Genomic DNA, 576,716 nt, shown 5'->3' with positions numbered 1-576,716 from the left:
TGATTTATTGTGTTTAAGTTCTCTAGCCTTTTCTAGATCAGATTTCCTAAGAATATGAGAACCGAATGCTCTTGACATTCAACAAAATTGTAGTAAGCGCATAACTCTAAGTCGAGACATTTATTAGTTGATTGGCTATTTACGAATATTTATTCAAATGAAAGCCAAATGAAAAGAGATATCAATCGGCAAATGTAAGGCGTACAGAGTAGCAACATTGGATCACCAAAGGCGACAACATTAAAGCTACGACCAATAAACAAATCTGCCAGATAAATGCTGGCTAAGCTGAGGTTGGACTTGAAGCTGACTTGGCCAGAAATGTAAAGCAATGCTGCAACACAGGAAGTGAAGCTTAACAGCAACAAAAAGCAAAAACTATTAAATAGAGGATAAGATATGACTACTGTTTTGTCTCTGTGGCGACTTCACTTCACTACCATTGTTGAAGATGTTGACGATGACGGCGAAGATGACGATGGCAATGATGACGATGACGGCTTGGCTGTTGCTTTGCTCGCTTGGCTTTTACCGCTGCGGATGTGAAGTGAAGCAGCGCCAAAGCACGGTTCATTGCTACGAGAAAACACTGCGAAAATAAGACGAAACAAACCAAAAAGATCGCGATGAACAAGATTACATAAGGCCGTGGACGCCAAACGGGTATGAAATGTAGTGGCACGAAATGTAAAAACCGAAATAAAAGAGGTTGCATAAAAAATTGCATTTCCGCCACTGTTGATTGAAAGTTGGCGCAGCAAAAAGAAGTAATCTCATACAAACAAACCACACATACAAATAACGGTGCTTGACTGTGTGTGTTGTGTGTGTGCGAATACAACTGACATCGGGAACGCTTGTGAAGAACTGCTGTGTGGCAGCAACCAGCAAGAACAGGAAGCTCAACTGGGCAATGAGAACAACAATTGCATGGCTGGAAGCAGCAACAACACCAACAACGGCTGCAACATTTTATGGTTTGTTGCTGCTTTCATTTAGCAATTACCAACCTGGTGTACGCGTATGTGTGGATGTGTGTGTGGGACTGCATGCCGTACATACATATGTTTGTTTGTATTTGCTAGATGTGCGGCAGAGTGGCGGTCAGCTGCTAGTGGCCGCGTTCGTTGCCACCACTCTAGCCAAACACGGCAGCCTATAGTGTGAAAAATCGCCCTAGGCCTTAAAATCCATGCAGGTTGGTGTCTACAAATATTAATATATATGTATGAAAGCGCGGCACGGTTTTCTAGTGACGTAATTATGACTTGAGAATGGATGCCGGGGGCTTACGGTGTTATTGTTAATGATTGTGATGCAGAGCAGCAAAACATTTTGAACTATCTTCGGATATTTGATCTTGGTACTCGTAACTTTATATGCTCCATGTTGTGAATAATGTTTTTTCTTTCTTCTTTTTCTTGTTGTGTGCACGACTACTTAGATTAGAGCAGGAGGTAAATTTCAAAGTGCCAGATGTGATTAGGCCAATGATATAGCAGACAGAATAATTGGTATAATTTATTTAAAATAGCTACCGAACTATTTGTTCTTGGTGCTGGCATCCATGAGCTGTCTTGTTGTCCATTTCTTCTTACAACCACAATGAGACTAATTGAAATCAGCTGGCAACGCATTAAAACTTTGAATGCATAAGAACTAGAAGCGACTGAAAGTGTTAGAGACTCTGACGTATGTACTTTCCTTATACAAGCTGGAATTGGTCACTCCTGCTACAGTACAATGAGGGACCTAAATAAGTTTTAATACAATTTTTCAATGAAGCTGGTGACATATGTTATAATTTATAAATTTTATTAGGCCCGAACTGTATAATTTACTTTTGGATCGATTCTTTGGTCTCCAAGGTTTCTAAAAAAGTTTTCTTGCTGATAGAGTTTATGTCTTATTATGCCTAGGTCAGTCTAAATGTGTACATTAGTTGGTCCCGACTTTTTCCAGTTATCAAATATCTTAGATTTTCTAATTCATACCCATAAGAATAGGCATTAACTGCACAATGATTTCACTGAGTCTCAGTCAAAAGTTAAATAGCCGGGCCATTTTTTTCTTTCCTACGACACAACCGTCGAATTGGTATTTTATTTATCTGATCACTTTTCCAAATACCTTTTAAAGAAACTACTGTAATACATCACTGAAATTCATTATTCTTGTGAAAGTATATTCGAGGACATTATGTGTGGAGCTCGATTTCTTTTACATGGCCACCACGATCACGCTTGCAGAAGTTCAGACGCTGAACCCAATTTTCGACGGTTTTCAAGCATAAATCGGCCGATACTGCTGCAATTTCACGTTCGATATTCGTACGAAGTTCATAAATCGTCGCTGGCTTCTTGGCATAGACCATAGACTTGACGTAGTCACACAGGAAATAGTCTAACGGCGTCAAATCGCACGACCGAGGCGGCCAATTGACCAGACCATTTCGTGAGATAACACGTTCAACACACTTGGTTTTCAACAAATCGATTGTGACATTCGCTTGTTGGATCCACATATTGTCCAAGTCCATATAATCGAATTTGTGGCACAGATATTCGGTTATCATAGAGCGGTAGCGATTCTCATTCACAGTAACGTGCCGGTCTTGATCATCACATAAGAAGTTCGCTCCAATGACGCCGCCGGCCTATAAATCGTACCAACTGTAATTTTTTCGGGATGCAAAGGTGACTCATGGAGTACGTATGAATTGCTGTCTGTCCAATAACGCATATTTTGCTTATTGACGAAGCTATTCAGTGAGAAATGAGCCTCATCGCTGAAGATGATTTTTCGATGAAAATTCGAATCATTTTCAAGTTGTTGCTCAGCCCAATTCATGAACATACGACGATTCTGATGGTCAAGAGGCTTCAGTTTTAGCGTCAATTTGATCTTGTCAGGATGTAGGTCAAGATCGTTTCGCAAAATTCACCACAACGACGTCACAAAGATGCCCAACGCTTGAGGACGACTTGATATTCTCGACACTATTTTGTGCTGTGCTTGTAGACGCTCAATTGTTGATCTGACAGGTCGATTATGAGGACCATAAATTGAACAAAGCGCTCTTAAAGTTGAGACCACTGACTCCGAATTTCGTAGTTGGATCGTATATCTTTCCTTGATGAAATGGCAAACCCTACTGAAGGGAAATGTCAAAATATGGCGTCGTTTGCTGTCCCCATCTGTCTATTTTTGCAGCCTCCCTATTGGAAAACCCGTTGTTATATATGACTTCTTCGAAAGCAAGACTTTAGGTTTTCAAGCTTCAAAAGCACGATTTCTATGTTATTTGGCAAAGTCTTCCAAGGTTTGGATCTATCGATGTTTAAAGTTTGAAATGGTTTCAGCAATTTCCCGCCATTTTCAGTTCTCTTATTGATTTACCTGTAAATATGTACGCATATAGTATCTTAGTAGAAATATTACTTTAAAGTTGTGGCAGGAATTTATGTGACACAGAACTGTCACTTACTTCAGTGCATCAACTTCATGCAACAAAGCAACTTGCTACGTGACATTTTATAAATCACACTGAAGGCTGCCAAGGCAAATTGGGACGACTGTTGCGAATTGTGCTCCAATTTACCGGGAATAAGTAAGTTCAACATTTCTTATTGCCACGTTTAGTGTAAGAATAAGGATAGTGAAGCAAGCGCCATTGTAGCTCTTTATAAATTACACGCAAATGAAACTGACACTTCTTTTTTTATTTTTGTTTTTGTTAAAATGAAAGTTTAATGGAGAATATGTATTTACTAATGCCTAAGCGAAAGAATAATAGGGGTCAGTGTAACAACAACATGTACATGAATCTACATGGAAACGCTTTGAAAGTTGCAAGGATAAAAAAGTACCGTACAACCAAGCAAAGTGCTAGCGTGGCATTGCTAGTAAGAAGATGTTTTATCTGCTCGTTTTGTAGGCGAACACAAATTGCATTTTATGCCACAAATTTAAAAGCAGCTGTTTTGTGCGAGCAAAGGAAATCGGTTGCAAGCACAAACCAAGGCGAGCAGCTGGCGAAACAATGACCGCAACACGACGCTTAACGCTTAACGCTGACCGATGACTGCTTGCCGGAGTGCAGTCGTATTTAGATCGGGAGAAAGCACAATGGGTGCGAGCTAGAGCCGTGTCTCAGCTGGAACTGGCGTCTTAAAGGCCACTCGAATTTATGGCCTCGTACAATGTTAGCATTGCGGTAAAATTTGCAAAAATATTTGCAGCGTTATTTGCCAGCGCCGCAGCGCCTAATGTGCTACGTTGGCCGTTGCACATAGCGTATTGTGGTTGTTGTTGCTGCAATTGAGGTGCAGTGAAAACGGTCAACGCTAATGCTGTAATGCAGAGCAGGAGCAAGAAATGGGCAAAAAGCGGGGGAAAAGCTTATGAAATGTGCAGCAATGCTTGCTTTTTACTGCTTGCCACATTATGGGGCAATTACCGTGTACTTTGATTGCACGTTGTTGCTTTCTGTTGCTCACTGTTACTTGTGTATTTAAGTATGTTCACTATTTTAGCGCAATTATCGGTCAATTGCCGCGCGCATTCTGCTATTGGCGCATACATACATACAGTGGAGGGCATTAAACTGTGGATGCTGAAAAAATATATTTATGATTTAGTAGCTAATGACTCATAAGTGTTATATTAACACTAAGGTTTATTTACGCATAAAAATAATATAACGGTATATGTATTTCAAAACACTAAACCGTTTATTATGCTGTGTTTCGATAGGCACAATGGTATAAAATGCAAATTTTTATAATTTTTAGAGAGATTCCAATTAAAATTGGAAAATGTGAGCTGTTTAGAAAATAACAGGTTTTTCAAACAAAAACAGTTTGGGTTATCAATGAAATTCTTTATGATTGTGAAAGTCATTCGATGCCATTAGGTATGGAACTCGATTTCTTATTCATGGCCATCACGGGCACGGTTGCTGAAGTTCAGACGCTGAAGCCAATTTTCGACGGTTTTTAAACATAAGTCGGTCGATACTGCTCCAATTTATCGTGGGATATTCGTTTCATAAATCGTCGTTGGCTTGTTGGCATAGACCATAGACTTGACGTAGGCCCACAAGAAATATTCCAACAGCGTCAAATCGCACGACCGAGGCGGCCAATTGACTGGGCCATTTCGTGAGATAACACGTTCACCAAACTTGGTTTTCAATAAATCGATTGTGACATTCGCTATGTGGCTTGTGGCATCGTCCTGTTGGAACCACATATTTTCCAAGTCTGTATCATCCAATTCGAGCCAAAAATATTCGATTATCATTGAGCGATAGCGATTCCCATTCACAGTAAGGTCCCAGTCTTGATCATCTCAGAAGAAGTACGGTCCAATGACGCCGCCGGCCCATAAACCGCACCAAACCGTAATGTTTTCGTGAAGCAATGGTGACTCATGGAGTTTATGCGGGTTGCTGCCTGAATGCATATTTTGCCTATTGACGAAACCATTCGGCCAGAAATGAGCCTCATCCCTGAAGATGATTTTCAAGTTCTTGTTGCTCAGCCCAATTTACGAACATACGACGATTCTGGTGGTCAAGCCGCTCCAGTTCTTGCGTCAATTTGAATTTGTAAAGATGTAGGCCAAGATCTTTTAGCAAAATTCGACCCAACGACGTCACAGGGATGCAGAACGCTTGAGAACGAATTGTGAGACACTGATTTGGGTTTTGGGGATGCTTAGTGGGGATTAGTTTCTTTGTCTCACACGGAAACATTTTGTACTGTGTCTGTGGATTAAAATTTTTCTATTAGAGGCTCAATTGTTGATCTGGCAGGACGATTGTGATGACCACAAATTGGACGTAGCGCTCTTAAAGTTGAGGCCACTTACTCCTAATTTCGGTAGTAAATTTCAATAATTTTAACCCATTGTTTGAACGTATATCTTTCCATGATGAAATGGCAAACTTTACTGAAGAGAAATGGCAAAAGAGTGGCAAAAAATATGGCGTCGTTTCTTGTCCCTATCGGTCTACTTTTATAACGTCCATATGAAAAGAGCCGATATTAATTTTTTTTTGTATTTTTTAATTTAAAAATTCTGTATAAAAAAATTTTTACAGAGTCTGATAATAGGCAGGTGAAGATTGATCTGAGAAGCTGAGTATTCCTTAGTAAGCCGCACAAGTATCATAATGCATAAGTATCTTAAAAAGCTGCAATATTCTCTCGTCCCGGTTTCAATGTCCACTGCTTTAAAAACTCGCGTATTGCCATTTGCTTCTACGTCGCCTGCTTCTATGAATGTTCATTTCGCAAGCTCATAGGCGTTTAAAATTGTTGTGCCATAAAAAGATGCTGATGAGTTTCAGTTGTAAATCAATTAAGTAGCACAAGAGCAAATATTTAAGATGCTCACCACCAATAAACTAATTGCAGCATGTGAGCGCTATAAAGACTCATATGCCATAAAAGGTATCTATGCATGTGTACATATGTGAGAGCGTTTATATGATGATTAGATAGCGGCGTTAGCTCTTTTGTTTTATTTTCTCATTGCAGCGCCAGATTTTTCGAAATCACAAAACACAAACACCGTCACACTCACACTCACTTCCACCGACTGTTAGTCTAAAAATAATGCCTTAATTACGATTAAAATCAGGCTTACAAGCAAGCGCGCAGTGAAGTAGATACAAATTTCGTTGAGATCTGAAATTTGCACCCCCATTAACCTTAGAAAGTTGGAGAACGGGCGGGCGTGCGTTTCCTGGTTTTCATTAAGTTTTACTTAATTTGACTTTTGCTAATCAATTTTCAGGTGAAATCGCAAAATCGATTTTTGTGTTGTTAGCAGCCGAATGTTGCAAAGCAAATGCAAGTTTAATGAATGCTTTTGTTGTTTTGGGAAGTGGAGCGATCGTCGGTTAAACGTGACGAAATTCGGGTGTGACCAAGTGGAGTTGAGCATTTTCATGTGAAAGTGCAATGGTTGTGGTTTCCTCATACCCAAAATGCTGGTGTTAAAATTTATCTCTTATATTTCAGTAAAATGCACTGAAATCGCTGTAAATGTTCGTGCAAAGTTCAATTAATTTATTTGCGATCCAGTTTAGTGCATCGAGTTCAAACTTTCCATTTTGCTATTGTTGAGTGTACATTTGTATGAAGTATAAACTTAGTATTTACATACATAGTATATGTGTACACATATATCGGCGGTATATTATAACTGTTAACTGGCCGTGCTGCAATCAGCCACAACGCGATGAAACGCTATCGTCGGATGGATCTAGTCGAAAGGGCTAGCGTGACGTATTATTAGCCGAGATGAAGAGAGAAAGGCCGCAAAAGTACGTTCGCTTTCCGTTACAAACTGAAGTATAGTGTCCATTTGAGTGTTTAATATAACAAATATACTTAACCATAGCAAAATATTTCTTTGAGTCTCTTTAGAAACTCTCTTTTAGTGTTTATGGAAATACAATATGATTTTACACGTCTATTGGGACATGCAAATACATGATGAAAACTAAAAGTTTCTTAAACTCCAAAATGAAGAGACTGGTATTGTAAAGGAGCACATGGGTTTCCTTGAGCAAAAGACGGCCTATTTTCCTAAAAACATAAATATTTTCTTCAAACTTTTTATTCTTTCTAAGATACCTAAAAATTTTACAAAGATTTTGTGAAATTTTCAAAGCAAAATAATCACTCGGCCATTACGAAAAAAATATCCTTTGTTCAACACTTTATACCTCGAAAACCTGTGTAAAATTTCATTAATATCGGTTGAGTAGTTTGAGACACATCTTTTCCAACCGACTTTGAAAACACAGTTGCGAGAAAAACGAAAGTGACCATATAATGAGCTTTTAATTAAGAGGCTAACGTTTTGGGATATCAATGAAATTCTTTATTCCCGTGAATGTACATTCGATGCCATTATGTATGGAACTCGACTTTTTTTACGTGGCCACCACGAGCACGCTTACAAAAGTGCAGACGCTGAACTCAATTTTCGACGGTTTTCAAGCATAAATCAGTCGGTACTGCTACAATTTCAAATTCGATATTCGTACGAAGTTCATCAATCGTCGCTGGCTTGTTGGCATAGACCATAGACTTGACGTAGTCACACAGGAAATAGTCTAACGGTGTCAAATCGCACGACCGAGGCGACCAATTGACTTGGCCATTTCGTGAGATAACACGTTCACCAAACTTGGTTTTCAATAAATCGATTGTGACATTCGCTGTGTGGCTTGTGGCGCCGTCCTGTTGGAACCACATATTTTCCAAGTCCATATCATCCAATTAGAGCCAAAAATATTCGGTTATCATTGAGCGGTAGATATTCCCATTCACAGTAACGTGCCGGTATGGTTTATCACGGAAGAAGTACTGTCGCCGGCCCATAAACCACAACAAACCGTAATTTTTTGGGATGCAATGGTAACTCATGGAGTACGTGTGGATTGCTGCCTGACCAATAACGCATATTTTGCTTATTGACGAAGCCATTCAGCCAGAAATGAGCCTCATCGCTGAAGATGATTTTTCGATGAAAATTCGGTTTATTTTCAAGTTGTTGCTCAGCCCAATTCACGAATATACGGCGATTCTGGTGATCAAGCGGCTTTAGTTCTTACGTCAGTTTGATTGTGTAAGGATGTAGGCAAAGATCTTTTCACAAAATTCGCCACAACGACGTCACAGAGATGCCCAATGCCTGAGAATGACGTGTTAGAGACTGATTTGGGTCTTCGTCAATTGATGCGCCAGCGGCAGCAATATTATCGGCACTACGGGCATTTCTTTGTCTCACTGGCACTAAAACATTTTGTATTGTGTTTGTGGATTCAAATTTTTCCAATAGACTCTCAATAGTTTATCTGATAGGACGATTATGACGATCATAAATTGGACGAAGTCACTGACTCTAAATTTCGGCAGTAAATTTTTATAATTTCGGCAAGTTGTTGGATCTTATATCTTTCCATGATAAAATGCAATTTTTACTGAAGAGAAACGTCAAAAAAACGGTGAAAAATATGGCGTCGTTTCCTATACATTTATGAATCTTATCACGGTAAACAATTACTTAAGTTACTAGAAAAAGTTTTCTCCAAATATTACAAAGAATAATGCTCTCATGTATATATGTACATGATAGTACACGCTTTGAAACAAATGTCAGACGACCCAATTTAATTGTTCCATAAAGCGCCACGCTTTAGCTGCTGAGCTCCAGAGTAAGATTGTAATTCTTTTCTAATCATATTGGCACGATTCCGCGTGAAGAGTAGCCACGATGCCATTGGCCTGATAAATTTGACGTTTCCACATTAAAATCAGCTACACGAACGGTAGCACTGACCCAACGGATGAGCCAATTGGACACGCTACAAACTTATTAAGCTGACGCTGCTTTTTTGACTATTTACTTGGTTGCCTTCGCAGGCGATAGAAACTATTTGCTGCAACATTTTCATGCTGCATTTTCGAAATTTCTCCATCTAACTAGTTGCACCGTTATTTTGTTAGAGTTGGCGCATTTATTGTTTGTTGTTTTCGGCTTGCTATTCATGCTCACTCGTGCGTAAAAACAGGTTTTCTTTTTTGATGGACTTACGGGGAGTTAAACGAAAAATGCAAGTAATCAAAGTCAATAACCAACTCTGATGTAACGGTATGTTTAGTATTCGGCTTTTTATGAAACATGTGGCAAAGACGAATTAGTAGGTCGGATAATTGTTATAAGTAGGGAGCAAAGAAGTGGACAGTTATAGGCCTAGAGCCGAGGTCATTAGAAGCTTACCTCTGCGGATGACACTAAACTGGGAGCTGAGGCTTCCTTAATTAGAAAATGATGTCTTGCATTCTATGTATGTTTCTGTAAATTTATTGGTATTTATGGTATATCTGGCTCTTCTTCTATTTATTTAAGCAAAAAATCTGTAGAAAATTGATGAAAATTTAATTGACTGATTGATCGACCTTATGCTGAGGCGACCATATCAAAAAAGAAGAGAGAGAGATTTATAGTACATAAAGAAATTTCAACTTACCATATCTCACCTAGGACCTATGCACCTTCACCATATACATACAAAGACCAAGCTCCTTAAAAGTACAGCAAACATTTCATACAAACGTTGTCACGCAATAGAGTCTTAAAAAGCACAAAATTGGCTTGAGTAAACACCGAGCACAGTCGTATATCTATATGTATGTATATATACTGGAACATACATATGTATATAAGGCAAATAATTGACTTACCTCCTTCTGCTCTCTCACACGGTCTACTAAACCAACTGCTTTTCCTTCTAGTTCAATTAACTGCTTCAACTCCTTCGTTACTGCAGAGTAATTGAAGCCCGTCCAAAGAAAAAAGGAGACACTTAGGTGAACGTGAGATGTGACGCCGCTAGCCATGGCGGCAATGTCAAATGGGCCGCGCGGTTACAACCAAGCAAACATTGTCGGAGCCGCCTGGAGTTGGGGGGGCAAACGGGGTCATTTTATGTTTGCTTTCCGCCATTGATGTCGAAAGTTGTTACTATTTACATTAGTCTCGTTTTTGCATTATTGCCATTAACGCTTGGGGCCACCGTCTAACGTCTAGTGTCGCGCAGTCGTGCTCAGTCAGTCACATTTAAACGATATTTACATGTCACAAAACTTTAACGATAACAACCCAACAACAAGCAGCAATTTCACGAAACGCCCAAACGCTTTAGCTCGCTTACTCCTTTTAAAACGAGATTACACTGGTATACATATAGTACATATGTATGTATGTATCTAGAGTATTTTATTAATCGGAGTGGTACTACATTCACGAAATTAGACTCGTGGATAGACTTACTTTATTTAAACTGGAATGAAACTGTTTTGTGTAAAGTCTTCCGATGCTTAATGTAATGGACTATATGGATCTAGAGCCTCTCTTTAAAAAAATTAATATATAGAGTATCTAAAACTATCAAAGTTTTCTACAATAATTTTTAGAAATTCGTAGAACTCACGAACTCTCAAGATGTTTTGAATAATTGAGGAAAGAACAAAAAGCCTTAGGAATTCTTAAGCCGTTCTTAAGGACAGAACGAACTTCGATCTTCAGTAAAAACTAGGGTTGGGTTGGTTAGTTGAAAAGCCTGGCGCAAGAGCGCTAGACCACATGCGACTGCACTTAAGTTATCATTAGGCCTATTGCGCTGCCGGTTTTATCTAGAAACTCAGTTGATTTTGTAAAATACGATATTTTTCCATCCATGCTGTCCAAAGTCTCTAAATTTGAAGCATTGGGAGCCATGAAATGTATCCCGACTCTACTTTTCTGATTTTTTCAAGGTGGGATCTGAACCCTAGACGTTCTTTGTTAATTGATTCGACTAACAATCATCATGTTTTACAAACAGGGGCAAAATAGCGAAGCTCGGCCAGGGTTAAGGATAGGTGCCCAGTGATGACCCCTACAATATTGCTAAGCTCCCTTTCAGCTAGAAGTATAAACTTTTTTGTCCCTCTACCATCAACACTACCCTAAAGTGACTTACTATACCTATGTGTCTCTGTTGCTAGAGTTCCAAGATCTGAACCTCAAATCCAAGTCCAATGCTTTAAACAACCCATGAAGGAGCTAAATGGTTTTGGGCAGCTGGGAACACAATTCCCCTACTCGTCTGCCTTTTCGTTTCCTTCTGTGTCTAAATTGGTATTGGTAAGTCCGGCTTTACTGCGCGAAGTAATCGTTTCGTTTTCTTCTATGACTGGGTACCTGATAATATTAACCGAGCTCTCTACTGAGGTCGATGAAAGTTTACTCTTGCGAAAGGAAATTGAAGGATATTTCTTTATTATCAAAGTCTAAAATTTCTACATTCGGATTAGGTGTTTATCCGGTTATAACCAATAAAGTTCACAAAATATGAAAGTTCTTGGAGAACCCATATTTACCAGCTCCCCTGCGGACTATTTTTCTAAAAGATGGCTATAAAGGAATCTCTCCTCTTTTATCAAAACGAATTCTTGCTCATATTAAGAATCCCCGCATCAAAAAAATATAATCCAACAGCTTGTAACATAACAAGATAAGAATACTTCTCGCACTCATTATTATCGAGGTCTGACTGTATATGTGCTTAGGGTGATTTAAGTTATTTCGAAATTTAACACCAGCCGAACAGTAGCCGGGAACGCTGAATAAATACAATAAAACGCCAGCAGTAAGAACATCATCCATTTGGTACCCCCATAAATTCATGAGCCCGATAGTTTGTAGGTGTATGACTTTTGTATGTGTGAAAGCTGTTGGTGCAGCGCTTTAACTGCCGCGCATGCGCAACCCAACTAATTGAATATGTTTATTGTTTTACGACTTCGTTTATTTAGCTTGTGCGTTTTCGATGCGAAAACCAAAAAAGGGCTGACATGGCACTGCGGGAAATGATAAGAATAAAGATGAGATGGAGCTTTGTTGGCTTTAGCGGTTTGCAGATAATATGCGGTGTGCGCGATGTGGAAGCTGTGATTTGTCGATTCGTCGAAAACGTCAGCGTGTCAAACGAGCGCTATTGTTGCAACTGAATTACGAAAATAAATAAAATAATGTAAATATGGACGCAAATAAATAAATATATACATACATACTTATATGTATGCGAGATATGCGCTTAAGAATTCTGGGAATTTTTCAAACAAACATATGTACATACAGACAGCATTATTTTTGAGAACAACTCTATATGCACGGGCAATTATAGTTACATACTTGTACTATAAATTGTCTTTCTTTGCTGATACTTTGAGTCTTTACATTACAATATCTATGTGCGCGTGTTTGTAGTGCTTTTTGATCGCTAACCCCTTTGTCTTCATTACACGTCCATGTCACATTCCCTACGTTGCTCTTCAGCCCATTTATGGAAGGGGTATTCGCGTTCCAATGACATGGGCGTCCTTCCCAGCAGTCTACAACGATGTCACACATAGCAACAAGCAGGCCAAAAACCGTAAAAGTATTGCATACTTTTTTTTATGTAAACAATCATAAGTGTACGTAAACTTTTTTTGATATAAATTTGCTCGCTTTAACGTGAGAAAACCACAAAATTTATCCATTTTGCATGTGCAACAATGCACTCACCGTTGGGACAATTTTGATGCACCCAGTGTCGCTACCAATATCGCAGAGTGATTCCGACGAGCCTTCAACTCTAATCAACAGCACATCGCACATCTAAGCGAGTTCAGTATTGTTGCACGCCGCCTCAGCTGACGATCTGTCCCATTGCCCTGTTGCTGGTTGATGGCACGGTGGTGTGCTGCCTCGTTGCATTTGTGGAGCTGACATGCGCAATATTTTTATGCGACAGCACACCGTGTTGTGGCACGCATTAAAAATGATCGTTGTTGTATTTATTTTTACATTGATTTTTGCACAAACCTGGTTTTTGATGTTCGGGCTCGGTGCTCTTGACTCGTTGCTGATGTTGATCCGATCCGTTTGGCTGCCATATCATCGCGGCGGCGGTGTTTGCCGTGAACTTGAAATGATTTACATGATTGTTGGCATGCACAGCACCAACATGCGGCAGGGTGTGTCATTTATCGTAACTATAATTTACTGCAGCAGCCGCTGACCCGCAACGGACCGCGACGCTGTTGAGTCTCGGCGTAGGAAATAACGCTGCTTTTCGCATGTAAGTTGGCAAAAAGCAAGCAGAAGTTCGGTTCCCGGTTTTATTTTTAACTGCAGCAACGCGCATGCGCACTGAAGCATTGCCAACCCGACAGTCAAATGACAGCGCAACAGGCACACGTTGAAAAAAGCATACTTGTACGTTTTACCAACTTGTCTGTTTTGCTTTGTCACAGTGTTGGCTGTAGACAGCACGGCAACTGAAATTGTGTTGCTTATGTGCATCTTTCTAAAGTCAGTGGACCCAATTAGAAAATTTAGACGATGGAATCAAGTTGGAATCTAGAAGTCGTCAAGTGCTTGTTGAAGACAATAACTGTTCAAACTTGCTATTTTTTTCTTTTCTTGGAAAGCTTACCAAGAAACTCTTTTTGGGGTCTCAGAGTTTCTTGCAAATCACAAACGTTCCTTTTAGAAAAATAATACTCGCAATTTAAGCAACATCTTACGTTCGGCTTTTTTCTGAGTTCAACGTGATATTTTCGACCAACATAACCCAAAGCTCTTCAGAAACTATCAGAGAGCGAATTCGTACAATAAATATTAAGGGGTCCCGGTGGTCTAGAATTTTCAAAAAATCGATTTTTTTTGTTTGATAGTTCGAAAGTATAGTCCTTTAAGAATAAACTGTAAAATTTTTGGAAGGATATTCACATTATTTTAGCTTCTACAGCCGTTTTAGCAGGTAGCGCGGTCGAGGGGCTCAATGAATGGATGCTTTGTACGTCATTTATCTCAAAGCTACTTTTTTCGGCGTGCCGTTGATGAAACAAAACTATCCATCCGAATCAATCAATCAATCAATCAATTTTAATATGGTGTTTATAAGATCAATATCTATCGCCGGGACTACGATCAAATTTTAATTTTAAGTACTTCGATTTTTTTTCGATCTAAAACTGGTCCAAAAATAGCTGTTTTCAGAATCTGAACTTCAAAAGCGCGAAATTTTTTTAATTTAAAATTTTTTTTGGTTGTAGTTCCAGTGATAGCTGCACTCCTACTGATTAATAATTTATTTGGTTTTTATGTTTCAGATGTTCTGAAGAGTCAAAATCAACAACGGCACCCGGAGTTATTTTTTAAGATAGTTTTTTTTTGACGCCATTTTTATTATTGTTAAAAATTTTTTTATTTAACAAAAAAATATTTTTGTACTTTTCATAAGTGTATAAATAAACTGTAAAAGTTTTAAATCGATTGCTCTTTTTTTAAACCTTAAAAAAATCCTGAAATCCCGGGACCCCTTAATAATGAAGTAAAGCTGTACAACAAAACTACACAGCAAGTTCTCGAGTTCTTGCTGGGTGTTCCCATACATAAGAGCCGAAATAGGCATAGTTTTCAGTAACGAAAAATTAGAAAAACAAAAGCGCTCAGGTGCAACTTCGAATGCTACGATTGTAGTTCAAAAAGGCTGTCATATATGCAGCTCTGCTCAGTTACTGTACTTCTTTGCATCCATGTTCGCGCCTGTGCATGTGCGCACCGCTCGCCGCACGTCTGCTCTTTGCATTGTGGCAAGTGCTATTTCCGGTAATTAGGCAGTGACTTTTTCGTATGTTTATTTGCTTACAATACGCCCGATGTCCGATGTTTTGAACGCTGCAGTGACTACACAATTGTTTGTTTAGTTTTCTAACGACCGTCACCCAGACGCTTGAATGACTTCGCTTCCAATCAATTGAATCCGAACTTACAGCGGCTTTGTTGTACCTATCAGTGGCACGGCGCTTTGTTGACTTTACTTGGTTCTCAATATTTCTCTTTCTTTAACACAAACAAACTGTGTAAATGTGCAGCTCAAAGTGTGCAAGTTAAAAATACGTTTCTAATTCTTCGTACAATTCTTCGTTGTTCTTTTTTCAAGTGTTATTGTTAATGCATTTTTGGTGGCACACGCCTTTTTGCTTTCTTTCGTGCAGCACTTAAGGTCTGGCTTTTCTTTCACCCAATTACCTTATTAATTCCATCATCAACATCTGAATTTGTGCTTGCATTTCCTGTTATTTGTTTACTGTTTGTTTATCAAATTGAATTTTAACGTCGTTTTTTCGTGCAATGTGTCGTGTGCCGATGAGGTTGATTTCACACTTCAGCTCTGGTAGAGTTCCAGAGCCTGCGACAAACAAACAGATGCCGCTTTGTGTTTTATATATACATACATACGTACGTATGTTTTAGGCAGAACTGGTATTCTTCTGAATAGTGAAGCTCTTGAAGAAATAATGAAGATACATACATACATATGTAATTATAACTGTGTATCAGTATTCAGTTTACATACTTGAGAGCAAACAAAATACTTTATGTAACATTATCGTGCATTTTGTTTCCAAGAAAACGTAATGTTTTGGAAGTAAGGTGTTAAGTTCGGTCGGAACTGATTATTATAGTTATAAAGCCACAATTTAATTATAGATGCGTCAGTAATCATATATCGAGATGTCTGCTGAAATTTGTTATGAAGATTGAGCTGTAAGTTACTAGTTTAGCGGGGTGTTGTGTAACCCTGACTACTCACTTATAATAAACGGATTATCTCTTTCATCGAAGAACCCTTTACGATTAGCAAAATTTGCTAAAGATAAAAAGGACGCTTTCTCAATATCTTTTTAGCAGACATCTGCCAGTTAAGTTCTGGTCAACTTAACCCACATCAGTATAGAACCTTTTTTTTAACTAGAATTTAACTGACAGTTGTCTGCTAACCAAACACTGAGAAAAATGCCATAAATCTGTTTGTACGTTTTTTGCAAAATTTCGTGTTTTGGGCATGGCAATACTTAAGTTTTGCATATTTGTGATACTAGCCTACACAGAGTGTTATTAAATATATTTACCAAGTTCAACAATATACTATATGTAGCTCAAATTTATTTATAGTCTGAAAATGGTCGGAAAAAGAGGGATTGACACCTCTATTTTATATGCTATTTTTCAAAATTTCAAAGGATAACTTTATTTTCATTTATGTATCGATTTTTAACTATTAGTTTTCTTAATATATTAACATTGAAGTATATATGGGTATACAATAAATCACTTACCGAACTTCGCATAATACACTCTCTAATGATTTGATACAAGTAAGTATCAAATGCTAAATATCCATTTCATGTACCAATGTACATACATACATACATCCATATGTAAGTGTGTAGCAAGGCAGCCATTCGTCATATCGGCGATTAGTTATACATACCTTCGTGGGTAAAGGCAGCTGACGACGCTCACTGATTGTTAACCAATAAACTGTGAATTTGCATTCCCCACCCTTGACCACAAAGCAACCTTAACTATTTTACTTTTTGTTCTTCACACAATTTTTTCGTTTAAACAATATCATAGTACAGCTACATTTATTATTCAAAAGTACACTTTTCTAACAAGAATTAAATAGTTAATGAATGAGCATTTTGCACAACACACACTACACGAATATACATAATTTCTTTAATCACCGCACATTAGATGCGCTTACTTCCGTTACAAATGACAACTGGGCTTTAATGCTCTTTTATCTCATTGCTGTCGCTTCGCAATTTGTGCTCATTACTCAGTGGGTCAGCAATTGAGAAAAAGTCTCAAAATTAAGACTCGCAAAAATAACTGTTAAGAGTAGTATAGAAAGAGTCTTTAGGAAACGGAAATGTTAGGTGCATGTGTTGGATCATTGTATGGGAGAGGGACTAGAAAGCGAGGTGTATTATACCTTGTTGTAATTTTGAAATTAGAGACTAGACAATTCCAATATCTCTAAAAAGTTATTGCTAAAGAAAACGGGAGAGTGGCAGTTTATGGGAAGCGGAAGGAAACTGGCTTGTGAACATTGAACATCTAAATAATATACATACATACATATGTATGTATATGTTACACCCACAATTATGAAGAAATCCGACACATATTAATTTTTTCCATTTTTTTTCTTTTACTATTTTTGTTTCCAATTTGAAGGAGGCCTGTTGTAGAGGCTTCTGAAGGTTGGAAAATATTTTGTTGATAGAGTACCAGAACAAGATTATAGTAATTAATTCTAGGCCATGACATTCGCCAGAAAATAGTGAATATAGTGTAAATAATTCAATATTTACGTGTAAGTGTTTACTTTACTCAGCTATAACGGTGTCGATACCAGTAAAGCAGAAGAAGAGAAAGTTTACTTCACTTTCGTAATAAAACTTTTAATGATGACGAACTGTTTCAAGCAATGTTGTTGATGTAGCACTCTGTAACGAAGAAATTGATAAAATTTTGATGCCAATCATTGCCAATTTTTTCATATTAAAATATTTATTTTGAACCTGTGTATACTTTTGTTGTGAATTTAAGATATGTATGTGAGATATAATTAAGTCGCTGTTATGTTGATTAATATGATCTCGTCAACCAAAGCAAAAGCATAAAATAATGATAGATATTTGGATCAATTATCGGATCATTTTGTACATTAATATTATATATGAGAAGAAACTAGCTTAATAAAATAGAAAAGGGAGAGTATTATGATCAAGTTCCACGATTCTGGAGTAAATATTAGTTTTATAGATCCTCCTCCAGTAAAAAAAATTAATGAAGAATTGATTTCTTTCCGAATTAAACCAAAAAAAAAATACATCAAACAAAGTGATTCCATGACCAATTTTGGGATCATTTAATATTCGACTGCGTAAAGACTTGGCCCTTCCTTATTTGATCTACCAATGTATGTAGGTATCATATTTACATATGTATATATATAAATATATTATGCACTAATTAGATTTTTCATAATTTACTTTCCGTTAAACATATTATTTATTAATAAAATAGAATCAACGATCTAAACATGATAAATACTTAACTGAGAAGAAATTAATTAAATTAATTATCTGAGTAATTACCATAAGTTTGTATGTGATAGCGTGCTTTAAACCCTTGCTTTTAAACTCATTAGTAATTCATTTTGGTTAGCGCTGCCAAATCATTACGCGTGAATTGCTGTGCAGTGTTGTCGAATTAGTCAAAATAATTGATGCATGAAATTTAAATTGAAGCTCTCATTCATCAACACCTACACGGTATGATGGCACCGCACAACACACAGCCTGCAGAGAAGTAACTCTTGCGTTGAAGTTGCATTAAATTCGGAAACTGAACTGAAAACTCAGCTGAGTATAGCTGTGAATATGAACGAATATATGTATGTATGTATATTTTGTATACGCCTATCCATACAGATAACTCTTTTCATAACTGGAAATTATTTGTGTAAATTTATGGAAATATGAGGTCTTATTCGTAGGATGGTGCGTTGTATAGGATGTACAACTCTTGTGTGATGAAGACTATCCTAACCCGATTGTGAGCACATACTCGTAAATGTATGTATGTATAATTATGCCGATTGTAGTGGCGGTTAATGAATGAAACTGTGGCTCATTTGTCTGCCCTCAGCAAGGATTTGGTGATTGTATGCCATGTGCCACCCACGCAGGCGCAGTTAATAATACTGTTGGTGTTGTGACGCTGTTGTTGTTGTAATGAAATCAACCGCATTAATGAGTACGAGACAAGCTAAGTGGACCACCAGTGTTGTTATGTTTTGAAATCTGGACGCTGAATTCACAAAGTGATGGAGAAGTATTGTGGGGCATTTTCTTAAAAATCGTTTATGATTCCAAATAAAGAAAACGGTGAAGGGTTTTTGTCATTTTAAAAAGTGAGAAAGAATGAAATAAGTGAGGAAGTAAGAAATTCCGTATAAAATTAACGGAAATATCCTGCGACTGATGTTAAGGTAATACTTATGTTGTGGAGTTGAAAGGTGCAAAATCAAATGAATGAAGGAGAACGAGAACGTGAACCGTCAACCGAAGAAAATAAATTCGCTCAATCGTGACGTCATTGCGCTAAACATACCATACCATCATTCTTACAGGATTTGTTCGGACTAGGACTGATTTTCTTCGCGATTGTACTTCGGAGCGTGCGCGCACCGACTGGATTCGGTAAAGGGCGTTCCTAGCTAACGAACGAGCGGCTGGTCAGTTGTCTGTGCCGAAAATGCAACGTTCGTTAGAGCTGAGGGACGCGATTAAATTCTGTGTGAAACTCGGTAAATCTGCGACAGAGACGTTTGATATGATCAAGCGGCTTACCCAGATGTTGCTTTAGCAAGAAGTGGTGTGTTTCGGTGGCACCAGGCCTTTTTGGAGGGCCGGGAATAAAGACCGGAAGAATGAGCAAGGCAGCATCCCCCATGAATTTGTTTCTCCTGGACAAACTGTCAACGCCAAGTTTTATGTGGGGAAGTCCTCAATAGACTCAGATGAAGGCTCAATTGGGTCCGACAAGACATCGCAGCCGATTGGAAGTTGTCCCACGACAACGCCCCGACTCACACCGCCTTTCTTGTGAAGAGCTACTTAACCAAGGCCGGAATCCCAACGCTTTCGCAGCCGCCTTACAGCCCAAATGCCCAGGCCCCCGGACTTCTTTCCTTGTTTCCTTGCCTGAAAAGGCCGATTAAAGGGGATCCAAGCAGCATGCAACTCGGCTCTCAAGGCTATTCCGGAGAATGCCTTCCGTGACGCCTTTCACGCTTGGAAATCGCGCTGACAGCATTGCATCGACGCAGAATTTTTCTATTTAAAAAAAAATTTTAAATAATTGTAACGATTGGTTTAATATTTTTTTTTAAATCGACTCAGTTTTATTACTTTCCGGGCAAACCCTGTAATTGCATGAAAGTACTCGGTCTATATATTCCTTCGGATTAATTGTACGTTTGATCACGAGAAGTCGGTATGTAGTTCAAGTTGGAGATCTTCACTGTTGTTGCAGTTCCATGCGCAATGTGTCTCAATTAAAGATTTATTCAAGTTGTAAGTCTATTTGTAGGCGCTCAGGCACTGGAATGGCCCAAACGTCATTGGAAAGCAAGTACTGTTGTCTCAATTCCTGCACACTGCATGAATATTCACTAAATCATTGCGCTTAATATGCCATGCATTGCAATTAAATGCACGATTTGCAGTAATAGTCACCACCCGCGGCTGAGGCATGCCACATGGCCAGCTAGTTTGCTGCGTCATTGATACTAACCAAATGTTGCAGCAGCTGATGCTGTCCACCGTCACCGCCACCTCCACCGTCTGTCAGGCCGCTGATTGCCCGCCGTTTCGCGCAAATAAAAATATCAAGAAATGCTGACAATGGGCACGTTGCCAATTTCCGCCGCCAACGTCTACTATACTTTTTACCGTACTCAGTGCACACATACATATTCATATGTATGTATATATGGGCATTAGTATTGTTGTTGTTTGCTTTTCTTCCTCGCCATTTTAATGAACTTGAACTTTGCAGAAATATTGCCAGTTTCTGCAGCTAAAAATGGAGAAATGAAAACTCTGGGCAAATTTACGACTCAAGCGGCATGAATGGTGAACTTGCAACCGTTGCAAGTATTGCTCTGCTGCTCTGCGCTTTTGCTTTGGCACGAGTTCTTTATGTATTGAATGTTTTTCTTTGAAACTCTATTTTATTATTGTTGCGTTTACTTTGGAAGTCGCTTTGCTTTGTCAGAGCAGCGATTCGTGCGCCCTAAAGACTTTTGAACTTGACGGTTGCGTTTGCTGTTGCTACACTTACTTACTGCTCCAATGACAGTAGCAGCCAAGTTCCACACTCAACAGTCTGTGCCGCTATGTGTTGTTGTTGTTGTTGCATGCTCTATGTGCCAGTCGTTGTTGTTTGCTGCGCACGCGCTCCAACCGCTGTTAGACATTAGCGATAATTGTAGCCATTTATTATCTTTTATTGCTGCCGCAAAGAAGTCGAACGCGCGCACACACATACATACATGAGCACATAAAGTGCAGTTCATTGCGGTTGTTGGTGCGCCAGAAGCCGCTTGTTGCACGCAAGTGCCACCTCGTCAACGGTACAGTTTCGCCTCACCAATTGGAGATCAAAACAAAACGGTGACTCTGTGCGCATCGGAGAGGAGAGGCAATGGAGACGGTGCGCGGTGAAATTGCCGCGCGCATGCGCAACTGTTGCGCCTGCAATTGCTTATCCATCAGCGACTGTACCCGACCGCAACCCGCATTCTTGCCAAGTCATGCCGATCGGAATGCGCGACGTGCCGCTTGCTGCTCATTTCACTCAACGCTCGCGTCGGTCTGCGGTTACACTTCATTAGCTGAACGGCGCGCTGTGGCATCACGCGCCAACTGGCGTGCTGAGTGCCTACTTTGCGCGCCGATTAGATGTGGCGACGCTCCAATGTTTTGTTGCATAGTTGTATTTGCGCGTCGGTAGTTGGCTCTGTGCTGCCCATCTGTCGTCCGGGTTGCTGTGCGCGCTTGGCGCGTTGCATCCGCTGATTTGAGTTAATTTCATTTAATGAATTAGTTTATTATCTATTTATTTACTAGTGGCTCTTGAAACCGAAAACCTCGCCGCAAATCTGCAACCGCAATGCTGCGGTTTCTCTCAATGCTGCGCAGTAGTGCTTTGCTAATTTGTGGCATCTGTGGTTGCTACTTGCAACTAGCAACTAAATTGCGAGTATAAATGAATGTCATTTTGTTGTCAAAGTGTTTGACATTTGTACTTACACACACATACACATGTTTGAGCAAGTATGCGGTTTAGTTTAACATCTTTATTAGGATGGACTTGCAACTCGAAACCATTTGCAACACTCGATATGTGTTTATAATGCAAACAAGAGTCAAATGCACACACTTACGGTTTTCTTGATTTATGGTTTTGCTCTATTCTTCCACTTTAAATATTTGAATAATTTTATCGTGCTTATTTGCAAGCTAGTTAAGTGTCGGAACTGATCCCCGCAATAGAGATCACAAAGGCTCCTCATCAAAATCCTAATATGTCAGCGAAGTGCTTTCGTCACAAATTTGTTTTGAAAGCTCTACAATCGCGAAGAAGGTATCGGGATATTTCCACCTTGCCATCTTCTAAATACCTAAACATTTACATCCGTAAAAAATTTATGGATTCACCACTTAAGCCTCTTAGACAGTGTCCCTTAAAAATCCTTACAACTGGGACAGTTATGGTTTCTGATTAATATTTTGTCAACATGTAATCCGAACTGCGGTCTCTTACAGTATAAAAACTTGTTTGGGTGCCTGGCCAAACCGGAATCATCGGAAATTGTAAAGCCGATTGTATTGGAAGAAAATATGTTCACTCCCTAATTCCACCAGCATGGGAATGAGCAGGAGTTCCCCTGTCTTCGTGCACACGGGCGCTGGGTTTATGGGCTTCGCGCGAGCTCAGCAATCGTTGATCAGCAACCACCATTTGTAGCGTTGCGAAAGCCTTCTCGTCCAGAGTGGAACGTAAAAGGTCCATTGAACTGCTAGTTCTTAGCAATTCTCACATCACCGCAATGATAGGAGTCCTGAATTGTTACAGTCCTCTTGACACTCACGCAGTGAGCCTATATATTTTGTAGGACTCAATTTGTGAAAGGTGCAATGAGTAAGATAAGATGCAAAAACTAGACACTTTCTCCTCCACTGTCCAGCTTTCGGTGCACTAAGGTGTTGTTGTTGTTACAGAGGCAGAAAACATTCCAGAAATTATTTCGAGAAATTGTACAGAGTAGAGAGTCCTTGGCCGGACAAAGTCCGGGTCCGTCAAGTTTAAGTTCTACATAAAGCTTTTTCGACGGTTATTGTTTAGAATGCCATTTCACTTATGTACGTTAGAAGTAAGAGGACAAAATGCTTAAGTCGGTACACTCTTAAAAATGGATAAAAATATCGAGCAAAGAATTTGTCTCAAATTTTGTACTTCTGATCACATTTCTTGTACGGAATCGTTGCGAAAGTTGAAAAAGGCTTAGGGTGATTCAGTTTTATCAAAAACACAAGCCTATGAGTGGTACAAAGCCTACAAAGACAGTCGAGAGATCGTTGAAGACATGCAACTGATGAAAATATTTAAAAAGTGAAGGAAATGATGGTTGAAAATCGTCAGGTAAGTGTAAGAAAAATGGCAAGAGAGTTCAACATTTCTCGCGAGTCCGTACGAATGATTTTGATGGATATTTTGGGCATTAAACGCGTTCTTGCTTTACTCGTCTCGATAAAGCTGAATTTTTTCAAAAAGAGTACCGTAATTATATCTCTTTGGACATGCCTGATCGTGCGAATTCCGATCCCACATTCATGGAGAGCATCATAGCTGTCGATGAGACATGAGTTTATGAGTTTGACATGTAAACAAGTAAACAATCATCGGAATGGTGATGATCATTGTTTTTTTCTTTACTCGTGGTTTGGTGCATCATGAATTTGTTCCGGAGGGACAGACGGTCAATAAGGAGTTCTATTTGGTCGTATTGAGGCATTTGCGTGAGAACAATCGTCGAAAATGGCCGGAGTTGTGGAAGAACAAGTCTTGGATTTTACACGATGAGAATGAACCACCGCATCGAGTTACGATTCTGATCGAATTTAAAGCCAAAAACGCAATGAATTTTATCGAACAAACATCGTATTCCATGATTTGTGATAATCGTGATTTTTTTATCCATCATTGCCGCTCTGTTTAACATCGTTTTTTTCGAAGAGATTTTGTGAAAGTTTTAGGCCATCCAAAAATGCTTATGAAAAGTGCTAATGTATATATTTTACAGAAAAATCAATGCCATCAAAAGTGTATTACATTTGGTGGGGATTATTTTGAAAGCGACAAAGTAAATAATGCGTAATTAAATATTGTGCGGCAACTCCATGAAACAATATTTTTTAATAAATCACCTTTCCATAGTGAATGGGCTTTCAAAGAGCTATAAAAGAGCTAAGACTTTAAGGGGTTAGGGGTAGACAAAGGCACGAAAAAATGAGAGTTTTCAGTATTTTTTAGCTATTAAATCATGTTATTTTACAAAATTAGTAATGTGGCATTATTATAGGATGTGTTGACGTGAAGTCACGAAAATTTCAAAAAAAAATTAATTTCCAAATTTATAGTTGTTTGCGGTGACAAGCATAAGTCCTTGGAGATTCATCTAAAATCAATCGGACAGAAAAAATTAGTTTTATAAATAGATAAATTCGGGCCTGATCGAAGGACTTTTTTATTTTCAAAATTAACAAAATGGCGGCCTCAACAAGTTAATTGGTCTTAAAAAATCGAAATTTTCGAAAAAATAAAAATCCTTCGATTAGGCCCGAGTTTATTATGTACTCTAAAAGCTGCATAAATTTCATTAAAATCTACTGAACGGTTTTCGAGTTGCAGTTGTCACCGGTTCAAAAAACATTGTTTTGAGAAAAACGCGTTTAAAGTTTCACAATAGCGTGTACCAAGTTTCATGACGATAGCTCTCTTTGTTATTTGTCGAATAACTCAACGGACGGACAGACGGATCAACGTGAAATTTTCAGGGAATATTTTTAAGATATTACACTTCACCCTGATCAAATGTATATAAAAATTATATTGTTTGAAAATTTAGGACTTACAAACAACCGTTAAGGTGTTCAAAACTATAATACTCTCCTTAGCAACATTGTTGCGAGAGTATAAAAAAAGTTGGCTTATTGACGGACGAAAGTCACTTATTTAAAATATATTACTTTTCTTTTTAGGTTTTTGAAATATATAATTATCTTACTATATATTTTTGTTGTTGCATGCAAAGGGGCATTCACTCATACATCCAACTAAAAACCATACAATTTTTATTCATAAGTCATTTGTTTTGACAAATAACTCAACACCTTTTCATCCATGGCAAATGGCCTTTTTATTTAGATTTTCCAAATGAAAGGGTTTGTTGCACGCAAACACGCCCACAAGCAACAACAAACTTTCACATTCATACATATATACAGTGCAACAATTTGCGGCAACACACCCAGAGTGCAACATTCGGGCGATTGAACATCTGCTGCCAGCTGACGACGTCGCATTTTTTATGAACGTGTATAACCGATACATACACGAGTATGTGTGTGTATGTGTGAGTATGTAAATTATTGTAATTTTTATTACACTTTTATTGCTTTTATTTCGGTTTCGTTGAAGAAAAAGAGAAATGGGCGAGCAATTTCACATTAATTGCGCTGCAAGCAAATGTGTGTATGTATTGCTGTATATGTATAAGCACATACATATGTTTATATATACTGTTAAAGGGCACTTTGACTTTGCTAATGCAGCTTTGGCCACATTTATCACTTTTTTATTATTGATTTTTATTTCGCCGCCTGCTGGAGCACTTCAATCGCTTTGATTATTAATAATTTGTAAATGCCGCGGAACACACTCAGCCACTCGTATTTCAACGTTGCAGCTGCAAAATGTTGCAACAAATCCAAATCACACACAAACACACGCTGGAGGATTAGCGCTTGCAACACTCAGCGCTGCGGCACTGTGATGCGTTTCCGTTCTTCTTCTTCTTCTTCTTGTTATTGTTGTTGCTTGTGCTGCAAATAAAATATCCATCCGTTGGGCTAAGCAGCCGCATGCCATGCACACACAGATGGAGGATTTTTGTAAATGTGCTTTCGATGCCATTTCCAATGAAATATTTATTTATTTGTGGCTCTCCAGGCGCAGTGGCCTATAATCGCATTATGAGCTGATAGATAATAAGCACATTTATACATACATACATACATACATATGTACATACAATAAATTGCTGTTTGCTAGTTTGCTAGTTTGTGTGCGAGTGTGTTGTAGAGTCGAAAGATTCGCCCGCATCTGCAGTAGCAATTGCTGCTATTGTAAGCTGGCTTGTTGCTGTTGCTGTTGTTGTTGGTGGCTTATTGCAAACCCAAGTGGCATGCAATGCGATTTCCTTCCTACGAAATACGCCAGCAACACTCTCAATATTGCCCGTACCTTTGGATGCCTATGCATTAAGGCATGTGTGTAGGTGTGTGTGTGTGTTGGTGGCCGAGTGTAAAGTTCAATGCACCAAATTGCCAGAGGCCAGCAGTCCATTGCATTCAGCGCCGTGCATCGCATCGGCCATCTCATCGCATCAAAGCGGATCTGCCCAGCTGCCACACTTTTTGTTGCTATTGCTTTCGCATTGCAATTTACAGCTACTTTGGTGCCGATAAAATATTGTACTTAGATACGAACACAGGCGGCCCAGCGAGTGGGTCCAGTTTGGGGTCACAGCCAACTATAAATACTATTTTTATGCGTGATTGATAATGATGCGTCGAGACGACTGAATGAGGCTCCAGCGCTAATCTACCTTATTATAAATTGTCTGACCTACTTTTGTAGGCTTGCTGAAGATTTTCTTCTAACTTTTTAAGCAATATAAAATTTAGAGAAAATTATATTCCAATTGCAATTTGCGCGAGCGTTCTGCTCTCTTGAAAAGAATTTAGCAGAGAAGCCGGTTACTCCTTCACAATGCGAACAAACCGCCTGTCTGCCTCTGTTGAAGTATGTATTGTGTATGCACACATATGTATGTAGTACATGTGCGTCTTCAATTGCAGCTAACCTCAAATAGATAATGACTCGGCTACTTTTTCTGCAACTTGAATTGTCTGAAGTTGATTTTAATTCGCAAGCACAGGCTTGGGCGCCCTGGCGTCAAACGGACAAGTATGCAGCTAGACCCCTCTATTGCTGGTGAAGCGCAACATTGTATCTGACCAATGTTTTTCCTCTGCATTTCGCTACTTCAAGTGATCACAAAGCAATTCATACACACAAAGAGGAAAAAAAGTTGGAAATGGCGCGAAATATTGCTGACTCAATTACTCTGTGGCAGATAACGATGTGCACAGTGGCGTACATAGAAATATTTGAAGAGGAAATACAGGAAGCTGGTAGTGTACATCCATTACTATATATGTATATACAAGTATATATAAGTGACACTGAAGTGTTAAGATGAGTCAACTGTGATAAAAGCTTTGTACGTGTGAGATTTTTCGATAATTGATATGTGGCTCAATGCCCCTCAGCTCCCTTTAACTTGTGGCTTCATAATTGCCGCCCATATCTTCCTCAACGAAGTTAACATTGATGGAACGATAATCTACGATTGATTGATAATACCTTCATTGCTGTACAGAAGCAGCTTTAGTGCGCTGTTGTTGCTGTAAATAGCGTTTTTGCTTTCTTTTATGTTTTTTGTTCGTAATTAACGAACTTTCATAACGTCTTGTGTTCGCTTGGAAAAATAAATATCGTTAAATACTTTAAAGCTGCTCGGTTGTAATGTTTAATATGCCACGGCAAATTGCTGTTGATGAAATGGTGATTTATGTAATCATGTTTTAGATTAATGTAGAAAGTACTGTTACAATGAAATTTCGTCTTTTTATTAGTGAACGCTTAAATTGCACTTTTGTTGCATTTTTGTTCGAAAATGAGCGTTAAATTATAAATTAAGTTTAAGTTCGACACTGTGGAAATAATTTGAATTATAACGGAAGTTTAAGAGTCTTCTTGACATTGGAATCCCTTTAACTGGCGCTTATGAATTTACTAAAAGCTTTGCCGATCTGAACTTTAATTTTGTTGAGTGACCTAGAAGCTTTGTTTCGCCTGTTTTTATGATAAGTATTCCCAACCAGAAATGCGATTGATGAGCGACCGTTAAGGGGTTATATGGGTTTACGGGTTTCAAAAAGTTCTTTATTGTCTTGTTAAATACTACAACACCTCTAGAATATTGTTCTAAAATTTCGAGTTAATCCGAATAATAGTTTCGGAGATACACCCTTGAGAACTTGTGCGTTCGAGTCTAGCTAGGCTAAGTGCGCCATCTTTAAACGCGTTCTTCTCGAAACTGTGTATTTGAAGTCGGTTGGCAAGATTTTTCGAAAACTAGTCAACCGATCTTCATGAAATTTTACACAGGTCTTTGAGATACAATTCTTAAAGACTTGGACGAAGTATTTTTTTCGATTACAACTATTTGAAAAAAAAAAGAAGATATTTTAATTTTTTTGTAAAAATTGCTGCCAAAAATCCAGTTTTCAGTTTTTTTTCCTTCGTACTATTTGTACGTTAAGGTTTTAACTAAAACACGTATTTTTTCACTACTTAGATACTTATGATCCTGTATGGAGTTATGCTGTCAACGAGGGCGCATCTTTTTTTAGGGGGGTCACCAGAAATGGCTTCGCAATGGCCAAGTTTAAAGTATTTTTGTCCAAAAATTTCAGAGTTTCTTCATTAATAGTGTATGTTTGTAACAATAAAAAATTCTAATAAAATATTTAATTTTTTATATGAGAAAAAAATGGTTGAAAAAGGCTGTTTTTTAACCGCGGAAAACCATGTAATCACTTAAGGAACCCTTTCCTTTCCTTGAGAAGAGGTAGTGCGAACCTCTAATCAGTATAAAAGAGCAACTGCTGGCTGAGCCAAGTTAGTCTTTCTTAAAACTACTTACAAGGGCATTATGGTGAACCTCCTTTTAGTGGACCATTTCTATAACTGCAGTTTTCTTTAATTTTTTACATTCATTTCGGAGATATACCATAGATCCGTTTTATCAGATTCGGTTAAATCATTTCTAAGAGGTTCTGTTGCATATACTTTTATAATAACTTTCAGTATACTTAAATGTCATAAATACCCCCAACTACTTAATATCTATAGATTTATTTATATATACATACATATATATGTATGTACCATATGCATCATTCCTAATATCAACTCCTAATTGCTTCATCATCGGCGTCGACAATAACCCGGTAATTTTTGCGACTTTCTCACAAACATACATACTTAAGTATGTACAAACATTCATACACACAAGTACGTATTTATATATGTATACATGACCATAGCTCTTTTCATATGCTCATGTGCTCATGTGCTCATGTCCGACAAGCGTTACAAATGTTTACACAAATAACATGAAAATGTTGTAAATGGAAATGGCAAATAAAAAGTCGGACACAAAAGCTGGAAAACTACGGAATGCACATTTGAAAATCAATTAAAATACAATAAAATTTGTAGTACAAAATGGCAAACACACACATACATACATGTGCTTTCGAACAAGCAACAGGGCTACACTGCTGGAGAAATTTGCACATAAATGCACATACATACATATGTATGAGGGCTTGTAAGCAATGACCACTTAAATGCAAGCACGACCCGAACATGCCCATGCAACACTGCCGCACCGCGCCACCCACCACGAGCGCCGACATCGCCAATAGCGCGCTGAAGCGTTTCTAAAGCCCATAAACATGATTACTCACTCAAACATACTGATAAATATGTACTATACTAGTATGTAGGCATCTTTATTTCTCTAGTTTTCTTGAAGACTCTTGCGTTTTCCACGGTTTTTGCTGATCGGAAGTTGACTTGTATTGGAGGTTCGTTCCAGAGCCAATGTGATTGCAAATAAAGAAAAAATCCATTACTTACTTCGTAAAAGTTGAATGTTATAGTAATTGTTGCTGGCGTATGTCGATGATATTGATATCATTGGCCTCAATAACAGCACCGTTAGCTCTGCTTTCTCCAGACTGGATAAGGAAATGAAGCAAATGGGTCTGGTGGTGAGCGAGAGCAAGACGAAATATCTCCTATCATCAAACAAACAGTCGTCACTCGCGACTTGGCTTCCACGTCACTGTTGACAGTCATAATTTCGAAGTCGTAGATAATTTCATCTATCTTGGGACCAGCTTTTACTCCAACCTCCACCTAGAAATCCAACGCAGAATAACTCTTGCCAACAGCTGCTACTTCAGACTGAGTAAGCAATTGAGAAGTAAGGTCCTCTTTCGAGGAACAAAGAAAAACCTCTACAAGTCAGTCATCATCCCCGTCCTGCTGTGTGGTGCAGAGGCATGGACGATGACGACGTCTAATGAGTCAGTGTTACGATTTTTCGTTAGAAAGGTTCTGAGGAAGATGTATGGTTTTTTACGCATTGGCAACGGCGAATACCGCAATCGATGAAACGATGAGCAGAAATATACGACGACAATGACATAGTTCAGGCCACGCTGGCTAGGTCATGTCGTCTAATTGTATGAAAGCACTGAGGGTATTCAACGCAGAATCCGCTGGGGGAAACAGAGAAAAAGGAAACCTCTATTCCGTTGGAAAGACCAGACTGGCGTGTTGTTGTGAATTCGGTTATTCCCGTGTAAGCGGTGTCTACTTCAATAAAAAAATAATAATTTTTTGGATACAAGGACGTAAATGAAATATTTATTATACTATTGGGTCGATAGATCTTTAGACTCTATAAGGAAATTTAGTGGTGGTGGGTTGAAATCATCGACTTAACTCCTCAAGAACGAAAAACCCAGAACCAAATCGACCAGCTTGTCATAAATAACAGCCATGTTTCCAGAGTTGCATGTTTATTTGGGCCTTTATACTGAAGTAACCAAATTATGCCTACGTCTTTGTGAAGAAGAGTCTGGATGTAGCCAAAAATTACCAGAAATAACGCAACTTCAACCTCGTGTCTAGCTGGCGAACACTTTATCTATTACTCGACCAGTACCTTGACTTAACAGTATATAAGCTTTTGTAAGTTTTTGAAAAATTTCCAGTTTAGTTGGAGTTCGCCTTGTATATAGAAACTTTTGGTCACTTTTACAGTCACTGCAGCGACACTTGCATGGGATTACAGAAGCACGAGCTATACATAGCTCTCAACATATACATATAGTATATACATATGTACATACGTATGCGCATTTACCACTTTTGTTTTTTAGGTTGTTACTTAGGTTCCCATAAAAAATTCTAATCGGATAACTGTGGCGTGAAATGCAAAGCAATGCGGGCGGAGAAAGTTTTGCCATCACTCACGAATTAACACGAGGATTGGCTGTACAGACATACAGATGAACAGGTTTGTGTGTGGGAATTTAAGGGTTCAGAGGTGGAAAACTGCCACAATTGCAGAAAAAGGTAACTAAAAATTTGAAGGGTTTCCTCGAATGCAACCATAAGACACTATGAAAATAGTGCAACTAAAAGGCGAAAGTAAATGGAAAAGAAGCAGAATGAAATGCCAAGTGAAAAACTGAAGTGTCAAAGCAGCCAGAACTCGGACAGTTAGTCAGCCAACGTAAAAAACAGGGAATTGTTGCCAACAGACGTTAACATTTGTATGTATATCGAACTGTGGTTCAAAGCAAAAATCAATAGCTTGGCTTAAAAGTACATAAATGGTACAACAAAAGCAGGCATGGAGTTTTCAAATATATATACCTACAATCTAAAATATTACCGAACCTATTTAATGGTAGAAAATACGGTTACTAAGCACAAACGTTGTAAGAAAGCTAAGATTGGTTCAGTTAGGCTGCGCGTGAATGAGTCCAATTGACAGAAATGTTAAGAAAAATGTTTCAGTTTCTTAAATAATGATGAAATATAGGTTTGAGGTTAGAGGAACTTTGAAGATAGTGCCAAAATCGAGGAATATGTTTTTAACTAATTTCCTAGTTGCTTCTAGGTTAGCGAGAGTTCAAGAAAGATGAAGTTGAGTTTTCCCCATATTTGGCTAAACGTGTGCTTCTAAGCTTACGGAGAGTAAGATTTCGTATTTAAAAAATCGACTGGTTTTGGTATATTATTTCTGATCTTATCCGGTAAATTAACCGAAACAAACCGAATTAGTGACCTTGAGAAACGAACCCTTTGCTGACTTGGTCAGAACATTATGCAAAATTTAAAGGTTAAAGCTTTGCATTGCTAACCCAACAATACCTCCTCAACATTTTCAAATTTTTCAAATTTCAAGGTACTGTTACTTGCATCCATGATTTTCATATATACAAACATATATTTGATCTGGGAGTCCCGGTAGGCAGTAAATTCTTTATTACAGCCGCTTTCTTTTCTTCAGCATTGTTAGTTGTTGCTGTTGTTGTTGTTTATAAGACATTCTGCATTTGCTTTGTCATTGCTGGTTTCCTTTCCTTTATGCGGTGCTCTTCTCATTCTTCAATACACCATTAGTATTGTACTCCAATATAAGTATTATTTATGTATGTATGTAATACATATATAAATATATACATATGTATGTACATATGTATTAGGTTGTGCATGGGCGCACTGCTTTTTGACTGGCTGACTGAAGTGAAGTGGGTGCATTCATCCATTGTTCGCATGCAACAGCGCGGATGCTGTGCTGCTGCGGGTCCACTGTGCTGCAATTGTTGCTCGCTATTTATTGCCACTTGCGCTCGTTGCATCCACCTATTCGCTGGCAAGGCGAATGCATGCCGCTGCCTTAACTCACGCGTCTGCGCTGGCGCAACGGTGCGGCTGAGACGGCTTGTTACTTAGTTGGATGCTCCTTTGTCGTCAGCTTGTGCCTAATATCACGATAATTTTGTTGTAATTTTCTTTTCTATTTATTTTTTACTCTCATTTTTGGAAAGTTACGACTCTGTCATTTATTGTTCCACATGTACTTTACTGTTATTGTTGCTGCAAGTTATTGTACTCTCCTACTTGGTCGGCTTTTTATTGTATTCTTATTCTTATTTTTAAACCTTATTCGACTCGTTATGTTACTGTTATTCTTGTCTGCCAGAGAACACAAGACGTCTTTGCGTCGAACAGAACATGCATCTATTGTTTGCGATTATTTGCAGTCGCTTGAGTGGAAGAAATGACAGCAACAGCTACAGCAACGGCGACAACAACAACAGCAACAACATAACAATAATAATAACATAAGCGACAGCGACAGTGACAACGACATTATTGTCAGTTTTGGAGTGTCGTCGCCACATCTAATGGACGCATTCATCCTTTGGCTGTAATTATAGTTATTAGGTTGTTGTTGCAGCCCATTGTACGTAGGTGTAGACATTGATCACGAGTGGGTTTTCTTCCTCAATTGCACAGACACATTGAAAGAGCATGAGTGCTATGGAAAGCTCGTTGTGTAGTCTCTTAACTGCAACTCAAATGAAGATTCATGTCTTTACAAGGAAAAAGTCATTAGAATATTTATTAACTGCAACTCAAATGAAGCTTTCATGTCTAGCCCCAACAGAAGTGTATATTTTGCAAACTGCAAAAAGTTCACATTAGAATATTTAGTTGTAGATTGAATTATTTGTTATAGCAATTATGGAAAAAGTTTGAGACAAGCTTAGATAACTAAGACATTATAATTACCTCTAAACAAAACAAGTTTTCCTAAATGGAAGAGTAAATTTTAAGCTGAGCTGATCACCCGTTGGTTGTCTTAACACCCATAACTGAATAATTTCACGTTGCTGAGTCATTATACTACAACTTTAGGTGGTAGAAATCCTTATCAACCACCACTAGTCTAACGAGAAGCATACTTTCCCTTTATCGCTTTACCAGGATCGCTTAAACGCAACTGTTTTATAAGGTTCCGTTATTTATTATACAAGGTGTGTTCCAAAGTCAACAGGAATTTTTGAATCTAGCGCCCCCTCGTGGTGCCATCTATATGTCGACTGCTGCATTAGAATCTGCTATCTTTATCGATTGTCCAATGAGATGATTGCCTACCCCATAGCAGAGTGCACGAGTGCTTTCAACGTTTTCAAAGTGGTCGTGAGGACATAAATGACGATCAACATGTGGGCCAATCAAAATGGAATTGAACATTTCCAAAACATCGATTTATCGCATTTCGACCGAACATTCGGGCTTACGAAAGGTGTGTGCACGGTTTGTTCCGCACAAATTGACTGACGACCAAAAATTGCTCAGAATCCGTATCATCGATCGACGCTTGTGACCGATTATTTGACCAAAATCTCATTAACCACTCGCCGTATTCACCTAATATGACACTGTGCGACTTCTTCCTTTTCGGAAAAATGCATTTGCCCATGAAACGATAGCGTTATGCAGACGTAGAGGCCATTCAACAGGCTTGCACCGGCATACCGACGGCCATACCGGCCAACGAGCTTAAACACTCGTTCGACATGCTTTTAGACCGTGCAAAAAGCTGTATTGAAGCAGAAGGAGACTATTTTGAATAAAATAAATTGATTTTGCCGAAAAAACCATTTGTTCTGTTTTTTTTAAGTCCTGTTTACTTTGGAACGCATCTTGTATTTCAAAACCCGCCCTAAATGGTTAAAATCTATAAAAATTTTAAAAATTTTTGAACAGTGTAATTTTTGAGGAGGTCGGAACGCATGAGTGCGAAGAGATTGACAAACTGATCCACAGTTGTAACGCTCGAAAATTCTACGAAAAGATGCGCCGAAAAATAGAAGGTTTCAAGACGGGATCATCCTCTTGTAGAACCCCCAAGGGTGATTTAGTGACTGGTGTCCAGAGCATATTGAAATTATGGAGGGGACACTGCTCCAGCCTGCTGAATGGCAGTGAAAGCATAATACCAGGAGATGGTGAACCCGAGTCCTCAATGTATGACAATGAAGCAGACGTTCTATTGCCCGACCATGAAGAAGTTCGAATAGCAATTACCATTCTGAAGAACAACAAATCGGCGGGGGCCGATGGATTGCCGGCCGAGCTATTCAAAAACGGCGGCAAAGAATTGATAAACCACAAAAAGGGAGAGCACACAATCTGCACAAGCCTAATCAATATCGCATAAAAAGTTTTATCGAACGGGCTGTGTGATAGATTAAAGACCACATTCAACATAACTGATTGGACCTTATCAGTGTGGCTTTAGGCCTGAAAAGTCAGCAACTGAACAGATATTCACCATGTGCCAAATCTTGGAAAAGGCCAGTGGACCACCTCTTCGTCGGTTTAAAATCTGCTTTTGATAGCACGAAAAGGAGATGGCTTTATGCCGCTAAGGTTGATTTCCGTATCCCCGCAAAAAAAATACGGCTGTGTAAGCTAACGTTGAGCAATAACAAAAGATCCATGAGGATCTTTAAGGACCTCTCCGAGCCGTTCGATACCAGGTGAAATTTCAGACAAGGTGACTCTCTATTGTGCGACTTCTTCAATCTACTTCTGGAGAAAATATTTCGAGCTGCAGATCCGAATAGGGAAGGTACAATCTTCTATAAGAGTGTACAGCTGCTGTCATACGCCGATAATATTGACATCATTGGCCTCACCAACCGAAGTAAATGAGTATGGTAGTGAACGACGGCAATACGAAATATCTCCTGTCATCAAAAAAACACGTAAGTAATTTCGTCTATCTGGGAACCAGCATCCACACCAACAACAATGTCAGCTTCGAAATCCAACGCAGAATAACTCTTACCAACAGGTTATGCTTCGGACTGAGTGGGCAATTGAAAAGTCAAGTTCTATATTAACGAACAAAAACCAAACTCTATAAGTCACTCATTTTCTCCGTCCAGCTATATGGTGCAGAGGCACAGACGATCTGATGAGTCGACGTTACGAGTTTTCGATCGAAAGGTTCTGCGGAAGATTTATGGTTTTTTGGGTATTGGCAACGGCGAATAACTCAGTCGATGAAGCGATGAGCTGTAAGAGATATACGAACAATGCCATAGTTCAGCAAATTAAGAGACAGCGGCTGCACTGGCTAGGTCATCTCGTCTATGATTGTAACTCCAGCTCTGACAGTATTCGACGCAGTACTCACTGTGGGAAGCAGAGGAAGAGAAAGACCAGATGGAGAACAAATCTTGTAAACTCGGCTATTCCGGCGTAAGCGGTGTTTACGCCAATAAAGAAGAGAAAGAATTTTCGATAAAATTTAAAATTATGTTATATACATCTTTACATACATATGTAAAAACTTAGACATTGACGAACAAATCTTCTCGAAAACTCAAGAGAACGTGCAATTTGGTTAAGTAAACATGCAGCCCAAATTAACCCAAAAACCACTTTATTTGAAAAGTTTTGATAAAGTATACTCATTAACTTTTGCCCGCGTGCGACCTAAGAAGATTTCAACTTCGAAAGCGTGCCGCAAGCTGAAAATCCTGATGAATGAGAGAAAACTTCGGGCAGAAGTGCACTTAAAGGCATTTCTTCCCACTACTTTTTTAGGTGTGCCTACAAAAATGCAAACGCCAACAACAAAACCGGAATGCAATAAGTAATTCACTTGATACACAAACAAAATGCATGAAGAGGATGCAGACAGACAGCAGTCCCTGACGGACAGACGGACGGATGCTGCAACCGTCTGCTAACGAAACTACTCACAGACACTATTTGGGTAATGTAAAGGATTAAAATCAGCAGAGCCATGCGGCAGGATACGCAAATGATTGTAGGCTGATATAAGTGGCGAACGGAAGCGGTGGTGTGTGTTGCATGTGCGTGTTCTGTGCCACATGGAATGTGAAGTGCCGAGCCAAAATGCCGTTTGCAAATAAAGCCTTGCGGTGGCGAGTAACTTAACTGAGAATATGTGTGTGAGTCAGATAAGCATATTTGTGTGAAACTTTTCAGAATCAGAAGGAGACTGGCGCGATTAGGAGTTCGGAGTCGCGGCGCCCAAACGACAAGTGCTTTGAGTGCAATAAAACAGGCCGACAAAGAGGGAAAAACAACTAAGAGATGAATGAGGAACAGCGCGGAAATGCACGTAAGTAATGCAAATAACCACAAAAAAAAAGAAAAAACAGGCAAAGGAGCTGCAAAGCTCGAGACAGAAACTATTCTAAAACTACATACATATGTATGGTATGTAAAGTATCAGCTGGAATATGAATGCATTTGTGTAAAATTTTATGTGTATTTGAATTGCAATTTCTCGAAAGGCGATGAAGTTTATTTGACTGCTTCTAAACCATCGCCTGTTTGCCGGGTGATGCCACATTTACTTTCCTGATTTAAATTCCTAACAAATGTTCTTATATATAGGGAGGTCGGGCGGCTTTCCTTTCCTTTCAATACGAAGTTGATTTTTTTGTAAACGAAAGCACTGAGAACCCGACTTTCATTACTCTGATTTAAGGAGTGTTTCCAACTCACTATTGCCATGAAGAAGTTCGAATAGCAACCATAGCACATACCACTTCTTCGTCGGTTTCAAATCTGCTTTTGACAGAACGAAAAGGAGATGGCTTTATGCCGCTAAGGCTGAATTCCGTATCCCCGCAAAACAAATACGGCTGTGTAAGCTGACGTTGAGCAATATCAAAAGATCCATGAGCATCTTTAAGGACCTCTCCGAGCCGTTCAAAAGAACACACTTTAAAATATGTACATACATATTTATTTTAGGTTAAGCATGATAAATTATTATTTAAGAGCTTAGAGAGCTTTAGAGAGCCGACTCTAAAAGTAATTGAGATATAATTATCAGAAAATGTCTGATAACAGATCAATTGAAAAATCTCCGGCCTACCATGGGAATACACATTTTTTTCAAAATTCGTGTTTTTTCAACATAAATGTATCAAGGCTTTGGTAGCGTTGGGATGTCGGCTTTTGTTAGGGAGCTGTTCACAAGAAAGGCGGTGTGAGCCGGGGCGTTGTCGTGGTGCAACTTCCAATCGGCTGCGATGTCTTGTCGGACCCGATTTGCTGTTCGTTTGAGTCTCTTAAGGACTTTCACGACAAACTTGGCGGTTTGTTCAGGAGAAACCAATTCATGATGGACGATGTCTTTGATGTTGATGCGACCTCTTCCCGGACCTCCAAAAGAGCTTGGTGCCAAACACACCACTTCTTGTTAAAGCAACATCCGGGTAAGCTTACTTGATTATATCAAACGTCTCTGTCGCAGTTTTCCGAGTTTCACACAGAATTTAACGGCGTACATCTGCTCTATTGAACGCTGCATTTTCGGCTTGCACCACTCACAGAAACACGTGGCGCGAAAATGTTTGTCTTAACTCTCCAGGTGCTCGGAGACAACTGACCAGCCGCTCGTTCGTTAGCTAGGAACGCCCTCTACCGAATCCAGTCGTTGCACGCACGCTGCGAAGTACAGTCGCGGTGGAAGAAAATCAGTCCTACTACTTTCCGATAAATCCTGTATGTCCTTTGCTTCAAAATACCAATCAGTTTCGGCGATCACAATTCATTCGACGAAATTTTTTCCCAGCGAGCATTCTTTTGAAATCTGAGAACAGAAAATAGTTAATAGGCGTTCGGGACCAGATCTGGAGAATATGATGGATGGGGAAGCAATTCGAAGCTCAATTTATTGCCATCGGTTTCACAGACTTGTGACACCGTGCATTGTCTTAGTGAAAAAGCATTTTCTTTTGTAATAGGCGTTGTTGATTACCCTTCCTTTTACAAAGTAGCCAATAAGAATTCATGCGCATCCCAAAATACAGACGCTATATTCTTGCCAGCCGACTGTTGCATTTTTCCACGCTTTGGAGCGTTTTCATTATATGCACTCCAATCGGATCACTGTCGATTGGACTTCGGAGTGATATGACGGAGCCATGTCTCATCCATTGTCACAAATCGACGCAAAACTTGGGTTTCTTACGCTTGAACATCTCCAAGCACTGCACCGAATCATCAGCCCGTCGCTGTTTTTGGTCAAAGGTGAACTCGCGTGACACCCACTTTGCATAGAGTTTTTTCTCATACTCAAATATTCTTGAATGACATGATGTACACGTTCGATTGATATCTTTAGAATACCTGCTATCTCGAACAACTTCACTTTGGGGTTATCCACAATTATTTTATGGACTTTTTTGATCTTTTCGTTGGTAACAATAACTTTTGGGCCAAAATAATAGTTTGTTTTGAAGTTTGTGTTCTTGATTGGTTTGAAATTACCTTTTAGTGGTGTTGTATTAACATTGGCAATATATATATGTATGTACATATGTATGTATGTTTGGAAATTTGGAAATGACAGTATTTAAAAAGAAGCTATAGAAATTGACTAGAATTGTAATCGAGGTTACATATTTATTTTTACTTCAGCCCAAGTTTTAATGACAAATGTTCAAAAACTTGAGGGGTATTGAGGGTTAGCCCTCGAATCGAAATAATCAGTAAACGAATTTTTATATTAAATTTCAGACTGCACTTTTTCGGCTGCATTTCGGCTGTGCCAGCTGTGCAGACACAAAAGTGACAAACAAGCCGACGAGCATAACTCTACACAACTGTGTGTGTGTGTGTATGTATGCATGCAAGTTTACATTGGTTGTTGATTGAATGTGCCTGTTCGGCTGTCTGTCTGTCAACCACTATCCCCGCGACCTACTTGCACTTAAATGCTTGATCAGACATACACACACACGCATACGAATGCACATTTACAGCTACCCACCTAATTACATATCTACATGTACGTACATACATATGTGTTGTTTTTGTTATGTGTCTTTAGCAGTTGTTAACATTTCTGATAGGAATATTGAAATTTAATTTCACATACATACATACATACATACATACATACATATGTATATACATTTGTATATACATTTTTAAAGTGAAATAATTCGAAACTTCGAAGCTGTCAAAGTTCAATTCGAGTCCGTTGTTCTTGTGTTATTGTGCTTTCGGGGAACATGCCGTGGCAAGTGTAAGGCCTCTAAACATTGGTAACAACCAGTGTCACATTACACGCATATTTTTCTTTACTTATGTATATACATATATATGTATGTATGTATGTATTCGTATATTGGTCAGCAGCACTAACAACCACCGAGTACTTCGAAATAATTTCGATGCTTTCTGCTGTGAGAAATGAGGGTATAAAACCGCTCACACACATACATGCATACATACATACAAGTGCACTTTGTGCAAACAAACAAGCAAACAATAACAACAACCGCAACCACACAATTCATTTGACTGACAAATGAGGCAAACATACCCACACATACACACACATACATGACGGAATCATGTCATGCTTATTTGTCCGTGCCACATACCGTCCGTCCGCGACTGCTTTTTAACTGCGTTGGCGTTCAATGAGCGCTGAGGAGTAACAGGAAGAACAAAACGTATGAGTACAACAATAAAAAAAACAAAAAGAGCAAATTTGTATTCTTTCAATCAGCGCCTGACTGACTGCCAGTTCATGGTTGGCATCCGTTAACCCATAAGAACTTATCCAAGTTCGTTAGTGCGTGTGAATGTGTGTGTGCAGCGCCTTCGCCAACGAACTAATAATCGTTCTCATTTATGCCCGCTCACGCATTTCTCAAAGGAGCAGCCGCAACGTCAAGCGGAAATTAAAGAGGAACCAGTTGGTTTGCGCTAAAATATGACAGAATTGTGCACAAACACACACACACTCAAGCATATGTATGTATGTAAATACGCCGGAATCCTAAGATATCGAGAGCTCAGCAGCCAAAACAAAAAACTTTGAATGAATTCAAAAGCACACAAAAGAACAAACAAACAAACACACACGAGAAAACTCGGAAGAGGAGTTGACAACAGAACCCACACAAAACATGTGTTTCATGTGGGATACTCTTTTGTATGTCTCTCTTTGCCTTTGCTGCGGTTTAGCATTTTTTATTCCGCCTATAGTTGATGCGGGCCGCCGAGAAAGCGTGCCTTTAAACATCTGCCATGCAAAAAGAAAATAATGCCGACTTTAATATTAGAAAGTTTAATGAATTGTGCACACGCACATCCTCACTATTTACATACATACATATGTACATACATAAGTATATACTAACACAGGCAAGGAATAACCAGGAAAGACATAAAAGACTACTGCAGATTAACTTCGACGGAAAGTCTAAAAAAAGCTACTAGCAAAATCAATGGAGAAAGAATGAAGAATTTAATCGATTTAAATTACGGTAGTTTTTATTTTAAGCCACTCTTGAAAAATAAATATTGGTGATTGTAGAGTTCTGAATATTGTTGTCTCATGCCGGGCAATTTTCAAGATTTGGCAAGGTGCCTCAACACCAACGAGCTTCTGTTACCCCATATTGTGCTTTTTTAAGTCTGTCACTATCCGTATTACTGGAATCTGTTGTTTGACAGACATACATAAGTAGTTATATCAATTCCAAAGAAAAGTGTAGCCGAGTACAATTCCTTTCGTGTGAACTTCACTAAATGAAATATTGAGCCAAATATGTACCGTTTTGGTCGACCGACTTTTTGCCATTATTCTGCTAGAGACATTATTCCATCAGTGTAAAACTGTTCTGGTTTCTTGGCGAAAAACTGCGACAAGTAATTTTCAGAGGTTTCTCTTGAAGCCAACTTTACTCCATTAAGGGAGTTCTGTATTGACCGAAACAATGGTAGTCAGATAGAATCAATCGTTCGATCAGACTAGAGCAGCTCATAGCTTATGATTCCTTTCCAATCCCACCAACCACTCAGCATAACCTTTCGAGGTGTCAATCCTGGCTTTTCGACCATTTGTTGAGCTTCACCACGCTTGGACTATGATCTTTTCGCACATTATTGTCGGATTTGATCCACTTTTCGTCCCTTGTTACCACTCGCTTTAGAAATGGCTCGATGTCATTTCCTTTCAGCAAATATTCGCAGATGTTAATTCGGTCCATTAAATTTTTTACCGACAATTCATTAGGTACCCAAACATCGAGCTACTTTTTGTAGCCAGTCTTTTTTAAATGGTTCAAAACCGTTTGATGATGAGTGCTAAGTTTCTTAGTGATATCATGGCTGCTTATGTGACGGTCCTGGTCAATCTTTTCCATCATTTCATCGACTTTTTCAACGATAGGTCCACCACAGCGAGTTGCATCTTTCACATCGAAATTTCCAGAACGAAAGCGAGCAAACCATTATTGTGCTAGATGATACAGCACAGTCTCCGTAAACTTCACAATTTTCAAAATATAGCGACTTTCTTCATTATTTTCCCTAATTTTTGAACAGCTGTAACTTTTTTCAACATCCCCGAATTTAATTTTTTGTTAAATGCAGCTTTAAATCTCACCTTTCCAACACTATATGGTATGACACAATGTGATTTGCAGCACTGGAGATTATACGACTGCAAGGACATTTATTGAGAAAATACGAAAAGACTTTTTCGACTATCTTATAAAACGGATAACTCTCGGATCAAAGTTATATTATATCAAATTGTAGGAGGTGGACGTCGCATTGGATAGTCGAGGCGAGGGTTTTTATTTCGACAGAGACGAACTCATAATTCTAATAGAAGCCCCTAATCGCCATTCGAAATGGCATTTTATCCCTTTTATACTACACCCTGTGACAAAACTAAAATTTTCACGGATTATCGCAGATATGTACTTAATGCGCTTAAAAACTTTAAATATGCCGCGATTAAAGCATCAGACTGTGTGCCTGTTCCAAGTGTTATGAGCCGCATAGTGTAAAAAGTGGGAATAATGCCAAGGTTTGTTTGCGAGTGTGTTTGAAAAAACGATTTCCAAGGGTAGATAATCAAATTCGCGACGACAGCGAGTCCTGCTGTCGGAAAATACGCAACTTGAGAGAAAGCAATGAACGCGCTTGCCGAAGATAAGCCTATGCTTATAGTTATTAATAAGCGTTGGTGTACATTTCTTCACACACACCCGGTAGGAAATTTGCAAGCTTCTATAAAAAATTATTTTTTTAATTTTTGTTTATTTTCATATATTTGGACTCATGGTACTTATGGATGGATGTATTCATACACAAAAAATTAAGGCGAGTGGTTGGGGGAGCAATAGTGGCTCTGACCGTTATATGTGGGATATTAAATGTTAGACAGGAGGAATGCAAGCTGTTAAATACGATATTTCGTTAAGACTTTCCTAGAGGGTATGTGAAAGAAGAGCTCTTTTCAGTGTTATTGTTGGTGGTGTGTTAAAAATTTTGTTCCGTTACATGGTTGGAGAGATAATGATAAAGTTTTGCTATAATGACATACATATGCTGCGCCAGTATACCTACTTATAAACGTACACATGTACATAGTTGTCCTTACCATCGCCTTTGGTTGAATCCACTAGTTTTTTTTGCGAATAAATCCTTGAACATACGTACAAACCTGCAGAGCAACGTACAACTGCCAAACGGTAAAGGCAAAGGCTTCAGCCAAACATTCATTTATCATTAGCATTGGAAAAAGTGTGGCTGAGGGTGGCGGGTTGAAGCACGAATATGGAAAATCAAATAAATGTGAGCTAACGACACCTCGAAATGCCCGGAATCATTTTGAGTGTCACAAAGCAGGAAAAATGTATGCTCGGCGGAACCTTTAGAACTTTAATGGGCTATGAGGAGAATGTACGTTTGTGTATACCTTGCCACTTCACGTAAATTAGAGCGTTTCCTTAACAACGTCATCCACTTGCTTGCAGTTCTCACTCAGCCAACGTGACAGCTGTTGCCAACGCCAATTTGGCAACCGGAAAGTTCAGCGCACAGAGTTCATTCGATGCTCGTTGCAACCTGTGGCGGAAGGTGTATAGCACGAACAACAACTACAACAACCATCGCAATTACTTAAAGACATTATACTTTTTATAGCAAATCCTTACTGACAAATTTTCAAATCCCCCTTCGTTGGGGCGAGCGCACTTCCGTGGTCGCAGTGGAATTCGGGGAGCATTTTGGGAATAACGAGCATACGTACATACATACATACATACATACATGACATATTCGATATTAAGATGCCTCATTTTTGCCTCTTCACTTTGTTGTTGTGAATTTTTCTTCTCACATTGCCGATTCATTTTCCTTTTTTGATGCCATTTTGTTGTTGTTTGTTATGGTGGCAAAAATAAGTACATATACATACATACATATGTATATTTTGAGAAAAATCAATATAAATATTTACTTTTACTTTTTTATAATTCAGTACATAAGATTTTTCTGAGAATTTAGAATTTAAAATATAAATTTAATACTTAACCCTGCATCCTGGCTTTTGCCGCAGAGTGTAAGTCTGTATTTTCAACACTCGCCTTTTCGCTACTGTACAACAAGAAAGTAGCAAAACAAAAATCTGTAATCACATACATATATACACATACATATGTACATATATACAAACATACAAATATACATAGATATCTTTACGTGTTTTGCTTTCTGTTGTGTGCTGGGCATCCTAGTGTATTTTGTTTGGCTACAGATGCGAATATTCATCATCAGGGTAACGGTAATATGCAGGCGCAAAGCAGAAACCCCACATACATACATATGTATGTATGTATGCATATCACTGCATAATTTCATAGCAAATGTGTACAGTATGTATGTGTGTCTTTAACTTTATAGATGCGCTTGTGGCGGCCAGTGTTGGTCCTCTTGCTGCCACTACCGGCGATAGTATATCCACACACACACACATACACAAGCGCACGTTTTCCACTGGAAATAATGCGATGCCACTCTCAACTGAGCCACATTCGCTCTATGTTGCCTTCCAAGTGAGTGTGCGGGCCTTGATACACACATCTATACACTCTTTCTTTTCACCTATCGCATGAAATTTGTAGCAACCACTCTTTGGTCTTCTGCTCTTTCTCGGTGCTTTGCCTCGTCCATCCCTTAAAATAGTGGCTCACGAGTTGTGATCACGGCTTTCCACGTCTGCTGCTGGCATAAAAACATATTCTTCAGTTGCACACACACAGACACAAGCGCACTTTTCTATTGGAATTGTATGCCATAGTAATTGGAAAGTGTTTTTCTGGCGGAAACCAAGTTTATGTTGCACACGCGCTCTCTCTCTCCCTCTCTTTCGCTTACTCGCTTCCAGTTGCATTCATTCGCCGCGGTTGGGTGACGCGCTGCTTTTTCCCTATTTTTCATGTTTTTCGCGTCCCGGCGTGTAGTTTGAAAACCGCTTTGGACCGTCGCGCAACATATTACGGATAAGTGCACAACTCGTTTGGGGAATCGCGCTTTGGTACAGCTGGATTTCATTGATTGCATGAATTTGAAGTGAAATATTTGGATTATTTCAAAGTTGCTTGTGCAGTGTTTATGAAAACAACAAATAAATATTATTTACATTTGTGAACTAATATTTATTGGAAAGTTATATCGAACGAAAGTTTCGAGCAAACGTTTGAAAAAATAAACGAAAAACAAAATACATATCCAATAAAGAAAGGATAACAAACATCATAAGTGATTTTTATTGGTGATTTCATCATTACGGCAAGTGAAAAATAGTTCTTTTTTGAAAAGGCAAAAAATTCGAAACGAGCGGATGCTGTGTGTCGTGGAAGTCTGCAGGATATGCAATTGAATTTGGATAAAATTTGACTGAATGTACGTATGACTGAATATGTGTATGTGTGTGAAATTTATTTTACATACATGTTTGTATATAATAAATAGTAATGTGTTAAATAATTATGTGATGATGGATTTCACAATATTTTTTTTTATAAGCAGAATTACATTTCGTCGCCTAAAATGCAAAATAATGTAACAAAACTTTTCATAAGTTTACAGGAGAAGGAAAAACTATATTATAGAAACCACTCATATTGAAACAAAATTTAAGTTTTGGCTATAAAGTGATTGTAAAATGGATATACATATATTGGTTATATCTGAGAGCGGAAGCTAAAAAGTTTATGTCACATATATTTTATTTAGATTTTTTTATGATACGTTGTTTTGTATTTTAGGTGACGATTTGTACATACATACATATGTATGTATTTAATTTTTTGTGATTTTATATAGCACTATTTTCGTAAATGTGAATAAAACTGCTAAAAATACACAGTAGTTGGCAATAGGGCAGATAAGCGTTATTTGCAATAAATTATAATTCTTTTAATTAAAAAAAATCGAAACGAAACGAAATCATTTATATACATTTATACTGTTATTCATATAATATTCAATGCAGTGAAAATTTAATTTACGAATAAAGGCGAAAACGTTTTTGTCGGTATAAGAATCGAAGAGATTGTACTTGAAGTTTAATTTTGAATATGTTCATACAAATAAATTTCATTGGAAAAAATAAAGAATCTAAGGCTGCTTTCTTAATGTCTGGTTACCAGCCTTTCTGTCCAGTTAATAGAGTTGTCCGCTTAATAGATTGTACTTAATAAACATCAATAATGTGCATGATTAATGGAGATGTCCGCTTAATAGAGCGTCCATTTAATAGAGCTTTCACTGTATTTTTTATTTATGAATTGTTTTTGCTATCGTATCTTCTAAGTTGGCTCGAACTGGACATACATACTTGTAGTGTGCTAGATTTTACTAAAATCGATTCAGTAGTTTAGGAGCCTTCGCGGACAAACAACGTGACTCGTTAATTTTATATATAAAGATATAAATATATGTTTATACATATGTTATAAATTCTAGAAGAAAGTTAATGTAAAACCCTTTTCCGATGCTTCAGTTAATTTATCGTTCAAATTCCATTATTCTTCTTCTTAATTGGCGTAGACACCGCTTACGCGATTACAGCCGAGTTAACAACAGCGCGCCAGTCGTTTCTTCTTTTCGCTACGTGGCGCCAATTGGATATTCCAAGCGAAGCCAGGTGATTCTCCACTTGGTCCTTCCAACGGAGTGGAGGTCTTCCTCTTCCTCTGCTTCCCTATTTCGCTTGCCATGGTCGTCATCAAAAGGGGGGTCTCTCATCCGAGGCTGGTTATACCTATTCACTGGGGGTGTTTTTTTACGTGGCGGGTCCCAAACCCAGCGCACAACCCTATGCAGGGGATGTTTCGTCTTCTCACTACACAGAGGATACTTGGTCAAAGAACGGAAGTAGTGAGCTGCTTGAGCCATGTGTAAAAGAATCGTTTCTGGCCACTCCCAAGTGAATGGCGATCAGAGAACTTTCCTCACTTGCGTGAACTTCTACACATGACTCCATCCTCCGCAATTTACTTTTATTATTCTCAAAAATATTCTTATGCTTCTGTCCAGCATTATCTAGAACTCGTCTTAGATATATAGGAACTTCGCAGTTCAAGGAACTAGGTGCAGTATCAAAATTAGAGACCAGTCGCTCTTAAAGTCCATTAATATCTTTAAAACGATCAAGTTTACGAACAAATCGTTATAGATATTTTGAAAAGCATTCATTTTCTACGAAACCTCTGAAGCAAAATATTTCTTTCAACTAAATAGAAGCAAGATATGAATACCTGATAATAAAAAAAGTAAACAAAACTGTAAGACGGAGGACCTAACTATTACAGTTAAGATCTCATACTTGTAAAGATTTTCATAAATGTGGCTAAAAACATATTTTTCAGAGTACAATGCAAAACAAAAATGTTTACTCCCACCCTAACACCGTTTTCAACTAAAATGTAGTTAAACGATATTTAGTAACTTCGAAAAACTCAAACCATTGCATATTTTTATTATTATATTTTTTTTAAAAATAACTGTATTGTACAAAAAATAGAGTCTACTGCATTTGTAACTGCCACATGCACGAGGCATTGCGTTACCTCGGGCACATGCGTGTGGATGTGTTAAATTTGATTGATTTGACTGCCAACCAAAACAACAGTTAACAATTTTCTTTAAGGTATTTGGTTAAAAAGAAAGTGATTAAAAACACTAACCACTGTCTTTAGGGCAGCAGGCAGTAGCATTGTTTACCAAGCGCTCTGCAGGCGCCAGCTTCGAAATCTTAATCAGCTGCATTAATTAAAGGTGCACAACAAGCAGTTTACTTGTATGTGTAAGTATTTCAATACTTTTCCAACGCTTTGTTTCTATTTTTACATTTTTTACTATTTTTTTAGCGTTACATAAATCAGTAAGGCCTCCCCTCAGCGCAAATCATTAATCTTAGTCTAACAAAGGCAACAAATTTAACCAAAAAAAAACTCAACAACTTAAAAAATGTTAAAATCATTAACCACTCCAACTTGGCTTGATGGGTAGGTGAAAATTGTACAAACCGTCAAGCTAACCAACATTAATGACATGGTTTTGTACTTTTGGTGGCAACTGTTGCACGCGCAGCTGCATGCTCGCGGCGAAGAAGCAGCGAAGCCTAACTTCCGCTAAGTCAACTACTAACTACCACAACTGCTAGTACAGCACAACAAAAACGCCCATTTTCAGTTTGAATTTCGGAATTTCTATGATTTATTGTTGTACTTATAAAGATGAAAACACATACATACATACATATGTGTGTGAATATGTTGGGGCACATAAATATATGCTGCATGGCGGCGAGCCTAATTTCGGAAACAAACAATACATTTGGAAAACTTTTCGGCTCAAGTGTGCGCTTTCTGGATTTCCAGCACGGGCTGGCTTTGTTTACATGCAAATGAAGTGGCTCGCGGAAAGCGCCGCACCAATAATGCCATCAACGGCAAGGCGCTCGACAATTCGGGTGTGAATACTCTATTGGCCTGACGGCTTGACGGCTCTTTCCGCTCGTTCACTTTTCAATCTGTATTCTTACAATTGCAGAAAGACGTATGTATGTGTGTGTGTGTGTGTTAAGGCAATTAATACAAAATAAAAGAATTCTGTAGAGCAAAAAAGCACTTCTCCTTTGACAGCGTGAGCTGCAATTGCGCTTCCCCTACTTGAGAGCGCATTTTCCCGCCTTCACTTCAAAACGTCGTGTCCGTTTTAGGCAACAACAATGTAAACAAAATTCCAATGAAAAATGTGATCTTCGCTTTTCGATTCGATAAACAAAACACAACAATTTCAACACTTTTCCGAAAAGCCACGCAACAAAAAACTCGCGACAACAACCAACACCCCTACTCAATGTAAACAATTTTTTTTGTTTACAAACACTTTTTTGTGAAAGACATTATGAGCGCGTTGCAGCTGCACGCCGCTAGAAGACAGCGATCGAATGTAGGGCTGCGTCTATATTCTCAAAAGATAGCCATCGCACGTAACCAAGCCGAAGACACACATACGGTACACATACATGTGCACACGTCAATGCGTATTATGTGTTTCTCAAAAGTTGCTTTTGTTGCAACAAGGTCTTGGCCACACTTTAGCTGCTCTTTCGCCTGAGCTATTTTTTATGTCTTCGTTTTTTCTTCGAAAATTTTGTTGGCCTGGGTCAAATGTTTAACTTCTTTTCGTTTGTTTGCATTTCCGCTATAAATCTGTTGATTTATGTGTGTGTGTGTGTGTGTGTGTGTGCAACGCTTCGCTGGCGGCAATTAAATGTCGCAATAATCGCGCGGCGCAGGGTCCACAGAATCGGTTGGAACTGTGGGTTTTTATCTAGCGGGTACTTACCTCTAAACAAACACGCATACACTTATGTATATGTGTGTGACGCGCACCTTTGCTTGCTCTTTGCATAGTTGGAGTATCCATAGACAGCTGCAGCTATCTCTCTGTGGCATCACGCATAATTTACAATGTTTGTTGTAGCGCCATGTTGCACGCGTGAACTCACGTGTATCTGCGTTTTTATGTTGCAAGCACTGTACCCCTTCGTAGTTTATTTGTTGGAAACCTTGAAGGTGTACTGAAAGTGGCTATGTATGTGTGTGTGTGTGAGCGCCCGCTTGGCACTTAGCACTGTTGACATTGACGCTGATAAATGTGTGCAATGTTGTTGCTGCTTGTGCCTAATCACATTTAAGAGAGAATATTAGACGTTTATATCTTAGCACTTACTTGCTCTCGCTGCATATTTACAAATTGCTTTTAAGAGAAGAAACGTTATCTTCCAAAAATCGAGTATTCTATTAAGGGTTTACATGGGTTTACGAGCTTCGAAAAGTCGAATTTTTTATTATCTTATTAAATTCTACAACACGTGTAGAATATTGTTCTAAATTTTCAAGTGAATCCGGGTAATAGATTCGGAGATTCAGCCTTGAGAACTTGTGCGCTCGAGGCTAGCTATGCTAAGTGCGCCGTCTTTAAACGCGTTCTTCTGTGTATTTGAAGTCGGTTGGCACAATTTCTCGAGAACTACTTAACCGATATTCATAAAAGTTTATGAAGGTCTTTGAGATACAATTCTTAAACCTTGGATGAAGGATTTTTTTCAATTACAACTATTTGGAAAAAAACTGTGCCGAAACTGTGGACTGAAATTTTCATTTTTTTATTAAAATGTCTGCCAAAAGTCAAATTTTTAGTCCTTTTTCCCCTGATCTAAGTTCTAAGTTAAGGTTTCAACTAAAACAAGCAGTTTTTTACTTTAGATGATACCTACTGTGAGGTACTGTAGGATACTGAAATGGCGTTGCAATGGCCGAGTTTGAAATATTTTTGTCCAAAAATTTCAGAATTTTTTTGTTAATAATGTATGTTTGTAGCAATAAAAAAATCTATTAAAAAAATTAATTTTTTATATGAGAAGAAAAAATTTGAAAAAATGCTGTTTTTTAGGAGAAAACCCATGTAACCCATTATTGGCTTAGCATCTAGCAACAAACTTTGTAGCCATCGTCGAACAGTTCGAAAAATCATCGTCAGAAATCATAATGTAAAACATACTTTTATGTTGCCTACATTTCAGCGCGAATATTAAAAATCAACTTATTTCCATGAAAGTCGAAAGACCTGCTTGAAAAAAAGAACGAAATAATTACTTAAAAATAAAATCTTCAATAGATTTACAAAGCGAAGGCGAGATAAAAAATATTTTCAATAAACAACAAAGTTTACCCATCAAATATGTTTATGAACCTCGTTAACAGCCATTCCCATGCTGTAAATATAACTTAAATAATGAAGGAGATGGACGAAACCACAGCACACGCCCACATACTTTTTATGAATGCTGCGCCACTTTAAGTTAAACCCTTCTATTTTTGCTTTTTTCTTTTTTCTATTTTTTTCTAAACATCACAGAGGGAAAAATAGAATTCTGGCAAACCTCAAGTACTCCAAAAGCAAGCTTGTAGGCGCTAGAACACTTCAGCTAGCGCGTGGGCTTCGCCACTTAAAACTCGATAACAAAATAAACATGCTGAGATTGTTTGGGAAAACTCTTTTTATTGCTGCTCGTTAAATCTTGTTTTGCATCTGAGCGAAAAGTTCACATCTATGATTTGGAAGTACATCACCACAAAGCATTAAACAAAACGAGCTTCAATTAATACCGACCGAAAAAAACGCCAATGTAAAAATTCTGGCCAGCGCTGAGTGGTAAGACACTTCATAACGCTTACAAATTCTGTGAAAATATTTTTTTTATTTTTGTTTTTAATTTTGATTTTTTGTTGTACACGTTCTAATGAACTTAATTTGTTGCTGTTCGTTGCCGTGCACTTCAGCCTGCGAGTCACCGAAAAAGCAAAACGAGCACAAAACCCAAACCCATTATGATAGGGCTACTGGCCATCAGTCAATGCAGCAGCTAAAGCCACTTTTTCGGCCATCAACGTCGTCGAGGTCGGCCCACTCATTCCCTTTAAGCACTCGAAGGCACTTCACCGGTTGCGGCGGCCAGCCGACCACTGCAGAGTGGGCAGTTAAAATGTTGGTCTGGCAACCGCAGCGTACAGGCTGGGGCAGCTAGCAGCACAGAGCAACTCGAACTGCTTTAGAACATTTGTAACTGTGTGTTTGTGTGTGTGTGTTGGTTCTTTATGAATAGCGCAGATGAGGAAGCAGTTAGCTTCTTCCCCCTTCATGGAGCGTTGACGTTGGTCATTAGCGGTGCGAATAGAAAAACTCAATTACAAGAATATTAATTTGTGTGGCTGGGATTTTGCGTTTAAAAACATATGTACATATGTACATATGTAGCTACAAGGGTTTTTATTTTCATAATACTCAGGGTTTACATACACACACACACATAGATATACATTTCTGCATATTTATGCAGATCAAAGTGAGCTACTGGCGCTAATCGCCGGCAATTATTGTAATGTAACGGCGAATTCGTTGCTCGCTGAGATGCTGCAATACAGTTTTGTTGTGATTGTGTAGTAAGTATTAAAACGAAAGGGCAAACGATTTGAAAGTAACCGCAATGAATTAGATGTAACCAATGCCGACTGCAATCAAAATCAGTCAGTCATTATGAGGAAATCTGGAAATGTGGGAAATTTGGTAAATTTTTCATGTTTTACTTCTCTAATTATTTCTTTCATTATAAATTTCGAATAAATTGGTCTTTAAGTAGCGCCTTTCAAAATATTTCGAAATTGTCTGCTTTTTTTGATTGACTTATTCAAGGCTTTTGATAAATGTGGAAACTTCAATATCTCCGCTTTTGTTAAATACAAATGCGTGTGTGTGTGTGTGTACGTGCAATCGGGTTTTGTGTGCCAGCAATTTCCCGGAAATATGCTTAGAGCATAAAAGTAATTGGCTACAAGAAATGGAAAATGCATGCACACACACACACACGTACACAAGCATGCATATTTTATATGCGAAAATCGACACGTGACTGATTACCTAGAGATAATGGACTGCCAGCGGCCGACAGCCAGCGCTTGAGCGTCTGTAATGCTTATGCACGCTTGCACTTACATACAGACACATATGGATCGAGGCCAATTTTCTGGCAATTCAAAACGTTAGGCAATTTAAAACCCAATTTATTCGGCGTGTGCCAAATCTCTCCGGTAACGGGCATTATTTGCATAATAACTTCATTACAATGCATGCATTTCAAGAGTTTTTGCATATACAGGCATAAGGGATTATTAAGAAAAACTTTAAAAAATCTCCAAAATATCAAAAATTAAAAAATAATAGTGTTTTTAAGGGGTTATATGAGTTTCGTGAAGCAAAAAACGGACTGTTTCCAAAAAACTTTTTCATACAAAATTTGAATAGAATATTGGTAGTCGAAAAAGTCTTTTCGTATTTTGTCAATAGATGTCGTTGCAGTCTCTAGCGTGCTACCAATCACATTGTGTCAACCATATAGTGTTGGAAAGATGAGATTTTAAGAAATTTGCCAAAAAGAATGAAATGAAGAATGCCAAGAAAGCCACCAATGAAATTTGTGAAGTTTACGGAGACGATACTGTACCAGTTCGTGTAGCAAATCAAAAGTTCGCTCCCTTTCGTTCTGGAAATTTCAATGTGAAAGATGCACCGCGTTCTGGTCGACCTATCTTTCAAAATGTCGATGAAATTATGGAAAATATTGACCCAGGCCGTCACATAAGCAGCCATGATATCGCTAAGGTACTTAACATTCATCATCAAACGGTTTTGAACCATTTAAAAAAGGCTGGCTACTAAAAGAAGCTCGATGTTTGGGTACCACATAAATTGTCTATGAAAAATTTAATGGACCGCATTAACATCTGATATTCTTTGTTGAAATGAATTGAAATCGAATCATTTCTGAAGCGAATGGTAACAGAAGACGAATAGAGGATCAAATACGACAGTAATGTGCGAAAAAGATCATGGTCCAAGTGTGGTGAAGTTCAACAAATGGTCGCAAAGCCAGGATTGACACCTCGAAAGGTTATGCTGAGTGGTTGGTGGGATTGGAAAGGAATCATCTACTATGAGCTGCTCTAGTCTGGTCGAATGATTGTTTCTAGATTTTACTGTCAACAACTGATGAGATTGAAGCAACCAACCGAAAAATAACGGTCAGAACTGATCAACAGAAAGGACTTCGTCTTCCATCAGGACAACGCTAGACCACACACATCTTTGAAGACTCGGCAAAAACTGGAAAAGTTTGGCTGGGAAGTTTTAGAGCATCCACAATATAGCCCTGACTTTGCATCATTGGACTACCATTTGCTTCGGTCAGTGCAGAACTCCTTTAATGGAGTAAAGTTGGTTTCAAGAGAAGCTTGTGTAAATTATTTGTCGCAGGTTTTCGTAGAGAAAGGTGGTGGAATAATGTCTCTAGCGGAAAAGTGGCAAAAAGTGGTTGACCAAAATGGTACAAATTTGGTTCATTAAAGTTCATTATAAATATAAAAAAAATAAGTTGAAGTTTGATTGGAAATACGAAAAGACTTTTTCGACTACCAATATAATTCTTTTGAACCAGCATTAGACGCTTGCCTTTTCAGAAAGGAATTTTCTGTGAACCTCCACTACTGAGAAAGAGACATGGCTCGCCATTCGTTCTTATTGTTTTCTGCTCTGCAACTTTAATAACTGTACCAAACATTTTACAACAACTCACACATACATACATCATTACATACACACCTCCAATATGTTTATTGCCATTTAACTGGAGACACAAAAAAATGTCTGACAAAAGTAAGTGCAAAGCTGGCGCCGCACGTTTTTCTAAGTGTGACATATCGTGCAGCGTCTGGCGACGAACAACCAAAAACTAAGTGCATTTGCCACGCTCAGGAAGCGAGCAACCAGCCAAACAGAGTCGCACTCCAACACACGTAGCGCACACAACACACACTAAACCCATCTGCCAATATTTCAGTAACGCGACGGAGCTTGCCTCCACTGGCACTGGCGTCTAGCGCCAATAGTTTAAGTTGTGTGGTTTTGTTTGCATTTAAATTGATGTTTGACACTGTTTTGATTGTCTGGCGGCGCCCTCCACAAATAGCTGCAATTGCCAGCGGTGCTTTGTCGCAAATGCGAGTGTAAGTCAGGGTTTACCGCCAGCGCTTTAGCTTTATGAAGACCCTGTATGAATTTTGCATTGCTTTTTGTAAAATATTTGTTCTCTATGATTAGTTTATTGTGCGAGGGGGCATTTATATGATTTTCAAAGATATGGCAAATACCGTTAGGATCGGAAAGGACCTTTTCGAGCCGTTCGATACCAACTGAGGTTCAAGACAAGGTGACTCCCTATCATGGGACTTCTTCAATCTACTGCTGAAGAAAATAGTTCTGAAGAAGATACAGCAAAGTAGTCAGTGTGTAGGCCATCGAAGAGAAACCAACAAGTCTTGGTGTTTCAAAATTTTCCTACAGGGCATGTACCCACACATAGTATGTACGTGTTTCTGCATTGTGTCTGATAATGGCTTTTAATTTGTTATAAATTACAGTCGCATTATTTCAAATAAAGCCGTGGGTGGTCGTACGTGCGGAGTCTTCCATCTGAAGAAAAGCTTTAAAAAAAAAACTCTATACATTTAGAGTGCCTACACACACAAATTAGTTGCCTCCAAATTGCTGTGCGCTTTGTGTGTTTCTGCTGAGTACATTAATTTAATCGCGCTGCAATTGAAGTGTGCTTTTGTTGTTGTTTGCGTTTGTTCCAATTGCAGCCAGTCCACAATACAACAATTAATTTTTACGATACCTTGCTGCACCATTTACTCATACATCAATGCCTGTATGCGAGCATAAATATCGCGTGTTCACCTGACGGAGCCGTCGCAACTGCTGTTATTATTTTGTTGTTGTTTTGCATTTCACTTTTTGTAGTATTCTGAGGTATCCAACCGCCTTGAGGCCGTTGACCCGGCCGCTCCTTTATTTATATCCTTTAATGGATTTTATTTGAAATGCTACAACACATATTTGTTGTAAGAGCATAAACTCGTAAGCATAAATTCGCGGCCCCCATGGGCTCAGTTCCCTCCTAGAGTAGAGTAAGTGCAATTTCCTGCCGCGCGATTTTGCCACATTTTTCAAATTGCTGCACCAGTGCGTTTTTAATAAATTATATGCCGCCATGTGTCCTGAGAGCGAAAGAGAGCGCTGCCGCTGCAAGATTGTGGCGTATTTGCGGGGCTTATGCGCTCCACTTCACACCCACATTCAAATCCGTTGTTATTCACTACTTCCCTATTGACAATTCTCAGTCTGCTGTCGGCCGTTTGCAGGCCCCACCACGGTTTATGGTTGTAGGCGCATACGCCGGCCATAAAGTAACTCGCTTTGTGGCGTGGCATGCTTCACTGCAGCACAGACATGAAGCGACAAGGCTCGTACTGGAAACGGAAATATATAAAGGTCTGGTTGGCGTATTATATATAGTAGATATGTATTTATGGTATATATATGAAGCCGACTGGCCTGGTTGTTGCACTTTTATGTGCGTGTCCATACAGCGTCTAGGGGGGACAACAGGAATTATGGATTATTATTATTGTTTTTCGAAACGCACAGTTTGTTGTTGTTGGTGTGCATGTGTCACCATTGCGATCATTATCGCCTCACTATAATTATTTAGTAGAATTGTTGAATTCATGCCGTTGCTTACCAGGCTTTACTGGTTTATAACAGTAATTGCAGTTGCAATATTAAAAGTATTCTCCCTAAAGCCTGAAATGGCGGTACAGAGACGCCCAGTTACTTGATAATTTTGCTTTCCTCTCACATTCCCATATGTCTTTAACGGTATAGTGTAGCTTTACATACATATTCTTTAATGTACTCTTCTCTCAAATCAATTTCAATCCCATAACAAAATTACCTATAAATTTTAAAGCTTCAGAAATCAGTTATTCTTCTTCTTTCTTGATGAAATCAGTTACTTGACTCAATAATATAAAAAACCCATAAATTCAGTACGATAGTTAACCCCAATAGCGTCTGCTTCTATTTTCTTCTTCACGCTTTAACCCTTATTCGACCGCTTCAAATAGCCAATCAACAGTTTTTCTTTAATTTCCGGCCTCTGACGCCTTTCCAATATTTCAGTGACCCTTTTCTTGAATTGTTTGTTAAATTTTATGTTCACCATAATGGCAGGCAATTAAACTGATTATCTAAACCCGTTAAACACTATTTATGTAGTCTACATTTAGGCGCAGCTACCGTATGTTACACTTTTCGGCAGGACATTAATGTGAGTTGTGGTCCCTTTTTGGCTTTTCGGGGTGACTTATTTGTTGGGCTTGTGCCGCACCACCTGCGGTTTACAAATTGCCTTATTATCTAAAATAGTCTAATAGTTATTTGTACTTAAATTTACTTTTAATTTGGAAGCATACACTGGAAAAAATATAGTTCCTTTGTCAAGATAAACGACGAGTGTCGTGAATATAAGAAAATATAATAAAAAAAAATTGTTGTTAGACAAACTTCGCATAATTCCTTAATAATAAAATTTGTATTATCTAAAATATTTTAATAATTTAAAATATTGGGCAGTCGAAAAAGTATTTTCGTATTTTGTCAATAAATGTCGTTGCAGTCGTATATCTCCAGTGCCATCAATCACATTGTGTGAGATTTCAAACTTCTTTTAAACAAAAAAAATTAAATTCGGTTAAGTTTAAAAAAGTTACAGCTGTTCAAAAATGAGTGAAAATAATGAAGAAATTCACTATATTTTGAAATTTTTGTATAAAAAGGGAAGAATGTCACGCAAACCACCAATGAAATTTGTGAAGTTTCGGAGACGATGCTGTATTAGTTCGTATAGCACAACAATGGTTCGCTCGCTTTCGTTCTGGAAATTTCGATGTGAAAGATGCACCACGCTCTGGTCGACCTATCGTTGAAAAGGTCGATAAAATTATGGAAAAGACTAACCAGGACCGTCACATAAGCAACCATGACATCGCTAAGGAACATAACATCCATCATCAAACGGTTTTGAACCATTTAAAAAAGGCTGGCTACAAAAAGAAGCTCGATGTTTGGGTACCACATGAATTGTCTGTGAAAAATTTAATGGACCGAATTAGCATCTGCGATTCTTGCTGAAACAAAATAAAATCGAACCATTTCTGAAACGAATGGTAACAGGAGACGAAAAGTGGATCAAATACGACAATAATGTGCGAAAAAGATCATGGTCCAAGCGTGGTAAAGCTCAACAAATGGTCGCAAAGCCAGGATTGACGCCTCGAAAGGTTATGCTGAGTGTTTGGTGGGATTGGAAAGGAATGGAATCATCCAATATGAGCTGCTCAAGCCTGGTCGAACGAATGATTCTATATTTAACTGTCAACAACTGATGAGATTGAAGCAAGCCATCGAAACAAACGGACAACGCTAAACCGCACACATCTTTGAAGACTCAGCAAAAACTGGGAGACCTTGGCTGGGAAATTTTGATGCATTCACCATATAGCCCTGACCTTGCACCATCGGACTACCATTTGTTTCGGTCAATGCAATACTCCGTTCATGGAGTAAGATTGGCTTCAAGAGAAGCGTGTGAAACTGACTTGTCGCAGTTTTTCGCCGAGAAACCAGGAAAGTTTTACACTAATTGAATAATGTCTTTAGCGGAAAAATGACAAAAAGTGGTTGACCAAAATGGTACATATTTGGTTCATTAAAGTTCATTATAAATATAAACAAGTTGAAGTTTGATTAGAAATACGAAAAGACTTTTTCGACTACCCATTTTATCCTTTTTTAATATAATAATGCATACAAAGAAATATGAAAATATAATTTTTAATATTCTTTGATGTCAAAATGACACAACCAAAATTAGTTTAATTTCTCGCAGTGTAAATAATGTGCCACATATGTATGTCCACTCTTCAGCATGCTTCTTCTGCTACCTGCGAATGTCGACATGTGTGAATTTTCTGTTGTGTCATAAAACAATAACACTTTTTAGACAATGCCGCCGCTGGCTGTCTTTCCAAACGCATTTTCCTCACGTGCAGCGCGGCGGCAGTGTGAATTTGATAGACGACCCTCGCTGCTCGGCCTCCGCTTACTGCAAACGAATGTGTGTCCACTGTTTGCGGGTGGTAGCTGCGTGCCGAGAGCACCGAATTTCGTCAATTTTTCATTGCATCGCATGTTCAACACACGTTTTTTAATTACGCTTCCGCAACTATTTTTTGTCTAGTTTTAATTTATTTCCTGACTGACGCCGACAAATTACGAACCACAATGGCTGCTCACGCACCCTTCACAACCGAAAAAGCGAGGGGAAACTAAAGCACATTGCAATTGAGGTGAACAGTGGCGAGAGTTAAGATTCAGAGGTGTTATTTTGATTAGCTAAAGCGGGCTTTCGTGATATTCGGTTATTTTAAAGTTTGTTTTTATTGTTTCTATGTATGTGTGCGACGCTTAAGTACTTCAATTAAGTGCGAGACTAATGCTAGGCGTATGCTAATTACGTTTTCCAGTTTGTCTGCATGTGTTTTCGCTGTTGCGTGCATTGTCTCTGAAAAGTGGTGCCAGAGTTCACTTCCTCCCACTGTCCACTGGTCTTCACACAAGCGGTTAAGTACTGCCAACAATTTGCAGGTCATTTGTGCAAGCGTTCTCAGCAGCGTCATCATCGACGCCATTAAACAATTGAGCTAAATATAGCAGAGTTGTGTGACCCAGTCTATTTTTAACATTCTAATGCTAGAGTTGCTCATCTCTTTGTGATGAATTATCTTAAAGACATCACTTGCCATTAATTTGTCGTAATTAAAGTTGCAGCGTTGTAATTACTTCGCATAAACCAACATACATATACATCAAATGTATTCACAGTGTCCTCTCGGCGGCTTAGTCAGTCTAAGATGTTGTAACTTGCTTTGAAATGTATAATATTGGCACTTTGCTAGATGTTTGGCCCAGCATTATAGCCATGTTTCTCAAGGTACGGTCTACCAGGCAATATATTAGAAAGTTCTACAAGCCTCCTCCATGTTACAGCTTTCCTTTCACTAGTAATTTTGATGGTAACGCAATCGGAGCCTGCTGTTATGAAGATAAGTTCCAAATGTTGGGTAGTCGAAAAACTATTTTCGTAATTCTATTTAAACTTCAACTTATTTTGTTATATTTATAATGAACTTTAATGAACCAAATATGTACCATTTTGGTCGACCACTTTTGCCATTTTTCCGCTAGAGACATTATTCCATTAGTGTAAAACTTTCCTGGTTACTCGGCGAAAAACTGCGACAAGTAATTTTCACACGCTTCTTTTGAAGCCAACTTTACTCCATTAAGCAAGTTCTGCATCGACCGAGTTAAATAGTAGTCCGATGGTGCAAGGTCAGGGCTATATGGTGGATGTATCAAAACTTCCAAGCCAAGCTCTCCCAGTTTTTGCCGAGTCATCAAAAATGTGTGTGTTCTAGCGTTGTCCTGCTTTCAGGACCCTTTCTGTTGGTCAGTTCTGGCCATTTTTTTGGATTGTTTGCTTCAATCTCATCAATTGTTCGACCAGGCTGGAGCAGCTCATAGTGGATGATTCCTTTCCAATCCCACCAAACACTCAGCATAACCTTTCGAGGTGTCAATCCTGGCTTTGCGAACATTTGTTGAGCTTCACCACGCTTGGAGTATGATCTCCATGACGTCTCCTGTTACCATTCGTTTCATAAATGGTTCGATTTCACTTCGTTTTAGCAAATACTAAATTTTTCATAGACAATTTATGTGGTATCCAAACATCGAGCTTCTGTTTGTAGCCAGCCTTTTTTAAATGGTTCAAACTCGTTTGATGATGAATGTTAAGTTCCTTAGCGGTGTCATAGCTGCTTACGCGACGGTCCTGGTCAATCTTATCCATAATTTCATCGACTTTTTCAACGATAGGTCGACCAGAGCGAGGTGCATCTTTCACATCGAAATTTCCAGAACGGAAGCGAGCGAACCATTGTTGTGCTACACGAACTGATACAGCATCGTCTCCGTAAACTTCACAAATTTCATTGGTAGCTGCGTGGAATTTTTCTCTGGAGATATACAACTGCAACGACATCTATTGACAAAATACGAAAAGACTTTCTCGACTACCAATATGTGAATACATTCCAAAGCTAAGCTTTATGGATTCGATACTGCTCCAATCTTAGAACGTCTTGCCGTTTTTGGAATCCATCCATCCATCTAACTTATAATACAAAACAACTTTCTTAGGAGAATGAAAATGAAATGCTCCCAATTTTTCGCCGGTCTACTGTACGTTGGTATCAAAGACTTTTGTCACAGTTTTTCGCAACATGAATTTGTAAATTGCACAAACAGACGAACTTTCATGGATTTAATTGCAATTGCAAATGTTGCTCGTGCGCAACAGTCTTCCAGCGACAATAGATGCGTCTGCTTAGCGCCGTTTGCGGGCCTTTGTGACTCTACTGCGTGTGCCTCAGATGATTATTCGTGCTTTCCGCCTTCTTTGCTGTCAGCTCAGATGTGCAAAAGTATGTAAATTGTGTTGCTGTTGTTGCATTGTGTCGCTGGCACAGTGCATGTTGCATAATTACTCTGCTGACCCTAATCGCGCTCCAAATAGACGCGCTTACTGCGTCGCACAAATATCTCTGGCAAAGCTGGCGGCAGCAGAAATAAAAACAAACATCACATGAAAAGCAAACGCTATGCGAACTGTTACTGTCATGTAATTAAAGCAACAACAACAAGGAATTACGTGCACTTTCAACTCTAATTCCTTGCGTTGCAGCGGCACGCAACGGCATTTCGGGCGCGCATTGTTTGTGATGCAACTACTTGTTGTTGTTTTTTTTTTCATTTTCCAACTAATACGCCATGAATCGGCTTCCACATGGCGAGCAGAAGTGGCACATTCCGCGCTGGTGCCGCCATAGCCAGCGAATTTTTGCTGTTTTTGTTGTTGTACGCTGCTCTTAATGCCTGCCGCCTGCTTGCCAGTGTCATCCGGGCGCGCCACGCACCAATTCCTCAACACGCATTTTCAAATATTAAAGCACACATACACACACATATATTGATGCAACATACATATGTAAATCTCTTAATTTCCTCATTGCACGCATGCAACGGCGCGGCTATCTGTGTGTGTGTGCGCTGATGATGCGCTCACCCGTTTGCGCCAGCAAGCGCGATTAGGACACAGATTAAGACACCAGCGATTGAACTTTAAGTTCAAATTTAATGGCATTTGCCGAGCGACTGATTCGGGCGTTGACAACGCGTTGTGGCAACATTCGTGGCAAGCGGCTGCTCCAGCGGGATCCGGCGCGTTCCGTTGGGCCGAGCGCTGGCAGCTTAGTGGTGTCGGTGCCAGATGACCTTACGAACCCTGCTTTTGAAGTGTGTTTGTATTGTTTGTTGTAATCTCAACGGTTACTTTGTGTGCCGCTTGTAATGCCTCATAATCTCTCGTTAGAATATCAGCCGCCGTTGTTGTTGTAGTCATGTTCAATTCGAAAAATATTGAAATTATTTCCCTCCTCTTTTTGGTGGAATGTCTATGCTCTGAGTATTTATTGGATCTGATTTGAGTTCTTGACACTTTTACACACACACAGGCATTGAGGACAGCATTCATATTTGTGTGTATGTACATATTTGTATGTGTGAGTTACAATCGCTGACCTATATCAAATATGATGCTTCAATGAATGTGTCGCACACACACACACTCTTTAAATTGAAATATTTTCCAATTTCTAATCAATTTTCAAATTTCACAAGTTCTGGGGGTTTACTTGAAAGTGTTTCAGCTTTGACACTTCGCAGACTTTATGGCTTGAAATCTTTTGTTGAGTTGCAACTCCAAAGATCTGTTTAATATCGGATTTATGGAAAAAGTTCCTCGAGAGCTTTAATGTATGCAAAGTGATACGAAGAGACACATTCCGACACAAAAGAGAGAGAGCTTTCATCCAGAAAAAAAACACGGCTCGGTGTGGTTGTGAGCCGGTGGAATCATCGGTCCATATTTCTTCAAAAATGATGCCGGTGAGAACGTAACTGCCAATGGCGACCGTTATTGCACCATCATAACCAACTATTTCATGCCTGAAATTGAAGCTCGTGATCTCACAACTTCCCACACATTCCCCATTAAATTTGAAGTTTTTGTGTTTTTTCTTTAAAAAAGTGGGGAACTTGGAAACGAAGCTGCAAAAGAGCACTTTACAACATCAAAGATACATAAGACCTTGTCTTTGTTTAAGCAAGCCGAAAACTTTAATTCGCATTCTAGTATTTTTGGGTTGACAGATTAAGTGAATTCATTGATCATCATAACTACTTATGTTATTCACAAATTTCTGCGAAAGTAGATTCAGTAATATGAGAGAACAGCCTTAGTAAATTGTTGATGCTTTCGCACTGTGTTAACTGGGAAGTTCAGACAATAACAGCACTACTTAACAGAGCTTATTTTCTTCATTCATTAAATATTCTCTAACCGCACACTTCGATTTCAGTATGATATTCTGCTCACCGAGCCTCTTTCTTTTCGGTGAGCCTATGTTATTCGGAGGAAAGAAGCTTCTGAATTTATCATGGAAATACCATAAGGGTATATACAAATTTCTATTACATTAGTTCTACTTCTTCTGCTGGGATATCCAAATATCCAAACCACATCGACTACTAGCACTATCACTTGAAACTCGGTTGTTACTCTTCGAATATACAAACATACAAAAAATATAGCTCGCGAATTCATAAGATTTCATTTTGAACTGGATACGTGCGTAAAAATTATGAAATTCGAAGCTGAACACGAAATACATTTTCAATGAAAAGGGAAAATGCGCCGTCTCCAACAGACACAAACACAGAAGTACACACACATCAGTGCAAGACTCGGTTAGGTTCTTTCCATTGTTGGAGAGTTGAAAATTTCATGCTCGTGATTTTTGCGGCATTTCTACCCTTGATCGCCACAGGCAGGCACAACAGCTACCAACGCGAAATTTGAAGCCATAAAGCCAAGTCGCATTCGGTTGATGGCGGTTGACTATATGGTACATATACATATATATATATTGTATATGTACAGATGTATGTATGTATGTATATGTTGACTAACTGAGCTCCTGACTTGACTGCCTGCCGTCTTAACGTTCGAGTGTCGTCTACTGAGCGCGCTACCTACCTTCAGGTTACGTTTACCAAAACGTCAAACCTTCGCAAATGACAGGGAAAACCAATGAAGGAATTTTCTTTTTGAATGTTTGAAATTTTCGCAACGGAAAACTACGCGCTTGCAACTTCTCGCTTTCAAATGCCTTGTTTTTTGTCTTTTCGCTACCTGAGTGAAAGGTAAGCGCAAAGGACATAAACAATTGTTGTTTTCGGCGGTAAACGAGTGAGCCTGTGTGGCGGATTATGTGTATCCTGTTGAACTAAGAGCAGCTCTTTCGGTGCTGCTTGCCTTTGTAATGAAAAAAGAAACATTCCCTGAAAGAGGATTTGAAAGGATCAACGGCGAATGCTAAGCAGTCTTGCAGGCGCTTCTATAAACAGAGGTTGTGCTGTGCGCGTCTTCGCGTCGTCATTAGTGATATATTTATTGAAGACATTGCTAATTTAGTGTGATTTTAACGAAAGTTTCATAAAAAAACTGTATAAATAATTTACATATATGTAAAGGTGTGTTAAAAATTAATTAGAAAAGTATCAAACAGAAAACAAAATTTTCAAAGAGGTTGATACTCCCGCGCTCATCTGTGAGGATTTTAAAAGTAAATAAAAACATTGTGAAAGGAGAACATCATTCTTTGGCGGCCATTTTTTATTTTAATTAATGAGTAGTGAGTTTTGAATTTCTTTTAGGCAATTGGCAGGTTGGTTTTTAAATGTTTTCGAAAAACAGCTGATTTGGTTTTGTTGTTTAAATAACAGTAAAAAACACTAATTTCTGCCCATAAGACCAGTTTTTGAGAATATAATACGGATCACTCTCAATGAAATAGTAAATAATGTATTATCATTGCTTGTTACTTTCAGATATTTTCCATAAAACCGACGTACGAACTCAAGAGACTTGCGAAACCCGCCAAATTTTAACTCAACTCGCACCAAATCACCTACAAACAACCCTCGTTTAGATATTTATAAAAAATCGGCAGCATAAGCACCGATAACACACAGAAAGATCAGCGAACAGCAGCACAAAGAATGGGCGAGTTGGAAGAGAAGGAGACAGGACCATCAGAAACTACACCACAACAAGAGGCAGTTGACGAACCGAAAGAGACCGACAAAATGCTCGACAAAAAAGAGGATGCCGATGGCGCTGAGCAGCAAACAGAAAATGTCGGCGCAAAAGACAAGAATCCAAGTCCAAACACGGAGAAGAAAAAGGCTGCCAACTCAAAACCAACAACGCCAACACCCAGTACTAAAAAGTCGCCAACTCAATCGGTGGAAAAACTGTCCGCTGGCAATGATGCTGAAGCACAGCCTGTGAAGGCGAATGGTGGTAGTGGTGAGGAGATAATTGACATACCGGACGCCGCTAAGACTGAAGAGGGCGATGAGAAGAAGATCTCCACTGAAGATCGTGAGGTCAAACCGATGAAGATACCGATTGGTGGCTTGAAATTGCCCGGTTTCTTTATGAAAAACAAACCCAAGGCTGATGGTGACGGCGCTGATGGCGAACTTTTGGAGCGCGAAAATAAAGATGAAGTGCCAACCGAAGCGGCAAACGGCGAGGGCAAACCGAAGAAAGAGGAAAAGCCGCGTAGTAATTTTGGTGAGCGCTTGCGCAACTTTTTCGTGCGCAAACCGGCAGCCGAAAAGCAACAGAACAAACAAACAGCAAATGGCGATGCCGATGCGAAGAGTGGTGAGTTTGCAGCACAAAAGATGGTATTTAGTTTCGCTTAATAAATAAATATATATTTTTCTTTATGATCTTTAGAAGCTACCGCTGAGGCAGCAGCTGCCGATGGTGAGACAAACAATGCATCGGATGCGGTACCACAGAAACGCGGTCTTTTGAATGCCATCAAATTGCCGATTGCCAATATGATACCGAGAAAGCGGACGGATGACGATGTGGAACTGGGTATGGGCAAAGCAGGACTCGCCTCAATGGAGACGCTCGATGACTCGTTGAAAGATCAAGATTGTGTTGATAAAGCGCCTGCTAAGAACAATGGCACCGAAGATCCTGTGAAACTGAAGAAGACCCCAAGTGGTGAAATTAAACTGGAGGGAACGGAAGAGGTGAGTAATCGATATAAAACACACGAATGCATTTTAATGTGTTTCAAAAATATACAACTCACAGTATGATACTAAGTAAAATATGTTTGGTTTATAGAAATCTCCCGAGGAGCCTGAAGCACCAATTTCTTTCGCCGAACGCTTGCTTTCGTACCGCTGTTCCCCGGATGATGGTCTGATCGTGCTCGGTGTTCTGCTTTTCATCGTGCTCATTGGTGTGATCGGCTATGTTCTTTCGTTGGAGACACTCACCTCACCGCCAGTACGTGAGGGACGTTTCATGGACGCCGTTACTGGTTGTGGCATGGTTGAGGGACTCCAAGAGGATGGCGCGTTCGCATTCCGTGGCATACCATATGCCCTACCACCCGTAAACGAACAACGTTGGCGTCCTGCGCAGCCGATTGGCGGCATCGATGATTGCTGGAATGGTACCCTGAAAGCGCACAATGTGAGCAATTACTGCACACAAAGATTGGGCAACGGTACGATTGTGGGCGATGAAGACTGTCTGTACTTAGACGTTGTGACGCCACATGTGCGTTACAACAGTCCAGTACCGGTTATTGTGTTGATCGGTGCCGAGACATTAACTGGCCCATCACCTGGTGTTCTCCGACCATCGGCACGCTATTCACGCTCACATGACGTTGTGTTTGTGCGTCCGAACTTCCGTTTGGGTGCATTTGGTTTCCTTGCATTGGACGCGCTCACCAAAGACGCCTATCCACGTACTTCGGGCAACTATGCACTCTCCGACATCATTGCCGCGCTAAAGTGGGTTCAACTGAACATCGCGCATTTCGGTGGTGATCCCAAAGCTGTGACTTTACTTGGTCATCGCGCTGGTGGTACGCTTGTTTCCGCACTTGTAACCTCTAACAAGATCGAAGGTCTTTACAAGAACGCTTGGGTTTCATCTTCGTCGGCCATTTTCCCTGGCAAGCCTTTGGAGGAGTCGGAAAAGCGCAATGAACAATTTGCGAAGTCATTAGATTGCGCCGACATCAATTGCTTACGCAGCTCAACGACCGAGCAAATTTGGGCCGCCACACCAGACACCTGGTTGCACTTCCCTGCAGACATACCAACCACAGACGAAAATCCCAGTACGCATCATGAATGGCTTGTGTTGGATGGCAGCTTCCTGCAACGTCACCCCGCCGACGCCTGGAAAGAAGAACATACTGGCCAACCGAAACTCGTCATGGGCACAACAGCGCATGAAGCACACAGCGAGCAGCTGCGTCAACGCCACGCCAACTGGACTGCCGAAGAGGTACGCGCATTCATTGCCGCCTCGAAAATTGGCGCACTCAATCTAACCGACGAAGCCATACGACTCTACAACGCGACAAACTACCGCAACTTAATCGCCATGATTACCGACATACGCACCATCTGCCCGCTCTTGACCAATGCACGTCTGCAACCATCTGTGCCGTTCTATGTGGTGCAGCAAGGTGAGGGTGAGAATCAGTTGGCCACCGTCGATACAGACGTGCTCGCCATACTCGGGCGCTACGAGCCGCATACAGCCGAGCAGCGACGATTCATGTCGTCCATGCAACAGCTGTTCTACTACTACATCTCACACGGAACCGTACCTCAATATGACCCAAGTCGACGAGTGCTGAATATCGCGCAGGACCCTTTGCCACAGCAAGATCACCCGAACTGTAATTTCTGGATTAGCCACGATATTGTGCCGCGCTATGCACGTGTCGACTAAGCGGGTCGACCAAAGAGCGGAGTGACGAGTAACGAAGTATAAGCCGATGTGTTAAGTGAACGAGTAGCAGTGTGCGTGGCTGTGGACTTAGAGCGAAATAAATGATGCGACAGCAGCAAGAGAAAATGGGAGCCGTGCAGAGTCTAGCGTAGCAACGCATCGACGTTTCATACACAGACTTACACACACATACACACATAAACGAATGCATTTATACGAACTAAACAAGTTGAATGACAAGCAGCAGCTCCCAAACAACCCACAACAACCATATAAAGTATAAAGAAAAGACGGACACTCATAGGCGTGCATGGGAAGAATCTAAAAACACAGTGAAAGGTATATGTTGCGTGGCGCATGTTTTCTCTGGCGCTTTATATACCGACTTTATATGAAATTTTTACAACAATTTCTTCTTTTTATACAATTTTTTTTACTCAAAACAAAAACAAAGAAAAGAATGCGGAAGTTTGTTTGTTTTTTAGTTTTTTTTATGCGTAAATAATATGAATTATTAATTATTGAGAATTAATAAAAACACTTAGTGGCTAAGCAATGCTAGTTTTTATATGTAAATTTAATTTAAATAATAAATGAAATTAAATTAAGAGTTAATAAAATTAAATTTATTTTTAAATTTAAACGAAATCATTTGCAGCGAACGCGGTTTCTAAATTCATTGATTCGAATCTTTGTGGCGACACTACCACATACATAAATTTAAAGTATGATTTTTATACAATACATACATATGTGTAAGTCCGTATTTTATGTAAATTTAGCGTAAACACCAACACAAAACATAAACATACACACACAAACTCACTCATATACATACAAAATGCAAATACGAATAAATTAAAATAAAAATGTGTAAAAATTACTTGAGAAGTGAAAAACCAAAACAAACATGCATTTTCTTATTTCCTCCCTCAACACACACACACACACATACTTGCACAAACAGTTTGAATACTTTTTGAATATGTACATATATATGTATGTATGTTTAATGTGTAAGCTTTAAGTGCAAAAGTTCGACTTATGCACCCGCAGTTCGACTTACGCCTGTCGGATTTGAATTTGGGTTCTCGAGCATCACATATCGATTTCCTCAACTCCATCCCTAGCTCTCGTTTTTACTTTATGTGCTTTTAGTTTCCAAAACTACACTGGCTGCTGCGGTTCTGACGCTCGACCATGGACCTACATATTTCCATAGAGTGATTATGAGACGTAACCGAAACCAATGAAAGTGGTCATAATTGAGATTAGCCATTTTATAATGAACGCCGATCTCAGTAAAAATGGTTACTAACCAAATGCCCAGTTTTTTCACTAAATTTGTTCCTTAATTGTAGTATTTGTGTGTGTTCACAGTTTTATTGGAATTAATTCTTAAATGACCATTTTAGTCCTCAGACGGCAGTTAATGTCAGCAGCATAAGTCAAAATATCCTCTGATCGAACATTGACGTTTATGCCTTTTCACCACACACACATACACATGCAATGTACTGGCCGTCATCATCGCAAGCACCACAAACCCAACAGATTTCATTTCATTGTACAACACATACAAGTCCATGAATTTAATTCTAATTAAGTGTAAGTATACAACAAAAACATATTCGGTATATAGAAGTGATCCAAGCGGAATTTCACACCTAACAGAAATAAGTGTAATTTTGAGACTGTATTTGACACGAATTTAAATTAAAAACATTTTTGCTATTTTAAGAAATGTCAGTACCTTTTTTTGAACGAAATAATAGATTTCCATCATTTGTGTACTAAATAAATTCAATTCAAAAATAATTATATTTAAGTGCTTTGTGAGTCTGTATTTATACATATATGTAAGTATATATGTATACAAGTGTGTAAGCAAATATTCAGTAAAAAATATACATCTCCAAAATCTCATTAGTATGTATAGCGCATACATATGTACATATATACATTTGATCGAAGTATCCCTCAATCCTTTCTAGCTTTAGTAGATACATATACTCTCAAAACTATTCGCCTAGCATGAAAAAAACAAATTCTATTTGTAAAAAATAAAAATAAAAATAAAAATTTGTTATATTTGTATGCATATTTGCTTGTATTGCAGAAATAAATGGTATAGATAAAAGAAAACATATTAATTAGTATATAGAAGGTCTTTTTATTCAAATATTAAGATCTAGATGTAACTGAGAGTTTTGTTATCATTATTTTTATACCCTGAACAGGATATATAAAGTTTGCCACGAAGTTTCTAACATCCAAACGAAAGAGAAAACGTTGGACACCCTATAAAATAAATATATAAACAATCAGCATGACGAGCTGAGTCGATTTATTGGTGTCCGTCTGTCTATATACTCGATCTGATCCCTCAGCTTTTGAGATATCGATCTGAAATTATGCATACGTCCATTTCTTGTCGGAATCGCCAAAAATTGGACCACTATATCAAAAAGCTACAACACAAACTGAACGATTGTAATCAAGTTAAAGGTTTTTTATACCCTTTATGTCATAAGAAATACATATGTGAAGAGTGTTACAGCTTCGGTTCAGCTCGACATAAATCCACGGCGTTTGAGTTACTTGTCAACATATGTTGTTGTGGTTGTTGTATCGGCAGAAAACATTCCTGAAGTAGTTTCAAGGAATAGTGCCGAGTTTGTAGTCCTCGACCGGATAAAAATCCGAGTTCGTTCCAATTACTTAGACTCGACTGTCGGAATCGGATGACATGTGTTCAAAAATAAACGGCTATCTCTCCGACCTTTCTCGCTTCTTCCCGACTAAATTCACAGCGACCATATTCACGAACTGGACGAAGGAGTATAGACACGATCTTAGCATTACAGCCGATGGCGTTAAATTTCTGACTTTTAATAATCTTAAAAATTTAAGTGTAACATTTGACAGCCTGTGCTTCTTCACTCAGCACCGCTAAAAAATCTTGAAGTCGCAGGCCGCCAGCTCATGTTGGCAACATAGAAGGCAACAAGCCGGCTGGTCTTAAACTACGGCGCACCGATATGGTCTCCTAGATATAGTGAAACACAGACGAAGAAGCTTCAGACGTGTTAGAATACTGCACTCCGGACTAGCACAGGATGCCTCTTGATACAGCGAAGCCCGTATGTTTACAGTTTAGGGACATAAGGACATCCTCTACAAGCGGTTTCTGCTGGGCTGTTTTAGCAGAAACATGCTTGAAGCGGAGCTGCCTTCCAGCAACATCAAGATGCCCTTCCTTGACTACGTCACTGACCAGACTTCGAACGCAACTCTCTTCAGACTTAACTTTGGAGACGTCTATTCCAAAACATTCGCATCGGTGTAGAACTAACCGCAAAAGATCGGGTTGCCGTTGGAGCAGCTGAAATACAAGTTCCCTATCAAACAGCCGTTATAGATTATATTAAATGTTAATTATGACAGAAAAGTAGTTTTTTTGTTCACATTCAGTCTGAGCAAAATTTTATTACCATATTTAATGAGAATTCAATAAAGTCTTATTTGCTTAATCTTACGTATGGCTATGTGGATTTGATGATCACAAAATATCATTTGCTTGCCGCACAAGCCACTAACAAAACTTACAGAATGAGTTGGTGTAGAAATTGGATGTGCAGACCTCGTAAAAAATCTCGATAAAGTATAAGCTTAAGCTAACATTAAGGAAACGATCTATTTATGATAAATATAGTGGATATTTAGGTATTAAGGAAATACATATTTATATATTAAATGGCAAAAAACAACATAATTAAAACACAAAACGACCTAATAAAATACTAAAAATAATTCAGTTTCGCAATTGCGCACTAAGTGTCTGAAGACATCAGCTTGTACATGCGGCATTTAGTATCGGAGAGACCAGCCAGGTATGTTGTATCGCTCGTGTAGACGGGACATATGTCATATATAACCTCTTGTGCCGGCATTGTTTGGATTCGCTGTTCGCGACGCACATCGAACAACGCCAACTGTTTGACATCCTGAATGTAGCCTGCTACCAGCGTATTCGCTTCAACTGCAACTTGTGCACAACGTGTCATAACTGGCGTAGCTTTGGAGCCGTGAAATGTGACTTTCACATTGAGTGTTGTTGTATTGTCCACTTTTTCCAAACGCCCGACAATATACCGTGACTGTGGGTGACGCATACTACACCGGGCCGATACTAAGAGCGTTTCATGAACGGCATCAAAACGCATGGAAAAGAACGGGCCATCCAAGGGAAGACGCGTGGCAATAGTTGTAATGCCGCTATCAGTGTATTCATAGAACCAAAGTGATTGCAGTTTGCAGACAAGAAAGCCACCGTGAGGAAAATCATTGCACGGGGTTACACTGGCCACATTAATCACAGTACTTAAATCACCTAAAAACGTAAAAATTGTAAAAGTTTCGCAACAACTGTGAGAAATATCAACTCACCCTCAGTTTTATATTCCTCCAAAATGTTTTCAGGGAAACGCATATCATACGTATATGTACTACCACTGGAGGAACCCAAATACAGTACATTTACTCGGTCTTTGCGGTCCATAGCGCATGCCCATACCATTTTATCACTTGGTTCGTATGTGGAAGCCACTTGACGGTTGCGCAAGTCGAACAATTTGGAACGTGTTTCCATGCTAGCCACAGCCAGAAGCTGTTGATCGGCACTTAAGCAAATATCTCGCAATAATTTCGAGGACGCATGCAAGAATGTTGAGGTACGGAATGTAGGCATATCGATGAAGCGCACGCCATATCCAGGAAATAGACCTTGTGCACTTTTCTGTGAGGCCAAAATACAGGAATGCTGTTCAGCGTGTATTAATACTCGGCAGCCAGCCTCGCGTGTCAACTCAATTGTACGCTCAAGATAAATCCGTTGCATCTGGAGCCTTAGCAATTGCCTGTTTTTGTCGAAGCTGGCTTCATAGCTGAAGCTATTGACACCACCAGTTCGTAGCATTTGTTTCATGCGATCATTTTCTGCTTGAAGGTTTTTCATTTGTATGGTTACCAATTGATGTGCCATTTTTAAAGCGGATACTTCTGTTTGTAATGATTGTGAGCGGCAACGCTCTATCTCCAGTTGATCGCGTAAGCGATGCTCTTCACTGCGATCGATTGCCCTTACTCGCTTAGCGTACAAACAACGTATATCGCGGGGTGCGGCCTTTGCTTTGCATTGTGGACAAGCCTTATTGCCCGACTGGCGTGCACTCTCTGCCAACCAGCGGCGAATGCAGGAATCTCCGAAAAGATGTCCGCAGCGCAAGGACACTAGGCGATGTTCACCTGACATCTCCCAGTTGTCGAGGCAAATAGGGCATATTAAACCTTCGTCTTCCTCATCTTCATCAAGACCGTTGCCGTCGCTGGATTTTACACGCGGTGTGTTCGATTTTGGAGTGCCTGTACTGAGTCGCTTTCGCTTCTTTGGTGGGGATGGAGAAACCAAATTTACCGTTGAACCCTCATTGTTTGGCATGTCAGTAGCAGCCGAATCTGAGCCAATACTAGGTCCTGGCAAAGCGTCAAGTGGAGTAGGTTCGGGTCCAACTGCTAAATAATGTTATAAACGTTATCATATTATATGCATATATCATTCAAAATGTCTATATAGTACCAATCTCAGATCCTTCGTCAATTGTTCGTCGTTCGTGAGGCAAAGATTCTGTAAGCATTTCCTGTGCTTCTTCAGCAAGGTCATTAACTTCCTCCTCAACTTCAGCCGCATCTTCATCAACATTGTTGTCTTCTTCATGGCTGTCTGCTTGCTCCTCCGATTGCTCAGTATTGGGCTCATTTTCAGCGACATCTGCGACTTCCTCGCTTAGCGCTCTTAACGAGCTATAGTCATGATCTGTATTACCTACTTGTCCGCGTCTTAAACGTGTTCTCCGTGTACTTATATTGTTCAATTCTATATTGGAGTCATCGCTAGAAGTAGAGCGAGTACGACGAGCGACGTAATTGTGATCTCCCTGCGACTCACCTTGTGAGTTTTGCATTTTAAATAAATTAATCACTTTTTCGTAGACATCGAAGATGTTCAACAAAATATATAATTTTCAGGACTTTTATTCAAAAGCAGCGGTGGTAGCACAGTGTTGCACTTTCTGAGTTAAAAATGTCTTCTTACTTTTACCAAATGAGAATATATATCATTAATTAATTTCAATTGTAGGTTTGGATATATTAGTACGTACTTTAATATCCTGTGTATAATACTTATTTCGTTTATTCTTAAATTCAATTCAAAACAGAAGCTAAATATGTTTGACATTAGATATATATATTTCGAAATTGGCGAACAAATCAGCTGTCGTTTATTCGCCGCCAATATAAAACCTTTATTTCTTAGGGATGAAAAAATTAGGAAACCCTGGCAAAAGTTTGTGTTGCCAGTGCTATTACCAAATAATAATTACTAACCTAGGCAGTACACGAACAAGAAACGCTCACCCCTTTCCACTACAGCACTCATATTATTGATTATTAAGTTGCTTGCATCCTACATCATCTCTTTCGATTTTCATCACTTTTCACAAATAGTTCAAGTGATCAACTTGAAAGCTAGTTATTTAAAATAAAAAGATAAATCGAAACAAATTTTTGTTTAATACATTATGAATTAAAAATGACGTCTCCTAACGACGAAAAACATTTCTAATATTAATTTTGACATTATTGTCCAATTTATTTTTACATCAACATGGCAACATTCTTGAAGTAATTTCGCAAAGCCGATTGTCAATTTCAGCGCAAAAAAAGCCTAGAGCTTAGTTTAATTGCATTGGAATTTTTCAATATTCTTCCGTTATTTCTCGATTGAATTTATTAAAGTTAGTGAATTACTCATCAGTAAATAAATGAAATCAAGTGATAGTATTTTGTTTATCGTACACAAATCAGTAAACATTACTGCGCTAACCTGCAGATTTCTTTTCACAGGCCTGACACCCGCCCCAACGCCGCCTATCTTGAAATTTTGAGTACTTATTTGAAGCTGGCATTCCCCTCTACCTCGCCTTCAGAAAGTGAAATTTGGTGCACTGCCTAGAAATAAATTTAACATATTAGAATTACCATCTTATAGAAGGAAAACAGCACAGAACGATAATATGTCCCAGTTGAATACACCGGAAAAAGATGCGGCTGGCAAACCCCCCACTAATCGGCAACAAAGTGCGCACAGCCCAAATTTGACTTTGCAGCTTCCCAGTCCCATTATTACAAAACGCACACGCACTGCTTCTACGTGAGTTAATATTTTGTATTCAAGAGAGAATGTATAAAGGTTTGCGTAGGAAAAGATTAGTCTAATTATCTCAACTTAACTGTTTTTAATTATTTTCACGTAATTTTTATTAATTACCATTTCCGAAAAGAATTTTGTATGATGTATAAATGTTTGTATATATACTTACAGGTCGGCTCGTGCTTTAGAAAATCCAATTGAAACAGGTATCGTTAAGGCTTTTAGTCGTTCGAAGGGGCATGGGTTCATCTCACCGAAATCGGGTGGTGAAGAACTCTTCTGTCATGTTTCTGAGTAAGTAAAAAAATTGTTTCGAGGTCTTTACACGCAATACATGAAATCAAATTGCAGTATTGATGGTGAATATGTGCCACAACCAGGTGATGAAGTAAGGTACCGTCTGTGTGCAATTCCGCCAAAATTCGAAAAGCACCAAGCAGTACATGTACAAATTATCAATTTAACACCAGAAGTGCATCATAAGTGGGAGGAGCCCGTCTACCCCGATTCTCCTGCTCAGTAAAAAGTTGCTGAAGTGGCAATTTATTAATTGTACACTCTATTCATGTCAAAAAAATCCTTGACCAGTGGTAAAAATAAGTGTATAGTTAAATATTTCTTAAAAATATCAAATTTGCCATTAAAATAGGAGTTTAACAAATTTTATATGAGCAGCTCACACATTCAAAAATTAAATTTTACACTTTTTACTACAACAATAAGAGCGACCGTAGAAATAAAACATCGAAAATAATTCAATTTCAAAAAAAAAAAAAACTTAATAGGCTGCAGCGAACAATGCACACAATTTGCATATTTTTTTTTATTATAGGAAATATCTTAATTGAAACCGGAACATCCGCAAAGTGAAATTTAAACAAATTCTGTTTTTAAAAGTAGAAAGGGAAATCATTGTGTGCTCAACTAAACTGTATCGCAATCAAATACCTACTTAATAGTGTAATATAAATCTGCGGCGTGAGTCTTGATATACATACATATTCATGTGTATGGTTTATTTTCAACATTTCAATAATAATTATTTCTCAAGGTCAGAAGGCAATTGCGTCCAGTATTCATGTGAAAAATAAAGTAAATAAATAAAAGATAAATTGGCAATGTTATCTTTCTTTTATTCACTAACGCTGGATTAAAATTGTTGCTGGTTATTAACTGACATCAGTTGGTGTCATTTTTAACATTATTTTCTAAAATTGATCTGAGTGTCGCTCAATGTTTCAAATAACTTATCTAAACCGTTCTTAATTCAATACTCTGTTATTAAATTAAAGTTATACCTTAAATATTAATACTAAATATCTAAATGGCTTGCTGGAATGTTATTCAGGTTAATTTATTAATTGAAATTCTAAATGAAATTTCCGTATAAAACAATCATACTTACATAGATAATATTTGTACTTTATGCTACTTTTCTTGATCAAATAAAAATAAAGAAGGAAAACTCATTTTTCTTTTTAACTCATATCCTATTTGAATTAATGAATGGTATAGTTCCTAATGCTTTTTTCTCATCCAAAAAAATTCAATTTGATGCAAGATCTCCAGTGTCGGTGTTTCACATAAATATGTATTTAGCTAAGATCTGATCCGAGTGAAAGTTTGAAGTGATTTTGAGAGCCCTAATTGGTTTGGATATTCGCTTAAAAAAATTACCAAAACATACCCATAAACAAAATAGTAGCATTTCTGGGCAACCCTGCAAAATCGAATTTGCCAACTATCACACAACACACTCATCCGTCATCATGCAGCGCAATTTGCTCTGTATTCTATTTAATTTAAAATATATCGACTTTTTGAAGTTTGATAACGTAATTTTTTATGTATGAGCTGTACGCCATTCGCAAAATGTTATTATTTTTACCAAAATGAAGCATATTAGAAATAAAGTAAAAATATTTTCTGTTGAAAACGAAATGTTCGGCAACTACATTTTCAGGCTGCTGTCATAGTGCCAGAAATGTTGTGAAGACGAAATTGGCAACGCTGTTTTGTTCAGTCTCTGTGTGCGGTTTGTGTGGTGCGTGAAAAATTTTCCCGTTTTGTGTTGGTGGATAGCGGAAACATGAAAACTTGTTCAATCTGATTGTTAATTAATGGAAAAAGTAAATAAAAGAGCTATTATAAGTAAATCTAAGCGAAAAGTTTAATACTATTTCGTAAGTTTATTTACATCTAGAATATATGTATAAACATTGTATGAGAAACCGTGCAGTGAAAAAAATGTTGAAAATATTTGTGGCAATGCAGTGTGAAAGCGACGAAAACGCAGCATAAAGTGAAAAAACCGAAAAGATAAATAATAAAGGAATTGAGAAAAGTGTTTGTGTGGTCTCGCCCCTTTTTGATGCTGGGAATTGCACGAAATTGTGTGTTGAAAAATATTCAAAAAGAAAAAGCTCGGTTTTTTAAGAACATTTTTTTGAGTTACTTTGTATTTTTGAATACTATCTTTTTATCCTGTCCATTTTCAATATCTTTACAAAACTGGTCATGTACAAAAGAGCGTTTGCTGTCGATTTGTGCTTTTCCAGACAACATCCACCGTTGCAGCGGCCATAACTTTGTTTCTATTATGTTTATGCGTGTGCGTGTGTCGATGTCCTTTGGCTCGTTTCTTTACATTACTTCCCACTTTTAATGCTTTTCTGCCCTCTGGATATACATATGCGATATAAGTATGTAGATATGTACTATATACCTTTATGTATTTATCGTTCTACATAAGGATATATTTGGCAAAATAGAAAATTTGTATATTTTGACACAGTAAAACAACAACACTTAACAATACTTTTATTGTGATTAGTTGACATTCACTAAAATATCCAAAAACCTAATTTTCTAATGTTGTACAAACAAAATTATAAAATGCCACGCATCATTTAATTTTTAACAAATATTTTGCAAGGAAATTAAATTTTTTGTATATTTATTATATCTGACTTTTTTCAATTGCAAATATATTAATACTTTAAAAGCAAAATATTTTGTGCGGAATGTGTTAAAGGATTGCGCTTTGGCCTCATGCAAAATATTTTTTTTACCTAAATAGTTAGTATTAAATGACAAATAAATTTGTTTCTATGCTTAGTAAACATTTTCACTATAAAGAGGAAAGTTTTTAATGCTCTCGGTTTTGTGTAAGCGAGCAGAATTCAGTGTTGTGGATTTGAGGTGAGTAGAAATTATATATCTAATTATGTATATGTATATGTATATGTATGTACATATGTATTTAATTGTATTTAGCAGCATATATTAAGTGTAAAATATTTTGACTAAAATATGAAAAAAGTTAATAATTTTATATGAAAGCATATTTCTGTGATAGCAACACATTTTAAATCATAAATTCAATATTCAAGATTGTTAATTGAAATAACCGATATCAACCATAAAATAAAGCCACCTCTGGTTGTTTTGTTGGTGTGAGTGTGTGATTTATGTATACAATCATAAAATATTTACGTTCGTTTATAATGGTTTGTCAAAAAAGAGTTGCGGTATTTTTATATATTATTATTATTTTTTTTAATTGAAATTGAAATGAATTTTTGATGACTCATGCCCAGCTCTTGACCGATGTTACGGCTGCTACTATGCCGGTCTCTTTCGACCAATTCAGCGATTTCATCGCAATTTTCGACGACAGTCCTTCCGGAGCGTGGCGCATCTTCGACCACCTCTACACCAGAACGAAAACGTTGAAACCATCGTTGTGCGGTGGAAATGGAACTGTATCGGGTCCATAAACTGCACAAATTTTATTCGCGGCTTGAGATGCATTTTTGCCTTTATCGTAGTACTACTGTAAAATATGCCGTATTTTCTCTTTATTTTGCTCCATGTTTGCGACGCTATAACTCACGAACGAATTAAAAGAAACGACAGTCAATCAAACACGTGTTAGCGCGTGAAATGAGCTTTCCAAAAAGGTTTGCATGACCCGATGCGACGAATAAAACTAGAACTACGCGCTTTCAGCGCCAAATAGCGAAAATACCGCAAGACTTTTTTGACAACCTAATATATTTACATATGCTGAGCGTAAAAAAATTGACGGTATAACCATTTTAAAATGATTCTGTAATAATGTATTTAGAATCAATTTAACAAATATGCCAATTGTGCTATAGCACATTCCTATGCCATTCTGGCTATTGCGGAACAACCATTAGTGAACCTCACATGTGTTTTCAATGCATACACGCACACATGCATTGTATTCATACAATTTTCCTTTATAAAATCCATTTGAAGGCAAAACACTTGTACGCACCACTTAATAATTCCTTGCATCAAATAATAATGGTGTCATAATGTCAGTTCGTACTTTATACTTTTATTTACTATTGCTCCGGCTACAGCTGCTCCTCTCGTGGCTACTGCACAGCTGCCTTTGGTGCAATTGAACGCATTGTTATTGCAGTTGTAGACGAATGGGCTCTTGTTGCTTGTAAATTAATTCAATCAAAAGCCACCAAATAATGAGGGCCTGAAGAAGTCATGAAGAGAATATGGAAAGGAAAAGCGAATAAAGAATTTACTGTTGTAAGCGTTAAATAATTGTTACAACCTTCTATTTTGTTGTATACATTTTCCCTTATCTTTTCTCGCTCTTTGGCGTTGCAGCATATTCCTGCTGTAGCCATTATTGTTGATTCTTGCTTTGCGTATCAATAAATAAGTCAATGCACTATTTTCGAGAAATAAGAGTAAATAGTTGTGTTATTTGTTTATGCATCGTGTAGGTATGTATACATTTGTTAGTTGACTATATGCTTTATTTATTGGAGTACTACTGCTTATTAAGTGCATTCTCTATAAGCACTTTTATTTGTATACACTGCGTTTTTTGGTATTAGCTTTATATTTTGTTTGTTTTGGTCTCTATTTGTATTTAACCCTTGTGGCACGCATCAGGTTTTCACTTCTAAATAACTTCTGTTCGAATTTTTAACTTTTGTAGCAATACAAAAATTTTTCTACTAAAATCTACAAAAGATCGCAGTCCTTGATCAATTAAAAATCGTTTCAATCTAATCATTGTTTAAATTTCATATGAAAATCGCTGTGTGGCAACACTTTAATGATTTTGATAATATTAATTTTAAACAGAAAATGTGTATGACCAAAAGTTGTAGATGGCATATAAATATTTATTACTAAACACAGTTTCAAAAAAATTTTCGAAAAATATATATTACTAAATAGTCCAACTTAAATAAGGGTTAAAGTGGCATGCTAATAAGTAAAGGGAGCAAGCACTTTAATGCAGACCATGCTTGTGCTCGATTTTAAAGGTATCGGAATCTAACCATTTAATGCTATAAATATCAGCTCAAACTTCTAATACTTTTTATATGCTGCCTCGACCTTTGTTTACCATTCGTGGGGCGACACACGAACATGTGGTTTGCTCCACGCACCATGATGGGTAAACATTGACTAAATGATATCTCACTTGCTTTTGAAGTTGCTTTGCCGCGGTCGGGAACACGCACACATTTGTGTGTATTTACGTGTATGCACATTGTAGATACATACATAAGTACACTTGCACCTTTGCTGCTTACTGCTTGTCTTATCACGCCAGCGACATTGTTTGTGCGAGTTGTTGCTGAGCCCATTCATCTCCATTTTATTTAGCTTCCCCGAAGCCCTCTGTATTTAACTTTATGTTGCTCGGCAGCCCGATATTTCTCCCAGCCGCGGCTTTTATGTGCGCATCTAGGGTTGTGTGTGCGTGTGTTTTTATTTGTCTGTCATTGGCCTGCTTCTATTTGGTCTATCTAGTTGCCATAAAGAAATGCATATTACCGCTGCATTTGCACACAAACATACATATCTATACAGAAATTATGTATTATTTGTGTACACAAATGATACCCTTCTCATTTAGTCATTTTCCGTGCCTGCTTCGTTATACTCGTTGTCTCACTTGGGCTCTAATAAGTCGCAGCCACACTTGACTCACATTTGGTGCACGTCTATCAGCACCTCCTGCGTGAGACGTCGCTCGAGCGCCCATTCCTTGGCGTTGTTTTAAATATTTGCTCCTAAAAATAGCTCCGACAATACTTTGCTCTGGCTCCTGCTTGGTTGCCACAATGTGTTGCACACATATTGCTAGTGTAAATAGACATCTTCACATACGTTCCATATACTTACAGTGACTCGCAGAAGTGTTGACGCAACTGTCTTTCGCTCTGATTGGTGGTTCGATTTCAGTGCTGCATTTGGCTCGTTTTTTATGAAAATACTTGTAGTTATTGTTGTTGTCATCTCAGTCTATAATGGACTTCGGAGTAGGCACGGGGGTATTCTCCGCTGATCTAGGCATATCTCTCTCTATACGTCTACCGAACTCGGCTAGCATCTTCCAAGCAGAAGTACTAGGCATAGAAAAAGCCTTCGAAGTTCTATTAGAAAACCACGGGAATATACATAAATCAACTATATTTACGGATAGCCAGGCGGTGCTCCTGGCCTTGTCTTCATCCATGACAAATTCCAGCATAGTTGACAACTGCAAGAGAGCACTAAGCTCAATAAAAGACAAGCTCCAACTTGACTTGATCTGGGTTCCCGGCTACAGGAACATTTTCGGTAATGAAAAAGCAGACGAGTTGGCAAAGGCAGGAGCTTTCCTCAACGAATCCGAGGCGGAGCTAATACCAAGCCCGCTAGGATCGATCAAAGGAGAGATCAATAGACAATTTTAACAAGTTGCTAATAACAGGTGGAAAACATTACAAAATGCGTCATAACTAAATAATTATGGTCAACATATGACCTGAAAAGAACCAACGACTTATTAAATGGGTCAAGAAAAAGCATCTACAGAGTAACAGCTACCACAACAGGGCACTGGCCATTTGGGGAACATGCGTCCAAATGGGTATGCCCTACAACGACATCTGCCGAGGCTGCGGAGTAGCAGGGAACAAGGAAACAATTTTCCACTTTCTCTGCGAATGCCCAGCTCTAGCACAGATCCGACACAAAACACTTGGAATCCATCAAGCACCAAACCTTGAATGGATTTCCACTAAAAGCATATCACACATAAGTAGTTTCATCCAAACCTCAAAATGGTTTGAGAGAGAAGGTGAAACGTAATAGTAGATACAGGAGGTTCTACGAATAGTGTATCAAAATGGCACATCAAGTGCTAATTGAGCCCGATAGGGCTGCACTCCTACCTACCTACCTATTGTTGTTGTAGAGGTAGAAAAAGAATTCTGTGCCGAGTTGACGTTCCGGTTACTTAGACTCGACTGAAGAAACGGATGAAAATGGGGTTTATATGTTCTCATACTCCTCTCCCTTCCTTTTAATACCCAAATATTAATTCGGTTTGAAAGAAAACTTTTGAAAAAAATCCTTGTTGTTGTTGTTGTAACGGTTATCTAGTCCCGTTAGGGTGGTACGGCTCAGAAAAGTTGTCATCGAGGTCATTCAACGGTAGGTCCAAGAAACGTGCTGTTTGGACGGGGTCGATCCATAGGAAAAAGGGTGTCTGATGAGTTAGGTGGGCATGCAAACTTACATATATTTGATATGTCGAGGTCGATTCTGGACAAGTGGGAGTTTAACCTGCTGCAGTATCCAGAACGTAGCTGAGTAAGGGCAATTCTCGAAATCCCTCTTTAACTCTGGTACCAATTGCCCTTTTGCTGTGAGTCTTCCAATGTAATTACTCCAGTATTACGCCATAAACTAGACCCTACTGAAAAATTGTTATTTCTTCGAAAAGTCCAGCACAATTTCTGAAAATAATTTGTATTTTCACTTACTTTCAAGAGCAAGTTTGCAACTCACTGTTTCTATGGCTGTTTAGCTTCATGTTCGTAATTGCTGTCGTGGCAAGCTGGCGCATTTGTTCTTTGCATTGTTTGCAGCTGCGAAATATGGTGCAATGTCAACTATTGTGTCGAGTTGAGGAGCGAACTGGGCAGGAATCATTGCCGTTTTATAAAATATAATGAAAAACAGTGTGATATCACTGCCGTACTTTCCGTCCGTCCTTATCGAGTGCGTCGCACTGTTTTATGTCTACAAGAAACTTACGCACTCAATACTTTCTAAATACTTTAGCGAGTAAATTGAAATGTATGCATGTTTTGGTTTACAAATGAAGCATTTCATTTACACAAAGGTATTTTAGATTTCTATATAAAGTCCCGCCGTTGAGCTTCTTAGGTTGTGCATGAAGCTTAACCGGGATGGTTGGACTACCCATCCACAGTATATGGAGTGTGTTCAAAGAATAACGGGAATTCTAAAAATAAAGTTTCGAAGGTTTGGAGAGTCCAATTGTCAAAATTGCCTCATATTCGTCTGACATGACTCCGTGTGACTTTTTCCTACTTCTAAAAATAAGGAAATTCTTTAATTAAAAGCGCATCGCTGAAATCGCTAAAGACTATTCTCGTTATTTTTTCAACACACCTCATATGTACATTACAATCGTTATCATTGCCTTTTGAAACTTTCCGAATTTCTTTCTCTCACTTATAACTCTCAAAATATGGAGCAATCTTTTCTCTTTATTTATGTTGCCTCAGTTTTTGTCATAAGTAATATTTTCAAAACCACGACTTTAGTTACAATAAACGATAACTGAAGTTTTGGCCACCCAGCTTCCTCACACATTCATTGACAACACTCTCTCTTACTCGCTGTCGCTCGCTCGCTCACTCGGACTATCAGTTTCGTTGGCAGTAAGAACAGACTTAATTAAAATTAATTCAAATAATTTGAAACTTTCCAGAGCGTACTAATGAACTTTTCTGCGCTTCCCTTGCTCGTTTCTTTCTTACGCAGTTTCGTTCTTTGTATTTTACTTTTTAGCTCGCATTTCCACCAACTCCCCAAAGTGAGTTGAGCCTCTTGCAGCGCCACCCACACGCCACCACAGTCTCCGCATTATCATATCATGGTATCGCTTTCCACCTCATTCCACCTTTGGCCATTTGGTTGCCGCCAACGCTGCGCCACTTTAATGCCGCAAACTCATACATCTTGCTCGGTAATGCCGGTAAAGTAATAAAAGCCCGTAAAACTGGGTTAGTAACTACTTTGCCACATCGATGCATAGTTTTGCATGGGCCATCGATCGCCTTGGCGTGCCGCGCCTGCACCGCAACGCCCGCAACACCTGTGCTCTTGTGGCTCACGATAACTTTGTTGTTGGCGGCAAAGATAACAGCTGCCAATATCTGTATGTGCGCATCTGTATATATGTACCTTAATGCTTGGCTATTTACCTCTGTGAGTGGACAGCGCTTGCAAGAGGTGGAGTGGAGGCGTCCGTGCAACAAATTGCCAGTAAGCGTTCATGCAACAAAACGAATGCAAAATAGCGGAAAAGCTTTTAAATGAAATGAAATCAAATAAACAATAACTGTAACGACATCAACGACGGCGTCGCCAACCGAACACGGCAAGAATAATACTAGTCGGTGAAGGCTGGTGCGAATAGCAACAGCAACAACTGCGCCTGGCGTTGCAGCAATCACTATTAACTGGCAATAGCAATGGTCCGTTGTGGGTTTGTGTGTAAGCGACACAAAGGCTGCGAGCTTACAAAAGCGGTTATTGATAAAGTGGCGGGGAAAGTCGGCGAACGCAGCGGTGCAGTCAAGCAAGCACCTGGCAAATGAACAGAGGTGTTGCTGCCACCGCTGCCGGTTGCACGTCGGAAGCAGCAAAAGTGATGTGAGCCCGAACTGAAAGCGGTGTTCATGGCGAATTACAACTATAAAAACAACTGCAAAGAGAGTAGAAGATAAAAACTCAGTGGATGAGTAAAAAAATATAGGAAATTTAAAGTACTGTATGGCGTATATAGCCTTGACAGGCTCCAGCTGTGCTTTGTGACGAATTCTAGCGCGCCCGTCGTTTCTTTTCGCAATGCGGTGCCAATTGGTGATTCCTAGCGAAGCCAGGTCCTTCTCCACCTGGCCGTTCCAACGGAGTGGGAGTATTCCTCTTCCTCTGCTTCCCAGGCGGCTACTGCGTCGAATGCTTTCAAAGCTGGAGCTACACTATAGCCCCTATCTTTAAATTCTCTGAACTATCTCAATGTCGTCGTATATCATACAGCTCATCGTTCCATCGGATGCGATATTCGCTGTGGCTAATCCGCAAAGGACCAAAGATCTTCCGCAGAACCTTTCTCTCGAAAACTCGTAACGTCGGCCCATCAGATGTTGTCATCGTCCATGTCTCTGCACCACATGGCAGGACGGGAGTAATGAGTGATTTATAGAGTTAGGTTTTTGTTCGTTGAGAGAAAACTTTGCTTCTCAACTGCCTACTCAGTCCGAAGTAGCACCTGTTGGCAAGAGTTATTCTGCGTTGGACTTCGAGGCTGACATTGTTGTTGGTGTTAATGCTGGTTCCAAGATAGATGAAATTATCTACGAATACATACGGCACAATTACCTCACAACTTCCGGTCTTAGACCAAGTATCCTCTGGGTAGCTAAAGAACATCCGTTTGAAGGCGAGCTAAAGTGAGAAGGCGAACCATCCCTTCACAGGGTTGTGTGCTAGGTTTGGGACTCGCCACGCAAAAAACGTCCCCAATGAAAAGTAAACAACAGCATCGGACGAGAGACCCCCCTTTTGATGACGACAGTGCTTGGCCGGGGTTTCACAAATCACACAAATCGGTCAATACCTCTGTCTCTCTCAACGGCTTATCTGGTTGTCTACTAATTTTCGGAGAAACCTTACGATTTTATAAAATACTAATCTTAAGGTTATGGTAACGATGTAATCGGTGGGTCCCTCGCTATAGAAATCGATGCAGTCACTTATTACCAACTGTAAAGGTGCTAGAAACACCCCTTATTATGGCTCTCAAGAAATAAAGGTAACTTTAACAACGCGGCTGTCCAGCTATATAATAGTAATTTAGTACATGCTGATATTTGACCTTGGCGAATTATTGGCAGAAAAAAATGAATAGTGCGGTGTCACTGAATAACCTGTCCAGTCGTTCACTTATAATGCGCCGACATTAAAATAAATGCTGACAATTGGAAATGTGGCGCAGACATGTCACCTCGAGCCACGACCTTTGCCTGCAACACCCTTTGTGTAACAATAAATATTCGCACTTATCGCTCATCTAAAGTTTTGCGAAATGAACTGAAGTTCGTGCGATGGGAACGAAGAGAAATGGCTTACTGCAAAACTTTGATTTCAGCGATAAACTCACTTGAAAAGCACAAGTCACATAAACACATGCAACATAACGGTACACAGCTCGAAGTTAGTGAGATCATCAATTAAGTTTCCTGCACTGTGACAATTTCTTCACTTTTGCCTCGAAATTGCGCAAATGGAAAAATGTGTTCCAACACTGAAGCAGCGCCGACGGGTTCGTCTGCAGCAGAATCGGCGTGGGGTTGTGGAAGTTTCGCTGAAGAGATTGTTTCAAGAGCGCCACTGAGCGATTGCTACTTTTGTACTTTGCTGCGCTGCGTTCAAGTTGAGCGGCTAAACTTCATGCTGTTTCACTCTTGGCAACTCCACTCCACTCCGCGCCCAGCTCAACAAAAATACGAAAAAGTCAGCTCGCCATACCCTTTAACATTCTCGTATGTAACAAGTTGAGAAGAACAAGAAGAATAAAAAAATCAAAAGGCACAACTGTGCTTGGCAGGGTCAATTGAAGGTACAATTGCAGCGTTGACTACTTGTTGTTGTTGTCCACATTGGCGCGCATTTTCTGTTCATCGTGGCTATGAGTGGCACTTGACGTGCTTTCAACTGTGTACTCACTGGCCTACTGAGTGCTTGAGCCGAAGTTGCTGGGCCAGCCACTCTCCATTAGACGACGGAATTTGTTGTTGCTTCCTTTTGTTGTACACAAAAATTATTTCGATTAGTAACCACCCCTCGAGGTGGTGGAGTATTATTGGTATTATGCGCCATTGTTTGAACGGTACAGTAGAGGGTCGCGAAATGGTCATTTGTACTTATTTTGAAACAAGTCTATGTTGAAGCGATAACTTTCCCTAATTTTCTTAGATGTTTACATGGGACAAGAGTGGTACTGTTACCAGTAGTTTTGCTATTATTATGGCCTATATGCATTTTTGGTCTTTGCCCACTTCGTGGTTGATAACCCTCGTGCTCATTGGAGACCTCGAGTCTTTTTACACGTCTTAAGGAAAATTATATGGGCTTTACTATATTTTCGGCTTTAAGTTTTGATCTCTACTTTAAATATGTTTATCGCTGAGCTTTTCCTTCCTTAAAAAGGTAACTTCATGCCTTTGATTCTTCCAACTCTCGGCAAGTTTCGTTTTCTGAACTACCAAGCGATATTTGACATTTTGAAATAAACAAAAAAATCTGCGAAAATGCTTCTCTATGAACAGGTACCGGCTAAACTGTCATAAACTCTATTATGAGAGACTTGACTGAACGAGCTCAAAGAATAGACGAAAATATATCTCTTACTATATAATGAAAGAAGCCAGATATAAATACATATGCCATCTGTAGACTACTTACATTAGTATTCATTACGGTACTGCATTACTTGCTGCCGCTCATAGGGCAAGTCCATGCATTTCGTCACTGCCGTCAGTTTTTTGAGTTGAGCTGACTTCTCTTTACGTCATCATTTCATTTTCAGCATTTGTGCTGGCTTTGATGGAAATATTTACTTAAATTGTTGCTAGGATGCGCAATGAATTCTTGTGTCCCTTTTTATTTTATGGCATTTCCATTGTTACACTTAATTACTCACCTACATACATTCTCTACTAACACATAAACCTACAAACAGTGTGGGGCTCCAACTATTTAGATTGCCAACATTGTCCTGTCGACATTATGCCAAGTTAACTACTTACTTGATGGGTTGATGGGCTGTATTCGCAGTTGATAGATAGTAATCAGATGCTATAAAATGAGAACTAATTGCTAATGGTACGATAAGAGCGCCCTCAATACCGTTATACCGTGTGACGTAATTTGCATTATTTATAGGCCATTGTGTGTGGTAATGCCTATTTTGTTATCACCTTAACTACTTTAATGTGCGATTAAGTATTATAGATTAATTGATAGCAATTATTTTAGTTGCCGTTAATTAAAGGAAGCGATACTATCTATACCGTAAATAGATATATTGCTGTATAAATCTTAGTTCATCATCAATGAAATTGTAGAATATTTCGTTAAGTAGCTTTAAAATAGTTATGGTGTGTTAAATATAAATGGAATGAACTAATATGGAACATAATTTTTGAACTGTTTTGTGATCTGGGAAATTCTGATAAGTTCCGAATGTTTTCGATAATTTTTTCCGAAATTTTGTATTAAAAATTTTGAGGGTCGATTTTTTTTTATCAAACTACTTAGCTAGTAAAGTGGTAATTTCATTCTTCTATATAAAGTGTGATCCACTTCGAGTTTTCGTACTTAAAAAAAAATAAAAACTTAGAAACTTCAAAATTTAATGAGTAATGTTATCATTCGAAAGACCACTATTTATCATTTATTCTTTGAAGATTATCTGTTTCAAATGTTGGCCGCGGCTACGTCACGGATGGTCCGTCCGTTGAGTTCAATTTTCCATTACTCGTTTGAGCATTTCGACTGTTAAGTAGCGAATGACACGCGGTATATTTTGCTCCAATGTCTGAATCGAAGCGGCATTGTCCGCATAGAGTTTAGATTTTACATATCACCACAGGAAAAAGTCTAAAAGTGAGATATCACACGATCACGAAAGCCAATCGACCGGCCCAAAACGTGAAATTATCTGCTCACTGAAGTGTTCTCTCAATAAATCCGTTGATTGATACGATGTTTGGGAAGTGCCACAATCTTGTTGAAACCAAATATCGCCGAATCACGAGCTTCAATTTCAGGCATCAAATAATCGGTTATCGTGGCGCGATAACAGTCGCCATTGACGGTTATGTTCTCACCGGCATCATTATTGAAGAAATATGGACCGATGATTCCACCGGCTCACAACCACACCAAACCGTTGTTTTCTCTGGATGAAATGGCAGCACTTGAATATCTTCAGGTTGCTATTCGTCCCAAATGCGCCAGAAATGGGCCTCGTCGCTGAGCAAAATTTGTCTCGATCACGTCGGATCTTCTTGTAACTTTTCAAGAGCTCATAAAGCGAAGCGATGTCGCTTGGGAAGGTCGAGCGGCTTCAGTTCTTGCACAAGCTGTATTTTGTATGCTTTCAATTTAAGATCTGAACGTAAAGTGCCCCAAGTCGTTCTATATGTCAGTCCGAGTTGCTGCGAACGTCGCCGAATCGACTCTCCACGGTCTTCGTTTACATTCTCAGCACGTTTGCTATATTTTCTTCACTGCGTGCTGGAAGTGGTATATTATCCAATAATGAATGTCCAATCAGTAGGCCGATTATGTTGACCATAAGTTGAGCGAATCGCGTGAATTTTCGTATTAAAGTTGAACGATTTGTAAACGTTGTTCAATAAAAAAAGACACGACTCACGCGCGATCTGTAAAAAAAAGGCTATTGAAAAAGCATCTCTTCTTGGATCACCCTATACACCACATTACCATTCATTTGAGTTTGCAAATGGTTTAAAAACTAAGTCAAGTCTGACACCGGTTTATTCATATTTAGTTACAATCATGTCACTTGTGTCTTTAGGTCAGTTATATATATTTTCATTCACGGGCAGGTGGTGATAAATATTTATCTACAAACATGGAAGCGATTCGTCGTTTGTTGAACGTATGCAATGAGTACGCTTCTGTTGCTAACTTTGGTCGGCTCGAGCCCAGGCCGCATTGTCCTGTCGTGTCTATTCGCGCCTCCACATCTCTCCACCTACCATATTACACATATGTAGGCTGGTAAGGACGAGCATGAAGGCAACTTCCAAGTTTGTGCACTTTTCACTTCCTGCTTATTCCGTTTTTTAGGCTTTACTAGCTTAACTGGCTGATGCCGCCTGTCGCCTGCCTTTCGTCCATATCGACAGAAAGTTCAATGCTCTGCTATTTCATTAGGATATTAGTACAAACAAGCAACTTGGAATTTGCATACATGTTCTGCCATGCTAGGCGTTGCGATGTGCTCTTGTTGCACTCGTAAATGTACTTTGTGTTCCCGGCTGGAAGAGCTTTTTGAATAGTAATATTCTCGCTACTTGCTGTGTCAGAGGAAAGAGAGAAGAATTGAGCAAATTTTTGACTCATAATTGGACGAAGGTGACGTTTTGCGCTATCATTTCAATATTTAGTTGTTTAATGGATGTGTTAATTTGATCAAAGTTGACCTGTCGCCTTCAAGAACTTTATATCATCAAATATCTCTACCAGACACTCAAGTCATCCCTTCATCTAGTTGAATCTTGGTTCCTCCAAAGCCTAGCCTAGCCTATTCTGATATAATTTGTGTTTGTGGTACAATTGTTTCAACTAATCTTAATCATCTGATCAAAGGCAACTTAGAACTTTCTCCATCAACTTCGATTATAGTTCCGAAGCCTCGCTGTCCTCTATTACTCCATATAGCATTACTAAGCTTTAGAAAACATTTAATACGCGGATCATTGCCCTGATTCCTGTGTCTATTTCCCGCTGGGAATTTATGGAAGCAAACACAGGCTTACGAAGTATTCTTGAATAAATGTGAGCAAATCAAGTGAAGCTGAAGAACTCACACTGGTTCGCGCCATAAATATGTTTGTCGATGTGTGTACACAAAGCCCACGACAGCAATTGCATTTCATTCCATTCTATTCTGATCGCAAGTATCAACATTGTTGCTTCCGAACACTATGTGCACACACCCTCTCCATACATACCAACATATAAACGAGTATACGTATGAATATAGATTGGATGCCACAGTTAAGCGGTCCGAGCGTACTAAAGTTGAACAGAAAAGCAGAAAATTATAATGGTTCGAACAGCCGATAGCCTCTGACACGACTGCCCTCTGGCACTCTGTCGCTCTTGCCCTCTGCATTTGCTCTTTCCACCGGACGGGGACATCTTCATGTAGAAAATAGAGCGTATGTGCTGCGCCTGCTCCGCCCCCACATATGTGTTCGTAGCCCGCCTGCTCGCTCCCGCTGACGTTCCAAAGTTGTAGCATTTTCATTGATAAATATTGATTTCTCTTTTCCTGGCGGAATAATAAAGTGGCTGAAATGCTTTCCATTGAAAAGAGTTTCTGGTTTTGTGCAGATTTGCAATTCAACGCATTCTAACCGGAAAGCAAGTGCTTCCACAAAATACAAAAAAAAAAAGTAAACAACGACAACAAGTGAAATGCATTTATATATTAATTTCATGCATTTCAATTGATCACAGTTTAAATCCGTGCCATTTAATATTGCTTTGAGCTAGCAAACAGGAAGTGAAGTTCAGGGCACAAATTCTTCCTTTTCTTTGCTGAGAGCATAAACCGTATTTCTTTTTAATATCCAGCAGAACTAGTGCACACATTCGTTTATTTTAGATTCCTTTGACTAGCCAGATTTTTGAGAAGGCTGAAGCGGATAAAGAACTGATATAAATAAAAATCGAAAAGATATAAAAGATAGGAAAGATATGAAAGAGTGTACTGAATTAAACAGGTTAACTTTGTTGTTGTCTTCTTATGTGTTTTTTTTTACTAGAGAGCAGAACTCACGTATAGCGTATATAGAAGTAACGAGTCGAAGACTTATACATATGTATATTTAAGGGGCAAACATTGTAAGACAACCTAAAAGCAACGATTTTTGAGGATTAAAAAACGCAGTTTTTCAGGGTTTCAAGAATATACAGTGAAATTTTGAAAAAAAGATTCCCCAATACCGCAGTAATTCTGGCCTTCTCTATGGGTGAAACCTAAAAAACGCGTTTCAAAATAAACTGGTGCATCGGATTGAACTCAGCGAATGGCTGTAACTCAAAAACTTTTGAAATAATGATTTGAAATTTTAGTATGTTAACGAAATATGGAAAAAAAAAAATATTTTTTAAATTTCACACTAGATGTGTACCTTAACCCTTCTTCTAACCGATTTCGATACCTGAGATTAAGACAGATCGAATCTGATGACTTGTTTCTTCGCATACACGTGTGTTCAAGAAGATCAACGTGGTCTGTCGTCAAAGTTATTATCTTGGAAAAGATGAAGCGATCAATCATTAGTTTTATTTTTATTTTGCGGAAAACATAAGAGGAAGAGTTGAAACTAAATGCTTTGCTCATTTTCCATTTAACAAAATTCCGGCTTCTTCTAGCTCTACGCAAAAAACGCATAACGCTCTAATAGTATTCTTTGGCCGATGGGAAGAAATTCGGAGTGCACCACACCTCGATAACCGAAGAAAACTGTCAACATACCCTCGGCTTCGGCTCACCTTTGCCACGATATTCGGCCGATTGATCGCCTGTTTCCGGGTCGTAAGCATATATTCAAGGTTCATCGCCAGTAATAATACGTTTCATGAAATCCTGGTAGTCGGAAAGCATTGTTTCACAGACCTTAATACGACACTTTTTTCGAAAAAATTGAGTTATTTGGAACCAATCGTGCTTTCATTTGCCTTTGGCCCAAATGATCCTTCAAAATGGTTTTCACTGATCCTTCCGATATTCCAACGATGCCAATAAGATCTCTGACAGTGAATCGTTGATTTTTAGGCACCAATTCCTTTATTTTACATACGTGCTGATCATCAGTTGATGTTGATGGCCTTCCTGAACGTGATTCGTCGTCAAAGCGTTCTCGACCGTCTTTTAATAATTTGTACCAATCAAAAGCAATTACTCGTGACGAATAATTATTATCGAAGGCCTTTTCTAACATTCTGAACTTTTCGGCACCAGAAATATGATTTCACACACCAAATGTAATGGACTTTCTTTGTTGAATAACTTCACTGCAGTATGTCAGTATTCGGTTTCAGACATCTCTCCTTAGTAGCAAGCATCAGCTAAATCAATAACTACTGGAACTCGCTATTGAGATGACCTTACGCCTCTTCTATTCTATAAATTCGTACTTGCATACAATCGAAGTTCTTTGAAATATCACTACAGTACTTTTTATTACTTTCTACTTCAGCACTTAATAAAATAAAAGGGAAAAGTAATTCAATTACACCGGCCCCTACTTTATGCCGTCGCCAGCAATGAACACATTCAAGGACAAAAGCGAGCCCATAAAGCTTTTGAGTTATAAACTAGACTTAATACTTAAACACGCACACACACACAGTTGTTTGCAGTACGAATCAGAGTTTTTTTTTAAATCAAGCAGATAAGGCAAAAGTGAATGTGCATTTGTTCATGTATTTTCTATATGTATGTATTCACGCAACCAATCGGTTGCTCTATACATAAAGCACAGTTAAAAAATATACCTAAAAGTATAACAAAGAATTAAATGGCAAATCAGAAGTGCTATTTCTTAGCGACTTAACCTCAATAATTAGCTTCTGAACAGCTGCGTAGGCAATCTGATAAGTGGAGTCCAAGTAAAGAAAAGTTCATAAGTTTTTGCAAAATAATATAAAATCATTTGGGTCCACTTGAATGGGAACTGTTGATAGTACTAAAGTTATAAAGTTCCCATTCAAGTGAAGTCTTCTTAATTTGGAACATATGAAGTCCAATAACTTTGTATTCGACAACTCTATAAAAAGTTATTTGTTATTCACCAAATGTCAAGAAGTGTATGTACCAAGTACCTGGGAGTAATTTTTGATGGCAAACTGTTGTGGAAAGTCAATGTGGAGGAGAAAGTGAAAAAATTCAATGTAAGATGATGCTAGGGTCTACATGGGATCTATCACTTGGCCTCATGCATTGGTGATACATAGCGGTGGTTAAGCTAATCTTGCTTTGCGCTTTGATGCTTTGGTGTGGTGGACCGCTGTCAGCGATCATACAAAAAATAGAAAAACCGTTAGATGGACACAATGGAGCTTCTGCCTAAGCATCCCTAACTTAGAATATACTATGATGATGTTGACCGCAGTGCAGCTTAATTGTTATGGGTTACATCTAATCTAATTGATTTGGAAATTCAGCTTTACCTCGTAGACTTTTTCGGGTATAATTTTGGGCCTCACTTTTGCTGCAAGGGTCTCGCCGCTGCCAAGAACAACAATCAAAGATCGACAATTTACGAGAGGGTAAAAATTAAAGAAATTAAAATAATTTTTCAATGCGGACCTCGTTTTAGTACAGAGTTGCAATTCGAGAAATGATTATAAATAGGCCACCTGGCAAATGCGCGCACTCGGGAACACTGCACTGCGCTCATAACTGTGCATTCTAAACTTTAAATGGCACCTTTTCATCTACTGCTACCACCACATGCACAAATGCATACATACATCTGCAGTTTACCCAGCGCTGCTACATTTTTGCCCTGTCAATTCGCCTTGAAACAAAAATGCTCTTCAACGTCAACATCAGTATGAGCCACCGCATCAAGTCATCAGGGAAATTCACTGTAAACACACATTTAGAGTGAAGTTGAAAAGATGAGCTAGATGCCACAAAAAGCAAAAGCAAAAACAAAAACAAAATAAAAATAAAAGAAACCAACAACGCAAAGCCATTTAGACCTCTGCAGAGCGGCAGGCAGGCAGGCAGGCAGGCTTTGGTGTTTATTATTCCCCACCTTCAAGCCAACCTCTTTGCGCTCGCACGCTCTCATTCCCTCCGCTCTCAGCCGCCACGTCGGACAAATTGCGCTGGAAAATATGCTGTGAAATTTGTGCGAAACAGCAAAAGCGGAATCTGCGAAATAATCTCAAGGAATTCGTGTTCCAATTTATGCTTACAAAACTTTGCCGCACCACCCTCTGTGCCATCGCCTGAGTGCCTTTGAGGGTACTGCCGTTGTGGGACGGCGCTCTTTTCGGCTTTCCGCCGGGTGGAAGGGGATGAAATGTACTTGGCGACAGCGACCATATCCATGGCGTTGGCGCATCAAAAGCAATTGTTAGATGTTCATCACATAACTTCTTCAACCCCAGTGGCAGGAAGTAAGGAAGTGTGCATACGGCTGTCTTCGAATTTCACAGCACTTAGCCGAGTGCGGCTCCGTATGCTAGGAAATTTCACTGTGTGCACACATAAATTCGAGGGAACGACTTGAGGCGGGCTCAGCTCAGCTGTGGCGATACTTTTGAAGATTTCGATGCAGCAGAAGGGTGCAAGGAATGCGTCGGCTGAGAAAGCAACCTCATTGTTGTCTCGCTGTGAGATGCTTGTTGTCTCAAGTGCCTGCTACGGAATGATGTTTAAGCATATTTCCAGTCCTCGTCTGCGTGTGTGTGTGTGTCCTAAAGCATATTTTCACATACTCTTGAGCATTTCTGTATGTGCGAATACATGCACAAGTAGATTGCAGATTGTTGCACGAATGTTGTAAGTTACTGCTTGCACGCCTTCGCTGGCTTCTTTTGTCGCCACAGTGTCATTGCTGTGCTGTTTTGTTGTAGTTTTTGCCGACACTTTTGCTCTGCAGCTGATGGCAAACAATGTCATTTTGTTGCTCTAAAAACTGCCAGCAATCGGACCCGATTACTTTATTGCTGTCTGTAAATTGACCGTAAAATCTTCTTTGGCATAGATTCAGTGAATTGAAATCGATTGAAATTGCAACAACCCAATCCACAGGTCAGTCACTCACTCTTGACGGGCGCATATATGTGTTTGTACTTGTACACCAAGCCCCGCAGGAAAGCACGTTCGTTTGAATTCCGTTGTTTTCCATGCTTCGAAATAGAGGTGCTGCCTTCAGGTACCTTCCATGACGTCAATTGTGCCAGGGAAGGGAAATTCTTTAATTGATAATTAAATATTCGATCGAATAGACCACGTCCAGTACGCAGTGAAGAAAATATAGGAACGGTAGCTGAGAGTGAAGTGATATGAAAAAGATTTGGGCATTTTACGTCGAGATCTTTAATTGAAAGCTTACAAAATAAAGCTTGTGCAAGAACTGAAGCCGCTCGACCTTCCCATGTAACATCGCTTCGCTCTATGGGCTCTTGAAAAGTTCCAGGAAGATCCGACGTCTTCGAGCCAAATTTTGTTCAGCGATGAGGCCCATTTCTAGCTCAATGGATATGTAAAGAAGCAAAATTGCCGCATTTGAGACGAAAAACAGCCTAAACAGTGTCAAGAACTGCCACTTCATCCAGAAAAAAACACCAGTTTGGTGTGATTTGTGGACAGTTAGAATCATCGGTGCGTATTTCTTCAAAAATGATGCTGGTGAGAACGTAACCGTCAATGGCGACAGTTATCACGCTTTAATAACCGACTATTTGATGCCTGAAATTGAAGCTCGCGATGTCGGCGCCACTTTCCACACATCTCATCAATAAATGGATGATTTATTGATAGAACACTTTCGGTAAGCAGATAATTTCACGTTTTAGGCCGCTCGATTGGCCATCAAGATCATGTGATCTCACACCATTAGACTTTTTCCTATGGGGATATGTAAAGTCTAAAGTCTATGCGGACAAACCCGCTTCAATTTAGGCCTTAGAGCAAAACATCACGCGTGTCATTCGCCAGTTAACATTCGAAATCCTCGAAAGAGTCGTCGAAAACTAAGCTCAAGGGATACACCATCTGAGACGTAGCCGCGGTCAACCTTTGAAAGAGATAATCTTCAAAAAACAAATTCCAAAGAATGTTCCTTCGAATGATAATAAACATTCTCCATCACATTTGAAGTTTTTGTGTTTCAAAAGTAGGCAACCTCGAAGCGATATTATCTGAGCTATCGTTTTATTGATTTTGTCCTAGATTTTTTCAATAATCTTTCAAGCATCGTTAAAAAAGTTACAAAATTCCTGTTCCATTAGAATTTTCATAAAAATGGTATTGAAACGAATACCGTTCAAACAAGAGAGTTGACAGCTGACGCGGTTTCGTCAGCTGACAAGAGCTCTGCGCCGTACAAATTTCCTACAGGCTTATTCGCAAGTACCGTTGTGCATTTGGCCATTAAATTAATTTATGGGGTAAATTTGTGAGACCTAAATACTTACAAACACACTTTCTTACCAATGTTACATAGATGCTTATGTGTGTGTCGGTAATTGTGTGAAATTTATTGCAAAATTAATAGTCTTGCACCGCAAATAAAAGATGCATTGATCTATTAGTGCAATTGGACTAAGAATAGTGACCCACAAACGGCAGCAATATTTCTGCGCACCGCTGAATGAATGGAGAGGTGAATATTACGCCACGAAATAAACCAAATTTTACTGAACCATAACGGAATACGATAAAAAATTAGTGCTGAGAGCAAGAAATGATAAGATGAAATCGCGCCCGGCTGTTACTAATTCTCTGCAGTTAATAAAACATAACCATTAACATATACGTTACTCTAACCCCGTTCCTATTTCGGGCCTCAGTGCAAACCACCGGAAATGTACTGCCAAGTGTTCACAGAAATTAAATTACACATGTAGCAGAGGAAAACATAAAATAATAATAAACGAAAATGCATAAGAAACTAACTACAACCGAACACTTATGACTTGGTGGCTACTAGCTGCCTCGTAGCGCTTTATTGTTCTTATGAATTACACACAATACGAGTGAAATTTCACTCACAATAAATGCATTAAAAAGCGGCGGCAATCAATTATCTTTAGCGGCAATCAAAACTGATTGTTGGAAGTTATCACTTTTATGTATTTCTCGCTGTTCGATTACCCGATTGAAAGAATGCATAAGCCACAAACATAAAAATATTTGTGTTTGTGCATCGGCAGGCATTTGCTGTCGTATTTATGTTCGTATATTAGTTGTTGTTGCACACCGGCGTACTTTGTGGCTTTCGAATTACAAAAGCCTCGGTTAGCTATGCAGCCATTGCAACATTTCTATTATCTCACCCGCTCCCAAATGCATTAAAATGTCATTGCTGCGCCAGCAAACTCATAAAGTATTCAATTTATGGCAACACTACCGAGTTACGATCGGCCGCTTCGGCGGCATGACGGTGTCAATCGGGTGTGCACATAATCAAATGATTGAAGGCAACACTGCACATATTACCAGATAGAAACATATATATGTATGTATGTATATATACAAAAAATGTATATACAATTTCTATATGTTTTGATTTCGATTTTTTTTGTATGAAAACCGATAATTGTAAACACTCGCGCTTGTTGTGAGCGCTGAAAATGATAGATATCTACTGGAGTGATTGATTTTTCATGTGCAATGCACCTACTAAGCCGCTATATGCTTGTAAATATTTATCAGAAAAGGTGCATAAAGAAATAAAACAATAAATATGGACAAAGTTTTTGGGTTATCTGTTCACCAGCGCATTGCGTATGCTTTAGTTAATGAAAGTGGCAGTTCTAATTTCGGAATAAACAGAGGAAAAGTATACACTTCATTGAAAAATTCTCTGTTTTCCTTTATTATCTAAACCAATTGGTGTCGGCGTAAAGAAATTCTTGAAATATTTATTCTTTCAATCGAATGTAGTTACGAAATATGCGATCGGCTCATTCACTACCGTGTGCGCTGAAAGTTATTAACACGAGGAACAAGGGAGAATAATTCAATAATAAATCAAGTCAATATGAAAACAAGAAAACCCGTTAACTTCGATTGTACATGGGTTACCTTTAATATCTCGGGATTAGAGAACAAAATTAAATATTATCATCAATAGAGGTTTTCAGTGCTCAGTTGTTTCAGTTGAGAGCTCGCATTGTCGTGGTGAAGAGTGATCCGTCTTCGGCGGTTGGTTTTCTTAATTTCTTGAAAGGCATTTGGCATACAAATGGTTTTGTATCACAGAGAATTTACAGTTCCACGTTGTTCTTGTGGCATGGTTGCGACATTGTCAGTTTTCCTAAAAAAAGGCAACCCTTTGCTTGGAAAGGCTTCGTGCGCGAACAGCTTTTGTCGTATTCGGCTCATTTTGTAATACCCATACAGTCTACGCACATACGCATACGTATAAATCCACGATTCTTCACTTGTCACGACGTTTTCGACGAAATTGATCTCTGGATCAATAGACACGAGCCTTCTTTTGAACGATCACGTAAAAAAAAATCTAAAACCAAATGTTCATACAATATTTAGTATATGCTGATCCCACTAATACCTATAGTTGTCTCGATAGGTCACATGACGATCCTGCAATATCAGTTTGCGTACAATTTCCGGAACAAGAACTGATTTTGGACGTCCTTCAGGAAATTCGACTTGAACTGATCTACTACGATGTCAAACTTGACGATAAATTTGTGAAATGCCAGATTGCAACAAATCCAGAATTATAAAAGCCAACCGACGTATTTTAAAGTGAATCCGAAGTTTCTTCTGGCCTTACAAACTTCGTGGCAAACTTAATATACCCTTTTTGGTCTGGCAATGCTATTGATCTTAGAAAATCATAAATTATCTAAAGCACACTTACAAAATTAGCCCTGCAGTAATCTCTCTGAAGCACTCAGCGTCAAACCCAAGAAAAAAGTTCTCATGTTTGGAGGCGTCGTGAAACCGATTCAAATGCATATATAAAATCAACAAAAACGTTCCCATGACAGTAGACCATCGGGTCTACGTAACCGAAACGGAGCTGGATTTCTATCCGGACAAGGTCTGTTAACTCAGCAGAACTCTGCCGCTACAACAAGAACAACAGGAGTAGGCTTTTAAAGTTAAATTTTGATTTTTTGGGAAATGTTTTCTTGCGCTGCAACAAAAATAACAAAGGATGTCGTCTCTTCCGCAATATCGTTTACGCTCTTCCTTTTAGATCATGTGATAATTTGAGATCATTTTGTATCTACATATGTATTAAATACTGTTATTGCTTAAGAATTTTTTTAGATTTATCTAAATGATGAATAATCGACTTTTTATACGTCACTCTCTCATCATTTATTACTTAATTCGAAATTTGCCAAGGTCATATCTTGGCACATAACATTACATACCACGCACGTTTTCATACTTTATTTAATTTGAATATTCATTAAGTAAACGGATAATCTAGTTTTGCACGTTTGCCTGTCAGCGCTGCTAATCGAACCCATGTCTTACGCGCTCTCTCAGCTTTATTAATGCGATAAGTAGAAATTGAAAGCTCACTTCCTGGCTTTACAAACGTTGATTAATATTTATATAAAGAATGTAATAGCAAATAAATACAATGCTGCACTCTCATTTTCCACTTTCTTCAACTTTGTTTTCCGCTCCACCCACTCAGCTCGCCCACAGGGCTTCTCGCTCTCAAAACAAAAATGTATTCAAGATGCGTGTCACGCGGGTAGAATTCTACAGAGTTGCGTGTCTGCCTGTTTGCGTGTTTGCTGGCTCTGAAAATGTCACTGCCACCAGCAGCAAAGGCAGGCCTCCACAAAGGCCTCATCAGCGGTGTGTGGCTATCAGTATCTCTGCGTAAGCCTACCATTATTCTTCCTTTCAAATCCGTTTTATGCGGCACATTTTAGCATTTTTATTTGGTTTACGTTATTTTTATGTTTGACTTCCTTTCGTTCGGCCTTTCCTTTATTTATGCTTTATTTATACCTTTTGGGCATATTGCTTCACATTTCCGTACACCCTTGCATATGTTTTTGGTAGAAACTCGCCACTCTCTCGCTGAAGGTGTGTCAAGTAAACTCGAATATTTTTGTTTCAGGAAATAAAATTTCATTTCATTGCTTTCTTTTGATTCCTTTATGTAACTGTCTAATTGACCGGGCACTGCTTTAAGTTCCCAAAGGGCTGCCATGTCTTTAAAGCAGAGCAGTTGAGTAATAATATTTGTTTTGCCAAATTTTAGATTTCTTTTATTCAAATCTTCTAAAATTAATTCTCATTTGCATATTTCTATAATCAAACTTTTGTATATACTTTTGTATGTATGTAGGTTGGTTAGCTTGTAATATTCTGCTTTTTATTTAATGAACAATTCCATTTTGCTTGTTTGGTCGCCTGCTGAGTTTCTGCTGAAGTGTTTGCCTGCATAAAAATCAATAGCAACTCGCTTCTATCATTGGCTTGCGCGTGTGGGCCTCGTATGCTTTATGCGCTTGTGTGCATGTGTCTGTGTGTTGAGTTTGCCATGCACCATATTCCATATTCTTCACTTTAACTTATGTATTTTTATATTTTTTTTAGTGTGCACTTATCTACATTTCGTTTATGTAACATATATGTATGTGTGTGTGTGTTCAAGTACTTAACACTAATGTAATTTTTATGCTTATGTGAACATTAAACGTCCATTCGTTCCATTCGCGTTAGTGTGGACCAGCTGAGCCTTGATGGTTTTACTGAAATACTCATATGTGGGTAGATAATAATATATATGTATTTGAAAGCAATTTTAAAGCATATTCTATGACACTTGACCTGATGCTGGTTAAATGTTTTCGAAATGAAACTGAATTCAGCAAGCCTCGAGACCCGTCCTGAGGTCATCCCCTAACCTAGGTTATGCTTCTGTCGTTTCTGTCCTTTTAGCTGTCAGCTGTTCTTTACTCAGCTTTCAAAAGCCATTTGCTTGGTCGGTAGCATAAAATGGCACTGTACAAGTAGACATATAATTTATACATATTTATGTATGTATATGATGTTATAAAATATACTTTAAATTAATGTATGTAAATATGTTTTCTAAACTTTTTGTCTTTTGTCTTTACAGTTTTACAACAAACGGTTAATAAAAAGGTAAGCAAATTTTCAGTGAATCCAATGACAAATTTCAATACTTATATTGGGTAGTCGAAAAAGTCTTTTTAGTCTTAATTCATTAAAGTGATTATAAATAAAAAAAAATATGTTGAAGTTTGATTAGTAATACGAATATATGTACTTTTTCGTACTTTAGGTAGCTTATAACGTTCGCATGAAATCAGCTGATTCTGCGCGCAGATTAGACCACCTTCATGATTACTTTATTATTTGAGCAGACTTAGTGGTGTCCAACTTTATCACAGCCATGCTGTCTTGCCAAATGTGGCCGCAATCAACCAGCCATCCAACAAGCCGTCCATTCCACCAAAGCAGCACTTAATTTCAGCGAGAAAAAATTAAAACCGCTTTCTTTCATGAACAGTTGCAGCGGTAGTAGCATGTCTGTCTGTCTGCCTGTGGATTATTGCTCGTTGTTATCGTTAGTTACTGTTTCCACTGCGGCGCTTGCTGTTGTTGCAGCCACTTTTGCTGTTTCGCTTTTCACCGCTGCCGTTGCCGCTGCTGCTGGCGATGCTATCGCTGGCGCTGATGCTTTTGATGATTCCGTGCCTCCACTGCATCCACACCCAGCAACCGCCACACACACCCACATACATGTGTACATACTTGTTTATACATATATACTTGAGTTGTTCTGCCGATTATATCTATGCACCGGTGTGTCTGTAAAGCTGTTTGCTCGCAAGCACAAAAGAATCCATCATCACAACGCTGATGCTGCTGCTTCTGCTGCTGTTTTGTACGCGTTATGCCGAGCAGATTTCAACATGTGTGCCAAAGTGGCCATTAAATTGCGCTCCAGTTCAAAACAAAACGAAACTCAACGAGCAGCCGGCACACCAGCGAGGCCCAAACAAAAGCAAAGAGCAAGCAACAATATAGTGGAACAAGAGTCTGGAAAACGCTACTCCAAAAATGCTAAAAAACGAAGAAGCGTGAAGCTGTAATTCGCTTACTTCTGCCAACACACACGCACACACATGCTTTTATACTGAAGCGCTCAGGCAGCTTCTGTTGAAAAAATAACACATCATAAAGTACATTTTTTAATAATTAATACTCGCTTTTTTTATGTATAAACATATTTATATGTGTAAGTATGTGTATGTGTTTGTGTGTGGCTGGTGTGTGAGAAGTGGTCATAAAGGCATAAACTGTGATTTTAGAACTGTCGCTTTTGTTGTTGTTGAGTGTGTGAAAACTTGAACGTAACAATAAAATAAAATGCTACTCGACTCTAAACTCGTGAGTTGCGCGCACATTCGTTTTTGTGTCGTCTACAGCAAACAGTCGGTCACGAAAGTATGGTAATAACAATGGACAAGCTATATTACCGACTCAGCCTCACTTAAGCCAAAAGCACTAGCTGCCTTAGTAAAAAGACATATTCACATTTTTTTGTCAGTCTGATGATTTCCCGAGAATGTTCGGAGCAGTTTTTGCTGCAATCACACAAGTGCCGGGCGGATAATGTTAACACAGACTGTCTGCATTGTCATATTTCCAAAGCATTGGCACATCAGCGTACCCACAAAATATTTTTAGCAACCTTTAAGGGGTTGCGTGGGTTTTGACGGCCGAAAAGTAGCTATTTTCACCATTTTTTTCATAAAATAAATAAATTAATAAAAAAAATTAATATAAATTTGAATAATATTTTGTGAATTTTTCATAACAAGTTTTGTGGAAATTCAGCCATTGCCTATAAACGTCTCCTCGGGGTGATCCGCATAACAGAGAAAGGATTCATCTAAAATCAAAAACCAAAATATTACCAATTAGTTTGTAGATGAGTAAAGGTCCTGATTAATCGAAGTATTTGGAAATCAAAATAATTTTTTGGCAAAGTTGCAAACATAAACAGTATGATTTTAGGTCGAATTTTGACCAAAAATCGCTTTGGAAAAATTAGTGGTAATCAAAAAAGAATCCTTCGATTAAAATCAAGGACATTTTATTTATTTTCAATAAGATTGCTCAGTAGTGCTTCAGGTCAAAGCTTGACTCCCGACTTTGAAAATGATATTTCCTGAAAAACTCCGTCAAAAATTGAAAATGCCAACCGGTGGAGCCTGACGGACCGCTCTCCTAAGGGTTCTCTCCCTACACTTTTATTAGGAATATATTCTAGACATACATATATATCATATTATTAAAAAAAAAAACAATTTTTTGAAATTTCGAAACCCTCGTAACCCCTTAAAATAAGAAAATAACGGGGTTTTCAATAAGGACGGTACAAAAATAGACCGATGTGGACAGCAAACGACGCCATATTTTTCCCCGCTCTTTTGACATTTCTCTTCAGTAAGGTTTGTCATTTCATCATTGATATACGATCCAACAACGAGTCGAAATCATTAAAATTTACTACCGGAATTCGGAGTCAGAGGCCTCAACTTAGAGCGCTACTTTCAATTTATGTTCGTGATAATCGTCCTGTATGGTAAACAATTGAGCGTCTAGTGGAATCCATCCACAGGCATAGTACAAAATGTTCCCATGCCAGTGAGACAAAGAAGTGTCCGTAGTGTCGTGAATATTGCTGCCGCTAGCGCTTCAATTGAGGAAGACCTAAATCAGCCTCTCCCACGTCGTTCTCAAGCGTTGCCCATCTCTGTGACGACGTTGTGGCGAATTGAAAGGATTACGGTTTGGTGCGGTGGCGGCGTCATTGGTCCGTACTTCTTTCGGGATGAACAAGACCGTCACGTTACTGTGAATGCGAATCGCTACTGCGCAATGATAACCGAATATTTTTGACCCGAATGGGATGATATGGACTTGGACAATATGTGGTTCCAACGGGACGGTGCCACAAGCTACACAGCGAATGTCACAATCGATTTATTGAAAACCAAGTTTGGTGAAAGTATTATCTCACGAAATTGCCCAGTCAATTGACCGCCTCGGTCGTGCGTTTTGATGCCGTTAGACTATTTCCTGTGGGACTACGTCAAGTTTATGGTCTATGCCAACAAGCCAGCGACAAATGATGAAATTATACGAATATCGAACGTGAAATTGCAGCAGATTTATGCTTGAAACCCGTCGAAATCGGGTTCACGTCGGGAGTTCTGCTAGCGTGTCCGTGGTGACTATGCAAAAGAAATCGAGTTCCATACATAATGGCATCGAATGTACTTTCACAGAAATAAAGAATTTCAATTCTTACTTTCTTATAGCGCTCTTTTTGAAAAACCGTTATAAAAAAATTCTCCTTGTCAAAGAAGAAATATACTAATAAGTAGTTAAATAGTTATTATAATATCGAAAAGTGTATCAGTTTAGACACACCCTAAAAAGGTCTTCACTTCAAACATCCAGTATGCTGAAAATTAGCTAAGTTTTCTTCAAAAACTGAGAACATCATGGACTATAGAAAAATTGTAATCAACTTTTCTGGTGTACGAGTATCTATAGTTATAAAGCCATATCTCCACTTTATCATTGAAAGATTGTTAATAAATAGGTCTAGTTGTTTTTAAGAAAAAGAAGTTTTATGGTTCTTTGCGCATTGGCACGGCGAACATCACAGTCGAGGGAACGATCGCTTTACAAGATATACGACAACATTGACATAGTTCAGCGAATTAAGAGACCTGGCTAGTTCACGTCGTCCGAGTGGATGAAAACACTATGAGAGTTAGAAGTTCTTTTTAAGGCCATACTAAATTGTAAACTAGTTGTTTCAAGCCCTGTAAACTTTCTCACCATAGTAAAGATGATCGGTGGACATTTGTCAATCGATGTGTTATGATGGGAAGCTTTAAGTATTGTGTGAAAAACTGACACGCTCACATGCTTGTATTAAGTCCCAGTATGTCAATGAATATGCCATAAAAGCACACACAAACACACATGTACACATACGATGAATGCGGCATGCAACAGAATTTATTACTTTGACAAAATACGAAGAATCACCAGCAAGATACACAAATAACTACCGACTGCTCTGCAATTGTGTCACGCATGTGTACATCCTCGAATGCAAGTGTGTAGATATGTGTATGTGTATAAACGCATTAAAATATTCTCATTTTCATATATTGCACATCCCTTTTTCCATGTGGCATTTCATAATTTGGTATGCAGTGAGTTGTGCAACTATTTTGCTTGCGTTCCGATAAAAAAACGACCACAACAAATTTTTACAGTGTAGAATGAAAATATTCCATTCATTATTCATTTCATACTCTTGCAACTTCCAAGAGCTTAAGCCACGGAAGTATCGCCAGGTACTTAAGGATTGTTGGTTATATGGGGTCTAAGCCGAGTTTTCAATAGATTTTATTCATTCTTACCACAAGGATGAACCGTTATAAGAAAAACTCGCTCTCTCAATTTTATTAAGCTAATTCACATATTAGGTATTTGGGAGTTAGGGGAAGTATTGACCCGATTCAACCCATTTTTGATACACTGACATACCATTGTCAAGAAAGGATTATCGCTGAATTTCAATAATATATCTCACACATTGACCGAAATTTGTCGTGAAAAGTCAACTTTAGGTACTGGAGTCCACTTATTTGGTACCTAGGGGCCTGTACGGTTTTTGTTGAATTTGAACAATTTTTGGTCGTAAGGTAGCAAACGAATTTGAATTCGTGCAAAGTGAAAGTTTCAAATGAAATTTAAAATTATGTTATTTGGGAAGTAGGCGTGGTTGTAGTCCGATTTCGTCCATTTTCTCAATGTTATATAAAAATGTCATGGGAATGTCACGTACCAAATTTGGTTGAAATCGGTCGGGCGGGTCTCGAGATATGTGATTTCACCTAAAAGTGGGCGGTGCCACGCCCATCGTTCTATTTTAACCCCGGCTCCCCTCATTCACGGAGATTGTGAAGCATATTTACACTTTAAAATCAAGTTATGGATTTTTGGTCGATACTTTTTTGTGGCACTGTATGTGATCTATAGAGGTATGCTGGCAATATACACGCAAATACAGGACCAAATGCTTATGAATTCGTAACAGGGACGTCATTTTGTGCACTAACAGTATTATTACATAAAATGCTTTTAAATATCTACATATTATCGACACACACACATACATAAACATATTTGTTCAATCAGCATGACTTTGGTGTAAGCGCTTTCGGTTTACATGCGCTCATACACCCTGTATATGAAAGAGAGTGTAAATGTGCTCATATTTATATTTGCATATTTTGATAGTGGCGGGACGATATGCCCACACAGAGTGCTGCTAGCTTGCATCGAGGGCTGAAGGCGGCGAAGCTGTGCAGGCAGACAGACCGACGAGAGACTCGCAAATAAATATAAAAATAAAATAAATTAAATTGATGTGCAATCTTTGTATATGTGTGTGTTGTGTGCATGTGTGTGTATGTGCAGGAGCGTCTATAACGTCGCATATTTGTTGATGCACTCACGTGCTGTCATCTTGGCTTTACATGAACTAAATACTTCGAACACGTCATCAATATCATAAACAATTTGTGAACTTTGATTTGCACTATTCGTGGAGAAGCACGTTCGTGTTGCTTCTATGGCATTTTCTTCGCCATTTGATGATTGTTATTCTAGGAATTTGCTCACTTATTTTTCGAAAGCTTACTTACTTCTTAAGCACTTGCCTTTATCTTTTAATTCTTGAAAGTTTTATTGCAAAATAATAAATTCTGGGAATGTTGTTGTTGTTGCATTCTCAATGTTTTCTCGGTATTAATTCCTTCGTAAACAAACTAAGTCTTACTACCACACTTATTGGTCAGACTATCTTTATACAAGGTATGTTCCAAAGTAAACAGGACTTTTAAACAAAAACCAGAACAAATGGGTTTTTCGGCAAAATCAATTTATTTTTTCAAAATAGTCTCCTTCTGCTTCAATACAGCTTTTTGCACGGTCCAAGAGCATGTCGAACGAGTGTTTTAGCTCGTTGGTTGGTATGGCCGCCAGGATGCCGGTGCTAGCCTTTTGAATAGCCTCTACGTCTGCATAACGCTTTCCTTTCATGGGCAAATGCATTTTTCCGAAAAGGAAAAAGTCGCACGGTGCCATATTAGGTGAATACGGCGAGTGGTTAATGGTTAAAATTTGATTTTTGGTCAAATAATCGTTCTTCGCATGTTGGATTCTGAGCAATTTTTGGTCGTCAGTCAATTTGTGCGGAACAAACCGTGCACACAACTTCCGTAAGCCCAAATGTTCAGTCAAAATGCGATAAATCGATGTTTTGGAGATGTTCAATTTCATTTCCATGAATTTCAATGATGATTTCGGCTGATTTTTGATGAATTAACGCACAGTTTCGATGGAATTTCCGGTGATCATGGATTTTGATTGGCCCACATGTTGATCGTCATTTATGTCCTCACGACCACTTTGAAAACGTTGAAACCACTCGTGCACTCTGCTACGGGATAGGCAATCATCGCCATAAACTTGTTTCATCAATTGAAACGTTTCGGTAAAAGTTGTATCAATTTTAAAACAAAATTCAATGTTGGCTTTTTGTTCGAAGCTATTTTCGCACCGATAACAAAAACATACTGACACTTAAAACACAATAACTTCACTTCCAATCAATGAAATGTCATGAAATTCTCACTGGACAATCGATAAAGATAGCAGATTCTAACGCACCAGTCGACATATAGATGGCGCCACCAGGGAGCGCTAGATTCAAAAAATCCTGTTTACTTTGGAACACTCCTTATATATTATATTTAATTGTTAGTTTTTAAGAACTTCTGTCCTCCATGTTGTTGTTGTTGTAGCATCAGAATTCTGCCGAGTTGATGTCCTTGGCCGGATAAAAAATGTGGGGCCATTCCGGATACATAGTCCCGGGAACGGTCCCCCCTTGTGGAGTTCTTTCGACGCAACTGAAGGTGTTTGTTTTATAAAATCGTTTCTTAAAGATCAGTAAGTTTTTATAGCTCTAACCGGACCTCTCGATATATGGACCACCTATGATACTGCAGGCAAATAACCATATGTTTATTTTGAATTGAAGTCTCCTCCTAAATGTAGGCAACGTTTTTCGACATATATTTTGAAATTACAGTTTTCTACATAAAACAATTAAGTGTTACTTCCAACATTCAAGAAGGTTAAAGTTGAAAATATAAATAATAAATATTTATCGTCGAACAATGTTAGTTGCATCGAATAAAAGCTATACATATTTTCAAATCATTAAAAGCTTTTGCTGACATTGTTCCAGCACACGCAGCAATCCACCTCTTCTATATGGAAATAAATATGTATTATATGTGTGTGATTTAAAAAACCTTCTTTATTAGCTGCCCTCAACTCATTCAGCAGACATTGAGGTGGTGGTGGCCACAATATAAGCCGATAATTCAGTGACAAACCGCTTAACCTTCTCCATTTACAAGCAAGCTTCGATAGGCAGCGGCGACGACGAGCTCAATGTAAATATTTTATATGACGCACAAGAAAATGCCTGAAAACATAAACAGTAAGTCCGATAATGGACATTGGTAATTTGACATGCTTCTCCGTCCTTCTCAATATGGGTTTGACGGGTGGGGGTTCGTGGCTTGAAATTTTATATTTATGAAGTTTTTCTTATTTAGAGGTATAACGCCAGTCGCTGGATACTTTTTCAAAGCAATATTTTATTATTACAAACATCCAGCAGAGCTCGTGCTTCGCTCTCGGCGTGTCTCTATTTGTAGTAGAAAAGTAAGAGCTAAGCAAAGTTCATGGCGGCATAAGCATATGTGCATTTGTGAGCTCTATCCATTTAAATTGAACCTTTCGCTCAGCTTTCCTTGAATGCGCATTTAACTCATGCAAAAACATGCGTGTGTGTGTGTGGTGCAAGCAGCTCTCCTCAAGGTGCAGCTTGTTAAATCGCCGCTGCTGCATATGTTGCTTCTATATTTATGACTTTAAGAAGGTCTATTCGCAGTCGTCTTTGGAAAAGTTTGTTGCTCTTGTTCGAACTTGTTTACTCGTATATTATTAGAATATGTGTTCCACATGTTCAATACCAGTATTGTTTTTTGAGTATGAGACATATGAGTGACAGTGAGAGGCCTCTGCTTGTTGGCTAAGCAACAATAATATAATAAACCATTCTGACATGCGTTGAATGAATTTCGTTGAAGCCCAAACCGTCGACGAGAAGCTTGATTGGTCTTATTGAACCTTAGAAATCGTTGTATATCTGCGGTTTTGGTACAGCAGCTGGTTAAACCCTTATGCATCCAGAATCCAAAGGTATTTCAACGTGTATCCACGACAACGAGTCTCCTGTTTTTAAACATGTCTCCTTAATCATGGAGTCGCCAACCCGAACTATGGCGGCTCTTTCTCTGACCATATACCGACGAGGGAGTTATGGATGGGAAAAAGCCGTTGGAGAAGAAGGGCAGTGAGATTCTTTACAAATGGGTCAAAGCTTGGTCGGAAAGTTCGTGGAGGGGTTTACTGTCATGAGCTCTTTATCAACTCCAACTGTCTTTGTGATAAGACTGGTATGAGTGCCGGGCCATAGCGGAATCGCAGGAAATTTTAAAGCTGATGAGCTGCCAAGCAAAGACACCCTAAAGCCGCTATCGGTAGAATGGGAGCGGGTCGGTGCCTCCGTATCCTCTTGTGTACTTGCGCTGTCGCAAAAGCCTCTTGGCCCAAGATTGATCGCAAGAGATTTAGTGGTATCTTTGCCCTCAGTAAGGCAAGCCTCTCCCTATTTGTGGGGCTTTTAGCAGGTCATTGCCCTATTGGCGTCCATGCTGTAAGGTTGAGAATTTTACCAGACACCGTTTGCAAAAGCTGTATGAAATAAGATGAGGTGGAAACAACTCGAAGCTTCCTTTTTGACTGTCCCGCGTTTGGGAGATCAAGACTTAAATACTTGAGAGCGCATACCTTCAGACATCCCACCGAACTGGCGGGAGTTGAAACTAAACTTTTGTGCAAAATTGGCTACTAGGCGTTTTGCTAATCTCCGAACACAGCAGTGTTACCATACCAGACCACGTGCAATCTTCGATCAGCCATCTAACCTAAACATATCTCCTTAAACCTAACTATTGAATATCAAAGATCAAGAACGAAGTCGACCGTTTGTGGAATTAATGTTAGAAGACCTTGATGGAAATCTCTGACTTATGTTTATAAAACCGTTCATTCTACAACAACAACAACGAAAACATTATCATAAAATGTCTATCGACTTGTTGATACAATTTACATCTCACCTAATTTCCTCAGGTTCGATTCATTGTTCATACAAAATCGGATTTTATGCCAGTCGAATATTTAAATCGTGCTCCCAAGTTCTAACTCTATGGTACCGGAATGTTTATTGGATTTAATTAGCTTGCCTGTACCGTGTTCAGACCGAGAAGCTTCCACCGAATTCGTACTCCGCTGAAATTCAGCTCGACAATCTATTATTTAACTTATTAACCAAAATCCTATTCAACTAAGCCTACTACACGGCTTATCCGGGCAGACTTTATTTATTAACCGTTTAGGGAAATGAATATTAATGCAATGGCCTCCGCTCCCACGTTTGTATACTCGTATGTCTATGTCCTTGGCGGAAATTTAAACCACAATGCGGCCGCATTAACAAACATTGTCATTGTCAGTGGAAGGTGTTCGGGGCTACACAAAATGGTGGGTGAATACAGCCTGGAGCAAATTTCAACACATACATACCGACACTCCACCTACACGCTGCTCTTAAGTACGCCACAATGCATTCAGAAATGCCGCCCTACTGGAGATCCTTTTTCAGACTTACCGCACACACATACACAGTCACGTGTGTGTGTGTGTTCTTCAACCTCAGCTCCGCGTCATTGCAGGAGCGCAAATTTCTCGTTCATTCATTCATAATTTCCGACACTTGAAGGTGTTTCGTGTCTGCGACAGCGTACAAGACGGGCGCCACAGACGCAGGGAGGAAACGCTTTTTTAAACGAAGTTGCAGGTGGCGATGTTGCACACACCCACCGCACACATTCCTACTTGCATTGAATGCCTGTATGTGTTGGAGCTTATGGTTTTTGTGTTGTAATTTATTTTTTGTGTACATCTTGATAAGACGATGTTTCGTGTTGGGACCAACATGCTACCCCGCAGGGAAATCCATTAGTTTCGAATTGTACACTACACCTTTGTGAAGGCAATGACATTTTAGGGGGAATGGGGAATTTTATATAGATTTTTAATGTTAAATTTTGAGCTCGTATTGGTTAGCAAGCTTATTTCGCGCCGCGCCGAAATGTAGGCAAACGATTTAATATGTACATACATATATTTGCACTACACTATAAAGAACCGGATTGCAGCTTCTGATCGGCAACAAAACTATTTTTCGTATAAAGAAAAGCCTCTTTCAGGCAATGATAAGCCTGCGAGCATATTTGGATTAAGGGGTTACATGGGTTTCCTCGGGTAAAAAACAACCTTCTTTCAACAATTTTTTTCTCATATAAAAAATGAAATATTTTATTAGAATTTTTTTTATTGTTACAAGCCTACACTATTAGCAATGGAATACCACCAAACGATGCGCCCGAGTTGGCAGGATAACTCCTTACAGGATCATCTAAAGTGAAAAATACGTGTTTTAGTTGAAACCTTAACTTAGAACTTGGACGAAGAAAAAAAAGGACTGAAAATTGGATTTTTGCTAGACATTTTTACAAGAAAATTAAAGGTCATCATGAAGATCGGTTCAGTACTTCTCGAGAAATCTTGCCGACCGATTTCAAAAACACAGTTTCGAGAAAAACGCGTTTAAAGACGCGCACTTAGGCCAGCTAGCCTCGAGCGCACAAGTTCTCAAGGCTGTATCTCCGAAACTATTACTCGGGTCAACTTGAACTTTTAGGACAATATTCTAGAGATGTTGTAGGATTTAATAAGACAATAAAAAACTCGATTTTTCGAAACTCGTAAACCCATGTAAGCCCTTAAGAAACAGTTTCTTATGAAACCAATCAATTATTCTGAGACAGCCTAAAACTTTATCGGATAATATAAAAAAACTCGCCATAAATACGTGTTAAAGATCAACTAGATGGCGGAGCGTCAATTATGTTTTAATTAATTGAAAAAGCATAACTTCAAATTTCATTTTTTATAATGACATTTTTGAGAAATTGTAAATTTGAACTTATGCACTTGAATTGTTAGTTATTATGAAATCAGCCTTCAGATGTCATTGAGCTCGCCGAAATGCTTCACTAAAGAAACGCATTAATCTCGAACAGATTTTGGGAATTGGTCTGAATTCACGCGATAATCTCTGCTGTGATCAGCTGTTTCCTACAGGGCGCCCCCGGCGTCTATTTACAAATCTCTCGCCGTGCAACACTTATGCTAACTGTAAAACAAAAATTGCAAATGTGCGGAAATTTTTGCCATCGCCTGCAGGTGTGCGCCACATGCAACCATGTGGACCGAAAGTGCGGTCGTGTGTGAGTGTGTGTGAAAACAATTTGAATACGAAATACGGAAATCCAATCTGCAGTCTACACAACGCATTTCTATGCACGCTTCTACTTCAATTCTAAAATGGGATTTCCATTGCAGAATTTCATTCATTATGATCATGCAAATTTGTATGCAAAGTGACACTTATGAAACTCAAAAAGTGTTTTAATGTTCGTGATTATTTTTCAAAGCACGCTTTTGGGCGCAAAACCAATGCAAAAGTGTGCCCAGCTCGAGCGCTCACCAAAATGTTGACTAGTTGCCATGGACGAGTGCGATAAGCGCGGCACTCAACACAATTCACCTGTGAGACGACCTGCCTTCGTCTTGAGCCTTCGGGTAATTTTCATTTTTCGTTTGCCGAAAATGCATCTGTGCCAACAGCAAACTACAAATGCGGAGTGCAAAAGTGAAAAATTTGTCTGCTTGTGTATGTGCGTGTGTGTGTGTTGCAGCTTAAGAAAGTGGACTAGAGCGCCTGAGTGCCTGCCGCTGTCGTCCAGTAGTTGCGCCTCCTTCACATTCAACTACTTTGCCTGCATAACTGCACATGTATGTGGGCGCATGTATATGTGTGTTAATGTATGCCGGTTTTTTCGTGAAGTACATAAAATGTCAGCAAATGTGGGGCATGTCATGTTTATGAAGCGGCAACAACAGCAACAGCAAACACCCCGCGCCCAGCGCTTTCGCCGTGCTTGCTGTCGGGATAATCATGACATGGTGCAATCGCACAGCCCACACACACTCATACCCACATGCCCATATGTGTGTGTGGCAATAAATCGCCTTTACATAAATACCGGCCACATGCAACGCTTGTGTCTCCCCTTTAGCGCCCCTCGTGACACCTCCTTCCATCGCATATATGTATGTCTGTGCAGCAAAGCAGTGCCACTGCGACAGCCTGACATAATGACTGCCTGCATGCCGATGAGTATTAATAGCGAAACGGTATCGCTTTGAGTGTGGGCACTTTTGTTCCTTTGGTTGTGACTTCGCTATTTCTGTTTCATTGCAGTTGATTTATTGCTTGTTTAGCGGCAATGATGTGGCATATTGCTGCTATTGAAGTGTCTATTTGGGACGTGTGTGTGTCATTTGATGCGCATTTGTAAAGATTGTTTTTTCTGTAAGCGCGAACAAGTACAAATTGGTGCTAATCCATGAAAATTTATTTTTTTGGGCTGTTGCACTATTTTAGCTTTCCCATGTGGTTGGAAACAGACTGCCAGGTTTAGATGACACCGGCCATATTAAGAGCCCGATCTTGTTTTCTTTACGGCAATCAATTTGTCTGGGTTTCTGTATACTTCTGCTGTCTACTTTTTTCTTCCGACAAACTTCTTCTACTTGTATATTAGGAAAAATTCTCAGCCGGCACTGTTGGTCAGAGCTTTTAAGACTTGCTGTAAACTTACCTGGATACTGTAAAGGTATTCGGTTTGCTTTCAATATGTCCTTCTGTGCCTACAGCAGTCCATTTTGAGCTCGAGAAGTGAAATCTTCCTTGCAAACACCATCTAGTCTTAGAGAAACATCTCAGGTCATCTGGGGACTGGACATATTACAGGTACTTTGGGGTAGTGCTGAAGGTAAACAGACCAAAAAGCAAGACAAGAGGTAATTTAGTAATTTGAAGGATGGAGTCTTGTGTAGAAGTGACCAAACACAAGGAAGGTTCGACGTCGAGAAGCTGCAATCACAATGATGGAGCAGACGTTCCATTGTCCGACTATGAAGAAATTTGAATAGCAATTACACATAAGAACAACAACAAAGCGGCGGGGGCCGATTATTTCCGGCCGAGCTTTTCACACACGGCGCGAAGAATTGATGGTGAGCATGCATCAGCTTCTTTGTATGTAGAATATGCTCGGACGAAAACATGCCCAACCATTGGAATTTAAATGTGCTCTGCCCAATCCACAAAAAAGGAGACCCCACAAACTGCGCCAACTACCGTGGGAAAAGCTTCCTCAACATCGCATATAAGGTTCTATCGAGTGTGAAAGATTAAAGCCCACCGTCAACAAACTGATTGGACCTTATCAGTGTGGCTTTAGGGCTGAAAAATCAACAAATGATCAGATATTCGCCGAATCTTGGGAAAGACCAGTGAAAAGAGAATCGGCACGCACCACCTATTCGCCGATTTTAAAGCTGCTCTTGACAGCATGAAAACATCTCGAGTTTTCGAGAGAAAGGTTCTGTGGAAGATTTATGGTACTTTGCGCATTGGCCACGGCGAATACCGCATTCGATGGAACGATGGCTACGCTGAATAGGTAATGTTGTCGGAATGGACGAAAACACTCCAGCTCTGAAAGTATTCGATGCAATACCCGCCGGTGGAAACGGAGGAAGAGGAAGACCTCCGTTCTGTTGGAAATATCAGGTGGAGAAGGACCTGGCTCCGAAGGATCTCCAATTGGCGCCACATTGCGAAAAGAAGAACCGACTGTCGCGCTGTTGTTTACTCGGCTATAACCGTGTAAGTGGTGTTTACGCCGGTAAAGAAGAGAATTTAGTAATATTGTAGAGGTCACTACAAGATACCTATACCTAATAATCTGCCTTCTATGATTCTTTAAGCATAAAAATATTTACCCAATAATGTGTTCTTCTAATTTCGGAAAAAAGTTGAAATTACCAAATTAAATGTGCACTTGACAGACATAACGGAAAAAGTTAACATTCTTCGCATACACACAATATTTAGTTTGAAAGCAATCGTTGCTTACAAATGAACAATCAAACTACAACTAGTAAACATAACGGAGTCCATACATAACCGTAATTGCATAGGAAATGAAGTAATTTATTTATACGCTATTATTCAAATTACGTTGGCAAGTCGAATTGCCCGTTGTAATACAAAAACAAATTGCTTTTCGAGCATATGACAGCTGCACGTTGGAAAAGAAACGAATTTGATATAAATCAAAACATGCAAGGCTACCCGAAACCTCAAGTGCATTTTAAACTTTCACGTGGCGCACATATGCGTGTGTATGTGTGTAAGAGTGTTGGTGGGTCTGCGTATCACCCACCGGGTAGTGACTTAAAATATACCGCAGGCCTGGCTACGTCCGTTTCTGGTGTGTGTGTGTGTGTGTGTGTCACTCAGCCAATCTGCTGCAATTCATGGAGCAAGTGCCAAGCGGTCGATGCCCCGTTTTTCTGTTTTTGACCACTACTTGCTTGAGTGCCGATTGCTGTAGGCGAACCCTTGGGCAATTGTACGCTTTCCCTGTGTGTCTAAGCACTTAGTGCTGAATTTTTAACGTTGTGCCCCGTTCGATTTCCGCTCTCCGTGATTATTACACTCAAAGTTGCGTTATTGAACTTTGTGTCACCGGTTTCTTGGTGTGTAGTTGTATAATCGAAGAATATTTTGTTAACAATAATTGTGCTTGTGGATCATGTTTCTACTGAATTGTTTAGTGTTGCTCCGATTCAATGAACTATTGAACGTTTAGTATATTTATTTTTGAAACAATTCTGTATATTTTTGAAATGTATCATTTAGAAATACAAAGGAATATTATATAGAGAAGAGTTTTTTGTAACCTCTCGACGACTACACAGCAATTTAGCAATTTATTCATGATATTGGGAAATCGAAAAAGTCTTTTCATATATCTAATCAAACTTCAACTTATTTTTTTATATTTATAATGAACTTTACTGAACCAAATATGTACCATTTTGGTCGACCATTTTTCCGCTAGAGACATTATTCCATCAGTGTAAAACTTTTCTGGTTTCTCGGCGAAAAACTGTGACAAGTAATTTTCACAGGCTTCTCTTGAAGCCAACTTTACTCCATTAAGGGAGTTCTGCAATGACCGAAACAAAGTCCGATGGTGCAAGGTCAGATCTATATGGTGGATGCATCAAAACTTCCCAGCCAAACTCTCCCAGTTTTTGCCGAGTCGTCAAAGATGTGTATGGTCTAGCGTTGTCCTGATGGAAGACGAAGCTCTTTCTGTTGATCAGTTCTGGCCGTTTTTTTCGATTGTTTGTTTCAATCTCATCAGTTGTTGACAGTAAAATATAGAATCAATCGTTCGACCAGGCTGGAACAGCTCATAGTGGATGATTCCTTTCCAATCCCACCAAACACTCAACATAACCTTTCGAAGCGTCAACCTGGCTTTGCGACCATTTGTTGAGCTTCACGACGCTTGGACCATGATCTTTTTCGAACACTATTGTCGTATTTGATCCCCTTTTCGTCTCCTGTTACCATTCGCTTCAGAAATGGTTCGATTTCATTTCGTTTCAGCAAAGAAGATGTTAATTCGGTCCATTAAATTTTTCACATACAGTTCATGTGGTATCCAAAAACCGAGCTTCTTTTTGTAGCCAATCTTTTTTGAATGTCTCAAAACTGTTTGATGATGAATGTTAAGTTTCTTTGTGATGTCATGGCTGCTTATGTGACGATCCTGGCCAATCTTTTCCATAATTTCATCGACTTTTTCAACGATAAGTCGACCAGAGCGAGGTTCGTCTTTCACATCAAAATTTCCAAAATGGAAGCGAGCGAATCATTGTTGTGCTACACGAACTGATACAGCATCGTCTCCGTAAACTTCACAAATTCCATTGGTGGCTTGCGTGGCTTTCTTCTCCTTTTATACAAAAATTTTAAATTATAGTGAATTTCTTCATTATTTTCACTCTTTTTTGATTTTTGAACAGCTGTAACTTTTTTTCAACTTCCCCGAGTTTATTTTTTTCGGTTAAATGAATCTCACCTTTTCAGCACTATATGGTATGACACAATGTGATTGGTAGCACTGGAGATATACGACTGCAACGTCACCTATTGACAAAAAACGAAAAAATTTTTTCGACTGCCCAATATTAGGCCATTCTACAACTTGTGAAATAAGTTCAGGGATTGATTTTTCTTTCATCATAGTAGGACACTGTCTAACAAAACCTATATTTAAGTTTTATTGACATTTTTTCAAGCATTTTTTTATACACATTATCAAAAGTTAGAATTCTTGCGCACATTCTTTTTATTATAGAACTTTTCAGACATATCGCAACCTTTCTTACTCGCTTGCTTTCCTGTTCTGTGCTTATTCTTTAGCCTATGTTTACTCTATTGAGCTGGTTAAATATTTCTTTTACATATGAATGTAAGCACAAACATACATTTTATGAAATTTTTAATAGATATAATTTATAATACATTTTTTCAACTAACTTTTCCTCTCCATTTTTCCAGGTGAGACCGGCTCTTCGGTGTATTAAAATCTTAACAAATGAAATGTGAGTCCGCTTATGAAATTTAAGCTCGTATCCTTTGCTGTTATCACTGCGCTTATTTTATATTCTATTTAATTTTGTTGTAATTGTCATATGTCTAACATATTTACATATACATACAGACACACATTTGCTCATCCCATCCATATGTGTGAAAGTATTTCTCCGTTCTTGTTTACTTTCATACGCAATATTCCCTTTGTTCATTACTTTTTTATTTGCATTTCACTTTCTACTTTTTTATGCGGCGATATTTTATCAAATGGCAGAATGTGATTGTTCTTTTATTTACTTTGCTATCTGATGGCGGCTATTGGCTTTTCCAATTCAGTGCTCGCATTTCTCTACATTTCCGCTTTCATATTCTCTCCCTCTCTAACCTGCAGCAACAAATATGAGGTGGCTTCAATATTGCCAATCAATCGAGTTAAAAAGTTGCCAAGTTGTTTTTATGAAATGAATAATATTTTCGTTGTGACCATATAATACACACTTATGAATATATTTACGCACTTCAACCAGTAAACTAATACATAAATTAGTTAATGTGGACATATACCATACACACATACACACGCATGTATGCAAATATTCATGAATTCCATTTATAAATGTTTGTCTTCGCCCATTAGCCATTTTATATTTACCATTTGTATATATAAATATATTGCAGTGTATATATGTATGTTTATGTGTGTGTGTGGCAGGCTCATTGTCAATTCGAGTCACACGCAGTGCTCCCCAATTGGCACTCACTCCTTTCCGGACATGTTGGCGCCCGTTGGTATTTGTCAGTTAGGATTAAGCTTCGGCATTTTAGCCATATGTTTTATCCTGACAACGGCATCCACGCGTATTTTTAGCCTCAGCAGCATTCGATTTGCACATTGGCTGTCTAAAAGCCCACATTTCTTTCGTATATGACATGTGTAGCCGAAATATATATTTTTTTATAGTATTCTTTGTATTGTGAAGGTTATTACTTCAACCTACCTTCGGAGATATAAAGCCAAATACAAAGATTTATAGTGAAATTGGCCTTGGGTTAGTTGAAAAGTGTTTGTAGAACATATTTTGAACATTTGACATCTATCCTAAAAATCACTAGCTAACCGTAGTCCTCATCCTTACACCCTATCCTCTTTACTGGCGTAGACACCGCTTCCGCGGTTATAGCCTAGTTAACAACAGCGCGACAGTCGTTTCTTCATTTCGCTGTTTAGCACCAATTCGAGATACCAAGTGCAGCCCGGTCCTTCTCCACCTGATTTCTCAAACGGAGTGGAGGCCTTCCTCTTCCCCTGCTCTTCTTCCCAGGCGGGTACTGCATCGAATACTTTCAGAGTTGAAGTGTTTACATGCAGACGGACTACATGCCCTAGCCTGCGTAGTCGCTGTCTCTTAATTCTCTGATCTATGTCAATGTCGTCCTATATCTCGTATAGCTCATCGTTATATCGAGGCGATATTCGATGTAACCCATGCGCAACGGACTATAAATCCTCCGCAGAGGAGCTAACTCGTAACGTTGACTCATCAGATGTTGTCATCGTCCGTTTTTTCAGTATCATATAGCAGGACGGGAATAATAAGTGACTTGTAGAGTTTAGTCTTTGTTCGTTCGAAGTAGCGCCTGATGTCAAGAGATATACTGAGTGGGATTTCGAGGCTAACATTGTTGTTAACGCTGGTTCTAAGATAGACGAAATTATCTACGACTTCACAGATATGAAGAATATGTTCGAAATAGACGAAGAAATGGTGTGTGTCGATCCCTTTTTCACAGGTATTTTCCAATATTTGGCGCATGGTGTATATATTTTCAATTGTTGATTTTCCAGGCTTAAAGCCACACTGATAAGGTTCAATCAGTTTGTTGACTGTGCTTTAATCTTTATATCGATAGAACTTTTATACGATATTTTATCTCAAAGATTGTGGAGTCTCCTTTTTTGTGGATTAGGTAGAGCACACTTAGAGCACGGACATGCTTTCGTCCGACCATATTCTAGAAAGAAGCTGATTCATGCTCCTTATCAGTTCTTTGTCGCCGTATTTCAATAGCTCGTCCGGCAATCCATCGGCCTCCGCCGCTTTGTTGTTCTTCAGACGGATAATATTTATTCGAACTTCTTCATGGTCAGGCAATGGAATGTCCGCTTCATCGTCATCGATTGGGGAATGGGGTACACTTCCTCTACCGTTCAGCAGGCTGGAGAAGTGTTCCCTCCATAACTGATATGCTCTAAACATCAGCAAATAGATCACCACTTTGGAACCTATAAGAGTATGTTCCGGTCTTGAAACCTTCTGGTAGTCTTATCTTTTCGCAGAATTTTCGAACGTTTCCTCTGTCGGCCAGCTTGTCAAGCTCTTCGTACTCACGCATTTCGGCCTCTCTCTGTTTTTGTCTGCAAATATGAGGTAATAAATTACTTTTGGATATCTTAAAGATAAAAGTCGAATCGAACAAACAACTTGTATAAATCTGCTAAATTAATTTTAACTAAAACAGTTAGAATAATAAGCAGTAAAGCCACTTTAATGAGGTGTATTCTAGTCTGTTCAACTAGGATTACTTTGTTGGTGCTTTCACGTGTAAATTTCTCAACAAAAGTGTGTAACCTTTAGCGAACAGAGTAGTGGTGAATCGAAGACGTGGTAAGTGATCGGCGCTCAGTAAATAAATATTGTTTTTACCAACTAAATGTTAATGTTTTTAAGATCAACATGGCTTCACATGAACCAATTACTTTATTTGCTGTGTGTCACGCAAGCGCTCATTTTGCAGTTTACATCATATTTATTGACTTTGGCAGCATGTTTTCGCAGCGCTTGTCTCAACATACTTCTTGGCATGCGAGTCATTTGCCATTCACCCTTCTCCTTCCCGGCTCCTTTGGCATAGATTTGTGGACAAACACACATACACACAGACATATTCACGCGCCGCACACACGTCCGCTATTTCGTACTTTATTACTTTTTCCTAGTCTCTCACTTCGGTTTCTTATTTTACGCTGCATTGCGAATGCACCTACCAACTGGCTGCCACATACATACATACATACTTGTGTATATATGACTGGTTATTAAGGACAGCTGCCGGCCAACAACAATTGAGTTTGTACATACAGCAATATTGTTTTTATGTTCACACACTCACACTTTCGCACTGGCACACGCACGAACACTAACTGCCCACATACATACATAGAGATGGAAATATGTGCTGCACGGACGCCACACTTGGCAACAAAATGATGGTTATAATGTCCTCTGGGTGCTTTCCAAATGTCTCAACGTGCCCCAGAAGCGGCCGCTACTTTGTATGTTATTCACGACCCGCATTGCCCAGCCATGACTCTCGGTGCAGCGCAGCATGGCAAGATGACTACGTGGGGCGTCCAATAGTTGCTTGACTGCTGGCTGGTGGCTGCGGAGGCACGCATATGCATGCGCACGTTCGGCACGCAACGCCACTAACAGTAAAAACTCACATTTGCTTAAACGCTCCAGCAAGCAAGGAGCCGCGTTGTAGTTGGTGATTTCATCAAGCTCCGCGTTGTCGTCATCATACCCTGTCCAGCGTCATATTTGCCGCCACCATTAGACTCTATTTTACTGCATTCTTGGGACGCCATGAAAGCACTTGCTGCAGGCGCTATTTGTTTGCTGTGGTTGTTGCTGTTGTTATATGGTATACATTTGCATTCTTGTGCCCTATTTACTATTTGCTCGAGGTCAGCATATTGTGTATCACCGTGAATGTCAATACACTTGACTTGTACAACAAATACTCCAAAGCTACGGCTACAAATATTTGTTGTTTTCGTCTCTGGCTCCTCCTGAAAGGTACATACATACATATATCTTCGCAGCCCTTGCTTAATGGAAGCTGAGTCGACGTTTTATTGAAAGTTGTGTTGTACTTGGCTGTTCGTGCTAGTTAACTAATCTCAGAAAAAGTATAATAAATAATTTTGTGGTATTAATTAGGTCGGTAAAACTTCTTTCCTGATCAGGTAGGGAATGTCTCCTTTTATCTTTTCTTTAACTTCTATATCTATTATAATTTCTCAGAAATTTGTCAAACTTTAAACTTTTTAACATTGAAATCTACCGTCGAAACTCTTCACTGCTCTGATCTACTATTGTGTTGATTGCTTCTCAGTTAGAAATGCAACGTTAATGAAAATTAAAATTGTGCTTCCTCGGAAGATCCTTTTCTAATACACTTCTGGAGCTGATGAAACAGTTTAAGGAATCTGAATTAATGGTGAAATACTTGTCAATAATCACGGAGCTCTATCGAGCGTATTGTGTGAAAGATCAAAGCCCACCGCCAACAAACTGATTGGACCATATCAGTGTGGCTGTAGGCCTGAAAAATCAACAACTGAACAAATACTCACCATGCGCCAAATTGTGGAAAAGACCCGTGAAAAGAGGATCGACACAAACTACCTCTTCGTCGATTTCAAAGCTGCTTTTGATAGTACGAAAAGGAGCTGCTTTTAGGCCGCTATGTCTGAATTTGTTATCCCCGCCAAACTAATACGGCTGTGTAAATTGACGTTGAGCAATACCAAAAGCTCCGTCAGGATCGGGAAGGACCTCTTCGAGCCGTTCGATACCAAACGGTGTTTCAGACAAGGCGACTCCTTATCATGCGATTTCTTCAATCTACTCCTGGAGAAAATAATTTGAGCTGTAGATCTGAATATAGAAGGTACAATCTTCTATAAGAGTGTACTACTACTGTCGTATGCTGATGATATTGATATCATTGGCCCCAACACCCGGCCGTTAGTTCTGCTTTCTCCAGACTAGATAAGAAAGCAAAGCAAATGGGTCAGGTAGTAAACGAGGGTAAGACGAAATATCTCCGGTCGTCGTACTCGCGACTAGGCACCCAAGACACCGTTGAAAGTCATGACTTCGAAATCGTGGATAATTTCGTCTATCTTGGAACCAGTATTAAGACCAACAAAAATGTCAGTCTCGAAATCCAAAGCAGAATAACTCTTTCCAACAGGTACTACTTTGGACTACGTAGGCAATTGAGAAGTAAAGTCCTCTCTCGACGAACAAAAACCAAACTCTATAAGTCACTCATTATTCCCGTCCTGGGGGCCTTTTCTGTAACTCGATTCGAAAAAAATTTACTCGAATTCGGATTTTTTATATTCTCTAACTCGATTTTCGGATTTTCAAGCCAATTTTCGAATAAAATATTCGTTAGCTTTTGAGTTGTAGAAAGCGAAAACGAAAATTGTACGTATTTATTCTGGCACAGGGTGGTGCAACTTTCGGATAATTATAAAGTAAATCCGAATTTCGAATAGAATACATTTTCGAATCGAGATACAGAATAGGGCCCCTGCTCTATGGCGCAGAGGCATGGATGATGACAACATCTGATGAGTCGATGTTGCGTGTTTTGAGAAAAAGGTTCTGCGGAAGATTTATGGGCATTTGTGCTTCGGAGAATATCGCATTCGATGGAACAATGAGCTGTTTGAGTTATACGAGGAAGAGGAAGATATCCACTCCATTGGAGAGATCAGGTGGAGAAGGACCTGGCTGCACTTGGTATCTCGAATTGGCATCAAATTGCGAAAAGAAGAAACGACTGGCGCGCTATTGTTAACTCGCCTATAACCGCGTAGCGGTGTCTATGCCAGTAAAGAAGAAGAATCACGCAGCTTTTTTGATACCTTCAGCTACTAATTTACCTTCCTACTCATTACATACGCATTAAAGCTGCTCCACTTTTGTAAAAAAGTATTAAATGATCTTTAGCATGCTCACTCTGCGGTTTCGTGCCAAAGTTAAGACACTTTACTGGCAGCATATGCGTTCTAAGAAGTAAAACTAAATTAAATTACTTTCGCCATTTTGCTAAGGAGCTTTCCCTAAATCCGCGCACGTATGAATAGTAAAATTTAATTTTCCGTTCTCTTTGAAGCTAAATCGTACTTAATGGAGGAAAATGTGTTTGGAGAATGTTGATGTGTGAGTGTAAGCTTATTTCTTGCACGTTTTTCTCTGCGCGAAAAATAGCAAATTAAATTTATATCAATCCTTTGTTTCATCATGTGTGTAAATATAGCCAAAGCTCGAAAATAAATGTTATTGTTGTGTGGCGCGGACGTAAAACTAATATAGGTTGACTAAGGAAGCTGATTTGAGCATCAAAACTGAACTGGTGCTTGGTGTAATATCAAATCTGAAGAGCTTTTAACTCTGTACTGGAAGTTTCTAAAACTTTCTTCTTTATTGGCATAGGCAATGGTTACGCGGTTATAGCTTGTTGTAAACACGGCAAGGCTGTTGTTTCCTCATGGGGGGCGTTTTTGACGTGCTGGGTCCCAAACCAACCCTTTCCTTCTAAAACTTTACACATAGATAATACTCGTATTCGGTAGATTTGCACGAGAGAGACATTTGGAAAATAATGTTTATAGAGCTTATTAATTTTTCGGAGAAAACTCACAATAGAATCTGGAATGCGATGCTGAGAAGGCTGAAACTTAAAACCTAACGACCTCCGCGCTTCCTAGAAATTTTTCGTAGCACTTTTATATCGGGTTGACAAACTTTCATCCGACGATCTTCTTGCTTTGTGAGCTCATCACCGCTTTAGGCGAATCTCTACTGCCATTTTAAATCTCTCATTTATTTGCTGATGTATTTCGTTACCAAAATTATCTTTCCATTAAATGCTTGTTAACTTATAGACAAAAAAAATCCCAGCTCAGCTTAAATATGCAGCAAACCTTTTCATAGTCGAAAGTATTAGCGAATCATGGGAACCCGCGAATAACCCGATTACAAGGGTGCAAATATTTTTCTAGATTTCGTTTAAGCATATCAATAAATCACCGTTAATTAATTTGCTCCAAACCCGAAATCAGCAGGTCTGCATGTTGTATATAAAATTCGAAATTATCTGATTATTAAAGCAAACAGAAATACGCGCAAATGTGGGTGGTGCCAATAATGTTAACTCTATATACATGACTAGGCCACCCGGTCGGAAATTCTTCATTTAATAATCTTCAAGTAATACAAATAAGTTCCAGTGTTGTCAATAAGTAATTTGTCAGAATGATTAAGTTGTTAAAAAATTGAAATTTTGAAAAGTTTTCTTTTCACAAAAAAAGTTATTTCCTAGGCTATGTAGTGGACCTGTCATCTGTCATCTGTCATCATTTTCGTACACAGATTTCCTATTGGTAGCGGAGTATATGAGCACATAAATCGCTGATTAAAATTCCATAAGAAATATTTCTTCATTCGCCTTCTTTGCCACATTCTACCGCCCCCCGTGTGGCGGAGAGGGCGTATGTTTGCGTTTCACTTAATTATGGTTTGGCATGTGACGTACCGCAGCAAATTTCAATTTCATGCTACCGGCTATGCCAACAGCAAAAGCAACGTCATCATTGCCAACACCATTACTCGGTGCCGATGGCGTCACCACAAAAAGTTATGTAGTTCAGAGAGAGAATTTGTTGCCGCACGAAGTTGTGGTCAAAATAACAATGAATTGTCGAAAAGTGTAGGGAACACATAAAAAGGAGCGTCAACTACGTCAATACATATGGACATATGTAGAAATGTGGTATTTGGAAATGTTAGGTTACGGTATAGCCTAAAGCACTTTTCGGCGAGAGCGTGTTCGCTATGTAAACATACCGCTTTTCCTGTTTGCTTACTTAAATATAGACTATATATGTACTTATACTCTTTAGTATGAATATGTGTTAATTCATGCCTAGCAGGTTTGGAAAAGTTTGAAGGTTTCTAAAAGACGATGCTGTATCAGTTTGTGTAGTACAACAATGATTCGCTCGCTTCCGTTCTGGAAATTTCGATGTGAAAGACGAACCTCGAATCATATCTGAAAAAAGCGAATGGTAACAGGTTGTCATATAAAAAGACATCGCTAAGGATGAAATTCATATAAACGAACCACAAAAGGTGCGCTACAAAAAAGATCATGGTCATAGAATTGTTTGTCGTGAAGCTCACCAATGAAATCGTGGTAACGAGACGAAAAGTGGAAGCCAGGCTGAACGCCTCGAAAGTTTATGCTGAGTGTTTTGAAACCATTCATCCACTATGAGCTGCTCCAGCCTGGTCGAACGATTGATTCTACATTTTAATGTCAACAACTGAGGAGATTGAAGCAAGCAATCGAAAAGAACAAATCAACAGAAAGTGCTTTGTCTTCCAACAGCACAACGCTAGACTCACATCTTTGATGACTCGGCAAAAACTGCGAGAGCTTGGCTGGGCAGTTTTGATGCATCAACCATATAGCCTCTGCCTTGCACCATCGGACTACCATTTGTTTCGGTCAATGCAGAACTCCCTTAATGGGGAACCAGAAAAATGGTCGACCAAAATGGTACATATTTGGTTCATTAAGGGGCTGTACCAGTGTGACGCATGAAAAATTAGGCGATTTTCGTGAATTTTTTTAAAAGAAAGTACTAGATTGAATGTTTACACGTTCTATGGACGTAATAAAGTATATTTTTAGCACTATTAAAAATTTTTTTTCAGAAAAATATTGAAAAATAACGGAGTTATGTGCTGTCTGCGGAAGTGCCGAAAAAAAGTGCCTCAACTGCTGGCATGATTCCGGTCGAATGAGTAGCTGAAACAAAAAAATTCAAAATGTTTATTAAACTTAAATATATTTTCTATACAATGAACTACGATCTTTGAAAAATATCAAAAATTAAGAAAATGGCGCAATTTTGAAAAAAAAAAATCGTTTTTCAACCGATCAGAAAGATCGTTGTCCATTGTAGCAAATGTATTCAACTATACCCAGTTTTAATTTGAAGTCGATCGGTCAATTTCTCGTTGAGTTATGATGTCAGCAATTTTGAAAAATGTCGTTTCGAGAAAAACGCGTTTAAAGTTTCACTTATACATACTATATTATATGTTTTCACCTCTGAGCGGTCGCTGTTTAGAACGCTGCCATTCAAAAACTATTCAAGATACGACTTTGCCTATTTCACAGAATATTTTTGAATATATGTATAAACTATCGAAAAAGCAAAAAAAAAATTAAAATAATAATAAGTTGAAGTTGGATTTGAAATACGAAAAGACTTTTTGGCTACCCAATATTTCGATTGTGGATTTTACCGAAAAGTTGACTAATAAAAAAGTTAGTAAATACATCTCGAAGTACCTGGAATTTCATATATATAAATATACATATTTCAAGTAGAAAAAATGAATGTGTGCATTTCCACAAAGCGAAAGTGCACACCCATTTTGTATGATAATGTGCTCCTTCATTAATCCGCACGTCACTGGCGAACAAGCACACGGAGTACGTAGGTTGTAAGTACACGCCCCCTTTTTTACGTTCACGTGCATACTGTAAATCAGTAGTTTTCACTTTTGCTTTTCAAACAAACACACACATCCATACGTATCATATGTTGTATACATACATATTTATTTTTTCTTTACTTAGACCAAATTAAAGTCACGTCTGTTCGCTCACTTTGCTTCGCTTCGCCTTTGGCTTTTGCAGCAATTTAACAAAAAAGCATAATGACACTTACCAGCACTATTTGGCACATTCGCTTGCACACAAAAATAATAGCACAAAAAGCAATCACACACACATACCCATACATATTTTGCATATACTCTCTCATACAAATGTCTGTATGTCTGTATATGAGGCGTTGTGTGTGTTGAAGTAATTGGTATGCGGCATGTGCAGCTCCTCCAGTTTGATGGCTATGTGGGTCATCAACACTAACGCTTTATTGCAACATAGTTTCCATTCTAAGCCTGCAGCGGTTGGGCGCGCTCGGCAGAGGCGACAGGTAGGCAGTGTTGATTTTTTTAATCACTTGCAAGTACTTTGCCTTTAATCCGTGCAAGAAGCAATACGGATTAAATTTAAAGTTGTGAACTTTTTCTCGCCAAGCTTTAAGTTCTCATCATGCAAGTTGTTTTTGTTGCAGCTGTAAAAGTCAATTTTGCTCATTTGCGCTAATACTAAGCTGTTTTCTTAATTTTATGGAAGCAATCTGCTTTTTAGCACAGCGGAAGTGACGTAAATGTAATTTAATTATTTTATTATTTTTGCTTTGCGCTATGACTCATATGAAAGTATATACTTTTGTAAGTGTGTTTATACATATGTATGCTTTAGTAATCGTATAGTTACTTTCACTTCGATAAAATGTCCGTAAAATATCGACCATTGAAATTATGCTAGAGATGATTTCCCGATTTATTGAAGACATTTTACTATTTTATGTATAAAATCTAACCTCACATAAATTCTATTATTAATATAGTAATATTTAATTATACTTCTTCATGTTGGGCCATTTGGGATATTATACCCTGAACATGGTGTATTAAGTTTACCACTTAACCGATATCGGGCTACTATAGGTTTAGCTGTCATACAAATTGTTCGGTAAAAACCAGGTAAAAATCAAGGTCAATATTTCCATGAAAAAATCTTTTTTTCTTAATAAGTCGCCTTGTAAGTTGTACATATGTATATATCAAAACAGGTCTCCAAAAAGAAGATGAAGAATGTGTTTCGCCCGCTTCGCTCAGCTCATGGCCAATATAATCGGCCTACTGAACGCAACACCATCACTTATTGGGGATGTTCGAGCAAGCAAATAACTGCAGCAATATTGCGACAGTGTTGCTTTTCTGCAGATACTCAGCTGATACTTATATTGCAACATTTTTTGCGTCGAATATAATGCCTTGCGATACTGCCGCAGTGATTGAGACTCGAACATCCCCATTATTATGAGACCCAGCATTCATTATTGGATAATATTCGACTGAATAAACCACGTCCAACACGCAGTGAAGAAAATATAGGAGCCTTACGTCGAGATCTTAAATAGAGAGCGTATAAAATACAGCCTATGCAAGAACTGAAACCGCTCGATCCTCCCAAACGAGATCGCTTCGTTCTAGGGGCTCTTGAAAAGTTCCAAGAAGATCCAACGTTTTCGAGCCAAATTTTGTTCAGCGATGAGGTCCATTTCTGGCTCAATGGTATATAAACAAGCAAAATTGCCGCATTGGGTACGAAGAGCGACCTGAAGAGATTCAAGAGCTGCAATTTCATCCAGAAAAAAAAACGGTTTGGGGTGGTTTGTGAGCCGGTGCAATCATCGGTTCATATGTCCTCAAAAGTGATGCCGGTGAGAACGCAACCGTCAATGGTGACCGTTATCGCGTCATGATAACCGACTATTTGATGCCTGAAATTGAAGCTCGTGATCTCGGCGACATATGGTTTCAACAAGACGGCGCCTCTTCACACCACACATCAAATAATTAATGGGTTTATTGAGAGAACTCTGCGGTGAGCAGATAATTTCACGTTTGTGCCGGTCGATTGGCCAGAAAGATCGTGTGATACCATATTTTTGGACTTTTTTCTGTGGGAATATGAAAAGTCTAAAGTCTATTGCGATTTCGTTTTTTACGGCGTTTCTATCTGGAACTTTGTGTACCTTGTACGTCTGCTGCCCGAATTCCTGTCATCATTCCTCGTCAATTTCCTTTCCAAAATGTTTGCTTCTTTCTTGAGAATGACCACAACGTTTTTTGCCTTCTTACGATTATGTGGTTCCTTTTTTACCAGACCTTTCCTCCTTTTCAATACGCACATTTTAAGGCGAGAAATGGTTTTAGGGTTAGCCCTAACCTCATTGTCAATTTTTTCAGAAAGACCACTGCGGTCGCTTTTGAAGATTATTCTAACGGACACCTAATATTTTTTGGCATTTACTTCAGAGCTACTAAAAAAAATATATTTTTTTTTTTTTACTTGTAATAATAGTTTGTTGTTAAAAATGTTCGAAATTTTCTCATTCCTGTACGAGGTTTCTTCCATGCTCGGTTTTGTCCAATGTTAGGTCGTCCTTTACTGTGCTTTATGAAATTAAATTGCGAAGGTTAAAAACTGGCAGTCGGAAAGTTTATAGCACATTCATCTACATAATTGGTCGTTATAACAAATTTCATTTAATATTTAGCCTTTAATGCCGCAAAGTATGTGCCTGTGTGTGCGTGTGTGTGTGTAAGTAAAAATACACATTAAAAAAATGTGTATTAAAATGTTTCAGTAATTTTACATGCTTACAAATAAAAATGACTTTACATACCCACGGCGTTCAGGCAAACAAGCCAATTTACCGTTCGTTTATTAAAACAAGTATGCGATTTTTTCGCTCCGAACGCCAATTATTTCACTTTGAGAGTACTGCAACCGTGAGTTAATTGAATCATTCACTGCTGACTACTCAGTTTGTCTGCCATTTCCAAATGGCGGCAGTGAAATGATATTGCATAATTGCGTTGATTTTGGAGATAAGTGCAGCTAACAACCAAAACAATGAATTCGTTCGTGCGTTATTAGTTCATAAAAAACTCCGAGCGAGGATCAGAAAGAATTATATGAAAAATTCATCAACTAAGCTTACAATATAGATGTATGAAAATTGTGAACGCCAGTCGTTCTTCCTTTGTGCTGTTTGGCGCCAATTGTAGATTCCAAGTGTAGCCAGGTCCTTTTCCACGTGGTCTTTCCAACGGAGTGAAGGTCTTGCTCTTCCTCAGCTTCCATCGGCGGGTACTGCTTCGAATACTCTGAAAGCATTCATTCGGACGGCTTGACCTATCCACTGTCACGTACAGCGCATCCAATGCGCAAAGGACCCTAAATCTTCCGCAGAACCTTTATCTCGAAAACACTGACTCATCAGATGTTGTTATCGTCCGTTCCTCTGCACCATATAGCATTAGCGGAATAATGAGTGACTTCTAGAGTTTGGGTTTTGTTGTTCAAGAGAAGACTTTAGCCATACTGATAAGGTCCAATCAGCTTGGTGACGTTGGTCTTTAATCCTTCACACAATACGCTCCATAGAACCGGATATACGATGTTGGGGAGGCTTATTCCACGGTAGTTGGCGCAGATTGTGGGTTCTCCTCTTTTGAGAATTGGACAGAGCACACTTAAATTCCAGTCGTCGGGCATGCTTTCGTCCGATCATATTCTACAAAGATGCTGATGCATGTTCCTTCTCAGTTCTTCGCCGCCGTGTTTGGATAGCTCGACCGGCAATCCATCGGCCTCCGCCGCTTTGTTGTTCTTCAGACTGGTAATTGTTGATTAAATTTATTAAGGAGACAAAATATAGTATTCTTGGTGTTGAAAAGATTAATCAAAATGTACAGGGATAAGAATTGAAATCATCACATATTCGGTGGAAGGATCGTTTAGTTCAAAATTTGATCTAGAAGATTTCGACAGTAAGGATCTAAAATGAATCGATAAGCGAGTCTGGATATTAAATTTAACTTTAGACAAGATAAAAGAACTGCAAACTGCTCCATTCAGGTTTCTCCAAGCATATAACGTCAAGCATTGCCCTACGACTAATGAGTATATGGAGATTTAGAAGTTTTAAGCGGCTAATATATGGAGGAAGACTAAAGCTAAAATCGCATTGGAAGTGTCCTCAGATGAAAAGTAAAACCTGTTTTTGAATGGATTTAACTTGTTAAATGTAGTTTTTACTAATTTTTATTTTTTATTTTTGTGAGTTATAGCCGCCTGTGGAAAATAAACATGTGAAAATGGATTCCTATGTTTAGAAAACTTTAATAATATATAAGATAGAATAAGTTCTTTACATTTCGTGCATCAAATATATACCCCGTACAAATTATTCATTCGTTGCTTATTCACTCATGAAAATCTTACGAATCTTTAGATCTTTTTAATTTCTGTGGAAAAATGTCGCTGGATTTTTTTTTAATTTAAGCTTTTTTGTATGAAATCACATACTTGTTTGCTTACTATCGGGTGATTTTTTAAAGCTTGATAACTTTTTTTTTAATAAATAACGCATAAAAGCAAAATCAAGTTCTTTATTTGAAACGTTAGATTGGTTCATGACATTTACTTTTGAAGATAATTTCATTTAAATGTTGACCGCGGCTGCGTCTTAGGTGGTCCATTCGGAAAGTCCAATTTTGGGCAACTTTTTCGAGCATTTCGAGCATTGTCTTCCAAAGCTGGAATAGTTGCTGGCTTATTTCTGTAGACTTTAGACTTGACGTAGCCCCACAAAAAATAGTCTAAAGGCGTTAAATCGCATGCTCTTGGTGGCCAACTTACGGGTCCATTTCTTGAGATGAATTGTTCTCCGAAGTTTTCCCTCAAAATGGCCATAGAATCGCGAGCTGTGTGGCATGTAGCGCCATCTTGTTGTATGAGTCAACATTTAAATGAAATTATCTTCAAAAAGTAAAAGTCATGAACCAATCTAACGTTTCAAATAAAGAACCGATGAGATTTTGCAAATTGTATGCGTTTTTTTTTAAAAAAAAAAGTTATCAAGCTCTTAAAAAATCACCCGATATTTATTTACTTAGTTGCATTTAGCTAAATAATTATTTTATCTCCACTCTCGCTGATAACTACAGTTCGTGCCAATAATCGCTTTTTATCACACAATCCCATCGTTTTCTGCTTATGGCAGCAGTCGTGTTACTTCATTTCAATTATTCGCAAAGCAACCGCTCATTATGAGAAATCGCAACAGGTTGCAAACCGTAAATTGAGGGAAATATTACAAATATATGAAATTAGAGACATATGGGTGAATAGTAATTGTTTGTATACTGCGCTGACGATCATTGGAAATTTACTCGTATAAGTACATGTATGAATCTTCCCATAATGAGAATAGAACTTATGTGGAATAATGATCGCCTAGTCCGTACCTAGTCTAACATATAGGGTAGTCGAAAAAGTCCTTTCGTATTTCCAATCAAACTTTAACTTATTTTCATCGAGTCACCAAAGATGTGTGTGGTCTAGCGTTGTCCTGACGGAAGACAAAGCCCTTTCTGTTGATCAGTTCTAGCCGTTTTATTCGATTGCTTGCTTCAATCTCATCATTTGTTGACAGTAAAATATAGAATCAATCGTTCGACCAGCTGAAAGCTCATAGTGGATGATTCCTTTCCAATCCCACCAAACACTCAGCATAAGCTTTCGAGTCGTCAATCCTGTCTTTGTGACCATTTGTTGAGTTTCACCCCGCTTGGACCATGATCTTTTTCGCACATTATTGTCGTATTTGATCCACTTTTCGTCTCCTGTTACCCTTCGCTTCAGAAATGGTTCGATTTCATTTCGTTTCAGCAAGAATCGCAGATGTTAATTTGGTCCATTAACATTTTTACAAACAATTCATGTGGTACCCAAACATTGAGCTTCTTTTTGTAGCCAGCCTTTTTTAAATGGTTCAAAACCGTTTGTGGATGAATGTTAAGTTTCTTAGCGATGTCATGGCTGCTTATATGACGTCCTGCTCAATCTTTCCCATAATTTCATCGACTTTTTCAACGATAGGTCGACCAGAGCGAGCTTCGTCTTTCACATCGAAATTTCCAGAATGGAATCGAGCGAACCATTGTTGTGCTACACGAACTAATACAGCATCGTCTCCGTAAACTTCACAAATTTCATTGGCTTGCGTGGCATTCTTCCCTTTTTATACGCTGAACAGGGTATATTAAGTTTGTCACGATGTTTGTAACACCAAGAAAGAAGCGTCGGAGATCCTATAAAGTATATATATAAATGATCAGTGTGTTGAGCTGAGTCGATTTAACCATGTCCGTCTGTCTGTCTGTCCGTCCGTCCGTCTGTATATATATACGAACTAGTCCCTCAGTTTTTAAGATATCCTTTTGAAATTTTGCAAACGTCATTTTCTCTTTAAGAAGCTGCTCATTTGTCGGAACGGCCGATATCGGAACTCTATAACATATGGCTGCCATATTAACTGAACGATCGGAATCAAGTTCTTGTATGGAAAACTTTCACATTTGACAATGTATCTTCACCAAATTTGGTATAGACTATTTTCTAAAGCAACAATGTAATCTCCGAAAAAATTGTTCAGATCGGATTACTATAGCATATAGCTTCCATACAAACTGAACACATAATTACTAAAAGAAATGCACCTGTGAAGGGTATATTAGCTTCGGTGCAGCCGAAGTTAACGTTTTTTCTTGTTTATACAAAAATTTCAAATTATAGCGAATTTCTACATTATTTTCACTCATTTTTGATTTTTGAACAGCTGTAACTTTTTTTCCACTTCCCGGAGTTTATTTTTTTTTCGGTTAAATGAAGCTTAAGATCTCACCTTTTCAGCACTATATGGTATGACACAATGTTATTGGTAGCACTAGAGATATACGACTTCAACGACATCTATTGACAAAATACGAAAAGACTTTTTCGACTACTCAATATAAAAGGTGACCTTTCTACCTTGTGTGGTTATTTGAAGTCAGGAGTCTTTAGCAATAATCTAGACTCTCTTCAAGCTTTAGAAATCAATACTAAACGTGCTATTCATGACATACGTTTTGATTTAGTTGAAAAAGTACTCGATAATTGGGTTCATCGAATTCAATCCTGTACAAGAAGTTCAAAGCATTAGTATAAACCATATATTGTTTAAGCAATCGTTGTTATTTACACCAGTTGTTTGTTCATTTAGCCGCACTTCAAATTTTAGCTGTTAATATCATACCCAAATACATTTACATACAAATAACGTTCCCAGGATAGGCGGGTCTAAGCAACCGGAAGGGAGCCGGATTTTTATCCGACCAAGGACTGTCAACTCTTCACAAAGCCTCGAAATTATTTCAGGAATATTTTCTGCCGCTACAACAACAACAACATTTTCATTTTATTTCTGGCGCGCCACAAATTTTGCTAAATGTCATGAAGCACTCCATTACTTTTATATGTATGTATGTATATGAATATGTGAATGCCCGAACCAACACTCGATAGATTTGCAATCGCAATTACGAAAATCAATAGTGCGGCAATAACAATTTCAGCGTGACTTATTAACATTGTAATGAATGACATCAGATTTGCTAACTTCGCGTGACCGAATGCGGCGCTGTAAAACAAAAGGCGTTGTGATTGTTATGAAATTGAAAAAAGTAGAAATTATGGCCATGCCCGAGGCCTGATAGCATGTATGCAACATGTGTGACAAAAAACCACCAATTCCGTTATGTGTTAAAGCTTGTCTGTTTTTTCCTAAAGCGGACGTGAGGCATTCTTGGCTAGATTTCCAATAAAAGTCAAATACCCCGAAGGTGAAAGGAATTCCCTTAAAGAGCATTTGGTGAGCGTGTATGGCAAGAGTTTGTGTGCGATTCGTGCTTAACGGTATGCGTCGTAAAAATGCAAACATACACAACATTAAACTTCATTCTTCAACGAAATCTCCACCGCCGCACATTCCCGGTGATAGACATGCGCCGTTTGTTTACATTAAGCCTGGCTACCATATGTGGAGCCTATTTGAGATTTAATACCTGTGCAGACATACGCACACATACTCTCATACTCTTGAGCGTTTCCATACATCTTGTTAACTCGGCAAGCCACGCGTCGCTCTTGAGATTTACAACAGCAATACACGAACATATATATCCACATTCATATGTACGCGTATGCGAGCGAAAGACCGAGAGTTTTTGTGCATCGAATTCCGGGAGCGGGCAGACTAGAGTTTGGAAGTGTTTTATTACACCACCGCCAGTGTTCTGTTGCTACCTTGGCAGCGCGCGAAAGCGAGCATAATTCATGTATAATTGTGTTTCAACATAGCTGCCATACCACACACGGCAACTCACACACACACACACACATGTATACGCTTGAAACCAAACAGCCCGCACATTTGCTGGTGGATTTCCCTGCAATTATCCGCTTTCTTATGCCTACAAGCGTCTTCTGTACATACATATTTATGTGTGTTCTTTTGCATAGTTACATATGTATGTGTGCGTGTGCTTGTGTTCACATTACATATTTCAAACTAATCGATAACACGTGACTCTTAAAGGTGAACGACTGTCTGGCGTTCACAGTCTGTCTGTTTCTTTGGCTGCGCGCCTTGCCTCTGCCTGCTCTGCCGTCCCCCGAGCCTGCTCCGTAGCTTGTTTGGCTGGAGTGGCGTCACCGGAAGCGGACGCGGTGTCGACTTTTTAAGTAGCGACAGACGCATGCTCTCACTCGTCCCTTTGTCCTTACGCCATTTCGTCGTCGTCGCATTCACATTCGCAGTTCAAGTGATTTTTGCTGTTGTTGGCGTATCAAACATAAAACAGGGTTGAAGTGCAAGCAAAACCGCAAGTAACTGTAACCAACATAAGAATTAGGTATGTAAACAACACTTCAAGGATGCAGAGGGGAAAAACCTTGAACGTGCACAAAGGTAAAGGGAAACAGGCAATTGAAGAAATTAGAGAAGCAAAATTATGTGAATCGCAGTCGAAAACATTTGCATTGTCTCATAATATGTATTTGCTTTGGAAATTTGTGTTTTTATGTTGATGCTTTGCTTTGCAATATAGTTTTTGAGGTTAGAAAATGTCTCATAATAGCTTAAGTTTCTTTACTCTATTTAATTTAATCCTCTGCTTTCATTGTTTTTTTTTTATTTGCATGTATTTTAAAGCAGTGTCACGTTTGTTCGATTTCAATCAAGGAGATGTTTACAAGTTCAAGATTTTATCGTTAATATTTCTTAAATTTTTCCATAGATAATTGACTTCAGCTGACGCCGATAGATAGTGTCCCCATATTGCTTAGATCGTTGTATTAAGAAATTAAACCCGTCTTGATGAAAATTCGTTTTTTCTCTTTATTACCTTTCACTTCTGAATCTTTATATTTGGAAGACATCAGATGAAACTGGTTTTACATCGATTTTTTTCTAGTATTAAGTCAAACAAATAGGCTGTGCGCGCAGAACGGTATTATTCAAGAATACGAAAAATGGATAATTCACTAACCAAATAAGTTAGAAACCTATTTTCCTATATCTTCTTCTTTCTATTAATGGCGTTGACACCGCTTACACGGTTATAGCCGAGTTAACAACAGCGCGACAATTGTTTCTTCTTTTAGCAATTTGGTGTCAATTCGAGACACCAAGTGCAGCCAGGTCTTTCTCCACCTGATCTCTCCAACGGAATGGAGGTTTTCCTCATCTTCCTGCTTCCCTCAGCTGGTACTGCGTCCAATACTTTCAGAGCTGTAGTGTTTTCACCCATACGGACGACATTTCCTAGCTAAATGTCAATGTCAATGTCGTCATATGGCTCGTACAGCTGACCGTTCCATCGAATGCGATATTCGCCGTTGCCAATGAGCAAAGGACCATAAATATTCTGTAGAACCCTTTTCTTGAATACTCGTAACGTCGACTCATCAGATGTTGTCATCGTCCATATAGAAAGACGGAAATAATGAGTGACTTGTAGAATTAGGTTTTTGTTCGTCGAGAGAGGACTTTACTTCTCAATTTCTTAGTCAGTTCGATGTAGCACCTGTTGTCAAGAGATATTCTGAGTTGGATTCCGAGGCCGACCTTGTTGTTGGTGTTAACGCTGGTTCCAAGATAGACGAAATTATCTACGACTTCGAGATTATAACTGTCAACAGTAACGTGGAAGCCAAGTCGCGAGTGCGACGACTATTTGTTTAAAGACAGGAGACATTTCGTCTTGCCCTCGTTCACTCCAGACCCATTTGTTTTGCTTCCTTATCCAGAAAGCAGAACTTAACGCGCGGATGTTGAGGCCAATTATATCAATATCATCGCTGTACGCTAGCTGCTGCACACTCTTATAGAATATTGAAGAAGTTGCTCGATAGTAAGTCGCCTCGTCTGAACGTTTCTGATGTTATACATACTCAGACAAATTATGAGAGCTATTTGTGTTGTTTACAGTAACTTAAAATATTCATCTCGACAAAAAAATGGAATAAAATACCGTATATTTTCCATTCATGTCCATCGGTGAGCTTAATTCCATTCCAAGCTTAATTAAGTTCCATCAAGAAGGTATATTCAATCGCGGACGTAGTTCACTCCAAGACGAATTTCGTGTAGGTCGTCCAAAATCAATTTGTTGTTCCGAAAACTATTGAGGCTGTGCACAAACCGATATTGCAAGATCATCTTGTGATCTATCATAAAACAACTATGGGCATTTATTTGAGTTATATTGAAAAAACAGTAAACCGATCTTCTATGATTAATATTTGTTTTTATTCTCAATAATCCAGAAATATAAAAGCCAATCTAAGTTAATGATCCGCGTGTCTAAACTGCTAATTTGTCCGAAGCGCCGCTATCGGAACACTATAGCATACAAGGTGATTTCCAAAGTAAACAGGACTTTTTGAATCTAGCCGACTAGTGCGTTAGAATCTGCTATCTTTATAGATTGTCCAGTCTAAATTTCATGACATTTCATCGAATGGAAGTGAAGTTATTGTGTTTTAAGTGTCAGTATGTTTGTGTTATCGGTGCGAAAATGAGCTTCGAACAAAGAGCCAACATTAAATTTTGTTTTAAAATTGGTAAAACTTTTACCGAAACGTTTCAATTGATGAATCAAGTCTATGGCAATGATTGCCTATCCCATAGCAGAGTGTACGAGTGGTTTCAACGTTTTCAAAGTGGGCGTGAGGACATAAATGACGAACATGTGGGCCATTCAAAATCCGTGATTACCGGAAATTACATCGAAACTGTGCGTGAATTCAGCAAAAATCAGCCGAAATCATCATTGAAATTCATGGAAATGTTAATGCGGTATTCTACCTTGGAGTTTTGAAGCGTTTGGTGCGCCGTATTTGACGTGTTCGGCCCGAATATCGCGAAGATGAAAGTTGGCGTTTGTTGCATTATTTGACCAAAAATCACATTTTTACCATTAACTACTCCCCGTATTCACCTGATATGGCACCGTGCGACTTCTTCCCTTTCGAACAAATGAAAGCGTTATGCAGACACCATTGTGCACCGGCATACTGTGATACCGGCCAACGAGCTTTTCGTTCGACATGCTTTTGGACCGTGCAAAAAGCTGTATTGAAGCAGAAGGAGACTATTTTGAATAAAATAAATTGATTTTGCCGAAAAAACCATTTGTTCTGTGTTTTTTAAGTCCTGTTTACTTTGAAACGCACCTTGTATAGCTGCCAAAATTGTGATATATAATTTTTTAATTTGTGAAAAGTATTATAGCTTCGGTGCTTAGGGCTTTTATTTACGCATTCTTGAGTTACTTGGAGTCGAATATCTCCATAAAAGTAAAATTGTCATTCAAGGAATAGAAAAGGGATATTAGGATAATCAAAAAAAAAAATTATAAAAAGTAGTTCTAAGAGAACGCCTATCCCATTTAAGCCTTAGCCTCGTATATACATATGTAATTAATCATCACTCTTTTACGGTTTTTATCCTCCCCTACTTCATTTTACTTTTGCCCTGAAATTCTTTCCTATTCCCTTATATATTTTTGCACTCAAGTCATTTCAGTGCTTCAACTGCTAAATAACACCAAAAAACTGAGTATCGCTTTTAATCCTTTATGATCTGCTCATGCCTCGATTTCCAGCTCACTGCACAATGCTAACTGAAAAAAGAAAGAGTAAAAAATATGAAAATCAAAATAAAATTGAAATGCAATCGGATTTCCTTTCAGCAAGTTTCCTTGCTTTCGATTTTTCGTTTGACTGTGCGGTTTTCATTTGTCAACGCGCTTTGTGTCCAAAAGTCCAGGGGCCGCTCGGACTTCATTCAGCTGAATGGCCATTTTGTGCTTTTTGTTTCGGGTCTCTTTGACAGCAAATTTAGTTTCTGCTGCTGACACACACATAGACCTTGCTCTTTGACATACTGCTCGGTCATATGCGCTCATAAAGGGGAAAGAAGAGCAGACGCCTAGTCAGCTCGTCGTACGAGTCCAGACAGATGTTTCACATTAAATTTGCTGCAACAACCAGAGACGCCTCAATTCGAGCGCTTCTTGCCAGTTGCTGCTAAGTAAGCCTGCTTAATTACACTCAATACAATCGATTGAAATCTATTTGTAAAGTAACAATTTAGCCTGAGCTGCTCTGTCATTGTTGTTATTGTTATTATGCTGCTCTTCTCGTTCACGTCTAGGATAATATCGAGGCACAAATTGCAATTAACACAACCCCTCAATTAACCAATTGAACGCTATTAATGGCAACAGGCGATAATCAACCCTTGACTCCTCACACACACACACATGTGCCTGATCCGTTAAAGAGCTATAAGTGTGCTAATAGTAATAGGGAGCCGCATTAGGCAGGTGAAAGGATGAATATCGAGGGTTCTTCAATGTCATTGTCTTCTCTCGCTGTGGACAATAACAAAAGTAGCGACTGCAACAACAACTTCAGGCCACCAGTAGATGAACATCTGCAAGTGTTTATGCTGCAATTTAACGCTGGCTGCCAGACAACGGTCGCCGATTTGTCGAGCACTGCACTCCAGCGCCTCCGTCGCTCAAAGCCATCGTTGCAGCAACAACAAATGTGTTGCCATAGACAAGTTCAGTTCAGCGCAGTCGGTCAAAGACTTTGTGCGCATTCTCTGCAGTTGAATGGAAATAAATTGCCAAAATCTCGAAAGGACATTTCACAGACGAAATCGGCTATCAACGAACGATGAAGGTGAACGGCGGCCAACAACCAACAAAGCGGAGTGTGCGGTGGATAGTGGGCCGTGAGTCGCATGCAGCCGGTAGCCAAGTTGCTGGGAAGCTGCGTGGCTCTAAAGTCATTGGCCCGTCTTCTTGCTGTGCTTGAACTTGGCACTCGTGTTTATGCGGGCGAATGACTTGTGGTTCGCCTATTAATGTTATCACACGTTTCAGCTTTAGTTGAAGGCTTTCTTCGCTTGTCGTATTTACTCCTATTCATTTTTTGGTTTGTGCAAATAATTTTGCAAATACCCGAGTGTGCTCAAATTTATTGCCAACCGCAGTTGTAAGTACCTAAGCTTCTGTTTTTCGTCTGAAGCTAAACAAATGATGCACAGTTTTTTTAAGAAGATGCAGAAGAGATAGTGGGCACTCAAAAAAATATCAATTTTTCTAATTGAAGATTAGAGTTTTAGAGATAAGGTTTTCACCTTGAACAAAGTTTTGTAACACACTTCAGGAAACGTCGTAGACCCTATAAAATATATACATAAATGATCTGCTTGATTAGTTGAGTCGATATAGTCATGGCCAGTCTGTATATACAACAAAGTACTCTGAAATTGTAAATAAAACGCAAAATATTTAATTACTCATCAATATTTATTTTTTTTTTGGCTTTAAATTCGGTAACAATCGTACTCTTTTTGAAAAAATTCGTTTTTACCAGGGCTAGTCGAGCAAGAACGCGTTTCATGCCTAAAATCATTCGGACGGAGTCCTGAGAAATGTCGAGCTCGCTTGCCATCTCTGTAACACTTGACTGACGATTCTCAAGCACCATGCCCATCACTTTTTATTATTTTCATCAGTTGAAGAGGTCGAAGGTTGTCCAGAACGAGGTATGTCTTCAACGATTTCACTGAAAAAATCGCAAAGCACTACTGAGGTGTACCGACTGGTCGACTCAGAAATATAAATTTTTTTGAAAAATCATCAGAATTTTTTCTTGTCACAATTTATACGATCTTATCCTAAAGTTTCTGAGCTATCTTTTGAAATTTTAGACATGTCCTTTTTTCCCAAAAAAGCTGCTCATTTGACAGAATAGACGAAATTTTTTTTTTTTACTATGTTACTCGGTCTTCTCGAAATAACTTGGATCTGTTGTTCAAGGTCATATTTAATGATCAGTTAGTGCCCGACCAATATTGTGTGATAATTTCTATGAGAGGAGGCAAACTCGCTAATGGTTTCCTAGATTTCTCGCCTTTTTGAAAGACTGTTTTGTTATACAAGTAGATAATAGAGGCGCTACACTAATTGAGGGGAATGTATTACGTAGAGGCATTCTTGAAGTATGTTGTTTCACTAGTTTAATAGTTAGTACTCTACCCTATGGTAAGGAGTGATTTTTTCAAACAAAAAAAAAATAATAATTAATCTGACTGAGTAAAAAATAAACCGGTTATTGAATTTATTTCAAATTCTCTTCTATGAAAAAATGGTCAGATTGAGCTATCAACAAATTTTGATAAAATCCAGTTATTCTGAAACAGTTGAGAGTTTTAGGTAGTTAGATATTTCAACAAGAATAAAACATCAGAACAAGTTCCAAGAAATAAGAGAGGTCGGAAAGCGACTCTTTGGAAGGGCGAGTTAATTATACGTGAGTCAAAAAACGATCCCTAAAACCCGGTAAATTAAATTCAAATTGCGGTTTTCGGAGAAATTTAGAGTTAGGAAGAAGCCACTACTCTAGAGTTTGCAAAGAAATACTGCCATTGGACAGCAAAAGAGTGGAAAAGAGCTAGATAATCAGGGGTTTTCAGATGAAAAAATTTTCGTCCGCAGGCCTCAATGAAAGAAGCTGGACTCCAAATACACTAGGCCAACTTTAAAATATGGTGGCGGCTATTTAAAGATTTGGGGTACCATGTCGTGGCGAGGTGTTGAGCCTATATGTAAAATCGATGGACGCATGGACCAGTTGAAATACATGTCAATCATGGATAACCTAATGTTACCATATGCTGATGACAATATGCCCGTAACGTGGATTTACCAGCAAGATAACGACCCGAAACATACTGCGCGTGGTATACGATAAAACAATGGTTTCAGGAACACATGGTGACTTTGTTAGACTGACCCTCATGCAGCCCGGACTTAAATTCAATCAAAAATCTTTCGACACATTTGAAGAAAAGAGTTCGTTCCCATAAATTTCCAGGGATTATACGAAAAGATTAAACAAGAATGGAATCATATTTCAAAGGACATCTACACAAGTTTAGTGGAGTCAATGCCTCGTAGATGTCAAACCGTGTTTGACAGTAATGGGTTTGCAACCAAAAATATACTTGAAAACTGAAATAAAAATATTTTTCAAAAAAAAAAAAAAAAAAAAAAAAAAAAAAGCGTGAGAATCCTGAATACATTGATAGGTGTTAAATTATTTTTTTGGTTATAGAAAGTTGGGATTTCATATGTTTTATTTATAGTGTTCTGATTCATGTGGTAATTTGTATTATAAAGTTTCGAAATATGTTGAGTTACTGGAACTCCTTATACTGCTACATTTTCTACCGGATATCATACGTGAAAATGCTCAAATCTTTCATTGAAGCACGAAGGTACTCTCAACTTTTTAAAATAAACAAACTGTCACTTCAAATGCAATAACATCGCTTTCATTTCTACAAATGTCACATGATATGCCACACAATGACATTTCACTTGAAGCGGCATTGTTTTGAGGTATATTTTCTTTGAAGCGCTCTACAAACAAACACAAAAAATATTGATCCCGTCTTTTATGTTTCTTAGTAAATATACTAAAATATATTTATAACTTTTTTCTCGTTACAGATACTCAACTTGAGCAGCAGCAACAATAACAGTGGTAGAACAGCAAGCGCAACTAAAAAAGTCAATCCTTAGGGTCAAGGGAAATACCGTCGTACAGCAATGAGAATAACGTCAAAGAAAATCAAACAATATATAAACAAAAGAGCAAAGAATAACACATGACTGCAACACAAACGAAATTGCCGACGCCGCCGACGAGGACGAGAACGAATACGACGACATAAAGGTCGCCGTGGCGTAACCGAACACGATTACGAAGCCAAAGGCAGCACTAAGCAAACACAAACACAGGCGAAAGAAGAAAACAAAACGAACGAACGTGGAAGCAACAAATCCGCAGTACCCGCAGTACTACTACTAAGGTGCTTGTGAGCACTGCACGCACAGCACAGTGCAACGGTACGACGGCACAGAGGGACAAGCGACTCGTCACAAGCGCCAGTGCCACTAAAATACAACACAAAACATCCAACAACAACCTAAATACTACACATTAATAAACTACATAAAACCGTGCGTGCTAATCACTAACTAAAACTAGAATATAACTGTAACACAAGCGTACTAAGTGCAACAGTGTGTCCCAAAACGGTGTGTCACGTGTCCCAGTCACAACTACTAGTTCACCGCAAATATAAACTGTAATCAAAAGGACAACCCGTCTCTAGAGCAGCACGTAGCCATAGCTGTAGTACTTAGCGGCGTTAGTTAGTAGGCGCCAACAGCTAACTGTATCCGAAGCTTTTCAAATTTAAAGCCCTCCACGTTTTTTCACTTTTAAATCGTAAATATTTTAATGAAAAAAATCCAAAAACAAAAAAACTTGACTGATAGTTTATTAAATTAATTAAACATCTCAATTGAATTGAAATTTAAACGAATGTTCACAAAACTACAACAACAACAATAACAACAACACTGGTACGCATGCAACAAATGATCTCGAAATCAAAACAGAACTCCACGTTAAAGCAAGAAACGCGCGAAAATGTCGAACTTCAATTAAAGTAAAGCAAGAAAAACGACGAACAAACAACAACAAAACAACAAAAATTGCAACAACTCAAAGCGAAATTGACAAACCAAAAACCAACAATTAACATTGCCAAAAACGAACAAGAATTGCAGCATTTTTTAAACACACGAATAAGTGAAAAATACAACAACAACAACTACAACGCATATGATAGCATTCGTATTGACAACGACGTTTAGTCAGTAAAGCCCCAAAAAAACAAAAAAAAAAAAACACGAATAAAAAGCTAAATAATAACGGGACAAATCAAATTGCAACCGTGCTTTTGCTGACGGCAACACGGTGGTGAAAGCATTTAAACGCAGTGCGCTCGCGTATAATCAAATTTGGTGCAACAAAAAACTATTCAAAACTTAACTTAGCAAAGTGACTTTTTCATTACTCAACGCCTTTTTGTTGTTGTTGTTGCATAAAATAGAGTGCCGCAGCATTGCGAGCTGGCGGATAAGCCAATTTTATTTATAACATAAAGCAAGGCGCGCGAGCGAGTGAGCGAAGCAGCGGCCGGCCGGCTAAGCGCATTGATTGTGGCAAGTGGCCCGTGGCCAGTGGCAAGTAGCAAGCGACGAGTGGCAAGCAGACGCAAGCAAAATGGGCAATAAATGTTGCAGCAAACGACAGGATCAGGAGCTGGCACTTGCCTACCCGAGTGGCTATAAAAAATCAGATTACACATTCGGCCAGACGCATATAAATAATAGCGGGCAAAAGCATAACAATGGCGGCTCGCTGGACTCCCGTTACACGCCAGATCCGAATCGTGGGCCGCTCAAAATTGGCGCCAAGGGCGGCGCAGACATAATACGCCCGCGTACAACGCCAAGTAAGTACCCACATCCGTTATATTTACTGTGCTCTCGTGTGTATATGTGTGTGCGTGTTTCTGGGTGAAATATATGCGCCTGTAGTTGTGCATATGTGTGTTTTTGTGCTGAGTTAATTATTAAGTTTGCAACGGGTAGTGGGCATTTGGGAAACCCAGTGACTTGACAGGCTCATTTGCCCAGCAGTTACATCTGTAAACATATATAACTGTGTAGGAATATAATTGTGTGTGTGTGTGAATATGAGAAATCACAGTTCGCACATATTTGTGTGTGCAATTGTGTGAAAGGTCGCTCGTTTTAATATTTTATTGCTTGTAATCCGTATTTATTTGTTAATCAGGGTAAGCTCGCAGCTCATTGAGTGAGTGCGAAACATTTTTTGAGAATATCCATTAATTAAATTTTAATTCTGACACACAAATGTATATACATATATATAAGTACATATGTATGTATGTACATGTGTAAGTGTGGGTGTGTTGGTTGCTAATATCTAGTGAGCTTTAAACTTTTCGATGATTGAGATATAGTCTATAGGTTAGTCGAAAAAGTCTTTTCGTATTTTGTCAATAGATGTCGTTGCAATCGTATATCTCTTATGCTACCAATCACATTGTGTCATGCCATAGATATAGTGTCGGAAAGGTGAGATGTTAAGCTTCATAAAGTTACAGCTGTTTAAAAATGAAGAAATTCGCTTGTGTACTTTGAAATTTTTGTATATAAAAGGAAAGAATTCCACACAGGCCACCAATGAAATTTATGAAGTTTACGGAGACGTTGCTGTATCAGTTCGTGTAGCACAACAATGGTTCGCTCGCTTCCGTTCTGGAAATTCCGATGTGAAAGATGCAATTCTGGGCGACCTATCGTTGAAAAGGTCAATGAAATTATGGGAAAGATTGACCAGAACCGTCACATAAGCAGCGATGACATCGCTATGGAACTTAACATTCATCATCAAACAGTTTTGAACCATTTAAAAAGGCTGGTGAATTGTCTGTGAAAATTTTAACGGACCGAATTAACATCTGGGATCCTTTGCTGAAACGAAATGAAATCTGAAATGATTTCTGAGGCGAGTGATTACAGGAAACGTGGGGAAGCTCAACAAATGGTCGCAAAGCTGGGATTGACGTCTCAAAAGGTTATGCTGAGAGTTTGATGGGATTGGAAAGGAATGATTCACTATGTGCTGCTCCAGCCTGGTCGAACGATTGATTCTACGTATTACTGCCAACAACTGATGAGATTAAAGCAAGCAATCGAAAAAATAACGCTAGACCACACACATTTTTGGTGACTCGGCATAAACTGGAAGAGCTTGGCTGAGAAGTTTTGATGCATCCATCATATAGCCCTGACCTTGCACCATCGGACTACTATTTGTTTCGGTCAATGCAGAACACCCTTAATGGAGTAAAGTTGGCTTCAAGGGAAACCCATGAAAATTACTTGTCGCAGTTTTCCGCCGAGAAACCAGAAAAAGTTTTACACTGATGGAACAATGTCTCTAGCAGAAAAATGGCAAAAAGTGGTCGACCAAAATTGTACATATTTGGTTCATTAATGTTCATTATAAATATAAAAAAGTTGAAGTTTAATTAGAAATACGAAAAGATTTTTTCGACTACCCTATATATATATACATACCTCTGAGGTTAGGTACATATCAGGATCCCTTTGTAGAAATACAAATTATTAGCTATGAATTTTGAGGCATTACCATGAAATAAATCTGTTTTCAATATCCTATCGATTTCTTTCATCGAGAATACTTAATATGTCCAAGTATATACTGTCACCGCTCCTCGATAAGTGTATGACTTCTTGAGACTTTTTTGTAGATATAATAATTCAATTTGATGCAGTTTCGAAGATATTAATGCTTACTTACTGTGAATGATCGCGATCAGTAGCGTTACATAAAACTTAGGTTAGGTTAGGAACTGAGGGCAACGTAGCTCTTAAGGTTTATGAGATTTGGGCTCCATTTGAGTAATTGAGTCTAAAGAAAACCCTTAGCGGAAGGATGAGTGAAGGGACTAAAGTAGATGTGCAAATCTTTGAATACTAAAAATCAATTTGCAAACTCCCTGTGATTTATATATGTTGAAAGATATGTTTAAAACTCAAATGTAAGCTTACATTAAACTCATGAAAAAGAAAGCTTTTGTTTTTGTGTTAGGTCCGGAATTCCAGCATTCTGCATTGCCACATGTTTTTATGCTACCTATTTACAACACTCCGAATTATATTAGTATGTGTATATATATGTACGTATGTAAACACCCAGCGGTAACACCATAAGTACGGCGACTTTCCTTCTCGCTTGGCTTGAGCTCAACAACGCTTAAGTACGACTTAACGCGGTTGAATAATTAAATATTTATAGTTGTAAGCTGTTAGGTACTCGTAAGCACAGTGTTGGGCAAAAGTAAAGCGCTTCGTTGTTCACGATAACACTGGTTGACTGGAATTTTGCGTCTGTCTGCTGTGTTTTAAATTAGAGTTTCTCCAGCATCATAAATCAAGGAATTTTTTTTAAATTCAAAATTGAATTTGTAAAACTTTTTTTCGTATTTTTTTTTTTGTTGTTCTTATCAGGCAAAGAAAATTTTAAGTGCTGAAAATAAAAATTACATATTTTTTTCAAAGTCTAAAATCAGAATTTCAGCATGACAACATAACCCCAAAAAATTTTTTTTTGTTGACCGGTGTAATTATTGATATTTTGTTCAACTCAACGAGTCCCTGAATTTGTAATTACTTATATACAAAGAAGACATATTTTTACTGTGTGTTAATTCTAAACATACTAGTAGGGTACTGGGACTCATGCCTCATACTCACTCTCGCCTTATATTTTTCTTCCATTTATTTTTTAAAATGTTAGGGTCAACCAGCATACATTATTTTGAGATCGGGAAATACTAAATAAATTGAATTAAGTAATTTGACGATATCAAGTCTTTTTAAATGGCGCCCAAATGTAGGCAATTATTTTTATAAGAGCAATATCTCGTCTGCAAATAATAAAATCCCGAGTAGCTTGTGGTTTTATTACAAAAGAGGAGACTAAAATAGTATTTGATGTTATGTATGGACACATTGCATATATTTTGCGCGCTACTGTGCCTAATAAAACTTACAGTGCTCTATAGGCGTGTGTGTGTTTGTAGTGCGCTTGAGCAGCAACATTGAAACTTGCCCTCTGGCACACGCCCGCCCTAACGGCGGCTGCTGCTGCTGCGCTGAACCTTGCGACCGCACAACACAGCTGCGCATTGAACGCTGAGGCCGAGACCCCGCAACTGCGGCATTCATTGGCGCTGCAATGTGGCGCAGTGCATGCGGCAGCAGCAGCTGTGATTGCTGTGTCTTCATTATTGAGGCTTGCTAGAGCATTACAAGCCAGCTTGAGCAAATTCCATTTGCAGGCCAAAGTTGAAAGGCGCAGAACAAAGCTGATTTTCGCTGTGCAGCACTTGTAGCAAATGCCACTTGATACGCTCGCCTCGCCTCGCCACGCCACATGTGTGCCACCAGCACGCTGCTGCGTGTGCCATGTTGCCTATGCGCTGATACATACATACATATGTGCATGTGTAAGCGTTTTGCATTTTTTCGAGCGACTGTGTGTGTGTATGTGAGTTCACGGAATGCACGCGGAGGCCAAGGCTCCTTGCTAAAAAAGCTAAGCTGCCAACTGGTCGGCAGGCAATTATTTACATTTCCATTTACACAGTCACAAACAGACACGGCTGCTTCTCAACTTTTTGCTTCGTACACACACACTCACACTCATGCACGCTTAACACCAAAAAGTATGATTGACCGAAAAACACACGAACCGCGAGTAAATATCTAGTGCAATACAATTAGCGACAGTAAGTGCACTTGGAAAAAGTTGGCATTACGGTACCGTTATTCATTAATTTTGCATCTCATCTCCCCTTGCCGCTACTGGCTTACATTTTACAGTTATTTACTTATTTCTTTTTTGCTCTTCATTCAATTAGCAGATTGTGTTGCAATGAATTATGGCAGCGCGACCGAGAATGCGGCGTTTTTAGGTTGCTTTAAAAGGTTTTTAAATTTCACACACACACACACACTCATGCATTCATGCATTACTTTGCATGTGTGTATGCTTGTGCCGAAGTTTATTATTTATCTGTCTTTTATTGTAGCTCCTGAAGTCCCGAGCTCTTGCGCGCGTTCAGCACTCTTGCAATTAAAAAATATAGCAAAAAGGAAGCTTCTTCCTCGGTTTATTAAATTTCCTCAAATTCAAGCGATTTTTCCAATTTCCTCAAGCTCTTTGCCAGCTGCCGCCGTTTGGTGCTCGCCGACGCAATCAAATACACATTAAAATTTATTTAAACCCATCCCTTATGGCTACATAACTGTACACAAATAGAGTTTAAAAAAATATATATTTGCCTTTCATAACCCCCACTCATCTCTGCTGTCTGTTTCCCTCTGTATTTACAGCTGGCGTTCAAGGTGGTCTGCCCAAGCGGCGTGTCGTTGTCGCCCTATATGATTACAAGTCGCGCGATGAGTCTGACTTGAGCTTCATGAAGGGCGACCGGATGGAAGTAATCGACGACACCGAGTCCGATTGGTGGCGTGTAGTCAATTTGAGCACACGCCAGGAGGGTTTGATACCCCTAAACTTTGTCGCCGAGGAGCGCAGCGTGAACAGTGAAGAGTAAGTACACATACACACCTACATATTTTATATGATTTTCCATGTGTTTTGATTTAATAAACATATATTCCTTCGCTCTCCGCCCCCTTCTTTTAGTTGGTTCTTTGAAAATGTGCTACGCAAAGAGGCCGATAAGCTTTTGTTGGCCGAGGAGAATCCGCGCGGTACATTCCTGGTGCGTCCGTCGGAACACAATCCCAACGGATATTCGTTGTCGGTGAAGGATTGGGAGGATGGCCGTGGCTACCATGTGAAACATTATCGCATCAAGCCGCTCGACAATGGTGGCTACTACATTGCCACAAATCAGACTTTCCCCTCGTTGCAGGCGCTGGTGATGGCCTACAGTAGTAAGTTGTTTATGTCATGCACACGCATTTGCCAATACAGTAGCGGCGAGTTTATGGTGTAAAACAGAATTTGTAAAATGCGTTTTTCAAAGTGGAACATTTATGTACCAGACGAAACGAAATATACGGACGAATGTTCGCTGGAATGAGTGAAGTTCTAAAAATTTTTCACGATTAATTTAAAACTATATAACGGTAAATGTCGTCGAAACAATTGTAATCAGCTGAAAGTAACAACATCGAAAAATCGAAAAAAATAAAAGTCCTCAGCCAAAATCCTTAAATTTTATAATTTCATTGCTGGTCACCATTTTATGGCCGCTACTGTAGTTAGCTGCGCGTTTCATTTGCCATGCTGTATATTCATTTGCTATTAATTTCCGCAGAAAATGCACTTGGCCTTTGCCACATACTGTCGCGTCCGTGTCCGAAGCCACAGCCGCAAATGTGGGACCTGGGACCGGAATTGCGTGACAAGTACGAGATACCGCGTTCCGAAATTCAATTGATACGCAAATTGGGACGCGGCAACTTCGGTGAGGTGTTCTACGGCAAGTGGCGCAACAATATCGACGTCGCCGTGAAAACGCTGCGCGAAGGCACCATGTCGACGCAGGCGTTCCTGCAAGAGGCCGCCATTATGAAGAAGTTCCGCCACAATCGGCTGGTGGCATTGTATGCCGTCTGCTCGCAGGTGAGTACATACATACATACATGTTTTTGTGGAATTATTGATTGATTTGCATTGCGTTTTTTATTGCGCAGGAGGAGCCCATCTACATTGTGCAGGAGTACATGTCCAAAGGCAGCTTGTTGGACTTTCTACGCGAAGGCGACGGCCGCTATTTACACTTTGAAGATCTTATCTACATAGCCACGCAGGTGGCATCCGGCATGGAATATCTCGAATCAAAACAACTGATACATCGTGATCTGGCCGCACGCAATGTGCTGATCGGCGAGAATAATGTCGCCAAAATTTGTGATTTCGGTTTGGCGCGCGTTATCGCCGACGATGAATACTGCCCCAAACAGGGATCACGCTTCCCTGTCAAATGGACTGCACCCGAGGCGATAATCTATGGCAAATTTTCAATCAAATCCGATGTCTGGTCTTATGGTATCCTACTAATGGAACTCTTCACCTACGGACAAGTGCCATATCCGGGCATGCATAGTCGAGAAGTCATTGAGAATATCGAACGTGGCTTCCGCATGCCAAAACCAACTAATCACTATTTCCCCGATAATATTTATCATCTACTATTACAATGTTGGGATGCGGTGCCGGAGAAGCGGCCAACATTCGAATTCTTGAATCACTACTTCGAATCGTTCACCGTGACGTCGGAGGTGCCCTATCGGGAGGTGCAGGATTAAGTAGCGTAGCACTCGAAATGCCGCGAGTGGTACAGCGTTATTGCCAGTGCGATATACATACATACACATACTTACATATATACAAACATACATAAATTAACTAGATTTAATTGTAAGCCTTTTTAATTCAATTGAGAAGTGAGTCGTCAAAACAAAAACAAAAAAAAAAGTATCTACATTAAAGAAAACAAAAATAAGCAACTTTTCAATGACAAAAGTTGCAATTGCTGCAGCGTAAACGCCAAGCAGCAGCATCAAGGTGCACACGCAATCGTTTGGCGCTGCCATGTATGGGGCCAGTGGGATGTACCAATTGAAGAAGAAGAATTTTTACATTCGCAAAGAAACTGCTACATACTAAAAGCTACTCTACATTATATACATACATAACACATAGTACGCGTATGATATATGCGTACGTTTATGATAGTATAAAACAAAACAAAAAAAAAAAAACAAAAAGGAAGAAAAAAATATTTTACACTTGATAAGCGAAATCTTTTATAATTTATATAGAGGTATTTATGTAATTTTAAGCTTATGGCAAATGAATTGTGCTATATAAAAGAAGCATTTAACAAATACAAAAACAACCACAACAATAAAATATCTAATAGTCAGTCAATAGCAAGAAAAACGAATGAAGAAACCGTTAAAATCTTGCAAAAAAAAAAAAAATACAACAAAAAGAAAAAAATCTCTCCATGCATTTATCGAGTTCTATGCGCATGCGTTGGGTTAGCGCTGAAACTGTCTCTCACTCTCTGAATTATTTTTTATTTTCACCGTTCTCTGTTTAATTTTTCTTAGTATGTAGTTATTTTACTAATAAGTAAGTTCATTGCAACCTGTTAAATTGAATTACTTTTAATTATTATTACAAAAATAACAGCAAACGAATTTATTTTCTAAGCATTAGTTTGTATAAATCGAATTTTAAGCCTTTTCACAAAAAATCACAAAAGCTCACAAAAGTGACAAAGCATTGATACGAGCGCATATATTTTGCGCTTATTTACTTTTTTTTTTTTTGTATCACACTTTTTTCTTCATTACACTTCATGCCATCACTAACACTTGCATTTCTTATCAAATTTTCGGTGGCAAAACAGTTGGCAACTGTCAGCTGTTTAAGAAAGTGTGAGAAGAAATACACTATTTCATCATTATTGCTTCTGTTCTTCTGTTCTATACCACTACAACAACAACTAACCTGCAAAGCTATGAAAAAATGCGTTTATAAGAAAATATCAGCTTTGATTTTCTTTAAAAAAGACGCTGACATAATCGATGATACAGTTAAGTGGCAGCTACAGCTCAGCAAATATACCCTTGCCCACTCATTGTGCTGTGGTGCTAAAAAAAATAATGTTTCTATTCAAGTGACTGAGTAAACTTATTAATATTTAACTGTTAGTATTTCTCTAGCAATTCGATTGCAGCGCAAAATTTTATATTATGGACTTACTAAGTTTTTCATTTTTGCGAGCTACTTAATATTTTTGAGCCAAACTAAAAATTATTAAAATAAAAAAAGTTAGGTTAATCCTGTGCAATTGCGCTCAAACTATTAAATTTTGTAATTTATTTGAATTGAATTTCTTCTTTTAAAAAAATATAAAAATTAAAAAAATGCGTAAATATTTTATAAAACGTAATTTCGATTTTTTTTTCATATTTGGTTAGAAATATTTTGGAATTTTATTTAGTATAATTTCATATTAATTTGTTAACTATTAAACGGGTGCATATTTGGCTGAAGTACTAACATATGTATGTGATAAGCATGCCGTTTATAGAGTTGCTCTGGTTTAGTTTTTGCCGCTTTTTTCAAATGTAAACATAAATTTAAAGCAAATTTATTTCAAAATCTTTATTCTTCTTCTTTTTTAAAGGCGGAGTCACCGCTTACGGTTTAATTTTCCTCAAATATATCACAAAATGTTAGGTTAGGTTATTCACAATTTACTTACTCAGTCTCCAAACGGTTATCTAGTATTGGAATTTCGCTTTTTTAAAGCAGATAACTTTAAATAATATTTGTGCATACAATTTCCTATGACATTCTTATATTATTGTTGCACAATTTATGCACTTTCTTTTGCAATGTCTTCATTTTTCAAATTTAAAATCATATTTTTACCTTTTTTGATATTTTTCTGATGTGCGTAACATTCTTCCATATTTCCACTTCACTTTTTGTTTATAATACATTTTTTATAAAAAAAAACAAATTTACAACAACACTGCTTACAATAAGACATTTGAAAGCATTCCTGAATTCATTCACATCGGCGTACTCTCAAGCCAAATCTCCTATTTACCTAAATGGACTTCCTATAAAAGACAGCTGATCCATATCCTTACTGATTTCACTGCTCACTACTCGCAAAGGTTTCAGAACTATATACATACATACATACACACGACATGTAAACCATCTACAGCATACATATTATGTTTGTACATTGTATTTATGTGACTCTCTTCCAGCTTTGCTTTCTCATGCGCATCACAACTTCGTCATTTGATTTTTCCAGCGTACGAACTACTCATTAGAAGATCACTTTAGTATACAATAATCAAATTTAACTGGTTATATAATAACATACATACATATACATTATTATATGGCATTAATACATATATACAAAACGAATGAAACCAAAGTTATAATTTTATTTTATTTTTTTGTTGAAACGAGCGGAGAGCTCAACTTTTTTGTAACGAAAATTTCTCACTAAACTATATAAATATGTATAGGGTATAAAGTAATAGATATACATACAACCATGAGTGAATTCTTGCATAAGTAAATATCAGTACACATATACATACATGCATACCAGAAATCCATTGAAACCGTGTGGATAGAAAATCAGTAGCAACACAATTCGTACTCACCACATGCAACAAATAAAGAAATATGTGAAGTTGGCACCTACATACATACATCTATATACATATATATAGTAACGATATTTGAATGAAAATCAAGTAGATATGTTGGCAGCAAAAGTAAAATCGATAACGGTATAAACTTATAATCAGGCAATCCATGTCAGCGGCCACCAACGCCAGCGAATTTAATCACAAGTAATTGGATTGTGCTCGCAGCATTAGTGGAAGCTGAATTGGATTTGCGCGCATACATACATAGATACACTTAATTAATTACACATGCTAAAATTTAGTTACCGTTAAGCTCCAGCACATAATAAATTGGGCCTCACTTGGCTGAAATCCAGTGCATAGAAAATGTGGTCGGAAAAGTGATTTGCAAAGCCAGTAATATGTTTCCATCACATACCCACATCACATACATACACATACATATATGCATATAAGCATACATGCAACCGTGCTAAGCTATTTTACAATTAAAAAGTGGAAACATAGTTAATTTACATAAATATTTAATCATTTCATAGTCATACATACATACATACATACATACATATATGATATCATTATAAACCGCCAGAAGAATTGCATTGCATCCATCCTCATTGTCGCATAAACAAGTTGTGCTCACACACATACGTACATACATACACATGCACATACATATTAAGCATTCGTCATAATGTTATGTTACATAAAGCAATTAATTAATTAGTGAAACCAGATTAAAAAAAGAAGAATTATTAAATAAAAATAAGCTAAAAGAAAACAAAAACAAAAAATAAATAATGAGAAAATCAACAACAAAATCATTAGAACGTGATTAGGATTAACGTGAATGATAACCTATAAAAATTGTTTAGCGTAGTTGGTAATTTTTTGTACATAAACAAATAAATATTATTAAATTTAAAGCGTAATAATAAATAATAAATATTAAAATAATAATAACTAATGTGAGAACAAATTGAAAGTGGATGGTGGATGGTAAGGGAGGTATACACACGATTCGCTGCTAAAGCGAATAAGAAGTGAATCATAAATCATAGCTGACAGAAATTATGTGTAATAATAATGAAATAAATTATGATATAAAATTCAAATATACGAAATGTGTTTCACTCAACCTAACCTAAAAATTTGCTGTTTTTGAATCCTGAAAATGCAATAAAAATGCCGCACATTTCCCTTCAATGTGTCTTTTTATATTCTTGCGACATGTTCCTACAGAGTATAATAGTCTTGTTCAACCAACGGTTGTTTTTATCACCTAAAATAAAGAGAGATAGATATAGGGCTATATTTATATACATATTATAGTATATAAACGATCAGGTTGACGAGGCGAGTTGAAATCCGAGTGACTGTCCGTCTGTCCGTTCGTCTTCCGAGATGGTATGAGAGGGCTTTATGGAAGCCGGTGTGAAAATCGGACGGTGGGCGTGGCACCGCCCATTTTTGGGTGAAATCTCATATCTCGGGACTGGCATTCTTCTCACATCCCTATGTCACAGTGCGAAATTTGGCGATATCAGCGTGGTTGTACGCTTACTTCACTTATAGCAAAATTTTAAATTCCATTTGATTCTGTCAGTTTCCAGTACAGAAATCAGAAAGCAATTCCTATCAAAACTGTTCAAGCGGGGACCCATTGCACGCTGGACCTACATATTTTAGATACGTTGGGGTCTATTCTGAATATGTAGGAGTTTAACTGCTACAGTATCCAGAACGAAACTCCGTAAGGGTCACTTTCGTTTCTCGCGGCAACTCGAGCTCTTCGTCTGCAATGGGTGGTGGTTTGACGCCAAGTACGCCATTCGCTGGGAGGGGGTCAGAGAAGTTGTTTGATGGCTCCATTGTGAATTGCGGTCAGCCCTTTCGGAAGTTAGTTGCGTTCGAAGTCTGGTCGGTATTGTTTAATGTCGTTGACGTAGCTGAGGAATGACCTCTTGATGCTTGCGCTCCAAGCAGGTGACTGCAGCGATGATTTCTGCGTAAGCAGAAATGTTCCCTAACTGGGACAGGTCTTCGATGGGAAACATCAAGAGGCATCCAGGTGCGGCGTAGTTAAGGACTGGCCGGCCGATTGCCTTGTAAGTTGTCTACAACGTTTGCGGCTCTGTATTATGGCGATAGTCGCAGTCGTATGAGAAGTGAAGGAGCACAAGTCCATATGAGGACTTGATTTTTATCGGCCTGTTGGTATGACAGTTGATGTTGACCGATCTGAACAATTTTGAAGATTATACCGTTTTATTGCTGGATTTTACCGTTTGAGAGAATAATCCATGCTCAATTTCGTGCAGATAAAAGAGTTTTCCTAACAAGGACAAGAATTTGATCCTTCAGTTTATATGACACTTCTATGGCATAGTGGTCCGATATTGGCGGCTCCGAAAAATTAGCAGCTTTTTGGGCAGCACAGAATGTGTGTAAAATTTCAGATAGACAGGCAGACGGATATGGCTAAATTGTCTCAGCTCGTCATGCTGATCCTTTAAATATCATAAATATACAGTTGAACTTATGTAACTCGTAACACCATAATCTACAAAAAACTTCGAGTTATGAAAGGAAATCTTTATGAAATTTGACTTCTACCGCCAATTCAAGAGTTCGAGTTATAGAAGTTCCAGTTATGGAAGTTGCCGATATATGCTACTGTAAATATAAATTTATAAAATTTTTTTAGGGTCTCCAATGTTTCCTTCAGGATGTAAAAAATTTCGTGACAAACTTAATATACCCTGCTTACAGGGTATGAAAAATCGTCATAGAATATAATTTAGATGAGAAATATTTCAGGATTGTCAATAGTTCCAAAACGTATATTTGGTATCTTCGAAAATAGTTGCTTAGGAAATCTGATATACAAGGTTTTTATAAATTTGTACTAATAAATATAAAGAATAATTAATAAAGTAATGGGAAACTTTAAATTTTGTAATTCTTAATGCCTAACGAGCTTTCTAGTTTTTCCTAAACCAACCTCAAATACATTCCTAGCAATACCACGGTGAGAAGGTCTCTTATCCGATGCAGTTTTCTTCTTTTCATGGGGGGCATGTTTCGCCTTCTCACTTTAGCTCGCCTTCAAACGGATGTTTTTTGGCTACCCAGAGGATACTTGGTCTAAGACCAGAGCTTGAGCCTTATATAAAATAATCGTTTCTGGCCACTCCCAAGCGCATGGCGATCGGAGAGATTTCCTCACTTGCGTGAACTTTTACACATGGCTCCATCCTCCGAGCCGTTCGGTACCAAACGGAGTTTTAGACAAGGCGACTACCTATCGTGCTATTTTAAAAATTCTCCAAGTCACTCATAATCGCCGTCCTGCTATATGGTGATATGGTGAGTTTTCGAGGAAAAGGTTTTGCGGAAAATTTATGGTCTTTGCGCATTGGCAACGGCGAATATCACAGTCGGTAGAACGATGAGATGTATGAGTTATAAGACGACATTGACATAGTTCAGCGAATTAAGAGACAGCGGCTAAGCTGGGAGGGTCATAGGGGAAAGTTTTTTTGCTGTTACAACAACTGTAATAACAATAAGAGCACAATTACAACTTACAGTTTTAGGTCAACCCTCTTCATATATGTATATCTCAAGGTTTCGCTTCGTGCACTAAATCATACGTTCTCCAAAATCGTGAGGCTCACAAAATCATAGAGGCATAACACATACTAACCGCTTGCTGTGAAACCAAATCGGACCGCTGGTAAGCCAAAATGGCCGCATACTCACCCGAAAATCCTCAGACAAAATAAAATGCGTTGCCTTTTTGGTCTTTTGTTTTTGGACACCGATAAAAACATTGATTTATTTAAAAACTTCGAAAACGGTCTCTCATTTGCAGTATTCTACATTTTGTCTTTGTTGTAATTATTATAATTTGGGTAAGTAAAAGTATTGAATCGTATTTTGTAATCGGTTGATATTACCATATGCAATGAACAATGCGCTCACTCTTGACGCAATTCGTCGAACTCATCGAGCAATTTTATTTTTTGCTTCCGCAGCACAGTTTGATGCTATTTGTGTATGTGTGTGTGTGCGTACAGTAATTATTATCATGCCAAAAATGGCGGTTGTGTGAAGGTTTAAAGGTTTTTGTTTTGTTGTTTTTGTTTATAAAGTACAGTTACTTAGCTTATTTTTGAAATTGTGTATTTTTAAAAATTTGATTTCTACAGACTTTAGTTTACACAGAGACAGAGTTGCACGGCCATAGTGAAGTAATAAATCCGCGACCATTTAAAGTACATATGTATGTATGTATGTGTGAGTGTAAGTAGACAACTCTCTCGCTTTGAATGCTTGCTCTATAAATATATGGATACTAGTTAATTGAGTTTATTATTCGAAAATTGATTTGCTGCTGCCGAGACTACATAATGAATACATATGTATGTATGTATGTATATATAAGTATTATGTAAGTATGTATGCAAGTACAAAGTTATGTAAATTCGTAGTTGAAATTAATGTGTGGTGTATGTAAATATGTATGTCATTGTTAATTTTACATATTTATTGCTATGCTACATTATTTTCAATACTTTTTTGCTTATATTTTCAAATACATTTTTCTATAGTGTTGTTTTTGTATTGCCACAACAAAAGCCGGAGTGCGGTCACTGTCCATTTCTCTTGCCATTCTCTTGCTCTTACTGCCCTTACCGTCCGACTTTTGTTATTGCACCACAAATCCCGCTAAATGTACACTGCTCTCCGCGCCTCACACACACACGCACCCATTCGCCATTCGCCAGCGCCTTAAAAGCTGCTTATTTGTCAAATTTTTTCAGCTACATACATCTTGCTGCTCCCTGGCTTTGATTACAAGTATTCAATTACATTCGATTATATTTTCGATTATTTAAATTTGTGTTTAGTTATTGCATGCGGTTTCATTATTTGGCGCCACAAATTGTGTGTCCATTCTATTTGTCACTTGTGTATGTACTTATGTATGTAAGTATTCGAGTACTTTAAACCTGTATTTCATTATTGAAAGTCGAAAATATTTCACTTTTTACATTTCTTAGTTAACTATTACTCTTAATAAGTTTTTATTTGAATAAAAAAATGTATTGATACGTATATTTTTGCTACATAGTGTATATTGAATTAGCTGAGCATTGAATGAAACTTTTATTATCGAATTGTCAAGATCTCCCGCTCACTATAATTAATGACTTCGTGTGGGACTTTAAGTATGACGAAAAACTATTTTTTCCGATTTGCGTTTATAAATTACTTAAATATTTTTTTTTAGCCATAAGATATACATATTTTGTATTTACAGAACTGCATGCGCGCAGTTGCTTCCACAATGAAATAAGCTGTGTAGACGTCATGAGAATCAATCATGAAGGACTTTAAGCTTACACACCTGGCGGTTCCTCTAGGCACCGGATGATTGCTCAAGGGACCATTTGAGTTTTATTTCACAAACTTTTTATCAACACTTACATCAAATTAAATTGCATTAGCGATGATGATTCCAAATTGTCAGCATTAATTAAATATTATTACTTTCACAAATGTCAGTTGAAAATACAAAATTTTCCTCGAAATTATTTTTTCGATGCACTCTTACTCAAGTCAAAACGTAAGGGACTGCAAAGCTCACACACAAGTGGCGACTGAGATAAAACGTAACGGAATGAAAATTTTACGAAAAAGTAGTAGTTCCTGGGGGAACCGCCAGGCGTTTAAGGGTTAACTTAAAATCATGTCCAGACTGCACGGCCTCCCGAGCTTTTGTATTTGTATTTGACTCCGCCTATCCATCCAAAGTGTAATCGTTTTTTTTTTTGTAATGCTGAAGCTGATATTTTGCTGACAACTTTCATGTTTTTAAAATTCCTATCATACAATGCTCTTTGTTGAATACTTTCTCATTCAAACAGAACTGTTTAGGCAGCGAGCAGCTTTATCAGGTTCAAACTTAAACCGGTTTGCATTACGCTTAGTTAGCTTGTACGCTTTTGTGTGCTTTTCCGAAAGCTCCTTGCTTGAAAGCTTTTAAAAGCTTAATATTTTATAGTAAAAGCTTCAAATGGAACCCATAAGGCAGCACACTCCTTCTTATTTACCCTGTCATGCTAGTTCATTTCCTTTCATCGCTCTTTAGCGCAAACAAATGTCAGCAAATATTTATTGTCAACTGAAACTGGATTCTCAGCAGATGTTTGCTGTTTTCTGGACCGATTATTTGTCTATAAAGTGTTTGTGAATCTTCAATTCTGCTTTTGGTACCTTAAGTACAATTGTTATAAGACTTTGTTCCTTTATGTGATCATCCTTAAGAGCTTCCGCCAGCACAGCCGATGACGTACTGTGACATAATCAACTTTACATAAGAGAATCACTTATGATCGCTTAGAACAATGTTATCTAAGTTTTATTGTTTATTTTATTTTATTGTTTTAAACATGCTCTCGACGTTTCTAATTCAAGCTTAGCAACCTATTAAAGTGTTTTGTGGCGTATTTACTCTTATTTTAGATATTTTAGTGCGAAGCAAAAGTGAGATTTCGTGCTGGCAATAATTTTGTTTTCAATATATTATATAATCTGCTATATACATATGCATAACAATTCGTCTATTTTGTAGCGAAAAATAGCAATTTTATTGATTCGATGTGGCGCTTAATGCTTTTATGAATTTTATAGATTTTGGTCATTAATAATAAGTAATAATGTAATGTTAAAAATAATGAAATTCATATTTTTTAGTTAAAAAATAAAAATATAAAGTTATGGTCAACATAGTCGGCCTACTGAGCGTACCCTTCGCAGCATCATCATCATCTATCTTGAGACCCAGTATTCATTATTGGATAATATTCGATCGAATATATTACGTCCAGCACGCTGTGAAAAAATATAACAGCCGTAACTTAGAGTGAACACGAAGACAGTGGAGAGTCGTTCGTAGAAATTCGGACTGTCGTATGGAACGACTTGGCTCATTTTATGTCGAGATCTTAATTTGAAAATGTACAAAATACAGCTGGTGCAAGAACTGGGATCGCTCAAACTTCCTAAGTGACATCGCTGCGCTCTATAAGCTCTTGAAAAGTTCCAAGAAAATCAGGCCAAAATTTGTTCAGCGATGAGGCCCATTTCTGGCTCAATAGTTATGTAAACAAGCAAAGTTGCCGCATTTGAGACGAAGGGATTGAAGAAAAAACGACGGTTTGGTGTGTTTTGTGGTCCTGTGGGATCATCGGTTCACATTTCTTTCAAAATGATGTCGTTAAAAACGTAATCGTCAATGGCAACAGTTAGCGCGCCATTGTAGCCGACTATTTGATGCTTGAAATTGAATCGAGATTTGGTTTCAACAAGAAGGCGCCACTTCCCATACAACGCATCAATCAATGGATTTATTGAGAGAACACTTCGGAGAGCAGATAATTTCATATTTTGCGCCTGCAAGATCGTGTGATATTACACCGTTAGACTTTTTGCTGTGGGCATATGGAAAGTCTAAAGTCTATGCGGACATTCCCGCTTCGATTCAGATCGAAAATTCGACACAACGGATAGACCATCAGAGACGTGACCGCAGTTAACATTTGAAAGAGATAATACTCAAAAAATAAATGCCAAAGAATGTTCTATCGAATGGCATTGGAAATTAATTTAAGGCCTAACAGTTTGTTCATACCTAGAACTCTATAACTGTGCTGCTTCAACACAGTTTATAAAAAAATTGACGATTCTTATATTTTTAATGCTACAAAATGTATGTGCAGGGAAAAATTAATGTAATGAATTTTGAGCAATCAGTTTGTTTCTACTTGTCACGAGAGGAGAGACAAGCATATTACTTATGCTCTTGCACAGTGTTTTTATTCTGTTCTGATTAGCTTACAAAGTCTACAAGATGACTGTTTTAAAAATAATTATTGAAACAATTACGCTTTGACAGAAAAAAAACAGGTAACTCGCAAATTTCTGCTTTTGCTTTCATCATGTTCTCGAATTCTGAAGAATATTATTAGCCTTATTGCTTTTTCAATTGTTTTCTTATTAACTTGAATAGGACTTATCTTAGAAAACTATTACCAATGACTCTGTTCTATTTGCCAGTAAATTAGTCATTCAATTTATTAGTTCGTTCGGGTGCCCTAATCGCAAATGAGAGAGGTGCCTAAATATAAGTAAATGCAAGTATATTTACAATTCTCTGCATGTGTGTGTGACTTGTCACATTAATTGTGTATTTAAGCTATTTATCAAAGCACTTGTACGCATTCAAAAATGAGATCGAGACTTATATTTACATGCTAAGTATGAGCGCTTACTAAACTGCTTTCTCAATTTTTATTCATTCAACTATATATATATGTGTAAGAATGTGTACGTAATTACTAAACTTGAAACTCGCACATGAAAATGTGTTTTTGTATTTAATATATTTCGATGAATTAAACGGCGTGCGTGTGAGTTGGGAAAATAATTGAGTAATTGTTTTAGTAAATCTATTATATTTAACTTTCGTTTCGCATCGCCTTACTTGCAACCGTGTGATTCAATTCAGCTAAGAAGTGTAGTAATAATATTTAATGTAATTAATATTTAGAAAATTTTGCGAACTTTATGATTTTTGGCTAATCGTTCAAACTTAACGCCATTTTCAGCAACATTTTATCAACTGTCCTAATACTACTTAAAACTACGCCTAGTTATTCACTTATTCGCATGGCTAAAGTGTGCGCAAAGAGTATGCGTTCTTTCAGCAACCCACGATTTTTCTCGTAGTTCGATGGTCTGATCTCAAAGTACTAGAAAGCATTTGAGAGTCTAATTTGCCAAGAAATAATCTTTCTGCGGCATTGATCACACATTTTACCGGAATTCAGCTATGAGAACGCATACTTTTCGCGCACACTGTGTTATTTCTTCAATTGCGTTCCTAATATTTCACACAAACATTCACATTTCTCGATGCAGGCATATTTCCGAGTCAACTTGAACAATCACTCGGCCCCACACCCAAAATTCCTGCACGCTCGGGCTTCGAACAAAAAGCGTTTGCAAATCACACACACACACTCACATGTATGTGTATTTTGCATGCTGTTATGTGTACAATTTTTGTTGTCGTTTTTATTGTTGTGTTTGTTTTTACATAGCTGCCGTCTGTATGCCCGCCTGCGGCGATGTCGACGCCTGCGGTGAGTGCTCGCTGCTGGTCGTTGCCGCCGCCGCCGGTACAACGGCATTTTGCTGCGCCGTCGCCTCGGTAGTCTTCAGGAAGTAAGTTATCAAATCGATGGGTAATGGGAAAACAATTGTGGAGTTCTTTTCCGCTGATATTGTGTTGAGTGTCTGTGGTGAGGTGATAATTGCAAAATTATGGTTAATTTTGTGTGGCATTTTCTTGCTCAACATTAATTTGATGTAATTATCGCTTACCTGTAAGTAACGCAGTTGGAGCGCTGCCGGCGAGCCGCCGATCACCTCGGATGCCTCGCGCAATGCCTTGGAGGCCTTCTGTTCTCCTTCGGCGGCGATAACTTTGGCGCGTGCCTCACGTGCGGCCTCAGCCTCGGCGGCCATGGCACGTTGTAGCTGTACGGGCAAGCGTACGTCCTTGCTGTGGTGGGGAAAATGTTGTGAGAAATCATATTAAACGTTGAATAATTATTTTAATTTTAGCGCTGGAACTCTTTTGTGAGTGGCCTCAAAGATCAGTAGTTAAGCTAATTCGGCATAAAAACTACTCAAGCCATGTGAAATATCATTTGTAGCTTTAAAATGCTTTTCTCTTTAAGGGAGGGTTAGGGTTTCAAGGTAAAAAAATGCTTTTTTTGCGAATTCATTTTTTAAATCTGGATATAGTACTAATCCCTCAATATTAAGTTGTCTCCATGTGCTAAGGAAGTAATGCGGAAAAAATAATTATGTACATATGTTAAAATAAAAATGCAAAAGCGCTTACATAAATGCTTAAGAATACCCGCTTGTCGTTTATCCCAGCATAAATTTACAACAAATGCCTTTCAAATGCGCGCAGTAAAGCAAATCAATACGTCATTATACGCAATTACGTGATTGAAAACAAATACGTGACAGAAGATACGCCAGCCTGGGCTACAATGTACCACAGCTGTATATGCACATATGTAAGTGTATATGTTTGTATGTGTAGGTAAACAATGCATATATATATAAATATATATACTCAATGCTGTCATTGATCGCTTTTTATTTGCTCTCGCTGCTTGGCATAACAAAATATGTATGTAAGTAACTCTTCTTATATAAAATATATAAGTATATTTGTGTGTGTGTGTGTATTCTATCGTATCGTGCATGGATTTCGCACATTTTGTTAGCTAAGAATTCAATAGTCAATGTCTCTAGGGCTTTGAACAGCTAAATGGCTTTGCAAAAACAATTATTTTACATGTTTAGTGTTGCAAGTCGTTTGGTAGCTACATGGCGTATACGTAACATTATTTATTGGGTGGAATTCAACATTTCCCTGCAACTTCGTATTTATTCAAATTGCATATTTAGCTAACGGTTTTGACAATTTTGGTTTTTATATTGGCTTTTATGAAAGTATTATAGTTGAATTGGCGTTTAAACTTATTTTATAAGGTTTATTTATAATGTTTAAAGGGGTATTCTCATGTAATCACTTCGAAAAATCATTTTTTTTTTATATTTTGACAGTAAAACCTATTGAAAACATGCTGTGAAAAATTTAGACCGAAATTCATAGTATTTGATAAGTTAGCGACTGTCTACCAGGCGCCATGACAAGTCTGCAGCTGCTACTTTTCTAAACGCATTTTTATCGAATCATCATTTTCTGAAACCGTCATGGTCCTAAAAAAAAAGTATTCAACCGATTGCCGAATTTTACATACATATGTTCTTCTACTCATTTATAGTTATCGTCCCTACCAGAATTGTTTACTTTCGAAAATATTTTCATATTTTTTTAACAATTTTTAACGAAAAAAACAAGATTTTCGTGACTTTTTTTGAAGTTCGACATTTTTTTTTATGAAATTGATTATATATTTGGTAGGGATGATAGCCGCAGAACTACTGAATAATAATCCATTCGATTTTTTATTTCAGACAACATGAACAGCCGTTTTTGTAAAATTCAATTGTTTATTCTAAAAAATATATCATTGCCTATAGTTTTAAGATAAAAAATAAGTAAAATTTGCAAATCAAATCAAATTTAAACCATTTGAGTACATCAGATTTCCTTTATTAAACATTCCTTAGTTACATTTGAATATTACCCAGAAGTTAACTTTAACCTTAAATAACTTTTAAAGGAGTGAGTATATCGAAAAATTGTGAAGACTTTTTTTGTAGAGCATTCAATTCTGTACAAGAATATGACTTTTTTATTCCTACAAACGAAAAAGTTCCAAAGAAAAAAAATATTCGTAAAAAGTGGCAAAATCCCATGCTATTTAAATGGGAAATGTATCGTGTTTGGTTCAAGGTTTATTATGAAAATTAAAGGCTTTTTATGGTCTGATATTTTTTTTTAGATGGAAAACTAAAAGTTTAGGGGGCGTCTCGTCAAAAATAATCAATTTGGTAAATAATGGACACCCTAATGACCAGTGAACTACTTTTTTTGTTGGGGACTACTTTGATGTAAAAAAAATTTATATTTAAAACGTAAAAAACGAAAAATAATTTTTTTTTTGTGCATTTCAAAAAATTAAAATGATTGAATTTTGTTGTCGCATAAAAATTTTTTTCCTAAAAAGTGGTAAAATGAATGCGTTTACATGAGAGTACCCCCTTAAAGAGAGAATAGGAGAATGGTGTCATGTGCAGAAGTTCACGCAAGTGAGGAAAGCTCTCAGTGCGCCATTCACCAGAAACGAGTATTTTACATATGGTTCAAGCAACTGACGACTTCCGGTCTCGACCAAGTGTTCTCTGGTTAGCCAAAAAACAGCCGTTTGAAGACGAGCTAAAGAAAGGAGGCGAAAAATCCCTTTTTTCAGGGTTGTGCGCTGGGTTTGAGACCCGCCACGTAAAAAACATCGCCAATGAAAAGAAGAAAACAGTCTCAGATGAGAAATCTCTCGGGCCGTTACCGATATCTGCGTCAATAAAGAGGAATGATAGAATTTTCTGCTTCACTTTAGTGTTTAGTAAGGCAGAACTTTCATTTTGGGTAGAGAGCAGTATTGAATTATGATTTATAGAAACGACGTAAGGCTTACGTTGGAAACTCTCTTGATGGGTTAAAGTTGAAAGAGATATCCAGAAGAGTTGAATATTCTCATATTCTTTGGCTGCTACGCTTGATTTAAGTAAATTAATAGCAATAATTAAAACGCATGCAACGAATGAAACAGCAGCGCATAACCCCACTTGGCCTAGCTCCATAGATATTGTATGTAAGCGTTGCGTTGTGTGCGTGTGTGTACGTGTTTGTGATGAAATTGAATTATTCACATAAGGCAGCACATATCTACACATGTGTAAGCAGTTAAGTGCTGGTTAACCTTTGACTTGGTGGCACTCAAATTACGTCCCACATACATACACGTGCATATTGTCGCACATATGTGCAAATGTGTGTGCGTGTTCTTGAATATCCAAGCATACGTGCTTGTTGGCAAACAAAGGTATAACAAGTAAAACCCTGCGCTTACATACTTGCACACATACATATAGAGCGCCTGAGAAGCTTATGAAATTCTGGCATAATGGCACACATTGTTGTTGTTAATTATGTAAGCGCTTTGTTGCAGCCAAATCGGCTTAAAGCTGGCAGTTCATTAAGCGAGCAATGCACCCTCTATTTATTATGCCGCAGCCATTATGTAGCTTAAGAGTTTTAATAACTGTTGATCCAGCCAAAAATGGAACCATTTACATACCGTATACACAAACAATAACAAACATACATAGTTGATAATTATTGTGTATTTAATCATGGAGTCGGGGTTTTGTTTATTTACGAATAAAGAAATCGAAAAATGTACATCAAATTATTAATTAAAATTATAGTACGCGGAAGTGGCACGTGACGGTGTTATGGCAAAGATTATGGTCTAAGCTTTAGTTATTGAATACAAGTGGTGGTACTGGCGAAAAGTTCGGCAGCTCAAAGGCCACCATAAACTTGAACTAAAAATACAGGCTTCAGCTTTAGTAATAATTCACTTTCTTAGCAAAATTGCGAGTTTTCTCGATTTTGTTTTAGTTCTTCCCCGCAGCTGTTAATTTTTTTATTTTAACTCTCTTTTCACTGTAACTTTCACGCACAATCTCCTAACCACAAACATGAACTTATAATCCAATAATGCACAGTTACTTACATTTCAACACGCTCGACTTTAATGCCCCAAGCATCGGTGGCTTCGTCTAGTTGGACCTGCAACGCCAAGCAGAAGTTTCGTCCATAATTGCGCGGCAAATCGGCAGTCGGGCGAAAGTGTTTGATAACAAAGCGATTATTTGTTTATTTGCCAGCGCCATTGTTGGTTGTTATTGAGCGGATTGATGATATCCCCAGAGCATCGTTAGGCCATCGACATGCAAACGAGACAAATACAAATAGAAATGGCACAATATTAGTTTCAGATTTCCTTTTGACAACTCCTTTGCTCAGATATAGTCATAAAACTGTACAAATTCAACTTTTTTATGAGCCTGAAAGATGAGCGCCGACTTTACATTGCTACCCACATTCAACACTAGCTTACCAAATAAAATCCAATAGAAAGGCTGTTGTTGTTGCGCGTGTGTATGCCGCAGATGCCATTTTCAAGGATAACATTTGGTTTAGATTTTCTTTATTGTTGTGGCAGAGAGCAAGGCAGCTGGTTTTGGGTTGTGCGCTGGTTTGGGTATTTTTTATTGCGGTTGTATTATTGTTGTTTTCGTTGTTTCTTTTTTCACAACACTAGACTCGATTGTTATGCCCAGTTTACTTTTGCCATTTTTATGGCCAAAACATGTTACGAAAATAAAGATACTAGCCATTTGTTGCCATGGTTTGTAGCAACAGTGGCATGCTATCTCATATTTATTTTTAATTTTAACAATTTTTTTTTAAATACTTAAAAAAGTATCGGGTTTTGAGAAAATTCTCTCAAAAATTCTCCAGTATTCGAGTAACTGTAATCCAATGCATTGAAAACGGAAATTTCGGACATTTCAGTTAAGCAACCAGTTATAGTAGGTTCTTCAAAGAAATAAAATAAAAAAGTCTCGATTTTGGTAAAAATTCCTTGAAAAATTCTCGGGTATTCGAATATGAAGGCATCATATAGATCACAGAATTTTAAGTAATATAATGTCAAAAGAAACCTTCACTGAAGTTGTTGTTTTTACATAAATTATTGCAGTAGGCTCTTGTTGAAGTAGCAGAGCAAAATGCAAGGTCTGTCGCAAAAGAAACAGAACTGTTAAAAAAAACAACAAAAAATTAATATTTTTCCAAAGGTAAATTTTTTTATTCAAAGTAGTTTCCTTGTGCTGCGATACAGCGTTTAGCCCGGTAAATTAGCATTTCAAATGAGTGTTTAAGGTAATTTTTCGGAATGCTCTTGAGAATATCCGTCGTCGCCTTTTGGATAGCTGAAATGTGCTGAAACCAGTGTCGTCAGCATTGCCTTTATTTTTGACTTCTGAAGACGACCGACTTCTGATAGTCACAGAGGTCCTCACGACCATCTTGCTATCACTTAAACCACTCATGCACATTACTACGGGATAAGCACTGATCACGATAAACCTTTTTCATCATTTGGAATGTTTTAGTAAACGTTTTCCCAAGTTTAAAACAAAACTTAATATTTGCTCTTTGCATTTTACGACCGATGACCAAAAGCTGCTGTCACTTTTTGATCCAAAACATCGATTGTAGTTATCCAATTGTCTTAAAATTTTTACGAAATGTCAACAAGAAATCAAACTTTTTATTTCATATACCCACCAATAGGTGGCGCCACCAGAAACAGTTATATTTAAAAAGTTCTGTTTCTTTTGCGACGGAACTTGTATATGATATATAAATTGATTAATGATCACTAAACAGAGGAGAGTTCGATGAACCTAATTTCTGAATACTTTTTCCACTCGATAAAGTCGTAAGTCATGAAAAAACTTTCAATATTGACTTCTAAGGCTTCTGGACAGTCTGAGTTATTGCTAAAGACCAATGACTTCAAATAACCAGTAGTATAATGGTGTTAAATCACAACTTCTTGGACATTCAATGTCACAATTTCATGAAATAATTGAATATAAAAACTTTTCTCGCAATAATTGGGTTGGTGCTCGCGCTTTGTGGCACGTAGCTCCTTCTTGTTGTTATCGTTCTGCGTTGTCAAGATCAACTTCTTTCAATTTCGGCCATATAGCCCAGTCATTTAAGCTTAAATTAGGTAAGAATCTCGGAATTCGATATACCCATTGATATGTCTGTAAATACTTAAATATTGACACCCTAAAGTTTTACCCCACCATATGTAGGTTTTGAGAACACTTTAGGGTGTCAATATACAAGTATTTACAGACATATAAATGGGTATATCGAATTCCGAGGTGAACTTACTATAATGACTGGACTTATAAAAAGTGGATTATTATCGGTCGATGATTCCACCAGACCAACAATCACACCAAACTGTCAATTTAGGTGAACGTAATGGTTGTTCATGAATAATTTGTTGATTTTTTTCACATCAGAATCGAGAGCTTTGTTTATTTACAGCATCCCTCAAATGACAGTGAGCCTCGTTGGGGAAGATGATTTTCTTAAAAAATTTAAATTTTTTCCAAGGCAAAATCAACAAATTCACGACGTTAACAGTGGTTCAATGGCTTCCGTTTTTGAGTGTGAACAATTTTATTCGAAGTCAACCCCAAATCCTTTCTCAAAATCCGCCATGTTGTGCTTTGGTACAGTCCCAATTCATGAGAATGTCTTGAAATCAACAAATTGCGGTCTTCAGCAACACTAGCTTGAACGACAGCAATTTTGCCGTTACTTCGAGCGGTTATTTGTCTTATTGGCACTTGAACGTTAAGTAAAGAAAATTTATTCAACAATTCGACGAACAGCGAGCACAGGTGGACTATGATTACGACCATAAAATGGCAAAGGCGCACGAAGAGTTGCAATTAGAAAACGATTATTTTGATAATAAAAATGAAAAATTTGTTAATGTTGTTCTTGCATATATCTTTCTATGATGAAATTGTAAACATTACTGAATACAGTGAAAAAAAATTAGAAATCATGACAAATTAAAAATGGCCGAAACGACACTTAGAAATTATATTCTCCTTATTGGAAAATCCGGTAAATATACCTGTGTGTATAATAATGCATTTCTCCTTTCATTAAAAGTTAGCAAACAATCCCATTGTTTTCCTTTAAGGATTTGGCATTAAATTGTCAAAATTTTCGTTAAAAGGCTCTTTGTTTAAATTTTTTCCTGCCTGCTGAAATGGAGAGAAAAACATTTACATACAAAAAGAAAATTTCGAATTTCCATTTAAATTAACTTTTTTATTTTTTATCAAATTCGATTCCGTTATTCAAATCAATGCTTTATCCTTTTGTACGACATTTAAGAATTGATTTAACCAAATGACCTCAATGCATTTTTAAAGCTTTAAATATGTATATCACATGTTTGGTACATACATATATATGTACATATATGCGTATGCATTCGTATGCTCATATGTCATAGAAACCCCTTGGGTTCAGACAAATACCCGCTAGTAAAAAAATGCAGACATTCAACTTTGTTGTTGGTAGTTGTGATGGTTGTAAATTTTTCAAGAAATGATTTTTTTCATATTTCGTTAGTTCACACTTATAAAAAACATTTTAAAATTTCGAATCGATGTCTCAAATAGTTTTAGAGTTAAGCCATTTAAACCGTAAACCCACCGCTCAATCAGCCGTTTTTTAAACGCGTTTTTCTCGAAAGAACATTTTTCAAAGTTGCTGAAATGATATACCGAAGACAAATGTTCGGATCATCATGAAATTTTGCATGTTCTGTATGTAGTTCTACATACAATGACCTATCTGTTTTTGGATCTGATTAAAAATCGAATTTCGGCAGGCCAAAAACGACCATTTTGTCAATTTTTGATTTTTTTATAATTTTTTAAGTTTTACCCACGGGGATGGCCGGAATCAGTAGCAGTATTGACCGCCAGAGATCTCGTATAACTCAAAAAATATTTAAATTGTTTTTTGATTTCTCCGTGTATTCTCGAAGAACGGATAAATTTTCAAAATAATCGGTATAGCTTAACAGCTTTTTTTAAGCGACGTATTTGTAGGCTGGCACACTAGGTACGCCCCTTGAAATAGACACAAGGAAACTGTTCCGTATTTCAAATAAAATTTTAAAACACTTTTTTTATTGAAAAGAATTACTCGAATTCTCAGCTTTTTTAATATTGGGCAAATTTATATTTGCAAAAAGGAAATTTCGATATTACTTACCATTAGAAAATTATTAAAAATTAGGAATGGTTTGTAATTGTTGATGCTGTTTCTATGTACATATGTACATATTTATAGAATGGATTAAGCGCTAGACAAAACATCGACGTTAAACTGCATACATGAGTTTAGAAAAGGTCTTCGGTGTGAGTTCCCGTATCATTCAACGCTCCGATAAATTTTTCATTAAAAGTGTGATCTAATTTCGTGACGAACATTACCACGATCCGTGCTCGTTACGTGCTTTAATATACCGATTTTCCGCGCTTTAACAGCATTTTGTATATTGGCTGCATTCGAAAACTATCTCACCTCACCGATGGAGGGCTTCAGGTTATGGCTCCGCACTAAGTCCTATTATTGTTCGCAAAGTCACTCATTGCCGCCAAACTCATCCACTGACTGGTAGTACACCAAAATAGATCAGTTCGAAACAAACTCACGCACCTCGAGTTTTTCTGCAGCCAGCAAGCAAGCGCGTGCATTTATTTATATAATATTTAAACTAACTGTAACAGTATTCCCATGGAAAGGTCTCGCATTGCAAATGCAAATGTCGTCCGTAACAAAGTGTTTATTTATTTTATGTTCACTCTCGTCCATTCTGTAAATATATTGCCCTTGCAAAAGCGCAAGCATCGATGAATGCTAGCATGTGTATGAGTGTGTGTGTGTGTGTTGTGCTTTGCAATATTTTGCAAACTTTTCGATTTGTGTGCGTCGTTTGCACAGTTTGCTCTGCTCTCTGTTTGCCAGCATTTGTTAATGTTAAAGTGATTTGCGTTTGCGATTGCGACTTTCTTGCTGCCCTCGCATGCAAAGCACTGAACTCGGCATCCGTGATTTTGGTCGTGCATAAAAATAGCAATATCTCTTCACCAGCACGTGTGTGTGTGTGTGTGTGCTGATCTATTTGCATGCATTGCTTGTGCACGCTTCATTGCTTCAAATGGCTTGACGATTGAGCACTGAAGGGCGTGTCGATAGCTGACCCGGTGGACGGATTTGCTTACATCCGCAGGCATGTGTACGTGTGAGTGTAAGTGTGTAGTGGATGCGGGGAGGTGGCGCTTGTTTATGCGCACTCATCAATGGCAAGTGAGATGTCATCTCTGTTTATTTGCATGAGCGCATCAAGTAAATATAAACAACGATAACGACCTGAGGAAAAAATGCTGCACCAACACACACACGCATGTGCTTCGTTGTGCGAATGCAACACTGCTTAAATTCTTATTCTTCGTGATTTTCTTGTTGCTGTGATTGTGTGTGTCAAATCAACTTGGATGTGTTGGTTACTTGCATCACTTGCGCTGGCAGCGTTGACAGGTGACAACAGTCATCGGCTGTCAATGCCGTTAGTTCGGGCGTCTTTCCATGTGATGGAAGTTAAATTAAATGTCAAATGCTGAACTTTTGTCGACATGTTTCTGACATTTGCAAGGGAGTTAGTTTTCAAAAGGTGGAGAGATTTTCTCAGTGCATGACTGTATTTTGCAGAGCGGATGTGGGTTCACTAGTGGTAACCCAATATTTGGCCCTTATAAGTTTTTATTACCAGTACTTCCAAAAATCGTATGTGTACGCCCTTATGAAGGACTAAACACCGATCTTAACTTAACCCAATCTTGCTACAATGTCAACGGATTTTTTATACACCGGCCAATGCAATTTTTTTCCAAGAGATTAAAAACACTTAACCCTCCGCATACGAGGTGGGGTAGCGATAGAAAAAAATCGTTACAATTTGAAAACAAACAAGAAAAAACGTTAACTTCGGCTGCACCGAAGCTAATATACCCTTCACAGGTGCATTTATTTTAGTAACTATGTGTTCAGTTTGTATGGAAGCTATATGCTATAGTAATCCGATCTGAACAATTTTTTCGGAGATTACATTGTTGCCTTAGAAAATAGTCTATACCAAATTTGGTGAATATATCTTGTCAAATGTGAAAGTTTTCCATACAAGAACTTGATTCCGATCGTTCAGTTTATATGGCAGCTATATGTTATAGTGGTCCGATATCGGCCGTTCCGACAAATGAGCAGCTTCTTGAAGAGAAAATGACATTTGCAAAATTTCAAAAGGATATCTAGAAAACTGAGGGACTAGTTCCTATTTATACAGACGGACGGACGGACGGACATGGTCAAATCGACTCAGCTCAACATACTGATCATTTATATATATATACTTTATAGGGTCTCCGGCGTTTCTTTCTGGGTGTTACAAACATCGTGATAAACTTAATATACCCTGTTCAGGCTATAAAAATACACGCAAGTCATCACTGTCTTGGTTATGATGGCATGGAGAAACTTAAGTGAAAAAGATCTGATTTTATTATTAGATTAGATTTTATATTTGAGTATTTTGATATTACCTTGTACCAAAACTTTACTCCACTCATTTCATTTAAATGCGTAATTATTTAAACGGGTCCAAGTTGAGGCACTTTTTTCAATAGCCTTTTTGTGACAGATCATGAGTGAGTCGTGTCAAGTTGTCATGTTTGACATTTCATCATGGAAAGATTAATTTTATAACGAAAAATCACGTTCTGCAAAGAATGTGTTTCGCACGCCTCTCTCAACATAATCGACCTACAGAGCATACTATTCACAACAACATCACCCATCTTGGGACCCAGCATTCATTATTGAATAATATTAGTCCGAATAGACCACGTCTAGCACCCAGTGAAGAAAATGTAACAACCGTAGTTGAGAGTGAGGCCGTGGAGAGTCGATACGGTGCCGTTCGCAACAACTCGGACTATCGTATGAAACGAATTGGCGCATTTTACGTCGAGATCTTAAACTGAAAGTGTACAAAATACAGCTTGTGCAAGAACTGAAGCCGCTCGACCTATTCAAGCGACATCGCTTCGCTCTATGGGCTCTTGAAAAGTTCCAAGAAGATCCGGCGTTTTCGAGCCACATTTTGCTCAGCGACGAGGCCCATTTCTGGCTCAATGAGTATATAAACTAGCAAAATTGCCGCATTTGGGACGAAGAAAACTTAAAAAGATTCAAAAGCTGCCATTTCATGCAGAAAAAATAACGATTTGTCGTGGTTTGTGGGTCGGTGGAATCATCGGTCCATATTTCTTCAAAAATGATGCCGGTGAGAACGTAACGGTCAAAAGCGACCGTTATCGAGCCATTATAACAAACTGAAATTGAAGCTCGTGATCTCGGCGAACTTTGGTTTCAATTATACGACGCCACTTCCCACACATCGCATCAATCAATGGATTTATTTAGAGAACACTTCGGTGAGCAGATAATTTCACGTTTTGGTGCTATCGATTGGTCACAAAATCGTCTGATATCACATCGGTAGACTTTTATCTGTGTGGATATGTAAAGTCTTAAGTCTATGCGGACAATCCCGCTTCGATTCAGGCCTCGGAGCAAAACATCACGTGTGTCATGCGCCAGCTACCAGTCAAAATGCTCGAACTAGTCATGGAAATTTGGACTTAACGGATAGACCATCTGAGACGTAGCCGCCGCTAAACTTGAAAGAGATAATCCTCAAAAAGTAAATGCCAAAGAATGTTCTTCGAATGATAATAATAATTTGAGTTTCTTCTTTCAAAAAGATACATATGTATCTCATCAATCCCACAACAAAACCCCTCTTAAAGTTACTCCAAAAACACATTTAATATTACCATAAGGTGAAAATGGTGAAATTTTAGAAATCGGAAAGTTTTAACGCACATGACAAGTAGATAAATTATTCATAAAAGGCCTCTCTCTTTGAATAATAAATAAGAAATATTTTCGTTTTCTGTTTCGTCTCCCCGCCTGTTGTAACCTCAAAAGCATACACAAACTTGTGACTTTCTTCTTAAATTTGCTTGGCTCATATTTTATTACATCGTACTCACACATTCACACATCTTTATTCAATTTTCTTTTTTGTTTTTCGCGTGTGTACTTGTTGTGCTGCCTTTGCTGTGTGCACACGAGTACAGTGGCAGCGGAAAAATTGTGTCAAGTGTGCGAAACGACGACATGACTAAAAGGCATTACACTTTGCACCTGAGGAAATCTTCAGACTTTATATTCGTAGAAGTTGCAGTAACGACAAGCGAATAAATACTTCTATTTATGAATATGCATACAAACACATGCACATCGGCGACCCTTAGCCATATAAAATGTGTCCCCAAGAAATTCATTTGTACAGTGAATTGTTTTGAAATCACATACCCTGCAGGGAGGATTTGACTTGATGAATATTCGTTTAAAAACAAATTGTCATGCAGTATTAAAAATTTCTCTAGTTTCAAGCAATGTGAGAGAATCCAATAACTGAGAGCTTACGGAGAAATTTGCTTAATATTACCACTTTGAGACCGATTTATTTTAGGAAAGTTTGTAAAAAGTTTCAAAAATGGGAGGCAAAGTAAAAAGATTTTATATTAAAATTCGATATCATTAGGAGAGACAGCTTTTATAATTATCTCTCAGCTTACGAAATCTGCTTATGTTTCAGAACTGAAGGGGGGAACCTGCTTTAGAAGCTTAAAAAAATCGATTTTTTTTTTTGCTTAAATCTCTTTAAAAATAATCTAAGAATATGTCCCCAAAGTTATAGACGGGAATTCGAAATATTTTCGAAGCTAGAAGGGAAATAATGACCGAGCGTCTAGCAGATATATTAGCGCTTGGGCAGAAAGCGAAAACTTTGACGCGCCGTTTCGCCGTCCAACAAATGCACATGCGAGATGCATCGGTCAATGGCTTTCCAAAGGCAGAATATCAAAGATTTCGTATCGAAAAATTTGTGGATGATGTTTAAATATATAACTACAATCCCCAGAAATTTCGATTTAATCAAGTTTTTCTTTCCCTCCCAAAAAAATCGATTTTTTGAAGCCTCTACAGCAGGCTCCCCCCTTAAAGAAGGTATTCTGTGCTTTTTTAGGAAGAAAGGAACATCCGTGATGCCAACGTTTTTGGTATAGTCAACTGAAGCTTGGAGCGTGGCTTGACAGTGTTCTCTCGAGCACTGCAAAGAACCAGAATTTAAATTATGTTAAAGACTGTCACCTTCTATACTGCTAAGGGTATTTAAAAGACCTGTAAGCACCACGACCTTTTGAAAATAACACAATAAATTATGTTTCTATTCGTGGCACGAGATTTTACTTATAAGTAGAGTCCATTTTTAAACATTTCTCCATATTTTGAACCTTCGTATTACCTTTGAAGCAACCTAATATAACCAGCTTGTGTTCGTGCGATTTCTCTTTAGGGCAGCCTCATACAAAAACACATATCAATGTGAGCCTCCTGTAGTACTATTTCTTCAGCTGCCTTGCTCGCGCTGCCATTTGCGCGCCTTCACCCGCAACCCTCGTCTGACATTCGCACTTCACACAATCAAAGTAAAAAAACAACAGAACTATAAAGTAAGCGAGTGCAGTTTGCAACCTCCGATGATTTGCATTGGCGCGCCACACATCACGTTTACGCTCCATTAGCCTCGACGCTGCTGTTGCGCTTCCCGCGCCGACTGGTTGACTTCATAAAGGTGGAGCACATGTGCGGCATGCACCAGCGCCGAGCTGCCAACACATGCAGCAACAATGTAACCGATGACATGCAAGTGGGTATGTGCGTGTGTGATCGGGTGAGAGGTGAGCGACAGTGATGCTGACACTAAACCACTGAAACTGAAACTTTGACGTTGATGCTGATGCTGATGCTTATGCTGATGGTGGTGATGGTGTTGGTGATTTACGAGCGCTGCAAAGCAAAAACCGAAAACCAAAAACAAAAAGGGTTGAACGTTAGGTGTGACTCACCTGCATTGTGCCGGAAATTGTCATTCGCTCGCTGAGTATCTCATGCAAATGCCGAGTTCCCATTGTGTTTCGTAGAGTAGTCTGCGCCAAAAGTCTGGTCGAATGGTGAGCGTTCTCCACGTTCGCTATAGAAACTGTCGCATTGGAAACGCGATAGTAAACCACTGCATCCACCGACACGGTGACACTGTCCTTTGTCAGTACCTACAAAGTGCAGTGGTGGGTTTTGTTTGGTTGTTTGTTTCTAGCTTTGTTTGTGCTTTGCTTAGCTTTGTTTTCTCTAAACTCTAATTTCTTATACATATTTCTTATTTGTGATTGCTTAGGCTATGTCTATTTGTTTGTTTGTTAGCTTGTTTGTTTGTATGCGTGATTTTCGCAATCAAAGCGGAATTTGCTAAAATTAACTCGCTTTGTGTTGCCTCCGCTCTTCCACTACTCTAAGTTAAATGTGATTTTTGTGAATTTGCAACGCGTTTTTCGTTGGTGAATTCAATGTGAGCTTTTACGTTACGCAAGTACATACATACATACAAAGAAATAAGCAAGTGTTGTTGGTGGTGGCTTTCCCTGACACAAAGTCACAAAGTCAGCTACATACAGACATACAGAGCGGCACTACTTGTGCATATAAAGATAACCTATGTACTAAGCATAACCTAACCTAAACTAGGTGAGTGTGTATGTATGCATGCCACATAGATTTGTTGCATTTTGGTGAGTTGCTTGCGCATTTTCATTTTCATCTTCATTTTCACTTTAATTTGCGGCTGCAATTCGCTTTACACCTTCACACATCACACACACACATTTAAGCATACTTGCACTTGTGCGCGTGTGTGTGTGTGTGTGAGTTGTTGTGAAATTTGTGCCGCCTTAACGCTCGCTTGCATGTGTGGAAAAAAGCAATGCGATTTTGTTTGCATTTTCTTAATTTTCGCGAAGAATGACGTGAATTTGTGGTGCGAAATGCGAAAGCAATGACAGGGCACAGCACTCAATACATACATACACACATATAACTACATAAGTGAATACGTACAGTTAAATCTACGCTATATCCTATAATACATACTTATGCAACCGTGTATTTATTCATTTGCTGCGAATGCGTACAGTGTTGCCACACTGCAGCGTCGCTTGCTATCGATGACAAGGCCACGCGCTGCTTAATACATGTGCCTGCGTCATTCGAATGTTTGTGTGTGCGTGTGTTTGTGTGCCTCCATTTTGAATTCAATTTGAAGCATGGAGTTGGCAGTAGATTTATGCACATAATTAAGCCTTTGTGTGTATTTACTTAATAATTATGGTCTGTACAAATTGTGCTCCTGTGGTGCGCTTGTGATTTCGGGGGCCTTTGCAATTGCCACACAACTTCTAAAATGAGCTTTTGACAGTGAATGCAATGTGATTGATTTTGTGGTGAAAAATAAATGTTTTCAGTGAAAGGGAAATGCACGCTAACTAAATTGGTGAAATGCTTTATATGAATGAAGGAAATACACGTGATATTTGACATTAAGCTTGCCTGACGGTTTTGTTGGGGTTAGTGAACATGGAGACTTTAGTCTGAGATTCCATCGAACGTCAGTGAGTAAACCGCTCCAAGAGAAACACCTACCTCGTGCTTGTTAAGTTAACACCATTTTATACTAGAATTAGGCAGCTTTTCTACAACTAGCTTTCGATATCAAGCGCTGCGATTTGTTGAGAATTAAAGGCCTTATAAAAGGAGCATGGAGAATGTGTGCTAGGGTATTCCATTGAACAAATGTTTATCAATATTTGCTTATTAGCAACGCCGAAGATCAATTTCTGTATTTCCGAAACCAAGAAACAACTGAAGTACAATTATCGATTTAGTAAAATCACATTTGTACTATGGACAAAAAATAGTAAGACTTTGTTCGTAATTTTAAAATTCTTAATTTATTCTTCAAAATCTATGTCGTCACCCTCAAAGTGATCCGCCTTGGCACCAAAAACACTTGCGCCAACGTTTCTTCCAATCCTCAAAACGGTTGTTAGAGTAAATTTCCGGAGCAGCCTTCTATGCACGTAGCGATTTACATTTATTGGCTTCAATTGACTCAAAACGGTTTCCCCGGAGCGGTCGTTTGAGGTTGCTGAATAGCCAGAAGTCACACGGAACTCAATCAAGTGATTACAGTACGATATTGGTTGAAAATTTGGCGAAAAAGTCACCAAGAATCAATGCAGTATGCGACAGTGCATTATCGTGGTGCAAAAACCAAGAGTTGTCGAAACATAATTCCGGCCTCGTTTTACGTATAGCTCAGAAGGCATTCGGAGTGCACCACTCCTCGGTAATCGAAGAAAACTGTCAACTTAAACTTGAGCTTTGACCTACTTTTACGTGGTTTTTTCGGCTTCGGCTCACCTTTGCAACGATATTCGGCCGATTGAACGTATGTTTCCGGATCATAAGCATATATCCAAGACCCATCGCCAGTAATAATAAATTTCATAGTTGTCGGAAATCATTTAGTGATTTTTTAACCAATCGTGCTTTCTCTTTTCTTAGGTCTAAATGATATTTCAAAATGGTTTTTACTGATCCTTCCGATATTCCAACGATGCCAGTGAGTTCTCTGACTGTTAATTGTCGACTTTCAAGCACCAATTCCTTTATTTTATTGAGTTATTCATCATCACTTGATGTTGATGGCTGTTCTGTACGTGGTTCGTCGTCAATGCGTTCTCGACACTCTTGGAATAATTTGTAGCAATCAAAAACACTTGCTCACGGCAAAGAATTATCGCCGAATCCCACTTCCAACTTTCTGATTCGTATTAAGCATTATGATACGCATTTGTTTCGGAACCAGAAATTTGACTCCGCACACAAAATGTAATGGAACTTCTTTGTTAACGAATTTCACTCATCGTTAAATTGCCGAATGCAGTTTATGTAAAAAAAATAGTTCAACGAATGGGTTTTTGCGTGAAATTTAAATAAAAAAGCCTTACTATTTTTTGCCCACAGAGAAAAAGACTTCTACTTAGAAAGGTTTTCAACATACTTGAACTTGTATCATTTGCTTGAGTTTCCGAAACAAGAATATTTCGCTTAAACTTGAGGAAAGACTAACTATGTGTCATTTTGATCGAAGCACTGATTTCCCAACTTCCAAACGAGGTTCTCTTCTCTTTGGCTTTAAATTTGGTTTAAGTGTATAGAAGTATTTAACCGTATTTTTGATGAACCAGGGCGAGGCAAAACGTTGATGAAAACACTGATTCTCAATGATCGTTACCTCGGTAATTTATAACCAAAGATACTTGCAACCATCTGCCATTCGACAGGTTCGTAGTTTGGAATGACCTCTGGGAAGCTATAGGAGATGAAATTGTTTTTTAAATTTCCAGTTATTTTTTTTTATTAATACGAGAAGTGTAGGTCATATACTCTATTCGGCTTTATATTTACCCTTTTTCTCTTAAAAAGTAAGAACGTTAGAATAACTTGTCTATTTGTGGAACTGAAGGTCCGTAATATGCCATGATCTGATAAGCCTCAAAACAGCATTAATGATCCTATTATTAGTTTCCGTCTTAAGGCTTTTTTACTTACAGGCTAGTATCAAAGATTACATAAGTTGATTACTATTAAGCCAAGTAGTTTTTAGTCCACTTAAAATTGTATGTATGTATATTAGCTGTCTTCGATTCACCATTTCACCGCTCTTTGTCTTTGCGCGAGGCAAGGAAGTTGAATTCGTAGAAGAGAGTATTCGAATACCTCACTAAAGTGTTAAAACCTTTTTTTCTACTGGTTCAATTGTTTGTTAGTCCTTTCGACGAAGAGGTTACTAAAGTGTATCTCATTGCGAAAAGGAATATTTTGCTAACAAAGACAATTTCATAAGTGTCAGGGAACATAATAGTACAGAGTTGCTCTACAAACGTTGGTCATTCGTTTGAACAACAGGCATAATTTGATCAAATAGTTAGTCTCTAATGGTTTGGCGTATCGAAGACAGCTTTTTGGTCTAACGATTTTGTAAAATCGAAATAATTTATATTATATATGGGGTGTGGTTTTAGAGGTATAGCATATTGTTGAGAGTTAGCTTAGTAAGGCTCACTTATAACCAGAAAAAGCTGCTGTCAGGTGTAGTTTGTAAACAATATTTTCTTTTCAAATACAGTGTAGTTAAATAAGTGTAAATCAAGGCGAAATAAGTTTACTTATATATATATATATATAATATAATATGTACAAAGAAGGGAACAAGAGTGTAAAAGTATAAGACAAATGCATAGGTTTCTTACAAAAAATACATATGTATGTATATAAGTAAGTTGATACTGTGTGGTGTGTCAAAACAAGAGTGGAATAAAACGGAATTGAAATGAGTTAAAGAAATGATCGAAACAGAAACACAAATCGAAGGCAAAATCATTCTCAACTAAATAGATGGTTGGAGTGCAATTTGATCACACACTTGGGTACATATGTTCGCATACAACTGTACTGTACTGTGCCACACTGGAGTCTTACAAATTTGTACATAACATACATACATATACATACATTATACATATGTGTATGCAATACCTAACTAATGGGTTCATTATTACCATATTTAGCTATTTGATATTATGGCTAACTTTATTACAATTTGCACAGTCTTCCGGAGTCAAGCAGCTTTATTCACATTTCAACGAAAATATGCATGTGTGTATGTATGTATATAATCCAAACCATATGAGTATAATTGTATGTATGATATATATGTATATTTATGGTTAGGTATATGGGTATGTAGTATAGACAAGCTGCATCGCCAAACGATCTTAAAGCGCTTTCTTTATATATGGGTTTACATATGTATATCGTCACCTAAAATGCAAAATAACGTGGCATCACTTTTCATAAGTTTAATGACGAAGGAAAAACGTTATAATTGAAACCATATATATATGTTATATATTGGCTAATATGGTTATCTATTAGTTATATTGGTTAATATATTGGTTATCTATTAGTTATATCTGACAGCGGAAGCTGAAAATTTTAAACTACATATATGTAGTATGTTGTAGTGAATCGTAAGCGATAAAAAACTCAATTTCGGTTTTTTGCTGATTCGTTGTTTTGCATTTTAGGTGACGATATGTAAGTCTATTAGGTTGGTACGCAGGAGAGTCCTCTTTACAAAGGTACTTGGAGTAGAAGTGATATGAGTTAAGAGTATGCATATACAGTTTACATATATACAAGTATATAAATATATATACATATATTTATATAAAACAATATATACATATCTGTTATATTTGTGGCATATATCTTTATACTTAGTTTAGCTAAATATTACTGTTACTTTTTATTAAGGGCTATTTAAAGTGTATTTATTTATATAGTCGTTAACTAAATATGTATATAACTGTATATAACTAACTATATATGTATGTGTGAAGATTATTTATTATTATTTTCCATTATACATAACTATTCATGGCTGCCTGTTTGTTACTTTTGTATATATAATTATATATTTATATATTTATATGCTTAAATGTTTATATCTTTTATTATATGCTTATATAGTTACTACTAGTAGTTATTCTAGCAAGTGTGAGCTTTTCTTCAGGCAATATACGCTTTGCTCAGCAGTAAGCTGTATTACATAAATATGTCTGTATATATTGTATATTGGCTACTAAATACATAGGTATTTATATATTTATATATGGTACTACACTAGATTAATCACTGGCTAGCTGTCGCCTAACGAGTGTGTGGCTATTGTCTATGTATGTTGGTGTTACTGATCGGCGGGCAAAACGCTTGAGTTTTTTTTTGTAAATTTTATTTGCACTATACATATACATATATATTTTGAATATATGGTATTATATGTATTTGTGAGTAAATTAATTGATTTGTTTCATTTAATTTCGGAGAACATGCGAACCCTTTCCCATTTAACAGCCTAAACCACGCAAACACATATTGATGAACTCGACATAGGTTTGCTTCTATACTGGTGGCGGTCTGTTATCCCTCGCTTGTGCTCAAACGAATCAGAGGAAGCGATAAAAATCGATTAATAAATTTGTAATAAGTTGGCAATAAAATTTTAAATTTTTCAATTTTTTCTCTTTCATTTCTCATTTGTGTTCACACTGCGGCATTCAAATGACCTTCAAATTACATTTCAAAGTAGTCCTCACAATGTAATGATTATTCATGTGATTTGAGCGTGTGTGTTAGTAATGAATTAATTTTTGTTCGCTATCAATAAGAGGATAGCCAATCAATTTTTACATTTTCCAAATATCACTTTTTTTCAAAATTTTTGAATTTAGTTTATATGAGAGTTGTTGTGAATGGTTTCCTTAGTGTGGAACTAAAATTTGGTTTTTAAATATATTTTTTTGCAACTTAATTATGTTTATGCATTGTTTGAGGTTTTGTTAATACTGCGTTCTTGTCAGAAATAAATTATTAATGATTGACTAACGGTAATTTATGTAAAAGTTGAGTAAAGACAGATAGCTTTTTGTTTTTGTTTTTAATTAGAATAGACATTTATATTTATGGAAATAGCATGCTCTCAAAAATTGAACTTTTAATCAGGGGGAGGGGGAAGTTAAATCAGTGCAGTGGATTACATAGATATATGTATGTACGAGTATTTCGATAAACAAATCACTCCGCTAAAAAGATTTATCTGCTTCAAACTCATAAAAATAGAAAATAATCAAACAGTTAATGCATACAATGAAGTATCCATTTCGTTATTAATTAGATGTAATCGCATGTTTAAGTAATTACTTGCACTTATCGTCTATTAAACATATGCGGGTTGTATAAGATGAGGCGTGGCATTTTAATAACTCGTGTATGCTAGTCTAAAATGTTTTGGAATTTTGGTATTTTGATGTGTTATTGGCGATTTTTTCTTAGCTTTTTTTGTCGAATTCTATATTATATACCCAGATATATTTCAATAAAACTATTTCGTTCACGCGGAAAATTTAACAATTTGAGATTGGCAGAGAAAACATTTATACTATAAAATTCAATTAGTCATAAAAAAATATTCTCGAGATTTTTGATCAGCATTTAACCATAAAAATATGCATTTGTCGACTTTTTATAACTCCTTAATAACTTTAGAGTCTGTGTAACGTACTCTTTATGACTAAGGGCTTAATTGTTTAAATTAATTAAATATAAAGTAAACTATTTTATGGAAAAAGCAACATAAATTTGAGGATTAGTGTAATTAAAAAAAAAAAATATTATTTTAATTACATTCTCAGGAAAACAAACTTTGCTTAACCAATTTTCCAATTTTTCTGAACATTCAGCATAGTTTTAAAAGGAATTGATGGTCTTAGTCGCTAAAGTTGATACTTTTTGTACTGTTAAGGTTTAATTCTATTATCATTTTCATTAAAATAATAATAATAAATATAATCAATTAATTTTTTTATCGAAAACATATTCAGGTTTTGATTTTTATACTTAATTGCAAGTTGTTTAACATAAATATATTCAGAATAAAATCCGCAAACCGACAACAAAGTACTTTGCTCACTTGCTGTTTCTTTCAAGAATCAAATGATGTGGTCAGAGAAGTTAACGGCGAACTTGTACTCTATTATTCTCGTTTATAGATAACAGCAGCAGAGCGCTCTCCCACCCGCTGAGCGCCCAAGTTAATAAGATTTTATAAGCTTTTAAAAGTCTTAGAATCCATCAACGGAATTAAAAAAGAAATCGTCGAGTTTGGTGAATAACCAGTAAAATAATCAGTAAAATAACCAGTAAAACAAACATTAAATACCCAAAAGCCGGGTGGATAACCAGTAAAATACCCAATAAAATATCCACTAAAATACCTAAAACTAGCAATTTGAGACGTAGCTAACCCATTTTAGTATGCATACCTGTTCATAAATATTATAATTAAAATACAAATACTAATAACAAATATTTTAATATTTTCAAAGTACTTAGCTTAACTAAAAGCTCGACAAAGACGCGTTTAAATAGTGTACCGTTATAGCACGCTCCAAATTAGCGTTAACACTTAAAATACTTTAAACAAATTAAGATTTAAAGTAATTTGAAATAATGTTAAGAGCATAAGCTGATACGGATTTGGTACAGATTTGATTCCAAATCAGAAACTGAAATCGTTAAGAGTTTTAGACCCAAAAATTGTATAAAAAAATGTTATACTATATATATAATTCCTTAGATGTTAGCATACTGCACAGATAATATAGAATTCGACTTCAATTTCATAGCCAATTTTATTCACAAAAGCTTGTCTTCATTTTTGTGCTCATTTTCGTTTTCGTTTTCGTTTTGATATTTTCATGTTTCAGCTAAGTGTGACTAACACTAAGTGAGTCTGAGAATTACTATGCAAATTGTAATATGTATTATTATTATTGTTGTTATTATTTTTTCATTTTTAATCATATTTTTTTTTTACTATATGTTGTACGTAAATGGAACAACAACAACTGAGTGTAATTGATAAATTTGGTTTGGTTTCTGCTAAATTCATTCTGGCGGGGATAAAAACTGTGTCGCAGCATTAAAACAACGTGTACGATACCAGCTAAAGGACAGCAAAAATTGAAAGGGAAATAATAAGGGAGAAAAAGGAGTTTTAACGCATTAAAAAATAGAAGAAATCGAAAACAAAAACAGCAGCTGCAGCAAAAACTTGTACTTAATGTTGTTTTTCGCACACTCGCTTATCGCAAAGTGCCGGCGAAAGCCACGGCGGGTACAGTGGTCGTCAAAAGCAAGTGCACAAATTCAAATTCAAATCAGCTTTTCATTATATTTTCTCAAAAAAATACAAAATGGAGTTAAAAATGGTAGTTCGGTCAAAAGAGCAACTTCTTGTAGAGAAATGACTAGTTCGTGTCCATACAGACAGGCGGTCATGGCAAAATCGACTAAGCTCGCCATGCTGATTATTTAAATATTTATTCTATGGGATGTCTGACGTTTCCTTTGGGTGTTACAAACATCGTGGCAAATTTAATATATCCTGTTTAGGGTATAAAATCGAATATGTTGTGAATTTAGGTAAGCTTCAATTATATAAGTTAAGAAAATTCCAATTTTTAAGTAATTTCATCAAAGAACCACATTTTTGCCCTTCCAATATTTTTGCTTCTATATATATAATTTTTGTTTGACAAATTTTTCTAACATAATTATTTCTAAAATTTTTCACTCCTAAGGAATGTATTCCTTATAATAAATCCTCATTGTGCACCTACTTCTGACACTCAGTGTAGCCACTGTTTCTATCGCTTACTTCGTGGCATTTATTGCACGCTTTAATTTTTACTGCACCCTTCATAACAGTGGGTGTGAAAAATATGGCGCTGTGCCGATAACGATTTGGAGCCCGCATCAGCTTGAGCGCGCTGCCACAACAACTATCACCAACACTAAACGAGCTTTTGACTGGATTTGGCTTTTTCGTAAATCGCTTAGTTTCGAAGAAGTGTCTATATGCCAAGCAGATAAGTGTTGTTGTGCGTACATTTTGCTTTTTACTGTTGGCGATTATTTTCTCTTAAAGTTTTCGTGCCCGTTTTTGTCTCAGGCGAAAATGTGGCTTTGGCGCTGCCACTTGAGTGCCAGTTGCCAGCAGATGCACTCGCACAGATTTACGCGACTAACTGCAAAAGTTGAAAACAGCAGCAACAACAAAAAGCGCAACTCAAAAGAGGGAAATTTCTTCTTGTAATCAGCGTTGCTGCGCTTGCTGTCCCGCCTTGCCTTGTTTGCTTTGGCTGCGGCTGATGGCGGCGCGGAAGTGTGTGTGGCTGTGGCAGCATTTGTCAATACAAAAATGCTGAGCTTTTTTCGCTCACTGTGTGGCCATGTATGGCGTTTTTGTTCTTGTTTGTGTTTTGGTTTTCTTTCGACTTTTATTAATCTTCGCTTCGTTTTTATTTGCTTCGGAATTTCGTTACAGATTTCATTTGTGCATCAGTTTTGTTTTTGGCATGCATCTGGTGAATTGGTGCACATACATTCACACACACAAACACACACACTCACACGTATGCACATGTGTGTGAGCTCAATAACGGCGTGCTTGGTGTGCACTTCAGGCAAAAATGCAACATAAAGTTTCAACACTTGCGCGTGTTTTTTTTCGTTTCGTCTGCTTGTGATGTGGTCAACAACAAAAACTATAACAAAAACAGATAAGGCATATTCAAAAACAATATTCGTTTACGACGCGTTTTCCAAACCATTTTTATCTTTTGCTGGGGAAGTGGGAAAACTTCAACAATATAAGTGTATGCGAGCATGTTTTGTACATATGTAACCAAGTGGTGGTGGTGGGGGGGAACGAGGGAAACTGACTCAAAGCATACTTCTATGTGTCGTATGTATGTATGTAATTAAGCAATAACGGTTAAAAACGCAGTTGCAGCAACACATTTACTGGATTTGAGGAAACGATTTTTCGAATTATTAAAAACAGTGGAAGAGGAAGAAGTAGAGATAACAATATGCAATATGCGGTAGTGTATATAGATATTTAAGGTTATATATTTATATGATGGTGAAATTTTAAAATATGTACGTATAAAATGTTAATTACAACAAAAAGTTGATTATTGAAATAAAATTGAAACTTATGAAATGATTTCAATGGTTAGATAAATAAAAGCTTGCCTGGCGGTCGCGTGAAAAGACGCAGCTTCTCACTTTAAAGGGTGATATATATATATATACATATATACCAGGGTGGGTAAAAAAAAACGAATATTTTGTATTCGCTTGGTACTCATATTAGGGTGGGCCAAAAAGAAAGAATATTTTGTATTCACTTGGTACTCTGAAACTAGGTTCTAGTCACTTCTAAGAAAATTTCTCTAATTATTAGCTCTTGCATTACATCTTAGGGTAGGTAAAAAGAAATCGAATATTTTTTATTCGCTTAGTACTCTGAAAACTAGCTTCTAGACACCTTTAAGAAAATTTATTCAATTATTAACTCTTTATTGTAACGAGAAGACCATCTACCTTGCAGTTTTCTAATTCTTTCTTATTATCAGAAGAAAAATTCATTTCTCACTTCCAACTACTAAAGAAAATAGATAAAAAGATATTAACGGTCTCTCACAGGATTTTTAAAACATTACCTTTGATTGGTGAACTATTACTGTGATTGAAGCTGATTGAACACTCTTCAAGCGGACAGGCAGTTTGCTAGCACTGCCCAAACATTTCCTAAAATTGAAAAGCCGTTCAGCAGAGTTCGCTCTAATCGCTTGCTGAACGCTGGATTTTAATTATAGTTGAAACTTTATTTCAAATGGAACAGCGATTGTCAATCTATTGAACCATATAGCTACTAATGCAACAACAAACACAAGTTACTGTAGAAATGTTTGAATTTTTTTTATTTTGGCATGAAATAAAGAGCGTGCGAACGCAAAGTTTTTCAAATTTTATTTCTCCCCCAAATCGATGCGCAAAAACCATATTTACTCGCGCCAGCAGCTTAAGCTATTGTTATACTATACGAATAGTACAGTTTTTAGCTTGGAAAACTACCGTTATGTTTTGTAATGTGCTGGTGTTAATTAATTCTTTGCCTGTAAGAAGCTATGCCAGCGCTTGTAGAGCTGAAGTTATATACCACATAACAGTTTTTCAATTAAAAAAATTGATTTCTCAGCCTAAACTTCTATACCAGTGTGGCTTATTTTTGAAAATAAAAAATATCACACTAAGATGTAGCGAAAGATAAAATAACAAACACTAAGCAAAAAAGGCGATCTGAGTTTTGAACAAAAGAATGTCAGTTTACACCAGATTTCGTGAAAGAAATTTCGTGATGAAAATAGAAATCCTAAAAATTGGCATTTTTCACATAAATTTTTGCACAAATTTTGAGGTTATGTGAAAAAAGTCACGTGACCAGAGCTGTTGATCATTTCAATATCTACAACTTGCCATGTAATACTTTTCTTTAGAACTAAGAGTTTTGTTGGAAATCGAGATAAACTATATGAATCCCCTAAAAATTAACGAACGGACGAAAACACTTCAGCTTTGAAAGTATTCGACGCAGTACACACCGGGAGAAACAGGAAGACCTCGTTGGAAAGACCAGGTGGCCGTTACGAAAAGAAGACACGACTGGCGCGCTGTTGTTAACTCGGCTATAATCGCGTAAGCGGTGTCTACGCCAGTAAAGAAGAAGAAGAAAAATTCAATAATTTTTTTTCTGCCGATCTCAGATCGCCCGTAAATTATTTTTCCCGTATTGTGTGTTTTTATCTTTCGTTGCCTACTGGTTTCAACATACTGTGAATTCCTTTCTTTTGTTTAATAATTTTCAAAGGCTTCTGCACTAGTCTATTCAGTCAAAGATGTTTTTATGGCTTTGAGTTGCAATATAATTATGTGCTGATTATTATAGTAACTACTTTATGTTCTCTGCTCCTACGATACACTTGAAGCTTATAATTCTATTAGAACTTTGTCAATAATTAGGAACTTTGCTTATAAGAGGAAAGAGGACTAGTTGCCACAATTCGCGGGCAGCAGTGTTTATTCCTAAACTGGCATTAAATTTAACAAAATGTTAAGATTAAATTTCAATAATAACAAAATCAATACTTATAAAAATTAATGCGTTATAAGCACGTATACATTGTTAGTTTGAAATGCCACAAAATTAATTAAAATTCGTTGAAAAATCAAATAGCAAAATTAAGTACATAATAATGATTAATTGAAGTTATTAAAAATTCATAATTTGTATTCAGAATGTGTTATATTTATTTTACAACAACAATAAGTATTTAAATATAGGTATATATGTATATATGAGACAATACAATACAAATAGACGCAAAAATGCGGGAGTGGTGGAAAGAACACAGAAACTAACACACTGACATGCACTGTTTTAATATGTGTTGGTGTGAGTGTGTGTATTTACAATAAAATTAACCATTTAATATCATAAACACCAGCTAACCGCCATGAATAAATGAAAATTCAAAAAGTGTCTATTTCGATTCAATTAGGGAAAGGAAAATAATAAAAGAAACTGAAAAGTAAAAAAATAAAAACGAAACAATAAAACTCGTCACGTGCTGCTGGTTGCTAAGAATAATGAAGAGATGATAAATTAAAAAATACCACACCAAAAACAATACAAAATTAAGAAGTCAGCAAAAATATGGATAATAAAATAAGTAAATGTGAAATTTTTTCAAAAAAATTTACAAAAAAAAATGTATCAAATGAAAGAAAAACACAAACTTTCTCAAAGAAAGCAATTATCGGCTTAGTTGAAGTGTTTTTCATAAAAACTGTATACTATTTTCGTATCAAATAAAGTAAGTAAAAGTTTAAATTATGTAAATGCGAAAAAAACGGAAGAAAATAATATTTTTGTATTCAAAATTTATTTTCTTGAATTAATTATAATGATATTTACGCAAACAAATAAAAATCGAACACCATAAGGTAAGATGTTTTCGAAAAATCAACGGTAGAGTGCGTGTGTGTTGCGAAAAATCTGTGTTGGCTTGTAACCGGTGGCGTATGAGTAACATTCAACATGAGGAGATGCGTTGTTCTTTGATGGCGTGTACACTTAACTGTTGACGAGTATGTGTGTGTATATGTGTGCATGTGCACATGAGTCTTTCTACTTGTTCTACTAATAAACTCTTTTGCTTACTTAACTTTGCGATAAAAATATTTAATTATTTTTTTCTTCTATGTTTTCGGTAAGAAATAATTAAATATCTCTTTTAGGCGAATCAGTGAACTTTTGCATTTTTTCTTTTCATTTTTCCTATGTGAAATGTTTCAACTGCTGCGAATTGCAGTTGAATAACACAGTAAAAGCAGTGCTTTGAAAGCATTGGCTGTGAATGCAAAGTTTTGCGGCTTCTTTCGTACTTACCTCCTGTGGTGGCACGTCATATGTGCGGGTACGCAAGTCCACACGGGCGTACGAGTCAATGCATGGTAAGATAAAGAAGATGCCTGAAAGTGCGGAGCAAATTAAAATTAGTTTTAAAAGAACGAATTGTTAGAAATTTCATTAGAAACTCATTGTTGTTATTTTTTCGATTTGAGGTCGAAATAAGGTTTCCTTCTTAATATTGGGTAGTCGAAAAAGTCTTTTCATATTTTGTCCATAGATGTCGTTGCAGTCGCATATCTCCAGTTTACCAATCACATTGTGCCATACCATATAGTGTTGGAAAGGTGAGAAATTAAGTTCGGGGAAGTTGAAAAAATTGCAGCTGTTCAAAAATGAGTGAAAATAATAAAGAAATTCGCTGTATTTTTACGGCGACGATGCTGTACTCGTATCAGTTCGTGTAGCACAACAATGGATCGCTCGCTTCTGTTATGGAAATTTCAATGTGTCCTATCGTTGAAAAGGTCGATGAAATTATGGAAAAGATTAACCAGGACCGTAACATAAGCAGCCATGATATCGCTAAGAAACTTAGCATTCATCATCAAATGGCTTTTAAATATTTAAAAAAGGCTGGCTACAAAACTAAGCTCGATGTTTGGGTACCACATAAATTGTCTGTGAAAAATTTAGTGAACCGAATTAATATCTGCGATTCTTTGCTGAAACAAATTGAAAGAATGACGATCCACTTATCATACACGACAATAATGTGCGAAATAGATAGTGGTCCAAGCGTGGTGAAGCTCAACAAATGGTCGCAAAGCCAGGATTGACGCCTCGAAAGGTTATGCTGAGTGTTTGGTGGGATTGGAAAGGAATCGTCCAGCCTTGTCGAACGATTGATTCTACATTTTACTGTCAACAACTAATGAGATTGATGAAAGAAACGAAAACACGGCCAGAACTGTTCAACAGAAAGGGCTTCGTCTTCCATCAGGACAACGCTAGACCACACATATTTGATGACTCGGCAAAAACTGGAAGAGCTTGGCTGGGAAGTTTTGATGCTTCATAGTACATATTTGGTAAATTAAAATTCATTATAAATACGAGTATAAAAAGAAAATAACTTGAAGTTTGATAAGAGATACCAAAAGACTTTTTCGACTACTCAATACTTTAAATTATAAAAGCAGTATAATTTTGAACAAACTTTGTTAAATAAAAAAATTTTGTACAAGCTAAAAATAAAAAATCCAAAAACTTTGTTATTTAAAATTTTCACATGAGTTTTGAGGTTATTTCCAGAAGATGTTGAGACAAAAGTTGTGGTTCTTTGCACTATCTTTAAATTTTGGTTGTCAAAAAGTCTTGCGGTATTTTTGCTAGTTGGCGCTGAAAGCGCGTAGTTCTAGTTTTATTCGTCGCATCGGGTCATGCTATACCTTTTTGAAAGCTCATTTCACGCGCTGACACGTTTTTGATTGATTGTCGTTTCTTTTAAGTCGTTCGTGAGTTATAGCGTCGCAAACATGGAGCAAAATAAAGAGAAAATACGGCATATTTTACAGTACTACTACGATAAAGGCAAAAATGCATCTCAAGCCGCCAATAAAATTTGTGCAGTTTATGGACCCGATACAGTTTTCATTTCCACCGCACAACGATGGTTTCAACGTTTTTGTTCTGGTGTAGAGGTGGTCGAAGATGCGCCACGCTCCGGAAGGCCTGTCGTCGAAAATTGCGATAAAATCGCTGAATTGGTCGAAAGAGACCGGCATAGTAGCAGCCGTAGCATCGGTCAAGAGCTGGGCATGAGTCATCAAAAATTCATTTCGATTTCAATAAGAAAAAAATTCAATAAAAATACCGCAAAACTTTTTTGACAACCATTATTTTTTTTTTTTTAATTTTTGATACAATGACATAAACTTGGTTTTGCCGAAAATCGAAATAAACCGTGTTTAACCCTTAAAAACGCAACCACGCCCCTACACTTCCCAACTTCAAATCGTCCGAAATTTATTTTTTCCTTTCATTTTTGTATTTTTTTTTTCGCTGCCAATGTGTTTCATTCCATTATAGTTTTTTCCATCAAAAATTTTATTCGCTTGGTCTACGTTACACTTTCCAGAGCAAACAATTGCAAGCTCGGAAAAGCAAAATCATGGCTTATAAAGGACAACTAGCGCCCACCTTTGCCCTCAAACTACATAATTTCACACCTTAAAATAACAGTACGCCGTAATTTATGCAATTAAAATTAATTAGACAAAGAAAAAGTACGAACAACAGCAACAACAACTACGGTAAAAACCTCAAGCATTTGCTTGCGACCTTTCTTTAGAAAATTACCATTTGACACATTTGACACTAAAATGTGCGCAATTTATGCTTTTGTGGCCAATTGAGCAGAACTACTTTGCGGCAGCGCCCCGCCCAGCGACCTACGCAGCCCCGGCAACGACAGCTGTGGCACCAGCGCCAGCGCCAACGCCAACATCCGGGGCAACAAAGTACAACAAGGACGCGAAAAAGATTCACAGCGGTGCGAACATTGCTCTTGCAGCGCGACTAACGGCTTCGGCACGGACGCTAACAACTGCAACAGCAGAAACAGCAACAACAACAACCACTTTTGCCACACAACAAAGGCGGTGAGAATAAATGCAATGCGTGCATGACAAGGCAACGGCAAATACAACACCCACACACACAGAGAACGCCATGAATGTGTCGCTTGAATGCAACCCAGTTTGTGTGTGTGTGTGCTTACATTCATGTAGTGTTGTGACATCTTGCCTGCCGTAAAGCAGATGTGTGTGTGTGTGTAGTGGTATGTGTGCTTGGCTTCTCGCAAGCTACTAAGCGGGCGCGCAAAGTGCCGTTGCAGGCGAACGGCAAACAAAACTTTCCACCACAAACGTGTGTTGGCTGTGCTGCTTCGCGCCGCCTCGTAAACGATGAAGAATTGGATCAAGTGCTGCAATTAACACAAATTGCCATTGCGCTCCTGCAGCCGCAACAGTGGCAGCTGTTGTCGATGACAATATGCGAGTACGTGACAAAACACACACGCACAACTACATATACACGCGCTTGCAGCGCCTTGCGAATTTCGTAAATGTGTAGCAGGTGTACCCTGCAGGAAATTGCATATGCAAAGTGAACTGCTTTCTTGGCAACAGCAAGTAGTTGCGGAGAAACCGATACTATCGCTCTTTGAATTTAGACTGATTCTAGCGAGGAGAAGCTTCCGTAAGTTCTTATTGTTTGAGAAGCTCTCATAATTTTGAGTCGATCTTGCTCTCAACAGCATTATAAGCTTTTAACTGCATCGGAGTTTACTTGGAGTTTACTTTGACCCACTGTGGGCCATAACGTTCTCGATTTTTTTGTGTCATCATCAAGCCAGCGAGCGAACCATTGTTGTGCTACACGAACTGATACAGCATCGTCTCCGTAAACTTCACAAATTTCATTGATGGCTTGCGTGGAATTCTTTTTTATACAGAAATTTTAAAATATAGCGAATTTCTTCATTATTTTCACACTTTTTTGAACAGCTGCTACTTTTTGTCAACGTTCCCGAACTTAATTGCGAAACGACTTTTTCGACTACCCAATATTAGCAGTGTTCAAACGCATTCCAAACATTTTCCGATGTACTTCTGCTTATTCTATCCGTTATCTACCACCAACACCAATAAAAATTCTGTGCATACTCACCGGGACCCTTGGCGCCACCCTGCATAAGACGGCCCAAACGAAATATAACGGCGCGTTCATATTCCTGTACTACCTGTAATTTAGAAAGAGGAAAAAGTGAAAATGCAATAAGAAGACGAAGAGGATAATAAGAAAAATTATGCGCCTGAATGGTAAAGTTATTTGAGGAGGATCTTGTGCAACTGTGTGTGAGTGTGTGCGCGCAGTTAGGCAAGTTGCAACGACAGCCGAACAGCCGAACAATAGCGCAGCAGACAGATAGAACTGCAATGCAATGAAATAAATGATTGTTAGAGCTGCTGCCGGCTGCTGCCTGCTGCTTGCTTGCAACGTGCAGGTGGCACGTTGCTGAATGCAGCCATTTCAAAAGGTGTAAAAATCATTTATTATTCCATTTATTTGCTGCTTTGCCACTTTGATTGCCTCAACTGCTGTGGCATGCAAGCTGCGTCGCTGCTGAACTTAATATCGCTTCTAATGCGCATTTCAGAGCAGCTGCAAGCACACACACACACACCGTTATATGTGCTACAACAATACTTGCATATGTATGTATGTCAATATGTAAGTATATATGAATGTTATATCCAGAATGTTGCCACTTACCTTAAAGCACACGAACAAACTGAACGGCAACGTGAGTATGACAAGTCCAACGGATAAGAATATCAGCAACTTCCCACACGTCGATGCCTTATCGCTAATTTCTTCATCGGCTATAAAATGAAATTCCAAGAAGCATTACTTAAACGTTTGCGTGCATGGAGTAAAGCAATTAAATTGATAGAATGCCTGCGCACACATAGCTCTTAGTTTTTATAGTCGCAAACACAAGCAATAACAGCATACGTCGACTTTGGACTACGCTTTCGTAGCGGTAAATACAATGGCAATCATATAATGAAAAGATGCACTTGGGAAATTTTAAAGCATTTTAACTATTTGCCACACAGTTGGTAATAATAATACCGTTAATTAGACAAAGTGTTTTCTCACAAGTCTGTTAAGTCACTTTAGCTGTTATTGCTTGTGGTCGCAGTTTCAAATTATTAAGCTTATTCTAGCGTAATGTAGTGAAATGTATGCGTAAAAAGCCTTAAGATATGCGAAATTCAATCCTGAAGCAAGTTTTTGAGCCGTGTTTGTTAGTAACGGGGTTTTCAGTAAGAGCGCTACAAGAGCAAAAACCGGTTTGGGATAACAATGAAATTATTTATTCCTGTGAAAGTACATTCGAGCCATTATGTGTGAAACTCGACTTTTTTTGCTTGGCCGCCACGGGCACGCTTGCAGAAGTCCAGGCGCTGAACCCAATTTTCGACAGTTTTCAAGCATAAATCGGCCGATGCTGTTGCAATTTCACGTTCGATAATCGTACGAAATTCATCAATCATCGCAGGCTTCTTGGCATAGACCATAGACTTGATACAGCTCCACAGGAAATAGTCTAATGGCGTCAAATCACACGACCAAGGGGGCCAATTGACTGGGCCATTTCGTAAGATAACAAATTCACCAAACTTGGTTTTCAAAAAATCGATTGTGACATTCGCTGTGTGGCTTGTGGCGCCATTCTGTTGGAACCACATATTGTCTAAGTTCATATCAACCAATTCGGGTCAAAAATATTCGGTTATCATTGAGCGGTAGTGATTCCCATTCACAGCAACGTGCCAGTCTTGATCATCATGGAAGAAGTGCGGCCCATAAACCGCACCAAAACGTAATTTTTTCGCGAATCAATGGTGACTCACGGAGTATGTGTTGATTGCTGCCTGACCAATAACGCATATTTTGCTTATTGACAAAGCCATTCAGCCATCAATGAGCCTCATCGCTGAAGATGATTTTCCGTTGGAAATCCGGATTATTTTCAAGTTATTGCTCAACCCAATTCACGACCATACGACGATTCTTGTGGTCAAGCGGCTTCAGTTCTTTCATCGATTTGATCTTGTAAAGATGTAGGCCAAGATATTTTCGCAAAATTTGCCAGAACGACGTCACAGAGATGCTCAACGCTAGAGAACGACGTGTGAGAGACTGATTTGGATCTTCATCAATTGTTGCGCTAGCGGCAGCAATATTCTCGACAAAATGGGCACTTCTTTGTCTCAGTGGCATGAGAACATTTTGTACTGTGCCTGTGGATTAAAATGTTCCCACTAGACACGCAATTACTAGACATGATTATGACGACCATAAATTGGACATAGCGCTCTTAAAGTTGAGGCCACTGACTCCGAATTTCGGTAGTAAATTTTAATAATTTTGACTCGTTGTTGGATCGTATATCTTTTCATGATGAATTAGCAAACCTTACTAAAGAGAAGCGTGAAATGAGCACAAAAAATATGGCGTCGTTTGCTGTCCCTATTGGACTACTTTGGTAGCATCCCTATTGAAAACCCCGTTATTTTGAATAAGGATGTTAAACGCTGTGCTGTTGATGTTATTAATGTTTTTTTTTAATAATCGATTGAATTCGATACGCAAATTTTAGAGCGTAATTACCAGCTTGCCTATGAAATAAGATGAATATCCCAGATGTGTTCGGAAAATAACGGGAATTTTAAAATTTCACTGAAAAAAATTGGGGTTTGAGGCAAGAATTATGCTGCCGTTCATCGCAATCAATCAAAATCGCTTTAGGTACAACTTTGCAGCATAGCATAAGCCATCTCAAAAAATATATAGACAAACTGGTGCATATGGTATATACATATTCAAATCCATTAGCTAAACACAGCTTAAATTTAATCCGTCTATTTTAAAATTCATACTAATGAATGAAATTCTTCAAACAGGGTCTTACACATTATCCAAAAATATTCCAAGGAGCATACGAGCAACAAGAATCTCCAGGGAATATTAAAAAACCGCAAGAGACGCAGCTGTGTTCGCATATAACTGTATGTTACACACACTCATTTGTAGAGCATAAATTAAATATGAGTGTTTGTGTGAGGCATTGAATGCTAAATTGATTGCTGTATTGAGACATTGGAGTGATAATGAAATTTGCATATTTCCAAACGCACACACACACTTGCCGACATTTCATGTAACTTTTTGCTTCATACAAATATATCAAATGTATGAATTTGTATGTGGCTGCTTGTGTCATGTTTTTCACTTGTATGCGTTAGAGTATGTATACCCACGTGTTGTGTTGAACCACAGAAATGTAAATGGCATTTGTTGAAAAATGTGTAACTGAAAACCGCGTTGAGGGATAACATAAATATTTGACATTTCCACATACGCACATATGTACATGTATAAATATGCGAATATGTAATATGCAGCGCAAATAAAACCGCTGGGGTTGTCGAACACGAGAGCGGACTGAAAGTTGGGATTAAAACTTTTGTGAAATCTGCAGATATACCGTTGATGAAGAAGGGACCACAATATCTAACCTCGCTTTGGATAATTACTTGCACTAAAAGCAGAATAATTATTAACGAAGGGAATATTTTATAAGATAAGTAATCGTTTTGTTTTCGAAAGGCTCTACGCAACGCCTAAAAGTTTGCTATTACTTGCTTAATAGACAATATATTAATATAAATATATACATACATATGTACATTGTGATAGAGAAGCACCCGGAAATTGTTGTCAAATTCACCTGGTATATGATATTTCAAAAAAAATGTATTTTGCTAAGTTGGTAGAACTTTCCTTAATTACTATGTCAAATATGAGAGCAACCTGTCAACCAGTTTGCTTACAGCAGCTGCATAAGTCAGTATACCTCAGTAGTGCGTTGCGATTTTTACAATGAATTAAAACATCAAACAAAAAATTCGTCTGAATTTGTATTTCTAACGAAATTTCGTGTGCGGAATCGTTGCGAATGCTGGAAAATGCTTACGGTGATTTAGTTTCATCAAAAACACAAGCCTACGAGTAGTACAAAGCCTTCAAAGATGGTCGAGGGATCGTTGAAGACATGACTCGTTCTGGACGAATTTCGACCACTTCAACTGATGAAAATGTAAAAAAAAAGTGAAGGATATGGTGCTTGAAAATCGTCAGGCAATTATTATAGAGATGACAAAAGAGTTCGACATCTCTCTTTCGAATGATTGGTGGTTATTTTGTATATGAAATCCGCATTTTTGCTAGACTTGTCCTCATAAAGCTGATTTTTTTTTCAAATAGAGTACATTAACAGATCTCACACATTCATGGGGTGTATTATAACTGCCAAAAAGTCATGAGTTTGACATGCAAACAAGTCAACTATCTTCGGAATGGAACACGTTTTCAGTCGATCGAGGAGAAAAATTCAAAAATTTCGCTGAAGATTATGCCAAAAAGTGCTTATGAGAAGTGTTTCGAGAACAGGAAAAATCGTTGGCATAAGTGTATTACGTTTGATGAGGATTACTTTGAAAGCGACAAAATACAATTTCCGGGTACTTTTTTGTCACAATATATGACATATTTGTTATCTTAGCAGGACAAAATATCTGAAAAGTTTAGCGGGCTTCCAAAGCTGCAAGTGATGGACATTTTTTTGTATAATATATGACATATCACGGATTTTATGAAACATATTCACAGACCTTCTTTCACAATATAGTATACATGATTGTAAAATTGTACTGGTATTCAAAGATCTACGAAGGCGAACATAAGTTGACGGATATTAAAGCCTAAGGGTCAGTAAAATTAAAATAGAATAAAAATAGATTTTTGTTTTTCTAAATTTTTTTTTAATTTTTTTGGAAGTAGCATAATTCTTTTTTATATATATAATTTTTAAACTGATACCTTCAAATAAATCCTTCGAAAAAATAACTTTTTTGTTTACTATGCGCCGAAATGTAGGCAACATTCTTTACATTGAATATCACTTTCATTGGTATGAAAAAGTTGATTTCGAAGACCAGAATAACATTTTTTCAGCTTTGGAAGACCACAGTCTGAGTAAACACGAAGTACGGCCTACGTCGTCTACACCGTATTGCCGCAGTTGATATTTACTACTGCAGAAATTGTTCAATAAATCGATATTCTATAAACACGCATGTACATCACTGTATCTCCACGATATACACATATGTAATATGTACATGTAAAATAACATGACTCTTATTTGACATATTTATAATACTACATAGTATAACATACACATTTGATTACTTGGCAAAAGTACCCCCTGGACACTTTCATTAAATATTCATTAAATTTGTTATGGAAAAAGTTGACTTACAATGAAGGAATCCACGCGAATGCTTCGCTGTCATATCTGAAAGTACAATGGCGTTTGCAAAGGCAACACATAGAAAGAGAGGCAGAGAGTGAGTGGTGAGTGGTGAGTAAAATCGTATGTAATCACTTGACTATGAAGAGGCGATCAATAGCGTTCAAAGCAAGACGCGACTTGTCTCAACAACTACTTACGCACGCACATATATTATAATAAGGTATACTACGTCTATGTCTACATACATACATATAAAACACTTTGGATATAAGCATAACCGTCTATGACACACCATTCGCATATTTTGCTAGCTGCAAATTTACTTGACTGACAGCGCCACATACATTGACATGCTACAAGTTGCCACAAGCCTAATGACTAATCTTACCATTCCACAGATAAATATGTATTAAATTATATTATATATAGATGCATGAAACTTAATTTGTTGTTATACCGTTAAATAACTGAGCTTACGCTTCATTTGAATATAAAAAAACATTCCGATTATGTACAGTTTATTCACATTGTTATGAGTAACGGTATATGTATACACTCGCAGAGTTGTAGCATATTTATTTAATGGGATTAACTCGTCGAGCACAGAGCCACCAACGCTGCAGAGATTAAGACATGGCAAACTGCTCTATAAGCCATATAAACGCTTAATATCCCGGTTACTAATTACACAAAATAGATTTCAGCCAGAGCGTTGTTGCTGTAGGTCAGTCAGGCACACTCTCCCACATAGCTACATTTGTACATATGTAAACTTACGATCATACCAGTCCAATGAATACAATGAGTGGACGATAATGTAATAAGTTTGCGAAATAATGATATGAAAGCCGAAGTTAGATGCTCAAAGCATTAAAATTACATGCAATTTATGACTAATAAGCGCTTATGCTAATTTTATGCGGTACTAATTGAATAGATGTATGTATATATGTACATGTATGAGTTGAGAATAGTTAGAATAATACTTCAAGACTTTCATAAATAATCTGCATAATAACGGTTTTCCAAAAAAAGTAAAATTGTATTGTTCCCTCAAATTATAATAACTAAATACGACTGAAGTCGAGCAATAGAGCATTCGAAATGAGCCGTTACTGATTAAAATATTTTCATTGTTATTGGCTAGTCGAAAAAGTATTTTCGTATTTTGCCAATAGATGTCGTTGCAGTCATACTATAATGTATCTCCAGTTCTACCAAACACATTGTATCATATCATACAGTGTTAGAAAGGTGAGATTTTAAGCTTAATATAACCAAACAAAAATTAAATTCGGGGAATTTGAATAAAAAGTTACAGCTGTTCAAAAATCAAAAATCTGTGAAAATAATGAAGAAATTCGCTATATTTTGAAGTTTTTGTAAAAAAAGGAATGTCACGCAAGCCAACAATGAAATTCGTGAAGTTCACGGAGACGATGCTGTAACAGTTCGTGTAGCACAACATTGGTTCGCTTGCTTCCGTTCTGGAAATTTCGAAATTTCGATTTACACTGATGAAATAATGTTTCTAGCGGAAAAATGGCAAAAAGTCGTCGACCAAAATGATACATTTTCACTTTTTATTTATTATTATAAATATAAAAAAAAAAAATTAAATTTGATTAGAAATACGAAAAAACTTTTTCGACTACCCAATATTGTCCAATCGATTATTGTTATTCAATAATCTCGAAGAATTTACCTCGATTTGAACAAGAGCTAAGAATAATTATTGTTTGTTAAGGTGTTATATACAGTTAGAATATTCCAAAATCGTTTTTTTTATTTTATTTTCTTAATGTACATAGATTTAATAATACACACAATTTCATATCGTTGCGGCAAATATTTTCGTAGTTACACGCAAATTTCAAAAGGCATTTCAGAGTGCTTGGAAGTACAAGGCCAAACTTTAAATGTGTTTTTCTAAAAATGCTGTTTTATAAGTCGGTGACCAACATGACTCGAAAATGGCTATCAGTCTCAAATTTCAACACGAGCTTCTTAAATATATTTTTTAGTAATTTTTTCTACAAAAAATTTAAGTCCGAAATTTTGGTCAAAAATCGATTTTTTTGAGAAACCGTAATTTTGTTAAAAACTTTATTTCCCTTATTCCTTCGATTTGCTTTACTAGATTTAACATCACTTTAACGAAATCTGTTTGTTTTCTTTTTAGTTACAGAGAATCAGTTCAGAGATATAGTGGTCACCGCAAAAAATTCCCGAAAATTGGCTTTTTTCGGACTTTTAACTGTATACGATTCCCTTAAATTTGAAAAATAGATCAAAAAAGAGCGACGTCACACAAATTTAAAACAACATATATCGATTTTAGATTATATAAACGCTTGGCCTCAAACGACTTTAAAAAGTGTTTTAGGAATCTTTAAAGTACTTCCTTAGAGAAAATTTCTATTCCGGTTAAAACGTATATTACCAAAAAAAAAAAATAAAAACATTCTTAATAAGTTGCCGCTGTTCATATATATTTTCTAACGCGAGCATAATTCCACAATTCTGAGATTTCCTAAACATGTATACCATCTGACCTGTACTGCCTTATTTAAACTGCCCCCGATGGAACAACTAGTTTGCTTTGCTTTTTTATAGTGGAATCTTATCCTCTGAATCCTTTAAAATGAGAGATTCTGCTTTGTCATGGATCTCAAGTGTTTGAGTGGCTGAAAGGTTCAGTAAAAGTCGCCAAGTCTTCGATATGTTGCCTCGAGTCGTGCACACATCGATATTACTGACGATAGCGTCAAGAAGTTAAAGAAATAGTGATTGAAAATCGCTTCTTTGGAGGGTGGTTTTTTGTAGGAAAATAAAAATGAATTATCTTGAATATTTAGAGTGTTTTTATTTACATATTGACTCTTGATGTTATCTGAAATCAAATATTCTTGATTATTCGTAATCTATAGATATGTCATTCTGGTCGGAACTAGTGAAGTTAAATTTCAAGGGTAAATACTTTGAAAAAAAGTCCTTTTATTTTAGCTAAGAAAGGGTTGTAAAATAAAAATTTAGGGGTGGAAAAAATTCTCGTTAGTACCGACGAGAACTATAAGTGTGAAAGCAATCGGTTCAGTAGAAAAAAAGTTAGGACCCGGGCCGACCAGAAAAACAATGTTTTGAGAAAAACGCGTTTAAAGTTCAACAACTCCGAGAGAGAAGACTCCGAGGCGCTCTAGGAAACTAGTTATAATTCCCGAAATATTTCGAATTTCTGTCTAAAATTTTCAGAGTATATTCTCAAGACATTGTACTTTCAAATTAAGCACAAAAAATTGTTTCGATTTTTGAACCAAAGTTACCAGACTACTACCTTGATGTTATGGCAAAGGATTTCAAGGTCTCTTTTTTTTTGTTCTAGCGGCAGAATTCTGCCGAGTTGACAGCCCTTGTCAAGATAAAATTCGCGTCCGTTCCGGTTACGTAGACCCGACTGTCGTAGGAACGGATTTCACGGTCTCTTATGGCTGGGCTCAAGACATTTTGGTTAATATTTTGGGTATGAAACATTTTAATAACAGAAACCAACCAGCACATTTTGATTAATATTTTGCGTATGAAACTTTTTAATACCGGATACCTATCAAAAAACCGTCAAAGTCAAGTCGAGTTGCAACAGACGCATTACTACTGGTAACGAGACGTGGGATTATGAATATAACGGCGAAGCAGTCCAACGATCTAGAGAGAATGCGTAGCGCGCCAAAAATGAGCGAAACCGTAATAACTAAAATTCGCTGTAGGCACTAAAGCCGACTCCAGCCGAGGCTTACGAAAAGTGTTTGGTAAATTAGTTTACGCGTTGGTAAGCTATTATTGGCTTCGGTTGCTATTTTCGAGGCGATAATGAAGATTGGCATAGATAGTGATAACGATGGTGAGAAAGTTTTTTTTTTGTCAATATTTGTTTGTCAATATTTAAATGATATTTTTATAGGGAAATGAATATTTTATATTAAAACAATGAGCGGCGAGTAAAATTACTGGTATACAATTTCTCATACATATGTATATGTTTATAAGTGTAAATACTGCATTGTTACTCTATTGAAATAAAATAATAGATCATCCACCATAAAATATCTTAAACAAGAATAAACAAAAAATTCAGCAAAAATGTATCAGAACTTTTAATTGGCATAAGTTCGCAGATGACAACGAAGTGCAAAGTTCTCCATAGTTTCCTTATTAAATCGCCAAGCAGCCAAGTTCACACGAAATCGCAAACGATTTCAATGGAATTAAAAGTTTTTAATTTCCCAATTTAGTTAATAAAACGGCATGCCGAGCAGCGCACGCACACATGTGGCAGTGCACTTTAAAACAATTTCGGTTGTGGAAATGTTTGCCTTTCCAATTATCATAATAATGCTGAGGGAATAATGGAAACAACGAAAATCGGCGTGTGCAGAAAGTCAAGTGGCGGACGCATAATAAATGGTAGTGCACTTACTTTTTACAGCAGATAATCGTGAATGCACATACTTACTGCTACATATGCATGTGTGGTATAGAACAAACGCTGGTATGACGGATTTGTACGAAGCAAAACCCAGCAGTGAATGCGCTGGCGCAGTTGAAATCACTTTGAGTCGTGGATGGTTTCGACAGCCACGCAAAGCTAACTTTAACTGTTAGCGGGCTGAAAACATCACGAGATGACAATTTTGTGTTCAAATACATTTTAATTGCTGCCTCTCTGTTTGATTGCTGCAATCATTTCTAACTGTTGTTTATACATACATATAGGTATGGCTTTTCTATTTTCAGCATTTCAGCAGACTCGGCTTAATTATAGCATAAATGCGCTATTTATTATAGAATAATCAAATGTATATATATAATATCACATGTGGTGAAGCTACCGATACTATACATATATTTATATATCCACAACTGTTTGTTGTAACGACCTGGCCGTGTGTCATATGTGCTTAATGCCTCACAGTTCGCTGCCGCCGTCATCGCTAGCCGCGGAACGCTTCGAATTGTACGAGCACAATGCTTTACTTTGTACGCAGCTTGTTTTACAATGGAATACCTAGAAGCACATCCTTATGGGCAGGATAATAGCAGAACTGTATAAAATTTGTGCACAATTTCCATTGTTGTCCTATAAACAAAACGAAAAAAGCAATAATTGTAAGCATTTTATTTCCCGCCGTAATGTATAATGATGCCTTCTGTGCTTGCCGTTAGGGGAGAGCGGCGCTGCAACTATGCCGTTGGCAGCAAAAGGTTCATAACCTCACAAATTAGCTACTTTAAAGTGCTTGTGTAATGAAGGTTCCGGCAGCGGAGTAAAAAAACAACAAAAGATATTGTGTTACAGTGGTGTTCTTTAGCTTGACTTGTGTGTGTAGTGGCAGATATTGTTTTAATAAAATTAAATTGAGGACAATTTTATGTTCTATAGAAAAAAAAATTTGAGCTTTTATTGAAATTCGACGAAAAAGAATAATTTTATATGTAGCATAATTTTTTTTTTTTGGCATTTTTGTATGAAGATGCTCAGTTTCAGATGCTTTGCAACCAATATATAGGACAGCTCTAATTGAATATCTGCATAGCCATTACTTGGCTCTGACCGCGTAAGAGGTGTCAACACCTAAAAAGAAGAAGATATAAAATAAACTTATCATTACAAGTATATTTGGTAGTCGAAAAAGTACTTTCGTATTTTGTCAATGGATGCCATTGCAGTCGTCTATCTCCAGTGCTACCAATCACATTGTGTCACACCATATAGTGTTGCAAAGGTGAGATTTCAAGCTTCATTTAAATTCGGGGAAGTTGAAAAAAAAGTTACAGATGTTCAAAATTATACTATATTTTGAAATTTTTGTATAAAAAAGGGAATAATAATGGAATCATTCACTCTGAGCTGCTCCAGCCTGGCCGAATGACTGACCCTACATTTTACTGTCAATAATTGATGAGATTGAAACAAGCAATTAAAAAAGACGGCCAGAACAGATCAACAGAAAGGGTTTCATCAGGACAACGGTAGACCGCACACATTTATGATAATTCGGCAAAAACTGGGAGAGCTTGGCTCGGAAGTTTCGATGCATCCAGCATATAGTCCTGACCTTGCACCATCGGACCACCATTTGTTTCGGTCAATGCAAAACTTACCTTACCTTAATGGACTAAAGTTGGTCTCAAGAGAAGCCTGTCAAAATTACTTGTCGCAGTTTTTCGCCGAGAAACCAGAAAAGTTTTACACTGATGGAATAATGTCTCTAACGGAAAAAAGGCAAGAAGTGGTGGACCAAAATGGCACATATTTGTTTATTTATTTATTAGTAGAAATATAAAAAAAATAATTTGAAGTTTGATTAGATATACGAAAATACTTTTTCGACTACCCTTTATAAGCAAAATGAATAAAACGCATTCAAATAATACTAAAAATTCGTATTAAAAAATCTTCTTTATTTAAAAAAAATATTATTTATTTTTTAAAGCGATATCCCTCTAGCAAAATCTTTCAGAAAACCCTCACAAATCTCAACCCTTTCTAAAGTGGTATGAATATGTTTGATATAATTATAAATTTCTAAGTAATAATTTCTAGCAGTCGGTTATAAGTCACTTTTCACTGATGTCAAGAGGATTTAAGTATTAATTTACCCACGAAGCACAATAGTTCCCATTGCATACAATAAATACGCTTCGATTAAATGCAGTTATTATTAATAAGACATAAAATAACACACAGCAGCTGTGCAATTCCCACGCTCCACTTTAAACAGCGCCCCAGTGGCTTTAAATTTTCCAACCATCCCCAAAAAAAAGGAAAAAAATTATACATATAAAAAAATAAGTTTTAAAATGCGCTTCACTAACTTAATAGCTGCTGTATATACATTTGTTACTAGATCATGAGGTTAAACATGCATATACGCACCAAAGTCCTACATACATACATACAGATATCGCCTAAAAGCATACTTATATACATATATACACGCGCACTCATTTATACATATATTTACATATGAGCAGCCATAACGGTCAGCAGTTGAGCAGCACATGCTTTACTGTACAACACACACATATACACGGCTAACTGGGTTTTATTAGCTCCACGAAGTCAGACAGTAATCACTCACTCACCTTTTTTGGTATCTGGCATTGCGTTTTAGACCCTTCACCACCCGCGCTATTTGTACTCGGTCGTACTTGTTGCTGTTTTGGACGTTTTACTGTTTGGCAATTTAGCAATTTGGCAATTTGGCACTTTTAAGACACACACACACACACACGAGTGCAGCTAATTAAGCCGTAATGTGTGTCATTAAAGGATCACAGTTGCGTGGCAATGGATAGTGGACACTTGGCGAGGCTGCTGAGTAACGCTATCCTAATTAAGTGTTGCAGCTATCTGAGGTTATTTTGAATTATTGCCTTGGGTTTGCTTTTTGTTGTTATTTGTTTGGCAAATTTTTAATATTTTTAACGGATTTGCTTTAAATTTATCTCACGCTCTTTTTTCAGTTATTAATAAACATTTTTTTTAATTAACAAGACAATGTAAATTACTATACACTAATATAATTTGGCATTTATTTTTTAAATGAGTTAACAACTTTTATTTAATTTCGTTTTTTCAGCTGTACCACTTTCCTGCCTGCGCTTCAACACTAACACAACTAACCCACTATGTAGTTTTAATTATTTTTTTTCATTATTTGTACTTTAATATTACATTTTCTCATTCACGCGCCTTTCTCTGATTCGCTTCGCTCTCGGCCACAGTGCAACTGTAACTGAAACAGCGTCCTGTTATGGTCGTCCTGCTGATCGCTTGCGGTGACCGTACTTATTAGCAGCAACAAAGCAACAAAACAAAGCAACAGCACCCATTCACACGTCGCTCCAACGCACAGCCGCTGCCACTGCACACCTCTACCCCTGCACCCATGACACGGTGAGCAGGGCAAGGCGCACACTCTGCTGCACTGCAGAGCACTGTTAAGGCAACAGCCGCTGTTACTGCTACGTACCAGCCAGTCAAATTGTAACAGTCGCTTGTTGTTTTAGTTGTTGTTGTTGCAGCTGCTGTTGGCACCTATAGTATTAGCTCACAGCATACACGGTCGCCGCAAACGCTCGGTCGCGAAGTTCCTGTCACCTATGTGCTTGCCCGTCAACTGAATTCACTTCGCGCACAGCGCTGCCATTTTATAAGGGTACACATTCTTCCAACTTCTTGGTCTTGGTCCATGTAAGCTGCGTTGTGCTCCACGAGCGCGCAGTGTGAAAATGTCTGTCTCCGCTGGGCAGCACAGGCACCCCTGGCTCCGAACGCGACAACGAAAGGCGCTAGTCGCTGGCCGCTACTCAGTCGCCCGGTTGCTGAAGACGACGTCAGCAACGCGGAACAACATACAATGTTTGCTGTCGTCAACGTCATTGCTGATGCTTTTGCGGCAGTGTTGCCCACATGTGCTCGTTTGTGACAGTGGCACAACTGCTAACACAGCATCCGTATGCTGCTGCTGTTAGTGTAACATGAGCGGTGGAGAGTGCAAAAGCTCGAACTTCGATTTTGAGTTTAACAGGTCCAAATACAAGCGAAAACATAGAAGCGAGAACATAGGAACGTATTTAATAAGGAAAAGTTGCTAGTGGAATTTATTGGAAGCTTTTGAAGTTAAAATTGAGGCTGCCAGACTTTTATGTAGCAAGTAAATTATATTTGCTCGATTAGATTTGAATGCAGTTTAAAAAAAATTATTGATTGGGAACAGAAATGTTCTGCAAATAGCTGGATAGCTTCGTCAAGCTTCTATAAGTGTCATACTCACCTCCCGATTAGAAAAAACAAACCTGCAAAGTGAATTTCGCAGTTTACCTAGACTGCGCTAACCAAAATAAAGCATAAAGCTTTAGTAAAAATGCTTTTCCTTAGCGTTTCTTAGTAGAAAATTATTCTGTTCCACTAAATATAATTAGTTTTTATTTCATATTTTTCTATCTGCAATAAAAAAATTAATTTATTTCGCGTAATTGAAATATGCCCAACAATTTTTAAGCTTACTATTGCTAGGGTACACCATGTCGTATGAGCAACACAACATACAAAAGGCGCTTGCTTTAAGCACAGCATCCCCCTACATGTATGCAATACATTTAACTTCTGAAACGCCAACAACACACTTAAGTGTGTGAAGCATAGTAACAGTTTATGAATTAAACTGAAATCTGAAAGCTCAAAACAGAAATGTACTGAGCATTGCGCTAAAAATAGAAGCATAAAGCTTTAACTGCAAAATATTTGCAGCTGAAGAGAAATATTGAAAGAAAGAGTGAGTGAGAGAGCAAGCACGCAAAGAGATTAAGCGAGAAGCGTGAGTGTAAATGACGGCTCCGGGATAGCAGCATATCCGAGCGTCAATGGAATCCAATTTCATCTCACTTTGCAAACATTGAGTGCCATGTTGAGTCGTTCATTCAGCTTTGCCAAGCATCTTTTTGGAACCACAAAAATACGCACAGATGTTGGGCGCGCGTATGAAGATTGGCGTGTAAACTCGCATATAAGAAAGACCAACGGAACGGAAATATGTGAAATTAAGTCAATTTGAGTTGGAAATCAAATCACGTTTCATTCAACTTACTAAATATATATGAAGACTGAAGCATGGCTTTTGCCGGCAGACATTTAAATCTGTAAAAATATAAATTCTTATGATTACAGCAACCAGTGTATTTATATCTAATTATTAGTTAGTGTTTATTATAAACTTTAAAATTGAAGAAAATATTATCAACACACTTTCTTCTATACCTATTGTCTTATTAAGTCATAAATATTTATGCAGCAGTAAAATTTGAGCAAATAATAAAGATTCATTGATGATAACGCCACCTCAAGTATTTGACAGCGCCAATAATAAGTGTTATCTATCTTCTGTTTTTTCGCTTTCGTTTTGTTGTTCATAAACACTGCTATGACATTGACTTCTGCCCCAAAGACGCTTTATCATACACGCTGATAATGGCTTCAATAAAGTGAGCTCGCAAAAAAGAAAGAGATTGCTTTGCAACATAAATATACTTATGTGCTTTTTTTTGTAGTTTTATGAAACCCTGCAGGAAACACTCGACTGGTTCAATCAGCAATTGTTTTAATATTATTCGTGGTTTATGGGGTTACATGGACTTACGGGTTTCAAAAAGTCAAATTTTTTTATTGTCTTATTAAATTCTACAACACCTCTAGCGTATTGTTCTAAATTTTCAAGTTGATGTGAGTAATACTTTCGGAGATACAGCTTTGAGAACTCGTGCGCTCGAGGCTCGAATTTTTTTGTAAAAATGTCTGCCAAAAATCCAATTTTCAGTTTTGTTTTCCTTCGTCCAAGTTGTAAGTTAAGGTTTTAACTAAAAAACGTATTTTTTCTTTTTTTCCATGTTCAAAACACAACTAGTTCATTTCAAAATTCTAAAGACTCCTTGTGTATGCACATTCTGGTTTCTTTAATACCTATCACGCTCCTCCATATATATTTTAACATTGTTACCAAACTGATATTTTCCCTGGTTTCATATTCCACATATTTATACAAAGCTTATATACCTATTACGTACACCCCGCGCATATCAATTCAATTCATACACAAACCGGCTATATTCGCAGATGATTGGGACCACAAACAAGATTGTTACAGCACTTTTGCCACTACTCAAAGCTCGTTAATATCGCACCAGAAAAGCATAATAAAAATGTAGAGAATGTGATAGCGATGTGGCAAAAAACTGCCGCTCATATTAGGCAAAGATGCCGCCCTGCGCCTAGCGTATCTGTTACACACTCTCAACACTTGGCGGTTTGCGAATGAGACACCACATATCGAAATGTACACGACGAATTTTCACCGTATCCGCCTTAGGAAATGCCTTAACTGAAATCTAAAAGGGAGCGGAGTGGAGGGAAAGCTTCGATGGCAATGTTCATGAATGAGAGAGCTCAAACGCGCAGACATTATTCATATGTACATATATTTAGGCGTTTGTGCGGTGGAGTGCGAAATAAATGCAACTCTTCCATAAAAATGCTTGGGAAAAGTTGACAACACCAAAAAAATGTCCTCGTTGAGATATAATTCTGATAATTTCAGTATAATAAAAGGTGATCCATTTCGCGGTTAGCTAATTTATTAAAAATTAAACAAAATCCTTAAAGGTTATCTCTTTGACCGCTGCTACGTCTGACCGTTGAGTCCAACCATGACTCGTTCGAGCATTTCAACTGGTAATTGGCGAAGAACACGCGTGATGTTTTGCTTCAAATCCTGACTCACACTTTACATGTCCCCACAGGAAAAAGTCTAACGATGTGATATCACATGATATTGGTGGTCAATCGACCGGCCAAAAACGTGAAATTACCTGTACTCCGAAGTGTTCTCTCCACAAACCCATTAATTGATTGATGTGTGGGAAGTGGCGCCGTCTTGTTGAAATCAAACTTCGCCGAGATCAGGAACTTCAATTTCAGACATTAAACAGTCAGTTATCAGAGCGCGTTAACTGTCGCTATTGCCGGTTACGTACTCACCGGCATCACTTTTGAAAAAATATGGACCGACGATTCTACCGGCCAACAAACCATAGCATTGCTTTTTCTGGATGAAATGTTAGCTCTTGAACCTCTTCAGGTAGCTCTTCGTCCCAAATGCGGCAACTGTGCTTGTTTACTTACCTATTGAGTCAGGAATTGGTCCTATAGCTAAACATAATTCGACTGAAAAACGACGGATCTTCTTGGAACTTTTCAAGAGCCCCTAGAGTGAAGCGATGCCGCTTGGGAAGGTCGAGCGGCTTCAGTTCTTGCACAAACTGTATTTAATACGCTTTCAACTTAAGACTACGTGGTGAAATGCGCTAAGTCTTTACATGCGTCAGTCCGAGTCATGTCATGTACACTCTCAGCTACGGTTGCTAAATTTTCTTCACTGCGAGCTGGACATAATCTATTCGTTTGAATATTATTCAATTATGAATTGGGGTACACAAAATGACTGTTTTGCGAATAATATGCCCAGTATGCCGACTACATTGACCATAAGTTGAGTGAAGCACGCGAAACACATTCTTTACAGAACGTGAATTTTCGTAATAAAGTTGAACAATTTATAAACGTGATAATCCAAACAATACTGAACAAAAATACCATAACAGCTTGACACGACTCCCGCGTGATATGTCAAAAAAAAGTTATTGAAAGAAGTACCTCTACTTGGTTCCCCCGCAATCATTCTACATTTCTTAATATTAAAAAATACGTTTATCAAAAGTTGCTGTTATTATGCTCAATACAGTACATACTCAACAAGGAACAAAATATGAAAGGATAGACTCAAACTACAAAATCGAAGAAAATCCCTTTTTGTTTGCATACAAACGCCCATATGCAATCATATATACACATATATACATATGTATGTATATATAGGCAGATATAAAAATCGTAAGGAAATGAAGCAATAAAACTGATTTTAAAGGCACGACATTGAGAGGGTGTGTCAACATGTACTCTTGGCTGCGCTCTCTCATGTGTGCCTGCGAAGTCGCTATTGGCTTTGAACTTGAAATTTTGGAAATTCGCCTCAAACATATCAATGGAAAAGCCAATATTTTTTCAACATTGCAGCCTATAACCTAGACATTTCAGCAGCAATGTGCATTTATAAATAAAAAAAGGTATTGTAAGTGTGTGTGTGTGCTCGCCAGCACACAATTCCTACCGAGCCACCGCAAAGTGCGCGAGCCGCATTATCAGTGGGGTTTTGCTGGCGCCATGCCGTAAAGCGTACTTTTTTATGAGTTCCTTCCGTTACTTTTTTCATTACCGTGCTGCCGTTCCACCGCCTATTGGTTTGTGATTTTTGGCTTGGCAAGCAGCATTCCGCGCCAGTACTTTTCTCGACGTCCTTAAGGACTTTGAACTGTAGCGCTGTGTTAAAGAATGTAGAAAGCTTGGGGTGAATTTGAAATGAAATAATTTCTGCTGCAAACCAACACAAGCACAGCCATGTAAGCCAGGTATACATATATTGTCGTTATGAGCAGGTGCCTCAGTAGGTGCCTTTACGAAGCTCAGTGCATTAACTCAGCATGGCAGGATTTGTTTTGAGTAAATACAAATATTTAAGAATTTTCAAACCAGTTTAAATGCATTTAAATATAAACGAATTCGGCTGTTTCATACTTTTCAAATCTCCAAAATTTAAGTAATTTTCTCTTCGAAGTCAACGCCATAAATCGATTTTGGAATAAAGTAGCTATCGAAGCGCTGATTCTCATTCTGCTATTAGATTATTTAGTATGTATAATACAATAAGTCCGTCTAGTCGCGAGTATTTTTCATTTTTTCCTTGAGCTCATAAATTTATATTCGCCGTAGCAATTAAATTTTCCATGTTCAAATCCCTGAGTCCACAAAGCATTACTGCGTTCTGTTTGCGTATACAAACGAAATACACCTTCACACACACACCCAAATGCATAGGGGTATAGAAACTGTGCTGCAGGCGAAAAAGAAATTTCAGCAACCAACATTCCGGAGGCCGACTTTCAGCTGGTTGCCAACATTTTTTATGCCACTGGGCCGTGCAATGGCCACAGAACGCAGTGCACAGCTCACACAGAGCAGTGAGCGGGAGCCGTGAGCTCTAAGCGCCGAGCTTCCAGCTAATTGTTGTCATTTGCTTTTTCCAGCCAACGGCGGTGGCACAGATGCGTTGACTCGTAAACCGGAAACGCTTTGTTGTTGTGTATGCGGTTAACATTTTAGCAGACACAGCCGAACACAGACACACACACACGCGCACGAAGTTATTTAATTTCACAAAGTGGGTATTAGAGCGAGCGTCATTTCATATAATTGCTGTGAAATTATGCATTTCGGCCCATTTTTCGTTTCCGCAAAATCGCAAATTTGAAAACGTGCAAATCACCAGACAAACATAACTATATTTAGGTGCTCTAGGCCCGCATTAAATATGAAAGTTTGTGTATGGTAGCTTGTTTTTAGTTTTTTAATATCAAACCTACACATTTTCATGCTGAAAAGCAGCAACTATAAGTTATAAGTTAGGTCGTAGACAGTGTTCGGTCAGAACATGAGTTCAGTGTATTCTACGCTGGTGTTCAGCAATTGCCCTTGCAGCCAACGATCCAGAGGCGTGCTCTCTCCATGTAATAGGGTGCTCTATTTACTTTCCGAAGTGCCCGTGCAATTCCCCACTCCGCCACAACCGTTCTGTCGCTAAAGAGACTAAAGATGATAAAGAGATAAAAATTTGGTAGCAGGAAACGAAAAGTGGGGAAAATACGAGAATAATGTGCGAAAAAGATCATGATTCAAGCGTGGTGAAGCTCAACAAATGGTCGCAAGGCCAGGATTGACACCTCGAAAGGTTATGTTGAGTGTTTGGTGGGATTGGAAAAGAGTCATCACTATGAGCTGCTCCAGCCTGGTCGAACGATTGATTCTACATTTTACTGTCAACAACTGATGAGATTGAAGCAAGAAATCGAAAAAAACGGCCAGAACTGATCAACAGAAATGGCTTTGTCTTCCATCACGACAACGCTAGAACACATTTTTGATGACTCGGCAAAACCTGGGAGAGCTTGACTGGGAAGTTTTGATGAATCCCCCATATAGCCCTGATCTTGCACCATCGGACTATCATTTGTTTCGGTCAATGTAGGGCTGCCTTAATGGAGTAAATTTGGCTTCTAGAGAAGCCTGTGAAAATTATTTGTCGCAGTTTTTCGCCGAGAAACCAGAAAAGTTTTACACTGAAGGAATAATGTCTCTAGCGGAAAAATTGCAGAAAGTGTTTGACCAAGGTGCTACATATTTGGTTTATTAGAGGTCATTATAAATAAAAAAAAAAAAACAAGATAAAGTTTGATTGTAAATATGAATATAAGCGCTACCATCAGCCATGACACTATCCAGTGCAAGGTAGTGACGAACGATACCTGCAGGAGCATGAGTCAGCAACTAGGATTCACACAACAATAATTTATTGAAAATTAGAATTAGAGCCTTCAAAACTTTCAACTTACATTCCACGACCTGGACTGCTGAAGCATCGCTCGCACTAAAGGGAAAGATTTGGTGATTCATGGAAAGGAGCTTAAGGCAAATAGCAATAATTTGCATCTTGCTTCTCTCACATCTAAGTATGGCAACCAAAAAAGTTATAAAATACTTCTGTTTTTTTATTTCAATTTTTACCAAGAGCAATGTATTCGATATTTTGCGACCTTCCATTCGCCTTAGCTCTTCTTGTAGGAAAATCAATCAGAAATTTCAGACAGCTTCCGCTCTAATCTCTCGCGGAAGCCATTCGCTGAAATCCCAATGAAGCCACTTATCTCGCTGCTTGTGCAGTTTCCATTTCGCCGACATTTGTTACACTTGCTGCCGAATTTACAAATTGCACAGCAAGGAAATCGCAAAATGGAAATGCCGCGAAGGACGAGATGTAAGTCGCGCAGATTCCCATAAAATCTGTCAATATTAAACATTTCAATTGCAATTTTGCAAATTCCACCAGAAATTTCTTCTGGTCAGTGGCAAAGTTTTCGTGTGCACAGCAACAGCCACAACAACAAACAAACTTTTTCAATTTATTTTTAACCAACAAATGGCAGCTAACAAGTTGATGATACTTTGCAAGAGTCGCGGCCATTAGTTATAAATTATATGGACAGGCATCATTGGTGTCGGTATCGATGTCTCATAACATTTCCAAGTGAAAGTTTGTTGCAACTTTTACTAGCAAAGTTATGCACTCAATGGCGGAGGCTGCGATTTGGCGGAAAGAGAGAATGCGAGCAAGCTGCGGAGAAGTAACGCAAAGCGAAATGAAATCAAAGAATGCCGACGCAGCCGAAGGAAGGAGTACTGCTTGCAGCACTTTCTTTTGTGCGTCCGCTCCTTTTCATATGAAAATCTTCACTCTGCGCGCCGCCTCAACACACACGTAATTAAAATTGAATTTACTCTGCATGCAACACTTATAAATCTGGGCAAAACACATTTCTCAACTCCGGCGCGAGAGCAATTAATAATCATTTAAGTGTGAATAAGATGCCGTGCCGATACGCCTCGCCGAACTTTGGAGCCTCAACACATTCAACTGCACTATAACGGTGCTTGACCCAAAATTCGTACGTTATGTTTGCAAATTACAGCAACAAAAACAAATAAATAGAAATAGAAAACGCTTATACCTTCGGCATGCCTCATTGCGCCGCAAGCGGAGTTCAGTGACTCTGCAAATCGCTTCAAATAATCACACACACGCCGGCATGTGAGTTAATTTCCCCTACGCGGGAAATAATAAAAAAAATTTTTTTATGTTGGCCAGAGCGCGAGCTCTGGCCGTCTTTATTAAAGTCCAAAACGGGACTGCAATGATTACAATTATGAAACTTAAAATGTAAGCTTAAACTAGCCTTAACTGATCCGGTCACCTGTCTTGCCTGGTGATCGGATTCCTAGAACTCCCTTCTGATCGCTGCCAGAACGTTGGCGCGTGTGCTGCGTTAGCAAAAGCTTGGGAGCGGAAGTGAAGTCTGGGTGTTGCAAGCAAACGTCGGCGCGTGTGCTGCGTTAGCAAAAGCTTGGGAGCGGAAGTGAGGTGCTTTTGGCACTGTTAACGTATTTGGCGTTAACTCCTCCCCTCTTAAATGCGATCGTCCTCGATCGTTCAAAAATATGGTAGGTCATTGATTCTTAAATTTTTAGGTGGTAGGCCGATGGCCTCAGCAGAGTTTGTTATATGCCTAATATTTACGGTTGGAATTTCAACCTTGGGTATTTCCGCTTTCCTTTGGATTCTGGGGATGAATTTTAAAAATATGAGAAGGATTATTATGATGCTGCTTAGTGACAGCATCGAAGTTTTGCTTATAAAAGCATCTGTTTTTAAGAGCGCGATGCTTTTGGTGTTATTAATATGTAGCTCGTGTAGAGCTTCCATTGACAAAATATCAATGCGTTCGCTTTCGGATGGGGTTGGCTGTAATATAGAGGGTATAGCGATCAGTTGAGAGGCTTCCAAACTATAAAATTTTTGATTATTTATCTTAAGAGATATATTATGAAATTTTATTAAGTACGTTCCGGCAACAGTATAGTTTTCGGTAATAGTATTTATTGTTCCGTTAAAATTATTTAATAAAATTATACCCGGTGATATTTCTTCTACAGTGGGTACGTGTTGGTTATTACTAATTTTGCATGAAGAATCTAGGCTTTTAATCAAATTAGGTATACATGTGTTGTTACTTATATTAATTATTTGATTTCTTCTGCATATACTGATTTGATTGGAAAATTTGCATTTTTCTTTAATTCCAAATATTTCTGTTCCATTTGTTATAATTCGATCAAAATTTAAGTTTACAATTCCATTAGCTTTCTTTACCGGTTTAATTATAATGTTTTTGTAAGTTTCCCTGCCTGTTATTGGTATTTTGATGATGTATAATAACATCGTCTCGTTATACATTACATTAACTGTTGCAAATTCTAATGCTTCTTCCGTGTTTGCGAAAGGCATGTTTTCTTCTTCGAGTTTTTCTATTGCCGTACTTATTTCGATTTTATTTAGTAGTATTGAATTTATTACATTTTCTTTTGCCCATTGTAGAGCGTATTTAACATTTACTAACTCCTCCTTAACTAATCTTATTCTATTTCCTATGCTTAGGGCTATATCCGTTTTAAAATGGTCATCTTTTATTGTATTATTGCCTGAATACATTTCAGCAATTTTTTCTTTTACATTTAGGGTTTTTTCACGTCGCAAAAAGTTATAAGTTATAACGATTCGAAAACATAACATTGAGAATTGTAAATGTGTAAACTCATTTTTGTATGAAATCTAACAACATTTTTTTTTTTAAGCAAGTGTAAAAATTTATAATTTTACGATTTTACGATGCCTTACGATGGCTTGTGAGTACCCCAATTATTGAAATTATTTTTTTAAAATATTAGTACCTCCTTTTTTGGAGTATATTCTTTTATTTTATTGTCGGTATTATCTTCGACTGGCGTCTTAGGATTTTCTAGTCCCAAGTATTTTAAATTTTGTATTTTTATATTCTATTTGGCTTTTCGCCATTCTTTTTTGTTTTATTTTACCGGTAAAATCTTCGGCTGGCGTTGTTGAACTTTTTGTTCCACAATTTTAAAGTATTTTTTTTACTTTTAGTATTGCCGGTACTTTCTTCGGCTGGTGCCTTAAGACTTTTTTGTTCAAAGTAATATAAATTTTTATATTTTGATTTAAATATATATATTTATATTTATTTTATATATTTTTCCATTATTTTTTTGTTTTATTTTGCCGGTATGAACTTCGGCTGGCGTTGTAGAACATTTTCGTTCTACAATATTTTGTATAATTCTTCTTTTTACTCTGCTGGTATGAATCTTCAGCTGGCGTTTTAGGACCTTTTTGTCCAAAATATTTTTTTTTTTTGTTAATAAAATATTGCCGGAAAAGTCTTCGGCAGGCATTATATTTTTTTCCTTCAAATTTATTTTTCGGTTTTGTTTGTTTTTTTATATATATTTGTGAGTTTCATGAAATAACATATGTATATAGTTTCACAAATAAATCTATTGTAATAACTTCAAATTAAAATATTTAGGTGTTCCCCTAATGGGTTCGTAAATTTGGAGATATATGTCCACGGATTTCTTCCACGAGTTAACCTCTCCCGGTTGACCCGAGAACTCTCGAAGGCAACGGACTACGTGAATTTTATCAAGATCAGTCAGGTGATTTCTATATACCGGGTCGATTCCTTGATCGGAGAAATTGGCAAAATTAGAATTCGGATTTAGTGCGTTTTGCACAAGGCGCTTGCCGTGCGTTTGAAAAATATTTTGGACCACACCCATAACTGCTGCAGTCAATTGGTCGTGATTGGCTCCTAATCCTACTCTATGGGCGGCCTCTGAGGTCGAGGGGCCCTCTTGAGCACCTGCTGTCGTGCCCTGCAGAACAGGCGGGCGTATCAAATTATTTGGGTTCGACATTTTATTTTTATATGTGATACCTCTTTTTTTATTTTTTATTTGTTTTTATTTTTACCCTTTCCAGGAAAGGGCGCTTTTCTCTTCTGGAGGGTCCCGTAGGAATCGCAGAATTAAGCTGTATTATAAAATATTGTTAGATTTCTGTTATTGGCTGTACAAGCCGTTGTTTACAATTTTGTTTTTTTTTATTTAATCTTCTTAATACTAGTATCTCTTTCTTTCTAATACAAAAATATTTCCTTATTTATAATATTGTATATGTGGTATAAATAAAAATGTATAGCTACGTAAAAATCCTGTGAAGCATGACGAGGTGACGCTGGAGATTGCTCCCTTTCCTCCTGCTGGCTACTTGGGATCTTCCTAGTCGCACGCTCCTCGTCGTCCTCTTCCAAGCGTGGGTTGAGGAGTCTTCTTGTGGATATTCTGCTTTGATTTTTTTCCTTGCCTGCAATATGCGTTGATTTTTGCTTCCACGAAATTTTGTTGCAATAAATTTAATTTACACTTTGGCGTATTTCGTTGCACGCACACACGTATATTTTCATCAATATTTAATTCACGCACACCGCTTACTGCCTTTTTCAGCCGTGATTAATTGGTCGCTTTTTATTTTTATTTATTTTTTTATTGTATTTTATTAATTTGTGTTTTGTATTGTTTTTGTAGTTTGTTAATAAAAATGTTTTTTTTTTTTTTTTTTTTTTTTTTTTTTTTTATTATTATGTTTTATTAAAGATGAAATAATTTGTATCCCTGAACTTGCGTGTATTTTGCACTTAGCGAGTTGCACACACTCTTCAATTTGTAATTCTAAGTTTTTTTTTCCTAACTCTTTGCAGATTTAGTTTCTTAAGCGGTCTTTCGCTATTTTTCAGTTTTCACACATCATTAGGTTTGTATTATTGCTTTGTTCGTTCTTTCACTTGTGCACGCCTTTCTTCAGTTGTTTGGTATTTGTTACACGTGTGGTTTTTAGTTTTGCTTTAAATTTTATTAATAATGTCTCCGCGTTTTTATCTTAATTAACAGATAACACTCGCGAATAGCGTTGGCCAGCAATTATTGCTTCCCGGGGCCTTTATTCCTCTATTATTTATAGCTTTTTGCTCGGGCGCCAGTTAATTTCCCCTACGCGGGAAATAATAAAAAAAATTTATTTTTTTTATGTTGGTCAGAGCACGAGCTCTGGCCGTCTTTATTAAAGTCTAAAACGGGACTGAAATGATTACAATTATGAAACTTAAAATGTAAGCTTAAACTAGCCTTAACTGATCCGGTCACCTGTCTTGCCTGGTGATCGGATTCCTAGAACTCCCTTCTGATCGCTGCCAGAACGTTGGCGCGTGTGCTGCGTTAGCAAAAGCTTGGGAGCGGAAGTGAAGTCTGGGTGTTGCAAGCAAACGTCGGCGCGTGTGCTGCGTTAGCAAAAGCTTGGGAGCGGAAGTGAGGTGCTTTTGGCACTGTTAACGTATTTGGCGTTAACTTGTGTATGTTATGTGTGAGTGTGTGTTGGATATTCACACATTGTTAACTCATCTAAAAGCAATTTGCTAAGTGTTGGTGAATATTTATGCCAGTGAAAACTGCACAATAAATGTTGTGTTTAAGTAATTAAGTATTTAAGCTGTAATCCTAACAGTTTCAACTGGGGCATTCTATCATTTATCACTGTCAAATAATTTATTTAATATTAAATGGCGCAAATAAAATCAAATGTACTCAATTGACTGCACAAATGCGGAGTTTACACACAAGCAAATGTTGTGTGTACAAATGGTTGCCCAGATTCCCAAGTAGTGAACGATTTTCTTTGCTAAGTATGGCTTATTAGGGTGGCCCATATTGATTTCCACAGTTATTTTTCACTTTCAAAGAATATATCGTCAGCTAAAATACAAAATGACGTAATATCACTTTTCATAAGCTTACAGGCGAAGGAAAAACGATTTAATGGAAACCACTCATATTGAAAAAAATTTTGAGTTTTGGTTATAAAATGGTTATGTATTAGTTATTTATTGGTTATAAATTAGTTATAAAATGATTATATATGTATTTGTTATATATTGGTTATATATTAGTTATGTATAGGTTATATTTGAGGTTACAATTTACGTATGTACATATGTGTATCAGGTAACGATATATATGTTTTACATTAAAATACTCGTATAAAAGCTCACTGTAACTGTCCTCAACGCCACGATACATATTTCATTTTATAAACACATTTTGGATAGGAAAGAAAAATTTTTTATGCTTATACTAACTGACCCGGCAAGCGTTGATTTGCCATATACATTAGGGTGTGTCATTCTGAGTCAACCTTTTTTTTCAACTGAAAAACAGGCTAAAAACTTTCGAAAATGGGAAAAAGAAAATCACTCAAAAGATGAGCTCTTAATATTAATATTAAGAGGTGCCTCTTTCTATACTATAAATAACATGGGAAAATAACTATTTTTTTTTTGTGGTTATTGTGCGGAGGTTATTATGTGTGCACGCGATGGCTGCCAGTAGAGATGGTAAACTCGATTCCGATTCTACTCGAGAATCGAGTTTTCTCGTAAAATAATCGATTTTTCGGAATCGATCTTCAGTAGTCGAAGACGATTAAGAATCGATTCTTGACATTCGATTAATTAACTATGCACCAATATATTTTTATCTTGTCTTGCAGTAAAACTAATTTTGCAATTTGAACAAAACTTGCATTTACGACCACCCTAATATGCATGGAAATATAGCAAACAAACTGGAGAGCTTAGTGCTTGGCTGCTGAAATTGTGCGCTGTGTTTGCCTGTCGGTTATACAAAACAAATGAAAAGTAAAAATAAATCACAATGAGTTCGCATCTACATAAATATAAGCTTATTTATTCATATCAACCTTTTGCATGAGTAAGCATATTGCCACTTCTAGTGCTTAGAAGAATGTTTATTAATAAATAAACCACAACGCATTAAATTTGCTGCCAATTTCAGGGGCTTGAGCAGTTGAACTTTGGCTTTACTTAAATTTATAACTTTTTGGCAAAATATGTTGGTTAAAAACTTATTTGTGCTTAGTAAATTCACTAATAGAGAGATGTTTACGGCAAATAATTGAAATGTGAGCGCCTTAAACTATGCTATTATGAAGTGAAGTTGACTCATATATCAAAAGGTCTTAGTTGTAAATAAAGCTTTTTTCGACAAACGAAAGCGGAAAGAATTAGCTTAATTTATAACTCGAAAAAGTTGATTGACAAATTTCCTATATATTTTAATATGCGTAAAAACACATAATTATTTTGAAAGCAAAACAACTTAAGGGATCGTCTCAGTCAAAAATCACTCCTCCGAAAAATCACTGATTTTCGCGATTTTTTTTTAATGTTGGAATTAATTAATCGATCGCGATTTTTTCTTTCTAAATATATTCATGACGAATACAAAATGATTTTTTATGCTTATTTATTGGGTGTAAAATAGTTCAATAAATTGTTGAAATTACACGGAAAAAAAGGTAATCTATGATATCCACGATTGCGGCCGCAATATTGATCTAAAGCAAAAATTTCAAAAAGATTAATACTCTGTATCGCGCTATGGAACCTTTTTTTCAAATTTAACCAAATGGCGGCGATTTGAACAAAAAGCATCGAATGCTGCACTTTTTTCCGAAAGTTTTTCGTAGAAAAAATAGGAAGATTTCAAAAAATAAAAGCTTTTCATAGCGCGATAGCGAATGACGTTAAATATATTTTCTCCAAATTGGAACTAGATAGCTTTAAAACTCTTCCTTTGAGAGCGGAAACCGTTTTAAAAAACACCATTCTAAGAAAAACGTGTTTAAAGATTGGAGACGCTGTCTTCTCCACTCTGTTCCCTTTCTACAAGAAAATGAATGAATTTGAATTTCGATTTCAAAATTCGAGCGAATGTTTATTATAGTGTATACTATCCGATAACCCAACAAAAAATCGATTTCTCGAAAATTTAATTCTGAGACGATCCCTTAAAAGAGGAGTTTCAAGGTAATAAGAAATACTTTTTGCGAATTTATTTCTTAAATATGGATTGAATAACTTTATTCAAACTTTTTGCACTTCATTGAGCATATTTTTGACAATATAGGGCATTTTTTTCATACAGAAATATTGAAGCATAAGCCGGTAACAGGGCTTTCCCCAGAACGTCTTGGAAAAAAAACATTTTGCGGTGTTCGTTCACGATAACTCGGCTGGAAGTTATCCGATAATGAAAAGCAAGAATAGTCAGTATAATTGTAATCAAATCTTCCCCTCAACGTTCTCTGATAATTTTTTTTCATTTAAAAATTTTTTGCGGCCATTTTAATTGTAAAACAAGTTTTCCAAACAAGCCCTTAATTCCGATCATTCAGTTTGTATGGCAGCTATATGCTATAGCTAACCGTTCTGAACAATTTCTTCGCAGATTGCATTATTATCTTAGAAAGTTTTTCATGCAGGAACTTGATTCCGATCGTTCAGTTTATATGGCAGCTATATGTTATAGTGGTCCGATATCGGCAGTTCCGACGAATGAGCAGCTTCCTTAAGAGAAAGTGACGTTTGCAAAATTTCAAAACGATAACTTAAAAACTGAGGGACTAGTTCGTATATATACAGACAGATGGGCGGACGGACAGACGGACATGGCTAAATCGACTCAGCTCAACATACTGATCATTTATATATATAGCATATATTAGTGTCTCCGACGTTTCCTTCTGGGTGTTACAAACTTTGTGTCAAACTTAATATACCCTATTCAGGGTATAAAAAAATGTTCTAACCGAAAATGTGTACAAAGTTTGAGATAAATCGGTCAAGTAGTTTTGAAATGACAGTAAACACGGACTTTAAAAAAGTAGTTTCGAGAAAAACGCGTCTAAAGTTTATGAACTAAAAAAGTGCTAAAAAATCAGAATATATTGTCAAAAGTGTATTCCATAATGTACAAAAGGTTCGAATAAAATTACTCAATCCATATTTAAGAAATAAATTCGCAAAAAAGGTTTTTTTTTCCTTGAAACCCTAACCTCTTCCTTAAGTGATTTTGATGAAAGTTCAAGATGAGAAGAATTTTATCTATACCGCCTTTTCCATATAATTTTATATAAGACCAGAGGCCTAAAAATGTACCTGTTATACGAAACTTTTTGCTGCAGATTTGTCCAAGCTCAAATTTTTCAATAAAGTTGAAAGATTCGTACAAAGAAACTAACCGATATGTGATGCTATTCTAGTTGAAAAACTGTTTTTATCTTCACAATAAGTTAATATATATACGTATATCATTTATTTTATTCACAGCAAATAAATTATACAGATAGTTGTTCTGATTGATAGATGGTCCTGTATATCTTTCAAATCGAATTCAGCTACGTTAGAGTTAGAATAATACATCTTCGATGCCATATGCTTGAAATGCAATGAGATAATAATTTAGAATCTAAAATGCCTGGCAATTGCATTTATAATTCATACTCAGGCATTCACATGCATAAAGACGAACAACATTTGTATAATAAAACACGTTTTATGCGCGCAATGATGTACCGAGTTGCCGCATGAAATAATCGTGAGCAGTAAATATGCAACTATGTATATGTGCACAGCACACAGATGCACACTTGTATTTATCTGTTTAAAATACTGGTATATGAAAGCATAAATTAAAATGTCACGTCGTTTGCGTAACAAATAAAGCTGCCAGCACTAAAATATCACTCATACGCCACCGGGTATGGCACCTGCACACATAAGCGCACGCTTAAGTAAATACACAACGAAAACAAATTGAGTGGGTTTAAATTTAATTTAAAGCGAGTAATTTTATGTGTAAATATATATTCTGGCAAATATTTTTTTTGTTTAATTTTTTTTTTTTTTTTAAATCTCACTTTAACATTGTCACAATCTGCGGTTAATTCGCAAAGTAGTTGCTGCTGCATACATATAAGAATGCGCTTGGCTGTCGCTTACTCCGCGCTGAACCCGTGACGCATAATCATGCGTTGAACAATGTTTACGCACAAGACTACACGCATAGCCACAACTAGTGAGTGCATGCAGTGTGTGCGGCAACTGCGGCGGGAAGTGTAATTAAACTTTATTTACCAGCAATTTTTAATTACTCGCTTAAACAACAAAATATCGCAGTAATGGAGAGTTGATTGCATATACCACGCAAATTATGACACACACACATACGCCAATTTAATATGTTCAGCGACATATATGTGCATTCACATGCTTTCACATGCATTAAGGCGGCAGTAATTTTAATGGCCCATATCATTTTCGAGTGCCAATATCTTACAAGCCTTTCTTACCAACGACTGTTTTTTTTTTAATAAAAAAACAAGAAAAAACATGATTTTTAGCCTAAAAAGTACAAAAAAGTTCTTTCTTCATTTTGATCGGTCCGGTTCTAAGCAGTTTCTTTGGAGATTGTAGCGTTGCATTCGGCAGTAGTTGAAGCCAAATTTCTTAAAGATATCTCGAAATTTGTGAAGTCTACGGAGACGATGTTGTATCAGTTCGTGTAGCACAACCATGGTTCGCTCGCTTCAGTTTTGGAAATTTCGATGTGAAAGACCTATGTTCGATCTATCGTTGAAAAAATCGAAGAATTATAGAAAAGATTAACCAGGTCCGTCACATAACCAAATGAAATCAAACCATTTCTGAAGCCAATGGTTACAGGAGACGAAAAGTGGATGAAATACGACAATAATAAGAGAAAAAAGGGCATGGTCCAAGCGTGGTGAAGCTCAACAAATGGTCGCAAAGCCAGGACACCTCGAAATGATATGCTGATTGTTTGGTGGGATTGGAAAGGAATCATCCACTATGAGCTGCTCCAGAATGGCCGAACGATTGATTCTACATTTTACTGTCAACAACTGATGAGATTAAAGCAAGCAATCGAAAAAATAGGCAGAACTGATCAATATAAAGGGCTTCATCTTCCATCAGGACAAAGCTTAGCTGGGAAGTTTTGATGCATCCACCATATAGCCCTGACCTTGCACCATCAGACTACCATTTGTTTCGGTCATTGCAGAACTCCCTAAGTGGAGTAAAGTTGGCTTTAAGGGAAAACTATGAAAATTACTTGTTGCAGTTTTTCGCCGAGAAATAAGAAATGTTTTACACTCATGAAATAATGTCTCTTGCGGAAAAATGGCAAAAAGTGTTTGACCAAAATAATGCATATTTGGTTCATTAAAGTTCATTATAAACATAAAAATATAAGTTGAAGTTTGATTAGAAATACGAAAAGACTTTTTCGACTACCCAATATATTAAACTGTGATGCTGATTTTTTTGCTGACGTCCCTGCAATTTAAGTTTTCACCTTAAAAAAATATGCAACGTAAATAAGCACTTTACTTTAAATTTAAACCATGACTGCATAAAAGTACTTTTCCCATTTAAATAAAAAGGGATATTTTAATCTTTGGCAGAAAATATGACCTCCATACAATATAAACCTCCAACTTTGAAAAAAAAAAACGATGTGCTAATACAAAAGTACGAACAAACGATCCATAAACACATTTCTTTAAAAGTTAGAAACAGCTGAAGCTATAATCAAATCAATTGAGCATTCTCACAGTACACCATGCCGTATGAGGAACCATCTGAGACGTAGCCGCGGCCAACATTTGAAAGAAATAGTCTTTCAAAAATAAATGCCTAAGAATATGCTTTCGAAGTATAATAAGCATTCCACATTAAATTTAAAGTTTCTGTGTTTTTTTCTTTCAAAAAGTAAGGAACCTCGAAATTGATCACTTGATATTGTTTAATTCCGCAAAAACTTGAAAAAATGTGCGCACAAGCTTTCTAACCCCCGAAATTCCCACTCTAACGCCCACGCACCAATTAATTTTAATTCGCTTTGCATACTCAAAGCCAAAGTCACAATTAGATTTGCGGATCAATCAAAGTCAGGCGCACAATCGCTTCTACGGCATTCACTCTTTCGTGCTGCGTTGCCCATTGCACTCAAATACGAAAAAACGGATATTCGAAAAACTGAATTATGGCTTAAATACAATCAAGTGAATGTGATTTCCGTAGCGCCTGCCCTCATTTCCCGTCACATTTTCACACCCCACAGCCACAAACCACTTCCTTTGGCTTTGACCAAACACATACACACACATACATACCCACACTGATATCTGCTTATTGATAGTGAATTGGTGGCATGTGACCGCAGCATGTTGCATGCCTCGTTTTATGACGAGCGTGCAGCGTTGCATCGCAACGCGCCAACTGCAGCAATGTTAGGCAGCTAAGCGGAAGGTGTAATATAATTTGAACGTCACGCAAAGCCAATTTGTAATAAATTTGCGCCGCCACTAACTGTTTGCGTCTCTAATGCACCACCCGGCGCTGCCAAGTGCGCGCTCATCCAACGGCCTCCCTTTTCCGATTTCGCTTTGGGTCCCAGCACAGAAAACTTTGTGGCGTATTTAGCTTACAAATGCTGGGTGTGAAAATCAGACTTCCTACACACACACGCTGCAGCAGGGCGTGCAGGCGTCACAGCTGCAGCTGCCACAATCACAGCCACTGCCACTGCAACGCCCATACAATCAAAGATAAACACTTTCTAATTAACTAAGCGCCGCATCCGGCTAACAAAAGGCCAATTCGCCGTTAGCCATGCATGTGCTGAAAAGACCGGGCGAGTAGCCGAAAAAAGAAACCAGAGGAAAACGAAAACTAAAGAAAGCGACGTCAAAAGCACAGCGGACTGCAGAAAAAGAAAAGCAAATGAAATGAAATGAGGACAGTAAAAAATTATCATCAATGGCATGCATGTGACAAGGAGAATATGCTGTACATGGTAAGTGCCTGTGTCTGTGTCTGTGAGTGTGTGTGTGTGCGTGTGTGTGTGAGTGACAAAATTCATTACACATTTGCGCATTTCAGCATTTCATTTACCTCGGCTGTACATGGTCGAGCCGGATACGGTGGTGTCCGCTGGCCTGCTCTCGCGCTGGCTGCTGCTGCTGCCGGGCATGGCCAGCCCCATTGCACCCGAGCCGCCGCCACCAGCGCCACCGGCTGTCGTGCCGGCCGTCGTGGTCGCCGTGTTGCTGTGCCTGCGCCCATATGCGGCGTGTGTGTGTGCGTTCGCCTGTTGGTGTTGGTAGGCAACATGGTGCTGTTGGTGCTGTTGGTGGTGCATGTGCGCCGATTTTTGGTTGTGCTGCTGCTGGTGGTGCTGGTGGTGGCCGACGGGAGCGGGCGCCATGCTCGTCGTTGTCGTCTGCCACAGACTGTCCGTGTGGTCCGAAATGTTGGGGCCGTTTTGTGCAATGCGCAATCAAATAGACTTACTCGCGCTCACACACACACACACACGTGCGCCGTTAAATACTGGTTCTTCGCTTTTGGTTTTTTATTTGTCTTTTATGTGTTTTGCGGCACGTGCTGCAGCATCAATTGCCGCTTTTTATTTGACTTTTAAAACTTCAATGCCGCCATGTGATGACCAAAAAGTTATGTAGACATTGTTTTTATTTTTGTTCTTCGAGTATCACATATATATATTATATAGTAATTCGTGCGTGCTGGATAATTGTGTTTATTTGCTTTCAATTGCTGTGGTGTTTGTAATGAGCTTTGTGCATTTGTGCGATCAAATTTAATGAGAAATCATTTGGCATTGATTGCTGAATTCTTTGGAAGCTTATGCGAAATATTATAACTATATGCGTGTTATGTATTTGATAACAAAGGAATAATTCTCATTTAGAACTGCTTTATTGTTGCTTTGGAATTAACCAATTTTTATAAAATGTGATTAAATTTAAAATTTTGGATATGAATTTTCCCTCTCTTCTTACGTTCTATTAACTCGGATGTTCCATTTAATTCGATTTCATGACAACGATTTGGGAATATTACTCACATTGAAGAGACTACGGTCAAACGATCACATAAGGTCACTGAAATAGCTGTTGAAGGAAACAGCCAAATATTAAAATATTAAAAAAGTGAAGGCTCAAGCATCATGAAAATCGTCAGGCAAGTGACAGAGAGATGTCAAGAGGCAGCTCGACATCTCTTCCGAGTCCATTCGAAGGATTTTGGTGGGTATTTTGGGTACGAAACTCGTTCTTGCTCGACTCGTCCCGCTAGTACTGAATTTGTTTGATCATGCGAATTCCGTTAACACACTCATAGAGAGCATTAAAACTGCCGATGAGACATGGGTTTAAAAGTTTGACATGCAAACAAGTCACCAGCCATCGGAATGGAACCCATTTTCCGTCGATCGAAAAGGTAAAACAATATTCGGTGAAAGCTTAAGGCCATCCCAAAAAGTGTAAATGAGAAGTGTTTCGAAGAAAAATCTTTAGCATAAGTGTAATACATCTGGTGGGGACTAATTGGAAGCCGACAAAATGAATATTGATGAATAATTAAAAAAAAAAAACAAGAAAAAACGTTAACCTCGGCTGCACCGAAGCTAATATACCCTTCACAGATGCATTTCTTTTAGTAACTATGTGTTCAGTTTGTATGGTAGCTATATGCTATAGTTAACCGATCCGATCAATTTCTTCGGAGATTACATTGTTGCCTTGGAAAATAATCTATACCAAATTTGGTGAAGATACATTGTCAAATGTGAAAGTTTTCCATACAAGAACTTGATTCCGATCGTTCAGTTTATATGGCAGCTATATGTTATAGTGGTCCGATATCGGCCGTTCCGACAAATGAGCAGCTTCTTGAAGAGATAATGACGTTCGCAAAATTTCAAAACGATATCTTAAAAACTGAGAGACTAGTTCGTATATATAAAGACAGACGGACGGACGGACGGACAGACAGACAGACGGACATGGCTAAATCGACTCAGCTCAACATACTGATAATTTATATATATACTTTATAGGGTCTCCGACGCTTCTTTCTGGGTGTTACAAACATCGTGACAAACTTAATATATCCTGTTCAGGGTATACTTAAAAGCACTTTTCTGTCACAATGTACTTTTAACAAATGCTCACTTAACCATAGGAATAGATTTAGTTAGCAGCTTCCAGCAGAAAGAAAAAATAAAACAACCGGAATATAGTTGTTGGAAATAATCAACTTTCATTTTAAAATTGTAAGCCAAAGTAACAAGAAAAGATCTAAGAGGAGTAATAGTGTCTCTCGAGATGTAGACAGTAATCTTCAATTTCGCGGCCCATAGCATTTTAAAATCCACTACTCAGCAAGTGACACGCAGAAAAGGCTTAACAAGAAAATAGTAGAAAATATAAAGAATAATGATAATAAAAACAAATCTGTAAAAATTTGAAATGCAATCTGGCTTTTCTCCAAGAGCAGCGAAATCCACTAGGTAGCTAATTTTTAGTTGAACTCACATGTGTAAATATATATATGTTCTTGTATATACGTACTTGGATTACATAGCATCCAAGAGAGCAACAAATACAATGACTTTTGTAAATTTCGCTCGTAAATACTAACGGTGTATATATAAACTGTTTTAGAAATTTTTCTACCAATTTATCATATTACATTAGGGGTGTCCGATCAACTTGCGGTGTTGCTCCAAATCATTATTTAATATGGTACTTATGATAGCAAAAAAGCGAATAGTTTAAAACATTATTGCTGTAAGCTTAAAAAATTTAAGTAAATTTGAAAGTGGAAGTTTGCAAAATGGCGATCTGTTATCGCTGCTTCAATGTATTTTTTCGATTAGATTTTTATTTCATTTCTTAAAAGTTGACACTGTTTTCGATTTCATTCAGAATGGCAAATATTTACAAAAAACACTTATTTCGACCAAGAAGTGAAATATTTAATAAAATATATTGCTAAATATATCGGATTCTAAACAAGAAAAAACGTTAACTTCGGCTGCACCGAAGCTAATATACCCCTCACAGTTGCATTTCTTTTAGTAAGTATGTGTCCAGTTTGTATGGAAGCTATATGCTATAGTAATCCGATCTGAACAATTTTTTCGGGGATTACATTTTTGTCCTAAAAAATAACCTGTGCCAACTTACAAGAACTTGATTCCGATCGTTCAGTTTGTATGGCAGCTTTATGTTATAGGGGTCCGATATCGGCCGTTCCGACAAATGAGCAGCTTCTTGAAGAGAAAAAGACGTTTACAAAATTTCAAAAAGATATCTTAAAACCTGAGGGACTAGTTCGAATATATACAGACAGACAGACAAATGGACATGGCTAAATCGGCTCAGCTCAACATACTGATCATTCATATATATACTTTATAAGCAAACTTAATGCACCCTGTTCAGGGGTCACAATTCGAATTACGAATGTTCAGGAGGACCATTACCTATTAAAATTATTAAAATTTTACGGCCAAATCATTGTCCATAGTACGAGTATCGTGTATCTCTTTAAACGAGCGTCTTACACTAATATGATTGATTCTCGAATTTAGCAGAGTAATTGAAAGACATTTTTGCGTTAAGGCGTTATACAAGTATATAGTTCCAATTTTAAAAAACTCTATTTTTTTCTTAATGTACATATATTTATGAATACATACAGAAAATTTCATATCGTTCGTTGTTCGAATATTTTCGAGGTACAGTTAAGAGATACCATAATGTGTGTAAAAAGTTTTGGATCAATAAATTTGAAAGTTTTCTCAGAAAAACAGTGTGATAATTACAATTATTTTAGCAGAATACAATAGTTAGAACAATGAAATTTCTTGGATAGATAAATAAGTATTACGTAGTCTAACATATTACGAAAGATTTTGAGTTGTGACTTTTTAGTGTGTGATGTGTTTATAAATAATTTGTTATTATTCTGTTACTCTAAACTCTGATATAACGTCTACCAATGGGAATGATGTGATTTTGACAGATCGTGGTTGTCATGTTTATTAACTGACTTATGTTAATTTTGTCAGTGTGTTCAGCAAGGATTGCCATTTTATCATATGTCCAATTTCTTTGCAAATTGTCCAAGATTATAACGCAAATTCACGTTCTCCGAAAACTTCACAAATTCACTCCATCAAAAAATCATCTTCTCAGATGAAGCCCACTTCTGGCTTAATCAACAAACATACATGGCTTTGTCAACAAACATAATTGTCACTAATGCGGTGAGTCAAACCCTTGTGTGGTTCAAGAAACGCAATTGCATTCCAAAAAGTTTGACTTTGTGGCGGATTGTTGTATGGCAGCATCAGGCCTTATTTCGTTTGAAATGTGGCAGGAAATAACGTAATCATCAATCGCAAGTATATGGCAGATCTTTTTAGTATTATTTGGCATTTGTATTGTTTGGAATTTCAACAAGGATTGACTTACGCCTGAACATTTATAGATCGTTCAACTTTATTACGAAAATTCACGTTCTGTAAAGAATATGTTTCGTGCGCCTCGCTCAACTTATGGCCAAAATAATGTATGCTTTACTGAGCATACATTATCCATCTTGAAACGCAGCATTCATTATTGGATAATATTCGACTAAATAGACCACGTCCAACAGGCAGTAAAGAAAATATAGCAACCCTAACTGAGAGTGTACAAGAAGACCGAGGACAGTCGGACTGACGTAGGAAACGACTTGGCGCATTTTACGTCCAGATCTTAAATTGAAAGCGTACAAAATACAGCTTGTGCAAGAACTACAGGCGCTCGATCTTCCAAAGCGACATCGCTTCGCTCTATGGATTCTTGAGAAGTTTCAAGAAGATCCGACATTTTCAATTCAAATTTTGTTCAGCGATAAGGCCCATTTCTGGTCCAATAAGTAAGTAAACAAGTAAAATTGACGCATTTGAGACAAATAGCAACCTGAGCAGATTCAAGAGCTGCCATTTCATGCAGAAAAAACAACGGTTTGATGTGGTTTGTGGGACGATGAAATCATTGGTCCATATTTCTTCAAAAATGATGCCGGTGAGATCGTAACCGTTAATGGCGACCATTATTGCGCCATAATAACTGAAACCACTTCCTTCACATTACACCAATCAATGGATTTATTAAGAGAATATTTCAGTGAGCAGATAAGTTCACGTTTTGGGCCGCTCGATTGGCCACCAAGATCGTGTGATATCACTCAGTTAGACTTTTTCCTGTGGTGATATGTAAAGTCTTAAGTCTATGCGTTCAATCCCGCTTCGATTCAGACCTTGGAGCAAAACATCACGTGTGTCATTCGTCAGTTACCAGTCGAAAGGCTCGAATGAGTTAACGAAAATTGGACACATGGATGGACCGTCTGATACATAGCCGCGGCCACCGACTGAAAAAGATAGCCTTCAAATAATAAATGCCAAAGAACATTCTTTCTAATGATAACAAATATTCCCCATTAAACTTGAAGTTTTTGTGTTTTTTCTTTAAACAAGTAGGGAACCTCGAAATGGATCACCCTTTATAAAAGAAGCTATGAATAATCGTATTTGTAATCTTTAAATAGAGTTAATGGCTATTTGAAGTGCAGTTGTTTTTGTTTTTGTAGTGCTCAATGAAATATTGTTTCTGTTATTCAATCAAGTGTTCAATTCAGCGATCAACTAAATAACATATTTCTAGAATATTTTTTTATTTTTACAAAATTAATTGCCAAATTTTTTTGTTCTCATATTTTAAAGTATTTTAAATCCACATTACTACTTTTAATAATCAATACATCAGCTTTTGTTCGGTACAGTACTCTCCAAAAATTTTAATAAAAAATAGTTCAAGAATACGCCAAAGAATCGTCTTTCCACTACAAGCAAATGTCAACTATTGAAGTGGTATACTGTTTATAACAGTCAGAGAAGTCCTACTATTAGCTTTTGTGCTAACAGACGAAATGGTGAATTAGAAGATACAATAAATATTCACAAGTATTAAAGCAAAAATCATTTCGTCTCAAGAAGGTCTCTGAAAACTAGAGTTTCGCCTGCTAAAAGACATTTTAATCCAATGAGAACAGCCCTAATGCACGGATGACTCGACGGAATCACATGAAAATATATTTATGTGAGATAAATCGAAACACTCAACTAGAAGATGCTTGAGGACATCGCAAAGCATTATCTCAAACACCCGTATTTGTGCAACTGTAAACTTGTATGTGCCCGAGTAGGTTTATCAGAACACAACTTTAGCCTTTTGCAGCGTTCGCTTAATCAGCAAAATGCTCAACTTCGGCACAGTCGATAACAAAACGCTGAGGACGTGGCTATAAGTTTGCGCAATGTTTACATTGTTTGGCTGGAAACAATTGAATTCATATGAAACGGAAGCAGAGAAAACTTTACAGAAATAACAAAACAACGAAAATAAAAGCAAAAACAACAACATGAATGGAAATGGAAATGAAAATGTAAATGAGAAATACCACTTGGAATGACCAACGAAATATAAACACTTATCCAGTTAACGTGAGTTCGTACAGAGGAAACTTTTGGTGCTCATTGCAGCGGCAAAATTTCGCAAATTCGAAAGCACAGAAGGGACGGCCACACAAAGCGTTGCTGCTGCACGAAGGATATTTTTTTGCACTTTTTACTGTTTGCGCCCTTTTGCTATTTCGAGTAGGAAAGTAACGGAATTGTTAGAGTTTCACAGTTATTTCTTTAATTTGATTTTTCCACGTGAAGTTTTGCGATGCACACGCTCGTTGCTTTCGCTTTGCCAGCAGAAACCGCACAAACACGCGCACACACACACACAATAACGCTGGTATGGACAATGGGTCCAGTGGTTACGCCGAAAAAATGTTGCACTTGCAACAGCGGAGCGGCACCCAAGGCGGTTGCACTGTCGAACTGTCCGGTCGCCAAAAACTACTGAGTCGCCACAGAAGTGGTGACCACATTTAAAGCTTACCAAACGCAAGCAGCGTAACGGTAAATAAGTAAGTAAGTACGAAAGTGTTTCTGTGTCAATGTGTGTGTGCGAATGTCAGTGGGCAAAAGACAAAATGGCCACTCATTCGGCGTAATGGCATAATGACAATGCTAATGCAACTGAGTGTTTATTTCTCTCTATTACCGTTATGACAAATAAAAAATTAAAAATAAATGAAAACAATGGAAAACCAAAACAAAAACAAAGATAATGCCAGCGAGTGCAACTAGCGTGACAACCGTTGCCTTTGTTATTGCCAGCGCATGCATACAGATATGCATGCATGTAGTTGTGCGTCGCAGAACACACACACACTTACACACACAAATATGTGACTCGGCATGCACAGAAAAATATTTGAATATTTGATTGTCTGCCAGTGGGCGCCAAATGGTCCAAGCCACAAGTATGCGTTGGGGTTAGGGGTTTTTGTGGATGTTGTTGTTGTTGTGATTGTGGTCACACACAAGAATTTGCGCTGCAAAACAGAGCTGTGTAGTTTGCTTCATTTTTTTTCACTGCGCTGAAATTCACATGCCATAAATAACAATTGACCAGTTGCACCGCAAACCGAAGGCGCAGCTGGTGGAGCTGGTGGCAGCGTGCTAGCTGGCGAGAGTTTAATAGCAATTTCACAGTTCATGCAATGGGCGCGAGGATGAGAGTGGTTGTGTGGGTGGGTGAGAGTGGTTGATGGCAGGTGCGGCGAGGGGCAGCCATTAAGCCAAGGCCACTTGTGTGTGGATATGACGCAAGAGTGACTGGCATTGTCATAAACTTTTCATGGAACCAAATCGCCAATTGAAATTGCTGGCAGGAATTGCAAAATGCTGTTGCATTCTTTTTGAATTGCTGTCAACCCAGTGTCCAGTACTCGAGAATTCTCAAAATTTGACTATATATCCAGATATCTGACTCCGAGCATATAAACAGACGCACGGACAGACAAACGAACATGGCTCAATCGACTCAACTCGTCATGCTGCTAGCTTATATAAACCTTTTTTTGGGTCACCGGTGTTTTCTTCTGAGTGTTACAAACTTCGTGGCAATTTAAATATACCATGTTCAGGATATAATAATCCACAAGAAATGTGGGCTCAATAGAATACTTTGATCTGAAGGTATATTCGTAATATCTGAGACCCCCTCTAATCAAATCAAATCAAATTTTAAGTTTTTCGAATTTCGAAATCGAAAAAGTTTATGAAAAATTAAGGAACTCTACCTAGTATGGGCAGCAATACAGATTAAGTTGTTGCAAGACACAGTAAATTTGCAGAGGCTATGCACTTTTCATGACCACGTTTCAATCCCAACGGACTATACCACCAAGCAAATCATTTGAATTATGTTGGGATATGCAGCAATGTTTTCACAACAAATAATTTTAGTTATATTTCGCAATAATAAAATGAGCAGCCGGTCGAATTTCCTCTTGCAGAAGAATAACCTCAAAAAATATTAAATGAGATAAAAGCGGACACTCGAATGATTATAAATAGAAACGGAAACTCTGTGCTATCATCATTTTCATTTCATTGTTTTTTTTTTTTAGAAGGTTATGTGCGTTGGATCAGAAAAGAAAGTAAACAAAAAATACCGCTTTTAGTGGGTTACATTAAGTTCAGCCTACAAATAGGCGCAGAGCGCACGTTTTAGCAAAGTCACGCACCGAACCCTGTAGTAATATTTCAAACTTATAAAAGATAAATTTGTAATTTTACTGGAACTAGCAAATTATGCATTGGTTTAGAGAAAAACTTCAATAAAAATTTGACTGCAAGTCCTATACTTTTTAGTAGAGTTGTATTACCAATTTTGAACACGACAATGAAAGCTAAACTCAACAAAAATACTATATATATAAAAGTCTATGATACATATATAAAAATCAGTAAATATGTCGTCACCTAAAATGCAGTTGAAAATTTATGATTATTTATCATATTGTCTTCCCTTCCAGAAAAGAGTGGGAAAAAGGCAAGGTGATACGTCCCTGTCCATGATGAGCATCTATACAGATAGCTACAAGCAGATAATCCAGTGGGCGATGGTGTCTTTTCAGCAAAATTAGACAACAAAATCGCCTTCTTGTCTATTTCAATGTCTTCAAAGCGGAGATCACAGCAATTAAAGAAAACCTTCTTGTCTTAATAAGGAGTTTGCTCACAACAAGGAATATCTATATGTAAGAGACCTAGGAAACAGAATATATTAGGTTATAGTTTTGTCAAAGAGTTGTGAATGTCTTGATCTCTTGACCTCTTAGTTGATCTAACATCCTATTTCACGATAACCCTGCAATGGGTTCCAGGACATGATGATATTCCTAGTATCGGTGAAGCAGATGAACCAGTCAGAACGTAGTGCCTACATTTAGATGCCGGAAATGATAAAATTAAATCGACAAACATGTTATAAATATAGCGGAGTCTCGGTGGGGGCAATCTCTAACTTATTCAATAAGTAGGCAAACGTGAAAATGGAATATGGGCCGCACATGCGACTATTAAAGTTCAAAAGGAATGACATGGAAAAGAAATAGGAGTACTAATAGAGAGGCATGTCAGCAGACTAGGAATGCCATATAAAACATATTCTAGGCAAATGTAAGGCTCTGTATGGGAAAGAAATGGAAAGGAAAGGAAAAAAAAGAAAAAGAAAGGAAAGGAAAGGCAATGAAAGAAAAGGAAAGGAAAGGAAAGGAAAGGAAAGGAAAGGAAAGGGAAAGCAAAGGAAAGAAAAGAAGTGGAAAGATTGATTGAGAAGATCCTGACGATATTTCGGAGGTTGAATAAATGAAACTTTTCGCACTGATAAACTCCATTAGAAATATGGTTCCGATAGGTGACAATAAGAGCAGAGATATAAGTCCCGGTGGTTTTACAATAGTCCTCTCACACGCCTAGTTGCGTCATCAGACAGCATCTCTACCTATATATCTACAAATAATATATAAATTCTATATTGTAAAATTATTTTGATTTTCTTCTGAAACATTCTTGTTTTAATTTTATCGTAAACCTTCTGAACTTTTTACTTAGTTTTGGTGTTTTTAACACCATTGAATTATTTCCAATTAATATCGTAGGCGCAATGTAAGCTCCGATTTGGGTATACTCCGGTAAGAAGATTGTACTTATCTGTGATATCCAAATAGCCTACTTAAAGCAGAGAAATATTCACATCAAAGTAGCACAAATCTATTACAATGTATAATAAAATATACCATCGTCATACCTTTTGGACAAAACAAGAACACAATGCTGGAAATCGCAGCGACGGCAACTCAGCAGTGGACAATAGATGAAAACGGAAACACTAAATACTGAAATTTCTCAAGGACATAGATTTCACTATTTTATCTATTTACAACGTTAAGTAGATGGAAGCCGTTTAGCGTACATTTGCATTCTGCCAGCTCTCTTCCCTCTTGCATCTTCGCAATTCTCATCTTTTTGCAGCGGAATTTTGAATGCCAGGATATTCAGTGGCTTTAATGCCGGAATAAAACGCACAATTCGAATGCAATTTGTGAGATAGCAAAGTTTTTTCCAGAAAAGAAAGGAAAAATAGAGCAAATGAAAGTAACTGGACCGAGAGGGATAATAATAATACATACATTCGTATGTAATATCGTGGCTGCAGCCAATAAGTAGCTTCGAATCTTCTATTTTACGTCGACTTCTATTCAGCACGGCAATAAGCCCTCAGCAATCTTAGTTGTAAGTATACATGGAGGTATGTGCTTATTTCACAAACCTCCACACATTTGTGCTCCATTGTTACCAAACTCATAATACGTTGTAGATGGACCAGCATGGAGCTCGTCTCGCCTTTTGTGGCTTCACAATTAACACTAAATTCGGATGGTGCACGCCTGCGCTGTTCGCAATCAAGCTGATGTGTGTGGTTATTGTCTGCTGCAGACACTGCCGCAAGCCATCCATCCTTAAATGCCTCCCATAGCTATATGCATCATCGAAAGTCCTGCTGGCGGCAGCAATAAACAGCAGCAACAACATACTTTCACCATTCCGGCTCGCAACCGGCGGCACTTTGTTCCCTCGCACTCACTGCACACTTTACTACTTACATATGTACACGCATATAAATTTAAAATATATGCATTTACCAGCCTCCACACCTTTATCCGGCCGTGTATTCGCACCACGCACGCCCAGTTTTAGCTCCTGAAGCACTAAATCGCCGCGAAGTGGGTCATGAGCTGCCAGGGCTTCGCTTAGCGTCGGCGTCTACATACGAGTATGACTAGCTGACTGCCTTGCGGCCTGCGAAATGAAGTGTCTAACAGGCTTTCGTAGGCAAATCCATTTTGTACGCAGCTGCTCTCGACCACTTTTAATTTTGCATCTACATCCAAGCATTTCCCACGAGAGTCGAACAAATGGAGCATACAACCGGATAAATTCATATTCAGCCAAATGGACTTCCATGTACACGCACATAGACGCAGGTACATACACTTTGGTATACAATAGATGGAAGTAGACGCAAACAAAGTTTATGAGCCACATTCGACTACACTTACATATGTATGTGTGTAGTTATGTGTATGATTTGTCGATGTGTGCTTAGAACATGGCGACTTCTGGAAAAACCGAAATTATTTAGTTGTAAATATGTATTGCATAAATATGCAAGCTTATAGCAGTTTGTGGCTCTTAAATTTTCATATTTTATTTACTCGCGTGTTTATTAACACTGTGCAAAAAGTGCGTGCCTACATGCGGAAAAAGTTAAGTTCTGAATTTGGTTTACATTCTTGCTGGATGTCTCGTCCACCTTCTCCTTCAACTTTTGCTTTTGGCTTTAGCCACCACTTGGCAGTTCTATAATTTCAGGAACTCCGAACGGCTGAAAGTTTTTATTACAAAATTTCTTATAATAGAAATATATTTGGAGTGTGGAAACCCAGTACACATCTCTGACCTCAATGACAAATTTTTGAAAACTTTACGTTAAAGAATCCATTGATAAGAATAGCTCAAAACCTCTGGGTAAATCATATCAAGAGAATACAGGCATGCTCATAGACGGTAAAAGCTCATCCTAATGGCTACTGAATGAAAGCTCTTTTTCTCGATCAAAGAAAGAGAATTTTCTTTTGAAGTGATCTCTGACATTGGTATAGTAATTCATTGTTATAATTAATTAATTTTTTTGTAAAAAACATGATAACCAGAACGTATTAAAAGTTGATTCAAATCATCTTTGATTTGTTGTCCTTTTGCTTGTGTAATTTGTTGAGGCTACTGCATTCCCAATCAAAAGTGATACTTCTAGAAGTTCACAGCGCTATAGTGGAAAGAATATAAGGAACTTTGGAGCAGATCTATTTACTAAATCCCAAAACCACTTGAAGAAAGCTGATATACCGTAATCGATGAAAAAAAAACTACTTTCATTGAGCAAATTATTGGCACAAGCCTCTGAAATCATATTTTTTTACGAAATTTCCTAAAGCAAAGAGCGAGCACATACGGAATATTTAAATATGCAATTTAAGCTTTCTTCTTTAAAATTGCTAGGAATAAAATATGAGCTTTTATGCCGACTACAACAAACCAATAACTCTGAGCACAGTAAAATGAAAATTCCTGACCTTTATAAGTTTATATATTCACAATAAATGTGTTGATGTGTTTGTTTACATTGGAACAACAAAAAATCCAGAAATTGTTTGGTCCACGGTTAAATTATATTTCAAAAAAAATGTATTTAGCTATGCTAGTAGTCAGTGGTGCGTTGCCATTTTCACAGTGGATAAAAATATCGAACAAAGAATTTGTCTAAAATTTTGTATTTCTAACCAAATTTCGTGTGCGGATTCGTTGCGAATGTTGGAAAAGGCTTACGGTGTTTCAGTTTTATCAAAAACTCAAGCCTACGAGTGGTACAAAGACTTGAAAGACTATCGAGAGATCGTTAAAGACATGACTCGTTCTGGACGACCTTGGACCTCTTCAACTGATGAAAATAATAAAAAAGTGAGTGCTTGAGAATCGTCAGCCAAGTGTAGAGAGATGGTTAGAGAGCTCGACATCTCTCGCGAGTAAGTTCGAATGATTTTGGTGGATGTTTTGGGTATGAAACGCGTTCTTGCTTGACTCGGAACTACTGCCGATGAGATGGGTTTATTAGTTTGACATGAAAACATAGCATACTATCGTGGGAATGGAGGAAAAAACGAGCCGAAACCAAAAAAACCGTGCCAAAGTCGACCAAAAATCAAAGTGATGCTCGTTGTTTTTTTCAATATTCGTGGTTTGGTGCATCATTAATTTTATTCAGAAGAACAGACATTCATTAAGGAGTTATATTCGGCCGTATGGAGGCGTTTGAATGAGAACGTCCGTCGAAAACGGCCGAAATTGTCTAAGAACAATCCAAAAATGCCATAATACCAACGATTAACCACCGTATTCACCATATTTGGGTCCGTGTGATTTTTCCTTGTTACACAAACTGAAATTGTTACTTCCGTCGAACTCGTTTTCAATCGATCGAAGAGATACAACCGAATTCGTTGAAGGAGCTGGAGGTCATCCCAAAATATGCTTATGAAAAGTGTTTCGAGAACGGGAAAAATCGTTGGCATTAGTGTATTACAACTGGTGGGAATTACTTTGAAGGCAACAAAATAAATATTGATGAACAACTTTGATATTTTGCGTTTTCTTTACAATTTTCGGATACTTTTTTGTCATAATGTATGTGACATATATACGTATTTTTCACTAAACACCGTGGTTTATTCAACTTTTTTGCATTTTCCTTTGCTTCTTTGCTGTTCTTGTTTCGCCGCCTGTGCAAAACGGGCAAAACAGCCAAACTTAATTCATTATGTTGCTCATTTCCACCATTTTGCATTATTAAATGCAATTTCTCCGAATCGCCAGCTGTTCCGCCATGGCTAAGCAACCACCCCACCGATACAAGAACACGCTGTGAGGCCCCGACGCGACGCTCATTTACTGCACAGCGGAGAGAGAGGGGGTGGACAGCTACTTGTTTATTTGCTGGCACTTGGAGTGTATGAATTATTCCATGAGTACTCGGCTGTCATTTAAAAGTAAACAATAATTTAGTTAATGCGAATGTTGATATAAAATTGCAAATTAACTTTTCAGGCGATAAAAATTGCGCGTTCTAATCGTGAATATAGCGCAGCGCAAATAATACATTCGTACCCCGCTCGACAATGAGTAGGTCCACGCGGCCTCTGTGCTGCCATTGAAAGTGTCCTTCGTGGCGTGGGTACTTGTAATTTGTGCGAGTATTGCTATTTAATGATCCCACTCCCTGCACTGTCAGTCAATACGCGCTATCTGAGTAATGAGCACTTCAGATACCCTCCTCCCCCAAACACACTCAAGCAAAGAATCGGCTCTGCAGTAAGTGGGTGGGGAGCGTGTGTTTTGCCTTCGCATACATTGATATTAATATTGTATAAATTTGAAATCAATTCATGTTTATGAGTATGCAAATGCAGCCGTCTCTTCGCCGCACGAGTTATTGATTTTCTCGTGCAATTAAAATTTCAAATGCACGAGCCACTCTAATTGACGAGAGTTGCGCTGCTATGAGCGGCGAGTGACCCAGTTTGTAGAGTGCGTGTTCAGGATAATTAAAAATATTGCTTTTGTATTAAATGTTCATATTTATTTTTTTACACTTTGTCGCTTTTTCATTCGTTCATGATGGATTGACAGCAAACTGATGTTATTGTAAACAAATCGAGCAAGTCCGATGTAGTGATGACGGAGCTGTTATACACGTACAGCCAACTCAGAACTTGTTACTGGAACAATTACACACACTCACCTCAGGAAATTCAAAACAGTTCTAACAAAATAATTCTGTCAAATTGCTCAAATTTTTACTAATGCTTCTTTTGATATATCAAAATTCTAGACATTCTGAGAAAGAGTGCGATATTCGGAATGCGTTATGTCAACAAATGTTACGTATACGCCCCGCACGTACCTCAATTACCTTTCTTACAGTACACGCGAGAAATTAAAGATTTAACGCCACTTTTACAGGCATGTACTAGTATCCCAGATTTTGAAATGTCTGTGCATATGTAAATATATTGGGTAGTCGAAAATGTATTTTCGTATTTCTAATCAAACTTCAACTTACTATTTTTTATATTTATAATGAACTAAATATGTACCATTTTGTTCAACCGCTTTTTGCCATTTTTCCATTAGAGACATTATTCCATCAGTGTAAAACTTTTCTGGTTTCTCGGCGAAAAACTGCGACAAGTAATTTTCACAGGCTTCTCTTGACTTTACTCCATCAATGGAGTTTTGCATTGACCGAAACAAATATTAGTCCGATTGTGCAAGGTCTGGGCTATATGGTGCAGGCATCAAAACTTTCCAGTCAAGCTCTCCCAGTTTTTGCCGAGACATCAGGGATGTGCTGATCAGTTCTGGCAGTTTTTTCGATTGCTTGCTTCGATCTCTTTAATTGTTGACAGTAAAATGTAGAATCAATCGTTCGACCAGACTGGAGGAGCTCATAGCGGATGATTCCTTTCCAATCCCACCAAACACTCAGCATAACCTTTCGAGGCATCAACCTGGCTTTGCGACCATTTTTGAGCTTCACCACGCTTGGACCATGATCTTTTTCGCACATTATTGTCGTATTTGATCCCTTTTTCGTCTCCTGTTACCAGCCGCTTCAGAAATGGTTCGATTTCATTTCGTTTCAACAAAAAATATCAGATGTTAATTCGTTCCATTAAATTTTTCACATACAATTCCTGTGATACCCAAACATCGAGCTTCTTTTTGTAGCCAGCATTTTTTAAATGGTTCAAAACCGATTGATGATGAATGTTAAGTTCCTTAACGATGTGATGGCTGCTTATGTGACGGTCCTGGTCAATCTTTTTCATTATTTCATCGACTTTTTCAACGATAGGTCGACCAGAGCGAGTTGCATCTTTCACATCGAAATTTCCAGAACGGAAGCGAGCGAACCATTGTTGTGCTACACGAACTGATACAGCATCGTCTCCGTAAACTTCAGAAATTTCATTGATGGCTTGCGTGGCATTCTTCACTTTTTTATACAAAAATTTCAAAATAAAGCGAATTTCTTCATTATTTTCACTCATTTTTGAACAGCTGTAACTTTTTTTCAACTTTCCAGAATTTAATTTTTTTTTTGGTTAAATGAAGCTTAAAGTCTCACCTTTACAACACTATATGGTATGACACAATGTGATTGGTAGCACTGGAGATATACGACCTGCAACGGCATCCATTGACAAATACGAAAAGACTTTTTCGACTACCAAATATTTTCTTGTGTATGTTCTCTATCGTAAAATATGCCTTTGATTATGTGATAATATTGTCTTGTGTATGAGCCAAAGAACGCTTCGGAGTTGGTATGATGAATTTTCGACAGCTTAACTAAATCAATATAATTACTCAGTTAGTGGGGCAGCAAAGGTACAGCAAAGGCAAAAGCTTAATTGAAACGAATCGCTCAGGCATATGAATGTAATCAACTTAAATTTAGCACGAAGCTGTTAGAGCTCAAAGTAAAAAAAATATAAAAGATTTTAATTTTTTGTGAGTATATGTTTATGACTAGGTGTAGTTTGTGAGTTAGTATAGTAAGCAAATAAATGTGATTAAATTTGTCCACTTTTATCTTTCAGCAAACTGATTTGTCTACAAAATAACATATTTATTCTACATGAGACCACAAAAACCTCTGATCCGAATGTGATATGCTCGTATGATGAAATTTATATTTAAACACACACATTCATTTCACCAATTTCAGTATTTTATCTAAATTTAATTTAAATCCTAGCATTTTGTCAATTTTAATCCATATGAAACTCTAATCGAGAAACATAAAAAAGTCATGTAATCAAATATATTTGCAACAAGCTTTATAGGCGCCCATAACTCAACTGGAAATTCGTCAATGGCATTACATATGGCAACCAAAATTTGGCGCAGCATTAATGAGAATTTCCGCTCCAGCAATTTAAGCTGCAACGCAATGCGCGCTTAGCCATTCACAAAAACGTTGCCACGAGCACATTACATTTAAGCACTGATGGGCGCTCACTTAATCAAAAGGCCAACAAAGCATCAATTAAATACAAATAAATAACACCAGCAGCGACGGCAGCAGAAGCTCCGCGTTTCCGACAAAATTAAATATGAATGGGAGAATCGCAATGGCGTATGCAGAAGAGGTCACGCAGAGGCACGCACAAACAGAGAATACCATCGCACACACACACACACTTAAAGCGTGTATGTGTCTCGCGGTGAGGTTATGCGAGCTCATGAAAATGTGATGCTGGCACATAATTTAGTTTATTGATCGCCGGTCGGAATTCAAGACATTTCTACATATGTACTAGCTTCGTGGTACGTGCGAAAATTCGGCAAAAGCAAAAAGCGGGAGTCACGAGCTTCTTGAGTTATAAATATTTTAACACCCTAAAGCACCGTTATTTATGCCGAGGTGCATTGTTATACTCTTGCAACATGTTGCTACAGAGTATAATTGTTTCGTTCACCTAACGGTTTTACGTATCACCTAAAACTAAACGAGATAGATATAGTCCTATATACATACTTATATGTACATATAATGGGTTGTCAAAAAAGTCTTGCGGTATTTTTATTGAATTTTTTTTTTTTTATTGAAATTGAAATGAATTTTTGGTGACTCATGCCCAGCTCTTGACCGATGCTACGACTGCTACTGTGCCGGTTCGACCAATTCAGCGATTTTATCGCCATTTTCGACGACAGGCCTTCCGAGCGTGGCGCATCTTCGACCACCTCTACACCAGAACGAAAACGTTGAAACCATCGTTGTGCGGTGGAAATGGAAACTGTATAGGGTCCATAAACTGCACAAATTTTATTGGCGGCTTGAGATGCATTTTTGCCTTCATCGTAGTAGTACTGTAAAATATGCCGTATTTTGCTCCATGTTTGCGACGCTATAACTCACGAACGACTTAAAAGAAACGACAATCAATCAAACACGTGTTAGCGCGTGAAATGAGCTTTCCAAGAGGTATAGCATGACCCGATGCGACGAATGAAACTAGAACTACGCGCTTTCAGCGCCAATTAGCGAAAATACCGCAAGACTTTTTTGACAACCTATTATATAAGAGATCAGAATGATGAGACGAATTGAAATCCGGGTGACTGTCCGTCAATTTGCCCGTCCGTCCGCTGTAACTTGACTAAAAATTAAGACACCTTGATGAAACTTAGAAATCGGACTACAACCACGCCTACTTCCCATATAGATAAACTTTAAATTCTTTTACTTTCCAGTACACAAATTAAGAAGCAATTGACGGAATAAAACACGAATAATGCTTATGACAAAAATTGTCGGCACAACAACTGTTCAAGCCCCAGATTTGGAGGCACTGCCAAATATGTGGACCCTAGTATCTATAGTTAACCTTTGACCTGAAAATATTTTTTCCTGATAATAGTATTTTTGTCTGTCAAAGATCGGTCAAATCGGGTCAATACTTCCCTGAGCCCCATTTACCTAATATAAAGATTTTCGAAGCGCCCGGTGACTTATATGTGGTTATCTCAACGAAAATGAGAGAGCTTGTTTTACTCATAACAGCTTATCTCTGTGCCTAAAATAGAAAAAATTGGGCGAAAACTTGACCTATCCCCCATATAACTAGTATCAGGTTTTTCGAATATCCGGCTGACTTTACGCCATGTGATTGGTGATAGTATGGGAGGTACTTTATTAAACCCAGGGAGATTTTTTAGTATGTGGTATATTAATAGTTTGTGGTATTGACAAAAATAGTTGAAATCTGGATAACACTATTCCCAACTACAATATAATGATTTTCGTTTTTCTAACAAACCTTATGTCGAATATGTCAGTCAGTCTATGAATTATACAAGGTGCCTTCCAAAGTAAACAGGGCTTAAAAAAAAAACGGAATAAATGGTTTTTTCGGCAAAATCAGTTTAATTTATTCAAAATAGTCTCCTTCTGCTTCAATACAGCTTTTTGCACGGTCCAAGAGCATGTCGAACGAGTGTTTTAGCTCGTTGGTCGGTATGGCCGCCAGTATGCCGGTGCAAGCCTTTTTAATGGTCTCTACGTCTGCATGAAGTTTTCCTTTCATGAGCAAATGCATTTTTCCAAAAGGAAGAAGCCGCACGGTGCCATATCAGGTGAATACGGCGAGTGGTTAATGGTAAAAATTTGATTTTTGGTCAAATAATCCTTCTTCGAATGTTGGATTCTGAGCAATTTTTGGTCGTCAGTCAATTTCTGCGAAACGAACCCTGCACACACCTTTCTTAAGCCCAAATGTTCAATCAAAATGCGACAAATCGATGTTTTGGAGATGTTCAATTCCATTTCCATGAATTTCAATGATGATTTCGGCTGATTTTTAATGGTAGAATTTCGATAGAATTTCCAGTGATCACGGATTTCGATTGGCCGTCATTTATGTTCTCACGACCACTTTGAAAACATTGAAACCACTCGTGCACTCTGCTGCGGGATAGGCAATCATCGCCATAAAATTGTTTCATCAATTGAAACGTTTTGTCAAAAGTTTTACCAATTTTAAAACAAAATTTAATGTTGGCTCTTGGTTCGAAGCACACAAACATACTGACACTTTAAACGCAATAACTTTACTTCCAATCAATGAAATGTCTTGAAATTCTCACTGGACAATCGATAAACAGCAGATTCTAACGCACTAGTCGACATATAGATGGCGCGACCAGGGGGCGCTAGATTTAAAAAGTCCTGTTTACTTTGGAACGCACCTTGTATGTATTATATATATATATATACTATATATAGTTGCTTAGATTCCGTTCCTCTGGTTGACGTTTTACACCTTAAGGTATTTCCATGGCTGTGATCCTTGCAAGTTGAAAGAGTATAAAATGTTAGGTTGCACTCGATCTTTTCCCTTCCTTACTTGTTGTAACTAGAGATGACTTCGTCAAGGTATAAAGCGTATTTTTGCATTAATTAAGTTAGAAGAGCCCAAAATTTCATGGACTTGGGAGTGACTTCAAGTTTGAGTTAGTGCTTTAACTCGACAATAATAAAATTTTTTAATTATCGTGAAATTTGATGTAAAGGTCCTCTTTAAGACCTTGACACTAAAAAAGATGATACTCAAATAATAAAAACATTTTTCGAGAATCAAACCAGCATCATTTCAAACCACTGAAATCCCGAACTTCCCAAATATCTCACTGAAATTGATGAATGCTTAATATAAGTCTAAATTTGGCAGCGTTTATCTCTATACATCGCACAAATCCATTCTAGAAACCCCACAAACAACGCGCACCATGAAAAACCGAATCGACCACGGTGGATCACCATGCCACGCCATGAATCAAATAGTCACACAGCAAGTGCCATCGGTCCAAACAAATGCCTTGAGCACACACAAATATTATGAAAAGCGCCAAAATTCAGCAACGTATAATAAATGCATAAGAATCTCTACTTTCTTGACTTTCTCGACTTTGGTGGCGAAGAAGCAAGCAGAAGAAGTCAGCGAAGAAAAATTACATTCAACGTGGTTGAGAATAGCTGCCATTTATTTGCGGAATTCATAAAGAAAACTGTGTTCATTTATGTGAGTGCCTGCGCCTGCCACTTCTACAATGCTTCGGAGTGCGCGTCTTCAATGCCGCTATCGCCGGCATCGACGGCTCGAGTCGTAAAGACTGAGAAATGACAGCGCGTTTATACAACGGCCTTAACTATTCACCAACTTTCTTGAGTTGGCAGCGGAAATGCACGCCACACCAACCCCTCCCCCTGGGACGCGCGCGACTCTTGGCGCATATCACACATTCATAAGTCGCCAGCCTAAAGAATTTTTTCAATCAACACACTCGACGACTGACAGCCAACAATCCATTGCCAATAACATCGAGTTGGCCCAGGGGGCTGAGCAATGGAGCTGTCGAGCTGCAGCGGCTGGCGGAAGTTGGCGAGGCAGTGCATTGAACTGACAAATATGCGGGCTCACGCACACCAACATTCATATATATGTGTATATATATTCATAAATATGTATATATACTACTATATACGGTATATGATGAGCTTGTGGCTGCCGAGCGCTCGGAGGACGCACGCAAAGAATCTATATGTACATACATATATACAAAAACCTTTGCGAATTTCTTATAAGCATAAAATGCAGCGCTTTCCTGCCTCCCTGCTGCCACCAACGGCCTAGGAACTACACATAATGCAACTGCCAGCATCATAAATGCCTAACGGTTTTTGCCTCGGCGAATTTTCCACTTTTAATCCATAAGCTGGTTTTTCGAACACAACCAATCTTTACAACAACACCAAAACAACAAACACCAAACGGCACTACAGAAAACTATCAACCATGATGACAGCAACAGCAGCAACAACAACAAAACCAGCTTTAAGACACTAACAAAAGTCTGAAAGTGACAAATACCGCCCGGCAGGGCGTGGTGGAGTGTGAAGCGTGCCGTATTTGTGCTTCGCCCCACCTCCCCACCAAAATTGTGTGTTTAGTTTGTATTTATTAACCATCTAGAAATTGCTAGCAGCCACAATCTGGTGGCAACGCTTGCTATTCGCCACAGTGCGGAGCGTGAAACGTGAATTGGCAGCGATGGCAGTGCGCCAAGAGGCCACAAAGCAACGCTAAGAAAACGCCAGCTTGCTAAGATAACCTCTTGACGGCATACAAACAAATATGCGCACACACACACAAACGAAAACACACACATAAACGCTTGGATAGGAAATTTTCGAGCAAAGCAGCGACGTGCTGCTCCCGTTCATTACACTGCCTCCCGCTCTCTCTTCGCTTTTCCGCAGTCGCTTTGTGTCCTGCTGGCATTGTCGCTGGCATCTGAGTTTGTCTTTTAAATTAACATTGTGTAATTTAGTTGAAAATGTAAGTGTTTTATGCTAATAAGGCGAGATTCCCACAATCACAGCTAAGAAATGTGCCTGATGGGGAATTCGGTTCAGCAAGTCAAGGCGATGAGGCTTGCTTGTGCACGCTGTTATGAGCTTGTTTTCGCATGTCATTTACTTTCATTTCATTGCTTTGACAAATTGCAATGACAAGTGTAAATATTTCCCATTCTCCTTTCATCCTCTTTTCTATACAATTTGCATGTGGAAGATTTGCCACAATGAGATGATTTATTATTATTACTATTAGGCTTTGACTAAGTAAGTGTGGTTGTAAGCAGAGATTTGCCTGAGGCAAGTTGTGTGCTCTTGAAGTGGCCAGCCAACTTTTTTAGCAGAGGAGAGGGGAAAGTAGTTGATCAATTTATAAATAGCAAATATTTTGTATGCACACAAAGTTCGAAAATAGTTAATTTCTTGTCTTGGAAGTAAAACACCTTGAATGCCTTCACCCTGCTGATCCTGTAAAAATTTAGAAGTCATACGTCAAAGATTTTTCTTTGTTCCAGTGTGGTTTGAAATTTAGAGGGGTTGACTAAAACAAGAGCCGGAATGTAACGCTCAAAATCAGCTCTGCTGCTTCTAAACTAGTTGGACTTTTCGAAAAGTTAAAGCATTTGATATATGTTACCCTATAATTGTATATTTGAATTCTAGTTCCATCCGGCAGATTATGGATAGTTTTTGGATCATAGAACCTTTCTCTTGAAAACTCGTACCGCCGACTTATCAGACACCATATAGCAGGACGGTGGTGATGAATAACTCGTAGAATTTGGTCCTTGTTCGTCAAGAGAGGATTTTACTTCTAAATTGCCCACTCAGTCCGAAGTAGCACATGTTGGCAAGAGTTAATCTGTGTCGAAGAGATCAGAGACTCGCTGCGCTGTGCATAACGGGAGCGTTAAGAGCAACTCCAACGGCGGCTCTTGAACTGGTACTAAACCTGCCCCCTATACTTGTAGACCTCTTCGCTGAAAACTGCGGACCAAAATCGGCTGGACGACTACTGGCTGCACGGGAATTTACAGATAGGACCTTCGAATATAGCTCAATGGGTAATGGCGGTTGGGCAAACACCGCCTACATTACACCACTTTTCAACTGGCAAAGAAGGTTCAAAATAAGCATAAGAAAAGATGACTGATGTAAAGGTATGTTAGCTACGCGCAACACTCTATACATCTTTACTAATGGGTCGAAAATGTAGAATGTATTTGGTGCGTGGATAAACTGTCCAGAGTTAACATCCATAAGGCAACAAGTTACCGGACCACTGTAGTATATTACAACCTGAGGTCTTTGCTATTGCGAAAACCGCGGAGCTGTAACCTCATACTGCATATCGGCCAGAAGTGTTTTGAGAACCAGGGCGGCAGTGGAAAGTGTTGCCAGATGTAAGCAACTTCACTTCTACTGGGTGTCATATCACAAAGGAATCGAGGGCAATGAAATAGTGGACGAGATTGCCAAGAATGGTGTGCGGCTACAGCGAAACAGCGAAAAACGTGATAAACATTAGAAAACCCTTGTATTGTCTATGCGACGATCTGGACAAAAACATGGGAAAGAAAATCAAAACATAATGGAACGAGCTAATTGGGTTCAAGACTGCAAAAGTCATGTGCAAAACGGTAGATCGAAAGTACACAAAACTTCGATTGGCACTCTGACTACTCCGCTTGGACTTAGCAAATGAACTCCATCTGGTATCACAAAGGACTAAATTGGTCTATGCGTGGCTTATTGCCTACCAGTTTAATCTATCTTGTTTTGTGTTGGATTTCGAGGCTGATGTTGTTGTTGGTGTTATTGCTGGTTTTAAGATAGACGAAATTATCTACGACTTCAAAGTTATGATTAACAGTGACATAGCTTCAAGATCACAACTGACTCGCACCGTTAAATTTAAAATCGCGGGTAAACCGCATCGACAATTATTTTTTTCTCAACCTCTTTTCATGTCTGCAATTTGATATCTATTCGTCAAATGTTGTGTGTTTTGGCAACTGTTTGTTTACAACACGAACACTTGCTGACGATGCGGATTCTTCGGTTTCGAAAACAACCACAGGGAGCCAATCAGATTCAAGTATTTAAGTGAGGGTCTACCTTTGGCACGCTTCTTAGCAAAACATTATCCAAAATGTGTTAAGACAATCCATGAGAGATGTTGAAAACTCTCTGATGTAGACACGCACTATTTCAAGGCACTTTTTCTATATGGGACAATATACGCTGTTATTGGTTGGCAAAAAGTACGTTTTCGATGACTTCACTACATTCACTGATGGAAAATATGTTGTAAAAATGTAGGAAATTGCATCGATTGGGCTTGGGCGTTGCGTTTATGTGCACCAGACCAAGACAAATTTGAACTTGAGTCTATAATTGCTCACTCCTTGAAATTCTTTACTTCTAAACGTTAACAAAAATTAAGTTCATGAAGCGTAAATCTCCAGAACTGGGGAAATTTTAATAATCTTTCTTTGGAAAAGAATTGATTTCAAATTATAAACAACTTCAAGATTATTATTGGTGGCCACTAGCTTTCTCAAACGCGATCTGTAACTTTCAAAAGTTTGACTTAAGCATACAGAATTCACTTCCCTACAGAAAATATCAAAAAATTTCGACTTTTTTAAGCAAATTATTTTTAAAGCGAGCAGTTATCTAAATATTTATACGATTTAGTTCGGAAAGACTTTGAAAATCAAAAGATAATATACAATAATAACAAACAAATAGTGACAATCAATTTAACGTCCTCCTTGACCCCACTCAATAGAGCGGCGTATCGTTTACCATATTATCTATAACCAGCCTTCTACCGCAGCCCTTTAAAAAAGCCTTCTCCCTTGTATTTTTATTAGGAAGGCTCATAAAATTAACTGCTGACCGTTATGAAATTTTCACTCGCTCGTAACTAACTTTTTGTGTACTTTAAAATTTATGTGAGAAAAATGGCAAATATACAAGCAATTAACCCATTGCCTTCGGCCAAAGCATGCTTTATGCCAAAATTACAAGCCCACTCTCACTAATCAAACCCATTTGCAAGTCACAAGCATTTCAGCGTCCTGCCTCAACATGAGTGTGCACGTGTGTGTGCGGCGCATGCTTTGTGTTTTTCGGTTTACGTGCTGGAAATGCTTTGCATACGTGAAGCGTCTGCCGACAAGTACGAGTACAAGCTCCCTGAGATACTTTTGCTTGAATGCAAATACTTCTCCACAAGCTTCTACATATGTGCGAGTGTTTATGTATTTGTGTTTGCTCTTCAACGAACTTTACCATACAGAAAGCAGAGCGGGGCTCATGCTGTGAAGATCTTTTTATTTGATATGGAAACTATTTCTCTGAAACCGCTTCTATCAACTGGACCCTAGTAGCCGGCAGTAGTTGAAATAAAGAAGCAATTATATTTTTATAACAAAATGTGCGTTTTGCAAATATTTGTGAATTTCGTTGAGTCGCATCGGGAAACTCAAATTCTTTACTAGTATAAAACCAGTTGAATTTTAAGCAAACAAATTTCTCTGCTGGGTTCATGGCGCGGCATGGAATTGCTGGGGGCCGTCTCCTCATTGTTGATTCCGTTGCAAACACAAGCACCAAAAACACTTGTTGTGTGCATACATTAGCACACATGCACTTGCAAGCTCGTACACATGTACTACATGCTTCTATGTACTCCAATAAGTGGTGCTTGTAAGTTTTGCAAATTTGGTAATATGAACTTCGCAACGGTTTATTAATACGAAAGCAATTTCTATTTAATCCATGCTAGGTGTTGAATTTTTAATACTTTTTAGACGAAATCGTGAAAATTTTTTGAGTTATGGTTATAACTTCACAAACACAGATGTATTATTAAGAGGCGATTAAACTAAGACAAGTTTCTGAATTTTCACGGCAGTAGTATTCATAAGTGAGAGCATATTAGTTAACAACGGCTTTAACAGTCTTAAAGTATTCATAAAAATATTCTCCTTTTTCAGATGTGTTACAATGGTTCCTACGGTAGACAATTTTTAAAAAGTGCTTATCATTTCTAATTTTTTAGTTAAATTATTCCAACTTGTAATAAACTATTAACATTTGAAATGAGACTCTTATCTTATCACTTTTCTGGTGAGCGAACATAAATTTTTATGGCGGCAGGTATTATTTTGCCAATTCTCAGGTTCAAAAACTAATAGCTTCTGCATATTAAAATAGTCAAATTACTTCTACAGCTTTTTACCATCGTTCATAACCTTAACTTTATAAAATTTGTATTTTGTATTATCCACATTGTACATTGGCTTCTATATATATGTATTGTCACCGACAACAGGAATAATCATATACCAAACACCAGTGCGTATGAGTGATATTTATATGCCGACAATGTAGTCACCAGACGCTTGAACTGAAAATTTGATTTTGCTCTCTAGCATATTTTCAATTTTCGATATTTCTAATATCCACATTATAAATTTAAAATTTAATATACTGAGGCAACGTTGTTGTGCTACTCTTTTTTAATTTCTAATTAATTTATATATTGTAGATATTAAAGTAATTTAAAGAAAGGTACCGACCTTACTTAACTTAATGTATCGTCGCCTTTTTGGAGTTTTTATAAGCTCCTACAACAATGTAATATATATAGAATATTGATCAAAGTTCTTGTATTGCTTTCAGGTTAAACAAGCTATCCATGCTGGCTCAAGGCATTAAATCCGCTTATAAGTCAGAAAAAATAGTTTTTTATTACGTTTATATAGGCATTTTATTTATTCACAAAATAAAATTTAAAATTTTTTCATAATTCGATAGCTTAGATACTCCAAACTGTCTTACTAAAAGTATTTTTTTTTTAATTCAAGTTATTTTCGAAGTTTTTTCCGTTTTAGTGTCGTGGTAAATGGATCGGTTTGAGCTGTGGACGAAACTTAAAACGCTTTTTTCTCTAAACTATTTTTTGATGCGGTCGCCATAATACCTCAAGAATCATACCTCTCTTTCCCAAGAATATGAAGATGATGATATATTTTGATATTTGGGAAAAATCCGATAAACTTGTGAAAAAATCGACTTTTAATTTTAGATAGCCGCCATTTTCTAAAAAAAATTCGGCATTGTGATAGCGAAATTCGTACTAATTACAATAGTCCTTCATTGTTTTTTTTTTTGCCGATGACCACATGAGTATAAATCATAGCGACGAGAATTTTTAACCTTCTTTACTTCAAGGACGCATAGCTAATGCAATTTTTTGTAAACTTTTGCAAATTGTTGCTACAGAGTTTAATAGTTTTGTGCACTAACCGGTTGTATGTAACACCCAAAACTAATCGAGATAGATATAGGGTTATGTATGTAAATAAATGCTCAGCATGTCGATGCTCTGTCTGTCCGTCCGTCCGTCCGTCCGTGCAAGTTGTAACTTGCGTAAAAATTGAGATATATTGATGAAACTTGATACACATGTTCCCTGGCAAAAGAATTATGAGTTCGTAAGTGGCCCTCTAATAAGTTTATCGTACCACTAAGGCTACAACCACCAAGTTCATCTAACGCAAATACTATTATTAGAAATCCTACCGACCGTGTAAAAATGGATAAAATTTGATGAAATTGGATGACCCAGCTAACTGCCCATATAACATTACTGTTAAAAACTACTTAAAGCGCGCTAAATCAATAACTAAACACGTCAAATACATTAAACTTTACCCCTGAGATGGTATGAGATAGCTTTGTAGAAGCCGAGTAAAAAATTGGTCATCATGGGGGATGGAACCGAACAGTTGTGGTGAAATCACGATTTCAGGACCCGTTCGGCGGATTTCACAACTCAAATTTGGTACGTGGCATTCCTCTGATATTCCCATAAAAGAGTGTGAAAATAATAAATCGAACTAAAGCCACGCCTACTTCCTATATAACACAATTTTAAATTTCATTTGAAACTTTCACTTTCCAGTAATCAACCAAATCAACATAATTTTCGTTTTTCTAACAAACCTTATGCCGACTACTCGCTCAGTGTATGTCGTTGTATATAGTATATGTATGTATATATAAAATTTGTTGGAATTCGTTGACGTTTTCACCTCAAAGTATTTCCGTGGCTTTGATTCCTGCTAGTTGTAAGAGTAAGAAATGTTCGGTTATACCCATACATAGCTCTTCCTTATATTTTAAATTAATTTGTACTCTTCAGATGTAAATTAAAATATATAAAAAAGTATGGTAAAGGAATTAATTTTTTTTTTTAACAATTACCAAAAAATACTCGAAATTCGGTCCTATAGACTAGAAAATCCCTTTAATGCGCAGTCGTGTTTTGTGAAAAAAATTTACTCTTAAAATAAAAAAATCGATATTATTAACAGAACTATTTCCTCGATAATTAGCTTAGATCGCTTGGTCCAGGCGTTTCGATAACTTTGCTTCAACAACTCTCAAACAAAGTTTTGGTACAAATGAGATATAATTTTTGGGAGCTGAAACTATTAGCGTCCAATTTTCGAAAACTATTTACAAAACTATATACATATATGCGATACGTGTACAAGTGGAGTTTATGTTTGACCTTTAGCAATCATAGCTTCAACCCTTTATAGACTTAAACTTGCTTCACTTCCACAAAAAACACGAACTTTTAGCTTCCCACTCTTACAATTCCAACTCTTTCCATGCAATGATAAATCGACACGAAGTATTGCACCCAAATATATGTATAAGAATCAATAAATTTACATTCCCGATAAATCATGACATTTCTTATTATCTAAGGGACTAATTAATATTAGCACTAATGGAAAGCATAAGAATTTAATTATATTGTCCAATTACGGTATATATGTACGTATATACACAAAATATATAGCTAAAATTTCAATTGTTTTCCTGCTAAAAATTATGGGATACAAAACAAAAAGGGGGTTACCACTTTACGAAAAAGTGGGTACTTACAAGGAGATTTATTCAGTACTGCAATAAAGAAAAAAATTAAGCTAAAGCAATCATTGCACTCCATAAAGCTAAATTCAACTCATACAAGTCAGATAAATAGTTAACACTAGATAGATACATACATATCGTCACCTAAAATGCAAAACAACGTATCATCAAAAAAAAAAAAATTGCTGTCAGATAAAATAACCAATATATAACCATTTTATAACCAATACATAACCATTTTATAACCAAAACTCAAATTTTACTTCAATATGAGTGCATGATAACCAATATATAACTGTTTAAAACCAATACATAACCGTTTTATAACCAAAACTAAAATTTTATTTCAATATGAGTGAATGATAACCAATATATAACCGTTTTATAACCAATACATAACCATTTTATACCAAACCCCAAATTTTGTTTCAATATGAGTGTATAATAACTAATATATAACCAATTTATAACCAAACCTGAAATTTTGTTTCAATATGAGTGTATGATAACCAATATATAATCGTTTTATAACCAATACATAACCATTTTATAACCAAAACTCAAATTTTGTTTCAATATGAGTGTATGGTAACCAATATATAACCGTTTTATAACCAATATATAACCGTTTTATAACCAATACATAACCATTTTATAACCAAAACTCAAATTTTGTTTCAATATCAGTGTATGATAACCAATATATAACCAATTTATAACCAATATATAATCGTTTTATAACCAATACATAACCATTTTATAACCAAAACTCAAATTTTGTTTCAATATGAGTGTAATGATAACCAATATATAATCGTTTTATAACCAATATATAACCGTTTTATAACCAATACATAACCATTTTATAACCAAAACTCAAATTTTGTTTCAATGTGAGTGGTTTCTATTTTATTGGTTTACCTGCGCCTGAAAAGTGATGTTCGTTGTTTTACATTTTAGATGACGATATACAAACTACATACCATACATATAGGCTAAAGGGAGTCAGGGGATTCACAAGGCAATGGTAAGGAAGTACAATACTTAGTGTATTGTATAAAAGCATATTTGGTTTCACATTGACAATTAGGGATTATTTAAACTTGTTTAAATGAATATTAGACAGCAAAGTATTGAGATTTAAGGATTTGAAAATATATATATAAATATATGTATAGTATATGTAAATATATGCAACCAAATTGGTTAGTATATAATAATGAATAATTTGTTATACTATATGTATAAATACTATATAAAATCATGCTTTTCTAAATAAATAAATAATAACAATTAACTTTGTCTATGTATATAGCTAAAGGGTGCTTCAATTATAGTTATTCCTTTAAATTTTATTTTTTTTCGTGCAAATTCATTAATCCAATTGAAGCACTCACCCACACGCCGTACTAAAATGGATAATTCCAACGCATGCACAACAACATTAACGCATCATTCATCAATTGTCGAATAATTTGCGTCATCATTGATTTCGTTGATGTTTAGAGCAATGATAAATGTTGGAAAATCGCACAAAAATATGCACGATTTTTCAATGTAGGCATTTTTTGCGATGCGAATATTTGTCATAATTATTCCAATTTGCGGTTTTTGAGCATTCGCCAACGCCATTCGCACGCGTCGTTCCGCCATCAAAGGAAAAGTGGTGTAAAAATAAAAAATGGAGAGTACAAAAGGAGCATTTCAATTAATTTCGCACAGCCTCATGCACCAGATGTGCAACACAAAAGGCAGCTGCAACAACAACTACACACACATACACATAAAAAAACGAGTTTCACATGCTCAATAGGCATACAACTACACTTGTGAATACGTGCTGTGCCTGTAGTCACTCACTAACACTCAGGCGCGCATGCAAATAGATGAGGGGGAACAAACAAATAAACAAACCAACAACAAACAACAAACAGCATTATGGCGTTACAAATCGACAAAAGTGAAATAAATGGGAATAAAAAGACAACACCACACTATCAGCTAAAGAAATGCGCACGCACACACTCATATATGTATGTGCATGTATGTAAGTGTGTATAGAAATAAACTCATGTGTGCCTGCGCGCGTCAATGCACACACTATTTCACTATTTCCAGCAGCAGCAACGCCGTTATATGCATGAGCGCGCAAAGCGCCAACAATACAGCCGCCTCCGCAGCCACCTTCGGCGCCGCCAACATCACTTTTACCGTTATCTACGTTTTACTCTCCGCTTAGCCACCTTGGCGGATGTCGCCTTCAAGTCATGTGCGTATGCTCGGCTGCTGTACGCAAATAAGCACTTTAGGGTGATCCAAACAGCGCTCGGAAGTAGAATTGTTGTTTCTTCGTCTATGCGCATATTTATCACATATCGGAGGATAGGCTCGGAAATAGAAAACGTTGTGGAATAAATCGTTGAAGTCTCCGTCTTTAAGAATTAGATATACAGGCTTTGCCCGGAAAGTAATAGGACTGAGTCGAGTTAAAAAAATGTATTAAACCAATCGTTACGATTCTTTAAATCTTTCTCAGAAGGAGCTTATTTCTGCGTGGATACAGCGCTGCCAACGCGATTTGCAAGTATTGAAGGTGTCACGGAACGCATTCTCCGGAATAGCTTTGAGAGCCGAGGTGCATACTGCTAGGATCCCCTCTGTCATCTCAAAATGCTTGCCTTGACCTTGAACCTTGACCTTTTAGGCCTTTTCAGGCAAGGAAACAAAAAAAGTCCGGGAGGACCACATTTGGGCTGTAGGGCTGCTGTGGAAGCGTTGGGATAGCTGACTCTCCAGGTGTTCGGAGACAACTGGCCACACGCTCCTTCGTTAGCTAGGAACGCCCTCTACTGAATCCAGTCGGTGCGCGTTCATTCCGAAGTACAGTCGTGACGGAAGAAAATCAGTCCTTTTACTTACGGACAAACCCTGTATCTGCAGTCTAAACTTGCAAAATGTCTTATGCGAGCACACCCTAACGCATGCACCTACAATTGATATTTTTTCTGTATTTACAAACAGTTAGTGGCTATAAACCGCGAAGAAGCATGCCGCGCATTTCAAGGATGTGCTAACGAAGAGCATAAAAAACTCGCACAAACAATCGAGTGGAATACAACCGCAGCCACAGGCTTAGCCACAGAAGCAAGACCATGGAGAAATATTTCAATTAATTTTTTGCGAATGTACAGCCATAGGTCCGCATATTATGGAGGGCCTTGAAAGTGCGCACGCACACATGATAACATATATGGAAAGGTGACCAAAAAAGAAGCTAAAAATTCAGAATGAAACTCGGGTTCTTAAGTATAGTATATACTTTTAACTTTCGAGTCGGTGCATTAACATGATTGCCTTCGGCTCAGATTTTTTGACATCCATAAATCCTGTACAAATTAAATTTCCGCGAGGCGCGATCTTAAACTTATATAAAGCCTTAGATCACTGGTGAAGTATAGCGGGTCTTGGTGGTCAAATAAGAACTGGTAAGATTTCTGCAAATTTATGTTTTCAGTCCGGGACCTTCTCCGTAATAACTTCATTCACTTCAAGGGTTTGAGGTTATGTCGGAATTTTGCCTTTGAACTCCGACCACATCGGTCAAGGAAAGGAGTACAATTTTGATGTCGGACATGTCGTGGTAGAGAGACTTTATTCAGTCTGCGGTAAGCAAGAATCGAACTTTTCGCAATTTTTCGTCTTGTCGCTATCTTTTCGACAGTCAACTGTATTTGCAAGTAAAAAATTAGTGTCTATTACATACAAACGGTAGATACAAACATCTGATTGTGAGACTCAAGTGTCACCGCTGAAACAGTAACCAAAAACATGTCGGCGGATATGAAACTGTGTCAACTTTTCAGCGCTGCCATGTTTTGGCGGATGTAGCAAGGATGGGCTGGGACAACACGACACACAACTAGCAGGTGGCAGGTGGCAGGTGGCAAGCGACGTGTATGACGGCAAACGGGCCGATCGGCTAAGCTAACTCGATAGAAAGCGACGGAAGGTGTAAGGCGTGCTAGACGGTGACGCGAGCTCTGATGAAATGTGTGGCGCTGTAGAGCTCGGTGGACGGACGCAACAAACAAGGCGCATGAAGAGCTTTCAATGTGATAAAGTGATGTCGGCGCTGGTGACGATGATGGCGAGACAAGATGCCAGTGAAAATTGTTCAAAGCAGATGGAAGCGCGCGTGTAAATGAATAGTTAGTTTGGCGCTCAACAGTCGCCAGAGCTGATGGATGACGCTTGACGCTGGGACGGGCGCTGTAAGTTGTGCACTGAGCAGCTGCGCTGACAGATGGACTACTGCAAAGACAAACACACATGGAAGGAATAACGGTAGGTGGGAACGGAAGACGGGTTGGTACAAAGCTTATTTACTACACTTGCAACATGCTTTCTACATGCCTACAAACATACATATGTGCTTAGAGTGATGAGTAGCGGGTGATAGGTGAGGGTGAGGCTGTGACAGCATGCTCAACTTGAATGACACACTTACTTTTCATTATACGATTCCGGTATTCGTCGTCGCGTTGCATGGTTACACTGCCGCCGCCGTTTGAAACCATAGAGCTAACTTGTTCCATAGGTACTATATCCTGTGGAAGAGACAAGAGCAGACAACAACAAAATCAATTAAAGCCATGGCAGCACATTAATCAACAGAATTTTCGATAACAAGTCGGTTATCATGGTATTTTAATTGATTGGAAATCAATTTGACTTCAACGACTCGGTTTCTTAAGTACATATACACACATATGTAAACCGTTTTAGGTGATTTTTTACAGCTGTTATAAAGTAGTCTTGTGCCACAAGTTGAGGATTTTTTAATTAAAAGCAGTTTGTTGGACTTTCTGCCACCGTAAGCATTTAGATGAGCCGAAGGTGACTGAACTCTTGCGCTCCTTTAGACTATAAGTAATGGTTGGAGAGTACTCAGTAGATAATTTTACAATCGAGCGAAAGCTAAATATTCCATCATATTATAATTAGTTGGTTGAATGGGAAATCCGTTTGAAAAATTGGCTATTAACACTATCAACTTACAAGGTTAGCAATGGCCACCAATCTAATGAAAACTAATGAAAAACTTTCTTTATAATTTCATTTTGTGTACTGGTCGGAATTTGAACTCCGAGTTCTTACTCAAATCAAAGCTTTTTTTAAGGAACAGTTCTTCAACTTATTGGGTAGTCAAAAAGTCTTTTCATATTTCTAATCAAACTTCAACTCATTTTTTTTGTATTTATACCTATGTAATGAATTTTAATGAACCAAGTATGTTCCATTTTGGTCGACCACGTTTTGTCAATTTTCCGTTAGAGACATTATTCCATCAGTGTAAAACTTTTCTGTTTTCTCGGCGATAAACTGCGACAAGTAATTTTCACAGGCTTCTTTTGAAGCCAACTTTACTCCATTAAGGGAGTTCTGCATTGATCGAAGCAAATGGAAGTCCGATGGTGCAAGGTCAAGCTCTCCTAATTCTTGACGAATCATCAAAGATGTCTGTGGTCTAGCATTGTACTGATGGAAGACGAAGCCCATTTCTATTGATCAGTTTTGGCTGTTTTTTTCGATTGTTTGCTTCAATCTCATCAGTTGATGAGAGTAAAATGTAGAATCAATCGTTCGGCAAGGCTAGAAATACCAAACACTTATTTATATGGTCATTATTTTCACTTAATTTTGATTTTTGAACAGCTGTAACTCTTTTTCAACTTCCCCGAGTTTATTTTTTTTCGGTACACTATATGGTATGATACAATATGATTGACAAAATACGAAAAGACTTTTTCCACTACCTAACATTATAGACAGAAAGACTAGTTTTGTAGGAGAATGCAACAGGCTTACATTTTCCTTCAAATAAATGTGTTTCCAAACAAACTAATAGTGACGAAGAAGCCTCCAACAAAATTGTCTCTCATATAAAAATCTTGATCCAAGAAGTTATTCCGTATATACTTTAAAAAAATGTCATGCACGCTTTTCATTAAAAAACAATATAATTTCCATCCAGCCAGTCGCCTCCTGCTGCCTCCCGATAAAGAACTGTTAACCGAAAAGTAACTTCTCCCCGGAGACTTACAGTTTCATTAATCATCGCACAAACGCAGCATGCTATCAGACACAGAAGAGCTAAAGCTTCGAAATGGAAAATGTGTCGTGCCTTCAAGCAAAACGTTGATGTGATAAGCTCAACTGATTGCCTAAAAAAGCTCCCAAGCGGCTTTGAATTACAAAAACACTTTTTGCCATTTTTTTCGTTTGCGCACTCAGCTGGTCAATATTTTCTGCTTTTTGTGTGTTTAGGTGAGCTTGCGGTCCCTTGCTTCCCACAAGCTCAAGGTCACAATTAAAAGTTAAATAAAGAAAAAAATAAAAAGCGTTTGAAATGCAGTCTCCACCTCATTTTCTATAAAAATATGCAAAATTACACAAGTTTTGTTTACACACAAACACCACAAAAGCGAACCGCCAGCAACTGTCCTTGAAAAGCCTTTATCGTGGCGACCCACAAGGTACTTTAATTATTTAATAATGCCTAACTCACTTTCTTATAAACACTCATCGTTGACATTTCCTCAAGCTCGAGCACATAGACATTGCGTCTCTTCGGCATTTTCCACTGTGCCGTCGTGTAAGCGGCAGGCGACTGCTCTCCCGTACCGACTGGAGCTTTTCACGCGCACAAAATCTTGCAAATTGATAATAATCAAACGTGTCAATTAATTAACTGTACATTCATGCGAGCACACATTTTCTATGGAATTTGTTCGGCATTAAGACGCCAACGGGTCGGGTTTCACTAAACCGAGTGATTATTATTAGCTCGTGAGTGTCGAAGGTCTGGTGGGCGAGTACAAATATGAAGAGGTTGTTGTTATTTCCTATTTCCGTCACTCACTGCGCAGACAATGATTATATTAGTGGCTTGTGTCCTTCTGCGACTAAAATTGACTAGCTTGTTAACCCAGCCATGAATTTATTTGTCACAATTTGAGAGAGATAATCACTCTTTGGCGGTGAGACTAGTGCACGTATTCTCTCCCATGAAAAGGCGGCTAAGAAAACTGGTAAGCTATACAGAAATGAAAACGTACTTGTAGTTCATAAACATACTTCTTCTCCTTTATTGGGGTAAACACCGCTTACGCGGTTATAACCGAGTTTACAACAGCGCAGCAGTTTTCCTTTTCGCAGTGTGACGCCAATGGCAGATTTCAAGTATAGCCAGGTCCTTATCGACCTTGTCTTTTCCAACGGAGTGGAGGTATTCCTCTTCCTTAGCTTCCTCCGACAGGTACTGTGTCCAATACTTTCAGAACTGGAGTGTTTTCTTCCATACGGACGACATGGCCTAGTCAGCGTAGCTGCTGTTAAGAGACATGATCAATGTAAAGTCGTCGTATACCTCTTACAGCTCATCCTTCCATCGACTGCACTATTCGCCGTTGCCAATGCGCAAAGAGCCACACATCTTCCGCAGAATCTTTCTCTCGAAAACTCGTAACGTCGATTCATCAGTGGTTGTCAACGTCCATGCCTCTGCACCATATAGCAGCACGGGAATAATTAGTGGCTTAAAGAGTTTGGTTTGATCTTTGTTCGTCGAGAGAGGACGTTACTTTTCAATTGCCTACTCAGTTCGAAGTAGCACCCGTTGGCAAGAGTTATTCTGCGTTGGATTTATAGGCTGACGTTGTTGTTGGTGTTAGTGCTGGTTCCAAGAGAGACGACTCTTATCTACGACTTCGAAGTTATGCCTGTTAACAGTGACGTGGGAGCCTAGTCGCAAATGCGGCGACTGTTTGTTTAATGACAGGAGATATTTCGTCTTGTCCTCGCTCACAACTAGACCCATACGCTTCGCTTCCATAACCAGTCTGGAAAAAGCAGAACCAACAGCGGGGATGTGTAGGCCAATAATATCAATATCATCGGCGTACGCCAGCAGCTGTACATTCTTAGAAAAATTGTGCCTTCTCGATTCTCGTCTGCAGTTCGAATTATTTTCTCTACGAGGAGATTGAAGAAGTCGCACCATAGGGAGTCGCCTGGTATGAAACCTCTTTTGGTAGCGAACAGCTCGGAGAGGTCGTTCCCGATACTGTAATTGCTTTTGGCTAACACAGCCGTATTAGTTTTGCGGGAACACCAATTTCAGACAAAGCGGCATAAAGGCAGCTCTTTTTCGTGCTGTTAAAAACAGCTTTGAAATAAACGAAGAGGTTGTGTGTGTCGATCCTCCTTTCATGGGTCTTTTCCAAGATTTAGTGCATGGTGAATATGTGGTCAGTTGTTGATCTTCCGGGCCTAAAGCCACACAATAAGGCCCAATCAGTTTGTTGACTTTGGGCTCTTTCACACAATAGCACGAACCTGAGAAGATACTACACTGCAATCTGCACATCAGAGACTTAAAACAAGTATTTCTGCTAGAAAAAGTTATTATAATTTAAATTTCCCTTACTAAACGTGCTTAGAGTTCCGAGTTCTATAAATCAAAAAAGATTTGGAACTCACTTCCATTTGAAACCAGTCTCTGAACAAGTCAAAAATCACTTTCATCATATTTTTTGTGTGTAGGCAATTGTCATGCAATTTTGTGGTCGATTGTCTTTGGCGTTTAACCGGTTTGGCATAAGTGCCCATACATACACAACCATTCATGTATGTATATACATATGTGTCCGTCATTGTGACATTTGCCATTTCATTGTTTAATATTTGCTAAACACACACACACACACTAAAGTACAAATATTAGTATTTTAGCTCCGACTGTGACATGTTACTCACTCAACGGGACTCTGTGTGCACATGTGTGCGCCAGAGTTTTGCTAAGCCTCAAGGTCTCCATGGGCAGGGTGCCCAGCATGTCGTATATGTAATTATTGTGATTATGCATTGTAATTTTGATGCCCCCCAAAGATATGTCAAATAGGTAAACAAACCGTTATTTCGATGTATATGGCTGTGTCTATAGCTAATTGTTATAGAAATCCGCTATAATGAGATATTCTAAATATGTACTAAATATAGATTTTTAAACGCTTTTATATGAGCTCGGTTTTCAGGGAGATGTGCGGGAAATGAATGAGAAAAATATGAGTTTGCTAAATTATTTGCTAGAATTTATGGCAAATGCTTGACCAGATGAGATAGTATCAAAAGTTTGTATAAATAGCCTCGGACCTTACCAAATAATTACTGTTAATTAATGTTTTGCTTAGTTTGGGAATTGAAGTGCTTCAAGGTGTTCAATAAAGTGCTCACGTGTCTGTAATGGCCTAAACTATAAACTCATATATACTGTTCTCATTTGAATAATGTGAGTTATTCCAAAAGCGGGTTTGGTATGAAATTTCTTTACTATACTTTCTCAACATGTTGTTACATTGTATTATTTGTTCACCTTACTGTTATTTGTAAAACTAACTGAGATTGATATAGAGAGTTGTATACGTATATATAAACGATCAGAATTATTTCCGTCTATCTGTGAAGCACCGCCCATAGTAATATTCTCTGCGAATGAAAGGCATCTTATCGCCATACTCGGCTCCACCCAACCGGTGTGAGAAGTTCTGTAAGGCGCTGCTCATTCAGATTGGCAGGGTCCTCATGCGTGCGGCAATCAAGAGCTGATACCTCCTAAGTCAGGGTGTTATGCGATTACCAGGTGGTAAAATCGGCAGTATTCTAATGCAGCCTTCCCAACACCGCGCCGCCTTGTAAAGTAACGGTGGCCTTACTGCGTCAAGGGCTCTGTCGCGGCAAGCTCTTGTGTTCTCCGCGTAAAGAATAGACCAGTAGGCTCACCTAGCCATAAGCCAGATGAGCAAACAAATTCCTAATACAACAACAACAACTAACTGCAACATGCCAAATGCAGGTAAGAGCGAATCAGGGGCCAGGCGTAAGTTCAGCTTTTTGGACGTTCTTTCGCAATCTTCGAGGATCACGCGCGGGATGATGATGATGTGCCCTCCTGTACTGGCACTCAGAAGAAGGCAATCGAAATCGGACTACAACCGCACCTACTCTTCATATGTATACACACATTTTCGACATGATTCTTTAACTTTACAGTAAATAAAATATGGCCTACATATTCGACAACTTTTATCCGAATATCTTTCAGTCAGTGCCTATCGTTGACTTTTTACTTCAAGGTTTGTCAATGGAATTCCGAGGAAATCTTTTTCTGATAACAATGTGCCCTTGTTGGAAAAATGCGATAAATCAGAGAAGTAACCCTTATAACCTAGCCCCCATAAAATAAATTTACTTATTGTAACGATTTTCAAGGGGTGTAATGAGGTATAGTCATGCTTCTGAGTACGCAGTTACAGTCATGGGGCTATACCCGCGCACCCTGGAAATGTGAGTAACTCTTGCATATGATGCGGTAGCCAACCCATTTGGAGCCTAAGGTAACGGCTAAAAGAGAGGAAGCTTCAGTTTACGTACGGCTGCAGCAAAACCATTGGTTTTCGTAAAGGTCGAAAGAACAGATAGTACTATGAGGACTGTCGTGTCACAGTGGAGGGAAAGCGGACAGCCTACCTGGCAATGTTAAGATCGACAACAACAAGAGCGGTGAATATGAAGAACTTAAGAAGCTCCTGACAGGGGTATTGCTTGAAAATTCTACAAAAAGATGCGCCAGCTGACAGGAGATCTCAAGACCGGAGCATACTCTTGGAGAACCCCCAAAGGCGATCTAGTGATCGATGCCCAAATCTTACTGAAATTAATAAGGGAACACTTCTCTAGGCTGCTGAATGGCAATGATAGTGTAAAAAGTAGGACCCAAAAATCTCTGTCAATTATCTTAATTTCGAATATAAGGTCTTATCGAACATAGTGTCGGAAAGACTGAAGCCCACCGTCAACAAACGGTTCGGACCTTGTCAGTGTGGCTTTAGACCTGGAAAATTTACTATCGACCAGATTATCACTATGCACCAACTCTTGGGAAAGACCTGTGAAAGAAAGATCGACACACACCACCTCTTCGTCGATTTCAAAGCTGCTTTTGACAGCACGAAAGAGATATCTATATCTGAACTTGGTAGCCCCGCAAAGCTAATATCAGCATTGATATCCAACGCAGAATCACTCTTGCCAATAAGCTCTACTTTCTACTGAGTAGGCAATCGAGAAATAAAGTCCTCTCTCGACGAACAAAGTCGAAATTCTATATGTCGCTCTCATTCTCGTCCTGCTATATGATGTGGAGACATGGACGATGACATCATCTAATTTTGAAATTCGGTTTGCTTTTATACCATAAAGTATATCATCTAATAGTCAGTTCTTTTAATGTGATGATAAAAATGTCAAACAAAAGCAACATCTAGTGGCTACATTATAGTCCGAAAATATGTGAAATCGGTCGACAAATTCCCCCACTTTTTCATGAAACGCAGGTTTTCTGTCTTCAACCTAACCTGAATTCGATCACTTTGAATTCAGTTCTCCAATTAATTTTTCTTAACATAATCGAATTTTATAATATTTCCAGAAAACAGAAAAATAACTCAGCTATTCACTTTCAGCTTTCAGCCAACTTAAGCCGAGCTCTTTAAATATTTATTTATTCCACCACGTGTGTTTTCGGCTGCCCAAAGTAAATATCAGCGGTTTCGTTGCAATGACAGTTCGCATCGATTCAGTGACATTTACGGCGCTTTCCTTTGTAAACGCCGCCATTATGGGCGTGTAAAAGTTTTTCAACAAATTGAAAGTTTACACTTTAACCACCGCAGCCAAAACCGACCAGACACCACAGCCATTGACGTACACACTGACGCACACACTGACGGACACAAACAACTGACAACAGCGAGCCAAAGCTAGGCGACGGAAAAGCAACAGAAGACTGGTGACACTGCCAGCAGCCACTCCCATGAGACACACACGCATACACATGCACATAGACATATATGAGGCGAATTTAAATTTAAAATTTATTCGCACATCATGAAGCAAACAAGCCTGCAACGAAATTGCATATGAATTTTTCATTTCCATCGATCATCAAATACTAACCGCAATTTACACGCATACATACAAATATTATATTATTATATACTCGTTTGTGAGGGCCACGCACACCGCAAAATCCCTTCGAATTCACAAGGTTCTTATAAAAATAGGATAAGAACACCTTGTCTTTTGTGCATCAGGCTTTCGGTTTTCTCACCGCTTTTCATTTGGGTTCCTTTGTTTTTGGTTCAACTAAGGACACTTGAGCTTGCTTTTCATTGCATCTGGCAATACTCTCAGTCATTATCTGGATAATAACGGTGTACTTAAAATAAATTGGAAATTCGTCCTTAATTGGCAAAATGGCTTTGCAAAATGGTTATGAAAGATTGATGAATTGATGAAAGCTCTGGTAATTGTGGGTTATGGCACAATCATAACTCGTTTGACCTTATATTGTACATCGCAAATATATAAAAGAGGACTATAGTTGAGGACTAAATATTCAGGAATAAATTAAACAAAAAATCTTATTCTAAATTTCTAATGAGGTTCAAGCACTAAATATGTAGGTTAGGTTAGGTTAATCTGGTAGGCCAATGAGCCACGCATAGACCAGTTTAGGTCTTTTGCGATACCAGATGCAGTTTAGTTGCTAGGTTCATGAGGAGTAGTCATCCTTTAGAACGCCTGCACTTGAAGCGAATTTTGACATACTCTGTGGCCTCACTATCGATACTTCATCCAGTGTATCATACCGTGGAGACCCCAATAATTACAGCGTAGCCTTGACAATGCGGGACAAGTGCACAAGATATGCTCGAATATTTCCCTGATGGCTTGCTCTAGATATTTCCTGTAGTCTTTTGGATTTGTCAGACCCATTCTGCGGGCTTATGCCGCCACCAGATAGTGACCATGTTTCTACTGTCCCTTCTATCGAGTGCCAATCGGAATTTTTTGTACTTCCGATCTACCGGTTTGCAAATGACTTTTGCAGAGGTCTTGCACCCAGGTAGCTCGTTCCATCAGGTTTTGGTTTTCTTACCATGCTTCTGTTGAGATTGTCGTATAGACAATGCATGAGTTTCCCAATGTTGTTCACGTTTTCGGGTGTTAGTCGTGCACCATTCTTGGTAATCTCGTCCGCTATTTCATTGCCCTCGATGTCGTTGTGGCCTGGCACCCAGTAGAAGTGAAGTTGCTAGCTTCTGACAATGCTTTCCACTGCTGCCCTGCTTCACATGACACTTCTGGTCGATATGTGATACGAGGTTACTGCCTTGATTGCTGCTTGGCTGTCTACGTAGATGTTGGCTCTGGATTGCCTGTAGGTGTATTAGAGGACAGTTCCGCTGTTTTCGCAATAGCAAAGACCTCAGCTTGAAATATACTGCAGGGGTCCAGCAACTTAAAAAGCTGACTCATCCCTAATGCTGGAGAGTATATTGAGTATATTCCCACACCAAGCAAACAAAGCCAAGAAATAATCATCTGGGAACCTCTGGGTTATGCTAACTGATCCCATAATATATACACATAGAAATCAACACTAATAAGGTAAGGCACTAACAACTCTCACCAGAATCTTTCGACAGCTTTGATAGTATCCGGATTGTGAAATTAAAATTGGTAATACTCTCTAGAGTGAATTTTACTCTGAAAGACCGTTATAGCTTAACACCTCAATTTCCACCGCTCACTCAATCAATATATAAGCATGTCCTCTAAACTAACGAAGGATTCGGCGTGCACATAGTATTTGTTTATAAATCAGTTCTAAATCGGTAAATACTACAATTAATGTTGTAATTAATCATCTGCTGTGTCAGTGCTTACCACCAACGCCCAACGCGCCTCTTCATTACCAAATCCTGGTATTTACACAGAAAACATTTGTCATTTTTGAAGCTCACGATACACCAAATACAAATACAAATACAAACATGTAAAGGTATATGTGTGCTCACAAAGCAACAATAGAAATATTTCGAATTCCATGCCCAATAATTTACCCAATGCCTCTGAGATTCATTAAACCAGCACACCGTGGACAACAACCAACAGTGTCAGTAGGAAGCGGAGCGGCCATCAATTGCATTTCAATTTCATTTGAGTTTTGTAGGTTACATTGAGGTCACCCAGTTGAAATGAACTCAAATCTCTACTAACACACCATCTCGGTTCCTAGAAATTTTAATTGTCATGCAAACTGAAAATTTGGTTGCGGATTTAGAGACAAACACAAAAATATATGTTATAAACATGTAAATATGTGTGGGTAAACCGGAAGATGCACAAACACCCTACAGGGAATTGAAAGCAACTCGAAGGTTATTCATGCTGCTTGAGCGCAATTAAGTGATGAGTAAGTTAATTGCTCTCATTTAATATTTAGCCACTAACCCTTTTAAAACTTAAGCGATCCCTTTGCCTTTGGTTCCGGTTTTTGGTAACAATGGCAGATACGTTGCCATATTTTTTATAATTTTAGAAGCTGTTTTATTGGATATATTCTACAATATAAAAATCAGGTTAAATGGTGTTGCCATTTATTTGCATTTTTCATTAATTAAATTAAAATTAATTATAAAAATTTGTTTCATTACAAAAATAAAACAAGTAAGAAAGGGCGAAGTTCGAGTGTGACCAAACATTTCATACTCTTCCAATTTGCAAAGGTCACAGTCGGGGATATAGCTACAGGGGTGGGCACAACTTCATATTAAGAAGCGTTGTGAAAAAATTCAACATTCATAATTCGACGAAATTGTGAATGAAAAACAGGCGCACTCAATTTAAATAAGATAAATCGCACAGTGCTAGAACCTTTCTATTAAGTATATGAGGGCTAACAAAAATATTTACTCGACTTAACCCATTTTTGATATACAGACATACTGCAATCAGGAAAGGTGAATTTCAATTATATTTAGTCGAAAAAGTCTTTTTCATTTAGATCCAAAAAATTGTGTTTAATTAGCGTTGGAAAGCCAAAAAAAATTTAATTTGAAAAAAAGTTACAGCTGTTCAAAAATAAGTGAAAATAATGAAGAAATTCGCTATATTTTGAAATTTTTATATAAAAAGCGAAGAATGTCACGCAAGCCGCCAATGAAATTAGTGAAGTTTACGGAGACGATGCTGTGTCAGTTCGTGTAGCACAACAATGATTCGCTGGCTTCCGTTCTGGAAACTTCGATGTAAAAGATGTAGCTCGCTCTGCTCGATCAATCTTTGAGAAAGTCGATGAAATTATGGAAAATATTGACCAGGAGCCATGACATCGCTAAGGAACTTAACATTCATCATCAAACGGTTTTGAACCATTTAAAAAAGGCCGGCTACAAGAAGAAGCTCGATGTTTGGGTACAACATGAATTGTCTGTGAAAAATTTAATGGACCAAATTAACATCTGATATTCTTTGTTGAAATGAAATGAAATCGAACCATTTCTGAAGCGACTGGTAACAGGAGACGAAAAGTGGATAAATACGACAATAATGTGAGAAAAGATCATGGTCCAAGAGTGATGAAGCTCAACAAATGGATGCAAAGCCGGGATTGACGCCTCGAAAGGTTATGCTGAGTGTTTGGTAGGATTGGAAAGGAATCATCAACTATGAGCTGCTTCAACCTGTTCGATCGATTGATTATACATTTTACTGACAATTACTGATGAGATTGATGAAAGAATCGAAAAAACTGCCAGAACGGTTCAACAGAAAGGGCTTCATCTTCCATCAGGACAATGCTAGCCCACACACATCTTTGATGTCTCGGCAAAAACTGGGAAAACTTGGCTGGGAGTTTTAATGCATCCACCACATAGCCCTGACCTTGCATCATCGGACTTTGATTTGTTCCGATCTCCGATGCAGAACTCCTTTAATGGAGTAAAGTTGGTTTCAAGAGAAGCCTGTGAAAATACTTGTCGCAGTTTTTCGCCGAGAAACCAGAAAAGTTTTACACTGATGGAATAATGTCTCTAGCGGAAAAATGGCAAAAAGTAGTCGACCAAAATGGTGCATATTTGGTTCATTAAAGTTCATTATAAATATAAAAAAGCTTGATTAGAAAAAAAGTTGAATTTAGAAGAGAAAAAATCGAAATAAAGTTCCCAACGGATAACTTCCAGTGATCCCGAAAGTGAACTGAACATGCGGCTATTCCTGTTAGGAATTGGCCAAAAACAACTGGAACTCAATTAAAGTGGGAAACAAACAATGAAATCCTTACATTTGCATAAATGTGAATTTACTGCCTGCAAGCTGCACTTGACAGGACACGACCAAAGCCAAGCGCAACGCAACCAAACGGAGACAGCAGTGACATACATAACAACCAGCACTTGTGAAAGGGACGACGGACACAAAGGAAGTAGAAAAACATAAATAAATGACAACAAGCATATTGAGGCTGCAGGTTGATAAGATGACGACTGGCTGAAACGGGATGCAAGTGCCTGTGTGAGGGGGCCGTGAGGTCATAATATTTATGCATGTGCAGGGAATGCACGGAGTCATGGCTCGGCGGAGCTGAGCGGAAACCAGAGGCTCTTGCTAGTTTAGCATGGGTTGTAGGGGTCTGCGCCTATGTAGGGCAACACGTTACGCTGAGCAAATAAGCACAACAGCTGCTGGCACAATAAATGCGTCGAGCAAAACTCAAAAGTTGCTGAGTACTCGAGCGCTGGAGGATTTGAACAATGCAATATAAAAGGGATAAGCCAGTCATAGAAAAGTAAATAAATATTATAAATAAATTTATGAAGTGTGTATGTGTGCAAAGCAGCGATTTGCTGACAACTAAAAGTCACGCGCCGCAGCCTGGACTCAACACGAAAAATACTGTTTTTATTTGTGTGTGTAGTTGTGTATGCGTGTGTGTGGCACTCACCTCGTAACGTGTGTCGATTTCAGGCAATTTCTCCAGAAACTCTTCGACCATGTTTCATTAAGACGTCCAGAGAAATTCCAGCTGCCCCTTCCGAGAAATGCCCACACGCTTTTTCTGCTTTCTGTTTGCTTGAGATTTTGGTTGACACTTTGGTTTGTGAAATTATTATTGTCTCCGCACGCTTGGCGACATACACAGTTATCACTTTTCTGCAGTCACTGAGGTCCACTCATATACACATATTCAAAATGTTCGCTGTTGTAACTGTAATTGAGTATCCCTAATCTTGCACACTTTAACACTTGTTGAAGTTGATGAACGGATTAAAAGTGATTACAATGTTTGCAATACTTATTTGCTTGCCACAAACGCCCCGCCTCGCTCGCTGCCTGCTCGCCACGCACTGCGCAATTCGTGCAATTCGCCTTCTGGAACGAAGCTCTGGCTGCATCCACCGCTGCTGCACACGCACACCGACGTGCGATGAACTCGACCACGCCAACTAACCAGCTCACCAGCACACTAGCCACCACCACACGCACACAGCGCACCGCGTCTCACCATGCGGTCACCAGCCAACTGCACGGAACGACTTAATCTTACAAGCGGAATTATTTAGACGAAACGCTGGCTACTGCTGTGTGGCGTGCGTTGCTTCGCTGCCATGTGCCGTGGACTCCCGGAATCGCCGCCAAAAATCAGAGTCCCCTCTACTCAAAGGCACATACGTCTCGCCAAACTATGGACCAGCCAGCAGCTAAATCAAACCGAGCTGAAACAGTTATTAATGCACTAGTGACTGTAATTGTGTGAGTGTGTGTGTGCGCAACACGCCAGATAGCAAATCACTTGGTTGAGAAGAACACAGAATAGACAGAACACAACACATCAGCCGAAAACTGAACTGAACTGAAACTGTGGTGTCACTGAAAGCGACCTCTGTCAGTGCACAAGTCGAACTGAGCATTCGACAAGGAGCCAGCTTGTCTATATGATAAAATCGAAAGGACACTCGCACAGCTTGTGGCGTGCGAAAGTTGCAAATGCTACCGTTGAGCATTATCGTATATGTGTTCGTGTGTAAGCGAGTATATATGCGTGTATGTGTGTGTGTGTGTGTGAGTATATTATGGTTGTTGGCATCAAACCGCCTACCGACCCTACAGCCGAGTTGCTGTGGCGCTGAGGTGCCGAAGCGCCAAAGCACTCGAGTTGTTTGAGTCGTCGAGTCGAGAGTCGTGAAGTCAGAGATTGTCGCATCGATGGTAGCTGTTGATTATGGCTTGCTGGCTGCTGATGTGCACGAGTGGATGTTGGAGCAGAAGTAACGAGTAAACGAGCGTCGGGCGAGCAGCTGGAGCGCCGAGGCGCGCATAATGAGCGCATAACTAGTGAGAGTGGCGAGTCAATGGCCGCAATAAAAATCAAACAAATCACTGGAAGAAAGGGGAGACAAGCAAAGAGTTGACTGCGATTCGGGAAACTTTTCGAGCAAACCCTATGGAGTCACCCTGTGCTGATTTATGAGTCGTGCTTTTTCTTTAAGGAGAAATTATGGAAGACGTTTAAAAAACAGTGTAATGCAAGTATGAATAATATCAATACTCTTCATAAGTCCGTTTTGTAGACCTCATGACAGGCTTTCAGGCCTCGTAGTTAGTACAGGGTACCAAAATTAAGACAAGATCTTCACAGTTGACAGAGTTGAAACAATGTTGCGACCATATTTTGTATTTTCGAACTGTTAAGAAATGTTGTTCCATCTTGTAATGCTCTATTTCAAAAAAAAAAAAGAATTACGGCGAAAACGAACGCCACTTAAATATAAAAAACTTCAGTCCGAGACTTATTCGACTTTGTCGATACTTATGGCGGGTTCTAAATGAGATATTACAGAAATTCTGGTCAGAAATCGATTTTTTTTGAGAAACCGCCATTTCGTCCAAAAATTTTATTTTGCTTATAAATTCGATTAATTACTAGATTCTAGTATATTTTTTAACAAAATCTGGTTGGTTTTTTAATTGCAGAGTAATCACCACAAGACGTCTTTTTTGAGAGGAGCTCTCTTAGATAAGCTGTAGTTCCTTTCGAAACAAATATTTTTGCTAATAATAAGTATTAAAATACAGTCAAAAGAATATAATATCTATATAAATTCTTGGGTCAATAAATTTAAAATTTTTCTCAGAAAAAGTTCTGGAAAATTCGCTTTTTTCGGTCTTCTAAAACAAACACAGCTCAAAGAGCTATAAATTATTCTAAAGTTTGGTATTTTATGCAAAAAATCTCACCCTATAAACTCGATTATGGTCGTCAAATACTCTCCCTAAAGTCAGCATAAAGTTGTGCATGTTTATAAACCAAATACAGCCTTTGAAACAAACACTAACATCATGTTTACTTCACCTACTTAGACACACTGTTGAATTCAACAGCATAATTTCGCTTTTGCGATAACATAAGTGACATTAACAGCATTTTTACTCTTAAGCATTAGATGTTACTAAAAGTTAACTGCAAAGTGGTAAACTGACCACTTACTCACATCGTTGGCAATCAGCGACAAAGTCCGGTGAACGGTACTCCAGCAGGCAACTTTAAAAATAGCAAAATTTAACAAACGAAAAAACACAACTCGCTCTTCAACTCTCAGAGGCTCTCTAACAGCATCGCAACAACTACTTTAACACTCCGCTTGTGGTAACCAATGGCAACAGCGCATAGCGTACGAGCAGAACGAATTTCATTGTGTGTACTCCACTGCGTATGTGGAACATTTAGCAGATAGCGCAAGAGCGTGTTTTGCTTTTCACTTTTCTGATGCTCCGCAACTGCAACATCGACAACAACAGCAAACCCGCAGCACTCAGCGACAGTAACTGTTTAATAACGTTAAGTTGATTGTCAGTCAATGAGTGCATACTCAGCGTTGCCAACGCAATCGTGGATGATGATGCCGTTACTGCTGCTGTTGCTGTTACTGCTGACGTTCGCCATTTTCGTGCTGCTGCTGCTGCTACGTCATGTGCTCGTGCTTGCCGCACACACACACACACGCATATATGTATTTGGCGTTGATGCGATTATGAATAGGTGCGATATACATACAAACAGCGCATGCCTTTACAGTTAACAAACACACACAGTTTGCATGAAAGCATCGCATATCCTTGCACCAAAAAGCACGAGTGCCTCGCACAATGAAGCGCTGCGCATCACTCTGGCGGATATACTCTGTCAAACATAACCTACATGCAGGTACATACATCAACATGATGAGGTGTACTCGTGCGTAGATGTGTGCGGCAGCAACATTCACTTAACGACAGGTGTCCACACACTCACACACACATATGTATGTGCGGTTTTAAGCCAGCGAGTGTGAACAATTTTCGTGCTTCGACGCAGGAACACAATCAAATTCAGGAAGCATAAAGAACGAAAAGAAATGGACATTTTTGAGACCGACAGCGAGAATTACTGGCTTACTGGTACATATGTAAATGTGTGTACATACATAAGTATACCCTTAAGTAGGTAACTTAAATGGCTACATTTACATATTTCAATGGGGAAAATAACAGCTTTAACCTTAACTTAAAAGTCTCTGCAAACCTATGTAACCATACCTGTGACCCTCAGTACTCAATATCGTCTTTTATATTTTCAGTGGATATACCAGCGGCCTTGCCAAATTTTTTAAGGGTATGGCTGTTTTGGGGTCTATAAGATCAAAAATGGAACAGTGAAAAGTCTAAACGTAGGTTCTTCTTCTTTATTGTAGCCGAATTTACAAGAGCGAGCCAGTCGTTCTTCCTTTCCGCTGTTTGGCGCCAATTGAAGATTCCAAGTGTAGCCATGGTCCTTTTCCTCCTGGTCTTTACAACGGAGTAGAGGTCTTCCTCTACTTCCCCTGGGGGGTACAGCGACGAATCATCTCAGAACTGGGATGTTAGTTCGCTGAACTATGTCCATCAGCCCCCATCGCTTTGTTGTTCTTCAGACAGGTAATTGCTATTTGAACTTCTTCGTGGTCGTGCAATGGAACGTCTGCTCCATCGACATCGTTTGGCAAATCGTGTACACCATCTCACCTCATGGAGTTCTATAAGTATGCTCAAGTCTTGAAACCTTCTGTTAGTCGCCTCATCTATTCAATGAATTTTCGAGCATTACTACTATCAGCTAGCTTCTCAAGCTCTTCATACTCACACATTTCGGCGTCTCTGTTTTTTCTCTGCAAATACATCTCGTTTTTTTCTTTATCGGTATCTATCCCACTCCGCTCGTGTTGCAACATTGCGAAGCAGGCTTTCCGCTGGCTAGAAATTCATCCACCAGAATGAGTGCCAGGACTCCACAACTCTATTATATGGCCACTTAAGTAAATGCTACAAGGACCTACTCGTCTCAGTCTTAGTCCCGTCCATCCCACTTCTTGAACAGCGATCATGTAAGCCTTTACTGTTACCAAAAATCAATCAATCAGCTGGTCAACGGCACCTTCCCAATTACAGGACCAGACTCTTCCAGGTGCATGCCCTTAAATCACATTCCTTAATACGTTTACAGTGGTCGTCATCAAAATGAAGGGTCTCTTATCCGAGTCTGTTGTGTCCTTTTGATTAAGGGTGTTTTTACTTGGCGGGTCCCAAACCTAGCGCATAATCCTGGGGAGGGACCGGAAGTCGTTAGCTGCTTAAGTGATATGTAAAATATTCATTTCTGACCACTCCCAAGTGCATGGCGCTTAAAGAACTTTCCTCACTTGTGGGAAGTTTTGCACATGGTTCCATCCTCCAAGTTCTCACACATCGACGGATGCAACTGCATTTTTGAGCACTCAAAACATCCATTTGATCAGCCACCATAGAGTCCTAACTTGGCACCCAATTACTTCTTTTTATTTCTGTATGAAAAAAACTAAAAGGTCAACGTTTTTCGTCATCTGAAGAAGCGGTTGTTGCATGAAGAAGACAATAGTTGAAAGGCAGTGTATTTATTTTTGATAATTTTTTGATATTTTTTGATTTTTTTCTCTCTAATCCCGATATATAAAAGGCAATCCTCGTAGTAAATACTTTATGAAGGATTAAACCACATTGAGGAAAACGCGTTCTCAAAAATCAACAGCTTAACCAACCCACTTTATAGAGCAAATAGAGCTATTAATTCACTGAAATCTATTAGGGGATAAATCTTAAAGTCCCAAAATAAATAATCAAATTGATCGTCAAAAGATTTCGAGATCAAAATTTCAAAAGATAATATAATCTGTTTAATATAATCCAAGTTTTGGCGCATCGAAGAAAGCTAATACAGCACTTTTGATGGTATCTCTTCAACATTGAATGCGGTTCACGTTCACGACACGCTTCATAAAACCTAGTCCAAGTTGCGGTTAGAAATCTCTAAACACATGTGCTAAATGGAGAGATGTTGAATGCTATTATTAAGTCTCCGCAATCGTGGAGTCTTTCGCAGCGTGAAGTTTAACACATTCATATAAATTATATTTATTTCGTTCCACACTGGTGTATTCTTATTCAAGAATCACTAGACGTTCGTCCTTGAATGCGCTACCAAGGCGTACTAACATAAATTTAGAGTATTCGTACTTACTTTTCACTTCAAGTTCTGTTGTTAGAAAATTTTAAGCAAACACGATTAAAAAATGATTTGGCCACAAGTTTATTGAATTAATAATCAATACTTATTTGTTTCTACTAATAATTCGTTACTGTTAGGATATATAGCAAACTATTGTGACCACTTGCTTTAGTCGGGCACCAAAGAAATACTAAATCAGGCTAAGGAAAAAATTAAATGCGTGGGAAAAATAGACATTTTCCACGTTACACTAACACGTCACCACTGGGGAAAGAAACCGCTGTGTCTCGTAGAATTCAACAAGAACTAACACAAATACTCGCACCCTGCAGGAAAACTAACGGTTTTGTAATTAACGCACTACTTCAAGTTATTGGTGTCAATAAGCCCTACAAACGAGCAAATAATTGCTAACAACTGACCATCAATACAACTTAATGATCAACACATTTCAATGGCGATATATGCATGTCGACATGTAAGTAAATATGTATATGTATATGAATTTATTTATTTACTTATGCGAAGCCAAACTTTTTCCTCGCACATTTAGCTTTGTAAACATGAGTAAGTTGGGCCTATTTATACACACATACAACCATTCTATACCCATGTACAAACATACATGTATATCGTCACATAAAATTCAAAATAACGTAACAACATTTTCGGAAATTTACAGTGGCATGAATGAAACACGAAATAAAATGAAACATGAGTGAAAAAAAGAAATTTATATTAGTTAAAATTGGTTTATATCCGAGCGCAGAACCTGACAATGTTGGTCTTATGTAATATTATGTATGTAATTAGAAACAGTTAATCGTAACCAACAACACACACAATTTCGAATTTTTTGATCATACGTTATTTTGCATTTCAGGCGAGGATATGCTCTTTAGCTGACAAAGAAGTGAGCAACACTTTCCTTCGACTATAAGGCTTTGAGCATTTCTATTTCACTCACAATCGGTTATTGAACAAACAAATAAAAATAATCAAAAATAAATGACAGATTTTTGTAAATAAATTGACCCGTTTTTCTCCCTTCTCTAATAAATTATATTATAATGGGCTTTGGCAGAAGATCGCTCCTAGAGTAAAGAGAATGCAACGCAAATGTTCATTTTCGCATGTTTCCTCTCTGGTGAAACGCAGTCAATGAAGCCTCCATGCTACAAGGCCTTGGACTCGTAGCCAATAAATTCTAATGGAGCCTTTATAGATCAAATATATGTATACATATACCCTGCTTCCAGTTTTATAAAACATCATTGAGTGTTGATGGCCTTTTTCAGGCTGTGACTTGTCAGATTGGAATATCTCATGCGAATTTTCGATTGAATCCCGAGTGCAATTTAGAAATATGGATATATGTAAATCTTAAAGTTGAGGCCACTGACTCGTTGTTGGATCGTATATCTTTCCATGATGAAATGGCAAACCTTATTGAAGAAAAATATCAAAAGAGCGGGAAAAATATGGCGTCGTTTGCTGTCCCTATTCTACTTTGGTAGTGATCTATTGGAAAACCCTATATTAGAGTCATGCCACTACCTAACTATGATTTACTCAGAGATTTTTAATTGAAAATTTTCATATACATACATATGTATGTACCTTGGAAATATAATGTTTTTGCTTTTAGACGGAGAAAAGCCACACCAAGCGATATTTCAATATATTTTCCCAAACAAATAATTATAGTCATATAGAAAGGGTTGAAGCAAAATCGATCGTCTTTTTTCACAACATTCTTATGAAAATCTGCTGCACATCAGGGTACTAGCAGAATAAGGTTAGCAAAGAAATTGTGTTAAGCATTGACCTGTCCTTAAGCACACCTGTTGAAGTCAAAGCTGGCGCGGCTGTTTCTACAGTGCTTTTCTCACACGACCCTGCAGGAAATTGATTTGCAAATACAATGTTGTTATCTAAGACTATTTATTTAGAAAGTACTACGAAGCTAATTGTTACAAGGAATATAAAAAACCAAATCGATTTAAATTATTATTCCTCTACGGTTTACTCTAGTAGTATACAGCTCAATTAAGGGGTTATATATAGTTAGAATTAAAAAAAAAAAATCAGTTTTTTTATTTTATTTTCTTAATGTATATCTCCAGGCTGGACAAGGAAGCACAGAAAATGGGTCTGGCAGTGAACGAGGGCAAAACGAAATATCTCCTGTCATCAAACAAACAGTCGTCGCACTCGCGACTTGGCTCTCACGTCACTGTTGACAGTCATAACTTTGAAGTTGTAGATAATTTCATCTATTTAGGAACCAGCATTAACACCACCAACAATGTCAGCCTGGAAATCCAACGCAGGATTGCTCTTGCCAACAGGTGCTACTTCGGACTGAGTAGGCAATTGAAAAGTAAAGTCCTCTCTCGACGAACAAAAACCAAACTCTATAAGTCGCTCATAATTCCCGTCCTGCTATATGGTGCAGAGGCTTGGGCGATGACAGCAACCGATGAGTCGACGTTACGAGTTTTCGAGAGAAAAATTCTGCGAAATATTTATGGTCCTTTGCGCATTGGCCACGGCGAATATCGCATTCGATGGAACGATGAGCTGTACGAGATATACGACGACATCGACATAGTTCAGCGAATTAAAAGACAGCGGCTACGCTGGCTAGGTCATGTTGTCCGGATGGATGAAAACACTCCAGGTCTGAAAGTATTCGACGCAGTACCCGCCGGGGAAGCAGAGGAAGAGGAAGACCTCCACTCCGTTGGAAGGACCAAGTGGAGAAGGACCTGGCTTCGCTTGGAATATCCAATTGGCGCCACGTAGCGAAAAGAAGAAACGACTGGCGCGCTGTTGTTAACTCGGCTATAATCGCGTAAGCGGTGTCTACGCCAATTAAGAAGAAGAAGAAGAAAATATATACATAGATTTTTAGTAATTATTCGAAGATTTTTTCTCACCGAGAAAAGTTTTTTTTCAGAAAATTCTCTTTTTCGCCTTTCCAATTGTACATCACCCCTCAAATAATAAGCATTAATTGGCATAACATACGTATATTTACACCGTTTACTTACATACATATATATGTACATACATATATAAGATGCATGCTTTCATAAAGTCCTTTTAAATGTAGAGCTTTAAAGCGCCAGCAAAAAACCCGTTATAACTAGAATTTTCAACACTGCAATCACCCTGTTAAGGCTGATGACTAAACAATAAAAGCTCACCACTAGATGTCGCTCTAAGCAGCAATACTCTAGGAGAGGTTGGAAACTTAACTAAAATCATATTTATTTCCACGCGACAATACGAATGCATGCATACATACTATATTGTGATTGTGATAAAAATTCAAAGAAATTTATTTTGTGTCCATAAAAAATGGTCATATAATTCGGTTATTTTGAATCACCATTGTGTCAAAGTACTCAATGGAATATAATTGAAAAACCTATAATTGCCGCAGAATTGGAAACTAATAATCTCATAGATATGTATACAAGTATGTAGCTGTATTGTTCCATGTTTGCCTCGAGATCCAAATCTTTGCCTAATAGCAATCCTATTGCCATAGTTAAATTTATTGTAAGCTTGTTTCATAATAATATCGAAATGGATTTGCATTTCAAACAATTTTATTAAACTTCCGAAATGTTTACAAACCACACCTTCCGCTAATATAAATCCGAAATTCATTTACAACAGAGAAATCATTTACCACAATTCAGTCTCAATGGAATCAACATGGGAAACCCTCTTCTCCACATCCGTGAAAATGTAGTCTCGCAGCCTGCCAAGGTGCAGCTGCCACATGTTGTGCATTTGCTCATAGGTCGGCGAATATGAAAACAAATATTCAAGCGGGTCGGAATCACCTGACTTATCTTGCAGTATATCACAAGTGGGCTGGTTCCTCGCGCAAAATACGGTATAAGCCTGCGCTGGAACAATCCGTATGTTTAACTGTTTCGCCAATAAACCGGTTATGTGTACATCGTCGATCCAAAAGAATTTGGCTCTCTGTGCAGCATTGTACAAGCGTCGCACAACATCGGCTGAATAGACGATGCCATAACCCGGACAGTATGGTGGATAAGTTTTGTTGGGATAGTGCCTATAGCTGGCGTGCCACCTAAAACGATAACTACGGTGGACACGTACACCAATCTTTTGATTGCAGAACAATAGATCCCTTTGTTGTCTAAAGAGTAGCTTCAGAGGTTTGCTGATGTTGGTGACGCGATCACCGGCATGATTGTCCGTTTGGGGTAGCTGGTTATGTAACATAGTGTTGTGCAGGTAGATCATCAATTGCGGTGTGTTGAGAAAGACATCGTCATCCACTTTAATGAGAATCTTGGAATTACTACAAAAGTTTAGAAACCATTTCATGGCCATCACATGTTTGTATGTCATATTCTCATAGCTGTCGACGAATGAACCTTGCACCATATCGTCGTATTCGAAATTCTCCCGCTCCAACTCTGCCTGACTCGTCTCGGTGCCGGGGATGCCTAGCATGAAGACCACACGAAAAGGTATATTACTCTTATGTAATGGCAACTCGACGAAATTCGCCCATGTTTGTCGTATCAATTTGCGTTTATCTCGATTCTCAGGCGCCGAAGGTACGAGTACCAATGCATGGATGTTGGGGGTGCAGCTGGGCTGGTTCATGATGTACGTGAAATTGTAGAGATCGATTAATTGGCTGTCATCGCGATAATCGTCAGCTTCGGTGGTCGGTTGTATTGACATTCGTATGCGTTCGGTAATGGGATATTTATTATTTCTCAGAGATGGTATGAATGCGTAGGCACATTCCCAAACGACGTAGCCAATTATCAGGCCCACTAATATTCCGACAAATAGACTGGCTACACTGGGCGCAGGCATTTTGCACAGATTTTTACCAAACCAACCGTTGCGGCCGAATTCGAAAAATAATATTTTAAGTAAATAATAAAAAAATGACGGAAGCAAACATGAATGAACGGTATGAGTTTCTTTGTACAGTTGATTTGCTATTCGATATGCATAATATTCTCGGAATGCTCATAAGAATTGACTTTGCTTATTATATACATACATACATATGTAGGTGGTCATGGTTAATGGGTTACATGGGTTTCGTCGAGCAAAAAAGGACATATTTTCAATAATTTTTTTTATTCTTCCGATCAACTTGAGAATATAGGACAATATTATATAGTTTAAAGACAATATATCTTTTTAGGCCCTGAAACCCATACAACCCCGTAAGAGAGAAATAGAAGGGAAGTTTTAGACAAACACTGAAATTCAGAACTTGTAAAATACCAGCGTTCATCTCGGGTGCTTTTCAGATGCATATGAACCCATGTACATATTATATGTATGTATGTTTACCTCGTTTACAAAACGACAACAAAGCAAGTTCTAATATCCACACCATAAAGCAAATGTAACAAGTGAGCCTAATCGATATGCACTTGATACGCTTCTCTTCAATAATTCAAGGACCAACACCTGTTTGATCCCATACCTTAACTAAATAATAATTTATTTAATTTTTAAGAGGAAGAGTAATGCATACTTCGACGGGGGTATTGGAAACCCTATCATCTCTCCTGAGCGCTTTCACTTTCGGCATAATGCTTCTTCATCATTCAAAACACTTAAGTGGGAAACGATCTGAAGTAATCTTTTAATCTGGTCGAGAGATCGTTGAAGACATGCCTCGTTCTTTACGAACTTCGACCTCTTCAACTGATGAAAATATTAAAAAAAGTGAAGGATAAGGTGCTTGAAAATCGTCAGGCAAGTATTAGAGAGATAGCAGGAGAGCTCGACATCTCTCGCGACTTGATTCGAATGATTTTGGGTATGAAACGCGTTCTTGTTCGACTCGTGCCGATAAAGCTGATTGTTTTTTATTATGTTTTTATGTTACCGTAAACAAGTCTATTTTCTTTTATGAAGACCATTACAACTGCCGATGAGACATAGGTTTATGAGTTTGACATGCAAACAAGTCAACAACCAACGGAAAGAAGTGAAAAAATGAGCCGAAACCCAAAAAAGCAAGCCAAAGCTACAAAAGTAGACCGATGGGGACAGCAAACGAAGCCATATTTCTTCCCGCTCTTTTGACATTTCTCTTCACTAAGATTTGCCATTTTATCATGGGAAGATATACGACCCAACAACGAGTCGAAATTATTAAAATTTACTACCGAAATTCAGAGTCGGTGACCACAACTTTAAAACCGCTACGTCCTATTTATGGTCCTCATAATTGTTTTGTCAGATCAATAATTGAGCGTCTAGTGGAAAAATGTGAATCCACAGGTACAGTACAGAATGTTCCCGTGCCAGTGAGACATAGAAGTGCTCGTAGTGTCGAGAGCATTGCTGCCGCTAGCGCATCGACTGGGGAAGGGACCCAAGTCAGTCTCTCACGCGTTGATCTCAAGAGTGGGGCATCTCTCTGACATCGTTGTGGCGAATTTTGCGAAAAGATCTTGACCTATCTCCTTACAAGATCAAACTGAGGCAAGAACTGAAGCCGCTCGACCACAAGAATCGGCGTATGTTCCTGAATTGCGATGAGCAACAACTTAAAAATAATCCGGATTTTCATCGAAAATTCATCTTCAGCGATGAGGGTCATATCTGGTTGAATGGCTTCGTCAATAAGCAAAGCATGCGTTATTGGTCAGGCAGCAATCCGCACATACTCCATGAGTCACCATTGCATCTCGAAAAAATTACGATTTGGTGCGGTTTATGTGCCGGCGGCATCATTGGGCCGTGCTTCTTCCGTGATGATAAAAAGCCGGCACGTTACTGTGAATGGGAATCGCTACCGCTCAATGATAACCGAATATTTTTGGCCCGAATTGGATGATATGGACTTGAACAATATGTGGTTCCAAAAAGACGGCGCCACTAGCGATACAGCGAATGTCACGATCGATTTATTGAAAACCAAGTTTGGTGAAAGTGTTATCTCACGAAATGGCCGCCTCGATCGTGCGATTTGACGCCGTTAGACTATTTCCTATGGAGCTACGTCAAGTCTATGGTATATGCCAACAGACAAGCGACGATTGATCACCGGTTTTGTTTTATTATAATAAAAAAATACTTTTGTAAGCCACTTATTAAGCGTTATTACTACAGTTTTTTCAGCTGCTCTTGAGGTTCCAAATTCTGCTTTGCCACAAACACTTTAATTCTTTTAATGAAAGACCACTTATGTACATCTTTATGCTTTTATTCATGTATATATATTCTTTTCAATTGAATTTTTATTCGATCAATTCTCAAAACTAGTGAATTATTTCTATTTTTATATGTAAAAAATTAAAAAATAACATAACTGAGATAATAAAGTTCTTATATAACCTACAACTTCATACAAAATTTGTTATTTATTTTTTTTGTTTTTGTTTAATACTTTTACATAATTCTACCATACAATGTGTACAAGCATAACGGTAAGTATTTATGTTCCATTTACATTCATTGCCTATCGTATATAGATACCTGATTAGGTGCTTCGATTTTCGTTATCATTTTCTTGGTATGGGGGTCGCAACCGTATCACGTCACGTCAAATGTTTCTCCGCAACTTTCATTAATGATAAATTACATAAATATACAAATTAAAACAAAATACAAGTACTACATACACATGTATACATACATATAGATCAGTTTTTCTTTTACAAAAGGAAAACAAAACACTTGCGCTCTTTTAGTTGTCTACAATAATTAAATTAAATGGATTTGTTATATATATGTGTGTATGTGTGTGTATATTTTTATATTTTTATGAAAAGTTGGCCCCAAGGTTTGCTATACACATAAATTAAAGTTTCATTATTGGAGTTACACTCATTTTTTTTACACCCTAGTTACATAATTCCAACTCTCTCAGCCACATATGTATGTATATATATATTTCTAATATTTTTATTATGCAATAGAATATTGGAATTTTACAAACAATCTACAATAAGTCAATCATATGCATATACATATATAATTTATTTATTATAATTACTTATTTATTTACTCACTTTGATCATTTGTTATCCAATTAAAAATAATAATTTGAATAGACTTTGATTTTTAGTTACTCTCTTTTGTATAAATATACTATGTATTATATCTTAATTTTGTCATACTTGTACATCTGGATTCATTACAAGGTTCGCAAATTTTCGTTTCTTTATTTAATTATCTTTTTTTTGCTAAATATGTATGTATGTATATGTCAGGATATTGTGCAAACTTCCACCTTAAATATTATTTTCACTTTTTTGTACGCGACTTACTCTATAAGACTTTCAATGCTTGCGCCAATTTCTGGATGTACATATGTGCTTGTATGTATGTATATGTTTATGATATAAGAAATCTAAGATTATTTTGGTACATATGAGTTGCATCAGTTCAACTGTATATCTCTGCTTAACATTTCACTTAAAACCAAGACATTTTTATAAATAATAAAACGTAGTCACGTAAGTACAAGTAAGACGTAAGTTATATAAGTAAAACTCAAGTTAATGAAAATTATGTGCATATCGCTTGCTGTGCGACACAAGAATGTCATAACTCAAAAACACAGAAAGTTACACTGCAATCTGTTTATATATAAGTATATAAAAATATCATAGTGGTATTGTTTTAATTTCATCTTTTCGGAAGGAGTTTAAAAGCTGATTTACATAGCTTTGGTTTCGCTTTGCTTCAGTCATGTGACGGAAAAGTTCATTGTATACTTTCGTATGAGTGCGTTCACATCGAGGCAAAGCAAAGCGAAACAAAATGTTTATCAGTTCTCAACATTCTAAGCTTTGTCAAGCAGTAGTCGCCATTTTTATTAAAAAAGAAACACTGAGAGCAAAGCGTTTTCCAGAATAAACTAAAAGCAAAGCGTTAATTCTGCCATACCGTTTGCTTTCTTCGCTTCGTTGTTAAAGTATGATTTGTCACGCAAAGCGTGGAAAGTTGTATGTCAATCGACCATAACGCTTTTGACAGCTACGAGTGTATTTTTCTCATTTTAAATATTTTTTGAATTGGCAAATGAGCATATCCGTGCCATAGTGAGACACTCAAAATGTTGCGAGTGCGGTTTGAATTCGAATTTTAGAATTACATAAAATTAAGCAAATATATATAATTAATTTGATATGTTAAAATGTTAGGGCCTTTTGTCGGCCGAAACTGCTTTTTAGCTTTGCTTAGCCTTCTACATTTCGGTAACAACTATTTGTGTTTGGAAGGGGCTCTTAAATTGGACAAAAAACATAGTTTGTGTATTATGTGTAAATTTACGATCGAAAAGGCTACATAACGATACTTGTTAATTTTCATAGAGAGCATTGATTCATGCCAAGCTTTTTGGATTATAGTTTGAGGCAAAAAAAAGTATGTCCATTGCAATAGTTAGAGGAGGGGTTAAGGTAGAAAACGTTTTTTACGAATTTATTTCTTAAATATGGATTGAGTAATTTTATTCGGACCTTCTGTACATAATTGTTGTTGAAAATGACAGTTTACACTCTAAATGGGCGGAAAAAATTTTTAAACGAAAAAAAAAAATTATCAGAGAACGTTGGGGGAAAGATTTGATTGTAATTTGACTAATTTTTTTTTTTTTATTTTTTAATTTCGGATAATTTCCAACCGAGTTATGGTGAACACCGCAAATTGTTTTTTTTTTTCAAGCCGGCCCTGGGGGATTACTCAATCTACATTTAAGAAATAAACTCGCAATTTTTTTTACCTTGAAAACCTAACCCCTCCCTTAAGGGAAAGCAATGGGTTTATCCGAAAATCATTTGCATAATTGCACAAATATTCGTACCGAAAATTAAAGATGGCGATGACGCAAGATCAAGTACTCATGAAATTTTTATGGAATTGAAGAATAACAACAAGTTTATGAAACGATCAGAACGAGTATTTTGACTTGAAATATTTAAAATTATGTTATGAGCGTGTTTCCAAGAACAGTTACGATAAAATTTATATTAAAAATATTACTGTTTCCAAAATTTTTTATCGTAAGTGTATGAATGCCGTATTTACTTTCATTTGAGAGATAAATTAAAAACTATATTTTATATTGAAATTACAGTAAGTATTATAATATACTATATAAAAATTTATGGATAAAACGAGCATTATTTTATAGTAAAACTAAAAATCTATACGCTTTTTCATTGGAGGAACTAAGTAATATTGTTAAGTAAGAAATAATTTTAAGACCAATTTTTTTTTTTTTCAAATTGCACTTTAATTAATAATTTAAGAAAAAAACCTTGACAACATGTCAGATTGCCATTTCCGTTCTTTTCAATAAAATATACATACATGCATATGTATGTATTCGAAAGCAAAATTTATGAAACACCAAAATGGGAAGTTAGTATCAGTCACTTTTACAAAAATAAATAATATTGATAGATCACGGACTGAAGTGCTTGAAATTCTTACAGACCCCTAAAAAAAAACACATATACAGAAGTCCCTCGCAAGTTTCATAAAATACGGAATTGAGTCACTCGCTATGTACGTCGGTCCACAAAATATACTACAAAGAAAAACAAAATACATTGGACGCTCACAAATTAGAACCACTTTATTTTTAAGCTGATTCTGATTACTGAAAAATTATAATTTCAGTAATATTTACATTTTTCCTGATAAAAAGGCGAGAATCGATATCGTCTCTGTAAAAAAAAAAAGATAATTAACATAAATTTTAAAAGATAAAATAGGCTCAATCAACAACTTCACAACTAATCTGGCTATAAACTTTATTTCTGTGTTTTTTAGGTTTGATTTATACTGAAACAGTAATAGCGATATGGAGAGTACGAAGATTGCTTATGAGCTTAGTAAAAAACTATTCAATATAATTGCACCAATGGCAAAGTAAATAATAGCACAAGACAGTCCAGACTTCCTAATCGGAACAGACTCGGATTTTACCCGGCAAATGCCTCCTCAACTCGAGCAGATTTCTGCCACTACAATAACAAAAAAACTTTAATGTAGTGCCAACTTTGATTATAATTTTTAGCAATTCTAATTTGTGAGCGTCGACTAGATCGATAAAAAAATACAAGCACCAGTTTAATCACCATAACAAGCATTAATCATTCTGCTTACGATACTGGAATTTTTGCGATTCTAAACCATTTCCGGCAGTTGCAAAAGAATATATACATAGTTCTTTTACTTGCAATAACCGCAACAGCTCGCTAAACGTGAAGAAAGCTAAGCTAGCGTTTTCATACAATATACGTATGCGTATAAACTATAGATTGAATTCTAGCATAAATTCATACTAAACATCAAAGTTATTATAATAAAAATAATTTATTTTAATTTCACTAAAATTACCATAAATACATTGCTTTAAAAATAAACTTTTTTTATTAAATTATGTATGCCTAATAAAACCAACTGAACTAATTTCATTTAATTACTTTTTCTAAGCGCGCTTTGACAACTTCAATCAAAACTCGCTCTACAATTCCGATCGCAAAATATGTATGTACACATGTACTCCTTCGGCGAATTGTTCTCGTTTGCACAGCTCAAACGTATCCATTTCACACATACATATGTACATATGTATATATATATGTGTGTATATAAATGTAATCTAAATTTTTGATGTTAAACATTTGCACTATATGATATGAAATTTGTGCAGAATGGTCACTTACATATATAAGATAAATATTTTATTGAATATTTGCTTTTTACATGATTTATTACGCTTGTTGCGCCTTTCATATTTTACACGTTCACACATTGGAATATACACAAGTTGTTTACTTTAAACGTACTGCCTTTACACAGATCCTAACTAAAATCAATTTCTCTTATTTAATTTTAAAATAAAATGTTGTAATAAAAAAGTAAAACTTAAAGAACTTATATGTATTATGACAAATGTGCTTGTATGTGTGTGTGTGTGTGTGTGTGTAAATTTATATGCACGAGTTAATGTTACTATCTGTAGCTCTTATATTTATTGTAGTCAGTCGGGTGGGGTGATGTCTGCTGCTTGGCGGCGTGCAGCGCTGCAGCGCTGGTGGATGTTGGAGCAGCCGAGAAGTGTCTGTGTGCTTTGGCCACATACATCTCCCACAGCCTTTGCACCTGCTGGGGATTGATCAAATGCCAGGCGTACAAGAACTCCACGTCATCACTATTCACCGTGTCATTGAGCAAGTTGTCACAATCAGTTTCGTAGAGTATGTATTGGTCGGCGTTTGTGATGGCGATACTCAGATTCTGCGCCAAAACACCCGTTATGTGGACGTCATCGATCCAGAAGTAGGTCGACACCTGTGCGGCGTTATATAAAGCTAGCACCACGTCGGGCGAATAGATGATGGCATAGCCGGGACAGTAGGGCGGATAGTAACTGCCGGGGAACTCGCGCGCTGTGACGCGCCATTTCGAGCGGTAACTGCGTTTGACCATAGCATTGATGTTGGTTTTGCAGAGCAGCAAATCGTGTGGATGGCGGAATATCATTTGTGCAGCATTGAATTGTGTGTTATTTGTGTGTGTGTGTGCAGCGCTGGCATCGGCAGCATTTCGTACATTATTACTGCTGCTCGTACTACTACCGCTACTATTATTAGTGTCTACAATAGTATTATGCTCAAAAGCTTTTCTATCATTATCGGCGGTTTGTTGTAGAGATATGGCAGCACTGGCTTGAACATTCGTAGCAGCAGCGGCAGCGGCGGCGGCGACATTTTCCAGATCACCGTTCACAGCAGCACGATCCAGGTAGATGAGTAGTTGCGGTGTATTCACGTAAACGTCGTCGTCGACTTTGATGAGAATTTGCGCTTGCGCACAATTATATAGAAACCATTTGAAAGCCATCACATGCTTATAGGTCATATTGCGGTAGCTATCCACAAAGGAACCCTGCACAATATCGCCGTTTTCGAAATTCTCACGCTCGATATCCAACTGCAGCGCTTCGGTCTCGACGGTACCGATCAAAAAGATAATCCGCAATGGCATAACACCGTTCACGGGTGGCAATTGATCGGTATTGCCCCACGTCTCGCGTATGAGACGTCGCTTCTCCTCATTGGCTGGCGCCGAATGCACTAAGATTAGTGCTTGCACATCCGGACTACAGCTGTTCTGGCTTATAAGGTACGTAAAGTCGTGCAGATCGATTAATTGATGGAAGTCATCCGGTGGAAAACTATACGCTCTCGCATTGCCTATCGTTGTGGTTTGCAACTCTGCAGTGTTCTTCAGTGTTGCCGCTGTGACTAACGGTGAAGGCGTACTTTTAACTGAGCTGACACTTCGTAGACTCGTCGTGTGCTCGTTAAATAGGTGTTGACTCTTATTCTTATGGCTAGTACTAGACCTATGCGTACTACTACTGCTACTGGTACTGCTACTACTACTACTACTACTGTGGCCGCTATTGTGAAGACTATCGTCCGCTTTTCGCGTTACTTTGGCAGCGATTTCATTCGCCTCAGCGCTATCGGCTAGTAGATGTTTACCGGCGTACAGCTGTTGTTGTGCTATGGCATTGCGAGACGCGACACCTCTGCGCCACACTGAGGACCGTTGTTCGACCTGTGGTTGCTGCTGTTGTTGGCGTTGTAGGTGCAATGGCGGCACGTAATCGTCGAGGTCTGAGTTTTGCTGTAAGTTCGCGCTCCCCGCACCGCTGCCGTCGTATTCGACATTTAGCATAGCCGGTTCCTGCATTCGCCATATCACTACGCAGACATTCAACAATACTATTAATCCCCATAAGGGACGACGTTCCAACATGTCCAGCACTGCCCGGCACCTACTCCGGGCATAAATTTCGTCGCGTCTCAAATAATGAAGACGTTGCGTGGGGAGTATTCTCTAACTTGTTTGTGACTTGGGTTGAATTTTAGCTCAGCGCCGTTGCTCGCATCGGAAAAGCGGTGTGTTAAATTGATTCTAAAGGAGCAGGTTCACCCGTTAAGTGTTGATGCAATTGTCTTCAGAGTCGTTGAAGTGTAATCTGAAAGTAGGAAAGTCAACCAGGTTAAAACGTGGAATTAAAAATAATATAGGAACCTCAAATAAAAATATAAGATGGGATTTGGGGATCGTTTTTGTTTTACTCGTGCTAACGAATCACTTTAATTATATATAATTACTGAAAATAAAATAACTATTAAATAACAAACTAATACAAAAAAAGACCAGCTTGTACGATGAGGAGTACGCAGCAGCGGAGAGAAAACATACTGCATACCTCGAAACGTTACAATCGGCCACAACACGTACGCGATGGGATAGATATCGAGAGTTGAAGAGGGAACCGAGACTCATTTGCAGATAAAAAAGAGAGACACCGAAATGCGTGAGTACGAAGAGTATGACAAGCTGGCCGACAGGGGTAAAGCTCGGAGATTCTACGAAAAGGTGCGGCAACTATCAGAAGGTTTCAAGACCGGAGCATACTCTTGTAGAAACTCCAAGGTGATCTAATGACTGATACCCAGAGCATACTAAAATTATGGAGGGAACATTTATCTAGCCTATATAACGGCAGGGAAAGCATAACGCCAGTAGAAGGCGAACCCGATTCTCTAATCTATGACGATGGAGAACGTCTGCTCCGACCGATGAAGAAGTTCGAATAGCAATTACCCGCCTGAAGAACAACAAAGCGTCGGGGGCCGATGGATTTCCGGAAGAGCTTCTTTATAGAATATGGTCGGACGAAAGCATGCCCGACGATTGGAATTTAAGTATGCTCTGCCCATTCCACAAAAGGAGAGACCCCACAATATGCGACAACTACCGAGGGATAAGCCCTCTCAATATCGCATATAAGGTTTTATCGAGCGTATTGTGTGAAAGATTAAAGCCCACCGTCAACAAACTGATTGGACCTTATCAGTTTGGCTTTAGGCCTGAAAATCAACAACCGACCAGATATTCACGATGCGCCACCACCTTTTCGTCGATTATAAAGCTGTCTCTATGGCGCTATGTCTGAATTTGATATCCCCGCAAAACTAATACAGCTGTGTAAACTAACTAAATCTATATGAGATATATCGAAATCATTGGCCTCAACGATCGGCGCGAGTTAGTTCTACTTTCTTCAGAATGAAAAAAGAAGCCAAGCAAAATGGGTCTGGTGGTGATCGAGGGCAAGACGAAATATCTCTAGTCATCAAACAACCAGTCGTCGCACTCGCGACTAGGCTCCCCACATCACTGTTGACAGGCATAACTTTGATGTCGTTACAAATTTGTCTATCTTGGAACCAGTATTACTTGTCCTACTATATGATGCAAAGGCATCTACGATGACAACATCTGATTAGACGACGTTTGAAAGAAAGGTTCTATGGAAAATTTGTGGTCCTTTGAGCATTGGCCACGGCGAATACCGCATTCAATGGAACGATGAGCTATATGGGATCAGCGAATTAAAAGACAGCGGCTACGCTGGCTAGGTCATGTCTCCCTCCAGCTCTGAAAGTATTCGACGCAGCACCTGCTGGAAGAGCAAGACCTCCACTCCATTGAAAAGACCAGGTGGAGAAGGACCTGCCTTCGCTTGGAATCTCCAACTGGCGCCACATTGCAAAAAGAAGAAACGACTGGTGCGCTGGTGTTAACTCGGCTAAAACCGCGTAAATGGTGTCTACGACAGTAAAGAAGAAGTATACAAAAAAATTTTCATTTTCTAAACTTAACATAACTACAAAACACCTTTGCAATCTCAATTGTTTTTTAAGCCAAAATAGCCTTTCAGATGTTGAAATTATACGTTAATGATTATTTAGCCCTAATATTTAGCACACTATAGATTATCGTAAATAGTATTAAGTGCCTAAAATTTCCCTGTAGTACCCGCGACCAAAGAGTACGATCTCAAAGGATCCGTAAGTTCGCTTTAAAGTTATGTAGCCGAGAAATTTATAGTTAATAGAGTGAGACTAACCCTTTATTGATCCTTTACAACCCCCTGCCTTCAGCCTTCATTCAAACAAACCGATTCCAAATAAAAGCTATCATCTAGCTAAAAACACCTTTGCAACAACTTTAGCAACTATTTCATATTTATTTAGCAATCTGAAACTATCGAATAATTGTCCGAGTGCATAAATCCGCGCACACACCCATACAGACACATTTATGGCCAATAAGTGGTGGGAGTGTGCAGCAAGCACTTTCCTCAAAACCGGCTGCTGGCAAAATAAAACTTTGTTGCCTTACTAAGCGAGCATAGAAAAGGAAAGCAAAACGAACAACAGCCAGAGGCACACAATAGGAAAACAGCATCGACAAACTTATATATTTGTTGATAAGTACTCGTAGGTATATATGTGTGTACATACGTGAAGGAAAGGCACGACGCTTTCAATTCAGTGTCAAAGTCAAATGGAAGAGATTATATCGCTACGACAGCGGCGACAAAACAATAGACCGCTACAGCGCCGCAAATAGCAACAATAACAATGCGAGCAACAACAATCTGGGCAATTTCAATAGCAATAATCAGAGCAACAGCGGCAGTGGCACTGGAACTATGCGAACTATCAGGCAAATGAGCTATTAAAGCAGAGTGTACAAGCTCGTATAAAGAGATATGTAAGTATGTACATATATACATAAGTATGACGGGTTCGACAAAAGTTCTGCGCTTGAATATATTTATGTTGAGTTCCAGATATTTACGAAAACTTAATTTTTGCAGTTAATACATAGTTTTAGCGCCAAAGAAAATTTCTGTTAGGTTCGGTTCTATGGTTAATATCGAAAGTAAAGGTGTTACATGGGTTTCGGGTTTTAAAAAATCGATTTTTTTTAGTGTCTTATTAAATTCTACAACATCTCTAGACTATTGTCTTAAATTTTTAAGTTGATCCGAGTAATAGCTTCGAAGATACAGCCTTGAGAACTAATCCTCCGAGTCTTTAAACGCGTTTTTCCCGATTTCTCGAGAACTACTCAACCGATCTTCATGAAATTTTACACAGGTCTTTGAGATACAATTTTTAAAAGACTTGGATAAAGGATTTTGCTGTAAAAATGTCTGCCAAAAATCCGATTTTTAGTTTTTTTCCTTTGTCCAAGTTCTAAATTAAGGTTTTAACTAAAACGCGTATTTTTTTCTTTTTCGATGATCCTGTAAGGAGCTATCCTGTCAACGCGGGCGAATCTTTTTTCCGACGAATCACCGGAAATGGTCGAGTTTAATATTTATTTCTAAAAATTTCAGAATTTCTTTGTTAATAGTGTATAATTGCCATAATAAAAAATTCTAATAAAATATTTCATTTTTTTCTTTCTGAGAAAAAATTGTTGAAAAAATACTGTTTTTTACCCAAGGAAACCCATGTAACCCCTTAAAGTTTGCAGTTGGTATTTTTAGGAACGAAGAAAATTTCGGTTAGGTTCGGTTCTATGGGTAATATCGAAAGTTAAGGATCAAACTTGAACTCTTATAGACAATCTTAGCTGAAACCAGAAGAATTCATGTAAATGTAAATAAAACCGACCAAGGGCCTTGAAAGCATTATAAATCTGCTTAAGCGTTTAATTTCTATCCTGCTTAGCTCACCGGATGATGAAGATCAGAGATGTTTCAGCCTTGATCTTGCAAAAACGGGTCATTAAAGAAGGAAGTATAATATGTATAAGTACAAATTCATTTTAAAGAAAGTTTTTAATAAGAAACTCATATTAAGCGAGTTGAAATCAAAGTGGAAACAATATTCTGAATTTACATTCAGTTCCAAAGAACGTTTTTCGTACGAAGTCATAATACCATGACAAGACGACGGAAATATCTTTACCATGAAAAATTAATTCATTAAATAAGCAAATCAGCGTCACTGATTCAGTGAATGGATAATGAAAATAGTGAATGAAAGCTATCTCCCAATGGGAGAGCCTGCAGTGTTGCTCTCGCTTCATACTCATACAGATGCTGCTTTCAATGGTCTCTTAAACAAGTGGTCGTGGCTGCACAGCAACAAAGTCGTGTGAACGAATTTAACTATATAGAATATACTTTGACTATTTTTAGTTTATTAAACAGTTTCAATGCCAGTGGAGGAAAGTGCTGTCAGTGAGCACTGCAAACGCTAGTATTATTTATTTCTAGATATCTAGAATGAATGCAACTTAAACGATGCGAAGTCGCACTACCAGTATTTCTCCTCAAGGTCAAATCTTACAGGTGTTTTAACGGTTTCCTTTGTTTACTAATGTGCATTGATAAAGATATTCATTTAATTGCATTCATCTTACAAACAAAAGCATATTCGAATCGTAAAAATAGCAAAACCACTATAAACACATTTCTAACAGACAGCAGCATTCGCTCACACTATATACATACATATACCATACATACTACACATTCTATACATGCTACATGTTCATGCGTTCGCGTCGAAGCGCTCAGCGCCACCAAGCGCGAGCATTACTCGCATTCGAACAAATGTGTATTGTTGTTGCTTTGCTAAATTCAACATTTATATATTTACTTAGGTGTTATACTCCATATACCCTAAACATATGTTCATATACAGTGGCGTAGCTACAACTTCGGGCGCCCGGGGCCAAGGATGTTTTGCCGCCCCCTTTATCTACCTACCTACAAGTTTCATTAGGTGGTTCGAACAAAAGTGAATTTTTACAAAATATCTTCGATATTAAGTATATAAAATTTAGGAACTAGAAGTCAAAGCCAAAAAATAAGTGCGAACAGTGGGGTGTTACTATTATCAAGAGAATTCGGAAGAAGCGAAATATGTCTGGGGAAATATCTGAAGATGCTGGTTTGAATTCAGAAGAAGAAATGCGTCGCTGTATGATCGAAATTCTGGATAAGCTATCAATGGAAATATCCACCCGTTTCACCAATTTGGAAAAGCTTAATGACCGTTTTGGTTTTCTTTGTGATTTTGAACAAATTATAGAACTAACCAGAGACTCATACAATGACAAACTCGTCAAAAATTAAAGAAAAATGCCAGCAACTTGCCGAATCCTATCCAGATGACTTGGATAACGAAGATTTATACAGTGACATCCAAGACTTTTATTTAAGAGAGCGAAGAAAAACGAAGAACAAATTGGATTGTCGCCAGAAAAAGTTTTGTTCTACATTTCTTCAATGGGACTGGAAGCCTACAAGACGTTGGCGACAGCTTTAAGAATACTACTCAGTATACCTGTATCAGTTGCATCTTGTGAAAGATCTTTTAGCAAATTTAAATTGATCAAATCTTACTTGAGATCGAACATGAGTCAGAGTAGACTGTCCAATCTTGCGATTCTCTCAATAGAATGTGAAACTGCTTCAACTTTAAATTACAATGATATGATATGTGATTTTGCAGCGATCAAAGCTAGAAAAGTGCATCTTTAAGTTCTATCACTATTTTTAAGAAAGATATGTATAAGACAAATTCAAATACTGAAGAGTATTCGAGTAAAAATTAATATTTTTCATTGTTATTCAGATTATTACATTGTGAGTGTACAACTCTTTGTCTTTTATAATAAATTTTGTAAAAAAATTTGTTGAAGTATTTTTCTGAATATTAAAAAACAGTGAAGATCGTTTTGCTGCCTCCAAGACGTTGCGCCCGGGGCGACGACCCCCTTCGGCCACCCCTAGCTACGCCGCTGTACATATGTATATATGCACATAAATGTTTAAATAAGATACTGTGCGTGGGAATTTGGCCAAGTGGAGGCAACCGGGTGTGTCAACGGGAATTAACGTATGAGTATAAGACTATCCATTAACGTCAAACAAAATCTGCGGAGAAATGTTAACCAATTGATATACATACATATATACATACATATGCATATATACATTAGAGCGAGTCGTTTTTTCTATAAAATTGTGTATTCGAAAAACGTTCCACGGATCATTTTGAACAACTTTGGCAATAATAGTATGGTCTAAAATCGGTTTCCAACAAGCAATTTTTAGGGCGAAGTTTAAAAATTCTGAAAAATCGGTTGTATGGGAGATATGTGATATAGTTGTCCGATCTTCCCGATTCCGACAAATGATCTAGAGAATATCAAAATGCACCATCATATTAAATTTCATTGAAATATTTCAACAAATTTGTACAATAGCTAAAAAATTTTGCCTTAACAAACTCTGGCTCGAAGCTGAGTTTAGACCAATCGTCTCTTTGGCAAAGTTATTCTGAATGATCCGTAGAACGTTTCCAGCAAATTGAGATTTTTCGATATTTTGCCCGCCTGCAAATCGACTTGCTCTAGTATACATAAGTATGTGCATACGCATATACATACATACATTTACTTTCCACTCTTGCTTTTTTACTACAGACGATCAAATCGAAATTTAAATACAAAAAACATGTTTGGTATCGGAATTCAACACGATCATAAATTTCTCCAACACTTGTATTTTGAAGTATTTCGCTTTTTATACATAAACACATTCGTATATGTATGTACATATTGCTCTTGACAGCGGCTTCTGGTGAGACTTTTTTGTTTTCGAACGAACTTTTAACAAAAAAAAAGAAAAATATTCGTATAGGGTCAATAAATTTTGAAAGGAAAACACAGTCTTAGTAAACTGAAACTCATTGGAAACAGAAAGATAAAAAAAATTTAAAGGAAAAATTATTTACGGGCGATCAGGGGGCGAGGTAACTAAACACACTGTATTTTTTATATAAAATATTTATTTTTCTTCTTATTTTGTCTTAATATAAAAGTTCGAAGAGATCTTTTCTGTTCATAGCGTTCTAGTATTACTAGTCTAAAAATTTGAGGAAACCGACAATAATATGATTGCCATGACGACTCTGCTCTACTGAACCAATTCCTTTGAAATTTAATAAAAAATTTTATTATACATCTCATTTAAAACGCAGCCTCGACTTTTAAAAAATTAAAAAAAAAATCGAAAAAATAAGAAATATATTTTTTCATGTCGACCAAATGGTTTTGTTTTTCTTTGGCAAAGATCAAACCGATAGTGATGTGAAATGAAAATTTTTTCATTTTAATTATTTCAGATCACTACAAGGGTTGGAATCATATCAACCAGGAAGCACTGTTTGTTTTGCAGGCCCCAATCCATGGGCCTGTAACTCGACGAATTTTCGATTTTCTTTTAAATTTTTTTCTTTACTCACATATTATATCTACATCATCGACATCTAAACCACAGTATCATATAAAAAATCAATAGTAAAAATGATTTAAATTGTTTATCTTAGGCATCTAGACCAGATTACCACTCTTATGACAAAAATGGAAAAAATCCGGGAAGTGCTTTTCCTAGTTCACATATGTATACCAAATATAGAGATTTTTAAACTCCCGATTGACTTTATACCACATATATTAGTCAATATTTAAGTTATCTTAAGAGACACACCTAGTCTGAAATTAAAAAAACACTATAATTTTTTTTCCAAATTTAAAAATTTCACACTAAAATAAAAAGGTTATTTTTTCAATTTTTTGGGAAGCGTTCCCCCTTTTTTAAGATATTTGCGGAGTTTTTGTTGTACAAATAGGACATTATTCGAATAATAATATTCGCTTTGCAGTATGCGGATAGTCTTAAGCCGTCGACTATCCGATTAACCGTTCGTTGGCGACCACTACAGAGCAACATTCGTCAAATCGCGATTATTCGAATATTATTAATCGGTTAATATTCATACGAACGCTTACAAACCGGATATTCGATATCGGTTTTCCCGTTATTCGTTTAAGAGCCAAAGTACATATTGTACTATAACTTCAATTGGTACATACTTATATTTATACAATAGAATAATTAGTGTACTGAAGCGATGTCGCTAGATGCTTGTGCTCGGCATTTATTCATATAAATCAAAATAATTGCCTATGTTATTAATTTGTAATTCATAATTAGGCTGGAATGTTTGTAAATCTACAAATATATACGTATTTATGCATGTACATATGTATGTTATATATTTCCTTATTTTATAAAATATATGTATGTAGCTTATACATATGTACGGCACTTATGTTAAGATTATTTTCATTCAAGTGTTTGTATTTTGCATGTGGCATGAGGCTGGTCGGTCAATGACTCACTCGTATTTGTTTAATTATCAAAAAATAAATTATTTAACAAATTTCTTTCGAAGGCAATATATACAAGTGGTATGCAGACGTCAAGGCACACTTGAAGCTAGAAAGAAATATTGACCCATTCATTTCTACTGCACGCAATCCTTAAAAGTTTACAATAACAAAGCAACATGATGAAATAAAGGCGATGAACCCTACTTAAATATAATTTATTTCCAATATTCAGCCATCAAAACAACAACCTCCCGCATTGACTCAAAGAGTCGATATGGGTGACTCTTGATTTTTAAAAGCGAAAATGAAGATTTAAAATATTTCTCATGGCAATTGCCTTGTTTCTTTGTATTGTTTGTTATGATGTTGACCGCTTAACAAAAAAGAAATATTAAAACACATTTTCTCTTAAGAGGTTACATGGGGTTTCTCGGGTAAAAATCAGCCGTTTTTCAAAAATTTTTTTCTCATATAAAAAATCATATTATATATTTATTAGATTTTTTTATTGTTACAAACATACACAATTAACAAAGAAATTCTGAAATTTTTGGAAAAAAATATTTTAAACTCGGCCTTACGACGCCATTTCCGGTGATCCCTCGGAAAAAAGATGCGCTCGCGTTTGGCAGGATAACTCCTTACAAGATCATTTAAAGTGAAGAAATGCGTGTTTTAGTAAGAACCTTAATTTAGAACTTGGACGAAAAAAAAAAATGAAAATTGGATTTTTGGCAGAAAATTTTCGAAAAAATTTAAATTTCGCGACATTTTTTTTTCAATTAGTTGTAATCGAAAAACTAATCCTTCGTCCAAGTCTTTAAGAATTGTATCTCAAAGACCTGTGTAAAATTTCATGAAGATCGGTTGAGTAGTTTTCGAGAAATCTCGCCAACCGACTTCAAAGACACAGTTTCGAGAAAAATGCTGTTAAAGGCGACGCACTCGAGCGCACAAGTTCTCAAGGCTGTTAATCCGAAAATTGAACTCGAATCAACTTGAAAACTTAAGACAATATTCTAGAGATTTTGTAGAATTTAATAAGATAATCCAAAAAATTTCAATTTTTTGAAACCCGTAAACCCATGTAACCCCTTAATTAGAAGTAATGCGATCTCAGTATAAAACAATAACAATAAATACTACTTGAAAAACTTTTCTTACTTTTTTTTAATTGTGCTCAGATCACTTTACACGCATGGCACACTCGGTTCTATAACGCGCTATTAATTTCAGCCAACTCTTTTGCATTACGTTCATTCACCCCTTTCAACCCATGGAGACCAATCTCCCGCACCATTGACGTTGTGCGGCAAGCTTTAATGTCTACCTTTCCCTTTGTATGCAAATAACATAGAAGTTCACACGTAACGCGACGTCTCTAACATAAAGAACGCAACCAAAACAGTTCACTTCACACTCTTGACCTTTAATGAACTGACTTGGTCGTGGAAATACTGAAACTAGTAAATACTAGGCTGTCAAACTACCCTCCTGTCGGTTTGAATTCGAGTAAGTTTGCGTGCGTGTTTCAAAAAGTTAAAAGAAAAGTTATGGGCATGTAAAAAGGCTCACAAGACTCACCCTAAAACACAAAAAATTCATTCTAAGAGACTATTACTATTGATTCATAGGACACCCTCCTACAAAGCAGCTCAGCATAACGTTTGCCTAGCAATTAGTCGAACATGCCCTTATTCGCCTGCTCTGCAAATGACATGGTACAACATGGAAGAGGAGACCAACAACTATTGTATCGCTTAAAAGAAGTGATTGTAATAGCAAAGGTTATTAGAAATTTTCGAAGCGCAATGTTTCCTTAAATATACGACCCTCTTTTGAGCTTCACTTAACTTACGCTTTCCGGCGACATTCAGATCTATCTAAAGAATTCCTTTTGTGGGGTATTTACGAAACAGCTTAACATATTTGCGCCAACAAATATTTTTATGAGCAAAAAAAAAGTAAGACTTTCATAGTTCATAATTTATTCTTGAAAATCTATGTCGTCTCCCTCAAAGTATTCCCATTGCCCCCAATACAATTGAGCCAACGTTTTTTCCAATCCACAAAACTGTTGTTAAAGTAAATTTCCGGAATAGCGATTCACGTTTAATGGCTTCCAATTGACTCAAAATAGTCGTTTGAATTACGGAGGTTGCCGCACGATATTGGATGAAAATTTGGCGAAAAACTTACGAAGAATCAATGGAGTACGCGATATTGCATTATCGTGTTGCAAAAACCAAGAGTTGTCGGCCAATAATTCCGGCCCCTTTTTTCGAATAACGACGCATAACACTCAAATAGTATTTCTTGTTGACAGTTTGGCCGCCCGGAAGGAATTCGGAGTGCACCACACCTCGATAATCGAAGAAAACTGTCAACAAAAGCTTGAGTTTTGATCTGCTTTGACATGGTTTTTTCGACTTCGGCTCACCTTTCGATACGCGGCCGATTGATCGTCTGTTTTCGGGTCGTAAGCATAGATCCAAGACTAATCGCCAGTAACAATATGTTTCATGACATCCCGGTAGTCGGAAAGCAATTTTTCACAGATGTTAACGCGAAGCTGTTTTTCGAAAAATTTAGTGATTTTGCAACCAACCGTGACGAATCTTAAACCCAAAGGATATTTCAAAATGATTTTCACTGATCCCTCCTATATTTCAAAGATGCCAGTAGGATCTCTGACTGTTCATCGTCGATTCTCAATCATCAATTTCTTTATTTTTATTGACATGTTGATCTTCAGTTGATATTGACATCGACATTCTGAACGTTTTGGCAACAGAAATTTGATTCCGCAAACAAATTTTAATGTAACTTCTTTGTTGAATAATTTCACTCATCGTAAAAATCGCCGAATGCACTTTATGGTCTTCAGAAAGACAGGTGAATCCTAAGCACTTATAATAATTTTGATGTGACATTTGGCATAGATGTCACTGACAGTCATACCAATCGACGAATGGGTTTTCACGCGAAATTTAAATTAAAAAGTCTTACTATTTTTTGCTCACAGCAGTATGTCATAATAGTAGTTCAATACGAACGTTATTTTCTGGGATTCACTCAAGAAATATTAGAGCTGTTGATTGCATGGTAAAATTTCAATTTTTTATTCACTGAAAGATTGTTTTCCCGTTTAGTTTTTGTGTAAAATTATTCCAGCAGTAGACTGTTTTAATTTGCCTCGGAGAAACTTCCTTACGCATGTGAAATTATTACCGTTATTACATTAAATCCATAAATCACTGTTATTTGTACTATATGTGACAACAAGAGCAATAAAATTAAGGGCGATGAATACATCGTGGTATCTATTAGTCATGGAGTCACAAGCGCGTTGGAACAACGCTTTCAAATGCACTTCACTACTTCACACGTACTCGGCTTGCCAAGTACATACATATACATAGGTATATAACAATAATAAAATTATGCAAGTATGAAAGTTTTCCAGGAAAATACTTTTCAATTATTTCCATCCAGTACTTGTCGTAAATTATATTATTGTTGGCCCTTTTTGCACCATTATAGTAATATATATGTAGATATATAACTGCTGACAGATAGACATGAATTAAGGTGCGAACCCCGAGGGGAACTTCAAACATATATGTAGTTTGAACTCTTCTTCGCTACGAGAGACTTCGAGACATTTCATGTTAAAGTGGTCCTATTTTGCTGCACACCGCCTTATTCACATTTGTAGAAGCACGTATGTATGTATGTATGTATTTAGCACATATTGTCTGTTAAATTGCATGGTGCACAATGACGCATAACTTGCAACTTGGTCTTGCATATAGGCAGTTGGTTACAACAACAACAACAACAACAACAACAAGTGCTGAAAACTCCAACACAGAAGCGACAAGGCAAAACCATTCCAACCCAAGTCCAAGGTTAAATTTTATCGAAAAAATACTGAAACCGTTTACCGACAAAAGAATTTTTACTTGAGACACACACACACACACACACTAACTCGCACACGTATAATACAACCATTACATATAATTCTACGACATTAGTAGTGTCGTCCGCTTTACGAAATTCCAAACAAACCTAAAATGGGCTTGAAAGCGCGCCGCACAGCAAAACTTGGGTCTATGCCAAAGAAATATTCTGCGCTTCAAGGCATATATTAATAAACATACATACATACATATTCAAATTGTTATTTGCACACACATGCGTTTACAGTTATAAATACTGTGTTTACAGAGTGCACTGGATTTGCGATTTGCCATTCCTGATAAGTTGCATATTATTCAGGTATTTTCAGTTGCTTAAGAGGCTATTCTGGTCTATACGCCCATCATTAAGGAATTTTTCAAACACAAGGCCCACTTTTTAGGCTAACAAATCTGTATAATTAAGTAATGCCCAAAATTTTGGAGTAGCTCTGAACGATACTCTGTGACGTCACAAAACAGCTGGTACTCGGTTGAAAGTAGGCTCGATCGTCGCAGTACATAACTCTTACCTCAACAGATAATTGTGTTTATATAACAATCATTAAACCTTTCTAGGGGAAGGCAAATTAGTTTGTGAATTCAAATGCATCCCAAATTATATTTTGCGCACACGCGCTTCACGCATTCGACGTCTGCCTTCTCAGTATCAGCAAAACGTAATTTCGCGTCTGCTTCTTCACGACGAATTCAACAATTAGCACCTGCCGGATATTACCACGTGATAATATTTAGCAATATTCAAATGAACAAACACTAAAACGAAAGCAATTTATTGGGAATCGAATACACATGAAAAAGTAGATATACATATGTCAATAACATTTTTCGAAATCGCACATTATAAAGGAAATTGCGAGGGCCTATGTTAGTAGAGAGAAAACAGATCTGACTAATAAAAAGATAAGATGCCTAAACGATTTTGAATAGAAATATAACATATTTCAAATTACATATACCACTCTCGCAACCCTTTCAATTAAAGGGTGATCCATTTCGGGGTTTACTACTTTTTAAAGAAATTCACTGACAATTTAAATTTAATTGAGAACGTTTTTGTCATTCGAAAGAGCATTCTCTGGCATTAATTTTTTGAAGATTTTCTCTTTCAAATGTTGGCCGCGGCTACGTCTCAGATGGTTCATGCATTGAGTCGGATTTTCGATGACTCATTCGAGCATTTCGACAGGTAACTGGCGAATGACACGCGTGATGTTTTGCTTCAAGGCCTGAAAAAAATCTTAACGGTGTCACGATATTGGTGGCCAATCGACAGGACCAAAACGTGAAATTATCTGCTAACCGAAGTGTTCTCTTAATAAATCCATTGATTGATGCGATTTGTGGGAAGTGGCGCCGATTTGTTGAAAATAAATGTCGCCGAGATCACGAGCTTCAATTTCAGGCATTAAATAATCGGTTATCGTGGTGCGATAACGGTCGCCATTGAAGGTTACGTTGTCACCTGCATCATTTTTGAAGAAATATGAAACCGATGATTCCACCAAACCGTTGTTTTTTGTGGATGAAATAAAAACTCTTGAATCTCTGCAGGCTGCTGTTCGTCCCAAATGTAGCAATGTTGTTTGCTTACATACCCAATGACCCAAAAATGGTCCTCATCATCGAACAAAATTTAGCTCGAAAACGTCGGATCTTTTTGGAACTTCTCAAAAACCCTTAGAGCGAAGCGATGTCGCTTGGCAAGGTCGAGTACCTTCAGTTCTTGGACAAGCTGTATTTTATACGTTTTCAATTTAAGATCTCGACGTAAAGTCGTTTCATACGTCAGTCCGAGTTGTTGCGGTCGTCGTGTACAGCTACGGCTGCTATATTTTCTTCACTGTGTGCTGGATGTGGTCTATTGGGTCGAATATTATTCAATAATGAATGCTGGGTCTCAAGACGGGTGATGATGTTGCAAATAGTACGCTCAGTAGGCCGATTATGTGGACCATAAGTTGAGCGAAGCGCGCGAAAAACATTCTTTACAGAACGTGAATTTGCGTATCAAAGTTGAACGATTTGTAAAAGTTGTTCAGGTGTGAGTCTTTCCATAATGAAATGCCAAACAGTACTGAAAAAATGTCATGACAGCTTGACACGACTCACGCGGGATCTGTCATAAAAAGGCTATAAAAAAATGTACCTCTGCTTGGATCAGCTGTTACATGAATAGGATAAGGATATTCTATAAATAAATTAGCTCAAGAAGTCTATAGTAACATTATGATCTACTATCTACCTCCGCATCAAGTTAATAAGATGTTGATAGACTTTAGGGAGAAGCTTAGCGTAATGTAGGAGCACTTATAACTGTATATATGTACATATAATGGACTTTACAACGGAATTAAATTGCTTTGTAAATATTGGACCACCCTTTACAATGCAAGGCATACAATGGATATAGAGATGTAAATGAGTGTGTAACTATTGTCAGCGAGCTGCTAGACGACTTTCATAACCACTTACAACTCACAACTGTAATATCGTCCTCGTCATCATTAAATTTCGCCGGCGACAAACTGTGGCCAAACGGAAACTCTCACAACAGCGCTGGATATAAAAACTATCCGATGAGTGTACTATATAGTGGGATATGGAAGGAGAGGCGTCGAAAATTATTCATGGTATATACATAGTATATAAATGAGTAAAGAAATATGTAAATAATAGCAATAAATATGGCATGTGCGTGCGTGACTGAGACGGTTTATAATAAAATGAAAATTGCATTCGACGCCCAAAGCAAACGCATACAGGTGTATTCGCATCAGTATTCACATTACGCACATACAAGAGCGATGTAAAATGGTAGCGCTTTAGGAAAGGAGACTCTGTGTGGGGAAAACATTCGGCTCCGTATCCTCTTATACTATATATGTATGTGCACCGACTGACTGAATGTACTATATAATATGCGTACAAATGGTTATATTTAGATGCGCATATACTGTAATACAAGTATATGGCTCCAGCAGAATTACTTTGCAAACTATGCCCCAAGGCATCGATTGGCACTCGGGCATTGTCGCAAAGGCGCAGCGTTGCAACAAAATTGGAATACATGTTTGCAAATAGGTTGTATATGAGTGCGTGCGGATGTGTCGGCAAGCAAATGGTTCGACATAAAAGCGCGTTTAACCTTTGACGTCTTTGCAGGAAACTGCAAAATGCGCAAACTTGCATATTTGCCCCTTTTCTGCCACAAAAGTGGCCTGCAGTCATACTCGGGCGAGTACTTGAACGCACACACACACACACACATGCGCATACACATGCTATATGTCGCCCGATGACACTGGCGCATCCTTCAGCTATCTGAAATTAGTATTTTTACATCTATGACTGACTGGCGTTGCCTCTTGACTGACACAAGTCGCACGCACGCCAACACACACATATCAGACTCACATGTATGGATGTGTGTGCGCTATTAGTAACAACAAAGGAACTGTTATGTATCTATATATGTACAGCCATAAACACAAAGATATTATGATGAACTGCACACATATACATAAATTTGTTGATAGCGTTGTATGCGCATATAAGGGACCGGGGCATGCCTTTGTATGGCAGGCTCACGGCTGGTCTATGTGCTACAGCGCCACCCATAAAAATTCCCATTGCGCACAGGCTTCCTTCAGTGCCATTCGGAAACTCATCGCCGTCTACTTACTCACACAGACATAATATACTCGCACATAGTATATTTACATAATTGCATATAAACATACATATGTATGTATTTATGCATATGTTTCGAGTACATAGCACATTCATAAATTTCAAGTAGTCCACTTAAATGCATGCAACACAATCAACACGAGGACATGGCGTGTATACATAAGTAAATAGAAAATATATTGTTAAATGTGTGTTGCTCAGTGAGGCTCGTGTTTGTTCGGTTTTAATTTTTAATTTCTTTGGTTATTAAATATGTTTCCATTATTTTTTATTTAAATTAGACTAAAGCATTGTGACCTTAGGACTTATGACCCATAATGCGGTATCCACCTAAACATAGAATAAATGATACAGTAAATTTGGTGTTGCCTACATATAGGCGCGGTTCGAAAATGCTGGTATGTATATCTGAACGCCTAACAAGGTTTGCTGATGGTAAAATATGTAACATATGTAACCAAGTAAGACTTCGACAACTGTGTGCATAGTGTGTCCACATCTTGCTGAAAAAAGGAAAATTTTGGAAGGACTTATGACACATGATTCGGGTTCACCCTAAATATTGAATAAATGGTACAGAAATTTTGGTGTTGCCTACATACAGGCGCGCTTCTAAACTTTAGGTATATCTAAACTCCTGTTTGTTGATGAAAAAATAAGTAATCAAGAAAGTTAGTTGGTATAATGGATGGATATGTGGCGTATTAGTCACTCTAAGACACTCCTTCGGAAACTTTCAGCGCCCACGTATGGATAGATGAAGATAAAAACGACCAGGTTTTTCTATAAAGACGCTACAAATAGAGACAGCAAGCGACGCCATTTTTTTCCCCGCTCTTTTGACATTTCACTTCAGTAAGGTTTGCCATTTCATCATCGAAATTATTAAAATTTACTACCGAAATTCGGAATTAGTGGCTGCAACTTTAAGAGCGTTGCGTCCAATTTATGCTCGTCATATTCCTTCTGTCAGATCAACAATTGAGCGTCTAGTAGAAAAATTTAAAATCCACAGGCGCAGTACAAAATGTTCCCGTGCCAGTGAGTCAAAAGTCGAGAATATTGCTGCCGTTAGCGCATCAATTGAGGAAGACCCAAATCGGGCTCTCACACGTCGTTCTCAAGCGTTGGGCATCTCTGTGACGTCGTTGTGGCGAATTTTGCAAAAAGATCTTTGCTACATCCCTACAAGATAAAATTGGCATAAGAACTGAAGCCGCTCGGCCACCGAAATCGTCGTATGTTCGTGAATTGGGCTGAGCGATGAGGCTCATTTCTGCCTGAGTGGCTTCGTCAAGAAGCAAAATATGCGTTGTTGGTCAGGCAGCAATCCACACGTACTCCATGAGTCACCAAGCGAGCCAAAAAAATTACGGTTTATGGGCCGGCGGCGTCATTGGGCCGTACTTCTTCCGTGATAATCAAGGCCGGCACGTTACTGTGAATAAGAATCGCTACCGCTCAATGATAACCGAATATTTTTGGCCCAAATTAGATGATATGGACTTGGACAATATGTCACTCCAACAGGACGACGCCACACGCCACTCAGCGAATGTCACAATCGATTTATTGAAAACCAAGTTTGGTGAACGTCTTATCTCACGAATGGCCCAGGCAATTGGCCGCCTCGGTCGTGCGAATTGACGCCGTTAAACTATTTCCTGTGGGGCTATGTTAAGTCTATGGTCAATGCCAAGAAGCCAGCGACGATTGATGAGCTTCGTACGATTATCAAACGTTAAAATGCAACAGCATCGGCCGATTTATGCTTGAAAACCGTCGAAAATCGGGTTCAGCGTCTGGACTTCTGCAAGCTTGCCCGTAGTGGCCATGCAAAAGAAATCGAGTTCCATATATAATGGCATCGAATGTACTTTTAATAATAACTTTTATAGCGCTCCTATTGAAAAACCCGTTACGTGGAAACATACAAATTTGTCAGATGTTCGAAGACTTGTCCATATTTTTATACGTACATGCATATGTATACATGTATTTATGGCATATTTTACGTGTGTATGCGTATCTACTTGTTGTTTCCGAAAAAATGAGTGTTATTGCTGATAAGTTCCTTAGCATATGAAAACATACAGCCTGATCATGGTGGTGGTTTATTTTAAAAATGAACAAAATTCTTTTTAAGGCGGCTGCTCAACCAACACTCCAGCAGCATAGTAAACCGTTTAACGGCAATATCGAGTGTCTGTGAATATCGCCCACTGAGCTGATAAGTCAAAATGGCACTATACAATTACAAGAACTAAAGAAATACAATGCATGGGCCACCCTTTATATACATATGTACATAATTAAATGATTTCTATATGTAGAAGTGCCGGCAAAAACGTCTCCACAGAAGCAGGGTGCCACTACAGGCGTGAAAGTGCGAATGTATTGAAGCACTGCAGTCTGGGTTGGTTCAAGTTATGCTGAACAATACTAAATTGGCGGCATAATTATATACACAACATGTTGCAAGCGATCAATGGAGATTTCACAGCTGCCGGCATATGAATGGTAATGAAAGATTTTGATGAATGTTTATTATTATGAATTCCGCAGCGACGATAGTGCACACATTATTGGCTTTCAATAAAATTCTGAGGAATTTAATTTCTTTTCGAGTTTGTCGGGAAGTTCTCCATTGTAAATAAATAAGGGAAGCATAGTGTGGCGTTAAATAGGCGATAAGTGCGGAAGTATTCAGTTGACTGGCAAATATAATTATAAATGAAATTCAATTGTGTAGTTATTCGACTTTCTGTCACCTTCTTATGAATTGCAGTGCCTGATTATGAGTGAACATAATCAGAATTCACAACAGCAGTGATTATTTGCACACACACATTCGCATATGTATGAGTGTGTGGTACTATGTAGGTTGTGAGTACGCTAAAGTAGCGGTTTATTAACCGTTCTACACAGCATATAAAAACGAATAAATACCGATTAATTGATTAATGCAAAATAAAAGTTATCTGTACAATTTGCAAACCTGCAAATACAGTACTGGGCATAAAAAGCAGTCAGGTAGTTGCTAACGCTTTATGTTCGAGTAAATGCGCTATTACCAATTGGATTGGCATGCAATTTCTATCTTGTATATGTATATAGGGCTATAAATAGTTGATTTGCATTATAAAAAGAATTTCTGGAAACGGGTTCTTTTGCTCGGTAAAGGGAAAGGGACCGAAAGACGAATATTATCCCAAGATAGGTTTCCCGACGGTCTTGTTGTTGTTGTTTTAACGGTTTATCAGTCCCCGTTAGGATGGTAAGGGTTATCTGTGTTGTCATCGACGTCATCTAACGGGAGGCCCAGGAAACGTGCTGTTTCGACGGGGTCGGACCAAAGGGAAAGGGGTGTTAGATGAGTGGGGTTGGTAGGGCATGCAAAGAGGTGGTCAGTGTCATACGGAGACTCGTTGCATGCACAACATACATTGGGTATGTCTGGGTCAATTCTGAATAGGTAGGAGTTTAACCTGCTACAATATCCAGAACGAAGCCCGACGGTCTTGTCTACCGGATCGCTTCAAAACCTCGTCAGATATTCAAATGCACCTTAGCAATGCGACAGGAGTGATAATGGACGCATCAATGATTCGCCAGAGACTCAGAGAGGCAGGCTTCAACGGATTTCTCGGATGAATCAAAGTATGGAGTGTTTTAAAACCAAAACGATGTCATTTTTAAGTGCCATGTCACAGGCCCAACATCGTAAGTAATTTTTTTCTTAATTCTATTACCTGTTATCAATCACAACCATAACTAATTGGGATCTTCTTTTCTTTTTTGCAGATTTGCAATTGTTTGGCTGAAAGAGCTATAAATCAATTGACGTCGCCTGGGAATAGCCCCGATTTAAGCCCGATCCAAAATCTGTGGAAGATTCTGAAGAAAAAGGTAACTGCACAGAGGCCGATGAACAAAAACGTGCTGAATTCCGTCTTTTTGAAGAAGTGCTATGAAGACATTGAGGTCGAATTACTGCAAAAGCTTTATCGTCCATGTCACAAAGATTAAGACGGCGATTAAAGCAAAAAAAGGCGCAACATTGTATTGATTGAGACATGTACCAATAAACTGAGTAAATATCCGAAATAAAAATAAACAATTTATTTTATCACAAAGAAACCCTCATTTTCATTTTTTTTCTTGGATGAATATTTTAGCTGATAATTCAAATTTTCCTACTGACCGTTTTTTATGCGCAGTACTGTATATAATGGAGGAGAAAAAAACACACTTTTCTTTTGAATTATTTTGCAAGATCGTGATTTGTTTTGCCCGGTTCAACGCCAATTGTAGCAGCTAGTAGTAGATTGAATCAAATTCCAATAATTCAACACACATTAATAGGACTTTAGATGCATACATATGTATATACACACATAGTTACAATTTTAAATAAAATATAGTAAATTTTTATTGCACTATTAGTCTGTATTTACAATCATTCCCAACAAAAGCGGCGAATATATGTACATATTTATTTTAATAAAAAGTAGAAAATATGCCTTTATTATTCGAGATATTTTTTTGTTTACTATCGAGTAAGCAATCTGAAATTCTCTCACAATATAACCACCGCTCATCGAATACACATAATATAGTTTAATTTTAGTAGTTTCTGAATATTATGTTCTTTTGTTTATATATCAATAATAGAAGCCAAGCATCGAAGTCATGTTTGTATGTATATAAATGATCAGCGTCTGTCTGTCTATATACGAACTTGTACTTCAGTTTTTGAGATAACGATCTGAAATTTTGCTCTTTTGTCGGAACTGCCGATATCGGAGTAATATAAGGTGCCGCACAATATTATCGTTCAACATTAAGTGTTTGTTTGGAAACTTTTTTATCTGTGAAGGTTATTCTAGATTCGTTGCAACTGAAGTTAACATTTTTTCTTGTTTTATTTATAAAAAAAAAAGTAAAAAATGTAACTCTGGCAACGATTTTTTAGTATTTTAGTAATTAAAGGTGGAATTATTAATATAAAACATTTAAAGACATTCTTACATATTATTAAACTACACAATCACGCGCTGTCTCAATATAATTGTATTTTAAATTGCCAATTCCAGTAATTCACCAATAAGATCAAAACAAACGAAAAAGAGAGAGCAGCACAGCCAACTTCAATGATTGAGTCTCTCGCTTTTTTATTGAAAACGTCCGCGGCGATTATATTGAGAAGCGAACGGACAAAATGTGTGGAAATATTTTTCGCATTCATCGTCTCCACATTTTGCCGCTTGCTTTCAGGTGTACATACATGTATGTATGTGTGAATATATAAATGTATATTATTAATATAACTTATAACTTAAATGTCTCGAATGTATAAAAAAACAATGTATGAAAACGGCTTTCGGCGCAGTCATTATGGATAACCGAAATAACTTTAAGCATGTAGCGGTCATTTGGGGAAATTTTGCAAGATTATATGAGTACAAACAGACGTTAAAACTTAGCGAACATAAACGCACACATTGATGCAATTGAGCATATCTAAAAAGGAATTAAATATAATAAACTTTTTCGCATATTTTCACGCATATACAAATAGCACTGGTATATACCACTGCAACGACATCTATTGACAAAATACGAAAAGACTTTTTCGACTACCCAGTATATACCATAAATACTAGCTGAAATCGCAGACAAAAAATACCGTAAGTTATAAATAAATATATGTATGTATATGGTAATAATATATACCTTATATAAAGAAACTTCGTATTTCAAACATATGTATGTATGTATGTATGTCAGTAAAGACAGTAGCTGATCACTGAGAGATAACTTCCGTTCATATACTTAACATTTGCAACATACATACATACATACATACATATGTATGTACATACATATATAAATACATATGTATATGTATGACCTTTAGTAAACTGATTGCAATATGAAAATGACGCGAAATAACGAAACAAAGAAAACAGCGTCACAGAAGTCTAACAAAGCCGTAAGAAAAGAAATGTTATGGCACAAGTATCACTAATACGCGAAGCAAATTACCACAGAAACCCACGTAGAATTCTTTATAACACAATTTACTCCATAAGCACTTCCACAAATTTTTTATTTATAATATTAACTAGAAAATATCTAATAAAATGAACAATCACCCATAAAAATCACGTTTTACTTAATTAACGGTAAGATTATTAAGAATATGTTATGACTCATATTGCATTACCTGGAGAAAAATAGTAGACTTCTATAATTATTATAATTTATTGTACGTTTATGTTTTAATGAAGGAACACATATGCAATATGCCATTAAGAAACCTAACTCTAGTGGAAAGAGTGAAGCGGGATTTTTTTTACTATTTATTTTTTTTTTTTAATGAGCATGCTACAGCGAATGAAGGGGGTTTTGAATATATCATTGTATGCGATTCAGTGCCAAACAGAGCAGTTGTAGTAAAATTGCGGGCGCTAAAAACAGCATTTCTTGAAATATCGCAACTGTTTGCTCGAGCAAATCGGGCAAAAAATGTTTAACAAAGTTTGGAATATATAAAAATAAACATATAGCATCTGCATACATGTTTGCTTTATTATCGTTGAATAGAAAAACAAAACAATTAAACCTACAATGCAACATCTTATGGACAAATCGAAGTAAATTTGTCCAACGAACACCGAATAACAGACTGAAATATACAAGGAAGGTCTTAAGATGGATAAAGAAGACTAACTAGAAGAAGAGAATAATGACACAAATGTCAACAGGATTTCCAACAATTTTTACATATTGCTCTTGCTTTAGTTACCTTAATGAACTTTCGAGTCATATTTACAAAAAACAATAGTGTAATCGTGCTTGTAGCAGCAGTTAACACGCTTTCCAAACAATTTTCGATTCTTTTCACAAACCGACAATCGTCATTATTTTCTTGTAAAAATTTTTTTAACAAATTAACGATATTCAGCAGCATGTTTAAATTATTTTATTTGCAACTTGCATTAGAAGGAATATATTTTGTTTTTAAATGAATTGTGGGCATTGCCTTGACTAATATTATTTTGAACACAGCTGTATGTACACAAATGTGCGCTCATTGACATTTGAGCAACTGAAGCAGTTTCGTTGTTTCGTTGATTTCGCAAAGATTTAAACTTGTTTAAGTGGCATTTAGTAGCGGAATGTAGTCAGCATTATTTTTTATTGCCGAAACGCTTAAATTAAAGTGCAAAGCGAAGAGCAACAACCGGGCCAACCGACAAATTTGGCTAGAAAGCAAATGAAAAATCTCAAACAAAAAAGCTGAGCTCAATATCATAAGCAATTACCAAAACATAAAAGCGGAGTTGAGCAGCGAAAACCGTGGAATGCGAGAATTTGTCAAAAAAAGCAACAACTTGACACTGATTCGCGCATTTCTACCTTCTATATTTCACCGTTCATTGCCCACCACATTTTCTACCTTCTACCAATTTATGGATACGGGTACCGTCTGTAATTTTGTACATCAGTCTCTCAGCTCCCCTTTAGCATGCACTTCACATAAAGCGCTGCTGCTAATATTGGGAGCATACAACGGCCGCGTGAGCGGAAATCATGCTGAACAATGAAAAATCTCTGATTGAAGTCAAAGTGCGAAAAGTGCTAATGAACTGTGCGCTACATCTCAGCATCTGATAAAGATGAGGTAATGATTATAAAAAAACTGCGTACATTTCGCACTTAAAAAAGGCCAGGTACATAAGATAGAAGAATGTTAGACGGTAAAGCATTTCAAATTGTTTAGAAGAAACTTGCCCATGTTTGTGTTAATGTATCCCCCCATGAATGTTTGTATCCAATGAATTTCTAATAGCGAAGCAAATGCATTGCGATGCGTTTAAAAAGTAATAAAATTAGCATGTGCGATCTGCGATTCAGTAAGTGGCGAGCATGGTTCAGTGCAGAAACAAGAGAAGAATTCAATTTATTTTTCATTTAGTTTCACTTTTTTCAAATGGCTTTACACGGCTGATAAATACAGCAACAATGGCGATGGCGTGTCGAGAATGCCAGACTTAACTGCAACACGCTCACACAATCGCACAATGCGACATTGCCGTTCAATGGGCGATGTGCTTGATGGCGTTGGCGTTGGCGTTGACGATGGTGCTGTCGCTGACGCGTTGGTGATTGTACCGATGTCGATAGTGACATACATACATACCTATATAAGAGTACATACATATGTATGTATGTACGTTATGCATGTATACAGCAATGCAAATGCGATGTTCATAGAGACCTGAACGAGAGTATTGCCAGCGAGCAGAGCCGTGAGTGTGTGTGCGCTTTAAAGGCAGTGCGCATTGCAAAATGTCAAGAAAATGCAAGCTGTTTCTGTCCTCTGGCATTCAAAGGCGAAGTTTACTTGGTTGATAAGTAGAATAAACTACGAGAAGGCAATTGAAGCGTATGCTTTGTTTGCAAATATAATTAACAAGCGCAGCAGCGATTGTCTTTCTTCAATAATACTTACAGTAAGTGGCATTAAGCACATACTTATGTACATTTACATATACAATCTATAGAGATATGTCTAATAATTGCAAGACAACGCAGCATGGGCAACAAGATACGAATTAGAAGTTCAAGTTGTTGAAGGAGATGTGGCCGGGAACACGAAAATAAATAGATTGCAGAAATGTCAGCGCCTCTTTATGTGCAAACACACACCTAAAAATATGAGAATTCGTTACCTGCATGCAAACTCTTCAAGGTCCCAATCAAAATTAATATTAATAGACGTCTTCACTTGCACTACCCAACAATGTTCACGTAAATAGTCAATTTCAAACACTAGTATCAAATATGTACATACATACACATATGTATGTATGTATGTATGTATGTATGTAATGTACATATATCGGATATCTGCATTTATAGCTAACAGCACACATGTCAATGTACAAACTGTTAATGCTGTTAACGGGCGAACATCAGTAATTCTATATTTACCAGCACTCAAAGGTAAGTGGAAATAATTGCTAAGGGAAATAGAAAAGTTAGTGAAATTAATTTTTAGATGTGAAAACATTGTAATTCATTATCGGAGCCATCACAGATAGGTGATGTTTTTAACCGCACCAAATTGAAAGCATTTCATTATACCGCAATTAACATCAATGAACACTCATTAACTTACATACATACATACACATATAAATATTTATAACTTTGGGAAATAATTTATTAAAGTTTAATAACGGACGTAGTTTTTTGATCATTAGCGCATCGTTAAGTTAAGTCGGCTTTTCTTTAACATTAGAGCACTTTTGAAATTAGATAAAAGCTTATTTTCATTAACATTTTGTATAATTAAAACTTATTCTCTATAGATAACACCGAATCAAATTTGTCCATTTATTAAATAATAAACTTAATGGCGTACGGAATACGCCCCTTAAAAATTTCTAAAACAAGCAGCTGTACATATGCAGATATGATTTATATTTAAGCATAATATCCAGCACTGAAGTACAACTTTTATATTCTCCTAGCAACAGGATAAAGGGAGTGGCAGACTAGTTATCTATACAGAAACATTACAACGTACCTTTTAGGTGTTCAACTGCAGCTTTCGTTTTCAATTACAGCAACAACGTATTTATGAGTATAATGGCTGCTTTAAACTGACTTTAAATAACACTAATTCAACAGGAAAGCGGTATAATTTTCTCGAAAATTCGTTTAAGATACATTTTAGGTACACACACACTTTTCGGCACTTGTTAATTCATAAAAAGATGTATCTTTCAATCAAACGTGTTGGTTAGACAATTGTGTCAAAAGGTTTCAAATCCAATAATGATGGTATTAAGTGAAAACGACTTTGTGACGCCGGTGGCAGAATGCACGGCTCCTTGAAGTTGCAGCGGTGCACATATGTTCACACTTACACACGACGGAAGCGCACTACGGAGCTGGAATCGCGCAGCGTTGGCGACTCAATGACGCGACTTGTTTTTCTGCAAGTTTTGCTTTCAATTTCTTGCTTGTACAAGTTGGCTTTGAATGCACTGCTCTTTGCCGTTTGCTATTTTAGCCGCACTTATTTTGTTGTATTTTTTATTTTTTTTATTCCACACCCCCATCAAACACAAACAACACTTCCCGCTTCTTTTGTATCACTTTTTATACATTGTTTAGCCAGATAATTCATGAAACTACTCTCTTTACAAGGACGTCGAGGGTGGAGCAGTTCACGAATAACGCGCACATAGAGGAATAACGATTAAAAGGAAAGATAAAGCATAAGCAAGGGATAAAAATAAAAAGGATGCTGTGTTGGCTTTCGCTTTCTTTTACTTATATCTGTGAAATTCTACTGGTGGCACCATTAAAAACACTTCACAATACACTTTAACACATTTTTGCAAATATTAAGCAACCATTGTGTTTTACACAAAGAATATTCACTTTAATTTATTGAATTTTGTATTTTTTTATCAATTCTGCACATCCTTCGTAGATATACATTTTTCCAAACGTAGAGAACACGTCTTAAACCTAGCAAACAACTGTGCAAACGTGCACTCGTATAATCGTAGAATCGTGCGACCGTTGCTAAAAACCAAATTGAAAATGAAATCCAATCAAATCAATTCACTCAGCGAAATCCACACTTCTCTCTTTTCAACGCTCATTTACTCAAAGTTGCAGAGTTGCATTGAATTAAATCTACACCCAATTTAAGCATTCCATTTAATTTAAGCAGAATGGTTTGCATATAAATATTTATTTACATTTATTTAAATTAAGTGCAAAAGAGTTCAATTTTAAGGCAACATTTTAACTTATAATAATTTTAGAACGTTTAAGAATGTTTCGCATGGTCAAAGAAATTATTTAAAAAAAGTTGGCAACAGTCAAGTTATTTGCAGCGCAACACTGGCAACTGTCATTCGTTGTTGTTTTACATGTCAGGCTTACAATTTATTATTATTATTGTAAGCAAATATATTCAATACACTTCGATTGTGATATAAAAGGCTTTATTGAGTTTTGTACCAAAAATGCCAACAGAAATTGAAAATATAAACCCAAATGTTTATGGCAAACGTAAAGAGCGTGAGGTGACTGCTAATGAGGAAGATGAAAATGTGCCAGATCCATTCGATACACGTGAGATATTTGGTATGTATTTGTTTACTTTGAATTTGCTCAAAGATTTCATAACTTTACATCAATGTAACAATAGACCTTATTCGCAATATCAACGATCCGGAACATCCTCTCACTCTAGAAGAGCTACACGTAGTACAGGAAGACTTAATCGATGTCAACGATGGCAAGAATGAAATAAATGTTAAATTTACGCCAACGATTCCACATTGTTCAATGGCTACATTAATTGGATTGTCCATACGTGTGAAATTGTTACGCTCGTTGCCGCCTCGTTTTAAAGTAAATGTTGAGATAACACCTGGAACACATTCTTCCGAAAACGCAGTCAATAAACAACTTGCAGACAAAGAACGCATTGCAGCGGCACTGGAAAATAAACACCTAGCTGATGTTATCAACCAGTGTATCTCATCGAAAGTTTAAAGGGATGCATAACTTATTTTCGTTTCGTTTTTGTTATATTTTACAACTTAGAGCGCGTTTTCAATAAAACTAGACAATAACAGCTAACACAACTTTATTTTATGACTTCTTGGCATGGACAGGAGACGCACTCGTACTTGTATTTCCGCTGGAGGGTTGGGGCTTGGTCGGATCGTATTTGAATGTCTTGACTAACGGACCCTTGCCTGCTTTTGCAAAACGAATCTCATCCAATCGTTGGCGTTCTTCAATTTCTTTGGTTATTTTCATATTTTCCCACGCTAGAAATATGGTCAAGTCAATAAGCTGTTATTGAAAACTCATGTAAATTTATTTCGTTACTTACATTCTTTCATGCCCTTAACAAAGCCTTTCTTTTTAATGGGAAGATTGTCCGGTTTATGTATTACCATCCTATCGATTTTGAAGTAATCACGCACTGCCGGTATTCTCAAAATTGCCACCTTAAAAATGAATAGATACATAAATAAAGTCATAAGTACATAGGGAATTTCATTAATGGTTTACCTGGCCTAAAGAAATAAAATTGCTGCAAGCCCAGTAAGTAAGAATTGCCGCAGGGAAATTCATGGTGAATGGGAAAATTGCTATCGGTAGTGCTCGAAGTATATATTTCATCACTTGCATATTTTGCGCCGATAAACGTGCACTGTCAGTTCCAATTTCGATTGTTAAATAGAGCGTAGCACTGGTAATTAATGGCAACATGAAAAGTGGATCGGCCACTGTCAGATCTGTAAACCAGAATAAACCTCCTTCACGCATTGACTCCACTGGTGTATTCGCCATTGCACGGAGACCCATGAAAAACGAAATGAAGAGTGGCGCTTGGGCAAGAGGTACAATCATATTCTTCAATGGATTGATTTGCTTCTCCCTCATAAATAACATCATTTCCTGCGCATACCGCGCCGAATCGATGGCATTTCCACTCTGTCGGGCCTCAGTCATCTTCATTTGTAATACTTGCATTTGTGGCATATAATTGTTCAATTTCGCTGCATTTCTTTGTGCCATTATCACAAGAGGAAAAATAATTGTACGCACTACCGCGGTACCAATTGCGATAGCTCCCCACCATGGTAAATCACAACCGACGTGCAGATACTCCATACAATTTTGTACAATACCCACTGGCGACCATCCGCCCAAACCAATAGAGGCAAATGTTGGTTCACCTGCAGCATTGAGTACTTGTGTAACGGCATCTTCTATGGGTGCGGCTGGTGCTTCGGGAATTGTAGAAAGGTCTACCACGGTTTTAGATGCGTTTACTGCATCAGCTACATTGGTTACTGCATCGGCACTTGCAAACCGTATACCACCAGGATGCAAGGTAAGCGAATTTATTGAAGACGGCAATAGAAGTTGTGGTTTAGTTTTATTGGTGCGGCTTGCGACATTATAGTTTCTCACTTGTGTGGTGTTGATTGTTGTACTTGCGGTTTCCGGAGTAAACTAAATAGGAAAATATTTTTTTACTTTAACTCTAAATTTACACAACACACTTATTTTTAGGTTATGTTAAATATAATTGCGGCATTCTGCATTGTTCTTTAAAACTAACCGTGTTATAAAGATTCACCAAATTTGCTGTTCTTGCATAACGCAAGTAGTGCACTTTTGTCGATAGCATATTAATTTACGATTTTATTAATTATATTTAACTATAATACAAAACAACAACGAAGTGTTTTAGTTGAAATTCGCCGATTCCGATCAGCTGTTCAAGAAGAGAGAGAGAAGGAGCTTAGTGCTGAGAACCACTGTCATCGAGGAGTATGTTCAGGCGCTGTTGAAATCAGCTGACTGTCATTTCCGCGCTAAGCAGTTTCTTTGTCCGCTTCCTGTCATCAGAAAGATATTTATAATTTGTGTGTTAATTTAAAATAATTTAAATTTAATCATCTATTAAATATTTTCAAACACAGTTTTGTGAAGTATTTGTACTGCTGATGTGTATGTTTGAACAACTACACTTTAATCTTTCTTTAAATTAATTTGTTGTTTGGTTATGAAACTCATTCCTCATATGTAGTTTTGAGTTGAAATTGAATCGAAAACCTTTCGCAGCAGCGATTTTGATACCATGGCAGGTGTTATGTTTTGGACGGGCTTTGATAACAGTTCTTATTGGATATTTCATCATACGTAAGTTTAAGGTAATTGTTCTTCTTATTCCATTAGCACTGCAAAATTATGAATTTTGTTAAAGAAATGGCCGATCGAAAGACACAGCTCAATGCATGTGATCTATAATTAATAAAGTACCGATTGCCGGCCTCATTGCGGAATCAAAAGTAGAGTTTATTGATATTATGTTTGTGTTTCATAATTACGTTCTCTTATAAACTTTGTTCTCATAAATCTTCTTTTCTTAGCATGAGCCATGTAAATACACTTTCATGGCTGCATGGCATGCAGTGAATAAAATCGTTGCACTACAGTCATAACCATTATTATTAAACTTTCATAGAAACTTGAACAGACTTCGCCAACAAAAAGAGTTAATAAATGTATATCCGGACACTTCAATTTATCTTGCGCCGACGAACAAATCCTCTAGTTAATCGTAACAGAATTGATTTATTCAAGCAAATGCTTTCAATTCTAGATAAGACCTGCATGTTTGTACGTACTCCAATTTTTGTTATGATCAACGAGAATGAGTGACAGTGTTGGTAATAGTAATGTAGGTGGGCCGGTGCCGATTTAACCCATATTCTAATAGTGGACTGGTAACTGTTACTTGTGCAGAATAAATTAGCATGCTGTTAGCTATACGCATAAACATAAATACACACACTTGCATATGAATGCAAACAAAATTGACGCTTGCAAAACTTTTCCTACGCTTAACTGGTCATATCTGCGATTTCCATCAAACAAATCGCCAAATCAGTGATGCTCGAAGATTTATGGTTGTGGACTTCTACAATTTCTAACATAGAAAATAATAAATAAACCATTTGCGGTTATTCAAATATATGTACATACATGCATGTGCGTGCATACATACATATGTCAATGCACCAATGGAAGAGAGAAGAGTTTCCAGATTTACTGCTTTAACTTTGGTGCTTTCGGAGGCTCACGTAAGAGTTATTTTAAAGAAATACAGATTTGTCAGAACTTTTGCGAACACACATAACAACATATATGCATATACATATGTATATATAGGCATAGACACATGTTTGTTGTTGGTGTGTTTATAAAATCAATTCAATTAAAAAATCAATTCAATTAAAATACAATTTTTCATCTTCTTCGATTGACGAATACATACATACATAATATGCCCCTGTCTATAACCAATTTGTGAGACATACAGCGAGTGATTGACTTGCAGCTGAGGTCACTATTAAAAATCATGAGGCATGTCAAAGGCTTTAATGGACTTTCCTTTGCGATCTCTATTTCGTTTGAAGCAAAGTGTGTTAATAAATTTTGTGCAGAACAAAAAGTAAGTTAATGAATTATATGGGAGTCAAATTTAGTGCAACAACAAACAAATGAAAATCATTCCGCTGTTTGGAGTTATGATTTAGTTGTTACTGCTTGTTCTCAAATTGCCTCTGCGTGCTGTTAAATTCGTGTTGTACGTTTAATAAGTTTGCCTCGAGCCTTGCCAACCGTCTGGCCAACTGAACGAAAGCAGACACACATATCTACGTTGTAGTATAGGTTTAATTGCAATTATGGAAGCATCATTGCTAAAAATATATTTATTGTTACGATTAAATTATGGCAGAGCAATTGGAGGGATTTTTTTCTTTTATTAATATATGTAGTATGATTAAGCGCTGCTACATTAACACTTAGAAATAATACTAATCAAATGTAACCAATACCCAGGCAGTCTAGGCAAAGTGCATAACGCAACAACAACAACAACGCATTACTCATGATATTGGCTCATCTGCAGCTTTCCTCCTGTAATTTGACCAGCTAATGCTGAACATTGATGCCCTCCTATGAGATAACCAAAAACATTGCCAGATATAACAAAATAACAGTAAACGATCTTTAATAAAAAGGACAAGGATTAAATCTCTTTTGCAACAATAATTTTTGTTGGGAAATCCAGTGAAATAAAGAAATAGTTGCTCATTCTGCTGCGAGTTTCTGGCTCCTTAGATTCGATATAGGGCATAGTGTACCAGACCTTGAATAACTATTCATCTAGACTAGCAAATGGTTTCGGAACTGTGATGAGTCATGACATCCTACAGCGCTTTATCCCTCAACCAACATAATCACCAAATGCAGTATCCAGGTTTCGCGAAGAAAGCGAAAATCGTACGGATGTGTGATATGGAACCAACCCATGCATGATTCTAAACACCTTAACACTGCTATTCCCGCTGATTCGCTCAAAAAACTAAAACGCGTAGTGCGGGACCACGTTTTCCCTTCTTTCGCAGGAATGGTCCCTATCTTTTGTCTTCCCATAACAAAACCTTCAAGTATTCTATCGTTAAATTTAAATATAGCGGGAGAGTGTCAAACTGATTCGATCAACCAAGCAATTTGCTCCAAACGGAAAAATGTCAACGAGAATGGTTCACACTCAACTGACCCTTGAATGAGAATACTATTGACGGCTGTGCAATTTCTGAGGCATATCTATAGTTGATCGAGAGCCCGAGAACATTGTTGGTTCTTGCCAACACAAGAGACAATAAAACCGTTGTGATTGCTTTGCGGTCTTGTGAGTGTGCGCTCTGAGCATGCTTTGGAGAAACAAACTGCACTTGGAGCGTTCGTTCTGCCATAACAAAATTGGCTTTGGAACGAAACACGCGCCAAACGCAAAGCACACACACACGCACACATTATTTAGTAGAAGCGAAGTGCAGTGGAGTAGCTATTGGCTCTATTGAAGCAGAGCAGTATTTCCGTTTAGCACACACACACACTTGCGCCATGCTACAAATCAGCAAGTCAGCGGTTATGCTCCACACCAATTTGAACGCCGCCTAAACGGAGCGCACCGCAAGCTTGGCGCGATCGCGATCGTGATCAACAAGTGTGCTCGTGCTTTTCCGTGGCGTTCAGCAGACGGCCGTTTGATTCAGTTCGTTTAGTTTCTCACGAGCGGTCTTTTGGTTAAAACGTTGCTTTCTTGTCGGGCGGATGGTGGCGCATGCGCACTTCACTTCACCACTGATCCATTTGGGATTTCTATAAAGAGAAGAAAAACAAAAACAAAGAATAATAATAATCGACTAGTTTGTGCCATTCATAAATCTTTATTAATAAACGAAATTGAAAACGAATGCATTTGTGCACTGACATACATACATACATACAAACATACTTGCGATATAAATATCTACGACTTTAATGTGATTGTGTTCAGTAGAGAATCCAGAGCCAAAGAGTTAATTAACCGAGTTGACAAAGTCTATATCTAAGAACATTGAAAGAAGCTGACTTTTTCTAATTTTTTTTGAAATACGATTTTAGTATTTGCGTTTTGGAAACAACCAACCAACAGCTGTTAATGCTGCCTACGCTGCCAGCGAAAAGTTGCGGCTCACCTGGTGGGTGGCAGTGTAAAAACGAAAGGTGGAGAGCGAATCAACAGCAAATACTGGTTAGAATTGAAAACATTCGCGCATATGTGCATAAGAGTGCACACCTAACTGCAAACAAACACGCACACATACACATGTAGCAAGCATGTGCATCTAATTCAAGACGTTTAACAAAACGAGAGGCGCTTTTTGAAAAACTGGTAGCGAAAACTAGAATTTCTGTGACAATTTTTCATGTGCAAAAACGCACATTCACACATCTGCGTACATAAGTGAATGTGAAGAAAATATACAAAATCGATTTGGTTTCAAGTAAAGTGTAATTAACAAATCGCAGCGCCTTTGCAGAAAACTATCGCGCGCGCGCGTGTGTGTGTGTGAGCAACTTAGAACGTCACAAGTGCAGTTAATGCAACGAGCAAACTGAACATTCCTTCATACATGCATGTGTATGCACTTAAAAAGCGAGCGTGTGCGCGTCAAAGTGAAAATATTTGTAGTGAAACGCGAGTCGACGCGGCTTTGTGCGCCAACTTGCAGCATTTGCACTTCCGCTCCACGCGACGCCGCTGCGCCAGAAGAACAGCCAGCCGCGACGCCCACCTGTTGGCCGATCAGTGGCATTAGTTTACCTGCTTAACACATACAGCCGACTTACAGACGCAGTGCGCCCTCATACGCACACATTCACACGTTTTTGAAGGCGAGCGAAGGTTGGTCCGCCGTTTATTGGCGCGGTAAGTATTTACACAAGTATAGCTGCATAAATAGTTATGTGCGAGTACACAATCGTATTTGATTCGAATATCTAGGCAGAAATTAGAAAAATATTCAGTTATCACGCTTAATTGAATTTTGCCAAGTGCTAAGTTATCTGATCAGCTGAGAAAATGTGAAAAAGGCGGTGTGCAAATATTTATGGATCGCTTAATGTTATGCTTGGCGCTGGCAATTGCTTTTGCAAATATGAAAACGTGATACAGGGTGCGCCGAAAGCAAGTTCACACTTCGTGTAGTGTTATGGTTCGAAAAAAAAAACATTTTTATTGTGTGTGTACTATATTACTGTTACAAAAAATCAATCAAAATTGTGTATAGGAATCAATAAGTGAAAAAGATGCAAAAATACTTGAATATTCTAAAATTGGTGCGCTTTGCTCATCGAAAGCAAAATTTACGTTTTTGTGAAAATCGACATCCAGGGAAATTTTCGAGAGGGTTTCACAACTGAAACGTGGTTGTGATATTCGATTTTCGATCACCAGCAAAGTTCGAACACAACGCGTTTTCAATATTTTTAGTACCGTTTTGCTGTAATACTTATAATATCCTAAACAGAAAGTATTAAGTTTGCCACGAAATTTGTAACAACCAGAAGGCAACTTCGGAGACGCAGGAAACTATATGATACATATATGTACAAATGATCAGCGTGACGAGCTGAGTTGATTTAGCTATGTCCGTCTGTCTGTGTATACATGAACTAATCCCTAAATTTTTGCGATTTTACTCAAAAATTTTGCATAAACCATTTTCTCCTCAAGAAGCTGCTTCTTTGTCGGTATTGGACTACTATTCCATGTAACTGCCATACAAAGTGAACGAACGGAACCAAGTTCTTGTGCGGAAAACTTTTCTATCTGATAGGATATCTTCACAAAAATTGGCAGGTATTAATATTCACAACATTACCACAATATCTAAAAAATACGATATAAAAAAACGATTATATCATAGTTTTTACTCGTTTTAAATTTTAACCCTTTATACAGTTATTTTTTGAAAACTTTCCTTTATATAATGATTCCTGTTTTTAAACTTCAAATAAAAATCATACCTGACGTCCTTGAGAAAATTCATTGAGTAGCGGAAGCATGCTATTGCCAACCGTTCTTCAGTAAACTCGATTTCTACATATTTTTGTTACACATAACCTTTATCTTATTAGAAATCCGTCTGCAATATTATTTAAAACTATAGAAAATCTTTATTCGTTAAAATATGCTTCACAACTTTTGAATAGCTGATCTACTAATAATAATAAATAATTTTTAACGGTCTGGTAGCTTGCTGAAAATATTTAAAACAACAAAGTTTAATATTTGAGCTTACTTCTGTTTATTCCTTAGTCAAAGCGCTGAGGAAGAGTGTGACTTAGGATCAAACGAACACTATTAAAGAAATTAAGATGATTCCAATCATATTTGTATATATATTAGGGTGGGTAGAAAAAATATATTCCTTGCAAAAGTCTACGAAAAGCTTACCAAGTATGAGCTCTTTATTGTAACGGGAAAAAGAGTAACTTTCCTACCAATTGCAATTGCAATTTAAAATGATATTTTTGCATTGAATTAAAAAATTTATAAGGAAAAATTTTCCTCGGGTAAAAACAGCCTTTTTCGACATTTGTTTTCTCATAAAAAAATGAAATATTTTACTAAAACAAAATACACATGTTACAAACATTCACAAGAAATTCTGAAATTTCTGGAAAAAAAATATTTTAAACTCGGCTATTGCGATGCCATTTATGTAATCCCTCCGAAAAAAGATGAAAATATCGAAAAATTTTGTAGAGCATTCAATTTTCTTTAAAATCTATGCAGGAAACGAGTAGTAGTAGTTGGAAGCGAGATACAAATTTTTCTATCTGATAATAAGAAAAATAATAGAAAACTGTAAGACGGAGAACCCTCCCCGCTACAATAATATGTGCTCATAATTGGAGAAATTTTCGTAGACTTGTAAGAAGCTAGTTTTCAGAGCACTAAACGAAAAAAAATCATATGGTTTTTTAACCCACCCTAATGTATATGAAGAAGTATTAACATACATAGGTATTTAAATATTTACTTAAGTGCAAAAAAATATGTTTAAGCTCCAGAAGACGCGCACCGCACACACACCCCAAACATTTGAGTGCCCATTAAGTGGCATATGAAGCTCTAATAATCTACTTATCTACATACATACATACATACATATATATGTACACATGTATATACAACATATCTATCCCCATTAAGTAGCCAAATCATTCGGCAGATAAAACGTTCAAAATCAAACACTCAAGTGCGCCTGTGAAATTAAGTGTATTGATTACTTAAATACAATTATACACTCATGATACAACGCATGCACTTCATAAGCAATCGGCAAACATTTTTGTTATCGCTGTGACTACATACATAAGTACAATATGAACATAAAGAGGTGGATCTGCTTGTGTTTAGGTAAATGTTTACTACTTTCAATGGACGAAAGAACGTTTGGCAAAGATAAAAGCAGCCAACGGTCATGATTAGAGGCAAGCAAAATAAAGTAAATATGGTAATGCACGAGAGGAAGCTGATCTTTGATTTGAAGCAAGTGGAGTCAACAAACAAACGTAGGCAATCCAAGATTTAAGGGATTTCTGCGGCAATTTTGAAGAGACCACCAAGCAGATAAATAAGAAGAACAGATTGACGCTGCAGATATGAGTGGAGAGACCTAATAAAAAACGAAATGATAGGAGAGCTGGCGAAAGGGATGTGTATATGTATGTGTGTATATTTAGTGCTTTAATCTAAGTATGAAAACTGGAACACTTGAGCTAGTCATGTATTTGATTAAGCGCAACGATAAGACTCTGCTTCGACTTTCATTTATAAATATTTTAGTATCGAACTATTAAAAGCGCTAAACGCGGCGTAATCGAATGATAACCCAAAAACGGTCGATCTCTATGTATACATACATATGTATATTCCATCTATATGTAAAAATGTATGCATGTGCATATTCCTCCAATATGATATTTGAAATATTTGTATTGCCAACCGTTGCAACGCAGCCGAAATCTCGTTCTCAAGCATGCATTCGCTTTGCTCTTAATTCAGTGAATATTTTCGAACACAGAACACAGAAGAAGGCAAACAAGCGCATAAATTAACCAAAGCCACAATTATTTGCTGCCACTGAGCGATAAAAACAAACGAAAAAGCATACTAAACGAGTGAATAATCAAATAAAAATACAAATCGCCGAAAATATTTTCTAATGTTCGCGCGTTGTTAAGCTAGACGCTAAAAAAATAGGAGAAGTTAACACGAAAGTCAACAGGAATTCTTAGAATGTGTCTTTGATGCTTTTGCCGCCGGCATAAATCAGCTTGCAATGCTTTCCTAAGCCAACAACAACAACAACAACAAGCGGTAAGCTCGGCAAACATAACTTTGCAAAAGCACAAACATCGCAAAACTACACACACGCACACATTTTTATGCATTAATGAGCAGCGGGTACCTGCTGAAGGATACGCTACCACGCTGCCATAAGCAACAACAACAGTAAACGGCTTTATCAGAAATTAATAAGAACTTCTTTGATCTCACTATTTCCTTTTTGGCTCACCTTCGCGTAATTAATGTCAGTTGTTGGCTTTTGTACATATACATATACAAACACACACACACACACACGTGCGCATAATCCACGCAACGCCTTATTTCAGCGCGTAAATTCCGTTTTTTGGCACATTCATTTGAATTTCGAATTTGAAATTTGAAAATGTTTGAAAACGCCAAGTGGCGGCCGCAGCGCCGTTTCTTTCACTCCTCAAATGGCCGCGACAGGCACTCTTTATCGAATCAATCGATCGCATGTAGGCCCAGAAACAGTTAAAAGCTGCCAAAACTGTCTAATTCGAGCCATATATAATGTGACAGCGACAACAACAAGAAACACACTCTTTGTTGGCCAACACTCAACGGACCGTTTCCACATTGTAAACGCATTGTTGTTGCTGCTGCTGCTACTTACATATGCACACATACACACACACACACAGCCCTCAAAGTCACTTGCCAAATATGGTGGAGCGGCTTTGATGTTTTTGTTGTGTTTCACTTTACGCTTTGGTTGTTGTTGCTTGTAGATGTCGTGTTTGTTTGTCAGCGAAACTTTCTGCTTTTGTCAATTTGCCGATTTTAAAAAGGAAATACATGTTTTGCGAAAAGCGCCTGCAAAAGGCAGATCATCCATCAGTGTGTCTCTAAGCGTCTAAGTATCTAAGTGTTTATGTGTATTTGTGTGGTTGAAAGTGTTGCGGAATTAATATTAAATTTCTTTGTTTCTCTATCATCGATTTATGTAAGTGTGTGTGTGTAGTGTTTAGGCAAATGATTCCGCATCAATGTTGCAATCAAACGTCAAGAAAACAGACAAATCATACAGTCAGCCACGAAAGTCAGCGTACCTGCGATCAAAAAATCAACGCTTTCAATTGAATAACGCTTATATTATAAACCTTTCTCGATTTCCATAATTGTCTTTTTAAGGCGTTATTATTTTCGAAAGAAATTACATTAAATGAGTGCTTTTGATTCTCTATTACAAATACAAACCTTTTGAGAGGTGAAAAATTCTATCGTAATACTCTTCCCAAATCACTTCACTTCGCTTTAAAAAAAGTTCAAGTCACGAAAATTTACCTTATATTAGAGAATCGAAATTCTTTATATTAGAAATATGAGATTTAAATCTAGATATAGACCAATTCCATTCTAATTCAGCGCTAGATCAAATAATCTTTAAGAAAAATGCAGGTGGAAAAACAGAAATCATTATATGTGGTATTTTGGGTGCAGAGAAATGGCAACCCGTCCAATAATTGAACATTGCTCAGGTATATGTACTTGAAAAGATATTTTCAATGATATTCTTCAAAAGGTTTTTTAGAAATACCAAAATTATTATATCAGTACCGAGCCGATTTTATCTATTTTTACCAATATCACATATTAGGTCTACAACTTTGCTTCCGCCGTTTTCCAATAGATGTCTCTAGAGTCAAGCGGTCGATTAAATCGTTTTATATCGGTCTTGGAGATTTGCGTCAACACTAACCCAACAAAATATTTGTAGAGATCTGTTTGCATCCAAAATTTATTCTGAACTGAAAATGTCACACATTTGCGGGAAATTTTGCTTTTCTTTTTTAATTCCAAGAAAAGTGTGGCTGAGGCTCATCGAATGCTTTCGGATGCTAAGTGAAAGAACATGTCGCGAATGGTTTCAACGTTTTAAGAATGGTGATTATGAAGTCGAAGACCGGCATGGTGGTAGAAGGGAGAAGATTTTCGAAGATGCTGAATTGGAAGCATTACTCGAACAAGATGCGTTTCAAACTCAAGAGGAATTGGACGAATCGTTGCAAGTGACACAGCAAGCCGTATCAAAACGCCTCAAAGCCATGGGGATGATTTAGAAACAAGGAAACTGGGTTCCTTACGACTTGGAAGCAAGAGATGTCGAACGGCGCTTCTTTGCATGTGAACAGCTGCTTCAAAGGCACAACCGAAAGGGATTTTTACATCGCATTGTAACTGGCGGCAAAAAATGGGTCCACTACAATAATCCTAAGCGAAGAAAGTCATGGGGAAAGCCTGGACATGCCTCCACGTCGACGGCAAAACCAAACATTCACGGCGCCAAGGTCATGCTCTGCATTTGGTGGGACTAGCTGGGGGTGATATATTATGAGCTGCTAAAGCCAAGTGAAACCATCACAGGAGATCGATATCGAACGCAATTGATGCGTTTGAGCCGAGCACTAAAAGAAAAACGGCCACAGTACGAGGAAAGACACGATAAAGTCATTCTCCAGCATGGCAATATTTGGAGACGCTGAAATGGGAGATCTTACCCCACCCGCCGTATTCTCCAGACGTAACGCCATCTGACTACCACTTGTTCCGATCGATGGCATACGATCTAGCTAACGAGTAATTCAGTTCTTATGAAGAAGTCAAAAATTGGATTGATACTTGGATCGACTCGAAAGATGAGGAGTTCTTTCGTCACGGAATACGCATGCTGCCAGAAAGATGGTCAAAAGTAGTAGCTAGCGACGGCCAATATTTTGAATGACATTTTTGCAACCGTTTTTATACAATAAAGCCTTTAATTTACAAAAAAAAAACGGCGGAAGCAAAGTTGAAGACCTCATAGTATTGTATTAACATGCCACATACTAATAAAATGTTCCCCGGGTTTTATTAAGATACACACATACCCTCACAAATCTATATTGAGTAAAGTCAGTCGGATGTTCGAAAGTTAGGTTTTGGTTGATCTGGTAGGCCAATAAGCCACGCATAGACCAGTTTTGGTCCTTTGCGATACCAGATGGAGTTCAGTTACTAGGTCTAATAGAAGTAGTCATCCTTTAGGATACCTGCGTTTGAAGCGAATTTTAACAGACACTATCGATAGCTTCTCCAGTGTATCATACCGTGGGGACTTCAGGCAATACATAGGTTGTAAACAATGCATGGGTTTTCCAATGTTGATCACTATTTCATTGCCATCGATGTCTTCGTGAAGTTGTTTGCTTCTGGCAACACTTTCCCTTGCCGCCCTGCTTCCCAAGACACTTCTGGCCGATATGCGATACGAGGTTACAGCCTTGATTGCTGCTTGGCTGTCTGGAATTGCCTGCAATTGCATTAGAGGCCAGCTCCGCGGCTTTCGCAATAGCAAAGACCTCATCTTGAAATATGCTGCTGTGGTCCGGCAACTTAAGAGACTGACTTATGCCTAACTCTGAACAGTATACCTCGCAACAACTCCATCGTACATTTTCGAGCCATCCGTAAATAAGTTTATGGTATTGCGCATACCTTTACGCCAACCATCTTTTTCTATGTTCACTTTGAACCTTCTTTCCCATATTCGAAAAATCCTGATGTTAGTTATAAGAGGGATAAGTCAAGTTTTATCCAGATTTTATCCATTCTAGGTACAAAGATAAAGTGTTATGAGCAAAACACGATCTCTCATTTTCATTGAAATAACTCATTTATTGGCGGATATACATACATATTCGGTGTAAAGTCACACGGAAGTTAAAAAAACTTTAAATTAGCTACATGGGAGCAAAGGAAAGTGTTGCCCCGATTCAACCCATTTTTAACGTACTACTAGACATACTGTTATCAGGATTAACCCTGGATATCAATAATATATTTACAGTACAAAGTCAACTATAACTACTGGGGACCTTCTCATACCATCTATGGTGTAAAATTGTGATACAAACAACCGTTAGGTGAACAAAACTATTCTACTCTTTAGCAACATGTTGCGAGAGTATAAAAATCATGCACCCAGTTGACTCAAAATCCATTCTCACTTATATTTTTAAAACGAATATTGTCCCTTTCGCGGTTAATCAATCAAAATTGAGTCTAAATTTAAACTTGCACCTAAAATACTTTGATTATTATCGTAAACAAAAGGAAAAAAACAATATTTGAAGCCTCCACATTTGATTTGCATGTGTTTATACTCTGAGGTTGGCATTTTGAAATGTGCACATACAGAGAGTAATAAATGAGTGATCGTGCCATCTAGTACAGCATAGCACTTAGTTCATAAACAGACAATTAGTTAGTATGCAAATCAGCGCCTGAACAATTCATTCAAGACTTTATTTGTTGTACAACAATAAATGCGGCAAATAAATTACGCTATTATACGAGCCGAGTTTAAAGAGACGAGGCAAAGTTAAGTGCAATACGAACACACACACACACACACGTGCATATAAACATGTATGTAAGTGTGTGTGTAATTTTGTATCAATATTCCATAACAATAATTGCAGTGGCGGCAACGGGGCTACACGAACACGAACGAAGAAGCGGCGCATTGCGGCAATCAAAACAGAACAACAACAACCTTTAGAGTGAATGCACTTGAAGAAACAAATTGGAATGCAAATTAGTAGGTTTCCGAAAGAAGAAACCGTTACATTCTTACGCCATCGATTATGAGGACTGGCAATGGAGAAAAGATAACAAAATTCTTGTTTCACTACTTTTTTCTTCAAGTGTATTTTTTACATTTACATGTAAGAATTGTAGAACGCTTTTGAGCAAAAAATAAATGCCTACTGAGCTGGGCTCGCTTACCTACATGTTGAAATGCTTAAATTGTTCGAACCGCAGCGCAAAACAATCAAGCCTCGTAAGACAGAAGAAGAGAAAAGTGGCAATGAATTGAGAAAAAAAGTTTTGTTTTGAAAAGAAGAATTAAAATATAATTCGCACTCACACACATACTTGCACCACACAAGCTGAAGCACAGTGGGTGTTAATGTGATTGCTGATTGCACGCTTGTTGCTGGCGTTGTTGTTGCTGCCGCTGCTGCTGCCAAAACCCACACAAAATGCGCCACCGACACAGCTTCTTAACCAGCGCTCGAAAGTGCCAACAGACAGACAAATTTTGCAAACAGGAAAAATAGTAGCGTATGAAGCCTACAACAATAAAAACGTAGAAACCCGCAAATAAATGAAACCAGCAGCTCAATAAAATAATAATAAAATTAATAGCGCTTACGTACTTATATCTACTTGTAGATATGCAAGTACACGTTTACAAGTTTCACATACACACACACACATACACATCCATGCATGCATATGCTGGAGTTTACTTGCCGTTCACGTTGAATGCAGAGTCTGGGTGCTCATCAAATCACCATAAATCAGTTAATTTAAATTTTGATTTCGCATTCGGGAGCGTGTAACGCGCTTACCATTCTTACTAAATTAATATTGATGCTTTGTGAACACAACTTGCTATATGTATGTATGTATAGGGTGATACATTTCGAGGTTCCCTACTTTTCTTTTAAAAAAAAAACACAGAAACTTCAAGTTTAATGGGGAATGTTTATTATCATTCGAAGGAACATTCTTGGGCAATTATTTTTTGAAGATTATCCCTTTCATATATTGGCCGCGGCTACGTCTCAGAGGATTCAGCCCAAAACGTGAAATAGCCCGTTCACTGAAGTGTTCTCCTAATAAATTCATTGATTGATGCGATGTGTGGAAAGTGGCATCCTCTTGTTGAAACCAAATGGCGCCGAGATCACGAGCTTCAATTTCATGCATCAAATAGCCGGCTTTGATGGCCAATAATTCCTCCGGCCCACAAACCACACCAAACCGTTGTTTTTTTTTAGAGAAATGGCAGCTCATCAGGTTGCTTTTTATGGGTTTACATACCCATTGAGCCAGAAATGGCCCTATCGCTGAACAAAATTTGACACGAAAACATCGGATCTTCTTGGAACTTTTCAAGAGCCCGTAGAGCGAAGCGATGTCGCTTGGGAAGGCCGTGCCGCTTCAGTTCTTGCACAAACTGTATTTTGGACGCTTTCAATTTAAGATCTCGAAGCAAAATGCGACAAGTCGTTCCATATGTCAGTCCGAGTTGCTGCGAATGGCATTCTTGCCTATGGCTGCTAGATTTTCTCACTGCGTGCTGGACGTGGTCTATTTAATGGAATAATATCCGATATTGAATGCGGAGTCTCAAGATGGGCGATGATGTTGCGAATAGTACGCTCAGTAGGCCGATTTTGTTGTATTTACATACTTGTAGGTATATAAAATAATGACTCTCATACTTTTGTAATATGTCTGATCGAGCTCGTCTTCTTCTCTTATTTGTCCATAGCCCCATATATCAAATTAATTCTATTGCTTGCCGAGGAGTGACTGCTGATTGAAAACTGAGATTGAACTTAAGTCCTAAAGGCAGTAAGTAATGCGCATGTCGGCTTTATGGAAGTTTCTAGCTAGCTAGTCTATTTACCGTTATCCTGGATTAACCGAATAGCGTATTACTCGAAAAAAAAAATATTCGGATCGCGCTACCCGGTTAGTCATCCGTCGACTATTCGGTTAACAGCTCATTTTTGATTATCCGGTTAACCGTTCGTTGTCGAATATTTGCTCGCAATGTTACGACTATTTGAATAGTATAAATTGGTTAATATTCATACGAACGGTTACAAACCGGCTATTCGAATTCGAATATTTTTAAGAGCCACCTTCACTTGTGCCTCTTAAAGGTCTCTTGTATCTGGATCTTTTTTTTAGAACTTTACAAGTTTTTTTACGATAGGAAAATCGAACAGCGGACAGCTATATTAAATGTACATGAATTTGAGAATATTCTCCGAAATTTTAAAAATTATTCGGCCAAGAGTTTCGGAAATATGAGCATATTTGTAAGAATTTTACCAGTCGCTTACATACCAAAAAGTCTGAATCCCATGACTTGAAATTTTCATATGACCTTCTGCAATATATTTAACAGCTAACTATCAAAGGAATAAGTTTTTTGATAATAATTTCGATTTTTCAGCCATTCTGAAGGGTATATTTAAAAAAAAAATTCAATTTCAAAATCGCCAAAAAACGCCAAAAAACGAAAAAAAGATTTTGTCTACCCCCTCGATCAATACCCGTATTCATCAATCGTAATAATATTTTTTTTGATTCTGAAATAATTTTAAGTAGAAAAATCTTCCTCAAAAATTTTCAGATTAATTCGAAATTTGTTTTTTTTTCAATCAAATCCCTCCGCCCTAGTATAAAATTGTATAAATGTTTACTGCTTCAATGTTTTTAATTAGAAAATAATTGTTTGTTACGACGAAGGCAACACCTCACCGAACCCCAAACCGAACAGAATTGAGTTCCCACACAGATGAGTCGAGGGAATTAACGTCTGTAGGCGCTGAGAACAAACCGAAAATCAATAAAATTAATAACAACAATTCGGAGCACTCGGTCACTGCCATCAGAGCCACAATAGTCCGAAATCAATCATCGGTGTACACTTTTGCGTGTCATTTATTGACTTTGAGGCACACGTTTCCAGCTGCCACTTGGCCGTACGCGTTGTTGTTTTTGCTTTGTGCTCGTATGTGGGTATGTTCTTAAGCCATGTTTGTTACACTTGTATTTTTGTTGCTCTGTTGTAAAATATATACCGTTTATGTGTACGCGTATGTAATGTGCACTTGCGTTCATGTGGAAAGCCTTGCCATTTTTGGCAACCTGCTCCGGTCCAGCAGCCACAACTCGCTCAGCTGGTGGCAACTGCCATTCAGCCGCGCATAGGAAGCATTTCTGCTTTGTTAGTTACCACCCCTTCGGTGCGCCTTGCCGCGCTTCACCTTGCGCAACAAATCCATATTTGAGTCGAACATATTTTGCTAAATTGCTAGAAACGCTCGCAGCTCGCGGCTCAGCAGCTTTTTGTTATTGACGTTGTAAACGCTTGTCGTTAACACGTTATGCACCACACGGCTGATTTATGTTGGCAGTATGTAGGTATGTATGTGTGAATGTGTGTAAATGCGTTGTAATTAAAACAAAATCATTGATGAGCAAAATGAAAAATTTTACAACATTATTTCAACTGACACACACACACAACAAACATACATGTTAAGGTAATTATTTCCTAAAATATGCGTCCATTTGTCGTACGTATGTGTGTGTATGTTCGTGTAAATATTTGTGCAGCCTGTTGAATTCTGTTTATTAACGATTTGCTTGTCAATTGTTGTAGCTGCTCGTCATTTGCGGCATTTCCGGTTCTATGGCGCTTTTAAGGAGGATCTCTACAGGTGTTAGTTGTGCTCGCGGCATTATTTCTGTAACCAGTTTCTAAGTTATATTTAATTCCATGGAAATCGCTTTAATGGTTGGCGTGCACAGTTTGCTTTCAAAATAATGAATTGATTTAACTAATGAAGACTACTAAGTACATATGCTGAAGCTAAAATTAAAATTATTTTATTATTTACCTAAATGGTTACAGGAAAGAATTCAATCTCTTTTAACTATTGATAATTGACTTAACCAAAATTTCAAAAAATTAAAAAAAAAATAATTAATTTATTTCATTTATGGATGTACTATTATGTTTTTTGAATAATTTTCAACTAATTTATAAAACAAAAATTTTGGGAAAATTAAAATGTTCTGATTTTTAAAAACATTGAAATCCTTTTATTTTTAGTTAAGGGACACCCCTAGTGTGACTAGGTTTTGGAATAAAAAGAAATCGTTAAACAATTGTTTTAAACCTTTACAGGTATTTTCATACATATTTAAAGGGGTTACATGGGTTTCCTTGGGTAAAAAAACAGCCTTTTTCAATAATTTTCTTCTCATATAAAAAAGGAAATATTTTATTAAAATTTTCTATTATTACAAACATACACTATTAACAGAGAAATTCTGAAATTTTTGGAAAAAAATATTTGAAACTCGGACATTGCAACGCCATTTCCGGTGACCCCTCGGAAAAGAGATGCGTCCGCCTTATCAGGACAACTCCTTACAGAAACATTTAAAGTAAACAAATAAAAATAACTTAGAACTTGGACGAAGTTGAAAATTAGATTTTTGGAGGAAAATTTCTTTTTCAAATAGTTGTAAACGAAAAAAATCCTGCTTCCAAGTCTTTAAGAATTGTATCTCAAAGACTAGTGTAAGATTTCATTAAGACCGGTTGCGTAGTTCTCGCGAAATCTTTTGCCAACCGACTTCAAAAACACAGTTTCCAGAAAAACGCGTTTAAAGAGGGCGCACATAGCCTCAAGGGTGTATCTCCGAAACTATTACTCAGATCAACTAGAAATTTTAGGACAATATTTTAGACAACAGTAAACACATGTAACCCTTTAAGAACTCACAGTAAAAATTTTCAAGAAAATATTACAAATTTTTGGTTTGGTACAAAAATGGTTCTCCAAAGCAGTGGTACCGGTCTTTTCGTCGATGAAATCTAAAACCAAAAAAACAAAAAAAAACAAATTTAAAAATTTTTGTGTTGAGAAAAACGCGTTTGAAGAAAAATTGATAAAGCTGATTGAACTGAGTGGCTATATTTTAGAAGCATGTAACTCAAAAACTATTGGAGATATAGATTTTAGTATATTATTTTTAAAGGTATAAGATTTCGAAATTTGAATGAAATCTTTTTTTTTAATAACACGCTTGATATGGCTCCTAAGGGGTACTATGAATTCATGAAACGATTTTTGCAACATAATTAAACGATTTGAGCATTTAAAATTTCATTTCAATACTCTCATTGGTTCCCAAACTCACCCTTTTTTTCAAATATTACAGTTAGCTTATCTATTTCTAAGTAAATAAGGTACTTTCAAAGGCTAAAATCTGAAAAAGGCTTAAAAGCTTTTGAAAAACAAAGAAACTTTTTTACATTCTTGAAGACAGTTACTAATTTAAGTGGTATGAATGTGTGTAAGTATATTAAACATTTTTTTAACTACCCTTTGTTTACTCCCATTACAAATTTAACTGAACTTCTGGCGCTTTTGATTTGTCCCCGCTTACAATTAATGTCAGTTTAAACGCCAAACGAGATTATCTATTACCGACAAAACGGAATAGGTCTCACTCGCTTAAAAAGCCCGTGTAAAAGCCAAATAAACAAATTGCCAAGAGTTGAAACAAACAAATCACTCAAAATAAATAATTACAAATTGGGCTTAGGAAACAACAAAACAGCAAAACAACAAAAAATAAACTGAGCCGTCATAAACAATTTATATTAACTTTCCGGCACTTTGCATTAGACTTTAGCTGCTTTTATGTATATACATACATACATATGGATATATGTATATTGCTGTGAATTATAGCTGTCAATTTGTCAGCAGATTTTTTAGGCAATTCGGCGCTTACTTGTTGTTATTATTATGTTGTTACTGCTTTCCGCAGGGTGTAGCATTTATGGAGGCAAGGTGGGAATAGAAATATATAAACAAATAAATTACGAAATAAAAAATATCAAAAAATTAAGACAGGATTTAAAAGCCGAGCCTTAGATTAAACGCGATAATGAGAGATTAAATATATACATACATATGTACATGTGAGTATACTTGTACATATATACCACTTACCATTTCTATTTCTAAGTAGTAAATGCGCTAAGCAACAAATCCAGAAGTAACAATCGAATTTTGTGAATGGTAATGTGTTGTTGCCATTGGCGTAGTACAGCGAATCACGAGATAGCGACTGCGCTGGCTAGGTTCTTGTTGTTGTTGTAAAGGGTACCTAATCTCCGTTGGGATGGAAAGGATTAGATAAGTTATCGTCGTCATTTATTTGTCATCCAACGATAAGCCCAAGAAACATGCTGTTTCGACGGGGTCGGTGCAAAGGGAGAGGGGTGTCAGATAAGTAGGGTTAGTGGGGAATGCAAAGAGAGAATGCGAAGACTCTTGCACGCAGTACAGATATGTCGGAGTCTATTCTGGATAAGTAAAAGCTCAACCTGCTACAGTATCCAGAACAAAGCTGTGCAAAGATAAGTCTTGTTACTCGCGGCAACTCGAGCTCTTAGTCTGCAATGAGTGGTGATTTCACTCCAAGTACGCCATTCACTGTGAGGGAGTCGGTGAAGGTGTTGATGAATACACTGTGGATGGCAGTTAGTGCTTGTCGGAAGTTAGTTGCGTCCGAAGTCTGGTCGGCGTATTGTTTTATGTCATCGACGTAGTTGAGAAACGACCTCTTGATGCTCCTAGGAAGCGGTTCCGCTCCAAACAGATGACTGCAGGGATGATTTCTGCGAAACAACCCCAGCAGGAACTGCTAGGAGAGGAGTTCATCATGATCTTTAATTGGGTGCATACAGGCCTCACTATGCGTTCGATAGGAAACATCAAGAGGCATCCTATTATAGTTCGGAGTGCAGTATTCTGACAAGTCTGGAGCTTCCTTGTCTGTGTTTCACTGCATCCAGGCGACCACCGTGACCGGAATTGACCCGGACTTTATCGGCCAAGGGCTGTTATTTCGGAGATCTAAGCCCGTTTAGATCGATAAGTCATGTTGTTCGGTTGAAGAGAACACCCCAGCTTATGAGGCTTACGATTCAGTACCCGCCGGTGGAAGCAAAGGAAGATGAAGGAGGAAGACCTCCACTCCGTTGAAAAGACCAGGTAGAGAAGGACCAGCAGTTGGTTTTTAGAATTGGCGCCAAATATCACAAAAAAGAAATGACTGGCGCGCTGTTGTTAACTCGGCTATAACCGCGTTAGCGGTGTCTACGCCAGCAAAGAAGAAGAAGAATGTGTTGTTTACACGCTTAATAGTTGCATTAACAACAAATATTTTTTTGTTTTTGCTCAAGGCGCTGATATTCAGCCAATTACACCTGTGAAACGGCTAATTTTGTGGTTTAGCTATGTGCGTGTTTATTCTAAAATGAAACGAGTGCGTGTAACCACAAGGGCGCGAATGTTTTGTAATATTTAACTCCACTTCATTGTTTTATTTTCTAAGCAAAAAAGAAGGAGCAACAACAACAACGCCAAATTACAACCTTCGCACTTTATCGCTTTGGCCACGGTCTTTACCCACTCGCACTGTCCGGGTAGTCTTCGGTTTGCGAAATGAGCAATTGTTTTTTGTTTTGTTTTTGGCATTTAATTTGTGGTTTTTCGACATGTTCGTCAAACTTTAATAAAACGGTTTGCATTGTTAGCTTCTTTATTTTATTACCCATTTGTTTGGGGTCTATAGTTTTATTGCCCCATACTTTAAACTTGAACATGAAAGAGCGAGAAAAATTAATTACTTTAAATATATGCACACACATACATACATACATTTTTGAAAACATATCCCAGTGGGCAAATGTAATAGAAATTCATAACCAGAAATGCCATGAAAAAGAGGTTGGCTGAAAACATACTAAATACTTGAGGCTGGCGACTATCTAGATGATATAGATTCACAAAATGTAAAGATGCTTTGGTCTATCATAATATGAAAAGACTTTCCGTAAAAAAATTTATAATTAATTATAAATAAATATCTGACGCTTTCAAGATTTTATTTATTGGTTTGCTTAAGGGACTATATCCACTTGCATGTCGGAAAAAATTGAATTTATTATATAAAATCTTATTTCTTCAACAAAAACCTGTCAAATATATCTAAGAATGCCTCCTGGCCTTGCCGTCGCTCATGACTAATTCCAGACAACTGCAAGAAGGCACTGAGCTCACTAGAAGACAAGCTTCACCTAGACTTGATCTGGGTTCCCGGCCACAGGAACATTTTCGGCATCGAAAAAGCGGACGAGCAGAAACTTTTTTAAACGAATCCGAGGTAGAGTTAATACCATGCCCGCTAGGTTCGATCAAGAGAGACCTCAATATACAATTTCAACAGTTAGCAACTATTAGGTGGAAAAGTACAACAAAATGCAATAATAACTAAACAAATATGGCCAAAATATGACAAGAGGAGGACTAACGACTTATTAAATTATTATTATTATTTTATTTGCTACAAAAAAGATCCCAGGTCAAAACCGCTATCATTAATACTTCTCGAGATATTCGGCTTTTTAAGTAAGTCTTTATAGAATTTTCATAGATGGTATGTAATAAAAAATCAATGAAAATATATGTACATATACCATATATCCATACAGCCTTACTTAAAAAGCCGAATATCTGGAAAAGTATTAATGATAGCGATTTTGACCTTGGAAATAAAATTTCCTACAAGTTTGTAATGTACATTTCTTCTATAGCTCTTGTCATTTACGAGATATATACAAAAAAATGGGAGTATCGTGGAAAAATCAGGTTTAGAGCCCCGTACTACCTCGCCGGTGTAAGTTTCGACTTTGTCGCAATGGGCACTTTTGTAGAGTGTTCAATTTTGAGGAATAAGCGTCTAAAGTCAAAGCGATGCCATAAAATGCCTCTGAGCTATAGAAATTTAAAGATAAAAAATCTCTATTGTCGTGTATTTTCAATGGGAAATTTTTACATGCCTTGGTCCAGTCCTTAATGTTAATATTAAGGGCTCAAATTTTCAGAGAATTTTTTTAGGGTATTTCCAAGGAAATTTCATGATGGGATGGAAAAAATTTTTAGTTAAAAAAAACACCCTAATGTCCATATATACATTTACTATATAGTGTTAGAGAGATAGCAATAGAACTTGATTCTCCTGCTGGTCCGTTCGAATGATTTTGGGGAATATTTTGGATATGAAACAGGTTCTTAACCACCGTATTTACCAGATTTGGCTACGAGGGATTTTTTCTTGTTTCCCAAACAGAAATTTTCTCGCCGTGAAACCCGTTTTCAGTCGATCGAAGAGATAAAACAAAATTCGCAAAAGAGCTGAAGGCCATTCCAAAAAGTACTTACGAAAAGTGTTTCGAGGATTGGAGAAATCGTTGGCAAACACTAATTCAAATCGTTTTCTGCGGCAATTTTTCTCAGAACTACCTCATAATACTTTTTTTAAACGAATTACTCACGGTTTCACTACTGGGAATTATTTTAAATAGATACATATGTATATATATAATATTTTTAGATTTGCATATTTTATGTTTTTGAGAGGTTTATGACTCTTCAACATTTATTTCTAGTGCAACCTTAAACTGATGCAAATTAATCGCAAAAACTTTAAAAACATTGATTAAATACTCAATACTGAACTAATTAATTTAGCGTGTCAAGCGATAAAATAGTTTCTGAGTAATTTGTTTTCGCTGAATTTTGTTTAATAATTTCGGCGCAAATTCGCAAAGCAACTTTTCGATGAGTTGACTTTAAGCTTTAAGTGCTTATTACAATTATGCCTACACTTTGGACAAGTTTTGAGAGTGTGAATGCTGTTGTTGTTGGCGCATAATTAGTAATCGGGGATTTTCGGCACTTTAAAATGCGAGCGAGCACCATTAAGATTAGACAATTTAATGAGTCAAAGCTGTAAAAGTTGTCAAATATTATGTATCATATACATACATATACATACATTCATAAATGTATGTGTATTGTTGTTACAGCAACATTACTTTATACATGTATTCAACGTTTTTTATTTTTTTTATTACACATCTGTACATATTATTCGAAATATATACAATACATCTTTGTATGTACATACTTATATGTATGTCCAAATAAGCTCATCACCAAATGCAACACTGCAAGTGCAAGTGCATATATCCACACGAATACCGGAAGCAACAATTCAATTTAACTTCTATTTACAAACACGCACACACATACAGGCATAACTTTAAGTGGAAATCCGACATAGACATACATACATTCACATATACTTATATAATTGTAAAAAAATGGGACGACCAATGAGGGCAAACACGGAAGACCCAAATTTGTGTGTCACTTTAACCAATAGAGTCTATGTAAATCCTCCACAAAATCGGGGGAATCGAATTCAATTTGCAATGGCCATAAATAAAAGAGTACTTGAACCACAACACAGCATGCCATTGTCTCTATTTTCTTTTCCAGCGCGTCGAAATTTAGTAAACAAAATGCGCATAGAAGCCGATGTGGCATAGGCAGTCGGTGGGCATTAGTTATGATGGAGGCAATGCGGTTAAGGAGAATCACAGCGACATTTCATTAATGGAGTCAAAAGTAGCAAGTTACGAGCCGAACGAACCCTGCACGCAGCCAAAGCAAAGTCAGCGCGGTAGACACACAATTCTGGCAGACAACGCCAAAGCTCAGCAGAAAGGCAGAGAGACACAATTCAATTAAAATCAATTTGAATGGCAAACAAATTTATGGCTTGGACGAGCAAGTGATCAATTAGAAGTGGAGATATTAGATGGTACAAGCACACGCACATATAGCATGTTTGTGGCTCGCTGCCCTAAAAGGGTTGAGATTATATTTTTAGCAAGGCAGATCATATGTGTTGGTTTTAGATATTGACATGCAAGTACTGAATGCATAAGCTCATATTTTGAAAATATAGGCGTCTAAAGGTTCAAAAAGATAGTTTTTAAAAAATCGTGGTGTTACATAAACGGCCTCGAAAGTCGTAGCTGAATATAGAAACAAATGTAGTCATCACCGATCTATTTTGGGGGTAATTTAAGAACTTTTAAAATAAGTTTTTCACTTAACAGCTCAGTGCAAATAAGGTCCCGGTTTGTATTATATTTATAATATTAATGGTTTAACACTTCTCTAGAACTTCGATGAAGATTAAGTTCCTTAGCGATGTCATGGCTGCTTATGTGACGGTCCTGGTCAATCTTTTTCATAATTTTATCGACTTTTCCAACGATAGTCGAACAGAGCGATGTGTATCTTTCACATCGAAATTTCCAGAACGGAGCGAGCGAACCATTTTTGTGCTACACGAACTGATACAGCATTGTCTCCCTAAACTTTACAAATTTCATTGGTGGTTTGTGTGGCATTCTTGCCTTTTTTATAAAAAAAAAAATTTCAAAATATAGCGAACTTCACTCATTTTTGAACAGCTGTAACTTTTTTTCAACTTCCCCGAATTTAATTTGTTTTTGGTTAAATGAAGCTTAAAATCTCCCCTTTCCAACACTATATGGTATGACACAATTTGATTGGTAACACTGGAGATATACGACTGCAACAACATCTATTGACAAAATACGAAAAGACTTTTTCGACTACCCAATATATTGGTTATATCTGATAGCGAGAGCTTGAAATTTTATATACACACATATATGTAATATGATGTAGTGAATCAGGAGCAATAAAAAACTAAATTTAGATTTTTTGATTTGCATTTTGGGTGAAGTTTTATATTTTCGAAAATCGCTACATTATTACAAGCGTAGTTTTTATTAAAATTATTAAAAAGTTCACTGCGCAATTTCTTGCTAAACATTTAATTTGCTCGGTTAAGAAGAACGTCAATTGAAAAACGTCAACTGGAAGGTTATAAATTCATCAACAAGTTTGACGTACAATTGAATTAATTAAAATTTCCAGCAATTTGTCATGAATTTGCCTGCCCATTTGATTGAAAAGTTTACAAAATATGTTTACGTACCATTACGTATGTATGTAAGTGTATGCGTGTATGTTTGTAAATAGAAAACTTTGCAATTACAGAAGAAATATTGCCTCCTTGGCCTCCACTTGACCATAACTTGTGCCACCAAAAACTCCTACAACTCAAGCAATCAAATTAATGAAATAAAGAATTCTAAAGACCCAAATGTCCAACAATTGATTGCCATTTAAAAGTAGGAATTTAAAGTTTTTTGCCAATTTCCAATTGCTTATTATTCATACTTCAATTGTTCTAAAGTACGAATATGTGTGTGGAATGACCTCAATGAGTTATTGACTGACGCCTTGTTTGCCTAAGCCAAAATATGCTTACAAGCACACACACGCACAAACATCGCTGAATTTTCTTTGAATGGAAACAATGTGCGATGCGTGAAGGTAATACGGAGAAAAGGTCGTCCCCAAAAAAGGGGAAACGTTGCGCATGCGTCACACAACACGAGTGTGACACACCATCGCATACGTACGTACATACATACATACATACATGCACACGCTCAATTTCAATCACAGCGTAAGCAAAATTGATGTGAACGTCATTGCAGCGCATTAACGTCAAAACAAACGACAAATTATATACAAAAAATGTGACAACACAAACAACAACGCACATTTATACCTGTCTCCAAACCTACACATGCGAATGGTAAAGCATTGCAGTAGAGTTTATTTATCAGTACAAGGTGCGCTCCTACTACGTCTTCAAAAATTAACGCACGTCCGCGGATATCCGCAGCTCTGCCAGCTCAGCCACAACCACAAAGCAACAACAACAACAACGGACTAACAATACTCAGTTCGATCGTTTAACTGCCTCAATCTAAAAGTTATGCGCCGCTGATTGACTTCATCGCCACTAAATCGTCATCTCGGCGCAACGCGCACAGCCATCTTCAACTTTTCGGTGAGCTAACGGTTACTGCTATAACACATAAACGTTGCTGTCCAAAACGTAAAACCAAATGTACCCAGCGTACGTTTCCATACTGCCATTCCATATTCGGCGCTTTGCAACTGTTTCTCTTTAGCCTTTTGTGCGTGTATTATGGGTTCCTGCCTTTGTTCTTAGTTAGCTAATTGTGGCATGCGTCCCAAATACTCATTGGTTTAGGCATATCGTGAACAGTTGTTCGAAATGAGGTTTGTTGTGGTATTTACATAGAACAAATTCTAATAATAATACTGTTATTATGTTTTTGTACGTTTTGAGTATGGCTTCCTCCAGCCGTCAAATGTTGGTGTGTTGATGTAAATAGCGCGCTAATTTCCTTTTTTGCGAATTGAAAGGAGAAATGGCATACCATATGAAATTCGACCCAATTCTTTGCTTTGAAATAACAAAATTGCTTGCGAAATCTAAATAATTAGAAACAGTTTTCATGTATGCCTTAAGAGTTGCCAGATTATACCGATATGTGACAACGAAATTTTCAACTAGCAGACAAGGTCAGTAAAAGAAAAAGAGAGAGCCATCATAAATCGAGTCCGTTCCTTCTCCTATTTGCAGTATATGCAGAAGCGGATATACAATTAGAAGTTTACCACTGCCCGCCGAGAGGTTATTTATATTAGTAAATTAGGTTCGAGTTTAGCTCCTGTAGTTTGGTACTACAGACCGTTAATTACGAAGGACACAACAAACTTAATTGTTACTAGCTAGCTTTAAGTCTCCTTAACTCATGAAATCTCAATAATTCAGCAACCTAAAGCATAGATCACTAAGAGATATTACTTACACATGGAAATTAGAATGAAAACAAGTAAGGAAGAGCTAAGTTCGGATATAACCTAACATTTCATACGTTTGCAACTAGCAAGGATGAAAGCCAGAGAAGTACCTTCAGGTACATAAGGCCTGTTAGTTATATGTATGGGTCTAGGGCGAGTTTTTATCCGACTTTATTTATTCTAAGCACAAATTTACACCGTTATAAAAGAACGCGCTCTCTCAATTTCATTAAGATAACTTATATATTGGCCGATATATGCGGTATAAAGACACCCGGAAGTTCGAAAGTCTGGGCCACGCCCACTTTTTCAAGCCTTTTTTGATGCTCTGTGCCAAATTAGAGTTTTATGTCTTAATTTAGTGCTTAGTTATGACATTTTTTTTTATCGAAAGGACGCTAATACCAAGTTTCATCAAGAGATCTCAAGTTTTACTCAAGTTACAACATGCACGAACGGACGAACAGTCACCCGGATTTCGACTCGCCTCGTCACCTGATCATTTATGTATATATATATATATACATATAACCCTATATCTATATCGATTAGTTTTAGGTGATACATACAACCGTTAGGTGATCCGATATCGGCATTCCCGATAACGCAGCTTCTTGGTAAGAAAAGGATGGGTGCGAAATTTCAGAACGACATCTAAAAACTATGGGACTAATTGGTGCATATGCAGATAGACGGACATGGCTAAATCGACTCAACTCGTCAGGTTGAGTATAAGTATATGTATGCACTTTGCAGAGTCTCTGACGTTTCCTTCTGGGTGTTACAAACTTCATAGCAAACTTAATATGCTCTGTTCAGGGTATAATTTGTATAGGATCTGTCTGCCTTTACTTTAGTGTACATAAATGTTTCAGTTAAAAAAAAAAGACTCAAAGCTCAAAAAGAATACCGAATTCTCGGAAAATACGCTAGAATGATGTCCGAAAAAGAACTGATTTCTCAAATTAGCAGATTTTGATGAATTCTCGATTAAGCTTGATCTGCCCACCGTCGAAACTTTTTCCCTACTCAGCAAAATTAATTTTCCAGAAATATTCTTTTGTTGTGCTACAAGCTCCTTGACTTGTTGAACTTCTTATCCATACACCGTTATTACGTTTACTCAAAACCGCCAGGTATTTGCCATGTAAAACAATATTTATACCTATAAGTACATAGATTGGCAAAGTGGTGCGATAAATCAAAATCGATGAAAATGCACTTCGCTGCGCACTCGCATACCAGAAATTAACACAGACATTGATTTACGATGCTTCGATGCCGCGTCGTTGCAACACACACAAGCACCGTTGCCACGAACATTATATATGCATATGCGTGTGTATGTGTGTGTTCAATGCCGATTTGCTGCCATAAGTCAAGCAGACAATTGGATTGTTGCAATTGCAATCGCGATCGCATACGAAGTTAATGAAGCATAATCAAAGGGTACCGATCTGCTGATCGTAGGCAACAACAAATGCACAGCACACTATAACTGCAGGACATAATCGCGCGAATTAATTGAAAGATCGTGAATGGCAGATCGGGCGCAAAAACTTGGTCATGCAACACAACGATGAAGCAATCCGTTCGTTGCCACACAGGCAAAAACCGCAACACTCTTGTGGCAACCTGTGAGGTTCACATGGCCATCTTGCAAGTGACTCGGCCGCCACTGCATACATATGAGTGTGCATAGTCTTGTAAGCTCCGTGGCATTTTTTCGCATTGGTAGAAGGGAGTTGAGTGCGAGTGCCAGCGCGATAAGCTCAATCAACGGCAAATGTCATAATTCGCTGTGAGCCAGCGAGTGCTAATTTTGACGCTTCAGCAGCTTCCTACTTACCATTTTGGCGCTATTTATTGCTATTAATTTTCGGTTTTGTGCTTGCAGTATTGAGAATTACCTAATCGAGTCATCATGGAGGTGTCTTGGCGATCGAAAAGTATGATGATATAACCGAAAACTCTGGCAGCACCTACGCAATAGTGATTTTATTATTTTCGCTTCATACATACATATATGCATACATTATATAAGATAATCTGGGCAACAGGTGCAGGCAATTCAGCGCAGCTTTGATTCGCTGACTCGCTGAACGCTCGTATCTATTACTCACCGACTTACGTCTGTTGCTTGACATTGAAATATAAAATACAAGATGCCTTTTATGTAAGTTCAACTTGCCTTCGCAAACACAAACACAACCTCACAGACACACGCACACACATACAAGCAAGTCTTAACACTTTGCGGCCACGAAAACAATTGTGCATTTATTTTCATTCTTCACTGTAGCGGCAGCTTTTAGCTCCATACTAGCGCTAGTATATTAGTTTGTGAGTCTTAGCTAAACTTCACCTGGATTCATCTCGCATTCAAAAGTATTCACACACACACATACACATATCATCGTGTATTAACTGCTTCGCTGCATGTAAAATGGTTGTTTTGAAAATAAAAAAGCAAATTGCCAACGATAAACGACAAAAGTGCACTTTAAGTCGGAACGAGTTGACTGCAATGCACGTGTGTGCCTGTGTGTGTGTACTAAATATAACTCGTCGTTAAATACAAAGCGAGCAAGTCGTGGGTATATCAAATTGCAAAACAACAGTTGACAGCTGACGAATAGAATTTCGCACAACAAGAAATGTTATGAATATCTCGCAGCGCTTGCTCTCTTTTATAGCTTAATTTAAGTGTTAATAGGCACTTAAAGCGTTTTATGGCAATTCTGTTGAAAAAGTGATGCTACTCGTAATGTGCATTCCATATTCCTCGGCACATACCGTTATACATACGTATCTACTAATTGACGCATATGTTGTTTTGGTATGTCATTTAAAGTCAACGGAAGATTTGTTATGAATTCACGAACGTAAGATAAGTTAGTAGAACTACTTTTGTTGATGTGTATATAGACAAGTAGTGATCGGAATTGATTCGTTTTTTTTTATTGGCGCTTTAAACTGCACGCGCTCAATAGAATTCGTTGGTGACTAAAAAGTTCAGACGCAATTAGATCGTGAAATTTTTACCAAGTGCATTTAGGTACAAACTGGCACTACCAACACGCGTTCAAATCCTCACTAAGGTGGAATTAGTACTCAAAAAAATTGCCTGTATAATTTATACCATATTTGTATTTTCCTCCGTGAAAAAATGTTCTACTATGCCATCCTGTCGAAATTGTTAGGTGTGATTAGATCTCTAAACTGCTATAATAAACGGCGCCATAAACGAGATATACGATCCAACAACGAATCAAAATCAATAAACTTGCTGCCGAAATTCGGAGTCAGTAGCCTCAACTTTAGGAGCGATATACCGAGATCGAGCGACGACTAACGAATGTACAAGTATATATTGGGTCTAATTATTGAGTCCGTTCCGATTGAAAAACTTTCCAAGTTGCTCTCACTTCCATTTTAAGCTCGTAATTCAAGTTACTGGAGTACGGGGTGGGTTGTTGTAACTGGTTAGGATGGTAAGGATTACATAAGTTGTCATTGACGTAATCCTACGGTATGTCTAGGAAACGTACTGTTCCGACGGGGTCAGACCAAAGGGAGAAGGGTGTCAGATGTGTATGGTTAGTAGGGCATGCAAAAGGATGGCTAGTCTCATGCGGGGACTCATTGTACACAGGACATATGTTTGATATTTCAGGGTTTATTCCGGATAAGTAGGAGTCTAACCTGCCACAGTATCCAGAACGAAGCTGCACAAAGGTCACTCTCGTTTCTCTCGGCAACTCCAGCTCTTCGTCTGCAATAGGTGGGGTTTGACTTCAAGTACGCCACTCACTGAGATGGAGTCGGTGAAGGTGTTAATCCGGCTCCACTGCGAATGGCGATCAGTGCATGTCTGAAGTTAGTTCCGGCCGAAGTCTGGTCGGCGTATTGTTTTATGTCGCGGACGTAATTGACGAAGGATCTCTTGATGCTACAAGGTGGCGGTGTCGCTCCAAGCAGGTTACTGCTAAGATGATTTCTGCGAAAGCACCCAAACAGAAACTGCTTGGAGTGGAGTTCATTATGTCCCTTATCTCACTATGCAGGTGTTTGGATCTGATGTATCCTGTACAAACCTTGTCCTTTTTGTATCAACCTTGATAAAACATTTTACTTATGGTAAAGCTGGGTATCGACGGTATCAATGATCACATAAAAAAAAAAGAAAACTCTTTCCGCATCGAAACCGATTTCGAACCGCTAAACGATCCATTCAATGACGAGAAAAACAATTTAAGACCCCAAAATCACTTTCGATATTTTTCAAAATTTTTCAAAATTTGCTGTTACTGTTTTTCCTTTTTTCGCCAGTTACTTATAAGCGTGACAATGTGATTTTAGTCACACATTTCAACCAGTTCATATTCGAAATAGGCCAGCCCAGCGCTGTACCACAGATACTGGCATCGATATGTACATATGTATGTCTTTGAGTGTTCATTCGTTACACGTGTGCACTTTCTAAGCTTTTATTGTTATTGCAATTATTCTCATTATTCGCCGTACATTGCATCGTTACATTGTAATTCGCAGCAGCGGCTTCGCCAATATGCATGTATGTATGTATGTATGTATGCAAGCGGCAATTGCAGCGGACTTGAGTTAATTTGCAAACAATGATAATTTCTAGCAATCAATATAAAAACTAAATAATTGATTTAATTAAGCGTGAACATTTGTGGCTTAAGCGGAAAGGCGAAAAAGCGAAAAATACAAAGGCGATTGAGTGAATAAAAAGTGCGAGTGTCTAAGCAAGTGGGCTTCACACTAATTTGTCATTTCATTCATAAATTAATAACTTAATTAAGCGGCAATTGTGTGTGAGTGCAAGTGTGTCTGTGTGTGTGTGTGATTAAGTAGTAATGCTCGAGATATAGATCGGTAGATGGATTTGTTTATGCTTTTTGCTTGCCAATTTCGCTTAAGCGTAATATGCAAACGATTTCTTTGAGAGGTTTTGAACCTTAGCGAGGAGGTCATGAGCACCAATTACAGGCCTTAATTCACAAATGTGTGTGTTGTGTGGATGTGTGTTATAAGCCAAATGCGTTAAGTAATATGGTAAGATCTAATGACTTAGCATTTTGAAGTGTTAATGCACTTGTGTGTGTTGTACTTGCTTTCTGTTGTGCTAACCTCAACGCAGCAACAATAGCAAACACACTTATGCACTGGATCATGATTTAAGCACAAAAGCGCTGCTACCAATCAGCAAAACAGCAAAACAACAGCGGCATTATGCCAATATGCGTCGGAGCAGGGAGTTCAGTGCACTTTAATTACCAGCAGCACCTCAACTTCTTCTACTTGACATTTTGACCACTCGACGTGCGTCCAAGTGTCGACGGTGTCGACGGCGTCAGCGGCCAATCGGCTGCCAACATTCCAATTGCCACGCTGACCTTAACTTTGAATCGCTCAAGTCATATATCATCGGCCAAACAAATACTTGCTTTACATACATACATACATACACACATACACATATGTACTTATGCACAATGCATAGATTAATGTTTTCTTTTGAGGCAATTACTTATGCAATGCCGCCTTGTTCGGCATGTGAAGTGGGAAACTTGAAACCCGAAAAAAAGTATTTAAAAAAATACAAAAAAAAAATAATTTAAAATGACACGCGCAGATGTGCTCGCACACATACAAACACACATACCTGCACAATGCAGTAGCTAACTGCGCTGATATTAATTAAAACGCTGATTAATAGTAATCGACAGCTCGTCGCAGAGCGGCGAATTTGCATTTGCCATTCATTACAGTTTGAATTTCGAGTTCACGTTCACGTCCATAGTCCAAGCGTGTCATGCGAGTGCAGTGGGATGAATCCGTTTCACGCATGCGCAACATAATGACCCCAATCGGGGCTGCTGGCGCTGGCCACTGATGGTGCACATGTGTTGCGCGCATGTTGCGAAAGGGGGAAGCTCGAGGCTATGGCACACAGCACGCAGCGTATTGTGTTCCCTAAGCTCTTGTCCAAGCCGGCTCTTGCAGCGTGCCAAAACACTCACACACACACACATGCTTGAATTCGCGTTTGCATGAATGAAATATGCACGTGTGTTGTTGTTGCTGTTGGGTATTTTCATTGTTAGCTTTACTGAAAGCGACATGCTTTGCTGCTTTTGCTAAAAACGCCTGTTGCTCATGTGCTGCTTGCTTTTGCTGCCGCGCATTGTTGCTTCGGTTTGACATTGACTTAAGGTTTCAGCTTTTGCCGTTTCTGTGTGGGCTTATCGATCAAATGCCCCTTGAGTTTTCGTTTTCTTACGGGCAGAACGTTGACGAGTTGACGGAACACAGCGTGTGCTTACATATTCTAATTTCATTCAGAAGTTCTGTGGCCTATTAGTCACTACATTAACTATCGAAAGCAAAAAGTTTATTGTAGATATATACTTATATGGAATTTTAATAGTTTAGAATTGTATGGCATCAAGTTTGGAACATTCTAGAGTGATATACTTAAGTTGAATCTCAGTTTTAATTAGAAGATTTACAAGCTTCATTGTTTCAACTTTAACTCGACTCAAGCGATCATTCTATAAATAAACGCGAAGAGGAAGATAAATAAAACGTCCGACTCGTTCGTAATCTGATCCTTCAGTGAAACCTTCCCATATCACAATCAAAAAAGCCAACTGTAAGTGACTGACGATCAGTATATTCTTCTTTCATTCCTCGAAATCTTCCAGTGTCATAATCGTCATACTTTCATTTCTACAAACTGATAAAAAATAAATCAAACAAATGCGTCTAGTGATCAACGAGTAACGAATTCGCGATATCTTCCTTAATCAAACAATTGTCTGAGTGCTTTTCAAACGTGTTTACCACTCCAATCTTAATTTAGCGTTACTAATTAATCCCTTCGGTAAATTTAAGTTTAAGGTTAGTATTACCATAAAGCATAACTTCTTCAAGAATATTCTTATAAGTTGCCTGGGTCGGACGTAAGTTCAGGAAATGACTCTAAGGAAAGGCAAGTACAAAGAGAAGCTACCCTCTATTAAGGCATAACTGGAATCTGGATGACTTGCAGTTCCAATTTGAAGGGAATAACCTAAGAGTGGACATGGAGAGCCGCATCCCCTTCCAGAGTTCACAAAACCGCCCTTCTTACTGTTTATAAATTGATCCAGCTATTGAGTTTCGTTGAGGATTTAGGAAGTATTTCGGAATAGATTGTCCACCTAACCCACTACCAGCGCATATTAGATACGAAATTAGTTCCAGGTACGACTTGAAATCCGAGTGACAGTTTGTCAGTCCGTCTGTACTGTAAGAGACACCTGTAGACAGAAAATTTTTAAAAAGTGGGCGTGGTCCCGCGGTCTAATAAGTTTAATGTACATATCTCCTAAGCCGCTAAAACTACAACAACCAAATTAGCTAAGCGCAATTTTTACAAGAACTTCCATCGACAGTATGAAAATGGGTGATACCCCGCTCACTTCCCATATAACGGAACTGTTAAAAACTACTTAAAGAGCGCGAAATCAGTAACTAAATATGCCAGGGGCATTAAATTTTACCCCCGAGATGACATGAAAGGACTTATAGGGATAAAACTTTGCACGAATAATGCCTTTAGAGTGTGCCACCTTATGACCTAAAGTTGTCCAAAACTAACGAAATTGTTCGAACCTCTAGGTACCGAAAATATTGGTCAATGTATCAGATTTAAAATTTAAATTCCAAGAGAATCCTTTCGTGATAGTAGTATGTCTGTATGCTACAAATGGGTTAAATGGGGTTAATACCTCCCTCAGCCCCCATATATCTAAATTAAAGATTTTCGAACTTCTGGGTGACTTTATACCGCATATATCGGCCAATTTGTGAGTTAACTTAATAAAATTGATGGTACTTCCCCGGCTTTAATCCTTGCAAGTGGCATGAACATGAAACGTTCGGTTATTCCCAAACTTAGCTCTTGCTTACTTGATTTGATTAGTTTTTTCTGATATCTAACGCAGACCTGCCACTCAGCTGTCCTTCAACATTTCGTACGAGATTTACTTTCATTCAACTCAAGAACTAGCCAGCTATGCATATGTCTATACTCATACATATTTATAAAACAAATCTACTTGCGCGGTGTTTATCGAAAGATTTAATCAATGAAAACAGCCCACAACCATGTGTGTACCTACTTCCGTATGCCAGCTGAGCCAAGAGTTGGCACTTCATCGGCGGTTTACTTCCCTCTCAAGTATGCTTTGGCGATAAAACTACGAATATGGCAATACTGGTGGGATATGCAAGCGTACATTTCATGCAACACAAAAGTGATTATGCCCAGAATTTTAAGCCAAATATTCAATAACCAAATAACGCGCTCTTTGAATGAAGTGCGAAAATACAAAATTTACTTTTTACATTTATTTATTGCGTGCATGTGGGTTTATCAGTCAGCAAACTTTTTATTATAAATATAATTGTGTATATGTCTATATACATATTTTATGAAATTTCGAATAGTCAAATCGTGTTTTATTTTTAGATCGATGTTGTATTTCACTGTGAAACGCCATTTATGGGCAAGCCTTTTCTGCAAACTCAGCCAAGTGCCTATTGTTTCGATTGATGTACGTACATACATACATATGTACATATGTATTCATCAATGCGGATCGCCAAGTGTTGATTTATCGCGCATGACGCATTTTTATTCGATTCAATTCAATTTGATTTCGCTTGATTTTTCAACGACACAGGTGTGGGTGTCACACTTGGCGTGTTCGATAGGCAAAGTGGCTGTACCTTACCAATATATGCATGCATGGCTAAAGAAGCGACAAGTTCCACGTTTTCTGCAAATTATTACAGAGCTTCGAAGTTTAAATGCGTCCGAGAAGTAATAAAATCAGCATAACAGTAAATGCATTAGCTTTTATTCGTTCTGTCAATGTTGCAACTAAACACACGCATGTGCATAAGTGCATAGTATGTGAATGTGCGCAGATTCATAATTTGTCTTTAGAGTAATGTTTATGAATGCGCATGTGTGTGCTCAAGTGCTCAGCGAAGACATCAATATTGAAATTCTGCTTAAGTGCAGCGAATTGAATATTAAGCAATCGCGTGGGTGCGCATTCTGATGACAAAATAAATAAATATATAATCAAAATATTTGTGAGAAGCAAAAAGTTCATTTAAGCTTATAGCGTTTTAGCTAGCGAATTGCGGCTTAAATTTAAATGCTCCCCATGGAAAATACTTAATACTTTTTATTCAAGTTATGTCAAGTCAAATACCGGTTTTTTGTTTGCATTTCTTTAATAAAAGTGCAAATTAATAATTTGTAAATACTATTTTTTCATACTTTATGTGTTTCCTATAAATTTTTTAGCAAGACCATGAGCTCAGATTGTAGTTAGATATTTGCACAAATCTTAAATACTAATGTGATCAATTTGAAAGGTGAATTTTGTCCATTTCATCTCCCTCAAAATAATCTCCTCCCGTTGCAATACACTTATGCCAACGAATTTTCCAGTCATCATAGCACTTGGAAAAATCCTCCGTCGTAATGGCCATCAGAGCCTTCTTCGATTCAGCTTTTATATCCTCAATTGAGTCAAAACAGTGTCCTCGGAGTGGTCATGTGAATTTGCTGAATAGCCAGAAGTTATACGATGGTAAATCAGGCAAATGCGGTGATTACGGCACGATATTACCATTGCATTGCATTATAACCATTGCAGTATGAGATGGTGCCTTAGCGCACTTCTTTGTTCAATAAATTCAGACATACTTGTAGTAAAAATCGAAGAATTCACTTTTAGAGGTTTGCGAGGCGACGCGTATCTCAAATACTAATGAATATTTTGACGTGAAATTTTGCATAGACGTCACTAACAGTACTATCAACTTACAGAAAAAAAATTTCCGATTTGAAAAACACGCGTTCAATTCGATCACAGTAGTTTAAGTTACACTGCTATTCTGAATGAATCAACTCCACAAATTTTGGTTAATATTTTGGGTACGAGGACCAAAAGACCTGAATCTTTTGCAGAAATATGAATGTGTTAAACAAATAATCCACTTCATATTTTCATGCATTAAATGCAATAATACTTACCTTAAGTGGCCTTTTCTCTCCTGAAAGTTATAAAACCTTCTGTTTTTGTTGTCATTTAAATTCCTACGCACGCAATCAATCTTTATCCGGAAGTCAACAAAGCTCCCACTCTGCAATGTACTTTGCATAAATATATGTACATATGTATGTACTAAATTTATGAATGTTTGTGTATATGTGTGAGTTGATTAAAATAAATGTGTCTCTGCTTGCATTAATCCATTAATACAAATTAAAAAGACATTTTTCATTTTTTCATTTCAGAAAATCTGCAACACTGCACTCGACAACCTCTAGGTATGTACATATGAATGCGTTTAAGACTTATGGCGGTGTTAAGTAGCAATTACTGGCACAAAGCCATTAATAATAATAAAAGCGACCTACGACCACAAAAGCTAGTATGGAAATCCTTCAGAAAAAACGACAAATAATATTAAAAATATTAAAGAACAAGTAAGGAAGCGCTAAGTTCGAGCTTAACCGAACATTTCATACGCTTGCGAAGATTAAAGCCTACTTCCCTGGCCCTTCATGTACATAAAGCTTGTTAGTTGTATGAGGTCTAGAGCGAGTTTTCACCTGATTTTATTCATTCTAAACACATTCTCTCAATTTTATTAAAATAACTCACAAATTAGGCGATATGTGCGGTATAAAGTCACCCGGAAGTTCGAAAATCTTTATATTAGGTATATGCGGGCTAAGGGAACTACTGGACCAATTAACCCATTTGTAGCACACAGACATACTACTATCAGGGAAAAATTCTTTCTAAATTTCAATTATACATCTCACACATTGACCGCTATTTTCGGTGGGCGGTACCACTTCCATCGATCAATTTTGACCCCGGCTTCATTAAAGGTCTCTCATTCCATCTCCGCGTATTTAGTTAATGATTTATAGCCCTTTTTGTAGTTTTTTAACAGTACCGTTATGTGGGGAGTGAGCGTGGTTATCATCCGATTTCATCCATTTTCACACTGTCGGTAGGACTTTTAATAATACTTGTGCTAGACGAATTTGGGTATTGTGGCTTCAGTGGTTTAGGAGATATGTACATTACATTTATTAGAAGGCGGGACCACGCCCACCTTTTCAAAATTTTTATCCCACAGGTACCACTGCGGTCCCCTGTGCTATATAAGAGTCTAATATCTTAATTTAGTGCTTAGTTACGGTACTTTATACGTTTCAGGTTAATGGCGTTTTTTGGGCGTGGCTATAATCCGATTACGCCCAACTACGAACTCTTGTTTTTTTGGCTAAGGAACGCGCCAACCAAATTTCATCGAGATATCTAAATTTTTACTATATATACTATAGAAACAAACGGACAGATAGACGGACTCAGTTTGTCACTTTAATCATTTATACGAGTGTATATACTTTATAGGATATCCAACGTTTCTCGCCTGGTGTTACGAAGTTCATAGCAAACTTATTATACCCTGTCATGGTTACTTACATATGTGCATTCACGCGACGGGTGGTAAGTGTTATGTTTCGCACTTGCTCACCTGCTCGGCAGCCGGCCATCAATCGAATTTCACACAGAAATTAACAGCCTGTTTGTTGCCTTTCAAGAGAATGTTTGTCAACAAGTTGCGGCAACATTTTTAAAGCCGTTTGTGTTTGCCAATGACAGCAGTTTGTATTTAATATTCTAAAATATATGCTTATTGCTTTGTTGCTTTGTTGCTGCTGGCAAATTTCCATTGTTTAATTATGTTCGGTTCGTTATTGAACTGTTAAATACGCGCCGATTCTTTGCTGAACAGCGAAATCGTGCTGAAAAGTTGGCGCACACATCTGATGCATGGTTGCATTCGCATGCATGCGCGTGTGTGTATGTGTGAAGCATGCCTGCATGCCAATGCGTGTCAAATAAAAGTCGTACAACATGACACCGACGGCATTTGTGTGTCGCATTTACAACATTTCGATTTTTCTTTTTTTTTTTGTTTTTGCAATTTTTTTGCTTTGCATTGCCTTCATTGCAGTTTGCATAAATTGTTGAAAACATGAAATCAATTTATGGCGAGAAATCAATTTGAAGCATTTTTTTCTATTTTTTCTAAGCAGACTTACGTTGCAGCAGCTCATAAAGAGCCAGATAGAAACAACAAAAAGTGTTGTTATAACAATGCAAATTCTAGCAGCGTTTCATATTCTAAAATCGACTACAATAGACCAGTGTTGTTGTTGTAGCTGCATTTCCAGTATTTTTACAGGCGCTGTCGATCAACGAAAGTATCACTTATCATTGCTTGTCAATTGTTGCAAGCCAATAGAGGCTAATTACGACAAGCGAAAGGAAAATCGTAAAACATGCAAATCTAAATCAAAACGACCTCAATCGATCTACATCCTTATACTTAGATATGTACATATGTACTTATGTACAGACATAACACAATTTGTATTGGGTTGCTGACGCGATTCGAGTTTCACTCTCTTTTCACTGGCTGCCATTTGATGCCCAGTGCTGGCAGATCCATCTCTTTGGTTACAACTGATTTTATTTATACCCTTCATGCCCTCAAAGATGGTATGTACATTTGTGCGTGTTTAGTAGATAATTTGCAATGTAAAAAGTTAATAACATTCACTTTAACTAAAAGATACAATTGGGCAAAAAATAGTAAGACTTTGTTATTTGAATTTGAAGAATTTCCACACAAATTTCTTGCGCCGCAACATTCAGAATGTTGGGGAAGGACTTCGGTGGTAATTGCTTTTCACGAGCAAGTACTTTTGATTGCTATAAATTATTCAAAGAGAGTCAGGAACGCGTTGGTGATAAATCACGTCCAGGAGACCATCACCTCAAATGATGATAAACATGTCAATATAATAAAGGAAAAGGTGCTTAAGAATAGACGATTAACCATTAACCATTTGAAAAGATCATTTGGGCCTAAGAAAAATAAAGCACGATTGATTCCAATCGTAAATGTGAATCATTTGAAAAACAGCTTCGCCTTAACTTCTGTTAAACAATGCTTTCCGACTACCAGGATATGAAGAGACGTATTATTACAGACGACGAGTCTCGAATCTATGCTTATGAAACAAACTATCAGTCGGCCGAGTATCGTGGCAAAGGTGAGCAGAAGACGAAAAAACCTCGTCAAAGCAAGTTAAAAATCAAGGTTATGTTGACAGTTTTATTTGATTATCGAGGTGTGGTGCACTCCGAATGCCTTCCGACCAGCGAAACTGTCAGCAGGGAATACTATTTGAGTGTTATACTTGTAAGTCGTTTAAGCAAAGCTATACATAAAAAGAGGCCGGAATTAAGGGCCGACAACTTTTGGTTTTTGCATCACGATAATAAATCGTCGAATACTGCATTTATTCTTCGAGAATTTTTTGCCAAATTTCCAACCAATATCATGCGGCAACCACCGTCTTCGCCTGATTTAGCACCGTGTGACTTTTGGCTATTCAGCAAACTCAAACGACCGGTCTGAGTAAACCGTTTTGAGTCAATTGAAGACATTAAAGGTGAATCGCTACCCGCCTTGAAGTCTATTCGTGAATTTGACTTTAACAACAATTTCGGGGAACAGAAAAAATGTTGTACACTTGTATTAGAGCCTTGGAAGATTAATTTGAGTGAGACGTCATCGATTTTGAAGAATAAATTAAGAATTTTAGGACTATGAAAAAAGTCTTACTATTTTTTGCTCATAGTAGTATATAGAGCAAATTTCTTTAGTTGTGTTAAACACAGACGACAACAACATCATAAAACTTTTATCTTTAAGGTTTACATTTCAAACTATCAAAACTAATAGAGAAGGCCTGTAAATCATTTGAAAATTTAAGAAAAAATGCTTGCAAAAGATTATAATAGGCTTGTTGGTAAAAAACTGTCTAGTCATAATTAATGTTCTGCCCATGTTTTCTGCACATACAAACATCATGTCGGTGAATGGAAGAGTAAAACTTACGCTAAAGTTAAGATTGTGATAAGTTTAGGATTTAATCCAAATTTAATAAGAAAACGTTGACAGGTGAAATATTCAATCTTCCTCCAGTACCGTCGGTAATAGTGGAAAATTTCCTCGGTAGCACAAAATTATGAGGAAATTATGAAAAATATGCTGGAAAACGTTCAGCTCAAGGAGCTCATATTTATACTTATCAGCCGCAACTACCTTTGGTATAACCTACGAAATTATAGTCAGAAACATGGAAAGAGGTTTCATAAGGATCTTAAACGGGGGGAGGAAAGATATTAAAGACGATGGAATCGCCCCATGATGGCAGATTAGTGTTGGTCTTAAAAAAACTATTGGCTATTGGAAAATTGTAAAAGAAATGCGCATTAAAGGAGTTTCATTGAAATTACATATATTAATATAATAAGAAAAAATTACATAAAATAACATATACATATGTATGTTTTCGACGTTTTTTTCCTGCTTGTTTTTTATAATGGAAACGTATTTCCTACCACAATTTAATTAGAATTTCTTAAAAATTTTCTACTTTGAAGTCATTTATTCATTTTCATCCATTTATTTGAAGATTATGCTTTAATATTTGCAATAATTTCGATTTAATCCCCTTTATCAATTTGTATGACTAAGCGCATGTTAGCATTAGTAGCGAAATTACAGATTCTCTTGTTGAAGATTTATCGTTTATTCGTAGGAGTTAAATGCCATTAACATATTTCAAGGTTGCCGATGCTGTGATGCTGTGATTAGCTTCAAAGACACAACTAATAATATGATTTGAACACTTTTAGACATTAAATGAATGATTCTATCTAAAAGTGACAGCACTTAAGTAATGTCAACAACAACAATTGCATGAATATTCGCGCTAAAGTTGTGTATGGTAGCAAGTTGTAGTGGCAACAGCAGCCGAAGCACTCACATCAATCTACAACAAGCAACGTAAGATTAATCCAACAATCATCAGAGATGCTTGAAAGATGCGCTTTTCACATAGTAAATTGTTAAGACGAGTGAAGCGCCGCACAGTGGGATATTTTGTCAACAATGTTTGTAAATAATTTTTCTCTGTAAGCCAATACACAATTACTAACATTAGCAAGAAAACTCCAAAAACAATATTTCCGTTAACAATTATATGAATTAACAAAATAGTACAAAATATTTTCGAAAATTCAAACACCCATCACTTAACCCAACCAACTTTATTGTTGCTTTGTTGTCTATACAGACGTTCTTTTAGAATTGTCTTAGATTAAGTAGGCCAATGAGCCACGCATAGACCAGTTTTGGTCCTTTGCGATACCAGATGGTATTCAGTTACTAGGTCCATGAGAAGTAGTCACCCTTAAGGATGCCTTCACTTGACGCGAATTTTAACAGAGTCTCTGGGCTCACTATCGACACCTCTTACAGTGTATAATATCGTAGAGACCCCAGATGTTTACTGCGTAGTCTTGTCAATGTGTGACAAGTACAAAAGAGATGCTCCATTGTTTCCCTGGTGCCTTGCTCTGGACATTTCCTGTAGTTTTTCGATCTGTCAGCCCCATTATGAGGGCGTGTGTCGCCACCAGACAGTGACCAGTATTCCGATCATGTTCCTACAGTCTCTTCTTCTACCGTTTTGCACATGACTTTTGCAGTTTTGCACCAAGATAGCTCGCTCCAACGGGTTTTGATTTTCTTTACCATGCTTAATTGTTTTAGTATAAAAAACAAATATTGATCAAGTGCTTTCTGAGAATCTTCTTAGAAACTCTCTTAACATTACTAAATTTTATTTAAACAAATATTTCATGTTCACCGCCATCTGTGCGCGGCTGATGCTCAATCTATGATGGCATGTGCACTCTCATGTATTAAAGTCTGTGGGGCTAGAGTAAAATGCTTAATGGAGTTGAGTGGGTGTGAGAGTGGGCTTGCGCTTAAACGAGTGCGAATTTGAGTAGAGATGGCGCTGTTAGCACTTTTGGCTGGTGTAGGTGATCGTGTACAGATGCAGCTGGACTCTGCAATGCGTACGAATAAACACCATAAGAGAAAAAGAAATAAATATTTTAAATTATTTAAATAACTTTAAACGTCTCGAGGACGTCAGCCGAATGCACATAGTGCATAAGTGACTAGCAAATGGGGAATTGACAAATTCAGCATTGCCACAATTTAATGAAGTAATTTTCATAAACTTGTATTTACGCATAATTTGCCAGCAGTCGCAGTCGCAGTCATTGCGACTATCAGTCGAAGGAAATCACAGCAAGCGCGTCGAGTGCAGGACGGCAGCCGCCTCGACCCGATTCGTGCCACAACAAAGCGCAGCCATTGTGCGCGCATGCACTGCTCAGACGCATCCGTCGCACGCATCACATTGCGCGCTCGTCTCCCTATCTCCCCTCTCCGTCCTTGCGCCGTTATGGTGTAGTGCATAATCAGTTGCATTGACCTCATGACTTCTAAAAATGGTCAGCGATTGGCACTTCGCCCGCCGCCGCGATTGTGCGCCATCATTTTCGTTTTCCTTTTCGACGGCGATTTCTCTTTATGCGCGTTGCTTTCATTGTGAATTTCAGTGAATTGCACTGATTCGCGCGCTTAAGTGCACTTGAATTAAATACTTAGGATGCCCGCACATCTCAATGAATTCGTTAAATTGCTGCGCTGTTGTTGCGTTGCATGCGTCATGCGCGCATGCGTTCCGCCGCCTCCTCCCTTCCGCTCGTTAACAATAACAAGTAACGTTTATTTTGTAGTTTTGCGATCACTTTTTTTTAGCTTTTTACTTTTACTTACGCGCAATTGTTCCCATCATTTAGCGACGCTACACAAACACCTTGCCGCTGCGGCGCCACTTCGCCGCTCCTCTGTGACCTGCCCATTTTTATTTTAGCTCATTCAATTACACTTTTGTTTATGGGCATTTTGTGGCGTTGAAAAAAACGGCTTTAAAAAGAAGGAATGAAAACAATGTAAACACGAAATGAGCGAAAATAAATTAAATCTCCGTCCAAATCGGTAAAAGCGGCGTCAAGTTTAATGGGTAAGGTGGACGAGTTGTTTGGCTGCCGTTTGGCGGTCAAGCTGGGCCGGCTGCGGCCTGTTGCGTCTGCGCCTGCGTCTGTTACTTTGTTGACAGTTTTTTCTACACAACATTTTTACCGATATTTGAGCATCAGTTATGCACATATGTATGTGTGTTTGTGTATGGCAACGCTCAGTGCTGTCGGCAATATTGTTATTATTGCTTACAGCGTTTTTTGCAATTCTCCTGAGTCTTGTTAATATAATTGTTGCTGCTTTTTTGCTTCATTTTGTCGGTGTTGATTGGTTGCAGTAACCTTCCTACTCGCCTTTTACTGTTGTGCGCGTTATTTATGCTCAATTAAGATTATATGTATTAAATGTCAGCGCCGTAAGAGGGCAGATAGCTGTGACAAAATACATAAACGCTTGTTAATAATTAATAAACAACGCACATATATTTATCTGTAAATATATATATTTATGCGTGTCTGTGGGAACGACTTCGGTTCCAATCTGCAAGGAAGTGTTTTGTGCTATATTCTGTTATAATAGCTCCGCTAAACAAGCCTAGAAGTGAGGAAATGAAAAGTTTTGCACTCTCAGACAAACTTGACTATGCTCAAGCTTCAGTGAAGTGATTCTTAAAATGTTATTTTATATGGTCTTACCACTACGTACCATAAGAAAGCAAGTACTCATCAAAGTCTTTTTGCGAATAAGATAAAAGGAAACAACCCAAAAACATGGTTATTTGAAATTTTCACATAAATTAGCTTTATACCAAAATGACAGATCTTCTCATTAACCACAATATTGCCACTTTCTCAATTAGCCACTGTTCACTATTCCCTGAACAATTTGTAGTATGGTCACAACACTCAGAAGAAGGCAATTGTAAAGACAAAGTTTAGACGACCACCGTCCCGTTTACGAGACGCAAGTCTCTGCCTGGCCTCAGGAACCTAACACTCGGGGCAGAGAGATAGAGATGACTAATATGGTCAAATATCTTGGTCTCACCCTGGATTCCACTCTGCGGTGGAAGCAGCATGTTGACTTGACTATAGTCAAAGCTACGAAGGCACTGATGGTGGGCAATCGGCTTGCTGGTAAATCCTGGGGTTGCAAGCCAAGTATTATCAGATTGTTGTACACGATGATCGTGCGACCAATTACCACTTATGGAGCGGTGGCTTGGGTTCCGAAAGCATCGCAGACGTCGGTAGGACTTTAACTATCGAAGCTGCAACGACTCGCCTGCGTCTGCATGTCGGATACCATGCGCACGTCTTACCCGCTGCAGCCAGGAATCACTAAACACACTCTGCTCCAAATGACAGCAGAAGGGTTTGTCAGAGGTAAGATAATCTCTTCTCAATGCATCACTTCAGCAGTACGGCAGTATGGAACGATAGAACGTGCTTAGCAACAGTACAATCAAGTGGAACACCGACGGCTCGAAAGCAGAGGTCTTTGTTGTAAGTCGGTGTGCAACTATACTGTATTCTGTATAGTCAAGCGGTACTCAAAGCGATTTCTGCATAAGGGATCAAATCGGTATTGGTGCAGGGGAGTATAAAACAACTGAATAGTCTATCAGAACGTAATCAAGTGGCAGCAGTGGGTAAGGAGAAGCATGCGTCATGCCAAGTTGCTAATGGGTGGTTACAACCTTAAAAGGTTTAAATATGTAATCAACCTACCAAGGGAAAAACTCAGGCTACTTGTCGTCTTCTACACTAGCCATTGTAAGCTCAAGAAGCACTTATTTAACATAGACCTAACTTCTTCGAAATCGAATTTCCGGTTCGGCGACTTGGAGTCTGAAACACCAGAACACCTGCTAATCCACTGCACAGCAGTCTGTAGACGCAGGATAAAGGCCCTTGGAACCATGTTTCCTAATAGGGATCACATCGCCTCAATAGCACCTACCATATTGTTTTCCGGAAATCGAGAGCATATTGGAATTTGTCAATTTTCCGGGGCTAGGTGAGACGTTGTGACTTAGTAGAGGGCACAATAGACCCTAGGTCACGGTGCAATCGAATCTAACACCCAGCAGGAAACTTCAAGACCATATAAAATATATACCATATGTATGTAAACAACTGATAACGTAATGAACTGATTTAACCATGTCTGTATGCCCATCCGTCAATATATACGCCAACTAGTCCTTCAGTTTTTGAGACATCGATCTGTAATGTTTGACCTTTTTTGGAAACTTTTTTATTTGACAAGATAACTTCACAAAATTTGGCACGAAATACTATACTATCCCATATAACGCTACAATCTCCGAAGAAAATCTTTAGATCGCTTCACTATAGCATGCTGTCATGCAAAATTATCGAGCAAAATCAAGTTCTTCACCCATTATTTCCCAAAACAGCGCTATAACCTGTTAAGAAATAGTTTACATTGGACCATTACAGCATATAGGCCGAAGAAAATGAACAAAACTATTTTTTTAAACCCTTTTATGCTATAATAAATGCAGGTTTTCACTACTGCCTATTAGTGATCCCTTATAATCCACCGTTACAGCAAAATGAATTCAGCAAGGCGCCAGTTCGTAAAGAATCGACAGACACTAATTGATTGTCTATTCACCGCCTTCATAACGTTATCACATTTTAATTTATATTTCCTTCAATGAATTTGCATCTATTCTGTATTATTATATATTTTACAACTGTCATCTAGCAATGCAAAAATAAGCAGAAAATGCTAACAACGCAATGCCGCTGGCACACCTTAAGTTCTTGGCCAACCACATATAAATATATACTATATACATATGTACAAGTACATACAGTGTACAAACTGCAATAATTAAATAAATAGTAAAAGTGTGAGTGGGGAGGATGGGCGGCGCTTGTAATAAAAATAACGCCAGCAGCTGGCTACTTTTCGTCATCTTACAAAAATACATACATACATATATATAGTATATACTCACGTCTTGTTGTTGCATTTTAGTCGCCTGCTCAGGCGCCACACATACAAACACCACAGAAAGTTGAAATATACAAGTGCAGCAGCTATTTTCGTTTTCTCTTCTTGGTTATAAAATCTTTAAAAATATTTGTGGTCTGTTTTTTGCTCCGCACTTCTTTACAATGATGATATTATAAGTAAAGCAAGGCTAATACAACAACAAATGGCGCATTAACAAGCGATCACGCCTCAGGTGATGGCGCGCTGAAGCTGCTTTTTTGCTGTAAAGCGTTGTAACGACGCCAACATGAGGGCGCTGAAGTACGCGCGCATGAGCACGCGCATGCGCACGCGTAACACCGACACCAACGCCAACTGACAAAATAAAAATGAAAAACTCACTGCAAAAGCAAAGACCACAACAAAGACTTGCACCTGAGCAACTGAACAACGAGTTAACAACAAAATGTAACAACAACAATAAATCAGTTGAAACGACCTTGCGCCGCTTGCACACACGGTAGCAGAGCTTAATTGTACGACGAATATCTGCCGTTTACACATACATACATATGTATATGCCTTACAGAGAGGAAAGACAGTAGCTGGCGCTGCATTCCAAGCGCATGCGCATGCGCCAAAACATTTGCCGGCGCACTTGTAATTTTCTGAAACTGCAAAGAGGCGTGGCAGTCAAATAAGGCTTGTTCATGCACCTAAATACATACATACATACATATATGCACAAGTATGCACAGAAATATGTTTGTGCCAACTTTTAATTTGCAATATCCGCTGAAGATGTAAATAATACAAAAAAGCCACAACTGTTTCTTCTTTTGCCTCAAACACTGCTTCAAAAGCGTTTCTCGGCTCGAAATGCATTTATAGTTACCGCTCAACAAATTACATTGTGCTCTCATTTCGTGTTCTGCTGGCGTATTTACACTCGTTCCTGATTAAAATAAGGTTATGTCAACAAGTTAACCTCACTTTGTCGGAATTTTGTTTGCTAAAAATGTTTAGCAAAGTAAATTATTTGTAGCCACTTTCAAATACAAATTCTAATATTGGTAGTCGAAAAAGTCTTTTCGTATTTCTAATCAAATTTTAACTTATTTTTTTTTTATATTTATACTAATAAATAAGTAAACAAATTTGTATCATTTTGGTCCACCACTTTTTGCCATTCTTCCGCTAGAGACATTATTCCATCAGTGTAAAACTTTCATCAGTGTAAATCGAAATTTCAAAATTTCCATAACGGAAGCGAGCGAACCATTGTAGTGCTACACGAACTAATAGAGCATCGTCTCCGTAAGCCTCTTTTTTATAAAAAAATTTCAAAAGATAGCAAATTTCACTCTTTGAACAGCTATAACTTTTTTCAACTTCCCCGAATTTAATTTTTTTTTGGTTGAATGAAGCTTAAAATCACACTTTTCCAACACTATACGGTATGACACAATGTGATTGATAGCACTTGAGATATACGACTGCATTGACAAAATACGAAAGGACTTTTTCGACTACCCAATATTTCTAGTAGTTATTTCGTAGAAAAAATTCGATTTGTCGCTTAGCTTAAGAATGTGTTCAGGTATACAATACAATCTCTTACAAATCGTACTAATTTAATTAAATACAGCAAAATTTTCAGTATTCCCCTCTCAAACTTAAGCCTTTTCTAACCCCAAACTTAGCCAACGTTATCACCATTAGCTCAGTTTTTCCTACTGGGCATTGGCAATTGAGAAAAGTGTCACCGCTAATTAGTCGTTTTACATTTTGTGCTCCATTTCATGTTGAATGGCTTTTGTTTGTTAGTCAACTAATTTAATAGCTTTATTTGCAATCGTTTTTGTCGTCGCACAAACAAGTTGACAAAAGAATTCATCTCGTTTTGCGTCATAATGCAAGCAATTAGCTGATATTGAATAATAAAGTTGTAACTGACAGGCGCATGCCAGTTGACTTTGACCGTGCCTAATGTCATCCGCACTTTTCCTCCTTCTCTATATCACTGTGTCGCTGTTAAACCCTACATTAAGGTGTGCTCGCCTGCATTAAATAGTAAGTCAAGTGAGTTTGATCAGTATATGTCTATTAATTAAGCGCTAAATTATATTTATCTCGGTGAATACACGAGTTAACACCTACTCAGAACACTACTTTATATAGACGCGTAAAAAAAACATTTGTGCCGATTTATGTGAATCATCTGTGAGGCAACAAGCCACAGCGTAAAGTTGAAATTGAAAATTGCAGAGGTGTGTTCTACCGCTGTGGCAACCAATAAAACAGATGATTTAAGCGACAAACTCGAATTTGCAGCCTCCCACTTCGCCTCGACACATGCGCGCTGTGCTTGTGTAATGTGCGTGTGTGTGTGTGTTGTGTTCTATGGTAACTTAACTGCTGTGCAATAAATTTTTCGAAAATTATGTTCCATCTTGAAAATTGCCAATCAATTGTGAATTGTGAACAAATGAAGTAAAATTATTTCAGTGACAAATAATATTGAGTTATGCACTTCCATGAGTGCGGCGTTGTTGGGCACTGTATTTCGCTTCCTACATTGCAAATTAGCATTCTATTGCTAATAAGTGTACTACAGCCCACACTGTGCAAACAAATATGGATATATAAGTACACACGTGCATACATACAAGCGTACATAAATACGTACATAAATAGGAAAGCAAATATATGGGCTTTAACAGCAGTGTGGAGTCGTAAAAGTCGCAGGCTGTTTAGCGAGAATCTTCTAAGCTTTTATACACGCTTTGTGAATTTACGCTGCATTTGACTTCTGTTGACACACAATTATTATGTGATTATTATATGCGACAGTAAGATACATATACACACTCAGAACACATACAAATTGCTCTGACTTTTGAACACAAATAAAGTTTTATGAGAAAAAAATATATAATAAGATTTGACAGACGTTCGCTCTAATATTAATATTGACTGTGACAATGATTTTAGCTGCTGTTTCTTAATTTTTATTAAAAATATAAAAAATGACGCGTATTTCCTTTGTAAGTAAAAGTAAATGTTTATAAATTATTGATAAATATTTTTTGGCGGAAAAAAATTGCGTTTACATATTGACTTTTACTGAAACAATATGTCTGACGTAACGGTTTATTCTTCATATCGTCACCTAAAATGCAAAACAATGTATCATCAAAAAATCTGAATTGAGTTTTTTATTGCTTACGATTCACTACGTCATATTACATAAAGGTACAATAAAAGTTTCAGCTTCTGCTGTCAGATATAACCAATATATAACCATTTAATTATATAACCATTTTATAACTAATATACAACCATTTTTATAACCAATATATAACCATTTTATAACTAATATATAACCATTTTATAACCAAAACTCAAATTTTTTTCAATATGATTGGTTTCTATTATACCATTTTTGCTTCGCCTGTAAACTTAAGAAAAGATGTTAGGTTATTTTGCATTTTAAGTGACGATATGTATGTATGTATGTACACACAATTTCACCTTAATTCCAGTTATTACTCGGTTTTATAAAAATGTATTACTTCTGTCATTTAATCAGCTGCTAATTAATTAACTGCACTTGCAGTCTCAGATATTTTCGACGCGCCTCTCATTTATTTTTGCTCATACGCAACACGCCCAAAACAATGAATGATATCTTCAAAGCACTGGTAATGGTAAGAATACTTTTAGTATTTAACTCCCAACACCACGATTCAACAACAGAAAGCTTTAAAAAGCCATTTATATTCTCTGCATGCATCCAAAAATAAATCAGCTGTCTATATATAGCGGTACTGTCGCTCACTTGACAAAATGCATAACAAAATAATGTAAAGTAGTAAATGCGCGCACTCAATCTGCGAAACGTCAACACATTAATATTTCCAAAAAAATCGAAAATTCCAGTTATAAGCAAACTTACGTACATATATGTATACCTAAAATACGTACTACAAAGGCAACAAAAAGTGTTACAAAAGTATTAAGTCCGTTAAAATCGTTCAACAATTGAGTTGTAAACGTCAATGGCAGTTGTCAACTAATTTATTTAGCGACACAATATTTACAAATAAACATAGGTGAACACATATGTATGTACATACAAACACACGCTATGCAACTTCGTTCGTTATTCATTATTCAAAATCAATGGAGTATTATATTTCTCTTTCTCACTCTAGCATTTGGCACATAATCTCAAAGAAACTTATATAGATTAAGTTAGGAAGGGCTAAATTCATGCAGCACCCAACATAAATTGCTTTAAAAATTAATAGAAATATATAATTTAAAATCCTGGCCAAGTTTGGAAAGTTTCAGTATTTGTAGCTTGCTACTTATTTAACGGATAAAAAAAATGATTTCACAAACAGCAACTCATTTTGAAAAGTTTTGGATTATCTAGAATTTAGACTTCAGAGAAATTTTTATCAAAAAACCTTATTCTTTTCCATTATACGACAGATGAAGAGTTATCCATTTCGACGTTCCATACTTTTTTATGGAAAAAATACAGATACTACAAATTTAATATAGGCATGTTTATTATCATTCAAAAGAACATTATTTCGCTTTTTTTTGAAGATCATCTCATTCAAATGTTGGCCGCGGCTACGTCTCAGATGGTTCAACCGTTGAGTCCAATTTTCGATGACTTCGTTCGAGCATTTTGACTGGTAACTGGCAAATGACACATGGGATTTTTTGCTTCAAGACCTGAGTCGAAGCGGCACTGTTCACATAGGCTCTAGACCTTACACATCCCCATGATCTTGGCGCGCAGTCGACGGGTTCACAACGTGAAATTATCTGTTTACCAAAGTGTTCTCTCAATAAATCCATTGATTGATGCAATGTGTGGGAAGTGGCGCCGTCTTGTTGGCACCAAATGTCGAGATCACCAGCGATAACGGTCGCCATTGACGGTTACGTTCTCACGGTCATAATTTTTAAAGAAATATGAACCGATGATTCCACCAGCCCACAAACCACACCAAACCGTTGTTTTTTCTTGATGAAATGGCAGCTCCTAAATCTCTCCGTCTCAAATGCGGCAATCGCTGAAAAAAAATTCGGCTCTAAAACGTCGGATCTTGTTGAAGCTTTTCAACAGCCCATAGAGCGATGTCTTTTCGGAAGGTCGAGCGGCTTCGATCTTTAGACAAGCTGTATTTCCATACTTCAGTTCGAGTTGCTGCGCACGGCACCGAATCGACTCTCCACGGTCTTCGTGTACACTCTCAACTGCTGTATTTTCTTCACTACGTACAAGACGTGGTCTATTCGGTCGAATATTATCCAATAATGAATGCTGTGACTCAAGATGGGTGATGGTGTTACGAATAGTACGCTTAGTAGGCCGATTGTAATGGCCGTGAAGGAAGGACATTGAAGGAAGCTCGCGAAACACTTTCTTTTAAACAATACTGAACAGAAATAACATGACAGCTTGACACGACTATTGGCTATTGAAAAAATAAACTATACTGAATTACCTGTTATATCTAAAAAGGACATGTGAAAAATTTAGGATTTCGGAGATATTTTCAACTCACCGGGTCAGCTTCTATTTTTCGGAGACATTCGAATTTTCGATATAGGCATATACAAAAACAAAATTTGGTTTTTTTGAAACTTACAAGTGGATATAACCCCTTAAGCAAAACGACAAGCCTTATAAGACGGGTTCATATGAAAAATATGTCAGCTTGTAAACTAATTGAAAATAAAATTTTTATATGTAGATCATAATGATTTGCCTCTAAGTCACTCAAAACGATCGTATCAGATCGCCAGCGCCATCTGTGATGCTTGTCATTGATCCTTAGAAGTTAACATACTTTTATATTCGAATAAATATCCAAATTAGAATAATTCGCTACACACATAAACACATCCATATACACTAAGTGGAAACATCAAAGCGTTTTATAATAGTTTCTGAAAATCAATTCAGTGAGTTAAGCCTTATAAATATTGAACGACTGACGGCGGGCTGACTTAGTTAAGTAATTCTCGATCGTGACTTTATAATAAGTGCACACTTGCATATAAATTATAGATTAATTAATAAATACGAGTAAATACGTGTTTTTTACGTTTTCATTAAATTATGCGATCTAGTTGGCGCCACGACTATTTATTGAAGTTTAAACGAGTGATACACTTTATGCACGCACTTTGTGTGTGTGTGTGTGTGTATATGAGTTGATGTTTTTAGATTGTAAATATTCATGAAAACTTTATGATTCGCGCAAAATACATATTTATGTGCGTATATGGAAAGGAAAGCAATATAACGGGTTTTAAAAGCTCACACATCTAGCAAAAAGCAAAAGGAATAAATTGATGAGAAAATTGTTCTATATTGACTAATCAGTTAAAAAGATAACAACTTCATCAAGCCATAATCATAAAAATAAATTTGTTTTTGGCAAATTTTTATAAGCGAACTATTTTAATTGATTTTCGAAATTCACATTTTTCCAAACGACTAAATGGCTGTATATACTTGTATGCAGCCACTAGCCAAAGCCGGGTTTAATGTGTTAAGTGATAATTATTGGGCACTAGCACATTAGCAGGTCCGTTGAAGTGGTCTCGCTTCTGGGCGCCTCAAGTGATCTTGATAAACAGTTTAGCTGACTCTGAACGAGAGGAAATAACATCGGGAATTTAGACTAGACTAAGACATTTTTTTATTAAAGTTGTTTAGAGCACTATAACTCAAAATTAAGTTGCTTAGATTGTTGACTTCTTAGAGCCGTCATATGGCTCGCTCTTAGTAAGGGCCAATGGATTGAAAATTGCAACTGAAACTGCGGTAAATTTTTGAGAAATTTCTTAAATCAGCCGAAAAGCCGTTGGGTGTGACCGTAAATTTTATTAACTAAACTTATTGTTATACTGCAGTGTATTCAAAGAACACTCCTCTCTATCAATTTTGTTTAGTCTGCAATCAAACTGGATGATTTATATGAAGTGCCATATCAGACTTGAAAGACCAATCTATTATTAAAATTCTAAAGCCACGAAATATGCACAATACAGAAAAAGTTACAGTAAACCAAAAATTATTTTTTTCATAAACGCAACCCTGGAATTGGTATGAACACTTCACTCTGAACACTTTAAATACAATATTCAATAAATAAATTAATAAGAATGTGACATGGCAACTTACCACTGATAAGTCTAAGCAATAAAGTTCGTATAATATTAGTCTTGGTTTGTACGTATGTACAGTGAAGCAAAAAAGTTTTGGCACAGGCGTTGTCTTCGCTGAAAAGTGTATTCAAAATTGAAATGACAATTTTTTTAACCAACTTTTCGACGCAGCTTACATACATATAAAAATGTATATCATAATAAGCAAAGCAACAATCCGTTATTTCAGAATAAACGCGATAAGTTTGTACAAAACGGCTAAACGCTCATGAAGAAGGTTCTGCATAAAATGTGAGTAAGTAAAGTTTTAGGGAAATATATGTTTTATTAATTTGTTTGCTCTATTCGACTTATTAATCATAATTATTTTAAAATTATAATTTATTCAATTTGTGGCACAATTCGTATTATTAGCTTACATATATACATACATGTATATCGTACTAAGCAAAGAAATAATCCGTTATTTGTGAAATTGTGAGTAAGTTAAGTTTTTGGCGAAATTTACGTAACACTTTACACGAAGCTGGTTGTCATGGGCGAGTTCCGAATAATTAAGAATGCGAAACCAGGCCGCGGTAACGTAATGGTTTGGGGGTGCATTGCAGCGTCTGGTGTTGGAAATATCGTTTCTATTGATGATGAAATGAATAAGCACTCTTATTTTAAAATCTTAGGGGAATTGAGTTCCAAGCATTGAAAAGTAGGTCTTAAGTGGGCAGTTATTTCATGTTCATTATCAACAAGCGAAAAATACGTCATATCTTGTGTAAGAATGGCTTATCTACCATTGTAAGCAATTAAAAACACCTCCTCAATACCCAGTCACTAACTCTATAGAGCATATTTGGCATCTTCTGGAAAAAAATACGAACTCACCATATAACATCGAAGAGGCCATACGTATTAAATGAGCAAATATAACTCCTGAGCAGGCCTCTAACCTAGTTGAAAGCATGCGTCGACGTTTAGAAGCAGTTTTTCAGGCCAATGAAGGTTTAACAATATATTAGAATTACAAAAATCGGATTCAAAACAATATTTTCGATATCTGTGCCTAAACTTTTTTATGTAGAATCTTTTATATTTTTATTATCTTTAAAAATATGTAATATCTTTTAGTTAAATATTTAGTAAAAATGCAATTTTTGGATAAATATTTAAGTTTACGTTGTGCCTAAACTTTTTTGATTCACTGTATATACAAATATATGTATATGAACGAATGACCATACTTTAGTTCGCGCACGACAATCTAGACAGCTAGACTATCAAATTGATATTGGAGTAATGACCCAACTAGTCACATAAATTAATTTCATGCTTCTCTTTGCTTCTTTCTTCCAGATGCGCTCGACCAGCACGCACATAATGCACCCAATTACAATGACATGAATGCAATCGACAAATGCGCCCACAACAAGCACTGCAACTGAACATACCCACACGCCCGAACATAGAAAATAAAGATTTTCTGCAGAAAGCACAACGATTTCCATAAAATTACTGCGATTGCATTGCTTGTCTTGCTTATAATATTGGTGACGGCGTTCGAATGAAATTACTCAGGTACCGTTAAACGTTTCAAAGCCAAACGCCAAACAGCAGACACCAAACCTCAGGAAAGCAGGAGAAAACACACAACCATTTAGTAACTCAATCGGTCTGCCGTCAATAGAGCAAGGGGCGGACATAGTTGCATAGTCAAAATGGACTCACGCATCGGACTGGATTACATTGTCGAGAATCGTGAATATATTTCGAAATTGGGCACTGCACTAGACACCAGCAATGCCGTCGTCAAGAAGCAAGTTTTCGAATTGCTATCTGCGCTGTGCGCCTACAACGCCGATGGCTACGCACGCGCTATTGAAACGCTAGAATTTTACAAGGTAAGCACGAGCGCATACGTACTTACACACGCACATAACTGTGTACCATAAATTAATGTAAATAGGAAAAAGGCATAACATAGCGCACAGTGCTTGATATGCTCCAACCCATATGCTCGTTCTACTATTACTTGTGTGTTATAAATTATCAGTTATCTTTGATAAGATCTTAATCAGGAAAAAAGTGTATCACAAGTTTTTATAGGAAATAAGTAGAATTTGCCGAAGAATATAGGTTAAGTTGAGCAAACGATTGCACACAAGCCCACATTCTAGGTTCTGTTACATACATACGCATATATGGACAATTATAGTTATATATGCATTTGTATACTTACATATATGTATAATATGTATGTATGTATGTTGATTCACATTACTGTTTACAACATGTTATCAAATACTAACTAGAACAAAAATAAAATCGATAAATATGTCAACAAAGGATAGTGCAAAATGAAATCAATAAAATGTAATGTGATGTCTCGCCTTTATAACAAATTTGGTATGATTATATAACCACAATGTTCGACCACGCCCATCTCTTTAATAACTGTGTACTTTATACAGAAATTATGATAGTTATTTGAAAAGATGCAAGATCGGGCAACAACCAGGCTAACCCTGCATGTGACAGTATTTTGCCATCTTTCGTCTGGTCCAATATACTAATTAGGAAGTTCCGTCTGTTTGGTGAACCTTGCAACACACATCTCGGAAATTTCATTCGAATATATATTGGCTACATATAAAATGAACCTTTTTGATAAATGGTTCTTCAAATGTTTTCATTTAATTTGATCCCAGGTTAGCTTTTTCTTTTGCTCTAGCCTTGGCAACGGAACATTGAATGTCGCTCTTTTCGATAATTTCTGAAATGTTATAACTTCTAAAGACTAGTTCACCTTGTTAGTTTTTATAGGTATTCTCCAAGAAGTTTTATGGAATATTGTTCAGTTTCTAGTCTATGTAAAAACAAACTCGGATTCGTTTCGATTGCGTTGCTGATGTGATAAGATCGAAGTTTCTCATACTAAATATGCAACCTAATTGAAGAAGCTACCCTCAGTCATGTTGCTCATTTATTAATGTTTTTAATTTTATAACGTATCTACATATTTTTAAAATAATTTTTTTCTTTCCCACAGAATCTCAAAAATGAACGTTATCGTTTCAAAATCGTTATAAACGAACTGGAGAAAGCGTCCAATGTTGAATACCAAGTTGCCTTATTGGCATTCATCAATTGCGTGATTATATCAGCATCCAATTTACAAGACCGTATACGAGTACGCAATGAATTTATCGGTAAGTCTAATTAATAATTAAAATTATATATATTTTATTCGATTTCGGAAATTGTTATTAAATTCCCAAGGTAATATTTCAAAAAAAAATTAATTCGCTAAGTTGATAGGACTGTCTTTAATTAATATGTCTAATATAAACGCAATCTGTCAACCAGTTTGTTTACAGCGACTGCTTAAATCGGTCCACCCAAACAATGCGTTTCGATTTTAACAATGGATAGATACATATGTATATGGAACAAAGAATTTGTCTCTGATTTTGTATTTCTAACCAAATTTCGTTCGTTGCGAATGTTAGAAAAGGCTTACGGTGATTTAGTTGTATCAAAAACACAAGTACAGAGCCTTCAAAGACGGTCGAGAGATCGTTGAAGCCATGCCATGTTCTGGACAACCTTCGACCTCTTCAACTGAAGAAAAAATTAAAAAAGTGAAGAATATGGTACTTGAAAATTGTCAGGCAAATGTTAGAGAGATAGCAAGAAGTTCGACATATCTCGCGAGTCCGTTAGAATGATTTTGGTGGATATTTTGGGTATGAAACGCGTTCTTGCTCGACTCGTTCCTCTTCTTTTCGAAAACATGTCTCTTTTGACAAGCTTGATAATGCGAATTCCGATCCCACATTCATGGAGAGCATTATAACTGCTGATGAGACATGGGTTTATGAGTTTGACATGCAAACAAGGCAACAATCATCGGAATGGAGGGAATAAACGAGCCGAAATATGATACTCATTGCTTTTTTCGATATTCGTGGTTTGGTGTATCATGAATTTTTTTCCGGAGGGACAGACGATCAGTAAGAAGTTCTATTTGGCTGTATTGCAGGGTTGGCATGAGAACATACGTTGAAAACAGCTGGAATTGTGAAAGAACAATTCATGGATTTTACATGACGATAATGCACCATCGCATCGAGCCGCGATTGTGACCGAGTTTAAAGCCAAAAACGAATGAATACCATCGATCAACCGTAGACATCAGATTTAGTTCCGTGTGATTTTTTCTTGTTCTCCAAACTGCCGCTCCATGGAACACGTTCTCAGTCGATCGAAGAGACAACATTCGCTGAAGGAACTGAAGGTCATCCCAAAAATGCTTACGAAAAGTACTTCAAGGACTGGAAAAATCGTTGACAAAATTTGGGATGAATTTATGATGTTACTAGATGTTTTGTATAAATCAATTTCAGATTGATCTAGTTCATTTTCAGCCCTCAAAATCCAAGTTTTACACTTTTGTTTTTCGGACAACTTCGATTTCAATCAAAAATTGCATTTTCATTCCCGTTTAACGCATTGATTTAGCCTTTCCTTCTGTATTACCATTATTTTTTGCATCATGACGACTATTATATTTGCTCAGTTAAACAAAATTCCGGCAAACCTACTTTTAAAATCAAAGTCAAACGGAGCCTGAATTAATTTTTATGTTATGTCTTTTTTTTAATATCCCGCTATACGAGCATACAAGTACTTCAGTTTTTACTCAATGAAAATGACAAATCAGTTCTATTGTTGGTATTAGGTCTACAACTGTTTATTTGTTGCTATTTTGTTTACAACTGATATTTGTGTAATGAACTTTTAAGAGCGACCATGCAGAATCGATGAATACGAAACACATAAAACTCGAAAATAATAAAAAAATACATTTTTGATTACTTCATTGCGTTGGTGTCAATAAAACCGCAAGCCAGCACACAAACAATTTGATTTTTTTATAAAAAAAAAGATTAAATCATTGACAAATACGCAAACCAAACAGCTTTGTGTGCTCATTCCTCTCAATGAATGGATGGACTCTTAATAAGTCACCAAAGTCAGCAGTAGCCTTGACCAAGCTACTTGCTGGCCGGCAGCTTTGTTGATGGTGTCGCCAGCGCCAGCCGTTGCCGTTGCTGTTGCCGCTGGCGACAAGCGCGTGCGTATCGTGCAGATAAATATTGTCGCGCATAACAAATTCCTAAGCGCTATATCTACATACTCAGAAGCGCCTCACTTTAGACTACATACAAATCTTTTTTTGCTTGTCAGTTGCGTGTAAATCTTTGCACGTTGTTGACTGCGTTGCTCATTGCATGGCGATTTTCGGCAACTGAACTTGAATATCAAAGAGTTCAGCGCGCGGCGATGAAGCCCAAGCAAAGTCAGTGGCTCATAATTCAAAATTGCATGCGCGCTAATTAAACAAAATCCAACGCTTCAACGCATGAAAGTTTGCATTTAATGATGCGTTTTCGGAAATTCTGAATTTTGCGGCAGCATCAATCGAACACTGACATCATTAGCTAGCTGAGTGAGTGAGGGGCAATTAAAACGACATTTGTTAGGATCATATTGACAATCCTATGGCAACCGATTCTAAGTATCGGAATGACTTGCGAATACATTATTGAAAGAGCCAACATCTGATGGGCATGCCAAATCGGGCAGTTCAAATAAACAATGTACCTTGAACAATTCAACCGAAAATCTTCGGTCAAAGATACAAACACGAAGGGAAAAATCTCAAGTAGATGTCCAAGATCAATCAAAATCCGAATTCAAATCGTTACGTGTAAGTATTCTGTCGGGTTTGTAGCTTTGAAATAAGGTGTATACCAAGTATTGGTAGGATATTCTATACTCGATTCTTCCAAGACGTAACTGACAACGCACATAGGCCTTCTGACACCAGCGGGACTAATAACCCTTTACGTCCTAATAGATTTTTTTTAATAAATATATATTCTCCATAATCCATTGCAGGTAGATTTTGGGTTTACCAATAAAAGATTGCTTTGTAAAATGTTTAAACTAAACTAAGAACAAAATTATTCCCAGTTAAATACCGTACAATAGGAGCGTGTATGCTTACGTATGTACAAATATCTAAATGTTTATATAGAACACTGTCTATATGGAAAAGAGTGAAGCAATAAACACTTTATAAGATCAGCCAAATAAAGAAAAAACGAAACTGAACAAAGAGGTTGACAATCGTGAAAGTCGCCTTTTCCCATATATGGTGCATTTACGTTCATTTCTGTATGTACATATGTATGTATGCATGTAAATATATATGTACATAATAATTTTAATATTGCTTTGACAGCCAAATAAGGCTGGTAATTAAAAATCTCGTTTTGTTATGTATTTTCTCCTTTATGTAAGTGAATTGCGGCGCTCGCCACACAAGGCAGTTAGACCGCTTTGTTCAATAAAAGGTTCTTTGGCTATTTAGCACAATACCTATGAAGTATGAATATTAAATAGGACTACTTAAAAGTAGAATGCAAATTAATAATAATTTAATTCAATTTAATACTTTTTATAAATACGAGGAGATCTTAGATTTGTAGGCGTAAATCTAGCTGTTAGGAGAAAAGTTATAAATTTTTAGGATATTATTAGATTATGTTAACTTGCACTAAGAGCTAAAATCTAATTAATATTTTGCTGATTGGAAGCAAACATCTTTCTTTCAAGCTTCCAAATATGTAGGTTGCCTTTTATATTTAGTGATTTGGCAACACTAGTGTTGTAATCTAGAAACTCACAATATTATCGTAAAGTTTGCTCTTGACCAAAAAGTGAAATTAAATTTCGAACATTTTTGCACGATTATTTTTTTCAAATTTCAACGTGACCATGGAGCTCCATCAAGGATCAGTGTTTTAGGTAGTATTTTAGTTAGGTGAATTCAATCATTGGATTAATGCATATAAGCCCGAAAGTAAACAAGAGTCGACGTAGCTTCCATTAAGTCTTCAAATTCCCTTCAATTATACTTATAATTTTAAGGTCGCTGAGAGCACTTCAGGTCTTTGTACACTATCGACATAGAACGAAGTTTGGAATAAACTTTACTTCACCCAGAACTTCGTTTTATTAAGGATATCTCACAGAGAACCTATGACTACCAAAACTACATTACAACTTCCTCTGTACTCCCGGCATCGCCTTCAAACCAACCAACCATACATTTTTATATATTATGTACATACCCGAACACAAAACTCCAATTATTGTATACTATGTATGTATGTATGTATATTATACATGTGTGTATTATTGTTTTAAATGTTCGTTTTGCATATCATAGTGGCTGTCACTTTTGAACGCGCAAATAGCAAATCTCCCCATTGGCCATTGAGGTTGTCAGCACGAGACAATCAAATTAATTTTCTGTTGCAAGCAAAATCTCACCGGCTTAAAGTCAAAACGCTCTTAGTGATTGCCTGTAATTTTATTGTCGATACGTACAATTATTATGGCATTTTAATTTATTTCATAGAACTTCCCGATACACGATTGTCAATCTACGAATTACGAGTACAAGCATCTATATTTGCGTGCCATGGTGTGTGTGTGACTTTGTAAACAAACGGTGCAAATAGCTTAATATTTATCATATGGACAATGTATTATTAAACAATTAAGAAACTGATAAGTTGTTGGGAGTTAGGTGTTTACTAGGAGGGTTGGGCCGGGAATGCAAATATATGCTAATTAATTTAATTCACTTTTAAATGTTGCTACAACTTTTATTGCAAGCTTTGGTTTAACATTGTGAATGCTTATTTAGCCGTGGGCATAACTTAATTTGAGAATGTAAGATAACAATTATATGTACGTTAATACATGTCATTTAAAGGGATGTCTTACGAAAGGTTCAGTTTTTGCGCCAGAATTAATATTTCATCAAATGACGCTTTTAAAGTTAACTTTAAAGGCGAACATATTAATTTTTATGTAAACGAAGGGTGGAGTTCTGCAAATAGCTTATAAGAACATGGTGAAAGGTAAGACAAAATATCTAACTAATATAATGCCTGAGATCTCGATCACATCCGATTGAAAGACGACTAAGCGAGTTCGGCTTCAGAATTCTTGCTTCTATTGCGAAACAACCCATCCAGTATGTCAAAAAATCAGTTTTAAGCATGATAATACGTGTGGTCATTAGTTATGATGTATTTAACAGCCAACCTCGAAGAATCAGTGACCCCTATTAAAATTATTTTTCTCAAAAAGATTAATCAATAAAAAGGCTTATTGTCAGCGTTTAAAAATATTTAAGAAACAGCCTGACATTTAGCCGTTCTCAATGCTGAGTATTGAATGTGTGAAATTGTTTTTGGTGGAAGTGATTGATTTGATGAGTTATTGAGTCACATTTGTATCAATTTTTGCGGCAACTTCTCTGTGACATTTTCAAAAAAATGCTGGAGTTCGGAACGGTGATTTGTACAGACGTGCTTTAAACCCATTAGCACCAGCAAATATGCATATACAAACATCCACTTACAGTTCAATGAAAATATATTCCATCCGCACCTTGGTGAGCAAATACATAATTCACCATTTCAGTCATTTCTTCACGTCGGTTTACCGTTCTGTTAATTCCGTCACATTTCTTTCTTTTTTTCATTGTCGTGCTTTCATTCGTTACATTTGTCTGCGGGCTGACAAGAGCAGTCGACATTTTTACAATTCCTTTGCACTGAGGTTGTGTTTTTTGTTTATCTGGCACTTTGGCCAGGCGCATCTCAATTTATTTTAATTAAAAACAATGAAAATTTAGTGCATCAGGAATTGCACAGCCAACAGCACCGCGCATGCGCAGTGACATTCCAGCTTTTTTACACATCCAACAGTACATATATGGACAAATGTGTATGTGTCAGTGGAATTATAGTTTGAGCATGTTGGACGTTGCTCAATCAAAGTAAATGCTCCAAAGCGCGCGCTGTGATCAAAGTTCATGAACTGCTTAACGGCCCTTCTATGGTCTCATGTGCGAAGCATGCTTCTGTCGATTATTATTAAACTGTGCCACTTGCTACAAGTTTTCGGCGAAACTGCTCCCCCATTTTTACATATACATACCTACATACATATGTACATGCAGCACCCAACATGACAATATATTAACGCTTTACTTCTGCCAAATCAGCCAGTTGAACTGGTAATTGCATGCTTCATTAAAAATATCTTGTTTTGTGGGGGTGTTCTTGGTCAATTCACGCGCGTCAGCTTAATCTCATTCATTGAAACAATCAGTCATAATGTTTGTCGACATTTAGTGTGGCAAAAGTATAAGATGAGGGCTTAAGAATACAATTTACGGCATCCCAACGAGAAATTTGTTGCGAAAAATGTTTAAAGATTGTTTTGAATATATACAAGAACATAATGGCAGAATATTGAGTGAGAAGCTTCCATTTTTTGAACGGCTTTATGCCATGTAATAAATTTGAAGCTAAAGTTACGTCACCGTGATATTTGATAACATGTGAAAAAATAAACTTCATTTTATGTTTGAACACCAATAAATATTGCAAAATAATACTTTTGTGCTAAGCGATCATTTAACTTCAATCTTAATAACTGTGCAATACAATATATGATATACATAACTGTTGCTCCGATGACAGATTCCTGCTGGGATATGTCTGATGTAAAATTATTATGACAATGCATATAAGCTTAATAAATATAGTATGTACATATGTAGGTCCATATAAGCCTGTTATTGAAATTTGCTTAGAACCACCGAACACTTTCTGAAAATGATTGATGTAAATATAATTGGCTTTCAGACGACAATCGTTTAGTACTTTCATATTAACAGGAATTGGTTGAGATTACTAAAATAAACAACATATATACATATGTATGTATGTACGTATTTAATTTTAAATTAAATTGAATTATCAAGACGCTTATGAAATGACAATAAATGAAATTAGACTATTAAGGGATTACACTGGGACAGTAGTCAAAATATTTTGATATTCCAATGCTAAGAGTTGAGAAAAACAAGTTTTTGGATGAGAAATTTAAAATGTTTCAATCTTTGTCTATAACTTCCAGGTTCACATTTTTTTTTTGAGTGGGATACATACATACTAAAACACCGCTGACGTGCTTATAATAAATATCCGATCTCAATATTCACAATATCAGCGTTGCAGGGAAAATTACTTATGAATTCGTAAACATTCATTAATATTTTGGATGCCTAAATATTTACTTATTACACTAATACATAGTGCTAAAATTTTCTAACATAAAGTTTTTTCGAAAGTTTGGTTAAATTGTATTCCCTGTAGACTAAAATAGATATACATATGTATATTGTGTTACCTTTATATAGAATCTCTTTTCATATGCATTTTAGAACGCAAATATATGTAAATAACCCCTATCCATTGCAAGTTAGAAAATCGGTTCTTTTGTGAATTTTTATGAAGAGACATTTTATTTACATCAGTAATTATTGATTATAATCGGTAATTTATTTTGAAATAATTAGCATTCTGTTGATCCAGTATCCAAAATCCTCGGAAGTCCAAAAACGCAAAAAAAAATTTTAGAATTGATTAATGTAGCAATTTTTCGGTTTTGGAGAAACAGCGTTTCGAGAAAAATCTTACAAATGCTCTCATTCCTCCGATACTATTAAAAATATATACTATACAAAAGTAGACCGATAGGGACAACAAACGACGCCACATTTTTTCCGTTCCTTTGACATTTCTCTTCAGTAAGGTTTGCCATTTCATCACGGAAAGATATACGATCTAACAACGAGCCGAAATTATTAAAATTTACTACCAAAATTCGGAGTTAGTGGCCTCAACTTTAAGAGCGCTACGTCCAATTTATGGTCATCATAATCGTCTTGTCAGATCAACAATTGAGCGTCTGGTGGAAAAATTTGAGTCCACAGACACAATACAAAATTTTCCCATGACAGTGAGGCAAAGAAGTGCCCGCATTGTCGAGAATATTACTGCCGCCAGCGCATCAATTGAAAAAGACCCAAATCAGTCTCTCACACGTCGTTCTCAAGCGTTGGGCAGCTTTGTGACGTCGTTGTGACGAATTTTGCGAAAAGATCTTGGTCTACATTCCTACAAGATAAAATTAACGCAAGAACTGAAGCGTATGTTCGTGAATTGGGCTGAGCAACAACTTGAAAATGATCCGGATTTTCATCGTGAAATCATCTTCAGCGATGAGGCTCATATCTGGTTGAATGACTTCGGCAATAAGCAAAATATGCGTTAATAGTCAGGCAGCAATCCACACGTACGCCGAAAAATTACGGTTTGGTGCGGTTTATGGGCCGAATTGCATGACATGGACTTGGACAATATGTGTTTCCAACACGACGATGCCACAAGTCACACAGCGAGTGTCACAATCGATTTATTGAAAACACTAGTTTGGTGAACGTGTTGTCTTACGAAATGGCCCAGTCAATTGGCCGCCTTGGTCGTGTGATTTGACGCCGTTAGACTATTTCCTTTGGGGCTACGTCAAGCCTATGGTCTATGCCAACAGACCAGCGACGATTGTTGAACTTTGTACGAATATCGTACGTGAAAATGCAGCAGCATCGGCCGATTTATGCTTAAAACCCGTCGAAAATTGGGTTCAGAGTCTGGACTTCTGCAAGCGTGCCCGTGGTGGCCATGCAAAAGAAACCGAGTTCCATGGCATCGAATGTACTTTCACAGGAATAAAAAAATTCACTGATATCCCAAACCGTTTTTATTTTATTTTAAAACTTTTGTAGCGCTTTACTGAAAAACCGGTTATATGTATACTCGATTTACATCCACACATACATATGTACATGTAGTGTATACAAAAATAATATTTTTGAAATTCAGAAATTTAATTTAATTTATTGCCAATCCTTACTATTCCTTAGACGTAAGAAATTATATGCATATGTACTTATTCAAAAACGGCATACCATCTAAATTACTATTTTTCCCCTTTTTTCATTGCAGGTTTAAAAGTATTACCGCTATTAAATAATTTAAGGTAAGTAAGCAACATTTTGTTGATATTCCCAATTATAAAACACATTCCTAAATTTACGTGAATATACATAAATATATACTTCTATACAAGTAAACAATTAACATAATGTTAACAGACCTTGTTATTTCGAACTTTCTTAGCAGCTCTCCATAAAAAGTTTTTTTGTTTTAACCCAAAAGCTTTATTGCCTTAATTAATGGTTACTCCAATTAGGGAAATTGTTAGAAATCATATCAACTCAACAGAGTTTTATTTTTGTTTTTACACAAGTTACTGCCTTTGGGAATTATGGTATAAACCTTAGTAAATTTCAGTTTAAGTGCTGCCGCAAAGGGTAATTACTCCCACCTTATATTACCCTATCTCTGCGCACTTATAATCGATTCGATTTTGCTTTAAATTTGCTAAGTACTTTAACACTTTTAAATGCGGAAAAGTTAACCTCTGGAAAACGGTTTTATTGGTGTTATTATTGAGCGATTATCTACAGAGCCGAGCCCAGAAAAATATGCAAATGCATATATTCATAACAGATAATGCTGCAATGCTAAGAGGCCAACTGCACGGTTGTTTTTGTTTTTGACAATTTATGCAAATGTTCATTCATGCGAGTATCTGCATGAATTCGTCGGTGTATTTTAGATAGACACAGTTATGCCACTAAGGTGGCATTGCCGAAGCGCCACTGGCTGTCAGCAGCAATTTGATTGAGATTATGCCTTTATTGTTTCCTTTGAATTTCGCCGAAGGTGGTTTTCTGTTAATTCCATATATATACGAGTGCAACGTACACATACTCTACATGTGTTTGTATATGGTCATGCTTTTGTAAAGTTGTTTCCTCCAAGAGCTTTGCACATGAGGCGCAAGCAGTCGCAGGCAATTTTGAAAACGTTTAATAAAAAGTACAAAAGTCCATAAAAATTTGTCTTTGTGCTTATCTCAATTTGCATACAAATTAATAAATTGTAATTAAACTTTGAAAAGTTTATGCAAGCCACGGCGTATGTGTGTGTAGGTTATATGATTGCAAAAATAATTAAAAAATTCAGTATGAGACGGTAATAAAAATGGCAATCAAAAATGTGGTCACAAAAGAATAATATACGCTAAGCAGTCGTTCGTAACCAGTGGAAAGCATGTTTTTGAAATAAAAATTTTAAATAGAAAAATATATTCAAAAGTCAAGTTTGTTTTAGAAAAAATTAAAAAGAAAACATAACACGGCCCCAAATTTCATTTCCCACAACAAACGTTTTGAGTTGAGAAATATTTTCCGCTCCGTCTTCCACACCTTACTGTTTCGTAACACATATCCAGAACATTCACACTTATCCTCACAATAATGCTTTATTTAGCGATTCTTTTTTTATACATTACGGTATTGACTGATTAATAAAAGCGTTAATATACTATGGCAAATCAATTAGCACCTTAGACGCATTTATCCGTTTATCCGCCCACAGCGCGACAAATACACACCCCTCAGACAGTTTTGTTTAATGATTCTTCAGAAACATTCGAAAAAATGTAAACAAACAAGTTAGCTTCAACTCTGTATTCAGTCGACAAAAATTTAATTGAGCATCAACAACAAAGAGAAACCAATTTTAAATGTATAGCGAAAAAACCATTTATTAAAATTAATTATTCAGTCAAATGTTAATTAATTGTTCCGAAACATGGCTGCGCATTCGCATAAATCAAGCGGTCAACATCCGCCGACTTCAGCTTCTGCCTATTTATTACAAAACTACCATACTATTCATAACCACATACATACATATGTACATAAGTGACTTTTTTTACCCAGCAGGGAATTAGGCGTCATTGTCAGATAGTGGTAATGCTGGTTATAAATCTCTTTCAGTAAAAATAAATTTTGCAAAGGCTATAATGAGTGCTCTATAACTATAAGATTGAAGAAATGTGTTTATGTATGCAGAAAATTATTTTCCCCTTTCCCCGCACAAGTTGTAAGCTAACTTTCAAAGAAACCTTTTCCGGACAGAAATATGTTAACTTTGTCATTACTTACCGGGAGAGAACTGTCATGCCATATTTTAAAGAGCACATCTAGTGTGAAATTTGAAAATTTTCGATTTTTTCCATATTTCGTAAAGATATACATACCTTTAAAAATATCATATTCAAACCTTCAATCGATATGTCAGTTAGTTGTTGTTATAGCCTTCAAAAGTATAGCCGTTCAATGTAATGTGCTTTCACAGTTTATCTTTAAAGGCTTTTTCTCAAAACTACATTTTTCAAAATTTGCTTAAGTGATTACTCGGATCCAATCACTATCAAAAATGGAATTTTGGCAGTCCAAAATATACCGTAATTTTGAAAAAAAAAATAAAAAAATTTTTTATTGCACAGACAATATCTTCTAGTATTGAATTTTGTTTAGGTTTCATCCACGGAGAAGGCCGGAATCACTGTAACAGTAGGGGAGCGCCACCAGAGATTGCGTGCAACTCGAAAAATATTTAATTTTTATCTTCAAAACTTTTAGTTTGCAGTGCTAAAATATGTATAAATATACCCTAAACGTTTAAAGCAATTGATATAGTCGTTTTTTAAATGCTGAAAATCGCAATTTTTACGTTTTTACTAGGTACGCCACTAAATGGTGGTCGAAACAAGGTTCCAACACAGCTTCCTTGTGTATGCTATGGCAAGCTTGTGACACGCTTTAATTTAATTTCCTATGGGTTTCATTTATAAATAGTCTTACTAAATACATATGCATTTAGTTGACAAATAGAAATTGTTAAGTCGCTAAAACTATATCTTGTATTGTCACAATCTTTGTGCGTCGATGCTATTAAAGAGCGCTTAATGTTCCAACAATTCAATAATTAATTTGAATGTATTATTCATATTGTCGATTTTTTTGAGAATGAAATTTGTCAAAGTACTTTTTTAATATAAATTAATTTATGCTTAATATAATCTTAATACTCATTCAGTAGAGGTTTAGAAATCTTCAAATCATTTGTCACAAATTGAATTTTTTATAAATGTTAATTTTACAAATATTACATATATTTGAACATTTATGAAATAAAGTGATGGGGGTTATTCATTAACTTGCTTTGAGTTCTACATATATATATTGTAGTTTATAATTAATAGTATTTTGATGCCAAAGCCATGTCATAAAAATTCTCGAACAATTTTATGATATTTACTGCTTGTTCTATAAGTTCGTCTTCAATTTTCTTAACAATATATCGACTGACTACGATAATATTGCTTGATGGCCTAGATTCCTTTCGGTAAAGTTAACCAAAACTTAACTTGAAGATGGTTGTTAACCAGACATTGGCTTTTAACAATGCAACATATACATTGTGACAAAAAAGTACCCGGGGTTTGTAATTAAATTCTCCTGGTAAATGATATTTCAAAAATTTCCTAAGTTGGTGAGACTGTCCTTAATTACTATGCAAAATGTGGGCGTGATCTGCCAAAAATTTTGTTTATAGCATGCTTAAGTCGGTACACCTCAGCAGTTTTTTACAATGGTTAAAAATATCGAACAAAGAAATTATCTCAAATTTTATATTTCTAACCAAATTGAACCGGAATTGTTGCGAATGTTGGAAAGGTGATTCAGTTTTATCAAAAAAAAACGAGTGGTACAAGCCCTTTAAAGATGGTCGAGAGATCGTTGAAGACATGCCTCGTGCTGGACGGCCCTCGACCTCTTCAACTGAACAAAATTTAAAAAAAGTGAAATATATGGTACTTGAAAATCGTCATGCAAGTGTAAGAGAGATGGCAAGAGAGCTCGAAATCTCTCGCGAGTCCGTTCGAATGATTTTAGTGGCTATTTTGGGTATGAAAGGCGTTCTTGCTCGACTCGTCCCGATAAAGCTGAATTTTTTGGAAAAGAGTACGATTGTAACGGAATTTAAAGCCTAAAACGCAATGAATACCAGAGATCGACCAGAACTGAAATTACCACTCCGTAGAACCCGTTTTCAGACGATCGAAGAGATAAAAAAAAATTCGCTGAAGAAGCTGAAGGCCATCCCGAAAAGTGCTTATGAAAAGTGTTTCGAGGACTGCAAAAATCGTTGTCATAAGTGTATTACATCTGGTTCGGATTATTTTGAAGGCGACAAAATAAGTATTGACGAATAATTAAATATTTTGCGGCTTATTTGCAATTACCGGATACTGTTTTGTCACAATGTTTAATTATATATGTGAATTCAAACCAATATATACATACATAGAAGTATAGTTATCACAGTTAACTTGTAAATATGCATATGCGTGTGTATCCCTCACCGTTAAAACTCTGACGTCACAACACGTGAAAATGGCCAAAAGGAAATCTTATGCGAAATTTTATGTACCTGCCGAAGCATTTGGTCAACAGCCACCTACTAACTTGTCTTCTCCACACAAACTAATACATACATGCACATGTGTATCTACTGCTGATAGCCAAATTTACATACATACTCCTCAAATTAATGTTTTCATATAGAGCCCACTCACTTTCATACGGTTGCACACACACACACGCACTTTCGTGCATTTAGTTGGGCATCGAAAATCACGTGCTGAGACCCGTTGGAGCTTTCTCGTGAGCAAAACGGAGTAAATTTTGTTAATTCACAGCGGCAGCCAACGGGATTTCTATGCGCGCGCACCACGTGCATGCCGAAAATGAAAATTTACCAACAATAAACAAATATGAAAAGCTAAAGTATTTAATCAAAATTGAGTTGTAGTGCTCGCTCTCCGCAAATCGGCTGCTGGCCGACTCCAGGTCGTCATATTGGAGTGAGCATACCATGCATAAATGAGTTTAATACATTTCACACTGTAACTACTGCCTCCAAATCGAAAATTTTATTAAATAGAAAACTTAACGGAATTAGAAACAAATACATATTTATAAGATACTCAGAAGGATAAGTTTTTTAATTGTTATAACGCAATTCTCTGCGTACTTCGAGTTCTGCAACTGTCGTTTATCCCATCAGCAACTACAAACTCGCAGACGGTCAAAGAACGGTATACATTGGCATTCCTTTCGTTTGGATATTCAGTGTTTTCGGTCATAAAGCAAATTCGATTGCCAAGGACTCTGCTCAACAATCGAGCGGCTTTCTTACAGACTAAGAGTCTAAGGCTGTGCGGTGGAGACGTCAAAAATACAACGTCTTGGTCGTTTCGCCTTTTGTTGTTCCCTAGCGAAGTATAATTTCCGCAGCTTGCAACTAGTGAACAATTTGAAGTGAGTGCCTCGTATTTGGTGCGAATGATTAGTTTTTAAGGACAAACAAACACACTCGCATATAGATAATATGTGGTGGTGTTGTTGTTTTGAATAAAATAAATTATTTATCATTTTCAAATAATGCAAGCGAATACCTGGAGTATTATATTTGGTCCATTTCGTAATTTATAAATGATTTTGCCATTATTCATGGAGTATATTTATTTCGATTTCGATTGTGAAAATATCAATGAGTTATCGCATTGTTTATTGCAACTTTCCTCTGTAGCTGCATCCGTTTGTAGAAGAAACAAATTATTATCATAAGCAATTAAAAAGAACATGTGAAAAGGGTATAAATTAGTTAATATTGACAGTAAATAATAACTTTTTCATTTAACATTAGCATTTTTAACAATAATCACATAAGCAGCTAAAAGTTCCAACAACAAAAATACTATATGTTATAATTTATCTATATTTGCAGGAAAGTCGCACAGAGTGTGGGAGATATTATAGTGCAATTGGACGTATTCGACGAACAGCGAGAATGCGACGAAGCTCAGAGTCTACAGGGCCCAAGTGGCATCAACTTAAATTCGCATCTTGATGTATTCTACGCGATATTGCGACAAGTATGACAATTTTTAATATGATCTTGTTTTCTTATACTATGCTTGTAAGGATTGGTTTGAACGATTCCAAAAATTTTTGTTATTTCAAATGCTTCAGAAAATGTAAAGTTCCATTAATTAAAATATTAGAATTAACTCTTACGCTTCTCAATGCCTGCAAATTTTCAAACATAATCTCTTTTTTTTTCAAATATATATATAATATACCATGTGATCAAGAATCCACTGCACACATTTCGGTTAATGTTATGGATATGAAGAGTGACAATGTTAGAATCGTACCAAAATACCTGAATCTTTTGCAGAAGCGACCTCGAGTAGGGGTCGCAAGAGAACTGCTTGACAATGTAGCCGAGAATACTACATTCATCAAACGCATTTTAACTGGTGACGAGACGTGGGTTTATGAATAAAACGAAAACTGTCCAAAAATCTAACGAATGGCTAAGATTTGTATTAAAATACGTGAAAATGTAGTTTTTTGTCAGTCCAGGTCATTTTTGATCAGATGGTATTATTTAATTTCAAAGTAAAATATAATGTCAGCATTTATTCCGTCAGCTCAAGGATTTTGTAGTGGCTAAAATAACATAAAGTGTTATCATCTATCCTACTACCATATGTACATATATAATGATTATTTAGTAAACCTACTCGTATGTATCCATACATACTCGACCATATAAATTAAACTTAAGTAGAGTAAAAGTTAACGGCGCAATTTGTACTTTTAGGTGGCCGATACGCCACAGGAAGTGCCATTTCTAAGTATATTACAACATTTGCTACGCATAGATCCCAAAGAGGCAATCAGCGATGTGATCTGGGATACAACAGAGAAGTTGGTGCATCGTGCCACACTACTCGAGAGTCATGAGGACTCGGTGAGGATACTGCGTTCGCCGAGCGTACAAAAATTCTCCTGTCCACATTGTCGTGGCGAAGCAACCAGTCCAAGTCGCAAAAATGCCGCCTCACTTTCTACCTCAGCCTCATCACAGCTGCATAACGGGCCGTTATCACCGATATCATCACCACCACCACCACCACCAGTACTACCTTCCACATCGACGCCGGTACACTGTGCGCCACCCGCACCACCGCCGCCCATTCCGCCGCCTCCAATGAATGGTCCTATTAGTGGTGGGGCACCACCACCACCTCCACCGCCAATTATGAATGGAAATTGTCTAGTAGCACCGCCCGTCCCCCCACCCGTACCTGGCGCTCCACCACCTGCACCACAGCCACCAGGCTCCACTGGTAATTTACTCAGCAATCACACGAATCCCATGCGACCCGTCACCCCGGACTTGAGCTTAAACGGTCACAATATGATCTTACTACCGCAACAAGACACACCAGCACCCAAGTCGAAGATGAAAACTATCAATTGGGGTAAAATTCCGCCGAATCGGGTCATTGGCAAGCAAAATATATGGACTATAGTGGCCAATAATCATCAGGACACGCCCATGACCGACATCGATTGGAATGAAATGGAAGGATTATTCTGTCTGCAATCGACCAGCGCTCAAGGCTCACCGAAATTGGGCCGTGAAAGCAGCAGTAGTTCGGGCTACGATACACTCGACCGCAAATCCAAAAAGGAAAGCACAGAAATATCTTTGCTCGACGGTAAACGCAGCCTGAACGTAAACATCTTCCTCAAACAATTCCGAAGGTGAGAATGTTTCGTTTAGTTATTATCCAGAAATAGGGAGTTTATTACATTATCTGAACAAAAATATGATCATATTTGCAAGATTGGTTATGGCTAAAAACATTATTTTTGGCTCGATTCTAGTTCGAATGAAGACATTATACAGCTGATAAGAGATGGCGAGCACGATGACATCGGTGCGGAAAAGTTACGGGGCTTATTGAAAATTCTACCGGAAGTCGACGAATTAGATATGCTTAAAACCTTCAATGGCGATAAAAGACGGCTGGGTAATGCCGAGAAGTTTTTGCTACAGCTCTTGGAGGTACCAAAGTGAGTATAACCCCATTTGTGTATGTATATTTCAATATTTTTAATGGTAAATATTTGTATATTACAGTTATAAACTGCGTATTGAAAGCATGCTGCTAAAGGAGGAATTCGCCGCCAATATTAGTTATCTGGACCCATGCATCAACGCAATGATCTATGCTGGAGGAGGTATGTATATTCATTTAGATCTCTGCTGAAAATTTACTGGATCTTCACCTCGACCTTGTAGCATATTTTTTAGAGATGATGAGTCTTTTGGGCTTTAAGTCGCCACCTAAAATTTAATGAAATTTTCATAATAAACCTGTTTCGCTCTAGGAACCTTATGCGCTCTGAAAAGAACCTTTCTATTACATAAAAATTTAAAAAATGTTTCAAAAGTGTTGCGCAAGTATAGGTTACTCCATAATTAACAGCTTCTTCTTCTTCTTAATTGGCGTAGACACAGCTTACTAGTAATTAATCGGGAAAATCGTCCATCTTATAAATTATTTTTAAGAATAATCTCTAAACTTTTGACCCCACTATTTCTACATATTTCCCAAATGTTGGCGCAAAGTAGAGACCTAAGCCACAAATCACAATATTTTGATCATCAAATATCACATTTTTCTATACTTTTCGAGAGGAACTCACTAAACTTTTTATTATAAAACTCAAATCCATCAGATCTTATGAACAACGAAATGCTGCAAGAAGTGCTGTATATGGTCGTTATCGCTGGCAACTTCCTCAACTCGGGCGGCTATGCCGGTAATGCGGCTGGAGTCAAACTCTCCTCGCTACAAAAGCTCACCGACATACGCGCCAACAAGCCGGGAATCAATCTCATACACTTTGTGGCAATGCAGGCCGAGAAGCGCAATCCAGAGCTCCTAACATTCCCCGCACAGTTGACTGCACTGGAAAATGCATCCAGGTAAGGCCCCTCTCATCACTTTTAAAAGTACATTTGTATACTATATATTTATATTATATGTATTACCCTTATTTTTAGAACAACTGTTGAACAAATAAATAACGAGATTAATGCGCTGGATATACGAATACGTAAAATCAAAAGGCAGATCGAACAACCCACAACGGAGGATGAAATCAAAGAGCAAATGTCGGAGTTCTTAGAGGTGAGTCACTCAGCGTACATTTTCACTAGATTTAATTTACAATCAACCACCATTAAACTTGATTTATAGAACGCTGAGCGCGAGGTGGCTGCGCTGCAAGCCAATATGAAGGAGGTAGAAGCGATGCGTTTAAAGCTGGCCGATTTCTTTTGCGAGGATGCGGCGCACTTTAAATTGGAGGAGTGTTTCAAAGTATTCCAATCATTCTGTGATAAATTCAAGCAGGCTGTGAAAGAAAACGAGCGTCGACAGCAATTGGAGGAGCAAGCTACGCTCAGACGAAAACAAAGGGAAGAGCAGCTGGCCAGGCGCGCTAGACAAGGTAAACTCTTCGTTAGCGAAATTTTCTGTTTTTCTTTCAAACTTAATTTATATGTATTTCTATTGTTTTTACGCCTTCCAGTTAGTCAATGTGGCACCCCAGTCTCTGATTCGGAAAACCATTGTAGCATTGAAAAAATATTTGATACCCCTGAAGGGATTTCACCGAGCATAACACCGAATGGTAGCATGCGAAAAAGGCGGCCTAGTCGTGTATTACCAGAGGAAGATGATCTGATGGAGTTCTTGCGCACATCCGGACACGAGCATATAAGCAGAGATCGAAAGGCCTATGGAAGTTTGGGTATGCAAATATAGAAGTGTATTAAATTATTCGGTGTGCAGTGTTCTCTCGTGATTTAACAGTTAAAGGGCCAATAACATAATAATTTATATATAATAACAATCTCAAGTATAACAGCCTTTGATTGTCTGTTTCTCTATTTACCAATAACTTAGATCGGTCTTGGGCACGTCGTGCACGTTCTGGAAGTTCTAGCCGAAAACGTCCCGAACTCTTAAATGTGGACTTCAGTGATGACCGCGAACGTGCCAGTTCGCCAGCGCCGTTACTGAATATGGACAAAAAATCGCCAACCTCACCGCAAGGTGGCGGCACTACTCCTTCCCCCACGCAGCAAGCCAGCGAGGATACGAAACCGAGGTGAGTATACAAACACACATCCGTGATGTACTTATTGGTGCTATTCTGAGAGTGTTATGCCTAATTTTGATATAGAATATCCCGTGAATTTCGACAAAAAATCGAAAACTGGCTGCAGTCCAACGAGAACGATGAAAAGCAAAACGAAGAATTCAAACGCAAGCGCCGTTTGGTTAACAGTAATAGGCGTTCGTTTGAAAACGAAACAGGTATATTTGCGATATGATACCAAATAACTAAGAGCTACGACTTGAACACTGCTACATTCATTTCGACTATCTTTTTGTGATTTTAGATAGCGAACGAAAATTGGATACTTTGCCTGAGGAGAAAATCGTGCCTACCACGCCAACCACAACTACGAACTCTACTAATTCTCAACATTTCCACAAGAATACTACCAGCACTAACAACAACAATAATAATAATAATAATAACAGTAATAACTGTAACAATAACAACAATAACAATGCGAATAACTACAAACGGGTATATCCCGACTGGAAGCCCGCCAACACGCTCGAACACACCGATGTTGTCGGCACAATACAAGCAATTGCTGGTAAGGCATCTTTACCTTTGCGTTATACGAATTTGTCTCCTTACATATTCATGTATTTCTTTCAGATGTGAATAACGCCAGGGATAAATCACACTGGCGCAAGGGTAATCGAGGTAATGAACCATCGGACACTAGCGCATCTGAAGCCCAGGAGCAATCGCCGAAAAACCATCATGTTACAACAGCCGATGAGTTGAGGGAATATAGACGACAACGTTCGCTGGAGAATGCAGAAAAGCGTGCCACGGCACTCAAATCCATCGAGGAAGAGGACCGACGAAGATCATTAATAAAACAACTTGGCCAAGAGGACATGGACGATTGCTTGCATATTTACATACGCAAACCACCATCCAAAGAGCCGGTCGAAATATCGAATAAAACTTTGTCACAAGATTTGATTGTTGCGCAATCTAACGCTCCAGCTACAACAACTTCACTGACAACAACAAAAAGCGATACCAAAGCAAATATTGACATTCTAGAATCATCAAAATTGGGTAGAGAGAATGGAACAAAAACTGGAGACGATACATTTAGTCAACAAAACAGTATCCGTCGAAATCACAATGAGAAATATAGTCGCAAAGAGATTGATGCTGACAATGTGGAAACACCACCGGTCACACGCCGCGTCATCGCCACACCAAATAAAACGTTGGTCACCATTAATGGCCTGGATAAGACGAATAGCAAACAGCTTAGCGAACAACAAAGCAATCCGGAACCAAATGAGCAAGACGTACCTGGATTCTTCGATCGTTACTCAGCCACCCGGCGCACAAGACGTTATAAACGCCCCACGGATTACAGCAGCGGTAACGAGGAGTTTTTATCAACTAAAGACACGAGCGACTCGAGCAATGTACGACAATCATCTAGTGCTGGTGACATGGAGAGGCTGCATGGCAAAGCGCAGGATACGTCCAATCAAAATAAGACTACAGTAGAAAAACTTTTACCAGAGCAGCCCACACAAATCACACCGAAACCGGTTGCAGAGCGTACGATTACCAAACTGGAAAAAGTTGGACGTCACATTAGCTCCATCAATCAAGAAGATGTACAAGAAGCCATAAGGAATCTCAAATCACCAACCAACACACCGGATCGCATATGGAGTCCGCCACGCGACATAATCAATTCGCATATAACCAACACAAACTTGCAAAACCCCACACCTAGTAACCAAAGCGCTACTGTCATTAAACTATCCAGTCATGAACTTAACGACGAAGGGTTCGAAGAGACACAAAGCCTCGTATCAGACACGCCCTCACAAGGCAAAGAGAGCACGAATTCCTCGTGCAACGGCGTGTCTGACCTCGTAACACCACATGCACGCGCCACAACGACAAAGACTACAACGCCGAAGGCCAACACCTCAAGGCCGAACACAAGTCGCCTTGCCGATCGACTGCAAATATCAAAGCTGCGAAACGTGTTACCTCAAAAGTCTCAACCTGCATACCAACAACAAACTGCGCCCTCGCGTCGACCACCTAACTCAACACAAATGGACCGCAGTCGTTCATTCCGTACGTCTAATGGCCCAGCCGTTGTGCAGCCCGTATTCGGTGCCGGCAGCAATGCAGCACGGCGTTCACATTCTATGCGTCGTCCAGGCAGCAGCCAGCAAGATACAGTTCAAAGTGTCCACACTTCACCCATGCATGCAGTGCGGCGTGATGTCGAACGTAGCAGTTCAAGGAATAGCCTGCGTTCGTCACGCTCATCCATCAACAGTGCCGCTTCGACAAATACAGTCAGACGCATGCCGATTGTGGTGAGTAAGACACCGCTGCAAACAGTGTCGGTCGATTCGTCGCCCAGCAAGCGCCCGCTAACGATGCAAAATAACATGCCGCCGCATATGCGCGCCGTCAGTGGTGCGTCCGCCAGCCGCACACCGGTGCCAGCCAGTCGCAGCAGCAGCAGTGGTTCGAGCATAGGGCAGCACGTGGTAGTGGTGCGGAAAGTAACGGGTAACGGTAACGTTGGTAGTGGTAGTGGGCAGCGCACTGTGCACTTGGGCAGCGCGAGCTTTAAGGAAAACCAAACCAACAACGCGCCAACGCGCACCAATGTCGCACGCAGTGCTGTTCTAGTCAAAGCGGCCATGTCACAACATGCCACGCCACAGACGACACACATGCGCACAGCCAGTAGCACCAGAAGCGCTTCAAGCAATCGTGGCATGAGCAGTTTCATGCGACCGACGGCGTCCAGTGTCACCAAGAGAACCAAATAGCTCCGCTAGAGCGTGAAAAATTTGACTTTTTTGATATACGGGTGTGTACATACATACATACATACATACATATGTGGATGGGTATATGCCTAATATGTACTCCAACAAATCTCTCATATCCGATTCTTAAAATTTACTCACACGCAAGAGATCTAAACAAAGATGATAATATTTTCTATGAAACAAAGGTGAAAACACAATACAAATGTATTTATTTTGTAATATGTAAGCAGTTACTGTTGCTAAAACCCAATGTAAATCAGATTCTAAGATACTTGTATACGTCATATACATACATACAAATATATATTTGTAGCTTTAACACTCCGTCGTTGAATCTTCCCACAAAAAATTAAAAACAAAAAACACATACATACATATATGGTGTACTGTATGTTGTATAAGAAGAAACTTTCAAGCCGTCCGCATAAGAAGCCGAATTTGAAGCACATACTTGAAACTAAGCGCAATAACAAATTATAAGCACACCAATGCCCTTCGCGCGTATGTATGTATGAATTTGCATTCGTTAGAAACGATACAACTCCATACATACGTACATATCGCATTCGTATGCAGTTTTTATATATTTTTTCGCGGCATTAGACAGAAAGCAAGATACACTTTGACAGTTATTTTCGAATAGCCCTAGAACTTGGCGCTTCCTCGTGCGCACTTATAGAAAAAAACATTAGCTTTTATTAGAAAAACAAGTCACACAGCTGTCGCAAACGCAATTTGTGTGTAATTAAAGCAGACTTTAACAAATCAAAATTTGCAAACAATTGAAATCAAAGAGCCTTTTTGGTTTTAGTTGAACGATTAAAAGATGCAGAGAGATGAGTGAAATCACAAATAAAATAATTTACGAATAGTAACTGTTCTATTATAAAAACCTAATGCACTAAAATGTTTACTAAGTTCTTAGTTTAAGCCGAATAGCAATAACGAAACTAAGCCATTTTACTTACTAATACTTAAGCTCTACTTAGCTGCTAGCTACTTTACAGTGACTAACTTGTAATGAACAAAAAATAAATAAAAATTAAAAAAAATGTAAAGTATTTCATGTTTATAATAATTTTAAGTCATATTTATTTCACAAACGCTTTTGGCAAACAGCACAAACTGCGCGATATTGTTGTTGTGTGCATACATACAAATAACATACTTGCATGTATGTATGCAGGTGTGTTGGAAAGTGGAAATGAACAATGCGAAAAGTATATAACGATAACACACATGTCTTCATGTGAATAAAAATTAAAAGCTTTAAAATTATAATTAAAAGGAAAAACAGAAATACTTGTAATTGTTAAGATACACAGTTTTGTAAAATAAAACTTGTTTCTAAATTTACATTATTTTGTGTGAAATTTAATTTTAACATTCTACTATTTACATACACAACACATATGTACGTATGTATGTGTCTGGGTTATTATGTTGCAATAGCTGCAGCGGCACCAGCTGCAGTCGATGCCGGCAGCGTCGTTGGCGTTGCTGTGCTTGATGCACTTGTCGCGACTGCTGCCGCTTGAGAATTCGTATCAAGTGTGTCCTTTACGCCTTCCATGGGAGTGGGTTTAGTGCTGTCGGTGGAGCTGGCGCGTTTACGCATCGCATTTGAGCGCGCGTAATTGTCTTCGTTGAACCATTCTTTTCTTGCTTCCAAGTAACTACAAGAAGATACGGTACATAAGTTTAAAATGTTACAAAAAATTATTCTAATAGTACTCACTTCACGAATGTATCCAAATGTTGTAGTAAATTTTTCAATTTGTCGTCGTTTATCGATGAAGCATTCAAAAACTCAGGCAGTTTAACTGTGAAGATTCATATGTATTTATAATTATTGGTTGATGTGCGAAAATTACTATTGCAAGACTTACCAATTAATCGTGCCAAATGTGGAGCCCCAAATATCATTGACGGCGCTGTAGGGGCATTGGTTGGCAGCAAATGCCACGATAAGACTCCTTGTAGGAATTCCTTGGTTTGTGTTGGCAGATTGAGTGCCATTGGCTGCAGTGATTTCAAGTAATTAACTCCAGAGGCGCCGCCACTGCCAGCGGCAGCAGAGTGTAAAGGGGTTGAGGCACCTGAACTGGTGCTAGCAATACTCGATAAACAGTTCTCCAAACAGTTTTCCACAATCATTTCACAGTCGTCACTCCGATGTATGCGAGATTTTCGCTTTTGTGGCTCATCAGTAGCGGCGGGTGTTGTCGAATTGACATCTGCAGCGTGCACTTCAGTGCCACTGTCACTGATAGGCAATTGCGTCGAGTCCGTGTCCGATTTAGTGGGATTAAGAAAATCGGCCGATAAGCCCGGCAATGCAACGTATGTGAAATTTTTAAGATTCTCCTCACTTAAATAGGATAACGCGTACTCTTTTTCCTCTTTATATAGTAGATAATCGGTGATAGTGAAATCAAAATAAATGCGTAACCCATCAGCTACCTCTTTTAATAAGCCCACACTGTTAATAACAACACAAATTTAATATATGTACATAACACATACATACATACATATGTATATGTATGTATGCATAAATTTGAATAGGGATATTAGCAGATTACTTACGTAGCCACAAGCTTGTCAAATTCATGTTCTTTTTTGTTTGTTCGTTGTTGCGTGGTGCGTCGCCTTGTGCTCTCAACTTGTGTGGTTGAAAATACCAATTTAACAACACTTTGTTTAACGAAGTTCTCCAATATCGCCACGACTGGTATTCGTGCAGGCAAAGCATGCTGCTTACAATATTTTACAATCATATCATGATCATATTCCAAATATTGACGAAGCCTTTCACTTATTCGCAGTAAGACTCTTTCTTCATCTGGAAAACTTTCTACTGAACTGCAGCAAGACTCAGTTTCACATTCTACATAAAACAATTTCAGCATTTAACTAATTCCAAACTTCGATCTTTCTTTACTTACCGTCCTTCATTGGAGAATCCTCTTGCCTTTCAAAAGTGCTACTTGAGCTAAAATTATCTTCAGATGAGCCGCGTGTTCGAAATTTTGGGGATGAACGCAAATCAGTTGTTATGTTGCCCCCCGCTGTTGCAGCATCTTCCGCAGGTACTACCGTTTTGTTTGGTTTTTTCTTACTACTGGTACGCTCTTTACGATACAGAAAAGCATTACTAAAATTAAGAATATTGAGTAAATAAATATTTAATTTATAAAATAGTTTTCATAATTTACATCTGTAACTGTGCCTTTTCAGCCAAATCTCTTTGAAGTTGACGATTTTCCTCGGTATCCTTTAAAACAAAATCAGCATTCACTTTACGATCCCATGAACTACTCCAACCTTGAAAGTGTACTTTATATTGAATAACTTTTCGTCCACGCTTATCCTTTGAATCGTAGGTACCCAAAATCTATTACGCAATTTTTTCATAGATTAATACGAATATTATTTAGTACATACAAACTTTGAAAACAAAATTGAGAAAAATACAAAACAATTAAAAGCAACACTTCTGTACATCTATCTACATACTGCAACATACAGCAAATGTTTGCGCACCTTTGAGTCGTATAACACTTTCGCCTTTGTTGGGTCTGGCTCGTAGCAGAGTACCTTTTCACCCTTTTCGAAATAACGCGTACTCGCACTATTACGGTGTGAGTGTCGACTTCTTTGTGCCATTTTCTACATTAATAACTTATGTATGCCATTTTTTCAACCTTAAACACTTTGAAATTTTTATATTAAAAAAATATTAATAGTTACAATTTCTATGTAAATGTCGAGTTCCTTCCAAACACAGTTAATAACGTCAAAAATCATCTGTCCCAAAAGCAGAGGTGTTACTCTACCATCTATTAACATTGATTTCTTAAAAGTGGTTTCAATATATAACAGTTTAAAATTTGTCCTCTAAGGGTATTCAAAGATACATATACATTATATGCATATATAAATCAGGGGAACTTGAGTTTCTAAAAAATGTGAGCTTTTTTTGCTAAAAAATAAGCAGTAAGAAAAATTATCGAAGCATCTCAATCAACAGGTCTGTTTATTAATAACTATTCTAAATATTATAATTAATATACTGCAATCACAACCAAAATAATTTAATATTTAATTAATAATTTACTATTCTAATTCTTGCCCTAAGAGTGGTTGTCTAGTTAGTTAAAAGTTTTATATTACCGTTTGGTATATGTTATTGTTGTAGCGAGAGAACAATCTTCCCATAAAATTTTCAGGCTTACTACGAAGTGACCGGGAACGATTTATATATTTTATTTTTCATATTTATACATGTCATAAAAGTAAATGGGAATGTATTCAAGTGCCTTAATATGAGGCTTAGGTTTTGAACGACAAAAAATGTAAATTACCCGTCAGCTGTTATGTTTTTAGTTAACGTTAATTCTTATGTTACGTTCAATTACAATCGTGTATAATTGCAGCCCTGTCTTTACCTAACAAAAAAATCAACACCAAAATAAACAAAATAATGACAGTGCAAAGTGGGAAAATAAACGATAATTCGAAAGATGATGTAAAGCAAAGCCGGATAAAAACAAAGAAATTTGATTTTACCGGAATTTTTTATTTTTCAGTATTTATCTGAATATACTGTATTATATGACTAAACATAGGTTATTAATGAAACAACCCAGATACTGGACAAAATATCGAATTGATTCAATGCATTTTTCACTAGTACGCTCTTGCAGCCATCTAAGGAAAATGCGAGAATTCTTGTCATCTGTGCACGTGCGTCATTCGGCAGATGTAGTTGTAGCAGTTCATAATGCCAATTTCCAGAACTTTTTGCATTATTTATTTTAAAAACCACCATTTTCTACTCTTGGTACTCTTGGTACATACATACATACTTATATACATATGTGTATACTATATACTTGATTTCACCATATAATATATGTATGCGTAAGTTCATATTGCTTTTGTATTTTATGCGATTGCAATTCTTGCCTCAATTCATGTGAACTTTATTGTAAGTAGTACATACATACATATGTATGTATGAATATAACTATTAATGTCACCATGTAATGTGTAATGGAAGGAATGAAAGTAAAAATTGCAGAGTTAAATACTCATTCTAATTTTATTAGACAATAGTAGAAAAATTCAAATGTCAACGACATTCATTAATACTTATGTATATAAGTATGTACATATACTTCATACGTACATAGTTATTTGAATAAAAAAAACATAACATATGTACGTTGCTAGGCGCTAAAAACAGTTCATAAATATTTGCATACATAAGTACTTACATGCGTATACCTAAGTATGTTTAGTATATACATATGTATGTACGTACATATGTCTATATAAGTACATACATTCATTAAATTACAATGTTTTATGCATTATGTTTTAAATTCTCAAAATCCTTTCCACAATACTTTAGAAAATACTAAATCATTAATTTATTGTTACCTATATATGTAAGTACTTATACATATATTATAAGTATGTACGTACATATGTACATACATACATATGTACATAAGTATTTACCAGAATATAGAAGGAGAGTGAGATCAATAGTACATTTCTCCTTTTAATTTAAAATCACAAATACCATTCACATTTTGGAAAAATTATGTAAATTATAGTAAAAAACTATAAATGCATTATAAATGAGTGATACAAATTACATAGGATGTGTATGCATATGTATATACACTCAAATATACTTACATTTGGGAAACAAGCACACTCATCGGGTAGTCATGTTGAAACCGGATCCAGAATGTTCCGATGTCACAGACATGCCGATATTTGAAAGCCACTGTATACTTTTACACTCAATAGCATCATGCTGTACAAATTTTCAAATAATTCCAATTCAAGCATTTTAACACTTTATATTGAAATGATACGCTTGGTTAATATATTTTAAGCAAGTAGAACAGATGCTAAACTAATTGTCGGTACCGAAAATACATACTTATTCCATAAGTATTAAAATCTGTCAGAGTTGCCTACAGCATGATGCTAGAAACTGTCACCGGAAGTTTGGGTAGTTTCTTCTAGAACAATCTCGTAGTTTCTACATTTTGACATGCAACTTTTGGGCTTCTATAAATACAGCCACATACAACGCACCGGCATCAGTTGAATTGAGAAAATACGCTTGAAAACATTTGCGCGGAGCAACTATTAAAGTGTTTTTGCATATTATTTGCAAGTGACTAAAGAATTTTATTCAAAGAAGTATTTTGTATTTGTTGTTTAATATATAATAAAACAAGGTGTGTATTATTAACTATAGTTCTAAAATGTGTTAAAAATAGTATTCAGAGTGTAGAACTAAAAATTTTTGTAATGGACGTTAAAAATTTATTGATTGATTCCGCAAGGTTATTTGTTTTAAATGAAGATTGAACGCATTATTTATTTTTTTTTTACTAAATCAATAATTTAGTTTTTGACTTAAATATTTTATTTATTGTTGATTACAGATGCCAGAGGAAGTGGAAACCTTTGCTTTCCAAGCTGAAATTGCTCAGCTTATGTCGTTGATCATCAACACATTCTACTCGAATAAAGAAATTTTCCTTCGTGAGTTGATCTCCAACGCTTCTGATGCTTTGGATAAAATCCGCTACGAGTCGTTGACTGACCCCACTAAGTTGGATAGTGGTAAGGAGCTGTACATCAAGCTCATTCCCAATAAGACTGCTGGAACCTTGACCCTTATTGATACCGGTATTGGTATGACTAAATCCGATTTGGTTAACAATCTGGGTACAATTGCCAAGTCTGGAACAAAGGCATTCATGGAAGCATTGCAAGCTGGTGCTGATATTTCTATGATTGGTCAATTTGGTGTTGGTTTCTACTCGGCTTACTTGGTTGCTGATAAGGTAACCGTTACATCAAAGCACAACGATGATGAGCAATACATTTGGGAGTCTTCTGCCGGTGGCTCTTTCACTGTCAAACCTGACAACACAGAACCTTTGGGACGTGGTACCAAGATTGTTCTTTATATTAAGGAAGATCAAACCGAATATTTGGAAGAGAGCAAAATCAAAGAGATTGTGAACAAGCACTCACAATTCATTGGTTACCCAATTAAGTTATTGGTCGAAAAAGAACGTGATCAGGAAGTGAGTGACGATGAGGCTGAAGATGACAAAAAAGATGAAGAGAAGAAAGACATGGATACCGATGAGCCGAAGATTGAAGATGTTGGTGAAGATGAAGATGCGGACAAAGATAAGGATAAGAAGAAGAAGAAGACTGTAAAGGTTAAATACACCGAGGATGAGGAGTTAAACAAAACTAAACCAATTTGGACCCGCAACCCCGATGATATTTCCCAGGAAGAATATGGCGAGTTCTACAAATCTCTTACCAATGATTGGGAGGATCATTTAGCCGTTAAGCATTTCTCCGTTGAAGGCCAGTTGGAGTTCCGCGCTTTGCTCTTTATCCCACGTCGCACTCCCTTCGATTTGTTTGAAAATCAGAAGAAGCGCAACAACATTAAATTGTATGTTCGACGTGTTTTCATCATGGATAATTGTGAAGAACTCATTCCTGAGTATTTGAATTTCATCAAGGGTGTGGTCGACTCTGAAGATTTGCCTCTGAATATCTCTCGTGAAATGTTGCAACAAAACAAAGTATTGAAAGTTATTCGCAAAAATCTGGTGAAGAAAACCATGGAATTAATCGAAGAACTTACCGAAGACAAAGAATTGTACAAGAAGTTCTACGACCAATTTGCCAAGAATTTGAAATTGGGTGTGCACGAAGACAGCAACAACCGTGCTAAACTTGCTGACTTCTTGCGTTATCACACCTCGGCTTCTGGTGATGATGCTGCTTCTTTGTCTGATTACGTCTCACGTATGAAGAGTAACCAGAAACACATTTACTTCATCACTGGTGAGTCGAAGGAACAAGTAAGCAACTCTGCATTCGTTGAACGTGTAAAGGCCCGAGGATTCGAAGTAATCTACATGACTGAACCAATTGATGAATACGTCATCCAACACTTGAAGGAATATAAGGGCAAACAATTGACTTCTGTTACCAAAGAAGGTTTGGAGTTGCCTGAAGATGAAGCTGAGAAGAAGAAGCGCGAGGAGGACAAGGCTAAATTCGAAAACTTGTGCAAGTTGATGAAGTCGATTTTGGACAACAAAGTTGAAAAGGTCGTTGTATCCAACAGATTGGTTGAGTCGCCATGTTGTATTGTAACATCCCAATTCGGTTGGTCAGCTAACATGGAGCGTATAATGAAGGCGCAAGCGTTACGTGACACCTCCACTATGGGCTACATGGCCGGAAAGAAACATTTGGAAATCAATCCAGAACATCCAATCATCGAGACTTTACGCCAAAAAGCTGAAGCTGACAAGAACGATAAGGCTGTAAAAGACTTGTGCATCCTACTTTTCGAGACTGCGCTGTTGTCTTCAGGTTTCTCCTTGGACAGTCCACAAGTGCATGCTTCCCGTATTTATCGCATGATCAAACTTGGTCTTGGTATTGACGAAGAAGAGCCCATGGCAACTGAGGATACTCAGAGCGGTGGTGATGCGCCTCCATTGGTTGATGACACTGAGGATGCCTCTCATATGGAAGAAGTCGATTAAATTACAAAAATACTGACAAAATTCCATTGTTCCAAAATTTGAATGGGAATTTTGCTAGTTCTACATCATAAGTTCATTTAGTTTACATAATTTTGTATTCGATTTAGCGAACAACTCTAAAATTCTAGACTTATAGCTACTATTTATGTTCAATTAATGAGTATCAAAATGGCATTTTGTTGTCGCGTTTTAAGCGGCCTAATCCTATCTTAAGTTGGGAACTTTCGTTTAAATCGATGTATGGGTGTGAGAATCTACATAGGATTAAATATTTAAATGAACTTAATACTGTATGTTATGGATTCTGTATTAACAATAAGAAATTTAAAATAAACAAATTGTTTATGAAAATCAAGTTTGTTGATTTAAATTTAATTTAGTAATAAATCAGTTTGAAGAATATAAGCCGTTGAATGTGATCAAAAAAATCAAACACTACAGAGGACAACTTGCTTTCAAAGTGTAATTAACATTTAAGAAGTTATACTTTTAGATCGTCGATAGAACTTCAGGGTACAAGGCGATGCGTGACAGGATTTCATAATTTATTGCCATTGAAATTTTCAATAATTGGTGGAAAAATTATGGGCACTTTTGCTTCACCCTGTTTTATATAAAAAAAACTCGTTGCCTCTGCATTTCTTTTAATTAATAATAGTTTAATCAAAAATATTCAATTTTGTTTATCTACACTGAAAGCAAGGAGTATACTTAAGATGTCCGAAGGTCATCACGCCCATGGTGGCGATAAGATGGAAATTTCTTGCCCGCATATGATGCTCGTAAGTTGAAGTGATTTGTGTAATACTACAATGCTTATTTGCTGACCTTATTTTCAGTTTCATGGTGGGCATTGCGAGCAAATTCTCTGGAAGGCTTGGACCGCAAAGACAATTTTAGAATTTTCATTGTCTGCGTTTGCTATTTTCCTTTTGGCATTCTTGTATGAAGGTGTCAAGTTTTTGCGACAGTTCCTTCTTCGTAGGGAACTAGAAAAGATATCTAAAAGCAAAGAGAAGACAGATGTTGTATGCAGCACAATTGCTGGACTTAAAAATAAACAATTGTTTAAGCAGATAGCAGCACCTCAACATCTCATACAAACCTTATTGTTCTTATTTCAAGTTACATTATCTATGCTACTTATGTTGATATTTATGAGTTTCAATTACTGGTTGTGCCTATCAATTCTGTTAGGTCTTACAGTTGGATACTTTCTGTTTGGTTGGATTAAAGACGATGCCTATGACAGTGATTGCTGCAATTAAAATACATATTTACTAATGCAAACACATTTGTATCTATTATTACAGTACAAAAAATATTGCAAATAAGATAAAATAAATTTAAAAATTATTCTAGATGAAGAAAGATGAATTTATTATATTCAGTAATAGAATTTAGCAAATCAATCTCACGCTGCTCTATTTGCTTACATTAAATTACATTATTCGTTATAAATGCAGACTTACTAACTCCAATGACGAAATATTTATTAAATCATTCTTAACATAAACATTTTACTTTCTACGTATCGCATTCCCTTTTTAATATTTCGTTTATATTTTCCATTGTGGTAACTCCTTTACTAACCATTACTAATTTATTGCGTGACCGAGATCCCTTATCCAGCGATACGTCACTTTTCCGTAATCCTAAAAGTTTGGACAGGTATTTCACGAGTTCTGCGTTTGCTTCTCCTTCTGTGGGCGGTGCTGCTATTTGTATTCCAACTCCTTCGTTTCCTATATCCGTAATGCCATTCATTTTGGCACCCGGTTTAGCGAGGATTCGAATGCAAATGTTTCCGCTTTTGTCCAACTGCACAGGACCATCACTTGGTTTCTTCTCATCTACAGCAACAACGGTAGCAGACTTTTTGTTTTTATTCTTTGACATAACACTTAAAAATGTATGAAATACGCGCCGCATTCACAAAATTTTTTATAAATTTTACCTCCCAATAAATATAAAATCAGCTGTTATTTGCTTTTAGTTTTAGTTTTGTGTATGGAACACATAGAGCGACATGAAGCATCTGTCAAAAATTAAAATCCATACGTTTTATGGGAACAGTTAGCTTGAAGTTGTCGCTGTTGTTATATTAAAACCATTTCTAATTTTGCCGATATCATATTCAAGACATAATATATCTAGTGTAATAACAATTCATCATTTAAATCAAATAAATCGACCTATTTACTTAGTTGACAAGCTGGTTTGTTTGTTTTTTTTTACACAAAATAGCAGTGTTAAACCAAATGCATTTTTTTGTTGTTGGTCACATTGCCGAAAATCGTCCCGGGTGGGCGCAAAGTCAAAACATAAATGTTGGAGGCGGCTATTTAAAACGATCTTGCTGTTTTTTAATATTCAGAAAAATACTTCAACAAATAATGTGTCTTGTAAATTTACTATCAATTTCCTCAAAAACCGTATTATGAGAATTTTGGAACTTCAGAATTTGCGTGGCTTCTAGTTCCTAAATTTTATATACTTAATATCGAAGATATTTTGTAAAAATTCACTTTTGTTCGAACCACCTCATGAAACTTGTAAGTAGGCAGATAAAGGGGGGCGGCAGAACATCCTTGGCCCCGGATGCCCAAAGTTGTAGCTACGCCACTGCCAAATAGTTTCGCTTTGAAGAACTTTTAAATTTCATTCAAATGAACCGCTTTAGACGGCATCTTCAGCTTCTTGATAAGTCGCTGCCGTCTTCAAAATGTGTAAGAAGCTGGATTAAAGACGACATTTGCAGTCGTGTCGTACGTCGCCGTCTTTGTGTTCAGGACTTCTAATTGTTTTAAAACGATATGATTTTTATCGATATCGATTTTAAACAAAACGATTTTATCCCAGCAAGTCATGATTACCATCGATCTGAAGACACTCATTGAAAGTTTAACAGAAAGATTGTTGTTGTTCTAGTAGTTTTCACTATTGCAGAAAATATTCCTGAAATAACTTGTTATTTAAATAGTTTCTACAAAATATTTATCTTTATCACATATACAATTACTAAAAATCATTTTTCCACAACATAGGTATTTAATTTGTTCAATAGGTAATATTGACGATATTCGACTACAAATAGTATTGTTTCAAATTCATATCAATGTTTAATAATATAATTCGAACTAAAAATTTTGTATGATTATTGTAATAATTTATCTAAATAAACATTTTGCCACTCAAAGATTGGCATATTTTTCTTTAAATGACTTCATTGACAGAACACAACGGTTTATATAATGTCTATTGAAACGGCATGGCATAGGACTTCAAGAAATTGATACATTTCAATCCCTAAAATAAAAAAAACATTTTTTCATTTGTAAGAAGTAAAAAATTAATATATTACCATTTCTATACAAAATTACGTAAATCAATTAAATTTTTAAGTTGTATCTTAAATACCGAGCTTACAGTACAACATGTTGCTCGAGAAAAGCCAACCAATCACAATAATCACCAAAAAGGAATGCTTTCGAAAATAAATTTATACATTTAACTGCTGACAAATTAAGCTGGTGCATTTAATTCCTCAATGCTTATAATTTTCATCGTATAAATAAATCATTTCAGACTTCAAGCACATTAAATAAACTATTATTTGAAATCATTTAACTTTTTAAAACTATGGCAATTATATATGATTGGATTTCGGAAGAATATTCATTGCATTTAAAATTAAAGATCTATTTTAGTTGGTGTTTGTAGTTTTACGCTGCTCGAATAGACTGGATTATTTGAAAAATAGCAGAACCGCAAACGACGAAAATAAACAATGCCAAAAGCCAAGGTCCAACAGGGTATTGATTATCTTTGGATTTCTGGAAAGACAAATTATTCATAATTATTAACAATCATTTGATATTCTTTATACGTATAAATGTATATATGACAATATCAATTTTGTTTTCTCCATAATGCTATACAAATATTATTCAAATATTTTACAAACATCAAAAGCAAGTGTACGTTGACATTACCAAGTATGCACACATGTATATAAATACATACAGAAGTAATCAACGATAAGCAAACATTAAAGACGCAGAACGGCGGCGTGGCACTTTCACCTGTTTTGTTTCTAACGTTTTTTCTATAACTCACAATTAATTTAGAAAAGCAATTTTAAATGTTTGAAACGTTTATTAACGTTACTACAAAATTTCAACATTTTCATGTATAACTTAAAAACTTAAATTTCGATATATTACAGAAAAATGGAGTGCACTGATAACCTGTCTGTACTTACCGATGACTTTGGTACGTTGCCTCGCATGGTCACGTATTTGCTAGCCTTTTCATTGGCGACACGCATCCTTTGTGGTGGGGCCATCTTTTTAGGACTATTTTGGTTTTGCTACAAAAAATACAGAAAACAAGTTGAAAACAATATTGTGGCAACTGCTATAAGAAAACTACTTGGTAAACAGCTACTTCATAAATTTTAGTTAGATTTTCTTAAAGAATCTAATTTTTCACTTCAAATTTCACAGTTTACGATATTTTCAGATAGTAATTATTTTTACCTTTTTTGCCAAAGAAAACAAAATGAACACGTCGAGAGCGACACAAGAAAACGACACGTATGAGTAGCCGAACCGAATCTTTGACAGTTAAAAGAGATGCCTATTTGACCGACTACATAGTTGCATTTTTGGTACTAAAAATTTTATTGCTATGGTGAATTTGTATGGAATTTATGGTGTTAGGCTGATATATATTCTTAAAAATCAACACCTTAATTTATGTTCACAATATAATTTTCCTGCGAAATAAATGGTCCCCAATTAAATTAATTTAATGTCAAATCATAATTTTTAGACTTCTTCTTTTCTAAAATATTCAAATTAATTAATATTTTGTATATATTGGAAACTTTATTAATTGTTTATTCTACTTCCCTATATTATAAATGACCTTTAAATAGTTTTTATTTTCGTATATACTTAATTATTTATAATAAGCTAAAATAGAAGACATTTCTTTTCTGGGCGCAGTCAATGCAGAATTTTATATTTAAAATTGCGGCAATTGTTCATTCTTTACAATTTAAATATTAAATTATACATTCGTTTTTCTTTCAAAATATATTTTAAATTATAAACAAGTAATCTATTTGGCGCGAACAGCAAGAGCGCTTAAATCTGCAATGCATTTGTCAAGAGTTTCCTTCTCTTGCTGTGGAGTGATTGAACCAAGAACATTGTTTACAATCCAGTTCACCATGTGTTTTTGGTTAATACGGCGTTCAATATGACGGCATTCCACTTGATAATCCAAACGGCGTTTTACCTATGATTAGCGGTACATTTTTACTATAAATTTTTATATATACTTAAGAGAAAAAGTGCATTATACCTCAGTGTAGACATTCATGGCACGTTCGCGGAATGCGGCTTCCAATTGTAATGCTATGTTTTCTTTCTTGGCATCCATAAGCAATAAAGCACCTTCAGCGCGCCATTGTTCCTTCTTTTCGGCTTCGATAGCATCAGCAAGATTTTGTAGTTCCTCCTCTCGGCCAGATTTCCATTCATTTTCGATTCTCTAGGTTATCATTAAAAATCTCTTGTTAAAAATTTTGATCATTTTCAAATCGGAACATTTAAATAAATCATACGTCGATTTCCTTATCTGTCCAAGCAGCGACAGTTGGTCCAAGTTTCTTTACAGCAACAATTGCCATGATGGCCAGAGACAAGCCGCTGTAGTACTCATGCTCCATCACGTAAATTTCCTTGGAGCATAGGTAAGTAAGCAAACCAACACCAAAAGTGTATGGGCCAGTGACACCAGTTTTATTGTAGAAAAACTGGAACCACTCTTCTGGAATGAAACCTAAACGAACTTTGCCAGGATGTTCCGGACGCTCCCGGCGAGCAACTTGATCACCTGAACCGGCCGCACTAGCTGATCTCATAGCTAGGACACCCAAAGGACGTTGAACTGAAAAATCGTACATAAAATTATTATAAGTACGCTGCAAAACCCCATTATTCTATTTTTTGCATATACTAATTTGACATTTCACTCGCGATTACATAAACCACGATGACAAAAGTAGTCGCGTAACATGCATCTTCTACCATATAACTACACTTTTGATTTGGCAAAGAGGAAATTATTTAAATTACATAATTAAGATAAAATTATTTTTATTATTATTACCTGAAAGTAAAGCGGTTCTTGACAACATTTTTTAATTTTCAGTAAATACTTCTTTTGAAGAAAAAAAATCGACAAAAATGAGTTCTATACTGTTCGCCCAAATCAGCTTAACTGTCAAATGTCAAGATGTCTTCTTCCTCTTCTTATGAAACATTCACAGCCAGTTCAATTTTTCTTAAGCAGTAATTTGAAAATTGAAATTTCATTAGAACAATGTGTGTAACAACAGATTTAACAGTAATAAAGTTTATTAATATGCAAATTCTTTAAATTGTATTATAAGATTTTTTCTTGTAGTTTCAAAATGGTTGATAAGATCAAAATAAATGCAACTCTGAGATCCTTCCATGAATAAGCCAACATAATACAATCTGTCCTTCCAATAGTCTCATGTGTATCAGGTGTGAATACAAAAACAAAATATGCAATATTATATGTTTTCCGGGTATGCTTTACCATTCTATTTTCTCTAAAAGTTCTTTATTCATTTCTCCTGTCGTTAAATCATTTCTCTCATTACCATTATATAGAATTGTAGTAAAGTGAAATGTATACTAATGCTTTAAAAGCTGGTTGCCGGACAGCAATGCACGCTTGGAAATTCAAAAACGGTAATAGATATTGTAATTCATTATTTTGAGATAACCATCTCAGAAACGTAATTCTGGTTGGAATAATCTTCCTAGTGATGGTCTGGTTGAGCTCATTTGATAGCGCCACGGCTTCTCACTTTATAGACATATTTTTGTACATACATATGTATACTGATCGTAAAACCCTAGAACCTGAAATGTATTTACAATTTTATTCCATACATATATATTTTATCGTTGTGATTCGATTCATTCACTAATATAGAGTTGGGAAAGTTACGTCTTGATTTGGCAAAAGCAAATACCGAGTTCACACAACATTTATTGAAAGGTAAAACATAACCAGTGTTGCTTTGTTCACTTTTACGCAGCCAAATAATTTACCCACTGTTAAAATGCTTTACTAAATAACGACCTCTCAAAGTTTCTTTTATTATTGTCAATACTTTTGGAATGCTGTTTGAATTTGTGTTTTTTTTTTAACTTTATACATGTTCTACGAAGTTCTGTTTTACCGATATTCCAACTGGAAATGAAATTAACCTTTTGGGTTGGTAACACTAATCATCTAACATTTTTGTGCTACCTTTTGCATGCCATTCCAGCTGTCAGTTGCAATAGTCCCGTTAACTTGACTCAATTCATCAGAAAAATACACGGCATAAAATTAAGATTTGTACGACAGAGAATACCGGAATACCAGCCAAGATTAAAATTTCCACAAGAATTTTCGAATCCATTGCGTGCTCGTTTGTATTCGGATTACCATTGTTGTCGTAAATTAACTGCAATTGATGTTGCTCTAATTGTTTCGAAACAGTCGGCCAGCCAATTGCCTTGCTTTGTGTACCCAAAAATAAATTGTGCTTCTGTATTATTATTTGAAAGTTCTTTATGTACAGAAAATTGTCATTTGTGTGAGCATCTGGATACTGCAATTTCTTCAAAGCAATACGTAAAACAGCAAAAACAATTTTATCGAGATTATTCAAGTGCATCTTTGGGAGCACCGCTTAAATATACGGAAGCCCCGCTTTTAGGTGACCTGTGCCAAAAGTACGGTTTTGTTATTTCCCGCACTTCCGCCGACGCTGGTTTTAATAGTGTTGCTGGCCATAGATTTGAAATCCGCCGAAACATGTCCACATCACCTCAAAAGGAATTTAAGCGCCTTCCAACTGACGTTGTGCCAACGCACTATGTTTTAGAGTTACAGCCGAACTTAGAGGCTTTCACTTTCGAGGGCAATACTAGCGTACACTTAAAGGTATGTGATATATTAAGTATGTACGAGTGTAAATATATGTGGTGTGAATGAAGGAGGGTAAATATTTATGGGAGTGAATGGGAATAAAATAAATTTTGCTTTCACTTCTACCGTATTAAAAGAAAGAAAGAAAGCACAGTTTCCGCATGGATACTTCAATGACGTTAGCAATTCGAATATTATTTCACTACAAATATATACATGTGTATATATTATATATGTATATGTAGATATCAAAATAATGCATAGAAAATAGTTTTTATTGAAAAAAGGGATATAGAATAAAAAAACCTACGTAGCATATTTGTACACATGCATACATATGTAGTCTATATACGAAGCCATATTCAAAGCCTTACCATGTCTTATTATCCATGTTTGCCACCATTTGCTGTTGAAAACTGAATGACTGAGTAATTTCTCTTAAGATAAGAAATACATTTAATAATGAGATAAGAAAATGCAACGCAAATACTACTTTTACATCTCTTTGTGAGAGATACCATTATTTTCCTTTGTTTGTTATATTATTGAAATAAGTTTAAAATATATGTACAACTTATAGATATGTGACGCAACCAAAAGTATTACCCTGAATGCTTTGGACATCACAATAAATAAAGTTGACTTGGAATTAAATGGCGAGATATTGCAACCAAGTAATATTACTTATTCCACTGACAATGAAACTGCCACATTGATCTTCGATAAGGAACTCCCAGCTGCATCCAGTGGTGTTTTGAAAATGTCCTTCGCAGGAGAACTCAACGATAAGATGAAAGGTTTCTATCGAAGCAAGTATTTTACGCCCGGTGGTGAGGAACGATATGCTGGAGTAACTCAATTTGAAGCCACTGATGCTAGACGTTGTTTCCCTTGCTGGGACGAACCAGCTATCAAAGCAACTTTCGATATAGCATTAATCGTGCCACAAGATCGAGTCGCACTTTCGAATATGCCTGAGATTCAAGAAGAAAAACTTGAAAATAATTTACGTCGCATACGCTTCGATAGGACTCCAATAATGTCTACATATTTGGTGGCTGTTGTAGTTGGTGAATATGATTATGTCGAAGGTAAATCCGAAGATGGTGTAATAGTGCGAGTGTTTACACCCATTGGCAAGAAAGAGCAAGGTCTTTTTGCACTTGAAGTGGCTACTAAAGTTTTGCCTTACTATAAGAGCTATTTCAACATTGCATATCCCTTACCAAAAATGGATTTAATAGCGATATCCGATTTTTCGGCGGGTGCCATGGAGAACTGGGGACTCGTGACATATCGTGAAACTTTTGTATTAGTTGATCCGAAAAATACTTCTCTTATGCGCAAACAATCTATTGCCTTAACTGTGGGACATGAGATAGCCCATCAGTGGTTTGGTAAGTGTAATGTCGTTAATTCATCCGTTTTTGCCAGCTACGGTTTTTTTTTCATTTTTTACTTCATTTTATTTTCAGGCAATTTGGTTACCATGGAGTGGTGGACACATTTGTGGTTAAATGAAGGCTATGCTTCGTTTGTTGAATTTTTATGTGTCAACCATTTGTTTCCCGAATATGATATTTGGACCCAATTTGTCACAGATATGTATACTCGGGCATTAGAATTGGATTCGTTGAAGAATTCACATCCAATTGAAGTGCCAGTGGGGCATCCATGTGAGATTGATGAAATTTTTGATGAAATTAGTTACAACAAAGGTGCTTCTGTCATTCGTATGCTTCACGACTATATTGGGGAGGAGGACTTTCGAAAGGGCATGAACATTTACCTAACACGTCATCAATATAAGAATACATTCACTGAAGATTTATGGGCTGCTTTGCAGGAAGCCAGTTCAAAACCAGTCGCTAAAGTTATGTCTACTTGGATCAAATTGAAAGGATTCCCAGTAGTAAGTGTGGAGTCTGTGCAAAATAGTGACAATCAAAGGCTTCTAAAATTGACTCAAAATAAGTTTACTGCTGATGGTTCAGCACCGGATGGTGATTATACTTGGGTGATCCCGGTAACCGTTTCCACATCACGTGATCCGAATAAGATTGCGAAAACTTTCTTATTAGATCAAAAGTCAATGGAAGTTGTATTGGACGATGTAACTGCAGATGATTGGGTAAAAATCAATCCTGGTACAGTCGGTTTCTATCGGACAAGATACTCCAAAGAAATGCTCGAGAAATTATTACCCGCTGTGCGAAAAATGGAGTTGCCGCCTCTTGACCGTTTGGGATTGATTGATGACATGTTTGCGATGGTGCAAGCAGGTCAAGCGAGCACAGCTGAGGTGCTGAAACTTATCGATTCCTATCGTAACGAAACTAATTATACTGTATGGACTGCTATTACCAATTCATTGGCGAACTTGCACATACTGATTTCTCATACAGACTTAATGGATGACTTTAACCGTTATGGGGAAAAGTTGTATCGGCCAGTGGCTGATCGCTTAGGCTGGGATGTGCGAGAAGGCGAGAACCATTTAGACACTTTATTACGAAGTCTGGTTTTGTCACGTTTGGTGTCCTTCCGATGCAAGGACATCATTGCCGAAGCACAAAAACGGTATATAAATATCTTTTGCAATTTGTCATACATACATATGTCCTATATACATATGTATATTATTCCAATATGTTTTTCTTTATCAGGTTTAATAATCACGCCGATGGAACGAATCCTATACCAGCTGACTTGCGTTCCACATGCTACAAAGCGGTTTTGCAGGATGGTGATGAAAAAATATTTAATGAGATGCTGCAACTCTACCGTTCCACAGATTTGCATGAAGAACAAGATCGTATTTCAAGAGCGTTGGGTTGTATTGGCAATGTAAATATATTACGTAAAGTTATAGATTTCGCCATGTCGGTGAGTATCCTAATATTTGGTCGCTTTTAGTGCTTATAGTTATTTTGCCACCAATGATATTTTAGGGAGAAGTACGTGCACAGGACTCAGTTTTTGTTATTGTTGCTGTGGCGGTGAATCCCAAAGGACGGGTATTGGCTTGGGAATTCTTCAAGGACAATAATCAGAAATTATTGCAACAATATCAGGTGAGCAAGTTTTACTTCGCGGATAAATGCATATCACTAGTCAATGTCGTACTACTCCCCCATCTTTTATACTTTATTTACAGGGTAGTTTCCTCTTGACACGCCTTATCAAGTATCTTATTGAGAATTTCGCTTCGGAGGAACGAGCTACTGAAGTGGAAACTTATTTTAAGGAAAATCAGTTTCCTGGTACCGAACGTACTGTATCTCAAGCTGTGGAGACTATTCGCCTTAACGCTAACTGGTTGAAGCGTGATTTAGATTCCCTGACTACTTATCTGAAAAATCAGTAAAATTGCTCCGTACATTTATATACCTTGTTAACCCAGAAAATGAAATAAACAGGAATGTGGAGGGGAAAACAGAGTCACAGCTGAAATAAAAGCATCATAAAGCCAAAGCTCATCATAATATAGCACTTCATACAGTAGGGCAAATAATCGATTAACATTTTGGTTGGCGAAGGTGTTTATCATACGAAATTTACAATAATATAGTAAAACAAAAAGGGAAGTATGCATAGAAACTTTTTTTCTAGATCAACACATATTGGCAGATTTTTTTCTAGATTTTTTTTAACTAAATATAATTGTTTGCGAAGAACATGGGTAATATTATCGAGCATTTACTTATATACGAAGGTATTTTTTTTTAAATATTCGACAGCTTAACACAAGCTGAAGAATGATTGCAAATTTGATTATTTATCTAATCATATTGAAAACCACCGTTAGTACGCACTGTGTATTAATTTTTCCACTATCCTTTGATACCTAGTATATATTGATTTGCCATTGAATGTAGCGCTTATAATTTTAAGTAATTTGATTTTGTTATCCAGTGCACGACTATATAAGCTTAGATCAACATGTTCAAATAAAATACAATTTCATTAATAAAGCTATTGCAAAGCAAAAAATTGGATGAATTTGCATTTTTAGATATAAATACTGTAATATTGATACCTGTATTTTTAAATTACATAATAAATATTAATAAAATGATAAAACGAATTAATAACTCAAGGTGTTTTCATACATACATTGAGGAAAGGTGTAATTCATTTTGGTGGAGTAATTTTAGGTAATTTCAAAACAAAATCGGAATGTATTTTCTGTTTATTCATATTTGCGATTAAGAAAGGTTTAATAAATGTGAATCTTACATTTCATGGTCAAGAACCTAATAAATATCAATCTTACATTTCATGGTCAAGAACAATAACGGCCATTATCCGACCGATGCAAATCGTCTATTAGTTCCAGCATACGTCGCTTGAACAAACGTTGCTTAGGGCGTGTCAGTGACAAGATATCGTCGATATTACCTCGAAAAAATGCCAGAAGTTGCTCCTCATCGCGAATGTCAGATTCAATACGATTTGCACTGACATTGAACGATTCTCCAACCGTGGTATTATTGCCCACTTCATATCTTGTTGCACCAGATGAAATATTTATAGGAGCCGCATGTTTCATTTGATCTGCTTTTTCTTCATCAAGCTTTAATGGGGGCGATTGTTGATTCATTTTCATTGTAAGAGCCACATCAGATTGCCTAGTTAATGGTTTAGATGCATTAGCGGTGAGTTGGAGTTCATTCAATATTTCTGGATAGGCGACGTTTGTACTTTGATTAGTGTCGTTGTTGTAGTGCTTAATATCATCATGTGTAGCGAAACTTGTTTGTATAGTTGAGATTTCGCAAATATCTCCACTGTTATCATCAATGGAAATTCTCGGCTTTGCACCGCGGGAGAGCTTTCGTCTCTTTTTAGTTTGTCCTATTGTTTCCGTTGACGGCAAAAGGAATTTTATTTCATCGTACAAATAGAAACGTTTGCGACGGGGGGTGGGTAAATCTTCGGTACTATCATAGTCGGAACGAATATTAGTATTATATTGAATGCTGCGTAGGAAGCCAGTGCGAACATTTCTCCACTTTTCGCGGCAAAAAACGTCTGCAAAAAAGTATAAATTAAAAAAAAAAATCACATCAATGCATCACATCTACTATATAATTGCAACATGACCATACCATGTCGCCTAACATACTTAGCTTTGCCTTATTTGTAATTTGTACATACCTGGTTTGCCTACATCAGCAGCAACTTCTTGCCAAGCCTTTTCTAATTTGTCTCGCTTTGCATATTCTGAAGAGTGTACATTCCATAAGCAATCACGCTTTTTTACAGCATTAATTATTTTCAGAATAAGTTCAGTGTCAGCCATTTTCACAATAAAGTAAGCACAATAGCTTCACGTCATTGATGTGATGCGATTTGACGCTAAATTTTATCGTTTGCAAAGTGTCACATCGCAATTCTGAGTTAGTGATTACTTGACATATTGATAAATTCAAATTGTGAATCTATGTATATATGGATATCTTCAGTTATTCTTATAAAACGACTTGGATAGCACAATATATTTTGTAAATGTTATTCTTTATATAATTTTATATTAAATAATATTATATATTATTATTAATTACACCCGATTTAGAAGTGAGATTTTCAAAAATCTATCTCTCGGCAAAGTGAGAGAACAAACCTTTTGCTGTAAATAAATTGTTATCAGTAACAGCTGTTTCTGACAGCTGCCATTTTAGTTGTAATTTTTCTTGTTCCTATACATAAATTTCAATAAGACGGTAAACAAGTTGCTAAATAAAAAATGTTAATAGCAGTAAAAAGTTAAAAATATATATGTGAAATATGAAACACTACAAATTAAATACACATCAAAAGTCCTACAGCGGTAAGCTAGAACTCTTTTTTTATAATAACTCGGGATACTATATTGATGTTTTCCTATTTCAGATGCGGATTTGCTGATTAATCAAAAGGAGCATCCTGACACAAAAATAGGGGATGTGGTCGAGGTTTATGACCGCGAAGATGAAAATTCTAGATTATTATTGCAAATTACCAAATTTAACGATCTTCGCCGTGACGAAATTAGCATTGAGGCAGGCATTGCTACTCAGTTCAATTTAAGAAAGTTTGCCTATGTTTTTATGCGACGAGTGAATGCAAGTGATGTAGCTCTTGATTCAATTGAAATTGCGTTTAAAGATCAATATATGGGAAGATCCGAAATGTGGCGTTTGAAAACATATTTGGTATGTATACGTTAACTCGTTTTTAATAATAATTTAAAATGCATACAGCGAGAACAAATTATCAGAAAAGGTGCCGTTACCCAGAAGTAAACGTCGCAGACCTTTTTAAATGTATATATGTACATATAAATGATCAGTATGACGAGCAGAATCGATTTGTCCTTCTGTTTTTGACATATCGATCTGATCGAATGTGGACAAACCTTTTCACGAAGCTGCTCATATGTCGGAACCGCCCTAGCACCCTACAAACTGTATGATTAAAATTGTGACCTTGTATGGAAAACTTTTTTAATAGAAAAGATATCTTCAACAAATTAGGCATATATTAATCTATAAAAAACGATACAATCTCGAAACACTAAAGCAAATAAGATCGATACAAATCAAGTTCTTGAATTTGAGCCTTTGTATTTGTGAAAAGTATTATAGCTTCAGTGCAACCGAAATTAGTAATCAGTTCCAAGGATGGCAGAAACGACATATCGTTCATCGAGACTTAATGAAGTTAAAAATGAGAAGAGGTAACATAGAAAATATGCTGTGTTTACAAACAAACAAACAAGAAAAATAGAGAATCATATGTATCTAGTAAAAAAAGTAAAAAAGAAAAAAGAAAACTCACCACTTTCTCCTTAGACCATGTTCATACGAGGACTATTTTTATACTCTCGCAACAATGTTGCTAACGAGAGTATTATAGTTTTGTTCACATAACGGTTGTTTGTAAGTCCTAAAACTAAAAGAGTCAGATATAGGGTTATATATACCAAAGTGATCAGGGCGACGAGTAGAGTCGAAATCCGGATGTCTGTCTGTCCGTCCGTCCGTCCGTCTGTCCGTCCGTCCGTCCGTCCGTCTGTCCGTCCGTCCGTCCGTCTGTCCGTCCGTCCGTCCGTCTGTCCGTCCGTCCGTCCGTCTGTCCGTCCGTCCGTCCGTCTGTCCGTCCGTCCGTCCGTCTGTCCGTCCGTCTGTCCGTCCGTCCGTCCGTCTGTCCGTCCGTCCGTGCAAGCTGTAACTTGAGTAAAAATTGAGATATCATGATGAAACTTGGTACACGTATTCCTTGGCTCCATAAGAAGGTTAAGTTCGAAGATGGGCAAAATCGGCCCACTGCCTCGCCCACAAAATGGCGGAAACCGAAAACATATAAACTGTCATAACTAAGCCATAAATGAAGATATTAAAGTGAAATTTGGCACAAAGGATCGCATTAGGGAGGGGCATATTTGGACGCAATTTTTTTGGAAAAGTGGGCGTGGCCCCGCCCCCTACTAAGTTTTTTGTACATATCTCGGAAACTACTATAGCTATGTCAACCAAACTCTATGGAGTCGTTTTTTTCAGGCATTTCCATATACAGTTCAAAAATGGAAGAAATCGGATAATAACCACGCCCACCTTCCATACAAAGGTTATGTTGAAAATCACTAAAAGTGCGTTAACCGACTAACAAAAAACGTCAGAAACACTAAATTTTACGGAAGAAGTGGCAGAAGGAAGCTGCACCCAGGCTTTTTTTAAAAATTGAAAATGGGCGTGGCGCCGCCCACTTATGGACCAAGAACCATATCTCAGGAGCTACTAGACCGATTTCAATGAAATTCAGTATATAATATTTTCTTAACACCCTGATGATATGTACGAAATATGGGTGAAATCGGTTCACAACCACGCCTTCTTCCAATATAAAGCTATTTTGAATTCCATCTGATGCCTTCTCTGTATAATATATACATTAGGAACCAATGATGATAGCGGAATAAAACTTTACAAAAATACGGTATTTGAAAAATATGTAAATGACGTATAATGAAATCTCGATTATCACTTTACCATGCGAGAGTATAAAATGTTCGGTGGCACCCGAACTTAGCCCTTCCTTACTTGTTTCCTATGAATTTTTTTTTTTTTTTTGTAGATTTTTTAGGCTGGGTTTCAAAAGATTATTTATATTTATATTCCACAATTTGAGTTTTACTATCTATATGTTTATGTAAAAAGTAAATATCCATAACAATTTTATGTTATGTCTTAAGTATAAGGATAAAAATTAGCTAACTAAAAATAGTTTTATGCATCAGCGTCACTAAAAAAGAATTTGCGGGTAATGAGCAACAAAACTACTCCTCAAACGCAGTCCTTTCCCCTTTCGTATTCCAGTGATTGCTTTAAAAAAATGTGGAAAAAGTGCAGGGGAAATTCATGATCTTCTAAAAGAACTCAATATTTCGAGAATGTTTGTTTACCGCACTATTGATCGTTTTTCCAAAACATCTACAATTGACGACAGAAAGAGAAGTGGTCGTCCTCGTGCCGTTCGAACCGATTCAGTCATAAAAACTGTTCGCGAACGTATTAGCAAAGATCCCTGTACAAAACAGATAAATATATCAAAGGAATTGGATATATCACCTAGATCAATGGCAAGACTTATTCGAGATGATCTCCACATCAAACCCTATCGACAGTCAAATGGGTCGAAAAAATCAAAATGAAATTTTGTACATCGCTCATATAAAAAAAATATTAAATAAAATTCACTTAATTAAAAAACATATTATATATAGTTTAATTTTTATAGCGGCCTACACTTGTAACAGAACTTATGACAGGACTAAATACATTAAAAATCATAAATTTGTACATATTTATGTATATGGCATTGTTGATAAGTTTCTTTCGTTTAGTTTACTGGACAAATAAATAAATTATATTGAAATAACTAAGAGATCCCTAAAAACTCTTTTATTAATTTACAGACGGACACTTGTGTTTATATAAATAAAAAAATCGAAAATATTGAAATGCAAATTCGTTGTCAAGTTTATGAGATGTGGGCTCAAGGTGAACGCGTTTCCTGTGGAGTAATAACGGAAGAAACAAAGATTGTATTCCGCAGTAGTACTTCAATGGTATACTTGTTTTTGCAAATGTCATCAGAAATGTGGGATTTCGACATACACGGCGATTTATATTTCGAAAAGGCGGTTAACGGGTTCCTTACTGAACTATTTCATAAGTGGAAGAAATTGGGCTGCAATCACGAAGTGACGATTGTATTGTTTTCTCGTACATTTTATGCTGCGAAATCACTTGACGAGTTTCCAGATCATATGCGCGATTGCCTTCAATTGGATTATAAAGGCCGTTATTATGAGGATTTTTATCGTGTTGCTATTCAAAATGAACGCAATGAAGATTGGTGCACTGTATTGACACAGTTACGCAAACTTTTTACATCATACGAATCAACGGTGCTGCGTTATCATGAGCGTGAGGGTGTATCCATTCCCGCAGCTACTAATTCCACAGCGGCTCAAGGAAACTTCCTGGAAGTATTGAATATTTCATTAAACACTTTCGAGAAACACTATCTGGATAGGACATTTGACCGAACGGGTCAACTGTCTGTCGTTATCACACCTGGTGTTGGGGTATTTGAAGTCGACAGAGAACTTACGAATATTACTAAGCAGCGGGTAAGTTGCAATCTGTGGATTGGTAAACTATTTAAATATTGAATTTATATGATTTCAATTTTACTCTAGATAATTGATAATGGCGTTGGTAGCGATTTAGTATGTGTAGGAGAGCAACCTTTACACGCTGTTCCACTTTTAAAATTTCACAACAAGGACACTTCTCTAACCTCAGCAGATGATTATTCACTCCCACATTGGATAAATTTGAGCTTTTACTCAACAAACAAAAAAGTGGCATACTCAAATTTTATACCGCGCATTAAATTACCACCAATTGTTGCAAATATCACATTAAATAAGGAAAACAGAGTCAGTTATATATTTATTTCACTAATTTATAGTTACATAATTAAAGTAATATTCGATAACACATCAATAATTTAATTTTAGGAAAGTGAAAAACATTTTTTGAGTTGCAACCAATCTGAATATATACATAATTCATTGTTTGATTATGATGCCTATGATGAGCAAATATTTCAGCCTCCACCAGCTCAAAGCACTTGGTATGATAATTTAAAATTCAAGATAATTGATCGATGTACCAAGATATATACTTCTTTACTACATAGTTCGTTGCAGCGAGTTATACGTGCTAAAAAGACTTCCGTACCTAGCTTTGAGACGTCAGCCTACCGAAACCATGATTGGGAGAATTTAACACCTACCAAAATTCCAAACTTGCGACGTAAAATGTCTGATCCAGATATATATCATGGTACATCAGGAATGCTAGCTGCTTTGGTAGATATACATACATATATGCCGTTTATATTTATTTACGAAATAAAGGTTAATGACCCCATTCTCTATAGACTGATTCGCCCAACTTGTCTGAATCATTAGCTTCTGATAAGAATTCACGACGTTCTATTGTTTCAATTGCGCCTATCGTTCGCCCGGGGCGGGCATTAATCAACCCATTCGATCCATCTCACGTTACAATAAAACTCACTTCGAATCGTCGACGCTGGACGCACATATTCCCAAAGGTAACGGTTAATTTACAAGTATTGTTTATTTAAAATACCAACAATTCAGTGTAAACTAGCAGCACATTTCAAAATTACATAAAATTTCGTCTAAATATGAAAGTAAACTCTTGCCGGTCTATAGATAGATTCATAGATAACACTTGTATAAATGTCTATATATTCTTTATAGGGACCTACCGGTGTTCTAATACAACAACATCATTACCAAGCCGTACCTGCCAAACCCCACAATTTAAGCTACAGTAATATTATTAATAACGATAATGAATACGCTTCAGGATTTAGCACATTTGATTATGATCACACATTCACATGTTCTTCGTTAAACAAATCCTTTACATCAAGCAATGATTGCGATAAAAATGAATGTAAGCGAATGAAATCAAGTTTTATGAATGAAATGATATTAATGTTTTTCTCTCAAGTTCTCAAAAAACGAAATAATTCACTCTTGAACAATAGCCCAAATAATGTGACAACAGGCGCAGCAGTACCCACAAAAAGTTTCTTATGGGGCGCGACGGGAGAGCAGGAATGGACACCAGCTATAACAACAGGTATGTTCTTATAGGACCATACTAAGTAATAAATAATCATGTCAAAAAAATTATTTTGGATTTATGTACTATTTTCCAAATATATGTATGTAATAATATAAACAAAATATATTATGGATTTGAAATGTTTTTTTTCGCGTTTAACATGTGTCCAATGTCCTTTGCAATAAACTATTTATATGTAATAATGTACTTTATTTCCTCATTTGACTAAAAATGAATTTGACTACCTTTATAATTTTGTTGCTTTGACACAGAGTACCGCTAAATGTCTTATTTGAAGTTAAAAACAATAATATCATGGCCTTTTATAAAAAGTGGTTTTATGATTTCCGAACCACGTACGCGTATGTATTTTGTCGATTTTTTTGTATACATTTACATACATAAATGGTAGAAGTCATGTTTTCATTTACACAAATTCATATGTATGTATATATGAAATCAGTGCTTGTGAGCTAGCATGAAACAAACTCAATTTAGACAAAAATCGTAAAAGTTTCACGATATCCAAAGTTAGTTTAGCCTATATAGTAAACTAAGAGCATAATAGTATATACATATTTACATATGATATATATGTAAATATATTATTGAGTTTCGCTATTAATAGTTTTTTGAATAAATTTACAATATAATATCAGCGAAACTTATAATTTTTATAAAATGCTTAAAAGTGCCCCAATATCCTGTAATGTTTTGAATTGTACTATTTGTAAGTTTATATGTTTGTATTACTTTAAATTGCCAGGGATTATATACATATAATTATTAAAAATTTACCAAAAAATTTATTTCGTGGAACTATATTCCCTTATTGAAATTGTGGTCTCATATAGCGTAGGACTAATCCTCATTGTAGTTATCACTAAATCAAAATATCATCATAGTCTGTAAGTTTCAGAAAGGATTTGTTTTCCTTTGTTCATAATGAAAATAACTAAATTAGATTTAAGTATTTATCAATAGTGAAATGTGGTCGCATCGAATTGTGTTGGAAACGATATTTAACATTGTGTGTGCATTGTTTTTATGTTTTAGTTATATAAAATATAATAGATATATATGTGTGATTTTATTAAGGCAATGTTGAAAAATTTTGATACTAATACATAAAATATTTTCTCTCATTTTTTCTTACTTCCCATAAAATGCGTGAAAATTTGTGTAAACGAACAAAAAAACAAAAAAAAAAATATAATAACAATTTGCAAACTGAAAAAATTCCAATAAATACTTTAAATAAAACTTATTTGCTCGCCAACTTTAAACAACTTTAAAAAAACTAAATATTACATCAAAATTGAATCCATAACATTTTGGTCCCCAAAAAAACTACCTACATGCATATGAATGAAAAGCGAATGCAAAAATGGGAAAACACTTAAATCCTATTGTTGAAACCGAAGCTCCTACTAAAAATCAGAGCGCAAAGGCAGATGGCAGAGGAAAAGTAATAATAGGTTTGCAAAACACTCAAATAAAAAATTCCTACACATTTTCTAGTAATATTTAACATTTTGTACTTCAAAAGCTTTGCTTCAATTTGTATAGAGTAAAAAGAAAAAGTGTGCAGCATAATTCAAGCAATTTGTAGGTGTGCGTGCGCTCATAGCAAAACGGCATGCGTATGGTTTATTACAAGTATCCACAATTATGTATACGATTAGAAACAGAAACACAAAAAAATAAGTTCAACAGAGAGACAAAAATTTCGAATGCATGCACCGCCATTCAAAAATGCTTGGCTTACACTGTATGCATATTTAATCTTTTATAAATGCACCAAGTAGTTTATTTTATTGTATCAGCGCACCGTAATAATATTGTAATTTATTTTTGTGATTAGAACGATTCACGGTAGTTTTATTAAGTTTTTGTTTGATATAATAGTATAACAAATATGACTGTGCGATTAATTGATGATTCTAAATTTTGACTAAGTACTCGTAAATCAACTAAAAAAGAGTAAAATTTATCCATAGAATAATATTGAAATTATTTGCTAAGTACTTAGGTAATAATCATTTTGATTACACGATTTATAGACTAGGCAACTTTTCAAATAATGGCACAGTTTTAATACACATACATATGTATACGTTTACATACATTGTTTGTACGAACATTTTGGACATTTATGTTGGAGTAGTTTGGTCTCTTGAACTTGTCGATTCATAAACATACGTTATATACTAGTTTTGGCTGCCAATAATATTTACACTTAAACCTACATACCTACATGCAAACGTAAAATTAACGCAATTATTATATATTTAATAGTTGGTTAATTTTTTTAATAAATTGCTTGCATATCATGGAATAGCAATAATCAAGTACACGCACTGAATATTAAAATCTGGAAACTGGAAGTTTGCCCCAAGATAAAAAAATTCACAATACTCGTATGTATGTATACATAAGTACATACATAAGCGCTCATTGCATGCACTTTTCTAGAAAACGATTATAATTCATTTAACATTTCACCTAAGTTTGTTTAAAGCTTGTCGCTTGTTGCAAAATAATATTTATTAAATTAAGTTATCGCTATGGACCCCCCTATACATATTCACACTTCTATCCAAACACATAGACAATCATATGTAAATATAAAATGTTTCGCTTATTTAAAAGGAAATCCAAATGTTTATACAAACAGCGAAAACACAATATTTGGAAACCAACATATTTCAATTATTAAGATTATTGTATTAACCCTTTGAATATATGTATGTTGCTTCAAGCTCGTCTATTCTCGAAATATTGTCGGAATGACTGACAATGAAATCGACGTTCCATTAATATCCGATCAAACGAGGTTGAAGCTTGGTGCAGATCGCCAACAGAGTTTTCCAAACATAGTAGCGAGGAGCATTTTTATTGTTGCGGCAACTATTGACTTTTCATTCTCATTTACTTTCCAAATCTTTGCTTACAGACATTATTCACATTTTAATGTTTCTTATACAATTTACATACATCCATACATCCATATGTATATAAAGTAAATATGGTAAATCGTATGTACTATATATTTTTTTCTTGTCGATTTATTTGCAAATAGCACAGTTTGGCTTTTCCAAAGGCGATGGCTTTCCTTATTCTTGTTCTACATTGAATTAAATTTCACTTTATAAAATGTTTAGTGGTTTATATTTTTATTTTATTTATTGTGACGTCCTTTCTGTATTCTGTGTAACCGACTTTGCCTGTAATAACACTACTTTGCTTGTTTCACTCGCATAATCATTTGAGGTTATTAATCGTACGTTTTTAACCATCCACAATTTTAGGTGTGGATTGGAAATCGCTAACCATACCGGCTTGTTTGCCAATCACAACCGATTATTTCCCAGATAAACGTTCTCTGCATAATGATTATGTTATATCTGATTATACGCTTCTGCCTGACGATGTAAATTTCGATTATGCTAATAGTAGAGCGGTGTATCGTAAACCTCTTTCTACGGAGGAGGTCTTTCGGGAGATTGTGTCCCAACGATTGGCGCAAGGCTTTCAGCTAATTGTGCTCGAGGAGAAGAATACCCAACCAGCACAGGCGCCATGCTGTGGCGGCTACAAACAACAGAAGCCATCTTCCGTTTTAGGAATTATTGCACCGACTGAAGTGATGAAGGAGTATTTGCTCTCTATTGGTCGAATATTTCACCGAATAACATTGATTGGATCCGTGATAACAGTCACTGGTTATCGGCCAAGGTGAGTGGCCTATAGTTATTGTAATTATACATTTGTACTTTTGAATTTCAAAATATTTTAGACATCCTTATCCTCCCATTAACGTTGACTACCGTTATCGTTTTCATGCACCCCAACACGAGACTTATGAAATATCAGGTGTTAATTTTACGACGGAAAAATTAGAAAATTTCAATTGGAACTATATGGATCATTATATTTGTACGCGCGGTGACCGAGACTATCCTTTGATGGAGGTAAGTTAATGCTCAAATATAAAAGGGAAATTGGCATTCTTATTGAAATTGATATGATTTGCTTTTCTCAATTTTAAACATAATTTCACAGAGTCTGAAATATTGGCGTTACCGTATGTATTTACTACCCACTGATAACTTAGCGATGAAAAAAATCATTGAATATGGAAGTCAACGCTGTGATATCTATACAGATCTAGCTGTGGACAATACAAAGAGACAGGTCGAAGACTTCATGCGTTTTATGGAAGTGCATATAAACAAACTGAAACGGCAGCGAATCCATGTAAGCCAGTATCGTAGATAAAAATGATTTGCCTTAAATATTCTTTATATTTCTTTCTTCTCACATAAATAATTTTGATCTAAAAACTTTACTCTTACAAAATATATGTATTCTAATATAACCAAGCCAGTTTTGGATGATTCAAAGTGGCATCTAATTAGCGATAAATTTACTTACTTCATTCTAAAATGTTATTTTATTGTTACTCATATGATTACGTCAATAGCTAAAAGAAATTTATTTAATCTTTATTTTCTTATACTTTTTATTCCAGTTGTTGTATATTTATTTATATTTTGTTTAAAGTATTTTAATTTTGCAACTCTCGTTTCAATAATTTAATCTACAAATAGCTTGATTTCATTTCATTTCACTTTAAATTGGCAGGAAATCGTTTTTATTGTAATTGATTGAATATAATGATGTAGGTTATAAATTTTCTATATTTTATTTTTATATTTGTTTGTAATTAACGCGTGTACAAGTATGTTTATGTATATAGTGTATTCTATGTTTATTATATATACTCGTTGACTATTTTAAGCGAAGCTAATTTCTGATCTTTTCCAAATTATTATTGCTTTCGGCTTATGTATCGAGTTGGAATCATTTGCAGGATAGCCCCACCGCACAAAGTCATTTAACACGACGACGTCACAGTACCAGCATTATTTCCAGACCTCAACCCAACCAGGTTCTTTACTTAAAATCTTTACATTCAGTCTAACGTACATATTCATACATACATTTCGTCTATTGCATACACACAAATTTCTACTTAGTCGTACTTGTAATTTCTTTCCACCACTGTGATTGCGAATTGATCATCTATCCAACAATCATAAATTAATATATGCACACAATTTTTAATTTATAATTGTGAAATCGCATTCTAACTTTGAGAAGTAAATAAATGTAAAAATAAATCGTATTTAGTAATGTTTCATATTCAAAACTAAAAATAAATTTAGCGAAATGTTGAAATAGGAAAATCTCTAGTTCATTAAATATATGTACATACTACATATACTTAGATACAGAAATATTGAAATAAATATTGTGTTAATTACATAATGTATGCAACTTTTCTTCTGACGTACCATTCGAACCTGAAGGGACTGGTGAATTCGCCCTTTCGTGAACGTGTTGGAAGCAATCGCCTACCGGAAAAACGACCAAGGTTCTTATTCTGTCATTTATTATGTTGTTAACGGTTATAGTAACAGTATTGTGACAGCACCTAACGCATTATCAGTAACAATTTGATTTGATTTGATTCAAAGGCTTTTCTACTCCTACGGTGTTTGCTTACATACATAGTTATATATTATGCATAATAATGCTATTTCCATATATTTTTTATCACCTACATACGCACATATCTTCTATTTCTTCTGCAACCTTCTGAAAACATTTTAATTTTTCTTTATATATATACATATATATATATTTATATTATTGTTTCTATTAATTAATTTAAAGATAATATGAATATTTTATTTTAAAAAAATGTAAATATTTATTTAAATATGGCCGCCAAAATTTTATAAACTTATACCTAATTTCTACCATTTTTCAATATCAGCAGTTTTTGGCAATGACATGTTAATACTTATATTTTCATTTAATATGATTTAATTTGATCTCTATATTTTAATTTGGTTCTCGGTTTTCAGCATGTTACACCTAGATTTAATGAAAAGCATCATCCACTATTTATGTCAACACAGCAAAGGTTGGTCAAAGCGAAGCTTTTAAGTTTTGTCCGATTTGTTCTTGTATTTCATAGCGCACATCAACTAATAAAAAGTAGTCGTAGTTAGCATTTATTTTTGCTGGCCCACTGAGGTGTATTAATTTGTATTGAGTAGAATATTGTGAAAAAACTAATAACTATAATTCATACTAAGTAAAAATGGTGGCCTAAAAACTAACGACATTATCCCGAATTCCTGCGAGTGTAATGTTCGCACTTAATAGACAAGTGGAGGGAAAAAGTCGTTTATTTTTTGACCATGTTTTGTGCTATTGCCCTTTTGTTGGGGAATAGTGAATAATACATACCATATATTTAATAACAGCTTTATCTCGAAACCTGTGATGAAAGTCGATCGTGGTCGCATATCGCCCGCGGCAGATGCAGCTGCAATAGCATTAAATAATGATTTAAGCCACAAAGAGGATCAGGATGATGGGTAAGTGCTTTTTACTGAAAATACATAGATATATAGTAAAGGTTGAGATTTTGCACTTCGACCTACGTCTATTGTGCCCACCAAGGTCCAGCATCCTCAATGAAAATGCATATCTATATGCATCGAGGTTAAAACTAACTCAAATATTAAAGCAATAAATATACATACACACGCATATTCGTGAGCGTATTGATAATTTCCTATTATTATTACTAAATTTTTTTATGAAAAGCTTTGCGTCGGAGGTAAAATTACGCCCGAACTCCGACTTGAATGAAATCCTTGAAGCGATGAAGCATCCCATAACCGGTGTAGCTTTCTTCACTCAGACTCCTAACTTACCATGCTACACCTTTGTTTCACATGAGGCCTTGCTTTGGCTCAAGTCACGTTTGGACAACAACAAAAATCCATTAGACATATTAGAAGCCATGCGAAGGTAATAAGTACTTTATTCACCTTGTTATTTAATAAAATTATAACAATTTTCAGAGAGAAAATGATTTGTCACGCTTCGGGAGATTTGGATAGGCAAATTATACCTGGGTTTTATCTATATTTTATAGTGCAACAAGAAAAACCGATAAAAGGTACTTTTAGTGAAATTATGTCAGTAAAGTAAAAAGTAGTGAAGAGGATAATAATACTTATTTATTCTTAAGAAATTTAATACTTTTTACTAGGAAATTATATTCATAAATTTGTATTGATTTCAGAGGTACCTAAACCTCTTTTGGATTTAAGTGCTTTTGAGAATGAGTGGATGGAGATCGAATTACAGGGGTGTAACCATTTGTGGACTGATGAAACGAAGATTCCGAATATACCTACATTCTTGCGAGAAATACCTTCTGCACAATCTTGGGCAGATTATAGCCAAAATAGTGAGTAAATATGTATTAAATAAAAAATATGCTTAAGCAATATTCTTACAGAAAAAATATACCGTCATTCCCATTTGGAAATCAATGTCAATCAAAAGAGCGAGCGTATGGAATGGGGTCATGTCAAGTATCATACTGTTATGCAACCCGGGTATGCTTTTGAAATAGTGGTTGAGTGGGTCACGGCATCCGGACCGATTGTGGGAGATTTGGTATGTGTACATATGGACTTATGAAAAATGAAAGTAAATTAACAGTTTTTTTTTTTTTATTAAAATTTAAAGATTTGGAGCTGGACACGTAAAGCGAATCATTGCAATTATGAATTGATATCAGTTCCTGCTGATCCGATGGCAGAACCATTTACAGAAAAATCTGATCCACTCCGTGGTCCCATTTTCATACCGTTATCGGAGAAATTTTTAAACGGCAAGAGTGTTATGTTCGCCGGTAAGTGATGATATATAAATAAAATCTTATATAATGTCTTGAATGATTTATTTAATCTATGTACGCATTAGAATTCGCTGAAGAGAGTAGAGCTGATCGTATGTTATTATTTCAAGAAGCTATTCTTGCAAGGTTCGGTTTTTTGCCATGTGTGATAGAAAAAAAGTATTCGTTTAACAAAGATGTAAGTACGTCAATTATAATACACCTTACAATATATATATATATGTTTTATTTTATATTCGCTTAGGTGCCTAAGGAATACCAATATGTACATTGTTCCGGACACATGTTTGTGCTTATTCGGTAAGAAAAATTATTAACAATATATGTATATATGTTAAACAAATTCGCGAATACATGATAATTATTGTTTCTATAGTTGTTCAAAAAATAACTATCAATTTGAGTCTCCGAGTCGACAAGAAGCGAACGTTACCCGATGTGTGTATGGGCACACAAATAATACTAATGTACCAAAGAAGGTGTCATCCTGCATTTATTTAATTTTGAAAGTAATGTTATGTTAATGATATATTATATATTAATAGGTTGGATTTTTATGGGCCTGGAATCACATGATTCCCAATAAGAAGTGGAAATCATTGGTAATTAAAAATTCGCAAGACGGTGAGCTTTTTCAATTGAAAATGCTTAAAGATTTTCGTGATTTTTGTTCGGATGCTGATGAGCGACTCACTAAATTCTGGGAACATTGCCATGAATTGAAGCGAAAATCTTTAAAAATGGATAATATTGTCGAAGGAAAGGTTAAATAGTTACAAAAGTCGAATACATACATATACGTTTTTAGTTCTAAGTACATATTCATAGGATTCATTTGTTTTTAAAAAGGGTGGTCCAATAAAAACTATTCCAAATTAGTGAAATGAATATCTATGTAAATTTTGATGCACTTATTAAATGAATTGAAAATGTTAACTTGCATAGTAAAAGTGCTGCGCCCTTTTATAAAGTAATATAATTTTTTAGAGATAAAAAATTGTGATATTTCTGAAAGGGTTTACAATTTATGGTTCCTTTTGAACTAAAACTATTATATAATAATTAAACATTTAATACAGAAATTTTACCTGTTGCAATTTGAAAACAAAGAATAAATAAATTTTTTCTATAGAATTAATCTTTTATTTAAATAATATTTTTTTAATAATCTGGAATTTTTCAGAAACAACGATATAAAGGTAATCGATTATTTAGATAAGAGATTAGGGATGGTAAACTCGATTCCGATTCTACTCGAGAATCGAGTTTTCTCGTAAAATAATAATAATTAAGAATCGATTCTTGACATTTGACTTTACTATTAATTAAGTGAATAGTTTTAAGTTATACATACTATATATGAGCACAAGGAAACTTGCGATTCTTAATTCATGACGATAAATTTATTAAAATGGCGTCTACAGCTGTATGGATTTACTTTAAAAAAATAAACAACGGGTCCAATGTCCAGTGTCACCAATGTGGAAAGTAATTAAAATATAATAATAGTACGTCTAGCTTAATCAAATATTTTAAATTTATTTAAAAACTTATTTTATTAAACTTGTTTAAGCAACTTGAATTATTTAAAAAAAATTTATATGAAATGTAATGTTCTTGGTACATTATTTATAGACAAAAAAATATAATTGTTTTTAACTATTTTTGTGTTTTATTTAATCGATTTGAATTATTCATTCAATTTATGCCTTGTGATTTAATAAATAAATGTTTGTCCTTTTAATTTAAATCGATTAATCGATTCTTAGAATCGAAAAATATAAAAAAATAATTGGAATCGAGAATCGATTCTGTAAACAATCTTTCCATCCCCATAAGAGACCATGGTTACTATTGAGTATAATGCATGTATATCCCAAATTTGCTCCAAATAAGTACTAAGTGTAAGCATACTATAATCTTTGTTGACATTGAAAATAAAACAGCTGACCGAAAATTTTGCGCTACCATCACAAATTTTTTCTTGCTACAATTGAAAAAATATATATATATATTATGGTATTGTCGTATATGTTTTTGACTTCATTATATTATTTTAAAAGCTTAAAGCTGTTTTAATAATATTTTAATAGTTATTTATCATTATTATTCACGTAAAAATATTTGTTCCATTTACTCTGACAGTATGGCAACGTTGATGGTTTTCCAATTTTGACAGCCTGTGTTGTTTTTGTTCTTAGTTTTTCTATTTAACGAAGTAATCAAAATACAGTAAAAATTTAGCAATTTGTCATGATTTAACGCTTTGAAGGCAGCAGGAAGTTTTGGATATTTTATTGGATTGGACACATATGTCACAGAACATTGTGTAGATAAACAATGAATAATTGGGTTCAATTGAGTGATAAGTTTTAGCTGATGGGAAATGACACATGAAGTGATGTGTTCAAATGAAAGTGTTTGCCGGAGCAGTGTTAAATAGTTGAATTTATGATTGATGTTGAAGTATGCGGTTTAATGCACAAATATTAACAGCGTACAATTAGAATAATATATACATAATTTATATGAAATTGAGTTCAAAAGCACAAAAGAGGAAATACTTGGGTTACAAGTGGTCAATACAAGAAAACAGTAACTCAACACTAACTTATTATTTGCTCCATCCAAAGATATACCTAAATAAGTTCCAAAATTTTGTTTGCTTCGTTATTATTTGGTGTGGTTGTAATCATAGCTGTTGTCCTATTAGAAATTTATACGTGGACAACTTATGTGACTACATGCAATTCCATGGCACATTTTACTTGGTAAGTATCATCCAATTTATAGATAATACTCTGTATAAAAAGTTAAAAATATACTTATGTTTACATATGTACATACATAGGCATATTAGTTGAAAATTTAATTCACTTAATATTTTTAAATTGAATTTGAACAAATGCGAGTGGGATCAGTTTTGTTTTGCTTGTCATAAGCTAAAACATATAAAGACGGGCAGTGCCGTCAGCAAACGTGCTTATGCATTTCAATGCTCCAAATGTATACTAAATTAAACAGAAACTTAAAATTAAAATGTGTCTACTGCGTGAAAAGAGTTTTCAGAGTGCTTGAAAAAATCAGAATATTACTTATTCAAAGAGTCATATAATTCAAAAGCTTAAACATATTAACACAGTCTAATTTATACATATGCATGTAGGTACATAAATTATTTATTCAATTCACCGGTTATTGACTTTTATTTGTTGACCATATCTCACAAAAAATCGAATTATAAAAGTTAAAGGGTAATTGTAGGTTTTTGGGATTCACAGATTTATAGCTTCCGTTAATTAATTAATAATTTTGATTCCCAAAAAATGTATAGTTATCACATGCGTTCGTATATACTATACATACATACATACAGATGTATTTACTTATGTTTTTATTGTTCACTCCGTATTTGAATAAAATACAAAACAATGTATAAATTCATATTACAGGTATAATAAACACAACCTGCCTCAATCTAATGTGAATCGTGCGGATATCGAACATCATGTACCGCTCTGTTCCATTACTGATGTTCAGTTAAGATTTTTGGTTCCAGATGATTTGACTGAGGTAAATATAATTTTAAACAAGAGTGTACTTCTAACTATTGTTTCCTATTAATTCTTTGTATATATGAATATTTTTTAAGGTGAGAACATTATGCCAAGATTGGTTTCCCATTGATTATCCGTTATCATGGTACGAAGATATTACATCCAGTTCGCGTTTCTTCGCGCTAGCGGCTGTCTACAATCTGGCTATAATAGGATTAATAGTTGCCGAAATCAAACCATACAGAAATCTTAACAAAGAGGTCCCATCCTAATGTGCTTTAAATTATAAATAAGTTTTTTTTTAACAAAATATTTTTGCTCTTAGGATAAAGGGATTTTACCAGATTCCATGGGCCGTAATGCTGACATTGGTTACATACTATCATTGGGTGTGCATCGGAAACATCGACGAAATGGGATTGGGTCATTACTGTTGGACTCCTTACTAAATCATTTGACGACCGCTGAACGTCATTCGGTGAAAGCGATATTTCTACATGTGCTAACCACAAACCAACCTGCCATACAATTTTATGAAAAAAGAAGGTATTATGTGAATTTTTCTTATTTTATTAAGAACTTACTATCAGTTGCTACAATATTTTATTTTTCAGATTTCACTTGCATTCCTTCCTTCCCTATTATTATAACATTCGAGGCAAAGGGAAAGATGGTTTTACATATGTCACTTACATCAATGGAGGTCATCAACCGTGGACATTATTATATCCTTTACAAATTTACTTTTCTATTCAAATTCAAGTTATGGGTGCAAGTTGATAAATCGAACTTTTGCTACTTCTGTTCGACTTATCTACTTTCATCAGATATTTTATTTAAATTAATTTTATACATTTGGGTTCCTTAACTTCTTTATACAGACCACATCAAGCACTATGTATCGAAGTTACAGCATGCTGGTGCAGTTTTCACATGGATTTCGACGCGTTTGAGGCAAGTTGTACGTTGGATTTGTCATAAAACCGTGTCTCGTTTTAATTTTGCACATTAAGTTCAAGAATTTCACAGAAGCACCGAGTGGTATATTCGAAGGAAAGAAAAAAATCCAAATCTGTAGATATATAAGTGTATTTAGCACCGTGCTAGATAAATTTCAAATAGGAAAATAGTTTGTTTTTAGTTATTATATATGAATGATGATGAGATTTTTTAAAGAAATATGCAAACATAATCATGGTTAAATTGTTGACTGCGTCCATACACACATACATATAGGCATATTGAAGTGCATGGAAACTAATTTTAAAGTATGTATATTATTTATAAGTATTTAAATTTTATAAAGGGGTTCCAACAAACCTATGTATGGATCCACTGGATACGAATCACTTCAGATAATATTAACCAATATCATTTGGCCCTTCACATATTTTATATCTCTAAACGTTTCGTTTATGCTTGATTTAAAATTTAAAAACAAATTTTTTTCAAAATTTAACAAAAAACCATATATATATTCCAACCCCAAATAATTTAGGAAAAGTATTTTTGATTACCACACACAATCGTAGTCAGTTCAAATATTTTTTTTTTTGCTTTTTTTATTTTTCGTTTTAGTAACAATGTTTTGTGTAAATACCCTAGATTTTATTATTGTTAATTTTTTATATAAACCGATAGTATAGTCTCTCTGTTATATAGTATAATTTTATTTAGTTTCAGGTCATAAAGTACAATAGCCGAGCATCAATAAAGACAGTATAAAATAAAAAAACATGCTGTCAGTTTTAAGAAATACGACAGAGTAAAAAAAACAATACTAAACTCAAATAAAAGCTTACAAAGCATATGTATGCCATCAAATACATATTTATCTTTTATAGATCTACAAAACAAGAACCAAGACACCTCATTATCTTATATTTGGCTTGGGTATTGATGTTCGGAAATGTCTGTTGCTCTAATTTACCATTACTTCATGCTCTATTAACGAACATGATCTTATAATGAGTATCATGAGGCGTGTTTGAAAGCTTTTATTTTTTGATCTGTATACATAGTATTTGGTAAAGTATTTCTAAAATACTCAAATTCAACAAAACTATTTTTACTGCAATTTTTATATGTTTGTAGCAAATTTCAAAGTGAAATTCATGTTTAAATAAAATATGTTTAAGAAAAAATACATAATTCATTATTTTGTATTAATTTGATAAGAAATATTATTTTAGGCTAAACAAAATATTCATTAAGGTTTCAAAACAAATATTTTTTTCTATTTTGGTGTTTTGAATTTAGCTTATGTCAGTCGTATGCTTACGCTTACGCGAGTTATGTAGTTCCAGCTTTAGCTGGTTTGCCGTTCCGGTTACGTAGAAGCGCTTGTCATTTGAAAGGGAAGCACTGCAATTTTAATAACTACGGTCACCCTGTCGTTTAATGAAACAAAACGTCAGTTTAAAGTTACTAAATGCGACAGTGAGTGATAATTTGTCAAGACGTAAACTTAAATTTTCACGTCTAAAAGTGTTGCGACAACTCGTATATTCGCATATGTAATGTATAAGAAAAAACGCGGACTTTTACGATAAATAAATATCCTTCGCTCATTCAACTTCCTTACTTTACAATTCGGCTCGCTTAGTCCATTAGTTACGGCTACGGTACAGTGATAAAAAATATCGGTTTACTTTAAAAGGGATAATAGTACCAAAAGTATATCATTATAAAAGCACTTTTCAAGAAAATTATATGCTAAAATAATTTACAACACTTGACACCTAAGTCATCGGGTTTGAAGAATTATCAGAACCTTTAGGAATTGACATACCTGCACAATGATAAATTTTCAACGTCGATTATTTTACATATTGATTCTGTATATAAACACCGCATTCGCGTGGGGTAAGTTGAACTTCAAGGCAGCAATAAGATATTACAGATAAACGTGCAAAATTATACAATAAGATTGTATAATTATCTTTACCACATAACCGAATGCACTGCACACTCACCTTTAGCAAATTTGCTGAAAGAATATTGCACCACAATATTAATAGAAATGCAGCAAATATCTGCTCATTACAGGTTAATAAATAAATAAATTAGGTTAGGTTTGGTGAGTTGTCCAACTGATAAAAAAAAGTGAGGAGTCAGTACCGGTATTAAAATGCGACAATGGAATGTACTCGTATTTGCATTATCAGTAAATAATGCTGATGATAATTTACTTTTCGCACGCTGAATGTCAATGCTATGCTTTTTTACGTGTAGAAAATCCATCACTCAATACTTATGTAACTTATGTACTTTTAGAAAATAATATCGAGTGAACCTTTTAGACAGCTTAGGATTCAAAAAATATTATTAACAATAATTCAAGCATTTGATATATTTTTGATCTGGTTATTTTCAACAAAACTTTAAAAAGTGTGTATTGTTTGAATACTACACATTTATGTATGTATATGGTTTTGGAGAAGCTAAATTTATATATGTACATATATGAATCTGTAATAAACAATGGTAATATGGTGAATTATGGAGTTCTGAAAGCCATATGTACATATACATACATACATATGTATATAAACTGAACATACATATTTAATTTTGCGAATGACCTTTTGAGACAGATGAAACCTTTAGCCACTCGTTGCCCGGAATAAAAAAGTATTTAGCTATACATATATAAATATTAATGCAGTTTGATATTTTAATTTTGCATTATTTGTTTGTTTTGATTACGGATCAACGGATATCAGTTTTGCCGGCAGCTCCGCCATTACGATTGTCATTGCGGTCACGTATGCAATAATTGTGTTAGTGGTGTATTGTGAATTCTTTTTTATAGAGGTTGTTCACTGTAAGGATGTGATGGGTTGTTTTCTAACACACATAAGTCATTTACAATTACTATGAAGGCTCCAGTTAACACAATCTGCCAAAGCTTTTGCAAAAAACCAAGCGGAAGTGTGCATACGATACGGATACGGTGAAACTGCAAGAGGAATGAAACTGAACTTTTTTGTTCTGTGTCATACTATATTCGATGGGAGGAGCTGATTTTAGCAAGCTACGGTTTGGAAGCGAGCATAATATTCGCTATCATAAATTTTTCGCAGTTCCTAAAATTTTTTCTTAAAATGTTAATGAAAATGCTAGATCTGTTCCTAATAATAGAAAAATTACATATGTACATACATTTTGAACCATACAAATAATATATATCAGAATATAACATTGATTAAACTTATTAGGGGTCTGTACGTAGATTTTTCTGGCAATTTTATAAATTTTCTTGTAGTATTGTGCAGAAAATAGGCAAATACATAGCTTAGTTATAGAAATTAAATTTGAGCTTATTTTTTCTGAGATCTATAAATGAAAGTATTTTGACATCAAGGGTAATAAACCAATTTTAGCGGCAATTAATGTCAAAGAAGGCTACAGTCTGGACGATTTCTTTCCAGAGAGCGTATTCACATTAGGTCTGACTACAGGAGAATGTCGTTAAGTAGTAAATCCGTAGAATACGGTGATTTCGAAAGCCATCATGTAATTTCACCATCGATTTCATTGATTTGTGATACTGGATCGGTTTGTTGGCAAACTCGTGTAGTAAGCACATTCCACAAAGATGTCGAATACATAATTTTTCATGAACGACTAAACCGACTGAACGACTCTTACACTATTATTTTTTGGTTTGGAAATCTTTCTCCACTACATTGCCTTTTAAAATAAAGAAATCCAAATGTATGTATGTATATTTTCGCTGAATTCCGCTAAATACAAACCAAGTCAGCAAAATAAAGTTTTTTATTATAATTTACTAGTAACGTGAATACATGTGTATATTCCGTTATTTAATAAGAATAAGCAAACTCAGCATGGTCTCAAGTAACGAAAACTAAAAACCTTTAAATAAATATTTATGTACGATATCGTGTATCATATTCTTATGTGTTTATATACAAATCAAATGCACAATAATAACCAAAATCTGATGGGATCGCTGAAATTCGAATTCGTAGCTATGCCAGTTATGTTGCATTATCGCAATTTCTACATCGAAAATGTGTATGTATGTATGTACATATGTACATTTGGATTAAAACCGCAATTCCGCGATTAGAGAAATTTGAAGTCCTACTGAAACTGAAAAAGAAAAAAATTAATGTTAATGGCAACGAAATAAATATTCTCTTACGATGCAAAAATTCTAAAAACTTGGTGTAGAATATTCACAATTACCATTCTTGATTAACTTACAGAAATACGAGTACATCACATGTATGTATGTACATATTCCTATTTTGAATTTTTTTAACATTTAGCTGAATGATTTCACATCAACAAAATAAACTGACTGCGAACAATTTTTGTATCTGAAAAGTTGATTCCTTCGTATTAGTTACTTTGAATTTTTAGCGAATTTCTGAATTACATATATACTCATAATCTGGATAATTTTCGATTACTTTTAAACAGACCTTAAGAGGTTATTTCGATTATATTAAGACTATATAACGTAGCATGTTTATTTGTACATAAGTATGTATGTATGCACAATCAGCTGTTTTTCGAGAGTTTGAGAGGAATCCGCTCCCAAAATTTAGATGTTGATTCTCAAAAATGCTAGAAATGTGATGAGTTTGCTTGTTTGTATTTATAAACATCTTATAAATGTATATATTTTTATACAAATATATAAGAATACAATCCAGTTTATACATCTCGCTCATGCCAATCAAACTCATTGCCATGCTCTTGATTATAAACTCATTTGCAATGCTCTCTTGTTTATGGTGTGCTTTGAAACATTGACGTCATTGTATAGCAAAAGCAAGCGCTACATATTATCACACACAGTGCCGGGTGTAATCAAGCGATAAATTCGTTAACGCCACCACGTGCTTATCTCCATTCTACAGCAAAACGAATTCAGTGGTGGGCCAATACAAAAAAGGGTTTGACTGGCAACACATCTGGGGCTGAAACGGGTTTTCTGAAAATTGAATATAACCGCATTTCTTTTCAATTACGAGAATAATGTTAAAATTAGCATTACTCAGTGGAAAATCAGAAAGGTGTTCCATTGAAAAAATAATCACCATGCTTGCTTTGATTTGATTAAGTTTATGGGGAAAATGTATATGATTTGAGCGTAAATGTCATAAATATCAGAAAACACAGCTTTTAGCACCACTTTGCAAAATTTCATCCATAATATTTTTCCGATATAGTTTATATAACAAATACATATATGTACATGCATGAATGTGAATGTAACCAGAAAGACTGTCTGTAAGCACAATAAAACAAGGAAAACAATTTGGCGCATGCACCAAAGATTTTTACACGGAAGTATCCAGTTTCAGAATTTCAGTTCCGTATTCAAAAATATTACTAAGAGCAGCGAAACGACTCATTTCAAGCATGCGCTTCTACATTACCTACTAACATTATGAGTAATAAACAGAAACTACTTTCACTTGCATTCACGGCTTGTAGATAATCATAACAAAGATCTCCTTATTCAAAATAGCGTACGTATTAGCAAATAATTAATTAAAAAACTATAATGTATAATGAGCTTGATCTGGGTATATCAATAATGTCGGAGATTTTTTCTCAAGTTATGCCAAATGAAAACAAAAGACTTCAGCAGCGAACTGTATAAGCAGTCACATCGAAGCAATTTTAGAAGCAGAAACGGCGCAACTGTTATTATTTGATATTAACGGCAATAGAGTGTGTGTCCCTCCATAGATCGCTGTATTCAAGTAAATCAAACTAACTGTTGCACCTTCACTTTTGGTGGATTTTTTGCCAGTAAATATACATATAACACCAGAGGTCTATAAAGCTTAGCTAATCGAATGACATATCGAGACAAAAACTGTCTCCGTATTTGTTAGTCATTCTAATATATTTTGTTTTCAAGTTGTGTTAGCGTTTGACGTTCATTCTTGTTTCTTTTCGAACCTCCTATTTGAATATCTCGACAAAATCCCCTCAGTTAATCTTTGCAAAGTGTTTGGCAAAATTTCAACTTAAAGTCTGGAAATCATTGACTTGGTTAGCCAAGTAAAAGCCAGTTTTCGGCTAGCGATACTAGCGTAGTATAGCCTAATTTAAAGTATTTTTCAATAGACTATGTGTAAAAATGCTGACTACGTTTGTTGTTGTTTACTGTACTAATAGCGTGCCCATTTTAAAAGCCGAAATTAACTGAACTCGTTGTAGGTCAAAGTGTTATTGACTTTGTTTTACTAGCGCAGAAAATAAAAATGAAAACAAATAGCAAAAATTATGAATATGCAAAAGCAAACAAGGTATATTCGAGAAGGTACATTTAAAACAATCTCTTATGAGTATGTATGAATTGAATAAACGAACTTACACTTGCGAGCAATAAAAACGCACCAACACTTTTGTAGACCATCTTCAGCCATATAATTGTAATTTTGAAACAATTTGTACTAAATATAGTAGGCACTGAGAAATTAATTTTTTTTATGAAATTGGATTGAACACTGTTTAGTTATAGTTGTGTTTTCTCGGCAAATAGCAGCTAGAATTTGTTGTTGTCTTTTACAAAACAAGAGAACAGTGATGTTTTGAAGCGTAAAAAAGGATCAGGTCGTCCTCAAAAGTAAACGGCGAGAACAGTCAACTTATTGCGGCAGATAAGTTTTTAAGTGACCGCTTTGAAAGAGCCCTTTCTATAAGGGCAGAGATACAAAGAGCCACTATTAGCACAAAAAAAGAGGGCTGCACGACTTTCTTCGGTTATAAAGTACCCAAATAGGGATCAAAATGATTGGCAACAGATTATGTGTTCTGATGAAAGCAAATTTAGTTTTCTAAACTCACAAAACATGCTTTACGTCTCGCGGTGCAGGTAGTAAGAGGTTCCAGGATAATTGTTTAGTAAAGAAAACTAAGTTTCCTCAAAGACAAATTATTTGATATTGCCTTTCATATCATATTTTGGGACCTCTACACCTTGTTGATGGAATAATGAATGCACAAAAATATGCGACAGTGCTTAACAATTTTGAATTCTATGTCTTCAAGAATTAAGAAAGTTATTGGTACTGAAGCAGAGATGACTGGTTATTAGAAGAACCTATTGTGAAGTATATGTGACCTGGTCTACGGAAAGGGGGCTTAGGTGTCAAAATTAATGAGATAACGAGAAATAACGGTGAACGGAGAAATAACGAGATAACGGTGTTTCCAAGAAAACTAGTTTTCGCACGTTAGCTCCCTTTTCGTAGACGAGGTCACATATATTTTTACCGTTAGTGGTGAAAATGATTTAATCACTAGTTTGCTTTCTTTTCATTAATCATGAATATCATGGATCGATTTTTTAATTATGTAATTGGCTTTTGCTTATAAAAAAAATTTTTAGACAAAAAATTTTGTGGACATCTAACTTCCACTATGTGGCCAAACAAATAAAAATACTTGCAAATTGCTCATTTGGTGATGCTTTTTTATTGACTGCAAGTGTACACTAATACATATCTTAGCTGTAGAGCAAGTAAATGCTTAAATGTTTGTGTGTTTGCCCGCTTTTAACATTTAAGTAATTAACAACAACTTTTGTTTATTTGAAGACCAATATGAATATATTGAATGGTTCTATATTTTTGTTTATGCCAATATTCGTATTCTACTTACATTCGAATTTCGGCTTGACCTGGCGTTGGTTTTAAGGTCATGGATAGATTGTATGCAAGTGCGTTGACCACTTGATCGCTCGATTGGTCCTGTGTTCCAATTTTAGTCGAGATGATATAGAAAATAATAGAAAAGCAATATGAAATCTCCAAGCCCATTTCTAATATGAAAAACATACATACATATGTATATACATAATTTCTTATCAGTCATTCGAATGGCTCTGCATTTCTCACATAACGCCACAAATGGAACGAATAGCTGGGCCAAACATTTATCAGATGTACAGAGTACTATCGTGTATACATATGTATGTACATACGAACAATTACTATAACGGTCTTATTTGATAACTTTCCATACATATGTATTTATATAGACGAATTCGCATGTTTCCAATTTGTTCAACTTGAAGCGAACTCCGAACGAAGTTCGTATTCTATACAAATGACCACATATGTATGTAAGTATGTATGTATATTCATCGTCGAGTTATTTAACATTCAATTATTATGTGTTGTAATTATGCATAACATGAGTTTCACCAATTTTCATGCACAAGCTAACCTTTTAACCAGTGTAATAACTGTTAGCTTTCGAATATGTACCACCTATACAGACACACCCGTGTATACTTACACACCAGCATTATTAAAAATTAAAGATGGATATTGAAAACGTCTTATATTTAGTGTTTCATGTTTTCCAGCATGTCCCAAGTAATGAAAAACTCGCCCAAACGCATATTATCAGTTGGATTTATTTTTGTATTCTTCATTGCTGCGCTGTACTCATGGTGATTGAATAGTGGCAACTTGATGACACATTATTGCATAAAATATTAGCAACCTCATGGTATTAATATAAATAATATTTGTCTTTTTTTCAATTTTACTTAAAAAATGTAGATAAAAGAGACGTGCCAAAGAATGCTAACGGACATATCTACACCTGTTTAGATTAAGGTATAAACATACAGTCCAATCATTATAAGCGAATGCTTTTGCAGTTATGAACGAATCACACGCAATCAGGCAATACCTGCCAGCAAATCAAGCGCCACGAGCTCGGAATACTGAAAAAAGCAAGCGCCAAGCGATAACGGTTCTATGTGGGGATTGCTTTCTGTTGTGTTGACATTTTATATGTATGCCGTTCTGTTAATCGAAAGCTAACTTGATTAAAAATAACTACATTATTTTTCTATTCACTGTAACCGATGCTACATGTAGACATACTTGTATGTACATATGTATGTATGTATGTGTGTATATTATCAAATTTGCAAACTTGCATAAGCAAAACCGGTAAAAAGTCTTGCAATAATTAAATAATTAAAAATGTCTAATTTACATTACATGTATGTATTTTCACACATACATATACATTTATACAATGCCGTAATTTCATGTATGTACATACTATGTACATCAATTTCAATGATTCAAGGACTTTTTTTAATGTGTGTACTTACAAATATAGTGAGACATTCTCTTAAACACACACCTCGTTTTTGACTAAATTTGTTAAAAACATTTTTTTTTTTGATTTTGAAAAAAAGATCATGTATTTATTAATTTTTAACCTAAATTATAGAAAAGTTTTTTAAAAATATCTTAATTTTTTCTTTTGAACAAAAAGTGTTGTTATTGTAGCAGCAGAATCGAAAAGTGTTTTCTAGGGTGGATATTTCTTTATAAGCATTTAATAAAAAGTCACAAGTAACTTGGCTATAACCGCGTAAACGGTGTCTACCCCAATAAAGAAGAAGAAGAACAAGTCAGCAAGCTTACGCCTTTTTCTTTCAATTTTAGCATTTCGTGTGGCCTCATTTCTTTTGAATCACGCAAAAAATTCGATTTGGCATAGAATCAGCTGGTCTTTGGACCCAAGCTTGGAGAATCACATTTGAGAGTTCGAGAACACTGTTGTATAGTTTTCCTTTTGAGTAGGTTTCACCAATAAAAAATATACCTGGAAAATTAACTGATTCTCAGGATAGTGTTCATAATAAGTCACCAACACAACGTTTTATAATTCTTTGTAGATTTCGGAGTTCATTTTCGTTGTAATAAAGTAAATTGGCAATGTTCCCGAATAAAAAAGGCTACCCAAACCATTACAGTTCTTCCTCCAAAATTCAGCTTCGAACGAACCACGTCATGTTTGCTTAGATCATGCCAATAGCAGCAGCAACAGTCCGAGCCGGCCAAATAAATTCTTTTCATCCGAAAAAATAACTACTGCACGACATTATTCACGCCAGGACATGTATCTTCGGACCCTTCGTCTTATGAACATCAGTCAACCGCGGTTTTGACTTAAGTTTTGTCCACTTTATTTTGGGTATGGAGCTTAAAACTCTGTTGACATGTCTGGCAGTGATAGGAAGATATAATTTGTCATTGATTTGTCTAGAAGATAACAAATTCTAAGTTGCATTTGGCTCAATGTAAGCCACACGTACATTTAAATAAGTAAAATATTAAAATTTTGCACAAAATTCCTCAAATTGTTAAAATACATTTAACTGTGCATAAACGAATAAGCGTTTACCACAATAAGAAAATTACATAGTTACTAATACAAGTACGAACAATGTTTGCGTATAAACAAATGTCTACCACTGTATAATACAGTGAGAGTTTCAACATTCTATGTGTTGTTTATAGCTTTGAATGATTCCGATTTGACGTATTGCAAAACAGCAAAATCATTTTTCTGCGATAATCCCGAATGCTATCAAGTTCTTAACTTATGATCAATCCCAACAAACCAATTTTTTATTATTTCTATTCAATTATATTCCAAGATAAGGTGGGTTATAAATTATAGCGAAAGTAGCCTTAGTCAATATTTTTCACAATACTGTATGCACTGTGTGTGTTCGTTAGACTTTTATTATGGTAATGAATGTCGACTGAAGTTGAAAATCAATTGATTGGCATTAATTAATGTTTATTTTATGAAACGACGACGCAACAAAAATTCGACGCGCGAAACAAACTGAAACCAAATTTTGAATAAAATGCCGCTAGCTGGTACAATTGGTTGATATGTATGTGTTTGTGTTGGTTTACATTTATTCATTTACTACTGTTCGCATATCGAGCTGCCTCGTAACGTTCATCTTCACGTCATGGCATTGCTCTGAAGCTTCATACATACATAAGTATTTACGCAGTCAATGCATTATTCATCGGAATCGGGACGCGAGCCTTGTGAGCAAGTGAAGAAGATTTTAATGTTATTTTCGAAACAAGTCTCCACTTCATGCCTATACTTGCATTTGCTTCACTCGTCGATGATTGTAGGAAAGGTCAAAAAATTTTTGGGAATAAATATAAAATCTATGCAGAAATTTGTTTACACAATTTTCTACAGAAATTTTGCTTTTAGGTACTATAGGCGTATGATAATATAGTATCCCAATAATAGATGTCAGAAAACGTTATTCTACAGAAATAAAATGAAAGAGTGTAACATGTATGTTCACGAACTTATCAAGGATCATAAATAAACGCTCCAAATAAGCGTGAGAGTCTGGCAAACGAGTGGAGATAGTGGAACTTAATTAATTACTTATCTACTTTACTCCGATATCCGAACCTTAGGTATACCGAGATAAATAAGAGCACGTAATATGCATTAATTTCTTAATTGAAGTCATAATAATCTGAATGGCTTACGAGCTGCTTGCTTATAAGCTACAAAAAATGTAAAAGCTTAAAAGGGATGAGTACTTATGGATGTAATGAATTAATAATCGCCTGACGTGCAGTATGTTTGCCCTAATAAGCAGAAAGAATAGTGTTGAAAGTGCTTTTACATATATATACATAGTATCGAACTTTAGACCTCCCCATAATAGCAGGTATTTCGATGATTTTGTTTGCAAGCACATGTATGCATTTATTAAGTGAAACATTATCTTAAGTTCTTTGCTTACAGCCTATAGCAATCACTAATTTCTACTCATATATATGTATGTATATGTATGTAAGCATCTATAAATACATTTAAATGACTTAGGCGCCTTAAACACTTCACAAAACTTTAAATACATACATACATACTTGTAATTAAGTGAAATTGTTATCGCAGTTAAGGCTAAAGCGTAGACATGTTATTTGCATTTTCTTAAATTTTTTATGCGCTGCAGTTGAAGTGCAGCTTTGATAGTGTAAGCCCCTCTTAAGTGTTTAAGTTTTATATAACATCTAATCGAGTATTATCGAAAAATTATAAAGAAAAAAAGGTTAAGCAAATACTCCAAACGATTGTAAGAAGCTCGATTTAGTATTATCACTTCTCTTAGAGATGGTGTAATCATACTGCACGGCCATCGTATAACTCGAATAGAAGTAGTAAATCTTCAAATTGTATATTCGAGTTAAAGCACTCTCAACTTTGATTCTCGTTCAAACTTTTGAGAACTTTTCCAATTGACACCATGATGATTTCGATAAAGTAGGGATCTGCGATGATCAAGTGGTAAAATGCTTAATGCCAGACTTTACTCATAAGAAGTGCTTTTTATTAAGTAATATATAATATATAGTATACATTGTATGAATCAGTTAAGGACTTCACGCTTTGTAATCCCCAAATTTATTTTCGTTTTCCTGCAATCATTTTGGCCATAAACAGTTGCTGCTAAGAAAGGGTGGGGCAAAAAGGTAATTCCTTTAATTTGACACCTTTTTATTGATTGCAGCATTTATAAATACATACGTACATATGTATATATGTATGTACAAATGTATTTCCATTCACGGGAACATTCGCTTTCACGAAACTTAGCGTTATCATAAAACTGTATAAGTCGACGTAGATTTTGTCAGCGCTACGTGCATGCATATATTTCCGCATGCAAACCTCTGTAGGTAGTTATACATATATGTACATATACAAGTATATGCCTATAGGTACAATGGCGGTCATGCGTAGGGTAACACTATTGTTGAAATGGGAAAAGAATATGCTAATTGATTTGAAAAATTAAACATTTCGATTTTTTCTAATTTCAATTCCATTTCAAGGGCATTTAAAATTTCTCAAAATTCGACTAAAGCGCGATGGTTGAGTATTTCGGTGGATCAACAGTAGTAAAAAATATTTTGACGTTTTTTATGCAAGCATTCTTGCTTGTTTCTTAATTGTTTTTGCAAAACAATTGAATGAAATTATTCACAGTCACATGCGTGCCGCTTGGATAAAAATAAAATTTTCTTCGAATGTGTGGACGGACATTTTCATTTATACACTTTGCGAGTATGCATGCACATACATGAATGAATGTATGTAAAAAATATGTGTTCTTGTGCATGACCATTATATATAGATTTTTCAAAATAATTTAAACATTGTAAATAAAAAACCATGCCAATTAACATCAAAACACATAACAAGCCGTCAGTGGGCAGGCATCCCGAGTGTATGTTTGCACGTCGTCTTTTTAGATGAAAATAAAGGGTAAAGGGACAAAATATATGTACATACATACATATGTAAGTATTGTATTGAAGATACATACATATGTATAAGGAGTTTAAAGGTTTTGTAGGTTCCTTTGAACGCACTTAGTTATTTAAAATCATACGAATGAATTAGTTTGAGATAAATTAATTTTTTCAAGGAGTAGTTATTTAATTCCCTCTCCTCTTTTCTTCATGTTACGCAGTCCGTATTTGTTGCATTATTTATGACATTTATTCTTTTGCACTGTTAGAATTTAAATAAAAGAGAAATAGATCTCAGCTAGTTGTCAATATCCTTTTATTGAAATGTCTTCATTTAATGCATTTTTTTTTAGATTTCGCCGTCACAACGCAGTCCAAAATAGTATTTTATGATGAACACTGGCAGGAGGTGACATCTTCGGCTCATCAGTTCGAACATCTTGGTGCCATCACTTTTGATGAAGCCGAAGAAAAAGTGTATTTCACCGATGATGTGCAAAACAACGGCAGCATTTTCTCGCTAATGATACCGAAAGACTACGAAGATCCGCATTTAATAGAGAAGATGGTACAGCGCACCAAAAACGAAGCTGTTCGTTCGCTTGCGTACGACCCATTCGATCGCAATCTCTACTGGAGTGACATGTTGAATAAAAAAATCTTCGTGGTATCTGTTGATGCTAACGCTTCCACCACACCAAAAGTGTTCCTAGATTTCAGCCACGAAAACACTCAACCCGATGGTATTGCTATTGATTTTTGCCGTCGTACGCTCTTTTGGACTAACTCAAATTTTACCAATTCAAGTATTGAGCGTATTGGCTTGGATGGTAGCGAACGCAATGTGATTGTGCGCGGAGAAATGTATGCGCCGCATGGTATAGTCGTCGATCAGTTGACTGATCGTATATATTATGTGGTGGATCAGCAGGGTATACATTTTTCAGTGGAGAGTGCAAATTTGGATGGCAGTGATCGGCAAGTGATACTGAAGGGCCTTAATAATGAACCATTTAGTTTGGCCGTAACAAAAGATGCAATCTTCTGGACCGATCACACGAACCGTGCAATTTGGGGTCATGCGAAATTCATTAACAACACCGAAACGAAGCATTTACAGCCGGAAGATGAGACGGTTGAAACAGAAGGTGGCGCAAATATGATACTAAAGTACCAGGACAGACCGCGTGGCATAGTCGCACGGATACATTACCTTACCAATTCCCTAAATGATCAACACTGCCACGAAGTGGTTGCTAGCATTAAGAATCGTATTCTATCAATTGCTCCACCAACCAACAGTACGTTGGATATAGGCGCGAATGTCTTACGTAAAAAGTATTGCTTGAATGGCGGCGAATTTGTGGCGCAAACAACTAGCTGTATCTGTAAGATCGGTTTCAAGGGTACACGTTGTGAGATCAATGAGTGCTTCAATCATTGTGTGCACGGCACGTGTGTGATCTCGTCGCTGGGATTGCCGACGTGTGAATGCCCTCGCAGCCATTCCGGCCCACGCTGTCAGTGGTACAAGTGTGCCAGTCATTGTATGAATGATGGTCACTGTATAATTGAGGATTCAGGTGAACCGAGTTGCGAGTGCAAAGAAAATTATGGTGGAGCGCGTTGTGAATATAATTCTACCGAGATTTGTGCGCTTTATTGCAAAATCTTGAAACTGGAGCCGGATACGAATGTGCCCTACGGTTGTCATGACATGTAAGTGCAACAAACAAAACACTCTAAAAACATTTAGGTTATATTTTGGTTAGTCATAGTAAAAATTGTTGAAATATGCCCCTATTTCTCTTCAATTTCAGTTGTGAAGAGCTCGTTCAACATAGTGAAAATGGTGCAGAGACTTATGCAATTCCGAAGTTTGAACATTTGGAAATGTGCCAGCAAGTAGATCCTTGGACTAGTACCGTCATCGTTGTGTTCGTGTGCGGTGTGGTCGCTTCTTTAGGCTTTATGCTTCTAATCGTACAAGGATTGCGTCGCTTCTACAAACCAGCGCGCCCACGCATAAAGAAAACTTTCGTGGTGCGCAAACAAGCTTCTCCTTCAACGGACACGCCGCTTACCAATCGCCCTGTGGCGACCGAACAGTGCGAAATTACAATAGAAAATTGTTGCAACATGAACATCTGCGACACAGTAAGTGTTTCATCCCATTGAACCTTAAATATAATTTTTGTTTTGTGAAAAGTGATTCATTGAATTAATAAAAAATTTATATTCTTTTTTATAGCCTTGCTTCGATTCAAAATTATTGGAACAAACACTCTCACGCAATGGCAAGGTCAAGGAAGACAAGAAAATGCTAATAAATAGCATGGATGATGAACTTTATTAGTACAGCATTGAAACATGTGCCAACGCAGGATTCGCTTGCGCTGCGGATACGGTACGCGCAGTCAGGGACTGGCATACTTCTTCTGCGCGCAATCAACGGAGAACATCCACAAGAGGCCTTACAACGAAGTAACAAAAGAGAGCGTGCAAATGTAGAACAAAACAAACGAGGAATTGCCAAGAGAGATTGATCGATTTGAAAAATGGGAATGTGGATCTTATGTCATGGACATACACATGTAGATAGCACGAGTTCCTCGTCCGTGGCAGTAGATCCAAGAAGTGCAACAACGGATAGCTTTAAATAGAGTTATATACTCTCATGTCACAAATAGTAAAATTCATGTACTTATTTTTTTGAAACACTTAATATTTCATTATTATTGCTGCAATACTGCATATGCTTTTTATTTTAGTTCAGACAATCTAACATTACTGCAACATTAACTCGTTTTAGTTGAATTATTGAATTATTTATTTCGGGAGTCACATACAATTTATTTAATTTTGCTTTTATTAGTTGATTTAAAAAATCGAGACCAATGAAGGCTGTAAACACTTTTCAAAGTGTTGTAAACATATACATATATGTATATATGTATGTATGTACATTTTAAAATTTGTTATTAAAAATAAAAATGATGCACTGATTCCGAAATGGCAGCCAAGCTAATTCAATTTAAAAAATAACAAAAAAAATCTTTATATCTTTAATTTAGTTTTAATAAAAGGTAGTAGTAGGGGCCGGTAGAAGTTATATGCTATGAATTATGCGGAAAATAACTTTAAATAGACGAAGTCTACCAATTGGTAAGATAATTTTCTTAAAGTCGCCCCACATTGGAAACCTAGATAATGTCACTATGGTGAATTATATTACAAGTTAGTATACAAGCGTATGTACCTACAACATTAACGTTAATATCGTTTGTTTCCAGAAGTTATTGAACGTTTCAAACCAAATATAGTTTAAATCATATTTGCCAATGAACTATTTTTCCTCGCAACAATAAAAACATACAATTTTTTCTATACAAACATGAGTACATATGTATATACTAAAATACTTTCTACTTATTTATGATCTTATTTGGAGTTGTGTTGCTAATGAGATTAGCGTATGCTAAAGAATAGCCCTTGAAAATTACACACATTATAATATGTAACTTTTACAAATACATTTGCACATATGTATGTATGTGCATATAAAATATGCTTACCTGTACTCTCTGCCATTATCATAGTTATTAGTTATGTTTAAAAATAAATGCTTAGAAAAAATAACTGTAAGATTTTATTCCTGTTGGTGCTTATTACTTAATACACATATTTACACGTTTCGGAATACAATTAAATAGACAACAGCTGCGTCTATGAATATGCATATGTTGTATGTACATACATATGTATGTATGTATGTATATTGTATGTAAATAGTACGTATACCTGCATTTATATATTTATGTATATACGTATTTGTTTGCGGCCGTGGAATTAATATTATCATTTAAAGTTATTTGAATTTTCACAGAGAGAACTGTGATCTTGGTTTTGGTTAATTATAATGTTAGTATAATTTATTGAATAAAAATAAAAATGCATTATTTATTTGTTATTGGATCATTTTGGTGTGAGCGGGAATTCTTTATGGTATTTGATGGAAAATTACACTATTGTGCAGCAAATAGATCATCTTCCATTTTCATGGTATATGAGTAGGTATTATCTTCAATCAAACCATTGTTTTTCATTTTAAGACGGTTTGAAAATATTCATACATACTTTGTACATATGTACATACATTCGTATAAATTGTTTTTACTAGTCAACTTACTGTTATTTTACTCGAATTAAAATTTCGATTTTAGGCAAAAACAGATAGAATTCAAGATTTGCTTACCGAGAACGGAACTGTACATATTTCTATTATTTCAATTCAAATTTTGAATTGACAAAATGGTACGATTTTAAACTAAAAAATATATTAATTAATAAATTGTCGACCGGCAATATGGTTGAAAGAGCATTTCACTGAATGCACCCTAAGATTTATATACAAACTTGCCATATGATTTCTGACAGCTAAAACGTCAAACAAAAATAAAAAAACGAAATATAATAAAAAATTTCACTTCCTTCAATACGAGGACAAATCAAATTTATTGAAAAAGTAGGTAAATTTTAATGACTGGGTTCCCAGAATCAGAGCAAAAAAAGCTGAATTCCCTTTTAAAACTTTCACAAATCTAAAATCTGCAGAAAAAATGAAAATATAGTGTGATAAGTCAGTTGTGAAGTTGTGGAAAATCGACGAATGTACAAAAAACATTATTAGAAAAAAGGAATCCAGTAGAAGTGAAACGAAGAAGTTTGTTATTTTGTGGCATAAAGTAAAATTGAATCAATATTGCTTTCTGTCGAATACATGATATTAAAATAGTAAATTTTGTTTACATAGTAAACATAAGGGGTGTGAAGGAGGTGGTAAGCAATGGCTTAAACTGTTTGATAATGCACTAATAATTTACATATTGGTATATTGGAATATCCCTAATAATTAAACACAATACTTTCAAATATGTTATTGAAATCTTATTGCTGTAAAAGTCGAACATATTTTCCTTTAAGCCTTATGAATTTAACGAATTAGACCGTAGAGATGTGGACTACATTTTCATAAGCTGTAAACACTGGCATTGCCAATGGTTTGGAAGGCTTTAAAGAGAGTGTTTTGGCTTTTGAAAACATTACATCGTATGAATTTGATTAGCTAATCTGGTGTTTTTTTACTTACAGATCCTTGCAACCATCGAAGTGGTCAAGCTAAATCCTAGTGACGTCATCACATATATTTTCGCCACGCCTTGAAATGAGTGGCAAAGTTCGTTTAAAGGAAAATGGGTATCTCGATGAAGACCCAATGACACTGCAAGATATCATTTATAAATATATATGTGAAAACCTAGATGTAATAAGTTCACCCAACATGTGTGGCACCCTACGTCAACTAAATGAGGGCATCGTTCTTCCAAATGACATTTGCGATCGACTGTTAAAAGCATGTCAACGTTTTCGTCGCCAATTGAGTGATGATGTGATAAATATTTTTCAGGATAGGACACGAACCTCGTTAAAAATTGTGCACTTGAGAAATAGTACTTTGACTAATACAGGTGAGAAATGCACCAACTTCATTGCACTTCTGCGTATTGTAAGTACATTTACATTGTATGTATTTGGAAGATGCAATCAATGACGAAATTCGTTACATTTAAAATCTCTATGAAATATAAATACGCGTCACATATTCATATGTACACACATGCACATATATGATCATCATATGTATGTGTGTATGCAAATACTTTAGATAGCGGTTCTACTTATTTGATTAATTGATTAAGTTGGAAATGAATTTGAATAAAACGTCACTGGCCTTCTAATAAGAATAATACAGATATGGAAAACTTGTTTTTCAAATATACATTGGTACACTTATGAATATATAAGTATGTATATACATATGAACATGGCATATCAAAATATCAACATAAACCACTTTCTAACTGCTGTGAAATGTAAAAGTCAAGCATAGACATTTAATTTTGCAAAGATTTGCTTAACATTGCATACATACATATGAACGTATGAACCTTAATGCGTTAGGTTAAAGTGAACTAATCTAAAATTTGACTTTGGATTCATTGCTTGTTTGTAATGGGAGCAATAAAAATCATAGTTTTTATATACTAAATTTACTTACATTAATTTCATGAATTTCGCTATTTCTACACAGGTTTGGAGATGATTATGCGCCACAAGTTGTATTCCCTTACGCTATGGTACTGTAATCAAATAAATGTGCAATCGGCCCAGCTGCTAACGTTATACGGTGAAGGGCTTCGCTCGTTAGAACTCGGTATTAATGCGCACATGCTGCAAAACTCTGAGCCGAATGAGAAAGAGCCCGTAGATTTTGAGTTCAATTGCCCGCATCTTCGTCGATTAGTTTTAAATGGTGTAGTGCTGCATAATGGCTTGCAACTCAATTGCCTGCTGGAACTGACCCATCTCGATTTGACATCCTGCGTATTAGTGGGTTTCAGTTTGGAAGTGCTAGCAAGCCTGCCACTACTGCACACCTTAATATTATTTAATGTGTGGCCAATCGCTAATCAATTACAAGCAATTTGCTTGTTGCGCCGATTGCGTACATTGGACATTTCAATTAGTAATTCTGGCAATGGACATGGAACCTACGATTTGCCCGACCAAACGTTGGAAATGATAATGAATAACTTACGAGAACTTACGCACTTGGATATTTCGGGTACAAATTTAGCTGGTAATGGGGTGGCAACGAAAGAATCGAATTTTAAATTGCGCACCGACATCCCGGGGCTGGAATCGCGAATACAGCGACCATTACAGTTTTTGGGTCTCTATCATACGGCGCATTCAGCTTGTAAACGTCACGATATACCGGCGAATGAGGTATGGAAATTTATTTTATCCACAAACATACATATTACATTAAATATATCTATGTATATATACAAAAGATCGCGGGCGACGCCGATGAACATCAAATACTTACTGCAGCAAGGTATTACTACGACAGACCAATGCTTCTAACGAGAGTAAGTGTTGACTTGACTTGACTTGCAGGCATAAGATCATATTAGTAACTTTAAACTTTTTATTTAATTTAGGTTTTGAATGACCTCTACCACCTTTTCCGATTTGAAATCTGTAAGGATATACATCTGGCATTGGATGCAGTGCTTACAGCTATGGATAGACATTTGAAATTCAAGCATATGCAAATTTCGGGAAGGTAAATTGAAAGAGTTTGTAGTGTGCTATTAGATATACTATATATGTAAATTTTCTATTACAGTGCTACGCTGTTTTACATAGTTAAAGGTCGCGATCGCTCAAAATTCGGTACTCCCTTGCGCCATCACATTATTCGTACCCTACTCAACGGAATGGAGACGCATCTTACTGATGATACGATGCTTCGAAATGGTTATCTCACGTTAACACAATTCCAGATGCCAAATGATGTCGTAAGTTTCATTGCATTCGCATAAAATGCCTAGTTAAAAAAACAATAACCTTTTGCAGCTGTTCGTGTATGAGCGCCTCATAAAGGTCTTACTGCATGGTGTATCGAAGACTGAGCAGGAAGGCTTTGTACAGAGGATAGCAATATATTTATTGAACACTTTAGCGTGTCAAGTGGATGGCAAGCAAAAGCTATTCTTAGGCGAACTGGGTGTCGTTAGTGTAAGTATAAGTCGGTAATGGAGTAACCCAAGTACTCAAGAAGAGTAGGCAAGCAACAACAGCTCGGTGACTCATGCACATGGATGATACTAAACGAAGTTTTTGTAACTTTCTTCCTTTAATCAGACAATGTTAAACTTAATTAAGGATCGTTTAACGCGGTCGGTATTCGATGATGTCATGGAAGTGGCATGGTCAACAATGTGGAATGTAACCGATGAGACTGCAATAAATTGTAGAAGATTTTTGGAGGGGCGCGGAATGGAGTATTTCTTGAAATGCTTGCGTGTAAGTAAACTCTAACTCTGGGATCACCGTTTATACCTCTTTAACTATGTGTATTTACTAAATCTGTTGCAGACCTTCCCCGATCGTGATGAGTTATTGAGGAATATGATGGGCCTCTTGGGTAATGTCGCGGAAGTTAAATCGTTGCGACCAAAACTCATGACACAAGAATTTATAGAAGTCTTTCGCAATTTATTAGTATCGGCAAGCGATGGTATCGAAGTAAGTAAACGCTATAAATTATATTTGAACATTCAATTGTCATAACTAAACGACATACTTAATCGCAGGTAAGTTACAACGCGGCGGGTGTGCTGGCGCACATCGCTTCGGACGGACCTGAGGCATGGACAATACCGTCGCCAAGTCGGGACAGCGTGCTCATACGCTTGGTGGAAGCCATTAGACGTTGGGATATAAAAAGTGAAAGAAACATTAATTATCGTAGCTTTGAGCCGATTTTGGGATTGGTACGCTGCTATGAGACGCCTCAGTGTCAACACTGGGCTGTTTGGGCTCTAGCCAATTTGACGCAGGTATGCAATTTTGTTACCTGTATGTATATATAGAAATATTCAATTGATGCAATTGTGTTTTAGGTTTACCCAGAAAAATATTGCCAGCTGGTGAAAGAGGAACACGGTATTGAAATATTGACTGAACTGATACAAGATCCACGACCATACGAGGATATAAAATTAATTGCGCGCAAAGTAATTGAAAAATGTACACATTGGCCCAATTGGTTGTTAGACGGTTAAAATCGAGACAGTTGTGTAAATTAATGAAAAATCAAAATTGGTGAGAGTTGGATAGAGAATATCACCGAATAACAAGTGAGCTAAGCTAACTAATTGGAGTTAACGGAAGCGATCGGCGCTCGAATGGCATACACGAGCGAGTATAGGAACTTGTGTAAATTTATTCTCTGCTTCCTCTTAAGAAATGTTTATTTTTAAATGGTATACTGTTTATTTAAATTATACACAAACGATTATATTACATTATTATTAAACAATGTAAAATTATTAACGTAAGACCGAAGTCGCGATAAGAAATTCATGGGTTAAGTAAGCTAAATAATAATAATAATAAAGAAAACAGTGAATTTGCGGCAAAGCAATGGACGGAGACACAACTTCATCGTTCCAATGTCTACGTCGCATGTATGTATATAGGTTATGTTTGCTCGAACTAAGCTATTTAATAATCAATTAGAGAAACTACACAAATAACATTGCTTATGGGAGCTGTTCGCAACTGTGGCGTTTTTTCATTATAAACTCAAAGAGATTAACCGCTCATTTAAAGAAATGAGTAATCGCAAAAAAAATATACATATATAAAAAAATGTATGAGAAAACTCTACCCTAGGTGGTGTTCTTAGCGTTAATATATATACATATGTATTCAAACATTTATCATTCATTACATAGGTCATGTAAAAAACATATTTCATACCAGTTTATTGCAGATTCGCTCACCATTACATAACATAACATAATATACAATGTAAATCCATTATGAAATGCAGCTTGTTTTCATGCCAATCACAATTGTAAATATTCCGTATAAAGAAGCCGTTATAGTAGTGCGTATATTTTCGAGTTTTATTATTGTTTTTACTAAAATACTTTACGATTGTTCTTTCAAAAGTTGAGCCGTGCGAAAGTAGTGGAAAGAGTGCAAGAGTTAGGTGACACGCCAAGCTCTTTAAATTTTGTAATGCTTTACTTTTCTAACCATTTATACACACACACACATATGTGACTGGTGGCAGCTATGCATGATTTAATACACTTTTATTAGTTTGGCTGAGTTTAACTTTAGATTGCATAAATTAAACACAGTTACTTTTCATGAAAATAGATGTTGTATGATCTTCTCGAGGGGCGCAGCGGCTGCAAGATTTTGTGAGAAATGCTTCAAACTCACGCCCGCCGCTCTCCTTTCGCAATAAGCTCTTTGAAATACAATAAAAATAGAGGAATAGCAACTTACATACATACGCACTCTCAACTTTGACAGAGAAAACTTCGTTTTGAATGTAAAATAAATCGTAATAAAAATATTGAAACTAAAAAACGCATATTTTCTTTCCGCATTTTCCAAACTGTTATAAAACACACACGCATACATACATACATTATGTATTACAAGGTATCACTTGCAATTTATTTCCACACAAATAGATTTATTTACATGAAAGAGTATACAAAATTTGTCAACGCGTCAAGAGTTGTTGGACCAAGTTATATAATTTCTTTTACACGAAATTTATCCAAAAAATAAAAAAGAAAACTGCAAGGAACAGAAAACATCTAGCGGCGACGACGGCGTGAGCGCGATCGTCTGCCACGACTACGGCGCCTCTTACTGCCGCTGCGGCGTCGCCTCCGGCCACCTCGGTCGTATATGCCTCCACCCTCCTCATAATCAGCGGCATCTGTCGGCTGCATGTAAAATAAGAATGCAAAAATTGTCATTAATTGTCATTACCGATCGAGTCAGCACATGTGCACGTCGTCATGGCTTCCACTCACCTGCAGTTTACGCGATTTTCTTGTGGCCACAACATCGTCCTCCGAGCTGGAGATACTCAGCTCATCCGACAGCTCGTCGTGATGGTCGTTCTCATGATAATCGTAGTTGTGGCTACTTTTACGTGTGCTTGTCGTAGCGCTTGTCGTAGCGCTTTTCGTTTTACTCATTTCCTCGATTTTCACTGCCTCTCTGGTCTGTTTGTTGATCGCTGAGCCGTCGACAGCCTTGATAGTGATCTTTTGTTTGTGTCGTTCTCGTCTCAAACATGCGCGTTCGTCCTTTTTCTTATCTGCCTTTTTATTTCTTTTTTTTGCACAAACTTTTTAACGGTTGTTGCAATTAAAAAACTAGTTGGAATTAAATTTTTTTGCACTTTAAAATTTTTTTTATTAATATATTAGAAAAAAAATGTTATAAAACGTTTTTCAAGTTCGAGACAATCTATCGAATGAGAAAATTTATGAAATTTACAAGTCAACTGTTTTCGAAATCTAGTCATCCTTTAACGGTGTCTACGATTGGAAATGCATAAGTATCGGTTTATTTTAAATACAGTATAGGATGGATACTTGAAGCAGAAATAAGAGACAATGGGGTGGCAACGAAAGAATCGAATTTTAAATTGCGCACCGACATACCGGGGCTGGAATCGCGAATACAGCGACCATTACAGTTTTTGCGTCTCTATCATACGGCGCATTCGGCTTGTAAACGACACGATATACCGGCGAAATAGGTATGGAAATTTATTTTATCCAAAAATATACATATTATAGTAAATATATTTATGCATGTATACAAAAGATCGCGGGCGACGCCGATGAACATCAAATACTTACTGCGGCAAGGTATTACTACGACAGACCAAGACCAGACAGACTTCTAACGAGAGTAAGTGTTGACTTGACTTGACTTGCAGGCATAAGATCATATTAGTTACTTTAAACTTTTTATTTAATTTAGGTTTCTACCACCTTTTCCGATTTTACATCTGTAAGGATATACAGCTGGCATTGGATGCAGAGCTTACAGCTATGGATATTTTTTTTGTATAAAAAGGAATGGTTTTCTTTTGATTTTGTGGCTGAGTCTCGTTTCGTTTTTCTCCAAGCAACGATACTTAAAGAAAGGGTCTTTGGCAAGTCTGATGCATTTTTGAGTTTGGTTAACACATCCGATTCGGTAAAGCCTCCTACACATTCTACAAGAAAAGATGAAGCATTAAAGTGCTTCACTTTCTTCATTTTTAATTAGTCTTCTCATATGCCTTTTCGAGAATATTAATATTATTTCTTTATTCAAAGTTTAAACACAAAATTTAACAGAACTTTTAATTAAGATAGCAGCTCACCTAAACACAACCAACTTTCTGCAAATTTTCTTCAAATGCTTGACGATTTGACGAAATAACTTGTATTTGTTGTTTACATATTGTACTCGTATTGTAACGTTTTTCATGTACTTACTTGATTGTAAATATGAACGCAGTAGAATTTAACCGCATTGCTTACTTTTATGCATTACCTAGTATCGAAGAATTCCACATAGAATTTTCTTCGGAGCATTCTTCAAAGAAAAATGTAAGCGGTGAACCATTGTCCCGCTGGGAAGCTCTTTAAAATACAATAAAAATAGAGGAATAGCAACATACATAAGTACATACGCACTCTCAACTTTGACAGAGAAAACTTCACGCATACATACATACATTATGTATTATAAAGTATCACTTGCAATTTATTTCTACACAAATCGATTTATTTACATGAAAGAGTATACAAAATTTGTCAACGCGTCAAGAGTTGGTTGGACCAAAAAATAAAAATAAAATAAATAATATTATAATTTCTTTTACACGAAATTTATCCAAAAAATAAAAAAGAAAACTGCAAGGAACAGGAAGCATCTAGCGGCGACGACGGCGTGAGCGCGATCGTCTGCCACGACTACGACGTCTCTTACTGCCGCTGCGGCGTCGCCTCCGGCCGCCTCGGTCGTATATGCCACCACCCTCCTCATAATCAGCGGCATCTGTCGGCTGCATGTAAAAAGAAGAGTTCAAAAATTGCCATTAATTGTCACTACCGATCGATATGCACGTCGTCAAGGCTTACGCTCACCTGCAGTTTGCGCGATTTTCTTGTGGCCACAACATCGTCCTCTGAGCTGGAGATACTCAGCTCATCCGACAGCTCGTCGTGTTGGTCGCTCTCATGATAATCGTAGTTGTGGCTACTTTTACGTGTGCTTGTCGTAGCGCTTTTCGTTTTACTCATTTCCTCGATTTTCACTGCCTCTCTGGTCTGTTTGTTGATCGCTGATTGCGCCTCAGCCGCCGACAGCTTTGATAGTGATCTTTTGTTTGTGTCGCGCTCGTCTCAAACATGCGCGTTCGTCCTTTTTCTTATCTGCCTTTTTATTTATTTTCTTCGCACAAGCTTTTTAACGGTTGTTGCAATTAAAAAACTAGTTGGAATTATATTTTTTTGCACGTTTAAATTTTTTATTCAAATATTAAAAAACATTTTATAAAACGTTATTCAAGTTCGAGACAATCTATCGAATGAGAAAATTTTTGAAATTTACAAGTCAACCATTTTCGAAATCTAGTCATCCTTGAAAGGTGTCTATGATTGGAATTGTACAAGTACAGTATAGGATGGCTTCTTGAAGCGGAAATAAGCGACCAACTTTTAAAAGATGATACATTTGCCTCATCTGCATGATTAAACCTGGCTAGTACCAGCGTTCTGTGCAAGCTGATTCTAGCGGGTAATTTCGAAGCCATTCTTCACTTGCCACCTTCCTCCGTATTGAATATTGCCAGAAGCTGGGTGTTCTTCTGTTCAGTGGTTCAAAGATGGATTTACGGCGAGAAAAATTTGAATAATTACCGGAAAACCCCCCAAAACAGCCCATTTGTTATTTCCATGCAAACGAATGAATGTTTGTTTGTTGGTAACGCTAAGAGAACGGCTGCACCAATCCTGAATGATTTCCTGATGAAATTTCAGAGGTTGTTCGTTGTGGATCGGGGAAGATTTAGAAATAAAAATACCTTACACTTTTCATGAGGAAAAGTCGGAAAATTGGACTATTCCAAAAAGTAACTTTTTTCATACAAATTTTTTTTCAATTTTTGTTTGTTTTGTTATTCAATATTTTTATTTGTATTTCAATTTATTTGAATCATTCAATTTCGGTCGCTTGCTTTTCTATTTCGGCTACTCAAAAAAAAAAAAAATTATTCAGGGGAAACGCTATGTGTGTTTCACACAAAGTGATTAATTACAGAAAGAAATTTGTTACGATGCCACGAAGAGGTCGCGCTAATATCGGTCGGCGTTCTTTTTGGCATCAGCATCCATTGGTTGCCCAAGTACTCCCAGGATGCCATGACATACATATGTACGTGCGGAATTATGGATCGCGGTCAATCAGCAAGCGATCGTCACGATGTCTCAGCACGACTTTTCAAACAACAGTTACGATGTTTGATGAGCTTTATCTTGAAGCAACGTATATGTGGTGCTGTTAGATGCTAGATGTACTCTGTTGAGTGGCAAAGGAGAGGTTTGCCACACGCATATATTCTTCTTTGGATGGTGCATGGTGGTTACGGTGCAACAAAATTAACATTGACGAGTTTTTTCTCAACTTTTGTCAGTGATCTGTTTGCAAGAACATTGCTCTATTTGGAAATATCTTGTTATTATATACGGAATGCATCGTCGAAGAAATAGTTACGCAGAAAGCAAGGCCAACCAGTGGATGGACATCCAGGTGTGTTCTCAACTAATGCATTAAAACGAATATTACATCATCTTCGCTAAAAATTGGAAATGGGTCAATTCCGGTTGATACTTCCGGTGGTTTGATATCAATTCCATCTTCGCTTTATCAATTCACGAAAAATGAACTCATCACGAATGTTCGGACATTGGCCAAATTATCGTAACTACGATTCCTTAAGTGCACACGCAATGTTAGCTGCTAAAATACCGATGTTGTTGGCTTAAACTGGAAGATTCAAAGTCAAATTCCGGGAGACTTGCGCTCATACAAATCGATCGATCGTCTTGACAATGAAGACGACGCCGGATCCTTTGCTTCTCAAAGTTGGATCTGTCGTTATTATGTTCCGCAATCTGCGCTATCGAATACAAGGGGGCAGAATGCTTGATTCTAAGAGTTCCTTTGAGTTCTAACGATTTACCATTTCAGTTCAAACGTATTTAGTTTTCAGTGAAAATTGCATTTGAGATGACAATCAACAGGACACAAGGATAGTCGCATAAATTTGGCATAAATCTGAAATGCTATGTTTTTCACACGGCCAGATATATGTACATACGTGGCGTGCACACGAGTTAGAAAACCATCTTTTCTGTACACCGTAAGAAAGTAAAAAAGTGTTGTTTATCAAGCTGCGTTACATCGAAAAAAAATGAAATGATAAATTTTCATATCAAAACACATAATTTCACGCAGGACAATGGCTGCGGGGTAAGCTAGTAAATAAATAAATTTATTCTTTACATCTCTTGAAAATTTATAAATAATTTCCGCTTGCTTTATCTTATCTGTTTTTTATATTTACTTACATACTAATACATATACACACATACATACATGCACTTTAGTCTGCATATTGTACATACATATGTAAGTACATTGTCACCTAAAATGCAAAATAACGTATCATCAAAAAATTCGAAATTGAGTATCTTATTGATTACTATTCACTACTTCAAGTTACATACATAATATTACATACATACATATGTACATATGTCCAACATTTTCAGGTTCTGCGTTCATATATTACCCAGTTTTAACCAATATTAAAATTTTTTTCACTCGTGTTCCATTTTATTTCGTGTTTCATTTACGCCACTGTACATTTTTGAAAATGTTACGTTATTTTGCATTTTAGGCGACGATATAGTAAATAACTCGTTAATAAAATTCCACCATTAAGAAAGTCATCTCAATAAATTACAATGCAAGCATCTAAAAGCACAGAAGAACCGAGTAATATAAATAAAAGTCTCATGCATATAAGAATCTACACATACATAAATATACATATGTATATAAGCGAATACGAACACACGCAATGCACTCGGCACACGCAAAATCAAAATGTAAACAACCCCACTGGCGAATAGCAAAACAAAATTCGATTGACATGCACATACACATACACACATTTCATGTAAACAACAGTAACTTTCAAGAATCGCGCCGGTTGTCCCCACATTTATCAGCTTATTGGTATTCCACATGTTTTCTGCCCTCTTCCGCATTTCAGCTGACGGCGCAGCAGTGGATGAGGTGAGGGTGGCAGATACACACACCCAAATAAGCGGGTTGTTATAGGAGGCATTCTCTCCATAGATGAATGTGCAGAAGAACAACCCTTACAGAGATGATTATGGCCAAAACAAAACAGTTGAGGTGACCAGACGTTAACATTTGTAAATAATCAGTTCATTAAAGAAAATTTCAGAAGTTTTATTAAATCGGGTATAGCGGGTCTTGATAACTGTATCTATAAGTTGCACGTGGTTGTTGTGAAAGACAGAAGCATTTTAAGTTTTTTTTTTGCTTTATCTAGCTGTAATTTCACGATTTTTTCTAACTTCCTGCTTCCAAGAGGATAGCGAGTGACGCGAAAATGACTGCTCAGTGAGTGCACATATGCGTTTATACGTACATATATTTACATCGTAACAGTGTAGGAGCGAGTGGAGAGATCGGTGATAATTCCTCCCAGAGATTGCAATCTTTTAGTATAGTCGTCTTAAAATGGTCACCTTATCGCAGAGAATGTCAAAAGTTTGGAATTTTCTTAAACGAGTATATAGTATGGCCGTAAGTATGATATTTGATTCCAAAAACGCTCGCCAGTTTTGTAGTTTGGTCACCTAAATTGCTGCTTCCGACGTTGTACAAAACAAACCACCTAGCGACGTAGACGGCATTTTAGCCACCACACGAATTTAGTTATCATTTCGTCGTCTTCCCGTTTGGGGGTGTTGCATGTCTAACAGTTTGTCACTGCGCGCTTTTTGAAACTTTTGCCGGTCGCGTGCTCGTGTGCAGACATCAAACAAGAAAGAAATGAAAATTGTGAACCAAAACAGTGCGAATAAATGGTGAAAATATAGTGCCAAAGTATGTTTGTATGTGTCTGTGGTTTATGTGAATTCAAATTGTTAATAAATGTGCGCAATTGTAAGTGAGTCTCTTTTGCATTCTGAAGCCTTTGCATATCCATAGACATCCTAAATCACACATACGCACCCAGATGCGTTTGTGTGTGTGTGTGTAAATTTAAATTTCGAGGGAGCATTACCATGCATGCAGTGCAGAAGCGTGTTTGCATGAGTATGTCCCAGTAAAGGCCGGCTTTGTAATTTTCAGTTCTTCGATTGACTCGTCGACTGCCTTATCGACTTTAATGCCATTTACCTTTGTTATGATAATATTATATGCAGTTTCAGGCGTTGTGGACACTGCCGGTCCGGTAATTAAAGGTTTCCGACCCTCTATGTCTATTGTTGTGGTTGTTGTGTGGTCGCGGTCGTTGCACGCTTCATCGACGTCACCAAACGTGTACTAACGGACGTCACATATTGTTCACCGGCGACTGGCGCCGTCACGCTTCCATTCAATTATTAACGTGCTTTATAGTAGTTACTTAGCTCCTTTATAAACGGTGGATTTGAGTTTCAGTATTGATTTTTCACCAAACTTTCAGGCGGCCTGGCCGGTTGCCGGCCTGAAGTGTTGTAAAGTGTGGAAAGTTGAGAAAAGCTGAGAGGCGATGTTTGCACTCAACACCTAATGAAGTGGCTTAACTCAAGTGAAGTGCCTAAAGAAATTCATGAAGAACAACATCTTTGAATAAACAAAAGGAATGTTGAAGATTTAGTGATATTCTTTGTAGAAGCTTTAAACTAAATGTACATATGTATGTGAATTATTTAAACGCACGTACGTTTATTTAAGGATGTGAGGATATCATAGACCTTTAAAATAATTCCCATAGCGCCATTATTGTCAGACAACCTATGAAGACTAATATATTTGCGAGTGCTCGTGAATTCTTTTCTACAAGTTCTGTTGGCGTTCCTCGCAGTTTGTAACACCTCGAAAGAAGCGTCGGAAGTTTTTAATTCGTATCTTTCTCTAAATCATTTTCGACTTTTTTTGTTAAGAAACAAAATTTCTTATAGGAGAGCGAAAACGCTTGATAATTCAAATTAGGGTTCTTCTATGCCCAGCGATATATGTATGTAAGGGAATTCCTCATAAAGGTAGAAACATACCGAACATTTAATGAAATTGCATTGGAAATTACTTCGTTTTAAAGAAAATTTCGATTGTACTTATAACAGGTTTTCCAATAGGGATGATATACAAGTAATTTGTAAATGTCGTTTTGGACATTTTTAATATATCAGCAAGCAAAGATATACGCAACAACAACGTTTACAAATTGTTCAACTCAAAATAATAATAAATTAAGAAATGAGGCTTACTTTCATCTGAGTGATGCGGTAAATAAACAAAACTGTCGATGCTGGTGAGAAGAATATCCACAAATTATTCATGAACAACCATTATATTCACCTAAATTAAGAGCTTAGTGTGGTTTTTGGTCTGTTGGAATCATAGGTTCGTACTTCTCTCGAAATGAAGCTTGTGGCACTGTTACTGTCAATGGAGTGCGGTATAGATCGATGATAACCAACTTTTTATGGCCGCAATTGGAAGAAGTTGAGCTTGAAAACATCTGGTTCCAACAAGTCGGGGCTACGTGGCACACAGCCGAATTAATGCGAGAAAAGTTTGAAGATTCGATTAGTTCAATAAGTTGTTACACTCATTGGCTTCGAAGAAGTTGTGATTTAACACCAACAAACTACTTCTTGTGGGGTTATCTGAAGTCATTGGTCTTTAGCGATAAACCAGATTCTCTTCATGCTTTAAAAATCAAGATTGAAAGTGCTATTCTTGACATACGACTTGATTTAGCGGAAAGAGTACTTGAAAATTAGATTCATCGAATTCGTTCCTGCAAAAGAAGTCGTGTAGGTCATTTGGATGATGTTATATTCGAAACTTAATTGTGTCGATTGTACTTCACTCTAAATAAAAAAAAATTTTGAATATCCTTAAAAATTTGTGTATGTGTGTTGTTCTTTAAATCATATCATTCTTATTGGAAAACCCTGTACATGTATGTATGTATATACAACAATATACCTATAAAACATATTAAAATAAGTAAGTCTGTATATACATATGAGTGTTGAGACGTACATTAAATATAAAAAAGTAGATCACTCACTTCCTTGGAAAAACGTGTTTACGTGCCTTTGGCGTGTTCAAACCTGTCCATTATGGATTTAAAAAGTTGCTTTCACGCCAAAGGGCTAGCAGAAATGATGATGTAAATACGAAAGGGGTGGGATATGAGTAAGAGCACGAGGCCATAGTAATTGGCGTTGTAGTGGAGGTAAATTAGTTTGTTTGCGAGCAAATTAGAGCTAATAATCATTTTTACAAATATCGAAAATTAATGGAATTTCACTCTAGAAGGGTAATTGCTAAAAGGGGAACACACACCTTGAGGTGAATAAATTGCATTTGAGGGTGCATGCGATTATTCATATGTATGTATGTATGTATGAGCGCGTGCAAATTGCTTTTGAAATAAGCGGAAGTAATAAAATTATTTCCCGGGCATGAAATAGACTCTGGCATTGAAGGCCGGAAGTAGTCTATGATTAAACGGGATTTTCGCTTTGGCCCCCACAAATGTTTACGCAGAAGCCACGGTGAGAGCTTCAACGTGTAATTCGATGAAATGAGGGCGGAAATTAAAATTGTGAGTAAAAACAACTGTAAACAAATAACAGTACAAGAAAGAGGTTAAAAGAGTACAATCTCATTGAGTGCGATTCGAACCTGCGACCATTGATACTACATACCAACACTCTACCCATCACGCCACGTCCACTTAAAAATTGAAATGATAATTCTTAGTACAATTACATCGTCATTAACATCTATATTCGTTGCATACTTTAAGGCGTCACGAACAAAATGCATTTCTACACTGTGAAAATTAGTGTACATGAAACACTAAAGAGACATTAAAAACGAAAATGTGTAAACCATTTCAATAGCACAAGAACTGTAAAAATATAAATCATATGTTGCCCAAAAGTACCTTAGCAAGGCTTTTACGCTGTAGATAGCATTTTATGCCGGTCTGTGGGTTGCTCGTAGTGGTGTATTTTCGGTGCAAGGCTTACATACAATCGTATCCCTGCAAGCGTAGTGAAGTGTAGTAGCGGCATGTGGAGCGGTTTCGATCGTTGCAGTTCCCGTGGCGTCGATATTCAAAGCACCAACAATGCTGGGAGTAGCCAACAGGAGACTCTGGCCGAAATTGAACACATATCAACGATAGCCGGCTCGCTGGTATCAATTGCTTCCATATCACATACACACACACAAGTACGTTATGTGAGTATGACAATGGCTTTTGTAGAGAGTCGACTGAATGGCCAGTTCAGGAGCATTTTTAATATTCTTACTTTGTTTCATTTACTCACTGTAGCAATGTACAAACGATGCCGGTTATGAGACTGAACACACCTCACTCAATTCGGACTTTGATGAAGCGGAACTGCGTCGGGAGTTGCTGCGTGATGTAAGCCAATATATGTTATTAACGCTTTAATAATCACCTATTAATGCTTTTTTATGCTTCTTTCAGAAATGGAAATTGTTGTTCGATATGGTAAGGCACTTCACTATATTTGTACGCTACATTTTATTGTTTTATATGGCCAATCATATCATGTATAATATCTAAAAGAACGCATACTGGTATTTTTGCTTTCCTCACAATTTCTTTTGGAGTGTAATGCAGTTTCATTTATATGTGTGTATTGCTTTAGCGGAGTGTGCGCTACCATGCATTCAATTCAAACGATAGGTACTAGATTGCAGGTTCGAATCCCAAGTGGGTATACCAATTTATTCATTATTTTATTTTTTTTATTTTTTATTTTTACAGCTTAAAAACTATTTTTTTTTAATTAATTTTTTTTAACTAATTAAAATTAGTTGAACCCAAACAGCTCACTGAGAGACTTTTTATAATCTCGCAACACGTTGCTACAGAGTATAAAAGTTTCGTTCACCTAACGGTTGTATGTATCACCAAAAACTAAGTGAGATAGATATAGGGCTATATAGTATATATATAAATGATCAGGATGAAGAGATGAGTTGAAATCCGGGTGACTGCCTGTCTGTCCGTCCGTCCCTGCAAGCTGTAACTTGAGAAAAAATTGAGATATCTTAATGAAATTTGGTGTATATGTTACTTGGTAAAAAAGTAAGGACGAGTACGTAGACGGGCGTAATTGTACCACTTCCACACCTACAAAACGCCATTAAACGAAAACCTATAGAGTGCCATAATTAAGTAGTAAAGTAAGATATAGAACTGTAATGGCACAGAGACGCAGGGGATCGCTGTAGCAAGGGCAACTGCGGCATAAAAAATTTGAAAAAGTGGGCGGCACTCAGTCCTATAAAAGATTTAATATCTTTGAAACCGTTCAAGCCAAAATAATTAAATTCGTTCAAAATAAATCTTATAAGAACTCCAACCGACGATGTGGAAATCAATTCTACCGGATCGTAACCCCTCCTCCCCATGTAACGGTACTGTTAAAAACTACTAAAAACTCGATAAATCAGTAACCAAAAATTTCACAGACATTAAATTTTACCACCGATATGGTATTAGACAGCTTTATAAGAGTCGAGGTCAAAATTAGAAAATGGGTGTGGCATCGCTCTCTCTCCGGTGAAATCACAAATATCGGATTCTGCTCGACCGATTTCAACTAAATTCGACACATTTTATTTTATTTTGACATATTTTAAAGAAGTGTGAAAATGGACGAAATCGGAATAAGACCACGCTTACTTTCCATATAACATACATATATATAAATTCGATTTGATTCTTTTACTTTCGAGGGTACAAATCAAGAAGCAATTAATATAACGAAACAAAATCCTGAGCGAATAGTGCTTTTGAGGTGTGCCATATTACTACTAAAAATTTCCCAAATCGAACCAAAACTGTTCAAGCCCCTAGGTACAGAATATTTGGACCCTAGTATCTATAGTTTTATAGTTGACTTTTGACCGAAAATATCTTTAGCTTCCATACAACTAATATAACGAGTTTCGAATCTCCGGGTGATTTTATACCTTAAATATCGGCCAATAGGTGAGTTATCTCACCGAAAATTAGAGAGTGTGTTTTACTTATAACAGTTTATCTTTGTGCCAGTTTATCTTGTGTGTGTGGATAAAATCGACCGAAAACCCTCATATAAATAATATCAGGATTTTCAAACATCCTGGGATTAGGAACCTTGAGGAATGTTTGGGAGCATTTCATTAGTCGGTAGCCTTTTAACAGCATTTAGTATTGACAAAAATACTATACCTCCCATATACCTAAAATAAGATCTTCAAATTTTTGTTAAAACTAATCGAGCGTATAATATTGTAAATAATAATTCTGTCTGAAGTTTTGCACCTTAAGGTATTTGCCTGGCATTGGTCCTGGCAATTTGCATGAGTATGAAATGTTCGGTTACACCCGAACATAGCCCTTTCTTACTTGTTATTCTATTTGACGACAGGAAACATAACACAGTACTTGTGCTATATTCGGCTGGGTATTGGTCGCAACCAAAAATTTTTTCAAAATATTGAGTCAGAAGTAATAATTTAACTTCTGCGTTCTTCGCAGTTGGGCTCCAAAATCAAAATGTTTGCTTTCGAAGTTCGAGATCAAGCTTATTGAAATCATCATTATTAACTGGCCTCAGTTTTGAAAATTCCTCCTAACATAATGTGTGCTCTATAGTGGTAGCAGGCATATAGTATATTGTAACGGTGGTATAATTGTTATTATTAGTATAATTAACACTAAAATACAAGTACTAATTTAACGTTTTCATTAGAGAATATACTTTTTGACTCCGTAATTTTCCATATTTTTCTCCTAAAAACAGTTCGATCCCGAGGGTTTTGGTGAGATACCAGTTGATGACTTTGTGAAGGCATTAAAATCTCCCGAATTTTTATCACAAGTGCCTATGAATAAACGTGAATTGCTACATGAACGTGCGAAAAAGGCACAACCGCCGATCGGACCCGGATATGTTACCTTCCAGGATTTCGTCAATGTGGTAAGTGGTCTCAATTCTTAAACGTAAAGCTTATTACTATGGAACTAAGGAGGCGAGTCAAAAATTTGCGTACTTTTCATCTTTATTGTGATGAGAGATTAAATTTTTCAAAAACGAGTTAAGTGGTCACTTAAGGCAAGTTACTTAATAAGAAATATTTACTATGAAAATTTAATAAGAATAAGTTTATGATCCTGAGAAAAATTCCAAAGATTGTCGTGTCATCTCGTGACCTACATGCAAGGCCGAAAAGAGAAAACCGGGGTCCGAGAATGATTGAAGTGAATTGTTGGAGAAATAAATTTACAAAACATTCTTGCAGTACATATGGTCCTCTTGAAAACTCCAGAGAGGGAGGAATTTTCCCCAATATCTTCCTCTTTACTCCACGGCCTACAAGTTACTTCTTATAATTAACTGTTTCATGTTAGCGAGATCGAGCAGAAGTATACTATCAGTAGATGAATTAAACCTTGGCCTTTGTATGAAGTGCAGTTGTATCTTGGGTCCTTCTAAGCTGAAGCTCTTTACAAACGTATAACGTTTTCTTTGGTTCCTCCGTTTCTGTAGCTTTTATATTTGAAAGTCATGAGAAGAAAATACACACGCACACATTCTGACTTGGCTCTGTAAATGCAGCTATGGCTTTTGTTTTAGGTCCAAGGCTCCCTTCCTTACACACACAAATGTAAACATGCACACATTGAGACTTGATAATTTGGTTTTTGTGCAGTTTTGGCAAATATCCTTTGCCTAATTTGCACTTTGCATATTTGCGTCCTTTTTGTTTGTGTTCATTTCGGCCATTGGCCTGCTTGCCTGCCTGCCTTCTTGTAGGAACCTGGTATTTAGGTGTGCGTGTGCACATACATAAGTGCACATGAAGACCTACTTACACTCAAAAGAGAATCTCCGACAATTGCCATTCCATTAAGAGCCACATCTTGCTTGTTTGTATACACACACACATGCATACATATTTGCATTGGCTACTCCTTTATTGCAGTGGCTTTGGAATGGTTCTTAAGTAGCTGTTGTTGCCACACAGGTGCATGTGTGCGTGTGTGCATGCGTGTTCATATTGATATTTACATGCATTGCTATTATTGTTGTTATTGTCATTAGAATTGTTCAGATTGCGGGCGTTGATGTTTACCTCTTTCTGCTTCAAGAAATTCAATTCAATTCGATTTGATGCGTTCAACTGCCGTTAGATTTGTACTACCCAAGCGCATGTGTGTGTGTGTTCCTTCAACAAATATGCGCTAGGATGTTTGTTGCTGTTGTTGTTGTTAGTAAATGTTGTTACTGACAAGTGGCATGCATTTTATGTTTTTTGATTGATATTTCATTTGAGTTGTTGTTATCGCTTGTGTACATTTATTAATTTGTTGACAAACGGTAAATATTGTAAAAAGAAAATTCCCACAAATTGTTTTCGGATAGGTATTGGACACTCTCTCTCTGCATATTTTTTATGCATTTATTTTTCGGCCATTCAAGGCTAGCGTATTGTAAAAAAGAGCAACGGTTTGTTTTTGCTTTTGAAAGCAGTTAATAACTGTGGTAAAATTGTTTTCAAACATATGTACTTGTTGTGCCTTTAATTCAGCGGAGAGAATAATAGTCGAGCACCTCATTATCTCCATAAGATTATCCTGGCATCTCATCTGAAGAGAAGTTTTCAATCTTATGTTTATATTGGATTTAACGGCATCTTCTCGACAGACTATCAAAGTGTTTATCGCGAAAATCTTTCACATAAAAATCCATCAGCCCTTCGGAAAATTCTTGCAAGTAGCAAGTTCCACAATTTGAATTCAATATCTTTTAAGAAAGTTGAGCATGAATGTGTTTTCGAAAATAAAATTACTGTTTCTCAAGTCCTTGACAGTTCAGGACACTTGCAGGTAACACCGTTGTGATCTGTGCAAAAATGTTCTCCTTGACTTCGCTTTAATTTCTTGAGAAGGTTTCAATTTTAGAAGGAAACCAAAAAAAATTACATCATGTTAATGTGCAAAATGTGCTCATAAAACGATATTCAGTCTTCTGGGCTGTGAAGCCAAGATGTTCACATTTTCTTTGCTCGAAAGGAATATCTTTATGAATATTGAGAAGAGAAAGACCGTTCAATCTATCTTCACTAGTTGCATTCCTCAAGTGAGTTTTGAGCGGCGAATTGTTGAAAACGATCTTTCACTGACAAGATGCGCCTGGAATAACTTCTCGAATAGTAGAGGGCCGAGAATCGTTCTTCGAGTGACGTCTTGCGAACGAATGTCATGACAGTTGTCTCATCATCGGAATGACAATCCTCCAAGTAAGAACAATGGTCCCACTGTAGTACAATCTATGTACGGTTGAAATCAAAAAGAGAGCGTTAATTAACTTATTCCGTGATTGTACGACTTTGCGACAGTTGCCTATTATATCGAATGATGTATGTAACTTATAGAGTTTGGTTTTCGATTGTCGAGAGAGGATTTGACTGTTTGTTGGCAGGAGATATTTTGTCTTGGCCTCGTTCACTACCAGACCCATTTGCTTCGCATCCTTATCCAGTTCGGTGAAAGCAGATCTAACGGCGCGGTTGTTGAGGCCAATGAAATCAATAGCATCGACGTACGCCAGCGGCTGTACACTCTTATAGAAGCCCTACAGTTCGAATAATTATCTCCAGAAGTATATTGAAGAATTTGTACGATAGGGAGTTGTTTTGTCTGAAACCTCATTTTTCACGAACCTAACGAAGCTTTTCGTATTGGGCAACGTCCGTTTACAAAGCCGTGTTAGATTTGCGGGGATATCAAATTCAGTCAAAACGTCATAAAGGCAGATTCTTTTCGTGCTGTCGAAAGCAGTTTTGATATCGACGAAGAGGTGGTGTGTCGATTCTCTTTTGAAGGTCTTTTCCAAGATTTGGCGCATGGTGAATATCTGGTCTAAATTTTTAGCGCTACCTTTGCGAGGCAGTTGTGGTTTGTAAACGTACGCCTCTGCCGAAACATCTTCATGTGGATCATTTTGGTTTTAAGTCATGACAGTCGATATATTTGATTTTTTAGGTGTTCTTTTACAGTCCTGAAAAGATTGTAAGGTTAAGTTTGGTCCATGCCCACGATCACGGCATTGAAGTGATATACTCGTATTCGTATTTTTTCTCTCATCGTAAACTTCTTAAAGGTAGATAGATTAAAGCAGACGAATACCACAAGGTTATCCCAAGGTTATCCATTAGGTGATCCAAGAAGGGTGCAATAAGATCTAATAATATTAAAATTCTATTAAAGCTATCTGCCTGTGCTCCTTGCTCAACTCACTGCTCAGCTAGGGTTCAATACTCCATTTTTGCACGATCTGTGCAGATCATGTGCCAGTAATTGCCCAGTGATTAAAGATTCATTCAAGTATTATAATTCATTCGGTTGACGCTTGCAATGCGCAGATTCTATGAATGAATTCTCCACCGATTGCTAATTAATGACTAATTTATTCCAGTGCTACCAACAAATAACAACTGCAAATGCAAGAAAAGCTTCATTCTAGCAGCATGATAGAGCACTAGCCACATGCTACACGCCATATGCAACATGTAGCATGCGTGCCGCGGTTGCTGTTGAAGGAACGCGGTGTGGCGATTATTCAATCTGCAAAACGATTACCATTTATGGCATGGCATTGATTTACTAAAACCGATGGCGCACGCGCCTATTCCTCAGCCGACAAGCGTCCGACAATTGCATTCGGTCGATGGGCTCAACCGGTAGCCGGCAGGCGATCGACGCCACCGCCTCTCGCCTGGCGCTTGCATGCAATCCGTTCCGTGTTGCGGTTCTTCATCGCATTTTCTACACAAGCACATACAAACATACATACAAATACGAATACACATTCATTTCAATAGAAAATGTTCGCCTTCACCTGCCAGCATCTAGCGCCAAACAGAGCCGCGTGAAGCTGACGACGGCTTCAATGATGTCCCCGGAGCCATAAGCGCGATGCAGTTGCACCTAGTAGACACCGCCAGCACGCTCTGATTCTGTTCACAGTTCGTCTCTTACATTACATACATACATACGAGCCGCTGTGATCCGTTGTGATTGATGTATAATGCAAGCGGGGAACGATTCCATTGAAGAAAAAACCAATTCACTTGTCCGCATGTTTGTACCTAAGCGCGCGCGCGTGTCGTGATACAAACATACATATATTCAGCGCATGCAATCTGGCCGATGCTGCCAGTGATAATGATGTGTTGATGATGTTTATGATAATAATTTGCGAGATCAGCTCCAGCGCGCTTTGTGCATATTAAAAGAAATCGAGCAAATCAAGATGAACACCACAAAAGTGAAGAATAAATGCAATGCGACGGAAAGCGGAGAAGCGCAAGCGCATGCGCATTGCGCACATCATAATCGCGTCGCGTGCCCAACGATCGCTTGACGGGCGATGACTGAAGACTGCACGACCCCGAAGACTATGTTGTCGGCTAAGTTTATTCAATAAACTTGCAGCTGCAACGTTGCGCTTCTGTGCGGCAGACGGCACGGCGTGGCGTGGCGTGGCGAGGCGACGAACGCTGCACCGCGTAGTTGGGTGCATGGCTGTGGGCAATGGACGAGCAGCGGCGGCACTTGTTGCATTTTTTACCGTTTGTGCATTCCGACTTCATTCAGAACAAGATTCAGGAATTTCTTGGTGCGTGCTTGGCACAGGTCCTACAACAGCAACCCAACTACAGCAACACCAACAGCAGTTGTTCGCTTCGGCGTGCATTGAATTCAGAAACAAGAATGAGTTATGCAGTGGAGAATGCAACGCTGCCTCTTGCTTCTTATAATTTGATTGTGGCAGTTTATTACAATGTTATTGTTATTGCCGTAGCTATTGATGTTGTTGCTGTTTGTTCGCAGGTCATTCGTCGACTGTAATGTGGTAATGTGCTGCGCTCCGACGTAAAGCGAGTGTTTGTGGTGCCGATGTTTGTAGTGGAACGGACGCACTTTCCGAACATTCGCGTCGCAGTTGGGCAACAATTCATTAATGGATCCAGGAAAAAATATCCCGCTTATTAAAAATTGCCTTGAATGTTTTCATCAAAATTAAAATTTCAAACTACTTAATTGCTGAAGCTCTGCCGGTTTTGCTAATTCGAGTTCAACTTTGCATGGTCTTTTTAAATACCGTTGCGGAAAGCAAGGCCAGTGGCACTCAAGTTTTGGCACACTTCACCAGCTCTCAAACCTGACAAATGCTTTCGACATGAAAGAGGCTCAATATGATTAAAACTTTAATAGAATGGTCCAGGGGAAAAAATTATTGGTGTTACCACACATGAAGTGGTCTAACGGAGAGTATAGAATGCAATCTAAATGTGTACCCATTATGTGAGACGTATTTTTCATCAGTTTCTCTGACTCATATTACTCATTAGATTATTGGTTATTTTTTATAGACAATTTGACCAGTATGTTATGAGACAATTCTGTCAATACAATGCATACAGAGTTTGTCCGAAACCCTGAGTCTGAGGACTGAGTCGATTTAAAAAAGCAATCATTAGAATTCTTTAAAAACTTTCAAAATAGGCTCCTTCTGCGTCGATGCAGCGCTGCCAGCGCGATTTCCAAGCATTAAAGGCGTCACGGAAGGCATTCTCCGGAATAGCATTGAGAGCCGAGGTGCATGCTGCTTGGATCCCTTCTGTCGTCTCAAAAGGCTTGCCCTGCATCGGCCTTTTCAGGCAAGAAATCAAAACAAGTACGGGGGCCACTTCTGGGCTGTAGGGCGGCTTCGGAAGCGTTGGGATGCCGGTCTTGGTTAGATAGCACTTCACAAGAAAGGCGGTGTGAGCCAATCCAATCGGCTGCAATGTCTTGTCGGAATCGATTGATGTCTTCTAAATAATACTTTGAATATTATACATGTGATCGCTTTCAGGGAGTCGCTTCCTAGATCTGATTTCGCCAATTTAAGATTCGATAAAAGCTCATACAAACTCTGCAGACATATAAACTGGAGAAAGATCGTGTAAAGACACCCTTGCAATTCGAGGTCTCGTTGCTGGGTGTTGGCTGGGAACAGTAGTACTTCTTCTTATTCCAACTTGCTGCCATCCCCGGCATACTTTCTAAAATATTTATGAATAGAATTTTAATAGAATTTACTGGTTATTTAATTTTTTTACTTTGGGCCATAATAATCTCCTTCTTTTGCTCTGGTTTTGACTCAAATGCATCTGTCTATAAAATGCAATGCAGGTATTTCAATTTGTAATGATGAGCGATTTTTAATATATACAAGCCCATACTTTAGTAATGTCGCGCGGCTGTAATTCATGGAGGAAGAGATGTGTGGTTGGCAGGGCAAGACGGAGTAAAATGCAGGCTGATTGCACAATGAATGCATGCGCTTTTTGCGACTGCCGTGCACATTCCTGCATCTTAAGCGACAATGGCGACACGCCAGACCAGACGGCCTGCGCTCGGCCAGCTGGACGCACACGATTGACGCGCCGCCGCACAGCCAACGTTCGTTCAGGTGTAGCCAGTGAGTGTGGCGCTGTGCGCTCGCCACGATTACGCGTATATGTCATAACGTGCAACACATTTGTTGCCAACACAACCGTTACAACAACATGCGCCGCGCCAGCGATAATGGCAATGTGGCAAGAAGAAGTTGCAACTTTTTTCCATTGTCTTATCAGTAGCAAATCAGTTGCTGATGATCTGAGCCGCTGAAGTCGCTGTTTGTCGATCAACAATCAGCCCGACAGCCGGGTAGACAGACGGCTGGTGTTGATGCAGCTGGTAATAAGTTTGCAATTGACGACGCGGCGCGTGGTGTGCTCTTGAGTATGGTCGCCGTAAAAGGCTTTGTCACGTGCGATCTTTTGTTATAAATTCAGTAATCATACAATCGATGAGCTTGTATTGCGCATGTGTAATAGCGCGCGTGGGGATACTGGGCGGTGTTGGCGGAGTGCGAATGGTGAATGGCGAACTGCCAACTGTTGCATGATGAAGTGATGCTGTGAAGCTGGTTGGTGGCTCGTGGACATTCATACCTTTACCTTAAGAACTCGAACGTGTGAGTATGCGTATAAGTTGGGGTACACTTGTGTGCGTGTGTGTGTTTGTTGTGCGGCATTTTTGCTTTAAATCATTTATCCTAATAAGGTTTGGTCGCCAGATTGCAACGCGTTGCACCGCCACGGCAATGAAGGCGCCTGTCCCGGACCATAATCTTTCACTTGTTTATTGCCTGCCGCGTGCCGTGTGACGAAGGTGGGCCAAGCGCCCGGCCATATGGGCGGCTGCGTGCTGGCATCTTGGCGCGTTTTTGCCCGCATGTCTGCAACAGAACGAACGCGAATGGTTGGTTCTTGAAAGCACATGTCTCTGGCTATGTGTGCCTTTGTAGTTGATGAGATGAGCGTGTATTTTGGTGGAAAGTTGTGTGTGTGGCACATTGACATTGACAAGAGTGTTTGCCACTTGCCTTGCTTCAAATTATATAAAATATTTCCTGAATAGTAAAGGAAATTCAACAACTTCTGATTCTTAACTTCCAACCGATACTAAGAATTATAGAATTACCTTCGCCCAATTGCTGTTACCTCGATTGCAGAGTTTGACTATTCTTTAAAGAGTTTGTAAGTGGCGATTATCGGATGAATGTCATAATTATAACGATTAGACTAGAAGACTGACTGTATGAGCAACCTTTCTAGCTGTTGTGCATGAGTCTTTTATCACCAAAGGGAGGGGGTTTCATTAGTAAATCTTGATATACTGATATGAGAAAAATAAAAGGAATTGGACTTGAATAACTGACTAGTTTCGATAGCCTTTAGTACTGTCTTTAAGTGTTAGGAGCTCACAATATAACTTTAGAAAGATAAGGTAAACATTTTTATTAGTTTTCATTCAATTCGTTCTTAAAATACAGTGTTTTTGGAACACGACCTGAAACGAGGTTTCAGACAAGTCGACTCCCTATCGTGCGACTTCAATCTACTGCTAGAGAAAATAATTCGTGCTTAAGAACTAAATAGAGAAGGTACAATCTTCTTTAAGAGTGTACAGCTGCTGGTGTACGCCGATGGTATTGATATCATTGGCCTCAACATCCGCGCCGTTAGTTCTGCTTTCTCCAGAATGGACAAGGAAGCGAAGCAAATGGGTCTGGTAGTGGACGTGGCCAAGAAGAAATAACTCCTGCCATCAAATAAACAGTCGTCCCACTTGCGACTTGGATCCCACGTCACTGTTGACAGTTATAACTTTGAGGTCGTAGATAATTAAATCTATCTTGGAACGAAGATTAAAACCAACAACAACGTCCGCCTCGAAATTCAATGTGATGAGTCGTCTTTTTGAATCTAGCGCCCCCTGGTTGCGCCCTCTGGTTGCGCCCTCTATATATCGACTGATGCGTTAGAGTCTGCAATCTTTATCGATTGTCCGGTGAGAATTCCATGACATTTCACCAATTGGAAGCGAAGTTAATGCGTTTTAAGTGTCAGTATGTTTGTGTTATCGGTGCGAAAATGAGCTTCGAACAAAGAGCCAACATTAAATTTTGTTTTAAGGTTGGTAAAACTTTTTCCGAAACATTTCAATTGATGAAACAAGTTTATGGCGATGATTGCCTATCTCGTAGCAGAGTGCACGAGTGGTTTCAACGTTTTCAAAGTGGTCGGGAGGATATAAATGACGATCAACATCTGGGCCAATCAAAATCCTCACCGGAAATTCCATCGAAACTGTGCGTGAATTCATCAAAAATCAGCCGAAATCATCATTGAAATTTATGGAAATGGAATTGAACATCTCCAAAACATCGATTTATCGCATTTTGACCGAACATTTTGGCTTACGAAAGGTATGTGCACGGTTTGTCCCGCAGAAATTGACTGACGACCAAAAATTGCTCAGAATCCAACATTCGAAGGACGATTATTTGACCAAAAATCACGTTTTAACCATTAACCACTCCCCGTATTCACCTGATATGGCACCGTGCGACTTCTTCCTTTTCGGAAAAATGCATTTGCCCATGAAAGGAAAGCGTTACGCAGACGTAGAGGCCATTCAAAAGGCTTGCACCGGCATACTGGCGGCCATACCGCCCAACGAGCTAAAACACTCGTTCGACATGCTTTTGGACCGAGCAAAAAGCTGTATTGAAGCAGAAGGATACTATATTGAATAAAATAAATTGATTTTGCCGAAAAAACCATTCTGTTTTTTTTTAAGTCCTGTTTATTTTGGAACGCACCTTGTATTTTCCCTTGCGCGTCGGCAACGGGGAATACCGCAGTCGATGGAACGATCAGATCGTAATATACGACGACATTGACATAGTTCAGCGGCTACGCTGGCTGGGTTCTGTCGATCGTATGGATGAAAACACTCCAGCTTTGAAAGTTTTTGACGCAATACCCACCGGGGAAAGCAGAAGAAGAGGAAGGCCTCAACTTCGTCGGAGAAATCAGGTGGAGAAGGACATGGAAGCACTTGGTATCAAATTGCGGAAAGAAGAAAAGACTGTTGTTAACTCGGCTTTGACTGCGTAAGCGGTCTCCACGCCATTAAAGAAGAAGAAGACTTGAAATCACGAGCAGCTGAGGTCTGTGGTTCGCCAAATACTTTTGTAACTTTAAGAACCTCGAAAAATTTCCTTTTTGAAAATCAGATTAGATTCAATGACATATAGCGGTTTTGTCTGTGTGAGGTAGATTCAAAATACGGAATGAAAATGTGTGTTTGTTGTGTGAATGTAAAATTCAAATATTACTTCCACGTCAGGTGGAATTTTACCGAGCTTAAGTGCTTCATTTAAATATGCGCGGGTGTAGCACACGTGGAGCAACAAGCAATATGAACTCCAGCAACACGGCACACCACAAGCGTTAAGCCAACAGCAACTCCGACCGTGGGTTAAACAGTAATGACATTATGAAAATAAATATGACACTATGTGCTTGAACATACGTAATTACGTATGCTAGTATGCAGCGCGGAAAGCATTTCCACTAATTTGTCTACACACACAGCGCATGAGCTTAAAATATGGTGCTCTGGTTCCGGCTGAGGGAAGCCGCGCGCTGCAGCGCCTAAATACCGCCGACTCCACATTATGTTGACTCGGAGATAATAATATTTTGGTAGCACCGGCGGGTGCGCCGACCTCATTAGAGGCGATATGTGACAGTGCCGCGTAGGCAACTGCCACATGTGTCTAAACCGAGCGTAATTAGTTACAACATAACGGCTAAAAACCTCAACTCACTACCCAAATTACTACCGATTTTTTTGATTGAAATTCATTCGTCGGCCGCAAGCCGAATTTGGCTTATGCACCCATCACATGCGTGCTATGTATGTATTTACGTGTATGTATGTGGGGTTGCCACTGCTGTCAATAAATAGATGCGCTCGTGTTGCACGTTCAGTTGACATGTACGGATATAAATGCGGCTCATGGCCAAAGGGTCGCGGGCAACTCATTAAAAAGGAAACTTAATCGGTGCACTGCCCGCAACGCTGCCGGCAAATCATTGATGAGTTTGCATAGGTGACATGCATTGTCGTGCTTTGCCAGGTGCGTTGTGGCACGGCCGTGCGTGCCTCTGTGTTTGTTTGCGTGTTGCGCCCGCCATAGTACGTGCCACCCGTTTGTGTGTCAACACTTACGGGCGCACACATGCACACATCTTCAATATCGGCAGGTGCATTGGTGCCTGTGTTTGCTGTTGTTGGCGCTTGTACGAGCATGTCAGCGCTTGACAGTAACTGCTTCAATATTTGATTTAGAACGAGCGAAATGGATAATTGAAAAGCCTTCGCCGCACCATTTTAGCAGCGCTTCGCCGTGCGTGAGGCCTTTGAATGCGGCAATGCCAAGGTGCTGCTCGAAAAATATCAAATTACCGCGTCGAAGTAAGAAATCTGTTGATCAGCATATATTTGTGTGTAAGCCGGCGCGGTGTACTCCAAATAAAATCAACAACTTTGTGTGGAATAAAGGAAAAACTGAAAACACTGAGGCGCCAACAAACAAAAGCTGCAAGCGCGGAATTAACACACACACACACAACTTTTGTGGCGCAAGGAACAGCAGCGGCCAAAGGAGATATTGATTGCAGTCTCCTTTACACATGTGCACATGTATGTATGTATATGCGCATATGCCGCGCGGATGCAAAAAAAAATACTAAAGGACCCGTTCTGCTCGTGTCATTCCGTTTCCGGTGGCAGTGGAAGGCTGCCGTGTGCCGAAAAAAGTAGTTGAGTCAAGCAGCTGCAAAGTGCGACAAACTCGCTTAACCGGGAGTTACTTCCTTATAGGTATACATATGAACGGCACAAAAATGTACAAATTATGCCTTATCAAATGTATATACAGGGTGCCGTCGGTATGTCAATTTTCATAAAGATTGCTTGCTCAGTTTTTGTAGCTAATTCGAGAATCGATATCGCTAACATCGAGAGTCGATATCGGATCATTCGCGTTGTTGTTGTTGTAGCAGCGGTAAACTTTCCTGAAGTAATTTCGAGGCATGGTACCGAGTTCACAGTTCTTGGCCGGTTAAAAATCTGGGTTCGTTCCGGTTATTCAGATCTGACTGTCGTGGGAACAGTCGCGTCGTTAGCTCCGTTTCTCTAAATTGCATAAACAAGAGAGGAGATGAGTCTACTAGTGAACGATTGTTGAATTATTGACAATTTCTTTATTCGTGGAAGCAACAGGGTGTGTCCGGAAAGTAAAAGGACTGACTTACTGTCGTCGCGACTGTACTTTGGAGTCAGTCAGTTGTATCCGAGCATCTGGAGAGTCAGGACAAACATTTTCGCGCGACGTGTTTCTGTGAGTGGTGCAGGCCGAAAATGCAGCGACCGTTAGAGCAGAGGTACGCGATTAAATTCTGTGTGAAACTCGGTGCCAAGAAAATTTGAACATGTGTGAAAGTGACACCAAATTTTTGAATAACGTAATCACAGGTGACGAGTCATGGATCTTAGAGTATGATCCCGAGACAAAGAGGCAATCTTCCGAGTGGGACACGCCTGTGTCTCCTCGCCCAAAAAAGGGAAGAATGAGCAAATCCAAAGTGAAAACAATTGTCTTGTTTGACATCAAAGGCATGGTTCACCATGAATTTGTTCCGCCTGGACTAACCGGCAACGTCAAGTTTTACGTGGAAGTTCTCAAAAGACTTAAACGAAGGGCCAATCGGGTCCGACAAGACATCGCAGCCGATTGGAAGTTACACCAGGACAGAAGGGATCTAAGTAGTATGCACCTCGGCTCAAGGCTTTTCCTGTACATTATCTCCAACTGACTGTCCTAATGTTTGAGCAGGCAACATCCCATAACGCAATTCTTCAGTTGGTCCATAGAAAGACACTGCGAAAGATTTCGGGAAGTTTGTTGATTGCGTTGAATATCGCATAAAAGCTGATTATAATAGTTGTCTCTTCTTACTCACTGCGATTTGTAGTTAGCACAGACATGAACCACAAAACTCTAAATCTGGGAATTAGTTTCTGATTTTTTCAATTTCATGGTGAGCCTGGTTTGGTTTGGTTTGTAACATTAAGTTTATAGTTTCCTAACACATGATTATTACCTTTTCTGTTGCACCCTATATATAAAAGTATAATACATATAGACAATATGTTCCTAAGCGTTCCTTTTTTCTTATATTCAAACATGGGCATATGCAAATAATTTCTCTTTGCGAAATACTTTTACGTGACGTTAAATAAATACAAACACAAAGCGATTAAGGAACATACTTACACACAATAATACATATGTACATATTTACACATGTCGGAGAAACAATAAGCATGCAAACCGCCTTCATTGATCCTTAAGCATTCCCATTTGCATTGTTTCGCCCCCTAATTGATATTCCTTGCTCCTGCCATTGCAATCAAAATCAGCGCGAATTCTTCTTTGTCTTGAGCAAATTTGATTTAAGAATCCGTAATTTCAAATTTAACAATTCTGCCGTTGGAGTGTGTGCACATTGTACGCCAGTAGCGCTGTGCGGTGCCACAACGAATCAAAATCAAGGAGGAGGACCTTTTTACTGTTTTTGTTGGTTCTCCTACTTTGCCGTCTTTATGGTACCATTATCGCGCGCTAAGCTGAGCTCGGCGTCTTTGCATAGCGACAAGCTGTGCTGTCAATCCAATGTGCCAAAGTGCATAGACACAACCACATTTATGCAAACACTACATGCGCACACACACACACAGGCGCTTGCACACGAGTCAACAGGAAGTCATGTAAAGGTGCAAACGAGCTTCCGCTTCAACTCTGCGCTCGCTGTTGGCGCTGTCATTGGCATATATTCCCGATATACGTACAAAAAATGTATATAAATGCAAAATTCTTCTTATTTTAATGTCAAATTAAATGTTTTTGATGGCATTGGCGGCGCGGAATGTTTTATTTTTGCCGCAAATTTGTTGCGTTCTCTGTAAGCTTGTAGCTATCCTTGTAAACACAGAATATAGTTATAAATTATATGGGTTGAGGCATTTAAAGTCAGTTAAGTGATAAAATGATATTTTCAAGGAAACTAAATTTTCGAGAAAATTTAAATGTAGGAACTTCTGATTCTTCTAAATGCTGCTTTTCATGAGAAAGGAATAAGAGCATATTGACAAATGTATAGCTAATAACACTCGAGGTAATTTAAGGGCGTTTCTAATGAGGCAGATAATACGATCACAATATCGCCTAATATACTATACTAAACATCTATGGCACTTATTTCATTAATACATTTTCTTATGCCACTAGATCCTAATTTTTTATTTCGAATTCATCAAGCGACCGCTTTGGAACATATCCCTCACAGCCTTTTCTTTGCTAAGAAGAGTACTTTAGTATCAAATTTTCAAGAATTATGTTGGCTTACACCAGTTTCTTACAACATCAGTATGTCAGCGAGTGACCACAATTCACGACCCTTCAACTCTCTCGTGTGAGATCGGTCTAAAAGTACGCATTTTCATAACTTTTCCTCGGGATGTTACTTTGAAAAATGGTTTATTTAGACTTTTTCTAGCGAAAGGGAAAACTTTGGTTTGTCTATTTATATCATGGCTTTTTGTCAACTGTTTCAAAGTTTCGAAATCTGAGAATGTATTTTGCAGAAATGTTTGTTTAATTTTCTAGAATAATGTTAATGGATTTCACCAAAAAGGGGGCGCCCATCGTCCAATTTTCTCACCACGTTACATAAAGCTAGGGATAATGCAAGCATATTGCAGAAACTCTGCTTTTTATTTAAAATTTTTGACTTCTGAAATTATGATTTTAAATCTCAAGGTTAACACTTAGAACCTCAGAACCATGATGATATAGGCATCAGACTATCGTTTGAAGGCATTGAAAAAGAACTATCGATCCATCCATGGAGTATGGGAAAAATATATCCTATATTCGTGCCTGTAGTGTCGAGAATATCGCTGCCGTACTTAAGATCGACACGTTACTGTAAATGGGAACCGCTACCGCTCAATGATATCCGAATATTTTTAGCCCGAATTGGATGACATGGACTTGGACAATATGTGGTTCCAACAGGACGGCGTCACAGACCACACAGCGATGTCAGAATCGATTTATTGAAAACCAAGTTTGGCGAACGTGTTATCTCACGAAATGGTCCAGTCAATTGGCCGCCTCGGTCGTGCGATTTGACACCGTCTAGGTAGCAATTCTTTCCGAATATCAGGATGTCATGAAACATATTATTACTGTCGATTAGTCTTGGATCTATGCTTATGACCCGGAGACAAACGATAAATCGGCCGAGTATCGTGGCAAAGGTGAGTTGAAGCCGAAAGAACCACGTCAAAGTAGTTCAAAAATCAAGGTTATGTTGGCAGGTTTCTCGATTATCGAGGTGTGCTGCACTTCAAATTCCTTCCCGCCCGCCAAACTGTCAACAAGGAATACGTTTTGCATGTTATGCGTCATTTGCGCGAAGCTATCCGTAAAAAGAGGCCGGAATTAAGGGCCGACAACTCTCGGGTTTTGCACCACGATAATGCACCGTCACATACTGCATTGATTCTTCGTGAGTTTTCGTCAAATTTTCAATCAATATCGTGCCGCAACCACCGTATTCTGGCTATTCAGCAAACTCAAACGACCGCTCCGGGGAAACTGTTTTGAGCCAATTGAAGACATTAAACGTGAATCGCTAAACATGAAGAGCATTGAAGGCTATTCCGAAATCGACTTCAACAACTGTTTTGAGAATTGAAAGAAACGTTGGCACAAGTATATTGGGGCCATGAAGGATTACTTTGAGGATAACAACATAGGTTTTGAAGAATAAATTAAGAATTTAAAAATTATAAGCAAAGTCTTATTATTTTCTGCCCATAGTGTAGTAGTATACATATGTATGTATATGTACATATGTAAGTACAAGAGTATGTATGGCGCTGGCATTTTACCTTGGAAATAGTGTTTTAGATTGTAGGCGCTCGCTGCTGACGTCAGTGAGATGTTGGAAACGTGGACGTCGCCTGGTCAATGGTCAATTTCGTGGCCATTTATTTTGATTGTGGCGCATTCGTAGCGACAACCAGCGCTGATGGTGTCCACTTCCATTGCATTAAGGACACGCTGAGAGCACGCACACAATTCTTAAATACGAGTATCCAGCTATGAAACTCCATGAACGTGTGCAACGAAGCCTGAACTCGCAAAGAGCATTGCGACCATTTTACGTACGGCTCTGATATCAGCAGTTTGGTAGTAGTCGTTCATCTCTGTGTCCGCCGACTTTTATTCGTTCCTCGCCAACTTATTTCAAAGTTGCATTGATAACGTTTGCACTTTCAATATCTTGGCACATGCTCGGCATTTTCGCTAACAAATGCAGAAAGCAGAGAATGCAGCTTAATGCCGGGTCGCATGGTCAAGTGTGCGCTTGAAGTACTGACAGAGCTTTTGTTTAAATTAAGCTGACGACTTCGGTTGCCTTGATTATTATAAAGTTGAAGGAAAGTGAAAGATCTGTATGCCTTTCGGAGAAAGTTGAATAATTATGTGGTCGTTAAGTAACGATTATGACCGTATGGGGGTCGTAAGTTAAAAAAGCTAAATTATTATTATTGTTCTGCATAAATACAGGAAATTGTGTGAGAAACAAAATTAATTTGCTTCAAAACAAATAAATTAAATTAAACTAAGATTAACTCATATTATTATTTGGTACCCAATCGAAAATGGAAGATCGAAAACACTATTTTCGGCATATTTTTACTAATTTACTATCGAAAGGGTAAGAATATGAGATGTGTACGAAGAAAATGTGTTGACCGATCGCCAATGCTAAAATTGGATTCCAAAATTTCATTCCAGAAATTTCAATCTTGAGGATGCACCTTGTCCTGACAGGACTCTTGAAGCCGATGTGGATAAAATAATGTCGTTGGTCGATGTAAATCGTCGAATCACAACTTGAGAGATTGGTAAAAGTTTACATTTGCCTAATACGACCGTCCACAAGCACATGAAACGTATAGGATTAATTTCGAAGCTTGACATATGGGTTCCTCATATTCTTACAGAACGAAATTTGCTTAGTCGAACTTGCAATCAAACGACAAAGAAGCCTTCTATAAGCGCATAGGTACTGGCGACGAAAAGTGGGTTGTTTACAAGAATGTATTATGGTTTAAATAGGGCGAACCAGCTCAAATCATTTCAAAAGCCAATAGTCACCAAAAAGAGGTAGATAATGTTGTCAGTTTGGTGGGATTTCAACGGGATCGTTTATTTTTGCCCGACATTAACTTGAGTAATTCTAAAATTTATTGTGATCAGCTGAAGAAATTGAAGAATGTACTCAAACAGAAGAGACCAGAAATGATCAATAGAAAAGGTGTAGTGTTCCACCAGGATAATGCGAGACCTCATACAAGTTTGATGACTCGCCACAAACCTTTGCAGTTTGAAAGGGCACTATATTCTCCAGACCTGGCACCTTCGTACTATTACTTATTCCGATCTCTTTTTTGGTTGGGAGACCTTCAGCTGAAAACAGGACGTCAAAAACCACTTGGACCAGTTTTTCGCCTGCAAGAATCAAAAATTTCAAGAATTTTAATATCTTGTTTGAATAATGGCAAAAGTTATTGGCTCAAAATGAAAATATCACATTTCATTAAATGATTTACACAATAAAAAATTTTGTTTAAATTGCACTAAAAAACGAAATTACTTAGTGATCGACCCAATATATGAATTTGGAATTGGAAAAGAAACCTCATTGTTGATAAACACATACATACATAGGTATTTTTTACATATTCTATCAACCCTAAATTCCAATTAAAATGTAGACTGCATTTTTACCTACAATTATTCAACAAATACAACCATGAATACACTCAAGGAACGGTAAACCCATATTTCGAACTTTTCTTCTGTACAAAATACTTTTCTAATTGTCAAAAACTTTTGACTATTTAACTTCCAACAAATTCATAATGGAATTGTAAAATACTTTGAATTTGACTCAATGCTAGTTTACCACAGAGCAAGTGTTTCACATATATACATATGTACATACAAACATATGCATGTACAGAAATGACTTTGTTTCCTAGGGGAGGTAAAACGTGGTAGGTACTTTAGTACGTTCATATATGTTTCTGGAAGTATTAACTTACTAAAATTCTCAGCCTTTGTGGTTACACTACTACTACACATACAAACACACATTCACACACATATACATATGTATATGCGCATTGACTATGAATAATAGTAAAGTTTAAAAGGCAATTTGTCGATTGCTGAAGCGGTTCCTTAGATGTTGAATAGCTAAATAGGACAAAAAACCAACAAAAACAAAACAAAGCAAATCAATCATTTTGAAAGTGGCATTCACACACACATTCACAGATCCGCGCACATGTTCCGAAACCGATGTGGGTAAAACATAACGTCTATTATTGTGTTTTTCTGTGCAATTTGAGGGAAATTTTGGCAGCACTATAATTACGTGCATACATACATACATACATATGTATGTATATATGTATAGTATATCGACGTGAATAGCGTTGAAAGGCCAAACCGGCGGAAATAAAGCGAATAAATGAGAAATACTTGATGATTTGGGCAATTAGAAGTTGTAAATAGTTGGATTACACACACACACACACGCACACATTGCTTGCATGTTTGTGTGTTCGCTAATTTGGGCTAAAGAAGCAATAAAACGCACAGTAGCATCGAAGGATTTGCCGCTGCGTTCACAATTTACGAAGGTTTTGTTTAATCGATGGGACTTTGACTTTAATTTAAGGTTGTAAGGTGGAGTGTATGTAGTTATGCACATCTCTATGTACTCTGTCATGTATGTATTTAGAAATGTTTAAAAATACATATGTATATATTCTGCAATACCTAATAGATAAATATACCATCGGATCAAATTTGACTGATCGATATCGAATCGAACAGTTTTTTTTTCCTTTATTTTTTTTTAGTCTCGGGTGAAGTTTGAACTCTATAACATTACAGTCTATTGGTTACGACGAGGAATTGACAATTTTTACCATGAAAACAAATTAACAACCAGTTTGCTTGATATGAGGTGTTTCCAATATAATTCTTGATACGGAATCATTGCAAATTTTGCAGAAGTATTTTGGGAAATCTATTTTATCATGAACACAATATTTGAGTGGCTCAAAGCAACCAGTGAAAGTTCCGAAGTCATTAAACATTGTTGTCCATCTGTTAATGACGATAATATCGGATAAGTTAAAGAGGCAGTGCTTGAAAATCATCCTGTTGGCATCAGCGAGCTCTCAACATCTCTTACGGATTGACCCAACATAGTTTGGTTAATGTCGACAATAAAGAAGAAGAAGAACCGATAAAACCAAAATTCCATCAAAATCACTTCTGCTTACATCAGATGATAATACTGTTAAACGTTTTCTAGTTCGAGCGCTTTTGTAGAACTGTTTCTTGAGAAAGACTGTGACGAGACCGCTAAGCCTTTTATAAATTTTGTGATTTTGTTGACTTATTTGACAGCTCGAGCCCTGCCTCCTAAAGAAATGTAACATCACTTTATAAGCTATTATATAAGCTTTTTTCATTACGACCAAATTGGGAATAAATTTCGATTTAGGGTTAAAGTTGAGAAAAGGAGTATTTTCGTTCGACTAAGTGAAGAACACAGAGTCAGACATTAACAATACAATATGAAAGACCAAAAGGCTTTCTGGTAAAGTGTCTAAGCTAAAGATTTTTGATAACGTTTTTGGCTACGAAGCTGGCTCTTTTACTTTATTAATAAGAAAATCGTTCACGAAACTATCACATGTGTTTGCTACACAACACACAAACAATAATAACAAATGTACAAGTTCCATTTATCACCATTTACGGCTCATCTTAATTGGCAATGGACAAATGTCTACATGCTACATACAGACTATACTGACCAAGTTAGTGCGTGCTGACAACCGCCACGAAGTCAAGGCGGGTTTGCGTGTTCGCACAGTGTTAAAACGTAAACGCCGGAGGTCTCTCTTCGAGGACAGCCGAACAGGGGAAAACAAACAACAACTGCACAACAGTAGAATGAGAATATTGACATTATCACCCACAAGCAGGACGACTGGTCAGCAGTAGACGTAGGCCTCAATGGTGGCGGCGGCGGAGACAATTGAAGTGCTGGCCGCTCGGCCTTGCCATCGTCAATCTAGGGAAGATGCCAGCAAGTCGGTCATTTAGTTCTGGCTTCGCGCCTTTTAGTATGTATATCAACAGTTTTATGCGACTTCTTTCTTTCTCACATACATACATACATGTACGTACATGTGAGAGTGTGTGTGTTATTTATGCAATAATAAATTGTGCGTGTCACAAACAAATGATAAACACTTTTGTGTGCGAGCCGTCACGCTTTGTAAATCTCGGATAAAGCGAGTTACTGGCCATTGTCCTTTTTCCGGACAGTAGGTCACCATGATCTACTGATTTCTTGCGCCAATTAGTGTGAGTACACATTCATTCCTCTGTATATACGAGTATATGTAGATATGTATGAGGTTTGTGCGGAAAATTGGGCACATTCCTTCTTTATCGGCGAATTTTGTTAGTGTGCGGCCAACTTTAGATCTCCTATTTTACTCATTTACACTTGCAGTTGCATGAATGTGAATGTGTGTATGTGTCACAGCAGAATGTGTGACATTAAAGAGCATTTCTTAAAAACACCGAATCGAGCTAAGTGAAATGGACCATTATCCTGCTGCTGATATACAGGCTTATGTAGTACATACAACAAATGCAACAACAAAGGGCATTGCGCAAAGATTTTCTGGGTGTTCCATTGTTGACATCACACACTGCGGGTGCTGAACAATTTAATTCCTTGAATTGAGCGGTTTTAAAATCAATCGATAAGTGAAGTCGGAAGTTCAAAGTGAAACTATAACTAATTTTTTATAGAAAAGACACATACATACATATGTATGTATGTATATATTTAAAATTGATTGCATCCGTTATGTTGGCAATGTAGTGCAAAGTGTGTAGTAGACGAAGATGGCCGTCGACAATCATCAATAAACTCGAAAACTTTGTAGTTAATAAATTCTGTATTGTAGATGCACTTTCCTGATTAAATTCTTTATTTAGTGCTCATAATAAGTACCATTGGCTTTGCGAGAGATCGCAAGTTACTAAACTGCATCTCTTATCGAAGACTGGGGTTCCAAATATTGATCTATTAATATTTGTTAATTCTATATTTTCCATCTTTCTTCTTTACATACATTTATGTATAAAAATTTGTATGTATATATGTACATATATATTTGCACAACCATTAATTGAAAATAAAATAATATATCAGTTCTACCATTTGTTCTTAAATCTTAAACGAATAATCAGTTTTGCAAAACATTCAGTAAATGCAAATAATTAGCAACACTGTTCGCGAATTCGAACACACCCACGATGTTTCGCACACCTGTTCGCAGAATTCAAATGTGTAATGATTGGCAATTCCGGCAGTCATTGATAAACCAATTGGAGTAAATTTCTGTGTTTTTGTTGTGTTCTTTACTTGCAAATGCAGGTTTTCAGTTGCAAAGCGGTTGAATAAAGGAGAATCATCGATAAAAAAGGCTTATTCGCTTAGCTGGCTGTTTAAAATTATTGACGTAAATAATGTGTGAGTACATCATAAGCTACTTTGTTTTTGTTGTTTGGCTTTGTAGTGCAGTACTTTGTGTTTATCAATGGTTGAAGTGGCGCGCTCCGTTATTCTGCCGACGTATTTTGCGAAATTTGAATTTTAGACGCACAGCGGTGTTTTGCTCTTCGCTCTTAGTTGGGCGACGTTTGTTTTTTTACTCTCTTTTCAAAGCGTTGCCAGTGTGTGTGATTTAAATTTGTTTTTTTTTTAAGGTTTGTTGTTGTAGCAGCAATAAACAGTCGAGTTGACAGTGCTTGGCCGGATAAAAATCCGATTACTTGAGCTTTGGGTTGATTTTAGAAAAGATCTAGAAACCTTACACTGATGTCGTTCCCCGAAAATTGATTTGGGAAATACTCTCGAAAATATGAGTGTATTTGAAATAATTTTTTAACTTAGTGTAAATAAAACGCAATTTTAGAAACGGTTAGAACGATTGGCTTGAAATTTTCACACGATCTTTTTAGGTACATATGTACATATGTATGTATGTATGTATTATAACAATAAATATGTTTGCCCCATATAAATTCCAGGTTTTTCAACCCAATTGAGCATTTGTGGGAAGTTGGAAACGACGGGTTTTTTTGAGAAAACCGCCATTTTGACTTTGAATAGTCCTTTGCATTACTAAACTGGAGTTGAAGCAGGCTTTGTTAGAATTTGGAATGGCACAAAATACCCCAGCTAACAACCCAAAAACTAGTATATGAAAGTCCGTCTGGAAGCTGTAATGGATCAAAATGGACTACCCACCAAATATTAATTAAATTGCATAATTATTTTTTTTTTCTTTATAATTTACTGAGTGTGCCAATACTTTTGTGTCGTAAAAATTGCTTATTTTTTATGAATGTGAATTATAAAAGTATAATTAAAAATGAATTATTATAAAAAAAATAACAATGTGGTAGTTAATGAATGGATTTAACAAGGTAAAATATATTTACAATAAATAACCTATTAGTCTGTTTTTAAAATAGCCGCAAAATACAAAATGGTTGCTGTGCCAATACTTATGTGCGGCACTGTATATGTAAATATGTAGGTACGTAATCAAACTTGGATTTCATGCAATAAATCGCGCTTTTAATTAAACTCAACTTCATTTTCCGTTTTGTGAACAACGGTTACAAACCTATACCTGCATATAGATATACATATATTTGTGCATTGTAAATAAAGCAAAATATACTTACGTGCTTATTTCAGATGAGTGGCAAGCGTTCTCGCAGCTTTAAATGTGCAGTTCATCATCGCGATCGAGAAGTTTGTTCCGAAAATGATTTCCATCTTGTTATAGAGGATCCGCCGTTCTTCAAGAAAATGGTACATGTCGTCGCCATGGAAATATTGCCCGAAGAGCGTGATCGGAAATACTACGCCGATCGCTACTCCTGCTGTCCCCCGCCTTTATTCATTGTATTGATGACAATCATAGAGGTAAATAAAATATTCCAATTGTACTATATATTTGTATTTATAGTATACTATATATAATATAATATATATAATATATATATTATATATGTATATTATACATAATACTATAAACATATAATAATAAATAAATATATTTTATATTCGTATACTTTGTAAAAAGCTTAAATTCCTTCATGTATATTATATTTTGTACAAATATGCAGTTCAAGTACTTTTATTGTAATGTATTACAAACATATATTTATACATACATACATATTATGTGCATAAACGCCATGGGAGACTTGGTGATTGGAGAAATAAACTTGAACGTTTGTAGTAATTAAATTGTGTCAATGGGTTTGAGTAAAAATGTCAAATATTTAATGACTACACATTTCTAAAGCCGCTTGCAATTCTTTTGATGTAATTTTTTAATGTGTCCATTACTATTTTCAATATTTAAATATTCCAATACGCAAAATATTCTGTGGCATGCACACAAATATTCACCAAATTAATATGTTTGTATGTTTGTGTGCATGTATGAAGGTAAACCTGAATGACCAGGTGCTTTATTGGAAAGTCATAAAATGTTCATAAGTAAATAATCAAATATTTTCATTAAATACAGTTACATGTAATCAGATACACACAAATGTTGACAATATTTTCGATACTAAAAACCGAAATTACTTAAAAATACCGTAAATATGCTTAATAGTCGGTTTCAATACGCTTTTATTGCCTTAGATGGATAAGCTGCTATGAAAGCTCCGTAGTATGTTAATTAAGTCGTGCGTCGAAATAGCTACCGGCACACAGCACAGGCATTTAGTGTATTATTACTTTATATAGACTGTGTAACCCGCTTATAAATATGTAAGTATGTGTGTAGAATCTATTAAACAGGCAGTATTTAACGCTATTCCAGAAAAAGTTAGAAGCAGAAAACAAAAAAAGCTAAAAGGATGTGCCGGCAATATTCAGAATTCAAAATGTGCGTACGTATGTATGTACATATATTGTGCCAAATAATTTTTGTAAAATTAACAACACTTCCCTCAATTGCAAGCCGACTGGAAAGTCCACTTATCGAAAACTGCACGAAATCTATAACTTTCCACATATGCAAATATAAATGATCCATTTAAATTACACACTTTCTTTTTTCTCTTGAAGCTCTGTTTTTTCGCCTATCACACACTCGTGTTTGGAGAAGCTGAACCTGCCGGTCCAGTTCCGATCGACTCGTACTTCATTTACCGTCCGGATAAGCGTCGTCAAGTGTGGCGCTTTGTATTCTATATGGTAGTACACGCTGGTTGGTTTCATCTCGGCTTCAATTTATGTGTGCAACTGCTTTTCGGTTTGCCATTAGAGATGGTACATGGCTCTGGACGAATTGCTTGCATATACTTTTCTGGTGTGCTCGCTGGATCACTAGGTAATATTGAATTATAATAGCCATCAAAAATTCTATGAAAACTTTTTATATTCAAGTTTTTTGTCTTTTCATGTAACTCTTAACCATATATGTATGTATATAAAATGTATCAATGATTTTATATTTCTCTGTTTCTACGCCATTCGCAGGCACTAGTATTTTTGATCCCGAAGTGTGCTTGGTGGGCGCCAGTGGTGGTGTTTACGCACTGTTAGCTGCTCATTTGGCCAATGTCATGCTGAATTTTCATCAGATGCGCTACGGCATTCTACGACTAATTAATATCCTTGTATTCGGTAAGTATCGAGTAATGAGTACGGAGTTTGTATGCGTTTAAATATCTTCCTACAACTTTAGACTATAATATTTATTTTATATCATTTAATAAAATTGTAGCATCCTGTGACTTTGGCTTTGCAATTTACGCCCGATATGCCGAAGAATATCCACATAGTCCCTCTGTGTCGTATGTTGCGCATTTGACTGGTGCCTTAGCAGGTCTTACGATCGGCCTGATTGTACTCAAAAATTTCGAGCAAAAGCTGCACGAACAGCTTCTGTGGTGGATCGCCCTTGGAATTTACACTGCCTACATCATATTTGCAATAGTCTTTAATGTGTTGAATAGCACAGCGGCGTTAAGTCTAGATGTGGAACCCATTCATGCAACTGAAACGTTTTTCAATGATTTCCATGTGTAATATAGTTTGTGTTTATTATTGCGCTCTGGACACTCTTTTCTATGGGAGAGAAGTACATGAGTGAACTGATTTTCGAAATATGTTCACAACATAAGTTTGTATGTATAAATGTAATGCTTTGAGCTTTATGTTAAACGCTTGCAATGAGCTTGAGTTTTTTTTGTTATTTTTGCTTTTTTCTTGTTAAGTGAATGAATGAATTTGAAATTAGTGCTTTTTTTTGATAAAAAGTTCAACATTATGTTTTTGTTTATTATATTGTAATTTTATGTTTCTGTTTATTTTTATTAAGTTTCGGTTTCATTTGTTATTTAATTGCTAATATTAAACGTCAGCGAACAGTATAAAACAATTAAGAGGTTTGAGTTGCCTTCAAAATGTCAAATACGGCTTAATTTAGTGTATTAATGAGGGATCTCATTAGATCGTGCAATAATTTAAGTGTACATTTATAGATTTTTGTCTAAGGGAAAACGCAATCGAGTCATTCTCTCTGAATAAGAAATTGTAATAATGAAATTTGAAAAGTTTCTAAATTGCCAGTACAAAATAGTTACTTCTATAGAATATTAATGAAATGTATGTACGTAAAGCGATTCATATGATCATATGTGCATATGTTTTTCTGAACATAAGAATAATATTTATTTGCTAATATTAAAAATATTTTTAAGTCGGATGAGGTGTAAGCAATTGGCATTATATATTATATAAGTACATACATAAGTATGTTTTGGAAAATTGTTGTCAATTCTGAAATCTTATCTTTTTTTCTTATTTTTTTTCTATTTTCTTATTTTATTTCTTTTTTTTCTTAATAACCGAATGTCGGAAATAAATTAGTGCACAATTTGTATAACTGATTCTAAATTTGTATTTAATTACCGCTTCATGTTTGAAAGGAAACATGATATACATACATATATTGTATCATAAGCTGAAATGTATCATTTCAATGGAATACAATATTGACTATTACTGCTGCAGACTGTTTCGGTTTTATTCCCTTGTAGTAATAGGTATAATAGGCTTAGGCGAAGTTATAAATAAGTCTAATTCATCCAAATTTTGTATTTTATATCGAACGATGAAATACTCCAATTGCTACTCAAGGCTGCCTTTGCTTTAATTTTCATTGAACTACATTTTTTACAGCTATCAAAGCACATTGGTACTTAGAGATATGTAAAAAGTACATTTAAGATGTACATATGTATGTAAATAGTAAATACATATATGATACTTATATGTATATAAAATGTCCCAATATGGACAGACACAACACTGCCACTTAAAGAGCTCTATGTCTCGCAAATATATCAAATAAATACAATTATTTACTTAAGGAAAGCACTGCGAGCTATTTTTAATTATATCTACACTTTGTACAATAAAAATTACAACTAATTACAATATTTAAATAAATATTTTTTTTTTTACATATTCAGCAAATCTACAAAAATTTGTTTTATTGCATTTACTGCGATTATTTGAAAATGTTGGTGCAAGTATAAAGGTTAGGTTGGGTTAATCTAGTAGGCCAATAAGCCATAGACCGCATAGACCAGTTTTCGTCCTTTGCGATACCAGATGAAATTCAGTTGCTAGATCTAAGAGGAGTAGTCATTCTTCAGGATGCCTTCGTTTAACGCGAATTTAACAGACTTTGCGGCATAACTATCGATACCTCCTCCAGTGTATCAAACCGTTGGGGCCCCAGATGTTTGCGCCGTAGTTTTGCCAATGCGGGACAAATGCCCAAGAGATGTTCCATTGTTTTCCTGATGCCCTGCTCTAGACATTTCCTGCAGTCTTCTCGTTCTGTCAGCCCCATTCTGCGCGCGTGTGTCGCCTCAAGACAGTGACCAGTTAGTATTCTGATGATGTTTCTACAGTCGCTTCTATCGAGTTCTTCTTCGTTTTTACTTTAACCTCTTAAGCGGTGTCTAACCGAGTTAACAACAGCGTGGCAGAAATTTCTTTTTTTTCGTAATGTGGCGCCAATTGGAGATTCCAAGCGAAGTCAGGTCCTTCTTCACCTGGTCTTTCCAACGGAGTGGAGGTCTTCGTATGCTTTCCCAGGGGGGTACCCCTGGGATTTGAATTGCTTTCGTCCATGCGGACATCATGAGCTAGCCATCATAGCCGGTGTCTATTAATTCGCTGTACTATGTGAATGACGTCATATATCTCATACAGCTCATCGTTCCATCAAATGCGATATTCGCCGTTGTCAATCCGCAGAAGACCATAAATCTTCCGCAGAACCTTTCTATCGAAAGCTCGTAACTTCGACTCATCAGATGTTGTCATCGTCCATGCCTCTGCACCATTTAGCAGGACGGGAATAATGAGTAACTTATAGAGTTTGGTTTTTGTTTGTCGAGAGAGGACTTTACTTCTCAATTGCCTACTTAGTCCGATGACAGGAGATATTTTGTCTTGCCCTCGTTCACTACCAGACCCATTTGCTTCGCTTCCTTATCTATTCTGGAAAAAGCAGAACTGACGGCGCGGTTGTTAAGGCCAATGGTATCAATATCATCGGCGTTCGCCAGCAGCTGTGTACACTTATAATAGATGGTACATTCTCTATTTAGTTATGCAGCTCGAATTATTTTCTCCAAGAGTATATTGAATGATGCATATACCGATAAATACCTTACTAAAACATTCCTTGGACATGACAAATCAATCTTGCATGCTTTTTAGAAGAAGTTTTCGCACTAAAAGCTTTAATTGAATGCTTAAAACTGCGTAAACATTTTACAAATTTCACGAAGCAGTAACATTTCGCAACAAAACACATACATATGTACATACAAACATCCATCTTTCAATTTAACCTAACCTATTCATCCATAAATTACGTAAACACAAAATCTGCAGCTGAGACTCATCAATTGAGCTTTTTCAACTCTTATTCTCCTTGTCTTTCTCCAAACTATTTTCCATGCGCTCTCCATCGCGCTTCCACTGCCAACCAACACACACACGCACACACAGACACACAATTGCTTTCGTGTTTGTGTACATCATCAATCATATTCTCTCCAATTTTTCGCCAGCGACCAGAAACTGATACGTGAAAACTTTTACATTAAATACAGAAATATCCACTTTTTGCTGCTAAATCGTCAGTCGCCGCTGGCATTCAACCCCTCCCTACCCCCGTTGCAATGAAGCCTCCGCTAAATCACAATTCTCATCGGTGTAAACATAAGGCTGTCAGTCAAATGTTGATTGTCACTTATCAATTCCGAAATTCTGCAGCAGAAGAACTGTAGATTGGGAGACATGGAATGACCGTTAAGCAAACAAACGGTTCTACAGCACAAGCCAAAATATATTTAAAGAATTGCTTTGTGGGAAATCTAAGCATTTTGTAAGGTACTTTTTGGTGAGACTCTATATTCGGTCTACAGTTGCCGTCCAAAGCGAAAGCCGGACTGGAGATTTAGCTCCACTTTAAGCGGTTGTTCCCGCAGGGCCTTCAAGTATTCAGAAGTTTTTGGTGTTTTAGTTTTGCAACTGTAATTACTCTCAACTATCTGTTGACTTTTTGCAGAAGCCTATTTGCCTCGCGTCGCTTTTGATCCAACAAGTTCCTCTTCGCATCCGCTTTTTTACAATTTCCTGCCATTTTCAACAACAATTTTCGCGAGTCTGCTTTTGGATGACGAATTGCGCCGGTAAATATGCTTTAAATTACATGTCCTCACATATGCAAACCCTCGCCTCTGAAATGCCAAGCTTTGAGGACATTTCGTGAAAAATACATATGTATGTAGGTGACGGGTACGCTCCTCACGCCCACTCGCTCCCGAAAAGAGTTATGCTCCAATGGCGTCGATATACCCTTATACTCGTATGTGTGTGTGCATGTGTGCGAACAACGGTATATGCGAGTCATTGTGGGTGCGACAAACGGGCCTTGGGCCGCTGAGGATGTTTGTAGCCATAATAAATGGCCGGATATGTGTCGTGCGAACAGGACTGAAAACGAAAAGTGTAAACAATCGAATATGGTTGGGAAGAGTGACAGAACGGCTGAATGGCAAGTGCACAAAGTGTCACTGTGCGCTGATAAATGTGGAAGGTTCATTTACACAGTGCCACCCACACACATAGGCGCATGCTTTTATTTGTATGAACATTAGGGTGTTGATGTTCTTTAAGAAACTCTCAATGGCGCTTACAATCATTGTGCAGATGCTTTTGTGGTTCGTGTAAGGTATCACTAAATCCGAAGAAGAATGTTAAGTATCTTTTGAAGCACATTCATTTTGGTGTTGCTTCAACTATCTTTATTTTTTGGTCACCACCCTAATGTTATTATCATTTGCTTAAACAGATTTTTTTTATTATTTGACTACTATAACAGTGCAGCTGTAATGAAAACGGTAAATGGAAAATCACTTTCATAATACAGTATCAACAGCGCACCAGAAGAAGAAGAAGAATACAGTATCGACGAGCTCCATAGTTCTGTTGAAAGCTCATAGGTTCTTCTTCTTTATTGGCGTAGACACCGCTTACGCGGTTATAGCCGAGTTTACAACAGCGCACCAATTGTTCTTCTTTTTCGCTGTTTGGCGCCTATTAGAGATTCCAAGCGTAGCCAGGTCCTTCTCCACCAAGTCTTTTCAACGGAGTGGACGTCTTCCTCGTCCTCTACTTCCCCCGGCGGGTACTGCCTCAAATACTTTCAGAGCTGGAGTGCTTTCCTCTATTCCGAAGACATGACCAGCATAGCCGCTGTCCTTAATTCGCTGAACTATGTCAATGTATATCTCGTACCATGGAATGCGATACTCGCCGTTGCCAATGCGCAAAGAATCACAAATCTTCCGCGGAACCTTTCCCTCGAAAACTCTCAACGTCTACTGATCAGATGTTATCATCCTCCATGCCTCTACACCGTTTGGCATGACGGAAATAATGAGTGATTTATAGACTTTGGTCTTTGTTCGTCGAGAGAGGACTTTACTTCTTAATTGCCTATTCAGTCCGAAGTAGGACTTGTTGGCAAGAGTTATTCTGCATTGGATTTCGAGGCTGACATTGTTATAGGGGTTAATACTGATCCCATAATAGACGAAATTAGATGAAGCCGAGGATATCATCGGCGTACGCCAGCAGCTGTACACTCTTATAAAAGATTGTGCCTTCTCGAGTCAGCTCTGCAGCTCGAATTATTTTCTCCAGCAGTTGATTGAAGAAGTCACACGTTAGGGAGTCGTCTTGTCTTAAACCTCGTTTAGTATCGAACGGCTCGGAGAGCTCCTTCCCGATCCTGACAGAGCTTTTGGTATAGCTCAACGTCAGCTTACACAGTTTTGTGGGGATACCAAAGTCGGACATAGCGGCATAAAGGCAGCTCCTGTTTATACTGTTGAAAGGTCATATAACTCTGTATTACTTGAGCAAAGTCTTCATTGGCCATGAATGATAGGGAATTCATGAAGTTTTTTTTCCCTACCTGTACTCAATCGAAATTTCATTATTTTTTCGCTGATGGGGGGTTCGAAATAAGAACTCCAGAAACTCTGCTATCGCCTTGTAGCGTTGTAGACTGATTCCCTTTACAATCTTTGCAAATTTGAGTGTTTTCTAATGTTAACAGTATGACATAATTCAGGTCGGCGCAGATGGGTGCTGATATCGATAAAGTTTGAACTTTTTGCAATTTCCCCTCACCCACATTATTAATGACGCTATGTAATTGTGTGTGTTTACCAATAAATGTGTCCGCCTACGTATTCAAAGACGGCACAAATGGCTCTAAAACGAAACCTGTGTAATTTGAGTTAAAGGTAATTGAAAGCCGTGAACCGAGTTGGTAATCACCAGCCTAGAAATTTTCAACTTCGTCCTTTCAACTGTCACTTTCTCAGATAATTTATTAAGTAAACAAAAGTAACCTAATTTCAGGCATTACGACGAGCAAATAGCTCGTTGGCTATCACTACTCTATGCAATCTAGAGTCGAAATCGACACCATTGTTTGGTCATTATTCAATTTTGTGCTCTGGCGCATGCACATACATACAAACAGACATCATACCGGTACAAATACGTAAATAGTTGTGAATAATCACGTGAAAAAGAAGGCTTTTTCAGTTACAATGCTAATGGCAGTCATAACGGTGTTGGTAGCAGTACTGGCGTTGGGGGTTGTGGTGAGGGGAGAGAGCCATTGATAAGAAGCATGGAGCCAAATGCCAAACAAAGGATCATAAATTTGTTGGAGCGAAAATCTATTATCGATACACGCATATTTGTACATATGTATGTATGTATGTATGACAAGTTTATAATAGTGCAAGATAACTGCATTGCTAGAGATTGTTCATGAAAGAGTGTTTTTTGGTGCGATGGTCTTAATGTGTGCACTCATTAAGATAAATGTGCAAACAACAACAAAAACTGAAGTTGTTTTCTGATAGTTGATTACTTTCGATTTATAAAAATCTTAAATGCAGGTGAAGCAAGGATAAGAAGGTGATTGCAAATACCGTTAAATGCAAATGGACATGTTCAGCAACTACATACAGTTGCGAGCTGTATTTTAGCAGTGAAGCTCTACTGCCTGTAATACGTTAACACACATATTTTTATTGCGAAAATCTGACTTTGGAACCAATGAAATCACTGAAGCGTTGAAAATGTTGCAGACGTTTTGGGGAGTCTATTTTATCAAGAACACAAGTATTAGAATGCGTTATGGCACTTCGGTGAAGGTCGTAAAGTCATTGAAAACTTGTCTTATGCGAGTCGCCCATTCACCACTTTGCTGCCGATAGCATCAAAAAAGTTAAAGAAACAGTAATTTAACATGGTTTTGTTGACATCAGAGAGATAGCATAGGGTCTCAACATCTTTTCTAGATCGGCTCGATACATTTTGGTTAATGTTTTAGGTATGAAACGTGTCAATGCTAGACTCGTACTACAAGACTGAATATTTTACAAAATCGAGGTTGAGTAGAGGTCCTAAAAGAAATGCTTGACAACGAAGCAGAGACATGTGTTTATGAATATGACGTCGAATCTTTTGCACAATTCAGCCTATGGCGCTTAAAAATAAGTTGTGAAACCGAACAACACACGTCAAAGTCAGCCAAAAATGAAGGAGATGATGCTTCTTGTTTTTTGATCACCGCGGTCTGGTTTACCATAAAAACGTTCTTCAGGGTCAAACGGTCAATAAAGAATACTACTTGACCGTTTTGAGGCACCTACTTGGAGCAATTTGTCGTACAGGAATAGATTGTGAGCAGAAACTAATGGATTTTTCACCACGAAAATGCTCCGTCACAGGCTAGCATCATGGTGGCTGACTTCTTTGCCAAACACAAAACGAAAGTCAGCACTCAGCTACCGTATTCTTCAGATTTGGTTCTCTTTAACTTCTTTCTGTTTTCGAAACTGAAAAATCGGCTTCGGGGAAAGCGTCATAAAAGCCTTTATCAGCCAGTCATTCGTTGAAGGTACAATCCGGCTAAGGCTTATAACGCGTGTATGAAAAATTTTGTTAAGCTTTGGCATGTTTGTATTGACTCAAAAGGCACTTATTTTGAAGGCGATAGTAGAAGTTTGTATTAAAATAAGAAAAAATTTTTTTTTTTTTGGCAGTCCGTGTCAAATTTGATCAGATCAAGTTCCAGCATGGGAACTGTCCACTTCAAATGTTTGGAGTCATATTTTATTTTACCTTGGATTGCGGTGTCTTATTCTGTAAACTGCAATTTTTTTGATTGCCACTGTACATGAATATATATTACATTGTGCAATATAAATGATATGAAAATATAATTATTAATTTCTCTCATTCCCAGTAATTAAAAATCCATAAATATGATGGCTGTGATAATGCTTGGGTACTCAGTAAAATAAATAAAAAAGTTGTGCGGAAAATATGTGACTTTACATTTGTACGTGCAAAAATGTATATTTCACAAGTAAGGAAGAGCTAAGTTCGGGTATAATCGAACATTTCAGAACTCTAAGGAAACATGTTCTCTCAATTTTATTAAGATAACTCACCTATTAGCGAATATATGCGGTTTAAAGTCAACCGGAAGTTCGACAATTTTTATATCAAAGGAAGTATTGAGCCCATTCAACCCATTTGTAGCACACAGACCTACTACTATCAGGAAATGATTGTCTCTGAATTTCAAATAGAAATTTGACACATTGACCAATATTTTCGGTAAAAAGTCAACTATAAGTATCGGGTTCAAATATTTGATATCTTGGGGCATAAACAGTTTTTGTTGGAATTTGACGATTGCTTCTAAAGACATTACTCCGTTATATTAAATGTATCTTGATTTGTACACTCGATTGGAAAGGAACAGATGGATTTTTAAATTGTGTTATATGGCATATAGGGGTGATCTAAGTGTAGATCAGGTCTTGAGATATGTGTTTTCACCTAAAAAATAGAGGGTGCTACGCCCGTCGTCCAATTTTGAAACCAGTTCCATTAAAGCCTCAAGATATCTCAATTTTTACTCATGTTAGACAAGAAGACGGACGGGCAGACAGACAGTCACCCCGATTTCAACTCGTCTCATCATCCTGATCTTTTATAAATATATAAGCCTACATCTACCTTGTTTAGTTTTATGTGATACGAACCACCTTTAAAAAATATAGTACCGTTAGGTGGACATTGTAATCTGTAGAAACATGTTGCAGGAGTATAAATATGAAAAATAAGTGCATCTCGCATGTCCACTGCGTAATACAATATTTCCCTGACCCATTGCTAATATACACGTGTATGTATGTATGTAATCCGGCAGTGAATTTATTTAAATGCACTTGTAGGTAAAAGGAGCTCATAGTAAATATCACACAGCAAATCTCATATATGGAGATCCGCAACATTAAACTATGGAAATTGCAGCGCAGAATTGCTGCTTCTCGCAACCCACGCACATTCCCCGCTCAGCTTTGCAACATTTTATTGGTGTATGTATGTTTGCCAATGCAACGAAATTGGTCAGCTACATTGGCAGTTTGTTGGCTCGTCAGTGAACATTATCTGCTTCACAAAGGACAGTAATATTGGGCCAGCGATGGTACAGTGTTTGCTTTTGACAATTTACTTTCGATTGACTTTTTGTTGTTGCCTTAGAAAGCAAGCTATGAAAATCGTCTATCAAAATCTGTCTGCTTTCAATTCGACACCATTGGACCGGCGAATAAAACGAAACACGAAATTTTATTTTTACAGAGTTCAATAGTAAGGTCAAGCTAGAGTTTATTGCCAATTTTGGTTTTAACCGTTAAATACTACCTCAGAGTTACTAAAACACTCAAATATTCAAACTCAGTTTAATTTAACATAATTCAAATTCGAATTATAAGCCAAGGTCTGTTGAAGCCAGTGTCATAGCAGTAGTCAGAAGAAAGGCAGAAGAGAGCAAATTTAATTGCCACAAAGAAGGACATTTTCTTTGTTGACCGAAATGGAAACCTTTGAAGGATATAGTACCGATCTTTAACACAGTGAATTATTCAAAGAAGTAACTTGAGATTTTGAAAAGAGTTCCAACCAACCAAACAAAGAATAAGAAATGTTCACCGGAATCGCTCTGTTGTTTGTTTTGTAAGGTAATATTTGAACTGCTGCAATCGTCGTCCCATCAATACTTTGTTTAATGTTGCAGCAACACGTCATTTTATTTGGAAATAAAGTTTTGTGGATTTTTTTTGCCTCGCTCCACCGTGCAACGGGCGCAGGGCAACATAAGAATACAAATATTTGCACACGCTTGCATATGGATAAGAGCCACATCCATCCCGTGCGAGCGCCACATTCTCGCAGTTGGCCAACCTGTGGTGCGTGTAATGCGCTCGATGACTCCTTTACATTGTCTTATTGTTATTTATTTGTTATTGCCGGTTGTTGCATGTTGTTACTCAGAGTTGTAAGAAAATATCTCATCTCATGACTTGATGTGTGTACTTGTGGCAATTTATTTGCCTCTTTCGCCCTCTTTCGGCCTCCTCTGCAGTGCATTCTGCCAGCAGCCGCGCTGTGCAGTGAATGTTTTTGCCACAACCATTGGCATTACTTAATATTCATAAATGACAAAGGTTTCTTCGACAGTTTCTCTGTTCTTGTTATTACTGTTGTTGTTGTTGTTATATTGTTCTTATTATTGATCTTTTTGTGTCACTGCACTTGGCCCAGACCCATACCCACATATCGTTTGGCTTTATTGGCGTTCCATGTGTAATATTGTCACACACACACACGTATGTGAGGTATCAGGGTACGCATAGTTCAATTTCTGGTTCGAATGTTCGATTATTGGTTTGATGTGCACTTAATTGCACAAACTACATGAAATTTCTCATAGCAAAATGCATTTATTGCACTCTCCTTCCACAGACGGCCGCCAGTCACCTACCGCACCCCTCCTGCTTGTTTGGTTGCATGGCAGCTCGCAAATGTTCGGTTGAGTGGACGAGCTATCGAAGAGTCTGGCAATTGTGGTATTGTCATGGACGATGAATTTTTATCAGTTTCTTGTTATTAATTTTAACTATTGTTTACTATTTTTCCTTTCAAGCAGATTGATGAGGAATTCTAGGAATTTGAAGCTTTTACAACTTTTATGTCTTTCAACGGTACGCTCGAGTTTAACTGATTGTGAAATAAATTGTTGTTGGTGCAATACGGTCAGTATTGCATAGAATTCTTTTTTTATATTTTGGATGTTATAACAGAAAGTTTAATTTTCTGTAAAGTTTCTTTATCAATTTTGGGTAAAAATTTTGAGATTCTTCAATGTGTACTTAAGTCGTTATTCATGGCGGCTGTGGTAAGAGAAAAATTCAATGAAAGTTTCTGAGTAACAGGATTTTCTAACAATCACTGCCTTTAAGCAGACTGTGCTTGTGAAAAAGCTTCGTATATAATCCGAAAGCTGCACTTAATGTAATATCTAGTCTAGAAATTTAAAAAATCTATTTTTTTCATTACTCGTTAGTTTAAACGGTGAATATTTGTGCTTAAAATAAATAATATAGGATCAAAACTCGCCCTAGACTACATATGTGACCTGGTCTACGGAAAGGGGGCTTAGGTGTCAAAAAAAAGGAGAACAATTAATGAGATAACGAGAAACTGACGATTATTTTTAACAGCATTTCCCAGAAAACTAGTTTTCTGACGTTAGCTCCCTTTTCGTAAACCAGGTCATATATATGTAACTAACAGACCTTATGTACCTGAAGGTACTTCCCTGGCTTTAATCCTGGCAAGTTGCAAGAGTATGAAATGTTCCTTCCATATCTATGTACATATGTGTATATATGTTTTTGTCTACTTACTTGCTTTACAGGTCATCATTTTGTCGTTTAAGTCCCTTGACTTTTCTTGGTTTCGCGTTAACATTAGAGAGTAAGGTGTTCCGGCTTCATATTTATATATTGATATCTAGTGTTATACGTACATTGATATCTATCAATTTATGTGCTTTATTATATTTATTTCGTTTAGCAATACGGCACTTTTCAAACTCTTAGGCTGCAAATATTTGGCTTACAAATATTATATTTTTAATGTTTTTATTTGAAATTTGCTTTATCACTTTCTACAAGAAATTATATTCAATAACTAGCACCAACAACACAGCTTACTTTACTAATTCTTTTTAGAATATTATTTTGCACATTCACCATTTTGCCTTCGATTCGCAATTCCAAATGCTCTGAATGTGCATTTACGGATCGAAATGCATGTACTCTACGTCATGAGTAATATATAGGAAAAAGATTACGTCAACTTTAATATGCGGATTTCACAATTTATTAAAAGAAACTGATCTTCTCTCTCTCCGTTTCTAACTTATTCATTCGTCTGTGAGTGTTGAACGGAAGAAGAGAACATTGGAAATAAAAATGAGTAGAACAAGTGCTGCCGACCTCGCGAAAGCTCTGGTTGATCACGTTCGAAAAAATATTTTATTATAACACTTTTCATGAATAAGGTTTAAAATATTTAGAACAGAAGCGATTGCGTTGCAGTCACTTAGCATTTTTCTAGTGAAGTTAACAAGTCTAACAGTGAATTTGAGCCAAACTAGTTTTGCTAAAAACAAGAATTTAAATAAATAAATATAATCATTTGATTATCTCAAAAAATGCAACAAATGTGTTCGATACACACGCCAGTATCTCCAGCTCTCAAGGCCGCGGAATGTTAGATGCCATGCCAACTGGATTTGTCTTGCAAATGGTTTAACGGATCCAACCAGGAATATGTGACTGTGAAAAAGCCGACTCTCTATTCTTGCTATTCAACTGATCTACAAAGGCTAGTTTTATAATACACCGGACTCGGCTAGGCAAATTATCAACAAGGAGCAATGGGGTTCCGCAGAGGGCGTTGAAGGCAGATACTGCTTATGAAATATTAAGTTTATTTATAAATTCTTGTTTCTTGTTTATACAGAAGGCCGGCGGAAGGTCAATAAATAGCCTTGCTCTACAGAATATTCCGAACGTTCTGGCTTCTAGTGGGGTGCTCTTTAATAGTTTTTAATTAACAGTACGGCTCTTTAAGGTAAATCTCTGTGGACGGCATGGTGTTAAATAAATGAATGTAATTAAATTTTTTATTGCACGCAATTGTTACGAGATTAAAATACTTAGTTTATTCATTTGTATTTGTATATTTTTCTTCATGAATGAATTTACGCACGTAAAAAGTACTAAAATAACAGTGAAATCAATGAGATGATCACGTGATGTGAGTTGTGCACCGATTAGCCAACGACTTCCCGCAACAGGTCTCTTGCTGGGCGTCATCAGGCTTTTAAGTGGAAAGTTGCGGTTATAGTTAAGGGGCAAAGCGGACTTCGTAACCTTTGGGAACTACTTAGCTCAAAAAAAGTTAGAAAGTAGGGTAGTGTCAACTTTCAACCTGGCCATGATGTAAATAAGGTTTCCACTTGATCACCACAGTAACGAAGCACGAAGTATAGTATTAAATAACTGTATTTATTTCCTTCCAGTGCTGGCAACGGATATGTTAGGCATACACTAAGAAGAAAGTCGAACTCTTTAGGCCTACAACTAATTTGCACTTCACTGTTAACAATCAAGCAGGATTTCATTTTAGAGCTGGATCTCAGAGAGAGCACCATTCAGGGGCATACGACTGGAAAGCGATATATGGTATGCTCGTCTTGTGAGATTAACTCATTACTTTGCCAGGAGTGCTGCTTAGCTCAATAGCCTATTCGCTTACAACTGCGTCCACCTCATTCGGGCACCGGAATAGAAAGGTATAGTCAGAAATATGCAGATGGGCGACTTATGTAGCTCATTTAATAGCGCTTGTTGGGCCGATTGAAACAGAACTCTTCTGCGATGAGCATTCCTATGACATAAAGAAGAGTTTCCGTAAAGAAAAGAAGTTTAGAGAGAGCCTGGTTTTGGGACGAAGTGAATAACTTTTTCTAGAATGAGTTATAACTCCGAATACACAATTCGAGCAGAGCGTGCATTCCAGTTGCAAGCATAATTCTTGAATTTATTAGAGTGTTGTGAGTGGAGCAACGGCAGGTTGCAGTGCAAACCACAATTTGTCTGCTATATTCTTTTCTATATAGAAACAAAAGACCTGCAAGCGGACAGTAAGCGAGTACTACTCAAATAAAATGCTCATTCCATATATACAATTACATAGTTGCGGCATTCACACTTTTAAATACTTTATTTAACACTTCTGCAGTGCGAAATCCGTTGGTTTTGTTGTTTTGCCCAATTTTCCACGGCCGAATGAGTTTTTTATGCAACGTAATTTTGCCGCATCCTTATAGAATAATTAATTTTTGGGGCGACTGTAAAAATAGCAATTTGAACGGACTTTAGCGGGTTTCAGAGAAAACAGCTTGGCGTCCGGGTCAGCGGCGGAGGTGTGTGGCGTTCGCGCAGGATGTGGTTTGTGCTTAACGGTGTTGTTGTTGCATTGTACTGCATTGTTGCATTGCTGAGTGTGTGTGGCAATATCCTTCGCTTCATCATTTGAAACGCTGCTGGCAAACGAGGATTTATGTGCGAAAGACTTTTGCGCTCCTATCGCGATGCAGTTATCCTCTTAATAACGAGACAGGGGTTGCCAGAAAGATGTGTGTCGGTGTGAAAAATTACATACGGCAAATGCGAGGGGTAAAACGCCATAATACCGTTATTTAAAATTTCAATAGAAAAATCACACTGCGCGTGATATAACTTGATCCTGCTCCGACAGCGTTTCCAAAATAGGCAACTCATCCATAAACAAGTTTTGCTACGAACTTTTTGCGTTTGCTCGTGTAATCCATGTAGTGCAGCTTTTGTGTGTAGTTGGTCACACTGCACGCACAAATGACTTTCGGTGTCGTAATTCGATTTTTTGTTTGGTCTCGCTTATTTTTTGTCACTTTTAATTTGCTTTTATCCTCGTATGTATGTACATAGTGAGTGTTTTAATTTTATTTTCACAGGCGTTCCCTGTTATTTATTTACGTATCTATTATTTTTTCGTACGTGAGCTCGCGCAGTCTTGGTAAGGCTGTGTCCCAGTGGCTCCGCTATTTATTATGAGAACTTTGCCGCTGCAGCGAATACGTGTCGCGAGCGCTGAAAACTAATTATAAAGGAATATACACATACATACTAACATGTACATATTTCTACATACGCACACATACACAGACGCCTCTAAAAATAAAAGTAAATATGTACAATATATAGCATGAAAGTGCAAATTTGCAATAAAAACTTGTTGGGGAATTGAGGGGGGTATACAGCAAAAGTCGCCAAAATTCGAATAGAAAAAGCGTACCGTTATGTGAAGTATGTGTGCATATGTATGGAAAAACTTTTTGTATCCTTTATTGTACTGGAATATATGCTTCGGTATTGGTACCGCCACAAGGACAAGGTTTCCAAATTTAATAAAAGCTTAAATCGTTTAGAGATGGACTGATGGAGGGAGATTGTGTTTAAAGTTCAGTTTATGTAATCGTGCTCAACTCCAAATTAAGTTTCGAACCTTTATAACCTCACCATACCAATAAAAGTGACTCTTCTTCATCTTCAACTTATTTATGTATTTAGGGGGTCGTCATCAAAAGAGGGGTCTCTCATCCGAGGCTGTTTTCTTCTTTTCCTTGGAAAGGTTTTTTCGTTGCTGGTCCGAAACCCAGCGCACAACCCTGTGGAGGGGACGTTTCGCCTTGTCACTTTAGCTCCCCTTCAAACGGATGTTTTCTGGCTACTAGACACCGCTTTCGGTTATAGCCGACACCAGCGCGCCAGTCGTTCTTCCTTTTCGTTGTTTGGCGCCAATTGGAGATTCGAAGTGTAGCCAGGTCCTTCTCTACCTGGTTTTTCCAACGGAGTGAAGGTTCCTCTGCTGCCCCCGGTGGTTACTGACTCGAATACTTTCAGAGTTGGAGTGTTTTCTTCTATTCGAACGACATGACCTAGCGAGCATAGGCGCTGTTTCTTAATTCACTGAATTATGTCAATGGCGTCGTATGTATATCTCGTAAAGCTCATCGTTCCATTGACTGCCACATTCGCGGCTGCCAATGCGCAAAGGACCACAAATTTTCCGCAGAACCTTTCTCTCGAAAACTCGTAAAGTCGACACATGATTTTGTCATCGTCCATGCCTCTGGACCATATATAGCAGTTACTTATAGAACTTGGTCTTTGCTCGTCGAGAAAGGACTTTACTTCTCAATCTCAATAGGATTACCAAGCCCAAATTTTTAGTGCCATTGAAGCGTGCAGTGGCAAGGCTCAACGAAAGTTTGGCTGGTCACGATCACTTCTGAAGTCGACGAATCCATAATTTTCAAATACAAGATTTAATAGCCTTAGTGGCTTCCTTTACATCAATAATTCTTAACCTAACTTAGGAGGAACCTGTAGAAGACGATCGGAATCTCTTCGCTGGTTGTCGACGAATAATCATGATTTTGGGTAAACAGTAATGGAATGCATTAAAGTCCAATTATTGTTTTACTTTTAATTACTTTAAGTGTTTAAGTGAGCTTTAAAGTGTCTAAACTTTTACTAAAATGAAAACACTGCGTGCAAATTAAATGGGACCAACATAGAAATGTTCCTTAATAGTTTGAACTCACATGTAGAATCGTCTGTTTATGTGACTATGGTGCCGTTAGTGAGTTGTTAGTGTTGCTTCTTTTCTTTGTCTGCATGCGCATATGTGTGTGTGTGTGCTGGCAAGGACATTTTATAGCACTTTTAGGTTAATTGCCTCATCAGACAGCTCCGCAATGACCGCGAACGCTACATAAATTCCTAATTATTCGCGTGTGTTGCTAAAAAGCAAGTGAGTGAGAAGGAAGTGTGCGCGCAAATGGCCTTACACCTAGGAATATACATATGTACATTGCTACAAATGTGGATAGAGAATGCCTAGGTATATTTAAGTTATCGCTTCTATGAGGTCATTGCTACAAACTTTGCAAATTAGTGTGATATCTACATATGTATATGTATGTATATTATGTATTCATGCAAATATAACCATTCTCATATATATATTTAATATTGCTATTGTACAGTTGCCGTTACTTCTCCACTTGCCGCTAAATAGCGCTGTGGTGGGTTCATATTTTAGGGGCGCAGCGCTCACATAAATATTTAATCATTAGCTAAGACATTTATAATCAAATTAATTCGAAATTATGATACGCACACCTCACGGCAACAACAACGGCGTGAAGGTCACTGACTTTTATGTTATAAAATTTGTATGGAAAATATGTATAGCTACGACAAACCCACACACATCAAAGAGTAAGGGCAAAAAATTGTATATTTACTTATGAATTTTTTACAGTTATTCAGAGTCCATGTCATAATTAATAAGCGCGATATTCCGAGAGAAAGTATTCACTCCATAAGACTCAAGAATTTGAGTTTTGGTTATAAAATGGTTATATATTGGTTATAAAATGGTTATATACAGGTTATGTATTGGTTACATAAAAGTTATATACAGGTTATATATTGGTTATGTATTGGTTATATCTGACAGCGGAAGCAGAAAGTTTTATGCTACACACATGTAATATGATGATACTTTAATTTGCGTTTTTGGTGACGATTTGAAAATATATTAAAATGGTTAAAGTCAATTTGGTTATGGAGGCAGTTCGAGTTAATTAAAGATTGCATGTTACTTTTATGCTTAAACTATATCCAATGATAGAAATTGGCAACCTACAAAAAAATATAAATAAAGGATGTGTCAAATGTTTACTGTATCAGTAGGCTTTCTTCAGTTTGAGTCGACTTAAGCCCTTTTAACAGACACCACATATATATGTAATATATAATATGTTCTAGGTATGCCCGTTCATGAGAAGTCATTAAATCATTTGTTATGTCACACGGCAAATCACATTCAAATTGTTTGTGTATTTACATGTTAGTGGGTTGGTAATCATTTGCTATCAGTGCTGATGATGACATTGTTGACAGTCAGCGATGACACCGTCGGTTTCTTTTACATCATTTTCCCTATTGGCTGACATTTTGGTTATTTTATTGGTGCGTGTTTGTTGGCAATTTTCTTGGCACGCAACTCAACCTCCCGACATCTGCCTCCAACCTGGCAACCAGCTATCGATTTGGTGTAAATTTCGTACAAAATCGCATGTTTGACTAAAGCTGAAAGCTTTCTTATATATTCAGCAAGTCTACGCGCTTCCTTGTGTGTGAGGATATAGACAAACTTCCTGCTTTACATTCATTATTGTAACGAGATATAGGATATGGTAGTCCAAGAAAATTATGTAGACCCAAAAGCATGCTGATATGAAATAGTTATGCTCATCTTGTATACTTGTTCTGACATTAATATTATCCAAGTAATTATTAAAGCTTAAAATTTCAGGAACCTCTTAGTAATTCAACAAGGAATGATTTTAATGGAGGCAATTATTGGGTACAGATATAATTTTATATTATTTAAATGTAATCCTTCAATAGAAATCACGAGCTATAAAGATGTTTTATGTCGATGTTTTATGTAGTTTCGGTATCATGTGATGTTCTGATCTATTTTTTTATTATCTGCAACATAATGGTACTTCTGCTGGGCCTTTAGATTTTACCTAAAGTACTTCGGAAAGTAAGAACTGATATTTTTTGTGGGGAATGACACCCTAATTATTGACTGAGTTTCCTGCTTTTTGTATTTATCTTCACCGCAACCAATCAGACCAAACCCAAACTCCTTCGTAAAAAGTTAGACGAGAGTACGAGAGTTCACTAACGAAAGTGTGTTCTCCCTCAAAGTTTATGACTTCGATATTCGCCGATAAAATGGTTATTGAGAAGAAATCAATATTTCATTTTAAATTGTGGTGTTACTGCCGTTATTTCCTTTCATTTCGTTGATTTTACGACTGCAGACGCTAATCGCTCGCGGCTAAGAGTATATATTCGGCTGCTGTTGACAGGTGAATGAGAAGTTTGAGTTTTATGAGTTGCGAACACAATTTGATTACATTTAATTGGCACATGCCAACGGAACATTATGTTTAGTTGTATACTTTATTGATTTGGAAGCGCGAGGACGTCAAATGAATGCCAAGAGAAGCGGAAGAAGGTTACAACATTTTATTTTTGATTACGACACGCCAGCGAATGAGTGACTCAGCAAGGTTCGTTTGCATTTCTAAAAAATGATTTATCGCAATTGTTGCGGTCATAAGAGAGGCACGGTTATCACGGTTCGTGATAAAGTGTCAGTTAGTGAAAAAAGATGGAGCTTGGGAGATCATGATCCTTAAGTAAATCGGTTAAGTCCTAAATGTAACACATGTACTATTGGAATCTTTAGGTCCTTGGTGACAGCATTGATGATAGCATATTATTTGTTTTGACTTTTGTCTATGTTCAACCTTGTTTTGACATTTTTAGTGCTGTGCTTAATTTGTTTGCAATATTTTGAAGGAACTTCAATCATATCATGTTAAAGTTATTTTATTTTCGAATTACTCGAGTTCTTCGCCCAAAAGACGAGAGCCAAGTAGTCAATCCTTTTCAATTCTTCTTCTTTATTGGCGTAGACACCAATTACGCCGTTTACAACAGCGCACCGCTCGTTGTTCTCTTTCGCTGTTTGACGTCAATTGGAGATTCCAAGTGATTCCAGGACCTTCTACACCTGATTTCTCCAACGGATTGGAGGTGTTACTCTTTCTCTGCTTCCACCGGCGGGTACTGCGTCCAATACTCTCAGAGCTGCAGTGTTTTCTTCCATTCGGACGACATGACCTATACATCCTAGTCGCGGTCTCTTGATTCGCTGAACTACATCAATATCACCATACATCTTCATATCCATATAACCTTTCTCTCGAAAACGTGTAACATCGACAAATCAGATGTTGTCATCGTGCTTGCCTCTGCCCTAGCCGGACGGGGAAGATGAGTGACTTGTAGAATTCGGTATTTGTTCGTAGGGAGAGGACTTTTCTACTCAACTGCTTACTCAGTCCGAAGTAGCAGTGTTGGCAAGAGTTATTCTGCGTTGGATTTCGAGGCGGGCGTTGTTGTTTTTGTTAATGCTGTTTCCAAGATAGATACAGTTATCTACGACTTCGAAGTTATGACTGTCAACAGTAACGTGAGGGCCAAGTCGCGAGTGCGACGACTGTTTGTTTGACGACAGGAGATATTTCATCTTGTTCTCGTTCACAACAATGATACCAATATCATCGGCGTACGTCAGCAGCTGTACACATTATAGAAGATGGTCCCATCCGTCTTTAGCAGTAGATTAAAAAAGCCTTGCCTGAAACCTCATTTAGTATCGACCGGCTAGGAGGGGTCCTTCCCGATCCTGACGGATCTTTAACAGAGCCGTATTAGTTTTGCGGGAATACAACACCGGCATAAAGGCAGCTCCTTTTCGTACTGTAAAATCGACGAAGAGGTGGTGTGTGTCGATCCTCTTTTCATGAGATGTGTTGACTGTGGGCTTTAAGTTCTTTTCACCACTGAGATAATATTCATTAATTTACTTCGAAGTCCTATGACGCTTTAATATTCTATATGAAACCAAAGGATTAGAAATTGCTCATCTCTTGTGGTAACTGTTGCAAGCGCCAACACTAGTTCCGTTACTCGGTTGCCGTGGCTAAACACAATTTGCAACTTGCAAACCAATTTGTTAATTACATTACCAGTATATTTATTGTCTGCTCATATGCGTTGTTGCCGCTGTTGTTGTAGTTTTTGTTTGTTCTTGCCACAGTTGGGAAATGGTGTCGGCTTACTTAACCCTGCTGAACTGACTTTGTCTGCCGAGATATTTGCTCACATTGCCATGATGCAGAGGCGAGAGTGCAAGCACATGTTCAAACATACATACTGATGCATTCTCGTATGTGTGTGTGAGTGTGAGTGTGTGCGTTTCTGCAGCACACTTATCAATTATCGCTCTAAGTGACTTCTTGGGTAGCCACGGCTCGTTGGTGCTGGCCTAACTAACTCTGCTTCTGCTGGCTCTGCTGGATCTGCTGCTTTTCAACACCATATCGCCCAAGTTGTTGCTGTTAATTAGTTTAAAACAGACAATATCTCCGGGTGAAAAAAGGATAACAAAGGAATTTGTCTGAATGAAGCCTCGAAGGCGCTGCATTGGTGGCCAAAACCGACTGTGTGCTGATATCCGGGTTGCTCAATGTTTGTTGTTATTGTTTTTGTTGTTGACTAACATTACGGGTGTTCCACACCGCCGACTGCACACATGCATACACACTCATACAAACATGCATGCAAGCATATTTTGGCCCATTGGTCTATGGTGTTTTGTCGTTTACCGACTGATGTCGTAGCTACGAGTATGATGTGCATGTGTGTGTGTGAGTGTGACTTCTGCCTGCCGGCTTTGGAATTCGTTTGAGCGCCCGTTGGAGGCAACTCGCTGTGTTGCATGTAGGCTTACTCATATATGACCATGTATATGGTGGTAAATATGCGCTTGTATGTGTGTGGTTGGCTTGCGACTCTGCCATGTCCTCTGTTCATTGATTCCGGTTTGTGTCTCGTTCTTTTAAATGCATTCGTTTTGGGTCAGTTTCTTTGCTTTTTAACGAGTTCATTCAAATGCGCTTTTTGTTGTTGCACATATCGTGTGTGTGTGCATGCAGTTGTTGTGGCAACATGCTGACACCACCCGCGGGGTTGTTTTCTTTCTGGCTTCTCCACTATTGCTGCGGGCACAAAGTGTGTGGCTGTGTGAGTGGCAAATGGGTAAATGACAATCGAATGCCTTACAACATTAAGTTATCAAAAGGCGACTTGCCGCCGATAAATGAAAGGTCAAAATATATAAAAAACATACAAAAATCACATACTTACAAACTCACACACACACATATATGCACTCAGAAGCGGCTCCCATTGTCTTGTTTGTGTTCCAACATATTTCTCAGCGGCAATGCGGAATTCTTCGCTTTGCGTGGTAAATATATTTACAAATCTTAATTATCTTCGCTTGGCGCACTTTTAGCGTGGAATCGTAAAAGAGAGATGTTAGTTAAAACGCTCGGATATTTTCGCACATTCCACTGATCCACATTCCGTCGTGCGGCGCTCGTGTAATGTGTCACATTCTTCGGCTATTAAATGTGTGCGCTTAGATTAGAGAGGAGCAGCACTTTAATTGGTTTTTGGGTGGGCAATCATTTATCTATGTGTGTGTACACGAGGCAGAACTAATTTGTAGACACACGAAGGTAAATCGCCGTGTAAGCGAAATGACTCAGACTTAACAACAGTCACACATTTAAGTGCTATGCAGATTACTTGTGCTCGGAAATGTGTGCGCCTCCAAATGTATTTTGTTTCAAACGAAAAATAAGTTTTATGACACTGATAGTTAACGACTGGGAGAATACATCCACAGAATAGTAGTATTTTTTGTTCGCGTGTTTGATTATTATTGTTTAGGCTTTGGTATGAAGTTATTTTTGTTGAAATGCGGAATTTAAAATTTGTCAGCTGGGTTTGTCCAGAAAGTAATAGAATTGAGTCGATCTAAAAAAATTTATTGAACCAATCATTAGGTACGATTTTTTAAAACTTTCAATGTAGGCTCCTTGTGCGTCAATGCAGCTCTGCCAGCACGATTTCCAATGATTGAAGGCGTCATGGAAGACATTCTCCTGAATAGCCTTGAGAGCCTTTTCAAGCAAGGAAACAAAAAAAGTCCGGGGCCACATCTGGACTGTAGGGCGGCTGCGGAAGCGTTGTGATGCCGGCCTTGGTTAGGTAGCTGTTCCCAAGAAAGGCGGTGGGAGACGGGGCGTTGTGGTGGTGCAAATTCCAATCGGCTGCGATGTCTTGTCGGACCCGATTGAGACTTCGTTTGAGTCTCTTGGGGACTTCCACGTAAAACTTGGCGTTGACGGTTTGTCCAGGAGGAACAAAATCATGGTGGACTATGCCTTTGATGTCAAAAAAGACAGTGAGCATCGTTTTCACTTTGAATTCGCTCATTCTTCCCTTTTTCGGGCGAGAAGATGCCGGCGTGTGCCACTTAGAAGTTTGCCTTCTTGCTAAAGCAACATCTGGGTAAGCCTGCTTGATCATCAAACGTCTCTGTCGCAGATTTACCAAGTTTCACACAGAATTTAATCGCGTACCTTTGCTCTAACGAACGCTGAATTTTCGGCTTGCACCACTCACAGAAATACGTCGTGCGAAAATTTTTGTCCTGGCTCTCCAGAGATAACTGACCAAACGCTCGTTCGTTAGCTGCGAACGCCTTCTACCGCATCCAATCGGTGCGCGCAAGCTCCGAAGTTCCGTCGCGGCGGAAGAAAATCAGTCCTATTACTTTTCGGACAAACCCTGTATGTACATACATATATAAACTTAATGTACAGTATCCAGTCATCCACGTGCATACTGGGAAGAGTTTCTTTATCGATGATTCAGTCCAACCCTTTCCATTTAAACAAAACTGATTTTCTTTCGATAACTCCACTTATCCACTTTTATTTAGGATTGATTTTCGAGTGATTATCCACTTTTAGGATATTCAAGGTTTGTGAAGCTCAAATAAACATATAGCCTTTGTACCATCGAAGCTCAGTTTAGAAAGACATGGTTCTCATAGCAGAATATTAAGAAAGTCAGCAAATCTCTCGGCAGAAACTAAACAACAAGGAAATTATGAGATTAAAACATAAAAGAAATGCACCATATTTCAAGTATGCGCATTTGTGGCTCAAAATCTGTTATGACCAGTCCATTCGAGGACTGGCAATGCTTTCAAAATGTTAGCATCTTTCAAAATGTTGATGAAATTCTGAAAATATCGATACAATGATTTCTAAGGATTTTAAGGAAAGGTGACATTCTGAGAGCGTGAATTTAAATAAGAGTTTGCAAGCGGCGACTGTAACAAAGTGACAACTCCGAACACACGAAAACAAAAAAACAAAAACATAAACAAAACCCCAAACAAAATTATACGAAAATCCCTATAGTATGACTGTATATAAGTCTATATGTATCCATCACGGCGGCAGGTGGCATTTCTCTGTTGGCTATCGGCGTGTCGGTGTGCAGTGAGAGGCGAGTGGCGAGTGGCAAGTGATCAAACTACGGCCAATATTCGCATCAGCTGCGAGAAACAGCTCCAGTTGCTCTGATTCATGCGTGATGCCATTGATTATGCGCAATTTCGTGTGTGTGGATCAGGCATTTAGGCTGGGCGCTTTGTTATTTGTGAGGTTTTAGTGGTCGGTTGCACCTGCCATTCGCAGAAATCACCAGCGCTTATGATAAAGGCAGCATTCGCAATTCGGTTGCGCGCCCAAAAAACCTCTTTGCCATTCATGTATGTTTGTATGCATGTGAGAGCACGCCAGTTAATATATATATGTACATATGTATACATATATGTATATGTACTTGTGGTTGAGTGCACATAAATGCCAACTGGCCGAGATTGGCAGACGTGGCAGGACTTTGCTGCACATGAGTTTTGTAAAATGATCTGTGTTTCTGTTATTGCGGTTTGGCTGCAACTGAATATTCACATACTTGTATGTATGTATGCTTGTGTTTGTTGTAGTAAATATTTTGCGTAATTCTGACAAACACAATTGTTGTGGATTTTTCAGCATTTGGTTTAAAGATTGACTAACACTTCGTTCGAAATGCCTTTAGAGAACTTAAAGCCTTTAATAAGATGTCGTAGCAAGATATTCCGTTTGTAATTGATTAAGTAGTCGTTTGAGTAAATTATGTAAGGATTTTTTTTAATAGAGCTTTCTGAAAACGTCATTATTAAATTCAAAGTCATTATTAAAGTATTATTAACATCCAGAGAAAACAAAAATTCGATTTTGTAGCATGGTGTTATCAAATCGCTCCTGCGGTAGGGGAAAAATATTTCTCTAATACCAAAATTATGATGTAAACGCACAGGACAGCGTGTGATTACAAATTATTCAGATTTAAATATTATTTACGCCAATTTAAATGTGCACTCACACACTCACACATGCGTGTGTTGCAAACTGATTTATTGCATATGACAGATATGCATTTGATAATAAAATGGAATCCATTAATTTGCAATGCCGAAAATGAAAATTACCAAAAGCTTTTAGGCAGCATTTTGGCGAATAAACATGTGTTCGCCTGTGAATGATAAATATAAACAGATCCACATGCATAAGTAATAATTAATATTAAATAATGAAAACTCAGTTAAATGCAATGAACAGCATTTAAATATTATGATAATACGAAATCCGTTTAATGGATACCAATGAAAGTGTTGGCCATTTAACATTTCGTTGCTTCAATAACAAAGGGTGATCCATTTCGATGTTCCCTACTTTTTAAAAGAAAAGAAAAACACAGAAATTTCAGATTTAATGGAACATTTTTATTATTATTCGAAAGAACATTCTTTGGCATTTATTTTTTGAAGATTATCTTTTTTAAATGTTGGCCGCGGCTACATCTCAGAAGCTCCATCCATTAAGTCCAATTTTCGATGTCTCGTTCGTTCGCATTTTAACTGGTAAATGGCGAATTATATGCGTGATGTTTTGCTCCAAGGCCTGAATCGAAGCGGGATTATTCGCACAGACTTTAAAATTTACATATCCCCACATATTATCTGCTCGCGGAAGTGTTCTTTCTGTATATCCATTGATTGATTCGATGTGTGGGAAGTAGCACCGTCTCGTTGAAACCAAATGTCGCCGAGATCTCGAGCTTCAATTTCAGGCATCAAATAGTCGATTATCATGACACGATAACGGTAGCCATTAACGTACGTTCACACCGGCATCATTTTTGATGTAATATGGACCGATGATTCCACCGGCCCGTAAGACTCACTAAACCGTTATTGTTTCTGGATAAAATGACAGCTATTTAATCTCTTCAGATTCCTCTTCGTCTCAAATGAGGAAATTTTGCATGTTTACATACCCATTGAGCCAGAAATGGGCCTCATCGCTGAACAAAATATAGCTCGAAAACGTGGGATCTTCTTCGAACTTTTCAAGAGCCCATAGAACGAAGCGATGTCACTTGAGAAGGTCGAGCGGCTTTAGTTATTGCAAATGTTGTATTTTGTACGCTTTCAATTTTAGATTTCGACGTAAAACGCCCTACGTCGTAGGGAGCTGAGCGAAGCGCGCGAAACACATTCTTTACGGAACGTGAATTTTCATAATAAAGCTGAACGTTTTGTAAACGTTGTCCAGGCGTAAGTCTTTTCATGATGATTTCAAGCAATACTGAACTAAAATAGACGCTGATTTTTTCAGGGTTTTGGGTTGGGTTAAATTTCTAGTTAAGTGGAAGTCTCTCTTAGTCATAATCTAATTCCACCAAAAAATAAGTAGAATGGCTTTCGAACTCTTCGCGCTTGTTATCGAGGTTACAGAAGCAAGACAAAGGTTCGTCGTGGAAAGATTGCTTACCTCATTATTATTAGTGGCATCTATTATCACAACTTTTCCAGTAGTGTGACTAGCGTAATTTTGCAAACAGTTTATTGGCTTTGTGGAACGAAACTAACAGAAGTTTAAAGAGTTAAAACTGCGTCTTCTGAACAGCTTTCAAGCAAATCTAATGAGGTCAAATCGATTTTGGGGATGCTATCTTTGGGTGGTATTGGTTTGATGTGAATTAATTCAATTGGGAAGTTATATATGGAAAAAGTGAGTAGAAAGATTGAGTCATGTGTAGAAGTTCACGCAAGTGAGGAAAGTACTCTGAGCGCCATTCACTTTCGAGTGGCCAGAAACGATTCCTCTACATACAACTCAAGCAGCTCCCGACTTCCGGTCTTTGACCAAGTATCCGCTGGGTAGCCAAAAAACAACCATTTGAATGTGAGCTGAAGTGAGAAGGTGAACCATCCCACCACAGGGTTGTGCGCTGAAATTGGGACTCGTAAAAAATACTCCCAATGAAAAGGAAACAAAAGCCTCGGATGAGAGACCCCCTTTTGATAAACGCGTCGTTAGTTCTGCTTTCTCCAGATTGGATAAGGAAGGGAAGCAAATGGATCTGGTAGTGAACGATGGCGAAACGATATATCTCCTGTCATCAATCAAATAGGCTTGGCTTCCACGGAACTGTTAACAACAACCGGAATGTTTAACGTGGGCACCTGCTGACGACAGCCTTACTCCACGGTACTCAAAAGTACAACGGATCAAATCAAAGCGTTGATCAGCGCCCTGAAAATGCCAGACATTTTCAGTACCAATTGGCAGTGTGGAATGGACACACTAACCACCTTGGTGGGGTTCGAGGCCCCACTAAAACCTCTGCCGTGAACTGTTAACAGTCATATCTTCGAAGTCATAGATAATTTCGTCTATCTTGGAACCAGTGTTAACACCAACAACAACGTCAGCCTCGAAATTCAACGCAGAATAACTCCTGCCAACAGGTGCTACTTTGAACTGAAGAGGTAATTGAGAAGTAAAGTCCTCTTTCGACGAACAAAGACCAAATTCTACAAGTCACTCATCATCTTCGTCCTGCTATGTATATGGTGCGGAGGCATGGGCGATGACAACATCTGATGAGTCGACGTTACGAGTTTTCGAGATAAAAGTTCTGCGTAAAATTTATGGTTCTTTGCGCGTTGGCCGCGGCGAATATTGCATTCGATGGAACGATGAGCTGTATGAGATATACGACGTCATTGACAAAGTTCAGCGAATTAAAAGACAGCGGCTACGCTGGCTAGCTCATGTCGTCCGAGTGGACGAAAATACTCCACCAATTAAACTATTCGACGCAGTACCCGCCGGGGAAGCAGAGGAAGACCCCCACTCCGTTGGGAACACCAGGTGGAGAAGGACCTGGCTTCGCTTGGAATTTCCAAGTGGCGCCACCTTGCGAAAGGAAGAAACGACTGCCCCGCTGTTGCTAACTTGGCTATGACCGCGTAAGCGGTTTCTACGCCAGTAAAGAAGAAGAAGGTTTTTGCAAAAGAAAGGGATGAACAATGACTCCGCTCACAAGAGTTTCAGCTAGAATTGTCAATTGGCCTTTAAAAACTCATAGAAACTTTGACAGAAATTTTTGATAGCGCTATTGGGTAATTAGCGGTGATTTAACCGGTGGATGCCTTTCAGGGATACTTACAGCTGCCGCTAGTTGCTACATAACGGTAAGTAAGAGAGCATGGTAAATAAAAAGTCATTTGGATGCAATTTTGTTTTAAACATTTAATTTTTTATTAATTTCTTTTGTTGCTGCTTTGACGGGTGCGCACACGTTTTTGAAAAATGCATTCTTTTCACTTTTTAGCTTTCGGTTTCTGTTCCTGTTTCGTTTTCGATTTTGTTTTTTTTTGTTACTTGTGTTTTCTTATTATTGTTGCTGTTGTTTTTTTCCAAAATGCATACAATTTTCGTATATAATTAAGTATATAATTTCGGTGTGTGTTCTGGTTGAATATTTGACAGTACCGTTACAAAGAGTTGCCATACATATGCATATTTTGTTTTCGTAACAAGAAATTATGTTTACAGTTCTTTTCGTTTTTTGTTTTTGGTTATTGTAATTGCAGGACAATACATACATACATATATATTTATTTATTAGATTACAAGTGTAATTTGTTGGGATTTCTATTTGGCATTGCATTTTCATATTGACAATAAATAAATAAGTTTCAGTATTGAGCATCGGCTCAATGGCTTGGTGGTGGTGGTGGAGGTGTTCATGCATGCAATATACATATTTACATATACGCACATACACACACACCGGTGGCGGTGACTGAGTGTGAGTAATTTTTTGTAGTTGAATTTGCAATTTTATAATTACATTTGATTAACGGTTATTTAATATTGATTTTAATTTACGCTTTTGGACATTTACAAAGAGTTTTGTGTGTGTGTGTTTATTTACTGGACGTAATTGGCAGCATGTGTGTGTGTGTGTCGTTTAATTAGTGTATGATGCTTTGCTTTTGTGTTTGTTAATGTAATTTTCAGCAATTTTCAGACGGAAACTAATTTGCCAAAATATAATTAAAAACTTTTGGAGTTTGTGCACTTGACTGCTCTGTTTTTTTCTTTATTGTTGTAGAAAATGTTGTGTGAGCCAAGATCACTGTTATGCAGTTCTGCTCTAATCCGCGGATATTTAGTGTTGTTATTGTAATGTAGTTTTTGTTTTTTTGTGTTTAATTTTCTTTAGTTTCTGATTTTTTGTTTTCTCTTTGGTTCATTTGTGAGTGCTCGTTACGAATAATTCTTCTTTTTCTCTTTGTTTAGATATACTTTTCGCTTCAGTTTTATTAACAGGCGCTTATATTGCTAGTACATTATGTATCATGTATTTCTATTTATTACAAATTTTGTTTTTAGCTACATAAATTGGTTGCGAAAACACTGTGAGTTTAATTTAAATGTGAACTTTAACTTAACGTTAGGGTTGTCATAAGCAAAAACATATTTCGCAATTCTAAACTGGTTAGAAATTACTATTAAATACTAAAAAAAAATAATCTCGCAACAAATATTTCAATTATGTATAAGCATATGTACAGTAGTAACGATTTTACAGTTATGTATGTATATCTAATAAGTTATTGATTTTTCTCGCTCTTCTTTTTCTCTTTCGACAATGTAGGCGGCAACGAGAGCGCGGAAGTGCCTTAACAAGCGTGAAAGCAAAATATTTGGAAATATTTTAGTGAATTCAAAGTGGAAACAAGTTAAATTTATTTTGAATTTTTTTTTTCAAAATTGAATTTTTTTCGAAAATATTTTTTTCAAATTTTGAAATTTTTTTTTCATATGTGAAATATTTTTACAAACTTGAAAATTTGAATTTGTTTTAAAATTTATTTTGATATTTTTTTAATTTGAAATTTTTTTTTTTCGATATTGAATTTTTTATTTTTTTTTTTTCAATATTGAAAAAAATTTTTTTTTTTCAATTTCGAAATTTTTTTTTTCATTTTTGAAGTTTTTTTTCAGTTTCGAAAATATTTTTGAAGTGTTTCCCCACATTTTTTAACGAATTTTTCACTTGTCCTTGCGCTCGTTTACAACTTCCTAGCTTCCGCTCTCCCTTGCTGCCTACATTTTCGCTTTTATTTGCTATTTATTATTTCGTTTTGGTTGACTAGTGCGTTAGTTTGTGAAAATGCGACAGCTTCGCATTCACTTACATATGTATGTATTTGTGTGTGTGTGTGTTTTGCGGGGGGTAACGAGGACTTATCTAACCTTTTCGGCGTTTAGTATGTACAGACAACAAAGAATGCGTTCTAACCGCATTTCTACTATTTGGTTGTGTGACCCGATTGTGCATTGATGCTTACAATATAATTACGTAATATAAATTTAAATTAAATAAATAAATGTTTTTTACACTGCTTAATGTTACAATTAATTTTCGTTCAAGCGTTCTTGAATTACACGCGCTTTTGTGTGTGCGTGTGTGTGTGGGAGTGGCCACACAATGTTTGTGTGTGTGTGTTTATCTTTTTTTATTTTCAAAATTAATTCAGTCTTTGGTATTATCACAACATTTGTTCATACGATTTGGGGTTTTATTTGCGTTCCATGCAAAAGATATTTAAATAAATTGAAAAAATAAATTAAACAAGAACAGCAACGACGAAAAAATATAGTTAAATAGTAACAAATAAATAAATGTGGCTAACAGAAATGCGTGAAATTGAGCTGAGTGTGTGGCAAGTTAAGCCGATATTTTTCGAAAATTTTCGCATTCATATTTTTACAACGAACACTTCCTGGTGGCGCTAAATACGCGCCAATTTCAACTTTATTGTGCGCTTCAACGCTCACTTCGCACCAGCAGCGGCTTTATGGTGCCTTAGAGTTGCCACTCCGTGCTCAAATTTGCACGCATTTATATTGTTTTCGCATAAATTCTCTCACTTAACTGTTCGACGCAAACAGACTTTTTACGACACACCCAAATCGTACAACAACTGCTGTGCCACAACTTCGCTGCGCTCCTCCACCAGCTGCCCGGTCATCGTGTTGATCAGGTTGAAGACAATGGCGAAGACGGTGAAGGCGCTGTAGACGCCCAGCGCCAGCCACCAGATGAGATTCTCATAGGCGCGATGCTCGAAATTCTTCAGCACCAGCAGACCGATGGTGAAGCCCGCCAACGCGCCGGTCATGTGTGCCACATACGACACTGGCGGCGGATCGATGTTCGGCCAGGTGTGCTCAAGCGGCGTGGGCTTGGTCACACCCTCGTCGTCTAGATATTGTGAATACAATGCATATCCCAGATCGCAAGATACTGCAAGAGAGGAGAAGAGCAAAAGCGAATGGTGTGAACATTAGTACAAATTACAGCTTTGTTTATCGAAAGCAAGTGTTACGCAAAGATTACGCAACAAAAAAGGAAAGAAAAAACAAAAAAAAAATAAATAAAAACAAGAGAATAATCTACCAAGTTGCACGCGGCGCGAAAGCGTAATGAAATGTGTTTACGTTGCGCCCACATAGAATTAGGTCAAATCATATCACCGCCGATTAGGCTAGCCATCAAACACCTTTCAACGCCGCACTCACGCGCCGCGCGTAAACAAATCAAAATCGAAATCAAATCGTAATGGAAATGGAAATCACGGGAAACTTACCAAATATCAGCACCGACAACAACTGCGCCACCGCATAGCGCATCTGCCTGTAGTTGAGCGTGATGTTGGCCAAGTGTGCGGCGAGCATTGCGTATACGCCACCGCTGGCGCCCACCAAGTACACCTCCGAGTCGACGACGCTCGTGCCCAACGAGCCGGCGAACACGCCTGCACAGTAAATGATGCCGATGCGCGCCGAGCCGTGCATCACCTCCAGCGGTATGCCGTAGAAGAGTTGGATGACGACGTTGAAACCGAGGTGGAACCAGTTGGCGTGCAGGAACATGTAGGAGAGGAAGCGCCACACCTGCAGACGGCGGTCGGGCCGGTAGATGAATACCGAGTCGGAGGCGATGGGCATGTGTGGAATGAGTTCGCGTGTGGCCTCCGTGCCCGGTACTGTGGCGGAGTCGTACGCGAAAATTGCGAACTGCAAAAGAGAAAAAAAAATAATCTTTAGTATGAGCGTTGAAGGATGAGCGGGTAATCGATTAAATAAATAAAAATTCATTAATATAAATATTAAAATATATGTTTGTCATGTTGCAATGAGCCCAAAATTCGAGATTTTTAAAGTAATGCTGACTTTAATTCGGCCAAAGGCAATTTTTTTTTTTTTTGCGCTTTAGCATTTTCTCTGCCAAGAAGGTCAAGCTTGCAATTCGTGCGCGCAACTGCATTCTGCCAGCGTCTGGCAACGCTCACAGCTACTTAGTTCGGAAATGTGGCTGCTGATTAAAATGTCTGCCAAAAGTCAGCTTATTATAACGGCATCTGTGTGGCTAATAAATGTTGCTGCAGGTGGAGTTGGAATTCATTTAGCGCTGACCGAAAGTCGCCATAAATTTTCTTCGCTTTGTGCAGTCACGTGCAATAAATGCGGAAAATTCAATGAAAATGCGCTTGAGAAATTTTTCGAAAATTATTTACGTAAGTATGTATGTATGTATGTATTTGTTAGTTTCATTTCTCATTTCGAGATAAAAATTGCAACATTTGAAAGAAAATATTTCTTGATGAAAATAAACTTTCCCAGATAACTGAACAAATGCAGAAGCATACTTTCAGGCGACTCCTATTTGCTTGTATCTAGGCGCAAGCCTTAAAATAGGCGAAAAGCGCTGGAGTATTGCCTTTGTGCAATTGAGTATAATAAAAAGGATAATTTTTATATACACGAGTTGTTGCTTGGCATGTGGAAACTAAATATATAAAACACACCTACACACACACGGACAAGCAAACTCAAGTGGCTGAAGTGGAGTGGTTGTCATGAAAGTCTCGAATCGCTTGTGGAAGTTGCAAAGAAATGGCCGCAGCGCGGGGCAATGACAGTGCGCAGCGGCAATTGCTGTCACAACAATGTTAATAAAAAGGATAATTTTTATATACACGAGTTGTTGCTTGGCATGTGGAAACTATATAAAACACACCTACACACACACACATGTAAGCGCATACACTTGTATGAGTGGCCATAAAAAGCGAGACAATGCTGTAATGAATTGAGTAAAATATATGTGCTTGTACTGCACACACACACAAGTTCATATATGTACTTTGTATGTGCGTGTGTATGTGTACGAAATATGTTTAGACCGCGGGGAAGTGGTAGTGGTAAAAACAGCAAACCCAATTGAGTCAAAATATTCGTTGGGACCTAACTGTAAAAAGTTTGAAAAATTTTTTGTCCCACACACACACACGCATACTCATGCATGCATTACTTTTTATGTCACTGATTTTTACTGCTGTTTGCCGCTCCCTGTTCACTTTGCTGTTTATTTGCAGTTGTTTTTGTGTTTGTTTTTGTTTTTGTGCTTGTTGTTGTTTTCGCGTTTCCAATTTCTAGTTAGTCAAGTCTGTCATGCATGCCGCTTCTTGCTGTACGCTTCGATTTTGGCATATTCTGAAAGGTCCTTCCGCTTCTATTGTGCTTTTCATTGTACTGGCAATAGCAACAACACAAACGACAACAACAAAAGCACAATCGGCGTATTGTGAAATGAAACAAAGAAGTTTCGGAAGTATAGCGAAATAAAATGAAAAATGGCAGCGCATAAATTTCGCATATAAAAACCAGCAGCAACAACAACAGGAACAACAACTAGAGTCGAGTCCAAAGCGGCATTGCGCCTGCAAACAAAAATGCACGCGCTGGCAAATAAGCAAACGTGCCGCATTTTTTGCGTCTTGCCCCAACAATGTTGCACGCGCGTTGGTGTGCGTGTCCAGCGCCGCCAATACAATGCGTTATGAAGTCACAACTTTGTCGCTATGAAAGCGCCAGTTAAATATTTTGTAGTTGTGGCGTTGTTTCCTAGCGTGCTGCCATCACGCTGCGTGTGTGTATGTATGTTTGTGGTGGTGGTAGCGCCGGGCAACCACTGTCAGCCAGGCAGGCAGACCGAATCGGACCAGACAATGTTTAATCGATTTTGGGGCGCCATGTGACTCGTGCGCCATCATTTTGCCCCAGCCGCCACAAACGTTGGCTTGTTAGCCGCCGTTGTTGTTGTTGCTGCGCACCAGCTAGTTATAGTGGAGTAAAAGTACTACTTCCGCTTTTGTGTTGTGCCACTTAACAGCGCCGCCGTTGCTGGTGTAACGGCATATTGATTTGTACCGTGGCGGCACTACTTGCGTGCATGTGTGTGTGTGTGGGTATTTTTTGTGTATCTGTTTGGTGTTTTCTTGCGCCCAGGCTGCGTTGTTGGAGCAAATATGCGCTAGTTTGTGGCAAAGCTCGCTTTTTTGCTGGCAAAACACCGTTGCATGATTAATTTCGAAATAAATTTTTGAGTGGCGCATATTCGATGAGGATTTATTCAACATTTAGCAGAAATCCAACTTTTTCAGCGCAAATTATTAACTTCACGCTGCCATTTTTGCGGAATTCACGGTGAAATATTTGTGAAAACATAAATAATGGAAATTATTTTTTATTTGTTGTTGTTGTACATACATATGTAAAGTAGCGCTAATTTGCATAACGTGAGTCATTAAAAGCCGTTAAAAGCGAAAAATAGAAGAGCAATTTTTAACAAAAACCAAATTCATTAATTTTTAAGTTCCAGAATTCCAGCGAAACGCCGCGCAAATATCGAATATTCCACTTAGTAATTGTTAAAAAATATGATTATGCAAATTTTCCATGTAATTCCCAATCAATCCCCGCACTTCTAACAATAAACAGTAATCAATTTGAGTATTTAACAAATTTGAGTGCCATGAATAATTGAACGCAACATTGTTGAAAGCACTTGCACACCTACATACATACATAGAAATGTAAGTATATATCGTCACTTAAAATTTAAAACAACGTATCATCAAAAAAAATCGAATATCGTTGCCAGATATAATAATCAATAAATAATTATTTTATAACTAATATATAACCATTTTATAACCGATATATAACCATTAAATAACCAAAACTCAAATTTTATAACAATATGCGTGCTTTTTATTATAACGTGTAAACTTAGAAAGTGATGTTACGTTATTTTTCCTTTTAGGTGCCGACATAATTGTTTTTGCGTAAAAAATGTGTGCTTTTGTGCGTTAAACGGCGTTTAAGTGGATACTTTTTTGGCACGTTGGCTCAATCAATTTAATTATTTTTGTCAGAATTAGTATTTAATTACATTCAATTAAGTTCAAATCCTGCGATTGCCGTTTCATATTTCATTAAGCAAAGCGGGAATAAATTGCGCGAGCGTTTGCGTTTTAATTTGAAAATAGACACAGAAAATTTAAATTGCAAAGTAATGTGTGTATGAATTTGTTGCTAACCGCGAGTAATGGAAAAAATTTGCAACAACAAAAATAATTTGAATTTTTTTGGATTAGAAAATATAGATATATGTATGTATGTACATATGTGAGAATATAGGCGAAAAATATTTAAAAAAACGGGGTAAAAAATATGCAAATAAAGGTCAAAGGCAGACCGAAAATAGTTTGGATTATTTAAAAAATAGTTAATTTGCACGCATTAAAAGCAATTATTAAAGAAATATGTATATTGTCACCTAAAATGCCAAAAAATGTATCTCCAAAAAGCGAAATTGAGTTTTTATTTAAAAAATTTATTATTAATTATTAATTATTTTTAAAATTTTCAGCTTTCGCTGTCAGATATAACCAATATATAACCATTTTATAACCAATACATAACCATTTTATAACCATTTTGTAACCAATAAATAACCATTTTATAGCCAATATATGTATAACCATTTGCATAACCATTTTATAACCAATAAATAACCATTTTATAACCAATATATAACCATTTTATAACCAATATATAACCATTTTATAGCCAATATATAACCATTTTATAACCAAAACTCAAATTTTGCTTCAATATGAGTTTTCGCTTATATCTTTTTTCCAAAGCCTGCAAACTTTTGTAAAGTGATGTTACGTTATTTAGCATTTTAGGCGACGATATATAAATATATTTAATTCGAGTATATACGAGCGCTATTGAATTTGCAATAAAAAACTGTATAAATTCTACATTTTCTTTTCTGTTCCGAAAAAGAGCTGTTAAAGCAACTGTTTGCTTCATTAGCGCTAACCTCAGAAATGCCGCACACTCTGTCAACTATCCGCCTTACACTTATTAAATATTTTTTGAAATTTTTGTATACATTTTTTGCATTGCTTTGCACGGTTGCTTGGTACTCACCTCAATGATGGAGATCGCCAGCATGAAGAACGGCCAGTGCAGCCGGTACTCGCTCTTCAAATAGCTCACTTCCGCATCCGCGTTGCAAGCGTATTTCGCCTTCTGCTGGTGTTGCTCCTGCTGCTGTTGTTGCTGCGATTTTTGCTGTTGTTGTTGTTGTTGCGCCTTCTCCATGTAGATGTGTTCGCCGTGTCGCGCACAGCAAGTGCTGCTCGTCGTGCTGCTGTCCGTGTCATAGGAGGATGAAGACGATGACGACAACGACGATGACGAGAGGGCGGCTGATGGCGCTGGCGCGGGCGCCGTGTCCGCGGGGCAGGAGTGCGCTGGCGCTGCCGGCATTGGAATGTCAATGATGGTCGCTTCAATGGCGGGCAATTCGTCGTTGTCCTCGTCGACAACAACAATGGTGCTGTGCTGTTGTTGCAGTTCGTGCTGTTCGACCGCAGCGAGTGCTGCGCTGGATTGCTGTTGTTGTTGTTGCTGTTCTGCTTGCTGTTGCCTTATTTGTGCCGCAAATTGCTCCATGTTTTTTTGCCGCAACGGTTGTTATTTTCGCTTTTGGTATTTTTGTTTTTGTTTTTATGTATTACCAGCTTAGCTCCCACCTTGTGTGTGCGTGTGTGGGTTTGCTATGCTAGTTGTTGTTGTTGCTTATAGTCTTTTGGCTTAACTTTCGCGTTGTGCTGCAAGTGTTGAAAGCGAAAAACTGTAAATGTTTGTTTATCACAATTTTTCACGTGTGTTGTTGGCGCCAGCGTTGAACTGGCGTGCTCCACTTTTCCAGTGTTGTCTTCTCGGCTCGCGCGCCTTTGTTTATCTGCCAGACGTTAATCCGCGCGGCGCTTGCATCTTTGTGTTGTGTTAAATTTGTTGCTGCAACTGGAAGAGAGGAGAAGAAGAACAAGAACAAAATCAGTTTTCAATATTTTCGAGGAGTGTGAGAAAAAGTGTTCCATCAATAAACAATGAACAGACACACACACACAAAGTTCTTATAAATGGTTTGTAAGCGTATTGGTTGTGTATGTGTGTGAGTGTGGCTATTGTGCGGTCATTTTGCCACTTCCGTTGTTGCAACGAGGCCCATGCCATTTAGCGGTTCTTTCGCGGTTTCAGAAGCTTCAATCAGCGCCAACTCAGTAGCGCCAATCGTCAATATGGACAAACAAGCAGTTCTGCGCATTCATGTGAGTGTGTTTGTGTGCATGCGAGTGCATAAGGTGTGGGGAGGCCTTTAAATTTAAATAAATGCTTAAAATTGTTAAAAAAATTTAAAAAAAAATTTAAAAAAAAATATAAAAAACTACTCAAAATTATGTTTAAATAAAAAAAATAAATACAATAAAAACAAATTAAAAAAAAATTAAGAAAAATAAAAAATATACATTTTTCTTGAGCTTACTGCTTTGCATTTCGAAATTAACGAGAAAAATCTATTTTTTTTTGTAAAATTCTTTAAATTTAAAATATATTTGTTGTTATGTTGGCAAGTAACTGTTGGCCCATTTCGTTGAGACACTCAGCAGAGCCCACAAAATGGCAGCGCAAAATGAATGGTGCACCAAAAGCGCTGCCAACTTGCGGCAGATCGCGCACAAGTTAACAACTAACTGCCTGCGTGCGCTTGTTACATGGCAGTTGTTGTTGTTGCCAGTGGTTTTTTGTAACACGCCAACTTTATGAAAGATGTTCAAAACAGCGCCAACTTGAAGTGAGTTGTAGCAAGTTTACAGGCGTTTACGCGCGTTCCTTTTCTTCCCTCGCAAACACACACACACATACATACACGCACGCTAACGGTGGCACTTGACAGCTGTACACGTATTTAAGCCCAAGTGGATTAGCGTGTGTTTGCTTGTGACAGTTGCCATTTTACGAGATTGCTCTGGCCTACATTCCTGCGCAATTATGCACACACACATACTACACACTCACAAGCATGCTTGCATAGTACATAGCTGGCGGCGGCTTCGGAGTATGAGCACTCTTGCCGTTAGCGCATACCAATACACACACACACACATACAGCGGCAGTGCTAAAGTACGCCTAGAATTGTTGGGCGAGTCCCTTGAGCTTTAATGGCGCTACACATGTGACTACATACACACAAGCACATGAGTACATAGTTTGTCTGCGCTCACTGAGTAATTGTTGTTGCGTTTGTTGTACGTAATTTGAAGTTTCCAGGAATAAGTTTTAGATTAACTTAATGACCAATAAATATGATAGCGCTGCATGTAGCACAAATGTCTCTGCCATGCTATGCTGTGCTGTGCTGTGCTATGTTCGTAATTAATGGTCAGCAATGGCGTAATCGCAATTGGGGCGGAGGAGCTAGATATAGACAGCAAAAGTAAGTGCTTCCCCCACCCACATGCTAGCCAAGGCTGCCTGCCGCAGGCCCTTAGGGAATCGCCGAACACATGCAGAGGAGGGGCAATGTGTTAAATCGCTGAGATTGCCAAAGACTTCCAGCAAAACAGACAAAAACTTCAAGAACAACTATTTCCGCATACCAACACTTACACTCACACACATACAAACAAACAAACACACAGATATTTCACGCACCAAACTGACTGCATGAGTCAATGGTGGAGCGGCCAGCATTCGAAGGAATCTTACAAATGCCCATAGAGATAGTACATATGTACATACATACATACGGTGAATGTATGCAAATGTGCGTTGTGTTTTCTTCCACAGCACTGCGGCATTTAAGTGCCACACTTAGCGGTAATAAGGCGCTTAATTTTCTTAATTTTGATTTTGTTGCTTTTTGCTTTGTTAAACTTTTTTTTTTAATTTTAAAAAATTTTTTTGTTTTAATTTATGATGTAAATATGTGCAACTGTGCGTGTGCTGCTGGCAGCGCTTCTTTGTTATGACAACGCGTTTATTGGCGCTGCTGCTGTTTGTTGTTGCTGTTGTAGGTGTGTTTCGCTGGCATGAAATCGAAAGCAAATAAAAAGCGTGTTGACTACTCACTTACAGACAAATAAAAATATATTTGTGCAAATATATGTCTGTTTGTGGGTGGCAAATTCTGTTTTTAATTTTTATGTGCCACGGATTTCTATGATTTTTTATTTTTTTGTGTTTTAAAATTTTTTAAAATTTTTTTTATTTCTTATTTTTTTTAAATTTTTTTTCGTTAATTTAAACAATTTTTCTTTTATTTAATTGCCTTTGGCTTATCTATGAATTATTTTTGCGAATTTTCGACTTTTTTATGAAGAATTTCGTCTGAGATGTTAATTTTTATCGCCGGGCGTCGCCAGACAGGAGCCGTTTTTATTTCTTAAATGTCTGGGCGGCGCACAGTTGCAAATATTTTATTGAAATTAAAGGAAAAATATTTTTAGAATGACAAAAAGCAAGAAATAAGCATAAGAAACCAAAATAATGAATATAAAGAAAAATTGTTTTTGTTGTGGGATATTTATTTTCACATAAAATATTTGGAGACTTTTTTAAATTTTTTGTAGGGTTTTTTTATATTTTTTTATAAAAAACTTGAATTTTTTACAAAACAAATAAATCAAAAAAATCGAGGTAAATTTTTTAAATCAAAGCAAAATTTTCAAAATTAAAAAAGTATGTTTCTTAGTCTTAAATATTTAAAATTTTCTCTGAAAAAATTCTAACATTTTCTTAGCAGCCAGATTAAATTCACCTGTCCCTCCACCACACATTATACATTAAACCTGGCATTTAATGTGCGCATATTATATGTATATCTATGTGTATATGTTTTTTCATGTTCAACATTTTTTTGTTGTTTGTGTAGGTGTGTTTAGCGCCGTCGGCGTCCATTTGAAACATGATTATTGTCATCATCAGCCACAAAATTGCGGATGATTTACTATTTCCCCATACATTAGCGCGTAAGCTATACCACGATTGTTGTTGCAGTTGTTGTTGTTGCTGCTGGAAACTTAAGAAAAGTCTACGCTAACAAATTTCAAAGTGGCTGAGTCTGTGGTTTTTTGTACAATTGTCTTTTTATTGTCGCATTTTTTGCAGAAAATCAGCAGCCAAGGTCTGCGGCATTACACACTCACACACATACATATATACGTATAATACATAAGTATTATATAATAGATATTTATACGTGTTGCTGCCATAACATGTGTGTGTGTGTTTAATGTGTGTCGTGTAATTTGACCAAGACAATTATTGTAATTCTCCAACAAATGATTTCTGGCGACAAGCGCTTAGTGGCAGCAGTAGCTATAGCAACAATAACTACAACGGCGACAACAACAAATAAAAGCACTTAGCGCTGTGTGCGCCAACAATGCCACTAAGTACAAGTGAATTATGTTAATCGCATTCGTTTCAATTACAATAAACGGGCGCAATAGCAGCAATAGCAACAACAACACCAACGTTGGCAATATGAAATCAGCAAAAATGAAAAATCATCGAAAAAACAATTTGAATTTATGTAAGTTTGCGTTGTTGCTGTTTTTTTTTGTGTGTTGTTGGCTGTTGCTTGGTAACGCTTTGACTGACTGTTTTTGGGTGGCTCTTTCGTATGTATGTATAGATACATGCATATGTTGTTGCAGGCGCTGTTGTGGCAACATCAGCGAGTCTTTTGCGCACGCGCTTCGATTTGTTATGGTTGGTTTTTCTGCTAGTAAAATAGTATATAATCAATTGTGCATATGTATACGAGTATGTGTATATTGAGTGTTAAATGTAGGTGCACCCACACATGTATGTATATATATCTACGTGTGCTTGTTATGCTTGCGTTTGTGTGGCGGCGGCTTGAAAAATCGCCCAAATAACACGCGGATTGTGTCATTTACGCGGCTGTAAACAGATGACTGCTGTACGAGGGCATACATTTGTATGTATTTTTTATGTAAAGATGCATGTATACATATGTACATATATATATTTTTTTATGGTAGATATATGTACATATGTATATATTTGCCAGAAGCTACCACACATCTGTCACGTAAGAGCAGTGGTGTGTAAATTCATTCGCGATACTTGTAAAAAGCGACTCCAAAGCATTTTCAATGGCATTTTCGAGGCTTATTATTTTTTATATAAATTATTTTCATTTGTATTTCCTCATTTTATAATATTAGAAAACTTTTGAAATGTTTGAGCTCAAATAAGCTGATTCTAAGAATGCATGCCACTGAAAAATTGAGCGATTTTAACTATTTGTACTTGGAAAATAAAAAAAAAATTAAAGAAAAAAAAAATAAAAAAATAAAAGAAAAAATTAAAAAAAAAGAAAAAAATAAAAAAAAAATAAAAAGAAGTAAAAAGTAAATTAAAAAATTAAAATAAAAGTTTAAAAGAAAAATTAAGAATTAAAAAACAAAAAAAATTAAAAAAAATACTAAAAAAATTAAAGAAAAATTTAAAAAAAATGAAAAAAATGAAAAAAAAATAAAGAAACATTAAGGAAAAATTTAAAAAAATTAAAAGCAAAATTAAAAACAAATAAAAGTTTTGAACAAAAACTTCGTAATTTTAGTTTTATTTTTTGATTTATTTTTTATTTAAAAATAAAATATTAAAAAAAGAAATTAAAACAGAAACCACATACTTTCTTTTAGCCTTTGATTTTATATTTTTATTTTTATTTTATTTATTTTTCATTTTTAATTTTTTTTTGTTTTACCAGCATATTTACATTGTACTTATTTTTGCTGATATAAAAAAAATAAAACAAAAAAATTAAAAATAATAATAAAAATTAAAAACCGAAACTTCATATTTAAATCTTTTTTTATTTTTTTTTTATTTAAAATTTTTTTTTTTCAATTTTATTTTTCTAATTACTTCATTCAAAATCACCGAAGCATTCAACTGCATTTGCCACCGATCATGTTGGCATGGCAAAATCAAAAGCAGAAAATAATAAAAATAACAAATTAATTTCAAAACAATTAAAAGCGCTGCAGTGAGAAATAAAGGAAAAATAAAAAAATATGAAATCGAAAAATTGCGAAAAAACACACAGCAATAACTTAATCGCAAAACTGAGCAATTAAGCTCGAAAAATGCGCCAAAAATGCAGCTAGCGTGGCAAGAGCACACATACATACATAACTTATATCCATACATATGAACATAAACGTATACATGTGTGCATGTTGAGGCTTTTGCGTGTTCGCTGCACCTCGTTGCCGTGCGTTAATTAATACCAAACATATATTATAATAACAGCACTTGTTGTTGTTTCAATCATTCGTATTATTTTTATAAAATTAAAGCAACGCTTTTAGAAAATGTGTCTGTGTGTGCGTTGGTGTGGAAATAGAGTTATTAGAGCCAAAAATGCTTGGCAAATAACTAAATAACACGAAAAAATCGCAAAGCATTATGAAAAACGGTAAATTTATTGTGCGCTTTTTTGCCGCTTAAATGTTGCAACGCGAGTTTGCACTTAAAACTGAATTGCACTCGCTTTGCTTAGCGTTTTTCGCTTGCCACACTTGACGGCACTCACGCGCACTCGAACGCGGTGAAATTGCATTGATTGAGCGCCACGCGTGTGGAAGCGCGTTATTCGTGGCACTGGGCGTATAAGCTATGCAGACAGACGATTTTATGCGCGAATTTGAGCAAAAAAAATAGAATAAAAAATAACAAATTTCGTAAAAATAAAACGGTGTCGAAAATATATTCGAATTTTTTTTTAATTTTTTAATAATTTTTTTTTTTTCAAAATAATTCACATTTTACAAAAAAAAAAAATGATTTTAATATTTTAAAAAGCTTTTCAGAACTAATGAAAATTCGTAAACTTTTTATGCCCGCGACCTTCGCCTAACTGTGTGCCGCGCACTTGTTGCCACAACTCAAATGTGCAACAGCAGTGGCAATAAACGAGTGCACCAGTTGTGTTGGCTGCAATGTTTGTGTTGCTGTTGCTGCTCTAGCGGCCAATTCAAATTAGCAGCACGTAGCGAGTGCGAATGCACAACTTCCTGCTAATTATGCGCCACATCGCATACATATGTATGTGTGGTAAGTGGCATAGATGGTTAGTTACCGCTAAGCAGTTGCACGTACATCAGCCGGCGGCACAAACGCCTTTGGCCGTTCTTGCAGCGCGCGCTCCTCTTGCCGCGGCCAAACGAACGGTTGACCGACCTAACAGCGTGAAAGCAGCACAATTGCCACAAATGAGCAACGCCATTACTAGCTTGCTTGCAACGTGTGTACGCCGCTGTGAGAATTAACATTTTCATTATGTTTATGATTGCTATATTTTTTATAAGCGATTATATGCATTTTCCGCGCATAAGCAATTTGTTTTTGCCCACTCACACACACAAGCACACAAGCAAGCCACATACGTATGCCGCATTTGGCTGATATCGAGTGTTTTGCGCCAATAATCGCACGGCCGCTTTGGAAAGAGTCAATAAACGCATAATGGCCATTACAGTCGCCGCTATCGCCGCCAACAATAACAACAATGCGCCCAGGTCGATCGGTTGGCACTTGCACGCACACACATAGCGACACTTGTGCTTGTTGCAACATTGCCGCCGCTCGTAAACACTCCAATAATCTTGCTGATGCTCATTGGTGACAGTTTTGCGCGAGCACACGCGTTTGTTGGTGTGTAGCATGCAACCAGGAATTTGCGTGTAGGCTGCAAAAACCGCTGCTGTTGTTGCACTTTTTATTGCCTACACTTGCTATGCTTTATCGAGTGTCAGCTAAGCAGGTGGGTAGGCTGTGTTTGTTTCTATGTATGTGTATGTGTGGAAATGTGGCAAGCGTTGCCTGGAGGCTTAATGTGCAACACTTTTGATTGCGCATCAAGACGCGCGAACTCAGTTGTCATTAGGGGCAACATTGCAAGCAAATGCTGTCAGAACAACAAAGAAACACTGGGGAAATCGAAATAAAAAATCGAGGTTGCAGCATTTGCTTATGCTACTGGCGAGAAAGCCTGCCCAAATGCCTGTGTTTGGGCGTGTTCAAATGCAAATATGTTGAGCAACGTACAAAGAGGTTCATACAATGTTGCATGCATCTATCAAATTACCGAAAACTCCAGTTGTTGTTGTCTTTGTCAGCAGCAAACACTGCCATGCAGCTGAAGTATTGGTGTTGCCACAAGAAATCTTATTTCAATTAAATTAATTTTCTTTCTTATGAAATTCTTGCCCGAACCGCCGATTTTGTTTTTGCACCACAGCGCCCACACATTTTATAAATCACACGCAATTATTAAATCTAGCAGTAAAGCAATGTAAATCAACTCACCAATTCATATGTCTGCCTGTTGTTGTTGTTGTCGTAATCCAAATTGTGTGCTTTTTCGTTGTTTTTGCAACAACTTTTCATTCACACGCTCATTTAACGCCGCCGGCTCACAACTTGTGTTTATTTTGCCTTTTCACTTTCGCGTTGCCTTTGTTTTACCGTTAATGCACGCCTCTTGCTGATTTTGTTGCAATTTCGTTATTGTTGTTGCACTTTTGTTGTCACACACTGCACAAGTCCTTTTGACCACGTTGTTTTTGTTTTTGCTGTTGTTGTTGTTGTCACTAGGCAATCACTTTAGTGCGCACCACCACTTTGCTCACAAATGCAAAATGCAACAACAAAAAAGCGTTCACTTAATTTTATTAAATATGAATGCGCGTGTTTTTATTGTTGTTTTTGTGCCTTATTAAATGGCTACTATAACTTTTGTTGTTGTTGTTGTTGTGAATTAGCTGGCTTTAATTTGCTTGAGCGATGATAAATTCTGCTTTCGCTGCCTTTGCTAAATGTACAGTTAGTTTATTTGCACTTTTAGTTGAAATTTTTATTTGCTCACACACACATACATAGATACATAGAGACACAATAAACGTTTGCTATAATTTATGCATGCGGCTTTGTCATTGCCTTTTTTTCGGTTATTTTCAATTGTGATTTGATATTTTTCTTTGCTTGAGATTTGCTATTTTATTTATAGTTGTTGTTGTTGTTTTTTTTTTATTTTTTTCAATTAATTTCGTAGGCGTATTGAAAGGGAAATCGTTGAATAAATGTTGCTGTTGTGCGCTTGAGTGAATTATTTCCCAAATTTATTTTTATTTTTATTTAATTCTTTTCATATTCCTCGCTGAGCAATTCACTTCGTTCACGCTGTGTTTGTTGTTGCCACTAGAGGCCACCGAGTGCTGCTGCCGAACTGTTTTGTTTATGCTTTTTCTTCAATTAAGTTGCTCAATTTTGTGAAATTTATTTTATTTATTTTTATGCTTGAAATTTCGTTCGCCAATATCCGCTTTTGCTTGTCAGATATTGCTTTGGCTACTACACTCCACCACCGTAAGCAATCCGTTTTCAGAGAACCACTATAGACTCGCTCGCGTTCCGCACGCAACTGTTTGTGAATTTCATGCGGCCGGCCCTCAAATACCGAAACCAAAGTGTTGGGCTGCTCGATGCGAGAGCTTGTTTATGCGGCGCATGCAACATGTTCCAATGCTGCGCAGAGCAAGCGCCGTTGTACGCGTGTTCGTGTATCTCACAGATACGCCAGGCACGGCGAAACAGCTGAGCGCTTCAAACACGTCGGTTGCGCGTATCTTTTGCCTTTTGCTTTGCTTGTTTCTTTGCGGCTGCACCTTGCTTCATAGCTTCATACCTTTGCAGTGGTGGCGCTGCGCCTGTGCCTGCGTGTAGCGGTGTGTGTGTGTGTGCGGCCGCGTGCATGCTCAAGTGTTCGTACTATATCCGCTTGCATTTGTTGAGATACTTTAATGGGCACACTCCAAACGGCAGCTGTTACCGCCAGCTGTCTCTGCTTAAGTTGCCATCGAACTATTTGCAGTTGCAAGCACACGCACACATATACGCCCATGAACACAACGGAAGGAAGCGCACGCAGTTACACACACATACACATTGATGCATTGGATCCTTAGTTGCCGATATCTGGACTTGGTGAAGCAACAATGTCGCACCGTAGAGACTGGATACTACAGAAAATATTGTTCACGCTGCACATATCGCCACTTATATACTTATTTTAGGTTCAAAAATTTTTTAGTAAATACAAATAAATTAATTTAGTTACATGCAATCTACATATGTACATATTTATGTTTTAATTTAGATTTGGTTCCTGCTAAGCGTTTGCTGAAATGCTAGAAATCCGTCAGACATGTTGCATTGCGTTTTGTTGCATGTAAATTTGTATATCAAACAACTGAAAGTATCTCACAGATGCCGACGTATAAGAGTTCGCCGCTTAGTACCTACATACCTGTAAATTTATAACCGAAGAGAGTAAAAGTGTTTACGGTCTCCTTGGCGCTGTCCCAAACTTAATAATAAAGTGTTTGCTTTGCCTGCAGGTTGAGTATTTGTTGGTGTAAAAAGTGGTAGGGCGCGCATACCTGTAAATATACATATGTATAATATGTGTTTACATATGTAAGTATAATTATGTATGTACCCATAACAAGCGCTTACACTTGATCGTTAGCTGAAATTTGCTCAGCAGGTAAAGCATTTTGTTGAAAAGTTTTTCCCAAATAACAGATCTTGGGGAAATCCGTAGAAAGATGGTTCAAGGATAAGCACTCATAGTCGATAGGTGGGACAGGAATAATTTTTTAATATTTTGTTTAGATGTAGTGTTCCTACACACCTCATGTGTCAAGACAGGCAATGCAAGTTTCGGAGTGTGATCTTTCAAGTGATTTTTCAATCGCTGCTGAAGTACAGTTTTTGGTATTAGAGCTGTATGTTTTAAGAGAAATTAAAAAAAAAAAACAAAAAACGGTTTTTAAATTGAGAAAACTTAAAGCTTCATATTTTGATATAATTTTGTAAAATTTGGGAACAGAAGTGAGGTTGTGCCTTGCTTGAATCAAAATCCTTTTTTGTAATATGTAAAATAAAGTGCCCAAAGTCAGTTCGGCCAGCTTCATTACGATAATGAAAATGTTCTTTCGAAAATATTATGATAACAAAAAAAGCATTTCTGTATATTTGTTATATGATTTATACTTTCTTTTTGACCTATTGTTACTTTTTCTGTACTCGGTACCCAAATGAGTAATTTAAATTTCGCTTCTAGAGATTACAATGTCTTTATCTCGAAAAACACCTACCGGAAGGCAATGGAAAGGGTTCAGATGTATAATGGGAGTTCTAAGAATAACTCCAACGGCGGCTTTTGAACTGGCACTAAACCTGTTAGAACCTTCGGGCATGGCTACATGACCCCACACTTCAACTGAAGAGCTTACGCAATAAGCATCTCAGGTCCCCACGGTATGGTACACTGAAGGAGGTATCGACAGTGAGGCCGTAGAGTCTGTTAAAATTCGCGTCAAGTGCAGGCATCTTAAACGATGATTGATCCTCTTGGACTTAGCAAGTGAACTCCATCTGGTATCGCAAAGGACCAAAACTGGTCTATGCGTGGCTTATTCGCCTACCAGATTAACCTAACCTAGCCTACTTCGAAAAAAACTTATTTTGAAAAAAGTCTGAATTAATTCACATATCTTTGAAGCTTTTTGTAAGTTCAGTTTTTCAAAGCTTTGTTTTAAAAACCAATATTACCTTACCGTTTTTTGAGGCACTCGTCGAGCTTATCAGATGCAGAGTAAACTAAAATCTTCAAAATTACAAAATTTTGCTTCAAATGTAACGGATAGTCACCATTATTATTTCAAAATTAAAAATTTTCACTCAAGAAATACGTGTACCGGTTAAGTAAACAGTCACATCTGTTTCTATAAAATATAACTAAAAGCTTTTGTCCTTGCACTTAACTTCGGATTTATGAAAAATATCAAAAGCTCGAACGCAAAAATGACTCGTAGTAACAGATACTTTCAGCTTAGCTCAATTGCAACAACAAAAAATTGCGAAAGATATTTGAAAGCAAAATAATGTGCTATAGCACTGATACACATATACACATGGCCTTGTATCCCACACTATGCTGTGTTGAAGAACTTCGTTGTGATTGGAGCTGGCGCAGAGAATTGACCAAGTGCTTGCAGCCAAAGGGATACCCATTTAAGCTCGCTGCATATTTCTACGTACATATCCACACGCACAATCACTGTTTGTCTGTATTTGTCAGTTTTGGCACGCTTCCAAGTGAATGTAAACAATTCTTCAGTATTTTCAAAACTTTTCGCTCTACCAACAATACAGTGTTTCAATTAAATGGCTGTGTTCGAAAATTTAGAAATTGTATGAAAAAAGATTGTAACAGTAAAGTTTTGAGGGCTTAAGTGTCAAACGGAGTACAAGAGTGCGGTGGTACTATGGAGGAGGGTACGTGCTTTCATAAAGTCAAAAAGCTTTCAAAGGAATTTCATAGAGTCGAACAGATAATTTATTGTGATTGCAGAGATATTTTTCTTATTTGTGCAATGTTAAGGTCTCGAACCGGTGTTACCTTGCTTTGAAACCCACAGATCGTTTTGAGTTTTTTCCCGACATTCAAGTAGCTTTCTTTCATAATGAAACCGAAGATGTCAATAAACGTGTTTGAGGACCAGAAACGCCTGCACTATAGATCTTTAGATTAAAAGCTGCGAGAGCAACTGTGTAATTTTCTGAAAGCTCACATTAAGCTCCTTGTCTGAAGTGTAATATTCGAAACTAGTTCACAACAGCAACGCAGAGGCACTTGCGATTGAATACGACAGTTATGAATCATGCGTAGCTCGGTTTCTGACACTGTTACTGTGGACTGAGCCGCGAACTGAATTTAATAAGCGCCGAGCAAGGCTGCCACAAAACGCACGCCACTTCGCTACAGTCCAAGGAGTGCTCGATGTTTGGCAATATTCAGCACAGGCGTGCGAGAGGCAGTTTGCCCCGCTGTGGACTTTCAGTTGATTGGTCGGCCCAGTTGAGTTGACATGTGAAATGGCAAGTGTCGCGCTAAGTGTTTGTACGTGTGAGCGTGTGTGTCGGCACTTAACGCCAGTGCCCATAACTTAATGACTTATTGGACGCTGCGGACGTTTACTGTGTGCTTGTGTTCGGATGATAAGCGAAAAGTTGATTCAAAACTCAAACAAAACGGACATGCCAAAAAAGGTCTAAACTAACTGTAAGCGCCGCCGCGTTCATATTAAAAAGTTCATACACTCGCACAAAAACAGCATGCGGCATGAGTTTAATGAGCAAACGAGTAAACGAGTAAACGAGCAAAGTGTCATTTAGTCAACTTGGCATATTGGAGTTTTAATTACTGTGGCAAGTGGCTAGTTGCAACTTTGTGCGGCATGTTAGGCGCCGCACTAGTGCAAGTAGTTGCCATTACTGCACGAAATGATGCCGAGTGGTGATGTGGCGAGCTCTAATGTGGTTGCAACAGCGTTTATACTTGCCCCTCAATGCGGCAGATGTGGCAACACTTGACCAACACTTGCTTGCCGGCATAGTTGGCTGTTGAATAGTTTAATAACATCAAAAAAGCACTTGGAATTGCGGCTGGCGGCGGAGGGGCGCCTCTAATGCGCCTTTTATTACTAAAGTTAGACAGGAAGTGAAACTTTCGGTCATAAGCTCAATTTTTCAACTTCACTCTCACGCCAAGGGTGGGCAGTTAACAATTTTTATGCGGCTCACAAGGCAGTAACAGCACTGGGGAGGTAGGTGGGTGTGTGTGTTGGGTAGATATAAAAAGTTTGGGAGCTGAAAATTCAATTGGAACAAATTTAGAAAAGCCAACGACTGCGAGACGACGGACGCCACGAATGACGGTATGCATAACTGCAGGGCGAGGCTTTGTGTTTTGTTTTGTGTGCTACCACAATGGACGTATTTGTTGCATGCCGCTTCACTTCAACTTGTCATAACCTCGAGTTAGTTAATTTGCGGTCTGTGGTGCGACTAGTACCAGTGAGTAAAATAATCCAAAAGCCGGCCGGCATGTTGGTTGCAACAACCGGCCGGTACGATTAGGAAGGAGCTTGACGCGTCTGCACCCTTTGCGTGCGGGGCGTGTGATTTCAGACAGCTGGTCAGCCAGTTCGTTGATTTGGGAAGTCAGCGAGCGGCACTTGTGCGGTTTCGGACGTGAACTTAGTTTAACGAAGCGTGACACAACCACTACGGGCGGCATCTGTGTTTACACACGGACTGTCGCTAGGTGGCGAGTGCTTAGACGCGACGTACGCTGCCCGTACATTGCAGTAATCCTGATTACTAACCACTTTTCATTGTTTTTCACTTTCATAGCTCCCATCCACGTTCTTCTGAGTTGTCTGCTTTCATTTTGCTATTTAGCTACACACTCGGCTAACCCTTGGCGGAGTTGCATTTTGCACGGGAACTCCCCAAGCACCTCAACCCCCAACTTCAGCAGTCGCGACAGTTGCTCGAGACTAATGACAGACATAACCGTAGTCGCACTTAAATACAACTCCCTTCACTTGCAATTCACTTTCCATGCGTTGAAGGGTTGCTGTGTTGCTGTCGTACTTAAATACCCAGTCAGTCCGGCTTTTGTGTCCCTTGCACCGCATAAGCTGCAATGACATTTTGTGCACTTGAAATTCGAAACGCGAAAAATTGCACTACCGCCTTGGCTTACTGGCCAAATCCCAGACTTATTATTACATTTCTTTGCATTTCACTGCTTATTTTCGCCCTGCGCTCTGGCAGATTGAGTGGGTGGTTTGCGGCGCTCGTCTGTGTCCACGAACTCTTGACATAGTGGGAATTGATATAAGCACACGATATCATCTTACAAATGACATTCCAATATGATCCTTGAGCCGGCCAGACAGCCCATTACTCCATTCACACTGACTCACTCCAAAGAATTGCTCACTTAACGGTGAACCAATTAATTGCGAAGGTATCTGAGTGCAGCTGAGAGTTGATTAATGCATTTATTCCACTGAGAGGGCGACGAAAGAAATGCTTTGAGCGTTTTGTTTTCTTCAATGAAAAACTTAAGTGTGCTTGGGAAGTCTACTTCTGTTAGGTGGGTGCATGAAAGTATTGCACCGCGCTGCCGGTCATTCTGCTATGCCATGGGAGAGGGTTGAGTTGTGTTTATAAAGAAATATTTATAATTATTCAGAGAGAAATGTAAAATTACTTTATATTAAATAAATTTGTGGAAAGATTAGTAAGTTTACATAGAATATAAATCATTTCTTTGTTTTCAAAATTGCTTCAAAGAGAGAGAGCGGAGAGTTCTCTGCTATTGATACGAACTAAAAATAACCTAAAGAAATACTAAATAAGCAAGTGAGAAGTATTGAGCTCTCTTAAAACATGCAATACGCTATTATTATAAGAAAAGTCGAAGAATTCGGATATACTATATAAATAGTACAGTTGAACGCTGCGATGAGGTTCTTAGTTTAGGGTCTGAAGTATAAAAACTCACAGCTTTTCTGTAGATGATTTGACAACTCAGGTCGCGGAATCGAGTTTTAATTAAGAAGTATAGTAAGGATCTACACTTCAATTATTGAAATGAGTAGGATGTCTAGACCTAATGAAGGCTTTTGGAGACATGCCTATGTATACGAGTATGCATGGTCCGCTTAGTAAAATTTTGACCGTCGGTCACTGAGAAGAAGCTTATTCTTCTTTATTGGCGTAGACACTGCTTACGTGGTTATACCCGAGTTTACAACAGCGCGCCAGTCGTTCTTCCTTTTCGCTGCTTGGCGCTAATTGGAGATTCCAGTCGAACTCAGCTCCTGGTCTTTCCAACGGAGTGGAGGTCTTTCTATTCCTCTGTTTCTCGCGGCGGATACTGCGTCGAATACTATCAGAGCTGGAGTATTTTCGACCATTCGGAACTTGCCAGCGTAGCCACTGAGCTATGTCAATGTCGAGTGCGGCGACTCTTTATTTGCTTCGCTTCCTTATCCATTCTGGAGAAAGCAGAACTAATGGCGCTGTTTTGAGGCCAATAATATCAATATCATCGGCGTACGCCAGCAGCTGTGCACTCTTAGAGAAGATGGCACCTTCTCTATTTAGTTCTGAAGCTCAAATTATTTTCTCCAGGAGTAGATTAAAGAAGTCGAACAGTATGGAGTAGCCCTGTCTGAAACCTCGTTTGGTATCGAACAGCACGGAAATGCCTTCCCGATCCTGACGGAGCTTTTGGTATTGCTCAACGTCAGTTTACACAGCCGTATTAGGTTTGCGGGGATACCAAATTCAGACATGTGTGTCGATTCTCGTTTCACGGGTCTTTTCCAAGACTTGGCTCATGGTGACTATCTGGTCAGTTGTTGAAAATAAAACTATAATAATATATACTTACTATATTTTACACGGAGCATATAATCGGCCAAATATTTCATGCTGCTTTTCCACAAGGTTTCTAGCCTCAATTCGAGGAATTTGCGTGATTTTTCCACAAGATTATGTGTCACGGTTGATATGCTCATCTCCTTTGAAAACATGTCCTCCACACTATTGAGATAATTTCCCTTTCGGCTGCGAAACCACGTACACTTCACGTGGAAAATACTCGGAGCTGGCAACTGTCTTTCAAATATTTACATGTTTGTTCCGAACTGTGAACGAAACGAACGCCTTATTGTATTTTGCACGTGTGAATGTGTTTCACCAACACACACTCACACATATACACACAGCGGTTTGTGGGTGTTTAGCGCGCGGCGTTTGCTTGTCAGTTGCCGAACTGTGTTTACAAATTGCATTGGGATTCGTGAAAATTGCTTTTCCGCAAGTGGAATTCAAATGAAAGATTGGACTATCGCAGCCCAGTGACAAATGCAGAGACCTTGTGTTTGTTTTGGTTGCGCGCACATGAAGTACGCGAGGGCAGCAAAGGGGAAACTAGACTTTGAGTTGCACGTCGCAGAGGAAACGCATAAAATTCGCGACAATTTGCCGCACTGCGAAGGATGAACGTGGGAGAGGCAAGGACGCACTCTCTAGAAACAGACACACACGTACGAATTACCTTTGTTTAGTGCGTCAAAAGACAAGTTAGGAATTTCCAAATACTAAATACCAGTAACGCTCTCTTAGCGGCCGACATGTGTGCGACACATGCCACCGGTAGGGTGGGGAATCCCGACGTTGACTCGCCTACGGTGATCTTAATATGGCTCGGCACCTGCGGTGGCCGCAAAGTGTTTCGCGCACAAATCGTTCAACGATGGGCAATTCCCATGTGTGCAAACACATGTTATTGTGTGAGTGTGTGTGGAGGGAGGAGCGTGAGATGTAGGCGGATGTGCGCACATAAAACAAACAAACTCGATTTAGTCATTTCGCCAGTAAATCTTTACCTTCGTGCCAAGGGTTTTTTTGGGAAAGCAAAAGAGATTGCGTTGAAAATTGCAACTACAAAATATTTGCACGTAATGACAAAATTCCTTAAGCGAGTGAGTGATGCACAACGGCTTGGATTCGTTTCGTTTTTAAGCCGAAAAAGCCGAAGCACAGAGCCATTCACTAAACAGTTGTTGACTACTGTAATGTCTTTAAGTGGCACGTACAGGCTCGCTGAATGGAGCGATCTATTCACATGTTAAACTACACAATAACAACAAATAGTGAGGCATGACTGTATTAAAAATCAGCGAGGAAAATATGCCCTGTATGAAAATTTGTACGCACTTACGCGACGTCGATCGACGATGATCTTGAGACGATGAGAAGAAATTGGTCTATGAGCGATCAAATCTCGATGGAACGAGATGCTCCTTATATAAAATAAATTTGCTTGCGTGCTCCGATTTATATATATTTTATGATAAGCGGTGAACAACTTACTAAAGTTCTTCTTCTTCTCTTATCCGAGGCTTCTAAAGTAACTAGAGTATAGTTCTGAATGCGATCGATGGATAATGATAACAAATCTCAATTACTAATTTCGCCAATAAAAAAGGCGTTTCTTTGTAACTAGTTTTGAACCAGTTAGGTTCAATTTGTCGAATTTTCTGCAGGGTAAGCCGTCTTTCTCAAACATTTGAATATAGTTTGTGCGTGGGAACTCACTTTTAGTGCGTGCAAGAAACAATAAACGATTTTCAAGTTCAGAAGATAAAATTCGAAACAATTTCGATTATGTGGAAATGTTTATGTTTTTGTTATGTTGATACCCAAACAATTGAGGTATTCTGTAAGTAAGAATAGCAATTTATACATTCAAAATGATTACCTGATTCAACGTGAGAAAAAGGGATTTATGCTCGTTTCACTGATTTTGTGGATTCGTTGCAGTTTCTACAATTCCTGCATGAGTTGACAAAACTGAGATGAGACATTTTGGAATTTGTAGCCATATTTTAGAGTGAGTACAGTAGTTTAACAGTTCGAGAGTCACAAAAGGTCTATATTAACCAGTTTTTTGGGCTAGTTACTATGCTGAAAGATGAATGAGATAGATAGTTTGAAACGAAATGGATCAAGAACCGTGTCCGCTGATATTAAGATCCAAAACAAGAAGCAATATGAGATAACCGTTTTCTACAAAGCTGGAATTACCTATATATCAGGCATAAAAAGTCGGAATAAAAATGACAAGACTTAAAACACCAATTTAAAAAACATACATTCGAGTAATATAGGATAGGTAATGGAGCCACGCATTCACACCCCCGATTTAAGTTCTTGAGAAAAGAAAAGGATTTGGAATATGGAAGGATATGAAAGTGATCGAACGGAATGCTATATTATTTTAGTTTATTAGTTAGCATGTAGCGGCCATTAGTTCCTAAACTGGTATTCTGGACCATAATTCCTATCTTATTTAAGTTGCCATAGACAAGCAAGTTAAATAGAGGCATAAAGTGCCTAGATAGTCCTACAAGGGGCGTGTTAATCGCATATCTGATCAGCGTGGCGAGTGTTGATTTAGCCATGTCCGTCTGTCAGTCTCTCTATACATTTATGAACTATTTCTTCAGTTTTTATACTCTTGCAACATATTGGTAAAGTAGTTTTGTTAATATAACCGTTGTTTGTATCACCTAAAACTAATCAAGTTAAATAAAGGATTTACCGTTTATATGTATGTCAATGAACAGGATAATAAGACGAGTTGAAATCCGAGTGACTGTCTGCCTGTCTATCTGCGCAAGCTTTCACTTGAGTAAAAAATCAGAATTCGTAATGAAACTAGGGAGACATGACCATTGCCATGCCCACAAAACGCTATTGAGAGAAATCCTATAAAGTGCCATAATTAAGCACCAAATTAAGATATAGAAGGCACAAGGGATCGCAAGACTTTTGAAGAAGTGACCATGGCACCGCCCTCTAATAGGTTTAATGTACATATTTCCCAAGCCATGCAAGCTATAATTACCAAATTCCCTCAGGATAAATTCTATAAGATCCATCTACCGACAGAGTGAAAATGGATGACATCGAATCTTAACTCCGCTCACTCCCCATATAACGGTACTGTTATAAATTTTTAATAGTGCGCACTTTTAAGTGAAGTCACATATCCCGGGACCCGTCCGACCAGTGTGAAATGTGCGAAATCGGACTACAAACACGCCTACTTCCCATATAACAAAATTTTAAATTTTATTTTATTATTTCAGTTACTAGTACACACATCTAGAAGCAAATAATATAACGGGATAAACTTTTGCACAAAAAGTGTCTTTCGAACCAAAACTATTCAAGCACCTAGGTGCCGAATATGTGGACCCCACTGCCTTTAGTTGACTTTTTTCCGAAAATATCGCTCAATTTGTGAGATAAATAATTGAAATTTGAGGGAATCCTTACCTGACAGCAGTATGTCTGTATGTTAAAAATGGGTTGAATCGGGCTCTACCTAATATAAATTTTTTCAAACTTTCGGGTTATCTTACCTATACATTATATCCTATATCTACATATATATACATATATCGGCTAATATATGAGTTACCTTGATAAAAATAGGAGAGCGGGTTCTCTAATAGCGGTGCATATTTGTGATTTGAATTTATAAAATCGGGTGAAAACTTGTCCTAGCCCCCATATAACTAACAAGTCTTATGTACCTGAAGGTATTACCACTGCTAAAACCCTTGCAAATTGATATACTTGTAATATGAAATGTTCGGTTATACCCGATCTTACCACTTCCTTACTTGTTGAGATTTCGATCTGAAGTTTTCGAATCACTTTAGCATATAGCTGCCATACAAACTGAATTGGTGCAATCTCTGAAGAAATTGTTCGGATTGAGTCACTAAAGCATATGACTGCCACACAATTCAGTTTGTGTGGATCGATCGGAATCAAAGTCTTGGATGCATAGTTTTTTAATTGGAGGAGTTATCTTCATGAAATTTGGCATGGATTATTGCCTAAGGCTGATCGTTTGTAAGGAATCTTTTGTATATGTGAAGGGTATTATAGCTTCGGTGCAACCGACGTTAACTTTTTAGCTTGGCAAAGCTAAAACATGTGGATGAAATTAATTAAAAAGTAGAATTAAGCAAAAATGCTAACTTTCATTAATTATTCTTTAAACAAAACTAATAATATTGGCAGTCGAGGACAGCTTTCTGTTCGAAATTTATGCAAATTGGTAAATTTCACTCTTCGCTGACCACTCAAAACCGAATGAAAATAAACTCCTGAAAATATGGTTAGAGGAAGTGAAAGTGAAATGGGAATAAAAACTCAATAAAAAACAAAAATAAAATTAGCGAATAAATTAAAGAAATACAAATTGAAAACTCGTCTGCCATTTGAAGCCATTCGGCGTATGAATCGTAATGAAAACTAGAAAAGTAATTGCAGTGAATTAGAGAAAGTTTTTACCGCAGCGAAAGGACATTAAACATTTGATGAATGTGGAAAAGTTCGAACCACTTTTTGGCCTATGTTCTGCGCTGTCCAGCACAGGCGTTATGTCAATGCTCGGCTGAGCGCGGAAATGTCACGGCCAGTGCTCGTATTTTATTCAAAATAATATTCAATGCCGACACATTTTTAATTTGCTTGCCGCTGTCGTCTGCAATGTCAACGGCAAATGGCTGCGGCGATTGGGACGGTGTCGGCTGCTGTACGCCATAAAACTGTTAATTGAATATGCATAATAAAAATGTCAATCAACACGGAACTGACCGACCGGCTGGCGGCTGCAACTGAGCCACAAGCAAGGCTGCATGCCGTTGAGTCCTTGCATGCGAAGACAAGGACGCCAGAATGCCACTGTGTATGACTGGTCAACAAATGGTGGTCGAAAAAAGATCAAAATAATTGGACATAAACATTGCATTTAAATTGAATTACATTTCGATTTCTATTTCTATTTTGTGCAACTGCTCGCCTCGCCTGGAAGTGTGCAAACACTAATCCCCAACAACAGCAAGCACCAAAGGAGCATGACAGGCGGACGCACAGTGCGAGCAGAGACGGCATAGTTTCGGAGAAGAAAGTGGCAAATGCATTTGCTGGACATTGGAATATTGGCTTTGTGCTAGCGTTAAGCAGATTGTGCATTTCGTTTTCATTCACCTCAAAGTGGTACAAAGGCGAAATTCCTATCCAACATACATACATACATGCAACATATATTGACATTTGCATATGTGTACCGATGTGCATACACATATATCTTTATAAAATCCTATTCTACTGTCTTCTTTATGACCAAGTATTTTCTCAGCTGTCTTTTTGGGCTCACAAATCAAAGTTTTGTGCAAATTACCTGCAATACTCCTTGGCACATACTCTCAAGATTTGCATGCACAATTTAAATGGCGAATCAGCAATTCACTCTCTAAATCGTACGATGAATGATATAAGTATGTATGAAAAATTGATTCGTATATATATATCTGTGGAAGTATAAGAATGCTGCGAATGTATAGATCATATACTTATAGGTCCATGTGTTCAAGAGTTATTTTGACTCATTATGAAAACTGTTAGCCATAGATTCGACTGTTTTCTAGATTGTGCAAGTTTTCAACTTTGCTGTAAGTGTAACTGCGACAGTAAGATCGGGTTACATCCCTTAAAGGTCCTGAATATAAACTGATTTTACTTTATATTGAAAGTGTATCGAATGGGTTTTCGTACCAAACAAGCTGCTGCTGATATTAGAGAAATGTACGAGGAAATAGATTCATGGAAGAGAAAAGAATATTTCTTATCACTATATCAGAGAATCAGTTATATAGTAAATCCAAATTTTTACACAAATCTCAAGGCTTCAATGCTGCTATTTTATGTTTATTTTATGTTAGTGTAGCGCGAGATCCAACTATAGATGGAATACATAGAGAAACTTAAACTTATTTTTAAGCGCGTTTAAAATGTCTCAACTATATATAATAATAATAAGTCTTTTATATATAACAACTATTCTCAAAGGCAGGTCACGCGTGAATGTCATACTATTTTTGTTTATTGTTTATTTCATCGTATACAACGTTTACAAAGTTCAACTTCATAACGAAACGTTTACCTTATGTAAAGAATGTGTTTCGCGCGCTCCGCTCTACTTATGGTCATCATATTCGGCCCACTGAGCGTATTATTCGCAACATGGTCACCTATCTTGAGACCCAGCATTCATTATTGGATAATAATATTCGACCGAATAGACCATGTTCACCACGCAGTGTAGAAAATAAAGCAGCCGTAGCTGAGAGTGAACACGAAGACCGTGGAGAGGCGATTCGACGTCGTTCGCAGTAAATGGACTGACGTCCATCTTTTAATCTTTTTTTATGTATCAACGCTTTCGAGCCATATATTATATATAATAATAATCTGATGAGGACCTTTGGGTGCCCGAAATATCGTGATTCCGGCGACATTTAGTTTCACCAAGATGGCGCCACTTCTCACAAATCGCATCAATAAATGGATTTATTGAAAGAACACTTCAGTGAGCAGATAATTTCTCGTTTTAAGCCGGTTGGTTGGGCACCAACATGGTGTTATATCACACCGCCAGAGTTTTTCCTGTGGGGATATGTAAAGTCTAAAGACTATGCGGACAATCCCGCTTCGATTCAGGCCTTGGAGCAAAACATTAAACGTGTCATTCGCCAGTTACCAGTCGAAATGCTCGAACGAGTTATTGAAAACGGGACTCAACATGTGGACCATCTGAGACGTCGCCTTGTCCAATATTTAAAAGAGATAATCTTCAAAAGATAAATGCCAAAGAATGTTCTTTCGAATGATAATAAACTTTCCCCATTTGAAGTTTCTGTGTTTTTTCTAAGTAGGGAACCTCGAAATAGATCACCCTTTACGTATGTATATCTATAAGACATTTTAGCACCAATTTCCTTCTCTGATGTTGTATGTGCATTTATTGGAACTTTCGCAAATGCGCCTCTTAAAGTACACTTAGTTGACCTACAAACATACCTACAGACATTTTAGTACATATTACGGCGAAAACTGAAATCGTAAAATACAGTATACGAGTATATATTTGCTGACAGTTCCATTATCAGCTGAAAATGCAAATAAGGCTCTTATGCCCGTTTTGCCTACATAAGTGCTTTTAACGTGCTTCTTGCTGCCATGTGTGTATTCCATTTCAGTTTCTTTCAAACAAAGGACAAATCAGAATTAAATTATATAATATAATCCTTGCTATAAACGCAAGTTCCTTTAAGAACTTGTTTAAAATTTATGTTAAGTCTATATATGTACATATGTATATGTATGGACAAAATATATGCAGGTTCTCTATTCCTTTGCATTTTGCTCAACTGGAAGTAGAATTAAGCTTAGAGCCGAATAATCTTAAACTAACTACTAAGGGCAATAGCTTGGGACATTGATGAAAGTACTAGCCGTTCACTGGCTTGTGAGTGAAGGTCAGGACTGCTACAAAACATGAACCATTGGAGTCAAGTTTGTAGTGGAAAACAATCATTGAAGGTTCATAAAATAAACCAAGCAAAATTATATCTTTCATCTCTTTTAGGCGGTAGCAAACCATCACTTTCCACCACAACTACTCTCTAACAAAATGCAATCGAAATAGGCTTCTTGCTCTCTCAACCAAGCAACGACTAACAAAACATTATAACTATTTCAAGTTTCTTGTCAGAGTCTTTGATATTAACTAGTCATTAGTTGTTGTGTCAAATATGCATATAAAATTCATCAGCGTCGCTTCGATAGCCAGTGACTAACGCTTCAGTGGATCATTTGAGTTCAAACTGTCAATTTGTGCAACATTGATTGCATACTCATATGCCTGCAGATGTCGCCTTGCAGCGCACGTGCAACTGAAGGGCAGTTCTGCTAATTAATTTCGATAATTACGAGTATTTTCCAGAAAAGGCCAGCCCTGCAGCTTCGGTTTCTTAATAATGAGATATTATTCACTGCTTTTGAGTACTTGGAATTTAATTAACACTGTGCTGTGGCATGCAGCGGCCGATTTGTGGCACATGCCAAGCTTACAGCAAACAAACACACACATACACAAGCACTTCTGCATATATTACATAAATATATAAATGTGTAGTATGAGTGTTGGCATATAAACAGCAAAATATGAAGGCAGTTTGCAAGCGGCGAAGTAACAACAATGTTGCAAACGTTGATGGCGATAATAAGCTGCACGCCAGGCCAACTAAAGCTTATCGTTGTTTATTGTTGGGTATGTGTATGTGTACGAAATTACTTATATATAGCTCGCATCTTCAAGGCAAAGTGTGGATGCTTATGCACCACATATATCCAGGTATGTGGCAAACAGCACTTGCAACTTGGCAAGCAGTCAAGCACGTACACATACATGCATGTAGGTGTTTATGTTCGCCCTCAGATATATGTGCGCTAAGCTACTTAAGTGCAAAAGCATTCATTACTATAATTGCCGGTAAAACAGCTCACTTCCCTGTTTAATCGCTGCGGCTGTGGCGCGCGCCTGTTGATAGGCCACCAACGCCATCACCCGCGCTGCCTGCTGCCGCCAATGACTGCCATTGTTTCAAATGGGTAAACGGTGGCGCACACGCGGAAGCGTTCACGTTGGAAACTCAATCAAAGCGCCCGGCTGGAAGAGCGATCAACGCCGCCGATCTTGATCGCTTGAAAGTAAAGCACCAAGCGCGCGTGCGCGAACGCGAGCGCGCATTTCATTGACCGTTTCGCCGCGCTGAGCACGCGCGCAATCAGACAGCGGGCAGGTGGAGCGCCTTCACTGTTGTTGCTCTGGCCGATTTTCGTTGTTGCCACGCCATCAAGCCGGTGTGCAGTTGCAGCGCGAGCAGCAGCGATCATTAGTAACACGCTGATGGGTATCTGAGCGTGCTAATAATTTAACAGTAGATGAGTTCTAGTGCGCGGCATTGTTTTGGTTTCTGGTCTTTAGCTGACTTAAACATTTTCTAACGCAAGTGAGCCTAATTTAAAATTCTAAACTTTATGGGTGCGCGAAGCCAAAGGAATTTCTAATTACTCGTGTGGCACATGTACATATATGCACGCCGAAACATATGTACATTCATGCATAGGCATGTGTGTGTGCGCACAATTAAACTGTAAACTGAGATAGTAAACAAATTCAAAACTTAATGACGCTTAATAATTTTAGTACCGTTATCAGCGCGTAATTGTAATTTTGAATTTACGCATTGCCTCTAATCTACTCACGTGTCTGAAGCACACAAATCATTGAAACCATAACAGTAAGTCTCTCTCTACGAGCAGCAAAATTATCAGACCAAAAAATTTATTATAAACTCCCGGCGTGTTTCAGTGATCACTTTTCAGCGCCGCACAATTTCAGCTTTATGCAATGGTGTCTTTATTAGTTAAGGAACGCAATGTTAGGCTAGGTTTGAGGGCTCATCTAGAGCATGCACTTGGGCTACTATATACAGTCCTTTGTGAGTCATAACTATAGCACCTCTTTAATTCAGAACCTCTTTGTCAGAAAAATGCCTGGGCCCAAAAAAATTTTCTCAGGCGTTTACTTTTTTCCCACCAGTGGTTCGGTGGGATATCTGAAAGTGTGTGTTTCCACGTGTTCAAGTCTTAATCTCGCAAACGCGGGATTTCAACCTCTTTTGCTTACATACAGCTTCAGCAGCTGACGTCCGATAAGATTCTAAATTTTAGAGCATGGACGCCGATAGGGCAAAGTCCTGTTCGAACCCCCACAAGTAGGAAAAGGCTAGCCTCACTGAGGGCAAAAGGCGCATTGGATCTCCTATGATCATTCTTGGGCCATTAGGATCTTGCGACGGCGCATGAACCGATGGTAGCCCAGCGCTGGCCAAGTTTCCGCCAAGTTCAGCTATGCATTAGTAGAACAAAGATGAGGGGGAAGGCTTGGGTATCCTTCCTTGCCAGCATATCAGCATTACGGTTGCGTGCGATCCAGCTGTGGCCTGACAACCATACTTGTCTTATCACAAAGAGACTCGATGCCATTGATAATGAGGTTAGGTATTGCTTAATTAGCCCTGAATAAACCGTGATCACTGGAGGCTAATATCTCCGCTCTACTATCGGAGCGCTTAGTCACTTCTCTGAAGGAGGCTACACTCCGGATCAGTAAATCTACTGCAAGCAGCAACAGCAACCTCGGTTTGATAAACACTGCAATGAAACTGAAGTTGATGGAGAGTTTCTGACAATATGTCTCTCCACCAAGCTCTCCCCAAGCTTTGATCTATCCATAAAGGTGGTCGCTGTCCCTCTCCTCCAACGACTTCTACCCACCCACAACTCCCTCGCTGGTATGTGGGCAGAGAAAAGCCGTCAGAGTTTGGTTTGGCGACTTCATGATCCCAGAGATCTTGTATAAATTCAAAGCGTCTGAGAATTTCCAAATTGACGTCCGTTCATTTAGAAACCCAGATTCTCTAAGTCTGATTGCTGCTTTCACGGCCTTATACCTTCCGGCGATATCTACGTGCACCGTATGCAAAATGGCCTAGGTGCCATGGTTGGAATGGATCTTAGGACAGCACACATGCACATGCCGTTCGTTAGACGCTATCGAGCTTCCGAATTTGAAAATAAATTTTTTATAGAGATCCTAAAGATCGCAATTGCAGGAGTTATGTTTTGTAGGAAGACTTTAGCTGGAGTGGGTTCCAAAATATAAGGAATATTAAACTCAAACTGACACAGCTTAAAGTAGGTTAGAGTGGCCTCGAAAATACTTGGAAAAGAGACCGAGAAAGGCAAAAATTTAGTGTTGCCAAATAGAAAAGTTTTTAGAAAATGAAAATGAATCCAAGTGACCGCAATCTTCTCATTTTACAGTAACAAAATGATGCCATTGTTGTAAAATAATTAGAAAATACCAGGAATCGAAAAAGAATATAATATTAGGTAATATCCATATTCAAAACTCGTCAAACATGGAAAACAAGGTGGCCTTTGGTCAAACCTTCAGACGATACATAAGCTTATGTTGTCTGCAGATTGGAAACTCTGCTTGTATATCGCCTGACCTTCCTTCTTCCTTTTACAACTCTTTACTGAAGTCCTAACCTTTCGAAGACGAACCTCTTAGCTCAGCCCACTCTAGTTACCATTGAATAGCTGAGCTTGTTCAGCAATATTTCCGAATTTCCTTGCATTTGTTAACATTTTATTGGCTTGTGACATATTTTTTCTTGCCCATGAACTAAAAACGAAGTTAAATTTCAGCAAGTCGAATAATTTTTTGCAATTTAATTATTAGCCAAAGCTTAAACAAGCTGCAACACATTAAACAGCCAAAGTGATAAATAAAATAAAATTTTCAAAACAAAAAAGTGAAATGCAATCATCGAACGGAGATATTTCACTTATTCGAATTGGATCTACCGCAATTTATTTACGGCCAAATAAATATACAAATACAAATGCAAAAACAACAATGCGGATGCAATAACCAAATGACAATTCAATGTGCAAAAATTTCAAATATTTATTGGGCGAATGCCTTCGAACAAATCCTGCAAATAAAATATGTACCCACACTTATGTATGTGTGCGTGTGTGTGAGTGTTTTTATGGCACGGCTTGTTTTCAATGAAGTCACATAGTCAGACAATGGCACCGGGGGCGGTCAACAATGTGTGTGTTACTTGCATAAAATTGCACATTTTCCGCCACACACACACACGCACGCGCGCACAGGGCATTGTTTGGTCACGCGTTGCTTTGTTTACACAAACAAAAAACATAGAAATCGAGAACGAAAACAAAAAACACAAAACGTGCTAAAACAAAATTATTACGCACAATTGTGACGTCATGCTGCGTAACGGTCCCAAAGCGATTGGGCCAACAAATAATCGCCGGACAATGGCGCTGCGTAAAGGATCAAACGACTTTAGCGAATCGGAAATCGGCTTAGAACCGATAAATTGGCAGCATTAGAGCTGGCATGCGTGTGCGTGCGTGTGTATGTGTACAAAACGTTTAAACCAACATTTTATGGTTTGTTACACTTTACAGCTTTTGTTGTTGTTTTTTGTTGGAATGATTGCGTAGACCGCTTTTGGGTTTGCGTTATTGGAAGCGATGGCCACATTTCTGCATTAAAGAGACGTCTTCGCTCCACAATCCATGCAGATATGCTTAAAAGTGTTAGCTCGGAGGTTGACAAAATCGTCTATTTCGTTAAATAATGTATTGATTAGTCTTTTCAACTTAATAAAATTGCTAAATATTAGTGTGGATATCAAGAATAACTTGTAAAGGTCAGTTAATTGAATAGATGTTTTGAATCGTCAACGATGTGTTTTTTAAACAAGAATTTTTATCTCTCGGGATTCCTAAAGCTTGCGAAACTACTTGGTTCTATGAAAATATTGGATGACAGGCTTAGATTGTGACAAAAAAGTACCCGAAAATTGTAAATAAAACTCAAAATATTTAATTATTCATCAATATTTATTTGATGGCTTTTAAAGTAGTCCCCACCAAATGTAGTACACTTATGCCAACGATTTTTTCCTGTCCCCTAAGCACTTTTCATAAGTACTTTTTGAAATGGCCTTCAGCTCCTTCAGCGAATATTGTTTTATATCTTCGATCGACTGAAAGCGGGTTCCACGGAGCGCCAATTTCTGTTTGGGGAACAAGAAACACGGAGCCAAATCTCGTGAATACGGTGGTTAATCGATGATATTCATAGAGTTTTTGGCTTTCAATCGTGTAATCTTCCATAATTCCGGCCATTTTCGACGGATGTTCTCTCGCACTCCTTATTGACCGTCTGTCTCTCCGGAACAAATTGATGATGAACCAAACCACGAATATCGAAAAAAAAACAATGAAAATCACCACGAGTTTTGACCGGCTTTCGTGTCGTCCTTTTGGTTTCGGCTCGTCTTTCCCCAATATCGATAATTGTTAACTTGTTTGTGTGTCAAACTCATAAACCCATCGGCATTTATAATGCTCACCATGAATGTGGGATCGGAATTCGCACGTTCAAGCATATCCAAAGAGACCTGTTTACGGTTCTATTTTTGAAAAATTTAACTTTATCGGAACTAGTCGAGCAGGAACGTGTTTCAATCCAACAAAATCATTCGAACGGACTTGCGAGAGTTGTCGAGCTCTCTTGCAATCTCTCTAACACTTGCCGAACGATTTTCAAACACCATATCCTTAATTTTTTTAATATTTCAGTTGAAGAGTTCGAAGGTGGCCCAGAACGAGACCCATCTTCAACGATCTCTCGACCGTCCTTGAGGTGTAGCAACTTGCTGTAAACAAACTGTTCGACAGATCGTGCTCATATTTGGCATAGCAATTCAGGACAGCCCTAAAAACTTAACTTTTTTTTGAAAAATCGCTTACCCGGAATTACAATCAATTACAATTTCCGGGTGCTGTTTTATAACAATGTACATTTGTACGCAGAAGTCTTCGGATCACTTAACCTTAAAGGTTACCGAAATCAAATGTTTTGAAAAAGATTAGCACAGCTATATATTCAAGTGCTTATGCATTTAAGATCATTCTTTATGAATTTCAAATTCATTCTAAGCAAGGAATAAAGGAACTTATCGATCATCTTTTCCGATCGGTAATGTTCGAAGTACACTTTACACCATTAAATGTTTGTCTGTGGCTTTTGTCAACTGCTTGAACGAAGAGGTACATAAAGCTGAGCGCAATGCTGAAGTGAACATGAAATGTCATTAACTTCTTTCTATGTGCTCTAATTTAGTTTTAACGACCTTTAAAGTGGGAGAAAATTTAATTCGCTGTCACTTGGCAGTTGCACTTCAGTACACAATGACTGCATTAACCCGGCAGCCGCTCCCCCGGCGCTTCCTTCAACTCAACCTGAGTGCTTAATTGCGTTTGTTTCAGCCACTTTTTTGTACTTTTTCAATTTTTTTATATTAAAATTCAACGTCAGCGCATTGTTCTCCACGGGGATTTCTTATTTCTTTCGTTATTTCGGTTTGCATCTGGGTTTGGGTAAATGGCTGCAATGCTGGCGATGTGGCAACGTTGGCAATGCTGGCAATGGAAATCTAAATAGAAAGGTGCGAAATGCCATGAGAAGCGGAAAATGCAGGAAACACGTTGACAAACGCTGCTTAATTGTGCAATTCATTTTTGACTTGTCGGAAATTGCAACATTTCGTTTTGCGTTTTTTGTCCTCTCTGCACTTCGCTGCACATTTCCTCATTTTTCCAGCTTTGTTTCAGTTGTCACACTCACACACTCACCTACAGAGTGTTTACCACTTTCTTTATTTAACAACTTTTTTGTTGGCTTCAGTTGCATCTTCGCATTGCCAAACGAAGCTGTAGCGCTGATGACTTTTACAACAACGCCAGCAACACAATTAACAACAACAAATATGGCGACAAACCAGCTTCTAAATCAGGTTTTATACAGCGTGCATAAATTAGTAGGAAAGGCATGGACAAAAAGTGTACAGATCTGTGTTGACCTGGCCGTTGAGCCAAAGCCTGGGAAAGTCTGTCGGTCAAATGACCACCACGGCTCCGTTTGCATATCCTACTTGACGCCAACTTTTGAGGGTCTTTGAGCTCCTCGAGCGCTGTTGTTTGATTCGAGGCAAACCTTCAAAGAAAGTAGTTAGACGTGAGACATGATTCGGCGCATGTCTTGTTGTAAATTGAGTTCGTCCGCGTTGGTTTCATCAAATTCCGGGAAAAAAGTCGGTCAACATCGTGTTATAACGCTCGCTATTAAAAGAAACGGCATTTCCTATCTCATTTTGAAAGAGACACGGTCAATTTTTGGAGCTGCGATCCAATAATGACAATTTTGTTTGTTGACGAAGTCATAAAGCCAGAAATGGGTCTGATCTGAAAAGATGATTTTTGCAATAATCAACCACAAGTTCTAAGCGCTGTACAAAACATACGCCGATGACATTGATATAATTGGCCTTAAAAACCGTGCCGGTGGTTCTGTTCCAGACTGGATACAAGGTCAAGGTGAAATATATTCTGTCAACAAACAAATAGTCTTCGCACTCACGACTTGGCTTCTAAGCCACTGTTGACACTCATAACTTCGAAGTCGTAGATAATTTCATTTACCTTGGAACCAGTATTAAGAGAAACAACAATGTCAGTCTCGAAATCCAACGCAGAACAACTCTTGCCAACTGGTGCTACTTCGGAGTAGGTAATTGAGAAGTAAAGTGCTCTCCTGAGGAGCAAAGACCAAATTCTACAAGTCTCTCATCATCCCTGCCCTGCTTTATGGTACAGAGGCATGGACGATGACAACATCTGATAAGTCGGCGTTACGAGCTTTCGAGAGATAGGTTCTGCGGGAGATTTTTGGTCACTTGCGCATTGGCAACGGCGAGTCAATGAAACGATGAGCTGTTCGAGATACACGACGATATAGATGTAGTTCAGCGACATAAGAGACAGTGTCTACGCTGGCTAGATCATGTCGTCCGAATGGATGAAAGCACTCCTGCTCTGAGAGTATTCGACGCAGTACCCGCCGGTGGAAACAGAGAAAGAAGAAGACCTCCACTCCGTTGGAAAGACCAGGTGGAGAAGGACCGGGATACACTTGGAATCAATTGGCGCCAAACAGCGAAAACGAAAAATGATTGAAGCGCTGTTGTAAACTCGGCTATAACCGCGTAAGCGGCGTCTACGCCAATAAAGAAGACGAAGAAGTGTATTAAAAAAAGGTATGGAGAAGACAACTTATCCTCTGAGGAATACCTCTGACGAAGAATTCGGTGCATAGTTTATAATTTTAAAGCCGTTAGGCGAAAGTCCTTTAAACGGCTATTGAATGTTACGAATGAGAGACAAGTTAAAACCACCTCGTATATTTCTGGAACGAAAGGTCTTTCCATGAAAATCCAGCAAACTGCCGAAGCAGATCCAAACTCTGTCGAGCCTTCCTTCAATTAGTAGCAAGAAAACCTAGGCTAAACACCTAGATATATAAATTATATAATGTGAACACATATTCATACACTTGATGCAAAAATATGCCATGAATAACAACCTGAGGTGCATAGTTGATAATTAGCGCGACCTAACACAAAGCTGCTTAAAGGAGCAAGCCACTTTGTTAAATGCTTAACGAATTTTCGCACAATTATTTCATCCTTAATCCTATTACCGAGCGCTGGGTCTTAAAGCGTAATTAAGTTGGAATAATTGCATATTCCTACCTAAGAGACTTACGGACCCATGGCAATGTCATTAATTATAAAAAACGAAGGACGACGTCAGCCGAACTCTGCCGCAGGTGTTGAAGTGCGTTTAATGCCAAGTGGCTGTGTGTGTTTGTGTGTGTGCGATAATGCAATGTAAATAAATTTGAAGAGAAACTAACGAAAATCAAATAAGTTAGCTGTAAACTAATTACAAAGCAGACCACCGCCGTTGCATGCGGCCGAGCGAGCGGAGGGCGGGGAGCGGCAGCGCACACCAACTGCAGACAATTTGCAGTTGACGATGTGTGACCGCGCCGCAAATGCTTTGGCCACCGATGTGCGGCCGGTCGCTTCGTAGGCAAAGCACACACACACACGCATACACCTGCCACACGACAAGCAACAAAAGCCCCTGCGCGGCGGAAGGGCCACCTGGGCAAGCCAGCGCGTCGCAACCGCGCTCATTTAAATTGCAGCGCGAGCTTAGCAACAGATTTGGCTTCTGCCTTTACTGAAATGCAGCGGCGTTGTTGTTGCTCGCAGGCGCAGTGATAATGATGTTTCGCTTGACGGTGGCAACAATATTGACAGCAGCGCCACCGATGGTGGTGGTTTACAATGAAACGCATGTCGGCATGAGTTCCGCCTGGCAGTTTTCGGAAATTTCACAAAACTTAAGCGTCGCTTAGCTTGTGCTCCTCTTCGCCTGTGTGTCGCGGCGCGGCGCAGTGGTTGGGCGAATTGGCTGTGTGACTCGTGGATTTGTATTTGAAGACACCGTTGGCGGAAGTGGCGGAAGGGGACACAACGCAGCTGGGCATGCAATAAGCACCTGTCACGGACTTGCTCAGTGCGGCAGTGGCAGTAATTTAAAAGTACTCGCTACCAATGTGTCAATGTGCTTACATACATACATACATACATACATATATGTATGTGTGTATATGTGTGTTCGTACGAAGATCCAACGGTGTGTAAAGAGGAAAATGTGTAATTTCTTGTTGTCAAAATTAACAGAAACGTTAACTGAGTTTGGTGACAAAACCCTGACTTAAATATGATTTGGCATGTCTACCCGGTAGGGAATTGGAAAGTACCTTAAATTTTAAATTTGTTTATCCAACAAAATAAATGTGTTTAACATAAGCAAACATTCGTTCTCCTTCCTACACCAAAACTATTAAACTATGTCCTTAAAAGCTTTGAATTAATCACACTGAGACCTAACCTATTCTAACCAAAATTTTTTTGAATAATTAAATTAAATCAAAAGTTTCCAATTAAAGAAGTACGCAACAAGTATTATGCATTTTGTCTTTTTCCTGCACGGTAGTTACATCATCCTCGTATTAGTACTTCGGGTATGTGTGAATACAACGGCGCGTGAGTGAAAACTAATTTACAACACATTTTGAAAGTAACGCTTTGATAATTACACTTACTGTCTCGAATTCCTCGTCTTCTTGCACAAAAATACAGTAAATAACTGTTCATTGTTTTGTGTTCAAGCCTTGGAGTCTTCTGGCGTACGCTTGTATTATTGAGAATCATTGTTGTTGCACATACAAAACGTAAAAATTACTGCGTTTTTACACCTTCGTTGGTTGAATGGTTTTGCAGAGTCATTCGATTGCGTGGGAGCTAGAAGCTTTACAAGGTTTTAATTGCGCTAATCTTCGTTTTAAGTTTTAAACTTTTAAAATCGCGCATAATTATAAGAAGAGTACTCAATAAAATGAATGTTGCATATATAACTGGACTTATCGTTATATAATAGTTATAAAGATACGTGGATGTTGTTGAAAGAACTGGTACCACGGTGTGAATTTTAGTTACCAATATTAAATAAATACTATTAACGTGGATATCAATACTAAAAATACGAAGTCATATCAAAAATATTAACAGCTACCATTAGTAATACAAACTTTCAATAATTTGAGTCCCAATGCCAATACAAATACAAATACCGAAACCAATAGCAAGTACAAATGAAAATACTTATATCTACATCAATATCAATACCAATACCAATACCAACACCGATACTAATACTAATATCAATAGCAATAGAAATACCAATACTAATGCCAATATCAATACCTACACTAATACCAATACCTATATCAATACCAAATAAAAAATAAATACCAAAACTCATAGTGGAACCAATACCAATACCAATATCAATACCAGTATCAATGCCAACTACAAAATAAATACCAAAACTAAAATCAATACAAATACCAACACCTATATCAGTACCCAATACCAATACCAATACCAATATTAGTAGTGATACCAATACTAATATCAATACCAATATCAATACCAATACCAATAGCAATACCAATACCAATACCAATACCGATACCAATACCAATACCAATACCAATACCAGTACCTATACCATTACCAATAACAGTACCAATACCATTAGACAATAACTATACAAATACCAATAACAATACCAATACCTATAACAATATCAATATTAACATGAACTAAAAAATGAATACCAATACTAAAATCAATGCAAATACCAATACCAATACTAATACAAATGCCAATACCAATACCAATACCAACACCAATACCTACATATATCAGTAAAAATATCAATATCAACACATATATTCCACTCCAAATACCAACACTTTTGTAGAATTTTATCTTAACAGATATGCATACATATGTATATGATGTTTGCGAGTGTTAAGGACCATTAACTGCTTTATGTTTGCAGCACATTCTCAACTGCCTTACTCTTACTCTGGCTAATAGCTCGCCAATTATTAGGCTGACAAATGAGCTTCTGAGAATCTCAGATTCGTTGAATATTTTGCAAAAACTTTTGGAATTTAATTAGATTCTTATGTCAATGACAGCGATAATATACATACATATATACTTGTATATACTTGTATATATACATATATTATACTATATATAAATTCAAAATCATGTTTATAATTTAATCCGTATTCACTACTAAGCCAGCCGGCTGATGGACTTCCTCATTTCTGCTTTACCAATTTCATAAAATTTTTTTGTAATTTTCACTTAAATGTTGGAGAAAATCACGCTTGGTTGGTTTTTAATTTCCCAAAGCATATTACGACGTACTCTCTTATAATTTTTAGGCATTTACATGACAAGTTATACGAGTAATATAACAAAAATTGAAACTATCTCTGTCTTAACTGGCCAGCTTGTGTGGCAGTGACCACGCTAACCGCGATCACCACAAAACCAAAAACAAACTGAAGAAAGACACAACAACAAATAAAATAATAATTGTAGCAAACGCTAACCACTTGGCCACTTGGTGTGCAGGGACGCAGGGAAGGAGAAGTCGTCGAAGAAACTGACTAATGTAAAATAAACAATAACGGCTGAAAGCCCAAGTCGTGGCAATTTTCCGCTCATGAAGCACTTAAGCACTCACAATAATTTGAATTTAAAATTTTCACTTTGTGCCTTAATTGGGCGACAACCAACCGAACACTCGCATACAAGTGCAAATATACTTCGTGCCCCGGGTCACGCCAAGCCTCAAATGACACGCCAACTGCAGCACACACGAGTCTCGCATAGCACCAATACCGGTGGCAGAACTCTTTCGTTTTTTTATTATTTTAAGTTTTATATAACTTTATTTTTTGTGACGGCTTTCTTCCAGTTATGTGGTGGCTACTGCTGAACTCTGACGGTAAGCCAAGTTTACATTGATGTGTTGAACAAATTAATTATGTCTTAAGTTTAGTGGCAATTAAAAATGTGGCACAGCTTGAGGTAACTCAGCAGGCAAATGAGCAAAGAGTGCTTGAGCTCATATACAAGTATGTACATACCCACATGCGTACCTTTGTATACACAAATTTTGACCATTTCTTAAGTATACTTAGTGAGTTACTAAGCAGTAATACCGAGTGCAAGTTGTCTGGTGTGGAAGCATTCCCTGTTAGTCGCTTCAATGAAATGGCTTGAAAGTTTAAAGAAATAAAAATATCTATATTTACAGAATTTAGTTTACCTTAATCCACCGCAGGATTGCTCTTATTTACAGTAAAGTCCTCTCTCGACGAACAAAAGCTAAACTTTAGTCGCTCATAATTCCCGTCCTGCTGTAGGGTGCAGAGGCTTGGGCGATGACAACAACCGATGAGTCGACGTTCAGTTTCGAGAAAAATCGAAAGATTTATGGTCCCGAAAAAGATGCTTTCGATGGAACGATGATCTACGACGACATTGGTTCAGCGTAAAAGAAAGATATTTCGGATGGATGAAAACACTCCAGCTCTGAAAGTATTCGATCCCGCCGGGAAAGCATATCTTCATCGATTCTGGCGCGCTGTTGGTAACTCGCCTATAATCGC

General features: G+C 37.3%; 25 protein-coding genes and 2 long non-coding RNA genes across 67 annotated transcripts; 13 read left to right on the top strand and 14 right to left on the bottom strand.

Moving 5' to 3' along the window:
- The first annotated feature begins 45,412 nt into the window (after positions 1 to 45,412).
- LOC126761973 (neurotactin) lies at positions 45,413 to 70,158 on the top strand. Its single transcript, XM_050478421.1, has 4 exons — positions 45,413 to 45,837; positions 65,041 to 65,884; positions 65,960 to 66,267; positions 66,365 to 70,158. The coding sequence occupies exons 2-4, from the start codon at positions 65,212 to 65,214 to the stop codon at positions 67,997 to 67,999; spliced, it is 2,616 nt and encodes an 871-aa protein (XP_050334378.1). The 5' UTR covers positions 45,413 to 45,837; positions 65,041 to 65,211; the 3' UTR covers positions 68,000 to 70,158.
- Positions 70,159 to 71,640: 1,482 nt separating this feature from the next.
- On the bottom strand, positions 71,641 to 74,320 carry LOC126761975 (E3 ubiquitin-protein ligase RFWD3). Of its 3 annotated transcripts, XM_050478424.1 has the most exons (4): positions 74,221 to 74,320; positions 73,638 to 74,152; positions 72,449 to 73,573; positions 71,641 to 72,392 (listed from the first exon to the last, which is right to left on the bottom strand). In XM_050478424.1, the coding sequence occupies exons 2-4, from the start codon at positions 74,020 to 74,022 to the stop codon at positions 71,833 to 71,835; spliced, it is 2,070 nt and encodes a 689-aa protein (XP_050334381.1). In that variant the 5' UTR covers positions 74,023 to 74,152; positions 74,221 to 74,320; the 3' UTR covers positions 71,641 to 71,832. The 3 variants fall into 3 exon arrangements, with proteins under 3 accessions (XP_050334381.1, XP_050334382.1, XP_050334380.1); XM_050478425.1 differs by lacking the exon at positions 74,221 to 74,320 and having other exon boundaries at positions 72,449 to 73,570; positions 73,638 to 74,211; XM_050478423.1 differs by lacking the exon at positions 74,221 to 74,320 and having other exon boundaries at positions 73,638 to 74,210.
- A 417-nt stretch (positions 74,321 to 74,737) lies between these two features.
- On the top strand, positions 74,738 to 76,391 carry LOC126761980 (cold shock domain-containing protein CG9705). The gene is made up of 4 exons (XM_050478440.1): positions 74,738 to 74,856; positions 74,966 to 75,272; positions 75,444 to 75,566; positions 75,624 to 76,391. Exons 2-4 carry the CDS (start codon positions 75,136 to 75,138, stop codon positions 75,793 to 75,795), a joined length of 432 nt encoding a protein of 143 aa, XP_050334397.1. The 5' UTR covers positions 74,738 to 74,856; positions 74,966 to 75,135; the 3' UTR covers positions 75,796 to 76,391.
- A 902-nt stretch (positions 76,392 to 77,293) lies between these two features.
- On the top strand, positions 77,294 to 156,637 carry LOC126761978 (tyrosine-protein kinase Src64B). 11 transcript variants are annotated; one of them, XM_050478438.1, is made up of 9 exons: positions 77,294 to 77,455; positions 78,278 to 78,473; positions 102,011 to 102,036; positions 118,778 to 118,821; positions 144,319 to 146,177; positions 150,679 to 150,898; positions 150,995 to 151,248; positions 151,635 to 151,942; positions 152,014 to 156,637. In XM_050478438.1, exons 5-9 carry the CDS (start codon positions 145,946 to 145,948, stop codon positions 152,626 to 152,628), a joined length of 1,629 nt encoding a protein of 542 aa, XP_050334395.1. In that variant the 5' UTR covers positions 77,294 to 77,455; positions 78,278 to 78,473; positions 102,011 to 102,036; positions 118,778 to 118,821; positions 144,319 to 145,945; the 3' UTR covers positions 152,629 to 156,637. The 11 variants fall into 11 exon arrangements, with proteins under 11 accessions (XP_050334395.1, XP_050334393.1, XP_050334390.1 ...); XM_050478436.1 differs by lacking the exon at positions 118,778 to 118,821 and having other exon boundaries at positions 77,294 to 77,401; positions 78,391 to 78,473; XM_050478433.1 differs by lacking the exon at positions 118,778 to 118,821 and having other exon boundaries at positions 77,294 to 77,401; positions 78,352 to 78,473.
- A 2,682-nt stretch (positions 156,638 to 159,319) lies between these two features.
- On the bottom strand, positions 159,320 to 281,487 carry LOC126763750 (band 7 protein AGAP004871). Of its 15 annotated transcripts, XM_050481511.1 has the most exons (11): positions 265,351 to 265,452; positions 263,290 to 263,389; positions 260,180 to 260,191; positions 258,795 to 258,812; positions 197,142 to 197,251; positions 196,536 to 196,608; positions 192,840 to 192,922; positions 178,870 to 179,073; positions 168,882 to 168,937; positions 164,977 to 165,157; positions 159,320 to 164,889 (listed from the first exon to the last, which is right to left on the bottom strand). In XM_050481511.1, the coding sequence occupies exons 1-11, from the start codon at positions 265,417 to 265,419 to the stop codon at positions 164,686 to 164,688; spliced, it is 1,110 nt and encodes a 369-aa protein (XP_050337468.1). In that variant the 5' UTR covers positions 265,420 to 265,452; the 3' UTR covers positions 159,320 to 164,685. The 15 variants fall into 15 exon arrangements, with proteins under 15 accessions (XP_050337468.1, XP_050337475.1, XP_050337472.1 ...); XM_050481518.1 differs by lacking the exons at positions 258,795 to 258,812; positions 260,180 to 260,191; positions 265,351 to 265,452 and adding exons at positions 201,763 to 201,798; positions 281,320 to 281,487; XM_050481515.1 differs by lacking the exons at positions 258,795 to 258,812; positions 265,351 to 265,452 and adding an exon at positions 275,695 to 276,642.
- Positions 281,488 to 285,006: 3,519 nt separating this feature from the next.
- Positions 285,007 to 286,229, bottom strand: LOC126763751 (beta-1,3-galactosyltransferase 1-like). Its single transcript, XM_050481523.1, has one exon. The coding sequence runs from the start codon at positions 286,186 to 286,188 to the stop codon at positions 285,007 to 285,009; it is 1,182 nt and encodes a 393-aa protein (XP_050337480.1). The 5' UTR covers positions 286,189 to 286,229.
- Positions 286,230 to 288,780: 2,551 nt separating this feature from the next.
- LOC126763744 (uncharacterized) lies at positions 288,781 to 321,712 on the bottom strand. Its single transcript, XM_050481495.1, has 2 exons — positions 320,719 to 321,712; positions 288,781 to 295,357 (listed from the first exon to the last, which is right to left on the bottom strand). Exon 2 carries the CDS (start codon positions 295,132 to 295,134, stop codon positions 293,320 to 293,322), a length of 1,815 nt encoding a protein of 604 aa, XP_050337452.1. The 5' UTR covers positions 295,135 to 295,357; positions 320,719 to 321,712; the 3' UTR covers positions 288,781 to 293,319.
- Positions 321,713 to 322,065: 353 nt separating this feature from the next.
- LOC126763755 (MIP18 family protein galla-2) lies at positions 322,066 to 322,804 on the top strand. Its single transcript, XM_050481529.1, has 2 exons — positions 322,066 to 322,298; positions 322,363 to 322,804. Exons 1-2 carry the CDS (start codon positions 322,178 to 322,180, stop codon positions 322,710 to 322,712), a joined length of 471 nt encoding a protein of 156 aa, XP_050337486.1. The 5' UTR covers positions 322,066 to 322,177; the 3' UTR covers positions 322,713 to 322,804.
- LOC126763747 (mitochondrial inner membrane protein OXA1L) lies at positions 322,726 to 324,459 on the bottom strand. The gene is made up of 4 exons (XM_050481504.1): positions 324,301 to 324,459; positions 323,241 to 324,191; positions 323,059 to 323,176; positions 322,726 to 322,993 (listed from the first exon to the last, which is right to left on the bottom strand). Exons 1-4 carry the CDS (start codon positions 324,367 to 324,369, stop codon positions 322,812 to 322,814), a joined length of 1,320 nt encoding a protein of 439 aa, XP_050337461.1. The 5' UTR covers positions 324,370 to 324,459; the 3' UTR covers positions 322,726 to 322,811.
- Positions 324,460 to 327,826: 3,367 nt separating this feature from the next.
- Positions 327,827 to 404,225, top strand: LOC126763738 (formin-J). The gene is made up of 17 exons (XM_050481483.1): positions 327,827 to 329,013; positions 361,159 to 361,191; positions 379,386 to 379,930; positions 381,079 to 381,238; positions 390,035 to 390,068; positions 395,801 to 395,948; positions 396,683 to 397,632; positions 397,756 to 397,944; positions 398,012 to 398,112; positions 398,614 to 398,863; positions 398,942 to 399,068; positions 399,138 to 399,390; positions 399,472 to 399,693; positions 399,849 to 400,053; positions 400,129 to 400,262; positions 400,349 to 400,615; positions 400,681 to 404,225. Exons 3-17 carry the CDS (start codon positions 379,748 to 379,750, stop codon positions 402,864 to 402,866), a joined length of 5,409 nt encoding a protein of 1,802 aa, XP_050337440.1. The 5' UTR covers positions 327,827 to 329,013; positions 361,159 to 361,191; positions 379,386 to 379,747; the 3' UTR covers positions 402,867 to 404,225.
- On the bottom strand, positions 403,931 to 406,613 carry LOC126763745 (protein male-specific lethal-3). The gene is made up of 7 exons (XM_050481498.1): positions 406,416 to 406,613; positions 406,088 to 406,266; positions 405,818 to 406,026; positions 405,459 to 405,759; positions 404,759 to 405,351; positions 404,608 to 404,692; positions 403,931 to 404,545 (listed from the first exon to the last, which is right to left on the bottom strand). Exons 1-7 carry the CDS (start codon positions 406,536 to 406,538, stop codon positions 404,308 to 404,310), a joined length of 1,728 nt encoding a protein of 575 aa, XP_050337455.1. The 5' UTR covers positions 406,539 to 406,613; the 3' UTR covers positions 403,931 to 404,307.
- A 2,377-nt stretch (positions 406,614 to 408,990) lies between these two features.
- On the top strand, positions 408,991 to 411,848 carry LOC126763742 (heat shock protein 83). Its single transcript, XM_050481493.1, has 2 exons — positions 408,991 to 409,135; positions 409,346 to 411,848. The coding sequence occupies exon 2, from the start codon at positions 409,346 to 409,348 to the stop codon at positions 411,491 to 411,493; it is 2,148 nt and encodes a 715-aa protein (XP_050337450.1). The 5' UTR covers positions 408,991 to 409,135; the 3' UTR covers positions 411,494 to 411,848.
- Positions 411,849 to 412,179: 331 nt separating this feature from the next.
- LOC126763760 (high affinity copper uptake protein 1-like) lies at positions 412,180 to 412,776 on the top strand. The gene is made up of 2 exons (XM_050481535.1): positions 412,180 to 412,275; positions 412,333 to 412,776. Exons 1-2 carry the CDS (start codon positions 412,210 to 412,212, stop codon positions 412,759 to 412,761), a joined length of 495 nt encoding a protein of 164 aa, XP_050337492.1. The 5' UTR covers positions 412,180 to 412,209; the 3' UTR covers positions 412,762 to 412,776.
- Positions 412,777 to 412,846: 70 nt separating this feature from the next.
- On the bottom strand, positions 412,847 to 413,661 carry LOC126763757 (UPF0235 protein C15orf40 homolog). The gene has a single exon (XM_050481530.1). It carries the CDS (start codon positions 413,423 to 413,425, stop codon positions 413,021 to 413,023), a length of 405 nt encoding a protein of 134 aa, XP_050337487.1. The 5' UTR covers positions 413,426 to 413,661; the 3' UTR covers positions 412,847 to 413,020.
- Positions 413,662 to 414,835: 1,174 nt separating this feature from the next.
- LOC126763759 (stress-associated endoplasmic reticulum protein 2) lies at positions 414,836 to 416,145 on the bottom strand. 2 transcript variants are annotated; one of them, XM_050481533.1, is made up of 3 exons: positions 416,035 to 416,145; positions 415,758 to 415,865; positions 414,836 to 415,329 (listed from the first exon to the last, which is right to left on the bottom strand). In XM_050481533.1, exons 2-3 carry the CDS (start codon positions 415,839 to 415,841, stop codon positions 415,219 to 415,221), a joined length of 195 nt encoding a protein of 64 aa, XP_050337490.1. In that variant the 5' UTR covers positions 415,842 to 415,865; positions 416,035 to 416,145; the 3' UTR covers positions 414,836 to 415,218. The 2 variants fall into 2 exon arrangements, with proteins under 2 accessions (XP_050337490.1, XP_050337491.1); XM_050481534.1 differs by lacking the exon at positions 416,035 to 416,145 and adding an exon at positions 415,928 to 416,012.
- A 342-nt stretch (positions 416,146 to 416,487) lies between these two features.
- On the bottom strand, positions 416,488 to 417,800 carry LOC126763754 (ATP synthase subunit b, mitochondrial). The gene is made up of 4 exons (XM_050481528.1): positions 417,677 to 417,800; positions 417,129 to 417,454; positions 416,867 to 417,055; positions 416,488 to 416,800 (listed from the first exon to the last, which is right to left on the bottom strand). The coding sequence occupies exons 1-4, from the start codon at positions 417,702 to 417,704 to the stop codon at positions 416,621 to 416,623; spliced, it is 723 nt and encodes a 240-aa protein (XP_050337485.1). The 5' UTR covers positions 417,705 to 417,800; the 3' UTR covers positions 416,488 to 416,620.
- Positions 417,801 to 418,189: 389 nt separating this feature from the next.
- On the top strand, positions 418,190 to 423,615 carry LOC126763740 (puromycin-sensitive aminopeptidase). Of its 2 annotated transcripts, XM_050481491.1 has the most exons (8): positions 418,224 to 418,287; positions 418,535 to 418,600; positions 418,875 to 419,536; positions 420,102 to 420,918; positions 420,997 to 422,101; positions 422,188 to 422,407; positions 422,473 to 422,595; positions 422,679 to 423,615. In XM_050481491.1, exons 1-8 carry the CDS (start codon positions 418,224 to 418,226, stop codon positions 422,886 to 422,888), a joined length of 3,267 nt encoding a protein of 1,088 aa, XP_050337448.1. In that variant the 3' UTR covers positions 422,889 to 423,615. The 2 variants fall into 2 exon arrangements, with proteins under 2 accessions (XP_050337447.1, XP_050337448.1); XM_050481490.1 differs by lacking the exon at positions 418,535 to 418,600 and having other exon boundaries at positions 418,190 to 418,287.
- Positions 423,616 to 423,695: 80 nt separating this feature from the next.
- Positions 423,696 to 424,885, bottom strand: LOC126763752 (uncharacterized). Its single transcript, XM_050481524.1, has 2 exons — positions 424,682 to 424,885; positions 423,696 to 424,555 (listed from the first exon to the last, which is right to left on the bottom strand). Exons 1-2 carry the CDS (start codon positions 424,824 to 424,826, stop codon positions 423,807 to 423,809), a joined length of 894 nt encoding a protein of 297 aa, XP_050337481.1. The 5' UTR covers positions 424,827 to 424,885; the 3' UTR covers positions 423,696 to 423,806.
- A 333-nt stretch (positions 424,886 to 425,218) lies between these two features.
- On the top strand, positions 425,219 to 439,423 carry LOC126763739 (GATOR complex protein Iml1). 5 transcript variants are annotated; one of them, XM_050481485.1, is made up of 25 exons: positions 425,219 to 425,354; positions 425,417 to 425,718; positions 428,481 to 429,200; positions 429,270 to 429,512; positions 429,594 to 429,709; positions 429,776 to 429,947; positions 430,019 to 430,195; positions 430,368 to 430,566; positions 430,624 to 430,755; positions 432,165 to 432,218; positions 434,052 to 434,478; positions 434,540 to 434,714; positions 434,806 to 435,000; positions 435,617 to 435,694; positions 436,116 to 436,180; positions 437,082 to 437,195; positions 437,428 to 437,634; positions 437,688 to 437,785; positions 437,912 to 438,079; positions 438,131 to 438,291; positions 438,364 to 438,529; positions 438,601 to 438,713; positions 438,780 to 438,835; positions 438,912 to 439,014; positions 439,081 to 439,423. In XM_050481485.1, exons 1-25 carry the CDS (start codon positions 425,312 to 425,314, stop codon positions 439,306 to 439,308), a joined length of 4,512 nt encoding a protein of 1,503 aa, XP_050337442.1. In that variant the 5' UTR covers positions 425,219 to 425,311; the 3' UTR covers positions 439,309 to 439,423. The 5 variants fall into 5 exon arrangements, with proteins under 5 accessions (XP_050337442.1, XP_050337441.1, XP_050337446.1 ...); XM_050481484.1 differs by having other exon boundaries at positions 432,117 to 432,218; XM_050481489.1 differs by lacking the exon at positions 432,165 to 432,218.
- Positions 436,862 to 501,541, bottom strand: LOC126763761 (uncharacterized). 3 transcript variants are annotated; one of them, XR_007667665.1, is made up of 2 exons: positions 501,482 to 501,541; positions 436,862 to 437,209 (listed from the first exon to the last, which is right to left on the bottom strand). It is a non-coding gene; the product is annotated as an uncharacterized LOC126763761 (long non-coding RNA). The 3 variants fall into 3 exon arrangements; XR_007667667.1 differs by lacking the exon at positions 501,482 to 501,541 and adding an exon at positions 439,624 to 439,837; XR_007667666.1 differs by lacking the exon at positions 501,482 to 501,541 and adding an exon at positions 437,262 to 437,433.
- LOC126763753 (N-alpha-acetyltransferase 60) lies at positions 440,727 to 444,243 on the top strand. Of its 3 annotated transcripts, none has more exons than XM_050481527.1 (7): positions 440,727 to 441,306; positions 441,988 to 442,108; positions 442,188 to 442,352; positions 442,418 to 442,638; positions 442,707 to 442,818; positions 442,973 to 443,046; positions 443,770 to 444,243. In XM_050481527.1, exons 1-7 carry the CDS (start codon positions 441,290 to 441,292, stop codon positions 443,780 to 443,782), a joined length of 723 nt encoding a protein of 240 aa, XP_050337484.1. In that variant the 5' UTR covers positions 440,727 to 441,289; the 3' UTR covers positions 443,783 to 444,243. The 3 variants fall into 3 exon arrangements, with proteins under 3 accessions (XP_050337484.1, XP_050337483.1, XP_050337482.1); XM_050481526.1 differs by having other exon boundaries at positions 442,973 to 443,053; XM_050481525.1 differs by having other exon boundaries at positions 442,973 to 444,243.
- LOC126763743 (protein cueball) lies at positions 444,521 to 460,175 on the top strand. Its single transcript, XM_050481494.1, has 4 exons — positions 444,521 to 444,957; positions 456,566 to 457,931; positions 458,033 to 458,369; positions 458,464 to 460,175. Exons 1-4 carry the CDS (start codon positions 444,891 to 444,893, stop codon positions 458,566 to 458,568), a joined length of 1,875 nt encoding a protein of 624 aa, XP_050337451.1. The 5' UTR covers positions 444,521 to 444,890; the 3' UTR covers positions 458,569 to 460,175.
- Positions 460,748 to 466,232, top strand: LOC126763741 (protein zer-1 homolog). The gene is made up of 11 exons (XM_050481492.1): positions 460,748 to 461,051; positions 461,364 to 461,740; positions 462,364 to 463,061; positions 463,130 to 463,207; positions 463,280 to 463,404; positions 463,468 to 463,639; positions 463,698 to 463,859; positions 463,986 to 464,147; positions 464,220 to 464,369; positions 464,438 to 464,683; positions 464,747 to 466,232. The coding sequence occupies exons 2-11, from the start codon at positions 461,437 to 461,439 to the stop codon at positions 464,906 to 464,908; spliced, it is 2,259 nt and encodes a 752-aa protein (XP_050337449.1). The 5' UTR covers positions 460,748 to 461,051; positions 461,364 to 461,436; the 3' UTR covers positions 464,909 to 466,232.
- On the bottom strand, positions 468,389 to 469,276 carry LOC126763758 (uncharacterized). Its single transcript, XM_050481531.1, has 2 exons — positions 468,812 to 469,276; positions 468,389 to 468,729 (listed from the first exon to the last, which is right to left on the bottom strand). Exons 1-2 carry the CDS (start codon positions 468,965 to 468,967, stop codon positions 468,598 to 468,600), a joined length of 288 nt encoding a protein of 95 aa, XP_050337488.1. The 5' UTR covers positions 468,968 to 469,276; the 3' UTR covers positions 468,389 to 468,597.
- Positions 472,637 to 505,202, top strand: LOC126763746 (protein rhomboid). Of its 5 annotated transcripts, none has more exons than XM_050481502.1 (9): positions 472,637 to 472,935; positions 475,798 to 476,228; positions 476,332 to 476,424; positions 476,491 to 476,514; positions 478,823 to 478,999; positions 501,495 to 501,725; positions 502,887 to 503,151; positions 503,301 to 503,447; positions 503,548 to 505,202. In XM_050481502.1, the coding sequence occupies exons 2-9, from the start codon at positions 476,067 to 476,069 to the stop codon at positions 503,850 to 503,852; spliced, it is 1,404 nt and encodes a 467-aa protein (XP_050337459.1). In that variant the 5' UTR covers positions 472,637 to 472,935; positions 475,798 to 476,066; the 3' UTR covers positions 503,853 to 505,202. The 5 variants fall into 5 exon arrangements, with proteins under 5 accessions (XP_050337459.1, XP_050337458.1, XP_050337457.1 ...); XM_050481501.1 differs by having other exon boundaries at positions 472,638 to 472,871; positions 475,798 to 476,237; XM_050481500.1 differs by having other exon boundaries at positions 472,638 to 472,931; positions 475,798 to 476,237.
- Positions 505,203 to 528,808: 23,606 nt separating this feature from the next.
- Positions 528,809 to 530,700, bottom strand: LOC126763762 (uncharacterized). Its single transcript, XR_007667668.1, has 2 exons — positions 529,385 to 530,700; positions 528,809 to 529,307 (listed from the first exon to the last, which is right to left on the bottom strand). It is a non-coding gene; the product is annotated as an uncharacterized LOC126763762 (long non-coding RNA).
- A 2,653-nt stretch (positions 530,701 to 533,353) lies between these two features.
- On the bottom strand, positions 533,354 to 549,161 carry LOC126763748 (protein rhomboid). The gene is made up of 4 exons (XM_050481505.1): positions 548,033 to 549,161; positions 539,764 to 540,645; positions 535,062 to 535,491; positions 533,354 to 534,718 (listed from the first exon to the last, which is right to left on the bottom strand). The coding sequence occupies exons 2-4, from the start codon at positions 540,289 to 540,291 to the stop codon at positions 534,369 to 534,371; spliced, it is 1,308 nt and encodes a 435-aa protein (XP_050337462.1). The 5' UTR covers positions 540,292 to 540,645; positions 548,033 to 549,161; the 3' UTR covers positions 533,354 to 534,368.
- Positions 549,162 to 576,716: the final 27,555 nt, after the last annotated feature.

The sequence above is a fragment of the Bactrocera neohumeralis genome, chromosome 6, assembly GCF_024586455.1.
Source record: "Bactrocera neohumeralis isolate Rockhampton chromosome 6, APGP_CSIRO_Bneo_wtdbg2-racon-allhic-juicebox.fasta_v2, whole genome shotgun sequence".
NCBI lineage: Eukaryota > Metazoa > Arthropoda > Insecta > Diptera > Tephritidae > Bactrocera > Bactrocera neohumeralis.
This window is presented reverse-complemented; position numbering and strand designations above follow the sequence as displayed.

Excerpts from the sequence above, each read along its gene's own strand:
- LOC126761973 (XM_050478421.1), top strand. The coding sequence starts at position 65,212 with ATGGGCGAGTTGGAAGAGAAGGAGACAGGACCATCAGAAACTACACCA. Across the intron at positions 65,885-65,959 it reads CGATGCCGATGCGAAGAGTG|AAGCTACCGCTGAGGCAGCA; the intron begins GTGAGTTTGCAG and ends TATGATCTTTAG. Across the intron at positions 66,268-66,364 it reads AACTGGAGGGAACGGAAGAG|AAATCTCCCGAGGAGCCTGA; the intron begins GTGAGTAATCGA and ends TTTGGTTTATAG.
- LOC126761975 (XM_050478424.1), bottom strand. The coding sequence starts at position 74,022 with ATGCAAAACTCACAAGGTGAGTCGCAGGGAGATCACAATTACGTCGCT. Across the intron at positions 73,574-73,637 it reads TGACGAAGGATCTGAGATTG|CAGTTGGACCCGAACCTACT; the intron begins GTACTATATAGA and ends AACATTATTTAG. Across the intron at positions 72,393-72,448 it reads GGAGGAATATAAAACTGAGG|GTGATTTAAGTACTGTGATT; the intron begins GTGAGTTGATAT and ends TTACGTTTTTAG.
- LOC126761980 (XM_050478440.1), top strand. The coding sequence starts at position 75,136 with ATGTCCCAGTTGAATACACCGGAAAAAGATGCGGCTGGCAAACCCCCC. Across the intron at positions 75,273-75,443 it reads CGCACACGCACTGCTTCTAC|GTCGGCTCGTGCTTTAGAAA; the intron begins GTGAGTTAATAT and ends ATATACTTACAG. Across the intron at positions 75,567-75,623 it reads CTCTTCTGTCATGTTTCTGA|TATTGATGGTGAATATGTGC; the intron begins GTAAGTAAAAAA and ends ATCAAATTGCAG.
- LOC126761978 (XM_050478436.1), top strand. The coding sequence starts at position 145,946 with ATGGGCAATAAATGTTGCAGCAAACGACAGGATCAGGAGCTGGCACTT. Across the intron at positions 146,178-150,678 it reads ACGCCCGCGTACAACGCCAA|CTGGCGTTCAAGGTGGTCTG; the intron begins GTAAGTACCCAC and ends CTGTATTTACAG. Across the intron at positions 150,899-150,994 it reads CGCAGCGTGAACAGTGAAGA|TTGGTTCTTTGAAAATGTGC; the intron begins GTAAGTACACAT and ends CCCTTCTTTTAG.
- LOC126763750 (XM_050481506.1), bottom strand. The coding sequence starts at position 230,158 with ATGGCGCCCGCTCCCGTCGGCCACCACCAGCACCACCAGCAGCAGCAC. Across the intron at positions 168,938-178,869 it reads CAATTTCCGGCACAATGCAG|GTCCAACTAGACGAAGCCAC; the intron begins GTGAGTCACACC and ends TTGGCGTTGCAG. Across the intron at positions 164,890-164,976 it reads TCCAACTGCGTTACTTACAG|ACACTCAACACAATATCAGC; the intron begins GTAAGCGATAAT and ends ACCTCACCACAG.
- LOC126763751 (XM_050481523.1), bottom strand. The coding sequence starts at position 286,188 with ATGCCTGCGCCCAGTGTAGCCAGTCTATTTGTCGGAATATTAGTGGGC.
- LOC126763744 (XM_050481495.1), bottom strand. The coding sequence starts at position 295,134 with ATGTTGGAACGTCGTCCCTTATGGGGATTAATAGTATTGTTGAATGTC.
- LOC126763755 (XM_050481529.1), top strand. The coding sequence starts at position 322,178 with ATGCCAACAGAAATTGAAAATATAAACCCAAATGTTTATGGCAAACGT. Across the intron at positions 322,299-322,362 it reads CGATACACGTGAGATATTTG|ACCTTATTCGCAATATCAAC; the intron begins GTATGTATTTGT and ends ATGTAACAATAG.
- LOC126763747 (XM_050481504.1), bottom strand. The coding sequence starts at position 324,369 with ATGCTATCGACAAAAGTGCACTACTTGCGTTATGCAAGAACAGCAAAT. Across the intron at positions 324,192-324,300 it reads TGGTGAATCTTTATAACACG|TTTACTCCGGAAACCGCAAG; the intron begins GTTAGTTTTAAA and ends TTTCCTATTTAG. Across the intron at positions 323,177-323,240 it reads ATTTTATTTCTTTAGGCCAG|GTGGCAATTTTGAGAATACC; the intron begins GTAAACCATTAA and ends TTCATTTTTAAG.
- LOC126763738 (XM_050481483.1), top strand. The coding sequence starts at position 379,748 with ATGGACTCACGCATCGGACTGGATTACATTGTCGAGAATCGTGAATAT. Across the intron at positions 398,113-398,613 it reads AATGATCTATGCTGGAGGAG|ATCTTATGAACAACGAAATG; the intron begins GTATGTATATTC and ends CAAATCCATCAG. Across the intron at positions 399,069-399,137 it reads AAATGTCGGAGTTCTTAGAG|AACGCTGAGCGCGAGGTGGC; the intron begins GTGAGTCACTCA and ends CTTGATTTATAG.
- LOC126763745 (XM_050481498.1), bottom strand. The coding sequence starts at position 406,538 with ATGGCACAAAGAAGTCGACACTCACACCGTAATAGTGCGAGTACGCGT. Across the intron at positions 404,693-404,758 it reads ACATTTGGCACGATTAATTG|TTAAACTGCCTGAGTTTTTG; the intron begins GTAAGTCTTGCA and ends GAATCTTCACAG. Across the intron at positions 404,546-404,607 it reads CATTTGGATACATTCGTGAA|TTACTTGGAAGCAAGAAAAG; the intron begins GTGAGTACTATT and ends ATCTTCTTGTAG.
- LOC126763742 (XM_050481493.1), top strand. The coding sequence starts at position 409,346 with ATGCCAGAGGAAGTGGAAACCTTTGCTTTCCAAGCTGAAATTGCTCAG.
- LOC126763760 (XM_050481535.1), top strand. The coding sequence starts at position 412,210 with ATGTCCGAAGGTCATCACGCCCATGGTGGCGATAAGATGGAAATTTCT. Across the intron at positions 412,276-412,332 it reads CTTGCCCGCATATGATGCTC|TTTCATGGTGGGCATTGCGA; the intron begins GTAAGTTGAAGT and ends CCTTATTTTCAG.
- LOC126763757 (XM_050481530.1), bottom strand. The coding sequence starts at position 413,425 with ATGCGGCGCGTATTTCATACATTTTTAAGTGTTATGTCAAAGAATAAA.
- LOC126763759 (XM_050481533.1), bottom strand. The coding sequence starts at position 415,841 with ATGGCCCCACCACAAAGGATGCGTGTCGCCAATGAAAAGGCTAGCAAA. Across the intron at positions 415,330-415,757 it reads GCAACGTACCAAAGTCATCG|AAATCCAAAGATAATCAATA; the intron begins GTAAGTACAGAC and ends TTGTCTTTCCAG.
- LOC126763754 (XM_050481528.1), bottom strand. The coding sequence starts at position 417,704 with ATGTTGTCAAGAACCGCTTTACTTTCAG. Across the intron at positions 417,056-417,128 it reads GGACAGATAAGGAAATCGAC|AGAATCGAAAATGAATGGAA; the intron begins GTATGATTTATT and ends ATGATAACCTAG. Across the intron at positions 416,801-416,866 it reads CCATGAATGTCTACACTGAG|GTAAAACGCCGTTTGGATTA; the intron begins GTATAATGCACT and ends CGCTAATCATAG.
- LOC126763740 (XM_050481491.1), top strand. The coding sequence starts at position 418,224 with ATGTATACTAATGCTTTAAAAGCTGGTTGCCGGACAGCAATGCACGCT. Across the intron at positions 418,601-418,874 it reads CACACAACATTTATTGAAAG|CTGTCAGTTGCAATAGTCCC; the intron begins GTAAAACATAAC and ends ATGCCATTCCAG. Across the intron at positions 422,102-422,187 it reads ATTGCCGAAGCACAAAAACG|GTTTAATAATCACGCCGATG; the intron begins GTATATAAATAT and ends TTTCTTTATCAG.
- LOC126763752 (XM_050481524.1), bottom strand. The coding sequence starts at position 424,826 with ATGGCTGACACTGAACTTATTCTGAAAATAATTAATGCTGTAAAAAAG. Across the intron at positions 424,556-424,681 it reads TGCTGATGTAGGCAAACCAG|ACGTTTTTTGCCGCGAAAAG; the intron begins GTATGTACAAAT and ends ACTTTTTTGCAG.
- LOC126763739 (XM_050481484.1), top strand. The coding sequence starts at position 425,312 with ATGAAACACTACAAATTAAATACACATCAAAAGTCCTACAGCG. Across the intron at positions 434,715-434,805 it reads GAGACTATCCTTTGATGGAG|AGTCTGAAATATTGGCGTTA; the intron begins GTAAGTTAATGC and ends ATAATTTCACAG. Across the intron at positions 437,786-437,911 it reads ACAAGAAAAACCGATAAAAG|AGGTACCTAAACCTCTTTTG; the intron begins GTACTTTTAGTG and ends TATTGATTTCAG.
- LOC126763753 (XM_050481525.1), top strand. Across the intron at positions 442,109-442,187 it reads TTCCAGATGATTTGACTGAG|GTGAGAACATTATGCCAAGA; the intron begins GTAAATATAATT and ends ATATTTTTTAAG. Across the intron at positions 442,353-442,417 it reads ACAGAAATCTTAACAAAGAG|GATAAAGGGATTTTACCAGA; the intron begins GTCCCATCCTAA and ends TTTTGCTCTTAG.
- LOC126763743 (XM_050481494.1), top strand. The coding sequence starts at position 444,891 with ATGATAAATTTTCAACGTCGATTATTTTACATATTGATTCTGTATATA. Across the intron at positions 457,932-458,032 it reads CCCTACGGTTGTCATGACAT|TTGTGAAGAGCTCGTTCAAC; the intron begins GTAAGTGCAACA and ends CTTCAATTTCAG. Across the intron at positions 458,370-458,463 it reads ACATGAACATCTGCGACACA|CCTTGCTTCGATTCAAAATT; the intron begins GTAAGTGTTTCA and ends TCTTTTTTATAG.
- LOC126763741 (XM_050481492.1), top strand. The coding sequence starts at position 461,437 with ATGAGTGGCAAAGTTCGTTTAAAGGAAAATGGGTATCTCGATGAAGAC. Across the intron at positions 463,208-463,279 it reads GACCAATGCTTCTAACGAGA|GTTTTGAATGACCTCTACCA; the intron begins GTAAGTGTTGAC and ends TATTTAATTTAG. Across the intron at positions 463,640-463,697 it reads TCCAGATGCCAAATGATGTC|CTGTTCGTGTATGAGCGCCT; the intron begins GTAAGTTTCATT and ends AACCTTTTGCAG.
- LOC126763758 (XM_050481531.1), bottom strand. The coding sequence starts at position 468,967 with ATGAGTAAAACGAAAAGCGCTACGACAAGCACACGTAAAAGTAGCCAC. Across the intron at positions 468,730-468,811 it reads GAAAATCGCGCAAACTGCAG|CCGACAGATGCCGCTGATTA; the intron begins GTGAGCGTAAGC and ends TTTTACATGCAG.
- LOC126763746 (XM_050481501.1), top strand. The coding sequence starts at position 476,067 with ATGTGGAGCGGTTTCGATCGTTGCAGTTCCCGTGGCGTCGATATTCAA. Across the intron at positions 479,000-501,494 it reads TCCAGGATTTCGTCAATGTG|ATGAGTGGCAAGCGTTCTCG; the intron begins GTAAGTGGTCTC and ends TGCTTATTTCAG. Across the intron at positions 503,448-503,547 it reads AATTAATATCCTTGTATTCG|CATCCTGTGACTTTGGCTTT; the intron begins GTAAGTATCGAG and ends ATAAAATTGTAG.
- LOC126763748 (XM_050481505.1), bottom strand. The coding sequence starts at position 540,291 with ATGGAGCAATTTGCGGCACAAATAAGGCAACAGCAAGCAGAACAGCAA. Across the intron at positions 535,492-539,763 it reads TGGCGATCTCCATCATTGAG|TTCGCAATTTTCGCGTACGA; the intron begins GTGAGTACCAAG and ends TCTCTTTTGCAG. Across the intron at positions 534,719-535,061 it reads GTTGTCGGTGCTGATATTTG|TATCTTGCGATCTGGGATAT; the intron begins GTAAGTTTCCCG and ends CCTCTCTTGCAG.